Raw genomic sequence first — 576,716 nt, 5'->3', positions numbered from 1 at the left:
TTCTCTTCCCAGAACCTGCCTAGGTTAGTGTTAACTTGCCTTAGGACCCTTTGCTAACAGAGAACAGAATAGGGACTGTAATTTGTAGTTCAGTTATTACCTAAACGAAAAAATCCCAAGGCAAAGAGTGATTGCATCAGAAAGGGTGAGGGTGAGAGTATTGCTGTTGTGATGTTTCCATAGATTCCTCACAGCAGTCCAGGCGCAGGCCACCACGAGGCACCACACCGGCAGGAACGCAAAGGGGAGGATGTTGCAGCAAGCAGGAAAGATGAATGACAAGCTTGATGAGAAAGGACTAACCTGGTGAGACATCTTTTTGGGATCAACAGTCCTATGAGGGAAGTTTCTTTGACTTGGACTCTAAAGATTGGTTTTAGATCAGTTCTGCTGTACTGGCAAGGATGTGACCTAGGACAGACAGCAGTGAGGGACAGCTTCAAGCGAGATCTTAATTCTCTGGTTAGGAACTGAAGCTGGGCAGCCTGGGTGAAAATCAGGAACCCCAGCCGCTAGACTAGAATAGAGGCTAAAAGCAGAATTGCCCTGATTCCTGCCCCCTGTTGAAAGCAAAGATTGTAAAAAGTGGTATAAAGTTTATTGTTAGAAACACAGTACAATATGTGGGAGAGCACAGAGAGAAGAATTCATCTATTTTAGCTGAGGCAGGAGTGCGGGTATGGACGTCCCCTTGAATGAGGAGCGCACCAGAGAGGTGATTTAAACCACTTATATATGACATTTCTTCCGGGTCTCTGTTTTCCTTTGGCCAATTATCTTCTTCTATCTTTCACACGTGACCAGACCTGGGGCCCTCCCTGATGTGCGTGCACATCTGTTGGCCAAGATGGAATCCAAAGCAGAGCATGGCGGGAAGGTTGTCCAGACTTATTATGGCCTGGCACTCCTCCCTTTCTGACCCAAGAGGGTCTCCCTGACCCCGAGGATGGGACGTGTGTGAACTCTTGGCCTATGGCTCAAGCAGGGTTCAGCCCCTATTTTGATCTTGTCATCACCACTGTTTAACCAGTTCACAGAAGACAAATTCCAGTTATTTGCCTTGTGCCTGTTGTTATTTCTATCTTGAAGTATAGAGAGGCGGCTGGTTGGAAGTGTCTATCCTGGAGCCCACCTGCCTCCTGCCTCAGATATTGCTTGTTTTCATGCAGTGAGGGGAGCTAACACCACCTTCTCTGCTCCTCTCACGATGACTGCCGTCAGAGAGATGCTGGGGAAGCCCTCTGTGAACTGTACAGCAGAATCCAAATAAATAGGAGGTCTCAAGAGTGTTAAACGGAGGCATATTAAAAATGTGATTCCTCTGAGCAAAAAATCTATGGGAATCAGGCAGCAGCAAAGCAGAAGCAGTTAGGGGCCTCCAAGGACAGGAGCTGGGAGACACTCAGAGAAAGTTCACAGAGAAAGAGAGGAAATCATTCGATTGGCTACAGGTTAAAGCTAGGTGGCTGTCTGTGACTTGTTGTCCCTAGCGTTTTGATTTATAACCTTGAGGCATTTACATTACACTGCTTTGCTAATGTGAGAGAACAGGGCATCAGAGTAAGTTCTGTCTCATGGCCTCCTTGTTTAATTTAACAAGAGCTACAGGCCAAAGAAAGCCAAAGTGGGTCCCCACCTGGGAAATGAGGAAGCAGCTTTCTTCTGCTCTCTCCTGCTTCTCCAGCTGGCATCCTTGCTGTTCCATAAACCACAGCTTCCAAACAAGTACTTCCTGGTGAATGCTTTCTCAGATTCAGTGTTTCTTCTTCTTTTATGATTTACTTATTTTAATTTTTACAGTCACACCTGCAGCATATGGAAATTCCCAGGCTAGGGGTTGAATAGGAGCCGCCAGCCTACACCACAGCCACAGCAATGATGGATCTGAGCTGCATCTGAGACCTATGCTGCAGCTTGCAGTAACACCAGATTCTTACCCCACTGAGAAAGGCCAAAGATTGAACCTGCATTCTCACATACACTATATTGGGTTCCTAACCCACTGAGCCAAAACAGGAACTTCTGTATCTTCTTCTTGACTATAGCCTGATGAATCTTTTCTCATCATCCGATACTCATTTATTACCTTCTTCTCCTTCTTCTTCTGTTTTTGCTTTTTAGGGCTGCACTCACAGGATATGGAAATTCCCAGGCTAGGGGTCAAATCAGAGATACAGCTGCCAGCCCACACCACAGACACAGCAACGTGGGATCCAAGCCTCGTCTGTGACCTACACCACAGCTCATGGCAACATCGGATCCTTATCCCACTGAATGAGGCCAGGGATCAAACCCACATCCTCATGGATACCAGTCGGATTTGTTTCCACTGCGCCACAATGGGAACTCCCCATTTATTATCTTCTCTGCAGACAATATATCTGCTTACTTCTTCTGTCTTTAGATACACCAGGGGCTGCGATGGTTTTCTTTGTGTTTGTCAAGCTTTTCTTCTGCTTTCTTCCTATTCGTGGCTTGGGGGAAATTCTAACCCCTAAGGTAAACTTTGAACAGAATCTGTGATAATTCACTGGTTTAACACTCAGGGGTTAATATGGTATCTCCTCAAAATTTATCAGGGGAGATTTCACAGTCACACTCATTATGTGGCATTATCAGAAGGTGGAACTGTCACAAAAAAGAGGGATTTTAGACTTAGGGGACCACCTGTTGCCATTGCTCTGGCTGAGCCATGGAGGGGGGTTTCCTTGAAGAGAATACATGTTTCTACTGTCAATCATCCTGAGGTGGGACAGGAGCAGGGAAGGCACCACCTGGGTGGAGTTGGGTCTGGACTAAGTTGGTGACGATGCCTAGAGAGGCCTGGGATTCCCACTGGGGGCGAGGCCTGCTCCTGCCACCAGGCAGTCTGCTTCAAGCCAGTCAGGAGTTCCTGAGGTTAGGTTTGTAGCAGCTACACAGTAGTCCTGGCACCATGTTCTGTAATCCCACTTTACTAAACATTAGTAAGAGCCACCATCGGGTCTCAGCTGTCTTCTTGGCCATTAGTGGCAACATGGTCCCCAAACTGAGGACAGAGTAGAAGCAGCAGAGTGGCCATCATGAGGGACAGGCTGAGCCCACCAGGGAGCCATTTCACAAGGCTCGGCAGGGTTGCAGGTTAAGAAACACGGGGATCTGTGGTAAAACTCCCCTGAGGCAGCACCTTGGGAACACCTGCAAATAGCTAGGATGGCGCTTTGGAGGAGGTAGGACTGGGTGCCCAAGTCATAATAAGCTGAATAAACAGAGATGTAGGGAGTTCCTTGGTGGTCTAGTGGTTAAGACTCAGCACTCTCACTGCTGCAGCTGGAGTTTGATCCCTGGTCTGGGAACTGAGAGTCCACATTAAGCCACTACACACCAGGGCCAAATAAAACAAAAACAAAGATGTAAGCCCATTTTGAGGTCATGGGCCCACATCACTGGCAATAGGAATTACAACAGCATCTTTCAATCCTCTCCACTTCCCTTTCTCCTAAAGCCATAATCACCCAGTGACCTTCAAATGATGATTTAGCTTCACCAACATTTGCCGACAGAGAGAGAATATACTGGTGGTGGTGAGGTGCATTCCGGTTCTCTGTAGGCTTCATTTTGCTTGTCAATCAGTATTACTCTCAGGGTCCATAAAACAACCTTTTATGAGTTTAATATGTATGAGTCAGTCCTTGAATGATTATCTAGTGATACAGGAAGAAAATCAGATTTCTGGTCTTGCAGAGTTGAGGGTGAGATTCAGGGCATAGCCTCTATATTAGTCTGCCCTGGCTGCCACAGCCAAGGACCACAGACCAAGTGGCTCAAACAGCAGGATTTTATTTTCTCACAGTTCTGGAGGCTGAGAGTCCAAGACCAGGTGGTTGACAGGGTTGGTTTCTCCTGAGGCCTCCTTGGCTTGCAGGTGGCTGTATTCTCACTGCATCCTCACCTGGCCTTTTCTCTGTGCACCCATCCCTGGTGACTCTTCCTCTTCTTATAAAGGGCACCAATCATATTGGATTAGGGTCCCATCCTCATCGCCTCATTTAACCCAATTTTCCTCTATAAAGGTTCTAGCTACAAATATTATTGGGTGACAGGGCTTCAACATGAATTATGGGGACACAATTTTTCATATTACCCTTCCTTTTCTCCCCCCACTAACCCAGAGGAATGCCACTCAGCGAGGCCCAAAGAAACCAACTGCTCTCCCTGGATGACCCTTCCCTAAAGACCCTTCTCTAAACACCATCGGCTGCCCATACAGTCCTTGTTGTCACCACTGAGATTTGCCTACACATGATGACACCCAGGAACCAAGCTTGCCCCCACCCTTCCTCATGCTGTCACCCTGGGTGATTTCATTAGGTGGGAGAGCTGGCACCCAGAACTCATGTCTTTACAGCCAGGTCGACCCACTGAACTACTCCCTACCCAGAAAGTCTCAGCTTTCAGACCCACTGTGGTTCCACACATCTCACTTCATAGGTCTCAACCTTGGATATGTCCTAAAGTCTATGATCTCTTCTCCAGCACTAGGTAGCTTAGCTCTTCTAGAGAAAATCTAAACATCTTCAGCATAATGATCAATCTATAGTCTGCAACCTCAATTAAGCATTAGCGGAAATTCACTTTACCTTCTTCTTGCTCTAGTTTCTCACAGTAGCTCTTACCAATCTTAAGCCTCCAAATAATAATAATACATTTATGATGTGTCAGGCACTATTCAAAACACCTCTTATGTATCAGTTCATTTAAATTTAATTCTCATAACAATGCTGGGAGGTAATGCTATTATTATTGTTACATCTCACCCCATTTTATAGATGAGGACATTAAGGCACAGAGAAGTTATGTAACTTGCTCTAGGTCACACAGCTACTCAGTACCAGAACTAGGATTTAAATGCAGACATAAGCACCATTATCTTCCTGTCTTTCATCTCCTCAGTTCTATACTGTAAACAACTTCTTTCCCTTCAGGCTCAGGATGAGAAATGCCTTTTCTTGTCCCAGGTAAATCCCTCCACCTAAGCCATCCATCATATTCCCTCTTCTGACATCTGGTTGTCTCAGTTATTTCCTGTCTTTAAATTCTTTCTCCCAGTAGCCTTTTGCAGCTTCATGATTCCCCAAAGCTCGATTATGTCAACATCCATTGAGTGAATTCACGAGAACTGACACATCACACATCCCTGAAACGTGGTAGCCCAATGTATTAATTTCTAGTGACACATATAACTTTCAAGGAGATCAAGTGTCATTACTGTGCCTTTGAGACAAAGCTTAAATCTCATCTCCATGAGGCCCTTTTTTGCTTTGCTGTTTAGCTTTTCTAAGGCACTTAGCACTTGCCATCGTGTGTTGCAAATGTCTTATTTATTAACTATCCTGGGACATCGGACTAGACTGAAGGTCTCTTGAGAACAGAGATGACAGACAGTCTTGCTTTCTAGGTTTGGATCAGCATCTTGCACACAGCAATTGCACATGAGAAATCTTCCTGGTTCTTTCAGTGATTCTTCATCCAACACATATTAACTGAGCTGCACCTATGTGTCAGACATTGTTCTAGACTTGGGGAGTCAGGAGTGTATAAAACTGACAATTACATGGAGCTTGTGTTCTAGCAGAAGGAGATGAGCAACTTGGAAATAAATATGTCAGGTTATGATATGAGCTACAGAGAAAAATAATGCCGAAGACAGCATCAGGGGCTTGAGAGGGGCTGTGGCCTTATTTTTACAGGAGGGGTCAGAGACAGCTCTGATAAGGTGACATTTGAGTGGAGACATAAATGAAGTGAAGGGTGCAAAGAACCAGATTTATCAGTCTGAATATTTATGAAGCTGCTAGTTTAGGCCATCTAAACTAGCACTAGTGTTGATATCACTAACAAGCCACATCATTTCTTTTCCTAATAAAATATTTTATTAGGAAAGAAATTTAAGCATTTAGAAACACTGAAATAATTTTACGGTGAACACCATAAACCACCACCTAGCTTCTCCCATAAACATTTTGCTTTATCATATGTCTCTCTATCCGTCTTCTATTCATCCATCCAGTCATCTCATTGTTATTATTACTTTTTTCTTTTTTGGCCACATGGAGTTCCTGGGTCAGGGATCAGATCCGAGCCCCAGCTGTAGCAGTTATGATGGTTGTGACATATGCCCCAGTTGTGGCAACATGGGATCCTTTAACCCACTGTGCGAGGCTGGGGATTGAACCTGTGTGTCCTAGCACTCCAGAGATGCTGCTGATCCTGTTACGTATGCCACAGTGAGAATGCTGAGTCATCTTTTTTTTTTTTTTTTTTTTACTTTTTCAAAGTAAATTGAAGCCATTTGAATACTTCCCCCTAAATACTGCAGCATATATATCATTAGTTCAATTTTTTAAGTTCTATTTTTCCTGTAGGTAAAATGATATGCATAAGTCTGAAGTGTACATCTGCTGATTTTAGACTAATGCATACACGTGTCTAACCCACACTCTGATCAAGATATAGAACATCACCCTCACCTCAGAAAGTTCCCTCCTGTCTCATCCCATTAACCCTTATGCCCTATAGGCAGCCATGGTTCTATTTTTTCCCCACCAGAGATTAGTTTTGCCTGTTCCAGAACTTCATAGAAATGGAATTATACAATATATACCTCTTTAGGGGAAAGGTTTTTTTCATTCATAATGTTTTTGAGATTCATCCATGTTGTTGAATATGTTGGTAATGATAACTTGACTTCATTTAAAACTCTAGCCCAGTGGTTCTCAATCAAGGGCAATTTTGCCCCCAGAGGACATTTCTGGTTGTCACAACTGAAGGGGTTGTTGCTGGGCTGTAGTGGTGAGAGGCCAGGGATGTTGTTGAACATTCTGTCCTGCAAGGATAGCTCTTCCCCCACACCCCACCTCCGTACAAAGAATTATCCAGGTCCAGATGTCAGGGGTGCTGAGGTTGAGAACCCCTGCTCAAGCCAGGTTATAAAACATGATGTGTATTTTTCATCCAATCAGTATCTTCTGTCAGTCATCATTGATCAACTAAGGCATCAGATCTGGATCCTTGCTTAGTGATAGCTTTCTTAGAATTATTTACATTTTTAAAAAGGACACCATTTTAACCAAAATAATTTTTCTTTCATAGTGGAAAATCCATTCATCAATAGCAGGCCCAGGTGGAGGAAATTTGTATATGACTCTTTCCTGGGATTCATCAAATCCTATTGCATGCAGCCTTCTTGGAAAATCCAAGCTGGACCCAAACTACACTAGCCTCCAGGAATGACCAGAGCAGAAGTAAATTAGAAATTTTCCTTTCTTTTTAAATATCCATATAAAGCCTAGGGAATAACCAAAATAGTCCTTATTGAGAAAAAGGTCTGCATGTTTCCTGGTTTCTTTTTTTCCCTTTCAGAGCAATATTCCAAGGACAGAGAGATAAGCTGGATGGGGGTGGGAGGTGGAGATAGAAGTGGATGGTACTTTGAAATGTTATGTTGGGTTTTTCAAACCAACACCATTGACTACATACAGAGAAAATGAGATTCATAGAAATGTATTGGAGAGCAGTTACATTAAATGTCTCATCAATTTAACGCCTATTATTTTGAACTACCTGATAGATTTTTTGGTATAGATTCTGCCGTGAGGCTGAATTTCTTGTTTCAACAAGAGCTGTGATTAGCATTCACATGGCTCCCAGGCACCTCTGAAAGCGGGACTCAAAATAGACTAGAATGCTTCTCTCAAAATTAGCCGTTGTGAAGCTCTCCACTTACAAGGTTGTATTATCTCCATCTATGTTGAGTTTTTATTATTTTAACCATTTTATCTAATTAGCTATTTTAACTATTTTAAACATTAATGACCAAAATTAGTAAAAATCACTGTGTAAATACCATATTTGTTAACTTTGGAATATTCTTTTTTATTCTGTGGAGTTTCCAGACCAGGGATAAAATATGTGCCACAGCAACGACAGGCTGGATCCTTAACCTACTATGCCACAAGGGAACTCCCTACTTTGGATTTTATTTTTATTATGTCTGACTCTCCTTGTGTTGTAAATATAATGCAATCTTATTTTTGATAATCAGTGCTTTTCTTTCCTCTTTTTTCTTTTTAGGGCCACACCCAAGGCAGATGGAAGTTCTAGGGCTAGGGGTCAAATCGGAGTTGCAGCTGCAGGCCTATACCAAAGCCACAGCAATGTGGAATCTGAGCTGCATCTGCCACGTACACCACAGCTTGTGGGAACACTGGATTCTTAAGTTACTGAGCGAGGCCAGGGATCAAACCCACAATCCTCATGGTTACCAACTGGGTTCTTAACCTGCTGAGCCACAATGGGAACTCCCGATAATCAGTACTTTTTTTTTTTGTCTTTTTAGGGCTGCACTCTCAGCATATGGAAGTGCCCAGGCTAGGGATCGAATCAGAGTTGCAGCTGCCGGCTTATGCCACAGCCATGACAACCTGGAATCCGAGTCTCATCTGCGATCTACACCACAGCTCACGGCAACACTGAATCCTTAACCCACTGAGCAAGGCCAAGGATTGAACCCAAGTCCTCATGGATACTAGTCGGGTTCATTACTGCTGTGCCACAACAGAAACTCCCAATCAGTACTTTTTTTTGCTTGTTTGTTTGTTTGTCTTTTCAGGGCCACACCCGTGGCATATGGAGGTTCCCAGGCTAGGGGTCTAACTGGAGTTGTAGCTGCTGGCCTACATCACAGCCACAGAAATTCGGGATCTGAGCCATGTCTGCAACCTACACCAAAGCTCATGGCAATGCTGGATCCTTAACCCACTGAGCGAGGCCAAGGATCAAACCTGTAACCTCATGGTTCCTAGTTAGATTCGTTTCTGCTGTGCCACGACGGGAACTCCCAATCAGTACTTTTTAATTTCAATTTTTTAGATCAGTGTAGGTTCAACAAAATTCTTATTAAACAAATACCATAATATAATGATGTATGAAATGCATAAGGAACAAATCACATTAAAGCTGTTGTCTAATATTACCTGCTAACATTTACATACACATAGTTAAAAAAATAACTTCCTTAAACACATGTTTCTTCATAAGCCAACCTTATGCCCCTTTAAGGCTAAATGCCTTAGCAAGTGGATGCTGTCTTCCAGAGGAAGGTCTGAGAAAAAGAGCAAAGAAGCAAATCATCCACATATTGCAACAAAGTAGAATCTCTAAGGAACTTTACATCAAACAGATTAGCCTTTAGGATTTGCAAAAGATAAGAAGGATCCTCAGTAAAACTCTGAAAAATGGCTGTTCAGGTGAATGATTTTTCTTACAAGTGAAGGCAACAAGGTATCAGCTAGCTTCCTCAACTGAAATACTGAAGAATGCACTGCATACATCAGTTAGAGTAAAGAATTTGCTTCTGGTGGGATGGATGCGAGCGATGTGGGGTTAGAAATAACAGGGTGCCCAGGGAGAACAAGGTTGTTTATTGCTGGGAGGTCCTAGCAACACCTCTACCCTCATCTCTCTGGTTTTCTCACCAGTGAGAAGGGAGGGAGCATCACAAGGACTAATAGAGGGGATAAGAGGCCTTGAGCCTTATAATCTTCTATTATGGGCTTTGTGCCTTGAAGGGCTTCTTTGCTTACAGGATATTGATTAATTCTGGGATGACGTTGGAAGAGATCTATTTGAGTCTTGATGCGAGTGGTGCTGTGAGTTTTTCCAACACCCCATAAAGAGAGTGGTAGCTGATTCCATAGGGACAAATGATCAGTGGTTCCAGATCTGTTCTAGTTCTGTTAGAGGTGGAACAAATCTAATCTGTCAGAGTCAGATTGGCTGCTTTGATGACAACCTTCAAGTTCTAGCATGATTTCTCTTTCAGGAGAAAGACATTCCAGCATAATATTCTCTAAGAACACTTGCTCCAAAAAATGAGGCAGAGGAACTAAGGAGAAAAGGGTGTGTATCTCTCAAAGGGCCTAGACCAAAGGAAACAGGCTTAGAGACAAGAACCTCTTGAGGTTCATTAGAGGCCAACCCCCTCCCCCCACACACACATGATTTGAACAGAGGCTGCTTATAGTAGTGGGCTTGAGGACCAGGAATGTGGCCCTGGTGTCACTTAGGACTGGAAGAGATTCATCCTCAATATGGAGAAATGTCTCTCCAAGCCAATTAAGAGAGAGGATTGGGAAAAGTCCCTACAGTTCCTTTGTGTTCTGTCACTGAGAATTGAGAGGGTGTTGGAAAGGCTGGTTAGAGAGCTGAAGGTGCCTGACGTGTGTGAATTTTTAGCAATCTGTTTTCCATTGTCCTGGTTCTTTACAATAATAGCTGAAACTAGGAGGGTTTTGGTTTTGTTGAGAGGCCTTCATTTGCTGGAGTTGAAAATTAAGGACTTTTGTGATGTCCCTTTTAGGTGACTCATCCAGAGCTGGAGAGAGCTGGTTTGCCAGATTAACTACATCTGGAATGGACATAGTTTCCCATCCCATATTGGTCCTTTTTACTAGAGAGGAAAGGTCCCAGTTCAGTCCATTAATACACAAAGTTCAAAGATACCTGAGTGGAATCAATATATGAAGGAAGACCCAATTTTTCTTTTTCTTGGCCACTCCCATAGCATGTGGAAGTTCCTGGGTCAGGAATTGAAATGAACCCTTGCTACAGCAGCAACCTGAGCTGTTGCAGTGACAACGCTGGATGCTCAACTGACTGTGCCACAAGCGAACTCCTGAAGACCCAATTTTTCTTTAGAAATAACCTGAAGTCAATGTTAATAGTCATGAACTCATCAGATTTTCGTGTACAAGCCTGAATTTTCTTATCAACCAACAGGCTCTGGAAAAGTCCTAGGAATTGCTCATTGAAGCTGACTAGCAATTGCTCAAGCCTGATCATATATAAGTTAGCAGGCTGGCCTCCCAGCTGTAATTCTAGACACCATTTAGGATTTTCCCGGTTAGTGGTTTTCATCCAGTGCTGGATCTGCCTTCACGGACAAGCCTACGAGCAGCTGATTTAAGTCAGAGAAACTAGGTTGATGCATCTGAATAGCTATATTAAATTCCTCAGCAAATCTGGAGAATCTTCAGTTACTTTGGGTAAATCTTTGACTATGGCTGGCATTTCAGCTTTAGTCCAGGGAATATAAAAAATGAAGGGTTTAGCCTCTGGATCCTCTGAAGACTTAATTTTAAAGGAACGAATTCTGACAAATTCAGAGGAAAAGGGGGTGGGAACAGTGTCAGGGGAAAAGGGAAATTTGCCAAGAAAATTAGTACTGGAGGGAAGAGGAGGTATAGGTGGCAAAAGAGAGAAGGAGGAAGATGGTACCACAGGCAAAGCCTGAGGTCCAGAAGCTGGGGAAGCAGAGCCTGCAGCTTCAGAAGCCATTTTACCTTCTTTTAATCATTTTCTTGCCTTGGTTAACCTTAAAACCTTTTTTTCAGAGAGGCAACTTTAGGTTCCTAATAACATTTAGAAGGCTCAAAATACCAATCAAAATAGGTGTTGCATTCAGTTTTGGAAATTTTAGAGTTAAGTTTGGGGATTTCTAAAGTTCCTTGTAATAGCCATTGACATTCTAAATTGCCTTAATTAGGTCAGTCCATTTAGTTAGAAATGCACATAAGGAAGGACAGTGGTTTTCAAACACAGAATTGGCCAGGGTCCCTGCATAGAATATGAAAATATTTAGATAGGTGGGATCCCTGAGAGCAAGAGAATAATTTTCAAATAGTCTTAACAGTTTAAATATCTCAAACTGCCTTATATCAGCCAGTTCCAAGGGACAATCTGGTTCTAGAGAAGCCAGACTGAGAGCTTAACAGCACAATTCCAAGAGAACAGCCTCTACTTAAAGGGAATTGGGTTGAAAACAAAACCAACACAGTTCCAATGAAATGGTCTCTGTTCCTGAAGGAATGGGCTGAAGATTAGCCAGTTACAGTACTGTCTGATTTCATAATCATGCAGAAGCGCCAAACAAGTACTTGCATACAGAACAAGGCCTTAACCAGAAAGGATGAAACTTTATTTATTTTTTTTTTATTTTTTGTCTTTTTAGGATGTGGCATATGGAGGCTCCCAGGCTAGGGGTCTAATTGGAGCTGAAGCTGCCAGTCTACACCAGAGCCACAGCAATGCCAGATCTGAGCCGTGTCTGTGACCTACACCACAGCTCATGGCAATGCTGGATCCTTAACCCACTGAGGAAGGCCAGAGATTGAACGTGCATTCTCAGGGATGCTAGTCAGATTTGTTTCTGCTGAGCCACAATGGGAACTCCCAGAAATGATGAAACTTTAAATAGACCCCAAATAAAACCTGGGGAGCTTCAAAATGCAAAGAAGGCAGAAGCTGGAATCCAGGAAAAAGACTTACCCTCAAACTCCAGATTCGGCAAGAAAAGCAGTGAGCAACTGTGGGTTCATTATGGGCACTGCACCTGTTTACTCCATAGCCTTAGAGTCACTGAGGGTCTTCTCTGGTCCCTGTATAGGCCACCAAAATGCTGACTAAAACCAAACAGACAGCTTGTTGTTTCTCCAGCAAAAATGGGTTTATTTGGGCTCAACAAAGAACTGTAATTTTGAATCTGCATCTGTAACCAGCCACATGCAAGTCCCCTATGGTAAGGAGAGGACAACTCTTTTTTTTTTTTTTTTTTTTTTTTTTTCTTTTGGCCACAGCATGCAGCAGCTTAATGTGGGATTTCAGTTCCCAGACCTGGGATTGAACACTGGCCACAGCAATGAAAGTGCTGAATCCTAACCACCAGACCACCAGGGAATTCCTGAGAACAACTCTTTTAAAGAGCAGGGAGTTCCTGTCGTGGCGCAGTGGTTAACGAATCCGACTAGGAACCATGAGGTTGCGGGTTCGGTCCCTGCCCTTGCTCAGTGGGTTAACGATCTGGCGTTGCCGTGAGCTGTGGTGTAGGTTGCAGACGCGGCTCGGATCCCGCTTTGCTGTGGCTCTGGCGTAGGCCGGGGGGCTACAGCTCCGATTCAACCCCTAGCCTGGGAACCTCCATATGCCGCGGGAGCGGCCCAAGAAATAGCAACAATAGCAACAACAACAACAACAGCAAAAAGACAAAAAGACAAAAAAATAAAAAATAAAAAAAAAAAAAATAAAGAGCAGAAAATGGAGTTTGGAGCACTATAGTAAATAAAAAAGTCCATTGGAGGAATATGAATATAGTAAACAAAAAGTCCATTGAAGTTCAAAGTATAGAGGCTTTTCATTGGCTGAGTTGTGAGAGTCTCTTATTGGCTGAGCTCTTGCCAGGCCACAGGAAGAAGTCTTTCTTCCTGCTCAGCTCTGCTATTATCGTACGTACGACACCAGAGTGCCTGCTTCTGACCTCCCAACACTATCAATTGCTGTTTCTGTTTATTAATTTTTTCCACTTAAAGTCCAAATAACTCTGAAAATAAAACCCGTTTGGTGGAGAAACTGCCCATCCTGACCTAATTTGACTACACAACCATGCTTAAGTAGATGGAAGGCTATACACATGCCTTACCACTTAGTGTGGACCACAATATAATTTGTGGCAGAAGTTTTAAGGTGTTTGATTATGAGACATGGCTACAGATCCCACTGGGTGTGTTCTACCGTAGTTGGGTTTTCACTGTATTCTTTTTCAAAATCTGAAACATTCTGAATCCTGAAACACAACTGTTTTCAAAGAAGACATTGTGGATTTATATTTGCAGACAATTCTTAGCCTTGACATCTGCAAATATCAACATTTAATTTAGGAATTGAATCTTTAGCTCAGTTTTACCCATCCTCCTAGAGTAGGAGTTCAGAGGTTTACCCTATCATATTCGTGATGGTGTCAATTTCCAAAACGGGGGGGGGGGGTCTAATAAAAATGTAAATATTGACAACTATAAGAAAGGAGGACTTGGAAATCTGGTTTGAAAGAGAGTATTAGTGCTTCAAATAAAATATTGCATCATTGGTAACTTCATTTAACATTAGACTTCATTAAAAATATATTTCTAATTAAATAACTGCAAGCTGAAGCCATGCTGGTTAAGTATACCTAAATTTTGCATGTTAGTTTAGTTGCTTTGATTATACAGATTGCTCATTTCTGGCAGGGTATTACATTGTTTTCTGTAATTAAAATGCCATGTAACATGTAATATTGATTAAAAATACCATGCAATGTCAGCTCTCTAAATTTTTCACTGTTTTGAAATAAATTTAGAAAGGAAACTTTGATCCAAATACTTACCCACTAAATATTTATTATTGTGGGCCTATTATGTGACAGGCCTCCTACTGGAAGCTGCAAAGGTGAACAAGACCCAGTTCCTCTTTTTAAGATATTCATATACTGATCAGGGGAAGGGCTATGTTAAGAGCTCTTATGAGGAGTTCCCTTGTGGCAAGGCAGGTGAAGGATTCAGTGTTATCACTGCAATGGCTTGGGTTGCTACTGTGTTGAGGGTCCAATCCCTGGCCTGGGAACTTCTACATGCCATGGGTGCAGCCCCACCCCACCCAAAACCCCAACTCATATGATTAACACTAAAATTGGGGTATTTTGTGTAAGATACTAAAACCTATAGGGGAGGGAAGGTGGTTTCTGCATTTGACCATTGGGTTTGCCCCATGCAGAGCTCAAGCATGAGTTTCATTCAGAATCAAAATCAGTGTCTATTACTGAAGATGCACTTCCAATTAAGAGACCAACAACTTAAAACACTCTCATATACATATATACTCTTATATCAAAACTTCAGAATAACTGCAAACCAAAAATCTACAATTGATACACAAACAAGAAAAACCAACACAAATATAACACTAAAGATAGTCATCAAACCACAAGAGGAGAAAACAAGAGAAGGGAAGAAAAAACAGCAACAAAAACAAATCCAGAGCAATTAATAAAATGGCAATAAGAACATACATATCAATAATTACCTTAAATGTTAATGAATGCCCCAACCAAAACACAAAGACTGGCTGAATGGATGTAAAAACAAGATCCATGTATATGCTGTCTTCAAGAGACCCACTTCACTTCTAGGGACACATACAAATTGAAAGTGAGAGGATGGAAGAAAATATTCCATGCAAACAGGAATCAAAAGAAAGCTGGAGTAGCAATACTCATATCAGACAAAATAGACTTTAAAATGAAGAATATTTTAAGGGACAAGGAGGGTCACTACATAAGGATCAAAGGATCAATCCTAGAAGAAGATGTAACAATTTTAAATGCCTACACACCCAACATAGGTTCACCGCAATATATAAGGCAACTGCTAACAACCTTAAAAGGATAAATTGACAATAACACAGTCATAGTGGGGGACTTTAAATAACACCCCACTTACAGCAATGGACAGATCATCCAGACAGAAAATCAGTAAGGAAACACAGGCCCTGAATGAAGCTTTAGACCAAATGGACTTAATATATATTTACAGGACATTCCATCCAAAAGCAACAGAATGCATATTCTTCTCAAGTGCACATGGAACATTCTCTAAGATTGATCACATCCTGGGCTACAAATCCAACCTCAGTAACTTTAAGAAAATTGAAATCATATCAAGCATCTTTTCTGAGCACAACGCTATACGACTGGAAATCAACAACAAGAAAAAAAAAACTGCAAAAAACACAAACACGTGGAGACTCAACAACATGCTACTAAACAACTAATGGAACACTGAAGAAATCAAAGAGGAAATTAAAAAATACCTAGAAGCAAATGACAATGAAGATATGACACTCCAAAACCTATGGAATGCAGCAAAAGCCGTTCTAAGAGGAAAGTTTATAGCAATACAAGCCCACCTCAGGAAACAAGAAAAAGCTCAAATAAACAAGCTAACTTTACATCTCAAGCAGCTCGAGAGAGAACAGACAAGACCTAAAGTGAGTAGAAGGAAAGAAATCATAAAGATCAGAGCAGAAATCAATGAAATAGAAATGAAAAAAACAATAGAAAAGATCAATGAAACGAAAAGCTGGTTCTTTGAAAAGATCAACAAAATTGATAAACACTTAGCCAGACTTATCAAGAAAAAAAGAGAGAAGACTCAATAAAATTAGAAACGAAAAAGGAGAAGTAACAGCAGACATCACAGAAATACAAAGGATCATAAGAGACTACTATATGCAACTATATGCCAATAAAATGGAAAACTTGGAAGATATGGACAAATTCTTAGGTCCAATCTTCCAAGACTAAACCAAGATGAAATAGAAAAGATGAATGGACCAATCACAAGAACTGAAATTGAAACTGTGATGAAAAAACTTCCAACAAACACAAGTCCAGGACCAGATGGCTTGACAGGCGAATTCTATCAAACATTTTGAGAAGAGCTAACACCAATCCTTCTGAAACTATTTCAAAAAATTGCAGAGGAAGGGATACTCCCAAACTCATTCTATGAGGCCACCATCACCCTGATACCAAAACCAGACAAAGATACCACAAAAAAAGAAAACTACAGGCCAATTTCACTGATGAATATTGATGTAAAAATCCTCAACAAAATACTAGCAAACCACATCCAACAATACATTCAAAGGATTGTACATCATGATCAAGTGGGATTTATCCAAGGGATGCAAGGGTTCTTCAATATCCACAAATCCATTAGAGTGATACACCACATTAACAAACTGAAGAATAAAAACCATATGATCCTCTCAATAGATGTGGAAAAAGCCTTTGACAAAATCCAACACCCATTTCTGATAAAAACCCTTCAGAAAGTGGGCATAACGGGAACCTACCTCAACATGATAAAGGCCATATATGACAAACCCAAAGCAAACATCATTCTCAATGGTGAAAAGCTGAAAGAATGCCTGCTGAGATCAGGAACAAGACAAGGATGTCCACTATCGCCACTACTCTTCAACATAGTTCTGGAAGTCCTAGCCACAGCAATCAGAGAAGTAAAAGAGAAAAATAGAATGAATCCAAATTGGAAAGGAAGAAGTAAAACTATCACTATTTGCAGATGACATGATATTATACCTAGAGAATCCTAAAGACTCTACCAGAAAACTATGAGAGCTCATCCATGAATTTGGCGAAGTTGCAGGATACAAAATTAATACACAAAAATCGATGGCATTTCTATATACTAAAAATGAAAGATCAGAAAGAGAAATTAGGGAAGCAGTCCCGTTTACCATCACATCCAAAAGAATAAAATACCTAGGAGTAAACCTACCTAAAGAGACAAAAGACCTGTACTCTGAAAACTATAAGACACTGATGAAAGAAATCAAAGATGACACCAATAGAAGGAAAGACATACCATGCTCATGGATTGGAAGAGTTAATATTATCAAAATGACTATACTACCTAAGGCAATCTACAGATTCAATGCAATCCCTATCAAATCATAAAGGACATTCTTCACAGAACTCAAACAAAATATTTTAGTTTGTTTGGAAGCACAAAAGACCCAGAATAGCCAAAGACATCCTGAAAAAGAAAAATGGAGCTGGAGGAATCAGGCTCCTGGACTTCAGACTATACTACAAAGCAACAATCATCAAAACCACCTGGCACTGGCACCAAGACAGAAATAGAGATCAGTGGAAAAGGATAGAAAGCCCAGAATTCAACCCACACACCTACAGCCAACTCATCTATGACAAAAGAGGCAAGGATATACAATGGACAAAAGACAGCCTGTTCAGTAAGTGGTGCTGGGAAAACTGGACAGACACATGGAAAAGAATGAAATGAGAACACTCCCTAACACCATACACAAAAATAAACTCCAAATGGATTAAAGACCTAGATAGAAGACCAGACACTATAAAACTCTTCGAGGAAAACATAGGCCAAACACTCTCTGACATAAATGACAGCAACATCTTCTCAGATCCACCTCTTAGAGTAATGACAATAAAAGAAAAAATAAACAAATGGTACCTAATCAAAATTAAAAGTGTCTGCACAGCAAAGGAAACCCTAAACAACACAAAAAGACAACCCACAGAATGGGAGAAAATCTATGCAAATGAATCAACTGACAAGGGATTAATCTCCAAAATTTATAAACACCTCCTATGGCTCCATACCAAAAAACAAACAACCCCATCACAAAATGGGCAGAAGATCTAAACAGACAATTCTCCAAAGAAGACATACAGATGGCCAAAAAACACATGAAAAGATGTTCAACATCACTCATGATTAGAGAAATGCAAATCAAAACTGCTATGAGGTACCACCTTACACCAGCCAGAATGGCCATCATCCAAAAGTCTACAAATAATAAGTGTGGGAGAGGGTGTGGAGAAAAAGGAACCTTATTACACTGTTGGTGGGATTGTACATTGGTGTAACCACTGTGGAAAACAGTATGAAGATTCCTCAGAAAACTAAACATAGAACTACCATTTGATCCAGCAATCCCACTCCTGGGCATCTATCCAGAGGAAATCATGACTCTCAAAGGCACATGTACTCCAATGTTCACTGCAGCACTATTGTCAATAGCCAGGACATGGAAATGACCTAAATGTCCATCAACAGAGGAGTGGATCAAGAAGAGGTGGTACATATATACACAATGGAATATTACTCAGCCATTGAAAGGAATGAAATACCAGCATTTTTAGCAATATGGATGGACCTAGAAATTATCGTGCTAAGTGAAGTCAGTAATACAATGAGACACCAACATCAAATGCTTTCACTGACATGTGGATTCTGAAAAATAGCCAGACTGAACTTCTTTGCAGAACAGATGCTGACTCACAGACTTTGAAAAACTTATGGACTTCAAAGGAGACAGTTTGGGGGGTGAGGGGATAGGCTGGGGTCATGGGATGGAAATCTATAAAATTGGATTGTGATGATCATTGTACAACTATAAATGTAATAAATTCATTGAGTAATAAAAAATATTAAGAAAAAAATCAGAGTCTGTTTTGCTTATATTTACATTTAACCTTTTCAGTTAGGAAACAGTGTGTAGATCTCGACATATCACTCAGGATTCTAGTCCCCGCTCCTCCACTACCTTTCTGACCTATAGGACCCCCATCAGAGTCACCTGGACAGGCTTATTAAAAAGTGACTACAGTTGATAACACTGCATTGTATAACTGAAATTTGCTATGAGAGTAGAACTTAAATTTTTTTTACTACCGCACACACACAAATACACACATACACAGGCAAACATGTGAGGTGATGGATGTTTAATTAACTCCATGGGAGTATCTTTTCATGATGTATATCAAATCAAATCATCATGCTGTACTCTTTAAATATCTTACAATTTTATTTGTTAATTATACCTTGATAAAACTGAAAAAAAAAAAAAGGCATGTTCTTGGGTCCTACCCAGATCTACTGAACTTTCAGAGGCAAGGCCTGGAATCTGCATTTTAAACAGGCACCACAGATCAACTTTACTTCAACTAAAAAAAAAATAATAGGCACCACAGGTGATGATTACATAAGCTAAAGTGTGAGAAATGCTGGCCAACAGGGCTCTGGAAAGTCTCTTTCAGATCTGCAAATTCAGAGCAGTGGGCTTGTGATGCAACAGCCGTCTTCCCAGTGCCGGCACACCTTGCAGATCCAGCCACAAATTGAACCCACATCTTTTGCTCTTCTGTTAACTCATCATAGCGAAGATTGAAGGAGAGAAGGAAAAGCAGTAGGAGTGGGGAACATGGAGGTCTGAGCCATGGGCTTTGCTTGGGCAGTTTGTTGTGTTGGTTTTTTTTTTTTTTTTTTTTTTTTTTTTTTGTCTTTTTAGGGCTGCACCTGCAGCATATTGGAGTTCCCAGGCTAGGGGTCGAATTGGAGATGCAGCTGCTGGCCTCCACTACACCTACAGCAACAGCAATGCCAGATCTGATCTGTTTCTGTGACCTATGCGGCAGCTCATGGCAATGCTGGATCCTTAGCCTGCTGAGCAAGGCCAAAGATCAAACCTGCATCCTTACAGAGACAATGTCAAGTTCTTAACCTGCTAAGCCATGATGGGAACTCCCGGTGTGTCTTTCTGGACTTGTTTGGGTCTGATTACCTATACACTAGGGGTTGGCAAACCACAGCCCATGGGCCAAATCCAGCCCACCTCCTGTTTTTAGCTTGCATTCTTTGTGAGCTAAGAATGCTTTTTTTACATTTTTATTATTTTTGCTTTTATTTTTGTTTTCCTTTTTGGCCGCCCTACAGCATATGGAGTTCTCAGACCAGGGGTCAGATCCTAGCCTCAGTTGCAACCTATGCTGAAGCTGCCGCAACGCAGAATCCTTAACCCATTCTGTCGGCTCTGGTGCTATAGAGATGCTGCTGATCCTGTTGCACTACAGCGGGAACTCCTGTAGTGGAGTTTTTTTTAATGAGTGGAAAAATCAAAAGAAGAATAACATATCTTGACATATAACATCATGTAAAATTCAAATTTCAGTGTCAATAAATATTCCTGGAACACAGCCACATTTGTTCATGTAATATTGTTTATGGCCACCAATTTTGTTCTGAGTGCCATATGTCCAGGCTGGTCTCAGCTTATGTGGCAATTCCGTTTTGCTTGTCAGTGACATGGGTAGGCATGTGAGCAAGGAGTGATAAGGGAAAGTCATCTTGGGGTTCCAGGGAAATGTCTTCTTCCATTACAAAGTGTTACAAAGAGGAATCTGTTTGCCTTAAATCTTTGAACAATGTCATCAGAGAGAGCATTGTGCCTGGGTTTTCTACAGCTGCTATCTTGCATAGGGCAAAGTCCATGAGCGGGGAAATACTGAAGCTCTGACATGGCTGAGATCTGTATGAAACGCAGGGTAGCCCACGCCTCAAATTCTTGGTTAAGTGTGACACTAATATTTGTATCACTACACCACTTCCCTTGGTATAGTCTGTGACTTACTCAAAGGCCTTGAAACTGGTATATTTTTTCCTTCTCTCTCTTTTCCCTCTCTTGCCAATAACATCAAGAGTGTCCCAAAGGTAATCCTTGTTTTGACTGAAAATATTCTGGGTAAAATGATTTCTGATTTGTGGTCTAGAAGGAAAGAAAGCATGCTGTTATCTTGCATTGCAACAAAGATAAGATGAAGGTTATGACAGGTGTTGACATAGGGTGCCTATGAATCTACTTGGACAAGCTACTTATTAACCAGAAACTACGTAACCTTAATCCTACTTGGGCAAGATACAAAACCACAGTTTTGTGGTTAAATAGCTTGTCCAAGGTCACATGGTTGGTCAGTATGGATTTGATCTCAGGAGTCAAGCTGCCATATCTTTTGGTGTTGATTTCTGCACATCACTTCTGACTATCAGAGCATATCTCATTTGGATGGGGATGATGCTCTCCCTTACTTTCCACACCCTTTTCAAAGTGGGCTTGATAATCAGCCCACAATTAGCCCACTTGATAATCAGTGCAATCCATTCTCCTGGAAGAGTGTCTAGTTAGGTTGGATTTGTTACAAAGTCAGACCACTGAGTCCTAACCCCAAGGTTTTTCTGGAACTATTAGAAAAGAGAATCCATGTCAGATGACATAAAAAGGTTGTACACCTGGAGCTGCAGTTGACCAGCATTTATACCACAGCAGGAGCGTGGACACAGGACCACATAATCAAAGGAAGGAGACCAGCAGCTCCTGCTGACATTATGTGAGTCTGCATCTAGCAGTCTGACCCTGACCCTGTCCAACTTCTCAGTTATAGGAGACAACATTCTTTTTGTTCAAGCCAGCTTGAGTGGAAATGTCACTGAAAGACTTGCTATGGATCAAACTAGGTCCCTGCCCCAAATCTCTGTTTAAGCCCTAACCCTCAAATACCTCAGGATGTGACTGTATTTGGAGATAGGTAGCATCTTTAAAGAGGGAATTAAAATAAAGTGAGGTTGTATGGATGGGTTCTAAGCCAATATAATCAGTATTCTTACAAGAAGAGGCGATTAGAACACAGGTAACACGTAGATCAAGGGGCTACCATATGAGGATATAGGGCAAGGGGGCCATCTGCAGGCCAAGGAGAGAGAGGCATTGGAAGAAACTAAATCTGCTTGCCAAAAAAAGTCCTGATTGCTCAATTCCCAAAGCAATTTTCCAGCTCCTCTCATCTGCACCAATAAGAGTGGGCTGTATTCAAAAAGATACATACACCTGTATGTTCATAGCAGCACTATTCACAACAGCCAAGACATGGAAACAACCTAAAGGTCCATCAACAGATGAATGCATTAAGAATATATGGTACATAAATGCAATGGAATACTACACAGCCATAAAAAGAATGAAATAATGCCATTTGCAGCAATATGGATGCTATTAGAGGGTCTCATACTAAGTGCAATAAGAAAGAGAAAGTCAAATACCATATGATATCACTTATATGTGGAATCTAAAATGTAGCACAAATTGGAGTTCCCATTGTGGCTCAGTGGTAAACGATCCAACTAGGAACCATGAGGTTGTGCGTTCGATCCCTGGCCTTGCTCTTTGGGTTAACGATCCGGCGTTGCCGTGAGCTGTGGTGTAGGTTGCAGACGAGGCTTGGATCCTGCATTGCTGCGGCTCTGGCATAGGTTGGCGGCTACAGCTCCAATTCGACCCCTAGCCTCTGAACCTCTATATGCCGCGGGAGCAGCCCACGAAATGGCAAAAAGACAAAAAAATAAAAATAAAATAAAATAAATAAAATGTAGCACAAATGAACCTATCAACAGAACAGAAACAGACTCACAGACATAGAGAACAGACTTGTGGTTGCCAAGGGGAGTTTGGGGATAGCAGATGTAAACTATTACATTTAGAATGGGTAAGCAATGAGGTCCTACTGTATAGCACAGTGAACTATATCCAATCTCTTGGAGAGAACATGATAGAAGATAATATGAGAAAAAAATGTATATCTATTTATGACTGGGTCATTTTGCTGTACAGCAGAAATTGACACAACATTGTAAATCAACTACACTTTAAAAAAATTTAAAAAAGGAGTGGGCTATGTGGCCCTAGAGGAGGCATGATTAATACCCTTCTGGGTCCTCCCCCTGCCCTCCACACCTGACAGGTGGATTAGCAAGAGACCCCGGTTTGGTCAGTATCATATCTCATCCCCTGACATCAGTGATTGCCTCAGATATGGACATAAGGCTCAAGTAATACCAACAAGATTCAATCTGGGGTGGTCTGGCATGAACTATTGGGAAAATGAGGCACTGCACCCCAGAGTTGCTAAACTAGCAGAATGGACGCTTCAGGCACATGTGGAAGTAGCTGACTGCATCTGAAGTCAAACCTGAGACGTGCAGAGCTGGGAAGATGTAAGTGAAGAGCAATACCACATACTGATGCTGGGGGTTGAAGTCATTTTCGCACTTGGATTTTTAATTACATGAGCCAATATATTCCTCCCCACTCTCCTCTCTTTATTTGTATTTCCTCCCCTCTTTCCCTTGCTTTTCTTCCTTCCTTTGTTAGAAAGAAAAGCCAGCCACTCATCTAGTCTTGGACTTGTTGAGTACAGGGGGCAGAAGGAGGCAAGCCCCACCCAAAACACCAGGACCAAAGTGCGTTTTAGGATGTGTTCCCTCTTGTGCCTCACTGTTGTGGATGTGAGGGGCTTTGGATGTTGGAAGTTGATTTGCTTTGGAAGTTGATCAATTGCTACCTTTTTACCCCTTTCTTCTTTTCTTCCCTCCTTCCTTCCCGCCCTCCCTCTGTCCCTCCCTCCATCTCTCCTTCCCTTCCTCCTTCCTTCCTCTTTCTTTCTTCCTTTTTCTATTTTTTCCCCTCCTCGCTTCTCCTTTCTTCACCACTGAGGATTTGCTTGCATCTACTGGAACTGTATTTTTTCTTTTGCAATCAAAACTCATCGGTAGGGTAAAAGGCATCAACATTCTTCAGCAGATGAAAACCTAAGCAAGTGCCGAGACCTTGGAGATACATAGTCGAATGGACTGTGTCTTCAAACAGCTAAACAGAGTGAATTGTGGATATAGTAGAGTGTGCCTTGTGCCATGCTCTGGTATGTAGAGTGTAATACAGAGAAGGGACCCTCACATAGATGGAGGATTTAGGAATGCTTTTGGAAGCTAAGTGGGAGGTAGAAGAAAGGACATTTTAGGCAGTGGGAGTAACAACAGAAATGCAAAGAAGTGTCAGCTAGCACGTTATCCTTGATTCTGGAGACCACAAGTAGTTTGATATGGCTGGTGCAAAGGATGTCTTTGGCAATGTATTGGCAGGTAAACCCAAGGGTAAGAAGACGTCAGATCACAAGGGACCTTTATCCTTCAGATGGAAAATCATTTAAAGATTTAAGCAGGGAGAAAATGCGGTCAGATTTGTCAGTAAGATGATCGCCTTGGCTCCAGTATGGAGGATGGACTGAGAAGGGGAAATGTTCTCTCACTCATGAGACCATGAGCATCCCTCTTTAATTCTGTTTTTCATAGCATTTTGATTGCCGACACCTCAACAGTTGGGCTATGGAAAAGTGAGAAAATCACTATCGATATCAGAGAAAAAGCAAAGTGAAGCCAAACAAAAAGAGAACAAAGTATATCTCTTTCCAGCCCCCAACAGTGCTAATATTTGAATACACAGCAATTCAATTTCTAATGAAAATCACTGCTGTGAAAATTGATCTTAGTGTGGATGTTGAAAGCTCCTTTCTTCTTCTATGAAAAGGTTTTATTTCTTTTCACTGAAGCTTAAAGAGGACTCTGGGGTTTAGAGGATTCATTCAGGAGCAATTCACTATAGGAATGTTTCAGTGGGATGGACAGTGCAGAGCCATCATTTGATCCCAAGAAAGCCTGTCATTTGACTCCATTTACAACAGGCAGAGCACATTGGCAGGCTGTGTAGCCTAGTGCTATGACCTACTTTGTGGCTGAAGTCTTCCACTGCTCCTGGAAGGGAGGTTATTTTTTTTTTTTTTTTTTTTTTTTTTTTTTTTTTTTTTTTTTTTTTTTTTTTGTCTTTTTGTCTTTTGTTGTTGTTGTTTGTTGTTGTTGTTGTTGTTGCTATCTCTTGGGCCACTTCCGCGGCATATGGAGGTTCCCAGGCTAGGGGTCGAATCGGAGCTGTAGCCACCGGCCTACACCAGAGCCACAGCAACGCGGGATCCGAGCCGCGTCTGCAGCCTACACCACAGCTCACGGCAACGCCGGATCATTAACCCACTGAGCAAGGGCAGGGACCGAACCCGCAACCTCATGGTTCCTAGTCGGATTCGTTAACCACTGCGCCACGACGGGAACTCCGGAGGTTATTTTTGTTTCTGCTTATCTCTTATATACGTACATGAAACATAAGCAGCTGATGCTCCCTGAAAACACCTGGATAATTTCAGAGCAAGATGGGCTTCAGGGATATTTAATTTATGCCTCTTAAGCCTGACATTTTTTTTTCCTTCAAGTGAATTCCGTGCAGTATATAGAATTTTAACTTTGTACTCATCTTCACCTTCTCATCACCTTTTTTTCTTTTAAAGAAAATACTCCAAAGTCTAAATTCTACTCTGAACTCCCAGCTTTTGTGTTCCTGGATATAATATTTGTTTGGCTTCCTGACAAGTTACACTAAAATCCACTCTTCCTGGTATGTCTATTTTAATTTAAAAATGATCATTTAAAAAAGTTTTAGAAACATTTCTTTAGGAAAATGATTGGGATCATCTCCATGGTACCCTTGGAGGAGGTTGGTAATTTAAGAAACACTTGTAGTGTCTAGATCTTTTACTATCCAAATAAAATTTGTTGATTTTTAGTATCTTTGGATTCTTTTGGTTTTAATTTTATCCAACTTACATAGAAGGTACTGCCATGCTTGTTTAAAAGGATTATGCTTTTAAACAAAGCATAGTCTCACATATCAGGTTTGTTTAAAAGGACTATGCTTCTCCCATATCACATATCATTGTGTGGGAGTTTATTGTGACTACTTTTATGCTTTGATCTGGATGAGACAGGTCTGTGGGTTCATCTAGCATCAGGAGGCTTAGTTAACCTTCTGTCCATACAATGGTGCTTGATATTTGAGAGCTAGGAAAAATCTTTTTCCTTCCCATTAGAATCTGGGGTTCATGGCAATAAACTTCACACAGGTGTTTCTATAACACACCAGGATGACAGCATAGACCATACGTAGTAAGGAACATAAGCTTTAGAACAAGACTTATGGGTGTTCAAACCCCAACTCCACTTCTAAAAAGCTATATGAATTCAGGGAAGTGACCAAGCTTTAGAACAAGACTTATGGGTATTCAAACCCTAATTCCACTTCTAAAAAGCTATATGACATCAGAGAAGTGACTAAGCTTTAGAACAAGACTTATGAGTGTTCAAACCCCAACTCTAGTTCTAAAAAGCTATATGACATCAGGGAAGTGACTCTTGGGTTTTGCATCTGAAAATGGTGTAATATTTACTGCAAATGGTTGTTTTGAGTTCTCAATGAAATAAAATGCCAAGGAAGGCACCTAATATGGCATCTACTAATGATAGGGTTTCAAGTCATGAAACTATTGTTATTATTCTCTCTTCTTTTTATCTCACCCTTTTGTATTTCTCCCAGTACCTTTCTAGTTTGGAAATGGAGTCTATACAATATTTACAATATCGATTCTACTTTGATATTTTGGCTACTGTTTCCTTTAAATATCTAATTCTTTCTTTCTGGTCTGGGTCTGTTATTTTGATTTTTCTCTAATGGTTTCACTGTCTGGATATAATAATCTTTCTTTATTTTGCCCCTTTTCTTTGAGGTCTATTTTTATTCTTGACTGATTATACTGATAACTATGATCAAAGTTTCTAAATTTAGACATCAAATTTCACCCCTTTTGCTATCAGAGCTTCTCAGGGTAAATTTAGAATCAACCAGCTGACAGTTCTCTCTTTTTTTTTTCTTAGGAATGTCTTTATTACAAGCGTTTTTTTGGGGGGCTGCTTTTTTAAAAAACTTGAAATATATTTGACCGGACATAATTTTATTGCAGGATGACTTGAAACCTTTACTGCTTTATTTTTCTTTTGTTTTTCTTTTTTGGCTACCCTGTGACATATGGATTTCTGCAGCCAGGGATCAGATCCCAGCCACAGTTGTGATCTACACCACAACTGTGGCAAAGCTAGATCCTTAATCCATTGTGCTGGGCCGGGGATCGAACCTACGTCCCATTGCTCTAGAGACAACACCAATTCCACTGTGCTGCAGTGTGAACTCCTGGTTTTCCTCTTTTTTTTTGGACATGCTCGCAGCATCCAGAAGTTCCCAGGATAGGAGTTTAACCCTTGCCACAGCAGTGACAATGCTAGATCCTTAACTGCTAGGCCCCAGGGTACTACTTATTTTGTATTTGTAATTTTTTTTTTTTTTTTGGGTCTTTTTGAGGGCTGCACCTGAGGCATATGGAGGTTCCCAGGCCAGGGGTCGAATCGGAGCTGTAGCCACTGGCCTACACCAGAGATGCAGCAACGCAGGATCTGAGCCGCGTCTGCAACCTACACCACAGCTCACAGCAACACTGGATCCTTAACCCACTGAGCAAGGCCGGGGATCAATCCTGCAACCTCATGGTTCCTAGTTGGATTTGTTAACCACTGAGCCACGACGGGAACTCTGTGTATTTTTAAATTTTTTAATATTTTTCTATGAATGCTTTAAAAATTTTCCATTGTCCATCATATGTAATATTATTGCTTTTATTATGTATTTTCCCCCAGCTTTTTTGAGGTATAAGTGACAAGTAAAATTGTCAGATATTTAAAGTGTACAATGTGATGGTTTAATATACTTACTCATTGTGAGAGGATTCCCCATGCTGAGTTAACGAACCCATCATCACCTCACATATTTACTTCGTGTGTGTGTGTGAGAGAACATTTAAGTTCTTTTAGCAAATTTCAACTATGTAATACAGTGTTATCCACTATAGTTTTACATTCGATCCTCAGAACTTATTCATTGTACAGTTGAACGTCTGCACCCTTTACTAGGCTCTATTTGCCCTGCCCTCTAGCCCCTGGCAACTGCTTTTCTACTGTCTGTTTTATATTTGGCATTTTTTCTCTTTCCTGACCTTTTTTTTTTTTTTTTTTTTTTCCCACATGCAGAAATTCCAGGGCCAGGGATTGAACCCATGCCACAAAGGTAACCTGACCCAAGGAGTGACAATGCTGGACCCTTAACCAGCTTAGCTACCAGGGAATTCCTTTCCTTACTTTTTTAGGTTCCACATATAAGTGATATACCATGCAGCATTTGCCTTTGTTTGGCTGATGTCACTCCGCATAATGCCCTCCAGTTTCATCCATGTTGTTACTGTTTTTAAAGGACAATGACCATGTAAACGTTTTCTGGCATCTGAATACTGGAATCCAGTCAGTGGTCCCTAAATGCCCCCATATTTTGTCCCTCATGAGGATAGTCTCTGAATGGTCACACAGAAAGGAAACACAAACTGGGCTCCATGCAGGTCTTTACCAAACATTTCCTAAAAATTTGGAAGCTGGAATTTATATTGCATTTTAATATAACTGAATTTAATTTTAATGCTAATACTAATATTTAAATACCTCTTCTGCTCCCTACAGTTCCAGGCTCCACAGAAGCTCTCCTAGCCTCTCCCTCCCCCGTCTTTCTCTCTATTCTCCGAGCTGCTCTTTGCCACCAAACTAGCTCTCCCCTTGACTTCCAGCCCGAACTTTGTCAAGCTCTTCCTATTCTCTTCGTTCCCTAGATTCTTCTCCAAGGGTATCTCCATACCCTTTCTTTTCTTTTTTTGTTTTTTGTTTTTGTTTTTTGTCTTTTTGCCATTTCTTGGACCACTCCCGCAGCATATGGAGGTTCCCAGGCTAGTGGTGGAATCTGAGCTGTAGCCACCGGCCTTCGCCAGAGCCACAGCAACACGGGATCTGAGCCGCAGCTGCGTCTGCAACCTACATCACAGCTCATGGCAACGCCAGATCCTTAACCCACTGAGCAAGGCCAGAGATCGAGCCTGCAACCTCATCGTTCCTAGTCGGATTCGTTAACCACTGAGCCACGACGGGAACTTCCCCATGCCCTTTCTTAAGTGCAACAATTTAGCTGCTCTTAGATTCTCCAGGTCTCTTTTCTACCTTATTCACTCATTAATTTTAAAAAAGGCAAATACTTAAAAGAAATTATTATTATTATTATTATATTTAGGGCTGCACCTGTGGCTTATGGAAGTTCTCAGGCTAGGAGTTGAATCGGAGCTGTAGCCACCAGCCTATACCACAGCTACAGTGACGCCAGATCCGAGCCGCATCTGTGACCTACACCACAGCTCATGGCAACACTGGATTCTTAACCCACTGGGTGAGGCCAGGGATTGAACTCTCATCCTCATAGGTACTAGTCGGGTTCGTTACCGCTGAGCCACGACAGGAACTCCAGAAATTATTTTATTTACATATTTGTTTCTTTTTGGCCATGCTCATGGCATGTGGAAGTTCCTGGGCCAGGGGTCAGACCCACACCACAGCACAGCAGTGACCCCAAGTCACTGCAGTGACAATGCTGGATCCTTAACCCACTGCACCACAGGGGGAACTCTGAAATTATTTTTAAATTTGAGGTACGATTGACATACAAAAAGCTGTATTTGGAGTTCCCTGGTGGCCTAGTGGTTAAGGATTCAGCATTGTCATTGCTGTGGCACAGGTTCAGTTCCTGGCCCAGGAACTTCCCCATGTCATAGGCGTGGCCAAAAAAAAAAAAAAAGCTCCCCAAACCCCCCAAACCAACAACCCCCCAGAGCTGTACTTATTCAGTATCTACACCTTGATGTGTTAGCAGATAAGTGTAAACCTGTGAAACCTGACCATAATCAATGCCATGAATAGAACCATTACCTCAAAAAGTTTCCTCCCTCTTTCTTTAAAAAATTCTTGTTACAATTGTGTTAATGTGACTAACCTAAGACTACCATTCTTGCAACTTTGTTGTTTGTTTCTGAAAACACTTGTTGGGAACAGATACAGCTGCAAACCAATAAATAACTTCACTGTTTGTTTCAGGAAATTCTCACCGACCAAGTTATTGGAGATAATAGATTGCTTACCTGGGCAGAACCTTGCTTATTTTTTTTTTCTTTTTTTTTTTTTTTTTTTTGTTGTTGTTGTTGTTGCTATTTCTTGGGCCGCTCCCGTGGCATATGGAGGTTCCCAGGCTAGGGGTTGAATCGGAGCTGTAGCCACCGGCCTACGCCAGAGCCACAGCAACTCGGGATCCGAGCCGCGTCTGCAACCTACACCACAGCTCACGGCAACGCTGGATCGTTAACCCGCTGAGCAAGGGCAGGGACCGAACCCGCAACCTCATGATTCCTAGTCGGATTCGTTAACCACTGCACCACGACGGGAACTCTGAACCTTGCTTATTAACCACAGGTTACTTATTCAAGACCCTTGCTTTGCTGCATCCACCAACCTAAATATAAATAAGTTAATTAATTAGTAATAAAGTAATTTGTATCTATTATACGTAAAATTACATATATGTAAAAATTACATATCATTACATGTATTATATGTAAACTTTATATTAATGTGTAATATAAATAAATGTAAAAGTTCCCTGCTTTGAAAACCCATCTTAAACTACTTGAGTTCAGGCCCAGAGCCCTATAATAGCTCCCTTCTGAGTTCATCCCTGAGATGCTGCTAAGATTGTCAGGGTTGTCTTCTCTCTTTGGCAGAAAAGTTCTAATAAATTTAGCTTTGCTTAATTAAAAAGTGATATTTGGAGAGATGAACAGAGCAAAAAAATACTTTCTAATTTATCTTCAATTCTTGGTAATTATGTATTTAAAGGACACACATAAAGAACTGCCTCTACTTGGAGTTCCCGTTGTGGCGCAGTGGTTAACGAATCCGACTAGGAAACATGAAGTTGTGGGTTTGATCCCCGGCCTTGCTCAGTGTGTTAAGGACCCGGCGTTGCCATGAGCTGTGGTGTAGGTTGCAGACATGGTTCGGATCCTGCGTTGCTGTGGCCCTGGTGCAGGCCGCCAGCTACAGCTCCAATTAGGGCAGCTATAGCTCTAATTAGACCCCTAGCCTGGGAACCTCTAAATGCCATGAGAGCGGCCCTAGAAACAGCAAAAAGACAAAAAAAAAAAAAAAAAAAAAAAAAAAAAAAGAACTGTCTGTACTTATAATTTTTATAATTTGCTTTTTCCAGAGAATCTTACTTTTTTTTTTTTTTTTTTTTGTCTTTTTCAGGGCCACACCTGGGGCATATGGAGGTTTCCAGGTTCAGTGGGTTAAGGGTCCACCGTTGCTGCGAGCTGTGGTGTAGGTCGCAGATGCGGCTCAGATCCTGCATTGCTGTGGCTGTGGCATAGGGTGGCAGCTACATCTCTGATTAGACCCCTAGCCATGAGGGTGAAGGGAAGGACAAGAAGAGGACAAAGAGGACTAAGAAGTGTCGATGAGGAGTTCCTGTTGTGACTCAGCGGGTTAAGGACCTGATGTCATCTCCGTGAGAATGTGGGTTTGATCCCTGGCCTCGTTCAGTGGCTTAAGGATCTGGTGTTGCTGCAAGCCACGGTGTAGGTCGCAGATGCATCTGGGATCCCAGCATTGCTGTGGCTGTGGCACAGGACGGCAGCTGCGTCTCCAATTTGACCCTTGGCCTGGGAACTCTTATATGCTGCAGGTGCTGCCCTACAAAGAGAAGAAAAGGAAAAAAGCAGGGTAGATAAGATTGGTACCTTCAGACACGTAACCCTGACAGTGTCAGAAAAGAACACAAGGGAGCATTTTAAAGCTCAGAGTTAACACTTTCTAGTGAACCTCCTTCTTTAATCTGTGAAGCACAGAAAGTTGCTTAATGTTCTATAATTACAGGCAGAATCAAAAAGACAATTTATCTATGACCACTCAACATCTAAAAGGGGGAGTTAATGGGGAAAAATTAGCTAAACTGCTGGTCCTGAAAAGTTAGGTTTTAGTCCCAGAAAGAGGGGAAGTGCATGCTACTATTGCAGGAAGAATGGAAGGACACTAAAGCAGGGCTCAGACTTCAAGACATTCATTATGTGGTAAGTCATTATTGAGTGACTATTATGTACCAGCCACCAACAGAGGAATACGTTTCATTCCTTTTTGTCAGAGTTCGTTAAGAGATGAACAGCGTCAGGGATCACTATTTTTTTTTTTCAAGAAAACCTGCAGTCTGTTTCCCACCGCATGGCGATTTAAGTGGTTAGGGGGTGAAATTATAGTGGTGTGTGTGTGGAAGAATTTATGTGTAATGTGCTGACTCTGTATTATCTTCTCTGGTGCCCCTTAATTATAAAATATCATAAAGCAATTATTGTAAGAGCTAATAACGAACTTCATTTGTCATGAAGACATTTCTTAATGACGGATCCCTTGCACTCAATCTTGCTGATGATTTGGGAGGTTTATCAGCCTTGAAGATGCCTTGGGAAGTAGCCTTGGCTTACTCTAGATAAAAATATGCTTCTCTTCTTGCCTGTGCTTACAGAATTTATGCCGTATTTGCAAAACTGAACTATGGTACGATATGCTCTCTGATACGTTTTAATGATAAGAGAACAGACTGTTTGCTCTTCTCAGTTATTGACTGACAGCGTTTGTGTCAGCAAATAATGTGATATTGATAAAAAAGTGTTTCAATCTTATAATCCAAGTTAGTGTAGGTAAGTCTACTAGATTCCATTAATTTTATTACACAGATGACTCTGCTAAGAGGAAGAGAAGCAGTGAAATTTGGGTGAGAATGCAAATCATAAAATACTAATTTGAGGACATGTTGTTAGGGAAATGAGGGGAATAGGAGCACAAGAGGGCAAAAAGTACAAGAAATAAAGTAGTTTGGGAAAATTCTGTGTGTTAAGGGATATAAGCGAAGAAGACACAGAGAAGGCTGTTACTCAAGAGAATGAAGACACTATGTCCCACTGTGAGTTTGCATGGAATGGGGGGCAGGTCTGAAAAATAAAAGGTATTAGCAAAATCTCCAGGAGGATCAAGGGGCAGACAGGGCAACTGAGATGTTGGAGCAGCCTCCTGTGGGCACCAGGAAGCTGCTTTTGCTGGACCACGGGGCAAGGCCCACAGGAACATAGCGCTCCCCATGACCAAGCCTGAATGAGTCCCATGCAATGAGCTGACCTAAGCCATCAGCTCCACAGCCTCTGTAGCAACATCATAATCAAGGTCAGCTTGAATTCTCATGCTCCACCAGCTTTTCTCCCTTCCCACTTCTGTGACTGGACATACCCAATACCATGGCTCAATTTACCCCCCAAAGAGTGGCAGATGTGTCACCTGCAATTATTCCTTGATCCACAGGTGGCTTTGATAGAGGTTGTGGAATTCAAACCTTGGGGGGGGGGGGCAAAGATATTTTGGTGTGATCTAGGGGGGAAAAGTTTAGCAACTCCAAGACTTTTAGGTCACCAGGTAATCCGCAGATTATCAATCATCACCCTTGCCCTAAGCCTCAAATCTTTGCTGATTTGTATCCCGAGGGTGACAAAGAGCAATGGGATGAGAAATGAAGTGGCTCCCAATGGAATGAGAGGAGGTGTTACAGATACTGAGGATTTGGAGGGAATAAGGGCCACAGGTTAGGAATGAATTACGGCCAGAAATGTTTGGTAAATTCCCAGGCTAGGGGTCCAATCAGAGCTGTAGCCACTGGCCTATGCCAGAGCCACAGCAATGCCAGATCCAAGCTGCGCCTGCGACCTATACCACAGCTCACAGAAATGCCAGATCCTTAACCCACTGAGCGAGGCCAGGGATCGAATCGGCAACCTCATGGTTCCTAGTCAGATTTGTTAACCACTGAGCCACGATGGGAACTTCCAATTTTATTTTTTTATAATGATTTTTATTTTTTCCATTATAGCTGATTTACCATGTTCTGTCACTTCTTCAACTGTACAGCAAGGTGACCCAGTTACACATACAAGTATACATTCAGTTTTCTCACATTATCATGCTCTATCACAAGTGACCAGACATAGTTCCCAGTGCTATATAGCAGAATCTCATTGCTTATCCATTCCAAAGGCAATAGTTAGCAACTACCAATTAATCTCTTTTAAATTTAAATGATGAGATGATAACAAACCTAAACCCTCTTCAGCATTTTCCTGGACTCTCAAAAGGTGGTTGCAAATGGTGGAAATGTGTATAAAGAATATACAATACAAGGCCTTAGTGAAAATTTAACCTATTAAATATAAGATTCTTGGCGTTCCCTCATGGCTCAGTGTAAGGATCTGGTGTTGTTATTGCTGTGTCTCTGGTTACAACTATGGCTTGGGTTTGATCCCTGGCCCTGGAACTTTTGCATGCCACTGGTGTGGCCAAAAAAATTAAAATAAATTTCTTTTGGTCTTTTGTCTTTTTAGGGCTGCACCTGTGGCATATGGAGATTCCCAGGCTAGGGGTCAGATGGGAGCTGTAGCTGCCACAGCAGTACCAGATGCAGGCCGAGTCTGCGACCTACACCACAGCTCACAGCAACACTGGATCCTCAACCCACTGAGTGAGGCCAGGGATTGAACCTGCAACCTCAGGGTTCCTACTTGAATTTGTTTCTGCTGCACCACGACGGGAACTCCTTATTTTTCCTTTTTACTGCTGCCACCTGCAGCAGATGGGAGTTCCAAGGCTAAGAGTCAACTTGAAGCTGCAGCTACCAGTCTATGCTACAGTCATAGCAATGTTGGATTTGAACCACATCTGCAATCTACTTGACCTGCTGAGCCACAATGGGAACTCCAAAATGGTCTTTATTTTTATCAGTGCTTTTTTAGTTTATGATCAATAGATTCTCCATTTCATTTAACTTGTAACAGAGAGAAGCCACCAGGAAATAATGTGGACCTTAATTTTTCACACTGAGAAATGGTCATTTTGCTACTTTCCTAATCATGTCAACAAACAAACAAATTAATGTTTATTCAATTTGTTAGAAAATTAAGGATCCCACTTGAGCAGCTGGCTGTCTTTGCTTGCCAAATTAATTGTAATGAATGATCCAATTTCTTAAGTAAATGACTCTGAAAAAAATCTCAAATTAAATGGATTTGTGACTAAGAGGTAGAATTATTAGGTTACCCTGTTTCCAGTACCTGAGAAATCTCATTTTGGGTGGGGAGCTCTATTACCAAATGCCACTTTATAATAAGATCTTCTTTGGTCATCAGTTGGCTCCCAAAATTAGATAGAGGAAGTAAGTCGAGTATAATACAGCAGTGTGAATTTGAGGGCCAATGCTGCATTTGATAAGTAAGTATGAGACTGGATTTTCAGTTCCTTTTTTTTTTTTTTTTTTTTTTTTAGGGCTGCAGGTGCAGCGGGTTCCTAGGCTAGGGGTCGAATCGGAGCTGCAACAGAGAGCCTATACCACAGCCAGAGCAACACCAGATCTGAGTTGTGTCTGTGACCTACACCACAGCTCTCAGCAATGCCAGATCCTTAACCCACTGAGCGGGGCCAGGGATGGAACCCACATCCTCATGGATACTAGTCAGGTTCGTTTCCACTGAACCACGATGGGAATTCCTCAGTTCTTATTTTTAAAATACTGGAAGGTTAGACAAGTCCTGGCAGCTCAGGCCCTGAATGCCTGGCTTGTCTACTTCTGATCACACCCAGCTGTGCCCATAAATAAAGCCCAGTAGCCTGTCGTTCTGGGACACCCTGGGGTAATAAGACATGGCCCTAGTATGTGCCAACTTCAGATCTCAGCTTTTGAAGAACATGAGCCTACTTATCAGCAAAATAGAAAAAGATATCAAAAAAACTATTGTTAATAATGATGTTCTGAACAAGACTATCTAATGTCAGTAATGACCAGAATCTAAGATCCTCCTCTAGGGGCCAAATTCACTAACACCTTCCAATCTGCTTGCCCCACCACTGTCACTAGTCTGCGCTACTCCCAGGTGGCATCTATAGGCACGACCCCTCCAATCTGAGTTCCAGGTTTGGGGATAGAAGTCTTTCCCAGGCTTGAACCTGCACAGGTGGTCTGCAGCATGTGACCCGAGGCCTCTCTATGCCTTGCAGACAGCGTAGTTCCTTTAGGAAATTCTCAAGGCTTATGAAAATGAAGCCTGAACATTTCTTTCCTGCTCTGGCCAGTACCTAGTTCCTTGAGATGAGGATAAATCACTAGCGATGAACCTATTCCACCCGGAGACTTCCAAAAATTGCTGTCCAGGAAAAAATGGCTGTGTTAATACACAGTCAAACAAACATCTTCCCCACGATCACAGAAAATACTGCAAAGAGGCGATAACAGCAAACAATGAGAGCAGGGCTGAAGCTACACAAAGTTCTCAACTGCAGAAGGTCAACTACAGAGAGGATGTTCCTGATGAAGCGCAGTTTGAGCTAAAACGAAAGACTCCGGGGGTACACGGCTGTAGACAGCAAGAGGGTGTAGTCCAGGCAAATTCCTTATATGCTCCGGGGGCAAGGCTGGATACATGGACAGGTTTTGGCAAAGAGAGGAAATTCCCTGAGGTTTTATTCATGAAGGATTGCCAGGAGCGGCAGAGCTGGAGGGTAAATTTTTCCCCCCACTCTTATTGAGATATAACTGACAAATAAAACTGCAGTATACTTAATGGGTACAGCGCGAAGATTTGATATACCTATATGTTACTAAGGAATTTGGAGGATAAGTTTACCAGTGTTGGAAGTAAAAAGGGCTCTCAGCCAAGAAAGATCATTCCCCCCACCCCACCCCCAGCTTTAAACCAAGAGGGCAGTTAGAAAGAAATGCCCAAGACTTCAAGAATATCAGTCGAGGCCAACACATAATGAAGTAGGGTGTGGTACTGTTCCCTGGGCCCATCAGGTAACACGCAGTTCGCAGAACACCTGTGGGCAGTTCTCAGCAGAGGAGAGGTGGAAAGACTCATGGACCTCTTTCGGTGGTTTTCAAACGTTGCGACACAGAAGAATCATCTGGAGAAACTTTTTAAAGCACTCATTCCTGGAGGTCCTGCTGTGGTGCAACAGGATTGGTGGCATCTTTGGAGCCCTGGGATGCAAGTTCAATCCTTGGCCCAGGCACAGTGGGTTAAGGATCCAGCACTGCCTTGGCTGCAGTGTAGGTCCCAACTGCTGCTGAGATGTGATCCCCGACCCAGGAACTCCATATCCCTCAGGGCGGCCAAGAAACAAAAAAGAAAAAATCTCATTCCTGGCCCCCACCCCAAGAGGATCTGATCACTAGCGAAACCCTAAAAATAAGCTTTTTAAAAAATCTAGCAGCTGATATTCCACCAGCCACATTTAGGAAAGACTTGACTCTCAGTTATTCAGTTGGGCAATAAGTGAAAAATAATGAGATATTTGAGAAGGACTAGAAATCAGAGGAAATGAAGCTGGAAAATTAGAGTGAATGGCTACCAACATACCAATTTCAGAATCTAGAAAATGAACACCATCCCCAAACCACTACAAAAGTACATTTTAAAAGATAAGCAAAAATTAACTAAGAAGCAAAACTGTGAGTGTGAGTGTATGCCTGAAAACACACACACACAAACATGAACTATAAAACTGTGGTTTCATACTATTTAAACAATATGCATGCACCATACTAAGAGCTTTTATACGCATTAACTCATTTAATTTTCACCACATCCTTTGAGGAAAACTCTTGTTGCATCAATATTATAAGAAGGAGACTTTGCGAGCTGTGATAATTTGTTCAAGGTCATAAAGCTAGAAAGTGCTGGGGCCAGAGTTCCAAGCAGATTCAGAGTCTGTTCTAGCCACTGCATTATTCTTTGCACCACAATGTACTCTGAAGAGCTCAATTAGAGAGTCTAACAAATCTGACCAAGAAAAGAGAGAAGAAATGATATTAAAAAATGACGAACTCATTCATTTATTCTTTAAAATCACATACTCATTGTTCTATGTCTGCTATGCATCTACCATGTGCCACACCGAGAGCACCAGGGCTTCAGCAGTGAAGATGAGGAACAGGAGTTCCTGTCATGGCACAGTGGTTAACGAGTCCGACTGGGAATCATGAGGTTGCGGGTTCAATCCCTGCCCTTGCTCAGTGGGTTGAGAATCTGGTGTTGCCGTGAGCTGTGGTGTAGGTTGCAGACATGGCTCAGCTCCCGCGTTGCTGTGGCTCTGGTGTGGGCTGGTGGCTACAGCTCTGATTGGACCCCTAGCCTGGGAACCTCCATGTGCCACGGGAGCGGCCCAAGAAGTGGCAAAAAGACCGAAAAAAAAAAAAAGATGAGGAACAAATTCCTTGCCCCCGTAAGTCTTACCTTCTAGTGGAAGAAGCAGAAAATAAGCAAGCAAACTGGAGTTCCCGTCGTGGCGCAGTGGTTAACGAATCCGACTAGGAACCATGAGGTTGCGGGTTCGGTCCCTGCGCTTGCTCAGTGGGTTAACGATCTGGCGTTGCCATGAGCTGTGGTGTAGGTTGCAGACGCGGCTCGGATCCCGCGTTGCTGTGGCTCTGGCGTAGGCGGGAGACTACAGCTCCGATTGGACCCCTAGCCTGGGAACCTCCATATGCCGCGGGAGCGGCCCAAGAAATAGCAAAAAGACAAAAAAAAAAAAAAAAAAAAAAAAAAAAGAAAATAAGCAAGCAAACTAATAAATACATCTTTCAGGTAAGTACACATTTTAAAGAAAAATAAAGCAGAGCAAGAGTGTTGGTGGGAGGCTATTTGAAATTGGGTTTCCCAATTATGGTGTCTCTGAGGGGAGGACAAGGCAGCCACAGGGAGAGTTAAGCAAAAATCTTGGGAAGCGTATTCTAGACAATATGAGCACACCAAGGTGGACGTGGTGTTTTCAAGAAATGCAGTCAGGCCGAGCAAAGGGGAAAGAGGAATAATATTAGAAACTGACTTTGGATACATAGCTTTGTCTACACTACTCCAAAAAAATATTCTAAATCTGACCTCATTGGGCACCCTGTACCAGGAAAGGGGCCACTTTTTCTGCAAACAACTGCTCTGGGTACCAGAGAAAACATCTGAAAATCACGCATATTGGTGAAAGATGTTTATTATAGTTCATGTGTGCATTGCCTCAAATGGATTTTTAGATATTAACATGATTTTTTTTTTTTTGGTCTTTTTGCCGTTTCTAGGGCCGCTCCCGCGGCATATGGAGGTTCCCAGGCTAGGGGTCGAATTGGAGCTGTAGCTGCCAGCCTACGCCAGAGCGACAGCAGTGTGGGATCCGAGCTGTGTCTGCAACCTACACCACAGCTCACGGAAATGCCGGATCCTCAACCCAGTGAGCAAGGCCAGGGATCGAATCTGTAACCTCATGGTTCCTAGTCAGATCTCTTAACCACTGTGCCACGACGGGAACTCTAGATATTAACATGATTCTAAGACTCATTTATTTTGGCTCAAATATCAGTTGATGACACTCAAAGCGTTCCTTTCTAAGTCCATTTTCCATCAGCTCATAGTGTGTATGTAACAGCTGAGTTTTCCAAAATGACCTCCAAAGGCCTATTTAGCCCCTCTATACTTAATTTTGGTATTAATAATGGTACGTAGCCAGAATGATAGCATGATTTCCATGAGGAAACCTGGGTTCCCCTCAGTGGGGTCAGGTCACATCTCTCCAGTTCCCATGCAGCCCACTCTGGTTCCTTGGCTTTATGGAACCCAGGTAGCAGCAGTTAGCTGGGAGGTTTCTAGGGTTCTTGTGACATCAGAGGGAGCCCTGAGTACTTAAAGAGGGTCCTGATGATCAAAGCGGCAGTAGGGAATCACACACACATGTCCCCAGAAGCCTCAGGAGGGGTCAGATGATGCACTTGTCCACAGAAGGGGGAATAAAGGTGACGACAAGGCAAGCTGCAGAGAAGAGGCTAGAATCACCACACACAGAGGGGAGGAGACAGCCAGTCAAGGCCGCTCTGTTGGAACACCAGGGGGCACCACTGTCATTGAAATAGTGCCCCTCCCACAGAATTCAGTGCCCTTGGAGTTATATAATCTGGAGGCCCTGTTTTCAGCTGGAAATGTGAGGTGAACTCCTGAATGAAATGCCTTTTCCAGGTAAGAGACACTTATATGTTAGCCATTTGTAAGTAGAAAACTGCCTCATGGGAGTTCCTGATCTGGCTCAGCAGGTTAAGAACCCAATGTCCTTTAGGATGCATCCTGGATCCCTGGCTTCACTTAGTGGGTTAAGGATCTGGCATTGCCACAAGCTGTGGTGTAGGCCGGCAGCTGCAGCTCTGGTTCAACCCCTAGCTGGGGACTTCCATATGTTGCAGGTGCAGCCCTAAAAAGAAAAAAAGAAAGAAAAAGAAAAAAAAAAAAGAAAAAAAAAAAAGAAAACTGCCTCATGAACCTTCATTTATATACCACAAAGTTCATATATTTAAAAATACATATACTTAATAAACCAAGAGATTCAGTAGAGTTACAAGAAGACTGGATACAGGAAGAATAATTAGGAAGTAACTGAAACAATTCAGCTAAGAGATGTTCAGAGCCTGATCTAGGGCAAGAGAATCGACAACATTTAGGTCATAGAATTGGACAGGCTTGAGAAATGTGACGTGAAGGCAAGGAGGGAGAGTAGCAAAGAAGGCTCACTGGCTCCTAGTTGACTGAGAAGCTGACAATGAACACTGAGGAAGGAACAATTTGGGGGGAATGATGGTGCGGTCACATTTAGAGGTGTTGAGTTAGACGCATCCAGGTACTACCCATATGGAAAGATCCAGCAAGCCTGGAGCTCAGGGGGAAGTCCAGAGTTGCAGAGAATGGTCCAGGTGTCACAAGCATGCAGGTGACAACTAAACCAGGAGAAGCAAGCAACTAGTGCTGAGAGTTAATAGAGGACACAGTTTATAGAGATTCCAGGAAAGAATCTTGAGCATCAGTGGCATTTGATGGTCAGAGAGAGGAGAAGGACTGGTGAGAGTTTATGTTCTGGAAAATCAAAAGAGTGTGTCTTTAGCTTCTGCACAGGAAAGAAAACCATGAAAAAAAAAAGACAACCTATGGAATGGGAGAAAATAGTTTCAAATGATGCAACAGACAGGGGCTGAATCTCTAAGATATACAAACAACTTACACAACTCAACAGCAAAAAAACCAACAGTTGAAAAATGGGCAAAAGAGGAACAATTCACAATAGCCAAGACATGGAATCAACCCAAATGTCCACTGACAGATGATTGGGTTAGGAAGATGTGGTATATATACACAATGGAATACTACTCAGCCATAAAAAAGAATGAAGTAACGCCATTTGCAGCAAGATGGATGGAACTAGAGACTCTCATGATGAGTGAAGTAAGTCAGAAAGACAAAGACAAAGACCATATGATGTTACTTATATCTGGAATATAATATACAGCACAAAGGAACCTTTCCACAGAAAAGAAAATCATGGACTTGGAGAATAGACTTGTGGTTGCCAAGGGGGAAGGGGAGGGAGTGGGATAGACTGGGAGCTTGGTGTTAATAGATGCAGACTGTTGCCTTTGGGATGGATTAGCAAAGGGATTCTGCTGTGTAGCACTGGGAACTCTGTCTAGTCACTTATGATGAAACATGTAATGTGAGAAAAAAGAATGTATACGTGTATGCATAACTGGGTCACCATGCTGTACAGCAGAAAAAAAATGATAAAAGGTTAAAAAAATCTTTTATAACACACACACAGACACACAAAAGAAAAATGGGCAAAAGACCTGAATTTCTCCAAAGAAAATATACAGATGGCAAACAAGCACTTGAAAAAATGCTCAACACAACTGATTATTAGAGAAATGCAAATCAAAACTACTATGAGATACCACATCATACCTGTCAGAATGGCCATCATTAACAAGTCAACAGATAAATGCTGAAGAGGGTGTGGAGAAGAGGGAACCCTCCTACACTATTGGTGGGAATGCAAATTGGTACAACCACTATGGAAAACAGTATGGAGGTACCTCAGAAAAATAAATATAGAACTACCATATGACCCAGCAATCCCAATCTTGGGCATATATCCAGACAAAACTTTCCTTGAAAAAGATACATGCACCCATATGTTCACTGCAGCACTATTCACAATAGCTAAGACATGGAAACAACCTAAATGTCCATCAACAGATGAATGGATTAAGAAGACATGGTATATATACACAATGGAATACTACTCAGCCATAAAAAAAACAAAACAGGAGTTCCTGTCGTGGCACAGTGGAAATGAATCCAACTAGGAACCATGAGGTTGCAGGTTCGATCCCTGGCCTCACTCAGCGGGTTAAAGATCCACTGTTGCTGTGGTTGTGGCATAGGTCGGCAGCAACAGCTATGATTAGACTCCTAGCCTGGGAACCTCCATATGCCATGAGTACGGCCCTAAAAAGACAAAAAGACAAAAAACAAAAAAAGAACAAAATAATGCCATTTACGGCAACATGGATGGAACTAGAGACTCTCATACCAAGTGAAGTGAGAAAGAGAAAGACACCATATGATGTTACTTATATCTGGAATATAATATATGGCACAAATGAACCTTTCCACAGAAAAGAACCTTATTGACTTGGAGAACAGACTTGTGGTTGCCAAGGTGGTGGGGAGGAAGTGGGATGGACAGGGAGTCTGGGATTAATAGATACAAACTATTGCCTTTGGAGTGGATAAGTAATGAGATCCTGCTGTATAGCACAGCGAACTATATCCAGTCACTTGTGATGGACCATGATGGAAGATAATATGAGAAAAAGAATGTATATATATATGTGTGACTGGGTCACTTTTCTGTGTGTACAGTAGAATCTGACAGAACACTGTAAATAAACTATAATGGAAAAAATAAAAATCATAAAAAAAGAGTGTCTTTAACTGGATTTACAAGGCACCTAAATCAATCTACCTGCTCCCTGGCTACTTAACATTGTTCAATGATGATTGTTAAGACTACTGACAGTGAACCTAAAATAGGTTGTTTCTTCCTCTTTTAAACCCTTACTAAAATACATCCTTATGTAATACTTTGCAAAGAATTTAACATCTATTAAAACAGGATTAAATAAACAGCCTGGGGATATTTTAGAGGAGATTTTAAAGGTTATAAATATTTGCACTGACTTGAAAATTTTTACTACAGAACCATAAACTTATGTCAATTTCATATTGTTTTCATTAACCAATAACATCACTGACCTTTTCATATTTTTGACATTGTCAATAATGTCATCATTTTCTAACTAGAAAATATACTTCAGGTTTTTAGGAAGAAATTAATTGGAAGCAAATATGAAAAATATTGACAATGACTGTGTGATGGTGAAAATATACTGTTAAGTTATAGTAATATTTAAATTTCAAAAAATCAAATAGTGTAAAAACAATTTATTTTCCATATTTTCCAACTGCAGCTTGCAGTGAGAACATGTGATGACAAAGTCCTTTCTATACCTTTTGAGTGTGCCAGGATTTAGAATCTGACATCATGATTCATTAGGTAAGTCATTTTTATGTCAAAGGATATGCTCATAAATAGAAAAAACATTCTATTGTCTAGTTTTCTATTTTTGACCATATATAAAGAAATATCAGTATTTCATTTGTTATTGAAGACCTAAGCTCAATCTGTGTCAATATGTGTAATTCTGTTTCTAAGAGATCCCAGCAGAGCTGTGGTTCATTCAGGTTCTGATTCTTCCCACACTAAGAGCAGCTGACTGTCCACCATGGCAGGAATCATTGTTGCAAGCTGAAATGATGACCATCCTGTCACCAGCCATTGCAGGCCTGTGCCCCCAGACTAATTGGAAGCCCACCCTTGAGGAGTCCACAGTAATGGTCACATCATTCTTCTCCAGGCAGCCTCTATAAGGGCAGCGAAATCACAAGCCCATGAGCAACTCTGCAGAGCTACCCAGGGTTCTGCATCCCTTCTTTAATAATGTTATATGGTGTGTCTTTTCATTTCATTTCAAATTTATTTGTTTTCATAGTGTATTTTACCAAATTTCAAAGTTAAATTTTCTTATTCCCCAGAAACAACCAATACTTCCCAATATCACCAATTTCTTTCTTTCTCTCTTTTGTTTTAGGGGTTGCACCTGTGGCATATAGAAGTTCCCAGGCTAGTGGTTAAATCAGAGCTATAACTATGGCCTGCACCACAGCCATAGCAATGCCAGACCCTTAACCCACTGAGCAAGGCCAGGGATCAAAGCCACATCCTCATGGATACTAGTCAGGTTCTTAACCCACTGAGCCACAATGGGAACTTCCCAATATCACCAATTTCTTATCTATTCTTCCAGAGACAGTAGTGTGTGTGTTTGTGTCACCCTATCTTCTCCTTTATCTTCATATAAATGGTAGTAGCATCCATAAACCCTATTCTGTATCTTGCTTTTATCATTTAATATCACCTTTGATAAAATTCAGTGTAAGAGTATAGAGAGCTTTCTTGCTTATGGTGGCAAATTCTAGCTATGGGTATGCCATAATTTTTAAACTAGTACTTCAGTAAAGACCATTTAGTTGCTTCTGCAGTACTACTGAACGTTGTACATACATAATTTCATTTATGCATCAAGTACAGCTGTAACCTAAAAACAGGGAATTGCTTCATACAATTGTGCAGGCTGGCAAGTCTGAAATCTATAAGGCAGGCTTGCAGGCTGGCAACTCAGGTAAGAGATGATGTGGTCTTGAGTCTGGGTTTTATAAAGCAGGCCAGCAGGCTGAGAACTCAAGAAGAATTTTTTAAAAATTATATGGCTAATTCATTCATACCTTCACTTTTTAAAAAAGATTTTTATTTTTTCCATCATAGTTGATTAACAATGTTCTGCCAATTTCTGCTGTAGAGCAAAGGACCTAGTCACACACACACACACACACACATACATATACATACACATACATACACATACACACATATTCTTTTTCTCACATTATCCTCCATCATGGTCCATCACAGGCAACTAGATATAGTTCTCTGTGCTATACAGCGGGATCTCATTGCTTATCCACTTCGAATGCAACATACCTTCACTTTTAATTCAGTCAACCCATATTTAATATGTTCCATGTTCTGTGCTAGGCACAGGGTACCTAAGGTTAGCAAACACAGACTCGGGTGCCCTTTTTGAGGTGTGTTCTCATACTTGTTATGAAACTGTCACATTTCTGGAAGCTGCCAGATTTCCCCTGCCTGAACCAAGGAGACTCTTGCTTTCTCTCCCAATCTCATTGTCCTCAAATTGTTTCCCACTGTCCTGCTCCTGCCTGCTCACCTGTTCTGCATGGCTCTGAATGGTGTATCCATCCCCCGCAACCTCCCTCCCATTCCCTGCCAAACACACACACACACACACACACTCTTTCATAGATGGACAGAGCTGCTGGCTGGGAATCTCTGCCCAGGCTCTTCTACAAGCAGGAACACAGTCTGCCAAGATCTGAGCTTGTTGTAGGTCCCGTCCCCCTTCTCTATTTCTAGATACCCAGTGGTTGAGTCCCACCGATTCCCCCAGTGATTGTCATTAAGAAGAGATCTAAGCGGGCCTCCCGGGAAGTATCTGCAGTGCTGGGGGAACTGGAGCTCCACTTCAGGCTCTCTTTTTCTGCCTGGAGAAACCATAGACCAAAGGGGGCCCTCGTGGTGCTGTGCTGTGCTGGCCTGGGAGGGGCAAGTGAAACAGTACCTCTTACCCTTCTAATATGGTCCTTCTCCATCTCTGTGGTCCATGCTAAGCCTTAAGTCCCACCTCCCATCTCCCCCCTGGGTTCTGGGATTTTTCACAATGGTCTTGTGCATGAATATTAGTTGGTGTCATGAGGGGACTGAAGTCAGGCATGACCTATGGTGCCATCTTGATGGTGTCCCCCTCCAGGATGGATTTCTACTGAACTCTCTTGAGGTAGAATTCCTTCTATTCTGGGAAAATGCAGCTTTTTTTTTTTTTTTTTCTTTTTAAGCTCCCCCTGCAGCACGAATATCGAATCTTAGCTGGAGCTATGACCTACGCCACAGTCGCAGCAATGCTGGATCTTTAACCCACTGCGCCAGGCTGGGGATTGAACTGCCTCCACAGAGACAAGCTGGATCATCCACCCACTATGCCACTGCGAACTCCAGTTTCTTGCTTTTGTGGATGAGCTCCACCCATATTATTGAGCACAATCTCCTTTACTTAAAGTCAACTCCTTGCAGACATTAATAACGTCTACAAAATACCTTCACAGCAATATTCAGACTGGTGTTTGATCAGACAAATAAGCCCCATAGTCTCGCCAAGTTAACACAAAAAAATTAAGTGTCATATCAAGATACTCTCCACAGAGGCTGTACCAATTTACTCTCTTACCTAGAATGTTTGAGAGTGCCATGTCCAAGGCAGCATTAGAGGATGTTTATCATAGCTTTTTTTTTTTTTTTTTTTGCTTTTTTTTAGGGTGGCATATGGAAGTTCCCAGGCTAGGGGTCAAACTGGAGCTGCAGCTGCCGGCCTATGCCACAATCACAGCAATGTGGGATCCAAGCTGCCTTTGTGACCTATGCCACAGCTTGTGATAATGCCGGATCCTTAACCCACTGAGGGAGGCCAGGAATGGAACCTGCATTCTCATGGATACTACTCAGGTTCTTAATCTGCTGAACCCCAATGGGAACTTCTATCAGAGCACTGGAAAGAGGTCTTTGTTTGCCTCTATAAGCCATATTATACAATTATACTAGTGATAAAATAGTTCCACTTGAGTCATCTCTTACAATGTTCTGGAGGCTGTTCTTAATTTTGCTGGGGAAGGTGGAGAAAATGATATTGAACTGGATTTTTTTTTAAAGTCTTCTTTAAACTTTAAATTCCCTCTGTCAACAGTGTCTTTCCTGAGAAAATGTATCTCTCCCCACAGGACACTTCTTCCTCTGCAGGATACTCAAAAAATGTGCTAAGAATCATTCTCGCTCTTGTTTGCCTCTTCCAGATCATTTTATCTCCTCCCTAAAACACCCACTCCTGAACATCAAGCCACCAGGCTTTTCAACCACTTTTCTTCATTGCTGGTGTTATCCATCACTCTTCAGATCATATTCCTTCATTTCTCTCTCTCTCTCTCTTTTAAATTACTGCATCATAGCTATTCTCTTCAACTCTATTTCTGTTCTAATGATTGGCCATTTTAATATCTACACAGATCGAGCTTTCACATTCTGCTCTGAACTGGATTTTTAAGAATGAGTAAGGATCTAGGCAAACAAGGTAGGAACGGGCACTTTAACTAGAGAAGCTTATATAAAAGCTAAAATTAAGGTTCTGTGCCGAGGGAACTGTAGAGCGAGATTCAAGTTAGGTTGGGGCAAGATCATACCCAACCATAAATTTCCCCTTCCTTCTCTCTCTCTCTTTCTTTTTTTTTCTTTCTTTCTTCCTTCCTTCCTTCTTTTCTTCCTTTCTTTCCTTTCTTTCCTTCCTTCTTTCTTTCTTTTTCATTCCTTCCTTCTTTCTTTCTCTATTTCTTTTGTCTTTCTTTCTTTCTCTATTTCTTTTGTCTTTCTTTCTTCCTTCCTTTCTTTCTTTCTTTCTCTTTCTTTCTTTCTTTCTTTCTTTCTCTCTCTCTCTTTCTTTCTTTCTTTCTTTCTTTCTTTCTTTCTTTCTTTCTTTCTTTCTTTCTTTTCTTTCTTTCTTTCCTTTTCTTTCTCTTTCTTTTCTTTCCCTCTCTTCCTTCCTTCCTTTTCAATTGAAGTATAACTGACATACCCTATATTAGTTTCAGGTGTACAACATAACGATTCAACATTTGTATACATTGCAAAATACCTATTTAGACTCTATCAAGGAGATGATGAAAGACATGAGTATTTTAATTGTAGGAGCAACAGGCTAAAATTTGTGTTTGTAAAGATAACTTTGATTGTAATAGGAAGATCATCGAAAGGAGAGAACTGTTGCCTGGGTTTCTACCAGGCTAAGAAGTTGTGTCTCTTGGTGGCATATTGTTTATTAGATGGCGTATTTGCTCATTGTGCCACATCCTGGATTTGGGAGGCCAGGACAAATATATCCTGCTTGACACTGTCACCCCCTTACCCGGGCTGGGGTTGTGCTCTGCAGTGAAACATCTGCAGGGTATCCAAAAGAAGTTTGGTAGTTGGCATACCTAACTTAGCCCTGTGGTTCCCTCCTTTAAGCTGAATGGGACTGGCGAGGATTTTAATTTCTCTGAAAATGGATGGGAATAGAAAAATGTAATGTAGTGGATAAGTGTGTAGTTTTGGAGTCAGGAAGCCTGGGTTTGAATCTGAGATCTGTTCTCCAATTGGCTGTGTAATCTTGAGTGGCCACTTAATCCCTAAATGCCCCTTTCCTTACATAAAATGTAAAAATGAGAATAAAAGAGTACCTTTGCCACAGGGTTATCATCCAAAGTACATTTAGAGCAGTGCCTGGCACATATTAAATCCTAATAAATGTTAGCTGTTCTTATATTTGTTTATATTACTTTGCAGCAAGATAACTGGGGAAAAATCTTTGCTTAATGTTTCAAATTTCCATTTACGAAGCAGGAGTAAAGAAATAATCTTAGTAGGTTGCTACACGAATTAAAGAAGACATAGAATACAATGTTGCAATTAAATAATCATAAAATCGCATTAGCTTTGTTGCCTTTTAACTTTATCACAAAGGGTAAGGGTATTATTTGATAAAATGTCTCATTGGTGTGAGAGAGAGAGAGAGAGTATGTGTGTGTGTGTGTGTGTGTGTGTGTGTGTGTCTTGGATCACCATGTAAAATGTATTTTTACTCTAACTCACAATAATTTTTCTAAACAGTTCAAAAAGAAGCAGTGAGGCTAGAACCCTGAGGCACTGTCAAGACAACAGACTCTCAAAGTTGCAATTATTCTGTCCTAGGAAGAGGAAAATTCAGAATCCCTATGCTTCTGCCACGTTCCTGTAGGACCTTCCTGGGATCTTTGACTGGTAAGATATTGCAAAGGGGAGATCTTAAGCTTACTCTACTATCTACCTTCTAGACACGCCTGGATTCCCAAGACCCTACAGAGGTCCAAGTTATATGATTAAACAAAAAGAAAAACAAAAGGAAAAGAAGCAAAAACAAAAGTGCACGTGGGTGTGCACATGCACATGCATGCACGCACACACACTCTATATAAGATATCCGTCACTCTAGCTAATGTTTCTCTCTTTTCTTCTGGGTCCCTGGGAAGGGACCCAGATGGAGCCATATCCTGCCTGAAAGGGTGGTCAACCTCCTGGTATATAAGTGGATGGGAAGCAGCTGCTGCAAAAGGGCTCCAGGAACCTGCTGTCTATTGAATATCTATTGAGAACAATTAAGAAGTTCAATATCGGCAGGTGGCATGTAGCATCGTGGAAATCCCATATAATAATAAAGTTTTCCACAAAATTATCCTCTGGCCCCAAAATACATATAGGAGGCTGAGAAGAAAATTACCATTCCCTCCTTCAGCATTCTTTCTGCTGCTGCATGTCCACAGTTTTCAACTTGGCCATATAGAGACCCCCCAGAAAAAGATTTGGGGTAAGAATATAAGAATTAAGAACTTAAATAAATAATTCTAATTTATAAGAAGAAAAGAAATTTTAAAATAGATTTAAAAAAACTGAAAGCCTAATAGGTAAAAGATAAAAGGTAGAACTAGAAAGATAAATTTTAAGAGAAAGCACAGAATGTGAGATTGTGACATTTAAAAAGTAAGGCAACCAAGGTTAAAAACAGGAAAAGGGAAAGAAATACAGTGCAATAATTTTTGAGTGGTGATATGTTTTTTCAAATTTGAGCATTTTCTTTTTTTAAATTTAATTTTACTGGAGTATAGTTGATTTACAACATTGTATTATTTTCAGGTGTAAATTGAAGCATTTTCCAGAGTTGTTTTATTCCTTTCAAACTAACCATTTTTTAAAAAAGCTTTAATTGTGTGTGTGTGTGCACGTGTGCACACACACACACATGCTCACAAGTATGGGCATCTTACTCTGGTTCAGTTCCTGAGGAACCTCTGAAAAGCTGCAACACATTCACAACCGTTGCTCAGATATGCAAGCAAACAAAGGCTTCTCAAATATGGACCCAACTGAAAGTGGGCGGGGGACACATAGGTGCCATTTCACTGATTTCAGTCCATTTCAATTCACACAGTCTCTCTCAAGGATACACTTCATTTTCAAATTTCTTCTTCTTAGTTCCCATCATGGTGCAGTGGAAGCGAATCCGACTAGGAACCATGAGGTTGGGGGTTTGATCCCTGGCCTTGCTCAGTGGGTTGAGGATCTGGCATTGCCGTGAGCTGCGGTGTAGGTTGCAGATGTGGCTTGGATCTGGCATTGCTGTGGCTGTGGCATAGGCTGGCAGCTACAGCTCTGATTAGACCCCTAACCTGGGAACCTCCATGTGCCATGGGTGCGGCCCTAAAAAAGATGAAAGACAAAAAAACAAATTTATTCTTCTCACCTCCAAGATGGCATCTGCATACATTTGGGTTTGGGGAGCTTCAAGGGTCCTCATGGTGACAAGGTATTGAAGCGCTTGTTATCCACAAAGGAGGGAAACAGTCCTTCTGAGTGCTTCCTGTTTCCTGCTCTGGGGTCTGTGTCCTCTGAACAGTTACTGACCGGTCATACCGGGGGTGTTGGATTTTGTGATGGTACCAATAGCCAAACACCTGCCACTGGCCCACAGTTTCGAAGTCCTTAACATTGCCTCATCCCAGGCCTCAGAAAGTCTACTGGTCATCTCAGGACCTCTTTGTGCCTTCCCAAGGCACACACCAGTGTCTGGATTCTCTGTGTATGCCCCTCAGACATGGGGTACCCGGGGTGGTATTTCAGGTGCATCTACCTGTTCTCTTCCTGTCACAAGTGATATGACCTCTTCTTGGAGGCTCTTGGGTTTCCCAGGTTCTATAGGGTAAAGAAGGCAACTAGCTTCAAGGTGCCTCATATTTGCCTAGATTTATTTACTGCTTTTCCCCCCTCAGGGATTTGGTCTGGAGCAGGTTGTCCGAACAGGTATAGCTTCTCCCCTTTTCTCTTTTCCCTTCCCACTATCATTAGGGAATGAAAAGCATAATATTTCCCCCTTCTTCTTCCCACAGCAGGCATCCCCCTTACAGCACAACCTTGCTTTTCCCTATCCCTAGCTTGATCGTAAAGTCAGCAAAGTCAGAATCTTGATGTATTCACTGAAGCTTAAAGAATTTAGAAAACCAGAGTTCTGGCTGTGGCTGAGCGGGATATGAACCCGACTAGTATTCATGAGGATGCGGGTTCAATCCCTGGCCTTGCTCAGGTAAGGTAAGGATCTGGCATTGCTGTGAGCTGCAGCATAGGTTGCAGACGTGGCTCGGATCCAGTGTTGCTGTGGCTGTAGTGTAGGCCAGCAGCTCTAGCTCCAATTCAACCCCTAAACTCAACTCCCAAATGGGAACCTCCATTGTTTCAGGTACAGCCCTAAAAAACAAAAAACAACAACAACAAAAAAAAGAATTTAGAAAACCATTTATCTTCCAATCAACCTTAACTTAGTAAGCTCTTGCTAGGAACCCAAAAAAAGAGAGACTTCAAAAGCCCAACATCTAGATCTATCTTCTGGGAAGCAGTTGGTTACGAGGGTCCACGGGGAGGTTAGTGAGATGGAGCTCATTTCCCCCAAAGGCAGTGCCTCCCTGGGTACAGGTTCTCCCCTCAGGAGTAGAGAGGAGGCAGAGTGCAAGGTCACACCCACCCTCTTGGCTGTTCACCTCTACCTCAGAGAGTTCAGCTTCTTCTGACTTGGAAGTCAGGGCTGGCTCTTCACGGTTTTGCAAGACCGATTCTATAAGCACTGCCCTTCCAGCTGTGTGGAGACCATGATGTCAGGTGCAGGAGATGGCAGGTTCCCATAGGGGTTTATGAAGATTGGAATGGGAGGCAACTTCTGAAGTGTTTGACACAGTAGCTTAAAATTTCTGATGTGGGCTAATTGTAATATAGAAGTCAACGTGGCATATTCTCACTACTTCTTTTTTTTTTTTTTTTGCCTTTTTGCCATTTCTTGGGCCACTCCTGCAGGATATGGAGGTTCCCAGGCTAGGGGTCGAATCAGAGCTATAGCTGCCAGCTTATGCCAGAGCCACAGCAACGCGGGATCCAAGCCATGTCTGCGACCTACACCACAGCTCACGGCAACGCCGGATCCTTAACCCACTGAGCAAGGGCAGGGATCGAACCTGCAACCTCATGGTTCCTAGTTGGATTCGTTAACCACTGCGCCACGACGGAAACTCCTCTCACTACTTCTTTCTTTTCTAAGGTCCTGTCTTATTTCCATTTAGATCAGACTTTTAACCTCAGCACTACTAACATTTTAATATTTTGCTGTGAGGGGCTGTCCTGCGCATTGTAGTATATTGAGCAGCATCTCTGGCCTCTACCCACTATTGGCCAATAACAGGTCTTCCCAGTTGTGACGACCAAAGATGTCTGCAGACACTGCTGATTGTGCCCTGGGAGAAATACTACTTTAAATCTTGGTCTTATTTTGATGTTAATCTTGGTCTTATTTGACATTTCGATTGCGTGCTTTTAAAAATACAGAAATATTTTAATTATTTCTGGTTCTCGAGATAGTAAAAAATCACAAAATATTTGCCACATAGGTAAGCAGTTTTAAAATTTTGGTAGTTTTAACCATGCATGATATTCTCCCCCCATCTGTACTCATGTAAATAGTTAAATAATTTTTTAAATAAAAAAGGCATTTGCCATTCTGTTTTGGCAAATGCCTTTTCTTTTTTATATTTAATCATACTTGTGTTTATTATTTTGTACCTGTCTGTTCATATCTTGACCTTTTATATGGCAGTGTTATATTTTCATATTAAATAGTAAAATATATGCATGGTGTTTAAAGAATATCAACTTTTGTTTATCATGTAGGTTTCGAATGTTTTCGAGAATTTATGTTTTTCTCACATACAGAAATATTTTATTTTTTTTTAGCCATTTCTATAGAATGTGGAAGTTCCTGGTCCAGGGATTGAACTCGTGCCATAGCAGTGACCCAAGCCACAGCAGTGACAATGCCAGATCCTTAACCCACTAGGCCACCATGGAATGCTCTTAATTTTTAATACAATCAAATTCATCAATATTTTCCTTATTGTATTTATTTTTAGGGTCAAGTTTGGGAAAGCATTTTCCATCCCAAGATTATAAAAATACTCACTTTTATTTTCCTCTATCTCCATTTCAGTATATTAAATTTTTTAATATTATTTTTCTCCTTTAAATTTATTCTTAATTTCTGTAACACATGTCTTCTGCCTCTTTTCAGGCTCTTTCAGCTTATTTTTTTATTTAATTCATTCATTTTAGTCTCTCCTCTGAGCCTCTGCAGTTTCTGCTTTGCAGTATTTCTTCACAGAGGCACTTCTCTAAATTTAAAAGTTCATGTTAAATGTTCATAAATTTCAACTGCTTCATAGGTATAGTTTTCTGACAAATACACCTCATCTATTATTGTTTTGCTGGTGTTTTTCACAATCTTTTTTCCTGTATTAGTTTTGTGTCAACACTGTCCACCATTAGAAAAATTGGTTATTTAAGATCCATCATTAAAAGGTTTGAGTTTTCTTGGAAAAGAAGTTCCCGGCAGTAGAGATTGAGTGAAAAGGCCAGGCTAGTTGAGGATTTCTTTTGCAGCCTAGAGATGGTCCACCTCCTGGAGGTGGCAGGCAGGGGTGAGGGTGTCTGTTGCATTTGCTATGCAGCCCCACCCCCTTTCCTTCTTTGGACCAAAAATGCTTCAGGAAGACTTGGCTGCCCATCCTCCGTCTTCTCAACCCATTTCTTCCACCTGCTGTTGCAAACAAGGGACATAGGCTTTTGCCTCTGAGAGGAGCTCCCCATTTTCAAGAAATGAGTTTTTGCTACACCCTCTAGCATTCTCCATGCTGCTCTTCACCAACACAGGCATGGCTTCTGGCTGATCTCTGCCAATTTTGGCAGATCTTGTATATGTTTTAGAGTTCACACAGTATATCTGACCCCCAGTTTTGCTGAATTTTGTAAAATTTTATTCATTCCTATTTTGCATTTATGTGACTTCCACAAAGTGAAAAGGGAAGTGTCCAAACTTGAGTGGCCATGTTTATCCTGGAGGTTCTAACTATTGATTCTTAAACATCATTTTAGTCACTGCAATTTATTTCATCATCCTCATCATCATTATTATTATTGTTATTATTTGCTTTTTTAAGGGCTATACCTGAGGCATATGGAAGTTCCCAGGCTAGGGGTTGAATCGAAGCTGCAGCTTCAGGCCTACACCACAATCACGGTGACATGAGAGTCAAGTTTCGTCTGCAACCTATACCGCAGCTCATGGCAACACCGGATCCATAACCCACTGAGCAAGGCCAGGGATCGAACCCAAAGCTTCACAGATACTAGTCAGGTTCGTAACCTGCTGAGCCCCTCAGGAACTCCCTAGTAACTGCAATTTTAAAAAAGCTGTTACTCAGTCTAGTAGTTGTTAGTACTACTATCAGATTTTTGAAGGAAGTAGTATGTCATTTGCAAATAAACATCATCTTTGTCACTGCTTTTTATTTATTTACAGCACTTAATTCTTTTTTTTTTTTTTCCTTTGGCCCTGTTGCTTGGCTAAAACATTTTGGAAATTATTGAGGTATTATTGGTGAAAACTTTTTTTTAATGGCCGCACCTGAAGCATATGGAAGTTCCTGGGCCAGGGACTGAATCTGAACCACAGCTGTGATCTGTGCCACAGCTGTGGTAACACTGGATCCTTTAATCTACTGTGCTGGGTTGGGGATCAAACCCACACCTCCACAGCAACTAGAGATGCTGCAGTCAGATTTTTAACCCACTGCGCCATAGTGGGGACACCAAGGTCCTTTTTTTCTTATTCCTCACTATAAAAATGATGCCTTGGATTTCATCATTAAATGCACTGTTATGTGTTAGGTGCTTTGTTAGTTTCACATCTGACTCTGACCTTATTCTACAATCAGGGATGACAAATATAACACGGAGTCCATGACCAGCTCTCTCCACTCCACACCCATGACAGAGGTACTCGCCCATCATGGCACTTGCTAAGCCTGAGGGGCCTTTATATGTGACACAAAACCTCTTTGCCGTCCTTGTTTGAAACAATAAAACATTTGCATTTCATTTGAGGTAGGTCACCTAAGACAGGATTCAAGCTTCTAGGAGAAATAACAGGAGGAGAGAAAACCATTACAGCTAATTCCAATATGTATTTTCTTCAGCATCAGCATAGTGTTGTCATCGTGACAGTAGACAAAATCACACAGGGCAGTGATTTTTATTAAAAGGGAAATAAATAAGTATTAAAGCTTAGGAGAAAATAAGTAAGCATGAACTATGCCAACCTAATGGACAGCATTTATCTCCAGCAAACAGTGGGGCTTCTTTGCCCAGAGGTTTCTAAACACCCTTCCTCCTTGCCCACCTGCCTCAGTTCCTGATACGTTTCTCTGCCCAGCAGGCTGGCTCTCTGTCAGTCCTGGTGGTCCGACCTCTTGCTTGCCTCTGCACATGCGCTTCGTTACCTAGCAACTTCGACTGCCAAGCCTGAGACTAGCTGGTGACCAGTCATCAGCATCATTATTATTCTTGGCACAATACGGGAATGGACCTAGTGAGAAATTCTCCTCAAAAATTTTTTGTTTATGCTGATTTAGGGGTAGGAACACATATTTGTTGTTTAAATGTTCTATTTTGGTAAGTGTACCTTTGCTAATGTAATGTGGAACTGGGAACGAGTCTAGAAATAACTTCTGAGGCTGATTTCTCTAACCCTTTTATTTCCATGGAAGATCACTATTAAATCAACCAACACATAAGCCAATGGATCCTATTTTTTTTTTAACCAACTCTGATGTCTTATATAGAGACCATCCTTTATGGAAGTTCCCAGGCTAGGGTTCAAATTGGAGTTGTAGCTGCCAGGCTATGGTAACAGGTCACAGCAACACCAGATCCTTAACCCACTGAGTGAGGCCAAGGATCAAACCCATGTCCCTGTGGATGCTAGTTGGTTTTCGTTTCCGCTGAGCCACAATGGGAACTCCGCAAGGGAACTTACTTCCGAGGCTTATCTTGGGCACTGCAAGACAAGATTTCCATACCTGCCCACTAGAATTTTAAAAGTGTAAGTGGAGGCCTTTATGAGGTTCTGTCCTGAGTACCATCCAGACAATCTCAACAACACCTTATTCTCTCAAGGCTGTGTCCTTGGAACAGCTACTCCTATGGGCGCAATGGGCAGGACATACATTCTAAGGACAGGGGAAGAGGTGAGGAGCCCCTGATTGCCCAGGTCCAGCTTGCAGATCAAGCAGTGGTCACGTCCCCTCAGTGACCTCTTCCAACAACAAAGAAAGACAACTTAGAATTATTTTCTTGGAAGTTCCCATTGTGGCTCAACAGTAGGGAGCCTGACTAGAATCCATGAGGATGTGGGTTCAATTCCTGGCCTCTCTCAGTGGGTTAAGGATCCAGTATTGTTGAGAGCTGTGTGTAGGCTGCAGACATGGCTGGGCTCTGGCAGTGCTGTGGCTGTGGTGTAGGCTGGCAGCTGGAGCTCTGATTTGACCTCTAGCCTGGGAACTTTCATGTGCTACAGGTGCTGCCCTAAAAAGCAAAAATAAAATTAAATAAATAAAATTTGCTAAAGGAATTTCTTTTGAATGAAAGAAAGGAATATATTGGGTGCCCCTTCGACTTTGGGATGATATCTGGCCAAAGTTTGATCTGCCAACGCAGCTCTTGCCACAGCCACAGCAGTGACACAGAGCGACTCTTAAGGCAGCTTCTGCTTCTGCCACCCCCTCCTGGCATTCACTGGGGGTGGGGCTGTTATCTCTCCAATGAAGCCTAAGAGCCTGGGTTTATGGATCCTCTCTACTTCCTCTCCTTCTCCGGTGGTAACCCTTCTCTGACCCTGTTTATGGCAGTGCAGCCCACAGGGTCAGATCAGGCGCAGAGCCATTCATTATGTCACTGTGAGGAAATTCCAGGGTATGAACTAGGCAGTTGAGGTAAATTACAGGCAGAGGCTCTCATTACTCAGTCTAACAACAGTTCTGGGCATAAAACATTCTTTAAGGTGCTCTCTGTCATCACTTTCATTACCAGTCCCAAAGCCAATTTCTAGACTATTTTGGTTGTGTTACTCAGTTCTGAATTGTCTCTCTGACTCCTGGATTTCTGGAGCCTTTTAAACTCTGGGGCCCAGGTCTGCTCCTTCAGCCTCCTAGTTGACTGATGGTTAAGAGAGCTGTGAATTAATAGAGGCGTAAGTGGTTAGCACCTGAAGCATATGGAAGTTCCAGGGCCTGAGATTGAATCCAAGCTAGAGCTGCAACCTATACCACAGCTGCAGCAACGCTGGATCCTTAACCCACTGAAAAGGGTTGGTCTTGAACCTGCGCCTCCACAGAGACAAGCTGGATCATTAACCCACAATGGGAACTCCTAGTTAGCCATACTTTTGATGACACATTCTCAGAAGCTTTTGTCTCAATTCCCCTCTCTCTGTGTCTGTCTTGTATTATTCCCATTCCCTTTTGCTCACAGTTCTGATGAGTTGAATGAGTCCTGAAACTGGAACCCAGAAGACTGGAATTGGGGTCCTAAGTGTATTTACTAGAAACTGTGCCTGGGAAATTTCTTCAAGTCTATGAGCCTCAGTTTTCTCATTGACAAATGGAAAGACTTGCATTTCTCGCTTTACTGGGTTGTGAAGATCAAATAGCACAATGAAGGCCAAGTCATGTGTAACTTGATATTTCACCATAGGAGAATTGGGATCCCATTAAAAAGAGTCCTAAAGGAGACACAGCTTTGGTTAAGAAATGAAACATAAGTTCTCACTGTGGTGGACTGGGTTAAGAATCTGACTGCAATGGCTTGGGTCACTGCAGAGGTTCAGGATCGATCTCTGGCCTGGTACAGTGGGTTAAAGGATCTGGCATTGCTGCAGTTGTGGTGTAGCTCACAGCTGTGGCTCAGATTCAGTCCCTGACCCAGGAACTTCCAAGTGCTGTGTCTGAAGCCATACAAAGAAAAAAGAAATGAAACACTACTTAGAGGCAGGTTAACTGACAATGAGCAATGATTCTTAAATCTGAGTGACTTCAAATTAGTGGGGTCAAAAAAATTGCATTTTTTTTTCCAGGGCCACACCCATGGCATATGGAAGTTCCCAGGCTAGGGATCGAATTGGAGCTGTAGCTGCTGGCCTACGCCACAGACACAGCAACGCCAGATCTGAGCTGTGTCTGCAACCTGCACCACAGCTCATGGCAACGCCAGATCCTTAACCCACTGAACAAGGACAGGGATTGAACCTGCATCCTCATGGATATTAGTTGGGTTTGTTCCCACTGTGCCACAACAGGAACTCCAGAAAAACTATATTTTTTAAAAAAGTGCACCAGAGTTCCAGATAAAACACACATTGCCTCACACCTGGGACCCCCTTATGCTAAAAAGCTACTCACTATTTACTGGAAACTCAAATTTAACTGGGAATCTCGTATTTTACTTGCGAAAGCTGGTGATCCTACACAGGTAATTCTCATGAGCAAGCTGCTTTTGAAACTACTGACCCAGACCCTGAGTAGGGCCCTACTCAAAGCGAGGGAAATGAGCATGATTGTAGGGCAGGACCTCAGATGCTCCAGGAAGAACAACATGGTCTTTTCCTACGAGAATAAAAAAAATCCTGCCTCATCACCTCCTCTGGGCTGGACATTTTATTCTTAGAACTGTATACATCGCAAATGTAAATATCCAATGGGAGAGTAGAAACTTAAGGTAAATTTCTATTATATACACTTTATGTAGTTGAACAACCTAAAAATAAGTTTTTGAGAATAATATGAGGCCCTGAATCTCTATAGAAAGGAGAGAATGATGATGGCCTTTTAGTGCCAGAGTCAGAATATGCAAAGTCTAAAGATACACACTGTCTAACCCCCAGGCCTACCCTGGATCTGACTTGTTCTCAGTTACAGTGAAGCCCAGCCTGGCTGGTGGCCTGGGTAACCCATTCCATTCAGGTGGAAGTGGCAGGAATGGGCAGTAATTTAAGCGGTGTAATACCAGTTTGAGGATGATGACTGAAGACAGAAAAACAGCCTAGGTTTTTCTGTGGCTCTAGTTCAGTGCTGTCCAATAGAACTTTCTGCAATGATGGCAATGTCTGCACTGTCCATTAGAGCAGCCAAGAGTCACAGGTCACTACTAAACACTGGAAATGTTGCTAGTGTTAAATGAAGAATGGAATTTTAAATTTTATTTCATTACAATAGTTGCAGGTGGCTACCATATTGGAATATGGTTTATTGGCCAACATCTGTCTACACCAGAGTCACTCACTGGCTGGCAGCTTGTGGGCTGTGTAGACACACTTAATTTGCACAGTTAGAAAAAACAAACCTGATTCAGACATCAATGTTTAATAATTGGAACACTTCAAATGAAAAACTGGATTTCTGCCTTCTTCAGAAAATACCAGGATATTTGACAACCAATGAACTTGAGCCATTGGTGGTCATTTTGCTTTTGTTTTATTTTGTATCTCATCTTCTTTCTTCATTTATTTTATCTGCCTGGATGCCAGATGGAAAATAAAATCCCTGGGGCATCCCTGTTTGAGAAACATTTCAATTCCAGCTTTATGAAAACAAATTAATTGATTAAACTCCTAACTTTGAGGTGCCTTTTTTTTCTTTTTTTCAGGACTGCACCCTGAGACATTGTATCCCTAGGCAATTGCAGCCCCACAGCAGGGTGCACAGCTTTAGGGCAAAGTGCTAATGTATTGCAGCTCCCACTCCCTGGCTGCACACCCTTCTGCAGTGCACAGCTTGTACAACTGGATGTGGCAACCCCTATCATGAGGAAGTATGTACAGGAATTCACAGGATGTATGGGGGAGATCATACCAAGATCACCTAATCCCTAAAGGATTTGATGATTATATCATGTGTGCAAGGGTACAGTGTGTTCAGGGAACTCTGGGAAGATCAGTATTTTTGGAAACTATATTTTTAAAGGAGTGTATTTGTTTCCTTGCCAAAACCTGAAGGGTTTTAAACAATAAGAATTAGTTCTGTCACAGTTCTGGAAGTCAGAAATCTAGAAGTAGTCTGAAATCAAGGTGTCAGCAGGGCTGGTGTGTCCTGGTGGCTCTAAGGGAGTTTCCATTCTGGGTCTATATCCTAGCTCTAGTGGCTGCAAGTGATCCTTGCCACTCCTTGGTTTATAAACACCACTGATTCTCTGCATCTGTCTTCACATTGCCTGTTCCTGTTACAAGAGTACTTATTGGATTTAAGGCTATGCATTTTCATTTCCAAAGACCTTTTAGCAAACCAGGTCACAATCACAGGTCCTGGGTGGATATACCTTTTTGGGGCCACCATTCGACCCACTACAGGGGATTCATGGGAAGCCATGAGGCTAGCAAGCAGACAGGAACCACCCATCTGATGACTGTGTGATCACTGCATTGCTTATTTATATCAGCTTATGGTTCACTGATAATCAAATATTTGTTACTTGCTTGGTGTTTACTTCAGCCTAGGCAGTCTTTATTTTGTGCTGTGTGGTTCCATTTTATCTTGACAAGGCAATCGTTTTAATCAGGAAAACACAGTTTCTATTGATGCAGTTCTTATTTCTGAAAGATGAAAAGCCCCTGAGTTGTTGCTGGGTCATCTTTGAGTTTGAACCTAAATTTTCTATTCGTCTAGAACTTGTTTTAAATTGTTGGTATCCTAGAGACATCATTTCCCTACTTATTCATCTTTGTGGATTGATTTCCATTGAAATGTTAAAATCTTCCCACACTGGATGGGTTCTCTTTGGTCCTCTGCATTCAGAATAACATATGGTATCTGATGCACCTTGGATGATAAAGGCTACATAGGGATGTATATTAATGGCTGAAGAATGCTCACTGTCACATAGCCCAGCAATCGCGGGTTTTAAAATCAGAATAAAGAAAAGGGAATTGTTATTTTTTTTTGTCTTTTGGCCTTTTCTAGGGCTGCTCCCGTGGCATATGGAGGTTTTCCCAGGCTAGGGGTCTAATCAGAGCTGTGGCCGCTGGCCTACACTACAGCCACAGCAACACCAGATCCGAGCGGCGTCTGCAACCTACACCACAGCTCACAGCAATGTCGGATCCTTAACCCACTGAGCAAGGCCAGGGATCAAACCCACAGCCTTTTGGTTCCTAGTCAGATTCGTTAACCACTGAGCCATGACGGGAACTCCAGAAAAGGGAATTCTTGTTGTGGCCCAGTGGGTTAAGGACCCATCATTGTCTCTGTGAGGACAAACACTATAGTGTCTTGGCACATGAATGAATATTACAAGGGAGAAATAGATTTTGTTTTCCTAGGTGGCATTAAATATCGGGAAAAAACCTTGAAAATAAATCTGGGGTTAATAGCTGCAAACTATTGCTTTTGGAATGGATCAGCAATCCTGCTGTATAGCACTGAGAACTATATCTAGTCACTTGTGATGGAGCATGATGGAGGATAAGGTGAGAGAGAGAATGTGTATACATATGTATGTGTGACTGGGTCACTTTGCTGTGCAGTAGAAAATTGACAGAACACTGTAAACCAGCTATGATGGAAAAAATAAAAATCCTTAAAAATGAAAAAATAAAATAAAATAAATCAGTTTACCATTTTTTACTTTAGGGGGATGGTTAATCATTTGGGGTCCTGAGTAAGAAGTTTACAAAAATTTGACTTTTATATTTTTATTTGCAAGGTAAATAGTTTCTCAGACACTTTGGTGTGGGGCCACTCTTATGAAAAGAGAAAGAATATGGACAAGTGGTGCTTATATATGTTCCTCTGTGCTATTTCCTTCTGCCTTTTATCCACCTCCCCTACACACACCAGAGCCACACGAATAAATGTCTGTTCAAGATGGAAGTTTATCAATAAGTGACTCTCTCATTTAGGTATGTCATGTAGTTAACGTTTCTCACGGAGCACTTAGGAAGTTCCTCTTACTGAATTAGTACCCTTTAGGGTACTGCTCTTGTTACTGATTTGTTCTGTTTAAGCACTTTCAGCTCCAAGATACTAAGCCAAAATCAGGCTTGAATATATTGTTATTGGTTATTAATATTTTCTAGAAAACATTAAGGTCAATTATAGGAGTGTGGGAATACGGAGGTTTCTTAGAAGTTATATAAGGTTCCTGATGGTAAAATAAATGTTTTTTGGGTATCTTATCCATGTTGTATGAATAATATGGATGTATATACACACATAAAACACATTTATACACACCACATGTAGGTATATTCATTCCCTCTGTGAATAGGGTTACATTTTTTTCTATAGGGCATGAAACAATAACATCTAATATTTATTATTTTTTATTGAGCATTTACTGTGTTTTAGGTATGTTGTCTCAATGAACCACCAAAACGGTCTAAGTATAATTTTTAAGATGCTAGAAACATGATTCTTATTCCAATATGGTATGACACACACACTAAAAGATTAACTCATTAATGAGAGAATCAGTAAGGTGAGAAAGCTGTTTAAGGAGTATTTTGAAAAACTGGGTATTTAGAGGTATTTAAGAGGAATGTTAGAATAAGATTGATTCATAAGGTGATTTTAAAAAACATAACCTTTGGGGCTATCTTTTCTACCCAACAGAAACTACTTGCAGCTTCACCATATCCACCTTCAAGTTAGCATTTATTTCCTAAGAGTTTGTGACATTAATTCACGTACAAATCCTACCGAAAGGTCTGTACAAAAGTCAAAGGCATGTTACCCTGGTTAATGAAATAATCTGTGAGTGGGCTGATTAAACAGTGCCCCAGTATGACACTGAAAGCACATGCTGATCTCTCTTTGTCTTATAACCCAGTTTTAGACAATATCTTTTAACATCCTATTGTAAGTACTTTTATTATCCTCATTTATTTGGTACAATTAAGAAAATAAATCAGATTCAAATGTGCTAAATCACATATATTTTGTAAGGCAGTAAAAATGATCTGAATTTGAGCAGGTCCACTCAACGCTGTATTTCCGTCTATAAATTCAGGATAGCTATATTTATATTTTTTCCTATTTATTACCTAGCTTTTGTCTTGTTTGTCTTATTTGACTGGTTTGGTATTGTTATATCTGTGATTTTTATTTTTATGTATGTATGTATGTACGTATTTATTTATTTTTTTGTCTTTTGTCCTTTTAGGCCCGCATCCGTGGCATATGGAGGTTCCCAGGCTAGGGGTCTAATCAGAGCTGCTGGTGCTGGCCTACGTCACAGCCACAGCAACGCAGGATCCAAGCTGGTCTGCAACCTACACCACAGCTCATGGTAACACTGGATCCTTAACCCACTGAGCAATGCCAGGGATGGAACCTACAACTTCATGGTTACTAGTTGGATTCGTTAACCACTGTGCCACAATGGGAACTCCTATCTGTGATTTTTAAATCACAGGCTATGCCAAATTCTTTTGGCAGGTAAATGGAATATTAATATAAAGTTATATCTACAATGTACATTTGCCTATGTACATTTCTCTAAATATCTCTCTCAAATTGTAAACTAATTACTAATCATGTGACTCACTTCACCAGAACCTGGGGACACTAAGCCCAGTTGATTACTGTACGTATTGTGCAAATGAGGTCAATATGCGTTGCTTGACTTTAATATGAGAAAACTCTTCAATGACCATTGGCTGCATCCCTAAACTGATTGGTTAATTCACAAATATGTATCAGTGCTTAATAGGCAAAAACCTACATATTATGTCTTCTAAAGGTGCAACCCATCATTACTCTGAAAAACAAATCCAAATGCCTGACCTCATCAGATTTCATATATTTGGGATAAAGCATATCAAAAAACTGTGCTAAGGATGGATACAGGCCTTTTTTGATATGAAAAAAACTCTCTTATGCCCTTTTATAAAAGGTTTTGGTTTTGCTCACCCAGTTCTATTATTCCTATATATATACATATTTGTTTTTTAGGGCCACACCTGCAGCACATGGAAGTTCCCTGGCTAGGGATTAAATTGGAGCTGCAACAGCTAGCCTATACCACAGCCACAGCAATGTGGGACCTGAGCTGCATCTGTGACCCACACCACAGCTCATGGCATAGCCGGATCCCCAACCCACCGAGCGAGGCCAGGGATTGAACCCAAGTCCTCACGGATATGAGTTGGATTCATGTCCACTGTGCCACAACAGGAACTCTTTATTCCTATATATCTTAAAGTACTCTTTTCAGATTAGTAATAGTTGTAAAATTATTGGTGGTGATTATTTGTATTTGATGTTATGACATCATTTACTGCAAAACTTGTAGGACTAGTTTTACGCATTCAGTTTTGTTGTTGTCATCAATGTTGTTTTTGTTGAAAATAGAGATAACAAATAAGGATCATAGTCTCAGGCCTGGATACATGATTTTTTATGATAGAAAAGTTTAATAGTTCTTCTGAATCATAAAACACTGACTGTCAACTCCCAGAAAAATATTTAAACCTCTTAGCCTTGCAACATGCAAAGAAGTCAGTGCAAAGTAGTGGCTCAGAACTTTACATATGTCTCCACATAGATTCTTAGACATTTGTGAAAAGTGCCTGAGTCAGGTCTGTTCTTGAGTACATTTATTTGGCTTTTGTCTAATTCTATATATATCCCATAGCTCCCCGGGTGTCCTCAGAGCTCTAGCTACTTAGACTCCCCGCTTTTCGTAATACTGACTTGATCTCTGACCTCAAATATGGTGAAAACCAGCTTCCCTCCTACACTGATGAAGACTTGTTAGGGGCTTATGCTTTTCCAAGTCAGGTTCTGTCCCAATTTCTGGTTTAGGATGAAATTTGTTTTTTTATGTCTGTCCAACTATAACTACTCAGTCCTAAAGCAGCTCAAATAGGAAATAGCTCCTCTCCCCATCCCCCCACCTTTTTTTTTTGGTGCTTTTTAGGACCACACCCAAGGCACATGGAGGTTCTCAGGCTAAGGTTGAATCAGAGCTGTAGCTGCTGGCCTACACCACAGCCACAGCAACATGGGATCTGAGCTGCGTCTGCGACTTATACCACAGCTCATGACAACGCCAGATCCTTAACCTACTGAGCGAGGCCAGGGATCAAACCTGCAATCCTCATGGATCCCAGTTGAGTTTGTTACTGCTGAGCCACTATAAGAACTCCTAGCTCTGCTTCCTTTCATCTCTCCCACCCACTCTATCCACATGGCTAAACCCAAGGCAGTGAACGGAGCTGGTTTCCTGAAGGACTGGGGTAACACAAAGCTGTGGGGCAAGAGCCCCTTCTTCCATCCTGTGATAGCCCTGTCTTCCTTCTTGTCAGGTCTCAGCTACCCAGCATTTCTGGGCCCCTGTATCTCTCCTCACATTTGTCAATTCTCCCCCCTTTCTACCCATTCCTGGGTTCTCTCACCCTCTTCAAATTATTCTTATTTTGTTATGAAAACAAAGTTTTGGGGTTGTTTGTGTTTTGAATTCTTTTTCTTCCTTTTTTTGCTCTTCTTACCTCCTTTTCTTCAGCCAAGTTGACCTACCAAGATGCTTTGCTAAATAAGAGTTTTCTCCCTAAATTCTGCCTCCAGCTAATTTTAAAAATAATTATATGTGTATATATAGCTGCATAAAGTTCCATTCCATTCTGCAAAGAGCACTATCACTACATGATTCTTTTCCCCAAAGGCCCCCTCATTCCAGAATTTGGGTGCTTACATATGTGTATAACCCCACTTGTCCAAAGCTAGGGCCCTGTGCATCTCCCATTTCCCCCATCAGATCCTCTCTCTACTTTTCCTTTCCTGATCAGAGCTCTGTAATGGATTCATCCCCAGACTCCCTCATCTCTGGTTTCAGGCCGGATGATCTAAGTGGGAGAGGAGGGAGGGGGCCCTTGGCCTGGCTTCCTAAGGTTCCCCCTCGACCCTAGTGGCTCTTTCCAAATACCCTCTCTTTCCAGTTCTGGTACTGCCTTTCCTTCACCTCTTCAAACCTATTTGTCATTCCTGGGCCTTGTAGTACTATTTCTAGAGGTTTTTCCACATCCCATCCAGAACTTATAATCAATCTCCTTTGAAAACTCCTCAGAGTTTTCCAATCTGAATGTTGCCTGTCTTGAAATTCTCAAGGTGTAAATGGGAGCATCATATCCATGGTTTTCTGGAGCTTTAGCTGTCAGGCTGTATCAACTCACATGAAATTTATCTTAGGCCTTTACATGCATAATTCTTTCCTTTCTTTTCTTTTTTTCTTCCTTCCTTTTTTTCTTTCCTTTCCTTTCTGTCTGTCTTTCTCTCTCTCTCCCTCCCTTCCTTCCCTCCTCTCTCTCTCTCTTTTTCCTTTTCAAGCCTCACCTGAGGCATATGGAAGCTCCCAGGCTAGGGACTGAATCAGAGCTACTGTTGCCAGCCTATGCCACAGCCAGAGCTAAATGGACTCTGAGCCGTGTCTGCAACCTATACCACAGCTCATGGCAACACCAGATCCTTAATCCACTGAGCAAAGCCAGGGATTGAGCCTGAATCCTCATGGATCCTAGTCAGGTTTGTTTCTGCCAAGCCACAAGGGGAACTCCCTACATGCATAATTTTCAATTGCATTGATGTAATTTACCCAATCCCTTATTGTTGGCAGTTAGGTTGTTTCCAGTCATCTTCTGTTTATTGCTGCAAACACATATCCTTGTGTTTATATCTTTGCACATATGTGTAAGCAGAACTGCTGGATAATTTTTTAAATTAGTAATTACTGTACACAAAACTATAAGTATTTAAAACATTAATAAAATGCTAACAATTGCCCCCTTAGAGATTTGTATTAGTTTATATTGCCACTGATAGTGGATTGCCAATACAGTTTATTCTTTGCCAAGCCAGTAAGTAGAATATGGTATCTCGCTGCCATTTTAATTTTCATTTTAAACATTTTTTTGTCTTTTTTTAGGGCCACACCCACAGCATGTGGAGGTTCCCAGGCTAGGGGTATAATCGGAGATGTAGCTGCTGGCCTACACCACAGCCACACCAGATCCAAGCCTCATCTGCTACCTACACCACAGCTCATGGCAACACCAGATCCTTAACCCACTGAGCAAGACCAGGGATTGAACACGCAACTTCTTGGTTCCTAGTTGGATTCATTTCCACTGCAACACAGTGGGAACTCCTCATTTTAAACATTTTGAGCAAAAGATAACAATTTGCTGTTTACTTAAATCTATTTTTTTCCATAAGAACTTCCTTTTCTCATATCTCTTATTGACATGTGCTTTTTAATATACTAAGAAAATTAATGGTTTGTCTCTTTTATGCATTTCAAATATTTGTTTTCAGATTATCATTGATGTTTCAACTTTGCTTATAGAACATTTCCAATGAGAAAATTTAAATTTTGTTTGTAACATTTCTCAATCATTTCTCTTAATACAATTGTTACAAAGACATTCTTCATTTTGTGACAGTCAAAAGATTTATCTTTTTTCCTCCAGTATTTTTACCATTTTACTTTTTATATTTTTATGTTTAAAACAAACTCTGTAAATGTTTAGTGTAAAATATTAAGCAGATATAGTTTCTGCTGTCTCTTCATGTAATGACTAATCTTGTCCATTTCCCATGACTTGAAAAATGCTGCTTTTTTAGAAATTGAATTTCCACATCATTTGAGTCTAATCCTGAATTTCTATTTTGTTCTCATTTTAGCCAAAGTTACTAGTTGTAATAGCCTATGTTATGTTGTAATATAAATAATTCTTGAAATATCAATTGATTAAGAAAACAAAGGTTCATCTCTTGTTCAGACTTCATGTCAGTGTGGTTTGGTAGGTTGAGATGGGACTCTGCTCCATATGGTCACTCAGAGATCAAGACTGATGGATGCACCATCATCTTATGACACCAAAGATCATTTTTGTAGTCTAAAATATGAGCAATTTTATGTGTCCCATTAGCACTTGAAACAAAAGCATATTATTTATTACAGATCAGCTTTAAACAAATTCCATGGGGTTCCCATTGTGCCTTAGCAGATTAAAAACCTGACATTGTTTCTGTGAGGATGTGGGTTTGATCCCTGGCCTCTCACTCAGTGGGTTAAGGATCTGGGTGTGGATTGCAAATGTGGCTTGTATCTGGTGTGGCTATAGCTGGGCCTGGGCCTGCAGCTGAAGCTCTGATTCCACCCCTGGCCAGGGAACTTCCATATGCTGCAGGTGTGGTCGTAGAAAACAAAAACAAATTCCATTTCTTCCCTCTATGAAAGATGGAAAAATGAATGAATATTCTTACATAATTACGGGCCATCTTCTCCTTGCTTTCTCCTACCACTTTTATTTAGTTTACTTATTACAGTTTACATCTAGTAGCTATAGTTTTCAAAACTGTTTAACCTTTGTTCTACATTTATATTGATTTAACAGTCACATCATTCCTTCCCCATCATTTGTTCATTCAGCTCTCTGATAGCTAAAGTTCCTGGTACAGCAGATTTTTCAAGACAGGGGTCACAGGAAGTACATTTCTTGACATCTTCCATATTTGAAGGTATCTCTGTGTTGCCTTTATGCTAAGCAGCAATTTGTATAGGTATAAATTTAGTGCACGGCATTTTCTTCTGCTGGACTTCTAAAATTATATTCCTTTTCTTATATTATCTTCCATCATGGTCTATCCAAAGAGATATAATCCCAAGAATATAATTCCCTATGCTATACAGTAGGAGCTTATTGCTTATCCATTCCAAATGTAAAAGTTTGCAACTACTAACCACAAATTCCCAGTCCATCCCACTCCCTCTCCCCTCCCCCTAAGCAACCACAAGTCTGTTCTCTATGTCTTTGAGTCTGTTTCTATTTTGTAGATAGGTTCATCTGTGCCATATTTTATTTTTTATTTTAATTTACTTTATTTTGTCTTTTTGCCTTTTCTAGGGCTGCTCCCTTGGCATATGGAGGTTCCCAGGTTAAGGGTCTAATCGGAGCTGTGGATGCTAGCCTATGCCACAGCCACAGCAACGCGGGATTCGAGCTGTGTCTGCAACCTACACCACAGCTCATGGCAATGCTGGATCCTTAACCCTCTGAGCAAGGCCAGGGACTGAACCCACAACCTCATGGTTCCTAGTCAGATTTGCTAACCACTGTGCCATGACGGGAACTCCATGTGCCATATTTTAGATTCCACATATAAGTGATATCATATGGTATTTGTCTTTCTCTTATTATCTTATTTGTCTTTCTGACTTATTTCACTTAGTATGAGAATCTAGTTGCATCCATGTTGCTATAAATGGCGTTATTTCATTCTTTTTATGGCTGACTAGTATTCCATTGTATACATGTACCACGTGTTCTTGGATACCTTTATTTTTTTTTAGGGCCACATCCACAGCATATGGAAATTCCCAGGTTAGGGTCAGAATTGGAGCTGCAGCTGCTGGCCTACACCACAGCCACAGCAATGCCAAATACAAGCCACATCTGAGACCTCCACTGAAGCTTGTAGCAACACCAGATCCTTAACCCACTGATCGAGGCCAGGGATCAAACCCACATCCTCATAGATACTACTTGGATTCTTAACCCACAAAGACACAATGGGAACTCCTGAACCACATCTTCTTAATCCATTCATCTGTCAATGGTCATTTAGGTTGTTTCCATGTCTTGGTTATTGTGAATAGTGCTGCAACGAACATAAAGATGCATGCATCTTTTTGAATTATAGTTTTGTCCAGGTATATGCCCAGGAGTGGGATTGCTGATCCATATGGTAGTTCTATATTTAGTTTTCTGAGGAACATCTATACTGTTTTCCATAGTTCCAATTTACATTCCCACCAACAGTATAGGAAGATTTCCTTTTCTCCACAAGTTCTGCAGCACTTGCTATTTGTAGACTTATTAAATGATGGCCATTCTGACTGGTGTGGAGCAGTATCTCACTGTAGTTTTGATTTGCATTTCTCTAATAATTAGTGATGTTGAGCATTTTTTCATGTGCCTACTGGTCATTTGCATGTCTTCTTTGGAGAAATGTCTGTTTAGGTCTTCTGCCCATTTTTCTATTGGATTATTTTTTGTTGTTGTTGAGTTGTATGAATTGTATATTTTGGAGATTAATCCCTTGTCAGTTGCATCACTTAAACTATTTTCTCCCATTCTGTAAGTTGTCTTTTTTTTTTTTTATGGTTTCTTTTGCTGTGCAAAACCTCGTAAGTTTGATTAGGTCTCATTTGTGATTTACTTTTGCTTTTATTTCTGTTGCCTTGGGAGACTGATCTAAGAAAACATCTGTACAGTTCATGTCAGAGAATGTTTTTTCCTACGTTCTCTTCTAAGAGTTTTATGGTGTCTTGTCTTAGGTTTAAGTCTTTAAGCCATTTTGAGCTTATTTTTTTTTCTCACACCATGGTCTTTTTCCTTCTGTTTTTCTCATATTTTATGCTGGCCCCTTCTTTTTTTTCCATTTCTTTTTCAAGTTTTGCTGAAGTATAGTTGATTTATAATGTTGTGATAATTTCTAATGCACAGCAAAGTGATTCAATTATATATATGTATATATGTATGTATATATATATATATATATATATATATATACACATTTATTCTTGTTCAGATTCTTTTCCCATATAGATTATTGCAGAATATTGGGTAGAGTTCCCTGTGCTATACAGCAGGGCCCCATTTATGTTGGCCTCTTCTTGATTAATCCCCTCTTGAAAAGAGTTACTACTCCCTGTCTAGCAACAGTGAGAGGGCTTGGGAGTGCATCTGAGGAGGAGCTGCATGACTAGACACTGCCTATGAAAGCTTTCTTATGTCTCTAATCCTGGTTAGGAGACAGACTGTGCATTGCTTTTTCATAAATCTCCATGTAGTCTAAGTTGCCAGCATGCTTATGTTTGGTTTAGCATTCACCACTCTTCAGCTTATAAAAATTGGCAGCTCAGAGTTGCAAGTTGTCCAAGGTTTTATCTCTACAAGCCACACCAGCAGCCTGCTTCTTAAAGAAACGGTCGGTGTGTCTGTACTTTGCTGGTTGAACGCTTTTCTTGTCACGTTGTGACAATTTTGTTCCCCAGGGCCCCACTGCCTCAGATAACTCTGAGCCCTGACACTTCTGCTGCAAATGCACTGAGCAGAAACCCTCTTTCAGCATTCTCCCTAACCAGCTTCCTTCAGAGTTTTAGGTATTTTCCAGCATCAGTGAAGATTTTTCCTGTACTCCCTGTTATTTTTGGTTGACTTCAGGCAGGAGAGGTGGCAGTGTTTTCATTTAATTGGTTTACACTGGAAACTACTTTCTGCCAGCCTGACCTTTATAATAACAAGTTTTCTTCCTGCTACATGTATAATATTTTTATTGTTTCGGCCCCTTTTCTCTGTGGCGGTGGAGAAGGGTTTCCCAGTAACTTTTTCTTAAAGGAGAAAAGTCACCCCACCACATTTTAATGAGACTTAAGCTTCATAGGATTAATATTCCCTCTTCACTGTATAGCATGGTTCTTAAGAATTTTTTTTGTAATGTTTAAATTTTTTTTTTTTTTTTTTGGACACAGTGAGCAATGGCTTGATGTGGGATTTCAGTTTCCAGAGCAGGGATTGACCCCACGCTGCAGTGGTAAAAACACCAAGTCCTAATCACACCAGGGAACTCCCCAGCATGTTCTTAAGAACTGCTGTATATGCCAAAGGTTTCTGGGAGATTTTAATGTTATTTTACAAGCAAAGGTCAGGAACTCAATCCAGATTGTTTAAAATAAATGTCAATTTATTAATTGCTATGCAATTCATATTGGTAAAACTACTCTACCATTTAAAATTTAAAGATATATGGGGTGTGGGGATGACTGGTATGTAAAATGTAGAGAGGTAGAATTTGAGTTGTTTTATATTATCCGTTCACAATTTCGCATATTATTCTGGGTTAAGCAAAAATAGGAAGATTTTTAAAATTGAAATAACTTATTCTAAGAAAACTTACATTAGGACCAGAATCTAAATCAATTATAACTCAGTAATACTGGCCAGTTATTGTGAATATTTCTATGAACAAAACCCCTCCAAGTGCCTTTCATTTGACTAGGGAAGATCTTACAGCAAAGGACTAAAACCGAAGTCACCTCAGATCTTCGTCTTAGCACGATGGCTCTTTCAACCCACTGTAGAGTTTGGAGAGATTCTGCGCAATCATTCTCTACCCAGCACTCTCTTGTCCTGGAGAGGCTGGTGTGTGTAAAGATGTCCAGTCCTGGAGTTCCCATCATGGCACAGTGGAAACAAATCTGACTAGGAACCATGAGGTTGTAGGTTCGATCCCTGGCCTTGCCCAGAGGGTTAAGGATCCGGCGTTGCCATGAGCTGTGGTGTAAGTCACAGATGCGGCTTGGATCTGGCATTGCTGTGGCTCTGGTGTAGGCTGGCAGTTACAGCTCCAATGAGACCCCTAGCCTGGGAACCTTCATATGCCGCAGGTGCGGCCCTCGAAAAGACAAAAAGACAAAAAAAAAAAAAAAAAAAAAAAAAGGTTGTCCATTCTTGCTGGGGACTTGTCTGTGCTCTGGGTAAGCAAGGGGGTGTTATGTGTAGTGCAAGCAATAATATTGCTTCTTCCACCTAGGGAGGTGGTCTTGTTTACATGTGCTGACCTTCTCCATCTCACCCGCTTTATCAGACTAGTCAGAAAATGCTCTCTGTTTACTGTGCATCTTCCTGAAGGAAAGCCTTCATTTATTTAAAGATAGATGAGTTGTCTTTCTCAACCTGACAATAACTGTATTTTTCATGCCTTCTTAGATGAACAACACTAGAAACTTAACTGGTGGAGATTATGTTATGTTACAGCTAGAGAGCTGTCTCATGCCTTGGAAGCATACTCATTGCTGTGTGTCCAGCCTTAAACTATCTTTTTTTTTTGGTCTTTTTGACATTTCTTGGGCCGCTCCCGTGACATACGGAGGTTCCTAGGCTAGGGGTTGAATCAGAGCCTTAGCCACCAGCCTACATCAGAGCAATAGCTACGCAGGATCCAAGCCGTGTCTGCAACCCACACCACAGCTTATGGCAACGCCGGATCCTTAATCCACTGAGCAAGGTCAAGGATCAAACCCACAACCTCATGGTTCCTAGTCGGATTCATTAACCACTGCGACACGAAGTGAACTCCCATTAAACTATTTTTAAATAAGGGATTGTAACACTTTAGCTTGGCATTCATGATCACATTTAGGGAGAATCCATATCTTTACACAAGGTTGGCTTTCCCATCCTTTCCATGTTCAAGCCTTTTATTTGATCTCCATTTTGGGGGAAGCAACTTTATTTTAATAAAACTTCTGATTTTCAACAGGAGTTAAACTTTTTAAATATTGGCCCTTACTTGTAAAGCTTTGCTTTTAAAATTATTATTATTATTATTATTATTGTGGGGGGGGGGCTGCAACTCATGGCATATGGAAGTTCCCAGGCCAGGGACTGAACTCACAGCACAGCTGTAACCAGAGCCATAGCACTGGCAACACCAGATCCTGAACCTGCTCAGCCACAAGGGAACTCCCTTAAAATTGTTTTTTTAAAAGGAGTTTCAGGTTCACAGAGAAACTGAAGGGAAGGTACAGCAATTTTCCCATGTACTCTCAGCTCCCACACAACATCCCTCAGCAGAGGGATACATTTGTTACAGTTGATGAACCTACATGACACATCATTATCACCCAAAGTCCATGGTTTCCATGAGGGTTTACTCTTGGTATTGTATAGTCTATGGGTATAAGCAAATGCATAATAACATCTATCAATCATTACAGTATCTTATAGAGTATTTTCACTGCCCTAAAGATCTTCTATGCTCAGCCTGTTCATTCCTTCACCCTTCCCTATCTCTGGCAACCACTGATCTTTTTATTGTCTTCATAGTTTTGGAATAATACAGTATGTAGCCTTTTCAGATTGACTTCTTTCACCTGGCAATATACATTTAAGATTCCTCCATGGGAGTTCCCGTCGTGGCGCAGTGGTTAACGAATCCGACTAGGAACCATGAGGTTGCGGGTTCGGTCCCTGCCCTTGCTCAGTGGGTTAACGATCCGGCGTTGCCGTGAGCTGTGGTGTAGGTTGCAGACGCGGCTCGGATCCCGCGTTGCTGTGGCTCTGGCGTAGGCTAGTGGCTACAGCTCCGATTGGACCCCTAGCCTGGGAACCTCCATATGCCGAGGGAGCGGCCCAAAGAAATAGCAAAAAGACAAAAAAAAAAAAAAAAAAAAGATTCCTCCATGGCTTTTCATTTCCTTTTAGCCCAGAGAAATATTCCATTGTTTGGATGGACCAGAGTTAATTTATCCATTCACATACTGAAGGACATCTTGGTTATTTCCAAGTGTTGGCAGTTACAAGTAAAGCTGCTGTAGATAGCTGTGTGCTGGTTTTTGTGTTGAGATGTTTTCTTTTTTTTATGATTGAGAATCCATTTTTAATTTTTTATTAGAGTATAGTTGATTTACAGTGTTATGTCAGTTTCTGCTGTATAGCACAGTGACCTACTCATACATATATTCTTTTTCTCATACTATCTTCCATCCTGTTCTACCCAAGAGATTGGACATAGTTCCCTGTGCTGTACAGTAGGACCCCATTGCTTATCTATTCTAAATGTAATAGTTTGCATTTACCAACCCCAAACCCCCAGTCCACCCCACCTCCTCCCCCCTCTCCCTGGCAACCCCAAATCTGTTCTCTCCATCCATAGACTGTTTCTGCTTTGTAGATAGGTTCATTTGTGCCATACTTTAGATGCCGCATATAAGGGATATCATATGGTATTTGTCTTTCTCTTTCTGACTTACTTCACTCAGTATGGGACTCTTTAGTTGCATCCATATTGCTGCAAATGGCATTATTCTGTCCTTTTAATGGCTGAGTAGTATTCCATTGCATACACATGTACCACTTTTTTTTAGGGCCACACTCACGGCACATGGAGGTTCCCAGGCTAAGGATCTAATTGGAGGTACAGCTGCGGGCCTACACCACAGTTCATGGCAATGCTGAATCCTTAACCCGCTGAGTGAGGCCAGGGATTGAACCTGCAACTTCACAGTTCCTAGTTGGATTTGTTTCCGCTGCGCCACGACGGGAGTACCACATTTTCTTTAACCATTCATCTGTTAATGGACATTTAGGCTGTTTTCATGTGTTGGCTATTGTGAATAGTGCTGCAATGAACATAGGGATGCATGTATCTTTTTGTTTTATTTATTTATTTTTGCTTTTTAGGGCTGCACTTACAGCATATAGAGGTGCCCAGGCCAGGGGTCAAATCAGAGCTGTAGATGCCAGCCTAAACCACAGCCATAGCAACATGGGATCCAACCTGTGTCTGTGACCTACACCACAGCTCATGGCAATGCCATTACTCTTTCTTTCTTTATATAGGTATGGATTTCTGAACTTTTATTTTTCTTCTCTCCGAAGAACTTCTTTTAACATTACTTGCAAGGCAGGTCTGCTGGAAACTAATTCCCTCAATTTTTGTATGAGAAATTAGTTATTTTTTCCTTCACTTTGGAAAGATAATTTCACAGGGTACAGAATTCTAAGTTGGTGAGTTTTTTTTTTTCCCCTTCAGTATTTTAAATATTTTACTCCACTGTCTTCTTGCTTACAAGTTTTCTCAGCATAAATCAGATGTGATTGTTATCTTTTATCCCTATAGGTATGGTATTTCCCCCCCCCCCCCAGGCTCCTTTAAGAATTCTTTGTCTTTGATTTTCTGTTGTTTGAAAATGATATGCCCAAGTGTAATTAATTTTGAGGGGCATTTATCCTACTTAGTGTTCTCTGAGCTTCCTGCATCTGTGGCTTGGTGTCTGACATTAATTTGGGAGAAATTCTCATTGTTCCAAATATTTTTTCTCCTTTCCCCTTTTCTTCTCCTCTTGGTATTCTCATTATGTGAATGCTATCCCACAGTCTTTGGATACTCTGTTCTGTTTTTTTTAGTCTTAATGTTCTTTGCTTTTTAGTTTTAGGCATTTCTATTGATACATTTTCAAGCCTAGGGAGTCTTCCTCAGCTGTGTACATCCTACTAATAAGTCCATCAAAGGCATTCTTAATTTTTGTCACAGTGTTTTTTTTATTTCTAATATTTCCTTTTGCCTCTTTCTCAGGGTTTCCACTTCTCTATCTGTTCTTGTATGTTGTCTATTTTGTTCAATAGACCCCTTGGCATATTAATCATAGCTGTTTTAAATTCTCTGCCTGACAATTCCAACATCCCTGCCATATCTTGTTCTGATACTTACACTGTCTCTTCAAATTGTCTTTTTTTTTAACATTTAATATGCCTTGTAATTTTTTCTTGATAGTTGGACATGATATACTGCATAAACGGAACTGCAATAAATAGGTCTATAGTAACTTTGTGGTAAAGGGTGGGGGAAAGGGAAGTGTTCTATAGTCCTATGATTAGGTCTTAGTTTTTTTTTTTTAGTTTTAATTTTAGTCTTTTTAGGGCCACACCTGCAGCATATGTTGGTTCCCAGGCTAGGGGTTGAAGCAGAGCTGCAGCTACCAGCCACCATAGCCACACCAATTCGGGATCCAAGCCATGTCTTTGACCTACACCATAGCTCACAGCCAACGCTGGATCCTTAACTCACTAAGCAAGGCCAGGGATCGAACCTGTGTCCTCATGGATACTAGTCAAATTCATTTCCACTGAGCCATAACAGGAACTTTGGGTCTTAGTTTTTGAGTGAGTCTATGTCTCTGGACTGGGAACTTCACAGGTGTTTCTCAGTTTTCCCCCTTAGGTGAGACCTGATGACTAGATGTGATTGGAGTTGGATATTTACCTTTCCCAAGTCAGTTAGGCTCTGATAATGCCCCAACCAGTTAGACTCTGGTTAACTAGTTTCTCTTGAGGGAGGCCTTGTTTTAAGAGAATAGTGTGCACTGCTGGAATCATGAGATTTTTCTCTGATATTTATTATGAGAACATGTTTGAGATCCTGGAGATAAAATTGACAAAAGTGTGGGGTCCTCCATGACAGGGTCCTCTGGAGTTTTAAGCTCTCAGCCTCGTTCATATTGCGCCCCCAACAGTTTTTCAGTTACGGTTCATGTTTTCCTATTCCAGCACTGGTTCCCTTGATGGTTTCTGCTCATCAGTTTCTGGGGATCCATGACTTCCTGTATTTGCCTGTTTCTCCAAACTTGGGGACAGCAATCTGCCCTGTGTCCTCATCTCTCTTAAGGATCCAAGAAAAGTTTTTGATTTTTTTCAGTCTGTTCAGTGTTTTACTTGTTGTTAGGACAGAGGAGCAACTTCTAAGCTCCTTACATGCAGAACTGGAAACTGGAAGTCTTGTCTCCACTTTTTTCTTTTTCTTTTTAAGGCTGCACCTGTGGCATAAGGAAGTTCCCAGGATAGGGGATGAATTGGAGCTGCAGCTGATGGCCTACGCCACAGCCAGAGCAATACCAGATCTGAGCCACATCTGTGACCTACACTGCAGCTTGCCACAATGCTGGATCCTTAACCTACTGAGCAAGGCCAGGGATCAGACCCACAACATCATGGATACTAGTTAAGTTCTTAACCTGCTGAGCCACAAAGGGATAAAGGGAACTCCTTGTCTCCTTTTTTTTTTAATTGTTGTTTTTCCTTCATATTGCTTTTGTGCATTTCCTTTTTGGTTTATTCATAGGTATTATTTACATATATTTGCTGTTGTACTTGAGATCTTTTGTTGTTATTTACTGTATAATATCACAGATTAATGTTTGTGTGGGGTAACTTGATCAAATTTTATCAATTTTGTAATCTAATCAGGTACTTTATGTCTCCCATTTGCTATCTTTTTTTTTTAAATTTTCAAATCATGTTTATCTTTATTGTAAAGCACAATGTTTGCTTTACTTTTTTTATTATTCAATGAATTCATGACATTTGTAGTTGTACAATGATCATCACAATCCAATTTTATAGGATTTCCAACCCACAACACCAGTGCATCCCCCCAAACCCCAAACTGTCTCCTTTGGAGACCATAAGTTTTTCAAAGTCTGAGTCTGTTTGGAACTCCTGTCTTTATGATTTTTTTTTTTTTTTTTTTGTCTTTTTGCTATTTCTTGGGCCGCTCCCGCGGCATATGGAGGTTCCCAGGCTAGGGGTCCAATAGGAGCTGTAGTCGCCGGCCTACACCAGAGTCACAGCAACGTGGGATCCGAGCCGCGTCTGCGACCTACACCACAGCTCACGGCAACACCGGATCGTTAACCCACTGAGCAAGGGCCGGGACCGAACCTGCAACCTCATGGTTCCTAGTCGGATTCGTTAACCACTGCGCCACGATGGGAACTCCCCTTTATGATATTTTAAAAGACAGCAATGCTATATGTGTACCAATGCATTTATATATTAAATAACCTATCATATTACCCTGTTAATAGGGGGTTTCTCTGTGCTCTTAGTGCCATGATGTGTTTGATCCATGCATTACTAGTGGACTACACTCTTACCAAATATTGCTCATGCCAGTGAGCAATGTTCCAGCCATCAGGAGATGTATGGCCCTATAATGTGTGTTGTTTTATCTGCTCTAGCTTCTCCAAGGATTTACTTTGAGTTCTGGTTCATGAATATGGCATGAATCAACTTCCAAAGCTATGGGACCATAGCACTCTATCCACTACAAAAGAAAAGCGTGAAGGACCAGGTACTAGGTTAGAATACAAATTTTCTGGTAACTTGTGATGTTTTCAAGGAAATGCTTGAGGAAGCAGAGGATAAAGAAAATCAGATTGATAGAGGTCTTTTGACATTGTTAAGGGCATCCTAAATACTGTTAAAAGCTGAGAGGATTGGGCAATTGCTTAAGTACAGCTCTTAAAGTATTTCTCCGTAGGAACTATAGGATCCTTTATAAATAAGTCCAGTTAGACCTCTAATTTCTGAGACTATATTCCCATGTTGAACTAAGTGTGCATATACTTTTTGAGTGGCTCTTTATTAATCTCTCTTATTAAATCTAATGTGTTTTCCAGTTAATGTTCCTTATAGTAATCATAAACCTATAAATAACAATAATTTTTATCACTTTCCACTAATTTTACCTCTTAATTTTATTGTTCAAGTGCATTGGCTAATTCTTTCCAATCCAGATCTTTTTCATGATTTGAATGATTTTACATTAATCATACTGATACAATCAGCTTGAGATAGCCCTTTACAAAATAATAACATATCCTTTTATTGCTATTTTATGAAGCGTTTCCATGTCAGAAATTGTTTAATTTTATCAAAGGCTTTTCCAGCTTCTATAGAAGATACTGTATGCCAATTAATTTATGAAAAATTGCTCAGTCCCACTAGTCCTCAGGAAGTGCCAATTAAAACCAAAATGAGACACCACTATGTTCTACCTAAAATGCTAATATTAATAAGTGGGTTGACTATACTAAGTGTTGGTGAGAATGTGAGCAACTTGAACTCTTGAATGCTGCTGATGAGGGTCATTGGTATAATCATTTTGGAAAATTGCAATTATCTCTGCAATCAGATCATGCATATAAAGCCTAGAATTTTGAGTACTGGGTATATAACCAACAGGGAATGCATAATATATACATATGTTTATCATACTCTTATTCACAAATGAGTCAAACTGAAAAGCCATGTTCTTTAACAAATAAGATAGCCAAATAAACTGTGCTATATTTATACATTTACCTCCTTAAAAAAATGACACTATTTTTTTCCTTGACCTAATACATTATGTTAATAATTTGCCTCATGTTGCCAGGTTCTTGGGTTTTTGGAGCATTCTTTATTGGTCATAGTAAATTGGTATTATTCATACCTTCTAGGCTAAAATATTTTGGTTTCTTTCTTTTAGTTAGCTCTGATGTGTCTTAAGTTCTTATTTTTTCATGTTTTGTTATAGTAACTTACAACAAGCTTGGGACTATGAGTGGATTTTAGCATGACAGGACGTGTGAGGCACAGTGCACTGCTTGGTATGTGACTTGACTAACTACTCTTTCAATCTCCTATCCTTGCTTTTTATTGTCTGTCCCTCTACCCTCCATCCTCATAGTTTTATTTATTTATTTATTTTGGTCTTTTTAGGGCCACACTAGAGGCATATGGAAGTTCCCAGGCTAGGGGTTGAATCAGAACTGTAGCCACCCGCCTACGCCACAGCCATACCAATGCCAGATCCGAGCCGCATCTGTGACCTACACCATAGCTCATGGCAATGCCAGATGCTTAACCCACTGAGTGAGGTCAGGGATTGAACCTGTGTCCTAATGAACGCTAGTCGGATTCATTAACCACTGAGCCACAACGGGAACTCCCAAATTCATAGTTTTCTGACCAGATTCTCATTCTATCACCACTGGGCAGGCTTCTTTTTCCAGGCAGCCTAGGAGGCAAGTCAGGGGCTAGTGCCCGGCAGCTCAAATTCCCTTTGAGGCAAAACTAGCTTATCTGTTGAATAAACCCAGCATTAAGCTTAGAAAAAGAATGGCTAAGGCAAACACAATCTATTCATTTTCTCATTTTGACTTAACTTACAGGCAGGAACTAAACAGTTGGGCTTGAACTTTATGTACCATGTAGTAAATTTATACAGTTCCTGATACAGATGTCTGAGACAGAATTGGTAGAGGAAGTTTGAAAAAACGGACTGCATAGATTTATTTCTAGAAAAATTTCAAATGTACACTAAATGAAACATTTGCCCTGATAGGCAAAGGAAAGGAATCCATGTGAAAATGAGAGCTGGTGTGATTAGTGGAAAGGGCGCTGAATGAGGCTGATAGCATCCTAGCTCTTTCCTCAGCTCTGTTACCTCTTACCATGTGACCTGAGGCCAGATACTGTACCTCACTGAGCTGTAGTTTCCTTATGCCCCCAAATGACATAATACTTGTCATGTCAACCCCAAAGGAATGTTCTGAAAATGATAGGAAAGTGGCTTGAATACTTGAAAATGCTATAGGGCATTCTTATGATGTGAAAGAATGATCTTGGATTCAGGATGAAAAGATTAAGGCAATTTAAGATGAGTATGAAATTTGGGTCAACTGCTGAATTAGGGATTGTTGCCATACAGTGGTTTTTCTTTTTTTAAATTTAACTATAATATAGTATTATCAAGTTCTGGACTATTTCATATATATAAAATATTGCTAAAATATGGCTTTAAGGTGATTGTATTTGTTCTCCAATGTAAGATATTTAAGATTTCTTTAATATAATTTAACTAAAAGGGATGAATATTTTTTTCTCAGCAGAACTCTGACTATATTTATAATGGAAATCAATGGGAAAAAGGGCTTTATTTAAGGGAGGTTTCTGTACCACAACAATATTTTGGAATATACATTCCATTTTATGAATCATGCCAATATCTAACTCTTATACAATCTACATTCCAACTATGCAGGTAAAAAAAATTCAACTAAGCACCATGTATCAACCTAACAATTTTCTTTAACTGAATCTCAGATGCTAAGACCATGCACTTAAATATATAAAATTACTATATTTAATCAGTGATTGTAATATAGAGGTCTCAACATAAAAATGAGATTCTATGCACTCTTTCATTCTCTTTTCACCCCCTCCAATTCCCAGGGGGAAAAATATTGATTCTTATTTTACCAAGGTTATAACAAGTCCAAAACACTTAATGCATATTGTTTATCCTCAGCACAGACCAAGCAAAATATCATCCATCTGATTAAACAAGTACATTTTTCTTTTTTGTGGTAATTACAATCTTAGTAATTAATCAATTCTGATGAATATAAATAGAAAACCATTAGTTGTAACTTCTTAAGTTTGATACCCAAATATTTAAGAGCATGGGGTCTCCAGTGGGCAGAAAATAATAAAAAGAATACTTGGTGATACTAACTATAGAAGAAAGCTGTTACATGACATTTACTGGGTCTTGCCACCATAAGTTATATTTTATGATTCTACATTTAAGGTCTCTTTGATATTATAAAATTAAACTTACTATAGACTTCTGCAAGGTGACTCCTCTGCTATGAGGCCTTACCTGCTCCTAAGGAAGTATCAGTTGATAATCTGGGTTTGGCTCTGAGCATTTCATCGATCTTTGCTTTACAAATGAGCCGAGACCCGGAGGCATCCTTCAGACTTTTAGAGACTGAGACTTCATGGCCAACTCAGGAGGAAATTTGGTTATTAACAGGAAGAGACCAGCATCACTTGCTACTGTTGGCAGAGAGTGATCTAAAGGAAAGATTTTTAAAAAATTTAATAAATATTCAAATGCTGCTTACTAGGTACCAGGCTCTCCTAAGTGTCTTAGAGGCATTAACTCATTCAATTGAATCCTCACAACAACCCTACTAGGTCCTATGATTATCTTCTTTGGCTGATGAGGAAGTGGAGACACAAGGAATTTTAAGTAACCATTGAGGTCACTTCACCAGTGACCAGGATTCAACTGCAGGCTGCTTGGCTCTAAAGGCATGGCTGCCTCTCCATGTGTCTAGTGATCAACAGTGCTAATGGATGGACTGACTAAACTGGTTTTCTGGTACTCGCTTAATTCCAGGGGAGAACTGATCAGTTTTAATAAGAACCATGATGAACTTGAGAATGATGCCAATGGCAATCTTCTACACCAGCCAGACACATCTATACATAGACTGCAGATTTCTTAAAATAAGATGAATCATCAATTCCTAAGATGTTAATACTTCCCACTTATGCCTCCCTCCCAGCCCCTCCCCCCCACACCCAGGCTGCTGCATATGGAAGTTCCATGGCCAGCATCAAACATGCACCACAGCAGCGACCCAAGCCACTGCAGTGACAACCTGGATCCTTAACTCACTGCGCTACAAGGGAACTCCTCTTCCCACTTAGTTTTAGAGTAAACTTTCCTTTAAAAAAGACAGTCTTTCCTGAGAAGAATTATCCATCGCTATACTAGCACAGTGGTATCAGCACTGTTAATAACCAGTTGAACTAGTGCAAATGGAGGTTAAAGTCAGCACGGTCAGAAAGGGAAATACTGTAACTTTGCTTCCTCACCATTCATGGTTCCCAGGCTAGGGGTCTAATCGGAGCTGTAGCTGCCAGCCTGCAACGCGGGATCCGAGCTGCTCTGCGGCCGACACCACAGCTCACGGCAACGTCGGATCGTTAACCCACCGAGCAAGGGCAGGGATCGAACCCGCAACCCCATGGTTCCTAGTCGGATTCGTTAACCACTGCGCCACGAGGGGAACTCTGTCACCATTCATGGATTTCTTTCGCTTGTATAGATTTTTTTTTTAAACAAGTGAGTTTTATCTTTTATGTAATAGGTTGCTCCATTTTGTATTTCAGAGTCCCCTTAAGCATCTATAAATGCTGCAAAATTGTGTCATTTTCTTTTACATTACATATCAAATTAGCCAGAGAACTTGAGTAACTTGTAAGTACTCCAAAAAGTGAAATATTAAGAAATGAAGTTGAACTTGTGATTTCATCCAGTCAATTGTCTAATGAGATGTAAGGGAACCTCTTAGGTGCCAGACATCATGTTTAGCATTTCATAGTTATCTGATTTAATCCCACAACCTGCAAGCTTGTTATCATACCCACCGTTTGAAAGCTGAGGAGAGGCTTGCAGAGGGTAGTAGCTTGGCATGACTTTCAGTTAATCAAAGGCCTTGGTGGAATTAACTCAGGTGTTTCAGGTTCCACATAGTTTAGTACTACTCAGAGATGATGGAAGGCATGGGTATCCTGCTAGGAAGGAACCAGATACACTGCATCTGGAAATACTGAGCAAACAATGGCATGCAGCCACTCCTTCCATGATTAGCTGCAAAACAAACACCTGCAAACACATTTGGGAAAAATGTATATAGCTAAGGACTAACTAGTAGGAAAAGGCAGCTTTTGAACAAAGGGTAGACCACGACCTAGGAGGTGCATTAAAACAATTTGCCTATTGAAGCTGGTTGGTGCTGCAGCGCTCAAGGGCCTATCTGCGCCCAAGTCTTTTCCGCCCCTCCTGAACCCGTACAGCTAAAGTAGGACTACTCAGTGTTCACCTTCAGATGGGAAGGCAAGTTCTAGCATAAGGGATATACACAGATCCGTATCCCATCCTTATTGTACGTTTCTAGAGGAAGTGCAGGATGGGAGGTTTCATTACGAAGAACACCTGGTTCCCAGAGCATGCACTTTGGGAGGAAAGCACATCACAGGAGTCTCCTCCTCAGAGATACTCCCTTTTCCTCCAGGCACAGCATCTTTCGTTATCCATCCCCAGGGTGGAACGTATTCGAAGCTCAAGTCTCGTCTCTCAGCCCCCAGCAGCGTGGCAAGCGCGGGGGTGCCAGCGCGCGCACCCGCGCGCGGGGGCGACAGTGACGCAGAAGGCGGCCGGGGAGCGGGTCCTAGCGTGAAGGGGGTGGGGTGGGCAGGTTGTTCTGCGCGGTGCCGCTCGGGCCAATCAGGAGGCGCGGTGTTTCGGGCGCGGGGAGGGGAGGTGTGGGCGGGGGCCTTGGGGTTTCCTCCGGGCGGGCGCAGCGCCGCCTGCAGTTCCGAGGGAGCGCGCCAAACCCTCGGGGGTCTCTGGACAAGCTCCCCGGCCCTTGGAGGTCCGCCCCTTCTGCGTCCCAGACGCGGCTCCGACGGCTCCCGGGCTCATCTTCAGGCTCCTCGGCTCTGACCGCAGCGCCAGTCGCCCCGCGGCTCTTCGCCTGGTGTCCGGGGGCCGTGCGGGGGCGGCGCCGGCAGGGGCGCCTCACCCCGGGCCGGCGGCGGTAATGCTGTTGCGGTTACCGCCCTTGCGGCCGTGCGGACAGCTGGCGGTGGCAGAAGCCGGAGCCGGAGCGCGCTCGCCGCTGGCCGAGACGCCGCCCTCGCTTGCGCTCTGCTCCCGCGGCCGCCGCGGGAAGCCGGGGCCCCGCGCGGCATGAGGAGGAGGCTGTGCGCCGGCGAGCGCCTAGCTCCTCGGCCCCCAGGGCCCCCTCGGGCCCCCGCGCATCGCGCGCGCAGGCTGCGGCCCCGGCGTCCACGCTAGCCCCGCACAGGCACGAGACGCCTCGGCCGGGAGAAGGAGGCGGTGCGGGCCTGCGGAGTGCGGGCGGCCAGGACCTTGAGTGCCGGGGCTTCGCGACTTGGACCTTGGCGGGCGCAGGCAGCTGGAGCCGCGGGGGAGCCCAGCGTGCTGCAGTCGGCGGGCCCTCTCCGCAGGGGCGCCGCGGTGCGCAGCCCGCGCCTCTCCCCACCTGCAGTCCCTCCTCCCGCCGCTGCCAGGCCGATCGAAAGCGCGTCCTAGCCCTTCCACGGCCTCCTCGGGTCCTTAGGTCCCCGGGCCCCCCGCCCCGCGTCCCCTCTCCCCTGCCCCCTCCCTCGGCGTCCTCCGGCTCTTCCCCTCCCCCGACTCCCCAGCCTCCCATTCATTCCACTCGCTCCCTCCTCTCTTCTCCCCGCTCGGGCCCTCTGTCCCCAGAGCCTCCGGGCACGGACCCCGCTGCAGTCTCGGGGTTTGTTTTTTTTTTTAGCACATTCATGGAAGTTTAGGGCCTGGACGGTGCCCCCAAGTCCGGCCTAAGAGTGCAGCCTGAGCTGCTGGCCGGGAAGAGGAAGATGTCTGTGCTCAGGCGGATGATGCGGGTCTCCAATCGCTCCCTCCTCGCCTTCATCTTCTTCTTCTCCCTCTCCTCGTCTTGCCTCTACTTCATCTATGTGGCTCCGGGTATCGGTAAGCACCGAGACACACCCTCACTTCCCACGGTCACAGTGAAGGAAACGCTGCACCTTACTTATGGGATTTGGAAGCTGTATAAGCGGGGGTCCGGCAGAAAGCATTTTATTTGAAATGTGATTTCAGACGTGTCACATAAACTGCTGCAGGGCATGGTTTTGGTATGTGAGTTTGGTTAATTGCACGTTTAAATAACTTAAAGAATTCATTAAATGGTCAGAGCAAAAGGAGGTGTGATGGCCTGGGATGTTCTGGTTTCTTTCTTGAGAATTCCTGACAGCTTTAATCCATCTAATATTAAATCTTTGAGTTTAAACTTAGTGCTTAATGGCAGTTTTCTTCAAACACTCTTTGCTGTAATAACTGGTGGTAAAAATACAATGGAGAAACCAACAGTAGGGAATGTGCTTGAGATCAAGAACGTACTATTCTGGTGTCCCAGGTCACTTTTTAAAAATGGGGTCAATGAACATTTGTGCCACACTTCAGGAATTTTTAGGCGATGAGTTGTCTAGTAAAAACAATGCTCGGTTATTTAGTCCATTTGGGTCTGCTTTTCAAGGGTAGGTAGCCCCTGCTACCTGTTAAGAGGAATTCCGAGATAACATAATGATTAAAATAACAATTTTGCAAGGTTAAAATGTTAACTTGTTTACCAGTTTTGTTTTTGGTCCAAAATACCCTTTTGTATAATCTACTTGAATTGGCCTCTTTATTAAATATTCTAGTTTCTCAGCCCTCTTTGGTAGAAGAGGTACCATTGTGGCATTCTCCTGACTGAAAGATCAGAACTTCATATGGATATTAAAGCACATTATATTTCCAGAAGTCTTCTGAGTTCTTCCTGGTTATTATGTATTTAATGTTGAATTAGTAACATTATGCATCTCCTTGTCATTTCTTTTTAGACACTAGTAGTCTTTTGAGCCAGCACCATTTCTCCCCTGAATTAGCTAAAGATGTATTACCTCTCACAAAGTGAAAACACCTGCAGAATTTTGTGATGAAATTATTATCGGGGCATTGTTTCTCATGGTAATAGATTATTATGATGATTTGTAGGGGGGAAAGGAAGAAGCAAACAAACTTCGTCAAGACTGTTGTATTTCCTAAAAATTACTGTATGACTTTTTCTTGATTAATTTTTGACATCAGGTAAGGTGTAAGTAAGCTCAGAATGATGCTTAAGAAGACATAAATTGTTGAAACCTTGATGTATCCCAAAATAGAAGTTTGAGGCTAAAGTTTGAAAAAAAAAAAAAAGAATAACATACATTTTTAAAACTTTTTTTTTAAGGCCAAATCAGACACCTCTTCAAGCCTCTCAAAGAAATTACAGCTCAGTGGAGTTGAGAATAGTTAGCCAAAATATTCAACAGGCTTTTCTTAAAATCCTCTGCCATTTTCGAAGTCTTAACAGTTAGCTCCTCATTGCACAGGCAGTTTTTACTTTTACACATAGCTCTTTAAATGTCGGACATCTCTGGGGGATGTTATTAGATATTTTAACTTTGGGACATTTTTGGAGGAAATTTTTTTTGGCACCTAGTAATTTTCTTCCTTTCTTGATATTTTGAGTAACGTGTTAAAGTTAGGTTTAAAAAGCTAACCAAAGGAAATTAGAATTCCAGCTTTCACTTAATAATCACCCAATTTTTTTGGTTATTGCATTCATATATTATCTATAGATTCTTAAAATTTAATTGATACAAAATATGTTTTTCTTATTTGTGACTTGGTATATGTCACTTGTCAATCACTGACAAGTCATAAAATTTTTAGCGATTGTCTTATAAGCAATTAGGTTGAAATGGTTTAAACTACTCTGCTTTTGTGGGTCTTCTAATTTGTAACTTAAAAAATTAAAGTCAGTAAAAAGAATGAAAACCAAAGCTTATGGTGTTATCAATTTGTTAAACTGAATCTATTTCTCCATTAACTATGATTTAGCAGCAAAAAAAATAACCCTGCTTATCTATCTTTTAATTATTGAGAAGCAGTTTTCCAAAATTCAAATTTTTGCTTGAAAGCTTGAATTTTGTCAATGGTAACACATCATGTCAGTTTTCCTTGAAGTGTCAGGCTCATTTTGGGGAAAAGGTAGGTCAAATACAGAAGTCAATGGCCGTAGGTTGTCAGTTTTACTTTAATGTAAAAATGACATTCCATGAAAAATGTGGCTAGTTCGGCTCATAATGCAATGATCTGTTGCCCAATTTGATTTTCAAGACAACCATGGTACTTTGGTATGCTGCAGAAATGCTTTGTGCATACTTCTCATTTCATCGCAACACAAGTTTCCTGTTCGTGAGACATACCCCCAAACTAATTGGGTTCTTGTAACTAGTTTACATTAGATGTACATAGAACCTTTTTGAAATAATTCATATTTTAGTCTGAATTACATCTTGGGGCAGAATTTTCTCATGACTAAAATATATGTTTAATTGAGCATTTTAAAATTAATCTTAAATATTTCAAATCTCTTTTGTTAAAAAAATCCACATTAATCCTATCCACATCAGCCTGTTCTAGTAGATATCCATTGTATTTTTCTTCCTTCTGTGCAGAGACCTATTTCTGCCACGTGCCTTCCGCAGACAGTTAGTTCGTCTGTCATTTTAGTTATTCTCCTTAGTCTCCTTCCTCCCTCTCTTCCTTCTGAGAAGGTAGTACCACCCAACCATGGACAGCGTAATATATTTACTGTCCAGTGTTTTTTCACGTAGCACAACAACTTTTGGATTATTTGGGTCTTAATCTGCAATGATTCCCTCCAACTCAAAAGGTCATTATTGTAAGAAGAATTGGAAGCATTTTCCTTGAAATTTGTAATTCACACAAGAAACATAGGGGATTGTCCTTATATCATGAACTTTAGTTTGGAGGCCAGTTGGTCTGCTGAGCACCCCCTACACTGGAAATCCATGGACAGAGTGTGCCAGCCCACCCAGTGGGGGCTGGCGCCCGCCATGTGTTTTTCTCCTTCTCTTTCTGCCTTCGTGCATGATTGCCAAAAGACGAGTGCAGTTTTCTCCCAAGGTCATACCTTGGTTGAATTGAGAAAGGAATTCCATTTACCGTGAAACTGTTTCCAATCTAGCACAGCACAGGCAGTTTCCCGCTATGATATCAAAGGAGTAGTTGAACTGACTTAGAGAGTCATTCAGCAAACACGAGGAGAGCCCCTCCAGTGGGCTGATGTTGTTTGAGGGAGATTGATGACTAAGACAGAGTTCCTGCCCTCATGCCGTGGGATGAGTGCCAGGGAAGGGCTGTCAAAAGTCCTCGGAAAGCAGGCGGTGGGGAGTGTGGGCTGGTGAAGGATTTGCAGAGGAAGTGGTGGGTAGGATTTATCTGGACTGAGCAAAGGGGTTCTGGTCAGAGGGATTGGCGTGAGCAAAGCTAGTTTCCAGAAAATGGGAGTATTTCCATCTGGCTACCCCTTGGGGAATGGGGGTGGTAGATGGGCCAGATTGGGAGGGTCTGGGGTCCCCCTGTCCAGCCTAGTGTTCTGACTTTTGAGGTCCCTAGACTTCCTGCCCCAGAGAAACGACTTGGTTCACACAGCTTTCTGAAAGCTGTCTATGATTAAGAAAGAAGTCCGTGTGCCTTTCGTTGGTGGGGCAGTACTGTGGGGGGATATTGCACAACTCCCTCGGGAGTGGGGGCTTTTGCTGTCCTTTTGACTCACTGGCACAGCCCTGACCTTTGCTAGACTTGCTGACCAGCCGTTTTATTCTTTGCGTAGATCTGGAATCTGGTTGGGCCACTTTGGTGTGAATTCTTTTGGACCCTTTGAGGAATTGCCTGGCCATGTGCTTTGCGTTTTGGGTCTTGAGGGCATTGGTGCTCTACTGCGAGGGGTGGAATTGGTGATGAGTGGTCAGGGCGTGGGGTGCATGTGCACGTGTATGTGTTGTGGGAGAGGGTGGCTGAGTTAGGCCCCTGCTTAAAGCCACCCTGACATTCAGCCTGGGTTTTAATTAGATGGCTTAGAAAGTAGTTTGTGAGTTGCTCTGTAGCTTTTTTTTTTTTTTTTTTTTTTTTTTCGTCTTTTTGCCTTTTCTAGGGCCGCTTCTGCGGCATATGGAGGTTCCCAGGCTAGGGGTCTAATCGGAGCTGTAGCCACTGGCCTACGCCATAGCCACAGCAACGCAGGATCTGAGCTACGTCTGTGACCTACACCATAGCTCACAGCAACCCTGGATCCTTAACCCACTGAGCAAGGCCGGGGATTGAACCCACAACCTCATGGTTCCTAGTCGGATTCATTAACTCCAGGACGGGAACTCCATCTCTGTAGATTTTTTTTTATCACAACCCTTTGGCCTCCTGGCTGGGTGAAGACTAGTTGCATTCTTTTTGAGCTGTTTGCTTTGTGTCTCAAAGGTCCTTTTGGTTTTTGTTTTCACTATGTTCTCTGGTCTGTAGGGCTCCTTTCAAGGGTTCTTTGGTTTGGGGCCACGATGTTGGACATTTCTTTTTTCTCTGGGCCTCTGTTATTGGTCATGTATCCCATGCTAATATTTTTTTCCTGGGAATGGCAGGCAGCATCAAAGTTATTTCAGTAGCTCAGGAAGTAGATGATCTGACCAAGGTCATAGTTGGATCAGGGCAGAATTGAAAGGGTGTGCATAGTGGGATTGAAGCAAAGAGAGAAGCTTGAAGACAATGCTCATACTCTACACTAGGCTGTAGGTTGTAGGGCAAAAAGGCACAGGCCTTGAGGAGGCAATTTTGGTTTTAGAGAAATTGAGTTGAGATGCTTGTAGGCTATCCAGGAAGAACTTGTCAGTCCTTGTCTTGCCCTTATTAGAGCCCAGGAGAAGTGACTAACAGGCGAGAGATTTGGGTGTCTTCAGCGTAAGGGTGGATGATACTTATTTTTCCCCAACACACTTAAGTCAATAAAAGTAACTCATGCAAGCAGAGGTGACTCAGTTACTCTTAAACATGGAATAAGAGGGGTTACTTTGGAATATGAAGGAGGCCCGAGTGTAGTTTGAAGGGTTTCTCATGAGGCTGTTACTTTTTTCACTCCTGGCTCCAAATGGAAGGCAGTGTGATGGACCTTGTGCAAGGTTTAGATGGCCACTCAAGGAGAGCTTGTGGAGGCTCAAGAGAAGATGAATTTCGGGGGAAACCCATCAGCTTAGGGCAAGTGGAGAAATAGGAACAGGACAATGAAGGGGGAGAGAGATCATGAAAGTGCAGAAAGGCCCTGCAAAAATAAATAAATAATAAATAAATACATAAAAATGATGATCAGCAAAACAAGCATTGCATTGGGGTATCGTTCGGTGAGGGCAGCGTCTAGAAGGAGACTCACAGATTTGGAAAGTAGGCACTCTGGGACATCCCTATAAGAGCTGTTTTTGTGGTGTTACAGGACACCAGCCAGGTTGCCATGGGTTGAATAGTAAATCCAAGGTCAGATGAAAGTGGTTCATTAAGTGGAAAGTAGAATCAACGGAACCATATGAGATAAAAAGACCTGAGCTTATGTGAATGCTTAAGAAAGTGAGGACACAGTATGAAGGTTTGAGAAAGGAAACAGAGCACAACATGTGATCTGGGAAGACTTAATTCATTTGCTTATTCATACGTATTTGTCTGTGGTTCTGCCCTGAACAGGATCCACATGGTCCCTGCTTCATCAAGTTTAGAGCCCGTGAGAAATTTGCAGATAAGAGTAACTCTTCCAGAAGAGAGTGTGGAATGCAGTTTGCTGTGGAGGCACCAGTTGGGAGCTTGGTGATCACTAAACTAGTTTAGGCATCAGGGAGAAAAGGGAGATGAAGCTGAGGCCAGAAACTTAAGTTAGGTAATGGAAGGGGGGGGCCTAGGGAAAAATACTTTGGTAGGAATGGAATATTTGAAGGCTACAAGGTGAGAGAGAAATGGAAAGTTCAAGTGTAGAAATCAGAGGGAATGTGGGCTGAAGCCAGAGAGATACATACAGGTCTAGTCATAGAGAACCTTGTACGCTGGGTTTGAGAACTTGGACTTAGCCTGAGGACAATGTCAAACCATTGAGCTTGAATTTTAAGTAGGAGAGTGTCATGTCAGGTTTGCATTTGAGAAATATTTAGGCTGTACTGGTGTGAATGGTTTAAAGGCAGTGATCCTAGAATCAGGGAGACCAGGTAGAGGGGGTGGGATCGAGTGTACAGGTAGAGTAATTGTGGAGATGGGAGAGGAGGAGATAAAGATGTTCATGATAGCAAAAGTTAGATGCATATGGAGGGGGAGGTTAAGGCCCTTCACATCTCATCAGGCGAGTGAATTGTTTAGAGTGAGGGGCTCTGCTTATGTGAACAACTCGATATAGTATGAACTGTTTTCTAAGCTAGGTTAGGAGATTTGGTTTCTGCCTTGGCACGTGCTAGAGACTTAATGAAGAATTGTTGACTTTCTGATTAAATCTCTTCTTTTGGTGTGGCAGCTCCTCTCCCCAGCCCGCTTATCAGTGCCACCCTGATGGTGGATGTTAGATACCTCAAGGGGATATGGAGGGGCTGGCTGGGGATGAGGACTAGTGGAGAAAATGCCAGGATCAGTTAGAGTATTAGTTATCCATTCCTTTGTAACAAATTGCCCTCCAAATTACCTTGGGGTGCTTAGAACAACAAAGGTGTGTTATCTCGGTTTCTGAGACCAGGAATCTGGACACGTTTGGTCCGGATACCTCTGATTCAAGGTCTCCTATAGAGTGTTGGTCAGGCCTGTGGTTGGAGGCTCCGCTGGGGGAGGATCTGCCTCCAGGTTCACCCATGTGCCTTTGGGCAGGAATCTGGTCCCTTAGGATTGTTGGTCTGAAGACCTCTGTTCTTTGCAGGTTGTTGGCTGGAGGCCTCACTCATGCATATTCTTTTTCTCATATTATCTTTCATCATGTTCTATCCCAAGAGGTTGGATATAGTTCCCTGGGCTGTACACTAGGACTCATTGCTTATCCATTCTGAATGTAATGGTTGGCACCTACTAACCCCAAACTCCCAGTCAGGTTGCTGTTCTTAAGCCGGTCTGTTAAGTCAGCTGTATTGGTTCAGTATAAGTGAATCAAAATCCTGTGACCTTGTGGGAAATTAGGTGTTTTTGAAGGGATAATTGATGCATTGAAATCCGACAAAGCTAAATACCATTCTCCATGTTCCTGTTTTATGCGTAAATTTGAGGTCTGTTAAACAACGTGGCAGAATGAAATAGTGACATACTTACTCTGCAGCAGTGTTTATCATCACTGCCTTTGTATGTTTATTAAAGGTAAAAATAGCCTTGTCTGTGGATACTTGAAAGTGAGAAACTCATAACCGAGGTTTGTCGTCTCCAGGCTAGAAGAATGGCCTTGTAAAGAAAGAGAAGGAACTGCTCTCAGAGATTGTACTTGCTTCTCTAAGCATATAGTTGGAAGTACTGAAGTAGACAATTTTTGGAGGAGCTGAAACATACCCCTTGAGGTATCTGACTCTTGCACTGTGAGTTGCCCAGAGTCTTTGAAGATTAAGGGGAAATATGAACTCTCTCTCTCCTTCAGCTTTAAGGAATCCCCCACAGGGAAAAGAGGAAACTTTAGGACAGCCTCCGAGAGCAGTGAGGGTCATTACCAGGCGGATTTTCTGCTCATTGTTAAAGAAGCCAAACCAGATGGTTCTAACTGAGCTGTAGCAATGAAATGAGCACTCCTTTCATTCCCTGTCTGCAAGCTAAGAGGAGATGATCACCTGTAATGGCTGGAGAAGCTGCTTTGCACGGGGAACTGGGCAGGCTTCTCATAGCCCCGTGAACTTGGTTACTCTGTGCCCTGTTCATCTCTGCAGCCTCTGTGACCGCCCAGCCCAGGCACAGGCTGTCTCTCTGCCTGTGCCCCTTCCCCTGCTCCTGCCTTGGGGACTCCATTTCCCTTTCAAGCCTGCCTTTCATTGTCTTATCCTTAGTGAAAATGTGGAGGTGGGTGGGGAGGCTGTGGTGAGGAGGTGATTCCAAGAGAGATTTTTTAGAGCTTGGTTTTCCTATGTTCCATTTGGGAGTTTCTGGCAAATAGAGAAGGTTCCCCCCCCCCCCAATCACCTCAGGTTTGTGTGTTTACAGTTTCTTCCTTTGGGTCAGGTTTTCTGGCCGCCTTGGTCCGAGCTGGCTGTTGTCACCACTGCCTGGGACTACAGTTTACCAGTTTAATCAGAGCAGCTTGCCCCCAGCTCTGTCACCCTTCTGGTCTCTCTCTCTCTTTTTTTTTTTTTTCCTTTTCCCTCTGAATCTTTTTTTTTTTCTCTTTTTTAATTCCCAGTGATTGAATATTTAAAAAATCTTTTGTTTGTTTCCATTTCGCCTTTTGTCAGGATAATAACAGAGAGAATAATACACGAGTAATATTGTGGTTTGAGTTCAAGGCTTAGTCAATTGAAGGTTGAAAGTAGGTTTTTTGAGGATACCTACAATGCTATTAACATGCCACTGGAAAATTAAAAGTTTACTTCAATTACAGTATTTTTACTTATGTCTTAGCCCACTGCAGAATTTCAGGGAACATCCCAAGGTTATTTTTCTCTAGCGTGTATATTCTGTGTCAGGCCAACTTGATTTATTATGTTTCATGGGCATACTTGGTTTTGGTCATAGTAGACCTTGACAGAGATTAGTTTAAGCCATAGCAAAACCCCTCTTCAACAAAAATAGGGACGATTGCTTAAAGGATGCTTATCAGTCTCATTTTTGGCTTTGTGGCCTAGCAAAATGTTTAGGAGGACATAATTTAGTGATTTTAAATCTTCGGTTTGTAGTTAACTTTTATTCTTCCAGAGGTATAATAAATATGACTTCTTGCTTGCATCTTTGTTGTCATGATTAATTATTTGAGTTGGTGGTGGTCTTTGGCTTTGTCCAATCTTTGTGTCATATGTTCATTGAGGATGAAACAGATTCTTCTATGCCTGAATGACTTGTACCTAAATTAGAAAGCTGTGTACAAGAGGATGTATTTGATATAAGTTTAATTATGAAAGGAAGGTTCTACTTTTTTGCTTGTTACAAATGTTAATGATGTTTAGAGAATTACTACAAGAAGTAGTTTTCAAACATGAAGGTGCCTTACTTAAGGCAACCCAGGTCTTATCACCAGAGATTCTGGTTGTGATCCTCATTTTAAAAACATATGTCAGGGAGTTCCCATCGTGGTGCAGTGGTTAACGAATCCAACTAGGAACCATGAGGTTGCGGGTTCGGTCCTTGGCCTTGCTCAGTGGGTTAAGGATCTGGTGTTGCCGTGAGCTGTGGTGTAGGTTGCAGACGCGGCTCGGATCCTGCGTTGCTGTGGCTCTGGCGTAGGCTGGTGGCCACAGCTCTGATTCAACCCCTAGCCTGGGAACCTCCATATGCCACGGGAGCGGCCCAAGAAACAGCAAAAGGACAAAATAAATAAATAAATAAATAAAAAATAAAAATAAAAACATATGTCAGGTAATTCTGGGCCCTGGGAATTTTATTTCTGACAAACACCCCAAATGGTGGGGAAAAAATTAAGTGTGGATAGATTTACTTTTTAAATTGCTTATCTCATATCATTTGATCTTTCATGGAACTAATCTTATCAGTTAAAAACCAGATTAATTTGTTTATAGCATCATGTTTTACTGGAGATAGAGTTACCTGTTGTGGTGAAGAATATTTTCTTCCAGTAATGGATGGAATGGACAGATAGATTAAGACAACCAGGATCCAGTGTTTCCTTATGAGTCAGCATTGCCTATGTGATTGAATTATGGATTGATCCTAAATATGTTATTTAGGGTTTGTTTGTTTGTCTTTTTAGGGCCTGTACCCCTGGCATATGGAAGTTCCCAGGCAAGGGGTGGAATCATAGCTGCAGCTGCTGGCCTACGCCACAGCCACAGCAACTCAGGGACATGAGTGTCTGCAATCTATACCTTACCCTGCAGCACACGGCAACCAGATCCTTAACCCACTGAGTGGGGCCAGGAATCAAACCCGCATCCTCATGGATAGGATGCTAGTCGGCTTCCTTACCACTGAGTCACAATCGGAATGCCAGTGTTTTTAATGATAAGAAAGGTATATTGTAATTCACTTAGCAAGATCGATAAAAGTTATTAAAGTGTATGGCCTTACATGTGAGCCAGTGGAAGTAATTGAAAAACAAAAGACTTACTGAAGTCTTTGTATAGTATTTTCACAATTAAGCAGCTCTGTGAAGTTTGTTAGTGTAACATAGTTTGAAATATCTCTTGTCTTATTTTTAAATATTTGAGGTTTGCTAGTGTTAATAATTCTTTACTGAAATCATGTTTTACATATATTGCCTTCTGGATAGTTAAAGTAATTGCTCACATATTATGACTTCTAACTACAGTACAATTTCCAGTTTGACTGGGAGGAAGAGAAAAATTGGACTTTATTTCAGTTTGAATCAAGAGACCAATTATAAGATGCCCTGTTTATTGACTTGAAAAACATGCTCTGGCTTTGGAAAGCTTTGAAATTCATTTTCCATGCTCTGTGTCCTTCTCTCCTGCTTGTTTTAGAGTCATTTTCCTTTCTTGAATAAAGAAGTTGAAATAGTGAAAGGTATTTTAACTGTAAAAACACAAGGAAATTGGGGATGATTGTAGAACATATAGTTCACATAGGTCTCCCTTTTATTTTGATCCCATTATGAGAGTGTTCTTCCAGTGGTAGAAGTTCATTTTCTATTCACTTTAAATGTATTCTGAAATCATCCATTTTCAACAAATTTACAATGTTTCCTGAGCATGTGTGTTTGCAGTTTGATCTTTTAGTCTCTACTCCCATTAAGTGAGTTCCCTTACTGATTAGATTAAAACTCTAATTGCCTGCATTTTTCCTTCCCTGGTTCCCTCATTTCCTCCTGATTCTACTTTTCACCAATGTGGTTTATAACTTTTAACTCTTCAGGCTATGTTCACACTTGAAAGAAGCTGTATGTTTATTTTAAGTGAATTAACAAATGACAGTGTTGAAAGCTGTCGTTATGTTAGAGCATGTGTTGAGAGTCTAGTTTTTCAGTTATCAGCTCAGTTTCAGCTAGGCTGAACTGATGATCTGGTTGCTGTGAAAGTACTTCTAATAATTTTAGGCAGTTTATGCTTTTTCAGGATTTTGGATTTTGCAGAGGCACCCTCATGGCTCTTGAGTTTCCGGTACTGCTTGGCATCTGGTAGTTATTCCACAAATATTTATTGAGTAAACACATGACCCCACCCTGAACATCTTTAATAAGATTGTTGGAAAAGTCAGATTGTATTTAAAAATATTTAACCCTGATCACTATTTAAGCACAAATAATATCCTCAAATAAAACTCTTAAAACTTCAGAGCAGAAGTGGTAAAAGTACCTGTTGGAATTTCTTTTTAATTTTCATTGGCTACATCAGCCAAACTTGAGCTACTGGCTAAGATCTGAAGTAGATCTGTATTGTATGTGATCACTGGATTCATTATTGATGAAATGGGATGCTGAGCTCAGAATTATTTCATTCTATTTATTAGTCAGCCCATGACTTACTGGAAAGATGGGGAGGAGGATATTCTAGGCTAGTAATTATTTGTTTTGCAGATTTCTTTGAGCCATATCTGGGTTTTGAATTATTGTCACTCCAATTTCTGCCTCCATCCTCACATTGTTTCCTCGTGTGTGTGTGTGTGTGTGTGTGTGTAAGTGTAAAATCTCCCTCTGCCTTTCCTGTGTGTGTGCACTTGTCATTGGATTTAGGCCCAACCCAGATAATCCAGGATGATCTCCTCATTTCGAGATTCTTAACTTAATCACATCTGTAAAGACTCATTTTCCAAATAAGATGACAGTCACAGGTTCTGGGAATTCGAATGGGCACACTTCCTTGGGGGCTTCCATTCAACCTGCTCCATAAGAATTAAATGAAGGAGGTCCCGTCGTGGCGCAGTGGTTAACGAATCCGACTAGGAACCATGAGGTTGTGGGTTCGGTCCCTGCCCTTGCTCAGTGGGTTAACGATCCGGCGTTGCCGTGAGCTGTGGTGTAGGTTGCAGACGTGGCTTGGATCTGGCATTCCTGTGGCTGTGGCTGGCAGCTACAGCTCTGATTCGACCCCTAGCCTGGGAACCTCCATATGCCGTGGGAGTGGCCCAAGAAATGGCAAAAAGACAAAAAAAAAAAAAAAAGGAAATAAAATATAATTGTATGTACATTTTCATATATTTATATGTGGCATTTAGCTCAGTGTCTGACAGATATAGGTGCTCAGTAAGTGTTCACTCATTTCCGTTCTCTTTAGAAGCCTATGCCCTTCACATGCCACATCCTGGGATGATTTTGGCAGTTACTCCTCAACTGAGAACGTTCCTGCTCCACTCCGTCCCCCACTGACGTCCTGTGGTGGCCATCAGGAAGCCTGGTCCTTGTCTTCCAAATTTGCCTGCTTGGCCCGCCTGGGTGTCCTCGTAGCTGTGGCCTGTTCTCTCTCCAGACCCACAGTCTTCCTAACCTTCCATTCCTGGCACTTTCTCACCTTTATTGATGTCACTTCTCATCTTCACAATGACTTCTAGTCCTCTCCTCTCCTTTGTTTTTTCTCACGCCATCCACCCGTTTGGACCTTCCCAACTAATTTTCCATCACTGCCAACTCTGCTCAGGTTGGATGGCTTATCCTTGCATATACCCCGCCCAGTGCCTTTGCTAGCACTGTCCCGTCACTGATAATGTTCACCTTCCTAACTCTTTCTTCTCTCACTGCCTTCCTTGTAAATTTCCTCTTCCTTCCCTCCTCTCGGGCTGCAGTCATGCTGGAGCCCTCTTGTTCCAAGAAAAGTTCCCTTGACCTCGCTCTCCCTTACCTGTTCTGAAACTAGATTGCGTTCACTTTGTTCATTTAACTCTTTACTAGTTTCCTTTGGTGTCCATTCTTTTGGCAGAACTGCTCTCTGGAAGGCTGGCCGTGATCTCCTAACAGCATTTTTAAAAAGAGCCTTCTCTCTTTCTGTCTCCCTTTCTCCCTCTGACCCTCACCTGAGCCTGCCCGTGCTTTCTCTGCACGTATCTTCTCTCATAATAAACACTTTATTTGCCTCAGTAAAACAAACCAAATAAACAAAAGAGCTGGATTGCTGTACTTGCCCATAACTGTGTTATCTTGACAAGTTGCTTAACTCCATGCTTCAATTTCTTAATCTGTAGCATGGGCATATTAGTACCTACCTGATAAGGTTGCTTAGAAGAGTTAAAGAGATCTGTTTATGTAAAGTGCACTGAGGGTGCCCAGTAGAGTTTGCACTAGATATTAGCTTTTTATTTTTTAAGCTGTTGTTTTTTAGTCGTCTTAGCCGCTGTGGTGACATTTGACACAGTTGACTGTTTCTCTTCTTCTGTCCAGTGGCTTCTTCTCCACACTCAAGCTGAGATTAATTCATCTCGGGGTCTTTTATCTTTGTGCCTCCTATTGTTTGTGGTCTGAACTTCACCTTCTTAGCTCCTTTCTCAATAATTTTTCCTATGGTAATTCACCACCATGCCTCCCACTTTTACTTTTGTCTGTAGTCCGTCTCTCTTGGCCCCAGTGCCGTGTTTATAACTGCGTGTGAGAATGCCTAACCAACAGAATCTCCCTCTCAAAAGCAGCTCTGCAGCTGACTTCTGGTTTGTTAAAGGACCTGGAGATTCTGGCAGTTAGGACCATGGATGTTGGGATCAGAGAGATGTTGCGTCCTTCAAAGCCCAGGAATCCTTTCCAGATCACTGCAGCCTGTACCATCTCCCTGTCTTGAATACATACGAGTTTTCAGTGAGCAAAGCTGGATGTGCAAAGGGGTGGGGAGATGCGGCTTTACAGCAAAAGCATCCTTAGTTTTCTTAAGAATGAGGCATGTTGAGGAGTTCCCATTGTGGCTCAGCAGAAATGAATCTGGCTAGTATCCATGAGGATGCAGGTTCAACCCCTGGCCTTGCTCAGTGGGTTAAGGATCCCGTGCTGCTGTGAGCTGTGGTGTAGGTTGAAGATGCAGCTCGGATCCTGAGTTGCTGTGGCTGCAGCTCTGATTCATCCCCTAGCCTGGGAACTTCCATATGCCAGAGGTGCAGCCCTAAAAAGAAAAAAAGAAAAAAAAAGAAAGAAAAGAAAACTGCCTCACGAACTTTCATTTCTATACCACAAAGTTCATATATTACAAAATACGTATATTTAATAAACGAGATTCAGTAGAGTTATAAGACTGGATACAGGAAGATTAATTAGCTGCAGCTCTGATTGACCCCAGCCTGGGAACCTCCATATGCCGAGGGTGTGGCCCTAATAAGACAAAAAAATGAGGCATGTTCATAAATCGCTTTGCTTACAAACTCAGGGTAAGATGCCTAGAAACTGTTACAGACTGTTGATTTTTTTTTTTCTTCAGTTGTGGTTCTCTTCCCCCCTGAAAAACAGACTAGATAAATAAGTTAAATTTATGTCTCACAATGCAGAGGCAAATTGCCAGTGAAGTAATTTATGGGAAGACGGCATGATTTTAACCAAACAGTGGTAGTTTTTAGTGTGTTTCTGAGCTGTCTCGAGACCAAAGGGCAAGGAGGGGAATGATTTCCCTAATTTTTTTCCCCAGAAATGTGGTTTCTTATGAGTTGGAATAGAAAATTTGGACAAGGATTTCCTGGCTTGCCAAGAAGACATTGTATTTCATATTAATGATAATTAGCAGGCACGAAGTTATTGGAGTGTGGGTTACTGTACTTTTATGATGTTTGGAAATCAGACCATTCCATGCTGTTTTCTTGTGCCCTGAAACACTTTGACACATGGCCTTCCTCCTGTTAACAATGCCTCTATTTAAATACAGCTTCATTCCTTAATGGGTTTTGATCTTTTGGGATTAAACCCGTGAGGACCATTAACCTAAGGAATGTAACTCAATTAGCTGTGAATGATTTAAAATAAACTAATAGATTTTCCATTTGGAGAGCTTGGTGTCTCGCTTTATTTTTTTCTCCACCCATCTATTGAATAGTAAATGAATTCTTTGGGTAAATGATTCACCTTTGTCACAGGTGCCATCAGCAATCATTTTTTCTTAACTGTTTTGTTACCTGATATTTTGAAAGTTTTTAGGAAAATTTGACTTTGATTATGCTTTTCTAGACTGGATGTTTTCCTGGCTTCTTAAATTTGACTTGGTTTCAAGATTCAAACAGTTTTCTCGGTAAGAGTAGGTGTGATAATTAAAAGTAAAAGCTTATATAGTTTTTAAAAATTTCTATTTCCAGGACACACAGTGATGCACATGCATTCATACCTAGCACATCCTTGCTTAGGCCAGTGCTGTTTTCTCCATGTCTGGAAACCTGTCTTGGTCTTGGCTTAGCGCTTGGCTTAGCCCTGCTTCTCCATGACAAGGGGTTCCCCCCCCCGCAACCCCGCAGTTTGGTGCAGGACATTTACTTCACTGATAACAAAATCTGTCTGTAACTTGAGGATTAAATGATCCAAAGTATTGGAAATCTGTTGGCACTAGTCATCTATTTTTTTTCTTCATCATTTCTGTTGAACCTGCAATCTTTGTTTTAGGTAGAATTGCTGATGTTACTTTGGCTTTTCTTGAACATTTTCCCACTTTTTCAGTTGCCTCTTCTCTTTGTTTTCGTTTTTCACTTTGTCTTGTTTGTCTCCTTTGCTTTTTAAAGTCCACAAAAGAGCAAAAAATAGAATAACTTGTGGTGTTGGTAACCCTGGTATAATACAATCAAGCCTAAACAAGTTAAATCTAATTATAGGGCTGCTTTCTAGAGAAAATGTAGACAAGCACCCAAAAATGATTGAGGTAAAGCTTATGTGAAACCTGCATGTCTCTTTCTCTGTCTTTTATAGATTGAAGGTGTAAGGAGAAGTGGTATTTCCCTTTTCTTCTCTACTCTCTTTACTTACTCTCTGCTCAATGGTACTTTGAGCAAGTTTGAATGTCAACAAATGGGAGAGGAGGCAGCAAATATTCCATTTTGCTCATCTCTCTGTACCGTCTTGAGGGAGCAGAGCAGGGCCCAGAAAATGAGTTAGCATTTTTTATTTCTTTTCCTGTTTTGAGAGTGTCATTACTGTGTTCGGAGACAGCTTATCTGAAAATTGAGTCATTAACTGAATCTTCCAGTTTCTTGGTTTTGCCAGGAAAATGAGCCTCCTCCTCTTGTCTGAATGGTTTTTTTTTTTTATTTTTTGGCTCTTCGCTTCGAGAAGTTAGAGTAGAAGGGGCTTTGGAGAAACCTAGTGCAATATTACCCTTATTGGATGAGAAAACAGATCCGGTGAGCTGTCCAGAGTTACGCACTGTGCCAGCAGAATCAGGACCAAGGAAGAAAGAAAGGATCTTTTGACTTGACTTCCGTGCCTCTCTGACAAGGGCTGGCATCTCAAAAGGCAGGGATTCACGTAATTGTTGTCAAATTACCAATTTCTCCCAAAGGAATAAATTAGAAATTAATTTTTGAGCACTTACCCTGGAAAATTAAATTAACCAACCTGAAAATGCCATGTGTATTTTGATTTTGTCTGCTTTTATAATCCTAGTAGGTAGCTTTGTGATTGGGAGTGTAAAAGTTCAAGTAATCAAGAGAAATTACCAAAAGAGGTAGTTTTTAGATCATCCTGCACTGTGCCCCCAGTACCTTGAGAATTTGAAAGGTCAATATCCATACTAGATACAGTGACTTAGGATGTATTTATAGTTCAAGAAGGAATCCTCACTTTTGTGGCGTCTTTGAAGGGATTAATATAGAATTAGAGAAAGTGATTTTAGGATTGTGTGATTGAATAGTTATAAAAAATGCCTCTTTGACATGTCTAAGTATATTTTATGGTAGAAAATCATCATTATGGATAAAAGAACCACAATATTTCATTTTGTTCATTTGGTCTCACTCTAGTTGATATTACTACTTTAATTTTTTCATTTTCATTGTTTTAAAAAAGTTTTTTTTTCCCTTTTGGCCACACCTGTAGCATGTAGAATTTCCTGGGTGAGGGATCAAGCCTGTGCCACAGCAGTGACCTGAACCACAGCAGTGGCGATACTCGATCCTTAACCTGCTGTGCCACCAGGAAATAGGAGTTTGTTTTTTGATAATGGGAAATAGTTTATATTTTTGTTTTCCCTTTGGACATGCTAATTGAGTGAGTTTGGGTTTATTGGGCAGGTTGATGCTGAATATTTTTTTTTATTTTGAAAGAACTTATTGAATGCTCTCTTTTTTTCTTCCATAGCCAACACATATCTCTTTATGGTACAAGCTCGAGGAATAATGTTGAGAGAAAATGTGAAAACAATAGGACATATGATCAGGCTGTACACAAATAAAAACACTACGCTCAATGGTACAGGTAAGGCTGCTTCCTGTTTAATTTTGCTTTGCTTCTACTTCTTGCCTTTGTAATCAAAGAGCAGTAACCAGATCTCTCGACCTGTGGCTTTGCTTCCAAGTTACTCCCTGTTAAAGATGAAGGTTCCTCCTCAGTGTCCTAAGAGTCTTTCACTGCCCGCCTTAGGGACCGTCATGTGTTTTACAATATATAACGTTGTAATGACCAAGGTGATGAGGGTTTTGTATAAAGATCCTTAAGTTAATTCTTGCGAACAGAAATTAAACAGAGTATGAAAAACAGCTTGTACTTTTTCACTTTGCCTACTGTATTTAAGAGAAATTGACCCCAAAGAGAGTAATGTATTCATCTTAGCCATACTGCCATCTTTCCTTATGCCTGTTCTGATTCCTAAGATGGTTTTCCAACTATGTCCGGAAAATATTTTTGTTGTTTTTAGTTATAGAAGAGCCTATAATTTTATGGCCTTTTTAGGGGCAGAAGGGAGAAATCCTATCAAGTTGGAAATCAGTGCTTCTCTGTCCTTTTAAAATATAATCTGGAAGAAGAATCAGAATCACATGAAATTAAGATTTAAGTTAGAGGAGTTCCCGTCATGGCTCAGTGGTTAACGAATCTGACTAGGAACCATGAGGTTGTGGGTTCGTTCCCTGGCCTTGCTTAGTGGATTAAGGATCCGGTGTTGGGTGAGCTGTGGTGTAGGTTGGACACAGCTTGGATCTGGCGTTGTTGTGGCTGTGGCGTAGGCCAGTGGCTGCAGCTCCAGTTAGACCCCTAGGCTGGGAACTTCAATATGCCACGGGAACTGTCCTAGGAAAGGCAAAACGGATTGAAATCTTGTGGAGGAATGTGCTTCTCTGTGGCAGTGTTTCCACACTGTCTCCTAGAGTAGCATTAGGTGTTACTTTATTTATTTATTTTAATTATTATTATTTGTTATTATTATTATTGGTTTTTTAATAGTTATTTCCCCAATATAATTTTTTTCTATTGTACAGCATGGTGACCCTATTATACATACATGTACGCATTCTATTTTCGCACATAATCATGCTCCATCATAAGTGACTAGACATAGTTCCCAATGCTACACAGCAGGGTCTCATTGCTAATCCATTCCAAAAACAATAGTTTGTATCTATTCACCCCAAGCTCCCCAACCACCCCACTCCCTTGCCCTCTCCCTTGGCAACCACAAGTCTATTCTGCAAGTCCATGAGTTTCTTTTCTGTGGAAAGGTTCATTTGTGCCTTATGTTAGATTTCAGATATAAGTGATATCATGTGGTATTTGTCTTTCTCTTTCTGACTTACCTCACTCAGCATGAGAGTCTCTAGTTCCATCCATGTTGCTACAAATGGCATTATTTCATTCTTTTTATGGCTGGGTAGTATTCCATTGTGTGTGTGTGTGTATATATATATATATATATATATACACGCACCACATCTTTCTAATCCAATCATCTGTCAATGAACATTTGGGTTGTTTCCATGTCTTGGCTATTGTGAATAGAGCTGCAGTGAACATGTGGGTGCATGTGTCTTTTTTAAGGAAAGTTTTGTCTGTATATATGCCCAAGATTGGGATTGCTGGGTCGTATGGTAGTTATATGTATAGATTTCTAAGGTATCTCTATACTGTTTTCCATAGTACCAGTTTACATTCCCACCAGTAGTGCAGGAGGGTTCCCTTTTCTCCACACCCACTCCAGCATTTGTTATTTGTGAACTTATTAATGATGGCCATTCTGACTGGTGTGAGGTGGTATCTCATGGTAGTTTTGATTTGCATTTCTCTAATAATCAGTGATGTTGAGCATTTTTTCATGTGCTTGTTGGTCATCTGTACATCTTCCTTGCAGAAATGTCTGTTCAGTTCTTTTGCCCATTTTTCAATGGGTTGTTGGCTTTTTTTTTGCTGTTAAGTTGTGTAAGTTGCTTGTATATTTTAGAGATTAAGCCCTTGTCAGTTGCATCATTTGAAATGATTTTCTCCCATTCTGTAAGTTGTCTTTTTGTTTACTTTTTGGTTGCCTTTGCTGTGCAAAAGCTTATCAGTTTGTTTAGGTCCCATTGGTTTATTTTTGCTTTTATTTCTGTTGCTTTGGGAGACTGACCTGAGAAAATATTCATAGGGTTGATGCCAGAGAATGTTTTGCCTATGTTCTCTTCCAGGAGTTTGATGGTGTCTTGTCTTATATTTAAGTCTTTCAGCCATTTTGAGTTTATTTTTGAGCATGGTGTGAGGGTGTGTTCTAGTTTCATTGCTTTACATGCAACTGTCCAGGTTTCCCAGCAATGCTTGATGAAAAGACTATCTTTTTCCCATTTTATGTTCTTGCCTCCTTTGTCAAAGATTAATTGACCATAGGGTGTCTGGGTTTATTTCTGGGTTCTCTACTCTGTTCCATTGGTCTGTCTGTCTGTTTTGGTACCATTACCACACTGTCTCAATGACTGTGGCTTTGTAATGTTGCTTGAAGTCTGGGAGAGTTATGCCTCCTGCTTGGTTTTTGTTCCTCAGAATTGCTTTGGCAATTCTGGGTATTGTGTTTCCATGTAATTTTTTGGATTGTTTGTTCTAGTTCTGTGAAAAATGTCATGGATAATTTGATAGGGATTGCATTGAATCTGTAGATTGCTTTGGGTAGTATAGCCATTTTTACAATATTAATTTTTCCAACCCAGGAGCATGGAATATCTTTCCATTTCTTTACATCTCTTTAATTTCCTTGATTAAAGTTTTACAGTTCTCAGCATATAAATCCTTTCCCTCTTTGGTCAGGTGTATTCCCAGGTATTTGATTTTTTGGGGTGCAATTTTAAAAGATACTATATTTTTATATTCCTTTTCTAATATTTCATTGTTGTATAGAAATACAACTCATTTCTGAATGTTAATCTTATATCCTGCTACTTTGCTGAATTTGTTAATCAGTTCAAGTAGTTTTTGGGTTGAGTCCTTAGGGTTTTCTATATAGAGTATCATATCATCTACATTTTTACCTCTGCTCCTCCTATTTGGATGCCTTTTATTTCTTTTGTTTGTCTGATTGCTGTAGCTAGGACTTCCAGTACTATGTTGAATAACAGTGGTGAGAGTGGGCATCCTTGTCTTGTTCAGGATTTTAGTGGAGAGGCTTTCAGCTTTTCTCCATTGAGTATTGAATTTGCTGTGGGTTTGTCATAAATGGCTTTGATTATGTTAAGGCATGTTCCCTCTATACCCACTTTGGTAAGAGTTTTTATCATGAATGGATGTTGGATTTAGATGCTTTGTCTGCATCTATGGAGATGATCATGTGGTTTTTGACTTTTCTTTTGTTAATGTGGTGTATGACGTTGATTGATTTGCGTATGTTGAACCATCCTTGGGAACCTGGGATGAATCTCACTTGGTCGTGGTGTATGATCTTTTTTATATGTTGTTGGATTCGGATGGCTAAAATTTTGTTGAGAATTTTTGCGTCTATATTCATCAAAGATATTGGCTGATAGTTTTCTTTTTTGGTGGTATTTTTGTCTGGTTTTGGAGTTAGGGTGATGGTGGCATCATAGAATGTCTTTGGGAGTGTTCGTTCTTCTTCGGCCTTTTGAAAAAGTTTAAGGAGAATAGGTATAATTTCCTCTTTGTATGTTTGGTAGAATTCACCTGTGAAGCCATCTGGTCCTGGACTTTTATTTGTAGGGAGTGTTTTTATGACATATTCAATTTCATTTCTAGTGATCGGTCTGTTCAGTTGATCTATTTCTTCTTGATTCAGTTTTGGCAGGCTGTATGTCTCTAGAAAGTTGTCCATTTCTTCTAGGTTGTCAAATTTGTTGGCATACAATTGTTCATAATATTCTCTCATGTTTTTTTGTATTTCTTTTTTTTTGCTACTCTATTATTATTATTATTTTATCATTATTTCCCAATACAATTTTTTTCCCTACTGTACAGCAGGTGTTACTTTAAATGGTTCAGTGGCTGATCATACGTTGTTGAGTTGTCTAGAGTCTCATTCTAAACAAATAAAGGTTTAATTTGTGTCAGCAGTTCTTCATTCGTTGTGCCACTGTAAACCATACCCTCCACCCCCACCTCCTAAGAGGAAGTCCCTGTCTGCAAACCATAGGTGTGTTTTCTTAACATATATGCTAAGGTGGGTAATTTTAGACCCTTCTAAAAATTCAAGGCTGTAGCATATTGATGCTTAATTTAATGTCACACGTGCTTCTACAAAATTTGTTATAGGCATTTGCCTAATTTGTGTCATGATTCCACCAAACACTCTTAATTTTCTTCTTCCTTTTAACTTTAAAGAAATATATTTTAGAAAGACTGTCTCATCTTAGTTGATTTTTTTTGTTTTTTTTTTATCTTTTTTGTTGTTGTTGTTATTGTTGCTATTTCTTGGGCCGCTCCCGCGGCATATGGAGGTTCCCAGGCTAGGGGTCCAATCGGAGCTGTAGCCACCGGCCTATGCCAGAGCCACAGCAATGCGGTATCCGAGCCGCGTCTGCAACCTACACCACAGCTCACGGCAGCGCCGGATCGTTAACCCACTGAGCAAGGGCAGGGATCGAACCCGCAACCTCATGGTTCCTAGTCGGATTCGTTAACCACTGCGCCACGACGGGAACTCCTTAGTTGATATTTTAATAGTACAATAGAAATCTCATGAACTGGTCTTCTGCATTAACTGGTCTTCCGAATAGTAGGTCAAGTTTAGAAGTTTAAACATTTTAAAAGCTTCGCTAGGACTTGTGCTTGTTGAATAAGTTGGTTGTGAAACTATTCATTAAAAGTTCATTCAACTGAATGGAAATATTGAACATCTTTAGGTTACCATATTTGCATACGTGCTAAAAATCTATGCATCATCAGGTTCTTTTCTTGGGGTATGAATAAGTTATATGTGTGAATATTGAGCTTGATTAGGAGAACTAGTTACTTGGACAAGATGAGCTCCCCCTGCACCCCCCTAGCACCCCACAACTGAAAAAAAGAGAAAATTCTCTCTTCCCCTCAACAAGTCATATAGCTTCAATAAAGGTGGAAAATCCCCTTTGATGGAAGTTTGCTTTTTATGAACCCTTGAAAACTTTTCATGTGGTTCCTTTACTGGAAGTACAGCTGTTCTCAAGAGACAGTCAGTCATGGTATCAGCAAGGAATTGGGCTTGGTTGTGAGAGAGACCAGCTGGTGGTGGTTTAAACACCTAAGGCTGAAGTTCTTGTGTAATAGAAGACTAGAAGTTGGCTTTCTGAAGCTCTTGTGGAGAAAGTCTTTCCACGTTCTCCACCTTCTGCTGTTTCCTACAGCTTCACAGGCGAGGATGGCTGTGGGTCTCCAGTCTTTACGTTCATGCTTGCGTCATTAGAAGGAGCGACGGAAGAGGGGCAAGAGCGCCCCCCTTTTTAAGGACCCTTCCCAGAAGTCCCATGTGGTGGTCCACTAATGTCTCCTTAGCCAGAACTTGGTTGTAAGAGCACCTGGGAAATAATAGCCTTTGAGCTGGGCTCCCTGGTGCTCTGAATATAATTGAGCTTCTCTTACCTAAGAAGAAAGGGAAAATGGAGTGTGAAAAGGCAACTGTGAGGCTCTGCCGTGTTCATTTATATTGAGCAGTTAGTATAGTTTTACTGAACTAGATATTGGAGACAGAACATTGAGAAAAACATCCTCCCTTTATGGGAAGATCTCTAGGCTTTCGGGTGAGGTGGAAATGTAAATGTAACTACGTACAGTGCAGTGGTTTCTTTCTTTTTTTGAAATTACTTTCTTTCTTTTTTTTAAAGATTTTTATTTTTTATTCTAATTGCTTTATAATGTTTTGTCACTTTCTGCTGTACAGCAAAGTGACCCAGTCACACACACACACATTCTTTTTCTCACATCATCCTCTATTATGTTTCAGCGCAAATGACTGGATATAGTTCCCTGTGCAGTGGTTTATTGCTGCACAGATTTGTACAGATAAAATCTGGCAAAAAGGAGATAATGGACAATAAGGTGCACAGAGAGCTAATTGAACTCCAGGGGAGAATTGATTCTCATGTATTGACTCATTTAAAATTTAACACTTAGATCATAAAAATTCTCATCACAAGAAAAACATTGTAAACACGTGAGGTGATGGGTGTTCATTCACTAGCCCTATGGCCATCATTTCACAGTATGTACATGTATCAAATCATTATGTGGTATACCTTAAACCAAGAGTGTTATATGCCAATAAAATAGTTGATAAAAACATACTATTTAACACTTAGTGGCAAATTGTGATATTTCTAAGTACATTCGATTCCAAAAAAGAGTTTTTAATCCTGTGCCTGACTTTGAAGCATCAAGTGTAAAGAGATGTGTGTAAAATTTTTGTAAAGAGATCATGTACTTTCATAATCACATGGTGCCTTGCCTTGTAGCCCATGGTGTCAATCAAATTAAGATAACAAAATGTATTCAGTGGAGAATTACTGAAGCAGATGGCAAGGGTCCCACAATGTGCAAGTTGGTGGGTTTGTTAGAAATAACCCGAGTTCCCGTTGTGGTGCAGCGGAAATGAACCTGACTAGGAACCATGAGGTTGAAGGTTCGATCCCTGGCCTCGCTCAGTGGGTTAAGGATTCAGCGTTGCTGTGAGCTGTGGTGTAGGTCACAGATGAGGCTTGGATCTGGCATTGCTGTGGCTGTGGTGTAGGCCTGCGGCTGTAGCTCCGATTTGACCCCTAGCCTGGGAACCTCCATAAGCTGCGGGTGCGGCCCTAAAAAGACAAAGACAAAAAAAAAAAAAAAAAAAAAAAAAAGAAAAAGAAAAGAAAGAAAGAAAGAACCCAGTTCACTTCCTTGTTTGGTGGATGTGTGCTTGGAGTCCCTCTGACATGGCCAGACTGACATGACAAGCTGGTCATAAGTAGACTGGCGGAACTCTCCTTGAGTTTCTTTTACCTGCTTTAAGCTGCCCTTTGCAAAGAAAACAAAGCCCAGAGAGGTCTCCTTTGGTCCTATTCTCTGAGAGACCTGAGAAGTGATGCTGTCCAGCAGTTTTTGTCCTGTGTTTCCTTTTATTTGGGTGTGGCTCTGAAAGGGAGGGAGCAGGCAGGGGCCCAGGTCTCACTGTGTTTTCATCCATTCATTAGCTGAAATAATGTCTTAATTTTACAGTAGCTGTGGTGGCTCAGTCTCCATTGCATCTGTCACGCATCATCTTTTAAAACTCCCGATTGAAAGCAGTGGTTCTACTCCATGGGCCTAACCATTTTCATAGGAATAATGACTATGTGGGTTTATGACATCATAGTCTCCAAAAGTCTAAATCATTGATGGCTCTATCATCAGCTGTGAAGTGTTCATTTGCAGTGAATTTTTGCTGTGTTGTCGGTACTTTATTAGATGCTAGAAATCAAAGACAATTTGTATTCGACTAAAAGAGCTTTATAGACTAATGGCAATGGGGTAGGTAGCCTTCTCTGCACAGTATATTGAGAACATGTAACTACCACTGGACACAGAACCTCAAGGGACACAGAGATGTTTTTATTAGTTTAGCAAGGAGTTGAGATCCTTAGGATCATTTATAATGATGTAGCCCAGAATAACATGTTTAGCTCCAAAATTTTGTGTTTAAAGGACATGAATATATTGATATTGCATGTCTTTAAGGTTTTTTAAAAATGGTTGTTTAAAAACTGATAAGTGATTGAAGGGTTCTTTTGTGAAAAATTCAGTCATTTTAACATGAAAATAAAAAGCGAAAGAATCTTCCAGCTCTCCTTTTGTCCACAAGACTCCCCAAAGGGAACTGCTATTAAGTTTGTTTTGCAGAAATGTCTGGAGAGCTTACAATTTCTGTGAGTCGGATGTGGAGTTATAGAATCCTAGTATGTGGCTAAGAGAAGGGGTCCAAGCTTTAATGACAAGAATTAATAAATTATGTGGAGTAGGAAGATACTCTTAATTAAAGTTAACTCCATGACATTTAAGAAATGACTTTAAGATTATGTGAGTGTATCATCTTCATTATTATAAGAAAATGAGAAAATGAGCCTTTGGAACACATAAAAGTAGTGGACTCTCAGGGACAACCTCTTTTATCATCTGCCTTCAGCTTCTGCAAATGCACAGTGTAGAGTAGAAGCTTAGCCAGCATAGTGGGAGTTCCCGTAAGAGGAGAACTTTTTTTTAACTATAACTTGAAACTTGATGTATATCTAGATATATTTTTGAAAGCATTGGAAAACAAGAATCAGAATGTTGCTGGAGTTCCTTATCCCTATTTTATGTTTAGTATCTTTAAGTCTTTGAGATCTATGGGTAAGACACAGAGTTTGGCTCCTAAACGGATTTCTTAGGTCAGTCGGTCCCTAGATGTCTTGGCATATAAAACAGTTGATGTCCCTTGAGTCTTTCTCTCCTGCGTCTTAGAGGATTTTCCAAATCAAATGCTTTCCAGGGCTCCTCTGGAGAAAGGCACTGGGGAGGATTCTGTCACTGGGGCTTTCTCACTTCCTGGTGGTATGGGCCTCAGCCGTTGTACCGTCACCTGGTCCCTCCTTATCAGGTTGGGGTTTTCTGGTAATACCCTTACCTTAAAACCTTGCCAACACCTTACCAAATTCGTAAGGGGATTCTGCTTAGCAGCCTCTGCAGGGCCCTTTCCAGCAGGTGGGCCTGGAGGTGGGGTGTGTCTCTCTTGCTCCTAGGCCTGTCCTGGCTCCCAGGCTGCATCCCCACCTACTGTTTTTTTTTTTTTTTTTTTTTGAACCGTTTTATTTATTTATTTTTAAAATTGTAATCAATTGTTATTTCCCCATCCACCTACTGTATTTTGATCATGAATGAATATTTATGTTGGGCCAGGGCGTAGATGGGAGGTGTTTAGTGTCTCTTTGCCTCCTCTCACACACTTCTTATTAAATTTCCAGGATTCCGTGGTGAGAGGGTTTAGCTTTTAGGCTGTAATTTTGACCTTCAGTCTTTTGCTTGCTGGTCACTGGTAGAGAGGACTCTCCTTTAAGTCATATGCCCATCTTCCTCTTCCCTAACTCTTCATGCAGGAAGGAGTACCTTTGTCATCAGAGTAGATTACTAAAGTCCGAAAGAATGTCTTTACATTTTCCTAAAGTGTCTGCTTGGGAGAACTTCATTTGCTTTGAGTACGGGTTTTGTGACCCAGAAGACAGACAGTAGTTTAATCAGCGGTTTCCATTTCTCATCTCTTACTCACCGCACGTTGGTCTCATTCTCTTAGACCAGCTTCCTCTTACATAGCAGGAAGTTGGCAGGTCACGGTTCCCAGATTTGCATCACAGAACTTTGTTCTAGAAAGGGACTGAAATATGATCTCCTCCGTTTCACATTTAAAACTCCAAAAGCTCAGATTGTTCCGGGATGAGTCAGGGGCTCGTCTCTAAAGCAGTCGCTCAGGGCTAAAGTTCCTCAGTATGCGTGTGGGCTAGGGATTGTCTAAAGCACCTGGTCCATTCATCTTTCTGAAACCTGAAAACAACATGAGGTATGCGCAGATGAGAGGCTTCCTTGTCTTGTCCTGTACTATCCGCCAGGCTAGTGCATGTGGAAGCAGGATTTGAACTCAGCGCTTGACTTTGGGGCTCCAAACCAGTGCTCTCTGTGCTCCATGATTTGCTGAATCTAAGAATAACAGACCTAAGGTAATAATAGCTGCAGGGCTCCCCAGACATTGCAGCCCTTTGGGGTAGGGGTGACTCATTTAAAGATTTTAAATGGCTCCATTACGGAAGGCAGTTGAGTGGGTAACTCTCAGTGTCTGAAGTGTGGGGTGGTGAGAAAACACTCCTTCCGCCCCTGTGTTCTGTGGTTGCTGGAAGCCGTGCTATGGTTGTGTGGGTGTCCAGGATGCCCTGGGGGCTGTTTGAGTGTGGAGAGGATCCCACTCTCAAACAGCCCCTGGGGGTGTGGATCGAAAGAGGGTGTATCCTTTCACACCCTCTTTTGTTCCCCCTCAGCTTGGGGAGGGATGGGAGCCAGTGTCCTCCTAAGGTCACAAATGGGCCCCTGCACTCTCCAGACTAGTCCCAGGTTCCCCGGGGAAGTCATCCTGAGAGGCCCTTTCTGGCGGCGGGTGAGGCGCGAGTGGAGAGTCGTCAGGGCAGCTGTATTTTGCTTTCCTCTAGTTCTTTACAGATAATTGCTTTTAAGTGCTGCTGGAGATTGCAGATTGTCGTCTTTTCACAGCGACATGTCTCATACTAGGAGCAGAGCAAATGGCAATTTTTTGGTTGTAACTTTTCTCTCTCTCTCTAAGATTATCCCGAAGGCAATAATTCAAGTGATTATCTTGTTCAAACAACAACGTTTCTTCCGGAAAACTTCACATACTCGCCATACCTCCCCTGCCCAGAAAAACTGCCTTACATGCGTAAGTGTCATCTAATTTTGACTTAACTCTTTGCTTGTATTATAATAAAATAATAAAAATCATGAGGCTTTGAGCACCTCACCCTTGGATCATCACTGGGTGTGCTCACATTCATATCATGTAACATGTTGTTCTACTTTTTTTTTTTTTTGGCAAAGCATTTTTTTTGAAGGGGGAGGATTGAAAAGCTGAAAAAAAAGCTTCTCCCCTACCCAGAAATAACCTCTATTGTGAGTTTGATCTGTAGTTGTAGAATTTTTCTTAAAATGATTTTAAAATGATTTTTTACATATAGAGAGAAAATTAGAATGTCTTTAGAGGTTTTAAGAATTTATAGAAATGGTTTTAAAATTGCATTTCATTCTGTAGCTGGCTGGCTTATTTTTTGAGAATGGTCCCTGTTGATCCATACATAGAGATCTGTTTCTTTGCCTTGATTATTGTATGATATGTCTTTGAATAAATGTATCACCTTTCATTTACTTTTTTCTCTGCTGGTGGACATTTAGGTTGTTTCCACGTTTTTGCTATCACAAAGCAGTGCTGTTAAGGAATGATGTTTTGCAGGTTTCCCTGTGCATATGTGCTTGAGGGTTCACGCCTAGAAGTGGAATTACAGGGGAGGCGGGCTTGGTTGCAGTCCACAGCAGCTAGACCAGTTTATATCCCCAGGAGCAAAAAGCTCATGTGAATGTACCACTTTTGATATTAATGGGCTTTAAAACTTTTGCTATTCGTATAGATAAAACACTTTTTGCCATTATGATAAAAAAGCCATCTCCGGAGTTCCTGTCGTGGCGCAGTGGTTAACGAATCCGACTAGGAACCATGAGGTTGCGGGTTCGGTCCCTGCCCTTGCTCAGTGGGTTAACGATCCAGCGTTGCTGTGAGCTGTGGTGTAGGTTGCAGACACGGTTCGGATACCGTGTTGCTGTGGCTCTGGCGTAGGCCGGTGGCTACAGCTCTGATTCGACCCCTAGCCTGGGAACCTCCATATGCTGTGGGAGCGGCCCAAGAAAGAGGAAAAAAAAAAAAAAAAAGCCATCTCCTTTCTGTTTTTACTTTCTTTGTTATGAATGGGTTTGAGTGACCTTTTCTGTGGTTGTGAGTGGTTTTGAATTTTCCCTTCTGTGCCTCACTCAGTCGCTACTTTATTGGTTCCTTATTGGTTAGTTAGATTTTTGTGTACATCAGTGGGAGTTCTTTCTAGAAATCCTGGCAGTGACCTATTGTCTGCTGTATGTGTTGTAATTGGTTTGTCTTTCCATTTTGTTTATGGAGTCTTTTATAGAAGCTTAAAATCATGTTTTTAGATGTATAAACACATTATTTAAGATTTTTGCTTTTTGGAGGTCTTAAGCTTTCCTTACTACTGCAAAGCCACACAAATACTCTTTTATTTCCTCCTAATAATTTTATAATTTTGTTTTAAATTTTTTTTTAAAACTTTGTCATATGAGGTAGGGATCAAGATACTGTTTTAAACATGTATTCAAAATTATGAAGATGATGTATTATCATTTAAAAAAAACCCACTATAATCACTCAGAAACCATATGACTGTTATTCTGCAATTTTTTATTTTTACAGCCACATCTGTAGCATATGGAAGTTCCCGGGCTAGGGGTTGAATCAAAGCAGCAGCTGCAGGCCTACACCACAGCCATAGCAGCACCAGATCTGAGCCACATCTGTGACCTACACCACAGCTTGCGGCAATGCTGGATCCTTAACCCACTGTCCAAGGCCAGGGTTCAAACCCACCTCCTCACAGAGACAACGTCATGTCCTTAATCAGCTGAGCCACAGTGGGAACTCCTATTTTGCATTTTTTTTTCTATTTTGAAATTTTTTGTTGTGTGTAACCTCCCTCCCCAGATTTTAAGCATCCTTTATGCATGTAAGTTAGTACCTTGATTTTTATAGAATTAAAATTTTAAATGGACATTTTTAGATTTGCTTATTTATTTATATGTTTTAATGTCCTCAGTATCTAAGTGTGTTTTTTATGTCTTTATATAACTTTTCTTCATTGAGGAAGTTAGCCTTTGTCATATTTTGTAGGACTTTTTTCAGTATATTATTTATAGAGATTACATATCTACAGTAGAAAGTCAGGTTCACCTTTCATTATCAGCCAAGGCCATGATTCTCAAAGTTCAGGGTACATCAAAATCACTAGATAGTCTTATAAAACACACATTGCTGTGCCCCACCCTTTGAGTTTTAGCTTCAGTAGATCTGGAGTGGGATCTGAGAATTTTCGTTTCTAACAAGGTCCCAGGTCTTGTTGATGCTGGTGATCCTTGGGCCACAGACCCACAGATCTAGAACCTATTCTGGCTGCACCACAGCTTGGTGAGCTTTTCTAATTCTTGGACCCAACCCCTAAATTTCTGATTTTACTTATTGGGTATGGGGCCTGAATGTTTAAAAGAAATTGTCGGTCAATTCTCATATCGTCATATTGTTATCCCCTGGCTGTCCCATCATCCGTCATAGAGGATGACGCTCTGGTTTTTGTGGCTATCTATGTATTTGTCATTATTTTGTGGTTTTTCATGTGTGGTTTTTTTTTTTTGTTTTTTTTTTTTTTTTTTTTTTTTGCTTTTTAGGGCCAGAACTGCAACAGATGGAGGTTCCCAAGGTAGGGATCGACTCAGAGCTACAGCTGCTGGCCTGCACCACAGCCACTTGGGGTCCAAGCTGCAACCTACACCCCAGCTCACAGCAGCGTGCATCCTTAACCCACTGAACAAGGCCAGGGATTGAACCTGCATCCTCATGGATCCTGGTCAGGTTCATTAACTGCTGAGCCAGGAAGGGAACTCTGTGTTATTACTTTGTTACTGCAGCCTTGGTTTTCTAAAAATGAGTGTTTTCGTCTGTGCAATACTGAAACCACTGGGTAATGTTCTGTTGAAATATTGATTACAATAATTTTATTTTCGTAATTTGCATATTCAGGGGTTTATAGTTGGGGGAAATCTTTCTGTTCTTGGTTCAGTTGCCATTTTCTTAATTATTGCTTGGTGGGTACTAATTGAACCCTGTTGCAAAGTATCTGCCTGCCAGGCCTTCCTCTCCCCAAGTCCTGTACTTTGTAAATGCTCCTGTGCTTGAAAGATTGTCACGGCTGCTCCTCACTGCCTTTTGCCAAATGTCTTGATGCCCCTGCTCCTTCTCTCTGCTTCTGCCAGAGCCTCACATTCTTCTGCAAGAGAGGGTCACACAGGTTTGGCCAGCCTCCTTTTCATGAAAGCCTCTGCAGGCTTTGGGTCCAGTACCCATCCCTTGTCCAGTTAGCTGTGGCCAGCAGTTGAGTAGAAAATGTGACCATGTACAGACAACTCCTTGGGAAGGGGCCATGGGTACAGCCAACATAATGAGGCTTCTGCCAAAAGGGCCTTGCATGAGTCACCCTGGCGAGCCCCCCACTAGCCACGTGACTGCTGCAAAGTAAAGCCTCAGTTTACCTCCCTGTAAAACCTGGCCTTAATTGCTTTAGCCTCTGGGGTGTATATGTTACTTGTCCGAGGAGCTAAGCTTCTTGTTAGCAAATGTAAATAAACTAGAGACATCTTGCAAAGCAAAAGCAAAAAGCAAAACCCAGGATTATATGCCAACTTCATAGTGTCAGGAGGATTTAAAAAAAAAAAAAAAAAAAGCAAAAGGCCTGAAGCTTAATGGATGTTAACATGGTATTCCCTTTCTTTTTCCCCATTTCTTTGAATGATGGAGCCAGGTTTTACAATGATCAAGGGAGTGAGAAACATAGGAGAAACGTGTGGAGTTAAGGCTTTTTTTTGCTATTCATCCTTAATTTGTTTTTAATTAACAGCATTATTTCCCATTGATGATAGAGAACAGCATAATGCCTAAGTATAAAATTTTTATTATAACATCACACAAAGTAATTGACTGCGGTGCCTCCCCCAATAATAGTTAAGGAGAGTCTGGGTAAGAAGATGATCTACTTAGATGCAAACCAAGTACGAATGACGATGAATTTTCCTATAATCCCCAAAAGTGAAATTAAGGTTTAAAATTGGTGTTTGATTATCCAGCTGTCACTTCTTTTTGATTTTTGCTGGCACTGGATTACCATAAAGATGAAGTTTGAGCTTTTCCAGTTGGAATTCACATACAGTTGATTTCATAGATTTCAGCAATATTTCACATTCAATCAATTACCCTGTTTTAAATGTTATATGAGTGAATACTTCTTTGTTACTATTAGTATTTATAGATTCTCCAGAGGGCAAATCCACATTCAGCTGTATTAAATTTATATGAGATTCTCCGTGCTAACAATTCACTTTCTCTACAGCTGAAAAATAACTAAGTGCTCAGCTTGGATGTTTTGGTTTTTCTGGGTGAAGTAGAGATGGAGAGTGTCAGCTGTACACTTTGCCTTAAAATGAAGATAGACTTACCTGTAGATTTCCTATCTTTTAATGATTCAAATAAAATGCTTTTGCAGTGACTTTTACTTCTTTTGTCCTTAGCATTTTTGGAATAGTCTCCTTTGTGCTTTAACCCTGATGGCTTCTATAAGTGCTAGCCTTAGGAGTATAACAAAAGCTACAAGGACTTTTTGAAATAAGTTTAAATAGTTTAAATGAAAATCAGCCAAGAGGGAAAAGAAGCAAATAAATTTCAGAGAATCTCAAATAATGCTTAATGTGACAAACCGTCATGCCTACATTTATTGTAAAAAGAGTGATGGAGCCAGTTTAGCATAAAGGAGCAGGTGTGAATAGGGCTGTGTTGGCCCTCTGTTGTGTACGGGGCTGGGGGGGGGTGTTTGCACAGGGGGCTGGGGGGGCACTGTGTGCTGCCAGCTAGAGCAGGTAACGCAGGCAGAGAAGGGTTGTCATGTGACGAAAGGAGACAGGGGACATGGGAAGTGGGTCTTGCAAGACACCTGAATAGATAGCTGAAGGGGACAGCATCCGAGTGCAGGAGGCTCTGTATTCTAGGAATGGAGAGTGGTCCATTGTGACCAGATGGGTGGATAGTGGGATGTGTGGGAAGTGAGGCTGGACAGGGAGGCGAGGGGACTTACCCGTCTCTGGGTGCCACGAATCCCTGGTCATCCATGCGTGGGTGTCAGCAGGGAGTGGAGCCCCCAAGCATGTTTGTACAGAGTATTGCTTTACAGCCTGGTGTGCGTCTCTCTAAGCTAAGGGTGCACAGTTTTCCAAGGATCTCAGGACAAAAAAAAAAGGGTAAAACAAAAACAAACAGAAAGCCCTGCTTTAGGGAATGTACCATTCATCTGCTTTTCGTGATGTGGCTAGGAGGGTGCTTAGAAAGATGATTCTGATGAGAAGTTGAGAAGGACGAAAAGGGGGAACGGCTGGATCTGAAAGGGCTGTGAGGAGCTTCCTGCAGGGGGCCCAGGAGTGACAGGGGCACATACCTAGGCTGTGGGGCTGGAGAGTGCAGGAGGCACCCGAGAGTAGAGGGATGCTCTTGGCCGGATGCAGTGACCAGCTGAGGGATTGGGGTTGATTTCCAGGTTTCTGGTTAGGTGGCCATTAACTGAAACCAGTCCCCTTTGGGAAAAGGGGAAGTGAATGAGTTCAGTGCTGGGCCTCTTGTGTTTAAAGCTCGGAGAGTTAATTTGGGGCCTGAATTTCAGCAGAGGGATCTGAGCTAGAGATGAGAGGAAGTGAGCCTGGAGGAAGGCTGCGAGTGGCCCCTGGAGACCATGAGCACCCAAGGGGTGAGGGGTGGTCCACAGAGAATGGAAAGCAGCCAGGGAGGTGGAGGAGGCCATCGAGGAAAAGGTGCTGTTGCATCACATGCTGTGAAAGGCCATTGAATCGGCACCTAGAGAAGTCATGGGACCACAGGCAGCGCAGTTTCAGTGGAGTGGCAGGGTGAAAGGCAAATATGCAAACATCCTGAGAAGAGATGCAAAATGTCTAAAAACTACCTGGTTTAAAACAAAGACAATGGGCCGATGAGATGGGAAGTGAAGGAAGTATCCAGGGGCCCCAGGTTCTTGAGAAAGTGACAGGAGACAGAATGTGCTCAGGTCAGGAACGAGTTTGGAATGTAGGAGGGGCACCTCCTCCCCTGAGTGGGGGGGGGGGCTGCGGTGCATTTGGAGATGATGGGGAGAAAGAGGGTTCAGGCCTGTTGCTTCCATGTTCCTCATAAAGGAGGAGGCTGTGTACGTCTGAGGAGGGGAGGGGGCGGCCAAGAAGGACCAAGAAGCTTGAAGGGGAGCAGTAAATATTTAAAAAGCTGTTATAGGGGATGTGAAGTGGAATCAATTAATCATAAATTTTTTTTTTTTTGTCCTTTTAGGGCCACATCTGCGGCATATGGAGGTTCCCAGGCTAGGGGTCTAATCAGAGCTGTTGCCTCCAGCCTACGCCAGAGCCACAGCAATGCCAGATCCAAGCCACATCTGTGACCTACAACCACAGCTCACAGCAACACCGGATCCTTAACCCACTGAGCGAGGCCAGGGATCAAACCCGCAACCTCATGGTTCCTAGTCAGATTCGTTTCTGCTGCACCACAATCGGAACTCCCAATTAATCATAAATTAAAAGGTGCTGACTAACTGGTTTGCAAGAGAGCCCTCCTCCCTACTCCTCACCCCCCCGGGGGGGGGTCAAAATGTACAGATAATATGTTTCTGTGGAAAGCTTACAGTGCTGAAGGCAATACATTATCTGTTGTCACCTAAATAATGGAATTAATCGATGTGCCTGTGTGATTTTCATCAGGGTGTTTATTGGGGGAAGAGTTAGAGGATGGGAAACTGTTGATCATGTGTAGCCAGGAAGGGAGGGAAATATAACAGAGTTTGTGGGTGTGTAGGTGTGTCTTAGTCTGTTTCAGCTGCTAAAGCGAAATACCACAGACTGGGTGGCTTCAGTAGCAGGTGTTTATTTCTCGTGGTTCTGGTGGCTGGACCTCCACCGTCATGGTGCTGCCAGATTTGGTGTCAGGTGAGGGCCTGCTTCCTTGTTCATAGATGGCCATCTTCTTGCTGTGTCCCCACATGGTGGAAGGGATGGAGGATCTCTCTGAGATCTCTTTTATAAGGACACTAATTCCATTTATGAGGGCTTCATCCTCATGATGTAATCACTTCCCAAAGGTGCCACCTCCTCATCCCATCACATTTGAGGGTTAGGATATCAGCATATTAACTTGGGGGGGGGGGGGGACAAACATTCAGTCCATTGCAAGGTGCTGGGATTGGGTGAAACTCGTGGAGCTGTGCTTCTCTCTGTGTGATCCAGAGGTGCCATGCAGCAGGGACACTGGTTTAAAATGCAGGCCTCTAGGCCAAAACTCAGACCCAAAAGGAAAATCAGGTTTCTTGGTTATAAACCACAGAATACACCTTGATTTGGTTTAAGAGGAGATTTATGAAAAGGTATCAAGTGGCCTCCAAAAAACCTGGGTAGGTGCAAAGTTAGGTTCAGAGGCCAAGCACCCAGAACAAAGCCCAGACCATTGGACAGAGACTGCAGCTGTGACCAGCCCTGCTCATGTCTGGGGACTGGAGGTGCCACACTGGGGCCCTAAAGCCAGAAGCTTCTGCCACCACTTTTATTGAAAAATAGTTTGGCAAAGTGCCTGTGTGTTCATGGTGTTTACTTCTGCTTCAGAGTCTCCTGCTGATGCCCCTGGTCACGTGACTGCTTCTATCTGCTGGAGAGGTTGAGAGAGTGGGTTCTAGCTTCTTTCTCTGGGAGGCAGGACTCAACAGTGGGCAGTTTCAAGCCCCTGAGATGTGTTCAGGTGAAGCTGGATGCCCACAAACATGACCCCTGTGCATCCACTAACACGGGAGTTTTGAGAATGGGTCAGTGACGTCCATTCTCAACAGGTGGGCCTGGTGATTCTTAGCCACTCCTCCAAAATTAGCCAGTGGACTTATTAGGAGACCAGAGAGACAGAAAAATGGGGCTACAGCAGAGAGAACTTGAAGTCAGAACTGACTGGCTTTGAACTCTGCCACCGCCAGTCATTTCTAGGTGACAGTGATGCTCAGGGTATGAATACAGAGCTGGGTGTTAGAAGGATGACCAGGGAGAGCAGGGCACCTGTTGGTGAGTGTTGCTCCATATTATTAGAAGGTGGTTTGGCTAAAAGTCAGAAATTTCAAAGGAGGTAAATTTATGTAAGAAGGAAGGAGTGATTTTTTTTGGTGAGATATAGGTATGAGTCTGCAGAATACCTTCTTATGTGCCTGGCCCCAAGACCATGGACCTCAGAAAGTAAGCACTTGACGAATTTGAAAGGGAGAATAGTATTTTACTTAAGATGAGGAGTGGGGATGGTATTCGAGAAAGAACATTGAGGTACAGCATATGGAAACTTCTTGGCAATTGGATGGTTCCCGAAAACCACTTGGAAAGGCCAGAGGAGTATGTGATATACCCTTGTTTTCTTGACAATACACATCATTAATTTCATAATGGCTTTTTGGGAACAAGAAAGAAGCAGTACATTAACTGCACACACATTGTAGGGTATGTCCATATGTCAGAAGGCAGAACATGAGTGATGTATCTCCGAATTGAGGAAATAAGAGTGGTGGTGAATTATGACATGAAAGGAGTTGCCAGTAGTCAGGGACTAGAAAACAGTTTGCAAGGATATGATGAAGGACGTGAGGCCTCCAGGAGTAGACCAGAGATTCACTGAGCAACGATTACAAGGCACAGCTGGGAACAGGGAGCAGAGAAGGTTAACTGGAGATGACAGATGGTCCTTCAGAGGAAAGCAGGAGAAAGCAATGTGAGGGAGGAAATTGGAGTTAGAAGTGTGTGTTATGGTCAAGAGTAAGCAATGAGAACTTGGGCTGTCCAGGAGGCTGCTATTTTGGGCCACCTATATGTGGGCCATATTTTGTACATATTTAAGACAAAGTAAGTCTTAAAGGCATATTTTAGCACCTGGTGGAGCCAAGGAATGAAAATGCAAGGAGGAACGAAGCAGAGAGGGGAGTCGAGATACATGGCCAGCTCTGCCATTCCTCTGTGCACGTATTCATCTGCTCATTCATTCATCTTTCCATTCATTCATTCATCCATCCATTCATTCCTCCATCTATCTATCCATGCATCCATCCATTCACCTGTCCATTCATTCATTCATTCATTCACCCATCCTGTATCCAGGCAGTGCCTTGGCACTGGGGAAGCGGGACTAAAAACTATTCTGCTTAGAATAGTCATATTTGGCCACTTCAGGAATAATTGAGTAAGAAATCGTTTGTGTAAGTAGACGTTATATGATTCTAGAAATTGAGAAGCTAAAGGAACGCCCTGGGAATGGGCAGCTTTTAGTGTTGGCTTCAAAGATGGCTGTGTGGCAGCTGGGGGCAGGATGACTCACTCGTGGTAACTTTTCAGCCTCTGGGCTGCCCTTGGTAGCAGCCTGCAGGGTTGGGAGGGGATGTGCCACCTTATTGTAAAAATCGTGACTTGGGAAAAGAATTCAACTGAAGGGATAGTTCTAGAGGAAATTCAGGGCTTTCTCTGACACTGTGCATCAGATCTTTGGGCTATGTACTTCGGGAACCCTAAGAGTAAACAGTGACGGGAGCCAGAGTGTCCAGACTTAGGCTTTAGATGCCAGAAAATACAGGTAGGCCCCAAACTGAGTAAAGTACTCACTGAAACGTGTTGATTTGTAGAGAAAACAACTCTTTGGCTAGAGATAATATACCTTAAGTTCTACCTGAAATGTAAGAAAAATGTAAATGTAGATAATTCATATGTATTGAATATTCATTTTGTTTTTGTTTTTTTTCTTTTTTGCCACTTCAAGGCATATGCAGTTTCAGGGCCAGGGATCCAATCTGAGCTGCAGTTGTGGCAATGCTGGATTCTTTAATTCACTGTGCTGGGCCAGGGATCGAACCTGGGTCCTGGCACTGCTGAGAATCCACTGATCCTGTTGTATCATGGTGGGAACTCCAAATATTTGTTATTTTAAGAATTATATTTTAGGAGTTCCCGTCAAGGCTCAGCGGAAATGAATCTGACTAGAATCCACGAGGATGCGTTTTCAATCCCTGGCCTCAGTCAGTGTTTTGGGGATCCAGCATTGCCATGAGCTATGGTGAAGTTTGCAGACGTGTTTCGGATCCCCTGTGGCTGTGGCCGGAAGCTGTAGCTCCAATTCAACCCTTAGCCTGGGAACTTCCCTATGCTGCAGGTGGGGCTCTAAAAAGCAAAAAAAAAAAAAAAAAGAAAAAAGAAAAGAAAAGAATTATATTTTAATAATATCCTAAACCACTTCATGTGATATGTTGTAATCCCCACAACATGAACCTATGATTTAGGCCTGTGCATACCTGACGGATCCCAGGCCGTTCAGGTCCTGCTTCCCAAAGCGGGAGGCACAGTTGCATGTCCTGCCGATTCAGTGGGATGAAGTTAGAGCGCATGTGCCATGTAACCAGAGGTGCAACCAGGTTACTCCCTCACACACAAAACAAGTGATTGAGAGCAGGCTTTGCTGGCCAGACTGAGAGGCAGCTCATCACTGACTGCCTTCCTCCACTTTTCCTCCCACTAAGTGGCAGTCGCTCCTCTCTTAGGTGCCCAGTTCTCCTGCTCTTTTCCTTCTGACCCCCGTCCCACCTTCCAAATAGTGAAAACCACTGTTCACAGTGTTTACATCTGTAGGCTGATGGGCGACACCGCTGGGTAAATAGATTTCAGCCAATAAGTAGATTTTTTGGCTTTTTCATTTCTAACTGGGCAAAGAGCATGTGCAGCGCTGGCCAGCCTCAGACCCAGCACGGAGTGAAGATGGGAAGCCCTCTTGAGCTCAGTGGGTCCTTCCTTTTCAGCTGTCCTTGAAATCTCAGCAAGCGAAGTGAAGGGGGCTGGCCTGACTGATGGCCTGTTCTTTACGAGTAGAGCCAGAGGTCTCCTCTCCTGACTTTAGAGCACTGGAGTGCTTTCTTGAGTGAAACCTGGAAGGGACACCCAGTATGTAAAGGAGGTGGGAGTAGCCTTAGTGGGTGCAGTGGGGAGCAGCTCAAGTCCTCCCTCCCCTGACCACAGGCTCCCCTCGAGGGGTTCTTTCCTCTGAGCATAGTTTGGAAACCATGTCACCACTTGCTCATCTGCTCCGGGCCTCTTCCTGGCCACTCTCTATAATATGCTCTTTTCCTTCCCTCCTTGTGCACAGAAATAGGTGCTCTTTCTAATGCCATGTGTTGAGTAGCTGGAGCCAGGGTATTAAGAATATGCAGACCATGACCTATTGATTGAAGGGGCACAGGCCACCCACATGACAGCAGGTAGCTCCCTCAGCATCAAAACTCCCACTTTGGGGAAGTGGAACCCACAGGGTTATTTTGGTTAAGGTGGCAGTTTCACTACACCCACACAAAGGAAGTAGAGTCATAGGATTTATTACTTACAGATCCCAGAAACTGAGTGTGTGGGGGGCACAAAGAGCTGGTGGGAAGAGCAGTCAGTCTTCTATCCCAGGAGATAGAGAGCAGGGTGTCAAACTCCTGTTGCTTGTAACGTGGTTGAGACAGAGGTCACTAACTCTTCTTAGTGTTGGCTCTAAGTGGTTTTTTTAAAAGGTGCCTCTAGAAAAGCAAAGTCGAAATTTATGGCGGGAATCCTTAACTCAAGCCCTTATCTAAATGTCCAGACTCTGAGCACAGGGGTTATCACACTGTGAAATGAATAGGAAGCAGCTCAGAAAAACAGAAATTGTTTTTCTCATCACCATTGATCCCGTGATGCCACAGCATCAGTCTTTAGGGAAAGTCATAAGCATTCTCTGGACGGTAGAGATACTAAAAGCCACTGGCAGGGTTTTGGTCACCCAGCACGTGAAACATTTGAGCAAAGCAAAAATGCCATCAGCAATGGCAATAGACAAATGGCAATGTGAAATCCTGTCTGTAACTGTCCCCCCCATGGGTTGGGGGTCCAGCCAAGAAAATAAATCAAAGTCGTTGGGTAAGGTTAAGGTAGGCATTTGATTAAAAACTTGAGTGAGATTATGCAGTTCTAGTACCTGTTAGGCCATCTTTTGTAAGTTTGTCTGAGTTTGTCCAGAATTATTCATATGCACATAGCAGGTGGTACCCTTTACAGCACATACACTTACTTCCTGGGCCATAATCTAGAGTAATCTAGAGCCAAACTGTCATCCAAGCTGTCTGTGCTGAAGTATCTGCTGATGCTGCACTGGGGCAGGGCTTTGGTCTAAGGTGGGGTTCGGCTTGCAGGTTGGGGTTTGCTGGATGGTGGGTTGTTCCCTGCCTGCCATGGAGGTGTCTTAAGGCACTTCTGTCCCCTTGAGGGTAGTAGCAGGCTTACTCCCAGTACATTGGGGATGAATGCTGCATTTTTTTTTTTTTTTTTTTTTTTTGTCTTTTCAGGGCCACACCCACAGCCTGTAGACGTTTCCAGGCCAGGGGTCGACTCGGAGCTGCAGGTGCCAGCCTGCATCACAGCCATGGCAACACCAGATTCGAGCCATGTCTGTGACCTACGCCACAGCTCATGTCAACGTCAGATTCTTAACCTCACTGAGTGAGGCCAGGGATCGAACCTGCATCTTCATGGATACTAGTCAGGTTCATAACCTGCTGAACCACAATGGGAACTCCCAATACTGCATGCTTTTGATGTGAGGAGGCAGAAGGAGAGACAGTTTTGGGGGCCTGTTCTATGATGTGAAGGTGGTCCCAGGGGAACTGAAGTGCAATGGTGCGACAGACAGGACTCTGGGCGCGCAGGGAGGCAGAGGCATTGAGGGTAGGGGGAGGAGAAAGTGCGGTGTAGAGAGCCACGAGCATGATGTCCCCATGGCCCTAGACCCAGTGGGCACCAGCTACATGATCAGGAAGCGAAAAGAAGTCAGGGCTCCCCCAGGACTGCTGAGACCTAAGACAGCAGGGGAGTGTGCTTCTTGGGACCAGGTGTGGGTCAGATTCCTCCAGGTAGGTGATTACGGCATCCATACCTATACCAGGAAAGGGTAGGGGTGAGGGGCCACCAACAAAAGATTTCAAGAAAGATTGCTCCAGTAGTGACACCTGCCATCCTGCCAGTTATGCCTTGTCCTTTTCAGGGTCCCCTCATTTATGTTTGCAGGGCTTTCGGGACAGCGCTGAAATTTGGGTTCCAGTGTCAATGAGAGCATCCCGTGGATAATTAGAGAAGTGAACAGGTGATTGTCGCCCAGGAGCAGGACAAGCTCAGAGAATGGCCAGGTCACTGGGTCAGGGGTCTGGGTGGCGACCTCTCTCAGCGGTCAGAGTGTAGTGTCAGGTGACAGATCCTGCTGCCAAGGCTGCAGCATTCTGCGAGGCGACAACATCTGCCATTAGGATGGGACCACAGTCTTCTGAGGAGCCCATGGCGCCTGAGCAAAGGCTTCCAGCTTGTGTTCCACTGTTCCGAGATTCAGTCGTCATGAACCCTGGTCTCTGGAGCTGCTGGTACTCAGAGCCCAGTGGTCATCTTGTGAGGGCAGCTGAGCGTCTTCTGCCCCTGTGGGCTGGGAGGCTTGGTGAGGTCTCTTCCTCCGTAAACAAAGCTCAGAATCAGTTCCCAAGACTCCCAGGAGCTAATAATTGCCCTTCTCCCTCTCCCTCTGGATGGATTTTTCTAAAAAACTTGGCATTTCTGTCAAGATGTAGTTAGGCGTGTCCATTTCTCCATTCACCCTGGTCATCGTTGGATGTTTTGGTATGATGGACAGTAACAGGGGATGCCTAGCACAGAGGTTGCCTCTTTCCTGACTTATATGCTGTCACCTCCCACTCTAGGATGTCCCAGTCAACTGTCCAGGGGTCGGGTCCACCTTCACCAGGGCAGCATTAGCACATGTAGTTAGGAAGGCTCCAGGCCCGGGGAGCATAGCCTTGGCATGTGAATAGGCCACTGTGCTCAGTAATTCCCAAACCATGGGGCAGGGGTCTTAGAAGCTTGTAGTAGTTTTCCACCTCCTCTGGGGGGCTGGGGGGAGCCAGTGGCTTGCTCAGGGCCCCACTTTCATGCTGCCCTTGCCTCACAGTGTTTGCCTTCTGGTGCCATGCTGGCCCTGATAGAGCTGCCTCCTCACGGGTTAGACTGGCTCCCCAAGCTCAGCACCCAGTCCTGGCCCAACACAGCGGGCCCAGCATCCAGCCTTCCCCTCCAGCTTTAAGAAGCTGTCCTTGGCTCCCGGGACCTCACAGCCTGCGCCCCTGACCCTTCCTGGGGGAAAGAGGCAGGGCCTGATGGTCCAGGTTGGCTCACTTTAGCCCAGTGTCCAGACCCTTTTTTTTTTTTTTTTAATGGATAGGTTTTATTTATTTATTATTTTAATTTTATTTATTTATTTATTTATTTATTTATTTATTTGTCTTTTTGCCTTCTCTAGGGCCACTCCCTTGGCAAATGGAGGTTCCCAGGCTAGGGGTCTAATTGGAGCTGTAACCACCAGCCTCCGCCAGAGCCACAGCAACACAGGATCTGAGCCGGGTCTGCGGGCTACACCACACTCATGGCAACGCCAGATTGTTAACCCACTGAGCAAGGCCAGGGATTGAACCCGCAACCTCATGATTCCTAGTCGGATTCGTTAACCACTGTGCCACGACAGGAACTCCTATTATTTTAATTTTAAAAAATTTTATTATAGTTGATTTACAGTGGCTGTCAATTTCTGCCATACAGCAAAGTGACCTAGTCATATATATATATATACCCAGTATATGTGTGTGTGTGTATATACACACTTTTTTCTCATATTACCTTCTATCATGTTCTATCACAAGAGACTAGATGTAATTCGCTGTGCTATATACAGCAGGACCTCACTGCTTCTCCATTCTAAATGTAATAGTTCGCATCTACTAACCCCATACTCCCAGACTTTCATATGTGATTATAGCCAATCATTCCAGACCCACACTAAGTGGTGTCTCGTTTAGTGAGTAATGGGACATGTAGCTGCTGCAGACGTGGGCCTGCTGGCCAGTCTCTGTAGAGGAATCTGACCTTTTCCAACACCAACAGTTCGGGGGTGGGGGGGGCAGGGGTGCATTTCATGGCAGAGCCTGGCAGGCAGCAGCAGTACATGTCAGCACAGAACAAGGGCACTGAGCACCAATGAGCAGTGCTTCCTTCCCAGGGAGACCAAGCCGATTGGAGGAGGATATTAGCTGTTCGCAGCTCCAAGGCATTGTGTGGGGGGACAAACTGTACCCCAGTCCCGTCCTCCTCCTCAGTTGTATTGAGCAGCTGGAACTGGTGTATTGAATTGAGAACATGTAGATTATGACCTGCCGAATGAGGGGGCACCAGCAAAGCCACCCATGTTGGTTGGCAACAGCTCCAACCAATATCCGAGCTTTGGAGTAGAGGAGCCGGGGGGCAGGGGGTGTCATTTTGATGGAAGGTGCGGTTTCAATACATCCGCATAAAGGAAATAGTCTCAAGATTTACGGACCCTGGGGCGCCCTGGGCACAGTGAGCCAGGGGAAGGGCCAGCCCCCATTTCAGGTCACCAGCCAGCCAGAGATGGAGAGCAGGACAGCAGGCACCTGTTATTTATAAAGTGGTTGGGGTGGAATGCAGTAACTTTTTGCGGGCTTAACTCTGAGTGGCTATTTTAAAAGTTCCTGGGGAGAAGAAGCCAGAGCAGGAACTGATGGCAGGAAGCCTAGACTCAAGTCCTTATCTAAATGTCCTCATCCAAGACATTTAGATAAGGACTTGGGTGTGAGCATGGTCATCACACTGCGAAATGGATAGGAGGCAGCTCAGAATTGGACACTTAAAAGTTGTTTCTCTCATCACACCCCACCCCCACCTCCATTATATTCATGTGTGTTTTTCTTCCTCTCTCTTTCTGGTCACACTCTTCTGTTTCCAGTGGTGGTGATCCCTGTCCTAGAGTCTGCCCCCCATCCCTTCACACACCCCCAAGAGTGAGGTTGCTGTTACCCCTGGCATGACAGTCTCATGCCACTGGGTCATCTTTGGCCTTCAGCCAGTAAGATATTAAGGTTTCAGCACCAAGAGCAATAAGCACATAGGAAAGATGCTGAGGGACTCTGAGGAATGTGAATGGGGGACCAGTGGGGAGGGAGGTGAATTTTGGGTGCCTCAGGCATTAGGAGTCGTTAAGTCCTGGATGCGGCAGGTCCTGTCCATTGAGGAGAAAGATAGAAAGCCTGCCTCTTAATTTGCTAGCACATGTGTGTTCAAGATGGAAATTAAACTGCAAATGATACTGGAGAAAGCTGCTGACAATAATGATGATTACAGCTGTTGAAGCTATAAAGCTGGAAAAAAAAGGGCCAAAAAATTGGTTTAGTGGTGCATAAAGAATGCCAACTTCAGTTCCTTATATGAACTGCTTATTATTTAGACTAATTACTATCATTTTAGTAATCATGCATACCATTAAATGCATCAGATTTATTTGTGTGAATTTTATTTGATTACAGTGCTAGATTCTGTTTTTGTCAGCAAAGTCATGATAGTCTGTACTCACATTGACTGATGAATCTTACATTTGATCTACCCTTTCTCTGCAAGTTCATAGGTTACTCTTTAGGTAAATCTGACCTTTCTAAGATTGGCTACTTTGCACTTCTTATCACACTGAAGGGCAAGTGTTTTGTTATAAAAGACAGCAAACGTCAGGAGAGCAGGCAGACATTAGGAAATTGCAGTTTTCTCTAGCTTACTCTATGAAACATAGGCATTTGCATTTTAAAATACTTCTCTCTAGCATGCCTCAGTGCTTAGTGGAAGCCACCAACATTCCTACCTAGTTAGGATGAGGAGGGATTGGGAAGACAGGTGGCTGTGAAACTATAGAATATGGAATAGCAGGAGGAAAGGAAATGGGGGTCCCTTGAAGAAGAACTGAGTTTTACAGTCATCTCTCAGTATCCAAAGGAGATCGGTTTAGGATGCCATGAGGGTACCAAAATCTGAGGATGCTAAAGTCCCTTATGGTCAACCTCCATATGTGGGTTGTGCATCTGCAGATTTCAGCCAGCCTTGTGGATATGGAGGGTTGACTGCATGGAATGATGGCCATTGAGCTTAGAAGACTTGAAATGGGAAACCTCAGCATTTGTTTGTTTGTATTTTATGAGACTAGGAGGTGAAAGAACTCAGTTCTGTTCTTTGTTGGCTTTGAGTAAGTTAATGGAAATGGTTTTCCATCCAAGAGTCATTCCTGTTTCCCTGGTATATGTTAGAAAAGCTGTTAGTAAAAACACCTCCAGGAATATCATATATCTGTTAATTTGGACAGTGAGTGCCTCTAGTCTTTCAGTTTTTCGTATTAAGAGGATACATGTGGGTGCTCAAAATAAATTTGTTGAATTGTGTTTGGAGATGCTCTCTTTTAAGAAATATCAGTAGCTGACAGTAATAGTAGTTAAATCTACTGAATATGGATCTTTGTGCCTGGCAGTACTTCATCTAATGGAGGCAGGTATTATCACCTTTTTTTTTTTTTACAGATAAGAAAACTGAGGACAGAGAAGTTATTTCCCTGATACACAGAAGCTAGGATTCAGCTTCTTGTCAAGCCAACTGCTTGACTGACTCTACGTGCTGTGCTTTCATGCCTCCTATGCTAATTATGTTGAAATTAAAAATAGGTTTTAACTACTTGAATAAATTAGAATGATAACTCTACATTGTAATGATGTGCAAACATTTCCCAAAGAATATTAAAATATTCACCATATTACTCAAAAGCAAAAAGTTTAAACACTTTGATTTTCTTTGGCTGATTGACCAAAGCAATAGTAGGATCATCATATAATTTATCATCCAGAGTAATACTGAAAGGTGATATTAACAATTATATGCTGGTAGCAGGAATAAATGGTTCTGTCCCAGCAGCTACATTATGCCGTCAGTCTACTGATTGTTGTTTACTGTAACTTCATATTAAAACAGTTCTTCACATCTTTGACCTTCCAGGGGGATTCCTCAACGTCAATGTTAGTGAGGTCAGTTTCCATGAAATTCGTCAACTCTTCTCCAAGGATTTAGATATTGAGCCCGGAGGTCACTGGAGGCCTAAAGACTGTAAACCCAGATGGAAGGTAAGGGATGTGTTTTCACAAGTGACATGACTGTTACTGTGCATGTGAGGGAAAGTGTGTGTGATTCTGAATATACAGTGAGATCCCTTTGTCTTGACCGATTTAAGACATCAGAATGTTTGTATTTAAGGTAATAAGTGTTCACAGTTTAAATGTGATTTAGTCGTGTTTCCTGGGAAGGCAGACTCCCCCTGGGCATATCCAAACCCTGTGCTCAAGTGTTCAGTCTCTTGGAGATCCTGGTGATAAAACCTCCCTTGGGACTGGCTTGGAAAATGGATGTTTTTCCTGTTCTCACTTGTTTGGAAGACAAGCTGTGATTTCATGGCCTCCTGCTGCTATCCCTGATGGTTCCTGCCACCTGCAGGCAGAGAGTCCCTGTAGGTCCTGGAACCAGTGACTTCCAGTGAGGTCTAGCATTGGGGTTCCTGAGTCCCAGGATTCCAAAAAGGCTGCTGTGCAGTCACTGTGGGACACAATGAGAACAACTTTGGGCTCTTTTCATCTCTTTCAGAAGGCAGAGCAAAGCTGTTTGTCCTTTGATAGGTCAGAACTCTCCTTTTAGTGTTTTGTCTGAAAAGCTATAAGGGAGTTGGCCTGCCTCTGCTGCTTAAAAAAAATAGAATACTGTGGCTTAAGTCAGAGTTGCCCTCCATACTTTGAAATTGGTTAATAAGTGCATAGTCATGTAATGTTGTTAAGTTTGAACAAGAATATCAAGAATGTAATTCAAGTGAAAATGACATGATTAAATCAGATGTTACACGTCCTGAAGGTTTGTGTCATTGCCTGAATCTGGGAACAGTTTTCAGTTCCTCTTTGGAATATTAGTATTTTGCTAAAATGTGTGTCTTTAAAAAAAAGAATGTGTCTTTTAAAAAAAGAAATATCACTCCTGGGAAGGGGAATTGTATGCAATTCAGCTTATGATGAAAGCCCTCCAACTGAATTGGCCTTGAACTTGTGTGTTTTGGGATGTATTACTTTCATCTGCATCCCTAACGTAGGGCCTGCCCTCTTGTATAAAGTAGGCACTAAACCCAGTTGTGTTGAGTTTGAGACAGATAAATGCCCTGTTACAAATTACTGAATAAATGTTTGGTTTTTTCCCTCCAACAAGTTGTAAGGCTGCTAGAAGGGATTCCAGTACACGTTTTGGTAACCTGTTCTGTTTTTACAGTTGTTTTATGCTCTTTCCCAATCAGATTCAGAAAATAAATGAATCTTTTCATATTTTGTGATTGAGTCTCTACACACTTGTATATCAAATATAGTCCAATTTACACAAGAAGTACTTTAAAAAATAACCTAGGCAAAATAAATTATTTTTCTCACCTGGGTGATGAGTATGCATGTTGAGTGCTAATGGAAGAAAAAGCATACTCAGTTAATCGCAAAGGCTGTGTGGGTGTCTGGAGGTTGGTCCTCAGATCTCTGTTGTTGGGTACAGTATACCCCTCAGCTGTGCCCTGTGTTGTATAGTAGCAGGATAACTTGGGGTCAGAAAAATTAAGTATTTTTGTCATTTCTCCAGTGGTCTATATCAGACGTTGGATTTCAAATTTTAGGGTTTGTTTTCTTCTCATTTTTTGGGAGAGAGATATTCGTAGACCGTAATCTCTAGTGAGTCAGTAGGTAATGGTATTGAAAGTGGAGTTTCAGGAACAAGCTAAGTCAGATCTAAAATTTAGCTTGTGGAGTTCCTGATGTGGTTCAATGGTAACGAACCCGGCTAGCATCCATGAGGACATGGGTTCAATCTCTGGTCTCGCTCAGTGGGTTGAGGATCTGGCGTTGCTGTGAGCTATGGTCTAGGTCGCAGATACGGCTCGGATCTGGCATTGCTGTGGCTGTGACATAAGCCAGCAGCTCCAGCTCCTATTTGACCCCTAGCCTGGGAACTTCCATATGTCTCAGGTGTGGCCCTAAAAAGACTGAAAAAAAAGCTTATTTTGCCTGGGAACTATATGGCACTATTGCTCTTATTTCAGTTATGTGCAAACCCTTCTCTGGTTCGTAGTTATGTAGCTCAAGGTGTGGGAGGAAATTTGGAGCTCATTCAGAAGTGACCTCTATTTGCCGTACTTCATCAAGTCATCTCCCCTTCCTCCCTCCACCTGTTTTCCTTCTAATAATGTACCATTCTAATCTTGGAACAGAATTGAGAGACAAGGAAAGAAGAAATAACTAGATTTATATGAAACATTTGCTACCAACTTGATTCTTAATATTTGAGGATCTTTTTCTTCTTTAAAAAAATATACCAACTAAGTTCATTGCTGGCCAATTAACTGGAATGGAGATCTTCTCAAACTAGTGATTTCAGCAATTTCTAGGTATTTTGAATACTGCACGTTCCAGTGGAAGTTTCTGCATAGGTCAGATGCCTTATAGAGGCAAGCTTATTTCTAAAAGGGAGGTTCGAAGAGGAAGATGGTGATGGCTTTTCAGGTCCTTAAAGTGAAGTGTTTACTGGTGATGCTGCCTGGTCTAAAACCTGAAGGCTTAAAGAACCAGGCAGCTGCTTGATGTGCTTACCTTCTCAGAGGCCTGAGTGTTCTGTTTCCAGACCAGGGTTCCACAAAGATGGGTCTTAGCCACCTGTTTCAGAGCTACTTGGGATATTTAATAAAAATGAAGAATCTTTTTTTTTTTTTTTTTTGGTCTTTTTAGGGCCGCACTTGCAGCATATGGAGGTTCCCAGGCCAGGGGTTGAGTCGGAGCTGTAGCCACTGGCCTACACCAGAGCCACAGCAACACCAGATCTGAGCCACATCTGCAACCTATACCACAGCTCATGGCAATGCCAGATCTTTAACCCACTGGGCGAGGCCAGGGCTCAAACCTGCATCCTCATGGATGGTAGTCAGATTCAGTTCCACTGAGCCACGACAGGAACTCCAAAAATGAAGATTCTTGAACTCCGTCCTCAGATACTCTGATTCTATTGGTGGGAAGGAACCTCTTGTTTGAGAAGCTTCTGAAGGTACTAGGAGTGAGGGGGAGGAAGGAGAGGGGGACCTGAAACACTGCAGGAAAGTGAGAGCTTGTTCTGCTCTGTTCTGTTTTCATTTGTTGCAGACAGCTAATGCTTCCTTAAAGTAGGCAGGTCTGAAGCCATGTCATTTAGGGACACTGTAGTGAGTGGTGGTTGAAGTTTGAAAGTAGAACAAAAACTTGGTGGGGAAAATTTTTGTGGTAAACATTTTTCTTGCTAATATCTTCTCGGTGATAAAGGAGAACATGAGCAAGGGAGAAAAATAGGTGCATAAGTTCAGTAAGATTAAGGTTTTAAAGTGGGAGCAAACTGAATGTGGATAATTTTGCTTGGGCAAGAGGCGATGAGGAAAGATTCATGAGGATGACTGTTGTTTTGCCAAAGATAATGACCAGAAATTCTCCATCTCCAGTAGAGATGCAGCAGCAGAGGAGTGGCTCTAATAGCAAATTAGGGCACATATGAGAAAGAATATCCTGAAACAAAGGCTATTAAACCTTGAAATAAATGATCACAGAATACTTAGAGCTCTTTTTAGACAATAAATTGGAAATTATTGATTCCAGAACCACAAGAAGGAATGTGTCAAATGAATTTTAGATACTAAATAGCTTTATTTTAATAAAAACTTTAGGTATATTCAAAATCTTTGATTACTGCCTCATTAAAATGTGGATGTGTATTTGTTGTAAAAATACCAGTGTAGGAGTTCTTGCTGTGGCTCAGCAGGTTAAGAGCCCAACAGAGTCTCTGTAAGAATGCGGGTTTGATCCCTGGCCTTGCTCAGTGGGTTAAGGATCCAGATTTGGTGAAAGCGATGGCATAGGTCGTAGAGGCAGCATGGATCTAGCGTGGCTATAGTGTAGGCCTGCAGCTGCGGCTCTCATTTAGCCCCTTGCCCAAGAACTTCCATATGCCATAGGTGTGGTTGTAAAAAGAAAAAAACAAAAAAAAAAGTTTAGCTTTTTTGAATTTGCTAAGACACTGGTCCTTTCTTTCACTTGTAATACTCTCAGCTTCCATATAAGATGAAGAAAAACGACGCAATATTTTGAGTGTTTCATTGAAGAAATTACTGTATTAGGGGCTATGACTACTTTTATTTGTTCTTACATGTTCAAGTGATTACTCTGCCTAAGTGTATTTAATTAATTTGGGCTGTCTTTAATATGGACTCTGTAGCTTTTTATAGCTTCTTTCCTTAAATGTCTATAATTCTCCTTATCTGCTTTTATAGCCCATTTACGTTATGTCTAAGCAGTAGGGATCTGTAGTCGCCACTCCTTTCTCCCCTTTTACTTTTATTTTTTATGAATTTATTACATTTATAGTTGTACAATGATCATCACAATCCAATTTTGTAGGATTTTCAACCCACAACCCCAGCGTATCCCCCTACCCCCCAAACTGTCTCCTTTGGAGACCGTAAGTTTTTCAAATTCTGTGAGTCACTATCTGTTCTGCAAAGAAGTTCATCATGTTCTTTTTTCAGATTCCACATGTCAGTGGAAGCTTTTGATGTTGGTGTCTCATTGTCTGACTGACCTTACTTAGCATGATAATTTCTAGGTCCATCCATGTTGCTAAGAATGCCCGTATTTCATTCCTCTTAACAGCTGAGTAATATTCCATTGGGTATATGTACCACATCTTCTTGATCCTTTTACTTTTCATAGTGGTTTCCTATCCTAACAGTAAGACTGGGGGGTTCCTGAACTGCTTTGGGAGTTTCTGTTGGTGGGAAGGAACCTCCTGTTTTAGAAGCTTTTGAAGGTACTAGGAGTGAGGGGGAGGAAGGAGAGGGGGGACCCAAAACACTGCAGGAGAGTGAGAGCTTGTTCTGCTCTGTTCTGTTTTCATCATGGCAGACAGCTAGTGCTTCCTTAAAGTAGGCAGGTCTGAAGCCATGTCATTTAGGGACATTGTAGTGAGTGGCGTGGTTGGCGTTTGGCATCTTTTTAATGCTATAGGCCACAGGTGAAGTCCATTTTTAACATCTTTTAAAAAATTGAATTATGGTTGATTTATAATATCGAGTTAGTTTCAGGTATATAGCAAAGTGACTCAGGTATAAGCAGAGCGAATATATATATATATTCTTTTTCAGATTCATTTGTATTATAGGTTATTATAAGATACTGAATCTAGTTCCCTGTGCTTTACAGTAAATCCTTGTTCTTATCTATTTTATATAGTGTGTATCTGTTAATCCCATACTCCTAATTTATCCTCCCTTTCTCCTTTGGTAACTGTGCCGGAGGCCAGCTCCGGCAGCCAGGGAGTCTACACTTTCCCAAAGGAGAGGGAAGGACGTCGGCTTTTGCAATGGAGACAGCCTCTTTGTCCCTTCTTTCGGGGTGCTGGACTGCTCAAATTTTATTGGCATAAGTGGTTGATTATATAGACAGTTTTTCACTACAGATTACATCACAGTGTTAAAAGTACATTGGTTATCTTTCACATGGTACAGCAGGCTATACATCACGTTCTAACATCTTTGTCTTAACTAAATTTAGTGAGTACAATTTAAGGGCAATTAGGTACAATACATCATGTGGAAAGGAGGAGACTCAGTACAAATCATCCCATGGCCAGCAAGTCTCCACAAGTTGAAGAGGTCACGGACACAAGAATTTGGCATTCGCAAATCTTGTTTTTAGACTGGTGCTTATCTTTAAAGCGTTATGGCAGGGAGACAGTGTAAGAAAATATAAACCAACTTAACTAGATATCACCTAAAAGCTTCTATAACTCATAGCTAGGTGTCTTTTGGTCAAGAATAATATATGTCTAACTTCTATGAACTTCATTAAAATCCCAACTCTAAAGTTTACTGTATAACTAGTTAGTAGAAAAACACTGTTTTAATTAAGTTGGATTTGAATAGAGGAAAGTCCTTTAGGATGAAATTCTTATTATATTATTGTTGTAATTTTGTTAAATCACAAATCACCACAGGAAAATAAGAATGGGAAATAAGAATAATAAGTAAATAATCAGGAAAGACTGAGGAAAACTGAATAACAAATAAAACAACAGCAAAGATTAGGTCACCCAAGAAACAATCCATGTTTTCCAGCGCAAACATGGAAATTGTTTTCCCAGGAAAGCCCCATTTCTTCCCCATCAACATCAAAATGAGAGCTATGTAACCTGAGGCCTGCCCTCGGCTTGTACTGTACAGGCAGGCTTTCATCCTGACCAGAGGCCCACCTTTGGCATGCACCGTTCAGGCAGGCTTTTTATCCTGACCAGAAGCCCACCTTCAGCTTGTACCGTTCAGGTGAGCTTTTATCCTGTCCAGAGGCCCACCTTCGGCATGTACCATGTACCGTTCAGGTGAGCTCCCTTCCTTGGTTAGGAACTTGCCTTCAGGTTTTTCTGCATCAGGCAAAGTCCTTTTTTTGAGTCCTTGCATCTCCTCGGCTCCCCGCAAGCTCATTTCTTCTCTGTGTGTGTGAGTCTGTTTTGTGTATAGATTCATGTACTATCTTTTAGATTCCGCATGTAAGTAATATATAATATCTGTCTTTGTCTGACTTACTTAGTATAATAATCCTGGGTCCATCCATCTTGCTGTAAATGGCATTTCATTCTTTTTTATGGCTGGAATTCCATTGTGTGTGTACATCTTCTTTATCCATTCATCTGTTTTGATGGACACTTAAGTTGTGTCCATGTCTTGTGTATGGTAAATAATGCTGCTATGAACATTGGGGTGTTTGTGTCTTTTCAAATTGTAGTTTTCATTTTTTTTTCAAATCTGTGCCCAGGAGTGGGATTGCTGAATCATATGATAACTGTATTTTTAGTTTTTTAAGGAATCTCCATACTGTTTTCCATAGTTGCTGCACCACTTTACTTCCCAGCAACAGTGTAGGAACGTTCCCTTTTCTCCATACCCCCTTCAGCATTTATTACTTGTAGACTTTTGATGATGGCCATTCTGACCAGTGTGAGGTGATTCATTGTAGTTTTGATTTCTGTAATAATTAGTGATGTCGAGTATCTTTTTATGTGCCTTTTGGCCATTTCTTTATCTTCTTTGAAGAAATGCCTATTTAGATCTTCTGATTTTATAATTTATAATCTGTAGAAAACTTATCTGTTTTAAATTTTTTTAGAGCATTCGCAATGATAATAAGGCCAGCTTAGCTCAGAAATTGCTAAATAATATTTAGAAAAGATTTTAGCTTTTTCAAGGGCAAAATCCTCTGAATTGTAGTGTGCTTTGGCCTGTATGATGAAATTTGGATCCTGGAAATAGAGGATTGAGTAACTGATTGGTTTGAGTAACTGATTGGATTGAGTAACTGATTGAGTAATTGGTCATTATTCTTTTATTCCCATATTAGAACACTTCATAAATGGTGTTTTTTTAGATGCGATTTCGAGAGTCTCAATAATTTTTTTTATGAGAAGAAAGATTGATCTACTGAGAAACCATTTTAATTCCCATAAATGTGGTGTTATTTTATTACACAGGAAACAAATCTCTTTGGTTTGTTTAAAAGTCAAATTTCTCTGATGTTTATACCTACTTATATTATCTTTTTTGTTAATCTTAACATTTTAACATAATTTTATTATCAATTAAACACTGGATATTATCTTACCTCTGAAATAAACATGCAAGGGTATCAAAAATGTCATGTGTATTTTGATCAAATGAGAAATATTTGTAATTATCAAGCTTCATTTATAGTCCATGAGATACCCATTAGGTTTCTCAACAATATCTCTAGACCAGTTAAGCCAAGTTAGATAGGATCTAGTCAAGTGGAATCTCCTTTAAATTCAGTTTAAAACTCATAAACTTATTACTTATGATCTACTTTAAGACCTAGAAATGAGTCCTGACACATCCCTCTTCCTCAGTCTTTATCTCAAATCCATGAACACATCCTGTTAATTTACCTCTGAAATGTTTTAAAAGTCCACTCTCACCTCCATTCAAGCTACCATTACCATATGTTTTAACTTGGCATTAATTTTCTAACCAGCTCCCTGAGTCCATTTTTGGTTTTCTCCACTTTGCTCTCCACGGTAGTGTTTGCCATCATCAAAGCTGATTTTATTCCCGTCTTTAAAAATCTGTCCATGATTTTCATGGGATAAAGATCACAATCCCTAGAACAGCCTTCAGAGCCTATTTACATCTCCCCTGGTCCACCAGAGCATAAACGGCACAAAGCCAAGGGCCATGTCTGTTTGGCTCACTGTTGGGTCTCTGGTGAGAAAATGCGTGAGTAAGAAAACGTCAGGGGTCAGTTTTTCTCTTTTACCTCTAGGGCTTGCTGCTGTTTACATGTGTGACTGTTTTGTTTTAAAGGTGGCCGTTCTCATTCCTTTCCGTAACCGCCATGAACATCTTCCAATTTTTTTCTTGCATCTGATTCCAATGCTTCAAAAACAGCGGCTGGAATTTGCCTTTTATGTCATTGAACAGGTGAGAATATTTTTCTAAATGGTAACTGAATATACTAGAACTTAACTCTTAGATATGGTGTGATTAAAAATGTTTATCTTAAGGTTAATTTTTTCGTTTTATATTTGGGTACAATTCCATTTTGGATTGAGCTTGTCATATATACCACATTTTGTTAATCCATTTATTAGTTGATTTGCTCCTATCATTGATGTCTGGCCTATTAAAGTGAAGTGAAATATTTTCTTTAATTATTCTTAATATTATTAGCTAATATTTTCTCTGTAAATATTTTTCTTACCTCAGTAGTCCATGTATGTATTATATGTGTGTGCGTGTGTGTGTATAATTTCTTTCCGTCCTATTTAAACCCTTTGGAGATATTTCTATATGTCTATGTTTTTCTCCTTCTGTCATCACCTAGTTTTATACTTAAAGGTGTCATCTTGGATTTCTTCTTGGTCTTCCCCCCATCTCCCAAACGCTAGGGTCCTTGCTGAATTTTATCGTGGGTTTCTATATAGTATTTCTAAAATGATGCATTTTTATCATCTTTCAAATACACTGAAATTTGGGTTCTCTTGGTTTTGACATTGATGACTGCCTTTCATCCTGATTATTCATTCTTATCACTAAATCTGACTAAAAATGTTTTTCCTTAGTTATCAGTAGACAGAAAGTGACCCAGCATATATTAGATGCTTCTCAGGTTTTTTTTTTTTGTTTTTTTTTTGATTGGTTGGTGTTTGTTTTTGAAATATTAGATAATACTCAAATTTTATTCCTGAGATTATTGTAGTTAGTGTGTTTTCCCAGCTACTTTGTGGCTGATTCTAGATCTTTTTTTTTTCCCCTCAATCTTAGCTTTTTTGCCTCTTTTTTTCTTCCTGGAAATACTTGGTATTTAATAGACTTCTCTGAATGGAAATCACCCTTTTAAGGTCTGTTCCTTGGTCATATAATGATGTACATAGTACCTATGTGCTTTTTATGCAGTAACCTATACAGTGAACGTTAACTTTTTTTTTACCTGATAGTAAGTAAAAAAATTTAGCTGCTTTCACGATAGCCGTAGTTGTAAACTCTAGGTTCATTTTACCAACTGCTAATTTCTTCCTTTTTTTGAAACGTTAGTCTTCATAATATGTTGGGGGTGAGTTATCAACCTCTGTGTTTTCAAAGACATTTCCTCCTCACAGTCGGGCACATTGAATTATTTTGTGTATGTGGTGAAGAAATCTGCAAAGCAACTAAAGTCAGAATTTCAGCATTGATCAATATTAATTCAGGCCTGTAGATTTGATAGTGTGTGGCTTTGAGCTGGTAACGTCTTTGCCACATATGAAATGGAAGAATCATTTTCCTGCTGGACTGGTGCCCAGAAGGGCTAAGTGATTGATGAGCAGCTCAGAATTCCCAGTTAAATATGGAAGATGGTGCATATATGAACCTCTTCTCCTTTCCAAACTCCTAAAATGAGATTGAAAGGAAAAAAAAAAAAAAACTTTTAATGAGCTCTTAAACCACAAGGACAAAGAACTGGAAGTAGCTGGGCAATTTCAACTCGTCTCTGGAAGTCAGGAGGCAGATGAGCCCTGGCACCTCCCCTGGTGGAGCAGAGGGGGTTCAAACCCACAAGCTGAGGTAGTAGGGAGCATGGTGACAAGAATTGCGCCAATCAGCTGGACACCTCAGCACTTGAAAGATGTCACAGAGGAGGAACTGAAGCACTGGGCAGACTAAGGGCATTATTGAATAAATATAGAGCATACCTGTTGGGGCTTTTGTACCAAGTTAGAATAGTCACATAGAAAACTAAGGAAACAAGGCAGTTATTAATCTCAGTGAGAAGGAAAACAAAAGCATTACTCAGACTCAAATTTATACAGTTGTAATAATGTAAACACTATCGAGGTAAAAAAAATTATGACATAACCCTCTTGGGAGAGTGGATGGAGGGGCAGTGAGCGTGGTGGTGTAAATCCTTAGTGACCGTGACAGGAAGTCAGTAGACAGTATCTAACGTTAATGAAGCAAGAGAATGTCAGAGCTCTCACTACCTTGAAATACAGAAATAAGCACTGGAATAAACTACCAGAGGTACTGCGATGTATCGCTTCTGGAAGATGAAGGTGGGTTAGGCATAGAAATTCTCATTTTTCATATAAGCCTTTAAGTACCATGTCCACATTTAATAAAAAAAAAACAATTAAAAAAAATCTTAGTCATTTCTTCAAACTGCTTTTGATATACCAGCACCAGCAATATAATTTAATTGCCTCTCTTTTTTATTCTCTCCATTTTCATTGGTGAGGAAGAGCTGTAAAAAGTAAAGCGATTTCTATTACCTCAAGTTAGTGTGGGATCCAGCACTAAGAATTAGTAATTTCTCATTCTAGAGGCAGCACTCTGGTGATGACTGCATTGTGTATCTCATCTGCTTCTGTCATAATCCCTTTTTGTTTTATGTTTTGGAAATGATGTTGCTAAGGCATAGGTAATTGCTCTTTAATTTTCTTTAACTATAGAGTGGAACTTCTTTTTTTTTTTGTCTTTTTGCTATTTCTTGGGCCGCTCCTGCGGCATATGGAGGTTCCCAGGCTAGGGGTCCAATCGGAGCTGTAGCCACCAGCCTATGCCAGAGCCACAGCAACGCGGGATCCGAGCCGAGTCTGCAACCTACACCACAGCTCACGGCAACGCCGGATCGTTAACCCACTGAGCAAGGGCAGGGATCGAACCTGCAACCTCATGGTTCCTAGTCGGATTCGTTAACCACTGCGCCACGACGGAAACTCCAGAGTGGAACTTCTTATTGCCGATGAACCTTAATATAATTCCCTCATAAGTAAAGGGAAGTGGTTGTAGTATATAGGAAGCTGGATTCTGTGTTAAAAGGTCCCTTTTTTTTTTGGTCCCTTAAAATGCTATTGGTCTGTATCATAAACAAGAATAATAAGAATAGAAACTGTTGCCCAGGCACTTTTTTTTTTTTTTTTTTTTTTTTTTTTTTGCCGTAGTAAAGGAAAATGGTTGTAATAAAGGAAGTTGGGTTTCATGTAATAAGTTCCAATTGCTTTCATCTCTAAAAATGCCTTTGTCTTTATTACAGGCATTAGTAATACAAAGTTAACCCTTCCTGGCCTTGTTATGTAAGAGAAAGGTTACTCCTTCTTGAGTCATTCTGTTTCCTGCTTCTCTTAGACCGAACAGCATATAAAAAGCTTTGCTTAAAAAAAATACAACCTATATTATTTTCAATGGCTTTATTTTTTTCCCCTGGTTATAAATTATCTATATCCTGATGTATTTGATGTAAAAACAGAAATAGAAATTATATTGTCATAGAAATGTGATGTTCTGCCGATGGACTAGAGAGTAACAGTGTTTTCTTGTGTGTTGCCCAAGTATAAAAGAATGTAATAATAATAGTTTAAGGCGGAGATTTGAAAATCCTGACCTATGTTTATTATTTTACCTACTTGGTTTGGATGTATTTGTTATTAGTGTTTGACCGTGATTCAACAAGTTAGAAATAGTAGAGAAAAAAGTCATGACAAAGGCTGAATACATTTCTGGTTTTCTCTCTGTGAAGACTGGTACGCAGCCTTTTAACCGTGCAATGCTCTTCAATGTGGGCTTCAAAGAGGCCATGAAAGACAGTGTCTGGGACTGTGTAATCTTCCATGATGTGGATCATCTACCTGAAAATGACCGCAACTATTATGGATGTGGAGAAATGCCACGTCATTTTGCAGCAAAGCTGGATAAATACATGTATATGTAAGTAATGTGCAGTCTTCCTGCTATCATACAGTGCACTTGCAAAGTTGTGTCATTGAAATGGTCCAGCATCAAGCACCTGGATCTAAGAGGGCTCAAGAGCCTAGAGCGTGTCTTTGACCTCACACCTGGATACAGAGTTGGCTTGTCATCCATCTCGGTGCCTCCTCACACAGAGGTTCAGTGTGCGGTGGCTTTTGCAGTTGAGCAACTGGGGACCTCTGACTTCTGGTTTCAGCATTTTAACAGTTAGAGGGCTTGGTTGTCTTAGGAATGGGTTGCATCGTTCAGGGAGTAATAGAGCCCATCCAAGGGGCTCTGCGAGACCCCAGGTGCTGGGCCCACCTTCTGCTCTCCTCCCCCAGAGATGTTCCAATGCAGCGAGGGCCCTCTCTTCTGAAGGTGCTGTGCATTCTTGACTTGGCTTTAATAATAAGGAACAGTTTTTGTTCTCTGACCAAAGATACCTTGAAATGATACCGTCATTGGAACTGTGACAATTAAATCAGCAGGCAGGTCTAATCTGGGAGAGATAGCACAGGTCTCTTTGGCTGATGGAAACGGAGAGGAGAGGAAGGGAGGTATTACCTTCATCCCAATATGGCCTGCTGCCTGACCTGTAGAGTGAGAGAGGCAAAAAATCTGTGACAGGACCAGGTGAATCAGCACTAAAACAGGAAAAGAGTGCTTTTTTTCCTTTTCTTTTTTTTTTTTTCCTGGTTCTCATCATTAGGAAACCTTTTCCTCATTATCACAGTGTCTGAAATCCATGTCTGGCATTTACCTTGGGAAGGTCATCCAGGTTCAGAATCTGATTTTTTTTTTTTTTTTTTGTGGCCACGCCAAAGGCATGCAGAGGTTCCCAGGCCAGGGACGGAACCCAAGCCACAGCAGTGACAGCCAGATCCTTAATGTCTAGGCTACCAGGGAACTCCCAGGATCTGATTCTTAGCACTTCCAGGAATTCAATTTTGGTCAGCCCACTAGAATCAAATTAAATTCGGTGTAATGGATTTTTACTTAAAAATATTATAAATGTCATGTAAACTAAGACATAAATTAATTTTTTCCCTGAAAATATTAATTTATAGTGAGTGAAATGTTCATACCTATCTAGACTAATCCAAGGGTTGGTAGAATATCTTGGAAGTTGGAATAGAAATTAGAGAGAATGGAGTTCTTGTTGTAGCTCAGTGGTAACAAACCCGACTAGTATCCAAGAGGATGTGGGTTTGATCCCTGGCCTCGCTCAGTGGGTTAAGGATTCAGCGTTGATGTGAGCTGTGTAGGTTGCAGACGCAGCTCGTATCCCACATTGCTGTGGCTGTGGTGTAGGCTGGCAGCTGCAGCTCCGATTGGACCCCTAGCCTGGGAACATCCATATGCCACAGATGCAGCCCTAAAAAGCAAAAAGAGAGAGAGGAAGGAAGGAAAGAAGAAATGAGAATGGCAGCAAGTCAGAGAATGAGCTGGACAGTGTGTAGACCTCAAGCAATGGGATAAAGTGTGATGAGGTGTCTCTGCCCCACAGTTGTGCCCACACCCTGATGACTGCTGCCCAGGAAGCACAGGGCCCCAGAATAGTGTCTCTCTCCCTTTGGACAGTGCCAGATAAATGCTCCTAGATTTTTGCTTATCAAGCTTCCATTTTCTATTCTTTGTCTATTATACCTTCATTTTATCTAATCTTTTTCTACTCTGGATATAGCGCAATTGATTGTTTCTACTTAAACAGAACAGTAAATGGAATGAGTGTGCTTGCCAGTTTATATATGTCAGTGAACACTCACACACACACTTATCCACGCTGACCTATCTACTGATCTCAGGTTTTCTTCCAAACCACTAGCGTGTGGGAAACACATGGTGCCATGGGCGCTTACTGGCCCTGCTGGACCCCGGCCTTCGGTGTCAGAACTCCCCTCCCCCATGTGAGCCTGGTGAGGTGTCCTGAGTCACCGTGGTAGACTTTGGGGTCAGTTATTGCTGTTTCTGCCTGGGGGCGCCTTTGGCCCAGGGTGGGGCCAGGATTGCTTTGGGCTGCAACCCTAGAGTTCTATGGAAGCTGCCTGTCCCATCTTCTGTGGCCACATGAGGTCCCAGCTGGCAAACAGCACGTCTTCCCCACAGGGAATGAGCTCAGTCCTTCCAACCAAAAAGGAAATGGGCTTCCTCCCTTTCTCGGAGACGGCTCTGCTTTGGTCCTGGCCAGACTTCCTTGAGCGTGATGGTCAGATGCTGCACATGGTCTTGTTTTCCCTGCTGCCCCCCGCCCCCCACACTGCCCTGGTTTGTTCAGGGGCTCGGGCACATGGTCCTCAGTAGCACATTTGAGGACCACAGGAATTTATTCAGGGCTGCCAGTCTGGGCATGCTCCCTCGACATCCGAAAACCAGTCTGCAGCTAAACAAACAACTGTTTGACAAATTCCTTGGAGGATGAGTTAGGGAAAGGTAAGGAAAATAAAATCCAAAATTAAAAAAATGCAGTCATTTCTCAGAGAAAGACAAGTACTGTATGATTGCACTTATAATGTGGAATCTTAAAAAAAAAAAATCCCTGAGCTTAAAGATACAGAAAACAGATTGGTGGTTTTCAGAGCCAGGGGTGGGGTGGGTAAAATGAGTGGAGCGGGTGAACAGGTACAAACTTCCAGTTTTAAGACAAATCCTGGGGATATAATGTATCACCTGGTGACTGTAGTTAACAAGTACTATATTGTATACTTGAAAGTTACTTGAGAGCAGTATCTTAAAAGCTTTCCTCTCAAGAAAAAATATTATAGCTCTGCGATGGTGATGGATATTAACTAGGCATCTTGTGGTAATCATTTTGCAATATATACATACATCAAATCATTATGTTGTACACCTTAAACTAATACAATGTTATGTGTCAATTACATCTAAAAAAATTTCATTCTTGGAGTTCCCTTCATGGTTCAGCGGTTAACAAACCCAACTAGGATCCATGAGGATGTGGGCTTGATCCCTGGGCTCACTCAGTGGGTTAAGGATCTGGTGTTGCCACGAGCTGCGGTGTAGGTCGTAGATGTGGCTCAGATCCCGTGTTGCTGTAGCTGTGATGTAGGCTGGCAGCTGTAGCTTTGAGTCAGTCCCTAGCCTGGGAACTTCCATATGCCGTGGGTGCAGCCCTAAAAAGCAAAAAAAAAAAAAAAAAAATTTTTAAAATTTCATTCTTCTAAATATTAGTGAATTAAAATAAATATATTTGTAAATATTCCTGAATATTTTGTATAATCCAAACAGTGAAGAACATTACAGGAATAGGCAACTAGTATTTTCCAAATTAAATGCTAGACTTGTTTTTACTAATTTACATTTGTCCTCTATATAATACATGATGTAGTTAATAAATTCAGATTAATTTAGGAAATTAGCTGAGTAACACCTAACATTGCATTAGCAGCTCTTGATGTATTTGATCAAAAATTTACTTTTGGGAGTACCCGTCGTGGCGCAGTGGTTAACGAATCCGACTAGGAACCATGAGGTTGCGGGTTCGATCCCTGCCCTTGCTCAGTGGGTTAACGATCCGGCATTGCCGTGAGCTGTGGTGTAGGTTGCAGACTCGGCTCGGATCCCGCATTGCTGTGGCTCTGGCGTAGGCTGGCAGCTACAGCTCCGATTCGACCCCTAGCCTGGGAACCTCCATATGCCGTGTGAGCGGCCCAAGAAATGGTAAAAAGACAAAAAAAAAAAAAATTACTTTTGGTGTGAAAATACAGAATTTTCGAGCCCTAGGTTTTGAGTTTTGTAAAATAACGGCACTAAATATTCAATTTCATTTACCCCAAGTGCTTTGTGTAACACATTTAGATGTACTCGTTTCGCTAGATTGTAAAGATGTTTTGTTTCTTGGTGTTCTTTACATTTCCCAGAATGATTTAAGCAACATAATTGTTTATAAGGAAATAGGGGTAGATTTTGGAAAGCACATGAAAGACTGAAGACTGGATTTCATATGGCAAACCGTTTTGATTTCCTTTGTAGAATGCTATATTCTGCTTTCTTTTTTAGTCTTCCATATAAAGAGTTTTTTGGTGGTGTAAGTGGACTGACAGTGGAACAGTTCAGAAAGATCAATGGTTTTCCTAATGCCTTCTGGGGATGGGGAGGAGAAGACGATGACCTTTGGAATAGGTATGTTGAGGTGCAAATTGCTTAATAATGGAATTTCTATACATTTCGCTTCTGTTAAGTAAACTGTACTTTTCTATTCCAGGAAAGGGTTCTCTGGGATGGAAAAATGTTTGAGGTTCCTAAATCCTATGTTGTGTTTCTCCCTTTGTTCACTGAGGGCCTCCTGAAATTGACAGCACGTACATTGGCGCATTCCTTTGCATTTTAAATCAAACTCACATAATCTGTTTTTGTGTCCGGTGTTATCTCTTAATGTATTTTCATTTCCATATGTTGTATTGTAGAGTTCACTATGCTGGATATAATGTAACCAGACCAGAGGGAGACTTGGGAAAATACAAGTCTATTCCTCATCACCATCGAGGGGAAGTCCAGTTCTTAGGACGGTAAGTTGAGTATCATCTTTAGATATCAGGGTTTCAAAATGATTTAATATGTGAAAGATTTTTAAAAAAAAAATGCATTGCACCCCCTACAAGAAACTGCTGAAGGGAATTTTCTGTCAATGTCATTTTTCTTTATAAAAGTGAAACATTTTCATTCTTGAAGAAATAAACGTATACACATACCCACATATACATATATATTTATGTTAAAGAACCCCGTTAACCATTTAGAGAAAAAGTGTTTCCTTAACGTAAAGCATAATGCCTTTTGTTTCTTAAGGATGGCTGAGTTGTAAGAGTGTAAAATAATTTTTTCAGGTGGTATTTTTAGTGAAAATGTTTTTACAATAATGGTCTAGAAAGATTCTTAGTCACGCCTAGGAACTAACCGTTGTAAAGAGCTTTAAATGCTTTAACGGTAAGACTGACCTTGAGCATATTTCTCATCATGTTTTCAAACATGTTTCTGTTACTTTTTATTTTTTTCTCTCGTGCTCTAGGTATAAATTGCTAAGATACTCAAAAGAGCGCCAGTACATTGATGGGTTGAACAATTTAATATACACACCAAAAATACTGGTTGATAGGTTGTACACAAATATATCTGTAAACCTCATGCCAGAGTTAGCTCCCATCGAAGACTATTAAAAGTAGCAGCTCTCATGGCAGGAGAGACCACAGTGCTGGATCTGGAGCTTGGAGGGCACTCTTAGTGGGAGTCAGTGAGTGGACGTGTCCCAGTGCCCTGGGCGGTGAGAAGAGCCTGCGTTCTCAGTGTTTACTTGTGTGATTGTATACAGTCAGCCTTCTTCCACCCACCTGCTCTTAGACTCATTCCCTTCGGCGAGCCCTGCAGAGACTGGATGCCCCGGCTTAAGTCTGGAGGTGAAGAGAGCTCCTTAGAAAGAGAAAATTTTTATACTGAAATCTATAATTTAATTCAAGAGAATGCTTTATTTCCGTTCCAACATATTTTGTACATATGTGCTGTAAATTAGTGTGTTCACATTGTTGAAAAATAAGATGTGTTGCAGTTTTGCATGTAATGGGTTATGCCTTTATGGGATTTTTATAAACACTTTTTTATTTGCATGGAATAAAACAGCATCAGTTTATGTCACTAAACAAAGGTTAACCTTGTGTGAAATGAAGGAACTGTCAGTAATTGACAGCCATCTAGTATAGTGCACTGTTACACTAGTTCTGAGCTTTAGACCTTCAGCTTTTTGTGTGGAAGAAGTCACAGCTTCCTTAGGGTTTTAAAGGGTAAGAAGAAAGGGTTTAAACAGCTTTTCTTCCTACCAGGATTACCTATTTTTTTCCCCTTGCTAGCAATCTCATCAGATTTTGCTAAGTCACAACCATATTGTTTACGCATATTGCATGAGTATTACCCAGAAAATCTTAAAAGTTGTGATGTGACATGGTATAAAGGACCTGTATGTTAAATGTCTCTCATGTACCTCTGGTGTAGGTGTCAGGGATTTTGTGCCTCAAAAAATGTTCCCAAGGTTGCGTGTGGTTGTACACTGTATTTTTTTTAATTCATAGCGAGTAGCACTTTTTTTTTATTTCATGTTCCGAAGAACCAAAAATATCTTCATTTAAAAAAAGTCAAAACAGTTTTTTTAAAAGAATGTGTTATGGAAGACCCAGTAGTACTTATAATATACAAATAAATTATACTATTAGATAAGAAATTAAATGTTCTATTTTTATGAAGATAAATGCTTAGTAGGTGAAAAAGCAAATTTTAATTATCAGACTCAGAATTTCAAGTTTGGAAGGGATACTTTTTAATGTCAGCCAATTTTATTCAAACTACATGTACTTTTTTCACTTTTAATAAATTGTATCTCTGGTGTTAATAAAACTTCCTCGCTAAAAGTATAAATTAATAGGATTATATTAAAATACATGATCAGGTATTTAAATTCTTTGATGTTAAGACTCTTCTCTAAAAACTGCCTGACATCAAGTATAATACTTAATCTTGAATTTGGATGAAAATTTCATAGCAAAATCAAATTAACTTTGAATCAAATTGACTTCGAAAATTATCAATTATGGTTAGCCAAAGAGTCTTTAAATTTCTTAAGATACTTTCACAAATTTAAAACAAAAAATTGTATATCTGTAAAGTGACTCTTCAACAACGAGGGGCAGTATGGATAGATTATTCACCTAACACAGAAACATGGTTATTTATCTCTCAGGTTGTAAGTTTAATTTTGGAGTTATCATTTTCTATGGAAAATACTGGTAACACAAACCACACCAAATATTGGTAACAGAAACCACAAACCAAATCTTAAAATAATGGAAATTCGTATACTTTGAGAAAACTGATAGCTCTCTATTATGATACCAAACAATTTTGTACATTTATTTCTTAGAAATATTTCCAAAATATTTGTTTTTCATTTTTTTCTTTGGGCCAGTTCTCAAAATAATGAAAGTTCAAGCTGTCTGAAAAGCAAGATATTTGTTCTTAAATTGTGTATCTACACATTTTCTGTCTCTCATAGCCAATGTAGTTTTTTAATTTGACAAAATGAAAGTAGATTGGGAAAGTTTACACTTGATCACTAACAAGCTAGTAGGGGCATAGGAGCATAATTAACCCAATAATACTTAAATATTTTAGTTGGGGAAATTAGGGCTGTTTCTTAGTAGGAAAACATATTTTTTTCTCTTTAATATGGATCTGCCCACATTTTTGAATCTTCTCATTTTGATAAACGTTTTACAGGTTCAAGAGAACTCAGTTCTACTAGTGTAGCTGCCTTATTTTCTTGGATTAAGTCTAGTAGTATTTTTTGTTTTAGGAGTGGGCCATGAATATTCTTCTTTTTTCAGTTTTGGATGTGGTATATCACCCTATGAAAACCATCTTACTCATTTGCTTTTTTATTTTTGTTTTGCTTTTTAAGTGCAGACCTCAGATTGATTCTGCCTATAAATAGTAACTTTTACATGTTTGCCTATAAGTGGCAGAGCTTTGCTAAGTTATGTTCATTGTATGAAAATAATTATCACATAAAAATTAACAAATACATTGCAAATGCAATCTCTATGGTTTGTGGAGTTATTAGTGAACACGCAGTGATTGTCTATTCTATCAGGTGCAATGCTAGGTATGTCTACAGGAAAATATTTTTTTATTTCTACAAATATCAAGTTGAACCCTTTCTGAAATTATGAAAACCTCCTCTGATAAGTTATCTGTTGTATTTCTTAGTTTACAGTCAAGAAACATATATTATATCTATATGGACATAGTTATGAGTTCCCTACGGCACTACTGGGAAAGTTATATCGTGCCTTTCAACTTGAGAAAGTAGTAATGATTAGTGGGCCTGTTGGTGGAAGAGGAAAGGGAAAAATGTACAAATCTGCTGTAACATTATGTCTCATTTACAGTGGAGATGGCCATTTAAGTCCTTGCCAAAACTGGGGTTTAATGAATATTTTTTTGAGCCTAAATATAAATTTCCGTTTGTATTTTGTGAAAAGGTGTTCAGTAAGAGAATCTTATTTGCAATATTATGTAAATACAATATGATCTATTAAAAACATGCTTATCCTCCTTTCCCAGCCAAAATATCGATGTCCATTTTAAAACAAAATGGAAACTATCCAATACAATATTCTCCTTTGGGAGGCTCTGTACAAGTGAAAGCAGATTTTGTGTCATTTTCTTTGGCTTTTGCTTGTCTCTTATATTTCTTTGTGTACCTTCAAACAAATACTGGTACTCTAGATTTGTTACCTTGTATTTGCAAATATGCCAGTGAGAGAACTAAAATGGTCATAGTGTTTATTAGAAAGAGAAAGTGTACTTAAGATTATTTTATTTATTAAGATCTCAAAGGCTTCTATATAAATGCACTGAAATAAATACTAGTAATTTCTTGTACTCATTTTTTTTTTTTTTGCTTCTCATGGAAATGTTTGTACTTTTTTATCATTGTCTTTTATGAAATATAATGTTCTAAAGACCTTGTGTGATGATGTAATTATTTTCTCTGAGGAGCTTTTTTTGGATTATTTGAGTTTTTGTTGTGTTTGTGTTTCCTAAAGTGAATTGTTGGTGAATACCTGGGTTGCACCAGGATTGCACCGTAAGAATAAGGTGATCACAGCGTATGCCTTTCCAGCAGTGTCAGTTAAATGTATTTAGAGATCTCCTCATAGCTTAGACCTCAAAAGAGACATGGTGATATTTAAATATTTTTCATCAATGCAATTAGTAATCTACTGTAGCAAAAATTCATATTTAAGAAGTCATTTTCAGCATAACTGTCTTCTCCCTGTGCAATTTCAGTAAACTAAGCTGGTGTGTTTTGGTCAATTCCATCTTGTTTTTCAAGTATTAAGGAGTACTGAAGATCTTTAAGGTGAAGAGTCAAATCTCAAAAATACCTAGGGACTTGGAGTTCCTGTCCTGGCTCAGCGGTAACAAGCCCGACAAGGATCCATGAGGATTCAGGTTTGATCTCTGGCCTCCTTACCCAGCGAGTTAAGGATCCAATTGCTGTGAGCTGTGGTGTAAGTCACAGGCACGGCTTGGATCCAGTGTTGCTGTGGCTGTGGTGTAGGCTGGCAGCTGCAGCTGTGATTCAACCCCTAACCTGTGAACCTCCATAGGCCGAGGGTATCGGCTCTAAAAAGCAAAAAAAAAAAAAAAAAAGAAAAGAAAAGAAAAGCAAAAAAAACCTTAGGGACTAGATATGTGTTTGGGACTAGATTGGGAGATCATGACTTTTTATCAACTTGAACTATTTGTGGAATGAATTCTCAGTATTATTAATTTTTATGCATAGTGTAAGCTACTAGGATATTGTCACTATATTATATCACAAATAAAGCCAATCATTAAATCATAATCATTTAGTCATTTAAATTATACAAAGCCATAACATGGAGTTAGCTTAGTCTGCCTGGATTCTTCACTATGGTATTATGTCTCTGATAAATCATGCCAGGTTTTTTTTTTGGTTTTTTTTCTTTTTTTCTTTTTATAGCCACACCTGCAGCATATGGAAATTTCCGGGCTAGGGGTTGAATCGGAGCTGCAGCTGCCTACCTGAACCACAGCCACAGCAACACTGGATCTAAGCCACATCGGTGACATAAGCTGCCGCTTGCCACAACACTGGATCCTTAACCCACTGAGCGAGGCCAGGGATTGAACCTGAATCCTCATGGATACTATGTCAGGTTATTAACAACAGGACCTGTGTTCCTGAGCCACAACAGGAACTCCAATGCCAACTTAATTTAATGGTTTTAATTTTGTTGTCTTTAAATTTATTCAGTTTTATTGAGACAATTGACATACAGCACTGTATAAGTTTAGGTGTATAGCATAATGTGATTACCACAGTCAGTTTAGTTGAACAGTCATCATCTCATAGAGATACAAAATAAACATTTTTCCTTGTATGGATTTAAGGATATGGAGATATCATGGACTAAAATTGTTTTATTTAGGAAGGGATGTTCTTTTTTTTTTTTTGTGGGGTGGTGTGTGGTGCATCCGAAGCACGTGGAAGTTCCCGGGCTAGGGGTCCAATCGGAGCTGTTGCTGCCGGCCTACACCACAACCACAGCAATGCCTGATCTGAGCCGCATCTGAGACCTACACCACAGTTCATGGCAACCAGGGATCAAACCTGCAACCTCATGGTTCCTAGTCGGATTCATTTCCCCTGCACCATGACGGGAACTCCAGGAAGGGCTGTTCTTAAGGAGCATGTACTCTATTGCTCTTGATCTAAGTAACTTTAATTATACTACAATTAAAAGAAAAATCTATGGATTGAAAAATAAAGCTTGTATCTCTCTCAACACATTCCTGTAACATATTTTGATGGGCTGGAATTCCAGCGCTGGCTTAATCTTCACAGTTCCATCAGCTGAAGTCTGTGCTCTGGAGGAGCTCCAGGAAGTATCAGACATTACCTGCCCTCAAGGAGTTTACTGTCTTCTGTGTGTAAAACCAAAATAGCAAAAGCACCTGAAAACCCACATCCTGCCAGACGAGGTACTCCATTGTGCCTTCCACAAACACTGGCTTTGTATTTCATACATGTAATATTGGACAGCCAACAGAGCGCCTTGAACCAGCAGCTTTTATCCAGGCACAAGGTATTTCTCAGCCTAAACGCCACACTTCAGAAAGATGGTTAATTAAGATCCTTGTTTTTCTGCAACACACTTTGAAGATTTGCAGTAAACTCTGAGTAGAACTGTATGGAAGCTGGTAGGTATATGAAAAGACTCTGGAATCAGACTGATCTGGGTTTGAATTCAGAGACCCCCTTTTATTAGCTGTGAGATGATAGCAAAACTTTAAACCTCTGTGGTCCTTCATGTCCTAGTCTCTCCATGGAGGATGAGAAGAACCACCCAAGGATCATTGAAATGATTAAATAAACTAATTCTAGTAGAACACTGGTACAGTGCCGGACACCAAATGAAAACCTGGCTTACAGTAAGTTTTCAGCTTTAGAGTGACAAGCTTTTCTTTCATGCGTATTGTCTTGAATCATATTTTAAGAATAATACTGCGTTCTTAAATTCTGCTAGGAAATGAAGTCAGTCATTATCCTCTGCATAAGGTATGTAAGCAATTAGTGAACTGATGAAAGTGTACAATTAAAATCTGGAAGTAAAGAGTTCCCATTGTGGCTCAGTGGTTAATGAACCTAGTTAGTATACATGAGGATGCGGGTTCGATCCCTGGCTTCGCTTAGTGGCCTAAGGATCCAGCGTTGCTGTGAGCTGTGGTGTAGGTCGCAGATGTGACTTAGATCCCATGTTGCTGTTGCTGTGGCTGTGGTGTAGGCCAGCAGCTGTAGCTTCAGTTTGACCCCTAGCCTGGAAACCTCCATTTGCCACAGGTGCAGCCCTAAAAAGACAAAAGACCAAAAAAATAATAATGATCTGGCATTAATAGTCATGAAAAGAAATATATGGCAAATAGGGATACTGTTGGTAATTTTAGATCGATGACATGGAAAAAGCACCGATTAGAATCCTTAGCTCATGGAAGGCATTCAGTAGTTCTCTCTGTTACAACTGAAGACATTGGGTGTCCACCTGGACCTGAACTGCTGTTTCTCTCCTACCTTGGCTTTTGGGTTTGGCTCTTTTCATCTATTTTCGTCTCAATTTTCTTGAAAAGACAGTTCTTCCTCTGCCTTCCATCCTTCTTCCTCTTTCTTCTCTCTGATCGATTACTCACCATCTAGGACACTGTCTGGCCCTGGGACGATTCTCTCATTGTGCTGTCCAGTACAGGAGCCGCTAGCCACATGGGGCAATTAAGCACTTGAAATGTGGCTAGTTGTGAGTAATGAACTGGATGTTTAATTTTGTTTGCTTTTAAATGATTTAAATTTAAATAGCCATGTACATCAGGTGACCTCTTATACTTGTGAAGCTTTAACTCCATGGTCCCCCTAGCTGTATTCAGAAGACTCCCAAGCCAATCTCCAGTTCAGTGTTCTTAGTTCCTGACCCACATTATCAACTTATTAGTTATCTCTACCTGCTTATTCCAAGAAATTTAAACCTCAGAATGTCCTAAGATAAATTTATCATATCCCCCTTCAAAACCTATTCTTCCTCCTGTTTTACTATCGCTTAATAACTCAAGGACCAATCTTTGGGTTACGCTCTTCTTTCTCCTGTTCAGTCAACATTAACTCCACCTCCTAAGTCTCCCTCCAATCCATATGGCTTGTTTCCATGACAACTGCCCTGGCTCTCTCCGGTCTTGTCTGTCTTCAAAGATGTGATATTATCTTTGAATTCATCTTCCATATTGCTACAGAGATTGCGTCTTTTGAAATGCTACCTTGCTTAAAATCTTTCAGCGGTTTCCCATTGCCTACAAGGTAAGGTCCAACCAAATATTTTGCTTCTCATCTCAGGCCCTTACTGATCTGACTTCTGCTGGCCTCTCCAGGACCAGCACTCACCTCTCATCCTGTTGCACCTTCTTGCATCTCTAGCTGCCTATGATCGACTCCCAGTGGCCTGCATCATGGTCCTTTGACTTTGCCGCCATCTTTTCTACCCCATCCACCAGAGGATCCAGTACGGATCTCTGAAGACTCAATTCCCTCCTTTGAAAGCCTTCTCTGGTCAACCTTAGTAAAATTCACCACTTGCTCTGTGGGACATAAACCCTATTTAAGCATGTCTTACACTATTGCATTTATTTGTTTACACATTTTCTTTTTCTCCCAAAGACTGTAAGCTCTTTGAGAGCAGTGGTCTGTCATTCATTTCTGTACTTCTAGCATCTCAGTGCTCACTGAATAAATTATTCTGTCAGGGGAGCACTGTTTGCCATCTGACAGAGCAGAACCCTCCACAGCATTCTAAATCACTGTGCCATTAATACATACACATCACACCCTCCTATTGATCTGTTTAAGTTGGATCAGTGCCTTAGTTATGACTATAAAAGGCCATTGTCAAAATGTGTTTTTGCCCACCTACAGATACCTCTGACTAGAGAAACAGGCTCATTTTTTAACAATATATTTGTCAATTTAAAAGTATTTCCTAGGAGTTCCCATTGTGGCTCAGCAGGTTAAGAACCCAACATAGTGTCTGTGAGGATACGGGTTTGATGCCTGGCCTTGCTCAGTGGGTTAAGGGTCTGGCATTGCTGTGGCTGGCAGCTGCTGCTCCAATATGACCTCTAACCTGGTAACTGCCATATGCCACATATGTGTCCCTAAAAAGAAAAATATATACAAGTACTAAGATTTAGAGTCCCCTTGTGGCTCAGCAGGTTAAGGATCTGTCATTGTCACTGCTGTGGCTCTGGTTACTGCAGTGGTGCAAGTTTGATCCCTGGCCTGGAAACTCATGTGTGCAGTGGACACAGCCAAAAAAAAATTTTTATTAAGCCTTAAAAAATTTAGTCTGGATTACTTTACAAAACAAGCCAAAAAACCAGAAGAGCGAATAATTCACTGTCAAGATAATTTATGTTAAATTAAAAAAACATGGAAAGTCATAATCACCCTTCCTGCAAAGTAAATGTTGTCATAAGAGGTGAGTATGGTGATGAAAGAGGTTGAGAGCAGATTCTGAAAACACCTGCTTGATTTATCAAAGAGAAGGTGTTAATTTACTCCTGGAACATCATTTCCCTCTGAGGTGATTTTAAAATATGTTTAGTTCATTTCTAAGGATTTGACTGCTTTTACATGGTCTTCCCTCCCCTTTTTCCCTTCCTTTAACTGCTCTTCCTTCTCCTTTCTTCTTCCACCACCGTTGTTAGAATCAGGAAAATCACGGTGGCTGTTAGTTTCCCTGGAGTCTTAATGAAATCCTGTGAGTGCCTTTGTTCATGCAGAACAGGGTTGCTATGGTAACAAGACTTCCTCTTCTCCGCCCCTCCCATATCCCTTGACCTTGTATAAGTGTCATTTTGCATATGGTAATTATGCAGTCTTTCAATCAAGCTTCTGGCGGCTTGGTCTCTAGTTTCTCCAGCCCTGGTACATGGGGGCATTTATTAAGCACCTGCTATGTTCCAGGTACTGGGTCGTGCTGGTGGCATGAGAGTGAATAAGACCCACTTTCTTTCCCTAAGGAGGTTACAACCACATAAGAGATTCTTGCCAAGGGCTTCTCATGGGAGCCAACCCCTTTTTCCTCTAAATATTTTATAACCTACTTGGAAACTCTATAGGAAAACAGGCAAAAGTTTTGGCCACATAAAAGAGGGGACTTCTCAGAATTCCACCCACAGGCTTGTCACTGCAGAGGGGGTGGGGATGAAGAGAGGGTTGGGATGTGATTTGGCCACTGCTGCTCCCCACTGGGGCCCCGGGGAGGCCCCTGGCTATTCTTGGGTTGATTTCATGGAGAATAGACAGTACGTTGAATGCCCTTCTGGGTTCTTAGGCTATGGGAAGTAGAGTTTTCTTGGGGGGCTTTTTCTCTTTCAGTTGGGTATGGGCATATCTGGCTGGAGATGTTTCTAACACCCAAGCTGGGCTATCAAGGAGGAAAGAAAAGAATCCCCAGGACTCTCAGCTGGGTTGTTCCTGAGTTTCATGTGCCCTGGCTGTGAGTCTTACTTATTCCACCTTTCAGGGTCATCTGGTGGAGTTTGTTTGTTGTTGTTTGGTCATTAGTGGGAGAAGTAAATGCAATGCGTTTACCCTGTCTTGTCCAACTCATATAAAAATGTCAAATTAAAAAAAAAAAAAAGACAAGAGGAGTTCCCATTGCTCAGCGGTAGTGAACCCAACTAGTATCCATGAGGATAAAGGTTCAATCCCTGTCCTCATCCAGTGGGTTAAGGAGCCCACATTGCCATGAGCTGCCGTGTAGGTTGCAGATGCTCGGGTCCCGTGTTGCTGTGGCTGTGGCTGTCTCCAGCAGCTGCAGCTCTGATATGACCCCTAGCCTGGGAACCTCCATATGCCAAGGTGCAGCCATTGAAAACAAAAGCAAGAAAAAAATTTTAATTAATTAAAAAGAAAAGGGATTGTTCTGTATCTTGACTGTGTGGATGTCAGTTTGGGGGTTGTGACATTGTACTCTATTGCACCATGTTAGAATGGGTACAGGGAGTAGGTAAAGGGTTCAGGAATCTTTCCATATTATTTCTTTTTTTGTTTGTTTGTTTTTCTTTTTTGGCCACACTTGTGGCACATAGAATTTCCCGGGCCAGGGATCTAATTGGAGCCGCAGCTGTGGCAATGCCCAATTCCTTAAACCTTTGTGCCACAGCGGGAACTCCAGCTATATTATTTCTTACAACTGCAGGAGAGCCTACAATTACCTCAAAACAAAAAAAAAATTAGTATTAAAATAGTCAGGGGTCCTATATGATATCAGAAGATGATCAACTCCACTCATAATAAGAGAGATGCAGATTCAAATTACATCAAAATTGTAATTACACCAAAGTAGAGCATTGGTAGGACAGTGGTGAGCATAGCTACCATGCAAGTTACATCTAAGTACCAATTATGACCTATCAGATTGGCAAAATTCCAGAAGTCTCACCAACACTCGCTGAGGCTGTGGAGAAGCAGGCACTCCCATATGCAACATGTCTCAACTTCCATGAGGGGGAATCTAGCAATATCCAATATTTAGCAAAATGACTAAAGAATGTATCTTTTGTCCCAGAAATCCTTTTCATCAGCATCTACGCCAAAGACATCTTCCACAAATATGAAACAACATACGTATAAATTATTCATGGAGGCATTAGAATAGCAAAAGTTTGAGAGCACCTGAAATTCTGCAGAGGGACAGCTGGTTGAATTGGCCCTGGCCACCCACACACTGGGTGGGGCCCTCTGCAGCCGTAAAAATAAAGAGGCACAAATTCTATATTCTGATATGTACTGGTTTCCAGGCTGATGGTGTCCTGAGGGAAAAAATAAGGTTTGTATGTTATGTAAAACGTTACCTTTTGTGAATTAGAGGAGAAATAAAAATAGAAGTGTTTGCTTCTTTTTGCAAAACAGTGACTAGCAGGAAAAACCAGAAACTGATAAAAATGGCCTATAGGGACAGGGTAGTAGTGGAGTGGAGGGGACGGGGATGGCAGTGAGACTGATTCTTGAACTATGATTGTACATAGTTAGGAATTGGAGCCATGTCGATGCTTTCATATAATCAAAAAAGTAAAATTAAAAAGCAAGCCTTAAAAATCTATCTTAAACTGAAGTGAATTTTAAAAATTATTCAGACAAAGCAGAACAAATGTTGAACAAGTCTGGCCTTTATTAGCTAATAATCAACCTTAGAAGGTAGAAAAAAAGTAATTCCTACCCCACCATTGTTCTTATTACTTTGTTATATAAATGTCACTAATGCTGTGTTTGCAGGGTCTCATTTTTTTTTTTTTTTGTATTTTTACTGAGTTTATGTCTGTTCTTTCTTCCTTCTTTCCTTCCTCTCTCTCTCTCTCTCTCTCTCTCTCTCTTTTTTTTTTTTTTTTGCTTTTTAGGGCTGCACCTGCAGCACGTGGAGGTTCTCAGGCTAGGGGTTGAATCGAAGCTGTAGCTGCTGGTCTACATCACAACCACAGCACGCCAGATCTGAGCCGTGTCTGCAACCTACCCCACAGCTCACAGCAACGCCAGATCCTTAACCCACTGAGCGAGGCCAGGGATGGAACTCGCAATCTCATGGTTCCTAGTCGGATTCGTTTCTGCTGCACCACGATGGTAACTCCTCTTTGTTTCTTTCCACAGTTTACTTGGTCTTGTTACTGTGGGGAAGGTCATAACCACTTTCCAGGGCCATATGAGTGGGTCTGGCAGCTCCAGCCATGGTCCTTTTCTAAAGCTTGCCTCAGCCATTTATTCAAAGGAGGAAATCCAGGCCACAGGTCACAGGTCACTGGACAAGGGGTAGGGCCTGGCCTGGAGTGAGCATGACAGTGGCCAAGAAAGCCACCAATTTCTTAGGAATTTGAAGGGACACAGGAGCTGAAGCAGTTGATTTTGTTGGAAGAAGAGATGCTGATCCTTGGGGCTAAGGCCAGATTTCCTTCCATGGGGCTGAGTGAGCAGAGAAGCTGATCTGCAGGGAGAAGGCAGAGGACACAGACTGGGAACTGTGCAGCCCAGAGACAGAGAAAAAGTTGTTACTTCAGTTCCTGATAGCTTTCCTGACCCAGTCCCTGGTGACACCCAGCTGGGTCCATTCCAGTCATGTTCTGTTAGGTATGCACGAATCCTTAAATCAATCCCTTGTCGTTCAAGTTAGCTGGACTGACTTTGTGTTTTTTCAATCAAATGACCCCTAGCTGAGATACTCCATTTTTCTTCTGAATGAGTCTTTTTATTTTTGGCCAAGCCCATGGCATGTGGAAGTTCTCAGGCCAGGGATCAAACCACAGCAGTGTCAACACCAGATCTCTTAATCTACTGTACCACCAGGGAACTCCTCTATTTTTCTTTTCTTTTTTTTTTAAATGCCACACCCATGGCATATGGAGGTTCCCAGGCAGGCTGGGGGTCCAATCTGAGCTGTATCTGCTGGCCTACACCACAGCCACAGCAACTCAAGATCCGAGCCACGTCTGTGACCTACACCACAGCTCATGGTAATGCTGGATCCGTAACCCACTGAGCAAGGCCAAGGATCAATCCCGAATCGTCATGGATACTAGTTAGATTTGTTAACCGCTGAGCCAAGATGGGAACCCCCTCTATTTTTGTTTTAGAAAGGTTTTTCATCTCATTAAAATCAATTTTGATTACATCAAAGTGACCAGCTGTTTATAATTAATACTCAAGCATATATAAAAATAGCCCCATCACAGTGAGATATCTTGGGGACAAGAATCATTGTTTTCTTTTTTACCCAACACAAATTGGATTTAAATAAGTAGTACAATTTTTTTCCATTGGTAGCCAGTAGAATATGGATTCAGTTTTTTAAAATTGCTTAAAATTGCTTTCCTCTAAAGTGACAGAGTGTAGACAATGGAGGCAGGGGTACAACTTCAGTTTGAGTTGGATTTAAGGAGCTCTAGATGTTCTGGAACAATTTCTCAGAGATCTGGCCTCTTTGTTCTCTACCTAGGAGCTTTCCAGGGTTTGGGAACTGTTTAAATGGGTGATACTTCTAGCTAGTGGGTCTCAGCACTGATTGATATTAGAATCACTTGGGAGAGATATTTATTTATTTATTTATTTATTTGGTCTTTTTGTCTTTTAGGGCTGAGCCTGCAGCATATGGAGGTTCCCAGGCTAGGGGTCGAATCAGAGCTACAGCTGCTGGCCTACACAACTTGGGATCCCAGCCACATCTGTGACCTACACCACGGCTCACGGCAATGCCTGATCCTTAACCCACTAAGCGAGGCCAGGGATCGAACCCACATTCTCATGGATGCTAGTTGGGTCCACTAACCACCGAGCCATGATGGGAACTCCACTTGGGGTTGATTTTAAACTATAATTGTGCTTGGGCATCACTTCCAGAGAATTAATTTGAATGTTCTAGGTTGAAGCCTGGGTATGGGTATTCTTCAAAATAATCCTGAGTCTAAAACACAGCCGAGATGGAAAACCACAGCAGTAGACTCTATGTAAGTCGTGAATGCGACACTGCCGCTGATGCAAATTCCAGGGCTTTTCAACAGATGTGGATCCTGGTGCAATAAAGTCTGGAAACTGCTGCTCGAGGCCAAACAGGCTTAGGTGGCACCTTTAGAGTTTGTCGTGATCTATGTTCCTCCCTCTCCCCTTTGGGGGGGTCGTTCACTCATTATCAATTCAGAGAAAAAAGTCTTGGAGATGGTGGCAGACCATTTAATAAGACAGTCATCCTGACAATTTTTTTGATTATTTCATACGATAGTGTGGTCCATTTATAACAAGTTTCATAGTAGTTCCCGTCATGGCTCAGCGGAAACAAATCTGACTAGCAGCCATGAGGATGCAGGTTTGATCCCTGGCCTCGCTCAGTGGGTTAAGAATCTGACATTGAGGTGAGCTGTGGTGTAGGTCGAACATGCAGCTCGGATCTGTTGTTGTGGCTGTGATGCAGGCCAGCAGCTATAGCTCCGATTCAACCCCTAGCATGGAAACTTCCATATGCTGCAGGTGCAACCCTAAAAAGAAAAAAAAAAAGTTTCATGTGCATTCTAAGCTCTTTCCATGTACAGTGCAGGCAACTGTAATACCTCATTACTGGTCCTTGCAATGACCCCGAAAGAGCAAAAGTCAGCATCAGCGGAGATGCCACAGAAAAGAGGTTCAATGGCAGAACAGGAAAAGCTAAATGCAGCCCACTCAAGATAAATCAGAGAATGGACACCATTAGGGGAATTTCCAGACCCTAAGGAAGTAGAATGAGAACAGTGGATGAGAGATATTATAAATCAGGAAATTTGAAGGTTTTATAAAAACTTTTCTAGATACCAGTTCCTGACTCTGGACTGTAAAGTCCAATCATTTATTAAAGTTAAAAAAAAAATGAAATGGCCACATTGCTTGTTCTTCTAAGTCTACAGTCTGAGAGGTTTTGATGCTTTTACGTTACAAAAAATATGGCATTACTTTTATAGTGTGCTTTTGTAAGGAACCAAAAAACTATCCAAAGGCTTATTAGTATACATTGGAGGAAATAAATGAGTAATTGCTTAATAAAAAGTTTTAGTAGCTATTTATCTGAAAACTTCTTGTATGAGTCATTTACTGGCAGTATAGTATAGTATAGGCCTCGTAGCTGAAGTATTATAATTGCCAATCCCACTGGGAGAACAAATTGAATAGGAATTATGAAACCACAAAATTTTAAATCAGGAAGGGAACATTAAAATCATTTAGTTCAGGAGTTTGCATTGTGGCTCAAGGTTACCAAACCTGACTGGTATCCATAAGGTTGTGGGTTTGATCCCTGGCCCCGATCAGTGGGTTAAGGATCTGCTGTTGCTATGAGCTGTGGTTTAGCTTGAATCTGGTGTTGCTGTGGCTGTGGTGTAGGCTGCTGACTGCAGCTCTGATTCAACCCCTTGCCTGGGAACTTCCATATGCTGCGGGTGTGGCCCTAAAAAAGAAAAAAATATCATTTAGTTCGGTTCTCTTTCTTTCCATTTCTTTTATTAGGTATCAGTTTTTTAAAAAAAGGAATAAAAATGGAATTAACCACTCTTCTGCTGGACAATTGTGACAGCCTTCAGGCTTCGCTCATTCCGTCCACCCCAGACTGGTCAATCTAGAAAAGCCAGGTCAGAGCAGAGCACTTACCCTCACTAGCTTCCCCATCCCCCAGGGGTCCTTTAACTTCTTCGCAGAGCCTGTCAATCTTTTGCAACTTTGATATGAACTATCCAAGCCTCTAACTAAACCAAAGTGCTTGCCTTTCTCTGAATATTTAATAATCTCAAATCCTTGTCTCTCTGCAATTCAATCTCCTCTCCAGAAGTGGCTTTTTCCTACTTATTTTCTTGGTGCTGCCTACTTAGCTTCTAAGGACTAGCTCAGTTGTCCCCTCCTCTGGCTGGCCTCTGGCACCCCAAGAATCAGAACAAGTTTTTCTATTATGCTACCACTGCATTAATATTTTTATAGTAATACCGACTGTCCTCCCTCCTCCCTTTTCCTTCCTTCTTCCTTCACTCTCTCCCTTCTCTCTCTCTCTTTTTTTTTTTTTTTATTGCTTTTTAGGGCCACACCCTCAGCATATGGGTGCTCCCAGGCTAGGGGTCGAATCAGAGCTACAGCTGCCAGCCTACCCCACAGCCACAGCAACACAGGATCCGAGCCACGTCTGTGACCTACACCACAGCTCACATCACCAAGGGATCCTTAACCCACTGAGTGAGGCCAGGGATCAAACCTGAAACCTCATGGTTCCTAGTCGGATTCTTTAACCACTGGGCCATGATGGGAACTCCACTCCCTCCCATCTTTCCTTCCTTCCTCCTTCTTTCCTTCCCTCCCTCCCTCCCTTCCTTCTCTCTTTCCCTTTCACACTTGTCTCCATTGCTAAGAACATGATTTCCTTGCAAGTAAAACCTGTGTATCAATTCAGCCTTATGCCTCCAGCACTTGTTACAGAGTAGGTCTCAATCAATGTGTGTGGGATAAATCAAAAGCTGTGTGGTGACATAGACTGAATAATGGCCACCTGATGTTCACGTACTAATTCTTAGAAGCTGTGCAAGGAAATTTGAAGGTGTGATTGAATGAAGGCTCTTAAGATGGATACATTTTCCTAGATTTATTTGAGCTACCTAATGTAGTCGCAGGGGTCCTTTTAAAAGGGGACCACAGGCCAAGGAAGTGAGTGGCCTCTAGAAGCTTAAAAAGACAAGGAGAACCACTTCTTGAGGCCAGATATTTAGAAGGGACATACTCCTGCTAACATCTTTAATTTTGCACGTCTAGCCTCTAGAAGTGTAAGAGGATAGATTTGGGTTGTTTTAAGCTACTGAATTTGTGGTATTTTTTACAATGGCAAGAGGAAACTAATACACTTGCCTATGTGAATTAATAAGTCACAGACTTTTTAGACATTAGACATACTTTAAAATGCATCTGTTAAAGGGGAGAGATAATGCACACTGAAAAATAATACAGGAAAAATGTTCATCCTTAGTAATCAAATAAATAATTAATCGTGAGATATAATAACATACCTATTAAAGTGGCAAACCATGGTAAGACTCAGTGTCATAGAATTTATGACATTAATGTGTTTATACTTTATTATTCCAAATAGTAATAACCATAGTTATAGTTCTTAAAAATTTAATATGTTCTATACATTGTTTTAAGCCCCTTTACATGTCTTATGACAAGTAGACTTTAAAATCACTCTCTTGAGGTGGTGCTATGATTATTCTCATTTTACAAAAACATAAAAGAAAAACCCAAGGCAAAGAAGGTTTATGTAATCTGTTGAAGATCAAACAGCTTGTAGTGGTGGAGGCAGGACTCTTTTGCAGGCAGTTTGATGCCCAAGGCCCCACTCATTCAAGAGTAACAAACTCCTAGAGATGTTAGGTCATTCATTTAATTCAACAGAAGCAAAACGCTGTATACTTCATAAAAATGTTCACTGAAGCACTAATTATGAGTGCAAAAAATAAGAGTAAGTATATCACATTATGAGGATGAATAGTTAAATTGTAGTATGTAAGATGATAACTATATTTCAAAAAATAAAAATAATAATTATAAAGATCACCTAGATATATGAGAATTTATTAATGGTGAAATAGAGTATGAAAATATTTTTACATTATGGTTGCAAATTTAAATGTGTTTATCATAATCATATTCTATTCATAAATAACGTTCCATTGTGGTACAATTTTGGGTTATTATAGTTTTTGTTTCCTGAGTATTACTATATTATCTTTGGAAAAACTGTCAATCTTTTTCTTAGCAAATCTTGACAAGTTCTTAACAAATAGGATGGATTCTTTCAATTTAATAATATGCATGAGAAGGTGTATTTTAGAGCCGTTCCTGAATTTTTTTGCTCTCGTTTATCAAGAGAAGGTGAATATTTCTACAGCTGTATCAACTGATCCATTCTTGGTCGCAGTAATAAAATAACTAAATCAGTAAATCTAAAATGGTTCTAAGGAGTTCCCATTGTGGCTCAGTGGATTAAGAACCCAACACAGTATTAAGAACCCAACACAGTATTCATGACCATGCAGTTTCAATCCCTGGCTTCGCTCAGGTTGGATCCCTGGCCTCACTGCAGCTTGGATCCAGCGTTGCTGTGGCTGTGGTGTAGGTTGGCAGCTGCAGCTCCGATTTGACCCCTAGTTTGGGAACCTCTATGGGTGCAGCCCGAAGAAAAGAAAACAAACAAAACTTTTAAAATTAAAGTTTATTTAAAAAAAACTTTTTGAAAGGTATGTATCATTTTTAAAAGTGGTTGTTCTAAATAAATAAATTGATATACAGAAGCTGACTCCAACTCATCTGAAAAATAAAGAAACTATTGGTTAATGCCAGTGAACATTTGAGAACTACTAAATGCTTCAGCTGCACTGCCTAGTCACCAGAGCTGACTTGCCACCTTTCTGGAACTGGCTGTCCCCTGAGGATCGTGCCCTCACGGTCATAGGATGGCTGCCAGCATCTCCCAGGGCTGCATTCTTCCAAGGAGGCCTCTCATTTGATCTTACCATGAGAGAGAAGTTCTGAGTTTCCCTCTGATTGGTCCATTTTATGTCCTGAGTGCCCCTAGGCTAAACACCAAGGCAAAGATGATGAGATTTCGCTGATTGATTTAGAATAAGAAGCTCTCACTCCCCTTCTCCAGGAACAAAGGGTGAGGACATTTCCATCGCTATCAGTGGAAGAGGGATGGATGGAATAGATGTTGATGATGTAGCCAGAAGACTCATTCTAGAGCATTTTTGGATTTTGCTGAGTACTTAGCTCTGCAAAGAGGAAGCCCAGACAGGAAGGGCCTTGACTCCTGGCAAAGCCCCAACTTCCAAGGACTCCAACCCCCTTGCAAGGCCCTCGCACAGGTAGGGCTCCTATGCCATATGCTGCTTCGCTTTGGGGAGGCCTGCAATGATAGAGGGTCTCTGACTTTCAAGACCATAAGGCAAAACCCAGTCAGTAGGCTTTAGTTACAATTTTGAATGAAGGAACCCTTTGTTCTTTTGGTCGTGGCCCTAGGCAGTAGGACACTAAAAAAATTTCTGTTGGAGTACAGTTGACTTATAATGCTGTATTAGTTTCAGGTGTATAGCAAAGTGCATCAGTTATACAGAGAAATATATCCATTCTTTTTTCCCATATTGGTTATTACAAACTATTGAGTAGATTTTCCTATGGTCTACAGCAGGTTCTTGTTAATCATCTATTTTATACAATAGTGTGTGTGTGTTATTCCCACCCTCCCAATTCTTCCCTCCCCGCAAGCGGTTTCTCCTATGGTAAGCATAAGATTGGCTTTGAAATCTATGAATTTACTTCTGTTTTATAAATAAGTTATTGTGTATCATTTTTTATTAGATGCAGTAGGACATTTTAAATAGACGGATTTTATTAGTTATGTTATTCTCAGTGATTAAGTTCTTGAAATGCATCCAAGAATGCAGAACCTGGCCTTGAATATTTGAATGAGTTTACTTCTAGGAACTGGTAGTTTTTTATTTTATTTACTTTTTATTTATTTTTAGTGCCGCACCCGTGGCATATAGAGGTTCCCAGGCTAGGGGTCAAATCGGATCTGTAGCCGCCAGCCTACACCACAGCCACAGCAATGCGGGATCCGAGCCATGTCTGTGACCTATACCACAGCTCACATACACACCAGATCCTTAACCCACTGAGTGAGGCCAGGGATCGAACCCTCAACCTCATGGTTGCTAGTCATATTTGTTTCTGCTGCACCACAATGTGAACTCCAAGAACTGGTAGCTTTTTAAGTGTTTCCCAAGAAGCAGGTCTATTTCATGGTGCCATTTCTCATGTGTCTATATGAAAGGAAAGAGCACCCTGGTAAAATCGAAGGGAACTGTAAGGGCTCAGATGAGAACTACTTGCTACCTGGAGCCAAGCTTTTCATTCATTTCTTCAGCAAAGACTTAGTGAGTACTATGTGCTGGGAACTGTCTTTCACACACTTGGAAATATATTCCAATGTATTTTCCAGATACACTTTCCTGAGGAAGCCTGTTGAGTCGTGTTCATTCAGAGTTCTCCTCTGGGCACCTGCCAGGGCTTTCATGCCAGCCTCAGTGTCCTCTTACTAAACCCACTATTGCACTCCTGCCTTCTACCTAGTTTCTCAACCTTCAGCCTCCTGGAGAGTGACATTGCTGGCAGCGTGGACAGGTGGGTGAGACTGCTGAGCCTTGGGGAAGTTTCACATCTCAAGCGTTTATTTAAGCAGGCTGCCTGTAACCCCTCTCTCCTTGCTAGCTGACTCGGGTTCTGGAACAGAACTTTAGCATCTGCATTGAATGCCAAAGATGAATTACCATCTGCCTTGGCTTTAAATTAACTGGGACAGTTCTAACCCACAGAGAATGGGGAGCCGGGAAAATGGAATTGACTCTGAGCTTATTTCCATTTTGAAAGGCAGTAAGAAGTTGTGTCGGGGCTAAGGGAGGGGTGCGTTCTATGCACCTCGAAGTACAAGGAAGGAATGGTTGTAATACAGGAGGGTTTGGATGAGAAATAAAAATTCTTAGACATGCCACTTTGTGGACAAAATACAGGTGAAGGCATTATTAATATCTAGATGTCCTTGTTTGGCACGCGCTGTGCAAATGTTTCAGGAGGTATTTTAATATCAGTGAGTTTTGTTTTCTGTGCACACAATGCCGACTTCCAGGGTATGAGATTGAAAACTGGCTGGACTACTTCAAGCTCAGAGTGGCTAAAACGGAGCTCTTCCTCACTGGCTACAAACCTGCTCTTCCACCCATATTCCCAAACTTGGTTCCTAGCACATGCAGTCAATCTGCTGGCCAGGACCAGTGCCTAAGGCTTCATGAACTCTAGTTCTTTCCCCTTTCCTAGCAAAGCTATCGAGGCTATTTGCTGATTTTTACATTTTAAATAGCTCTGTAGACATTGAGGAAGAGGGTAGGGAAGAAGCTCCCTCTGGAAATTGGCCTCAAGGTCATTACAAGCTTGTTTGGGTCACTGTTGTTCTGCTGAATAAGGCAATCTCACGGAATGTCAATGTTGGCCTAAGACCATGACAAAGTAAGAAGAAAAAAAAATCACTGTGAAACCCATGAAAACCTCCATTTTCACTAAAAGGAGGGACTATTTCTGCTTTACCAGTTACAGCTTTTTTTTTTCCCCTGCACCCATGGCATGTGGAAATTCCTGGGCCAGGGCTTGAATCCGAACTGCAGGTGTGAACTACACCCCTGCTATGGGAACACCAGATCCTTAACTCACTATGCTAGGCTGGGGATAAATCTGCATCTCTGCAGCAACATGAGCTGCCGCAGTCAGATTCTGAACCCACTGCACCACAGCGGGAACTCCCTTCCAGTTACAGCTTTATGTCTGCTCTGGTTTGCCCTCCCTACAGATAAACTATTGAGACATGCAGTCAAAGAATTTCCCCCATTTTCTGATGGCATCCAACCTAGAGTGAAATCCCACTTTCTTAGACTCTCTCCCAAATCACCCAACCAAAGCCCACATCCTAAAAGAGGTTCTTTCTAATATTCTCTTAAGGAGAATGCTGTGTGTTCTCTTGAGGGCTGAGTAAACAGTCCAGCTGGTCCAGCTACACAGACGCATTCCTGGTGGGTTTGGGCTGGAGGGTATTGACACCACCCTCTTCTCTCCATTTCTGGTTGAATCGTGTTATCAGCACCAGCCTGTAGAACTACAGTAACAACAGCATGGATGCTTTTTCTGGGTTCCAGTGTTCACCATGTCTGATTCCTTTCCCGCTGCCCTGACATTGCCTCCCCACCTCCTCCACCAGCCCTTTGCATGAGACTTCCTGTTTATCACAAAGGGGACAATGAACACAAACTCAGGATATCATAAAATAAGATATAACTCAGTAAGAGACTATATTAGTTTCCCAGGACTGCCAGTAACAAAGCGCCACAAATCTGGTGACCTGAAATAACAGAAATGTGTTGTCTCACAGATCTGGAGGTTAGAAGTCCAAAATGAAGATGTCATCAGGGCCATACCACCTCTGAAACTTGCAGGGAAGAACTCTTCTGTTGGTAGCTGCCAATCCTTGGTGCTCTTGGCTTGTAGCCACATCACTCGGTTCTCTGCTTCTGTCATCACAGGGCATTTGCCTCTGTGTCTGAATTTTCCTCTTATAAGGACACACGCCATGTTAGATTAGAGCCCACCCTAATTACTTCATACTTACTAATTACATCTGCAGAGACTCTATTTCCAAATAATGTAATGTTCACAGATAACGGGGTACTAAGACTTAGGGAGACACAATTCACCCCTAACAGTGGCCAGGAAAGGGCATAAGGGGACATACTAACATAACAACAAAAAGCAAAGGAAAATGATCATTTCAGTGGAAGGTGTGTGGATAGAGGACTGTCAGGGACCAGACAAATTCTACTTCATGTCATAGCTTCCAGGAGGTGAATGGAATTCAGGAAGGAATGAGAAAGCTGAGAATTAAGCTGAAAGTCAAACTGAGTTGATTTCAATGGACAAAATTAAGTTTTGCGTGTGTGTGTGTTTATATATGGAAGGATCATATTTTCCATAGCTATTTAACAGCATTCTATAAACAGGAAGTCAGTGATCAATACAATATTGTAGGTATTAGAGTGAATCTTATGGAATTGCTAATGTTTGACCAATTCATCTACAAAAGTGGCCATTGGATATGGATTAACCTAATATATATGGAAGAAGGACCTGCTGACCTCACTGAACTAAATCAGAGGCATTGTTTTTACTACATACATTCGTGAGGAAACTCAGTACATGGAAAACCGTCCAAACTTACATGTCATTCTCTTCAAATTTCTTTCTCCCTCTTCACAGCCAGTTAGAACGTGGCAAGATTTCAGATTTGAATTTGGAGGAAAATGGAAAGACTGCTAAGCCTTGGATCTGACTCAGGTTTTCCTGGAGAATCCTGGTTAGAGGTTATGCATAAGAAGGAGCTAGCCGGGGGGTGACTGACAGTGAGGTTCCCATCAATGGATCCATATTGTCTCTGAGATAAATTCACATCTCCAGCAGGTGGCTGGTAAAGCCACCCTCCACTCCAGCCTCTTACCGCTCCCCACTTTACTGTGACAGAGGTGGTTGCTGACCAACACAGATGAGTGCTTTTTTCCAGACCGTAAAGTTGTTCCTGGAAATGCCTCGCAGCCAGGGACACATTGCTCAGTGCCTCTGAATGGGAGCATGTGACTTGTTCTGGCCCCTGAAGTGTCTATGAGAATCGCGTGTGGACACTTCAGCACAGAAGGGGCTGAGAGCCTACTTTATCTCTTCCTCCAGTCTGCGGATTCAGTGTCCCTTGAAGCCACAAAATCAATCAAACTTGGGCTCTGCGAGTCACCATTTGGAGAAAAGTGACCTTGAGAGTCACCAGAACAAGGACTCCTGCACTGAACTTGGCACATGTGAGAAATAAACTTTATGTTAGGGCCCAGAGACATGGGGGTGTTGGTATAGCATCACAGCCTAATCCACTTCAATATCCACTGTGATCCAACATTCTGAACCCCAGCTTGTTCCGTCAGCTTATCAAGGTCTTTGGATTGGCCTGCCTGTACAATCTCTTCTCACTCCATCTCAAATACCGCCTCCTTTCCTACCCAATAAACCACCAAATCATATTTCAAATAAGTGCAATTTATTCTGAGTCCTTCTCTGGCTTCTTCAAGCTATTTTCTAGTCCCTCTTTCCCACCCACCTTGTACCAGAGCCCCTGCCAAATCACGTTGACAAAGTTATCTTCTTAAAAGAATGTGAACTCTTAAAAAAAAAAAGAAAAAGAGTGTCCATCGTGGTTCAGCAGTAACACTCGACTAGTATCCATGAGGATGTGGGTTTGATCCCTGGCCTTGCTCTGTGGGTTCAGGATGCGGCGCTCCATGAGATGTGGTATAGATTGCAGACTTGTCTCCAATCCCAAGTTGCTGTGGCCGTGGCTGTAGCTCCAATTTGACCCCTAGCCTGGGAACTTCCATATGCCTCGGGTGTGGCACTAAAAAGAAAAAAAAACAAAAAACAAAAACTCTTTATATGCAGACACTTGATCTTATTTTTAGGCTCAAATCACCTCAAATAGTGCTTGGCATAAAGCAGTCTCTCAATACATGAATTTGGGGCTGTCTAGGTGAACAGGGGTGTGAGAGGTCTCTGATTACATCCCATAGTCACTGACTGTGGGCTGTGGTGGTTCTGAGCTGGGTTAGAGGGCAGGAGTCCTTGCTGGTCTGTCCCAGTGGAGCTGTGCTCCTCTTGAAATCAGCAAAGCACTTAAAGGAGATGCACAGAATACAGAAGAGGACCCTTAGAATTTGTCTTTTGCTACTCACAGAAGGTGAGAGAAAAAGAAAGCTTTCTCATTTTCAGCATCTGTGTTTTTTTTTTTTGTTTGTTTTGTTTTGTTTTTTGTTTTTGGTCTTTTTGTTGTTGTTGTTGTTATTGTTGCTATTTCTTGGGCCGCTCCCGCGGCATATGGAGGTTCCCAGGTTAGGGGTCTAATCGGAGCTGTAGCCACCGGCCTACGCCAGAGCCACAGCAACGCGGGATCCGAGCCGCGTCTGCAATCTACACCACAGCTCACGGCAACGCCGGATCGTTAACCCACTGAGCTAGGGCAGGGACCGAACTCGCAACCTCATGGTTCCTAGTCAGATTCGTTAACCACTGCGCCACGACGGGAACTCCCTGTGTTTTTTTTTTTTTGGCCATTTCTAGGGCCGCTCCCTCGGCATATGGAGGTTCCCAGGCTAGGGGTCTAATTGGAGCTGTAGCTGCCAGCCTACACCAGAGCCACAGCAACGCGGGATCCGAGCCGCATCTGCGAGCTACACCACAGCTCATGGCAACACCGGATCCTTAACCCACTGAGCAAGGCCAGGGATCGAACTGCAACCTCATGGTTCCTAGTCGGATTCGTTAATCACTGAGCCACGATGGGAACTCCAGCGTCTGTGTTTTTAATAGCTGCGGACCAGGTCGAATATGTTCTTAGCTTGAAAGACAGTGGAAATTTGGATTTCCCCCTGAGTTCAGCCAGAGACTTTTTTTTTCTTTTTTTTTAGTTTCTTTGAATCTCTGTAAAAGTTTGGATTTTTTGTTTGTTTGTTTGTTTTAGGGCCACACTCGCAGCATAGGGAAAGTCCCAGGCTAGGGGTTGAATTGGAGTTACAGCTGCTGGCCTACACCACAGCCACAGCAATGCCAGATCCTTTACTCCACTGAGCGAGGCCAGGGATCAAACTGGAGGCCTCATGGATACTAGTTCATTACTGCTGAGCCACAATGAGAACACCCTGGATTTTTTTTTTTTTTTAAGACAATAAGGAAATAAAGAAAGCAAGTTTGAATTAAATGAGAAGCGCTTTAATAGGAATGTTTTATTGTCTCTGCCCGAGTTTCTAACATAGTTTATAAAGTGAAAACACTGCTTATAAAAATGGAATACTACTGGTTACATGCAAGCCTGTCCCTTGTCCTTCAAAGAGCTCCCTCCTTGGGGCTGCTGACGAGGGCTGTGGTGGAGTAAGAGTAGGGGCTAAGCAGGGCAGCGATGGTGTAGTGGCGTCGGCCGGAGTCGTTGGCTGTGAACACAACCTAGGGCAGAACACACACAGGATCCTAGACTGTGAGTCCCAGACAGAGCGATCCCTGGAAGCCCAGGGCCAAAGTCATTATTTTTATTTTCTTATTTTGTTTTCTGGAGCAGTGTGAACCAAAGGCAAAAATCCAAATATGCTGGCGAGCTCAGCTGTTGGAGCCTGGCACGGCGCTTTCAATGAGATTCTTCACTTTCGCCTGTATAATCAGGTCTCTCTGTCTCTTGGCAAATTCGCACTAAAAATCAAGAGTGACCCCACCCTGACCAAGGGAAGTCACAGAGCTCCTAAATGCTCATGTCCATTTTTTGGTGTTAGAAAACAGAGGAGAGAATGCAGAAACTGGCATTCAGTGACCCGAATTGCTGAGAATGGTGGTTGCCACTCCCACTGCAGACTGAGAGACTTGGCATCGAACTGGAAGGGAACATTCTTCCCATTTCACAGATATGAAAACCAGACCCATGCCTGGCTCTTGTTCATGTAGTGGCAGAGCCAGGCTAGAATTTACGACACCTGTCTCTAAACCCAGAGGTTTCTCTCCCATTCTTCCTTTGTTTTTTCTAACATAGGAAGAATAAGTTTATTTTTGTGTATATAGTAGGCAAGGAAATATAGAGTAACAGCATTAAAATGTTCTATTTACAATATAAGCAGAGTATGGAAGATCCTGTTGGAATTCTGAGATATGTGCACGTGTTGGAGCTCATTTAAGCTTTGGAGTTGGGTAAATAGTCTATTCAAAGTGTAGTTCCAGGTAGTCATATACTTTAGGTAAATTTAGTAGAGCTTCTGAGATTCAGTGCTGGAATGGTTCAGATGCCCAGAGTGAAGCAAGTAGAGATAAATTTGGTTTAGGAGAGAGACAGAGGGCAGAGAGGAAGTATTTGATATTACTCATTTGTATACAGGTCCTGGATTGAACCCATCTTGGATAAGTACCTTTTATTTTGAATACAGACAAAGGAAACTTTGATTATGTGCAAAAGGAGGGGAAAAAAAAAGATCTGATTGAGCCATACTGTAAAGAAAAATAGCAAGAGGAGGTGAGAATCACTGAAGAATCTCTCTGTGGGAGAAAGGGCATCCTTAAAGGCCAAGTTTCTGGAAGCAACTCAAGAAATTTCTGACCTCTTGTAGTGACATTGAGGCCTCCAGCCTCATTTGACTTTTCCTAAAAATTGTACATGTGCTCAAAAATCCACAAAGAGGACTAATAGTTCCAAAGGAAATTTCTGAACTTCCCCACTGAATCTAAGAGGGCCACCTGGGTCGTTGACCAAGGACGAGGTGACTGGTGTTGAAGGATAGCGGTGTTCTGGAAGGCCCATTAGAAGAAGCGGGCAGAAAAGGAACTCATGATTGAACCCACCATGCACTCACCAGTCACTGAAGTGAGACACGGGGACTCGTGCATGACTTCTCATGCTCTCACTCATACCCCATATCCACTCAGGCTCCAGATTGGACTCATGGTCCTGCTTACCATGTCTTCCATCCATCCCTTCCCTTCCAGTCCAAGGGCAGGGATGTGTTTTCACTTCTGAATGTCTAGCTTCCAGCAGAGTGCTCAACACACATGAAGGACTTTTTTTTTTTTTTTTTTTTTTTTTTTTCCGCTTTTTAGGGCCATCACCATATGGAGGTTCCCAGGCTAGGGGTTGAATCGGAGCTGTAGCTGCCGGCCTACACCACAGCTCACGGCAATGCCAGATCCTTAACCCACTGAGCGAGGCCAGGGATCGAACCTGTGTCCTCATGGATCCTAGCCAGATTCGTTTCCTCTGAGTTACGACGGGAACTCCCTAAGTTTTTTTTTTTTTTTTTTAATGTTAGCCGAATGAATACTTAAAGATTGAAGAGCAGACAAGGAAACTAACATCTAATAAATAGGAACAATGCATCATGGGCAGTACAGCACCAAATCTTCTCAGCTGGTCTCACAAGGCTGGGACCAGGGCAGACAAGGATCACAGGGAGACTGAGCTGGTGCTCCAGGGAAGGGTCTGAGACTCTAGGGGCAAACGTCTTGTGCTGGGTGCCATCTAAACCCTGCAACCACCCAGGACTAGAGCTCTGCATCTTTCTGCTGGACTGAGAAGTAGCCAGAGACACACTTTGTGGTAGACAGGGCTCACTTGGTGACTTGTGGGGGGTCCCAGAAATCAAATAGGCCCCTACAGTTGCCTCGGCAACACTATCTACTAAAAGAATGGTTTTAGGTCAGTTGAAAGTCTCATCCATGACTAAACCAGAGAGAGTGGTTGCCTTTCATGCCGAGCTATTTTTGCTGCAATTAGTTGATCTTTAACTCTGACCAACATGTCTGGATTCTATTTCCATGGCAGCCATCTGTTCAAAATGACTTAAAGAACTACAGACAAAGAAGAGGTAGGGAGATTAGGCTAGCTTGGATAGCTTGGAAGTTCCCACTCCCACATAAGCAGAGGACTAGAATGTGAACCAAGGGTTACAAGTGTGACTTTTATTATTATTATTATCATCATCATCATCATCATTTTGGCTGCTCACAGGAAGAAAGCTGAGGCACACCTGAGGCTAAACCCAGCCTGGGTCCTGGTGGTAAATGTTACTGCCCCTCCCCCCTCATTTGCTCTGTGACCTTGACCACTATTTAACTTCCCTGTGCCTCACCATCTGCACCTGTAAAATGGGGATCAGACTAGGAATCACTCCCATGAGTTGTCTATCAAGATTAGAACTATAGAAAACCATGGTGGTATATGCTTGATAATTGCTATCTGTGGTGTTATCATTACTATTTTGAATTTACTGTTTCTACATGTATTGTCTAAAATCCCTTCTCTAAACCTCTGGAAGCCAGATGTGTTTTGGAATGAAAAAGCTGTCAGAGTTTAGAGAAGTAAAATGATGCATCTATTTTTTTTATTGTTGTATAACCCCTTAAGTGGGGTTTGGGGGAGTGTGCCTAATAATCCGACATATTGATATTACTTCAGCAGGCAAATGATCAGATTCAGAGGAATGAATGAAGTCTTAAAAGAGCATCTTGTAAGTTGGGGTCATGTTACTAAATGAGTTTTCAAGGCACTTAGAAAGTTTGTCTCGGAGTTCCCGTCGTGGCTCAGTGGTTAATGAATCTGACTAGGAACCATAAGGTTGGGGGTTCGATCCCTGGCCTTGCTCAGTGGGTTAAGGATCTGGCATTGCCGTGAGCTGTGGTGTAGGTTGCAGAAGTGGCTCGGATCCCACGTTGCTGTGACTGTGGCGTAGGCCGGCGGCTACAGCTCTGATTCCACTCTTAGCCTGGGAACCTCCATATGCCTCGGGATCGGCCCTAGAAAAGGCAAAAAGACAAAAAAATAAATAAATAAATAAAAATAAAAGTTTGCCTCTAAGAATGTTGTGGATTTCTGATTGTAGAATGGGAAGAGGGGCTATGCTAATCCAGTATGTTCCTTTTGACTTTTCCATGGTGTGAATTGGGCAAATGGTGCATTGCCTGGGATTGAAAACAAACAAACAAAAAATAAAAAACAACAGAAGTGTCCGAGTACTCACCTCTGCATATTCATGGAATGGGGAAATGCCAAGTGCCTTCCAGTAGGATTTGGTGTCCAATTCCACTTTGTATATGCCTTCTACAAATTTCTCATCTGTTGTGAGCCCATGGAGCTCTCCAAATTCACTGGTTTTCCTAGAAGGTGCAAAAGGCCAGGCTAAGAGAGGCATTGAGGGGATAAATGCCATGGCAAGGTGACACCACCACCACCACCCACAACACACACACACACACACACACACACACACACACACTCACATGTACGTGACCTCATAGACTCAGACATGCAATTTGTGCATATATGTATGTGTGTATATATATATATATATATTTTTTTTTCCCCCTCAACTAGCTCAGGACAGGGAAAATTCTAATAACTGTCTAAAATTAACTGACAGGAAATTTGTAACTGGAGGCATGTTTCAAAAAGCTCATTGTAGAATTTTTTCTCTTATGAATCTTCACTTCAAAAAGAGTCGCTGCAATTCAGGTTGATGTTTGGGTGAAGGTTAACCAGCCCTGGAAATGGCCATGAGCTGCTCCAACTCTGTAGTTCCTGGAGACTTCAGGGCCTCACTCCCCTCCCCTGTGGCGTGAAGGTGTCTTCCAAAGAGGGTGTCTTGTACACACAGTGGGAACCCCAAAGTACAATGAGAAAACCATATCGGACTCTTTCATTGTTTATATAATTAAGCTCATTGGTAACCCTTTGCTGTCCACAAATACTAGGCAACTCATCTGTTTTTGACTACGCAAGTTCTATTTCCATATAATCGCCTGCTCAATAGCTGATGTTAGAAGTTGCTCTCCACTAGACCTCAAGGACTAAAACAGATAAAAATGAGAGATGTTTTACTGACTCTGACCATGTCACACCCACCTTTCTTCTTTTCCAGGAGGAAAATACCCCAAGTCCCTTATTTGGCTTATCATCAGAAAAAAAAATTTCCACAAACATCTGAATTTTGGGGTGTCCATTCTATCTCAGGCTTAGAGTATTCCCTTAACTACTTTCCACAGCATGCCTGGCATTCTATATACACATTGATAAATTAACAAATAAAAACACAGTTGAAACCACACCAAAGAAAATGACCTTCCCAATGATGGATCAAGAATCATCATGTGATCCTTCGGATTCAATTAAAACTCACTGAAACTATTCCCAGGAGATATAAATACTTAGCAGTATGGCTTGGTGCTGAGGGATCCTTTCCTTCCTTCCTTCCTTCCTTCCTTCCTTCCTTCCTTCCTTCCTCTTTCTTTCTTTCTTTCTTTCTTTCTTTCTTTCTTTCTTTCTTTCTTTCTTTCTTTCTTTCTTTCTTTCTTTCTTTCTTTCTTCCTTTTCTTTGCCACCCCTGGGACCAGGGATCAAATCTGAGCTGGAGCTGTGACCTACACCAGCTATAGCAATGTCAGATCCACTGAGCTGGGTCAGGGATTGAACCAGAACCTCCTCAGAGACAAGCAAGAGAATTAACCCACTACACCACAGTGGGAATGCCTGTTGAGGGATTCTTGGTTGTCCATTCTTTTAGTTAGTTGGAATAGATTTACTAATATGATTTTCTTTGAATTCTTGCTAGTGGAGGTGGAAAAAAAACCATGAAAATTATAAAGCAGCCAATGAAGGTGAGAAGTTATTTTGGCACCAAAGGTGGGTGATGGCCAGGCTGGTCTGTGGCTATGCTTGGTGGCTTGCCTCTTTCTCTTCTGTGTCCTTTCTTATGGAGCTCAATAGCCCCAGCCTTGAGAGTGTATGAAGCACGAGTGTTGGCTGGACAAAAGTCCTGGGCTCTGGGTGACCCAGATAAACTACAAATAGCTGCCTCCTCCATGCTGCCCCTCAATTCCTTTCCTTTCATTGATAAGTTAACACCAGTTCTACATCTTTCCTAATATTGCAAGATAAGGACTCCCAGCCTGAGTGTCCCAGCCTGAGTGTTATATGCAGGCATCAAGGAATCTGTGAAATCCCTGAAATGACATGCACATTTGTGTGTGTGTGTCTATGTGCATTTTATAAATTGAAGTATAGTTGATTTACAATGTTGTGTTAGTGGCAGGCGTACAGCAGAGTGATTCAGTTATACACACACACACACACACACACACACACACACACACACACACACAGTGCTGTTCTTCTCCAGATTCTTTTCCCTTAAAGGTTATTACAAAATATTAAGATAGTTCCCCATCTGTTCAGTAGGTCCTTGCACATGTGCCTTTTTCTGGGCATGGAGTTCACAGCTTTCATCATCCTTTTCAAGTGGTGTGTGACCCAGAAAAGTCGTGAACTGGTGTAGGGAGTAGGGAACTGTCTGAAATGTTGCTCAGGGTCTGGTCACCCCCAGAGAGCAAGGCAAGAGGCTCTCCTTCTCAGGGAGGCACATTTTCAAATTGCTTGGAGATTATTCGGGGAACAATATGAGCCCCTCTCTCTAACAAGGAGCGGGGGAACTGGAAGAGGTTACTGAGTCCCCCCTCTGCGTTTCCTGGGGAGGGGGCCACTTACCCCAAGGCAAAGGGCTCCCAAGTCCCATCAGCAGCCTTTTTGAACACTTTCACGCCTACGTTCACGGCCGGACTGCCTCGGACAGCATCCAGGACTTTGACCATCAGAGGACACTTGGATTCACCAGCACCCTGGGTGGAGAGAGACAAGTCAACAAGGTTGTTAAGACTGACAGGATGCATCCTTGGTGGCATTAGATCAGCAGCCAGGCAGGCAGGACATGCGAATCCTATTTCCTGCCACAGAAGTGTTGACAGTGAATGAGCTTCCCTGACTTGGGGTCATCACACAGACGTGATTATTTCCCAAGAAAGACAGTTTCTGCCTTTAAATACGCTGCACTTGACAGGGCCTGTGTGATGAATCTGAAGAGAGAAAACAGACCGTCTGTGCACAGTTGCTTTGTTAAGCCTCCTCTGCTGAGTGGAATTACTGCTGGAGTAATTTGGCTGGAGGACCAAATACTTTTTCCTGAAAACATTTTACTCAGGAGTTACTGTCATCATTGCCTCTTACTAGTGGTTGTAAAATAATGTCAGATGATTTCATGACCCACTTTATAGTTTAGTTAATTCTTCTAGGGGATTTAAGAATATCTGACTAGAAATGTTGGCCATAAGCCTTTCAAAGATTAATCACTACATATTTTTGGAAAGCTAGAGGGAAATCAACTTGATCAAAGGACAAGCTTCTGAAAACTTAAAGAGTTACCACTTCTGGAACATCAGATCTTTATTTCTACCAGCTAGCTGAAGAAATTGAAGCACAAAAACACAACAAAGCCATAGAGGAGAGCAAGCGGGGATGTGAGCCCCCAGTTTGGTGAACTCTTTGGAACTCCTTTCCTTTTGAAGTTGGAGTCAATGATGTTTAAAAATAGATGTGGGAGTTCCAGTTGTGGCTCAGCAGTAACCAAGACGACTAGTATCCATGAGGATGCAGGTTTGATCCCTGGCCTTGCTCAGTGGGTTAAGGAGCTGGCGTAACTGTGCGCTGTGGTGTAGGTCACAGATGCAGCTTGGATCCCACATTGCTGTCGCTGTGACATAGGCCAACAGGTGTAGCTCCAATTCAACCCTTAGCCTGGGAACTTCCACATGTGGCCCTAAAAAGACAAAAAAAAAAAAAAATGTGGGATGTGTTGGCCCTGGTAATAAAAGCTGGTTGGCAAAGCAGAAAGAAGTCACTTCCACTTCATACATAGGAGATATATGAAAGGGCTTCAACGAGTCAAACACTCACCGCAGGGCCAGCCTCAGACACAAACACCAGTCCAGCGAGGCAAAGGAGGAGCAGACGGTAAGAAGCCATCCTACCAAGAACTGGTGGGTCTCTGTGAAGGCTGCTTCCAGCTTTGGGCTTTTATACTCACTTTGCCCCAGCCAGGCGGCTGATCCTTGCCAAGCCGCCTCCAAACCTGCTGATTCTGATTATTGACTTAGTCAACAAAGGGAGAATAAGTAACCCACACAAATATGAACCTTGCCTAGAGAGATTAGCGCATCAGAACATTAATTCTGTGAAATATTCTTAGCAGGTCATTTGACCAGCTAGATCACCAAAACAAAACAATCAAAACACAACAAAAAAAGTTCTTCTCCCTGCTGGGCAGGATCCAGCCATGTTCTTGGGCATTTTCTTCTCCTTTACCTATTTCTATGCTTATTTCCATTTTCTATACATTTTATCATTCATTTTAAATGATAGCTGCAAGTTGTCATAGTTTATTTCACACTGAATGACGTTTGGCTACCTGGGCTTAAATATAGTGCATTAGAAAATGCCATTGCCCTTGACATATGTCCATGAGTCAACAAGGAAAGACTTTTGGTTGTGCTTACATTTAAAAATACTTGGAGGTTCCCTGGTGGCCTGTTGGTTAAGGATTTGATGTTCTCACTACTGTGCCTTGGGTTCAATCCCCAGCCCGGAAATTCCTGCATGCCACAAGTGCAGCCAAAAATATAAATATGTATGTTTCAGCCAAACCAAGTCATTTGGAGGATTAACTTAGTAATTTTTCCATGATTTTTTTGTTCTGAGACAAGAGTCTCAACCCAAGGAATTAAAGACACATCCACTAGGCTGGCATCCACTAGCTTGAAGTACAGAGAACCAGGTATTTTTTTTATGATCTGTCCTGCACCGAATGTGAAGAAACAAGGCTACCCAGCTGGCTTTTGTCAGAATCAAAATTTCTGAAAGAAAGTAGAAATGACCATGAGAACTAGAAGCCATGGTTGACAAGATTCTCTTTCTTTTGACCAACTTACAAGTCCAGGAATTAGAATCATTGGCTGATTCATTGATCAAGTACCAACTCTTGCGTGTACATATGTGCACATATGTTTGTGTGGCTTCATTCATGGATTAAGATAGAATAAAGATTGATTCATCCTGATAGAGATATGTATAAAGAAGATGCAGAGAAGACAGACAAAAATTGTGGGCAGTTACACATCAAGGGTGAGTCCAGTTTGGAGCACTGGGATCTGGGAGAGGATTCCCATAGCTGATGGTCATGATGGAAGAAGCTGGACAAGAGATCAGGAAGGATGGGTGTTTTCAGGGAGCGGTGGAAGGGATAGGAAAGGCATTCCAGGAATTCGGACTGGTGCAAGGGTGTGAGCTGACTACAGGGAAGCATCACAGAGCAAATGCAGTTCAGAGCATAGCTAGGAATGGAATATTCTAGCCTTACAGAGTATGACTCTGATGGAGTTTTAAAGAGTTTTTAACACTGCTGTGGCTGTGGCATAGGCTGGCAGCTATAGCTCCGATTCCACCCCTAGCCTGGGAAACTCCACATGCCTCGGGTACGGCCCTGAAAAAAAAAAAAGAAAAAAAAGAGTTTTTGAAGTTAGGTGACCTGAGTTCTAATCCTCTCGCCCAGTTTCCAGGATGACTTTCTTGGAATTATTTTATATCTCAGATACTCAACTTATGCATTTGTAAAATAGAAATACCTGCTTTCCTACTTCAAAGAACTATTGTAGTAACTTTTTATATGAAGTGACAAAAAAGCTCTTGGCAAACTGTAAGCCACTCTTCTGGTATAAACCATAATTATAATTTTGTTCACTATCTCCACTACAGAGAATATCCTTTATGTCTTTTACTTGTTGTCATCTAATATTCTCCTATTTCTCAATGCTCAGAACCTGGGTGGAGAGTGTGCTTTCTGACTATGAGTTCTAAACCTTTCAGTTTTCTCCTATGTCCCAAGTCAGTCTTTTTTGTTTTTGTTTTTGTCTTTTTAGGGCCATACCTGAGGCATAGGGAGGTTCCCAGGCTAAGGGTCAAATAGGAGCTGTAGCTGCTGGCCTACACCACAGCCACAGCAATGCGGGATCTGAGCCGCATCTGCAACCTACCATCTGCAACCTACACCACGCTCAAGCCAGTGCTGGATCCTTAACCCACTGAGCAAGGCCAGGGATTGAACTCATGTCCTTATAGATCCTAGTTGGGTTGGTTAGCCACCGAGCCACGACGGGAACCCCCAAGTCAGTCTTTCATCTATGCATCTTAGTGCCACTTCTATCAAAATGTCTCTTGCAGACATTGCAAACTGGAAACCTTGGGCTGCCACTGGCCCATAGACACGTTACATTTGGCCTATGGCATGTTTCTTTAAAAAATATTGAGGAGATCCTGCTGTGGTGCTACAGGATTGGTGTCTCTGCAGTGCCAGGACACAGGTTCCATCCCTAGCCCCAGCACATTGGGTTAAAATTCTGGCATTAAGGCAGCTGCAGTGTAGGTTGCAACTGTGGCTTGGATCTAATCCCTGGCCTAGGAACTCCATACGCTGTGGGGCAGTCAAAAAAAAAAAGAAAAAAGAAAAAATTGAAGTACTTGTTAAAAGGAAAAATTGAGAAATATTGCATAAAAACGTGGATTTCTGGCTTCTCTTGGGAAGTCAGAAAGGAATGCAGGAGTAGGTCTACACTCACGTGTGACAGTAATTATTAGGTTCTCACTGTCAGTAAAGGAAAAACCCTGGGTCCCAGGCCTCTCCTTTGATTCTGAGGCTAAGTGACATTCCCAGTGGCACTCTCACACTTGAGCTTTTTTCTCTCCTTACGCACGTCCTGTTCCTCTCATCTGTGTTCCTGTTCGGCCTCTTGGAAATTTGACTTTGAGATTGCTGGGCTTCTGACAGCCCTTTGAGTGGTGAGTGGCAGCTTATTTTCTATTTGTCATATAGATGTTCCCACTCCTTTGAACCATTCCGTTTCAGACACACTTCCCAGAATCCCGATCACCCCAACCTTCTTCCTCTGACATCCTCCCATCAGTCAATGTTTCTTTTCAAATGGGATGCTCGGAACTGGACACATGCTCCAGGTGGAATCAGGCTGATACACAGGACTTTCTTTGGAAGCCTCTACTGCGAATGAGGCATCCTGAGTACATCTGTCACTGTACCAGCTCTGACTTCATCCCTTTATCAGAACACTGCCCATAGCGACCTCTTGGTCACGATGATCTAAGATCACCAGATATTATCCTTTATCTGTGCTTTTGTCATTTCTGCATTTTATCTCATTTTTATTTGCACTTTTATTGAGGTATAATTGACAAAATTGTAAGATACTTAAAGTGTACATCGTGGTGATTTGATACATGGACACATTGTAAAGATTTCCACCATCTAGTTAATGAACACATCCATCACCTCACATACTGATCTTTTTTTTTAATGAGAACATTTAAGTTTTACTCTCTTAGCAAATTTCAATCATATAATACAGTGTTATCAATGGTAGTCACCACATTTTACTTTAGGTCTTCAGACCTTATTTGTCTTCGAGCTGAAAGTTTGTACCCTTTTACCAAACCCTCCCTATTTCTCTACCCCCAGCTGCTGGCAACCACTCTTCTCCTGTTTCTATGAGTTCAATTTTTTTTTTTTTTAGATTCTACATATAAGTGAGAGCATGCAATACTTGCCTTTCTCACTTAACATGATGCCCTCAAGGTCCATCCGTGTTGTTGTAAATGGCAGGGTTTCCTCCTTTCTCATGGCTGGGTAATATCCCATTGTATACCGCATAAATGTATATCCGTCTTTATCCATTCATGGTTGATTCCATATCTTGGCTGTTGAGAATAATGCTGCAATGAACATGGGGTGCAGAAACTCTTTGAGATCCTTTTCATGTATTAGGATGTATACCCAGGGATGAGATAGCTGAATTACATGCTAGTTCTATTTCTAATCTTTTGAGGAACCTCTGTATTGTTTTCCATCGTGGCTGTACCAATTTACATTCCCACCCACAGGGCACAAGGGTTCCCTTTTCTCCACATCCTTGCCAGCATTTACTGTCACTTGTCTTCTTTATGGTAGCCATTCTAACAGAGAGGTGATATCTTGCTGTGGTACTGTTTATGTTTTTTTCTTTTTCTTTTTAGGGCCACACCTGAAGTGAAGGGAAGTTCCCAGGCTAGGGGTCAAATCAGAGCTACAGCTGCCAGCCTACACCACAGCCACAGCAACACAGGATCCTAGCCGCATCTGCGACCTACATCACAGCTAATGGCAATGCTGGATCCTTAACCCACAGAGTGAGGCCAGGGATCGAATGGATACAAGTCAGATTTGTTAACCACTGAGCCACGAAGAGAACTCCCCCATTTATGAATTTTAACCTAAGTACAGGAACCCATCTTGATGCCTGACACATCTCCTCATGTTAGATCCATCCCCACTCTACCCCATCAATGTCACTTTGTCGTTCACTGTACCATTCAAGGCACGAGCACACCTTCCAAGTCTCATCACTTGGCCACTTTAACTTGCTTGCCCTCTGAACTATCATTGATCTGGAAATCATTAAAAAAAAATTGAATTTGAATAAGACAAGGAGATAAAGGGAAAGGGAGGCAATCAGAGTGCAGGGAGCATAATGAATCTGATTGTTGAATCACCAATATACTTGCAGAGATAGAGATGATGTTTTTACATATAAGATGAAAATTTTTGGCAGAGACCTAAAGAGCAAGTGCAGATCATGTGAAGCAAAGGAGAGGGAGTCCCAGGGGAAGAAGCCAACTATGTTTTACATGGGAGAAGAGCAAGGCTGAAGAGGGAGGAAGAAGTGATGAGAGTGGGAATGCATTCTTGGGCAAAGGAATGCTTGTCTGGAGCAAATGGCAGTGACAAATATGAGAAAAGTCCACTGTTTCTTGCCTGAGAGGTAATTTGTGATGAAAGAGGTTTATAAGGCTAAACATAAACTCCCAAAGATAAGAGGCCTGTCTTTCCGTGTTTATTTGCTTTTGTCAAATCTCCTTTGGGAAGATGGTTACAAGGGATCCACCAAGAGGGATGAATGAAGGTCAAGGGTCACCACATTCCTGGGGTCCTAAGTGGTTGCTGTAGAAACTGTGTCTTCTAGGGCGAATATCAGCAGCTTCAGGATCCAGTGCCAGAAAACGAAGGTGCATTAGTGAACCATACATGCTATAAATGTGTGTCTTTTCTTAGCCATGTACCATTTTTCTTCACATTCTGACCATGGGGTGGAAGCTTAAATGTTTAGTTGAGGTAAAAAATACTAAATTGATGACAACATCCTTCCTTTGACTACAGAAATATATGGTAGTTAATGAACAACTTCAGACTGAATTTAATGTTCTCCTGCCTTCTCCTTTGTAATGGACAAGCTTATTTATTCTTTTGCTAAAATTATGATCATAAATTCTTTCTTCTTCATTTATTTTCTGAAGGTGCATGTCAACAGTTAGCCAGTGATCCCTTGGCTCTGCTAATAATAATTTTGGCCCCATAATATTCGTGTGAGAAAGCTGATTAGCCAGAGTGGAGAGTTGTTGGCCAAGTGTTTGGATCTCATGGCAGAGCTGGCTGGTGAGGGTGAATGGGGATGACATTGTTTGGGGGTCCTGGATCTTGGCAGGCTAAAGAATTCAATTTTGTCAGCTCCCCTTGAGGGGACTAAGCCCTGAGGATTTCATTAACGTTAAGAAAATCATAAAAGACGCATTTTAAAACCATAATACCAATTTAATGAATAGTCATATGGTTGCTGAGTAAACAAAGAATTAGAGCAGAGGGATTTGACTCATTTTTGAGAGTATTTCATCCAGCCTATGGGAGAGCCTACAGAATTTTCTTCCTTCATGATAGAGCATATACTTTTCTTGTACTAGGAAGCTTGTTTCTACCTTATCTAGTATGTCTTTCCTCTGGGAATTTCTGAATAAATACGGAAAAATCCTTTTCCTCTGGTCTTCCCTTCTCTCATTGTCCAGGTAGGCAACCATCCAAGAAAAGGCAAACTTTAACTAGGATGTGTTAATTATGTCATATTTTATGTCTTATTAATGGTAAATTTAGTTTCATGGTTGAATTTTAGTGAAAGTTGGGAGCGACCCTTGGGAGCTCCCTATTTCAAGACTGTTCCACAACTTGTATTTCACCTGCTGTTGTATTTAGGGACTCTATAATCAAAAGCAGCAACCTCAGCCTTTCCCAGGCTCAAGAACCCACCCTGTCTCTATCTGGGGAACTTTGAATTTGCCTTATGTGAGCCATCCAGATGGTTGAAAGTCAAGACATCTATGCCTTGGTCCAAGTTTACATCTGTTTTAGTGATCACATAGGTGTTAAGAATTTTATCCATAAGTCATTGGTAGATGAAATTAGAGTTTTGGCTTCTAGGGTCACTTAACGCTCAGCTATCCCCATCTATGAGAGGAGAGCTACACAGAGAAGAGGAGATTCAAAGTTCTTCTATCTATTTGGCAGGTTTTGTTTGGGTTTCTCTCTGCTTTCCACCATGGCGGTCATGCACTGTGGCCACATGTGGCAAAGCAGGCCCGAGATTTGATGCCATTAGGATGGGCGTACATGGCCATACCCTGTAAAGGATCAACAGGAAGCAGGTTATGACCTGATGGAGAGCTTGTATGTAACAGAATACTTTCCTCTCCAAATACATTCCTGTGATTACTTTATAGCTTAGCTCAGTTTACCAGGAGACTCTACTGAGGTTCAGGTCAACAGGTACAATTAAACAGAATTTATTTGATTGATTTTATCTCTGTACCCATACCTCCCTCAGAATCAATTTACAGCCATCATCCAGGATCCATGACTCAGGATCCATACTTTGGCCACTTGTATGTATCCTTCAACCTTGGAAATAAGGCTAATGCAGGGATATTATAAGTTTATCAACTGAATAAAAAACAGCAATTGAACATCTTCTGAATGTGAGCCAATGTATGCCACCATCAGTTATATGAATTTTGATAAATAAATGTATGCAGTCCACCAGAATCAAGAGTTAGATTTTTTTTATTTTTGTCTTTTGTCTTTTTTTAGGGCTGCACCTGCAGCATATGGAGGTTCCCAGACTAGGGGTTGAATCAGAACTGCAGCTGCCGGCCTACACCACAGCCACAGCAATGCCAGATCTGAGTCACATCTATGACCTACACCGCATCTCACAGCAATGCGTGATCCTTAACCCACTGGGCGAGGCAGAGGATAAAACCCGCATCCTCATGGATGCTAGTCAGGTTCATTAAGCACTGAGCCACAATGGGAACGCTGTAAGAATTTTTTTTTTTGGCTGCACCAATGGCATGTGGAAGTTCCAGGCCCGGGATTGAACCTGTGCCAGAGCAGCAACCTGAGCTGCTGCAGTGACAACACCAGATCCTTAACTTGCTCTGCCTCAAGAGAACTCCGAGAGTTAGAATATTTCTATCCAAAGAGTTTCCACACACTCTTTTGTAACAATTTTCCTTTCCTCCGCCTAGCCACTAGCAACCACTAATCTGCTTTCTGTCCTTATAATTTTACCCTTTATACCCATATAAGTGGAATCATACAGTATGTAGCCTTTTGATTCCGGCTTCTTTCTGTTAATATTCTTTTGATATTCATCCATCTTATTGCCAATTTCATTAATTTTCCTGTTAATTTATGAGTAGTATTCATTTGGATGAATATACCACAATATGTTTATCCATTTACCACTTGGTGGGTACTTCATTTCTTTCCAGTGTTTTTTTTTTCTCCTTTCTTTCTTTTTTGGCTGCCCTCGCAGCATATGGAAGTTCCCAGGCCAGGGATCAAATCCTAGCCAGACCTGTGACCTACCAATGCTGTAGCTGCAACAACATTGGATCCTTAACCCACTGTGTCCAGGTGGGGAATTGAACTGGGGCCTCCACAGTGACAAGCAGGATCATTAACCCACTATGCCAGAGGGAGCTCCTGTTTCCAGTTTTTAATGATTGTCTCATACATTCCACATGTGAGAAACAATGTTCTTAAAAAGATGGAGAAACTATCTGAGAACTGTACATAGCGTATGTAGACTGGAATGAATTATCCAAAGAACCTCGAAATTGGTATGTGAGAAACACTGTAAAAGTAGCATGTCATAGAAAAAGCAGAGCGGTGCCAAGCCAACTTATTAAGGGTTCTTTTTTTTTTTTCAATTTTACTTAATTTTTATTTTATATTAGAGTATAGTTGATTCATTGGGGTTCTTAACTTGGGGTCTACAAACTGTTGATTCTGTGGGTAAAATTCAGAAAAACTGTGATGTTGAATGAAAAAAATTACATCTTAATTTTAGAATTTCCTTAAATTTAGGAAATTTCGTATCTCCTTAAATTATAAATGTGGACAACAAACCAGAGTAGTTATTAGCAGTACTTCTGATCTTGTCACCAACAGAAATCATAGATATTTTTGTATACATTTAGTTGGCAGATATATTTTAAAATATTCTTTATGCTCATCACTACTTTGAAATTATGGTCATCATTAGACCCAGTGCTAGATTTTATAATTAATAAAGATGTACATATATTATATTATAATTTGAAAACAATTTTTTTGGGGTCATTTTTAGGGCCACACACCTGGCACATGGAAGTTCCCAGCTGGGGGTAGAAGCAGAGCTGCAGCTGCTGGCCAATGACACCACAGCAATGTGGGATCTGAGACTCGTCTTTGAACTATGCCACAGCTCATGGCAACACCAGGTCCTTAACCCATTGAGTGAGGCCAGGGATCGAAGCTACGTCCTCATGGATACTAATCAGGTTCATTACAATGAGGACTCCTGAAAAATATTGTAAAGTGTCATTTTAATGTCACTGATTTCCTTTGTAATCCTCTATATTTAATTTTAAACACAGTGAGGTTAATAACCTGGGGAAAGAGATGGAATGGACACAAGGCCAGCCTGGCATGAATGTAATCTAATGGCATCTACTTGCATATGTAAAGTAAGAGGATGGGAGTTATCCACGAGCTTGATTAGTGGTGGAAGGAAATAAAAAGGAAGTTGCAATATTTGTTGTTTGGAGTGAAGATTTATAGTTTTATGAACAGGATCTTCCCTGGAGCAGCGAACAGTATCACAAAGACTTCCCACAGAAATAGGGAAAGGATCCATCATTCTGACCGGTGTGACTGTTAGGTTTCTTAAGGAATATCACTGTACTAAATTCCTATTTATAATTTGCACTTCAGTGTTTCTGGTTGCAAAAGTCCGTCTCTGATATTTCAGATGAAACAGTGGTTCTGAGCCTGCACAGTTGACTTTGGACATTGGTCAGCCCATGTAAATTGGCGAATTTGCCTGGGGAACGCCTCCTAGGGAGACCGCCAGTTGGGCTCCACCAGGAGACATGGATCTCAGCAAAAGGCATCCCCACCCCCGACAATGTCAACAATAGGAGTCAGGCTGATATGGGGCTGCTGGTTTAGAAGGCAGGGATGGATGCGACAGTGCTAAGCCGCTAAGCCGGTGGAGGCCAGAGGGGCAGGGTGTTGAAGATGGAGTGTAAATGATTCTCCACTTTAGAACCTGGGATGACTGGAGATGGGCTCTCCAACAGGAAGACCGAGGCAGTGAGGAAACCGAAGGTCTTGTTTGTGGAAAGGGGAGTAATTTGAATATTTAAAGGCAGAGGCCAGGGAGACAATGCAAGTTTAAACCAAGTCAGATGTCCCTGCAGCAATCATGCTTTATACGTCTTCTTCAGCTGAAATCTGGTTTCACTTGTAACTGCATTTCTTTCAAGCTTTCTTTAGTGGTACCCATCTCCTCATCTGATCAAGGAACCCTGGAGCTCTCATCATTCCTGTTTGGAATTTTCTGTCCCCAAACCAGGCCTTCAGTGTCTTGATGACTGGATGGTGAGAATGCAACAATGGGGAAATCCTTAGGTTGACCTGCTTTATCAATTAAAGATGCAGAGGTATGATTGGTTTTTCCAGTTGACTCAATCGACAAGACCCAATCAATTACATTCACAAAAGGGGTTAACCTACAAATCACCTTGCTTTCCTGCATCCCCAGAGGAACAGACTCCTCTCTCTTCTTCCCCCTTTCAGCTTCTCCATTCATTTGTGCTCATGCCACTTAAATCACTCCCCTGCCTCTTCCTTCTACTGAGTCCCAGGAAACGTCAATCCTCTTGTCCCCACTCCGCTCCATCCTCAGCAAATGTCCCAAGAGCTCTACCTCTTCATTTTAGCTGAAATCTGGTTCCTCATGTAACTGCATTTCTCTTAAGCTTTCTTTAATGGTACCCATTTCCACCTCTGACCAAAGAACCCTGGCGCCCTCATCATTCCTGTTCAGGATTTGCTTGCCCTCCCTCCCAGCCTGTGTCCTGTGGTCAGTCTTCAGTGTTCCTCTCACCAGGCACCCTAGATGCCTCTTATCCTTAATCTTTTGTCATGTCCTCATCTGAGTGTCCCCTCTCCATCTAATTGGAGAACACCTGTGGAAGGTGGCCATGTGCTAAGCTTGCTTAAGGGAAAAGTGACAAAGGAGTTCCCACTGTGGCACAAGGGGATTGGTGGCATCTCTGCAGCACCAGGATGCAGGCTCTATCCCTGGCCTGGCACACTAGGTTGCAGTGTAGGTCGTAATTGAGGCTCAGATTTGATCCCCGGCCTGGCAACTTCACATGTCGTGGGGCAGCCAAAAAAGAAAAAAAAAAGGTGACAAAATTATTTTGATCATGCCCTCAAAATTATCATTTAACTCTTGAGTAACCTTCATTTCAGCTTGATTATTCTTATATCCACATCTGTACCTTATCAGTTCTTCATTGCCCTTCCTACATATTCTTAGATCTGGATTAAACACTTAACCTTCCTTTCTTTTAACTATTCCTTGACCCTCCTTCCTGCATTCCTTCATTCAGAAGAAAGCTCACCATTTTTTCCAAATGCCCCCCCCATTTTTTTACATTTATAATGTTCCCACTCTGACCTGAATTTGTCTTCTTCTCGGATTATCCATTATCTACTCTTCATTGAACTTGCACCCACTTTCTCCCCATCTCTCTACTTCCTTGGTGCCTGAAAATTGATTCACATCACCCGAGGTGATACTGCCCTCCCACCCTTCCATTCCCATCACCCCTTAAGGGTCATCACTTCTCTTTTCTCATCATGCGCGTCAAGGATGACAGTCTAGTTTCCCTGCCACTTCCCTCTTATGAGATCTCTTTTACTCCACGGGTTCTTATCATCCCTAAGCCCAGCAGTATTCTGTCCTCCTTCCACCTTGATCCCTTTCTCCACCCTTGTGGAGGAACATCCCACACTGTTCTTTTTGGCCTGACCATTCCTTCCCCCATCTCCCGGCTCTCTGAGCATCCCAGCTGTGCCTCGTGTTCAACACGTCTGAAAGTGAACTCCAAATTCCGCCTCTCCCCCCTCCCCCATCACCCTTTCTCCAAGTGACATTACCATGTTTGGTTGGTCAAGGCTAAAAACCTCAGGAATTTTGTTTGAATTCTTCCCCTCTTAGGCACCAAAGTTTAAACCGTAAAAGCAATTCTATTTCCAAAATATTCACCCCTGTCCTTGCAATTTCTTACTTTCTGTTTCCACAGCTGCCAACCAAATCCAAACCTTCATTGCTGATCAAATAGGCTTTGGCAAGTATGTCCTAATTGGTCTCCTTGCTGCTAATCTATTTTCCATATAATCTTTTCTATAAGCTACTGCCAAATTAATCTTCTTAATGCATACCTCTGATTTCATCACATCGCTCTTCAAAAGTTTTCTCTCACCACCCCCCGCCCATGTCCAGCTAAATAAAGTTGAACGTCTTTTGCCTGGCATTCAGAGATGGCCAAGACTTGGTTCAGCTCCATCTCCATTTATGGCTGTGGTCCTTGAGACACTCACTGGACCCTGGATAGATCCTGCAACATGCCACCCCTGGGCCCTCATCTCTTCCCCATCCTGCTAACTGCCCGAAGTAGCAAACAGAGCTTCCCAGAGGCTTTTTAGTGTGTGAAAGGCAAGCCCCTAGGGAGAGGTGAGACTTGAAGCAGAGGGTGAGACTTGAAACTTCAGGGGCAGCAGTTTCAATAACCCAGGGGAGTGACGATGAAGGCAATGGTAATAGAGAAAAGGTCAGGTAAGAAATGGTTAGGGAGATGGAGATGAGAGATTCTGGTAACATTGGGAATGGAAAATGAGTGAGAGGGAAGAGCCAAGGTTTACTCTAGTACTTTAGCTTGGGAGGCTGTTTTGATAATCAAGTCATTGTCTTTTACAATTAGAAATATACAAGACAGTGACTCTAGCTTTGGACGTGTTGAGGTAGAGGGGTTGATATTCAGGCATCCACGCCCAGGTAACTGTTGGAGATGATAGCATGGGAGATGGAGCTTGGGAAAAATCAGGCTGGAGATGGAAATTCAGGGTCATGAGCATGTAGGGTGGATCCACCCTTTGGAGGTGACCAGTAGAATTTACCATTGAGAAGTCTGAGGATAGAACTCTGGGGTAAAGTAACATTCAGTCAATGATAAAAGCAAGAGAAGCCTGAAAGCTAGGTTTTTTGCTAGGCAGAGGTTATGTCTCTCTTTTGATGTGCTTTGTACCTCTCTTAGACATTTATGCCACTTGTCAGAGCTCTGTGTACACACCATTTCTCTTTTCTGGAGCATTAACGCCTTGAGAGCATAGGCAATGCCTTCTGATTCTCTGTGTCCCAGTCTTTAGTTAATGCAGGGCCTGGCACATAGGAAACACCCCTCAAATGCTGACTGAATAATTCAATAAACGAATGAAGAGACAGCTCGACTTTGCTTTCTCTCTCAGTGACCCAACACTTGTGCTGCCCTCCACACCCAACTTTTGGCTTTAAAAAAAAAAAAAAAAACTTTTGGCATTTCTGATGGCAGCTCAGTAATCTAATTGCCATTTTCCTTAGCTCTTTCTTAAAAATATATATTCTATTGAAGTACTCTTGCTATACAATATCATACAAGTTACAGGTGTACAAATACTGATTCACAATTTTTACAGTTATTGTAAAATATTAGCTATATTCCTTGTGTTGTATAATATATCCAAATAGTGCATTTTATGTCTAATAGTTAGTGCCTGTTACTCCCATACCCCTCTCTTGCCCCTCTCAGCACTGGTAACCACTAGTTCGTTCTCTATAAATGTGAGTCTTCTTTATTTATTTATTTATTTGGTCTTTTTAGGGCCACACCCATGGCGCATGGAGATTCCCAGGCTAGGGGTCTAATTGGAGCTGTTGCTGCCTGCCTACACCAGAGCCACAGCAACACCAGATCTGAGCCGTGTCTGCAATCTATACCACAGCTCAAGGCAATGCCGTATCCTTAACTCACTGACCAAGGCCAGGAATTGAACCCACAACCTCATGGTTCCTAGGATTTGTTTCTGCTGTGCCAGGATGGGAACTCTTTCTTTCTTTCTTATATTCACTAATTTGTCGTATTTTTTTAGATTCCACATATAAGTGATATTATAGAATGTTTGACTTTCTTTGATTTATTTCACTTAGCGTAATGCCTTCCAAGTCCATTCATGTTGCTGCAAATGGCAAAATTTCATTGTTTTTTATGGCTGAGTAGTATTTGATTGCATGAATGTACCACATCTTCTTTATCCATTCATCTGTTTATGGACATATGTCGCTTTCTTATCTTAGGAACTGTAAATAACACTGCTATGAACATTAGGACATTTATCTTTTTGAATTGGTATTTGCTTTTTTTTCCCCCAGATATATACCCAGGAGTGGAGTTGCTGGGTTATGTGAGAGTTTTTGTTATTGTTGTTTGAGGAACTTCTATATTGTTTTCCACAGTGACTATACCAACATTTTCCTGTGTTCTTTATTGCATGTGCTAGACTGAGACAGACTGAGTCTGAGCTCGAGTGAGTGTTCCTTGTTTCAGTCCTTAGTCAGTAGCTTTGTTTTCCTACCCACTTGCCTGCATCCACTTTCCATCTTCACCCAGGTTATTTTCTGAGGGCATCTATATGCCTTCTGCATTTGTCTAAAGGTTCATTTCTTCATTTCTTTTTCTTTTCTTTTTTTTTCTTTTTGCGTTTTAGGGCCGCACCCATAGCATCTGGAAGTTCCCAGTCTAGGGGTCTAATTGGAGCTGCAGCTGCCAGCCTACACCACAGCCACAGCAACACTGGATCTGAGCCATGTCTGCGGCCTACACCACAGCTCATGGCAATGCCGGATCCTTAACCCACTGATTGAGGCCAGGGATAGAACCCGTGTCCTCATAGATACTAGCTGGATTTGTTACTGCTGAGCCACAATGGGAACTTCTGAAGGTTCACTTCTTCATTCATTGATTCCAGACTCAAATCCAAAACCCCTCTACTATATAGTTCACAGGATGGACAGAAGCCTTTTCCGCTGACATTTCATTGCCTCCAAAATATGCATTCTAGAAGACAATTTCACCTAACTTCCTTAGCCCAGGACAGACTCGGAAACTGGAACAAACTGCTTTATTCCGTGTTTTTGGATAAGTCTGGTGTGTGTTTGGGGTACGAGGGCAAGTCCTCCTTCCTCACCCTACATTCTAGACCAGTGGTTCTTAAAGTGTCAGCTCCAGACCAACAGTATCAGCATTCTTTGGGAACTTGTTAGGAAGTGTACATTCTAGATTCCCACCTGAGAATTACAGAATCTGAGTCTCTAGCAGTGGGACCCAATAATCTGTGTTTTAGCATGCCCTCAAGGTGATTCTAATGTGCTCTGAAGTTTGAAATATTTTATGATACAAATATGATATGTATCAATGTATCACATAATTTGTTACAAATATCATATGCTCTCACTTATACATAGAATCTAAAAAAAGATACAAATTAATTATTTACTGAACAGAAATAGACTCACAGACATAGAAAACAAACTTATGGTTAACAAAGAGGAAAGGGAGGAGGGATAAACTATGAGTTGGGGATTGAAATATATATACTACTATATATTAAATAGATAACCAATAAGAATCTACTCTATTACACAGGGAAATATACTCAATATCTTGTAATAACCTATAATGGAAAAGAATCTTAAAAAACATATACATATGCTTTATATATATACACATATAAATATATAAAAATATGTATATATAATAAACAAACATATATATACACATATAACAGAATCATTTTGCTGTACACTTTGTGATTTCTGCCAAAAAAATGCAATATTAGAGTGGAATGCAAAAGAAAAAAAGAAAGAAAGAAAAAACAAAACCATTATCTTAGATGCAACTCCTGTTCAGGACTGAGGTTGGGCCATGGAGTCCAGAGTCTGGTTTCTTTAACTGCTCTGCCACCTCCTAGCTGGGTAACATTGGCCAAGAAAGAACTATTTGCAGGTATTAGTAGCTTAGGAAGGCTGATGCAGGAATAATGATCAACCCAGATTTCAACAAGCAAAAAGAAAAAGAGTTACCCAGATATCGGCTCAGGGCTGTCTGCTGTTGGTTACTTATGAATTCAGCTGAGGAGTTTGCTCCGCCTGTTCTCCATTTCAAGAGTTTTAACTACAAGGTCACTCTGAAAATGACTGCTCATTCTTCTTGAGAGGTAAACCATGTCATTAGCTGTCTGTACAGTCAATACAGTTCTCTTGGAGCACAACTCAGCTTCTATTCTTTTAATGCATGTTCATACCAACAATGTAATTCTTCACTTGGGAAAAATGTTTGCACAGAAAACAAAATAGATTTATCCATAGCTTTATCTGAGTCATGGACAACCCCACGTGGCCTCCTCCCCAGTGCGCAGTTCTGAGAACTGCTCCAAAGTCATCATGAAGACAAGACAAACACTGTGGCCACTGGTTAGGATGTAGTAGTGTTCCTACCTGCACGGTTGCCGTCAGCTCAAAGCAGTCACAGTCTTTTATCCCCATTCTTGGGGTCCTGTGGGGCTGGAGGCAGCTCCCCAGACAGGTAAGCTTCTCCTCTTGCACCATGTCCATCCTTGGAATCTTCCTCTGACTCCGCCTCCATCTAGAGACCTCAAAGTCTATTGAGATGGCACCGAACGTAGAATGCCAAAGTGGTAACTCATTATCCATTCTTTAAGAAAGTCACAAATAAGAGTAAGTGATTGTCCGCTCATCTTTTTTTCTTTTTTGGCCACCCCACAGCATATGGAGTTTGCAGGCCAGGGATCAGATTTGAACTGCAATCATGACACGTGGCACAGCTGCGGCGACACTGGATCCTTAACTCATTGTGCCGGGCGGGGAATTGAACCTTCATCCCAGTGCTCCCGAGATGTTTTTGATCCCATTGCACCACAACAGGGACTCTAATGTCTGCTCATTTTTGATTTTTGAAATCCCCTTGTTAGCAGGGCCAGCTGAGGGCATATTGACTTAAAAACTCAACTGGGACTCAGGTACGAAGGAAGGAGTTTACATTTTTATGGTGCCCCTACTTTTTTTTAAAGCCTTCCAAGCATGCCCCAGTTTCTTATACTGATGCCATCTCCAAAGCTGTCCTCACAGTCACCCTGATTGTGAGGGCTGCTCAGCAAAGAAATAAATTCCCTTGAGAGGCAGTGTAGCATAGCAGAAAATGCAAGCACTTTGGACATTCGCATTGTGTCTCAGTGGTAGAGAACCTGACTAGTATCTGTGAGGATGGGGGTTTGATCCCTGGCCTCACTTAGTGGGTTAAGGATCCAGTGTTGCCATGCATATGGTGTGGGCTGCCGATGAGGCTTTAATCATGAGTTGCAGAATGGCTATTACGCCAGATGATTTGTGAAAATAAAGGTAGTGAATGCAGTCAAGGGGATGGAGAAGCTGCTGTGGCTGTGGCATAGACCGGCAGCTGTAGCTTCGATTTGATCCCTAGCCTGGGAACTTCCATATGCTGAAGGTGCAGCCCTAAAAAAACAAAAAAAAAGCAAAAAAAGAAAAGAAAAAAGAAAAAAGAAGAAAATACATGAACTTTGAAATCAGGAAATCTTGGTTGGAGTCTGACTTTACTGCACATTAGTTTTTTTTTTTTTTTTTTTCCTTAGGCTCACACCGTGGCATATGGAAATTCCCAGGCTAGGGGTTGAATAGGAGCTGTAGCCTCCAGCCTACACCACAGCCACAGCAAGGCCAGATCTGAGCCGCATCTGCAACCTACACTGCTGCTTATGGCAACTCTGAATCCTTAACCCACTGAGTGAGACCAGGAATCGAACCTGCATCTTTGTGGAGTCTAGTCAGGTTCTTAACCCGATAAGCCACAACAGGAACTCCCACACTCGGTGTTTGACCTGGGTTTTCTTGCACAACCCATAGGGCTTAATGTCCTTATCTGCTAAACAGTGGAAAGAATGGTGTCTACCTGTTAGGGAGGATTGAATGCACTAATGAGAAGAAGACAGCACAGTGCTTGGCACTTAGTAATACGTAATGTTGGTCTGGTTGGTAGAGATGGATGGGGGTTTGGTGGGCCTGCCTTGATTTTGTTTAAACAATTTAAACTTTGGCTCTGTTTGTTGTGGCTACTCTACAGAGAAAATTGCAAGCCTGTGGCTGTCTGTTTCCAGGTCCCAGCTTTTTGGAGAGGAATCACCATAGCGTAACTCAATTTAAGACCCATTTTATTTTTGTCCAAATGCAAATGTTGACATTATAAGATGTGGAAGTTCTGTCAGAATGTTGATATTTGTTAGTCAACTTGGATTAGGAAGCATGTAGAATGTCAGTAATTCTCATGGCATTTGAGTGATGCCCATTCATTTCAGTGTGAGTCACTATACAGAATGGCTATCATGCAGGATGGTTTGTGAAAATAAAGGTAGTGAATTAGGTCAAGGGGAGGGAGGAGCTGTGTTGTCTCTATTCCTGCTGGGAAGTACGATGAAGCTCCGTGGTGTCTTCCTCCTGGCTGTGCAAGGAGGGGACTCTGAATGATCTGCACTGGGGAGGGGGAGGGGTTGGAACTGGACCTTGTTTATTGTCAGCTAAAACAGAACTGTTTAAATCACATTTCTAGATTGTGCATGATTGCAGCTGCCAGCAAATAGGTCAAGGGTGACAATTGCATCAGTAGTATTTAAACTTTGCCCTGGGCTTTGAGCTTCTGTGAATTCAGAAGTGCATCTTCGGCAGGTTCAAAAAAAAAACAGTCATTCAGAGGAACTGATTCTGTGGCAGGTTGAGTTCATTAATGCAGAATCAGGACCCTGGGCCCTGGTGAGCAGCATGTAACCTGACCAAAAGCAGGAGACTTCAGCTTTCGGTGTGTGGCTCAGTTGTTCCAACCTCTTCTAATATGATGTAAAATTCTTTTTCTAATGTAAAAAAAGTGTCTTGGACCCGAACTCCTAATATCTACCTATATAGTAAAATACCCTATGACATAAAGTTAATAAAAGGTCAGCAATGCCTTGGAAGGACTTTGTATTTTACAAAGTGTATGTGTGAGTGTGTGTGTGTGTATTTTAAAAGCAATCATCTGTTCCTGGATGAAATATGAACTTCAGTCACCTTGTGTGGTTGAGCCAAGGACTGGTGGGCCCTAATTATGGTGGTTATTTTCAAGGCCCTGGAGCTGCAGATGCCCCTGCAGGGGCTGCTGTCAAGCATTCTTTAGCAAACGCCTAGTCTAGGCCTGCGTGCTGGAGGGAGAGGGTGCAATTAGTGAGTCAACACTCACTTGGAGGCAAAGGTCTTGACTGCAAATCTCAGTCTTAGCTGCAAGGGAAGTTTCAAGCATAATCTCGTCCTCAGGCAACTGAAACCTCTTGCTGGGAGAGGAACCTGTTTAGACACTTGACACTGGAGGCAAGTCACCAAGCGCTTGGCTGGCAGTTCAGACTGAAATTGCCCAACACACTTGGGGGGAAGAGAGGTGCCAATGTCAGGCTGTGGCCGTGATGAAGACTCTGTGGAGGGGAGATTTTTAGGGAGGGCTAGAGTAAAAATAAAAGCTTCAAAGATCCAGAAAAGAAGGAGGACCTGTCCTCTGACCTGGCCTCCTGGGAAGGGCTGCACTCTACCTGCTTCCTCCAGCCTGGAGGTGGCCTCCTTCTTTCTTTGGGGGCTGCCTCTATAGGTCTGTGACTTTCCAAAGAGGAAGAGTCTTGGAAGTTGGGAGCCCTTGGGGACTAGGGGACATTCTTAGGACCTTGGTACCATGTTTTCTTGGGTTCTTGGCTTAGATTTGCCATTCAAAACCAACAACTTTTCTTTGCTTGTTCTTTCAATTTAGAGCTTGGGCTTTCTGGGAAAGCAGTATAAAAAAATGGCACAAATGAGGTTGGGGGATTATCTGGGGATTTCAACAATGGTTGATTCCCTTTAAGAAGGATAATCTGGACTTGAATGTATAAAGGTTACAATTTCAAGTCTTACACAGGCTGCAGGGGGCCAAACTGGACCAGTGAAATCCAGAGAATACAAGGGAGATGGTGTCTACACAAAAACGTGTCTCACTATTAGAACTCAGGAAAATTGGTCTTTTCATCGCTGTTTCCTCTTAGCTCTAGGGCTAGAACTGCTGGATCAGCAAGAAATCAAGGCTGAGAGGCATTCAGAAAACACTCCTCTTCTCAAAAAAGACAGAACAGACTCTCATTCAATGCTGTTTTGCTGGGGCGCCATTGTGGCCCTGAACCTTCTTAAATAGTCATGTCTTTATTTACCTCTGGGATGTCTTAGTTGTTAGCAGGATTCATAATGCTCTGTTCTTGCAGAGAAAATATCTTAATATTATATTGTTAAGTTGTTCCCAGTATTCCCATATCTCCCTCTGTCCCAAGTGGAAGTAGATAAAGGTAGCATCAAATAGAAAGAATGTGACCAGTGGGCTAGACAGACCTGTGTTCAAATCCTGCCTTTTGTGCCCTCTGGGTGAATGGAGGCACTTGGGGCTTGGGGAGAATTGGAGGAAACTAAGTATGGAAAGCACTGGCTTAACCAAGAATCGGCTTTCGTCACATGTCTATTCTTGCTCCTTCCCCCCTTGAATAGTTCTCATAACATCTAGTTTCATTGTGTTGTCTTTCTTTAGCCAGACCTGAATTGCTAAAACCTAGACTGCCTGGCCTCTAGTCCTAAATACAGACTCCTATTTTACAGATTAAAAAACTGAGGTTTGGAGAGGTGTGTGCAGCAGCTTGCATAGAATAACATCCAGCAGGCATCTATGCAGGGCTTGCCATATGCTAGGCAACAAGCATTGAAATCTTACAATGGTAAGATAGTTACTTTTTTAAATCCCACATTTTATAGATGAGGCATGGAGATAGATTTGAAAAGTTAATCTATACCTGATCACTCTAGGCCATACAAATCTTCAGTGTGAAAAATAGAGCTGATACTAAAATCGACTCTCCAGGCTCTACCGTTTTCCTGTGCAAGGGTGCCTTTCCAACACCCTTAATGGGATAGTCTACCTCAAGGTGGTTATGCGTTCTCTGAGATCGGGATCTTTAACTAAATCCATGAGAGTGTTAGCTAGAGGGCAACACCTAGAGGTTGCTATAGGAATGCTTCCTTAAAATTTTTTTTTTTTTAAAAATAGAGTATTTTTCAAAACAGAAACAGATCAAGGACATGGAGCACAGACCTGCATTTGCCAGGGAGGAGGGGGGAAGGAGTGGGATGGATGGGAATTTGGGGTTAGTAGACGCAAACTATTACATTTAGAATGGATAGGCAATGAGGTCCTACTGTATACAGCACAAGAAACTGTGTCCAATCTTTTGGGTTAGAACATGATGGAATATAGTATAAAAAATAACGTGTGTGTATATATATATATGTATGTACACTCATATATGTATATATATATACACACACACACGACTGGGTCACTTTGGTGTATAGCAGAAATTGAAGGAATATTGTGAATTAACTATATTTTAATAAAAAGTTTTTAAAGAGTATTTTTAGAGTTTCAGATTTACAAAAAATGAGTACAGAGAATCCCACTCACAATTTTCCCTATTAATAACATCTTGCATTAGCTGGCATATTTCTTATCATTGATGGGTCAAATTTGATACATTATGATTAACTAATGTTGATAGTCTGCACGCAGCCTTTTCAGATTGGCTTCTTTCACTTAGTCATGTATGTTTAGAATTCCTCCATGTCTTTTCATGGCTTGAGAGTTCATTTCTCTTTGTGGTTGAATAATATTCCGTTGTATGGATGGACACATTTTGTCTATCCATTCAACCCCTGAGGGATTATGATTGCTGCTGTGTTTTGGCAATTGTGAGTAGAGCTGCTATAAACATATGTGTGCAGGCTTTTGTGTTGGTAGAAGTGTTTTGATTAGCAGCTAGAATAATTGACTGAGCTTGAAGAACAATCTCAATTTCTCCAATTACACATAATGATTTTAATCTGGTTTGCTTCATCTGATAGGTTCCCCAAGCATGTGGGTCTCTTATTTAAAGAGGATGGATCCATATCATACAACTGACAGAACTCTGAAGCTTTGGGAACCTCTCAGACCCTCGGCCCTCAGATTTTATTAGACTTAGGGGAACTTAGCACTCCCAGAAACAATTAGCAACCGAGGAGTCTTAACCAATGCAGGGTTCACAGGGAGGATTCTGGAACCTCGCAGGCAATTCATGACACCTTGGGCACAGGCAAGATTCTTCGTGACTTTTGATCCCATTGTTCCTTCTGCTAAAGCTGGCTCATGAAAGAACAATTTCTCAACAGCTAATGCTCACTAGAGCACAACTCAGATTTAGTAGAGCAGACATGAGAACCATCAGACCACATGGAGACCAAAGGGAAATACGCAGATTTTACTGTTGTCCTGTTACTATTTAGGCAAAGGGGCTGTGGAGACTGTCACACATTTCCCAATCCCCCTGCTGACTCAGCCCTGTCTCTTCCTTTTACTTGGGGGCTGAGGCTGGCAAAATTCTCATGTTCTATTTGCTTCTATTTTTATATACCTGCCTCTCTTCTCACCTCTATTTGCTTCCTTAAAAGAAGAACCTGCTAGAAAGAACTCTGAATAGCCATAGTAGTGAGGGCAATGAAGGTTGTTTCAAGCCATTAAGTTTTCCTTTGATTGTTACTTTCTATCCTTTTTGATTATCTTAGTCCCCATTACATGGAAATAAAAATAGGTTTCTGCAGCCTTTTGTGAATAATTTTGGGGGTGATGGAATTAAAAGACCCCTTGCTTTAGTTGCTAATATTGAAAAGAGGGAAAAAAAAAGAAGAAAAAAAAAGAAAAGAAAAAAAAAAAAAGGAGTTCCCGTCATGGCGCAGTGGTTAACGAATCCGACTAGGAACCATGAGGTTGCGGGTTCGGTCCCGGCCCTTGCTCAGTGGGTTAACGATCCGGCGTTGCCGTGAGCTGTGGTGTAGGTTGCAGACGCGGCTCGGATCCCACGTTGCTGTGGCTCTGGCGTAGGCCGGTGGCTACAGCTCCAATTGGACCCCTAGCCTGGGAACCTCCACATGCCGTGGGAGCAGCCCAAGAAATAGCAAAAAAAAAAAGACAAAAAAAAAGAAAAGAGGGAAGGGATTGAGGTGAGAGAAGGCAATCATGAAATGAGGCAGACTCTTTCTAGTATTATAGAGGAAAGGGACCTGGGGACACGCATATTCTAATGAGCCACGTGAGAAAATGCACACATATATGTGTCTACACTTGTAAGCCCAAATGTTCAGGTACAGTTTAATGCTTGGAAATAAATACATATAGGACCCCAACAGGGGTGGGATAGAGGGAGGGGATGGGGCTGTGGCAGGTGGAAGGTGGACTTAGCAAAGGCCAACACTCACAACAACTTGACATTGGTTCCTGGAGCAGAGAGGCAGAGTAAACCTTGGACAGACCTACATGCCACCCTGTGGCAGGAACAAGTTTGGTACAGGTGATGGGGAAATATTTGATGGCCTGGCCCTGTTCTCTGCCCAGATAAAGATGGCAGGATGATCTCTGTCCACATGTATTTAATGTCAGAGCTGAAGCCAAGACTGAGGTCCTCAACCAAGAAGGATGATTAACAAAATTCACACCCCAAGATTCTTCATACTTTTTATTGTGAAGTGTCTGCATGCACAAGCTCAAGGCCAATTGGATGCCTTGATTATAACTTATAAATAATGACTGGAATTAGTGTTTATCTTTGAAATAGACAGCAGTGAAATTCTCAGCTGTGCCAACAGTGAAAATGCGATTACATTCTCCATACTGATAATGATGGCCTTTAGCATGAAGGAGGATAAGAATTATTTGCTGAATGCATTACCCATTGATATTAGTGTTGCTGCAATAATGACTGCCAAAGACCACCATGCAAAAAAACGCTTGATTGGAGTTGAGCCAGAGAATGTCAAAGACTCAAATGAATTTGATATTATTCCTTCTCTAGGCATTGATTTCTTCTTGGTACTATACCTAATTTTCAAAGTTCCATCTTTTATGGTGGACAAACATTCAACTCTAAGGAATCACATAAGAGAAAGTGCACTGTAAATTTAGAAAAATCCCAGGAGGCTTTACCATACACAGTCTTCTGGGCAAACCCCAAACCCCATGGTCTCCATTTATTCTTTTGGTGCCTATGAGTGAAGCAGGTGGAACAGGTTTGTTGGGTGTAGGTGGCCTGTCAGTATCAGGCCCCAGGGCAGGAAGTCACATGAGGTTCAAGGATGCTCAGAGCAGGAATTGGAAGCCACATTGAGAAGGAGAGCAAAGGTCAAAGTGTGTTAGTTCCTCCAAGGCCCATGGCCAATGTAACAGACCAGCTGGCCAGCAAATCTTTGACAAGAAGAAGCAACCAAGCCGAGACTCAGCAGAATATGACCAGAAGGAGAGGAAAACATGAGGCCCAGGGCAGACTGTTGGAGGCTTTGTAAGGGGAGGCTTCCTCAGATGTCCTAGTTTAGTTAAAGAGTCTGTGAAGGGCAGTGGATACCTTGCAAAACTGGGAAGGTTAAGGTGGTATCGAGCTTGGGGTGAGTCTGTGTGGAATGGAGCCTGATCGAGGGTGGCTTAAATTGCATGTGCTCATCTGCTTGCCTACGAGGGGTTGAGACCTGGGTGGGTGCGGGCTGTCTCCGCTCTTTGTGGTACCCTTGCTCGGGGCCAAACTTCCCTGTGACTTGCTTGGCTTTCCCTGAGGGCTGTCAAGTGTCCACAACACCAGTGCTCATCTTGTCTTCAGAGAGCAGCAATCTGAGCAGAAGAAGGGTACTTCTGTTTAGTAGGAAGAAAAGCCTTTTCCTGACTTTCCCTCTGAGCATGTTAGCCAGGATGGGGGCACCAGCCCTGGACCTGGCCACCAGGGAGGGCAGTAACTCTGGGGTCTGGCATTTTCAGCTTTTATCAGCCAGAAAAGAAGACGGTCCAAGGAATGGTGATTGTGAAGGCAAATAACGGTGCCTGTTTTCATGCCCTGGACTTTTTTAGGTCTTGTTCAGCAAATATAAAGTTTGACCACATTGCCACTCCACATCTCAGCCAACCTGCTTGATTATTCTCCACCACGGTTGCAATAGGAGTTCCTGTCGTGGCTCAATGGATTACAGACCCGACCAGTAAATATGAGGACATAGGTTCGAAACCTGGCCTTGCTCAATGGGTTAAGGATCCAGCGTTGCCATGAACTGCAGAGTAGTTTGCAAACACAGCTTGGATCTGGTGTTGCTGTGACTATGGCCGGCAGCTGCCACTCTGGTTTGAAGCCTAGCCTGGGACCTTCCATATGCCACAGGTATGGCCCTTAAACATTTTTTTTTTAATTTTTAAAAGAAAGAAGAGTTATAGTTGCACCCAAATTATTCCTAAGAACCCTAAATATGAGCCAAACAGGAAGCTGGTGTTCCCCATGCTTTAGCTTCCCTCATCCTGCTGCTGTCTGTGGAGTGACTGGAGAAGGAGGACCTGGTTGAGAAGTCTGTGCTGAGGGAGAATAAGGGTTTGGGAAAAGGGTTGGTATCAGTGATGGAACATGGGTGGAGCATGAACTCTATCACATGACAACTAGTCCATTTCTAAAATGTTATTTTGTATCAGATCTGCTCTCACAGGCAGCTGTTGCCCTGGCTTTCTCTGAATTCAACCGATTTTATTCAACACTGCTCTGCGTGCATGTATCTCATAAGCTTAAAGCTGTTTTGTAGCAGGACTGAAAGGTATACACAGTGTGCTGAATTGTTCTAGAGCCACCTTTGCTACTTGAAGAATGAACAGAATCTCCCGTGGATTTCAGGGCCCCCGACCCTCTATGGCCTAAGTTAGAGCGCCAACAGAGACAACTGTGTGGGATTTGAGAAGCCGAAGGGACATAGTGGCTGTTTTGCTCTGAAGCACATTGCAAGCCAATATGGTGGCAGCCGGATGGGTGGTGTCCAGTGGCTTCAGCCTGTCTTTGCTGCATCCCTCCAGGATCTAGCTATTCTAGGTGATTGTTGGCTCATCTGAAGGACCATCTACCACGAGCCACGTGGCAGTGGATCTGCAGTGCTCCTCCCCCAACCACACACTCACAAGTGACACAAGTGACCAGCACTTGGCCAGCTCTGATCTGTCCACCCCACCAGCGCTTCAGGAGGCCTGGGCATGAGATTTCTCCAATTGTCTTATTTCCTCTTCCAGATTCTTGCTTTCTGAGCTCCTCCCACAACTGGGTTCAGATCCAGCGCCCCCGAGGCTGAATCTTATCCCATAACCTGCCTGGTGGCTCTCTTTTTCTGAACGCAGCTGGCAGAGACACATGCTACTCAGATGTGCATCAAGCTGGCCTTTGTTTATTTCCTCTAAGCCGTGTTTGGAGCCCCCATTTCTACCAAGGATAAAGGAATGTAGGATGCTACTTAAACTTGTCAAATTAAGGACATTCAGCCTATTATAGTTTATTTTATTTTATTTTTTAAATTTTATTTTATGATTTTTATTTTTCCATTATAGAAGCTTTATAGTGTCCTATCAATTTCTACTATACAGAAAAGTGACCCAGCCATATATATATTTCCCTCTCATTATCCTCTACTGGGTTCCATCACAAGTGACTGGATATACTTCCCTGTGCTACACAGCAGGATCTCATTGCTTATCCAGGCCAAATGCAATAGTTTGTATCTATTAACCCCAAACTCCCAGTTCATCCCACTCCCCCTGCCTTGGCAACCACAAGTCTGTTCTCCACATCCATGAGTTTCTTTTCTGTGGAAAAGTTCATTTTGGCATAGATTAGATTCCAGATGTAAGTGATATCATATGGTATTTGTCTTTCTCTTTCTGACTTACTTCACTTAGTATGAGGGTCTCTGTCTTTTATAGTTTAAAACACTTGTGTCTGGTTAACCTTAACTGTTTTGTATGTCCTTTCTTCCTTTTTTTCCTGGGTGCACTATTCCTGGGTGTGAGGGGGAATATCCCCAAATTCCTGGGGGGACAGCCCTCTCCTGGCATCTCCGATGCGGTGTGGCCAGACTGTCCCTAGAGGCTGTGTACCGCTCTGCCTTGAGGTGTGGCTAATTCCATATGGTCGTTTGGGCCAATGTGCTGGAAACTTCTGCTGGATTCTGAGGCTCCTGACATTTGCTTCCGCTAAGACAGCCACCCTCTCCAGCCTCGTCTCCTGACTCTGGGTCCCGCTGGCCTATCTGTCCTCTCATTATCCCCACGTCCTCCCCCCGGACCCTCCTGGTGTCCTGAATTCCGAGCCCAGGCTATGTGGGAATCAGGGCACCATCAGAACCATTTAGGGAGCTTTGAGAAGTTTAAGGAGAATCCACTGGCTGGAAGGAGGTTTCTAGAAGTCTTAGAAGGTGGAAGAGTAGAGGCAGCAGGAAGGGAGACATACCCCTGGGAAGGCAGGCACTTGAGATAGAAGCTTCTGCGGTGGAACAGTTCCTGGAGCTGACAGGCTCAAGGGCAGCCCCCAGGCATGGGGGTGGAATGAAATGGCCCGGAAACGGAACATGGGGGAAAGTTCCCTTCCTTAGTGGACATGTACCTTGTCCATGTGCTGAGGAGAGGCTTCGAGGAAGCCCCAGGATGTCCGGGGGGGTGGGGAGGTGGGGGGGTGGGCGGAGAGCAGAGGAAGCTCAGGAGAGTGGAATAGCTTGGAACTTTGTAAGTCAACCTTCTGAGTTTAAATCCTGGGTCTAAGGTCATGGTATATTGTTTCTTTGAGTCTTGCTTTCCCCGGGTGTTTAGTGGGGACACTGATGTCCCTTCTGACCAGGAAAGAGTCAGCAGGTTCTTGGTGTTCTGCATCCATCATTAGCCACATTTCAGCACTCAGCAGTTCACAGCCAGGAAGGAAAATTAGTAAAAAAAAAAAAAAAAGCACCACTGTATTTCCTTGAGCGGCTTCCTGGCACTTTCTTTGGATTTCTAGAAATCCAGACAGTATATGTGTTCATTGTACTCATGCCCACTTTTGGCCTTATGATCTCTTCTTAAAGCAAGAGGTCCATTTTATACTTTATGGTACTTTGAATCCAGGAAAGATATCAATTTACCGCCACTCCATGAAGGTGTAAGGAGACAGGACAATTTGATGTTCTTTTTTATCTCATTTTGCCTCTTGAGGGCGTGTCCATCTGCAGTTGCCCCATCACTCCATCTGCCCCATCACTCCTCAGCAGAGCTCCTCCCTCTCCCAGGGGAGATTAAGCAATAACTGAATTATAGTGGTAAACATTTAGCTGAAATCTTGAAGTGGTAAAATTAAGGTAGTTTTGAATGGACACTCATCAAAATGCAAATTTTCAAAAACTGGAAACTTCTGAACTTCACACACCATAAGCTGCTGAAGTATGTTCTTTACCCAAGATACTATAAACTCCTTGCCAGCAATAACCATGTTGTAAGGATCTTTGTATGTCCAGGACTTAGCCTAGTGCCAGACCCGGTAAAGCTCTAATGAATGATTTAAAAGTTGAACCTGGAGAAGAGAAAGGTCCATATGAGTTCATGATGCATGTCAAGTTAATAAAAAGCTAAGGAAAATCATAAGAAAAATAGATGTCTCCATTATGAAGAGTAAAAGAGAAGATTTACGTGAAACAGCCTGAGGAATTCCAGTGAGATTTAGGGAAGAACTTCCTGACACAGACACTGTGCCCACCCTGCCTCCCTTTCCTACTTTCATTGACCAAGAGGTTGCCTCTGAATGAGAAGATAGGTCTAGCTGACCTTCCAAGCTTGTTTCAGCTCTGAGACTGTGAATGTATTTTCCTCACTTACTGCGAATCACTGTTATTTTCTTCACTGCTGAAGGCTAGCCTTGAAAACATTTTTTGAAAATTTCAGACCATCTCATGGCTGATCTTTCCTGTCATGGGCTGGTGTGGATTTCTGCGGGTGTAGAAAACTGAGGAGCTTCAGAGTCTACCGAATGGCACAAGACCTCCCAGGGGTTGAGAGACGGAGCAAGCTGGGGACCCTCCCCACAGCCCAGAATCTGGTATCTTTTAAAGACCACATGTATTTTTATAATCTAAACAAACAAAGAAGACTTGTTTTGTACTGAAGGAAAAAAAACAAACAAGCAAAAAACACAAACCAAACCGACAACTTTCCCTGACCTTTAAAACCCCTGTAAGCCTCAAAGCTGTTGGCTGTATTTTGTAATAACTCTGATCTTTTGACTAAAAAAGAATGCTGATCAGTGCAAGGATGCCAACCTCCATTAGTTACCCGGTTGCTAAGTGATAGCTAAAGAGGATTAGCTGCTCGTAGATCACAGGTACATGGAAATTTCTGCCCTGGGCTTTTGTTCATAGTGATGAAAAATAGTTTAGAGTATTTGAGGAAAGAAAAAAAAAAAAAAAAACCCTCTTCTGTGTTTTTGGCTCTTGAATTTAAAGAGCCCTTCTCTGTCCCAACAAACCCAAAGATAGGAAGACACAATGAACAGATTTCTGAGGCCTGAAGTGCATCTCAGGCTTGGCTTTCTCTCTGTCATCATTTCTTGAGACAGGGCTGACTGTCTGATGATGCAGAAGGCAGGAAGATCAGCCAATTTTACATATTACATAACTGCGCTTTCGACCCTCAGTTTACTCATCCCTAAAATGGGAGAAAATAATGGGATGTCTCCTAAGGATTGTTGAGGGGATAAAAGCAGATTCGTATGGGAAATGTTTAATTGGCATCGCGTTTGCCCGTAGAGAGTACCTAGTAAATATTATTAGCATTTTTACCACAGTTACTAGTATTATTAGTATTAGTAATATGCCATTGTAACAGTGTCTCTCTGTGGCTTCGGGGTACTATTATTCCAAAGTGACGCACACATTTAGTTTCCTCTGTTAAAGACTGACTGCAGGTCCAAGTTTTGATCACGGCGCAGATCTCTCAGTAACCAAGGTCACTGCCTGTGAAAGCCCCGCCCTGAAGGGTGTGCGCATGCGCAGGCCACCCGCTTGGGTTCCCCTCTCTGCGAAGTGGGCAGCTGAGCCTGCTGTAGCTGACACACTCTGTCACAAAGGGTGGATGGGGCGGTGGGAATATCTGTTCCTTATTTCCTCTATCCCCGCAATTACGGAAAGTAAGAAGTATGGCCGTCTTGTCACTTGAAAGCGTCTCATGAATCCCCAGGAGGCACTGGACAGCGCTGATTTTTTAAAAATTTTAACCAGCTGTTTACCATTTTTGCAGGGTAAACAATTCTGTGACGAACATCCCTCTAGGCACATCTTGTCCTCATTGCAAGATTGTCTCCTGAGGTGAAATCTGAGGAATTGAGCTGCTGAATCTGATTACCTTTGGATGGATCATTAGCAGTATCACAACATTGACCCACCTGGTTTTACTCACCCCTGTTACCAGGGTCATGTCAGAGCTGGAAAGGAAGATGGATTCCTGTCCCTCTACATTCCTTCTGCTGCTTTTATAGTTTCTCTGCTTGTTTCTTCTAACTCATTGATCTGCATTTATGACTAAACATTACTGCAGGAAAAGAGAGAGAGACAGAGAGATTGTTCCTTTTGATTGTTGTCTTTATTTCTATTTCATCCCAGCTATTGTCTGTGGATAGGGTAGGTGGTCCCTAAACCATTTTCTAGTTCTTAGGAATATAAATCCTGCACTAGCAATAATAAGGTGGATTATATCTACCTTTTCTGAGAATGCTCTAGATTTTTCCCCTTCATTGCGAGGAACACTCCTGGATGAGGAAGCTCATCCCTTTGAAAAGCAAGAATCCTCATCTCTCTCTTTTACCACCCATTTGGCTGCTCTTACAGAAATCTGAGAATGCCTTGGGTGTCTTTTTCCTTCGATGTCCCCTTTTAACTAAGTACCTCCTTCCAGGTCTCTGTTTGAAATTCTCAGGGAAAGGAATTAACTGGACCGCTTACTTATCATCCTTGTATTTCGAGCAGATCTTCGAATCAGGCTATCTTGGGCTTCTAGGTAGCCTGTAGATAGATGGTTACTCTTGGGTTAAGAAGCCATTTTTCATCACCAGCTTTAAGTTGTATGTGTGTGTGTTGACTTAGATCGAGCTGCTATAACAGAATACCTTAGACAAGGAGGCTCATAAGGAAGTTACAAGCACAGATTTTTTTAAATCATAGTTCTGGAGGCTTAGAAGTCTAGGATCAAGGCACCAACAGTGTCTGGTGAGAGCCCAGTTCCTGGGTAACTTCACTTAGTGCCTTTAGTGCCCTCTGGAGTTCTTATAAGGGCACTAATCACATTCATGAGGGCTTCATCTGCATGACCTAATCGTCTTCCAAAGGCCCCCACCCCCAAATACATCACTGGGAGTGAGTTTTCAGTATATGAATTCTGGGGGCAGAGGCAGGGACACAAACATTTGGTCGATAGCAGGTGTGCATCACATGGAGTGGAAAGACCCCGTTGGTGTTCTGGAGCTCTAAGTGGGGTGTTTAGTATTCTGGAGACCTGTATAGGTGCCCTTGATCAAGGTTTCTCTTAGAGTGTCAAACCGGGGGAGATAAAACAGGACAAGAATTGCCAAGCATTTTGTAAAAAGGAGCTCCTGAAAATATCAAAATATTTACTCTGTGATCCAGCACTTACAATCCTAGTTATTTGCCCGAAAGAAATGGAAACATGGCCAGGAGACCTGAACCCAACAAAACAAAACAAAGCAAAAAATGGTCATAGTAGCTTTATTTTTGAGAACACGAAAATGGAAAACAGCCCAGGTATCCACTGAAATGAGAATGGATAAGCGACTTGGACATAAGGTATAATAGGATACTACTGCCAACAAAAAGAAACGTATTACTATATATTTTTTTGGTTTTTATTTTAGGGCCGTACCCGTGCCATGTGGAAGTTCCCAGGCTAGGGGTCTAATCTGGGCTGTAGCTGCTAGCCTATGCCACAGCCACAGCAACACTGGATCCTTAACCCACTAAGTGAGGCCAGGGATTGAACCCACATCCTTGTGGTTCTTAGTCGGGTTCATTAACCACTGAGCCATGAAGGGAAATCCAAGAAATGTATTGTTGATACACACAACACAGGTGAATCTCAAAAACATTATTCTGTCAAATATAAGCCAATAAAATAAAATTTTAAAAAACACAAACATTATTCTGAATGAGAAAAAATATGACTCCATTTACATGAATTTATAAAGAGGCAAAATGAAAAAAATTAAAAAATAATAAAAAAAAAAGGTGTAGCCTGTGTAGGAGGAAGCATTAGTATTTTCTGTTGTGATGATAATTTCTACATCTTGAAAGGGGTTTGGTTTACACAGGTGTTGTTTTTGTCAAAGCTTAGAAATATATACTTGGAGTTCCCGTCATGGTTCAGCGGTTAACGAACCTGACATGAGGATGTGCCATTGATCCCTGGCCTCTTTCAGTGGATTAAGGATCAGGTGTTGCCGTGAGCTGTGGTGCAGGTTGTAGACGTGGCTCGGCTCCCGCGTTGCTGTGGCTCTGGCGTAGGTTGGCAGCTATATCTCTGAATCGACCCCTAGCCTGGGAACCTCCACATGCCTTGGGTTCGACCCTAAAAGGCAAAAAAAATTAGAAAAAATTTGTATACTTAAGATTGGTACCTTTTTTACCTCAGAGGGGAAAAAAATGTAAACAAATCTTGAACTCCAGTTAAAGCTATGCCCACCGACATATTTCGGGGAAAATGTACTTATGCTATAATTTAATTTGAAATTCATATTTTGGGGAAAATGTACTTATGCTATAATTTAATTTGAAATTCATAAAAAAATGAGATGGATTGATGGATGGATGGAGAAATGGATGGGTAGACAGATATGTAATAAAAGAAGAATAGTAAATATTAATGGTGGAATCTGGTGATGGGAATATGGGTGTACTCTGAAAAGTCTTTCAAATTCGTTGCATATATGAAGTGTCCTAATAGAATGTTGGGGAAATATCTGGTGAGGTAAGGAATGCCATTCCATTCATTTCAATAGTACCGAGTGTAATTTAGGGTCAATTCAACAGCAGACAAAAAATAATTGAGTACCTGCCATCTATAAAGCACTGTGTTATGTACTGAAGACAGAATAATAAATAAAAAGTACTTGGCTCAGCTTACCTTTTCATAAGGGAGACCAAAGTGAAATCAAGTTGTCATGGGAACAAACATAGCTCAATGATTTTCTCGAACAGTCTAATTTCAAGAACTTTTATTATTTTTAAATGTAAGAGATTCCTTAATTACTCGGTTTTGTTTTGGTTGCTTAACTCCATAAGACTTGGTATATAAATGAATTCATCCATCGGGAAAATAATCTTCTGTCAAGTGCCGGTCTCCCAATTTTGTTTAGGGAAACATTTTGGCTATAATTATATCTGGCCTCTCTGTTTGTTCAGTGACCTTGTTGACATAACATTTAAAATTTACACCGAGGAAAGAGGCTCCAGAATACATGGAAAAATCAATGAACGTCAGAGGGAAAAAAAGGTTAATATTTAATGTTCACATGGGTTGGGGTTATTTTCAACTTTCCCCCGCCCTCTTCTTTAGTATTTCCCACCTGCAACCCATCCCCCACCACACCCCAAGGGCTCGTTCTAAACTCTGCTCATAAGATTGTCCTGCTTAGAAGTTTCCTGTGGCTCTTAACTGCATCGAGTCTGGGGCTGAGGACTTAACCTCCCCCTGTATCCCTACTTTCTGCCGTGTCCTCTGCATGTCATTTCTCAAACACTAGCCACCCTCGGCTCTGTGAGGTGAGCATTAAGCTGATCCCTGCTGACTTAATCTTTACTTTTCATGAAAAGCCCGCTTCTCTAAGAAGCCCCTTAGATATTCCCATCCCCAAGTTCATGGAGGAATTAATTTCTTCAAGCAGCCTTGGTGCTATCTTTGACATCTTGTTTATTACTGGGCTGTCTTGGTTTTCAGAAGATGTTTGTAACTACAATGACCACTACTGTGTCAACCCCTGAGGGGCAGAGGCTGGGTCTTACCTTTGAATAAACTTTAAAGTCACTAAAAGAGGCTCTGCCCATAGTGAGAAGGCAACAAATGTTAGTTTCATTGCATCTTGCTTTGCAGAAAAAATCAATATCTATTGGTAAATTAGTCCACACCAGGATGATTGTGTTATTTGTAAATTTGTTGGTCAATCCCTCCTCGAAAGGGCAGCATTTTTAATAGAATCAAAGTCTCATGACTGACCTTGAGAAAGACATTTTGTATTTCACCACAGAAGGAGCTGTACAGATTTTATCAGCCTTTCATAATCTGGGCTTCTTTCCTCAGGCACTCCTGAAGCATATCACACTTTATCTGGGAGGAGCACAGGTAGCAAAGGCAGATATTAGCCTTTGTGAGTTTGCCTTGCTTATGCCCTTGTTAAATTGCTTAATTTTTTTCTTTTAGTTTTGATACTTGGACTTTGCCTTCTTTTGCTGCATGCATAGTGCCATCTTGTGGCCCGAAGCATATGACACACATTTAGTTCAAAGGCGATGGTTTTGGGACATGCCCAGGAGAAATGTGCTTCTGTTATTCCACCTCTTTCTATGGTCCAGAGGATCTCCAAACAGAAAAACATGTCAATTACTACGAGGTGAATGTACACATAGTTTGCTGTAAGCCAACTCAACTTGGGCTTCATTCTAACAAAAGTCTATTTAGAAGTATTTATGATGTTTATATTTTGTGCATTTCCTCAACTTTTTCAGAGCAGTACCCCAAAGACTGTTTTTCCTTCCTCACCCCAATATTTTCCCGAAGAGAAAAAGGCCGTGTAAAAATGGGGTGACGGTAAGCATGGACCTTGGAGGGGCTGGGAATGACAAAGCTCGCGAAGACTGCAGCAGGGTCTAACTCAGAGGGTTGTGAAACCAAACTTTCTGCTGCAAGAAGCTGAAAGCAGTTGATATGGGAAGTGGGACTTCTGGGTTCCATCCTGATGTCAGCCTTGGGTAAGAGGACAGAATAAGGAAACAAATCTTTAATACAGTGAGTAAAATCTCTTGGCAATCCAAGCAACCAGAATATATAAAGAAACTCTGAAATAAACAGAAGAAATGTTGAGTCATTAAAAGTAGTTCCCATTATGCACTAAAACCTCCCTAGTTCTCTTTCTCTCAGAACCCTTCAGGCCCTTCTCAGAATTCACTGATTATGACTTTCTGATGATGGAGGTCCTGCCATGACGCAGTGGGTTAAGGATCTGACTACACTAGCTCCTAGCCACTGTGGAGGTGCAGGTTCAATTCCCGGCCTGGGGAACTTCCATATGCCTGGGTGCAGCCATAAGATTAAAAAAAAAAAAAAATTTGGAGTTTCCGTCGTGGCACTGTGGAAATGAATCCAACTAGGAACCATGAGGTTTCGGGTTCGATCCCTGGCCTGACTCAGTGGGTTAAGGCTCTGGTGTTGCCGTGAGCTGTGGGTAGGTTGAAAAGGCAGCTTGGATCTGGCATTGCTTTGGCTGTGGCGTAGGTTGGCAGCTATAGCTCCAATTGGACCCCGAGCCTGGGAACCTCCATGTGCCAAGTGTGTGGCCCTAAAAAAAAAAAAATTCTGTTGAGGACAAAAGTGGGTTTGTGATGCTGCACTTTAGTGGTTGCAAATTAAATGAAGGACAGACAGGTGAGACACTGACATCATTGATCACACATAGGTTTAGGAAATCAATATGAATATTTTGTTGGATTTTCCAAATTTTCAATTGTCTTGTTTGAGTGTATCACGAGAGGATACAGACCAAAGAGGCCCATTCCTGTTTTCAGTGACCTCAACTCCTGATGAGGATGGGGATAAGAAACAAGATTTACACACACAAAGCAATTAGAGAAATATAGAAAATAGTTTGTTTTTTCATCTTTTATCTGTATTTTGCCTTCCCCTCCCCTCCAACGAAGTATGTATAATGCAAGAAAATATTTTAGTAACACTTTAAAAATGTGGAAATGGGAGTGAAAGAAAGAAGGAGTTGAACCTAGCCAGGACATCTTCCAGAAAACGATAAATTCAGTAGACATTCTGGCTAGCAAATGACAACTTAAAAAAAATTAAATATTGATCATTTCTGCTAGTTAGAGATATGGGGGGGGGAGGCTATACCAGTGGTTTATGACAAAACAAGCAAATATTAAACCAAGTCTACAAAATGTACAAATATTTATTAACAGGCAGGTCCAGAAAGTCATTCAACATGATTTTGTAGCTCAGGGCCTTTCTGCTCTCAGCCCGAGTCACTTCTGACCAGCAGTCGATGCAAGGTCCATTCTGAGGCAGGCACCATCATGTTCAGATGCCAGGACGAGCCAGTATTGTGGTCCGTCAGCCGGCAGGAATCTCCTGGGAGTAGAAGCACATGGCACAGGTGAGGTTCTGGTGCTGCAGGAACTATGGGACCGGCGGGGTTGCCTTATTCTCATGCCACGTTCATGGACCTTCCTGTTGGATGGGAACGGTACACCCAGTGCCTAAACAATCACCAGTCTCAAAACCACTCGTTTGACCATTTAACCATTACATCTGTCCCTCATGCTAATGAGCAAATCTTCCAGTGTGGATTTTGGAAATGACATTTGAAGGGCTAAGTAATCCGAGTGGGCATTTCTGATTAAAAATCTTCAAACACTGACGTTCTTTTTGTGGCTCAGTGGGTTAAGAACCTGACTAGTATCCATGAGGCTGTGGGTTCAATCCCTGGCCTTGCTCAGTGGGTTAAGTATCCTGCGGTGTAGGTCACAGATGCAGCTCGGATCTAGCATTGCTGTGGCTGTGGTGTAGGCTGGCAGCTGTAGCTTCCATTCAACCCCTAGCTCAGGAACTTCTATATGCCACAGGTATGGCCCCAAAAAGAGAAGAAAAGAAAAAAAAAAAAGAATTCTTCAAACACCAACCACTCCCAGGAAACAAATTAGAATTAACATGTACACATGTTTATCACACATCTTACAATGAAGTGGTTTTGAAATGAATTATCTCGCAGACATCACAATAGAAGTCATAACGAAGAAGCAGATCACCATACGTTAAGGTCTTTATATAAATATTTTTTAAAACTAGAAGGGAAGAAGGAAATAATTTGCATGGACCTAAATTTAGACTACAAAAGAAAGCAGGAAAGGCCACTGAGCTAAGTACAAAAGCCTCAGAAGCAAGTAAGCAAAAAACACTCCTTACGTTCCCGTCGCGTGGCTCAGTGGAAACGAGTCCGACTAGGAAGCATCAGGTTTCGGGTTCGATCCCTGGCTTCACCCATTGGGTTAAGTCTCTGGTGTTGCCATGAGCTGTGGTGTAGGTCGAAGATGTGGCTCGGATCCTGAGTTGCTGTGGCTGTGGTGTAGGCCAGCGGCTACAGCTCCAATTGGGCCCCTAGCCTGGGAACTTCCATATGCCGGGGGGTGTGGCCCTAAAAAGCAAAACAAAAACAAAAACAAAAATACACTCCTTAGAATTAGTTCCACAGGCAAGAATGATCAGTCTTCCCCTCGCTTAGTGGAAGAGTTGTTTGTGGAGTTCGGGTTGCAGAGCCTCTGAGGAAACAGAAAAGCTGTGTGAAGCCTGCATCCAAGGCCACCTAGCTGGGGTGTTGGCTGCCATCGATGATCTTAGACCCTTCCTTTGGAAATTGTACAACCACATACATGCTTTGGTGTTATTGCCTCTGGTTGTGGCTAAAGGCTCCATAGCGACTCTGCAGTCTCTTCATTCAGGCTACTTTCAACTCAGGTTTACATTGTGTTACGGTTTCCAGCAATTTGTGTTAATTATTCACCAAAGAGTTGTTTGAGGAAATGCATGACTTTCATGGGAAAAAATAGTACAGATTTTCAAGCCAAGTCTGTTTGTTTACTAGGTGTTACGGGCTGAGTTCTGTTCCCTCAAAGTTCATCTGTTGAAATCCCAACTCCTATTACCTTGGAAGGTGACAATATTTGGAACTAAAGTGTTTTTTTGCTTTTGCCTTTTTTTCAGGGCCGCATGCACAACATATGGAGATTCCCAGGCTAGGGGTTGAATCAGAGCTATAGCTGCTGGCCTACACCACAGCCACAGCAACATGGGATCGGAGCAGCATCCTACACCACAGCTCAGGGCAACACTGGATCCTTAACCCACCGGGTGAGGCAAGGGATTGAACCCACATCCTCATGGATACTAGTTGGGTTCGTTAACCACTGAGCCCTGATGGGAACCACTGGAGCTAAAGTCTTTACAGAGGTAGTTAAGTTAAAATAAGGTCATGGGGCTGGGCCCTAATTCACCATGACTGGCATCCTTATAAGAAGGGGAAATATGGATGTAGACACATACAGAGGGAGAGGCAGGTGAAGATAAGGGAGAAGAGGGCCGTTGACAAGCCAAGGAAGGAGGCCTGGGAAGAAACCAACCCTGCTGACACCTTGACATCAGGCTTCTGGCCTCTAGATGTATGAAAAAATAAAGGTCTGTTGTTTAAACCCCCAGTCTGAGAGCTTTGTCATGGCAACCCAAGCAGACTAACACAACAGAATTTTTTATTTTATTTTTAATTTTTTTTTTTTTTTTTTTTTTTTTTTTTTGCTTTTTATGGCCATGCTCGTGGCATATGGAGTTTCTCAGGCTAAGGGTGGAATCAGAGCTGCAGCTGCCAGCCTACACCATAGCCACAGCAATGTGGGATCCAACCTGCACACAGCAACGCTGGATCCTTAACCCACTGAGCGAGGCCAGGGATTGGACTTGCATCCTCATGGATTCTAGTCAGATTTATTGCCAATAAGCCACGATGGGAACTCCCAACAGAATTTTTTAAAGGGGGTTTTTATGACTTTAAACATGAGCCATTGTTTAGCAGCTGAATGTCAGTGAGTGTCCCCAGGGAAGCAGATGAAAGTGAGGAAGGTTTAATGGATCGAATGCAAAAGGTGAGGCAGATGGGAGAATCCGAATAGGATGGTCTAGGATCCCAAGTTGGGCAATGTTTGAGGAGGGGACAGTCAACACCCACAGGCCTCCAGGTGCAGAGGGAGGAAGAGTGGGTTCTCAACTCAGAAATGGTGTTGCTGTGTGGAGCGAGATGCCTAGAAAGTGCTGGAAGAAGGAGACGGGAGGAAATGCCCTGACTTTATTTCTCTCTTTCTTGCAACCTCAGCCAATGCCTCCCAGTGGCCAAGTCAAGGCCAGATGACAAGGATGTCTGGGGAAGCAGCCATAGATTAGAGCCAGTGAGAAAGGGCAGAGAGTGACATGAAGGGGACATGGGGAATCTTCGGCCCACGGCTATCTGGATTTGTAAGAGGTACACATCACCCCTCATCTCATTTTCTCAACTTGGCTCATGGATTGGTGGAGCCTCTGTAGCTCGTCTATTTCCACTCACAAATGGGCTTGATAGAGTTTCAGAATACTCACGCCAATAATGCATGAGAGCCAACGGGGCGTATCAAGGTCAGTGACACAGCAAGATCCACAAAGAAAGTCCAAGGTTTATGTACATTGTGGAGTAGTAGAATATTTGAAGGTAAACTACAAGAAATTAAAGATGCATACTGTAATTTCTAGAGCTATGCTGTAAAACCAACCAACCAACCAAACAAACAAATATAAAACAAACTTTCCACAATGATAGAGACGGTCTGTTTGTGCTTTTCAGTTGATGGCTGCTCACCGCATAGAATGTAGCCCTAGAATCTCAAGGGCAAGTTGAAATCTTAAAAAAGAGAAAAAAACAGAATTTTTCCTGGCGCAAAAAGAGAAACTTTCCCTCCCTTTATCCCTTCCTCTACTTTGGAAAACTTGTAACTGTTAATTCTTTCTCTATCCCTTTCAGATGGTGTATCCATCTTTTTAAAACTAAATGCGTCTTTTGCCAGCTTTACAAGCAGGGATGTCTTAAGGACGTCTTAAGGACATAGGAACCATCTCTTTCAAGCTCAAAGAAGAAAGCACTTGTAGCTCCCCCTTTCCATGAGTGGCTAGCTCCAAATCTTTCACTAGCCACCTGTTGTAGATACTAGAAATTTTATTTCTTTGGATAAAGCAATCAACAAACACAATGGCCACGTCAATTACCAGGTGAATTTAAGATGAGTCATGTAAGAAAGCCATGCTGACAAGTCCTGTTTGTGGACAAGTTGTTGTTTCTCTTGTCAACAGGCATGTAATTGGTTGTGTCTGACTTGCTACTTAAAGAGATGAGATTTATTTCTCTCTTTGCAATTTCTTTTTGGGTTGCCTGTGATACACATCATGTTCTGGCTTAAAGCTTATTCAATAATAAATCTGTTCTCTTTCTCTTGTACTTTTGTGAGAGTTTCTCTAGGTTGGCAGGATTTTTTTTTTTTTTTTTTTTTTTTTTAATGGCTGCACCCATGGCATATGGAAGTTCCCAGACTAGGGACTGAATCCGAGCTGCAGCTATGACCTTCACCACAGCTGCAGCAACACTGGATCCTTAACCCACTGCACTGGGCCAGGGATCAAACCTGAACCTCTGCAATAACCCAAGCTACTGTAGTAGGATTCCTAAATCACTGTGCAACAGTGGGGATTCCAGAAGATTTTGTTTTTAATTAGAGTTCCGCAAGAGCAATCAGTGAAAAAAATAAACATGAGGAAGTATTGTAAAAAGTCAGTGGAAGAGGAGTTCCCATCGTGGCTCAGTGGAAACGAATCAGACTAGCATCCATGAGGATCCCAGGCCTCACTCGGTGGGTTAATGATCCAGCACTGCCATAAGCTGTGGTGTAGGTCACAGACGTGGCTTGGATCCTGTCTTGCTGTGGCTGTGGTGTAGGCCAGCAGCTACAGCTCTGATTCAGCCTTTAGCCTGGGAACCTCCATATGCCATGGACCTAAAAAAAAAATCAGTGGAAGAGCTACAAGCGGAATTCTAGAACAGGCAAACACACAAAGGAAGGCAGAAAAGAAAGAGCAGAGAAATAAAAAGAGATTGGACCAAGAGAAAACAAATACCAAGATGGTAGATTTAAACTCATCCCTATGAATAGCTGCTGTAAATAGATTAAAACTTTCCATTTAAAGTCAGAAATTGTTAAAATGGGTAAGAAACCAAGGCCTAACTGATATTTATGAGAAACATACACTATAAAAGCACAGACAGGTTGCGAATAAAAGCATCAAAAAGATATAACCATGCGAACAGTAAACATAAGAGGGCTGGCTTGGTGACATTAATCATAAGCGAAGCAGATTTCAAGACTAAGAATATAACCAGAGACAGACATTGCAGGATAAAAGGGTCAATTCTTTGGAAAGACACAATATTGCTAAATGTATTTGGACCTAACAAGCAGGAATAACAAGTTTCAAAATACAAGAAGCAAACAGAGAGCGAATTAAACCACAATCAGTTGAACATTCCTCTCTCAGCAATTAATGGAAAAAGTAGACAAAACATCAATAATGATATTGAGGATCTGAACTAAACTAACAGTGAAATTCTGGGCTATTACAGAGGTAAGATTTGATCATCTGACAGTTGTTAGCTGAAACACCTCATTTCTGGGTGATCCTTGATAAGCAACATCTTATAGCATAAATTTTGATGTTGCAGTGATTAGAATGTGATCTGAAGTGATTCATGATGTTAATCAAGACTTGCTCTCATGTACCATGTGGGGTGGGAGCATTGGGGTCACAGAAGTAGAACAGTCTTCATGCCTTAGGATGTCTTCAAACTTTTTTATTATTAAAGTATAGTTCATTTACAATGTTGTGTCAATTTCTGCTGTACAGCAAAATGACCCAGTCATACATACATATCCATTCTTTTTCTCACATTATCCTCCATCATGGTCTATCCCAAGAGACTGGATATCGTTCCCTATGCTGTATAGTAGGACCTCATAGCTTATTTATGTAAATGTAATAGTTTGCATCTACTAACTCCTAGTCCAACCCACTCCCTCCCCCTCCCCCTTGGCAACCACTCTATGTCTGTGAGTCTGTTTCTATTCTGTAGATAGGTTCATTTGTGCCATATTTTAGATTCCTCATATAAGTGATTTTGTGTGGTCTTTGCCTTTCTCTTTCTGACTTTTCTTAGAGAACCTCTAGACATACCCATGTTGTGAAAGATTTATTAATGTGACACTAGGCAGAGATTCTGATCTTTTTCCCTTGTAAACTGTAACAATCAACTAAAACAGCCTCTCAGCAATGGTTGAATGATCCCATCTCTTGGGGTCAGATGTGCCAGCCTCCTTCAGCTACATCCACACGTTCTTCCACTGTTACTCTGCGGGCAAATTTCCCTAGAAAAATGTTGCCAGACTTGGCAAAGAGCCACACAGTGTCCCGTTAAATCTGCATTTCAGAGAACAGATAGTTTTTCATTCTGGGACATATGTATATTTAAGAACTGTTCATTACTAGTCTGGAACGAAAACGTAACAGGGCCTTCTTGCATTCTACCCCACTTTGGAAGGAAAATGCGTTCTTCTGCGGAGGCTGGCTGAGCTGGATGCAGGCAGTTCTAATTAAAATACCGAAGTCCAACAAACACCTACCTTCAGAAGGTTGTTTCCTCCTTGACCACCAGCAACATTCCTTGTAAAATAGGATGGGGCAATAAAAAATCTGGGCAAAGCACTGCTCAAAAGGTCACCTTTTTATTTAAATATTTTGATGGTAACACATACAAATACAATGTTTCTCCCGAGGAACAAATGTAAAAACTAACACAAGTCACCCTTTCTGGTATAAAGAACATTTAGAAAATGTGATGACTTTATATTCAGGAGACAGGTTAGGTTTTTCCAGCCTGCCGGAGGAGGACGTTGAAGACCCAAGTTTTGTTTGGAGTACGTAGGTCATATTCACATTTTCATGTAGTATTGCTATTCCTGTTGCAGACTTGGCAAAAAATAACTACTAAGTCTATGCCAAAAAAAAAAAAAAAAAAAAAAAGCAACAACAATCATTAAGTAGAGTAAAAAATTTAGAGTACAGAGCAATGACCTCCATTTTGGCCACAGACTTAACAGTGTCTAAAAATATCTGCCTTTTATTTATACAAATCAGTGAGTAAAAAAAGTATACATTGTTTGCTTATGCATAATTCAAGTCAACAATATTTTTAAAACTGTGCTACAAAATGAATTTTTAGAGATTCATTTTTCCTAGCAAAATATCTTGAACATTCACTAAATTACTGCCTTTCAAATTTCTGGAAATTATTTTGTGGTGGAGAATATATAAATTACTACTGATATGCACTTTGAAACCTGAAATGGATTCTTTCTTCAAGGGGCAATAAGAATTCCCTCTGTTTATTGTCAAACACCTGAATCCCTTTTCAAAAAGAAAGGCAAGCTGCTGTTCAAATTCAGGTTAGTTATATAGTATTTAATACTCAGGGAGTAAGCTATGACCAGCTAGCCAATGACTTTTGAGACATGGGATAAATCATAATTTTAAACTCATAATTATAAAAATTACAGGGTCTTTCAATATTTTTTTTTCAATTCTAGTTAAAAGGGAATGGCTTCTGAAATTCAGTTTAATTCTACAAATATTGATTTGGCACACCCATAGTCGGCACTGAGGATAAATAGCAGGGGAATAGGCACAGTTTTTTAACCACAGTGTTCATAGTTAATATAGCTGTACTAAATTAGAAGATAATGTGTCCTGAGGGTTTTTTTAAAAATAGTATATTATTACTATAAAAAATAAACTATATTTATGAGTTTTGCCCTGGATTATTCCACTGAATTTGAAGTACTTAATATTTTCATGATTATTGAGAGACAAAGGGAAGGTATAATGCTATTTTGAAGGTCATACAACACACACACACACACACACACACACACACACACATGCTCAGAGTCACATGTATGGACACACATACACTCACACACAGTTACATGCACAGAACCACACAATGTGTGTTCTTACCATGTTAGTGTTCTAAAATTCAATTGCTGGAATTCCCATCGTAGCTCAGTGGTTAATGAACCAGATGAGCATCCATGAGGCTGTGGGTTCGATCCCTGGCCTCGCTCAGTGGGTTAAGGATCCAGTGTCTCCATGAGCTGTGGTGTAAGTCGCAGACACGGCTTGGATCCCACTTTGCTGTGGCTGTGGTGTAGGCCAGTGGCTACAGCTCTGATTGGCCCCTAGCCTGGGAACTTCTATATGCTGTGGTTGAGGCCCTAAAAAGACAAGACAAAAAAAAAAAAAAAAAAAAAAATTAAATTAAATTAAATTAACCTTACATGAACTGAAGGGGCTCTTGGCTTAAGGAAACCAAACAAACAGAACTGGTTACTTGGACTGTGTTATGTATCTTTGGATAAATGAATTGTTGATAATTTCCTAGGTATAGGGAAGTATGGGCTAGAAGAGTAATGTTAAATGACAATGAGGTAGGCAAAGCGGCCCACTCAGTGCTGTGGGTGGCTCTACTGGATGGCTCATGAACTATTCAGTCGATAAATTCTTTTTTTTTTTTTTTTTGGCTGTGGAAGTTCCTGGGCCAGAGATCAAACCTGTGCCATGGCAGTGACAACACTGGATCCTTAACCCACTGAGTCACTGAGGAATTCCAGTACTTTGATACATTCTCAGAAGCCAGATTTGCTCTATTTAACTTGCTTTGTGAATATGGTTTGGCCACAAGTCACTAAAAGGCACCAAAGGCACAGCATCACCATCATGCCCTCAGCCAGTCCTGGGGCATTTCTGAATTGCACTCCTAGAGAGGAGACAGTAAGGTTCTCTGCATTTTAGTGACTGAGAAGAAGTTTAAGCCTAAGGTATTATGTGCTTTAAATGTTTGTGAGGGTTATGAAAACCAGGTCCTTTGAAAACAGGAAATCAGAAATCAACGCTGCTAGCTACACTCTGGGTCAGAGTGTGGCCGACGGCTGATTAGGAGTAAGCATGCTGGATGGTGCTATGCTTGGTGACTTTGGTGGAAGATGCGGTTATGGTATGATTAGAATGACCAGGCTCCTCGAAGCCCAAGTTGGGCAGAGGGCCTGGGACTCTGGTTCCAGAGACCACAGTCTTTTTGGTAGTTACAGAGGTTTCAGTGGGAATCTGGTAGCTAGACTGCAGAGTGGAGGCGGGGCTTAGCACTCTTTCTGTCACTGTCATGTTCTGTCCTATGGCTACACTAGGCACAGCCATCGGGGGTTGCAGGCTGGAGCTGGGGGTAAGGAAGCGCTCTCTCTCCCTCACCATGACATAGTGGGCATCCGGGAGATGCCCAGGGCCTTCCAGAGGGCCAGATGTGCCCCCATCAGGCTGGATCACTCTCTCGGTGACCACCACGTGACCCTCACTGGCGTACTGCTGATCTAGCAAGGAGGAAGCTGGGGCATAGACCCGCTCCGTCACGATCAGGCCCTGAGACTGGTTGGGGCCCAGGATCACAGTGCTTGGTGGCAGAGTGGAGCCCGTGGCATAGGACGTTTCTGTCACTATCATGTTGCCAGAAGCCAATGGATCAGAAAGTGGTGCGGCTATTGTTTGACCCTGCCTGGAAGATACAGACTTTTCAGTGATTATTTCCTGAGTTAGTTTCTCTGTGTTTACTTCAGGCAAAGGTTTGGGAACTTGGAAGCTGCTACCAGAGGAATAAGCATTCTCGGAATTAACCCTGGTTTGCTCATAAAGTGAACCGGAAGGTGCCTGCCCACTGGTTTCTCTCACAGCTTTTGGCCTCTGCTCCATTTCTGCATCCATCTCTATTTTTTGACCCAAACAAACTTCAGCAAGAGTCTTGAATTTCAATCCTAAGTCATCTAAGAAGCGGTCATCCAGCTCTCCTTCAATAAAACTGCAACAGCCAATGGAACCCTGGAGAGATTCAGTTTCTTCCTGAGAATAGACCAGCAGGCAGTCTTTGGCTATGTGAATGTCATCTTCCTCAGTGTAAGAGGCAACTTTCTAAACCGGAAACAAAACAAGTGTACAATGAGTGACGCACAGCATTTAAGAACAAGCCTCTAGATTCCTGCCCCAAAGGCATAACCTCAAGTCTAGTTACAAGGAACCATTAGGGAAACACACATTTAAGGACATCCTACACCAGGACTGGCCTATAGTCTTAAACTAATATTAACATCATGAAAATTGAAAAGGCAGAGGAGGAGTTCCTGTCGTGGCTCAGCGGTAACAAACCCAACTAGTATCCATGAAGATGAGGGTTTGATTCCCGGTCTTGCTCAGTGGGTTAAGGATCTGGTATTGCCACGAGCTATAGTGTAGGTCACAGCCACAGCTCGAATCCCGAGTTGCTGTGGCTGTGACATAGGCTGGCAGCTGTAGCTCTGATTCGACCCCTAGCCTGGGAACTTGGATATGGCATGGGTGCGGCCCCAAAAAGACCAAAAAAAAAAAAAAAAAGAAGAAGAAGGAAAGAAAAAAAAGAGAAAAAAAAAGGTAGAGAAGACAGTTTCAGATGGAAGGAGACGAAAGTGTCATGACAACTAAATGGAAAGGAGTGTCCTGAACTGGGTCCTAGACAGGAAGGACAATGACTATGAAAGATAGTATTGGGATAATTGGTTAAACTGGAATACAGAATGTGTCTCTGTTAAATCTCTGTGCTGTGGAGACGTAAGAGGATGTGCCTGTGCGTGTAAGACAGAAGAGAGAAAGCAAAAAGCAAATGTAGCAAAATGTTAATATTTGGGTAATCTGGTAAAGAGTATAATGGGAGTTGGAAACTTCTTGCAAATTTTCTGATGAGTTTGAAATGACTTTCAAATTAAAAGCTGTGCACACATGCATCAGCAAGACTGATTCGTGCAGGACTAGAGCAGAAAGGGAAAAATGTATTGAAATAAAACTAACAGCACCAGAATGGAGCCTGGCCGAGAGACGGAAAAGGGACCAGCTAATACCTGGGGGCAGGCAGACAGCAGGAAAGAAAGGAGTGTAGGAGGGAGCAGAAGGTGGGAAAGCAGTCGTGCAGAGAGGAGGGCACAGAAACGAACTGGCTGCTCGGAATCCCATCACCAGGCGTGGCCTTGCTCTCAATAAAGGCTCCTCACTCTTGATTCTAGGCATGAGCTCCCTGACTGAGCCTGTTCATCTTTCCTGCAACTCTCCTAATTTTTTGTGAACCACCTCAGCAGTGAAAGAGTACCCTCTTTCAGAGGACAAAATTTAAGTGGATGCAATAGATTGCATCTTTTATTTTCTGTTAAAATATAGTTGATTTACAATGTTGTGCCAATTTCTGCTGTACAGCAAAGTGACTCGTCATATATATATGCTCTTTTTTGGGGGTCTTTTTTTCTTTTTAGGGCTGCACCCGTAGCACATGGAAGTCCCAGGCTAGGGGTCGAATTGGAGCTGTAGCCACCGGCCTACGCCACAGCCACAGCAACTCTGGATCCGAGCCACGTCTGCAACCTACACCACAGCTCATGACAATGCTGGATCCTTAACCCACTGAGCGAGGACAGGGATCGAACCTGCAACCTCATGGTTCCTTGTCGGATTCGTTTCCCTTGTGCCACAATGGGAACTCCCCCTGTTCTTTTTTTTTATTTTTTTATTTTTATTTTTTTATAATAGTACTTTTCATCATGATCCATCCCAGGAAATTGCACTTTCTGCCTCACTGGCAGCAGCTTGGTCATGTGACTCGCTCTGGCCAATGAAATGTGAGTGGGAAAAGGCAACCACTTTGAGGGTTCTGTACTGCTGTTCCTTGCACCCCAAGAACAGGAGCTTCCCGGGCCCAGCCTGCCTTTTTGGTCTGCACCTTGGAACGAGGGCCACACGGAGCACAGCAGAGCTGTACCACCAACTGGCAAAAAAAAGAATATGGAAAAGAAGCCTCTGCGAGGAGTAAGATTGTGGGGTCGTTTTGTTTTCTTTACATAACTGAGCTGACTGATTCAATGGTCCCATCTCTCCTTCTTCACTGCCTGTGAGCGTTCTCTTTCAAAAAGGAACTAAGTCCTGCTTAGATCCAAGGCAGTGATTACCTGAATAATATCCCATTCACATATATATGTTTTCCCCCCATACATAAAAACCAATGCTTACCTCAGTGAAATAAGTTCGTAAGAATTCCTCGTTCACTGCCACCGCAGCTGCTTGAGCTCCAGCCATTTCTCTGGAAGCCCCTGTGGCTCTTGTGGTCCTCATGGTTTCTGTGCTCACCACAGCTCCTGTGGTCCCTGTAACCTGGGTGGCCCCACCGGAGAGAAGGCTTCTGTGCTCCTCCCATCGGCTGTCCATCTCAGAGAGCTCATGCTGCCCTTTGGTAAAGGAGGCGGAGCTGCTTCCTTTCACAGTGGCCTCTTTGCTCATCATACCTGCAACTCCGCCGCCTGCTGCGACACCATCTCTGTGATCCGCTCCCAGGAGTGGGACCACCACCTGTGAGAGCAAATCGAGTTGAGTCATGGATGGTCAGGACAGCTGGGAGGAGCTGAGCTAAGTGAGCACAGAACGGGAAGGATTTATCTAACTCCACAAATGAGGCAGATGAGGGCAACTTGTTTTGTTTGTTCAATTTGAGTCTTCTTTTTTAATTTTAATTTTTAAAAAATTTTTATTAAAATATAGCTGATTTATTTGAGTCTTCTGAAGATCTCTGCTGAACCTTCTTGTTTTATTAGTAGGTAACCCAAGGAGAAAACAGAAAACTAAATACTGTCTCAGCTCATTTACCCTCTGGGCACCAAGGGCATTGCAACTTTCCTCTGGAGTTTGATGCCTTCTTTTATGGTTATAGGACCCTTATTTGGTTTTTCTGGCTGGAAACATGGCTTCCCCAAATAAAGACTGTCTTTTCAGGCCTCTGCTGATGCTAGGTGTAACATTCTAAGTTCTGGTTAATGTGACTGCAAGGAGAAATGGTGGAGGGTTCTGCAGAAAAAGAAAGACAAATACCATATGACATTACTTATACCTGGAATCTGATATATGGCACAAATGAACCACCCTATAGAAAAAAAAAAAAACCTCATGGGCATGGAGAACAGAATTGTGGTTGCCAAGGGGGAAGGGAAAGGAGTAGGATGGACTGGGAGTTTGGGGTTAGTAGATACAAAATGTTGCATTTGGACTGGATAAGCAATGAGACCCTGCTGTGCAGCACAGGGAACTACATCTAGTCACTCGTGATGGAACACGATGGAGGATAATGTGAAAAAAAGAATATATATATATATATATATGTATGACTGGGTCACTTTGCTGTATAGCAGAAATCGACAGAACATTGTAAATCAACCATAATAAAAACATTAAAAAAAAGAAGGTGGTTCTTGGATGTGAGGGAGCTCTGGCTGCAACATCTGTCACCCACTGATCATCAGGGTTGATGTGGCTGATCTGACTGGCTAGGTGGGTGTCCCCTTCCTCCCTCACAGCTCCATGTGCATCCCTCCCAAAGCTGTGCACTTGATCTACTGGTCCTTCTCCAATAGAGGACTGTTCTTTGGTCAAGGGCACATGACTAGCTGTGCTCCCCCGCTAGAATCTCCAAACAAACTCTCCAATAGGAAAACAATCTAAATTTCCATTAAGAGAAAAATTATTAACTACATTATGTAATATTGTGTAGCCAATGTATTGTTTTATAGCCAATAAAACAAAATCTGTTAAAACTAAAAAAACAAAAGAAGTGATTCTTCACTTTTCTCCAATTTGCGGGCTGGAATGTGGGGATGGAGGCTAGTGTCTGGAGCCAGAGGAGAGCAGGAGAGGGGATCTCCTCCACGGAGGAACAGCTGAGAAAGGAGATGCTGGGCCATGTTGTTGAGGAAGCATCACGCTGGTCCTGCACCAGTGTTTATATTTAAGCCACTGTTACTCTGAGTTTTCTGACACTTGACACTAAATCATATCCTATTAGATAGGACACTCATAGCAGGTGGTGATGAGAGATACCGGGTGAAGATGCAATAGAGAGATGATGGGAGATGGCTATTAAGTAGGTATGGGACGGGCAATTTTGCAACACTTTACACCTGTCACGGGGGTTGTGGATGCACCTCTGCTGGACCTGTGTGTTACATGCAAGGGAAATGGAGAAGCAATTGGCTGTGAAAGACAGCATTTAATATTGGGACAAACACTTCTACCTCAATCCCTGCACACTCTTGCTCTCTTTAACCTGCTTGCCATTTCTGGTGTCACTACCTGACCCTTCTACATTCTCTGTAATGCAGGATCTGTCATAATGGGGCACAACCACCTCAACTCCACCCTGGCAACAAACGCAAAAGATGCTGTTGTCCGAACCTGGTGATTATTGAAGGCATGTGAATGAAATTTGTAGTGACTGCTTTACTCTCTCATGACCTAAGATATTAGACTCACTCCCCAAGACCCCTTAAAAGCAGAAAGGAAGACATGCTGCACTGATATCTGATTATCTGACCTTGTCTTCAGGGGGCGCCCCTTCGTTGTTCCAAGGATGCAACATCTCTATCGTACCAGGGATAGGGGTAAAGCCTTTGGCGCCCTCGCCGCAATGGCATGTCAGCAGAAGCAGCGGCACAACTGCAGAGAAACAAAGTTGAGTACAAAGAAGGTTAGTCTGGACAGATTTCTAAATTTAGGTTGTAAAATTTTGGAATTTGCGATATCGCTTCTGGAGTTCAGACTTCACTTATTTACAGCCCTATTCTTCTGTTTTTTTCTTCTTCTCTTGATCCAACTTCACCAAGCTTGTTTTGGGTGAGTTATACCGAAGACAAAAAGCAGCATGAAGGAGGCTTACAGACTCAGAGGCCTTGTCCATTGCAAAGACTGTGGTCGCCAAGTGGGACACCAAGGCTGGATTCGACAGTATTCAAACCATCAAAACCAAATGATGGCTCAAAGTTTTGTTTTTCTAAACCACTTTGATTTTTAATGTGAAAAAATTCACCATCTAAAATACATACATATATATATGTTAAAAAAATCAAAAGTTCCTAAGAGTAGACAAACTTTAGTTAAATATTCTAGAACACTGGAACTTCTATAATACGTCACCACTTTACCCCAGAGTAGAATTTGGCAGACAGCATGACTCACTGAGGTTCCAGGTAACCTAGAAATGACCTAAGTACTATTTTCTAAAATGGCTCTACATTTAAAACCCTTAGGATACATAGAACATTTCAGAATTTGATAAAATTTCGAGCTCTTTCCATTTTATTCCACCTCCAGGAGGAAGTAGAGAATTTAATATCAGGACAAACACTGGTTGCTTGATCAGTAGAGAATTAACCACATCTGCAAGAAGTCCACCCCAAATTAGCTTCCAATTGTAAACTGACTACTCCACAGAATCCTTTTTATGTAATCGTAACTACAGTTACTGTACGTAATGAAAAGACTGAAATCAACCAGGGGTAATTCAACAAATGTTTATCAAGTGTCTGCCATGTGCTAAGTACCACACTAGGCTCTAGGAAGTCTGAGATGAGAACGCAGCACAAGGAATCTCCAGATAAAAGATATCATCTACCTACTTATAAACTTAGTAAGTCAAGTCATTTACCATTATGTCTGTATTTTTACCCATTAAATCGAGGTGATGGTAACTTTTGAATGCTGTGCATTCAATTGGATATCTACTAATGGCTTTAACAAGCCCTTTTTTTTTTTTCTTTTTTAGGGCTGCACTTGCAGCATATGGAAGTTCCCAGGCTAGGGGTCAAATCGGAGCTGCAGGTGCAGCCTATGTCACAGCCATAGCAATGCCGGATCTGAGCCACATCTGTGACCTACACTGCAGCTTGAGGCAATGCTGGATCCTTAATCCACTGAGAGAGGCCAGGGATCAAACCCGCATCCTCATGGATACCAGTCAGGTTCTTGACCCACTGAGCCACCACATGAACTCCAACAAGCTTCTTTTTTTTTGGTCTGCACCCAATGCATGTGGAAGTTCCCAGGCCAGGGATCGGACCCTTGCCAGGGCAGTGACAACGCTGACTCTTAACTGCTAGGCCACCAGGGACAAGCTCCTTTTCTGACATTGAAATAGCTGAGGCTGCCTTGGAGGCATTCCTCTGCCCCAGGGAGTGGTTCCACATGACCCCAGGCTGCAGGCTTCTGTTCCCCCATGAGAGGAAACCCAAGGTCACTGGGGGGCATGCAAGGAGGGTAGGACTGGCTGTCATTGTTGGGAAGCATGCAAGTGCTCAGAGGGTCTGGGTCCTGTTGCTGCAGGTGCGGGGGCAGCCAAGCAGAGGGTGAGGAGGTGAAGCTCTGATGAGCTGAAGGTGCAAAGCAAGGATTGATGGGAATAAGATGAGTGTGTAAAATAATCTTGTACCCATAACCTAAATTCATGCCACAAATCTTTTCTGAGAGCATTCTCTGCACAAGGCACTGCTCCAGGCCCTGGGCCTGGAAAAACGGATGACATCCCTCCCTCCCTCACAGACCCTATCAAAATAGGGACGCTGACAAGGTTTAGACTAAAAAACTAAAAGGTTGGGAGTTCCTGTCGTGGCACAGCAGAAATGAATCCGACTAGTATCCATGAGGATGCAGGTTCGATCCCCAGCCTCGATCAGTGGGTTAAAGATCCCGTGTTGCTGTGGGTGTGGTGTAGGCCAGCAGGTACAGCTCTGATTTGACCCCTAGCCTGGGAACCTCCATATGGCATTGGTGTGGCCCTAAAAAGACAAAAAAAAAAAAAGATTGTTGAAGAACATGCACAATAACTTTGGGTTATGTAAATCAGGAAATGATTCATTTCTATAAAACAAAATTTTGAAGAATGCCTCAACAATTTGATAATTTATCAATGATCAGTTGTTTCCCTTACTCAGCCTCAACAGCATTCTAGTGTGATTAGAGAAAAACTAAAGGAATCAATGACTCCTATAAGGAACAAAATACTAAAAACCAAACAAAACCAAACCCACCCCCCCAAAAAAACCTAAAAAGGCACTAAAATTAATAAAAGAGCTAAAGCGTAGCTTTTTTCTTTTTTTAGTTATGTGTTCTTTTTTTTAAAAAAACTGAAGTATAGTTGATTTACAACATTGTGTAAATCAATTTCTGCTGCACAGTGGAGTGACCCAGTCATACATAAATATACACTCCTTTTCTTATATTATCGTCCTTCATGGTCTATCCCAAGAGACTGGATATAGTTCCTTGTGCTATACAGTAGGAGCTCATTGTTAATCCATTCTGAATGTAATAGTTGGCATCTACTAACCTCAAACTCCCAGTCCCTCCCACTCTCCCGCTTGGTAATCTCTATGTCAGTGAGTCTGTTTCTATTTTGTAGATCAGTTCATTTGTGCCATATTTTAGATTCCACATATAAGTGATATCATATGGTATTTGTCTTTCTCTTTCTGACTTACAGAGCATAGCTTTTAAATACTTACGTAGCAAGAGCAGAAGGGCCAAAATTATGAGTGCAATTGCTGCAGGCCCCAGGCCAACGTAGGAGTCAGACCAAGATCGCCTTTCTGCACAACTTCTGCCTTCCACACACTTACACACCGTGAGGTCAAGGATCTGCTTTTCAGGGCAACTGAAGCCCTGACTATCTGAAATCGAGAAGCGAATTTGATTCCTCCCAGCCTTTTGTTCGTTTTGCTGTAATAGTACACTGGTACCTACAAGGAACAAGAAAATAAAAGAAATAAAAATGAGTCATTACCAAGGAAGGGACAAGATTAAATCATAGAAACATTCTTTTTGAAAAAATTATTGGGATATAGCTGATGTATAATATTATATAAGTTGCAGGGATTCACACTTTTTAAAGGTTATACTCCATTTCTAGTTATTATAAAATATTGGCTTTAGGCCCTGTGCTGTATAATATATCCTTATAGCTCATTTATTTTATACATCGTAGATTGTACTTCTTAATCCCTACCCCTATTCCTGCCCCTCCCCACTGGTAACCACTAATTTACCAAGGAAGTTTTACTCTTCCATAACTTCTCTTTTGAATTCACACTGTATGCTTGATGAATTCTGGCCAGACACTCCAAACATGAAGGTAAATAGCAAAGGATCAGGTTTGGACACACCTTTTTGTTCCCAACACTGAGTATTTTAAACTTTGAAACATTTCAAATCTATAGAAAACTTTGAAAGATGATTATGATGAATATTGATATACTCTTCATGAATTGCCCACACTTTATAACATTTTCTCTCTACAAACACACTTTTTTCCTCCTGAACTATTTTCCAGGTAAGCTGCAGGTCTCATGACATTCTTCAGCATATTCCTCCTAAGACCAAGGGACTTTAGCCCTCTCAAGAAATTTATTATTGATATAATACTATCAAATACATAAAACACATTCAAACTTTCCAATTGTAGTGAAAATGCCTATTTTATTAGAGTTCTCTCTCTTACTCTCTGTTTTTTTTTTTTTTGATCCTACATCCAATCAAAAATTATGCCTTGCATTTAGCTGTCATCCTTGTCTCTATTAATAATCTACCATAGTCCAACTTCCTCTTGGCCTTTCAAGACCTTGACCTTTTTGAAGGCCACTTATTTTAAAGGATGCTCCACAGTTTGAATTTGTTCAATTGTCTTCTCATGACTGGATTCAGGTCACACATTTTTGCTAAAAATACTACACAGAAAATGTTGTGCAAATGACCTTTTTTTTATCTTCTTTTTTAAAAACATAACCGATGATGATGATTTAAAAATTTTTCTTTCAACATGAATAAAAATAATGACCAGTTTTCACATGAGTAAGGATCCAAGCCGTGTCTGCAACCTACACGACAGCTCACTGCAACGCTGGCTCCTTAACCCACTGAGCAAGGTCAGGGATGGAACCTGCGTCCTCATGGATGCTAGTCAGATTTGTTAACTACTGAGCCATGATGGAACTCTATAAACAACAAATTGTTAAGATGCTTTTAATTTTGGGCGGTAGTTATAAGAGTGTCTGCCTTATTAGCCTAGAACTTTCTGTACTTTGAAATTTTCTCAAATAAAAATAGGTAGGATCTATTTTTTATCATGATAGTTGGTCGATCACCATATTATATAACCAAGGAGAAAAAAGCCTAGGTGGGAGAATCCTGTCTCTTTAAACTATCTAGATACATAAAGTATAACCTTGGTGACTTCTTGTTATAACACTCCAACATGTACGTATATCCCCAAGGGTTTTATGTTTCTAAGGCTAGGAAAAAAATTCAAGAGCCTATCAAATTCAAACATCTTTCTTTTTAGATAGAAAATCCAGTGGGCTCAGAGGGTTAAGAACCTGACATAGTGTCTGTAAGGATGTGGCTTTGATCCCCACCCTCGCTTGGTGGGTTAAGGATCTGGCGTTGCCACAAGCTGCAGCATAGGTCACAGATGCGGTTTAGACCTAGTGCTGGCTGTGATAGAGGTCGGTAGCTGGAGCTTCATTAACCCATAGCTTTGAGAACTTACATAAGCTACAGGTGTGGCTGTTTAAAAAAAAAAAAGAAAGAAAAAAATCCACTATGTATCTGGAGAGGCAACAGGACATAAAGGTAGAGAGTGGAGACTCTATAGCCAGACTGCTTGGGTTCAAATCCTAATTCCAGCTCTTAACTAGCCTTGGCTTTGAGAATGTTAATAAAACTTTCTGCATCTTTGTTTCCTCCTCTGTAAACTGTCGACAATAGCAGCACTAAACTTCTAGGGTTGTTAATATTAGGTCAAGTGCTTAGACCAGACTAGCATCTCCCAAACATCACGTGTTTCTTAGATAAAATAAGGAAGTCTTAGCATTCCAGCAAGTTCAATACAAACACATTTACATATCTTAGTCAAAGAAAGGCGAACTCCAACCAAGCAGTCGGCCTAGGGGAGAGTCCCAGACTTCTGTGAGTACAGAATGAGACAATGTGAGCCAGGAGACCAACCAGGTCGTGATCTCCAGCTCACTGAAAACTTGATCTTAATTAATTAATTAATTAATCAGAATGGTGACTGTCATCCTTAGAGGGGAGACAACCTGAGTTACCTGGGGGGTTTACTATCTTTTGCAAGTGTGTATCCTAACAAGATTAATTAATTTATTTATTGTCTTTTTGAGGCTGCACCTGTGGCATATGGAGGTTCCCAGGCTGGGGGTGGAATAGGAGCTGCAGCTGCCAGCCTAAACCACAGCCACAGCAATGTAGGATCTGAGCTGCATCTGTGACCTACGCCGAAGCTCACGGTAACACTGGATCCTTAACCCACTGATTGGGGCCAGGGATTGAACCTGAGTCCTCACGGATACTACTTGGGTTTGTTATTGCAGAGCCACAATGGGAACTTAAGTTTATATCCTAAGAAGATTCAGAATTAAGTATAAAAATATTTAAGCAAATTAAATACATAGTTTTAATATTTTTGTATGATAAAGAAAACATTTGTATATGTTATTGTACTTATATACTTGCAATATTTTTAAGAAAATTAGCCCTATTAATACAGCAGCTTTGTAACTCCAAAATGTGTGATTATGTTACTAATTTAGACTTAGGGTTTTAGGTTGAAATATTCCTGGTTTGTTCAGTATTGGACCACTGAAGAGGATTTCAGGTCTGATATAAGTTATATTCATTGGAATTTTAGAGCATAGGCATCAGAAGAAAATTTTCTTTGTTAATTCATATCACTGAAATACCTAAAAAGGAAACCAAATATATTAAATTTATAAATATAGCTGGAAATGTTACAGGTCTTTAATTTGTAAATTGGAACAAACATGATACAAAACCTTTTAAAATAAAATGACTGTAAAATTTGCTAGGCTTAAAAAAACAGCTTTATATGTTAAGAAACATTTGGGTGTTATAGTTTAAACTTTTCTGAAAACTTTTCCGAAAAGACTACTAACTGTTTAAAACAAGAGTTTCCTGGATAGATTTTCTGCATTTGAAACCACCTTGAAGGAACTCAAAAGAGCATGTCAACAAGGGGATATGTCCTAAGATACGGATATATATGCTTTTGTTCCTCTGGCGTGGGTGGGGGGGAGTTGGTACAGTACAGACTATCACATACCAGCTTTGCGACTTTGGACAAACTTAATTATAGTTACACCAAAGCTTTCTCAGCTGTAACAGGGAATAATGTCACGGGGTAAGGAGTAAGTGTGCTAATGCATATGACGAGCCTGCAGAGTGCCTGGCACATGGTACGTGCTCCATAAACGCTATTTTTAATGGAATCATCGAAACCATACATCAAGATTTTTAGAAGGCATATGATTGCTGTGCTTATTTAGAAAGACAGAGTATTCCGCAGCTTTGGAGGCAAACCACTTCAAGAGCGATCTGGAGAATATCCAGCTACTTTAAGACATTAAGATTTCTATTTCCCTTCTCTCCCCCCAAATAGGGTATCTGCTATTAGGCAGATCAAAAACACTACACCTGAGGTTCAAAACTTCACTTTATAAACTCTTTTTTTTCTTTTTTTTGCTTTTTAGGGCCGCACTAGTGGCATATGGAAGTTCCCAGACTAGGGGTCCCATAAGAGCTACATCTGCCAGGCTACACCACAGCCACAGCAACGTGGAATCTGAGCCGTGTCTTCGACCTATACCATTGCTCATGGCAACACCAGATCCCTAACCCACTGAGTGGGGCCAGGGATCAAACCCAAATCCTCATAGATGCTAGCCGGGTTCGTTAACCACTAAGCCACGAAGGGAACTCCCTAGAAACTTCTTTAAAACACTGTGTTGGAAATATCATTCATGAAAAGAAAAAAAACCCGATATTATAAAGCTTTTCGGTTTCTATCATGTTTAATATTCAAATATGTAGCCCCGTGCTTTTGCTTACTTTCTTGGTGTACTATTTTCCATCTTTCTGCCATTCCTGCTGGTTTGTCAATGATAGAGAAACTGAAAGGTGCGCTGTTCTGGGGTCCGTCCAGGTCCACTGCCGTCACATTCACATACTTCGCGTCATCACAGATCATCTGCACTGGCTCGACCAGTGTGGGACAATTGTCATTGACGTCTTCGACCATGATAACAATAGTGCCAGTGATGGTTTTTCTAGGATATTCTTAAAAATAAGGAAAAAAAAAAGTATACTCTGGTTATACTGCTCATAATGGACATAGTTTGAATTCTCTTTCCCAGCTGTTAAGAAGAAGGTACTAATAGCCTATCTTAGCTATGTTTTCCTATTCAGATCAAGTCATGCCTTTGAATCCACTAAAGAAGTAGAAATGTGAAGGTTTACCCATTTGACCTTTCTACAAGGTCAAAATAGAGGTCTCCAAAGTTGGAAAATAAAATCTAAATACATATAACCAAGGAAAAGAAACCTATTTAATAACTTACCTTCGGTGACAGCCACAATCTTTACAGTGTATGTACCATTTTGGACATATCTGGATTCATAATCAGGAATTTTTACAAGTTTAATTTCAGATGTGGCAGAGTCCACATAAATCCAATTGTCTATATCTTCCAACTTGGCATATCTGTTAGAAAACAGGCACAACATTAATTTTGAGCTCTGGATAAACTGAGACTACTTACAACTCTTTTAAGCCTAATTTTTGCTTCATTGTGTACGTTCTCATTATAAGCATTTGTTTGGAAAGTTTTAAAATGTCTTGAAACTATCCTAAAAGCTCCTCTCTTTACTGCTTATCACACTTCTTTGGAACCTTCCTTATTTCTGAACCGTACTCAGAACAGATATACAAGGGGCAACCATTCCTTGCCTGCTCCCCCAGGAAGTTTACAAGTTGCTCTTCAGTGTCTTAGAGCTAATCTAGTCTCCCTTAAATTTCGAGTTAACCTTTGGAGGATAACTTAGCTATGCAGCAAGAACTCATGGAGAAAAGCAGTCTCACATTCCACTGTTTATTGGCATGTTATCAATATTTTAAAATCAATGACTGCTTTAAATGGAAGTACTTTAAATATGGGGGATATTGTTCATTGTTTGGAGCAACAGGTTTCTTACAGTTAGAAATGGTTAAAAGTGAAAAAAAGGCTGATAATGTGATTTCTGGGTCTCTTCCCTCAAAGCAAAGGAGAATTAGTGTGGAAAGAGACAGCTTTGGGAAGACAGAGAGAACACAGTATGTTTTCCAAAATGTATGTCACTTAATACCATTGATATATTTAAAATATATCCAAATACAAATATAAACCAAACATATGAGTATTTGGTTCAAGCAATCAGATCAATAATTTATTTTCTATTAAGTGGCTGTTTAGGCACACAAATATGAGTGACTAGAATATAGCAATGTTTATTTATAGTGACTATTTAAAAAATTCCTATTACACACTTTAACTAAATTCTTCTGCCTTTTAATATTTTTACCAGTAAATGAGGATACATTTGGATTTTCATAGACATTGCTAAATTTCATGTCTGAAATTTTAAAGCTTGGACTTAGTGGCTGCCGATGTATTCCCACGTTATACTTGTAACAAAGTCAAAGATATAATGGCAAAATCACATTTCACAATGGAATGTTTTGTGTGATCTCACTTAAGGAATTTTCTACGACATGGCAAATATCCATAAACAATTGATGCTTATGAATAATCAGTAAAAAGTAAATTATGACAAAGTTAAGAGTGATTCTTCTGTTGTCCTTATCAACATTTCTAAATTAGATGAATACTGGAGATTATTTAACTTAGCTGTGCCTACTATTCCTTATCTGTTAAATAGTAAGTCTGAATTAATCTTTAAGATCATTCTCATTCTAAAGTTCTGTCACTGTATCCTAAAGAATAAAATACTTTTGAGAAGAAATATGGTTCGTTATTTTTCAAAGTAGAACACGCAATCTTTTGACACAGTCTTAAGTCCTAATAAAAGCAACAATTAAAATTAAGTAGATGGGGAGCTCCAGTTGTGGCTCAGCGGAAATGAATCTGACCAGGAACCATGAGGTTGCAGGTTCAATCCATGGCCTCGCTCATTGGGTTAAAGATCTGGTGTGTGTGAACTGTGGTATAGGTCTCAGACACGGCTCGGATCCTGCGTTGCTGTGGCTGTGGTGTAGCCCGGGCAGCTATAGCTCTGATTTAACCCCTAGCCTAGGAACCTCCATATACCACAGGTACAGCCCTTGTGCAGCGAATTTAATTTGCTATTTTCTTACCTCTAATACTCTTTTGGGAGATATGACAGATTTTAAAAAGTTTCTTTCTGAACTTGTTCTTGATTGCTTTTTAGCTTTCTCTATCCAGAATGGTTTTGAGTGAGCTACCCAGCCTCACTCAGGTGGTAGAGGGAAGGGGTCCTGGGAAAATTCCTTTCTGCCTCGAGTGACCCGTGCCACTCTAGGGAATTTAATCTACAGGCCTTTGGGGAGTTACAATGGCGGGGTTCAAAGAAATGAAGTGTTCAAATTTCATTATGATTTTTGAAAATAGGCATGCAAAGGAATTTATAGTGAGGAAATAATATACATAATTATCTCTTACTTTACTCGGGCTACTTGTCCAGTGTCTTCATCAAAAGCTTGAAATTTTCCCAGTATTTGGCTTTGGCTTGATTTTTCCATGCTCTCGCTGGCATGAAATCGGACTGTACTGCTTTTAAAATAAATGCCTTCTTTCACATTTTTCACTTTGACTCTGATGGGAATGGATGTAGGCTTATATTTATTCTTAACTGATTTGTGAAAAGCTGCTTTGTTAGTGACAATAACGCTGAAGTTCAGACTCTTCATTTCTTCATAATCCACTTCCTAGAAAGGCAAAATCAAAGGGAATTCTTTTAAAAGGGAAGACACTTGTGGTTTTAGTGTCAGATATAATAATTTAAAATATGAAAAATATAGAAGCACTGAGTATTCTAACTCTTATATTGACATCACACCATTAAAAGTCTCTGTCAGTCTGGATATTCATAAATGTTAAGGATATTTAGGATGCATTTATTTTATTTAAGGTCAAAATCATTTAAAATATATACATTTTTAGGAGTTCCCATTGAGGCTCAGTGGAAATGAATTTGACTAGCATCCATGAGGATGCAGGTTCAATCCCTGGTTTCACTCAGTGGGTTAAGGATCTGGTGTTGTGTGAGCTGTGGTGTAGGTCGCAGACAGGGCTTGGATCTGGCATTGCTGTGGCTGTGGTGTAGCCTGGCAGCTACAGCTCTGATTTGACCCCTAGCCTGGGAACCTCTATATGACACGGATGCAGCCCTAAAAAGCAAAAAAAAAAAAAAAAAAAAAAAAAAAAAGATGTATATAATATATATACATTTTTCTTTTTGACAATCTGAAGTTATGTTTTTCTTAATAATTAATGGAATTAAATGTAAGTTAATATTCCTTAAAATATATCCCATGGGTTTATTCTGGTGAAAAGGGCTACTACATAAGCAGCACTGTCCTATGGCAACACTGTTGAAAAAACAACCACTTAAATTTGTTAAGGCCAGGGGTTTTCAAATTTGCTGAAACAAGTAATCTAACCCTCTCCATTTTTAGCCTGTCTATTCATATCTGGTTTGCTATCAATGCCATAAAAGATTAACCTTCCTCCAAATACTCTGTTCTTTGTGAACTGTAGTATATATAACTTGATATGATCAGCTTTACATTTGATATAATCAGTTTATCACTCCTTACATATTTTATGTTCCAATTTGTCCATTTTCTTTTAAAAAACATTTCTATAGCTATCTACTACTTAGCTACACTTAATTTACTTAGCCATTCTGTTATTAGGCATTTGGACTATTTGCAATTTTTGAATATAACTAATAATGCTCTGAATGTTCTTATATTATAATTATTTTTCCTCTGTTGGGCTATGTACTCCTACTAAAAGAAGTACCCTTTCAAAGTTTATGTAGGTCCTGTTACTTTTTAATTCCAGGGGTATTGCCATTTAGATGTACTGACTATTTTTTGCTCCTTCTTCAGGATAACATTAAATATCTTACATGTGTTTACATGAATTACTGCAATGCTCACTTTTGCTTTTGGATAATTTATCATGAAATCCATTTTCTCCTCTATAGAGTTCTGGATAGATAACTTCTGCCTCCTTTTTTTTATATAGGTCACTATGGTGTTGGGACAATGACACAATAGAAATTGACTAGAGGAGTTCCCGTCAAGGCGCAGTGGTTAACGAATCCGACTAGGAACCGTGAGGTTGCGGGTTCGGTCCCTGCCCTTGCTCAGTGGGTTAACGATCCGGCGTTGCCGTGAACTGTGGTGTAGGTTGCAGACGCGGCTCGGATCTGGCGTTGCTGTGGCTCTGGCGTAGGCCGGTGGCTACAGCTCCGATTCAACCCCTAGCCTGGAAACCTCTATATGCTGCGGGAGCGGCCCAAGAAATGGCAAAAAGACAAAACAAAACAAAACAAAACAAAAAAAAGAAATTGACTAGAGAAAAACACACTCTGTGATTGCAGAATCCTTCTGAAATTCTTTCCTTTTCCTTTTTTTTTTTTTTTTTTTTTAAATTTTTGGTCTTTTTTAGGGCCACACCTGTGGCATATGGAGGTTCCCAGAGATCAAATCAGAGCCAGCAGATCCAAGCCACATCTGTGACCTCTGCCACAGCTTGTGGCAACACTGGATCCTTTCACCCACTGAGTGAGGCCAGGGATTGAACCTGCATCCCCATGGATACTAGTTGGGTTCTTAACCTGCTAGGTCACAATGAGAACTCCCTATTTTCTTAAGATGCTCTTGCATTTCACAGGCTTATTTTGATGTATGAGGTATGCCGGATGAAAAATAAAATCTTCCAGCCAAATGTCATTAGTCTTCCAAAGCTGTAAAGGACCAAGACAACATTTAAAAAAATGAATTGCATACTGGGTACATAAAAATTATTTCACAGTGTTTGTTATAAATAGCCAGAATGCACCAAGGAGAATGGAAATACTTTCAGCATTAAGAGAAATGTATGAGGGCATACATCTCTATTTTTTTACAACTGTTAGCATATTTTATCACTCCTATTTTTGCTATTTTTAATAGCAAAAAGATACTAAGCTTATTTGTTAACAAAGCTGAGGATTTTTCTCACGTGATGATTTACTATATTTCTACAGTCTGAAGTATCCTTTTCCTTCACCTTTTTTTGGACAGCTTTACTAAGGTATAACTTAGCTACAGTGAAATGTACCCATTTTAAGTGTATGGCAGGAGGATGTTTAGTTAGCCTGATGTTTAGTAAGCCTAAGTAGTTTAGCAAAATCGTGACCATCCCATTTCAGAACACTTCCATCATTCCCAAAAGTTCCTTTTCGCCTATTTGCAGCCGACTCACAACCCCCTCCCTAGGCAACCACTGATCTATCTTCTATATCCATTTTTTGCCTTTTCTAGAAATTTCACATAAATAGAATTGTACAATATATAGAATTTTGTGTCTGCATAAAGTATAATGTTTTTGAGGGTCATCCATATGGTAGCCTATATCAGTATCTTATTCCTTTTTATGCCTCAAGAGTATTCTATTGTATCAATATACCACGTTTTTTTTATCTGCTCACCAGCTGGTGGACATTTGGACTGTTAGCAGTTTTTCACTATTATGAATACAAGCCTCTGTGAACACTGCATTCCAGTTTTTTTTTTTTTTTTTTTTTTTGTAGATATACATTTTTACTCTTCTTGGGTGGATACCTAGGACTAAACTATTGGTCACTGGATAACTACTCTATGTTTGACTTTTTACAAAACTGCCAGGGAGTTCCCGTCGTGGCTCAGTGGTTAACAAACCCGACTAGGAACCATGAGGTTGCGGGTTCGATCCTTGGCCTTGCTCAGTGAATTAAGGATCCGGCGTTGCTGTGAGCTGTGGTGTAGGTCGCAGACGTGGCTCAGATCCCGCGTTGCTGTGGCTCTGGTGTAGGCTGGAGGCTACAGCTCCGATTAGACCCCAAGCCTAGGAACCTCTATATGCCCCAGCAGCGGCCCAAGGAATGGCAAAAAGACAAAACAAACAAACAAACAAAAAACACTGCCAAACTGGCTCTACTGCTTAAAATTTCCAATGGCAATATGTAAGCCTTTATATTCCTGCTGATACTTGGTGTTGTCAGTCTTTTTTGACTGTAGTTCGGTCTAGTAGGTGTGCAGTGGTAGCTCACATAGTCTTAATTTGCATCTTTCCTAATGACTAATGGTATTGAATATAATTTATGTGCATCTCTGCTGTCTGTATAACTTCTTCTTCTTCTTTTTTTTTTTTTTTTTTTGTCTTTTGTCTTTTTAGGGCTGTACCCACAGCATATGGAGGTTCCCAGGCTAGGGGTCGAACTGGAGCTGTAGCTGCTGGCCTACGCCACGGCCACAGCAACTCGGGATCTGAGCCGAGTCTGCGACCTACCCCACAACTTACAGCAACACTGGATCCTTAACCCCCTGAGTGAGGCCAGGGATCAAACCCACAAACTCATGGTTACTAGTCGGGTTCGTTAACCACTGAGCCACGACAGGAACTCCTGAATATCTTCTTTGTTTAACTTCCTTTGAGTGGAATCTGATTACTGCTCTTCTAACCTGGACTCAATTTTTTTTACAATTGAGAAAGAAAATTTGTAATTTTCTTAATCTGTTGCTGTCATTCTAATACTAAATTTACCATTTTTTATTCATGTTCCCTCTGGTAGAAATAACTGTGTCCCTTTTTTGTGCTACCACATGCACACTAAGTGTCTGTCTCTCCTTTTGAGGGTTACTGGCTTTTTATCTCAAGCATCTAGCATGGTTGCACTTTTAATCTATGACTAAAAAGTATGCTTACTTCTATATATGCAAATCTATTTTGTCTCTGATCCCGTTATCCATTTCTTCAATAATCATAAACTGTGTCTTCCCTTTAAACATGAGGTAATCTTATTCTATTTCCCTCTGCTTCACAAAAGTAATTTAAATGCACACAATAGCCTATTGATAAATGGTATCAATAATTACCAGAGACGTCACGTTAATTTTTCTCTATTCTGTTTTACATTATCATCATTCCTCTTCCTGCTTTTACATACTCTGTCATATATTAAGTTTTTATTAAAATGTGGAAGCTTCTGGAATCTATTTTTGTCTCTGACTTAATGAAATAGTTTTTTTTTGTTTTTTTTTTTCCTTTTTGTTTTTAGGGCCGCAGTCGAGGCATATGGAGGTTCTCAGACTAGGGGTCAAAATGAAGCTACATCTGCCAGCCTATGCCACAGCCACAGCAATGCAGGACCCAAGCTGAGTCTTTGACCTACACCACAGCTCATGGCAATGCTGGATCCTTAACCCACTGAGTGAGGACAGGGATTGAACCCAGGTCCTCATGGATCCTAGTCAGGTTTGTTAACTGCTGAGCCAGGAAGGGAACTCTGAAATAGTATTTTTTTTAATAATGATTTTTATTTTTTCTATTTTGCAGTTGGTTTACAGTGTTCTGTCAATTTTCTACAGCAAAGTGACCCAGTCATACACATATATATATATATACATTCTTTTTCTCACATTATCCTCCATCATGCTCTATCATAAGTGATTAAACATAGTTCCCAGTGCTATATAGCAGGATCTCATTGCTTACCCATTCCAAATGCAAGAGTTTATATCTATTTGAAATAGCATTTTGAAAGCTGTAGCTTGGCATTTTATTTTGAAATCTGATAAATGATAAACCATTTAAACATACACTGATATTCGTCCTTACTTATTCTGCTAGATAAAAATGCATTCTGTTAAGTTTTGTTTAAAAAATGTCTATGGGGTTAAAAGTTTTCAATGTTTAAGACCCATATGCCTAATCACACTATTTAGTTTTTGTTCACTGATTCGATTAAGCACAATTAGAACACTATGTTTCAAAATGTGAACCTTGTATTACTTACATTAGAAACACAAAAAGTGTGACCACTTACTAACTACAGAACTTGGGCAAATAGGAACAATCCCTATCACTAACAACTATGGTGCCAGTTAACTGATTATGTAATGTACTTGTAAATGTTCGAAATATATCAGTTTCCTCCTCTGGACCAACTTCTCCCATTCCAGTTTTGAATACTAAGTGCTTACCTTAACAAGGGTCACGATTCCCTCATTAGTTTGAGTGTCAGTTTCTATGTGGAAATAACCCCTTTCATTTCCTGATGCAAAAGTAAAGTTTGCTAGCCAATTATCGGAGCCTACTTCGTCAGCATCAAACACTTTTATGCGTAAAACTTCTACATTGGCTTGGTTTTCTTCAACTGTCCCTTCATACTGCAAAACATGAACGCAGGATTTTTACTTTGATGTAACACAAACACAAGCGATACATTTTTAGTTAGGACTGAAATATGAATAAGCAGGCATATTTGCTATAAAAATAATAGTTACCACTTTATTTTCAATTACAGGTATGTTGTCATTGACGTCCAAAATACGGATCTGAACTTGAGCTTGTTTTACGGGTTTATCTGTTATTTGTCCATTGCCATCTCTTGCTTCTACCGTCAAAGTATAGCTGCTATATTCCTGCAGGGCAACGAAAAGTAACCAGCTGGGTGAAAATGAATCACTCCCAAAATCTTTCTGGTTTTAGTTTACTTTATCATTAAGTGAATGAACCACAGGATATTTTATTCATAAATAACGTTCATGATCTCCTGTTAATCTGTGAAGATGCTGTTTATTAGCCATCAGAGCTCTTCTAAAAGAGAAAAGCCTAGAGCACTTGCTGACATCAAATTCTTAGTTATGTTGTTGGTGAGATTTATGTGATAAATCTCTCCTTAAGGAGCTCCCGTTGTGGCTCAGTAGGTTAAGAACCTGACATAGTGTCTGTGAGGATGCAGGTTCGATCCCTGGCCTTGCTCAGTGGGTTAAGGATCTGGCATTGCTGTAAGCTGTGGTGCAGGTTGCAGGTGTGGCTTGGATTCAGTGTTGCCTTGGCTGTGGTGTAGGCCTACAGCTGCCACTCCCATTCGACCTCTAGCCCAGGAACTTCCATATGCTGCAGATGTGGCCCTAAAAAAAAGGAAAGTAAATAAAATAAAATAGTGGGCACACAAGAGAGTGTTCCAAATGTGGTTTGCTCTACGCTGGAAGTGATGAGACTAAATGAACTGGTTCTTTCTGTCCCATGCTTCCTTTTCAGCTAAAAGTTAAGCCAGGAAACTCTAATCCCCTGAGAAAACTTGGTCAGTGAAGGCAGAACTTGGTGAGCGCTGCCCACATATCCCGGGAGACAAGATTCTCAGATAACATGCCCTAGAGAAGGACGTCTCAGATGTTACTCCAAAGTGAACCCTTCTCTTCTACGTGGTCCCCTTCCAGTGTGACTGGAGTTTACCAGAGACATGGGCAACCAGTGCTAATGCCAATGCCTTGGGGCTCCTGGGCAGGGTAGAACTGCTTGTGAAAGGCAGGAGCACAGAGGCTCTGGAACAAGCTGCCTGGGTTCCAATTCTGATTTACTAGCTGTGTTGGACACACACTTACTCCCTTTGATCCTTGATTTCCTTCTTCATAAAATGGGCATAATAATTAGATCTGCCTCACAGGGTTTACAGGTGGATTAAATGGGTTAATTTATGTAAAAAGCTTGGAATAACACCAGGCACATTGTCAAAGCCCAATAAATGACAGCCATTATTTTTTTTGGCTAAACTTTCCATTCTTCAGAGATAGAAACTTGTTTGAAAAAAAAAAAAATCACACTAGTAACTCAAAAATAGCACTTTTCCATTCTCGTTTGATGTGAAAAGGTATGACAGAACTTTAGCAGTAATCAAATTCTTTAATTTTACAAAGATCTTGATAGGAATGTTGAGTACGACCTTCTCCTTCCCTGGACAGAGTCAAATCATTTTTCCAAGCGATACAAAATATGTGGACTGTGCTTTGATGATGATTTATATATGATGGCAATATGGTGTTCTTAGGCTAATCAACATTTTACTGTGTATGCTGTAAAAACCTTTATGTATCTAGGATTTTAAAAAATCTTCTCTCAGAGTTCCCGTCATGACTCAGGGGCTAATGAACCCGACGAGAATTCATGAGGACTAGATCCCTGGCCTTGCTCAGCGGGTTAAGGATCTGGTGTTGCCGTGAGCTGTGGTGTAGGTTGCAGATGCGGCTCGGATCCCACATTGCTGTGGCTGTGGCATAGGTTGGCAGGTATGGACCGATTGGACCCCTAGCTTGGGAACCTCCACATGCCTCAGCTGCGGCCCTAAAAAAAAAGACAAAAACAAAAAAACTTCTCTCCCTTCTTCACCTAAAATTTTTCTGTTGAGTTAAAAAGTGAAATGTTCGAGAAAACATCTGTTTTAGGAAATTGACTCAAATTTTTCTCCCATTTGGGATTTACAATAACTCTTTCCTTTACAAATACTTTCGTTACCCTCATTGGTGCCCCTATTTTAATCTTTTCTCCCCCTCTACATGCACTAGCGGTAGATAAGATTCCAGATGTTTCATTACACAGCCACACACTGAGGAACATATGCTTCAGGACTCTCTAGCAAACAGATCCTGACTGGAGAGGCCCTAAAACAGTGCTGTCTGTTTGTAATTTATTCTATTTTATTTTAATTAATTAATATACAATTTTAAGTGTCCTAGCAGCCACATTTAAAAAATAAAAAGAAACTTGGAGTTCCTGTCGTGGCTCAGTGGTAATGAACCCAACTAGTATCCATGAGGACACTGGTTTGATCCCTGGCCTCGCTCAGTGGGTCTAGGAGCTGGCATTGCCGTGAGCTGCGGTGTAAGCCAGGGGCTATAGCTCTGATTCGACTCCTAACATTGGCACTTCCATGTGCCTCAGGTGCAGCTCTAAGAAGACAAAAAAATTAAAATAAAATAAAATAAAATGAAACAGATGATACTAATTTTAAACAAATATATTTCATTTGATCCACAGTTGATCACATGTTCAACAAAAATTATTAAAGTGATATTTTACATCCTTTTTTTTTCATACTAAGTCTTCCCAATCTGGCGTATATTTTCCCAACTTACAGCCCATCTCAATTTGGTCTAGTCGCATTTCAAATGGTCCATGGCCACATATAGCTGATGGCTACCATACTGGACCAACATCCCTAGGAGAGGATAATTCCAAGAGTTATCCTATGAATGGGGAATACAGAACAAAAGAGGAAAATCAGAAAGGAAATAAAGAGAGAGAATAAACTGAAGAGACAGAGGAGAGCTGAAAAGATGAACAACATAAAATATTAATTTACCTCTCTGTCCAAGGTAATACTGGTTGTATAAATCTCTCCGGTATCTTTATTGAGGTAAAACACTGGAGGATAAGCAGGCTCCTGAGACACAATTCTGTAGGAAATTTTAGAATTCAGAGTATTGGGCTCATCTGCATCTGTTGCGGTGATTTTCATCACAAGTGTATCTGGCATCAGAAACAAAGGCATCCAAGTTGAAACTCAACTTTTAGCACACTTACATAAGTTATTATTTTATTCATAACTTCGGCTTGTTCAGAAAAGGATTTCAGGCGCTTATCCAGATCAGTTTACCAATATCAAAACATTTAATTGTTTGAGGAAATAAGTGTGAGTGGAGATAGGAATAGGAAAAATAAGATCAGGATGAGGTGGAGGTTAACACATGTAATTCTTAGGGTGAAGTCTTAAACACTTGCTGTAGGAGGGCTGCAAATTTGTCTCTAATAGTTCTAAATAACTAATACAAAGAAAGAAGAATGAACAGATACAAATACATGATCCTTAAAATACAAGCAGTTAAGGAAAAGTGCAGCTATTCATTATACTATGATCAAAGAAAAATCTCTCCTGCACGTTTCCATATAGAGCACTGCACTGAACAACTGTATGGAAGCTTGACTGTAGAAAGAATACGTCCAAAGTCAGCAAACTGGAGTTCCTGTTGTGACTCAGAGGGTTACGAACCCAACTAGTATCCATGAGGATGTGGTTTGATTCCTGGCCTTGCTCAGGGGGTTAATGATCTGGCATTGCCGTGAGCTGTGGTGTAGGTCACAGATGTGGCTTGGATCCCAAGTGGCTGTGGCTGTGGCATAGGCTGCCAGTTGCAGCTCCAATTTGACCCTAGCCTGGGAACTTCCATATCTTGCACCTGTGGCCCTAAAAAGACAAAGTCAGCAAACTACTGCCAGTGGGCCAAAGCCAGCCATCTGTTTTTGTAAATAAAGTTTTATTGGAACACAACCATGCCTATTTGGTTACATATTGTCTATGGCTGCTTTCCTGATACAGGGTAGAGTTGAATAGTTGCTATAGAAACCTAACCTGTCATATCTATCTATCATATCTGTGTTGAGGGTAAAAAACTGGCAATAAAAAAAGCAGTTCCAAACCTAGAGCAATAGGTTTGTTTGTTTGTTTATTTATTTATTATCTTTTCAGGGCTGCACCTATGGCATATGGGAGTTCCCAGGCTAGGGGTTGAATCAGAGCTGCAGCTGCCGGCCTACACCACAGCCACAGCAACGTCAGATCCAAGCTGTATCTGTGACCTATACCACAGCTCACAGCAATGCTGGATCCTTAACCCACTGAGCAAGGCCAGGGATCGAACCCGCAACCTCATGGTTACCAGCCGGATTTGTTTCTGCTGTGCCATAATGGGAACACCTATTAATGGGAGCAACAGGTTTATTTGTCCTATGGGCAGTATTCAGCCTCCTCTCAGACAGGAGTTTTGGTGTTCAGTCACTAAGGGGATAAAATGACTTTGGGTATTCATTCAAAAAAATAATAAACTCTTACTTGCTGCACTCAACTCTTCAATAGACCCAACAAAGACATCCTGTGTGAACACGGGCTCGTTGTCATTGATGTCAAGAACTTTAATGCGAAGTTCTATTGGTTTTTCCAAGTTGTTTCCTTTTTCATCCACAGCATAACCAATTAGCTGAAATCATGACATAATAGAATGGATTAGATTTAAGCTGAGGTCATTAAAGTACCAGAGCATTAAATTATAATAAATCATAACTATTACCCAAGGAAAACTACAAACTAATAAGTGTAAAACAGTTCTTCTTACCAGAAAAAATGGTGTTTCTTCTCGATCTAGAATGCTGGTAATGTTCAATTCTCCAGTGTCTTTGTTAAAGACAAACAGACCAAAAGGTGGCTCTGTGATCCCTTTTCCAGTGTACTTGTAGGTAATTTTTATTCCTTTTTCTTCTGCAAGATCGGAATGTATCTGACATAAAAATAACAGAGGAATGCCTCAAGTTACTCTCTCTGTAATGAACAGGTAATAGTTTTTAATGGAAATTTTCACTCCAAAGCTGTCAGCTGTTGACAGGAGGGAGAAGGGAGGTCACAGGTGATCCAGAGCAGAGGTCCTGATGTCAGAGAATCTGGTCTAGTCCTGTCTCGGCCACTTACCAGTCATGTGATGCTGAGACAGCTACCTAACCCGTACCTCAGTGTTCTTATCTGCTAATGGGAGAAACACTACTGCCTACCTCTTAGGGTTGCTGTGAAATTAAGATATCGTTAGGGAGTACATCCGGGTGGGGGTGGACTTTAAATTTAGCACATAAGGTAAAAACTGCAGAGTTAAAAACCACCTTTATAACTCCATTTAATCATCAGGAATGGATGAGTAAGGCATCTTTCCATGGAAGGGTTACATCAGTCAAGTGCTTTGTCTGCTTGGAATGTTTCAGCAAATTAATGTTTCTAACCTACTGGGTCTTCCGTAGTCTCACCTTCGTCTTCTACAAATATTTTTTATTGTATCGCTAATTCTTCATTAGCCAATGTGTCTCTGTGGCCCTCTAGTGGATCCTCGATTTCTTTCTTCAGACATCAGTGAAGCCATTACCACCTACTTGCCCAGCCAGTTCTTTGTCCGGAAATTGCAGGCTTAGCTACACATTCTTCCCCTTAGAATTCCCAGCATGCACTGGTGCTGGGGGGTAGGGGCTGAGAAACTTCAGATGGGGCTGCAACTTCCTGCTGCACCTGGAGGTGGAGCTGTGACCCTCGGGCAGTCCCATAGTCACTTTCACTGAGCTTCTCTGTCTTTCTTTTTCTCCGTATTTTTGTCTTTTTTGCCAAGTACATGCCTATACACACAACATATGTGTGTGTGTACACATATATATTTCAGTATTTATAAAGAATATTCTAGATTTGTATGTACTGTTAATGTGTCATAGAATTCCACTTAAGTTAAAAATAAAACCAAACTGTATGTGAAAACAGTTGTTTGTGTGTGTGTGTGTGTGTGTGTGTGTATGCACTTAAGAGTATTTAGTATATACATATGTATTTCATAAGAACTGGAAGACATTAAACTACTGACAGTATTACTCCTGGATAGAGAATTTGGAAAGTTAGAGAGAAATATAACAAGATCTTTCACTTTTTATATAACTTCTATCCTTAACAACCTGTATAATTAAAGCTAGTAAGAAGAGTTAATGCTTACTGAAGAATCAATAATCAATGCATTCTAGGGAGAACTACTGAAAGAATGTATGACTCAATTATCTCAACCCAAACCAAAAAGCTTAGCTGCTTGTATACATATTATTATGTAAAACCATGATAAAATTTGGATCTTAGAAGGCTTTTGGGAAAACAACATGTTTCTGGAAAAAGGAAATTGTTCTCTATTCTAGCTGCTCTTTGTTTTTAAACAGCTCATCATGTATGATGTTTATAAGATGGGAAAGATGAAGGCTAAACTTGCTTATGAACATTTACTCATTCATACAAATGTTTATTGAGCACCTACTGGATGTTGTCATTGCTTGGGGCACAGGGCAGCTTATACTCTAGTGAGGGAAGCAGACAACAAGAAAGCAGCTGCGGCATAGTGTCCTGGAGTGAGTTCAGCTATAATCGGAGCTGAAACTGAGTAAAGGGATTGAGAGAGATGGGGTGAGGCAGGGAAGGGAGCTCTTTCAGGAGGTGACACTTGGCCAGGGGCTTGAGGCTGTGAGGTTCTGCAAGTATCTATGGGGAGGGGGTTCCATGCAGAGGGAATAGCAAGCACTAGGGGTGGGAGGCTGGAATGAGCTGTGTCAGCTCAGGGAGATAGCAGAGTAGGTGATGTGGGGAACTGAGGTCAGTAAGGATGTCAAGGCTAATACATCCCAAGAGCTGTTGTAGGCCAAGGTGAGGAGTTTATTCTTTCCACTGCAGCAGGAAGCTGTCGAAAGGGTCTCACTAAGGGGGTGAACGTGCTTTGATATGTCTTTTCAAAAGATCACCCTGACAGCTGGAGAATGGACTGTGGTGGGGATGGGGGAAGCAAGAGTCAAAGCAGGGAGGGCAGGTCAGGGGCAATTTTGGTAACAGGTCAGAGCTGACGCTGACTCAGACAAGGAGGGTGGCGGCAGTGGAGAGAAGTGGGCACACCTGGAATATATTTTGGGGGTAAAACTGACACTATCTGCTACATTTTTGAAATACTGTATGGAATTATAGTGCCATGAAACAAGTAGACTGTAGGGAGAACAGCTTTGGGAAAAAACCAAGGATTCAGACTTTGCACATGCGAAGTCTGAGATACATATTAACAGAATTACCATATAATTTGTCAAAACAACAGGACCCTTTGCGATCCAAAGGGGACTTATTAATTAGGCTAGGGCAATGGGCACAAACCAAGACTGTCTCAGGCAGGATGTGTGGTCACCCTGCCACCTATTAGATAGCAGTTCTTTTCATTTTGAAATCTACTTTCACGTAGAGAGTGCAGAACGTGTGATTTTGGTATAAGAATTATTTAGAGCTGAAAGCAATTGAGAAGAAGCAGAAAAGCTCTCTGCCTTCCCCCTACCTGCCTAAGAGCAGGACTTAAATTTGTAAAGGTGCCTTTCTAGCCACCTCTACGAGGAAGGACAAAAGTTAATCATGGAGTCAACTTTAGATCCTTATCAGGCTGGAGACAAGACCAGAGAGGAATCTACAAAACAAACCTGACGAACTAGCTTTTATATTTGCCTTCCTACAACTTGCCCCGAGAGATTCAAAGTCCCTTTTCCTGTCTTGTCACTTCTCTAAAAATTTATTATTTCTTTACTGAGAAGCTATATCAACACAATTTCTAACCAACCCTTTGGGTGACTCATCTTTGGGTAGTCCCATGTGTTACAGGCGTGACAGACGTGTTATTAACCTTGTTTGTTTTTCTGCTGTTAATCTGCTTTTTGTCAGCCCACTGTACAGGTTCCAGCCAGAGGACCTAGGAAGGTGGTAGGAAAAACAACATGACCCCCAACATAAGCTAGTATCTCCTTTTGAGTGTTGTAACATTCCATTAAAGATTCAACAAGTGCAGGTTTCAACTCTTGGTTGAATCCAAGCCCGGAATTATATATTTGTTCATCAGAGATTCTGCATTTTCCAGAATGGGAAGGAGACTCTTCAACGTGGCACTCTCTGCTAAAAAGTTAAACTCTGCTCATTTTCAAAGACATGTGGAATATTACAAAACTCATTAAGTACATCATATAATTTCCTCAAGTTTTCAAGCAAACATGCAAATCCTCACACCACATTTTAATAATATGCATGCACTTCCCCCTCCTCTTTAGAAGGTACCTTGGCAATCGGATTCTTTCTGGACAGATCCTCTCCCTCCCGAAGGGACACAGGGGCCGTGATCCAAGCACGCTTTTGCCTGACCAAGTGAGTATGTTTAGGAAGCAGCTTATTTTCGTTTCTTGAGTGTAAGGCCTACAACAGTAAAGTATTGTCAAAAAATTATTAAGTACCCTAAGACATTAGTATGGCACCCACCTTGAAATTTACTAACAGCCTTAAGAGAGTTGTGCAAATTTTAAGATATAAATTGCATATTTTTCTAACTGGTTTCACTTTCAAAGATGAAATATATCCACTCTAGCAAACACTATATACTTCAAGAGATTGTCTCCAAACCAGTAAAGCAGTTTTTTTTTTTTTTTTAAATCAGTAAGAAAAGATCTCCCAGAGTGAAGAGTTAAAAATGCTAAAGAGTACTTTGGTGACCTTACAAATGGGCAAGTTACAATTAACATACCAAATACAGATTTTTTCTTTTTCTTTTTTCTTTTTAGGACTGCACCTGTGGTATATGGAAGTTCCCAGGCTAGGGGTCTAATCGGAGCTGCAGCTGCTGGCCTATACCACAGCCACAGCAACGCCAGATCTGAGACTCGAGACTCGTGTGAAACATATACCGCAGCTTGCGGCAATGCCAGATCCTTAACCCACCGAGCGAGGCCAGGGATCGAACCCACATCCTCATGGATACTAGGCAGATTCCTAACCAGCTGAGGCACAAGGGAACTCCAAGAATTATTTTTTTACTAACCAAAAATGAAATTTTGTTTTTCTGTGGTGGCTTACAATTTAAAAATGAATTACTAATGTTTTAAGGCTAAATGTTAATAAGCTGGACATCAATTTACCTAAAACTAGTGAAGTGTCTGTTAATGAATTTATTAAGAATGAGGTTAAAGGATTAAATTGCTCATCCTTGGTTTTCAAAAACTTAGGTAGAAAATTATTCTATAAATCTGCAGTTGGGTTTCAGTAGATAAATATGTCTTTTATCCAAGGAACATTTCAATACAGACGACCTAGTATTTTAAGATCAGAATTGAGTTTTATACTAGGTTTACGATTTTATTCATTTTCTTGCTCTATATAACATGTATTTTATTTCAAAATATTTATACTGGCTTTCACTAGGTCACTGATATTTTTTCTTTGTTTTTAGTGGAAAAATCCTTCTATAATTACAAAATTTAACTATGTATCAAAATATTAAAATAACATTCAATTTTATAATGTAAAATGTGTAACTTCCTCTTACTGTTTCACTCATACTTCAGAGCATTCACTATTAGCAGCTTGATAAATATCTTTATGATCTTTTCTTACAACCATACAGCTGCACATGTTAAAAGGTCTCTTTTTTATAAAAATGGAACTATGTATCTTATTCTGTCCCCTAATTTTTCACTAGTACCTCATCATCATCAACATTTTTCCATGTACCATGAATTCTCTTATTAATGGACATTTAGATTGTAAAAAAAATGCTGCACTAAACATCTCTGGGTAGGAGCTCCCGTGCACCTGTTTGAGTGGGAACAGCTGAGTCTGAGGGAGTGTGCGTTTTAGTCTGAGGGAGTGTGCGTCTTTATTTTTATTTTTTGTGTTTTTATGGCCACACCCGCAGCATATAGAAGTTCCCAGACTAGGGGCTGAAGTGGAGCTTCAGTGGAGCCACAGCAATGCAAGATCTGAGCCGTGTCTACGACCTAAACCTCAGCTCATGGCAATGTCAGATCCCTGACCCACTGAGGGAGGCCAGGGATTGAACCTGCATCCTCGTGGATCCTAGTAGGGTTCGTTACTGCTGAGCCATGATGGGAACTCCCGGTGTGTGCTGTTTAATCTGCTAAGGCCCAAGTGTCTTCCATGAAATGAAGTCTCTGAGTTCAACAAACAAATAATCACCTTGGTTCCTTACCTCTAAATGGAGTCCATTTCCAAAGTTAAAGCATATCTGGAAAAGAAAGTTATTTCTGGTTTAATACAATTTATCACTCCATTCAGCCTAAATACCTTGTTAATGAGTAACTTACCACCTAGGATATTACAGACATTAAAAAAGGTGGGGTGGGTGGTGGTTAACGACTACTATTGTCCTTTGTCAAAAGGAAACAAATTTTAATTTTCTCTTTTGCTTCCCCATCATGACCAGGGCCAGAGAGAAGGATCCACATAGTTTTTTTTTGGATGCATATTGCATCTTCCAGGAAACTCAGAACACAACTAATGTTTGATAAACAAAACAAATACTCTCCTTTTGAAATCTTAGTCTCTCCCTGATCCTTCTCTCTTTACTCTGCAGTTTTCACCTCATGTTATCAGGGACCCGCCTCCCTTTCCTCAAGGACTTCAGTGTGAGGTGCTCCCCCCCATCTATTAACGCCCATCAGCCCTTAGGGTCACATATTCAACCTTCATTCTACAACTTCCTCAGTCCCTCCCACCGACTCTTTTCTTCCGTTCTTATCAAGCACTTTGGACTTGCACTACACAGAACTAGATATCGTTATATTGACTCTAAATCTATACAACAAACTCCCATCCTGCCTTTGGACTTTTGTGGCACTTTTTTTTAACGCCACACCCAGGGCACATGGAAGTTCCCTGGCCAGGGATTGAATCTGAACAGCAGCTGTGACCCAGGCCACAGCTGTGACAATGCCAGATCCTTTTAACCCACTGCAAGGGGCCAGGGATTGAACCTGTGTCTCGGCAGCAACTGGAGCAGCAGCAGAAGGCTTCTGAACCCACTGAGCCACAGTGGGAACTACTGCTGCACATTAATCTCCTCTTCATTTTCCTCTTCTCTTGGCTTAATCTAAACCAACTCTTCTAATATGGTAGCCACATGTGGCTATTTACACTTAAATTATCTGAAATTAATAATTCATTTGCTCGATTGCCCACAGGAGACAGGTGACTTAAGAACGTTTCCGTCATTGCAGACGACTCTGGACAATGCTAGTAGGTTACTGCCAGCCATTGCAAAGATATTGTAATGATTCAGGGATCCTTACTCGCTTAACCTAATATTCCTGCTGCATTCCCCCCACCCCCCCCACTCTATAGGCCTAACTATTGTTCTCTTTTATTCTGACCCTGTGATGACATTGCTAGAAAGGGACAGAGCCTGAAAGGACCTGTCACATCCATGCTCCCTCCGTAGGGGTGGAGTTTGTTTCCAGGGTGACTGTATGTTTATCTCCTGTTGTGCAGGCTCCCATCTGGTGGCAGACTTTTCATTCTCAAAAGCGTACTCATTCAGATCATAAATTATGCAATTGCCTTAGCTTTGCTTCTTGTCCTGCATCTCTATCATACATTCCAAGCTTCCAGACAATACCCCAATCACAGACCACACTTCTGAACCCCCTCACTCCTAGGAGATGATCCCATATTTTATTTTACTGAGATTCTGTCTTCGACCACCCTCTCCTTCCCTTCTTTCTCCAAGGAATAGGTGTCCTGATGCCTTTCCAGGGTTAACCTTCATCTGTGTGCTTTATTTTCAACATGTCCACTTATTCTCCCACATTTACCATCTCCAGAACCCTGTTCTCCCCACCGATCTTTTTTTTTTTTTTAAAACCTTCATTTCCTAAAGGCTAATCAAACATGTTCATTCCCTTCCCATTGGCCAACCAGACATATTTATTTACCTATCTATCTATTTATTTATTTATTTTGTCTTTTTGCCTTTTCTTGAGCCGCTCCCACAGCATATGGAGGTTCTCAGGATAGAGGTCCAATCGGAGCTGTAGCCACTGGCCTACACCAGAGCCACAGCAACTCGGGATCCAAGCCGCATCTGCAACCTATACCACAGCTCACGGCAACGCCAGATCTTTAACCCACTGAGCAAGGTCAGGGATCAAACCTGCAACCTCATGGTTCCTTGTCGGATTCGTTAACCACTGTGCCACGACGGGAACTCCAACCGACCAGACATATTTAGATTTTTCCCATCTTCAAAGCAAACCAACCAAACTTTCCTTTATTCCTGCTAATATTTTCCTACTGTTCTATATCTTTCCACTACAATTCCAACCTGAAATAATTATATTTATTGCCTTTACTTCCCCATTGGCTATTTGTGCATTAACTCTTTGCAAACTGTCTTAAATGTGGACTTTTCTCAGCCTCGTTTGTCTGTTTTCATGTGCATCTCAGGTCACATGGATCCGTGAAGCATTAGCTGGTCAATCACGGAAAGCAGGGCTTTCATTAAAATTCCTAAATCTCTTTTTCCTACTTCCCTTAGAGGACTTCTTGCAGGGTCTGCTCTACACCTTCCTTTCTTTCCTCTACTTTGCAGTATGTGTTCTTGCCTCCATTCTTGCAGAGGAAAAACCTAAGGATAGTGGATATTCAGCCTCTAGTATCAGTTTCTCTGGGGCAGATAAACAACCATGGCTGATTTACTTTTATGGTCAGATATATTAGTTCCTCCTCATCCTCTCTTGTTACTAGTTTACCCAGCTAGCACTAGCCAGAGATCTCTCTAACCAAAGCTGTGCTCCCCAAATTTATGTACTTTTAAAGGTGACAGGGTATGAAAAACAAGTGGAAGCAATGCTGAATGGATTACTCTTCTCCGTTTGGATATTTTTTTAAAAAAAGATTATTTTTTTTCTATTATAGGTGATTTACAATGTTCTGTCAATATCTGCACTGTACAGCAAAATGACCCAGTCATACATATATATATATATATAATATATATATGTACGCATTCCTTTTCTCACATTATCCTCCATCATATTCCATCACAAGTGACTAGATATAGTTCCCTGTGCTATACAGCAGGTGTTTGGGGATTTTTGAAAGGAAAGACTAGGGACTAGACCCAGGATTTCTCAGTGTCACATCATCAGGCGACATTCTTAAAATGTGATATATATTTCTTGTCCAGGCTTCTAACGACTGATTTCTTTTCTCTGTACAGGCCGTACTGAGGAGTTGGCTGGATAAAATATTTAACACTTTTATTCTTCCTTAGAGTCCTACTGGGCCTAGCAAAAGATGTGATAATTATGTGTTATTTTAAGTAAATGTTATCATTCTGACCAAATATCAAGTGTTTTCCCAAGATATAAGTTAAGGGGCCAATTTACAGTCTTTCCATCAAATTTAAACTCTTCATAAGAGTATCCTCATTTTTTAACCTTTTTTTTTTTTTTTTTTTTTTTTTTTTAGGACCACCCTGGGCTAGGGGTTGAATTGGAGCTGCATCTGTAACCTATGCCACAGCCACATTAACGCTGGATCCTTAACCCACTGAGCAAGGCCAGGGATTGAACCTGAGTCCTCATGGAGACAACGCTGGGTCTTTAACCCACTGAGCCACAGTGGGAGCTCCAGCACACAGTTCTTTTTAAATAAGCTTTTTATACAGGGATATTTTTAGATTTACACAAATATTGTAGAGTACTGAGAGTGCCTTTGCCCATTTCCCACTGAAATTAACACTTAAGTAACTCTAGCACATTTGTCATAACTATGAGATCAAAACTGATATATTTACATACAGCACAGTTAACTAAGTAAATTCCAAACTTTCTTCACATTTTACTATTTTCCCCACTATGTCCCTTCTCTGTTCCAGGATCCAACCTAAGATCACACACTGCACGAAGCTGTCATGTTTCCTTAATTCCCCTGGTCTGTACCATTTCTCAGGCTTTCCTTGTTTATGACCTTGACAGTTTTGAGGAGTACTGGCCAATTACCCTGCAGCACATCCTCTACTTTGGATACATCTGTTTTTCTTCTGTTTAGAACAGAGGGCAGTGTGGTCTTGTAAAGACCACCACAGTGCAGTGGTGAAGTGCCTTTTTCATCACATTCTATCAGGGGCACAGGATACCCACACAATATTTAAGTTCGCTTTGGTAGGTTTCTCCACTGTAAAGTTGCTACTTTCCCCTTACCTGCTGTATTCTTTGAAAGTGGGTCATTAAGTCTTGCTGACCCTTGGAGTGGGATGTTGGGAAGGGAGAGATTAGGCTCTACTTCCTAGGGGAGGGCATCTATATATCTTATTTGGAATCTTTAAGAAGACTTGTCACTTCTCTATTTATTAATTCAATCATTTCTATCAGCTTGGACTCATGCATATCTATTTTATTCAGTGAGTTATAACCAGTATTGTTTTATTTGTTGTTCCAGCTTTGGCCATTGGGAGATCTTTCCAGTTAGGTTCGGCATCCCTATGTCATGTCCCATGTTTAGTCTTCCTTACTGTCTAAGCATTATAAGATGCTCCAGACTCATCTTGTATTTTCCTTGTCCCAGCTTTAAAATGAGCCATCTCACCTGGGAGCCCTGGTTTCTGATATTGGAGAATGGCATTTAGAAGATATGGAGGTACAGCGCATACATTAAAAAACTGTTTCCAGTCTTCTCTGCTACTCTTCAGGGTAGGTGGTAAAGATAAAGCTTTTCTTAACTTTGCTGTTACCAGAGACTCTTTTAATTATTTTTTTATTTTTATTTTATTTTTTTGTTTGTTTTTTAGGGTTGCACTCGTAGCATATGGAAGTTTCTAGGCTAGGGGTTGAATCGGAGCTACAGCTGCTGGCCTACACCGCAGCCACAGCAACGTGGGATCCAAGCCATGTCTGCGATCCATACCACAGTTCGTGGCAATGCCAGATCGCTGACCCACTGAGCGAGGACAGGGATCGAACCCACATTCTCGTGGATACTAGTCGGATTCGTTTCCACTGTGCCACCACGGGAGCTCCCTCTTTTAATTCTTTTTGAGTAGCAATATTATCTAATAAAAGGGCATAACTCTGCATACCCAGATTCTGCCAGATAAAATGCTTTAATCTTAGTTTCCTAAGATGGTAACATAAGAAATAATCACTTAGCGGTGGCAGACATTTTCGATCATATAATGTCCATCTTCAATGTTCACAGAACCCCGTTTTGTTTAGATATCAGGTACACACCACCCAGTTCCTGGAGCTGAATGACTTACTTACTACCAAAGCATGATAGTCTCATTCACTTTGACAGTGACTAGTTTAGACATAAATGTATTACTAGCTCAGGCTGCTAAAACAAAATATCAGACTGGGTGGCTTAAACAGCAGAAGTTAATTTCTCAGGGTTCTAGAGGCTGGGAAGTTCAAGTTCAAGGTCCTGGTTGATTCAGTTCCCCAGAGAGGGCTGCCTTCTCCCTGTGTCCCCATGGTGGGGGTTGAGGGGAGAGAGTGAGGGAGAGAGAGAAAGAGAAATGGAGTGGGAGCACAAGTCCTCTGGTATCTCCTCTTACGAGGGCACTCATCCCACCATGGCACTCACCCTCATGACTTCATCTAAACCTATTACCTCTCTAAGGCCCTATCTTCGATTACCATCCCATTGGAAGTTAGGGTTTCCACCTATGAATCTGGGGCGACACAAACATTCAGTCTATAACCACGTGCAAGAGAACTTGGCCTGTAAGCTATCAGGAGAGTCTGGAAAAAGAGGAGAGTCTGGAAAAAGATTCTTCTCCCTCCTAAGAAGAAAAGTATATGCACAGCCTCTCTTTTTACCCATTTCTGGAGACTGCTGAGCAAAGATATTTGACATTTGGTACCTCGATCCCATCTGTGAACACAAGGCTAATAAAATGGCAGGGAAGCCAAACTGAAACCATAGCACCTCTGAGTTACAGAATTAGTCATAGCTGGAGCCACCCCATCTCTGGACCATGTCTTGAGAGATATTAAATATTCTTTTTATTTAATTTTTTAATTGGCTTTTGGTACTTGTGTCTGAAAGCAACCTAACACATTCATTTTGCAATTATTATACAAGTTAAAAGAAATAATAAATAAATGCACTTATTGCAGTGACTGGCACATAGCAGGCACTCCATGAATAGAATCGTGATGGTATTTCCTCATTTCTAAGACTTTTCCTCGTCTTAAAATCTCTGAAATTTGGATTTATTCATGCCTCCAATTTCCCAGGCTCCTACAATATGCTAAGTAACAGAATGTTCCTGTCCTCTTGGATGTTTTTTTTACATGTTGGGGAGAGAGACAAAAATAGGTTGTGATAAGAGCTGTAAAGAAAACAAAAGCAGGGGCAGGGTGGCAGAGAGAGGTTTAGGACCATGCGGAAGATCTCAGAGGAGGCTACATCTGCATAGAGAGCAGAAGAAGTTGGGGGTGGGAGGCAAGTCAGGCTGAGCTCTGCAAAAGGAAGAGCCAGGCCAGGCGGTGGGAATGACAGTGCCATGGTCAAGGTTGGTGCTGGTAGAGGGGATGGCGACAGTGGAGGCGGTGTCAGGGGGCTGGTAATTTGTTTCTTGATATGGTTCCTGGTAACATGGTATGCTCAGTTTTTGAAAGTTCAGTAATTCATTAACTTCATCAAAAAGTTAGCAAAATTGATGTGAATCTTAAAGCTGAGGGTTTCTTGAAATCTACCTAATAGTTCTGCTGTTTGCATTCAGAGCATCAATTGCAGGAGCCTGCTTTCACAGATACTTAATAAAGCCACCATAGACTGAAATATTTGCTCCACATTCATTCATGGTACAAAAAAAACCCCAAGAGAATTGTACCAGCATTTTGTCAACTGTGGAACTATTTGATTATGTGACTAAGGAAATAGTTGAGACCTTAAGTACTCTTCCTAAAGTAAATATTTTGGATGTTTCCTTGGGATTGTATCTCACAGCACATATTCTTTATTCTTTTTTTTTTTTAGGTCCACACCCGTGGCATATTGAAGTTCCCAGGCTAGGGGTCAAATCGGAGCTGCAGCTGCTGGCCTACACCACAGCCACAGCAACGTGAGATCCGAGCTGCATCTGCCACCTACACACAGCTCACGGCAACGCTGGATCCTCAACCCAATGATTGAGGCCAGGGATTGAACCTGCATCCTCATGGATACTAATCAGATTCATTTCCGCTGTGCCACAATGGGAACTCCCACAGCACATAATCTTAATTTAGAACAGTAGTTCTCAATTGGGGGAGATTTTGTGCACACACACTCCACCCCTTGCGTGACCCGTACCACCCTGCCATCAGTCACCTGGAATATCTGATAAAGTCTGGAGACCTTTTTGCTTGTCAAACCAGAGTTGGGAGCGTGAGGAGGTGAGAGCTACTGGCATCTATTGAGTAGAGACCAGAGAAGCTGCTAAATATCCTACAATGCACAGGACAGCCCCTCCCCCAATGGAGTATCAGCTGGCTCTAGAGCAAAGTACCAAGGTTGAGAAACCCTAACTTGGACCATGTTTCTCGCTTTGGAAGTTACTGTAATAACTAGGGTCAAGAAAGTCACACAAGTTCTGGAGGACCATGGATTTATGTAAATTTCCAAACTGGTAGCATATTGCAGACAATTTAAAGGCATGGACTGACACCTGTCTTCTGTCCTCCATTCCCACTCCCTACCACTTTCCTTTGAACATTCCCAGTTCAGGTAAGTTTGAGTGACATCCTGTGCGGATGCTGTAAAAGTGTTTCAAGCACTGGAAGGATGTCTGGATAAGAGGACCGTTATGGCTTCTTCCAACTATGGAATCCATAATTCTTTTTTCTCACAAGGAACTTTGTGATAGAGGAATGACTTGTGCGACATGCCTTTAAGATCGAAGAAGAAAAGGAAGCTTTTAGTCTCAGTATCCAAAAAGTAGTGTTTTTAGATGCACCAGAAAAATCCTTTAAAAGCTTTCCCAATTTACAGATGATTAGAAAAAAAGAAAAAAATTCTACCATTAGATCCTATGTATCTTGTAAAAACTAGCCTTCTCAGTAATTGGCAAGAAAATATTTTTTTTCTTGGCAGAGGCATGAGGGAAGGTCAAATATCACTGAAAAAATACAATCGATTCTTTGTTTCTAAGGTCGGCACCTTTAGAAAAGACTTCCTGTTCTGGAGTCACCTTGATGAGTTTAACAGAATCCTGGAGGACTTCTGAGTCACTGGAAGAAGGCAGCTCCTCCTGGTTGATAGGCCGCCGGTCATAATATGCTTTTTTTTTTTTTTTCTTTTGCTTTTTAGGGCCGCACGTGCAGCATATGGAAGTTTCCAGGATCAAATCAGAGCTGTAGCTGCCGGCCTACGCCACAGCCACAACAACACAGGATCCGAGCCGTGTCTTCGACCAACACCACAGCTCATAGCAATGCCGGATCCTTGACCCACTGAGCAAGGCCAGGAATTGAACCCACGTCCTCATGGATACTAGGTGGTTCATTTCCATTGTGCCACAACAGGAACTTCCTTAAGATTATTTTGAAACTTCCTTTTGTGACTCTATGAGTCCATGGTCCCTTAAACTTTAATATCTCAGACTAATTAATAACTTACTGCAAATGAGATGTAGAGGGTTACAGAGTAGTTTATTTTATTTTATTTTTTTGCTTTTTAGGGCCACACCTGGGGCATATGGAGGTTCCCAGGCTAGGGGGTCTAATCAGAGCTAGAGCCAAAGCAATGCAGGATCCAAGGTGCATCTGCGACCTACACCACAGCTCCTGGCAACGCCAGATTGCCCACTCACTGAGCGAGGACAGGGATCAAACCTGCAACCTCATGGTTCCTAGTCGGAGTCGTTTCTGCTGCACCATTACGGGAACTCCCCAGAGTAGTTTAAAATATTGTTTTAACTTTGAGGAATTATAACGGCTTATTATTTCCAATCAGCCAGAAAAAATTTTATAGAGGTCTATAAGGTGGTGAATGGATGATCTTCGGGACCCAAAAAGAGGTGACCTTGCATGTGCTTGCTGCTGTTCTTCAAGCTCATGCCCATCCCTGGACAGTCACAGAAACACCTGTAAATTCCTCTTCTAACCCACCTTTCCAACCAGTCAGAATGTTTTAAAATTCTCTTTCTCCCTTTCAGTGTACCGAAGGCAGAATCAGAAACTGCCCTTAGGGTCCCTGGCTTATATCCAACCCATTCTTTTCCTTTCCATGGCCATGCTCACAGCATGCAGAAGTTCCTAGGTAAGGGATCGAACCTGCAACACAGCAGTGACTACACCAGGTCTTTAATCTGCTAGAACACCAGGTAACTCCCCAACCCATACTTTTTTTTTTGGCTTCTTTTTTAGGCTGCACCCATGGCACATAGAAGTTAGCAGGCTAGGGGTCGAATCAGAGATGTAGCCGCCAGACTACGCCACAGCCACAGCAATGCAGGATCTGAGCTGCGCCTGCTACCCACACCACAGCTCAAGGCAATGCTGGATCCTCAACTCACTGAGTGAGGTTAGGGATCAAACCCAAGTTCCCGTGGATACTAGTTGGATTCGTTACTGCTGAGCCACAACAAGAACTCTACAAACTTAAAGCGTTTTCAGCTTTGGCTAAAATAATTTAAAGGAAATAAAATGAGATAAAATAAAGGCCACAGATACTACTTATTTATTTCCTCTCATTGCATATCCTGAATTTTCTAACTGTATAGACAGAATTGGTCCTTAACAGCCTCTGTATCCACAAGAAGGTCTGATACACCTGAGAAAGGTGAGACTTGTTAGAATTTCATCTATCTATCATACTAATGTCCTCTTTTTTATTTTTTTTTGAAGGAGGAGGTGGTCTATAAAGCTTATTTTATGGCTCAACATCATACCTTATTTAGAAATTCCCATCTTAAAAATCCAATTTATAAATAACCCATACATAAGTATAATTCCTAGGGCAGCCTCACTAACTTAAACATAATTATAATTTTCACGGCTGCTCCTTTTAAAAAACTCCATAGCCAAGAAAAACAATATTGTGAAGGTCAATTTTTCAACTCTGAATTTGAATTTTAGATAGTAAAATTATATATACTTTGTCTGACAGTAATAAATTCTATGGTGGATCATAATCTTTTGCCTGCTCTTCAGATGTCTGAGCTAATCTTAATGTAACAAATATGATCTGGGGTGAGTCATATTGAAGTTGGCTTCAAAGGGAAAGATATTTTCCTTGGAGACATTTATTGATGCCAAGAAATATAAAATACAGATTTAGCAAAGCTGTGCTACACCTGAGTTGTCAGATCATGTTGTGGATTGTGATTTCAAGTTAAGCTCTGTGTCATCATGAACGGCTCCTTTTTTTTTTTTCTTTTTAGGTCTGCACTTGCAGCAGATGGAAGTTCGTAGGCTAGGCTACAGCTGCTGGCCTGTGCCATAGCCACAGCAACTGGGGATCCGAGCTGCATCTGGGACCCACAACCCAGCTCAGAGCAATGCTGAGTGAGGCCAGGGATGGAACCCCCATGTTCTCATGAATACTAGTCAGACGGGTTTCTGCTGCATCACAATGGGAACTCCTGACAGCTCCTGTATTCAACTTGGCATAGACAAATAAACAGAAGACCCCCCAAAAGTCAACATTATTTAGTGTCCATTCGCTTGGCTTCTAAAATATTTTTTAAAAAATTAGAATTGTTAATAAATAGGTAAAAGTAGGGTTTTAAAAATATTGAATCTTCTTTTCCATTTACAATTATTTTCTAATAGGGATTCAATGGTGGTTCTCAAACTTGGGTGGCATGTGAATCACTCTGTTAAAACACAAGACTTCTTGGCCTCACCCCAGAGTTTCTGACTCAGTAGATCTGGGATGGGGTATAAAACCTGTATTTCTAACAAGTTTCCGGGTAATGCTGATTGCTGTTAGTCCAAAGATCATGCTTTTGAAAATAATTGTGTAAAATCACCGAGTAGCAAGGGGAAGGGAAGGAAAGCCTGGATAATTCAGGCTGGACAACAAGTCCTTAATTACAGAGATGTGTGAACAGATACATTCCAAATAAGGAAATTCAGCAAGTGAGTTCTTCCCATTATAAGAAGATTTTCTACTTTACAAGTAGTAATCAACTACAATAAGATAGCCTTAAACAGTGTTTTCTCCTGGCTCATACCTCTTCTTCTAGCTTCAGTTTTACTGATCCTGACCATTTATCATTTTTGCACTCTTTTACCATTTTACTGGTGTTTTCTATAATTGCTACAAATGCTTCGGGAATCAGGCAAAGTATAAGTAAATCTGAATAACGCATCTTTTCATATACATCTGTATAATACGTAATTTCTTAGACAAAAATGACAGTCTGTTTCTACCTTTTTGCTACAATATATTCCTGAAAATTACACTTAAAAATAGAAGAAACCCAATTTCCACCCCGCAAGTGTAAGAAAACCAAGAACTTCAGGTTGTCCTTTTCCACCACTAGATGGCACTGGTCTGTCAGTAAGTCAAACTTCAGGAACTACCAGAAACTGACCAACAATTTGATGCCAAGTTCCAAAGTGGAAAGTAGAAATTTTCAAATGGCTTCAAACAAGTGGACTGGCACAACTGTACAGTGAAAATCAATGATTTTAGAAAATTGTAAGAATACTTTTGTAGAACTGTGAAATCAGGTATATCTCAATTTACATTTCCTCTCTTTTTTCCTTTTTTGAATGATTCTATCTCATAACAACACTAAACCAATCATTTAGTTTCAGAAGTTCAGGCCTTACATATGACTAACTATAGAAAACTGCCTGCAAAAGGAGGTCATGGTGATCCCTTTGGATCGACCGGGAGGCATATGGTGTTGGGGGCCCTGGGTTCTACCCAGCTTCATCCATTAATAACAGTCACTAAATCCAGTTAATCAGCACACAATGGGTGCTCAAAAAATGTCAAATTATTTCCTCCACATCTACCTTTTCCCTACTGTAAGCTCCATGGTCTGCAGCTAAAAGACTGGCATGTAGCAGAAGCACAGCTAGCAACTGCTGAATATGTTAAAAGTCAAACAAAAAAACAATTACCACCCACCTTACCTGGGTATTAAATGCTTCTTCTAAACAAGTGAAATTCAGATTATTATTCCAACTTTTCCAAATATAGAGAGACACATGAACTCTTAGGTTTTTAAAGGATTCTCCTGTTCTAAGGCATTGAGCTAGTCTATAGATAAATGATATGTAGATCCTGTTCTGAAGAAGCTTAGTTCAGCAGGAGAGATAAAGCAGACATGAATTAATATAATTGAGATAGAAAAACTTCTTTGTGTGAATGTCAGCTGCAAAGGCAGTTCTGGGGAGCCCAGAAAGGGCAGAAATTACTTCCTCTTAGAGAAATCGGGAGAGGTTTGGGAGAGGGAGCAGACAGGAGATGGAAGGAAACAATCTGCTCTAGAGACTGTCATCTGCCAGAACACAGAGATGGAGGGCAACGAACAGGAAGTCTGGTGGTTTGACACCTAAACCATGTGATGGTGACAAGTAGAAAGTAAGGACAAAAAGTTGTGCTAAGGATCTCCACTGACCCTATAAGGACTGAGGAGTCATTACCAGCTTCCGATGAGAGATATTGTGCCACCAGAGCTTCAGAGAGTTGGTTTTTTTTTTTTTTTTTTTTTTGGCAGGAGACAGCTGAAGGTTAAAGTTATAGCTAGAGGAGATGAATGAGGACCAGTAATAGGGTAATGGCACTAGAATGGATGGGTGGAGGTGAGAGTCTTTAGGGAGTCAACATTAGCCATTGGCAATGCCCTTTGTTGGAGGGTGGGGAAAGGAGTCAGGGGGTATCAAAATTTTAGTTCTGAGTAGTTAGCAGATGCAATTCTCTAGAGCACAGATGATAAAAATGATGTTAGAATTATGAGGAAATCCTTTGAGTAAGGAAAAGAGAGTAGATGCTGAAAAGCAGGGCATCGCTGCAAAGGGAGGCATGGGTCACTGCACAGAGTCCCAAGGGTGCACCCTCTCAGGCACTGCTGCTACCGCCCATCCCTTGCCCCCCAAGATCTGGTATGTCTCCTGGTGATGTGGGTACAGCACATACTTCTGTGCCTGGTCAGAAAACCACTGCAGCTTCCTGGAGGTGCAAGGACCCTCAGCAAAGTACTATGGAAGCAAAGGAAGGAGAAATTTGAAAGAATAGACAACTGCCAGTGTTAAAAGAAAATAACTGAGCAAGGCCCCCTGCCCAATTTCCCAGTTAGCACTTTTGGGGTAAGGAGAGTGGATCTTTAACAGGAGGCAGGGGGATGGGCCATTTATTTATTTTTAGTCTGTATTGTAGGCAACTTGAAAGTGTTGTGGCATGGAGGTACTTCAGAAAAAGGGGAAATTGGACCTCTCTCTTCTCTCCCATCCAAATCTGCCTTCTCATTCCCCCATTAGCTGGGCAGCACCTGCTTGCCTAGTGAAAGAAATTGCCATGCAGGTATGATTTTGAAAATAAGACCTAGAAAAGTGGCACAGAGTAGGTGCTCAATAATTCTTGCTGAATAAATGAATGTACCAAAGCTTAACCAATCAAAAGGATATCTGCATTTTAAAAAAAACAGAAGTAATATCGTAGTTCCATTGTGGTGCGGTGGGAATGAATCCAAATAGTATTCACAGGACACGGATTCCATTCCTGGCCTTGCACAGTGGTTGGAGATCTGGTGTTGCTGTGACCTGTGGTATAGGTCGCAGGAGCGACTTGGATTCTGCGTTGCTATGGCTGTGGTGTAGGCCTGCAGCTGTAGCTCCGACTGGACCCCTAGCCTGGGAACTTCCATATGCCATGTGTCCAGCCCTAAAAAGCACAAAAATAAAAAATAGAAATAAAAATACAAAGGTAAGCTGAATCCCTAATTAGAAGCTCTATTTGTTAATCACCCTTTCTCAATGGGTTGGGGGAACGGTGCTACCATCATCTCTGATAGGAAAAGTTTTCCTAAGTGGCCAGGTTTTTTTGTGGGTTTTTTTTGATGGTTCTGTAGATTGCTGGATGTTTAGCATCTCTGGGTTTGGAATACTAAACATCAGTAGTGTCCTGCACCTTCTGACATCCAAAATGCTCCTTCCATACCCCCTTGTCCCTGCACGTTTTCTTGAGCATCTTTTAGAAAAAAATTTTTAACTATAGTTGATTTACAGTGTTGTGTCCATTTCTGTTGTACAGCAAAGTGACCCAGTTATATATACATGAATTCTTCTTTTTGCCTTTTGTCTTTTCAGGGCCGCACCCACGGCATGTGGAGGTTCCCAGGCTAGGGGTCTAATCGGAGCTACAGGTGCCAGCCTACACCACAGCCACAACCATGCTGGATCCGAGACGCATCTTTGACCTACACCACAGCTCATGGCAAACGCCAGATCCTTAACCCATTGAGCGAGGCCAGGGATCAAACCCAAAACTTCATGGCTCCTCGTTGGATTTGCTTCTGCTGCACCATGATGGGAACTCCCATAAATTCTTATTCTTACATTATCCTCCATCATGTTCCATCACAAGTGATTAGGTATAGTTCCCTGTGATTTCCTTGAGAATCTTTGATCCCAAACCAACTCTCCTGCCAGGCTGTCCCCTCCTTCCACTGTACTTACTGTCTGGGCTCTTCCGCCAGTCTTTGATCACAGCATCCTACGTTCTGGAATGCTTTTTTTTTTTTTTTTTTTATTAAGATAATGACGGACAATTATACCCAGTCAACTACTATCTCGTCTTTCTCCATCCCTTCCTGAATAACTCAACAAACATTCACCTTTTCATTTCCTTATTGATTTGAACACCTCCCTAAAAAAGCTCTCTTGTCAGTAAGCCCTCTGTGGATTCCCCTGGTACCAAGAAAGCTGCAGACTCATCTTTCTGCATGTTGTTTTGCCTTGCTTTCTGGGTTCCAGCTACACGTTCTTTCAGTTCTTTCAGGGAATCACGTACCCTTGTCTCTGCATATGCTCTTCTCTCTACCTAGAACATTCTTCCTCTTCCTTCCCTTCACATTACATCACTAATTTATAACTGTTCTCAGGGCTTAGCTGGGATGCTCAGTGCTGGAGTGCCTTCTGAAGGCTCCATGGTACCATGGGTTCTTTTATCATTCCTCTTCTTACCACTGCCCATTTGGAATTTAGTCATTTACTTGTTTAAATGACTATAAGCAAAATGAGAACAGAATAGCTCTGCCTTTTCTAGCACACTGTCTAAAACTGAGCAGGGAATTGCAAAATAGTGGTCATATGTGGTTAGCTCCTACCTAGTTTATTTTCTTGCAGACATTATCCAACTTACTCTTAGAATATGGTACAAATCCTGGTGTTCCAGCTTCCTTCATCCTAATCACCAAGCTTGCATACGTAAAAACCCCAATACATTTTTAAAATTATTTGAAATAAACAAAAACTGTGCAATGTCACATGTGGTAAACATCTGAAACTTTAAATTTAACTGAGAAAGCAATCTTTCATCATATGTGGATTATATGTTTGAAAACTATTATCAGCTGTTAAAATCTACAGCACAGTGAAAGACAGAAAAAAAAAGCTGTTATTAAGAAATGCTAGAATTGCTCTTAAGCTCATTTATAATTTCAATGAAGTTTTCTTTTTTACCACAATTTGGCAGTTTAAAAAATACCAAGCCCTATTCAATGTGTAATTTCTTTCCCATCCAAATATTTGCATGCTTCATTCATGAATAAACTCTTTTGCAAAATATATAATATCTGATAATCAGATTAACTGCAAAGTTTCTATCAATACATGGACCTCAGCCTTGGTGATTTTTAACTTAGCTCATAAGTTTTCTAGTGATCAGGGAGAATTTAGACTAAAGTAATGCTCATCAGATCTTTTTGTGACATACTTTCCCCTAAGTGTATAATCAAAGAAGCTTCTGTGAAGAGCTGCCATTTCCTCATTACCTATTAATGTTCAGAAACAAAAACAAATGTTAAAGCATACATCTGTAAAATTCCTGGATATGATAATTGATTATCCTTGTAAGCGTCAATATATACCATCTAACTTATACGTGAATTTATTCAAAATCGGTTATCCAGTTGCATATTAGAACATTAAGTGTAACACCGATGTCATTGAAAATTTATAGATGAACCTACTTGTAATGGGCTGAATTGTGTCTCTCAAGAGAAGACATACTGAAGTCTCAACCCCCGTATCTCCGAATATGACCTTATTTAGAAATAGGGTCTTTGCAGATATAGCCAAGTTGAGGTCATGAGTGTGAGCCTTGATCCAAGAGGATCAGTGTCCTTATAAAAAAGGAAATATGGACACAGACTAAGACATGCATGAAGAGACCCAGGAAGACTGTGTCCATGTGAAGACAGAGGATTGGAGTATCCAATCCTCCAAGGGGAGGAATGCCAGAGATTGCTGGCAAACCACCCATCACTGGGAAGAGGCAAGGAAGGAAACCACAGGTTTCAGCCCACACCCTGACTTCGGATTTCTGGTCTCTAAAACTAAGACAATAAATTTCTGTTTTAAGCCACCCGGTTTTTGGAACTTTGTTACAGCAGCCCTAGCAAACTAAAACATTAGGAGATTAAACTGTTCACAATATAATTTGTTACCACTGAATCATTAGAATGTAGTTTGATTTTGAAGGACAAGCTTAATTTAGTCAAAGGCAAAACTGAGGCAACCATCAGAAATCTCTCCAAGTGCTGTCTTTAGCAGTCTGTGGAAACCTGTGGACCTCTTCTCAGAATAATGTTTTTAAATTTATAAAATAAAAAATACTGGATTATGAATGAACCCACTTATATTGAAACAGTTATCAGAATTTGTTTTTTTTTTTAAAAAAAACACCCATTTGCGATGCAGTCATGTCATGTACTTCATTGTCGACACATTAAATAAGATATAGTAGAAAGTCTGCTAGTGATGAGAAAAATGGTATTTTGAGATACTTATGATGTGAAAATATTTGTGAATTCTATTGTTTAGAGTCACAAATACTGCTATGCTATGGCAGTGTCTTTCCTATACACATAATTTAAAGAAATGCCAAACTTTAGTTAGACATTGATGAGAATAGGTATATTAATTTATTCCCAGCCATGTCTATGGATCTTCTGAATCCTATCTATGGATCAGTGGATTCCAGATAAAGAGATCTTGGAGAGGAAAGATTCTCTGGCTTTATTTAAAAAACTGCCTCTGTTTCCCCTCTTCACAGAGATGGGATAGACGACTGTGTGATAGTTACATGGGTGCCACTCAACATCTCCCTTCCGCTTTGTCTCCCTGAACCTCAGAGGGAAGCTAAAGACCAAATATCACAGACTCCCAGCAGCTAAGGTTCTGAATGTGCTTTAGGGTCAACACCCAGCATTTACGTGAGACTTGAAAGAAGGAAGTGAAGGTCTGCTGTTCTTGCTGGCGAGCACAGAAGTGGATGGAGCTGGGGTTTTGCAGCAATCTGACTCTGGCTAGAGTGCCCATCACTAGGCTCATGCATGCCAAGAGGCAGGGTCCTGGCACATTCCGTTGGTATGTATCCAAGCAAACCTGGCATGGTTCTCGAGCTGGCAGTGGAAGTAGCATCCTGATCAAGGCTGTTTCCACACTGTGGGGTGGAAGTGTTGGTTCCTGATCACAGGAGCTCCTCAAGGGCTTGGGGTTCTGCTGGATGGCTTTGAAGTCACTATTGACAGCGCAAAATGGGCTGTTTCCACAGGATGCCGTCAACACAATGCCCTGAAGCACTTCTCTTCTTGCTCTAAGTAGCCAGAGTGAATTCTGTGATCTGCAACTGAACTCTGACCCATTCACACTGTAATTTATATTCCCTTCTATAAAAGACCTGGGTCCTGGAGAGCTACTTCTCTCAGAATAGCTGCTTTCCATTCTTTACTAAAAGCTATACTTCCAACTTCAACTTCAAACACATCAGGGAAAAATGCTGAACTGCTCTTTTTTTTTTTTTTTTTTTTTTTTTTTGTCTTTTTGCCTTTTCTGGGGCTGCTCCCGCAGCATATGGAGGTTCCCAGGCTAGGGGTCTAATTGGATCTGTAGCTGCCAGCCTACTACGCCACAGCCACAGCAACACAGGATCCGAGCAGCGCCTGTGACCTACACCACAACCCACTGAGCAAGGCCAGGGATCGAACCAGCAACTTCATGGTTCCTAGTTGGATTCGTTAACCATTGAACCACAACAGGAACTCCCTGAACTGTTCTTTGACCAAAAATAAACATACTCAAATTTATATCTTGTAAAATATTACAGAAAATACGAAAATAAACGTACTCAAATTTATATCAGATAAAAATACAAGAATTTTGCTCATCATCACTTATAATCATTATAAAATTATAATCACTTCTTTTCTTTTTTTTTTTTTTTGTGTGTGTGTCTTTTTGCCATTTCTTGAGCTGCTCCCTCGGCATATGGAGTTTCCCAGGCTAGGGGTTGAATCGAAGCTGTAGCCGCAGGCCTAGCCAGAGCCACAGCAACGCGGGATCCGAGCCACGTCTGCAACCTACACACCACGGCTCACGGCAACGTCGGATCCTTAACCCACTGAGCAAGGCCAGGGACCGAACCCGCAACCTCTGGGTTCCTAGTCGGATTCGTTAACCACTGCGCCACGACGGGAACTCCAAATTTTTTTTTTTTTTTTTTTTAATAATCACTTCTTAAAAGGGCAATTATTGGAGTTCTCTGGTGGCTCATCAGGTTAAAGATCTGGTTTGCCACTGCTGTGGCTCTGGTTACTGCTGGGGCGTGAGTTCAATCCTCGGCCTAGGAACTTCCGCATGCCGAGGGAGTGGCAAAAAAAAAAAAAAAAAAAAAAAGCAGTTATTGCCCAATAAAGTAAACATACTGAATTACTAAAGTAAAAAATATGCCTAAATTATGTACCTATTTCTCTGTAAATGAAATTGGCCTGCTTGTTATACCATTTGAAGATAAAGACAATTTCTTTTCCTACTTGCAAGGATTTAATAATTAACCCTCAAACTGAGCCAGTTGCTACGTTAGTTTGGTTATCTCCTTAGCCAGGAAGTACCATGGTGAGGGATCTAGTTGCTCTGTTATTCTGGAGGCCAAAAAGGAAACCCCAAATTTTCTTTGAAAAGTTTTAATAACAAAACAAACTTGAATTGAAAATTACCTCAATGACTTGGGCAAAATGAAAAGATAAAAAGAGCATGAAAATAACCGGCGCCCAACGGTCCTAAATAGCATGCAAAAGAGAGTTCACCGAAATTCCTAGACTGCATTAGTCATGTTTCTTCTTTCTATGTGATAAACACAAAAGTTCCGGGAAAAATTTTTTCCCTCCTCTGTTGCAATTCTGGGATAGAGAAAAGGCAATCTCTTGGAAGTTAGAATTTTTAATACAAAGTGTACTTGTATACTTTTCACCATTACATAAGAAAACAATACGATCTTGTACCTAATCTCTATGAACATACATCTGCTAAGTCCCTAGAAGGTGAAAGCACACCTATATTAGTAGGATAACTGTCACTGTATCAAAACCCATTTGGCAAACACCTACAGGCCAGGTACATTTCTCAATTACGTGCAGTTACTTTAACAAACGGAAAACAAATATTTAAAACCCAATAAAAGTCTAAAAACCAAACATAAGAAAGGTAGCACTAGAGACTGAACACTGTTTTCCAATTTAATAACTTCTGCAAACCCCATTTGACAGTGGCTCTGCACTTCGATTTTCTGTTAAGTTTTTAAAATAAAATAAAAAATCATAGAACTTTTACATTTGTTCATTACCTTTAACACTAGGAGATTGTTTTAAAACACCAACTTTGTGAACTTTAAGTTCAAATTATATGTGGGTGAGTTTAAGAGTAACGTGGCTTTAAGGGAAAAATCTCTAAACTGTGTAAAACACATTTAAAGAACGACTGGGGCCCTTTGCCGCATTCTAGGAATACAGGTATTTCCCCGGCCCCCTCTCCCCCCAACACCCACCCCTACCCCGCCCTGGTCACTGACGCGCACGGGTGGCTGGAGCCGGGGGACCCTGCAGACACAAGCAAGGAAGGAGGCGCGGCCGCTGCCTCCATGTTGCCGTCGGGGACTCCAGACAAAGCCCCGATCTCCGGGACCGGTGTCCCCACTCCAAGGCTCACTACACCCACAGATCGCAGACACCACAAGACACTAGGGCTGGTGCGTGGATGCAAGAAAAAAGGAACTTCGCCAGGTTCCCACCATCCCGTTCGGCCCCAGCGAAGCTCCAGGGTCCGCGCTCACCACCGCCTGCCCGGCCCTTTCCCACCTCCGGGCACAAAGAGGAAGCATCGGGCAGGCTCCCTGGCGGAAGGGGGCAGGTTTGGGCGCGAGCCGGGCGCCGGCGAAGTCCTGGCTCGTTCCGGGCGCCGCGCCCCGACTCCTGCACTTACCAGGAGAAGCAGCAGCGCGCCCTCCGCGCCCCGCGCCATCGCCTCCGCCTAGGGCCGCTCGCACTGCTGGCTGCCTGCGTCCCCGTGAGCGCGCACCCGCTCCTCCCCGGCGCCCCCGCCCCGAGGGTCCCCTCCCCCGCGGCGGCCGCGCGCCCAGCCCAAAGGCGCGGTTCCAGGTGTGGCCGCCGCGAGAAAATGGAGCCCGGAGCGCGGCCGAACTGCCTGTGCCGAGGGTGGGGACCGCGCCTAGGAGGGAGGCTCACGGTGGACTCCCACCCCCTGCCGCACACGCACCTGGAGCCGTAACGTCCCGGGGTTGGGGACTTTGAGTGGCAGGCCGCGCCCCGCCGCCCTTCCCTCCTCGACCCCTCTTCGGTGGAGCCAGGCCTTGCTCTCGGCAGCTGAGACCTGCAGCGGCGCGATGAGCCAGGAGGCCGCCCGAAGGTCCAGCGCTTGGTGGCTGTGCGCGAGGCCCGGGTGGCGCGGAGACGACAGCGGACCGGCCTCGGGGCGGCCGCGGTGCCTGGTGCAAAAGTTCTGGAGCACTATTTCAGGTGGTTGTCTCCACGAAGGTTTCTCACCTCTTTCCTACGGCCCTGTCCTTTGCGTTTAACAGGTTTGCCCTTTGTCTGGCTCAGGGAGAAAGTAGTTAGAAGAGGCACACATGATCCAAAGGGACAGTTCTTTGATCCCCTTTTGACTAGCCTCTACTAGGAGAAAACTCTAAAGGTGTAAAGGGGAAAATACACAAATCGATATGATTTACGAAATCTCTGACACAAAGCGTCACTCGAGATCAGAATCCTTTCTCTGATACTTAGTTGTGTAACCTGGATAACCTCTCTGTTTCTTCTCTGTGCCTGTTTCCACATCTGTCAAATGGGATTAATAGCCCCCAACAAATAGGGCTGTTGTGCCAATTAAATCAGAAAATCTATGTGAAACGTTCTGTGGCGTCTAGCACATACGGGTTCAGCAAATGATTGTGTTATAATTATTATTGCGAGAGTAAATACTAAATTGAATTCTTGAAAAACAGAAACACTAGAATCAGCACCAGATTAGAATATTTGTAAGAAAGGCTAATTATTGATATTTTAAGTATATTGGAAGTATACAAAAGTATAGAGGATTGATTTGCTACTAGAAAGACAAGTCTGGCATCAAGGTTGATCAAAATATCAGTTTCCTTTGTGGTTAAAAGTGCTCTGTGCCCCCGCCCAAAGTATCTCTATCCTTCTTTCCACAGTTTGCATCGTTCCACTTCTTCATATCCAGTACAATGGCCGTCTCCTTCTTAGTCCCTTTCTTCTTCAGCTGCCAAGGACCACTGCCTCTTTGAGTTGAGAATCCCCTTTTCCTCTATTTGTTTAGGGATTAACTGATAAATTAATAGTGTTATTTAAGTGTCTGTGGCTAAATTGAGCACTAAGTATCTAGAAGGAGTGTGCTTAGTTTCCCCCTCTGTTTCCAGTGCCTGGAACAGTGCTGAGTACCATGTTAGACTCTTAATAAACATTGGTTGCCTCGTTGAATCAGGAGGAAAGAATGTCTTCTAGTTTCCAGTCCTTTCTCATGAGCTAGAAGTGGGTGAATCACACCTTGGTGATAATTCTCATTCCCGATCACTGCTGAGAAAACTTCTAATTAAACAAGGCAGGCTTTACCAAAACACTCACAAATCATCCCTGGAAACTATATGTAAGTCCTCTAACAGTGCTCTTGTAACTGAGTCCTATATGCAAGTATTTAGGCCTTATTATCCAGAGGATGATCTCTGTTTAGTAATGAAGATAATTGGTAGCTTTCAGAATGAGAAATAGCCAAGGCAAATTTTATTTGTTGGATAATTTACTCGCCCCTGGAGGCTGTCAAAGGCAGTTTCAGGGTAGTCTTCCTCTATAATACTATTGCAAGGCTTTTAAGAGATGGTGTCATTGGCAAGATGACAATCCAATGAGATGGTATGTCATTCTTGAATTATTTCCTTGTTGAAAATTCTGAAACTTCTGACTCAGTGACTTGAAGGGATCTCTTGGAAGTCCGTTCATACATAGCTGATTCTCTAGCACCTGACATGAGAGTCAGTCTATTTCATAAATCTCTTTGCTCAGAACAAATGCCATTACCAATGAAGTGCTGATTGCTTTAAAATAAAACAAAGTGTTTATAAGATGTGAAAGATTTAACTTACAGGTTTTCCCCCCCAAATTAGTTGAACATTATGGTAAATATGCTTTTCTTACAACATGTATTTATAATGCAGCAGTTTAAAATATACTTTGTGCAAATAATTAGCTTAACATCTAGTTATATTCAAAATATCTGAGTTATGTTTCCCAGTATGCTTAGCTTCACACGTACACACAGGTGAGAATAAGCTTCAAGTGATTAACTTATTAGACTCATCTCGTAATATTATCTAAAACAAAAATTTTATTTAACCAAAAAAGTTTCATAAGGACCAACAAAGATTAAAGTGCCCTTTTCTACTGTTACTGCCGTCTTACTCCCTACCCACTCCAGGATTAAAAATCAGTTTATAAATCAACATAGTATAAATGGCTAATCGTTTTAATAGACAGCTAAAACCATTCAACTCCATTGAATGTCCCAATGATTGTATATGTTAGAATTAACATTACTGTGCTTAGAAGCAAAGCACAGAAATGTGTGACTGTTATAAAAAATGGTTACAGTGCCCAAGAGACATAAAATATTGGTTAATAAAGGGTATTTGAAATAGGGAATATAGCCAATATTTTATAGTAACTGTAAGTGGAGCATAACCTTTAAAAATAGTGAATCAGTATGTGGTACACCTGTAATTTATATAGTATTGAATATCACCTATTCTTCAGTTAAAAAATAAAGGGTATGTAGATACAGGAAAAATTATGAAATATATCTAGGTAAAGTGAGAAGGACCATAAAAGGAGGAGTTTTTTTTCTGGTTTAGTTCCTCTCATTTTTTTCTCATATTTTCAACATTAGTTTGTCTCTGTTTAACAAACATTTAATTTGCATTTTATTGGCGATGCAAAGATAAGTAGTCCAAGAAACAAAAATTGATGCTTATGAAATAATAGAACTATAACTAACTTATCAACTACTACAAATGCTGTGGTAGAACTATGTGCAGAATATAAAACAAACATAGGGAAGAGAATATCTAATTCATTCTTCTGACCATGAGAGTAGAGGCAGCTTTTTTGGAGGGGTTGGGATAGAGTGGTGTTGTGAGCTGATACTTTAAAGGATGAATAATTGTGAAGGAGACATTGTTTATGCTAGAGTAAATCAGAGTAAATCAGGGCATAAACAGTGTTGGTGAAGAGTCAGAGGTTTCAGATTTATCCATGAAAAATTTTTTTTTCATCACATTGACACACACAGGGGAGTCAGAAGTAAAAGCTTGTGTGTGTGTGTGTGTGTGCGCGCGCGTGCGTGTGTGTGTGTGTGTGTGTGTGTGTGAAAATTGAATTTGAGATATTAGGGCTATACCCAATGAGAAGAGTCTAGCAGGTAGTTTGAAATGAGAACATAATTGCAGGTAGATTTAATAGGCAGAAAAAGTTACCTTATTTTCTTTCTTGTTGGCTGTTCGTTCTCAATATATTTCTTATTCTTTGCCTACTTGTTAAATGCTCATGCCTGGGAGTCCCCTGGTGGCCTAGTGGTTAAGGATCTGGTGTTGTCACTGCTATGGCTCAGGTTACTGCTGTGGTGCAGGTTTGATCCCTGGCCCAGGGAGTTCCTCATGCTGTGGGCATGGCCAAAATGCTTATGCCTTTGAGTTCTTTCTTTTCCATCTTTTCTTCTTACTCGGTACCCAGCATGATTCTGTAACCACTCCTGTTGTACAAATCCATTACTGCCTTCTCTCCTGAGCTTCAAACATGGCACATAACCATTTGGCTATTTCATAGGGACCTCCAACTACCAATAATTTTGTAGGGATCTCAAACTGAGCATAGTGACAAAAAGATTGCCCTATCCCTTACACTTCTCCAGCTCAAGCTCAGTACTTCTTCATGTGCCTTGTCAATCTGACCACCTAACATCAATTATTCCATTCTTTTCATATCCAATTACTATACTTAACTTTTCTTTCATTGTCTGTGGCTCTGTTCAAAATGATCCTACAGCCTGTACAGCAGCAATCACACTGTGGTTTATGGTTTGTTTATCTATGTCTGCTACTTCAATTATTTTTCTTTCTTAAGACTGCTCTTTTTTTAAGAGCAGAGGCCGTTCATATTCAGAGTGGGCCCAACTCATTGTATCCAGTACGTAATAAATGATCAGTAAAGATTTGCTGAACCAAGCCCACAAAGAAGGAACTGATTACAAGTGGAAAAGGTGTATAATGGGGGAAAATGTTTGAAATATCTACTGTGGATGAATTAATAGTGCATCTGGTCAGAAAATGTTGATCTGGGTTTGTGTGCATGTGTGTGCGTGTGTCTGTGATGCACAAACAATATGCATTCACACATACATGCATGTGTGTTGGTGTGTGTTTTGTGTGTTTTGTCCAACAATACTGCACCAAGAGTGGGAGAGGAGTAGCAGATGGTGGGTGTGAGTCAGAGTTTCAGAGTGACCTGGCTGATAGTTAAGAGGTGTACGTATCTGGGATATACTGTGCCTGGAGATGAGTGTGGCAGAAGTTGAGTGTGGACAGGGCAGGGCTGGAGAAGTTCAGGGGCAGGTTGAGAGGAATGTATTGTACTGGGGGTGGAGAAATGGGAGCGGACCATCCTTCCCCTTAATCCTGGAGAAGGTCTCGTCTCCTTTTCCACAGAAGCCCAGGCAGAAGTAACATTTACAGATGTTATATGTCAGGGTGATGAATTTTTCATGGTCTGTCTGGGTGGAAGGACCAAGAGCCATGCCCGTTTTAGGCAGTGAGAAAGGAGCATTGGCTGACTTTGGGGCAGGGGGAGGCCTCAATGACAGGGTGGGAGAGTTCCCATTGTGGGTCAGCAGGTTAAGAACCTGACATAGTATCCATGAAGATGCAGGTTTGATCCCTGTCCTTGCTCTGTGGGTTAAAGATCTGGTGTTGCCACAAGCCGTGGCGTAGGTCACACGCAGATGTGGCTTGCATCTGGTATTGCTGTGGCTGCAGGGGAGGGCCAGCAGCTGTAGCGCCCATGTGACCCCAAGCCTGGGAACTTCCATATGCCTCAGGTGCAGCCCCAAAAAGAAAAAAACAAAAACCAAAAAACCCCCAAGACCCAAAAAAAGCAGATTGGGAAAGCTTTGTGGCCTTTCTGATCTAGAACTGAGAGAGTAATAACCAAAGCCTAGCAGACTGCAAGCCCTGTGGTCTAGTGCAGAGAAGCCAAGATGTCCTTGGTGAATAGTCACCATGCTGTGGGGCAGCAGCAGTCGGCCCTGAGCATGGGCACAGATGCTGACACCCTGCCAGAGCTAGAGCCACACTTGAGCTGTTCCCCAAGTTTCCTCCTCGTGAGTCAGTAGCTGAGGACTGACTACTCAGACTTACTTTGAGTTTCATGACCTCCTCTAATTCTGACTTAGAGATTTTGTTAGATAGAAATGTTTGAACATCACCAAACTAGTTAGGTAAAACTTTGATACAAAAAAAGGCAATGGGAAAAAAAGTACTCCTGATAATTTAGTTTTAACAATCACAGTAATCCTTACCAGCTTGTCTGAGGTCATTTGTAGTTAAAAAAAAATTTTTTTTAGGGCTGCTCCTATGGCATATGAAAGTTCCCAGGCTAGGGGTCAAATTGGAGCTGCAGCTGTCAGCCTCCACCCCAGCCACAGCAACGCCAGATCTGAGCCATGTCTGTGACCTACACCCTAGCTCATGGCACCACCAGATGCTTAACCTACTGAGTGAGGCCAGGGATCGAACCTGTATCCTCATGGATACTAGTCGGATTAGTAACCCACTAAGCCACAACAGGAACTCCTAAAAGTTTTAGGGTTTTTTTTTTTTTTTTTTTTAAGTCCCTGAACCAAAAGGACTTAAGGAAGTTGTCAACATTATTCATGGGCCAGAGAATTAGAGGAAGACGTAATTGCAGAACGAGGTTAGGCTCAGCAGAGAAAACGCAATAGTCTCTCCTTGGGTCTAGGTAGAGTGCTGAACCAACATCTCAGGAGACTTTTTTCAAAACAAGTCGTACACTCATTTTAGAAGGTGATAAGACTATAATAATGCTGGATTGAGGTGGGAAGAAAGCAGTGATTGTCTGGAAACCCTCGGCAAGGTCATGATGGCCTCACCCTCACGAGGAACTGACTAATGTCTGAAGTTCTTTAGTTGAAGGCTCCCTTTGCTGATACATGCGTGTTCCTGGGAGGTGGCATGCTAAACCCTTATCAGTTATTTACATCACAGCATGATACCACAAATACACCAGGCATGCTCCACCTCGTCCTCTCCACTTCTTTCCCTAGAAGGTTCTGCTCCAGACATGCACAAGGTTTATTCCCTCACTCTTCACTTTTTTCCTCCCTCAAATATTGCCTTCTCAGTGAGGTCTTTTCCGACCACCCATAACAAAGTTATAATTACTCCCACCCCAAGAGCTCCCCACCCCCTTTCCTACTTCATTTTTCCTTGGCACACCACGCTCTAAAAGACTGAGCGTACTATGTATTATCTGTCACCACTCATTAGAATGTAAGCTTCACGAGGGCTGGGTTTTTTCTCCATGAACTTTTGTGTATCCAGCACCTAAACAGTGCCTGGCCCATTGCATTGTCAGTCTTCAGTAAATCGTAGTTGAATGTGTGAATGAAAGAATAGTGAATATGTTTGCAAGGTTATTTTGGAGGATAGACTGGTGTGTGTGCGTGTGTGTGTGTGTGTGTGTGTTTGTATGTGTGTGTAAAATGAGGATAGAGGGGAAAAGAGCAGAGACCGTTATATTCCTGGAAGGACGTGAGTAAATGTCACCAAACTGAGGTAGAATTCCCAGGCTAGGCATCAAACCCACACCACGGCAGTAAGCTGAGCTGCTGCAGTGACAACGCCAGGTCCTTAACCCACTGCACCACAAGGGAACTCCTTTATCTCATACTTCCATCATGGGTGAGCCTGCTAAGGCTTTCTGAACAGTGTAAAGTTGCAGTTGTTCAGAGGCCATTTCTGTGTTCTTCCTTTCCTTCCAGACTCCCTTCCCCACAGGAGGGGCAAAGTGTGAAATTATCAACAATATGGAAAATCCCTTGCCCTCCAGAGATGAACAAAGTTAAGCCTTGTTACAAGAGTGTGGTTCTTGGGAATGTTGATGTTATCTCCCCCACCTATTTTTTTCTGAAGAAAAATTTCAGAATAAATCTCCGGCTTTGATTCACCCTAGGGTTTGTTTATAGGCATTCTTGGAAAGATAAGGGAAATAGCAGTGACTAGGGAGGAGAGTTTGGTTGCTAATAGCAGCCCTGGCCTTGCGACCATTGCCTGTGCAACCGGACATGTAGGGCTGGGTAGTACGAGTGTACAGGCAGGTACAGGAGCGTTTGCTCAGAGTGTCAGGCAGAAACCATCATGCTGACCCAATGTGCCTAACTGAGCCTAGAGAGACCCACCGGAAAAAACCCTCAGAGGACAGAAAAGAATGCTGGTTTCTTGGCAGTTACTTCATTTATTTGCACGTAAACAAGTGATATTCTCACATATCCAGAAAAAGTGAAGTAGAAGCGATGCAGTAGCTTTGGAGAGCGAAAGTGGAAGTAAAACACTGGCTTTAAAGATCTTTTTAAAATGATCTGATTGATGATGATAAATACTTTAGTAGAGAGAGGCAGAATCTCAAAAATAAATAATAATTTCGGAGTTCCCGTTGTGGCTCAGTGGTAACGAACCCAGCTAGCATCCATGAGGATGCATGTTCGATCCCTGGCCTTGCTCAGTGGGTTAAGGATCTGGCGTTGCCATGAGCTGTGGTGTAGGTCACAGCTGCAGCTCCGATTTGACCCCTAGCCTGGACATTTCCATATGCCACAGGTGTGGCCCAAAAAGAAAAAGAAAAAGAAAAAAAATTTCCGTTTTAAAGAAAAAACAGGGATTCCAAGAAATTAACTTATTTTAATTAACTTTCAACATTAATCTTGGTGGTGGTTTTTAAATTTTAGTCCCATGCAACTTGATGTAATAATTTGTTAATCAAGGTCTGAAACTTAGTGAATGATTTACTTATTGAAACGATTAGAGCACATTTAAAGTTATTCAGTAATGATACTACTTACCTACATTTTTATATCCCCTCCTTGGGTGGAGAAGGAGGTTGATTCCTGCTGGCAAGGCAAATGGAGCCTCAGGGGGAACTTGTCCATGAGAGGGTGTGAGCTTGTCATTGTTGTCTGTCACACATGTCACGTAGAAAATATATTGGGGACCACTGCCTTGGAGGACACCCTGTGAGCTATGGGGAGCAAAAGTTATGATACTGTTATTCTTGAATCCCAAATGTGATATTATGAATGGCAAATTATTTCTAGTAATTATTTCATAGTAATTTTACTTTTATAACAAAAATAATTGAAAATCTTTTTTTTTTTTTTTTGGCCACGCCCTTGGCATAGGAAAGTTCCTAGAGCCAGGGATTGAACCTGTGTCATAGCAGCCCAATTTGCTGCAATAACAATGCCAGATCCTTAACCCGCTACACCCTAAGAGAACTCCTGAAAATCTATTAATATGATACAAAATAATTTAATACATCAGTACACACCCAGAGAGAATTGAAGCAGTCTTTCTGATATCATAGAAGAGAATCAAGATGTCTCTAGTGTCTGAGCATTTCAGGGAAGTGCTCTTAAACCTGTTTTGTTTTAACCATACACCACTTTTGCTTTTGCTCTTATTTTTTCCGCAGACTTATTTTGAGTTTCATGACCTCTTCTAATTCTGACTTAAAGTAGAGATTTTGTTAGACAGAAATATGTTCAAACATCACCAAACTAGTTAAGTAAAACTTTGATACAAAAAAAGGCAATGGGAAAAAAAATTACTCCTGATAATTTAGTTTTAACAATCACAGTAATCCTTACCAGCTTGTCTGAGGTCATTTGTAGTTAAAGATTTTTTTTTTAGGGCCACTCCTGTGGCATATGAAAGTTCCCAGGCTAGGGGTCAAATTGGAGCTGCAGCTGTCAGCCTCCACCCCAGCCACAGCAACACCAGATCTGAGCCATGTCTGCAACCTACACCTTAGCTCATGGCACCACCAGATGCTTAACCTACTGAGTGAGGCCAGGGATCGAACTTGCATCTTCATGGATACTAGTCAGATTCGTAACCCACTAAGCCACAACAGGAACTCCTAAAGGTATTTATTTATTTATTTATTTATTTATTTTAATCATCATGTTCGTTATGGAACATGACTACATGCCTTGAAAGCAGAGCTCTTATTTTACTAGGCAATTGTCTGCTAATTTATTGTAATATTTTTTTTTTAAGGTGGACCTCTCTTAACTTCTACTGAAACAATATCAAATGATTCATACCTTTGAAGAGAGTCACACCCATTTCATGCAGAATCAGCTACAATAAAGCTAAGTCAGCCAACAAAGATTTCTTGTGACTAATTCTCCTGTGGGAATGAAAGAAGAAGAGAGTATATCCTTGTACTTGCTTCATTTTAGAATTAGAACAGGGCAGTATTACAGGGAAGACAGAGTTGAACAAAGTAACATCCATGTGAAAGCTCATGTGGAGAATTGTTTTATGGTTCATAAAAGTGCCTTTGTGAGTTTCCATTGTTTGGACCTTGGAATTTTCAGTAATTGGATCCTCAGATATAGAGTATGGTTTATTGTTCTTTATACCTTGGATTTGCACTTTAGAAAATAAAGCCATCTAAAACCAAAAAAAAAAAAAAAAAAAAAACCCAAAACCCAAAACAAAAAAAAAAATCAGAGGAAGACTGTGGTCTCCAGGCTTTCAGGAAGAAGATAGTGAGACTTCTGTGGAACATTTTGCTTTGTTTCTTAGGGACTAGATGCATTAGGTCAATTGGTGAGGATGTGAAGCCTGAGCTTCAGGTGTGCTCCGTGCTCCTACATGAACAGATGACACATGTGTGACTTGAAGAGCACTGGAAACTGTTCCTCCTCTGGACCTATGACCTAATGATAATGAAATTTCATTTTTGTTCCTGAGTCAGCAGATATTCCAAGTATTAAAGATCTATATTTCCAAGGAGGAGCAGTGCTTTCTGTGATTTACACTTTACTGTGAATTTATCGAGCAATTACAAAATGTAACTAGTTACAGTCAGTTTTTTTTTTTTTTTTTTTTTTTTTTGTGTGTGTGTGTGTGTGTTTGTTTGTTTTAGGGCCACAGCTGCGGCACATGAAGGTTCCCAGGCTGGGGGTTGAATCGGAGCTGTAGCTTCCGGCCTACACCACAGCCACAGCAATGCTGGGTCCTTAACCTACTGAGTGAAGCTTTGTCTTCATGGATACCATTTGGGTTTGTTAACTGCTGAACCATGACAGGAACTCCTACAGTCAGATTTTTAAAGGAAGTAGGAGGTAATGATTATGAAAACATTTAGCGTATCATGTTCTAGAAATAAGGTAGTAAAACATGCAAAAGTAAAGACATATTTAACTTCCTTCTATTTTATATTGGGTCAACCAACTTTTGTAAATAAAACCTCTTTTCACCCAGCACCATAAATTCCACAGTAACTGGATATAAAGTGTGGTCATTACTGTTCTACCAGCATTCCCTGACATATGTATCCTGCTGGAGGTTGGGTCAGTAGCATTGTTCCTTTCATGCTAATTTCAAGTACTATTTCCCTCCTCCCCCCAAACCACCAGGCTACCCTGTTCTACTTTGGTGGCAATGACATAGAACTCTAAGGGGGAAAAACCTTCCAATTCTATCCTTGTCCCAGGAAGCTCAACTGAAAATTGCAGTCATTTGGTGATTCTCATCAGTTTGACTACATGATCACAATTTGATATGAATGAATTCATCTCTATTTGCTTGTGTTTTCAGAGGAATTTCCCGGGGAAAGGGGTAGACAGGACAAGCCATGTGGTTAAAGCAAAAAATTAGTGAAAAAGAAATATTACAGTGCCAGTTTGGAGTCATGAGAAAATTAGCCTAATTAATTCCTAATTTTACCTTTGATCAACAAATTACTTTTCAGCCTGGTTGAGCATCTGCAAAACAAGACTTTGGATCAGATAATCTAAATGTTTTGAATTTGTATGGTTTCCATAGTTTGTATGTCAGAACTCTTTGAGTTCATTTTGAAAATTGAAATAATAATTATTATTTTTATTTCAAATCTTCACGAGCACAATCTATGTCCTAGGTTCGTTCTCCTAACTCCTTTATAGAAACCTTGAGAGGGGTGGGGTAGGGACTGTTATTATTTCCCTAACAATAGTCAGAGAGGTGTCAAGAGATTAAGTCACTTGCCCAAAGACACACAGCTGGTAAGTGGTACAGCTGGCATTTGAACTCAAGTAGTTTGTTTCCAAAGCCTGACCTCTTAACCGCTAACTTAAAACACACAGTTAAAGAACAAAACCAAACAAAAACATTTCTAGTTTATCTTTTGTAGTCATTAAAATGTAATATACAGTTAGTTTTGATTGACTTAAGAGATGGAATGAAATGAAAACATTTTCTCCTGGGTCCTCCAGTAGTAGGTTTTGATTTTATGCAAAACCAGCAGATTTTCTTTGCTTGACAACTCATTGTTGCCTGTCAGAATATTCAGCAACATCTCCTGACTTGTTCTTTCAGTGGAGACAGCCTTCCCTAGGCCGAGTTGGCAAAGGTGCCAAGAGCAAGTATTGGCTTGTTCTGGAAGCCCTGGGGAGTCTTTGTAGCTTAGAGTAGAAGGTCTTCTATCATCCTGACAACATATGCCTTTGTTGTTGGTTTACAATTCGAAGGACTAGTCAAAGACCAACACCAAGAGGACAGTTCCAGGGTTCAAGAAAGTGTAGATAGAAAGAGTGGCTAGTTAGAAAATCAGCTTGGATTTCAACATTTAGCAGGCAGAAAATATCTTCGGAGGGAAAAAATCCATAGCCGTTTATAACAGCTGAGAGGAAAGGGGGAGATGCAGAAAACTATTGTCCAAATGTATTTGAGCAAGGGTTGTTACACATTAAAATTTTTTGAAGAGTTCCCATTGTGGCTCAGTGGTAATGGATCCAACTAGTATCCATGAGGACATGGGTTCATTCTTTGGCACCACTCAGTGGGTTAAGGATCTGGAGTAGCAGTGAGCTGTGGAGTAGGTTGCAGACACAGCTCAGATCCCACATTGCTGTGGCTGTGGCATGGGTCTGCAGCTCCGAGTTGACCCCTAGTCTGGGAACGTCCATATGTTGAGGATGTGGCCCTAAAAAGACCAAAAAAAAATTTTTTTGACATACAGAAAGTTGTATATAATTAATGTATGCAACTTGATGAGTTTGGAGATAAGTATAAACTCATGAAACCATGACCGCAGTCTATACTATAACCTTATTTATCGCCTTCAAAAATTCCTTTTCACTCTTATTTATACCATTATTTTGTGTGTGATTAAAAACATTTAACATGAGACTTACCTTTTTAGTGAAATTTTAAGTATACAATAGAGTGTTAGGCATAGGCTCTATGCTGTATACTGGCTCTCTAGCACTTATTCACCTGGTACAACCAAAAACTTATACTCTTTGACTAATAACTTCATGTCCTATTGCACATGTTTTCACTAATCAAAAGTTGTGATATTAGGCCTGGATGAGACTAAATAAAATCTGGTCAAACAAGGCCTCTTCTTTGTGCCTTTCCTAGATAAATTTGGATGGGAAATCTAGGTGATTATTTTCTTTTTAGTAATACATCTAGAGAGCAGACTCCATGTATGCACAAATTTTGTATCTGCAACACTACTAAGCATTAGTGTCTGGTCCAGGATCTGATGATGGAAAGACACTCTTCAGCTACATCAATCTACGTGGTTACTGATGGCAAATATGTGCACGTGTGTGTGTGTGTGTGTGTGTGTTTCACCTCCTAGTTAGGACCATAAAAATCTTATTATGAATACTAGACAGTAGGACTTAGAAAGGCATGACTAAGTTAATCTCATATTTTGTGTTTAAATACCCCTTCTTGACTTGGTAACAGTGCCTTCTTGCAGGACCAGAAACCATGTCACTGTGCCATCTAAATAAATCCAAGATTACCTGATTCTGTACTGCTTTATAATTAAGAAAGTTCTTTGAAATCCTCTCTTGATTTTGAAAGACTATAAATACTTCCTCTGCCTTCTGAGGAAATGAGGACATCCATATTTTTTCAATATCAGTGTTTTGCTTATGTTATCATAATTTGATCTTCTGTTTTCACACAAAATTTACTGTTTGCTCTTTTGATCATGACATATTCAGCACATAGAAAACATTAGAGATGTCCTGAAGCATAAAATTAAAAATACAATGTTCTCATGTACTTTATGAGAATAAAGGTAGAGGAAGAATTGGCTTTAAGTAGGAAAATATTTGCTGTAGTTGTCAAAACGTATTGTTATCCACAAATTATGGAAAATGCTAAAGTGGAAGGACCCATTTAAAGTTATTATTTTAAAAAACAAAACAAAACCCAAGATCATAGATATGGAGGACAGATGGATGGTTGCCAGAAGTGAGGGCTGGTGAGGTGGGCAAAATGTGTGAAGGGCATCAAAAGGTACAGGCTTCCAGCTATAAAATAAATACGTTCTGGGGATGTAATGTAAAGCAGGGTCACTGGAGTTAATACTGAATTGCGTATTTGACAGTTGCTAAGAGAGTAAATCTTGAGAAAGTCCTCATCACAAGAAAAAACACTTTTCTTGTAACTATGTATGGTGATGGATGTTAACTTAAATGCATAGACTTATTGTGGTGATCATTTTGCTATACATATATATTAGCAATATATACACACATATATATATCAAGGAAAAAATTTAAAGTAATTTTTACATCAAGGACACATGTCCTATAACCTCTTAAAAATAGTGTGCTATTAAAGTAATTCTTAAGGGATTTACCAGAAAGGAGATTCCATGACCTCTAGGTAGCTTGCTTCTGTTATTAATTGTGGAGGAGAGCTGACCAATGTGTTCTGAAAAATAAATTCACATATTTTTCAAAATAACAGCACATCACGTATTTGCGTTCTTTCATCTATCTCTACCTCTTTATCTCTCTCTATCGCTCAATCAAATATGTATATATATGCTTTACATTGTAAGCTTCTTTAACCTTTAGAATTATATCTAGATTTATACTTTTTATTTTATAATTTTCATTATTTTTCATCCAATTTTTCATGTTCATTCAAGTCTTAGAGCTGAAAATAAATAGATTATTCCGAGAGAGTAATAAGTATTATTATTGCTGAACGTAGACCAACCTTCACATTTGTGCCATTTATTGTAAGGCCTTGAGGAAGTTACTTTTCTTCTCTGGGTCTCTGTTTTCATGACTGTAATCTCAGAGTTACTGTAAGAAATAGATTAGAATATAATCATCTTGGCCATCTGGTAGACCTCACCAATGTCATGTTTCTTCCTGCTCTGGTAACTGCATACTTTTGCACTTGTCCTTTTAGATCATCATTCTCTTGAGTTTTAACTACACCTGCATTGTGTTTAGACTTTTTTGTTTTGCATTTGTTTAAAAAAAGTCAAGAGGGAGTTCCTATTGTGGTGCAGTGGAAACGAATCCGACTAGTATCCGTGAAGACACAAGTTTGATCCCTGGCCTTGCTCAATGGGTGGGGGATCCAGCATTGCTGTGGATCACCATGTGAGCTGTGGTGTAGGTTGCAGACTTGGCTTGGATGCTGGCTGTGGTGTAGGCCAGCAGCTGTAGCTCCAATTCAACCCCTAGCCTGTGAACCTCCATATGCCACTGGTGTGGCCCTCCAAAGCAAAATAAATAAATAAGATAAAAATTAAAATTAAAAAATCAATATATAAAAGCGAAAGACAGCAAAGACACCAACCTGAAATAGTCTGTGTCTTATCATGAAGGAATAGTAGTGCACTCTGAATCAAGCACAGAAGAAGGAATCTCAGTCAGTAGTCTTTGTGGAAAACGTGTTGTTTCTGGCATCTGGAATTTAAACAATTATCTTTTTTTCATCAATTATCTGTTTTACGTACAAATGATCTCAGACTGTGTTGTTGAGCAAGTCTTAAGTGATATGATCTCTAATTCAGAATTACTCTTCACAGACTCAGTAAAGGAGTGGAGAAAATGCTAGATTGCCAACAACATGAAGTCCTTAACTTTTGTTTCTTAATTGTTAGTTGCATTGAAGCTAGTCAGGAAAAGGTATTCTTTTACACTCTTACTTGATTTTTTGAAAGTTAAAGTAAGAGAAACTGATCTTGCTTTTTTTATTCTTTCAACTTTCTGTAGACATTCCTGTTGTGGCTCAGCAGGTTAGGAACTCGACATTGTGATCCCTGGCCTTGCTCAGTGGCTTAAGGATCTGGAGTTGCCACAAGCTCCTGTGAAGGTTGCAGATGTAGCTCAGATCCTGCATTGCTGTGGCGTTGGTATAAACTGGCAGCTGCAGCTCCGATTTGACTCCAAGCCTGGGAACTTCCATATGCCACAGATACAACTGTAAAATAAATAAAATAAAATAAAATAAAATAGTAAAAAAGTTTCTGATGGCATCTGCTTAAAAAAAAAAAAAAAACTTTCTATGAATAGAAGGGACCGGTGATATTTTTGGAGTTTACCTGCATGGCTTTCATTTTCCTGGGATTGTTGTGAAACATCTGTGTTAAGCCATCCACTTTCTTCACTCAACATTCACTCTAATCCAGTTTCCACTTCCCATAACCCAGGTCCAAGTCGAGTTGTCTGCATTTGAGAATGAGGAAGGTCAGCCAAAGCAAGATCTGAAGTTCTAAAGGGACTTATTTTCTGGCATCCCTTTAAAAGAAGACATTAAAAATAATAGGCACTTACTGGGAGACAAACCCACTGCAGGGGCTGATGGCTGTCACCAAAGTCGTGGTACATTTTCGTCATCATGTTAGGCTGGAAAACCTTACTTTCTCTTTATTCCAACTTTTCTGAGTCTTCATAGAATGTCAAAATTTTTGCTTGATAGACCATTCTAAATGACCAAACAAATGAGTTAAATATCCAGTTAGTAAGTTTTCTTTGACCTCAGCCAGCATCTCATCCAGCACTGTTTCTACCTGAAGAAGAAGAGATTCCGGGAGTTCCCTAGTGGTCTAGTGGTTAGGATTTGGCACTTTCATCTCTGCGGCCCAGGTTCAATCCCTGGACTGGGAACTGACATCCCACATCAAGCAACTGCACACTGTGGCCCCCTCAAAAGAGATCCTGAGTCCCCATATACCTCCTTCCTACTTGAGAGGATGCAAAAAATGTATCAGCTAGAAAAAAAAGTAAAATATGGATAAAAAAATATATAGGCAATCATTTCCTTACATCATATTTCTTAATGGTTATTCATTGCAGAGAGTTGTTCAGCTTTCATTAAATGGTTAAGGAAGTACTCATAAATTTGTTGCCAAACAATTTTATTTTAACAATGTTACACTGTTAAAGTTTTAATATATACTGTTTAAAATTCACAATACATCAAGTAAAAAGATTTTGAAGTTTTAAATTTTTCTACTTGAAACAGTTTTTATTCTTTCTGAAAAAGTACATATACATTTTTTGCTTTGAATTTAATTTTACATGACGAATCATTTGTAGGTCCCCCTAGACCCAACGGATCTATTTTTATTTTAAATATATTTCATTTCATTTCAGTTTTTCCCTTATTAGACTTTACTGTGAAGGCATGGTTTCTTCTGTAGTTTGACAATGCAGCAAAATCCCCATTTGATGGAGAGTTGGTTTTTTTAAGAGGCAATGGTAAAATACTTTGAGGATCCTAAAAACACTTTTGAACTTGGAATCAGGGTTCTTCTTGTGACTAATTTAATTCTCATGCATACACAAAGGAACAAATGGGCTCTGTGTGTTCTAGATCTGGGAGCAAAATTCTATTGAGCAGAGGACCTCGTGGTAATAACAGAGTGACTTCCTCAGGATCTGGGAGCCTCCTCCAAAGGGTCTAGTTCCCCTCATCTCAAGATGGGCACCCCGCAGGCCTTGCTACCTTGGAGCCTGGTCTTGGAAAAATAGGTTGGCCCTGCTTCTCGGGCTGTCTTAGCCATACCTTCCTGGTGGTCGTGGAAGTGGGAAGAGGGAAGAATGCTAGATGTAAGGACATTTGGCAGGGAGGGGTGAGGGGAGACTCTTTTTCCCTAGAAATCCTCAGGACTGCTCCCTCCTGGGTTAAAACACAAACACTTAATTGCTTTGCATTCCATCTGAAAAACAAAGATAGGTTTTGAATACGGCAAAAACCTGAAAGGAGCATTTTATATACAATTAGAATAGAGCTAGACAATGACCTTGTAAGTCTCAGCTAATGTTGATAAGAGGTAGGGTGCTCTCTATGGGCTAAAGGTTAAAGACCTTGAATGATCAGAAATGATTTGAAGAACTGCATTGCCATCACAGTAACACAAAATAATGTATTCTAAGCTCTCACTAACCTAACATTGTTATGCTCAAGAATTAAATTGCAATAGCTGTTAATTTAAAAGAAGTGAGGGTTAATAAAATAGAGGTCACTGATAATCCCTTTCCATATTTTTTTTGACTTGAAATATTGCATATAATACACATTCACAAATTTCACTATGTGTTAGTCTCTCATCAAAGGCCTCTTTTGCATATGAGGAAAGCCATGTTTTGTATTCCCAGAGTCATCAACATAATAAACATCACTGTATTATGTCATTACCCACTGACATTTAAAAAACATCACTATATTATGTCATTACCCACTGACATTTAAAAAATAAAGAATATATATATTTTTTTCTTTTTACAGCAGCACCTGTGGCATATGAAAGTTCCCAGGCTAGGGGTCAAATTGGAGCCTCAGGTGACAGCCTACACCACAGCTACAGCAACACAGCTTTCAAGGCAACACCAGATCCTTATCCCACTGTGTGAGGCCAGAGATCAAACCTGCATCCTCATGGATACTAGTCAGGTTCTTATCCCTCTGAGCCACAACGGGAACACCAAAGAGTACTTTTCAAAGACTATTAACACAGGATTACTGTTGAAGTGCATAGCTTAATGTATTACTTTCTTTAGATAGATCCTTTCAAGGTGATTTTAAAAAACACATAATATTTACAACATAATAGACTTTCCCAAATGTCCTATGACATTTCTATTTCAAAATTGTCATTATAAGAATATGACAAATATAGATGCAGCAAGTTTTATTTATAAGCCAATACCCTTAGCTTGAGCAAAAGATGTACCTAGGATCTCCCAGCACCAAGAAGATGGCAGAATTTCAAATGCAGCTACTTCTTTTCTCTATGCAGCTCAAAATGCTTTAGCAAAGACCTTATGACTCATATCATTATTAATGATATAAGAGAAGCTGAAAGAGTCAAGAACTGGGGCTCTTGACTCCAAGCACTTAATCCACTAAAACACATTGCATTTGAAGTTTAAAAATTGGTAGGAAATTTTCCTGCTGAATATTATTTTAAGATATTTTGAAAAGCAGCAAGATTTACTATGATTGGAATAGTATTTGAGAAGAGTGACAACATTTCCATTTTGGGGTTTAACTAGAAAATTTAGGCTATAATCGCAATCAGTTTAGAAGAGTAGCAAATAAGTGCCAAATCAGACCAGTACTCTGAGATTTGCTATGTTGTTTTGAATAATTTGGTTGAAATGGCCATATTTGGCCAGTATGTTATTCCAGTTCATTTTGATCAGATCAGACGGGAACAAGGATCTTCTGTGCAGATTTGATTACAGGACCCTGGTAGCTCTGTCGGAGCATGTAGGTTGCCAGGAACACTGGAAATTGGGCAAATCACTCTTTCCGTCACTATTACATTTTGCGTGAGAAGTGGATCAAAGACTGCAGTGGAGGGTTGCATGAGGGAACCAGAAGCCGAGTAAGTCTCCGTTACCAAATAGCTACCCTGCTGCAAAGGGTCAGGAATGGAAATGGCTGGTTGGAGAACAGAGCTGGAAGCAGACAAAGCAGAAGCTCCCTGGCTGCCTGACAACGTCTGGTAGCAAACAGATTCTGATTGCTGAACTTGTACGGATTGGCCACAGGATTCAACTCCAGAACCGCTGTCTTTGGCTGGTGGCTGAGATTTTTTGGCTTCGTCATCCATCCCCAGGCTTATCTCTGCAAGCTTTTTAAATTTGGGGCCAAGTGAGTCCAAGAAGCCATCATCCCACTCGTCGGCAATAAAACTGCAACAACCCAGGGAGCCGACGGGAGAACCGGGGACACCGGTTCCTTCGTTATCATAGATCAGCAAGCAGTCATTTGCTTCGTGGCCATCGTCTTCCTCCGCACAGGCAAATGCTTTCTAAAGGTGGAGGAAGGTGGAAAAAAAGAATTTTGAAAGACGGTCCATGGAAGAATGTAATGCCTCTCACAGAACTCAAGGTTTGATCATGAGTGCATGATTTAGGTAATCCATACAAGTAAAGGCATACTCTTTACATCAGGCGTCTTGTTATAGAAGTTACCTGTGTTTGGAGAATAGTGTTGTTGATAGTCCTTGGAAATTGAGTCTGGCCTAGGCTCATGGTTTAATGCTTGATTTTCAGGGCTTGAATTTACATAGACTTAGGTGTACTGAGCAAATGTGTACAAAGCCTAGAGGTGTTTGGCTAGGCCGAGTACGAGGGTCCCCATGTGTTCTTGTGCTAATGCATGTCTTTGTGTGGGGTGTGGGTGGAGCCATCCCACCGTGCACCCTCTGAGACAGCTGTCAGCCAGACATGGGTCTCTGATGAGACTCTGTAACTCTTGGGAGAGCCTGACTTGTAACTAGGACCCATACACAACTTGGAATATCCCAAGAATCCCCATCCTAGACAAGCCCTTCCTGCCAGTTGCTCCTCACAGTATCACCCTTCATCTGCTTGGACACCAGGCCAGCACTTACCAGTTCATACTAAAGCTTTAGATGAGATGCACCAACCAAGAGGCAAACACCCTACCTCCCAGAGTCCTCTCTGTTCTTGCACCCTTTCTCCCTTTCAGTTCTATGCTTCCTGACACTTCACCTGATCTTCCATCACATCCCTGGTCCCCCCTTTTGTTTTGGGGTCATTAATTCAGTGGTTCTTCAACTTTTTTGGGCACAGACTCCTTGAGAATGGGAAGAATACTATAACCCTCTATGAGAAAAACATATGCAGATGTATTCTGACATACTTCATGGTATAGGAAATACAGAGCAAGCTGCTTTGTATTCCTAAAGAGGATGCTGTGGATCTGGGTGCAAAAGGTTTTCCTTGTCAGTTCAGTTGGAGGGATGAGGCGCCCTCTTCTATCCCTTTATGTCTACCGACCCATTCTTCCTTTGGGCCAGTAGCCCTAATTTTGTCAGCCATCTTAGGTATACTATATACTATTTTCACAAGGAACCTCTCTTTTTTTGTTGTTGTTTTTGCATCTTACGAAGCTGTAAAAAAAAAGGAACTGTAAAACTGGAGTCACGTAGAAAGATCTCTAATGTAAACAAGATAACAAAGCCACAGAATTTTCCATTACCTGAGAAAAGTAGGAGTCCAGGAAGTTCATGTTTACTGCCCCTTCGCCATAGTCTTTGTTGGTTCCTCCAGTGGAATGTCTTGTTCTCATTGTCCCAGACTGTCCTGCAGAATATATGCTAAGGCCAGCGGCCGCTCCAAATCCCGCAGCGGCTCCAGATCCTCCAGCTGCTCCAAGCTTGGTGGTCAGTTCCATTCCCGAAGCTCCCTCTACCACTGTCCCTCCGGCATATGTATTTGTACAAACTTCTAAAAACAGGAGAGACAATTTTATAGCATTTCATGCTGTGATTTTTTTTTTTTTGGTTGTGTTTTGTTTTTACTGGGTTTTGATATCCAAGAACTGTCTCCAAGTAAAACAAGGAAATGGGAGAAAATATAGTTATATGACTAGAGGTGATAAGAACACCCACAGCCTGTTATGTGAGAGTTATAGGGGAGGTGAGGATGTAACAGAGGATATTAGCAGATGAAATAGCTCCGAAAACATGCTAGTTAAAAAATATACAAAGGAAATAGATTTTCAACAGCCAGAAATGGAAAAGTGAAAACAGAATATTCAGCACACAGCCATAAGCTTCTAATGCAATGCTTGTTTGTTTTCAGGAAAAAAGAAATTGTAATTAAGCTGTTTTATTGGCTCAATATGGAAACCAAGAAGGAAATATACATAATGTAATCATACAAATTAGCAGATGCTAAGTTGGTGTCTTGGTGCCTAATGAAAATTTAATGAGTTTTGACTATTCTGCCTTCACATTACATTTTCATGGAAAGCTGTTTTTTTCTAGAGAATTCTAAATATAGTTTTTGCTATGTAATTATAATGGTAGAAACAGTTAAGTATTAATGTAGCTGGTAAAGGCAGATGGTTACCTCTTGGGGGAGGTCTTATAAAGATTCTTCAGGCTGGGTATTTAAAAACAATCTATTGCTAAGCATGGAACTAAGAAACTAAGAACTAAGAAACTAAGAACTAAGAAAAATTTGAATATTAGGCATTAGCTCTTATTATTCTAGTTTACACCTTAGTTGTGGCATTGAGATAATAAAATAGTCATTTGATAAAACAAATAAATACATAATTTCACCTATGTGACAACATAAGTGATCTTGTCCCATGATGACTGAATATGAGAACTGGTAATTGAACTCAAGTCAGGAAACTGTTAGTTCTGGGGAAGGAAGAAGGGCAAAAAGATCTAGCATGTGCACACAGGAGGCTTTAACTGCAAATACTACCAATGTCAATAGTCAAAGTAGGATGATGGGTACCTGTTGTTTATTATATTTTCCTTATCATTTATTTTTCTATATGTGTGAAATCTTTGCATATTAAAAAATTAGTAATTGACTATATGAGAGTCATACTTCAGTTGGTTAAAGTTTGGAAAAGTATAACAAATCTTCTGCCAGTTAAAAACAATGACATCAGTGGACAAATGAACTTACTGAAGCCAGAGCTAGGTCACGGAGTTGGCTAATATACTAATATTAAACCATTTCATTGAAATTCTATTTCAGTGGTAACATCTCTCTGTATGTGCACTAATATGCAAATTATTAAGAAAAGAATTTAGAACAGTTTTTATCATTCATTGTTTCTTGCTGAACCCACTATTGTGTTCAAAAATAAATTTGATGTTCACTTACCGGAATTTTCCATGAAATCAACTCCATTGGAAGTTATGGGTGGCACACGAATATTTGTGATTTCCTGCAAACCATGTGTAAAGAATAAGTACATTTAATAGTTAATCAGATTTCAGCAACATAAGTAAAATGTGCCCCTTTGCAAATAGTGACATTACAAGAAGCCCAAATTCTTGCAGGAGTCACCATTTCTATGATTTGATATCCGAAGAGCTAAGATCCTAAAAGCCTTCATTCATTTCAGCACTGATTCTCAAGAGTCTTAGAGGGTCAGGAATCTCTTATTTTTAGACCCTGTTACCCCTTTTCCTGTTGGAATATAAATCGAATTTTGCTCTGTATGCTTGAAATAAATGTTTTACCGAGTGGATTCTCACCTTGTCTTCAGGGTGGGCTCCTTCGATTCCCCACTGATGAATTGTTCCTTCTGAACCATCAGGCACTGGGATGAATCCACCAGTCACTCCCCCAATAGGACCCCTCCCACAGTCGCAAGTCAGCAGCAGAAGGGGGGCCACTAGTAGACAGGAAAACAAAATGTCAGAACGTTTGCATCACTTGAAACAATTTGACATTGCAATTGTCAAAAACCTTGTAAAGAAAATGTAGTATTTTTAATGCTTATGGAAAATCTACTAGAAGGCAAAATTAGTTTCTGCCAAAAAATCTGGTAAATTAAGCATACTAAAATTTCATAGGTTATGAAACTGAAGGAGACAGATGAAGTTATTCTTGTGACACATATATTGTTTTCTTAAAATAGGCTCGGATAAATAATAAAGGTGGTCCTTCAGCTCCTCAGTCCTTTTCTGTAATATATTTTTATTATGTTTGCATTAATTTGTACATGTTGAGGCTCTGTATATGATTTCAGGTGAATACCCACCCCAATGGTCAAGATATTAGGTGGACATTACAATGTTTTAGTAATCTGGACTCTAATGCTCTCTTAGTGAACAACAATTAACCAGCAAATTCCCTCAGCAGCTAGAGTGATGATCTAATATCATTGCACTCTTAATTGTGATTTAGGAATCTTTAGCTTGGAGGGGCCTTCCTGCCTGGGTAATTATCATTCTTTCTGTGCATATCAGTCACATCTTGGCAATAAAGATTAACATCGATCTCCTGCTAATGGACCAAGAGAGAAAGGCAGCACTTCCCAGGCTAGGTAGTCAGTGACCCCCATCTCTACCTCTGGCTCGCCAAGGCCGCTTAAATCCTAATGTTTGAATTCTGTTCACTTATGGGCAGCTAAGTGAAGGGTTTAAGAGTATATGGCCTCTGGAGTCAGACTTGTTGGGTTTGAGTTTTGGCTCTACCATTCACCAGCTGAACAAATTAAATCTTTTCTTGCCTCCATTAACTTAGCCAAAGAATGGGAGAATATATAGTGTCTGTATCATAGATTGCTGTGAGGATTAAATGAGTTAATATAAGGGATAGTAGTGAGTTGCATGAGGACTTACCCATATTGTTTAGATGGACCATGTCCATTATATTAATTAGGTTTATATATATATAAAAGAAGAGTATTAAGGCAAGTATATAAAATAAGACAGAATTAATACATTTTCTCAAAATTTAACCTAATGTTCATATAAGTGATACTTCTAAAGTTTTTCTTTATTGTCATTCTCAATTCTGTGACTTTATGGGATGTATGGAAAGCGTTGAATATTGTAATTGGACAAGTTAGTTTTGAAAGGTGGTTAATGTATGTCTATATGCTCAGTATTTCCTAGGGGCCTTTGTTTTTATATGTGCACCCAGGGAAAGTTTTTTTAAAGTGTTGATTGCATTTCTACAGAATGAAAAATGTATGTTCTGTCCTGCACAAAATTCAAGATATGCCATTTTGCAAATGATAGGATTCCATGAAGCAGATATGATTGTGGGAATAACACAGTGTATTTCCTCTGACTGTCATCCTGAGCCACAGTCCCAAATGTTCAGTGGCCTAGAGGACATATCCATGTCTCAAAGTAAACATTTTAAAATCAAATTTATCATTGCCACCATACTTATCTGTGCTTCCTCTGATATTTTCAGTTTCATTTAATCGTTTCAGTGGCAGCTGAATTCAGTGGTTCATCTGGATTTCTCATCCACGCTACCTATCCACTGTCTCCAAATCCACCCTGTGTACCCTCATAATGCCTTGCTCACCTATCCTTTCCTTTCTCATCTTATGCCACAGCTTGAAATCTGGCTCCATTGTGCCTTATGAACTATTACAATAACCTCCTAACTCTTCTTTCCTTTTAGATTTACAGTACACGCTGCCAGTGTTGTCTTTCTAAAATACAAATGTGATCATATTCGTCTTTTATTCAAATACTCTCAGCAACTTTCCTTTCCATGTGTATGTAAGCCCTTCCAGATTAGTCCCAAAGCTTTTGCCAGTTTCATCTCCTTCAATCTCTACAATTTCCCGATTGCTTTAGCCTCCCAAGGCTGTGTGGTTCCTAAAACCTGACAAGCGTTTTCTGGCTTTGGCTCAGGCTGTTACTTTTTGGAAACATTTTCCTTTTTTTTTTTTTGCCTTTTACGGCCACATCTGTGGCATATGGAGGTTCCCAGGCTAGGTGTCTAATCGGAGCTGTAGCTGCCGGCCTACACCACAGCCACAGCAATGCCAGATCCAAGCCACATCTGCGAACTACACCACAGCTCACGACAATGCCAGATCCTTTACCCATTGAGTGAGGTCAGGGATCGAACCCACAACCCCATGGTTCCTAGTCGGATTCATTTCTGCTGCACCACGACTTTCCCTCTTTTTTATATTTACTATATCCTACTCATTTTCTAAGGCTCAAATTGATGATTCCCCTAACCTGAGAAGCCTCTACAATATTTCTTAGTATTCACTTCTATTATATTTTATATTATTACATGTACTATAACTTTTTCTTGGCGTAATTTCTCCATATAGTTAGACCTGCATAAATCTGGTAACTACATGACAACTAGAATCAAGGCCCCTTTCCTAGAAGCTAGCACAAAGACTCATATATATATATATATATATATATATATATATATATATATATGTATTTAAAAATTTTTGCTTTTGAAAGTGACTCACATGACATTGGAAAACTGAAACTCTGAGTGCCAATTTCAGCTATTAAAGGATGCAAGATAACTTCAGAATGGTAAACACTTTTGGGGAAAGTGAAAGGAGAATACACGGCATATGCAGGAGGCCATTAAATGTATATATATGGCAATTTCTTTTTTTAAAAAGAGATCTGAGTAAATATGGCAAGTATTAATGTCTGTTAAGTCTGATTTGTGGCTGCATTTATGCTTGCCGTGCAATTTTCTGTACTTCTTTGTGGTTTAAAAATATCTCATAAATTAAGCAAAATTTAAATGAAGAAGTTGAAGTAGACTTGATTATTATGAAAAATCATTTTAATTCTAAAAGTCTATGGTTTATAATAAATTAGGGAAGTGATTGTGAATTTATCAAGGCTTTCTTTTATTTATATAAAAATCTGCCACAAAGTTGTTTTAAATAGAGACTTGTTCCATTCAAAATACTGTTTGATTCACACAATATTACGTGCAACTTTTGGAAACCTACCTATTAAATAAATAAATTTTGAAGTTCCTGTTATGGCTTAGTGGGTTAAGAACCCGACTAGTATCCATGAGGATGTGGGTTTGATCCCTGGCCTTGCTTAGTGGGTTAATGGTTTGGTGCTGTGGTGAGCTGTGGTTGCAGATGGGGCTTGGATCTGGTGTTGCTGTGGCTGTTGTATAGACCAGCAGCTGAGGCTCCCATTTAACCTCTAGCCTGGAAACTTCCATATGCTATAGGTGTGCCCTAAAAAGGAAAAATATAAAAAATAAATTTTCCTGTTATTGAAAAATAATATATGTGCGTCATTTCCCTAATGTGTTCAATAAACTTAATCTTTTTTTGGCTGCGCCTGAAGCATATGGAAGTTCCTGGGTCAGGGATTGAATCCAAACTGCAGCTGCGGCAACAATGGATTCTTTAACCCATGTGCCAGCTGGGGATCGAACCCACGCCTCTGCAGCTACCCGAGCTGCTGCAGTTGGATTCTTAACCCACTGTGTCACAGTGGGAATTCCCTAAACTTAATCATTTTCAGCATGGGAATCTTAAAGGAGTGTATTTTCACGTGGAAAGCTATTTTGAGGAAATTCTGGATTAAGCAATAACTTCTCAGAGTCTGTGATACATTGATGTGCATCTTAAAGCTCCAAGCTTATGATATCTTACGTATATCCCCTAAATTTACTTCGTCAGGGTCCTCTTTTTATTTCAGAATCTCATGAGACCTGTATGTGGAAAAGACATGTCAGAAAGGGCTACGCTCATGGATAAAGTCATAATTTTGATGTCACTGACAGTGTGTAGAATATTCATGCTTTATTTTTTTCCTTCTTGGTTCCTTTGTGCTGTTTGCTATGTGTCTAATTTATATGACTTGCTTTGCTGTATGATAATTGCTTTGCTGTATGATAAGTATAGACTATTGGCATGTTAACTTTAAACATTTCCAATTCTCCCAGAAAATGCCATTTCCCCCCAGCTTTGCCTCTCAAACAATTGCAGAGGTGCACTGCCCGTGCAGCATGAAGCTCTGCACTTGTGGGTGCAGGCACCGGGTACAAGCAGAGTGACGCTTTGGCATACTCACACAGCAGCATCAAAAGACCGAGGAGTAGCAGGCCAATGGCTGCAGGCCCCAGCCTCCAAGATGACGTCTTCCCATTTTCGGTCGAAGGCATTTTGGTCGGAACCGGAGTTCCACAGGTATCCCTGCTGTCACACTGACAGACTTCCAGAGTCAGGCTCTCCGGCGTCTCACACCGCCTGCCTTGGCTGTCCGTGACCACAAGGGAGATTCTGTACACCCCAGGAGATATCTGCTGTGGGGCTCTTAGGAGGGCGGAGGTGTCTGTGGGGAACAAACAAATCAACAGTAGGTCAAGGTGTCTTTTGCTCTTAAAACTACTTCTGTTTGAACAGAACCAGAGTTGCCATAGATATCACTGTTGCAAAGGGTGGGGCTGACAGTGGGGTGAGGCTTGAGCAGTTATGAGCCTACACGGTTGAGTTGGGGTATCTGGGCCTGTCCTTCCTCCTTGTTCTGTCTGTTCCAGGTGGGCCCATTGTTCTCCCCCATAAAAACTCAGTCCTACCTTGATTTTGCCCCCAAGGAAGAGGGGACGTGGACATCATTTAAATGGGGGCCTCCTCCTTCTGGGGCTTCACCACTCTTCTCTAAGTGCACACCATCCCCTGGACTCTTGTGGTGCCCCCTAAATGTGTCCCCTCTGCCTCACTCCATGTTTTTGCTCCTGACTCCTCAAGACTGAATTCCCACTTTGGCTGCTGCTACCTCAGCTGCTCCCATCGATCCTCATCCCATGAGCCTCATGCATTTTGGGGTTCCCTGTGGTGAAGGCCGGCTACTTATCTGACTCAGGAGCAGTGATCATTTGCCATTTCTATGCTGTCCCATTCTAAGTGGGCTCCAGCAGCAGCTCTCGTAAGCTGTAGGGTTGTGCTGCTTGGATAATTCTTGACCCCATTGTGCCCCTTAACATTGTGCCTGATCCTTCCAGTCCAAGCGCTGTTGCCTTGCCCAGCCTCACCCAAGCAGGTGCTTATATAATGCCAGGTCCTGTCTCTCTATGATATTTCTTTTGCACTCTTTTCACTGGCAGTGTGTCTAGTAAACCCACTTGGAGCCAAATGCACAATTTGGAGCTAGATCCTTACACTGAGATCAGGAAAGCCCCAGGAAGGAAAGCCACAGAGAACAAGATGCCTTTGGTGACACTAGCAATGGAAGATACCTATGACTAGAGCAACAGAGAGCAAGCACATGCTTGAAAGGAAGCAAGATTAGTTCAGAAAAGAGCTAGAGAAAAGTGAATTCATTTACAAGGGATTTGAAGTGGACTGGTGGTCACAGTAAAATCCACAAAGGGAGAAGATTCTTATTAAGTCTAATAGCTTTTTCTGTGAGACTCCTGGAAAACATGGAGCAGGTAAAATTAGCATGATAAAGGTTAGGAGAAAAGGAAGAATGGATTGGCTCTTTCCCACTGGCTAATGGGTTTATGAATTTCAGTCCAGCATGCCCTCAAGATTCCTGACTGGTAATAGATGAGTGACAGACTTGAGCTGACCCCTCCAGTGCTTCACATCTGACAGTCTGCTTAGTTAGGAAAAGTTTATATATTTAGAAATCTAAACAGCTCTGCAATAAAATAGATGCCTGACTCTAATCTTTTTTTTTTTTTTTTTTTTTTTTTGTGGCGGGAGTGAGGAAGGTGTACTGTGGAGGTAGAGATAAAAAATGAAAAATAGAAAAGTATACAAAAATTGGACTCTATGCAAAAAACAGAAAATATTAAATAGTGCTAACATTGTATCATTCCATTTCTCTTCTGAAAAGAGAAGAAATGCATGAGGCTACGACCACATCTTCATTGCTAAAATCTTTTAAATTGCTCTTGGAAAGGACTTGCTCCTCAATGAGCTCTCTTTTATCCTTCTGGAAATAAGAAGAAGCAGCAACTTTCATTTGTGGAAGCAGCTTTATAGTTACTCACCATCCAGTGATGCGATACTCCACACAACTGGCAGTTTTAGAGGTTGATCCTCCAGTGAAAATGTGTAGGGGACAGTGAATTTATCCTTGTCCACGGCTCTAGCTGAGACAACCACAGAAGGTGATGAACTACAGATTGTTTCCTTTTCCAGGGCAATTGTGGGACAGTTTTCATTAAAATCAGGTACTTTAACATATACGGTGCCTGTAGATGTTTTACCCGTGTTTTCTAAAAGAGTAACATTTTAGAGTTAAAGAACAGAACATGTCGTATCAAAATTAAATAAATAAATAAACTTTTAAAATTTCTCTTGCATGCATGCAGCCAAATTAGCGTGCCTACTCCTACAATGAGAAATTGTATCTGTTACTCCTACAGGTAAAAAGATGTCATGCCATTTCCACATCTTGTTAAAAGCAAATTTAAATTTATCAACTTGGCTGAGGTCTTTAATTAGTAGCATTGGCTATTAACTAAATATATTTGGAACCAAGACCTATAAGGTGATGGATTTACTGATTACAAATAAAATCAACATAAAAATAGTAGTCTTCTTAAATGTAACCTACTGCATGAGCCCTGACTGTGTGAAAGATTTTTGCTTCTAAAGCTTGGGCCAAAGTATTTGGAGTAAACAATGATGTGTTTTTATTACCCAAGATACATAAGATTATTGAAGAAAAAAATTAATGCTGATAATCAAAAACAATAAAAAAACTCTCAGTGGTGGGATTATGAATGATTTCTGTTGTTTCCCTTAGTGCTTTTTCTCTTTTCCTAGATAATATGATTTTTGGTGTTTATTCTTTTGTTTTTATGTTTGCTTATTGCCTTGAGCATAAATTAGTTTTACACTTAAGCAAACAAACAACAGTCAGTGAATATTATTTTGAAAACATTTCAGAGAATTTTTATTGTACAATCATATAAGCTCCTGAGGTTTCTCTAAGTGATTCTCTCTGTAAGTAGCTCACAAAGGCACCTCCCATTTGAGGTGAGCTTCCCTAATAGGCTTTCTGTACAGTATTTATCCACCTTCTCAAACGCAGAAATTCCTGCCCCAACCACAGCAAACGATAGGGACAAAATACAGAATTCTCTGTGGTCCAACAAAATCTAATGAGAAGTTGGAATGCGCTATCTTCTCCTGGATTTAGCTGCCTCAGACTTGAGACCCAAAGCCCCTAAGATAATTAACTTTATCTAGTGATAAGGGCAATATATTAATAGCTGTAATCACTTATTACTCATAAAGAAATGCCAACTTGAGTCACGTTTCCCTAAAAACAAAGTATTTTTCTTACCGTCTATGGCTAGAACCTCAGCTGTGATTGTCCTGTTAACTATGAAAGTAGCATCCCGATCAATGTTTTTGGCAAATTTGATTTGAGCAGTTTTTGAATCAATAATTAGCAAACCACCATCATTACGTCCCAAGATGTATCTGTTTTGTAATAGAACACAATAATAGTTTTTATTTCAAACATGGAATGTTACCTATCTAGTGAAAATGACGCATTCATATTTAGTGTATTGTTACTTAATGTAAGACATTGAATATACTTTTATAAAAAGCAGTAGAAAATTAACATATTATCATGGATGAGGAGGCTTTCATAATCCTTAAGTATATGTTAGCCTGGTTTTTCAATTTCCTGCTCCACTCAGTAAAATAACTCTGTCCTTGCTCTTTATGCTACAGCAACTACTTTGCATGGTATCCTAATATTTTAGGCATATGTGTCTTTGTGTTAGTCTGTCTGAATGTAACATGGTCTTCTGGTGAGCTCGTACTTTTCTTTTCTTTTGCTTTTTTTAGGTTTGCACCTGCGACATATGGAAGTTCCCAGTCTAGGGGTTGAATTGGAGCTACAGCTGCTGGCCTATGCTATAGTCACAGCAATGTGGGATCTGAGTCACACCTGTGACCTATACCACAGCTCATGGCAATGCCAGATCCTTAACCCACTGAGTGAGGCCAGGGATCAAACCCACATCCTCATGGATCCTAGCCAGGTTGGTTAACCACTGAGCCATGAAGGGAACTCCTGAACTTCTACTTTTTTTTTAAGACTCAACTGAAAGTTTCCATGAAACTCTTCTGCTCTCTCTAGACGGGCCAAGTCATTCTTTTCTTAGTTTCCACTTTAACTTATGTTTATGCTACTTTTGCTCATAACACATGCCTCTTCTTGAGTTATATATTTCCTTGACTTGGCCAGCTTTGAATCTCTTTTGTATCCTTGGCATAGAATGGCTTAGATGTTATTTTGTAATGATTTATGTATTAAAATGATGTCAAGGAATAATATGATATTAAAAAAAAATCTCACCTGACAGATGAGGCAGCTTTGTTAGTGTCTTCATCAATGGCTTGATATGTTCCCAAGACATAATTGATTAATTTTCTGCTACTTATGCCTTGTTGGACCACGAATGTCTTGGAAGCAGGACGGAATGCAATTCCTTCCCTCACGTTTATTACTTGAATTGTGAGTGGGGTTGACTGGACTCGATATTGAGAGATTACTGATTTGTGAAATTCAGCCTTGTTTTTGACGGCAATACCAAGTTGCACACTTTGTAGCTGTTCATAGTCTAGAGACTAGATTAAAAACAAAATTAGAAGAAAAGAAGTGTCCCCAAAGTATGAACTGGCAAGAAGACAAGAGAACTCCATGTTATGTGCTATGAATGAATCCTTTGCTTCTATATACAGCAAAATGTTTTCATAGATCATTGTAATGTTGTGACGAGAAGCCTTGAGAATTCTTAACTCATAAAACTTCAGTTTGATAACTGATACTTAGAAAGTAGAGTACTTCTTTTATTTAGACTAACGAAACATGATTATGGTTTCTTTAGGTTATGTGGTGCAGTGGAAAGAATCCCAAATTTGCTATGTACCATGGTTTGAATCCTGATACTGCTACTTAATAGCTGTGTGACTCAGGGCAGAATATTTCATATCTCTGAAGCTCAGTTTTTCACTACTGAAAGAAACTCCCTTACTCCATCAGATTGTGTGAGGCCTGAACAAATTAAGGCTCACAATGTGTTCCTGTAAATGACAGCTATGGACATTCATGAAATAGTCATTAGATTCATGAGCAGCAATGTCTTTCCTGACTTAAAAATTCCCTGGTGGCAAAGGCAAATTATCTTGATGAACTTGCTTGGCAAATAGCCCTCTGCAAAGTGGTGAGTGGCTGGCCCACCAATTTTTCATAAAACCATCTTCAGATAACCTTGTATGATAACTCTTTGTTTGGTCCTTTTATTGAGATGGCCCAACTCAAGGCCTGAGGAATCTCAGAATAGCTTTTTCCTTTCGCTAGTAAATCTTTTAAGAGTGATGAGATAATGAAATGCTTATTTGGGTTATATTTGTGTATAACTGAAAATACATTAAGGTAGGAGATGGGGACTTGAGTTTTAACTTGGCTGTGACAGGTTTTGTGGGCTCTGGTGTTTCCTAGTGGAGAGGAAGAGAAAGATGCTTCAATAGGTAATGATAAGACAATGGGTAAGTGACAAAAGAGATGGTAGAGTCTCTGTGTGAAAGGGAGTGAAGACGTGTACTTGAGAAAGTCGAGGAAGACTTCTGAGAAGTTTTCATGTGAGCAGAGTGTTTCAGGGTGAGGAGGACTTGTCCAGGCAGAGTGAATACAGTTGCAAATGGTCAGCATTACAGAAGGTGATAGAAAGCTGACTGCTGAGAGGCCTTGGATACAGTTCTGAGGAGCTGAAGGTCATTTCAAAGGCCCAAAGGGGTCATCAACCCTGGCTGCATATTTGCTTCCCGGAGGAGCCTTGAAGAACCAATTTTTGGCCTTCCCCACATACTGACTGAACCAATTGTTCCCACATGCCCACGGCTGGGAGAAGCTGAGATGATTCAAATAGGCAGACTCCACTAACCCCAAACTATTACATTGAAAATGGATAAGCAATGAGGTCCTACTGTATAGCACAGGGAACTATATCCAATCTCTTGGGATAGAACACAATGGAAGATTAAATGAGAAAAAGAATGTATATATGTGTATAACTGGGTCACTTTGCTGTACAGCAGAGATTCGCACAGCACTGTAAATCAACTATAATATAAAAGAAAAATGCATTCTTATCACAAATCACAGCCAAAAAAAAACAAAGCAAAAGAAACAAAACAAATAGGCAGTCTCGATTGAGGGCCGGTTTCACAGCCAGTGGAGAAAAAGGACAGCTTTTAAAGAGGAGAGTAACTGGTCCAAATTGGCTTTAATAAAAATGTGGTATAAGGAGAATGAAGGGAAGTAGACCCAGGAGGCAGGAACGTCTGTCTGGAGGGGTTGCCAGCATCTAGGGGGGAGGTTGGCAGGGCCGGGTAGAGCTCAGGCTGTAAGGAGGAAGTCCAGGGCTGGACTTTAAGGACAATTTCTAGGGCAGAATTTGATGTCTGGCTCTAGATAGTGAGAAAATGCTGCGATTGAAGGATAAGGCCCAGGTTTCTAGTTTGGGAGACTCAGTGACAACAGGAAGACCAAGAGTAAGTCATTCCTAGGCATTGCTGGGGGTTTATAACAAAACCCTTGCATCTGAGGGTGGTTGTAACCCACTTTCTGAAAAGCAGAGAAATGAGAACTGCTTATGTGGCTTCCAGCAATCTGGAATTCCAGCAATCTCCCTGTTAAGGGAATACTATGGCTCTGTCATTCTACTGGACTCAAGGAGTTAAAGAAAGAAGCTCCCATATCATCTAGTGTCTTATGCCAAGGAATGTCCTGAAATAGTGGTTATATTTTTCTAGTCTATACAATATCCAGGCATTAACAGCCTTAAAGAATTTTGAGATGGAGGGTCAGCTGCAGCCAAGTCTGTTAAACAAAAGTTTGACTCAATTTTTTTTTTATTCTGAGCGTTTCATTTATACATTTCCATTTTTCAGAAAAAGTTGCATTTTTCCCCCCTCCGAGGGCTGTAGCTAATCCATTTAAAACAAGTTGGCAGATTCATGAGCCACAGTTCCACGTATTCTTGTCTCTTCCTAACTTCAGTTGTAGAGAGTGAATGAGTTAAACGCAGGAAATGTGTTTTACTTTCAGTGCATAAAGCAGGCACACCAATATTTATTAATATACATCAATATATGTATACTAGTGTGTTTGTGTTTCTGTAGAAAGTATGACAGCTCAGAAGGAAATCAGTCAACATATTAAGTTTCCTTAGGTGATAGGGCTATGTGGGTTTTCAAAATTGTCCACTTTTAGGTGTTTTTAAAGTTTTCTATAAAGAAGTGATGTTATTAGTCATAAATAAATAAAGAATATTTATGACAGTTTGATTAATAGAGACTATTTTTCCCACTGAAAGGAAATTGGACCTTACCTTAACCACCTTTAGGATGCCTTCATTAGTTCTGGAATCAGTTTCTATTTCAAACCATTTCCCTTCATTTCCAGAGGTAAAGAAATACACTGCAAGCCAATTATCTGTGAACTCTTCGTCCAGATCTATTACTTGAAGTCGAAGCAAATCAGAACTTAAAGTGTTTTCCTCAATACGTGCTATATACTTAAAAAAAAAAAAAAAAAAAAGAGAAGCAGAATTTCGGACTCAGTGTCAGGTGTTATCTAAAGGGATTATACTCATTCTAAATGGCATTAGTCATTAATTCTCAAATTCTATATTGTCACCTAGCTGGTTACTGAATTCTTATATTTTACAAAAGCTTATTTTTAAAAGCAAAGTGCAGAGACCTTAAATGAAAGCCAGCAAGCAGGCAAATCCTGGACTAAGATGACAAAGTATAAGATAAAATATATATAAAATAATTCTATCAGGAGTGAAAGGCGTACCTGCGATTCTCTGAGTCTGGGAAAGTTATCATTGACATCTTTCACTTTAATGCTACATTCACACTGACTTGCTAGTCCTTCTCCATCTTTGTCTGCACCACTCACAACCAGACGATAGCTGCTAATTTGCTAAATTTGGAGAAAAGATAAAGGAAAATAATTAATCTCTAGAGCCAGGGATACAAATGGCAACTATTTGCTTCCTGTGGGAAGGAGGCAAAAATACTCAAGTTCATGGTTCATTCTCTAGAGGGATCACATGTACTGTTTGCTGTCCATCAAAGAGGAGGTATGTGAGGCTGGGGTTGCTTGGGTGGAAGTTTTTTGGGGCTAGTACAAGTTTTCTCTTTTGTGAGCTTCTTAGGGCAGGAAAGGACACTTAGAGCCAAAATGGACAATGAGAGGAGCTTGCTTATAGAACTTACCTGTTGGTCTGTTCAGAAAAATCATTTGGGAGTTCCCGTTGCAGCAAAGTGGAAACTTATCGGCTAGTATCCATGAGGATGTGGGTTTGATCCCTGGCCTCGCTTAGAGGGAAGGGGATATGGCATTGCTGTGAGCTGTGGTGTAGGTCACAGTTGTGGCTTGGATCTTGTGTTATGGTGGCTGTGGTGTAGACTGGCAGCTGTAGCTCTGATTTGAACCCTAGCCTGGGAACTTCCATATGCCATGGGTGCAGCCCTAAAAAGAAAAAGAAAGAAAGAAAAAGAAAAGAAAAGAAAGAAAGGAAGAAAGAAGAGAAAAATCATTTGTATAAACATAATATGGAGTCCGATGGGGTAGGGTGTGTTAATGGGGATATGCTGGTAGGACAATGGAAGGGAGAGAAGGGGATTTTTCAGAGGCCAGAAGCAGGGGTAAAATGACAAGAAGCCAGGAGAAAAAGCATGATATCAGAGAAGGCCTTATTCCAGATCGAAATTCCCCCCTTCATCAATGTGATTTCCTTCTCGTCAGTCCTAGGAAGGATTGGCCCCAGTTCAGTCCCTGTCTGTGTGTACAGCACTTTCTTTCAATTTCCCACTTTAGCTCCCACGGGGGTGCTGAAACTCATTTGTTTAGGCATAGTTGATTGTGCAGGTCTTAGGTGCACAGGATGCCCCAGCAGGATCTTGCTAGAATGCAGAGAGATTCCCTAGACTGGCTGGGCTGAGCCCTGGGAAGCTCCTTTCTTCCCCCCTTCATTCTCAGGTAGAAAGATGCCACCTCTCTGGGCTTTCTGACAACCTCGTCTGCGCTGTTGAGTGCTCCTCAGGGCCTTGCTTTACCTCTCGGTCGAGGGAACTGGTCAGAGTGCGGACTTCTCCCGTGTGTCTGCTTAGGAGGAACATGGGTGTGCCTGCAGGTTCCTGAGAGAGGATTTTGAAGGCAATTTTAGAGTTCAGGTGGTTTGGTTCATCCGCATCTGTGGCATTGAGCATCATCACCAGTGAGTCTAGGAATACCGAAGACGTTTATTAAAGTATATGTAAAGATTGACATCATGTTCACATTAAATATTCAACACAATTTCAAACTGACATTTGTCTTTTAAGATGAAAACTATCTGGATGATAAAAAAATTACATGTCATTTGTAATACCTCTTAACTGTTTCAATCAGATGAACTGTGCTGCCTTCTGTAAAAATCCTCTTGTTGTTGTTAAGCCTTGGCTGTGTGGAGTTTGAGACTATTTTCTATCTTTATTTTTTCCCCTTGATGAATAAGCTTGTAATTCTCCTCTCCCCCCAAATTGTCCAAGTACGTGACTGTGTCTTTATACCTTATAATCTGCAAAAGTCCAGCTGATGCATTCAGGCTTCCTAAAGCCACCTCTTTAGCTTTGTGACTAGAATAAGCTTTGACTTGATACTATTTCTAGCTCAACTACAAATATTAGAAAAAAAGAAGACCCAGGTTATCGTGAAGACTTTTTCCACAAAACTACTAATGAAACTCAGAGAATAAATTAGCTTGGAAAAATGATGTACTATGGTAATATTTATATCTAAAAATAAAAAAAATTAAAAGTGGTAGTTACTACAAAAGACTTACTCGAAGCACTGTTTTCTTCAATTTCACCCATGAATACACTTTGTGAAAATACTGGAGGATTGTCATTTATATCTAAAATTTTGACCGTGAGTATAAGTGGTTTCTCTACATCTTGTCCTAGGGCATTGAGAGCACGACAAGTAATCTAGAAAAGGAGGAGAAATGTTAATTAACATTCTACAAACTTAGTTGGCCTACTATTAAAACTTGTAGAGATAAGGCCTCTCCTGGCATGTACAGCACTTCTGTGCAAAGAGGAAAAATATTTCCCCAAAGAGGAGATAAAGGAGGAAAAGTGCCAACTCTGGGCAGACCAGTTGGGCAAGTTGCCCCTTCCTCTGTGATGGTGCTGCCACCCCTCAGCGTGAAGCTCTTGGCAAGCAGTGTGCTGGAGTTCAGGGCTTGCTCCTGTATCCTTCTGAGGTGTTCCTTTAGAGGCATGGCCCTACAAGGAGGCTCTTTGTAGAGGGACTAATATTGTTATTTGTTGGTGGATGGATTCATGCACTGATCTCTTTCTAAATTAACCAGTAGAAGAGTATCACCTTCTCAAGCCACTGTGCACGAGGGCACAAACTCACCTGGAAGCTTGGGGTTTCCTCACGATCAACTATGGCTGTTATGTTAATTTCTCCAGTGTTTTTGTCAACAACAAAGATTCCATAAGGGGGCTGGTCAATTCCTATTCCAGAAATGCGGTAGGTAATTTTCTGGGTTGCTTGAAAGTCTGAAGTAATCTGCAGCCCAAGATACCCAAAATGTTAAGGTGGTCATCACTCAGGCCTCTTCCTTCCCCTCCTCGTCTCCATATGCTCAAGTCGTCTGTTAATTTTTTTCATGCTTTCTGACACTGTGCTGTATACTTTTTGCCTTGCCAGATACTAGAATGTGAAATAAATTCAAACTGTTGCTTCTCTTAACTAGCATGGACCAATGCACGTTAATCATTGTGGCTTTAGAATATTTGCCCAGATTGTGGTCACCATGGTCATGGTAAAAGGTTGAGAGAAAGTTAAGGACACTAGTCCATATATGTATTTATATATAAATAATTTCTATTTGTTAGAATATGGATCCCAAAAGGCCTTCTGTTGAAGTTGGTTGATATGTCTCTAATTTTTTATTGCTCTGGAAGCTGTAGTTCCTTTAACTTTCTCTCTCTTAAATTATTACTATTATTATCATATTTTTGTTGGTAGTGAAGATACCAGGTTATTTGTTCTGCATCTTGGTAATTGGAATTGCCATATTATTTTAATTTACATCTAAGACATTTATTCAAAAAACTGCAGTTCCTGTCGTGGTGCAGCGGAAATGAATACGACTAGGAACCATGAGGTTGTGGATTCTATCCCTGGCCCCACTCAGTGGGTTAAGGATCCGGTGTTGCTGTGAGCTGCAGAGCAGGTCACAGATGCGGCTCAGATCTGATGTTGCTGTGGCTGTGGTGTAGGCCAGCAGCTGTAGCTCTGATTGGACCCCTAGCCTGGGAACCTCCATGTGCCGTGGGTGTGGCCCTAAAAGGCAAAAAAGAAAAAACCCCAAACCCCCCTCAAAACACCAAAAAAAACTCACATTGTCTCTGCTCAAAAGACTTACTTTGGCAATTGGATTTCTCTTTGAGTTGTCTTCTCCTTCTCTGCAGGGTCTTGCAAATTTCACCCATTCACGTTTGTATCTCCTTTTGGCTTGTTGTACCTCTGTCTCATATTCTCCATGTTGTCCTTTTGTCTTATGTGAAAAGTGATTTCATTTTATTACACACATTGTTGGAAATTTTTGCTTCGAGTATTAATTATAGACAACAGAGTTAAGAAGCCCCCTGTGTTTCAAGATATCTAAGACTGTTAAATGTCTAATTTGCTCTATCTCACACCATTAAGCAGAAAAAAAACCATTAAATAACCAAACCAACTGCAAAGCTGTATGATTTTTAATATTAGCATTTAATTATATTTTGTATTTCCTATATGCATTCCATAATATGTAACTGTTCGGGGCACATAGGACCAGTTTAATGAAAACTTGTTGATTTATTTAAGAAGGAAGAATGCATGAGATAAATTATAATATTGATTCACATTGTTGGCATTTAAACATTATTGAGTGAGTTGTTAGAGTCTTAATTTTATTTTCACAATTAAATTATTAAATAATTTAAAACTTTAAATAAATGTTTATTTTTCCCCAATACAATTTTAATTTTTAAACAAAACTATTATTTTAATTACAAAAAACTTTTTCATACTTTACCTCTATTCTCAATTCTCCATGAACCAGTAGGACCACCTGTAGACATTTAAATAAAGTGAAATTAAATGTAAATTCTTCAAATAAGTAATTACAGAAGATAATATTCCTGGTTTTTACATTCTGCTCTTCATATATATGAGAGTTTTTCCCGATTTCAAAAGAAGCAGATTTGGAGAAGCAGTACTCAAAGGGTACAATCCTTCCAGAAAAGAGAAAGTACTCACGGTATAAACAGGTCCTCCCAGTTCTTTAATCTGACTACAAAATTTTAATGATATACAAGAGCATATATTAGACTTTTAAAAATTCTTTCTAACAGTTGTAGCCACCAGACATTTTTACCTGGATACTCTATAAGCCCTTCCAGGGAACCATGGAAAGTATTGCTTTGGGAAACATCGGTGAGCATCATTGTGATAACCTTCCAGAAGGTACCACAGGAGATTATTAAAAGCCCTGACCTATGCAGAGTTCCCATTGTGACTCAGCGGGTTAAGAACCTGATGCTGTGAGTCTCAGTGGGTTAAGAACCTGAGACATAGTGTCCGTGAGGATGAGTGAGGATAGCCTCACTCAGTGGTTAAGGATTCAGTCTTGCCGAGAGCTGTGGTGTAGGTCACATATGCAGCTCAGCTCCCTTGTTGCTGTGGCTGTGGCATAGGCTGGCAGCTGCAGGTCTGATTTGACCCCTAAAGCTTGGGAAACTTCCATATGCTGCAGATGCCACCATAAAAAGAAAAAGAAAAAAACAAAAACAAAAACAAAGGCCATGACCTGTGCTGTTGATTTGAACAAAGGCAGTGCTGTATTAGTTAGCTGCATTGCAGGGTAAGACTTTTTTTCGTTATGTAAGAGTTCAGAGAATGGAAGGGAACTAGTCTGATTTGGAGAACAAAAAGTAAGAGATGGGGATATGCTATTCTAATCACAAGTTCTGTTTGCAGTGGGACAGCTGCGTATCTCTGCCCTACTACTTCACTTTAAATTTGAGCTTAATTTTCACACTTATCTGAAAAAAGTAAATGAGGATACAATGAGTCCAGGCAAGCTAGGGTTTATATTCTCTCATGAGCATATAGGACCTTCATCTGTGTCTTTTTCTGTCTTGTTTTCTACCTGGAATGCTTTCTTCTTTCCCTTCACACATTTAAATGTTACTCATCCTTTAAAGTCATTTCATGTTCCAACAGTCTCCATGAAACTGTCCTTACTGATGACTCCTTTTCTGAGCCTCTGTATCACCTATTCTCTACCATGCAATTAGGCCCATAATGTTTTACCATGATTTATTATTTCTTATTATTTTATGTGCATTACAGAGTTAAGCCAAAAGAATTGCAAACTTTCCAAATCATTGCTTCTGTATTATTTTTTTCCCCTTGCTGTTCATACAATACCCATCACTCAGTAGATGTTTAACAGCTATTTTCTGACTCACTGGTTATATGATCTGAAAAGAATCTGGTAGGGAAAAGATTGTGAAAAATAAATCAGAAGAAAAGAAATTCTGCTTTTTAGTGTCAGTTGCTATTCATAGAGCTTTATATTTACTATCTCATTTAATACAGCAGCCCTCTGAAGGAAATTCTATTATCGTAATCCCTATTTCATGGATGAAGAGATGGAGACATGAAAGAATGAATACTTTGCTAACAGCCTTGGGAGAGCCAGGATTTGAATCTCCAAAGCCTGACTCTGAAGTGTGCACATCATGACTACACTAGATTCTATCTAAAGCCAGCTTAAATAAATAGAAAAAAAACCCAGTTGTAGAAGGAAAGTTACATGGCAGTCGACTTCGATTTCTTCCTGGCAAAGGCTGAGGTTATTTCTGAAACTATGTAGATTTATTACATCATTTATTTTGGAGGGTTATAGTAGAAAGACAAGTCCCAGTCTGAACCAAAGTAATAACCATATCAGACATAGGATGCTGGAACCCTTCCATTTTAAAAAATTCATTAAAATCTTTTTTTTTGTCTTTTCAGGGCCACACCTGCAGCATATGGAGGTTCCCAGGCTAGGGGTCCAGTTGGACCCTGGCCTGCGCCACAGCCACAGCAACGCAGGATCCGAGTCTGGTCTGCAAACTGCACCACAGCTCACAGCAACACCCGATCCTTAACCCACTGAGTGAGGCCAGGGATCGAACCTGAGTCCTGATGGATGCTAGTTGGGTTCGTTAACTGCTGAGCCACAGTTAATGGGAACTCTTCATTAAAATCTTTATTACAAAGGATGTTTGTTGAAATTGTCATGAAAAAGGACTATTACTTATGGCTATAACAGGTTTTAGAGTAAATTTACAGCTTTACTGCTCTTTGTTAAATAATATCATGGATTCCTTGGGAGAAAAGACTGGGGAGAGCATTGTGGTAATTGTACTCCTCCTTTCTCAGCTCCTAAGACCGACTCAGCCACACGTAAGGGGAGGGATGGGCCAGGTGCAATCCCTTTTACAGGAAAACTGGGAAGAGTCATCTAGAAAATATGAGTCATGTTTGTACTAGCCCCACAGAGAATGATTCTTCTAATAGACATCAAAGCAGAATTTCTGTTTTCCTGGGAAGAATGGAAGGACAAACCCTAAACTATGGAAAATGAGCATTGATGATAGTTTTTCTATTTGTTCAGTCATTTCAGTGAATCAGAGTCCTTAGAGATGATATCCAGTCAGACTTTTACTCTGTCCTATTCTCTCTTTTAAAATCAGACCACCAAAAATGTTCTCCAATTTTAGGGAATATTGTGAAAATATGATTATTTTTGTGTTTCTAGGAACGTGGGGCAGTTACTAAGAAACACTTTTAAATAATGCAGGGCTCTTTATATATGTATTTGGAAATACAGTTGAAGCCTTGCATTATTTTGAATAGTGTTTTTAAAAAACTTTACTATTTCAGTTAATTAATACCTAATATGTGGCTACTTAGTTGTTCTAGTTACCTGTTCATAAAATTATTTGAATATTTAATAATATTTCAATAGTTGCTTGACAACATAAATCAACTCAGTTGTCTTATACTGTGGCCTGGATTGGAAATACCACTATGGAGAAAGCGTTTCTTCTCTTGAGCGTTTCTATACTTTTCTTTCTTCCTCTTGTTTCCTGGGAATGATTTTGGTTATGTGATTTTCAAAGCATTGATATGGCCTAAATACCTTGGAATAGATAATAATTTGAAAGAGTTTATTAAAAGCAAATCAGATGATTAAATTTAAAAGAACATATGATATAAAGTAATTTGATATCCATATGCCCTATTTGTTAGGTAAAATGTATGTACTTCTATCATTAGGCTTCCTATTGAATACGGTACATTCACAATAAATATATTTTGAGGATATGGTGACTGGATTTTTAAAAATAATGTATAATAACAGTTACTTTTTATTGAGTTTGGCTAAGGTTTTGTTTAGAGTAATCTGAGACTTTAGTGTGGGAAAGGGCAGACTGTTGGACTATGCATTAGATCCAGGGAGCTAGTCCTAGCCAGCTCAGGGCATGACCAGCTCTTCTCAGAATGGGACAAGAGTGGATCACAACCACTCCCCTCTGGGAAATTTGTAGAATGAATTCGGTAGTTCAAAGAAATCATTACAAATTTTCAACTTGATTTTTCAATTTATTAATACTTTAAGTTATTATTTTTGGAGAAATTCATGAAATATATGTAGGTTGGTAATATTATTTTTATAATTGGTTGGACACAATGATTACTTATGTATCAATCAGATTACAGAGGTTGTTCAATACATGTATGAATCAATTTCATATGTAGAACAGAAGAAATGAGTGATTTATCTTTTATGATATCTCTTGGCTTTATGTATATACGTATATACACATACGTAAACTGTTAAAATTAAAAAACTTGAATGTATTTTAAGGAGCTTTGTCTTTATCAAGGCAAATTCCTTGAACGAAAATGATACATGTTTACTTAAAATTATTTAACTTAGGACAACTCAATTTTTAATAACTGATTTTTAGAGTAAATTCAATCTAAAAAGTTAAGCCTTACATTATGATAGAAATGCTAAGTAAAACAAATACCGTGGGTGTTTTCAAGTACTCATTTTGAATGAAGTGTATATTGCAGTCAAGAATAGTAATACAAAATTGGACACTGGATCCTGAATCCCTGAATTTAAATCCCAGTCTCACCATATACCAGCTGAATAACTTGGGAACATTACTTAATTTTTCAGTTTCTTTATCTGTAAAATAGGGATGATAATTCTACTTGCTTTATAGTTTTTTTTTTTTGTGTGTGTGAGGATTAAATGAATTAATGGGTCTAAAGTACATAGATAAGCCCTAGCCTACAGTAACTACTTAGTAAGTGTTAGTTACTTCTGTCATTTGGACTTAAAAAAAGGTGTAAAAAGAGCCACTGTGATATGAAGTGACCTTTTATTATTATTATTCACAAAAAGGCACATAAGAACTTTCTCCTTCTTGAGCATCAGAGATAAGAACCAGTGCCCTACTGTACACTTGTATAGGTTGTGCCTTGCACAACTCCAGGGGGCACTGCTCACATCTGTAGTTTATGTGAATGTTCCACCTGGCATTGTGCAGTGTACAGCCTGGCCAACTGTGAAGTGGCCATGCAAAAAAAGTGTTCATATTACACAGATTTAATTATTCATATAATAATTACGGATAGTAACCAATCACCTGTGTAATTTTCTCATGATGAACTTCCCAAAGCAAGCCCTCACCTTAGGCTGTCAGATTGACTCTTGACTGGAAAGGAAGAGCCAAAGGCTAAGAGGTTTATGAGAAATATCATGGACACTGAGTGTTCTAGCTCCAAAAGAAAACCGGTTAGGAGTATTAAGCAAATGGGAGTGGTAATTGGCAAAAGTAATTACGTCCTTCCTAAATTTTGCCCAAGTCAGCCAGGGCTGGCTGGAATTGCATGGCAAGGTTATTCTGATTTTAGAATCTTAACTTTTGGAGAAATTTAGGGGGAAATTAATTTTCATATGTTTATTAGCACTGGAAATTGGATTGCATCATCAATGAAAAGAAGGAAAGATAGAGAAAAGATTTTTCCTTCTATTAAAAATTTGGGCCTCTTAGTGTACAGTATTTTTTAAAAAAATTAACCTTTTCATGTTCTATAGAAGAAGGTGGTTGAACAGTGTTCTGCTGTATTCAACTCAGAACTTGATATTTAAACTACTTTTCTCTTTTTTCCAACACAAACACCACTAACATTTTAAAAATATTATGCTTTAAAAATCTTTGGATTTCAAACATCTGTATTAGTTTTGTAGTAAGTAAATCTACCTCATACAGTGAAATTATGAAATTAAATAGCTTATTGTCCAGATGCTATAGAAGTATTATAAACAGACTGTGTTTCATATTTTGTGGACTATAAAACACTGACCAGTGGTCTTCTTTGAAGACAAACATTGTTTTCAAAAGGTTAAATCTCTGGGTATTTTTCAGTTACAAATCCTTTCTCCAAAATGTTTACTTGGTATTATGTGAAATAGATTAAGCATACGTGGGACGACTGATAAATATTACCTTTTTCAATAATAGGCAGGTGTTCCCTGTGACTTCCATTCTCAAATAATTAATCTAGAAGACTGAACAGTTGAAATTTTGAGTAATGCTCCAAGTTTGAAAATATGTTATTTCCCTACACTCAGTATCATAATCATTTAAAATATAGTTTTAATTTTTTTCCGTCACTTTTCCAGAAATTAGTCTCACACCTGTTTTCGACATACTAGTCCACTCAAGACAATTATAGGCCTTTTCTTGACTTATTAAAACTGATGTTGGTGGTTATTTAAACTAGGGAGGCAGAATATTAAGAAGTTACCAAGAATCATCTTTATTCCCAAAATATCATGAGTAATAGGAATTAAGAGTCTTACAAAGCACTTTATATTTTCCAGGGCACGTTTTGCACACATAGCTGCTTTATTCTGATATAGTTATTCTTGTTAGGCAGGAGGATATGATTATTCTGTGACAGTTGAGGAAACAGGCCTGGAGTGAGTCAGTGGTACAGGCATACCTTGAGGTCTGTGACTTGGCTTTTCTCTCTTCCCTCTCTAGGCAACCCTTGTATGGTCATAGGATGGTGGAAGTAATTCAAAACCTCCAAACAGGTCTTCCAACTTTCAGACCCCACCCTTTAACAACACAGATGTGTGTTCCCACTCCATCATGCTTTTAAAAACATTGTTTTTTCTCATCACCACACCACTTCGAAACTCTGGGTGGCTCCCTACTTCTAAAAGGATTTCATTGCCTTTCACAGAATGCACTTTTCAGTCCTACCCTTCTTGGCCTTCCTAATTCAGGTCCAGGTTCTCCAATGCAAACTGTTATTCCAGCCAAACCACTGCGTCCATGGCCCCTAGGCAGATGCTGTAATTACTCTTGCCTTTGCTTGTGCTGGTCTGACAATCAACAGTATCTTCCTGTGGCACATGTATAATTATCAAAAAGCAGCTCAAATCTCACCTGGTCCATGGAGCCTTGTTTGCCTACCTCACTTCTGACTGACACTGCCTTCCACTAATAAAGCATTGAGAGTAGACCAGCACTGTCCAGCAAAACTATAATAACCACAAATGTGAGCCGTGTACTTAATTTTCAGTTTTGAATTAATCCTATTAAAAGGTTAAAAAGAACACTGTCACTTCAATACTTAGTCAACATAAAAATTATTGATGACATATTTTATATTCTTTCATACAAAGTCTCGAAATATGTTGTATGTTTTACACTTAAGCAGCACATTTCAATACAGAATAACCACGTTTCTTTTCTGTCTTTTCTTTCTTTCTTCCTTCCTTCGTTCTTTCTGTCTGCCTTTCTTTCTTCTTTCCTGTCTTTCTTTCGGCTTTTTAAGGCTGTACTCATGGCATATGGAAGTCTCCAGGCCAGGGGTCAACTTGGAGCTGTAGCTGCCAACCTACACCATAGCCACAGCAACACAGGATTGGAGCCACCTCTGTGACCTACACCACAGCTCACGGCAACACTAGATCCTTAACCCTCTGAGCAAGGCCAAGGCTCGAACCTGCATCCTCATGATACTAGTCAGGTTCATTTCCTCTGAGCCACGATGGCAACAACTCCCAATGAACCATGTTTCAAGTGGGTAATAGCCATATGTGGCTAGCTGCTACTATATTGGGCAGAGCAGATCTAGATCTCTCTGTCTGATGATAATGTAGATGTTGTATTGTTGTTTTAAATAGCTTATGTGTTTGTGTATTGGTAAAATTTTCTGAGGGGAGCAAAATGTCCTAAATCTCATAGCATCCTCCATGACTAGCATTATAGAGGCACTTTATGGGGGGGTGGGAAATACAGTTTAGAGAGGCTTCATTCATCCATTAATTTATGTGTTCTTCAAACAATTGTGTGTCCACTGTAAGACAGGTATTATGGTAGGCATTGGGGATACAAAGATGAATTAAACAGCCCTCAAGTATAATGATCTCACAATCACTCCAGAGGGGTAACCAAGAGTGGTACATGTCAAAGAAGGGAAAGAACACCCCCCACCCCCGCCAAGCTTGTGACAGTCCAATTCCATGTCAACACTTTTCCAGCATCACTGCTGCACATCCCCTAGCTTCCCATGTTGGTCATTGGCTTGGACAGATGGGTTATCAGACTGCCTGCAGTTCATTTAGTTCAGAAATGACCATCTGGGAAGGTGGGGAAGTCATACAACTGCCATTCTCTTTACACTGTTCTTGAGTCAATTAAATTCATGAGATTACCAAAACAATTAGTTACACTGTCATAATAGAAACGACTCTTAACAGAAGGGTGTGATACCAATTTTCTGCTTGACCATCATCGTAAGAGGGAAGGCTGTAAACTCTGGCTCACGGGCAGGCTCTTTTTTTTTTTTTTTTTTTTTTTTGCTTTTTAGGGCCTCACCTGTGGCATATGGAAATTCCCAGGCTAGGGGTCAGATTGGAGCTATAGCTGCTGGCCTACCCACAGCCACAGCAGTGTGGGCTGTGGCCACTGAGCAAGGCTAGGGATTGAACCCACAATCCTCATGGATACTAGTCAGATTCATTTCCACTGGGCCACAATGGGAATTCCCAAGTCTATTCTAATTTTAAACATATTTAATTTTTACAAAGTTCTTTCTTGAGATCTAGCTCCCAGTAACTTCTTGAAGTCCAGTTATTTCAATTTTTAGATGAGGAGATGAGGGAAACTGATGCTTAGGCCCAACTTATTATGATAAGGTGAAGAATTAGTCTTAGAAAAAAACTTAAAATACTCATTATGGTATATTTCACTATTTTGATATCTTTGTGTAACTGATAATATTGTGACAAATTCTTTTCTTCACTAAAACAATGCAGTTAAGGAACAAACTAGTCTGTAACATCCAGGCTAGTGCTTTGCTCTCCAGCTTCCACTTCTCTTTTAAATAATACTATGTAAAACTTTCCTAATCAGTGAAAAATCACTTCCACTTCTGAAAAAGTGGCTTATAAAATATTCTGTCTTTTTTTTATCCCCAAATGTTGGATATCTTTTGCATATAATGGCTAAACATAAACACTATTTTCTTAATAACACTCCCAATTTCTCTAGAGTCAAACATTGCTTTGATTTTAATTCAATGGTCTTTGACTACATAAAAACACGTCAGGCATCAAGACCAGGCATGTACAGTTCTTAGCCATAGGCCTAAGAGATATGTAACTTCGGAAAATAGACCTCATTTTCTTTTATATGTTTTAGTTTGTGTATCAGAATAAAAGCATGAATAAAAAAGATGAATAAAGAGCATTACTTTGAAGAAAGTGAAAGCCTCATGGAAAATAGACTTGAGACCAGGAATATTTAATTCGTTAATTAAGAATTGCTAACTGGTGACTTTCAAATTCATTTCTCTCTGGCTTATTTTTCTATGTGAAACTACAACATTAAAAAGACAGCAGAAGGGGGAAATTGGTAATCTTTAGTTTCATTTTTAAAGTGTTTATTTACATCAAACTCTTTTTAAAATTTATAATAGGGATTCCGCAATATAATGTTCTCTAATGATGAAGTAAACGGGAAAGTTTGCATTTATTAGAAAAAAAATTAGGACTTACCATCAAAATGGCTAGAGCCCCTGTGGTCCTGAAAAGGCGCCAAGCCATTGTCCCAGATTTTCCTGGCGAACAAATCCGAGGGAGCTGCTGCTTTAGTCCTTCCAACTGTCTACATCCGATGTCTAAGGACAGCCCTTTCTCAGCGTCTCTGCCGTCTTCAGGAGTCTGCAGATGGCCTGTTATGCAGCTCCTCCCCACCCTAACCTGAGGATTGGTCTCATCAGAAACGCTTGCATCACTTTTGCTCCCAGGTAAAAACTGAGACACACCTCAATTCCTAAAGCAATGAAATCCTTTGTTGGAAGCTGAAAGAAAAGTTCACAGGCTCAAGACCAGTTTTATTAGGAAGGTATCAAGTGAATAATAAATTAATCATGGTGTGGAAGTGCAACAGCTAGCCCTGACTCTACTGAAAAAGAATGGCTTCATTTCGTTGGTTTCTTCTTATGGTGACAATTAAAATTGAAAAGTAAAACAAACATACAAAATTCCCCCAAACCTAACTTGTAGAAGAGCATTTACTTTCAGCCTGAGTATATGTGAGTAAATCTGAAGTTAAGCAAAATATATTTTAGGTGCTAAGCAATAACATATTTTACTGAAAGTAACCACAAGTCTGAAGAAGAAAACCATCACATCAACAACTATTAATGCAGGTTTTGCATGAAGACAATTAGAAATAAAATTAGACCAAATAGTTATCTGGTGCCTTGGATATTTCAAATATATAAATAGTGCATCGCAAAATCAGATCTCTGATAATACTCAGGTAACATCTTTCCTACTGTATTTCTTTTATAAGTGTTTTAAAAGAGTAGTTTGCATTGTAAAGTAGGTTTTCTTTGTGCATTTTTAATTAGTCAAGACATTTTCTTTAAAGCAGATAGCCTGCTCTCTGCTGTTTTTTTATGCACTCCTAAACATCTGAACTCCAACTCAAGTTAGGGGATAGGGAGAAGACTGCTAACACCATTTTGGTTTGCTTATAACACTAGAGTTAAGAGCTCTCACATTCAGAATGTTTCTAAAAGACTTGGTAGAAGAACAATATTATCTTTGTAAGTATTTATGCATCAGGTTTTGGAAGCTTTTTGGTTTCAGGAGACCATATAATAAGGGTCTTTTGGAAGGAAAGGATTTCTTAGAAGTTGGAAGAAAAACACCTTGTAGGCAAAATCCTGTGGATTTGAGGGTTTTTTTTTTTTTTTGTCTTTTTAAAAAATTGTGGTAAAGTATACATAAAATTTACTGTTTTAATTATTTTTAAGTGTACAGCTGAGTGGCATTAAGTAAATTCACATTATTGTACCACCATCACCACCATCCATCTCCAGAAAAATGTTGATTTCGTAGTAAAACTTTTGCAAATAAAGTTTTATTGAAACACAGTCACTCATTTGTGTGTGTGTGTGTGTGTGTGTGTGTGTGTGTGTGTGTGTTGTGAATGGCTGGAATGATTGTTCTTGTGATGAAGTGGCCGAGTTGTGCAGAGTTGAGGAGTTGGATAGGGTCTGTATGGCTATGAAGCTAAAAATACTTACAGAAAACATTTGCTTTATTTATTTTCAGAATACATTTCAGATCACCCCTGGCTGTGCTCTTCACAGTGCTTTAAGCCAGCATTTCCTTTTCTATGCAGGTTTGGGAACCTGGGTAAATTAATAAAGCATCCTTGTGTTGGGACCACATTTCCATGGTGTTAGGAAGGCGGCCTGGAAGTTACTCCCCCTGAGGAGTGTATTTGCATAGTTCCTTCTGGACTAAGCAGTGTTTTCACTTGCTATTTCATTTATGGCTGTGAGAGGGAAAGAAGGGAGGATTTTCCAGTGATTTCCGTTGCGTGATTTTGTTATTACTCTCTAGATAATGGCTTTCGAAACAAAAGCCCAACTTGAACCGAGCTTTTACTCAAGAGGCTGAAATAAAAATGAGGATTGTAACTACAATAATCATAATCATTAAAAGGGGGTTTCATTATATGTGTCTATTGTACTTTGTTGTACCATATTGAAAATATAAGAATTAGACAGTAGATACAATATGTAGTAGGTTTAAAAAGAAACCATTCTTCAGTTTGCTGAAAACTGAACCATGGAATAAATGGAGCATGAAGAAATGAAGTAATAAGAATGAATATTTATTTAAGTGGGCAGTGGCTTCAGAGATTTCCATGATGTTCCTAATGCTCATTATCTTCAGTAGTTCTATTATTCATCTAGTAGAGAATGTTAATAAGACCGCCTTCACTGGCAAGCCTTCACTGATTTTTGTTTGTTTTAACTGGAAACATGTATGTAATACATCTTCTATGTGAGACATCATTACTTTTTAAATTTTTCAATTTTATTTTTTAATTTTATTGGAGTATAGTTGACTTACAATATTATCTTGGTTTCAGATGTATAGCAAAGTGAATCAGTTATGCATATATCCATCTTTTTACCCATTCATGTTATTACAAAGTATTGAGTAGATTTCCCTGTGCCATACAGTAGGTCCTTGTTAATTATTTTCTACGTTGGTGTGTATAATTTATTCCCATCCTCTAATTCCTTGCTCCCCACAACCATGGTTTCCCCTGTGGTAACCATAAGTTTGATTTTGAAATCTGTGAGTTTGTTTTTGTTTTATAAATAAATTCTTTTATATCATCTTTATTAGATTCCACATATAAATGTTACATATTATATTTGTCTTTTACTTCACTTAGCGTGAAAATCTCTAGGTCCATCCATGTTGCTGCAAATGGCTTTATTTCATTCTTTTTTATGGCTGAGTGATATTCCATTGTATAAAAACGTAATACTACCACATTTTTATCCATTCCTCTGACAATAGACATTTAGATTGCTTTCATGTCTTGGCTATCGTAAATAGTGCTTCAATGAACACTGGGGTGCATGTATTTTTTTGAATTATGGTTTTCTTTGAATATATACCCAGGAGTGGGATGACTGGATCATGTGGTAGTTCTATATTTAGTTTTTAAAGTAACCTCCATACTGTTCTCCTTAGTGGTTGCACCAGCTTATATTCCTACCAACAGAGTAGGGGGGTTCCTTTTTCTCCACACCTTCTCTAGTACTTATTATCTGTAGACTTTCGAATGATGGCTATTCTGACTGGTGTGAAGTGATACCTCGTTGTAGTTTTGATTTGCATTTCTCTAACAATTAGTGATGTTAAGTATCTTTTCATGTGCTTTTTGGCTATCTGTTTGTCTTCTTTGGAGAAATAGAGTAATGAAAATAAAAACCAAAATAAACAAATGGGACCTAATTAAACTTAAGAGCTTTTGCACAGCAAAAGAAACCATAAAAAACCAAAAAGACAACCCACAGAATGGGAGCAAATCTTTGCAGATGAAGCAACCAACAAGGGATCATCTCCAAAATATGCAAATACCTTATGCAGCTTTGTATCAAAAAAACAATCTAATCAGACATCACTATTTTTTGATATTTAATTGTTCTTGAATGTCCACAAATTCATGAATTAAGATTTCAGTTCCACAAATCATGCATTAACAAGATAATACATACATCCATCCTGAAATGGTCTGCCAATATATTGATCAGTCACCTTTTGTTATTCAAGATAGTGGAAATCATAGGCTTCTTCCATTCACATCATCACTTGAAGACTTTCAGAAATATCTGAGAAATGTAATAATTGTGCATCTGCAGAGAACAGTCTGTACTTTAAAAAAATCAGTGAAAACAGATTTGTGTAATTTTTTTTATCATCTATTGATTCAATCCCTAACTTTAGAAGGTTAAATATGGATAAGTGTGCATTTAAAGAATTTTTACTTATGCCATGAACTAGGGTCAATATCTTTTGGCTTTGTTTAATCTGGTTAGGCTCTTTTTTTTTTTTTTTTTTTTTTTTTTTGCTTTTTTAGGGTTTCAGGTACGGCATATGGAAGTTCCCAGGCTAGGGGTCGAATTAGAACTACGGCTGCTAGCCTACACCACAGCCACAGTGACACGGGATCTGAGCCATGTCTGTGGCCTACACTGCAGCTCACAGCAATGCTGGATCCTTAACCCACTGAGCGAGGCCAGGGATTGAACCCGCATCCTCATGGATACTAGTTGGATTCGTTTCTCTGCTCCACAACAGGAACTCCCAAATTAGGCAATTTTTAAAATTCCCAATTGTGGGAATATTTTTTTTTAAAGTAATAAAGAGTATGAAGGAAGGAATTTTCCCAAGGAACCTCACGCACACTTCAGCAATGTTGTTTCTTTTAGAAAAGCTCTTCTTTGGTTCTTGTGGTTGGTTGGAGATAAAATCGACAAGGTGAGATCTACTTACACAAGGGATTTTGAATCCATCCAATTCCCTCCTTCTCTGGGCTTTCACACTAGGCAGACTCCTGGCATCTCTCAGGTAGTCTAGACAATGTGCCCCTGACTGAGCTCCTGTTCCTGTCTTACCTCTCACCCAATCTGCTTCTCACTCAGCATCCTGACTGATGTTTTTAAAAGGATGCTGGCTTCCAGTGTACTTGGAACAGAATCAAAAGTGCCAGTTTTGGTGGCTTCCAGGGAAGATCTGACTTATCTTCTTCCTATGCTCCTCTCCAACCTTATCACACAGTCCCTCCCTCTCACATGCACCTGCTTTTGCTCTTAACCCCCACCCCAACCCTCCCTCCCTTTTCCTGCCTCAGTTCTTTACTCAGTTTCTTTCCTGTCTGTCTGGCTTCTTCTCCTTCATCAGGTGATAGCTTATGGAACCTTATCAGAGTGCCTAACCTGGGCACTCTCATCCACAATGTTGTATCCATCATCCCAAATTGATGCCTACATATGGCTTAGAACCTTGTGTCCATTGTTATTTCTTAGTTGGATTGCTTACATTGCCTTTCTCCACTTGACTGTGAGCTCTAGCTGCCAGAGAGCATGTCTGTTTCATTTAGTAGCATATTCCCAGGACTTAGCAAGGAGAATAAATGAATATATCTTCAAAAACTTTGTACAAGTGTATCTGCTGGATCAAAGGACGTATATAGCTCAAAATGTTAATAGGTTGTTGTCCAGAGGCTATATCTATTTACATTCCCACTGACTGTGTAAGAAGCTGTCCCTCTTCCCTCCCATCCCCTAGGCATAACATTTATTATATTTATTATATATTCTTTCCTGCTTTTTCAATAAGAACATGGTGCTTTTATAAAAATACATATTTTAGCTCTATCAAGAGATTTAAATGTTGTTCCTTTAAATGCTAACAATTTATTAGATGATAAATTAAAAATAAGTTAAGGTTCTGAGTATTTCAGTCCAAGAAACTGAGCCCTTTAGTTATTGTTATGATCCCTTTATTTATACTCTTTTAATTTGCCCTTTGATGATAAAGAGCACAGTTCTTAGGTGTCCTCAAGTATTTTTAAGTGTCCTGGGAATCATGACTTAGGTTTTTGTAGTAGTCAAAGTGTACCAGTGTTATTATTGGTAATTCTTAAGGAAGGATTAAAAAAATTGTTAATTAAAAAAATTTAAATCTCAACCCACCACTCCACCCATGGGAAGAAATATCATGTGGAATGCTCCACCAGCTTCTCAAACCACACGCCATGAGGTGTGGCTGCCAGCGGAATGGGCACGCCTCATCTTGTGAAGCAGCATCTATGCTCCCCTCAGATGCCAGTCTGTAGATGGACTCTGAAAACAGCATGAAACATTTAAGAAAATGATCTCCAAGGATGCCAGGAATGACGGTAGTTAAGAACTCCTAGCTTTCACGTGGTGGGGAAGGATGGCTCTGAAAAATGAGCAGTCTCTCATTCTTTATTCTTTGGGATCAAAGAATAATCTTGTGTTTAATCTTCTTTACCAAAAGATTCACGTGCTACTGGCTTTTTACCTAGGGAGACATCATACACTGACACTTTCATGATTAGTAAATTTTAAGTAAATTTGGCAATCCTGTAACACTTAGGCAACTTACTGAACTTGTGCATTTTACTATTGGGGTTCTGGCTAGGAGCTTCAAAACCTCCTGAGAAGATTAATTAGAGGGAACACATTTCAAGTGTATTTTGTGGCTTTTGTTTTTCAGGGGCACAGTAACTCTCATGTCATGTGGATCTGTTTTGTCTTCACATAGTACTTAGGAAAGCACTGATCTTCCTGTTCAAACACCTGAACATGTTTCTTCTGCAGTTTTGGACATGTTTAATTGGCCTTCCTTTGAATAAACACCATTATTCTATTCGCTGACATTAAGAAGAGGATCAGAATCCATTAGCCACCTGAATGGGGGATAAATCCATGTCTTAGAACAGAGTGTTGTTTAACCTGTAGAATTTTTTCTGTATTGTTTCACATTAACTTTTTTGAACATCGTTTCAATTTTCTTTCCTTTACTGAAACTTCTGAAGAAACCTATGAATCGTTTAGGTGGAATGTTTCTGAAGCACAATCTTTGCAGTATGATTTAATGTTCTTTGCTCCAGTGCTGGCACAGCTGCAGCATATTTGGCCTTTCTCTGGAAGGATACACCTAAAGAGAGATTAAAGGTAGAGAAAACTCCACCTTTAGTCTCTCTTGTTCACACAGCATGTTCATGAGTCAGTTCAGGCTTCATTTTTGATGCCTTAGACACAAGGCCAATTTTATGGATGTTTGTGCCTGTTGATTAACTTGTGCAACATGGTGACTTAGTGTTAATCTTCAATTCTCCATGTGCAGTCAGGATTGACAAATTCTCAAAACACCTTCTTACTCCTTTAGACTTAGAAGTGATGCAATTTGTACTAATTTGGGTTGATCAGCCTTTGTTTTAAGGAAGTGCTTTGACCTTATGAAATTTATCTTCAGTTACTTCAAGTTTCACTCTCTGAAACTCCTCAATGTTCTGTTGAAGTTTTCCACTTTGGGGAGTTACATTTGGATAATTTACATTTTGCAAGGAAATTATTCTTATCTTCTCGTGTTTTCAAATTTATTATCACACACTTAGCACTTAGTGCTAAGCACTTTTCTCATAAATTTTTAAGGTGGATAGTTTTCTAAGTCAGTAACTCTTCTTTACCCTAGTAATAAGGATCTAGAAAGTGAAATGAGAAGAAGAAACCATCCATAGTCTTGTTTAAAAACTGTAAAATATCTGGCAGTAGCTTTCTTGAGAATGATTAGAAAACTATTAATGAAGGGCTTAAAACCATATCTAAGAAGACTGAAAGGTATTAATGTGTTCATGGTTGAAAAGAATTACTATGGAAGTTCCTCAAAGAAAAATTCTCAATGCAGTTCTCAGACTTGACCCACAGTCTATGTGAGGGATGGAGGTGGAGAAGGATAAAAAAAATCTTAAAGTTTATATGGAAGAAAAATATGTCCCCAACCAGCTAATTAAAAATGATCAAGAAGAATATTGTGGGAAAATTGGACAGATACACATAAAAGAATGAAATTAGAACTTTTTTTTTCTCATACCATATACAAAAATAAACTCAAAATGTATTAAAGACCTAAATTTAAGACCAGGAACTATGAAACTCCTAGAGGAAAAAATAGGCTGAATACTCTTGAACATAAATTGTAGCAATATTTTTCTGGATCTGTCTCCTAAAGCAAAGGAAACAAGAAATAAACAAATGGGACCTAATTAGACTTGGAAGCTTTTGAACAGCAAAGGAACCCATCAACAAAACAAAAAGATAACCTACAGAATGAGAGAAAATATTTGCTAATGATATGACCAATAAGGGGTTAATGTCCAAAAAAATATAAGGAGCTCATATAACTCAACATCGAAAAAACAGACAACACAATTAAAGAGTGGGCAGAAGACCTAAATAGACATTTTTCCAAAGAGGACATGCAGATGGCCATCAGACACACGAAAAGATGCTCAACGTCACTAACCATCAAGAAAATGAAATTTAAAACTGTAATGAGATATCACCTTACATCTGTCAGAATGTCTATCATAATAAAGATAAATTACAAATGTTGGTGGGGATGTGGAGAAAAGAGAACCCTCCTATACTGTTGGTGGGAATGTAGGTTGATATTGCCATTGTGGAAAACAGTATGGAGGTGACATAAAAAAGTAAAAATAGAACTACCACATGATTTGGCAATTCTGGGTGCTTATCTGAAAACAAAAACAAAAACAAAAGCACTAATTCAAAAGGATATATGCACCCTAATGTTCATACCAGCATTATTTACAGTTACCAAGATGTGGAAGCAACCTCAGTGTGTCATCATCAGATGAATGGAATACTACTTCAATGGAATGCTACTCAGTCATAAAAAGAATGAAATTTTGCTATTTGCAGCAACACAGATGGACTTGGAAGGTATTATGCTAGGTGAAATAAGTCAGAGAAAGACAAATGCTGTATGATATCACTTATATGTGAAATTTAAAAATAAAAATTAAAACAACCTCTGGATATAGCAAAAAAAGAAACAGACTCACAGATATGGAGCACAAACTAGTTTCCAATGGGGAGAAGGAAAGGGGGACGGACAGTATAGGAGTAGGGGAGTAAGAGTTACAAACTATTATGTATAAGATAAATAAGCTATGAGGATGTATTGTACAACACAGGGAATATAGCCAATATTTTATAATAACTATAAATGGAGTATAGCCTTTAAAAACTGTGAATAACTATACTGTACGTCTGTAACATATAATATTGTACATCAGCTGTACTTCAATTAAAAAATATATCTTAGATATTGAACTGGCTTATTGGCAATACCCTTTGATGTCAAAAGACAAAGCAGTTTGTGAAGCTGCCTCCAGCTATGCCCAGTTGGTCACAGACTGTCACTGGAGGAGGTGGGCTGGGAGGTGCAGAACTGGAAGCAGAGTCAGCCCTGGTCCCTCCCTTCATCAAGTTTTACTCTACACAAATTTAGCACCACAGAGTCACTGAAAAGACTCATTTGAAATGCAAATCTGAGCATGTTTTCCTTGCTTAAATCCCATCAGTGTCTCCTCAACTCCTGCGAGATAAACTTCCAGCCCTTTAACGTGGACACACAGGTTTTCCGTGATTTGTCCCAGTGGACACCTAGGTCTCCATTTCCGGCATGAACTTGATGCTCTTTCTGTCTGTGTCACACCAGCCTGCATTCTGCTGGGGGTTGCCCCACCCCCAGTCCACCATGCTCTTCACCACCTTGTTAGCTGCTTCCCTGACTCTAAGCTGAGGATGGGTTCATCTTCTCCAGAGACCATCTCTGGTCTTCCAGACTAGCCTGTACTCTGGGTCTGCATGGGCAGAGCTTTCTTAAAGATTATTCTGAGTAATATTCCATTGTATACATGTACCACATCTTCTTAATCCATTCATCTGTTGATGGACATTTAGGTTGTTTCCATGTCTTGGCTATTGTGAGTAGTGCTGCAGTGAACACACGAGTGCATGTATCTGTTTCAGTGAAAGTTTTGTCTGGCTATATGCCCAGCAGTGGGATTGCTGGATCATATGTAGTTCTATATTTAGTTTTCTGAGGCACCTCCATAATGTTTTCCATAGTGGTTGTACCAATTTACATTCCCACCAACAGTGTAGGAGGGTTCCCTTTTCTCCACACCCTCTCCGTCACTTATTTGTTGACTTGTTAATGATGGCCATTCTGACTGGTGTGAGGTGGTACCTCATTGTTGTTTTGATTTGGATTTCTCTAATAATTAGTGATATTGAGCATTTTTTTCATATGGCTGTTGGTCATCTGTATGTCTTCTTTGGAGAAATGTTCATTTAGGTCTTCTTCCCATTTTTCATTTGGGTTGTTTGTTTTTTTGTTGTTCAGTTGCATGAGTTTGTGTATTTTGGAGATTAGGCCCTTGTCTGTTGCATCATTGGCAAAGATTTTCTCCCATTCTGTGGGTTGTCTTTTTGGTTTTTTTAATGGTTTCCTTTGCTGTGCAAAAGCTTTTGAGTTTGATTAGGTCCCATTGGTTTATTTGTGTCTTTATTGTCATTATTTATAGGAGGTGGATCAAACAAGATGTTATTGTGATTTATGTCAAAGATGTTCTGCTTATGTTTTTCTCTAGGAGTTTTATAGCATCTGGCCTTAGTTTAGATCTTAATCCATTTTGAGTTTATTTTTGTATATGGTGTTAGGTAGTGTTCCACTTTCATTCTCTTACATGTAGCTTTCCAGTTTTCCCAGCACCATTTGTTGAAGAGGCTGTTTGTCTTCCACTGTATGTTCTGTCATCCTTTCTCTTAGATTAGTTGACCATAGATGCTTGGGTTTATTTCTGGGCTTTCTATCCTGTTCCATTGATCTATATTTCTGGTTTTATGCCAATAGAATATTACTCAGCCATAAAAAAAGACAAACGAATGCCATTTGCAATAACATGGATGGAACTAGAGACTCTCATACTAAGTGAAGTAAGCCAGAAAGAAAAACACAAATACTATATGATATCACTGATTTGTGGAATCTAAAATATGGAACAGATGATCCTATCTAAAAAAAAAAAAAACAGAATCAGATTATGGCCGAGAGCAGACTTTGGGTTCCTAGGGGGAAAGAGGAGGGAATAGGATGGATGGGCATTTTGGGGGTTTTTTTGGATGCAAACCATTATATTTGGAGTGGATGGGCAATGAGGTCCTACTGTACAATCCAGGGAAATGTGTATGATTGGATCACTTTGCTATATAACAGAACTTGAAGAAACATTGTAAGTCAACTGTACTTTAATAATAATAATAATTTAAATAAATAAGTAAATAAATAAATAATTTTTAAAAAGATTATCCTGAAACGTTTGCCTGAGGGTTGATCCCACTTGCTAATGTGTAACATCCCCAAGGGGGGAACTGGTTCCTTTTTGCAGCCCCCGTGCCTAAACTGTTCATGCCAGATACTCAGGATATATTTGTTGAAATGAAATGATTTCAGGGGTTTGAAAGTGTGAGCAAAATGTGGGCAAATGTGGGCTAGGAATCATGCCTCTGAGCATTCCATTGAAAGAACCTATCTGGGAATCCTGGGAGGAAGCCTAAGATCAGGGTCAGAGATACCAGATCAGACTGTAGGATGTGGGTACCTTTCATTGTCTGAAAAAGTTCTCGTTATGTGAGCTGTCAGAAATCCAAGACAGATATAAGGAGAGGCAGTCTGAATCAAAGTCAAGAGTTTGGCTTTTATGTCGAGCATGAGTAAAACAACAACAACAAAAATGGGAATGGAGTACAGATTAGGAAAAGAATCAGAACAGGCAGCTAATCAGTCTAACGAGCTTCAAACCAGGAAATGACTGTCTACTCTAGAGCAAGGAATACCTCTGCTTTGTCTTGTGCAGGCTTCCTGGTGAGGTCAGAGATCAGGCTGGGCGAGAATGGCTGGTTCCAGAGTGGGCTAGGCTCCTTGGGGCTCCTGAGCCCAGCACTGGCTCCTGACTGCTTTCAGGGTGCATCCCTCCTCCAGTCTGCCCGCCCTGGATGCAGCTTACTATCTTCACTCCTAGCTCCTGTTTCCTCTCCCTCCTTCTCATTTTTTTCCTTCTTGCTGCTTCACTCCTCCTCCCTCCCCCTGCCCATTCTGTCTTTTCCTTGTGTTATTTCTCCCTTTTTTCTTTTTCCCTTTTCCATACTACCTCTGGGCAGAATATAGATTGGACATTTGCATTACTTTGTTTATCAGAGGAAATTTGTTCTGTGTTTTCACTGGAAAAATGTAAACTGCCTCCAACATTTTTTTGTTCCTAAAATCTGGCGAATAAAATTTCTTTTAGACTTAATTAAAACCCATTCTGCTAGAGCTTGAAGAAAAGCAAGCTACTGTTTGTGGTAGGGAGTGAGTGAGAGGGGAGTGGTTGCATTGAGCCTGACCCCCCCCTCCCCAGTCATCAAGCAGGGCAGCTCACAGAAAGGGCAGGGGATAACACAAAATCTCAAGGAATTCTCACATTTCTTTCAGAAACCATATCCCTCAGGGAACAGCAGTTCATTGCTTTCCAAGGGGCTTCATTCCTAATTTTCTCAGTTGACCATAAAACATCCTGGAGATTGCATACCTGGGGTTTTACTCACAAAGGAGACCCTCTGAAACTGGTTTCTTCTTGAACAAAATGCTTGGAATGCCTCAGGTCCCTTTCGTTTTAGGAAACACTTCGTATCTAATAAGGATTATCTTGTGAAGTAAGAGCAGGTGAGTCCTGGACTATTTCAGACCCAGAAACATATGTTGTCCAAGAAACTCACATTTTGAAGGGGATTCTTGTGAAACCCAAAAAGCTAAGGGACTCGCTGACCATTGCATGGTTCCTCAGTGGTGGAAACTGGGCACCATCCCCATCTCCAGTGTCCAGATTAGGATGACAAGTTGCCACAGGGCAGGAATTATAGACACGTGCCTATCGTCTGCAAAGTGCAAGCTAGGTCATAACGTCAAATGTTGAAGGTCAAAGAGAGTGAAGAGTAGGGTATTCTAGGTTCAGTTGAAATTAGTGAAAATAGGATGTACCTACAGCCTTTCTTCCATGGAGACGAACTGCCTTTGCTCAGTGATAATTACAGTAGTCCCTTTGGTAAGTGAGGAGCACTGAGTACTCATTTTCATAAACTCTTCCATAGTAGTCCAGGGATTTGATTACTTCCTGGTTTTCCCAGTGCCTTTCAGAAAGAGGTAGTCTGTATAAAAGATTACCTACTGCTTATTGCCATGTGATGTGAATAATAGTAAGGGCCCTGAAGTATCTCTCACCTGTACAGATTTTGCTCTGCTCCAAGAGACACTGTCCCCTGTCTGTCACTCTACCTTCCCCATTCCTAGCACTGAAGCCCTTTCTATTTCTCTTTCAAATTATTCCTAAAGTTCAAGCATGTGAAACTCTGAAGAAACTTAAGATAATCTAGTCTAGTGGTGTTCGAACTTCTTTTAACCTTGGTCAAAAATATAGTTATGTCAACAACCAGTACACATATATACAAACGCATACTCTTAATATGTGTGATATACTTGGCTATTTCCTTTTCTTTTATGTTCTATGTAATTCCATTAAAAACATTTGTTTAGATAGGCATACTAAGTTGAATTCATGACTCATTATGAGGGGGTGTGACTCACAGTATAAAAAACACTGATTTAATCCTATTGTCTAATTTTACAAATGAGCAAAATAAGGTGAACAAACTTAAGTGAATTGCCTGAGAATGGAACCCAAATATGAATAGAATTCTCAGCCCAGTTTTGCAGTGTTGCAAGCCTTGGAATGTTAGAAGTTTAATCATCTAATCATTTTTTCCCTTCTAATAGGTTATTAATATCTCTTCATGAATTTTCTTTTAGAAACAGAGATTCTTTTATAATCGACAGCTAGTAGAAGAGACAATTTTGATACTAACCTTAAGCCTTGATTGAATAAGAATAATTAAACCAACAAATATACATTCTGTAGGCATTTATTAAGTATCTAATATGTATCAGGCACAGTTTAGGTCCTGAGATACAAAGATGACTAAGAGAGTGGTAGAATCTTGGATCAATGTGGATGTATCTGCATGGAGAGAAATGAACAAATTCAGCTCATGCTATGAAAGATTTTACATGACTAATTGGTCATGTGAAGTTGACAAATATTTAATGAAGTCACCTAAAGGGTGACTGTATTTTCTAAAACACAGCTTAGTCTAACAAGAATGAGTACCTAAGGTGGCAACAGAGAGATGATTTTAAGTTTAGACTGAAAGAGCTGGTGATAATTATGAACTCATCCTGGAAATCCAGAAGGTAGGGATACTATTAATTACTGTGCCCAACCCTAAGAATCACCTTGTTCTAAATTTCAGAACTCATCACAAAGCATTTTTCACTTTGCCCAGATTTGCATGTGACAGCGTGATGGATGATTTCTAAGTATTCACTGCTAATCAGTGAGACTGTCATGGAGCTTAGCGGTTTTAACTTCAGATATCATTTCGTAGTCTTTTTTTCCTGCTTTTCTGTCTTAGCTGAGGGTGCTTGACAAGTACTTTGCCAGCACATGCAGCGAAGTGGACACACCCTTATCTTCAGAGAAAGGACATCCCTTTTGATTTCACAGAAACCATACTTGTTAAGCCAGTGGGATTTTTTGTGGTTGTTTCTCCCCTCCCTTCTTTTGCTCTTGAGGGGAGGGAAGAATGTGGAGGGAGGAATGCATTTGGGCGGAGTCTGATGCCCTCCTGACCCACTGGCTCTTCTTTTCTGAGATAGCCTGTGGTGCAGGGCGGAAAGGAACTGTTGACTTGGAAGAGAGATTGGCAGAGGCCGGAGTTGATGGAGGGTAGGTGCCCTGTTTCCTCTCGTTCTGCTAGAGAACAGCTCCTGCTTTCAAATGCTCATGTTTGCTTCCTCCCATCAGAAAATGAGGCTTCCCAGAGCCTCCCATCAGAAAATCTGAAGTTTGAGAGAAGAAGGCATTAACCCCCTAAACTAGTGGACTACCTGATAAAGGATTTAGTCTTTCTTTTCAGTTCTTCAGACAATCCGTTGTTTTCACTGATACATTTTATGAAATTGGAATGGGTAAAAAAATGTTATGTTTCCAGTTAACTGTTTAGTGCTTGCTGTGTGATTTCGTCCTAAAGTACTACTCAGTTATACTAGTTGGTTAGAAGCATCTTGACTGTAATCATGCTGTGAAGATTATGCTCTGTATGATGAGATAACAGCCATTAGAATCAATTAATGAATCTTGTTAGCTTCAGGTATTTGCTTGGGGTTTGCACTCCAGCTTGTTATTGTTCTGAAAAGGATTACGGTGTAAAAGCCAAATGTTCCCTCGCATGTCCAGGTCTTCCATACGCTCTGTCCAGAGGTTAAATCAAACATTTTATCTCATGGAAAATAACAGGGAACAGGCTAGAACTTGATTGAAACCCACCAATTGTGAAAGATTAGTTATGGTTTAATGTATTCTGGACAGTGTAGAAAATCTCAATTTTTTTGAAATTAAGAACAAAGTAATAAGTGCCATGTCAGGATGGGATTTACCATTATCATGTCAGATCATGTCCTCTTTTTCTTGGGACTTTCTTTTTTTTTCCTCTAAAACACACATTTAAATCTAAGGATGCTTTCTGATGGATGGTTAACCTAGTTCTATGAGTCAGCCATAGGTAGTACCGAGGAATGCTGATGTGGCATTATGGTTCAGACTTTCTCATGACTTTTTTTTTGAAGGGGGGATGTTTTTCAGGGTTTAAGTTGTTAGATGATAATTTAGTGTTTCCTTAGAAAATTATAACCCATTACTTTGGTTCTAGGATTATACCGTGCATAGATCAGGGTTGAACACATTATAAATAGATGTCAGAGCTTGCATTGTCTTCAGTCCAAAAACTGAGTAAGTTTTATGGACATCAGAAGACAACTTAAGTCTTCATAGCACAGGCTATCTACCTAAATGTCCCTCTAGAGTGCTGGCATCCTTACAGATGGATAAGCTTCATAATGATATGATACATCTATGGGGTTCACAGACTCAATCTCAGGGTTGAAAGGGAAACTCCAGAAATGTAAAAAAATATCTTATAGCTCTAATTACTGTAGCACTGTGGTGTGTAAGGTGTTTTCACTAACATCCTGGGCTATCTTGTTAGTAGTGTGTTGTAATATATAGATTGTTAAATGTGTCTTTGATCCAGAAATAATGGAAGTATTTGAATGGAATGGAAATTATAGAATGGAATGGAACTAATGTTAAGCACATGCAAAGATCTACATACAAAGACATTAAACACATGATTATTTATAATATACAAGAAGTGAAAGAAACTTTAGTGTTCATTCATGGGATGAAACATCTCTTAGGATACTTTACTTGTTCAAAGAATTTTCAATAAAAGAGGAGGCACAAACTTTTATACATAGTAATCTTAACTTTGAAATTATAGGCAATGAATAAGGACGTAGAGATTTGCTAAGCCATGGATTTGGATTTCTTGGGCATTACCCCTCTGTTTAGGGGTAGAGTTATGATAGCATTAACTGAAAGGAGAACTATCATGGTGTTAGCAGTAGATGTCTGTGGGTAAGGGGATATGGTTCCCATTTGTCTTTTTACGGCCACACCCGTGGCACATGGAGGTTCCCAGGCTAGGATGTGAATCAGAACTACAGCTGCTGGCCTACACCACAGCCACAGCAACTCGGGATCCAAGCCACGTCTGCGACCTACACCACAGCTCATGGCAATGCTGGATCCTTAACCCACTGAGTGAAGCCAGGGATTGAACCAGTGTCCTCATGGATACTAGTTGGGTTTGTTAAGTGCCGAGCTGTGACAGGACCTCCTTGTTTCCATTTTCTTTTTATATTTTTTATACTTTCCAAATTTTCTACTTTAAGCATGCATTAACTTTATCCTAGGAAATAATCAATGTTGCACTAATAGCCAAAAAATTCTTAGAATCTTATATTGACTTTCCTTTTGATTTCTTTTCTATTTCTGGTAAATATAGAAAGCGTATTATTCTTGAGGTGAAAGTCTGGGTCTTTGTCTTCGTGTTCTGTCCCTTCAGCAGATGGTGCTCCGGAGAGTCATCTGATTTCAAGGGACTTTACTGGCTCCGTGTTTTTAGGTTACAGTGCCATCTTTGGGACATAACTGGCATAACTGGTCACCATTGCTTGCTGATGATGTGCAATGTGCAATACAAATATGAGTTTGTGATATGGGCAGTTAATTATTTAGTTAACCCAAGGATCAGGACGTGTAGATGAAACTCAAAGCTGTCTCTTCCTGCCTTGTTTCACTGAAACACTTTCCTCTTTATCTTCTCACCACAGCCTCATCCCTGTCCTGTCTGTTCCAGAGCCAACTTCACAAGTATTATCAAAGTCACTCTTCTCCTTTCAGTGGTTCTCTGTAACAACTCTCAGGTTAAAATTAAAATTCCTTAGCATGTCATGCTTACTTAGGCTTCTAACTTGTCTCTGCAGCCATCTTCTTTCATTCCCTAGCCTTATTAAACTGCTCAGTTTTCAGAAAGAGCTAATCTCTTTCTCCCTGTCCCCTCCCTATCCCCTCCCTTTCCTTCTTTTCCCATCCCCCCACCGCCTCCCCAGTTCTACTATTCCCATTTCTTCATTTGCCTATTTTCTATTTCCTGTGGTCGTGCCAGACTCAGTTCAAAGGTCTGTTTCTTCTAGCCTTTCTCCACTCTACTCAGCTGGGTGTCCCCTCTTTCATGCATACCCCTTTATGAAACACTCATAACACTGTCTTTTAACTCTTACTTCTTCCTGCATCTGACTCTGAGGTTCTTAATGGCAGGGATCGCAGTTCACCTCTCTATTCCTAGCTCTCGGCTCACAGGTAAATAGCAAAATGCTAACAACGTTTTACATGAATGAATGAAAGAGCGTTGGAACTAGGTTACAGCAGTTCCCATTATCTGTTTTTCCTTTTCTCGCTATCCTTCATCTATAAAAGGAAGATCATAAGGTGAATTAAATGACAAAATGTTTGAAAAGTAATTAGCATAATGCGGTGAATAATAATGAATACCTGTTTTTTTTTTTTTTTTTTTTTCACTCTTCTTTCTTTACAACCCCTGTCTAGTTTCAGGTTTCCCACACCTGGTGGCTCATACCTATAGGTACCAAAATCCCCACCCCGTCAGGCCTCCTTGTTAAATACATAACAAAGACTTCCCAGTCAACGATGTTGATACTGATCACATGCAAACACTGTGACTTTCATACCAACACCTCAGCATTGCTCACCACGTATACTCACTGCCTCCTCCTAAGCACACATTCAGCGTCTCTCTTACCTTTAATTCAGTCATCTTACTAATCACAGGGAAACTTAGCTCTACAGATTTCTAACCAAAGTGTGGTCTTCCTTTTTTTGTGTGTGTGTGTCTTTTTGCCATTTCTTGGGCCGCTCCCCCGGCATATGGAGGTTCCCAGGCTAGGGTCTAATCGGAGATGTAGCTGCCGGTGACTGCAGAGCCACAGCAATGCCAGATCCGAGCCTCGTCTGCAATCTACACCACAGCTCACAGCAACGCTGGACCCTTAATCCACTGAGCAAGGCCAGGGATCAAACCCGCAACCTCAAGGTTCCTAGTGGGATTCGTTACTGCTGCATCACAACGGGAACTCCCAAGTGTGGTCCTCTTTTTAAGAAACATTTTTTCAGTCCTTAAGGTTGATCCTTTATGACAACAATATATACAGATAGTCCTCAATTTTCATTTTTTTCCACTTTATTCAACTCACTTTTCCTGCATTATATATGGTTCCCTGACATTGGCTTTCTTATGCACAATTCAGCCTGCACATGAGCTAATGAACAAACACTTTGTGCCGCACATGATACCTGCCTGACAACAGTTCAGTACCAGACAATCACCATCTTTATTTGTAAAGTATTTGTGTAATTATTGGAATGGTTTTATTGCCTTTTCCTTTATTTTTTTTGTACTTAATTTTATTATTTTTTAAATTGATAAGACATGATCTTTTGTTTATTCATTTTCTTAACAATTCACAAAAGCACTGGCAGATCTCTACCAGTAATTCCTTCCTAATATGAACTGTGTTTTTTCAGTCTTGCTTTCATTTCAAATAAGCTGAAATAGAATTTAAGAGATTGTCTTAGGAAATTAATTTTCATTATCTGTATTTAATATTTAGTCGATGTTTTAAATATTGCAACAACCATTTACACATGGACACATGGTAACATTCAAAAGAAAAGTAGAAAGTTATACTATATTTGGTGAAAATAAATGTTGTCTCTCTGGGAATGGGATTTTTTTCCATGTAAGATGTAGGTGTAATATTTAGAGTTCATTTTTTTGTTTCTTGTGGTTGTTTTTGAGAAATACAATGAAAGGTAAAGAACTTTTATCTTAATATGGGAACTCTGTTTACCCTCTACTGTATGATTTTTTTTTTTTGTTACTGAACTTATAGATAAGAAATAGAGGAAATGGTTTTGAAGGAAAAATAAAAACTATCAACTGATGGCTATAATGAAAGGTAACCTTATTATTGGCAGTCACAAGTTGCCAGAAGTTTTAACTTTTTTATAAAGTATTTATTCTGTGTAAAATATCATACTGGAAAAGGCAAAGGAACTTATATTTATTTATATTTATTGATTGTCAGAATCTATACATGAGGTAATCATAATTTTTACTATTAAAAATTTGAAAAACGATTGAATCAATTATTATTAAGTTTGTCATTAAGCAAGTCCTATCAAGAACTGTTTGTTGGGAGTGCAAGTTGACACATGCTGTCGAGAGGGAAATTTGGAAAACTTTATAAAAAATTATTTGCATGTATCCTTTGATATGGCAACCTCCCTTTTAAGAGTCTATCCTAAAGAAATATTTCAACATGTCTGTGTGCCTCTGTGGTTATGTACATGTGTGTATATATATACATACACACACACACATATATGATATATATATACACACACATATATATGACATATATATATAGCATTGTTAATAACAGTAAAAAATGGGATGTTTAAAAATGTGTGGTAAAAATTTACGAATATTATGCAGAATTTTGAAAGAATATATGTGTGTATATATACATATACATAGAACGATGTTCATGATCATGTGGTAAAGTCAAATTATAGAAGACTATAATAGAAAAATTTACCAACAGAGTCTTGGTGCTAAATCACATTCTAATACCTTTATTTTTGACCAAATCAAAGCAAATATGCTATCACTACTTTAAAACTAGTTGTTTTGGACATCTTTTTTGTGCTGGGTTGCCAACTTTCAACTTTGCTTCACCATCACCCACTTTTAAGATCTTTGAGAAACTGCATTTCCCAGATTCACCTTCTCTGTGACATTTTAGAATTTATGTTATTCAACTATCTTATAACTTCTTTCAAAAAGCATGTGTGGTTGATCGGATTACCCATGACATTTTTCACAGAGCTAGAACAAATAATCCTAAAATTTACGCGAAACCATAAAAGACTGAGAATTACCTAGGCAATACTGAAAAAAAAATGAACAAAGCTGGAGGCATAACTCTCTCAGACTTTAGGCAACACTACAAAGTTATAGTAATCAAAATGGTGTGGTATTGCTCAGTGGAACAGAATAGAGAGGCCAGAAATAAACACACACACCTATGGTCAGTTAATATTTGGTAAAGGAGGGAGTTCCCGTCGTGGCGCAGTGGTTAATGAATCCGACTAGGAACAATGAGGTTGCGGGTTCGGTCCCTGCCCTTGCTCAGTGGGTTAACGATCCAGCGTTGCCGTGAGCTGTGAGGTTGCAGATGTGGCTCGGATCCCAAGTTGCTGTGGCTCAGGCGTGGGCCGGTGGCTGCAGCTCCGATTGGACTCCTGGCCTGGGAACCTCCATATGCCACAGGAGCGGCCCAAGAAATAACAAAAAAAAAAAAAAAAAAAAAAAAAAAAGACAAAAAAAAATTTGGTAAAGGAGGAAGGAATATAAAATGAAAAAGATAGTCTCTTCAGCAAGTGGTGCTGGGAAAGTTGGACAGTCCTATGTAAATCAGTGAACTTAGAACCCACCATGCACAAAAATAAACTCAAAATAGCTTGAAGACTTAAACGTAAAACATGGCATCATTAAACTCCTAGAAGAGATCAAAGGCAAAACTTTCTCTGATGTAAATTGCCCTGATGTTTTTCTAGGTCAGTCTCCTAAGTCAATACAAATATAAACAAAAATAAAAAAAAAAAATGGGACCTAAGCAAACTTACAAGATTTTGCACAACAAAGGAAACCATAAACAAAAAATGAAAGGACAACCTACAGAATGGGAGAAAATATTTGCAAATGATGTGACTTACAAGGGCTTAATTTCAAAAATATGCAAACAGCTTATACAACTCAACAACAAAAAACCAATAACCCTGGATGGATGTTGGACTTTGTCAAATGCTTTTTCTGCATATATTGAGATGATCATGTGGTTTTTGACTTTTGTTAATGTTGTGTATGACATTTACTGACTTGTGTATGTTGAACCATCCTTGTAAACCTGGGATGAATCCCACTGGTCGTGGTGTATGATCTTTTTTATATATTGTTGGATTTGGTTGGCTAAAATTTTGTTGAGAATTTTTGCGTCTATATTCATCAAAGAAATTGACCTATAGTTTTCTTTCTTGATAGTATCTTTGTCTGGTTTTGGTATTAGGGTGATGGTGGTGTCATAGAATGTCTTTGAGAGTGTTCCTTCTTCTTCAACCTTTTGGAAAAGTTTGAGGAGGATGGGTATAAGTTCTTTGTATGCTTGGTAGAATTCACCTCTGAAGCCATCTGGTCCTGGACTTTGTTTGTAGGTAGTGTTTTTTATTACATATTCAATTTCATTTCTAGTGACTGATCAGTTCAGTTGATCTGTTTCTTCTTGATTCAGTTTTGGTGGGCTATAAGTCCTAGAAAATTGTCCATTTCTTCTAGGTTGTCAAATTTGTTGGCATATAATAATTCATAGTATTCTCTCATGGTTTTTTGTATTTCTGCAATATTGGTTGAGATTTCTCCTTTTTCATTTCTTATTTTGCTTATCTGGGTTTTTTCTCTCCTCTTCTTGGTGAGTCTGGCCAGAGATTTGTCAATTTTGTTTACCTTTTCAAAGAACCAGCTCTTGGTTTTATTGATTTTTTTCTACTGTTTTTTGAATTTCTATTTTATTGATTTCTTCTCTGATCTTTATGATTTCCTTCCTTCTGCTGACTTTAGGTTTTGGTTGTTCTTCTTTTTCTAATTCATTTAGGTGGTGGTTTAAGTTGTCAATTTGAGATTTTTCTTCTTTTTTGAGGAAGTCCTGTATTGTTATGAACCTCCCTCAAAAAATAAATAAGCAAATAAATAACCCAATTGAAAAATGGGCAGAAGACCTAAATAGATATTTCTCCAAAGAAGAAATACAGACGTCCAATAGGCACATGAAAAATGCTCAACTTTGCTAATTATCAGAGAAATACAAATCAAAACTACAATGAACTACCATCTCACACTGGTAGGAATGATTGCTCTTTTTTTTTTTTTTTAGTGTTGCCCTCAAGGTGTATGGAGGTTCACAAGTTGGGGTCAGCTGCTGACCTACCCCACAGCTCGTGGCAACGCCGGGGGTTGAACCTGAAACCTCATGGTTCCTGGTGGGTTTAGTTTCCACTGTGCCACAACAGGCACTCTAGAATGAACATTCTTAATAAGTCTACAAAAACAAGTGCTGGAGAGGATGTGAAGAAAAGGGAACTTTCCTGAACTGCTGGTGGGAATGTAAGTTGGTGTAGCTTCTATGGAAAACAGTATGGAAGTTTCTCCGAAAACTAAAAACAGAAGTACCATGTGATACAGCAATCCCACTCCTGGGCATATATCCAGATGAAACTATAATTCAAAAAGATACATCTCCCCTATGTACATAGCAGCACTATTCACAGTAGCTAAGACATGGAAACAATCTAAATGTCCATTGATAGATGAATGGATTAGGAAGATGTGGTACACACACACACACACACACACACACAATAGAATACTATTCAGCCATAAAAAAGAATGAAATAATGCCATTCGCAGCAATGTGGATGCAACTAGAGATTATCATACTAAATGCAATAAGTCAGAAAGAGAAGAACAGATACCATATGATATCACTTACATGTGGAATCTATAATATGGCACAAATGGACCTATCTCAAAAACAGAAACAGACTCACAGACATAGTGAACAGTGTGTGGGATGGATTGGGAGTGTGTGGTTAGTATATGCAAATTATTACATTTAGAATAGATAAAGAATAAGGTCCTACTGTATAGCACAGGGAACTATATTCAATATCCTATGATAAATGGTAATGAAAAGGAGCATTTAAAAAATAATGTATATATATGTATAACTGAATCACTTTATCATATAGCAGAAATTAATAGAACTTTGTATCGCAATTATACTTCAATAAAAAAGCATGTGAGGTTGTTTTTGATGACTTTATTACTTTTTTCTGCAAATTGTAAATTTCTCCCGAAATGTAATTGTCTTCATGAGTTTATACTTGCATCTTCCTGTTAAGGAAGGCATTTACACAAACCTTTCAAAGGTCATTTGAAGGGCTGCTGTCTAGGGGCAGCGCTGCTACACTGGAGACACTTCCTTTCAGACGTTTGGGAGAATTTGACTGTATTTTTCACTTCCAGACATAATGGTGGCATGCACTGTACTAGACATTCTACGAACTCTGGAGATATAGGACTAAGAAAAGTGTTGCCCTTATTCTCAAAGCTCAAAGGCATAGGAAAAATTGTATCTTAATTGCTGAAGGGAGTAAAGAAGAAGAGCTAGGCAAGTGAGTAGGTTTGGGCAGTGGAAGAGATATCAAGAAATGCCCTCAAGAAGTGAAAATGCTTGAGGTGAGTGTTGAGGCTGGAGTAGAAAGAAGCTAGCTAGATGAGGGGAATGAAGAGGGTTTCCTATGAGGGAATGAGAGGTGGGCAGAGTGACAGAGGTAGGAAAGCATGCCCTACTTAGAAATTGAAATAGTCCATACGCCTCACCTAAAGTAATAAAAAAAGGTCAGGGGCATGCAATGTACAAATCTTTTGATTAGCATATGGCATGATTGCTTGCAGTCGTTTTAGACAATGTGGCATGGGCCCCGTCAGTGCTCACCTCAGTGGTGATCAGTGTGTCTCTCAGCCTTTGGGGCCAGTGAGCTCACCTTGGAACGCTGGCTTTTCAAAAGATCCTGACACCATGCCAGGCTCTCTGCCTTAGTGACCCAGCAGAGGGGATGTCTCTGTATCATACAGTGCACCGCCTATCATGGGGACTCCTGAGGGCTGCCCTTGTGTTGTCTCATAAAATAGGACCTGGCCATTCACCAGCACAGAAAATTTCACTGGGTGCTTCAGTTTCTACCAAGTTAAATCCAAAACTCCATGGTATTCAAGATTTTCTGCCATCTACCTCCCACATAATCCTTCTAGAATTAAGTCAGAAGAATTTTATGAGTAAGAATAAGGTCTTTGGAGTTACGCTATTCTGAGTTTGAACTTTAACTGCTCTTCACTTACGCTCACACAAAAATAGCAATTTCCTTAGCTTTTGTATCTTCATTTATGACATGGGTATAAATCATACCACATAGTGTTGTTTTGAGAATTCAGTAGGGTATATTTTAGTAATTAGTACAGTAAGCATTATATAAAATGGCTGTGATAATTTTATAATTCCTATTTTATACACATAGTGATAAAGATGATAATCATCTAGTAACAAAATGGGAAAAAATTTTCTAAATGTGTGTTTGTATATGGAATACTACATGCCCCAAAGAGAAAATGAAATGTTTTTTCTTATCATGTATTTTTTATTGAAGACATATAAAACATTATTACTTTTAGTAATACATGGCAATCAGAAATATCTAATCCAAAAGAGGAAATTTAAAAAAATAATGTTTTTCTCAAATAAGTTCACAAATTCTTTTTTTTTTCTTTTCGTTTACTTCTCTGTCTTCTTAATGTCTTCCTTTCCCTTCACCTGATAAGACTTTTCTAAGAGAACCCATTTATTCACTTGATGCTATCTCCTCATGTAATTCTATGGGGCAGGAGATAGGAGTCAAACCATATACTATTCTATTTATTTATTAAATCTCATTTCCTGGGTTTCTGGGTTCATTTTCAAACCTTAACACACATGCTATATCATCTTTGTCTCCTAGATAAACCAGCACCCTAACTCTTAAGCAGGGGAAATCTTGCTTTATTATGCTTTCTATTTTGTTACAGATGAGTTTTTTAATAAATGCCAATTTCAGAGGCTTGAGTCATATGTGATCAATACTGACCATCTTAGAATGATGGAGAAGTTCCTCTCCACTGGTAATGTTGAGAGAGAAAAAAAAAAAAAGTGGTTCTGGTCTTGTTTCCACAGATAGTATGGATGAAGGCATCTGCCAGAGGTGGAGTCTCTCTTTTTGAAGCATCATTAAATCTTTGCATATTGACAGTGGGATAGACCACAGAAAAACTGTCTTACCCTTCTCACAAGTGGTTTCACCTCCTTTCAAAATTTTAGTCTATCAGTTAAACATTTGCAATTTTATTCTTCATATCTCAAATATCATAGCATTTTCAGTTTTAATCCTACATTATCTTACTTCACTGTTTCATAATTCTTAGAGTCATTGGCCTTGTAGAATCTGAACTTCAAGAAATACCCATGTCAGGATGTGCCACTGGCTGAATGCATACAAAATGCAGCATGGCTACTTGTTGATTGAGTGTTAAAATGACCATGGCATCAGTGCTCCTTGGCCATTCTATGGATCTCATCCAATGGAGTAATGAAATGTAGCAGAATTTTGGTTGTGAATAACTAAAGTAAGGAATGGTTGTAACAACTGACAATTCATATAATTTGGAAAAGATTAGAAAACATGTAAATAACCTGCTGGCATTATGATGTTTTAGCCATTCTGCACTTAAACTTCACAAAACCTTTTTTTTTTTTTTTTTTTTTTCCTGGCAGGTACTTTTTATTCCAATTAGGAAATAGCAAAGTCCATGCAACAGGCCAAGCTGGATCTTTTCTATGTCTTATAAAGTTAGAGTATTGAAAAGCATACTGGCCAGAGTATCTAAGCAATAGGTTCAAGGTTTTGTACCTCAACTAGCTGGTGGTGATCATGTAACTTCTTTAGTTAGAGATTCCTTTTCCATAAAATGAGAGAACTGGGTAAGAGATTATGAGATGCCCCAAATTCTACAATACTTTTACTTATAAAAAAAAAGAATTAAGCAAGAATCACTATAGTTACTTCCTTCCAAAAGGGAATAAGCCCTGTAAATGAATGTATTTCATTTACATTATCTTACTAGTCACATTATATTTGCTACTATAGATTTTACATATTTTATAGAATAAAACTGTTGCTAAATTTCTTTTTCTCAAGCCAGCTTCATGTCCACCAAAAAATAAGCAATCTGTGCATATGTTTCCATTTTACTCATTCAACACACTAGTAGTATTAAAGAGAAACACAACTTGGTAATGGAATTAAATATGTTGTTAATTATTCATGGTAGGAACTCAAAGCCACGTCCCTGGAGTTTTAAGTCTAGAAATGAATAAGAAGTGTTATAGAGACAAGAATCATGGCAGTCATCTTCATCTATATATTCACAGAGCCAAGACCAGCACTCAATAGAGAGTAGCTTCTGAGTAAATATTATTGAACATATGCATCATTATAGAAGTGCTTTTAGCGACTACCTAGTCCAAAGGAAAAGCCTATGACTCAGGTCAATGAAACTGATTAAACCACATTTCTTGTGATTTTATGACAGTAAGAATAGGGAAAATTTTTCTCTAAGGGGGAAAATCTGTGATACTTCCCCTAAGAACTGTTTCTGTTGGAGTGTTGTCATAATTTTATTTTTGCTATTGTAAATTAATTTATAGTTGATGATATAAATCAATAAAGTGCAATAAAAATTCATCCATATTGATATTTATGTATGTATATCGATTCATATTATATAATTCCTTTTGATGAACCACCATAAGTGAAACATTTAGCTGGGAGACTCCCAGTATCATAAGAAGCATGCCCTCTTGAGAAACCATTTGAAGAGACAACGACTTCAGATTGATGGATTTTCCATCTTGTTCAATTTCCCCTCAAAAATGAACATTTAATTCACTTTTTCAATCAAAAACTTTTAATAGAAGTACTTCTTTAGGGAGTTCCCTTTGTGGCCCAGCAGTTAATGAACCTGACTAGGATCCATGAGGATTCAGGTTTGATCCCTGGCCTTGCTCAGTGGGTTAAGGATCCAGTGTTGTGGTGAGTTGTGGTGTAGGTTGCAGACGCTGCTTGGATCCCACTTTAGCTGGCAGCCTGGGAAGTTCCATATGGTGCGGGTGTGGCCCTAAAAAGCAAAGCAAAACAAACATACAAACAAAAAACAAACAAACAAAAAGAAGTACTTCTTTAAGGATAAATATGGCTGGTGAATGCAGACAAGACTTCTTTTGCAACCTTCAAGAACAAGGCTGTCTTGGTTTACATGACCAGTTCTCTAGCCCAGTCACCTCTAAGATTCACCTTATGAGTTATGTGCTATTTATTAGACAGTATCAGAATATGTAAAAATATCAAATTTTTTTGTATGTTATTTAAAATCAGGAAGAATTTTTAAGGTTTACCTTAGTGTTTGGCCATATTTATCCCCTCAAAACATACAACTAAAGTCTCATTGAATTAGAATTTTCAAATATTTGTTGACTGCTAAAATGTTAAATACTGTATATACATCTTTGATGGTATTCTGGTGATTACAAGGTGCAAGGTCTCCATGGAGAATACTGACCGTAAAGCACTTATTGTTGGGAATAATGTATGTTGCTATACTGTGTTACTCTGTGTCGAGATGTCATTGGGGATGTGGAACCAATGGTTTGGTTTAAGTGAATGTCTGGACTCACCATTTGCATCACTTGAATTTCTGGTCCTACCAAAATACCGCCACTCATTGTGGGTCCTACACAACCATCGGTCATGCTACTATTGCTTATATCAGTCATACCAGGACTAGACAGCACTCTCTCAGCATAGATTACATTGTGTGTGTTGGCTAACTCAGCAGGTACGCAAATATTCCCTTGAACATCATAGACAGGTGCCAATACTGTTTCCGTTACTACAATGTTGGGTGCAAGCTGAGGATCAAAAACAATTGCAGTGGGTTGCACGCATGGATCGGCCGTAGTGTAAGTCTCGGTCACTGCAACATCCCCATGAATTGTGGGCTCAGGTGCTGCCATTTCTGCCTGGAACTCAGCCTCTGAGAGATTCATTCCTGAAGACTCATTAACAAAGTAATTTGGTCCAAGTAAAGGGAGGTCGGTATTGATAGGTATACACGCCAGCTGTGATGGAAATGGTTCAATTTCTGTGTTTAAGCAGATTTCGGCAAGAGTCCTAAATTTTGGATCTAACGTTTCCATGTAGCTTTCGTCTAAATCATCCACAATCCAACTGCAACAACCAATGGAGCCCACAGGAGACCCTGCTCCCTCATGGTCATAAATGAGCAAACAGTCGTTTGCTGGCCGGCCTTCATCTTCATCTGCGTAAGCATATGCTTTCTAAAATTAGAAGAAAAAAAATGAAAATTAGAAGTGTCTTTTCTCTTAAAATAATCAGAGAGGAACAACAACCATGCCTTAGAGATGTCTGATTTAAGAAGATTTTATGGACTGAACTCAGAAAACTGATTCTTTGCTGTATATCTAGATAATTAGATTTTTAAAAGGGAGATCAGTGTGCATTTGATTTATAGTCTTTTGTTCCTGAGGTGGTCTTAAAACAGTAAATATATTTAGTTATGTGTAAAACAGTATTAAAGAAGAGAGATTTCATCAACTTAGAATACAAGCTTGTATAAAGGTGTACATAACTCTAAGGTTCAGAGATTTATGTTGGAGTGTTTCCTGAAGTTTTGCACGGTCTGAGGGAAGACAGCTGGGGTGCTTGGGATTAGGTTACTGGGGGGAAGGAGCTAAGGTGTTATCTTACTGTAATTTTCAAATTATTTTAAATGACAAACCCTTGAAATGAAATCTTCGGTACGACCCTAACATGTAGAAATGATGAAACTGGAACTTCTGTTTGAATGGGCCAGGTGGGAGCAGAAACCTGCCAGCTGTCTTCCCATTTCCCTTGCCTGCCTTTGGTGTGTTTCATGAAATCCCATAGAGCCTTCCCGACATCATCTAAAATCACTGGATATAATTTGACTCCTTCTTTCTTTTATAAATAAGGTAACCAAAGGCCCAGAGATCACGAATGGCAGGCCCAAGACTTTAACTAGCTGTAGAATACAACTTCAAATCCAACTATCCTTTCTCCACTGCATCATGCTGCTTTCCCTCTGGTCTCTACCAGAGTCTAAATTTTGCCATTAGAAATGAATGATTTTTAGGTCTTGAAATCAATTATTATTTTTTTTGTTGTCTTTTTGCCATTTTCTTGGGCTGCTCCCATGGCATATGGAGGTTCCCAGGCTAGGGGTTGAATCGGAGCTGTAGCTGCCAGCCTACGCCAGAGCCACAGCAACGTGGGATCCGAGCCGCATCTGCGACCTACACAACAGCTCACGGCAATGCCGGATCGTTAACCCACTGAGCAAGGCCAAGGATCGAACCCGCAACCTCGCGGTTCCTAGTCGGATTCGTTAACCACTGCGCCACGATGGGAACTCCCTGACTTTTATTTTTATCTCCTTTCTGTTGGAGGCACTTGCAGAGCAGAAAGGACACCTTAAAGAACAAAGGTGAATACACATTTGCTTTCTTGATCAGGATCCTCCTGCTTTGCTGTTGCTATGGGCAACAAAGTGGAAGCACCAGAAGGGAACAAAAGACAGGAAAATGGAGAAAGGGAAATGAAAAATGAAGAGATGCTAGCCTTTTCCACAGGAGTAGATGCATTATACTAATTGAATATAAAATGTTCTGGCAAATTGGCTTTGTGTATTTTAAGGAGGTGTGAAATATTTTTTCTTTATTCCAGATTGGGATAGTCAAGAATAACTGAATGTATTTTAGAAGAATCTACGGCTATTATTATTATTATTATTACTATTATTCAATCTCAAGACTCTTGTGGAATGATGTGCAGGGGAGTTACCTCTGAGAAGTAGCTGTCCAAGAAGGCCAGGTTCAGGCTGTTGTCTGCATAGTCCCGCTGGGTTCCTAGCGTTGAGCTCCTCTTCCTGGCTGTGCTCACGGCTCCTCCAGCCACTAAGCCAGCGGCTGTCCCAAGACCTGTATTGAGTTCCACTCCTGACACACCCCCTTCAACCGTTCCTCCGCCTGCATAGGTGTTAGTGTAGATTTCTGGAAGGAGAGGGTGTTCATATGGTGGCGCTTGAGTCGTCTGCATAGTTTACCCATGTAAAACACTGTCAGCCGCTGTCTGCCAGCACCACCCAACAAAGAAAAGGTTCTGGAACGCTACTATAGGAGTAATGCAAACTATACCAACAATCCCCAGGCTCGCTAATGTTATAAAACTAAGTAAATGGAAACATAGATAAATAAATAAATAAAACTGAGTAAATGGTACAGAAGGAGCCGGCATTCAGGCTTGGCTTTCTCACATTTGCACAAACTCCTCCCCCCCCCAACCCCGCCCCCGATTTAAACGCGTAGAACCGTAGAACGAGACAAGATGAGCGTGGCCTCTGTGCCAGCACTGGTTCCTTCCATGGCTACCACTGTGAGCTCCCCTGGCCTGTCTGAGGGGACTCCTACTCACAGAGGAAGTCTCCAGGGCAAGGTCAGCCATGCATCTGCAGAAACTAACACAGTTCTCATTCACCCCGGCGTGGGAGTGGGATTGAGATTTGGCTTCCATAACAGTGTTCAGCCTCCTGAAACTCTTTGCCTCCACAGTTGGGCTTGGAATACTCAGGAATCATCCCTGGGAAATCTCAGGTCTGTGCTAAAGCAGTGCAGCCTTCCTACTTTGTTCAATCATTGCCCAATGCTGGGTGTTTTTCAGCATTCTAAGGCATGCATGGGACTTGATAAATTAGGAGAGATTGAGAGATTAAGGTAAATGCATATATGAATTTAAGAAAAGTTCTTTAGTGTATTATTAGGAGGAGGTGTTTGCTACTCTTTTGTTCTTTTTGGGGGGAACAGCTCATGTTACATATAATGGTAGCACTTTGTGCAAGGCACTATTCTAATGTATATTTTGTGATATATATACACACACACACATACATACATAATATATGATATATAACATATATAATACATATTATATGTATATGTATTCACACACACTCTCTCATTTACTCCTCATAGCAACTTTTTGAAGCAGGCGCTATCATAAACTCAATTTCAAAGCTAAGGAAATTGAGGCTCAGAGAAGTTGTCTCATCCAGGGACTTCTTACTAGTAAGTGGCAGCGCTGGGAATCAAACTCAAGCATTCTGCTTCCAGAGTTTGCCCTTTTAATTGCTACATCATACTTCCATGCCAGTAGTTTAAAAGAAAAATAAGGTTTACTTCAAACATGTAACTTTCCCTCCAACTATACCATCATCCAAGGAGAGTGACAGATCTCCTGTTTTTAAAATAAGGTACTTATATATATGAGATTTGTCTGGTTGAATAATTTTGCAAAATTTAAAAAGAAAAACAGATTTTGGTGTCTACTGACCAGAGGAATCTATACGATCCTGGGTATTAGAGGCTGTCACTGTCACTGGTGCACGTATATTTGACATGTCCTGAAAAGAAAAAAAGATTTTAGAAATAAATGCTTTTTGTTAAACATTTAAATATTGACATATTTTCATTTTGGGGCAGTGTATACTTGTCAAGTTTCGCTCTATCCCATTGAAAGCTCGTGGTTCTCCGGAACATGATGGTCCACTCACCCTGTCCTCTGGATGGGCCCCTTCTATTCTCCAGGACTGTATCACTCCTTCTCCCCCCTCTGGCACTGGAGCAAACCTTGTCCCCAGCCCTTCTGGCTGTTTTCGTTTGCAGCAACACATGAGCAGCAAGAGTGGTGACACTGCCCAAGAAAATGGAAAGAAAGCGTTAGTGCGTATTGCTCAATTTAGGAAGTCATTGAATGTATCGTTTTTGGGAAAATGTGGCATTATATTTAGAACCCAAGGGATAAATACAAATGGAAGAAAGCATCAGTTTTTCTCCTAAAGGATTGAGTATTCATATCCATGTTTATTAAAAAAAAAAAAAGGTCATATAGACTTTTAGAGCTGGAGTAGAAGGAGTTTGAGATCATGTAATCTGGTAAATGTTACTGACAGATTAGGCAAATAAGGTCCTTTTTTTCCTGCTAATCTAAGACCCCACCTGGTTGGTGGCAGATGCAGGATTCGAGTCCTATGCTTCCTAGTCCCCTATGTTCATACATGCACGTTTATATATGTGTGTTTATGTTTGTGCTGTTCCTTTGTCATAGACTGCCTTTCAGATTTCCCCACACATCATCCTCCTTCAAAGAAGAGCCTTAGCTTTTCGTGCCTGGCTCAAAGCCACATCCTCCATCAAGACCTCCCAGCCTTCCCACTTCGACTTAATTGTTTCAGCCTTTCTTAAAGCATTTTGCTGAAATTTTCATGATAGGATTTACTTTATGCTATGTTATACTCAGGGATTTGCATGTGTCCCATCTTTATGACCCTCACTGACCCTGGACTTTCTTAGTTATCATTATTGAACAAGGAAAGGCCCTTATCAGTCCCATTGCTTTTTTCCAAAATTTCCCCCAAATTGCTGTAGCTACCCAAAAAGAAATGGCCAAGTGAATAAAGTCATTCCCGTCAGCCTGGTTCCACTCTTATTTTGAAGAACTGCTGAAAAGAGGGGGTGTAATCCAGTACTTACAAAGCAGTAGTAAGAGGCCCAGAGCAATCATGCCCATCCCTGTGGGTCCAAGTCCAACATTTGAAGTCCCAGTTTGATCATCAGTGACAGACACACTGGTAACAGAGCTGCCGTCCCCAGTGTGGATGCCCGTGGTACTCAGGTACAAGCACACGTGGTTGCTGTCGCAATCGCAGGCTTTTAACGCCACAATCTGTGGCAATTCGCATGCTCTGTTAAAACTGTCCTTCACCAGGATTGGGATTTCATAATCTAAGGGATATAAAGCCTGCTCAGCTGTCAGGATTGCAGAGGTAGCTGAAAGGAAGAGTGGGGAGAGAAAATAAATTAAAATTTCTTGGAAGTAACCCTTCCTAATACTCAATAGTAACTTAGGACAGTCTGATTTTTTTTTTTTTTTCACACCTATGTTTGGAAGTTCCCAGGCCAGGTATTGAATTTGAGCCAGATCCTTAACCCACTGTGGCACAGCGGGAACTCCAAGGTCTGATTTTTTTTTTTTTTTCCATGCTCCTTTGGTCATAAAGCACACGGTACTTTTTAAATTCAACATGCAGTTAATTGTTCAGTACTTCTTCCTGCTGGATTTTTTTTTTTTTTTTTTCTTTATTTATTTTTTGTCTTTTTGCTATTTCTTTGGGCCGCTCCCGCGGCATATGGAGGTTCCCAGGCTAGGGGTCCATTCGGAGCTGTAGCCGCTAGCCTACGCCAGAGCCACAGCAACGCAGGATCCGAGCCGCGTCTGCAACCTACACCACAGCTCACGGCAACGCCGGATCGTTAACCCACTGAGCAAGGGCAGGGACCGAACCCGCAACCTCATGGTTCCTAGTCGGGTTCGTTAACCACTGCGCCACGACGGGAACTCCCTGCTGGATTTTTATTTCTACAAAGCAGGCTGGGACCTGATGCTTATGTCCTGAGCAATACTTGGCATATAACATGCTCTCAAAAAATACTTGTTTAATGAGTGAAGAATACTGAATTGAAAGGAAATATTGGAAGTCTTCTATTTAGGATTATAGCTTACAAACACCCGCCTTAAGACTGTTATCTCTTATTCAAAATTGCTGTCCTATCATTTAAAATTGTTGCAATAACTATTATTTTTCCTACTTCTTTGTGCTACCATTGCTTACTGAGCTTTATAGAAACTGTTGCTTAAAACATAGGTTGAAGGTTGTTTATCGACCTGAGGGGGTTTAGAGATGATTTGTACCTAAGTCATGAATAGTAATCGATTAATCCATAACACTCCATTATTATTATTTTTATTATTATGGGTTACTGCTTTCAGGTAGGTATATGATAAGCCAGCTGTATCAACCAAACTGTAACCTGTGCACAAAATAAGAGGTGAATAAGACAAGGCCACAGCCTGTTAGGTGGAATTTTATTCTGTTCTTCAACATCAGCATGTAAATAGGACCCTAAGGATATTCTTTCCAATGTGACTATATTTTTTTACTGGAAAAATCTATGTAATATTTGAACACCATTATGAACCTTCATGTTGAACATTTTTCATTATATTCTTACTCATAATATCTAGGATCTGAATGAGGAAAAAGTGGTTAGCAATTATTTAAGAATATCATATTTGGCTTTGTAGGGAAAGGTGAACTCAGAGTTGCCTTGATTTTAATGGAATTGCTTTAATGTGCTTAGCTTTTTAAAATATTAAAATATGTTTTGTGCAAAAGAGCTAAAAGGTTTTATGGTTTGCCTCTTTTCCTCCTTTGACTAAGCCCTTAATGGTGGCATTTTTTTTTCTGGCATAATTTTACGATTAATGGAGAACTTGGTGGCCTTGTAAAGGTGGGTTTTTCCTCTCATCTTGGGCTCTGTAGTCTGAGCCCCATGCTGCCATCCCACCTCCTGACATCTTTCCTGTTTCCCAAATGAATTTGAGATTAGAGAGCCATGGTAGCTCAAATGAGGTTCTCTCATAACATTTCATTTTCTATTCTACATTTAACATTTCAGGAAAAAGAACCCAAGGTGTATAATGTGTTATGTTACCCAAAATTTAATCTCCATTTTTATCAATGTCAGGCCTTCATTTTTAAGTAGCAACAGGTAGCACACCCACACATATTACTATGCCATCTTTACACCCTTGTGGAAATAGAGATAGAAAGAATTGTTATGTGACTCGATGAATTATTTGGTAATTGTTTTGCTTATGGTCTTAAAAGATGAGCAACTTTGCATTTCCACTCACCATTTATTGATCTGATATCCCAACTGTCAGCTGTCCCTGGGGGCTGATCAACAACACAGAAGGTAAAGGGAGCCCCATAAGAGTGATCAGTAACGCCTGTTGCAGAGATAAGGATGGAAGGAGAAGTAATGCAGATAGTTTCCCTTTCAGCAACAATGACTGGACAGTAGTCATTGACATCAGGCACTTCGATGCATATGGTTCCTGTGGCCGTTTTCCCAGTGCCATCTGAAACAGCAAAACATATTGGTGCTCGGGTGAATGGTGTCAGGGAGAAAATTCTTTCTCACATCTCATGATGCTGCAGCATAGAGGAATAGTTTGAATGACTCCTGAGAATGTTCATGATAAGTTCCTGTCGGCTTCAGTCTTTTGTTCATTACCCTCCAGGTACATGGCTTCTTTTTCGTACTTTGAGCAAGTTCTTTCCTAACTTGGAATTCTTTCACTTTCTATTCTCTCTTCCTAAAATGTCTTTCATCCCTGTTTCAGTCTGCTAACTCCTACACATCTCAGGGTGCAAATTAGATGTCCTTCCTCAGACAAGGGTTGCTGCTTTCTATTCCCACCCTGTCCCCCCAAAATGAAAATCCTCCAGTCTAGCTTGGAGCCTTCCATTCTCGATACCTATTGAGTCCTGTGTTTGTGGAAATAACTGCAATTTGAAGTTAATTGTTAGTGTATTTTTTCCTTCTATTTCACTGTTTATTTTAAAATCCCTTAGATGTGATTTCTCTCTGAAATTCTGCTTCTGAAAATGTATAAACCTATTAGATTTTTCTCCTAACCTATTTGAAACAGATTTTGGGGTTAGTGTAGTTTATTAGAAGAGGCAGAGGACCAAAAAACAGGAGTCCGGACTTTCATTTCACTTTTCTACTTTATGTTGAATAAAGAGTTATTTTGTTTTTAGCTTGAGAGAAGTCTTAGCTTTCTCATTTGTAAAGTAGAACATTATCATCTTTAGGTCATTTTTTTGAGAAATTAATAAATATCTTTTAAAGATGTTTTCTGTATACCTAAGTAGTAGACTCATTTAGTTAGTGATAACAAACCAGGAGCCTATTCATATTCTACATGTTTTTTTTTTTGTTTTTTGTTTTTTGTTTTTTGTTTTCCTTAGGGATGTACCTGTGACATATGGAGGTTCCCAGGCTAGGGGTTGAATTGGAGCTACAGCAGCCGGTCTGTGCCACAGCCACAGGAACGCCGGATCCAAGCCACGTCTGTGACCCCACAGCTCACGGCAACACCTGATCCTTAATCCACTGAGTGAGGCCAGGGGTCCAACCTGCGTCCTCATGAATACTAGTCAGGTTCGTTAACTGCTGAGCCACGACAGGAACTCCCGTATTCTACATGGTTCTATACCCCATTCAGCACTGGACTCTTTAGATTTAGGTTTATTAGAGAGACACCGGATTATCCCATGGATTTTGTTCCGTGTTGTTCTCTGATCCTCTGGAAATTTTTTATGGCCTCTTGCTATGGCAAACCCACAGCTCAAGCTATTGCTGACAGCACGTGCTACCCCATTGCATTTGCATTCTGCGCATCCTTGAGCAAACTTATCCAAACAACCTGAATGGCTTGTGGCAGTGCAGATCCTCTGCTTAGGGAAATAAACCATGGCCCTTGTTGTTAGGTTTCTGTGGATACATGTTATATTTTTCTCTCTTTTTATTTACTTAAAATGATGAATTTTTTATTCTAGTTTTTGAAGATTTTCACATATGGCCCATGTACAAACATAGGCTGTGGTCAACTTGGCTCTAGAATTCTTTTTAGGAATAGGATCTCTAGAATACTGATAATAAATAAGACTATAATATTTGCATAGCTGACCCAGATGTTAAAAGTGATGCTCACAGGATAAGAACCAGATGTATGGACTGTAATTACTTGGGTATTACCATAGTTTCTCTTTCAGTCTTATACTGCCTACTTATCTTTGTCTTTGTTTGGCTGCTGTAAAGCTCAGATATAAACTTAATGCAAACCTACAATATCTATCTTCTGTTAGGTATGTTATCTGGAATATCTTGTTTCCCTCTTCTTTCCTGGTTACTTTCCTTTTTCTGCTGTTTTGTTTTGCAGTAGCTGGTTTCCTAGGCGCTGCTCCAGGGAATCATTAAACAAATTCCTGTTGCTACTCACCAGAGGAATCTTTAATAGATTTTCCCACATGAGGAACAGCCCAATTACAAGTTAATTGAGTGCATTTGTGCTTATGGCTTTTTTTTGTTCTTTGTTTTTTTGTCTTTTTGCCATTTCTTGGGCCACTCCTGCGGCATGTGGAGGTTCCCAGGCTAGGGTTCTAATCAGAGCTGTAGGCTCCTACACCAGAGCCACAGCAACACGGGATCCAAGCCACGTCTGCAACCTACACCACAGCTCATGGCAACGCCAGATCCTTAACCCACTGATCAAGGCCAGGGATTGAACCCGCAACCTCACGGTTCCTAGTAGGATTGGTTAACCACTGAACCACGACAGGAACTCCTGCTTATGGCTTTTAATTTGGATCCTCTGTTTCTTGCGTTTTCTTGGTCCTTAACATCTTTCTTTGGACAACATGTCTAATCAAAAAACACTCACACAGGCTTCTCACTGGAGCTAGTTTTAGTGGCTATAAAATAACTACACTTTGGGACACTGCCTTTCCCCCAGGTGATACCCTATTGAATTTTATGCACACCTCGTAGCACTCACTTTAAGTAAACATTTCTAACATACCCTACAAGTTGATCAACCATCTCAAGGGATGAGATCATAGGCAAAAACTGAATTTTATTTATATATTTTAACTTTTATACTTCACACCTTAAGTCACATACAATTCTTTTTTTGGAATTTGGTGATATAAATTATGACAACTGTAAAATATGGTTATAAGGATGCTGAATTCAGTTCTTGACTTAGGTGTTTAGAACTCTTTCTAAGTCTTACGGACACCGGTAAATGATATGCTTTGAGTCAATCTAATATCGACGTTAGAATACTATTTGCATTTCATGTAACACTAGTAATTTTATTAAGATATTGAAGATAAATTTTCTTACCATCTATAGCCAGGATCTCTGCTGTGTATATCCCATTGGTTATATATTTTGACTTCTTATCAAATTCCCTAGAAAATTGTATCTCACCAGTCCTTGAATCTACTTTTAACCAGTTGCCTGCATCATGTCCTATGATATACCTGTTTTTAAATAAATACATTCATCATTTGCTTACATGAAAGTCAATAATTTTAAGCTGCACAATGTGTTAAACTTAATATATGGGGTTTGCATGCTTTACACTGATAATTGACTTAATTTATAAAATGTATAGGCAATAAAATTCTAATGTTGAATATATAATGCACATATTCACAACACAATTTTATAGTTTCATAATTCTTACTCTTCCAGCTTTTAATATAATCGTTAATAAAATGTATGAGTTTATTTCAGGTCTGTGTTTCAAATCATAGCATCATAGCACTTATCTGTTGAGGAAGTATGCTTTATTCATTTTCAATGTGGTATAGTTTGTACTCTGGATTTTAAGGCTTATTGATTTCAGAGCACCTCATTGTTGGCCTCTTAGGACTTGTGGTATCTTCTAGTCATCCTGTGTGGGTTTTTGCTACATATAGTGGATTCAAAGTTCTTGACCATATTGGAAGAAAATCTGCTCTCTGTACAACACACAGATTCAAATGTTCAAGGCACTTATATGGCATATGCTTTCCTCTGATAGACTTCATAACTTTTGTTGTCTACCAATTTATTAGCTGATTAAGTAATCAAAACTGTTAATATCAAAAGTAATTTATACATCGGTAGACTTTATCACTCCAAAAATATTGGGGAGGAGTTCCTGCTGTGGCACAGTGGGTTAAGGATCTGGTGTCGCTATAGCTGCGGTGTAGATTTGATCGCAGCTGTGGCTTAGATTTGATCCCTGGCCTGGTAACTTCCATATGCCATGGGTGCAGCCAAAAAAGAAAAACAGAGAACAAAAATATTAAGAAGAAAGAAGAGGGGCAAAGAAGATATAGAGAAACCTTGTATATTTCACTATAGTTATCTTCCAGATTATCTTCCATAGGTCTAATTCATGTATAATCTATGTACTTAATGCCCCTAATACCTACCTTTCTGTTTTTGCAATCCTGACTCTCTTTAGGCTCATCAAATTTCTCAAATGTCTGTGTTTCATTCAGCTTCTTTTGTTATGTTTTTTTTTTTGTTTGTTTTAGGTCAAGCAGGAGGTTGAAATTAACCCCTGAGTCATTAGATAACACAGGTTTTTAAGGAAAAAAGCAATGATTCATCTTTCTTGATGTTTATAACACGGCTTAATCATCCTGGGTTCAGGGCAGTACAACAGGACACAAGAGATCAAAGAGACTCAAAGAGTAACTGTAGGTGGCTCTTTGATCTTACAATTGCTCCCTGGACATAATTACTCTTTTAACCAGTTGAAGCCCTTACTGCCTCTTAAACACTATGAGACTTCTGAAAAAATGTTAATGCCTCAGTAGTCTTCTAAAACAAACAGCCACACACAAAAAGCAAAGCAAAACTCCAAAAGTATTTCAACCCACACACATTAGCACACACTGCATGAATTAACACAGGACAGAACCGTGCTTTTATCACTTTAACATGAGCAAAATATCGGTAGTACCTGACATTTGTTGCAGGATTTCCTGTATCCAGATCTATAGCCGTGTATGTACCAAGCACATAATTCAATAAGGAATTTCCTCTCATTCCTTCCCTCACACTGAAAGTCATAGAATTTGGATGAAATGCGGGTCCTTCTCTCACATTAACAACTTGAATTTTCACAGGGGTCGAGTGCATTCGGAACTGAGAAGCAACTGAGTGGTGAAATTCAGCTTGGTTTTTAACTCCAATACTAAGGTGAATATTAGGCACTTGTTCATAATCCAGCACCTGAAATGATAGAAGGTAAAAAATTCTGAAATAGCAAAAGGACTCTCTTGAAAGAGAAAGGAACCATAATAAAAAAGCAGCACACTAGGAGTTCTACTTGTGGTGCAGTGGGTTAAGGACTCGACGTTGTCATTGCGGTGGCGGCAGCTCAGGTCACTGCTGTGGCACTGATTCAGTCCCTGGTCTGGCAACTTCCACATGTCACTGGCATGGCCTCCCCCCCCCACCACAAAAAAAGCAGCACACTAGAATAAAGTCCAGGAACTTTGCAGTTATGATCTTGAATTGATAAAATTTTATTTATTATGGCATTGGGTATTTTAGATATGTTACTTCTTTTATCTTTTGGCATAATCAGGGACACGAGTCATTTAGGCCTATGACTTTAAATTGGACTCCAATTTTGGAGTTTTGAACATTTTACATAAAAACCCAGGAATGAAAGATGATTTTTCTTTCCAAATGAGGTGTTTATGTGAAATAAAAAGTAAACTTAGAATGAAATAAAAATGTTCCCACAACTATTGAATGAATAAATAGTACCCAGGTTTCCTTTGTAGAATTCATATCTGAGACTATCTTGGAAGTATAATTGGAGAATAAAGAAGCCAATATATATGAGGTAATTGAACATGTAATTAAAAAAAAAGATGCAAACAACTTCTAAAGGAGAATTCATGACTCTTATAGTCAGCCTTAAGTATAATTTAATTGTTCCAGGTCTGGTGGACAAGAAACCGCCTTTATAAAAGATGTTCAAATAAGTACATGCCATGGCCCAATAAAAGTCACCTTTGAGAGGATTTCTTTGGATAGAAGATAAATAGAATCTTTTGATCCAGAATAACTGATGTGGTGACATAAAGTCATCACCAATGATTCAGCACAGAGCTGCATATGAATTACAGACTCAAAAATGGATTTTCACTTGGAAGAGTTTCCTTTTCTATAACAAGTGAAATAAGCAAATGTGGAAAAGAGTATGGGGCACCGTTTAGAAGTGCTCTGGAAGCTAATGTCAACATCACATTTACCAACAACAGAAAGCAAGATACCAGTGTTATCAGCAAGACCCTTAGATAAATATCTTCTTCTCAGGGAAATTCCATGACCCCTAGAATGTTCTTTTAGATTTTAGTTAAATTCTTCACAAGAGCTAATAAGAAATATCCATAGGAATTCACTTGGGTTCTTGTTTGGGACTTGCTCAACATGCCTCACTTAAATTTCAGTCCTTGAGATTTGGACTTTTAACCTTGTACCTTGGTTCCCCTCCCTGGACCACATAGTATGAATTATGGACTCTGAATATTATTTAATTCTGTTATTACTTTTCTCTATTCCAGTTACTAGGAAACTTTTTTTCAGACAGTAAATTAGCAAGCCATTTAGCCTTCATCTAGTGCACAATATCACTTATGTATTGAATTTTTCTCTTTTGCAATTGTTTAGAACAATTAAAGTATTATGACTTTCCACAAAACTCAACCTCTAGCACTGAAATCATGCAGTGTGGCTTCTGTGATGAATATGAATTGTGGACTCAGAAATGGATTTTCAGTTGGGAGATCCTTCTTCTACAATTGAATTTTTATTTGCTAGAATCTCATGCTGTCTTTAAATAAATGAAAAATCTGGGTTACTCTCTTCTGATAGATCTTTTGTGGTTTTCCTGTGCATACATACATTTGTATTTTTCGTTTGTCAGAATACTTCTCTTCCCATTGAATGGAGTGTGGTGAAAATAAGTTAATAGGTGGCTAAAGTTGTTATCAATTACAGATGTTCACAAAAGGTGGGGACAGGGAATTGCTTGAGGGCTAATCTTTCCTCTGACAGGAGAGGTAAAAGCAGATAGAGGAAAGGCAGAAAGTCTCTCATCCATTGCTTGCAAATGGGGCCCTTTATCAAGGGTCTTCCAGTTATGCCCTATTTTTATTGGTGTGCAAACAGTAATAAAAACAGCTGTCCACCACTCTTATCTGCTTGGAGTTAGAATGAAGAGGCTGGAAAAACTCAGTTTCTGCACGTTAAGGCATGACTGAGAATAATCATGTATGAAGCACATGCAAGTGTGTATTAGAGAGGTGGGCAGCCTTTTATGGGTCTAGAGCGAGGCTCAGGAAGGGCTCAAGATGAAGACAATGCCTCCAGAAAGAGAGCTTTGGCTTCTGGTGGGTATTTTGCTTCAGAAAATTTTAATAGAAGCCACACTGCAGGATTTCAGTGCTAGTGGTTGAGTTTTGTGGAAAGTTGTAATACTTTAATTGTTCTAAACAATTGCAAAAGAGAAAAATTCAGTATATAAGTGATATTGTGCATTAGATGAAGGCTAAATGGCTTGCTAATTTACTGTTTGAAAAAAAGTTTCCTAGTAACTGGAATAGAGAAAAGTAGTAACAGAATTAAGTAATCACAATTGACACTGTACTACACTGCATGTGTGCATGGGTCTCTCTGTAAATATTTTCATAACTATAAGTTCTAAGTTATTAGTAGTGGTTTTGCATCAAAAAATTAATTTCCTTTATTACATTCATGCTAATTTGAGTCTTACAGTTTTATATTTTATTTCTAATTTGTATTTCTAGATTTTATTGCTGTCTGTAAAGTAAAAGCATAAAGTAATTTAAGAAAAATTAATCTACAAGGAAAAGTCAAATCCTGCAGTCTAGTACTGAAGGTTCTCAGCAGACTGACTCCATCTCAACGTCTGTTCCTGCATCTCATTGCTTCCTTCAGTGAATACTCTGTACAGCCCCACAGAGCTGCTCATCATGCCTGAACATGCTTTACATTTTCTCGCCTCAGGGTGTTTGCTCTTTTCATTACCCATGTTAGCAATCTGAGTTATAAGGTCTTACTTAAACCTTGTTCCATATACCACCTTACACCAGTCAGAATGGCCATTATCAAAAAAGTCTACAAACAATAAATGCTGGAGAGGGTGTGGAGAAAAAGGAACCCTCCTACGCTGTTGGTGGGAATGTAAATTGGTGCAGCGACTATGGAAAACAGTATGGAGATTCCTCAAAAAACTAAAAATAGAATTACTATTTGATCCAGCAATCCCACTCCTGGGCATCTATCCAGAGAAAACCATGGCTCAAAAAGATACATGTATCCCAATGTTCATTTCACTACTATATACAATAGCCAAGACATGGAAGCACCCTAAATGTCCATTGACAGAGGAGTGGATAAAGAAGACGTGGTACATGTATACAATGGAATATTACTCAGCCGTTAAAAGGAAAGAAATAACAGCATTTGCAGCAACACAGATGGACCTAGAAATTATCATGCTGAGTAAAGTTAGTGAGACACAAATGTCATATGCTATCACTTATATGTGGAATCTAAAAAAAAGATACAATGATCTTATTTGCAGAACAGATACTGACTCGCAGACTTTGAAAAATCTATGGTTACTAAAGGAGACGGGTTGCTGGGGGGTGGGGAGGAATGGGCTGGGGGTTTGGGATGGAAATGCTGTAAAATTAGGTTGTGATGATTGTTGTACAACTGTAAATATAATGAAATTCAAAAGCCCCCCCCCAAAAAAAAACCCCAAACCTTATTCCATGAATGAGAACTTTTCAGCCATATCTGTCTCAGAAGGCTCTTACCTCTTAGTAATTATTTCATATTTACCCATTTGGACATTCATTGCATGTAATATCATAGCATCTTACTACTATTTATTTTGTTTTTAACTCATATTATTATCTAGTTTGGGAGTACCTGTCATGTCTTTTCAACTTGATGTTGGGCATTGTGAGAACAAAACAGACTTCTTATTTCTCTTGGTGATAAATACTGTGTTGCTGGGGTGGACGTCTCAATAAGCCAACACAGTAAGCCAGCTCAGGGGGCTTGTCCACATCAGTAGTGTTCAAAGTTATGGGGTACTTGTTGTAAGCAGATTTTTTTCCTCTGATTATTTTAACCCTTTGGAAGAAAATATTGCAGACCCCATACTGTACCTTGACGACTTTCAGAATTCCTTCATTGGTTCGTGGGTCAGTTTGAATATCAAACCAATTCCCATCGTTTCCAGAAAGAATTACATATTTTGCCAACCAGTTGTCAGTGCCTTCTTCGTCAAGATCAATTGCTTGGAATCGTATCAGTTCCGAACTTAAACAATTCTCTTCAATACTGGCTGAGTACTGAAATGACATAGATCAATTTTATAATTTACAAATACATAATTATCATTTAAAATACTAGCAAAAATGATGGTGATGATTTTTGCACCAGCCATGCATCCAATCGGATACAGAAGGATAAAATGATTCTAAGATAGTAAAACTGATTTTCTGGTGCTGTAAATGAAATCAAGGTCAAACGGGCATTTGTTTTATTTTTCTTGCTTATTTTACATTTTTCCTAAATTTCTTCCTCCTTTTAGATAAAGGGCTGGATGGTAATTATGGTAGGTGTTTTGGGCCAGAGAGTTTGTGTTACAGCTACTCATCTCTGCTGCTGTACGATCAAAGCCACCACAGATGACATGGATAGGAATGAGTACAGCTGTGGCCCAATAATACATTTTTTGGCCCTGCCATTTTTGATTGTATGTTTCTTTATGCCTAAAGATGGACACTGAAGTTGAAAATGTTTGCACTCTTATAGAATCAATTCAGCAAATCGTCAGGCCTAGAAAGATACGTCAGTGTTGTTACATGATTCCCAGAGTTATATTTATAAAGTGTCTGTGAGTGGGGAGCATGGGAAGATGGTCTCTGCTTTCACAGAGGTTTGCGCAGAGTAGTGACTCAAAGGCAAACATGCACTGTTAAGGTATATTGTTATGCATAAGAAGTTCCAAGGTTTATACAGCAAAACTGAGCACATCCACGCATGTAGCAGAACCAGCCTTACAAACTAACTAAATTGATTTGGGAAAGCAAATCAATTACTGCCTCTTATAGAAAAGGATTATAGGAGTAACAACTTACAAAAGTTTTTTCCAAAATGGGGAAGTTATCGTTGACGTCTAAAACCTTGATTCTGCAGTCACACTCGGAAGACAGTCCGTCTGTAGCTCCATCCCGATCTGAGCCCCTCACGAGGAGGTTGTACGTGCTGTGTTGCTTAAATGAATGAGAATTTTAAGACTTAGCTCTTGTTTTGAATAAAATCTGACACATTCTGATTATTCCATTTTATAATTTTCTATAATCCTTTAATACAATTTTGCCTTTTCATAATTTTCATTTAAAAATAGTGGTTGGACTATTTTTACTCTTCTCCTTTACATTGGAAGAAGGGCACATGTGAATCATTTCATCTTTGTCTCTTTAAAATTAAATTTCTTAATTTTTTGAAATTCATGTGTAGAAGGCTTACCTCTCTGTCAAGGAAACTGGACATTGTGCGCACTTCGCCGGTGTACCTGTTCAGGATGAACATTGGTGCACCTGCCGGCTCCTGAGAGATGATCTTATAGGCAATTTTAGAATTCAGATGATTCTCTTCATCTGCATCTGTGGCACTTAATTTCACTACCAGGGTGTCTGGAAACAAAGATGGAGGTGGAGAATGTTTGGGACTCTGTTAGAATCATTTCAGCCAATTGTCAGATATAGGAAGAAAGAGTGACTAGCCCTCTCCTGAATTCTCTTGTTCTGGTTTTCCATGAGAATATAAAACTGTAACTTCCAGCTACAGCATTGATCACAAAAACAATGGTGGTTTGCTTCTTTCCCATTTATAAAGTACTTGAACCCTTTAAATGATTAAGTGGTAAATTTGCAAAAATAGTCATCTTTTAAAAAAGTCAGTCTTTACCTTTTAAAATGTATACTTATTAATTTAAAGTAATGATAATAAACTTAAGTTTACATAAGTCTCATCCTTTTTATGAAAATGAACTATGTCAAAACATAATGAGAAGGCTGGCATTGTCTTACATTCCTGCAACTATATTTTATTTATTTATTTAGTCTTTTGACTTTTTGGGGCTGCACCCGTGGCATATGGAGGTTCCCAGGCTAGGGGTCTAATTGGAGCTGTAGCTGCCAGCCTACGCCAGAGCCACAGCAATGCCAGATCAGAGCCATGGGTGAGACGTACACCACAGCTCAGGGCAACGCTGCTGGATCCTTAACCCACTGAGCAAGGCCAGGGATTGAAACTGCAACCTAATGGTTCCTAGTCAGATTCGTTTCCATTGTGCCATGATGGGAACTCCAATATATTTTAAAATTTAAAACATTTTATACAATTTTAAAGGTTACTTTCCATTTACAGTAACTACAAAATGTTGGCTATGTTTCTTATGTTGTACAATGCATCCTTGAGCCTATCTTACACCCAATAGTTTGTGAAGTAATTCATCTTTAATGTTGGAAAAAGTTCAATATTCTTTATCATAAAGCTGAAAAATTGATTTTATAAATTTGTTTTGCCATAGTTTTGTGTTATTTTTAATGTTTCAATTAGGAAACACTGTAGCGTAATTAAATTCGACATTGCAATTATTATTTTCACTCATCCAGAAAGCAGAGAATTATTATTGGCTGCCTTTGAAGATAATAGCCCTTTCCTGAACCATCTAAAAACCATAATGATTGAAAAGAAGTATTGTCCACAGGATTATAAGAAGTTCTTAATTATTCATAGGGACACACCATAGGCATCTTGGGCCAATCTCTAAGGACATCACAGAACAGATTTTTCAGAGTTGGTTTGTCCCTGATGTTTTTCTGCTTCCTAGCCAGGCTTCATCATGAAAAATCCTGGTACAGAGAACCAGGGTCGCTTGAAGAGAAAGAGCCAGGTTTCATGGGATTCCTTGTTGATGAAAATATGCTCTGGCCCTTCTCCTCATCTGAGAGACATTAACAAGGCTGCTGATCAGCAATGAGGTAGACTTGGATATGGACTTGAGTGTGGGCTTCCACTTCTCTTCCTTCACCAAGTTTGTGCAGAAGTGTCTTAGTGAAGAAACCATGATGGACTTTGCATCCCCTCTGTTTGGCTTCTTTTAGAAAAACCCTTTCTTTGCCTCTCTGTGTTCTCCCATCCTATATTGTAAAACGTTTTGTGTGTCTTATTTTCAACAGCCTTTTTCTTGGAAAATTGAAAAAGGGATTCTCCTGACTCCCCACCTCAACCCCTGTCCTTAGTTATCTCTTCTCTCCCTCAGCATTCTTGCCTCCTCCCCGACTCCCCCCACCTCTGCCCCAGACTTCTCCATCCTTTCTTTGACTCTCCATCAGAGTCATTATCTGCCTTTCTTCTGAAATTTCTTTTTTCTATTCTTTTCCCCCAAATTTATTTAGAGGCATAAGAGCAGACATAGATGTGAAAAGAAAAGAAATATTAGAGGATCTGGGGTAAGAAAGAGGCAGAAAGCAAAGAAGGAGAGAAGAGCAGAGGTAGCAATAGTGGGGAAGCATAAGCACAGAGTGGAAGTTCAGGAGAAGTGATAGAAAGAGGGAAAGAATGAATATTAGTGTTGGAGAATGAAAGAAGCAGGATGAAAAAACAGAACAAAACCCAAATGTTATGTGAGTTGGCTGTGTAGACTGTGATTACCTTCGTGAGTGACCTTATTGGGACAGTTGTAAGTGAACCCTTCCCCACTCTCTCACTGGTGAGGTTCAGCCCAGAATTGGAGGAATAGATCAGAACAGAGCCTTTTTGCACATTCATGGTTCCGTCCTCAGTTTACCCATTTGGATTAAGTTAATTCTGAGTCCAGTTAACATCTCTCAGGAAGGTGCTAAGCTCTTGCTAAATCACATGTATAAGAATCCTCCACCAACACGACGATGGTTAGTATTTTAGGCATGATTTTCCCCCCCAGATCAATTTTAAGTTAGCATTTGTGAGGTTTGTTCAAAACACAAGTTTGACTTTTTCTGATCTTGAAATTACCTGTGTTTCAGTCTCCTAAAGCTTTTGACCAAGAGAAATAGAGATGGTGTAATGCAGAGAAGGAGTGTCATTCTACTTACTTGCTTCACTGTTTTCTTCGATGCTGGCTGCATACACATTTTGTGTAAAAACTGGGGGGTTATCGTTTATGTCCATAACTTTGACTCTAAGCTCAAGAGGCCTTTCTAAATCTTCACCCCTTGAATTTACAGCCCGACAATAGATCTGTGGAAAGTTGGGGGAAAAAAAAAGGGGTCTTTGTTCATCAAAGGAAATTAGGTAACCTGTCTACATTTATATCAGGAAATGTGCAAATAGTTTTTTTCAGTGAATTCAGACTGTATTACAATCTAGTCATTTTAATATTATCAAGACATTTGCTCACACACATATGCCACACACCAAAGAATCCTGAACTAAAACCTTCTATTTTCACGCCCTTTTCATTGATTCAAGTCCTTTATTTGATTCCACTCTACTGCGTCCAATCTACACACGGCTGCAACTTACCAAGAAAAGTGGTGTTATCTCTCTGTCCACCACTGAAGTGATGTTAATTTCTCCAGTTCTAGGATTAATGGTGAATACGCCATATGGTGGTCGATCAATTCCTGCCCCAGAGATGCGGTATGTAATCTTCTGACTCACTTCACAGTCTGATCGAATCTATGAGGAAAATAGCCAGGACTGTGATTTAATATAGAGCAGATCGTGATCTGCAGAATGTAGTGCAATGAGAAGGGAATGGGCTGTATAGCTAGATAGGCTTTGGATTTAACCAGGCACCGTGATTTGTGCCTGTGTGACCTTGAAAAATTCACCTAGTTTTGTGAAGTATCAGCCTATAATGGGATAATTCTGCTTATATCCCAGCCCTCATTCCAACTCCTGGCATAGGGGACATACATACTTGATGTGAGACTTGTTTTTTTTTTTTTTTTTTTTTTTTTTTTTTTTTTTTTTTTTTTTTTTTTTTTTTTTTTTTTTTTTGTCTTTTTTGCTATTTCTTGGGCCGCTCCCGCGGCATATGGAGGTTCCCAGGCTAGGGGTCTAATCGGAGCTGTAGCTACTGGCCTACGCCAGAGCCACAGCAACGTGGGATCCGAGCCGTGTCTGCAACCTACACCACAGCTCACGGCAACGCCGGATCATTAACCCACTGAGCAAGGGCAGGGACCGAACCCGCAACCTCATGGTTCCTAGTCGGATTCATTAACCACTGCGCCACGACGGGAACTCCGAGACTTGTTATTATTAAGAATACATTGTCCATTTCTCTGATTTTCTCTGCACATAGAGTTTGACATAAAAAATCAACATCCTTGCTATTTTTAAAAGATTGTGTCACATTAATATGTACCCTGCCTAGACTTTAATTAGAGATTTAATAACTTAAGAAAGCTTGAAGAGAAATACAGTGGTTAGAGATATTGGCAATAATTTTATCAATTGAAACCTACTGTATCATCCATTTGCCAAATAAATTTTATGGCAAATATTCTGCCATATAGTCTTGTTTGAATAGTTTTATATCTATTGCTCATGAATTTGAAGAAAAGTACTTTAATTTTGAAATCTCACCTATGTACTAATGATGAGAGCTCTCAGTAATATACTGATTTGTTACCCAAATATCCACAAGTAAGTAAACAGTTGGAAAAACAACTTGGATTAACTCCACTCTAACCCAAAGATAGTATTTATAAAGATGAAAATTCAGGAAACTCCCCAAACACAAAGAAAAAAAAAAGAATATTCCATACAAATGGGATAACATAAAGGTATAACTATGAGTTAAATGGAAACAATAACAATTTAAAGCTTTCCAAAAATTTCCAAAAATTTGAAAACTTCTGAAAGCGAATAAATCATCTCTTTTCTTGAGCTGAAGTTATATCTGTAATATCACCGCTGCTGATGTTTATTAAATATGTAAAGCTTTGTATATACATTTAAGCTGTGTATACATGTAAAGCTTTAAGGAGAGAAATCTGGTAGATCACTCTACCATTGATTTTATCAGTGGGGCAAGGCCAAGATGCCTGGAAAGAGCTAGTAAGGCTGTTAATGTGGGTCCCATCCTTTGGGAATCAATTTATTATACATTCTTTTCTTCACTCTCCTTCCTTATTGATTGCCATTATTTGGAATACTTCTTAAGACTCTTCTCATTTCTGGATGTTGGAATCTCTTGGGAACTTTTGGGGAATTCTTACCCTCTTGGGGAGAATTAATCAATACTGTAAACCTTTGATTTGGGGGAGGGCTAGTCAGAAGGCTATGACACCATGCCTAGCTTTCCTATAACATATACAGGTGGCAATAAGCAGAACACCAATAAACAGATACAGTCAATTGTGCTGGAGATCCAAGTCTCTTTTAGGATCACGCAAGGACCTGTGCCTATATCAGATCCTGGAAGGTAACATTCAAAACGGTGCCTCAGCAATGAGAGCCAGTTACCCTGTGTCACCCATCTTCCTAAATCACTGTGGTGAAGTGAAGGCTGCAAATCCTGGAAGAATCTAGGGGCCTTCCTGCCCTGCAGAAGCCTTTGTTATCAGGGCAGCCCACTCCCGTTTATTTCATCACTTACTTTGGCAATAGGATTCCTCTTAGAGTTATCTTCTCCTTCTCTACAGGCCGCAGCAAACTTGATCCACTCTCGCTTCTGTCTTCTGACGGTTTGCCATTTTGTGGTGCCATTCTCCATGTCTAATTCTTTGACCTTAAGTAGCAAGTGTTCACATTTCATAAAACGTTAGAACAGTTTTACTTGGTAAGGGCATTTACTCAGCATTGTGAGATGCACTCAGGAGAAGCAACGACATTGGAGTTGAGGAACAAAGCAAGTTTTTATTAGTTCATAACTCTAGATAGATATAGCTTGGTCACCCTGACTAGCAACTGCTTATGGAGGTTCCCAGGCTAAGGGTCCAACCAGAGCTACAACTTTGGGCCACCAGAATAGCCACAGCATCGCCAGATCCTTAACCCACTGAGTGAGGCCAGGGATGGAACCCACATCCTCATGGATCCTAGTGGGTTCATTAACCGCTGAGCCATGAAGGGAACTCCAGAATCATCTCTTTTTTAACTATAGGATTCCAGCGGAACAAATTTCATGAGCTCTGTGTGGAGTTCGTAGTGGGTTATGTTGGATAATATGTGTGGTTTATCTTTCTTCAGTCTCTCCTCACAAGGTGAGAGGCCTTTCCCACCTCACCCTTCATTGTGCTCTGACCGGGCTTTCTGGTCTCCAGAGCTAAAAAGATGGCCAGTGTTCCATGTTCCCGCAACCCATGTTGAAGGAGTTTTGTGGTGGTGAGTGCGTTCACTTCAAGGAGGGAAAGGGTTTTTGTCTTCTCCTGCTAAGGACACCACTCTGGCTAAGTAGCCACCTATATTATCATGGGATTAGAAGAAGATTTCAGCTGAATTGATGGTCCCAAGCAGTAATCCCATGGATACCCATGTGGTTTTTCAGTGTTGTCCATTTTTATCTCTGTTTGATCTATGTTTTTCTCTTTGTAGTTTTGTTTTTGCTATTGTTGGAGGATGTTTAAGAATTTTATAGGTAAAGAGTTTAGAAATGTTACTACGTACATAAACATATGTATAAAGCATAAACATATGCATATGTGTATAAACACATATTTTTTAAAGTAACTTCTAATGTACTTACTGAGACCTAGAATATTCTTTTTTGATTAAGCTAAGGCTTCATTTAATTACCACTTTGGGGAAAAGAAATATTCCCTGTGAATGGAATTTACCCTTTCAAGCATTTGCTTTTGCATCCCACCCCCCTTTTGCATACAACTTCCTGAAATGTACTACATATTCCCTCATTTGTCAACAGAGAGTAGAAAAGTAATTTTATTTTCTTCAATGGTTTGAGGTCAGAATGAAAATTTAACTACTGAAATGAAATAAAGCCCCGCTGGAGACAGAGACCAGTAGCTTTATTTCCTGAGTCCTGCTCTAAATGGTACCAGATTCTCTGTTGTTTTGTTTAGGGGTGATTATGCATTTTTTTACTTTTATATCTTTCATTCATTTATTTCCCATTAATTGTCTTTCTTGCTGATGTGACTATCTAAAAATCCTCTTCCCATTCTAATTTGTTACTTTGTTTCTCTTTCTTTGATTTAGGTGAGGAACTGTATAAATAAGCTAATAGTATAAGTTTGAGAAGTAGGAGTTACCACACTGAGCTGTCTAAAACCATGGCTAAATGCATGGCTATTTGGGAATATGGGTTTTACCATTGCCCTTCATTTTGGAAGAGGTTCTTCCTTTTACCTTTTATCTTGACAATTATATTCTAATTTTTGGTTTATGATGCATTACGAAGTTCCATTTTTCCTTTGATTTTAAATTGAGAAAATAGTTTATTATACATTACCTCAACAATAAATTCACTGTTTACTTCCAGCACCACCTGTTATGGAAGGTATAACATTAGCATAAGTTTGCATAATTTAAAGGAAGCAGTACATAAAACCATTGACAATGTTCTCTCATTAATATGTTTGCTAAACACATATTTTGTTAATAATATGGAATAAACATGGGTAATGCAAAATGAATAATACAGGCTTTTTGTCATCTAGAGGCTTTAACCTTTGGAAGACAAACACATAACCACAGCAAGGCAAGTTAGAATACGTGCTTCAGCAGAGGCTCCATGAAGGGGTAGATTGGACAACTCAAGTTACCAAGGCGAATTCTGGGAAAGCCTCACAGGGGAGTAGGGATTTGAAACGGGTCTGCAGGATGAACCCCCTTTGATAAGAGGACTTGATGGGGAAGAAATTTTCATTCGGAATAAAAGCTGAGCACAGGCATAAAGGCACAGAGTTTCAGAGGAGGTTCCAGGAATGGTAAATAATATTAGCATGAAGGTGGAGGAAACAGTGAGGAGACATGAGAGACAAGGTTTGGAATGTCAGCTTGCAAGCACATCATGAAATGCTTTATATGCCAGACTAGGGAGTCTGGACTTTATTGGATAAGAGTCTGGGAGTGACAAAAACGTTTTTCAAACACGTCATTGATCTTAAGGGATGGTGACAAGGGAAAAGCCCTGGAAGTTGAGACACTCAGGTATTAGCACTTGCTTAGGTAAGACACAGACCATGGACACAGTGCTGAAGTGGTGCTGGGAAGCACCAAGAGGGCTATGGACTGGGGCCTCTCGTGTTTCTAAAACTGGGGGTAGATGATTCTGGAAGATAGAAGACAAAGGAAAAGTCACACAGTATCCCACTACTTGGAAGTCACCATAGTTAATATTTGGAGAAAGACTTTCAAACTTTTTTTTTTTCCAAAAACTACTTACACAAGTTGTATTTTTTTTTTAACTAAAAAGAGATTATATTATAACACCCCATTTGGTAATTTGTTTTTTGCACTTAATTATCAGGGTAAAACTCCACATCAGTGAAGACATAGAGACATCCATTTTGAAGGTTGCCTTATGTATCACTTTATTTATTTATGTATTTTTGTCTTTTTTTTTTTAGGGCCGCACCCTCGGCATATGGAGGTTCCCAGGCTAGTGGTCCAATTGGAGCTGTTGCTGCCGGCCTACACCACAGCCACAGCAACACCAGATCCGAGCCATGTCTGTGACCTAAACCACAGCTCACAGCAATGCCAGATCCTTAACTCACTGAGTGAAGCCAGGGATCCAACCCGCAACCTCATGGTTCCTAGTCGGATTCGTTTCCCGCTGACCAGGACGGGAACTCGATGTATCACTTTAATAGATGTCTTCCATTCTGGTCACTGGGATCCTAGGTTAACAGAGAACTGAAAGATGCTGCAGTTTAGAGCTACAGACTAAACTCTGACATGGGATTCTCAGGCACTGTCCTCCGGTGGAAGTAAATAGAAGCACTGTCTTGGTGGATGTCAGGTTGGTGAGCTTAGTGCATAAGCCCAAGGTTAATAAGAAGCTCTCTCTCCTCATCTTCAATTTCCCACTCCCTTCTCTCCCTCCCTCTTCTCTTGTTTTTATTTCTCCTCTTTGGTATTCTCTTCCACCTGTTCCTCATGTCCTTTCTGACGTAGTCTTAGGCTTGACCAAGAATCATTCTAACCTCATTATGCTGCTTCCCCTGAGAGCTATATTCAACCGAATAACCTGATTTTAACTGGGAGGTAGTGGGAGTGAATCCTAGCTGGGGTTCTGCTCATAATTCAATCAATGATGTGGCAGGTAGTTTTCACTCTGTCCTCACCCTGGTTTCTGCCTGCTTACAACAAGCCTGCAAGGTTAATATTGCATCTGGGCAGTATGAAAACACCCACTGGAGGATGGACCCAAATCACTGGTTCTTTTTTCATTTAATTAATTAAACAAGGAGGTTATTCAACTAGGGTGGTCTAATTCTGTGGTGCTGAAGTAAGCAAACCAAAATATAATCCCCTAAAATGCCTCAAGATGACAAAACTGGAACCCAGGGATAGCTGATAAGAGTCAACTAAGATTTAGGCTGTGGTCAACCAATAGTTCCCTTACTTCGCTTCTGCTTTTTCTCTATAAAAGTGTTTCCCCAGCTTCTGTTGGTGGATTGTTTTTCACTACTAGAAACACTTTGGCAAAGCCTGATTTGAATTTATTTTTGTTCAAAAAAATTCTTAAAATGTTTATATGCCTCAGTTTATCTTTTAACAATTCACTCAACACCTAAAGCCTCTCTTGAATCACTTGATGTTATTTTACCAAATTGCTCTGGTTTTACTTAAACTTTGCTGTCCTATGATTGTGGTTCCTGGCTTTGGGAAAATCTCAGTGTTTGTGTTGACTGTTCCTAATATTGCCTTGCAAGGATTTTAAAGGTTTTGCTTATGTAGCTGTAAATTCTTTTTTTTCTGAAAAATGACCTGCTTCTTCAGACTTTTATATAGTGACATTAAAAAATTTCATTGTAAGATTAATCAGCTGTAAAGGATGGAATTTAAGAGTATTGTTAAGTGCTGATATTTTAAAATAAAACTGTTATAGTACTTTTTAACTGCAGCCGATAGAATCCAAAAATTGTAGTCATTTGATGCCCGGTCCCATCCATTAAAAAATAGATTTAAGTTCTTCTTTAATAGTTAGAAATTTTATTTCATTTCTATTTCTCTTTGAACGATCTCCTTGAAATATCCTATTTCTATTTAGTGAACCGTATCCCCCATAGATTTCTCCTAGTGGAATATATTTTTTAGCTTTCAATATATTTTAATATCATTTAAAGGCTTTTATTGAACAGTCTGTCATACTTCTCTGCAACAAAAATGTGAATAGAAATGTTACTTTATTGGGATTCTGTAATTATAAGGTTTCAGTGTTAAAAGTCAATTTCTTCTAGATTGAATTTGCTTACAATTGTTATGGGCAGCAAATTTATTGAACAATATGCAAAGATGAAATTTTCGGTACAGTATTATGTATAGAAAGTAAAATTTTATCAGAAGTTCATTGCAAAGACTTGGATGAAGTTTTTAAAGACAATTAGTTCATGAATAAAACATCGCTAGAATTAAATAAGTTTTAGCACCATTCTATTTTGTTTGGTTTTGTTTTTCAGTTGCCAAGTACTAACAAAACTTGTTCATACAAACAGGTGGATGATTTGGGATTTTTTTTTTTTTTTTTAGCAGCAGAGTCATTAAATTCTTTAAACTTATTTTGAATTATATCACTTAAATCTACAAAGTAATCTATCAATAAAATGATTTTAGAATGACCTATTAGCTGATGTTCTATTAAGTCCTATTTTAATTTTGTTGAAAAAAAGTCCTTGAAAACTATCAGACTTGCAAAAGCATTCATTACGAGCTTTAGAGTCAGTTATTTTTCTCAGTGTTGACATTGATATCTTGAATTATCCATTAGTTTAGTGACCCAGATACTTTTGTAGCCTATTGCAATATGACATAATAATATGTACTATTCATGAGAAGTGTGATTTTTTAAGGAGGATTTGGAAGAGAACCAGCTTGATACCTTAGGTTCAGGAGCACGCTCAGCAGATTGACCTAAGGAAAGAATATATGTGTATGTATATGGATGCTGAGGATATAGTAAGTGATTCATTTAAAACTATCTGTGCACTTGTGTCCTCTGAATTGCTTATGTATCTCAGGAATATTTGTGTCCCCGTTGAAGAGTATTATTATAGCAGCAATTAAGCTGGTGTTAAGTTTCTTAAATCAGTGTATGTTTCTAAGGAAAATAATTTAGATCTCAGAGTGGATATATGGCCCTGCAATATAGTCTAGCTTCATTAAAAGCAACGTGGTATAGATACAAAAACTTGAGACTCGGAGGCAGAAGAACTGAGTCAGAGTCTTGGCTCTGTTTAATAGCTCTGTGACCTTAGACAAATCTCATAGCCTCTCTGATTCAGGTCTGATCTAAATAGAATAAAAAAGCGTGAAAGTGATAGGCACAGTAACTGCTCAGTCCACTTCTAAAGAGGAAGAAGAGTGAAAGAAGAGTTTTCTTCTGTGCTTTACAAGATATATGTTCACAGCATCCCAGATTAATAAAAGTATTAGTCAACCATTTTTATGGACTTGAAATTAGCCACATCAACCATATTAGTCCTCAGTTTAAAGGGATAAAGAGGGTGTTTGGAGTTCATGTTACCTTGCTCTTGTCCTTTCTAAAGAAGCCAGCTCAATTTAAGGTTAACCAACTATCCAGGGTTACCTTGAGAATACTTGAGTGTAAACTCCTTTTCATCCTTGCATCCTTTTGCTGTCCCTGACATTTTTTTTTTCCCTTAGGCTGGGGCAGCTGCAATGCTAGATCCTAGGGTTATTAATGAGAGCTTACATCGTGCCTGATAGGGGTGGTACACTTCTGGTATTTCTGCTTCCTGCTCAGCTGGCTTTACAGATGAGGGGAACACTGGCCAAGCCCTTCAAATCCTCTCTCTTTATGTGAAGGTCTCCCTGAAGGAACTCTGCAGATTTTATTCTCAGACCCCACAAAACCATGAGCCCTGTCAGGAGCCTCCTCACTTTCCAGGAAACACCAGAGAATGGGTATTTTGGAAGAAACATAAAATGACATCGTCTTTCTAAATTGCACATAGTAGCTTAAGTCTATAAGCCTCAGTTATAGTGTAGAGGAGTGTTATGGGCTCCTGGATAATTGCAGAAATTCCTTGCTTATAAAAGTCACCTTTTTAGAGCATATATAGGTCACACATCATCCTAGGATGTGGTTTGTTCTCAGCTTGTCTAAGAGACATCGGGTAAAATGGTGATGGCTGAATCAGTTACCATCATGGTGGAGGACTAGAAAAGGGATTTAGAAGCAGCTGCAGATGAGGGGCAAAAGTAACCCTGAGGGTGTTACAGTCTCTGTGGCCTGGTTGATGAGAGAGTTCACTGTCTTCCCTTTGTCTTCGGATGTCCTTACAGTGAATTTGCATTAACTAAAGTAACCTGAATAAGACCTTTTCTAGCAATGTAAAAGTGCCTAAGAAGCTGAAATATATGCATCTGTGCTAATTCCAAGAATATGATGATAACTAAGACAGAGTACCAGTATACAAAGGGGTCACATGTTAAAAAGAGGGAGGAAAGCAGATAGATTAGAAAAGATATTGGGATATTGTAGACATTGTGAAAGAAGCTTGTATAGGATACAGCATTGGCCCATTTGGGGAAAGGAGTCAATTCTGGATCAATAGATACAGATTTGGACATGTAACATTGGGTTCAAATTCCACTGTACCACTTATACTACATTTATGAATCATTTATGCCCCCCAAATTTCTTTTTTTTTCTTTTTATGGCTGCTCCTATGGCATATAGAAATTCCTGGGCTAGGGGGTGAATCAGAGCTGCAGCTGTCAGCCTATGCCACAGCCATAGCAATGTGGGATCTAAGTTGTATCTGTGACCTACACCACAGCTTGCAGCAACACTGGATCCTTCACCCATTGAGTGAGGCCAGGGATCCAACCTGCATCCTCATGGATGTCAGGTTCTTAACCTGCTGAGCCGCAAAGGGAACTCCTCAAAGTTTCTTTATTTGTAAAATGAGGATACCTCTATTTACCCTTCAGGAATCTTGTTATATGTGTGAAATAACTTTCTCAACTGTAAAAAGTTTTACTAGGAGAAGATGGTGAAATGGAACTGCAGTGGCAGAACAAATTCCAGAGAACCACCTCCTTGGTTGTCTCAATTTTTAACCCTCAAGCTCACATTGAGGTTCACAATCTCATTAAAGTTGGCTGTTAGTATAGAGGTGGGAAATATGGTGAAGTAACTTGGTAAGAAAGATAAATTAGAAATTAAATCCATTCATTCATCCAGAAATTTTTATCAGTAAAATATTATGTGATAGGCACTGTCTTTTCTGTGGAAGACAAGTTCCGACCTTTTATGAGGTATACATTCTGGGGGAATAATAGGATATACAATACGCTTTTTTTTTTGTCTTTTTTTTGGTCTTTTTAGGGCTGCACCTGTGGCATATGGAGGTTCCCAGACTAGGGGTCTAATCCGAGCTGTAGTCACTGGCCTATGCCACAGACATAGCAACGCCAGATCTGAGCCACGTCTGCAACCTCCACCACAGCTCACGGCAATGCCGGATCCTTAACCCACTGAGCAAGGCCAGGAATCGAACCTTCAACCTCATGTTCCTAGTCGGATTTGTTTCTGCTGCGCCATCATGGGAACTCCCTTTTTTTCTTTTTACTTTTTTTTTGTGTGTGTCTTTTTAGGGGGATATACAACATTCTGTGGCCATCTAACTTTTGGCAACTTGCTGAAATTTTTCTGGATCTAGTTTTCTTTTTCAGTGCTTTCTTCTAGAGAGAATATGATGATTTTATATATGCCGTGTTGAAACACATATTATTCTGTTACATATCAACTGTGTTTAAATTAGTAGCTAAGGAACAAGGCTACTTTTCATCTCCATAACTTACTTTTTTGAAGTCAGTTTTTGAAGTCATTTGCACACTTAGGACCAACTTACTAATAAGCAGTTCCCTCCTGAATAATACTTATAAAAATAATTGAGTAAAGCAGTTGCTGTCCTCCTAAGGAGATGGTTGAGGTGCCAAGTTCAAGCCTAATTATACCACTTTTGTTTATAATTGAAGGTATATTAAGCAGTGGCATTTGAGTTTGGAAGCCATGTAATTTTCTGCATAGAAAGGAAGGGCAAACATTTCTGATGCAGGTAATATCTGAAGTTTTCCCTCTGGTCTCTCCTCTCACCAACACTGTCATCAGAGCTGCCCTCTGTGAGTGAAGAATTCCCACTTCGATCCCACGTGGGAAAGAAAAGGAAACGTCACAGCAGCTCAAGCAACCGTTTCACTGCTTTACAAGGACTCCTTCCTGGATACTTCAGGATAAAAGGAGTCATAGAGTATGTACTCAAGATCTAGTTCTGTAAAAAAGAGAAATATCTTTGAAAAGGGGAGAGAAAGCATCAGAGAGTCTCAAGAGTCAGGAAATATTTTTAGAGCAGTATGGTACAACTCTACAGGGAGAAATTATTGAGAAGACTTAATATTAAAACTATTAGTCATGCTATGGTAATAATCTTGGATATATTGTGGGATAGGATATTTATTTTTTTAGTTCACCATGAACTCTGAAGGAATTTGAAGGCAAAAATAGAATTTTTTTCCCCCACTGCTTTAAAAATGTGTGATTCTTTAGCCACTTATATCAACAACAACAAAAAACAGCTGAGATTTACTTCCACGTAACCTTTGGTATGATAAGGACATTCATGTTTTTAAAACACACAGTACTGAAACCAATCACTTAATGCATCTAGGGTATTCTGTTTAATACAAATAAAAAAAGCAAATCAGATAAGGTATTCTTTTTCCCCACCACTCTACACTTCTAGAAATTTACCTGGCAGTAAGATAGGTAAAAATAAATTTCTACCCCTCATGTCAGAATCACATTGGCTTATGTGAGAACTAAATTGATAGGCTAATTCTAAGTATGTTTTACATTTTTTGATGCCTGTTTTCAACTTATAGTGAGATAATATCTATATGCTTGGCCACCTATCCTGTTTACTTTCCAGGAACCAAAATGTTTAATTGAAATGTTTGCATTTTACATGTTGCATGAGTAATCACTGCGGGTGCACAAAAATTCTTATCTGTTAAAAGCTACATGGCTGTTTGTAATGATCTTATCAACTCGGTAAAATACAGCCTCTCATAGCTAATGACTGCTCTGCCTTAAGTGATTTCTTACTAGTGAAACTTATACAATCCATAGCATGACCTTAAATATTTAGCTAATCCTACTAAGTTATGAAAATATTCAGGAACCAGATATGAACTTCTATGACATACCTATTCAGTGGAGATAATTATAGAATTTCAGAGTTTCTACATTGGAAGAAACTCAGTGACATCATGTCTAACTGCGTTCAGATGTGGGGCACAGGGAGGCCCTGCAAGGTTGAGTGCCTTGGTCAAAAGTTATGCAGTCCCTTTGAGGAGAAGTCATGACTTAGCCCTGGGGCTTCTGAGTCTCCAGTCAGTGTTTACCGCATCTTAACTCCCCAGTTCATTTTACATGATGAACATCCTTAGGAAGAAGATGCTGGAGGACTCATGTGATACAGTGAAACATTCTGCTGTAGCTTAGAGTTTGGGGCTACCTTTTATGGGTTAAGTCAGTCAAAATCTTCTTTAGAGTACTCTGTGGTTGAGAGATAGATGACACAAAGTACCTGTCGCCGAGAGGCTGCCACACCCTCATTAGGATGAGCTGCAGTGATGCCCCAGAAAGCCTTTGATTTAGTTATGAGCAAGGGGCAGAGTTCAAGTTCTGGAAATCAAAGACAAGCGGACATGCCAAAGTCCCACATCTATAATATTATATTGATTCTCCTTATACATTTCTTGCATTTGTTCCAACCTTGAAACATGCTGGAAGTTTATACATCCCAATTCCAAAAGTTATTAATTGACATCTTAAAAGATCTATTAGAAATGCAAAAAGATCTTAAGTCTATCTTAATAACCAAGAAATGCAGATTCTTTAGTATCCATCGGGAGTAGGGAGAAAGTTAGTTTCAAAAACCCTAAAATTACTAGGTGTGATAAATCAATAGTACTAAAAAGAGATCCTGAGAATCTGAAATATAATACTCTTTCAAGATCAAGAAGAAAAATTAACTCTTCAGTTAAACAATGCTGTCATAAAACATGCCTGTACAGAGAGGAATAGGAGGTGAAATTCAATGCCCAGAGGTCGCCTCTGAAATTTTGATGCATGCAATCAGTTTTCTTTCCAGAAAACAAAAGATTTCTGAGTCAAAGCATGCAGGTAACCCACAGAAGTGTAACAAGAAGTCTATATTGATGATTCTTGATTTCTGTTAAAGGTCGAGTCAGAGTCTTCCCACAGTGTAAATAAATAGCGAACATTGTAACAGGGTATTGCAGTTCTATTTGGAGTTTTTCAGTTTATAGAGTTTTTTTTTTTCAAAAATTGCCTTGTAGTCTGCCTCCCAAGCTCAGAGAATAGAATGTTCTACCACTATTCCCTTCCCAATTGGGCTGCTTGTCCTTTGACGGTGTCAGGCTGCTGCACTACTTTTAAAGTTCATAGAAATGTGAACTTCAGAAGAATAGCACCTGCCAGGCCAACTATACAACAATGTGTTCCCTTATCTCCCCAGCTTGGCTGCCCACTGCCCTTTGGAACTGATGTTCAGATGAGTCGCCTATAATGCCACTTGCCTGAGAATAGACGGAAATCATTGTCCAAGTTTATGTGCAGCACCACTGCTGACCCTCCTGGGAGACAGGGGTGCAGTTAGCTAGAGGTTATTTGGCTTTCTTTGCTTGGAAAAAAAGATATGCACAATTTCCTTACAATCCTCTCCTGTTTTTCCACTTATTTTTTTTTCTTAACTGTCTTGACTGAATTGTTTTGTCACTTGACCACTGATAGATTTAAATCTGGTATAATCTAACCTATCTTACTTTATTCTTGCAATAGGCTTTCTCTAACTGAATTGGCAATAGATTGGTGAATTGACTAACCTGAGCTTTGTTCCTCTGAGGAGCTGGCATTAGGAGCTGCCTTACTCTTTGAAGGGTAGAACACTTCTATTTTGTCGCTGATCTGGAAAGCACTTCACACTGTGAGCCCCCGAGGGTTGGAGGAAAGTAATGTAATATCCAAAATGCCATGTTTACTTTAAAGAGATAGATGACCTAAATGTTCCCTTCTGGACTATAAGAATGCCTTAATAATTTCAGAAAGGGTTTGTCTTGATGGCTTGGTTTTCTTCATTTTTTTCCTTAGTCATTTCTCACTGGCAAAAAAAATGCTATTACTTAATATTTCATAATTAGTTACAGTGTAATCTCGATATAGCTAGCATTCCTCCACTTTGATACAAACTCACAGGGTAATAACTGTTTAAAAGAAATGCCCTTGATCAACTTTCCTTCCCTACAAATGTAGAACTCGTTTGCACTGGGAATTTTGACAGCAATCTGTCTGATTTAAGTATAAGTAAAAGAAAAGAGACAATTTTATTTCTGATGATGAATTTTAGAATTATTCCAGAACTTTATCTGAATTAGATTATGTCTCTGATGTTATTTAAGTCTAATTCCACCAGATCCTCACCCTGCTTCTCTATGGGATTTATTCCCTCAAGCATGGAGAATCCTTTGAAGTCACCAGAGGCTGACCTCATAGAATTCCCTTTGCAGGAAGGGATTTAAAAATGGAGTAAATCCCATGTAGAAAGTCCAGCAACTGACATAAGAGGTGAGGCTTCAAGTTAGCATTTCTTTCCCAGACCTTTATGTTCTACTTACCATTAAAATGATCAAAAGGCAAATGTTCCTGAAAAGGAGCCAATCCATTCCTCCAGGTCTCTCTTGCACAGGAACTCCAGTAAGGCTTGATTTTAGTCCTGGTCCCCTGAGTCCTGAATTCAGCTCTGCAGCAAGATGTGCTTCGAGGTGCCCTTCTAAGGAGGGCCTGGGCCTCTGCTGCTCTCTAGGCAGAGGAATGAAGACGTTCTATAATGACTCTGTTTCCCCACCCCAAACTCCTGGACTGGTCAGGAAGACTGGCATTTCTTGGGCTCTGGGTAAAAGCATAGACACACCTTGATTCTTATTGCAATGAAACCCTTTGTTGGACACCAAAGAAAAATCTTACAGAGTGAGGACAAGATTTACAGGGAAGATACCCAATGAATAATAAATTACTCACAACATGAAAAATAATTAAAATGCTAGGGCCTGTCATCATGCTGAATAAAATTAGTAGGCTTCTTCTTACTGCCAACATTGTAAAAGCAAAATTACATATACTGACACACATACATGTCCACTACAGAATCAACATCAAGGACAGACTTTGAGCAGAGGACACTGTGGAAAGGCACCAGGCCTAAATATTGTGTAGGGAAAAATATAGAATAATGGAACGCTCAATCCTTAATTCTGGTGGCTCATGCTTTCCTCCTTAAGAAGTCCTGTATTTGAGATGCGTTCTTCAATTTTAAAGATGCTCTAAGAAATAAAACAAAGACAAAGAAACTTTGATTTCACTAGTATATTTGTTTCTACATTTTAGCATCTTCTTAACTCAATATACAGTCAAACCAGTATGTATAACATTAACTAAATTATTTTAAATAACCAAAATAGAGTGTGTTCACACCTCATGGCATTTCTACTGATAAAAAAGGACATAACATGGATAGGGAACACCTTTTAAACCCTCATAAATATTTATTGAAGAGAAATTGAAATTGGAAACCTGAGAATATAGGAGGAAAAGACCAAAGCAGCATCTGGATATTTCTGAAAATCATTTCCCCCTTTTCGTGTCTCTTCCCCTTTGTTGTTCTGGGCTTAGAACAGGTATAGTTTTCTCATGCAAAAATTGCAGGCTGACAGCAACATCCACAAACATAAAAAGAACATGTAGTTAAATGTTCTCTCATTGCAAATGGGTGTTGGTTGGAGAACTTTAAAGGGAGACTGAATCTTGTCTTTACTACCCCATCCCTGCAATTCAGAAACAAGGCAGGTCTATCATAGTAATGGAATGTATTGCAAATAACACTTAGTCCCCTGAGAACATTAATTTAGCATTTTTGGAATCATAGGAAAGAGTCTAGGCAATTAGAAAGCTGGCATAGTATTCTAAAGTGAATAGAAATGAATTATATGTTGAAGATATTGTGAGACAGAGAGCAGGAAATTATACTTAAGCAGTGGAAAGAAATGAATTGTTACAAAGAGGCAGTATTTGGATAGATCTGCGAAAGCCAAACTGTGTATTTGGGGATAGCTGCCTAATTCAAAAATATATAAGCTTACCTGATAAATCATGTGTATGGATCATATTTTAAAATACATCTTTGGAGTTCCCTTCGTGGCGCAGTGGTTAATGAATCCGACTAGGAACCATGAGGTTGCAGGTTCGGTCCCTGCCCTTGCTCAGTGGGTTAACGATCCGGCGTTGCTGTGAGCTGTGGTGTAGGTTGCAGACACGGCTCAGATCCTGCGTTGCTGTGGCTCTGGCGTAGGCCAGTGGCTACAGCTCTGATTAGACCCCTAGCCTGGGAACCTCCATATGCCGTGGGAGCAGCCCAAAGAAATAGCAAAAAGACAAAAATAAATAAATAAATAAATAAAATACATTTTCGGGTGGTCCTCCAGATTGTCTAGAATTAACACACATACATTCACAGGGAGGATATTAACCCACTCTTTCATTGTAAGCTAGATTAGTCTTTAAACCAAGAGTTGAGAAAACCTATGCTTGAGCAAATAAGCATTTAAAAAATTCTCTTTTAACTGTTTTATACCCAGCTGAGCTTTCATCCTTGTTTTCATGAATTTTTGTCCAGAAATTTGAAATGTAATAATTTCATCTATCATGGAACAATTTTCTTTCATAGCTAGGTCAGAACAGTATTAAATTACTCTTAGTCTTTGAGATCTATCCTCTATCAGTAGTACTTAGGAATGCAGAACATTTTCCTTTTGTGTCTCTATATGTCAGAGGTACAAAAGATGCTACCACTTGAGATTATTTCCAAGAAAAAGTGTGGTGTGAAGTGGTTCTCTCCAATCCGGCCTTCCAAAGACCTTTTAATTGGCTCTGACTGTGTTGTATCCTTGTTTTTATTTTTTATACCAAGAACTTGACCTATTTTGGGATAAAGAAGGACAATGAGAATTTGTACTGTATCAGTAAGTGGGGATATTCCCTGGCTAACTGTGTGGTTTTCTATCCCTAGAAACACACCACAAACAACTCTGCAGATGGTTTATGGTTTATGTCTTATGGAAATGCAGTGTTCAATACTGCTTATGAGCTGAAATTATAGAAACACAGGAGGAGAAAATAAAGTGTCTCAAATAAATAGAATTTTAAAAATATGGCTGACATCCTCTTTCTTTGTGCCACCTATATTATCCTGGCCCATGTACATAAAATTCTTATTGGTACCCGCATCAAAAGAAGAATATGAGAGGATGGTACTTAATCCAATCTGTCCTCTCTTCCTTCTCTTGTCTCCATGTAATAATATAGCCCAGAGAGGCTGAAAAGTTTATTAGTACTATAAAAAGAACAAGAATTCCACCTCCTAATTTATAGGTAATTTATATATTCATATACTAAGCCACTTTTCGGTACTGGCTAGATGTGTGAAGGCAAAGTAGAAAAGAGCTGATGCTGAATGTTATTACCTTTTTTAAAAAAAAGCCTTTTTATATTTTAGAGTTGACAAAACTATTTTTAACAGCTGACACTGCAAAGGGAAATTTTTTTTTCTTTTTAGGGCCACTCCCACAACATATGGAGGTTCACAGGCTAGGGGTCCAATTGGAACTACAGCCACCAGCCTACACCACAGCCACAGCAACACAGGATCTGAGTTGTGTCTGTGACCTACACCACAGCTCACGGCAACACTGGATCCTTAACCCACTGAGTGAGGCCAAGGATCGAACCCGCAACCTCATGGTTCATAGATTTGTTTCCTCTGTTCCATGACCGGAACTCCTTGCAAGGGGAAATTTTAAAGTAAGTTTGCCCAATTATTTGTGTTTGAACTCAAACCGTAGTATTTGATTTGCTCACATGAAAGTGTACATTGAATTTCAGGGCTCTTGATAGTCAATTATTGTTCTTGTTCTTCTGTACTATGGTCTTATCTTGCTTCCAAAGTTGTAGGACATTTTCATTCCATATGTCATACCCATTTAACACATAGCAAGCACTTTAATATATATTTTTAAAATAATACCACAGAGGACAGCTAATCCAGTACGTTCCAGGACAAATTGTTTTTGAAAAGAAAATGAAATCTACACAGGCAAAGATATTATGAAAATGATGTTAGGGCAAAGTTTTCCATCAAATTATTATAGTTTAGGGTTACTGGTGGGTATTATATAAGTATCTAAGGGCAGCTTAATTTCTTGAAAACAGGTCTTAGAGCAAAGGAAATTTAAAAGTTATTTATGGTCCCAAACTACGTCAAATGCTGAAGGCAAGTAGGTTCTAAAGTTGACTGGAGCAGAGGGTTTTCATTAGCATGGGCCTGGGGGGATGGACAAAATGTAAAGCTGTTTTGGTTTGACCTAGAGCTGTTGCTATGAATACATGTCTGTTCACTTTGAGATAACAGCATTGAAGATAAACAACCTGTCACCTCATTAAAGCCAGTTTATGTACGGCAACGAGGGTGTTAGCAAACCAGGTTATTTAGTGGGTGTTAGAAATCATGGAGCTAAACATCGGTTTTCTCAAGAGTTAGGTTAATACCATGAAGATGATGTTAGTTTACACCCTAAAATCATACTTACCCACAGAGAGAGGTGCCTTGTTGATTCCCCGTGACTTCATGTCCTTGGTGTGGGATGTCTTCCAAATAAGGGCGGAAGGAATAGCGTGGCTTCTAGCTCTGTATTAATTAAAGTGTGTTACTTACATACTTATTACACATGTGCTGCATACTTATCCCCCAAAATATCATTGTAGTCCACCCCTAGACTCCCAATCATGACAACAGTGGCGGCTGTTCTACAGTATGATAATTACTTAGATGTCACTATGACTCTTTAATGGCACTGTTAGTGTCCTTTGGCAAAGCTATTATGGCAGAGTTTACCTTTGATGCTATTAGTTATGCATCTGGCAGACTCTGAATGGGATCTGGGCTCAGGTTGTTTGAGAAGAATTCTGGAAACAAGGAGCTCAAAAGCTATATAGTCCTTTTGGAAATATAATTCTTGGGCCACTAGCACCAAAAATGTATGGTTCAGTACATAATGAATATGGATTTACTGAATCAGAATCTCTGGAGATGGGACCTAGAATTATTCATTCTTAACATGCTTTCTAGTTTGAGTAAATTGTACTTTTTTATTATGAATTTCTGCACTTCATTTAAATCTAATTAACTAAGTTGATTATAATATTCTCATTACTTTTCTAATATCTGTATAATCCATAGTTATGGCCTATTTTAAAGAATTCTTGATATTTTAAATTTGTGTATTCTCTTTTTGTTTTGATCAGTCCTCCTAGGTATATGAATTTCATTATATTTTTATTTGGTAGTGTATGCCTGATTATTTCAATATAAGAATCTTTTAAGGTATTTTTCTGGATTCTATTGTTTCTGCTGGTTTTTACTCTTGAAGTTTAGCTGGATTTGTCCTTGGGTTACCTTGAATGTGCGATAGTATTCTCTTTCTTCCTTCTTCATTTCTGTGGGGTCAGAAGCTAAAGATGACATCTTTAAGGAGTCTTCCTTCCAGCTTTGATTCCTCTACTGATCAGTGATGTGGAATGAGTTTCCTAAAAGAATGTCGTCTGATAACCCTCTAGCTTGCCTGCATCACAGCCGGCAAGTGATCTAAATCTTAGAAGATTGTATCATTTACTTTTAGAAAATCTCCACTCCTTGAGAGATCAGAAGTATTTAGAAATTCCTAGTTTTGGCCCACATTTCCGTGCGTGTATGCGCTTTTTGAAGACGGATTGTTATTTTCATTTTTATTTTATTTTTTGCTTTTTAGGGCCACTCTCGCGGCATATGGAGGTTCCCAGGCTAGGGGTCCAATTGGAGCTACAGCTGCTGGTCTGCATCACAGCCACAGCAACATCAGATCCAAGTCGCATCTGTGACCTACACCACAGCTCACTGCAACGCTGGATCTTTAACCCACTGAGCAAGGCCACGGATTGAACCTGCAACTTCATGGTTCCTGGTCAGATTTATTTCCACTGCACCATGATGGGAACTCCAGATTGTTATTTTCAACTATTATTTTATCTTATTTCATAGAATCGATAGTGTAAAAATACCTTGATTCAGTTATCATTAACTGGAAATCTTCATTGTCTTCATTTCTATCACATTTATTAGTTTTTATTGTTTAGAAGTTAAAATATGTTTTTATTTTGTTTATGTTATGTAGCTTATCTCTAATTATAGTTTCTTGCTTGTCGTGCTCATATAGTCATCTATAGACAGGATCAATGTCCTATGCCGGTGTGCCACATTGAAATGGGTAAATATTTAGATCTAGTTCAAATTCCAGGAATTTTACCAACTGGGTTTGTTTCCATGAGTGAGTTAATTTACCTCTGTAAATTGAAAACTCCTTATCAATTTTCTTCCCTGGTAGGTTTTGGGACTTTAAATTAGATGTATTTTTATAGAAAAATTAGCTCATAGTGTGCTCTCTTTGAGTAGTATTCTGTCTTTCATAATATGTAGAGTGCATATATCTTTAACAGACTTGCCATTTATTAAAACCTCTGGAATTAGGTACAGATATAATTTATTTTTTCTATATACTAGCATTCAGTTTTTAGTAGTGGTCATTGAATATGACTTTTTCACATTGTTTGCTACTCTAATTTATAACACATTAATTTCTTACAATTTTGTATCTGCGTTTAAAATTTTCTCTTCTTAAATGGTTTTTAGCCCTCTTTTTGGTTTTAATAACTTTTAAAATACATTATACATCTTAAACAATATTGCTCTCTATCCTTACTTAACAAATAACAATGTTTTAGAAGGAAAGCTTTTGGGTTGTTAATGATTAGGGTGTTGCAAGGAGAAGACCAGCCAGCCAGTCACCCAAATGGGGCCTATTCATTATCTAACTTGGCCTGAATTCCCCACTGCAAGGCTTACATCTGAGTTTTCCAGGTTTGCTTTTATTATTGTCTTTATATTGAAAGCCAATCAGTTCTCCTGGTGATTGATGCTTATAGAAGATGATTTTTAAAGTAGAATATTAATTTATTAGTTTGCAATAGGGGATCTTTCCATGGTGGAGTAACCATAAAGTTAACATTCTTCTCCAGAGGCCCTCTACTTATCCTACCAACCAAGATACAACCCCAAATTGTTTATTGATCATGAATAGAGAGCAAAGGGAGTTCTCCTTGTGGCTCAGGGGGTTACAAACCCGACTAGCATCCATGAGGACCCGGGTTCTATCCCTGGCCTCTATCAATGGGTTAAGGATCTGGCATTGCTGAGGCTGTGGTGTAGGCTGGAAGCTGCAGCTCCAATTCAGCCCCTAGCCTGGGAGCTTCCATATGCCACAAGTGTGGCCCTAAAAACAAAACAAAACAAAAAAACAAAAAACAACCCCCCCAAAAAAAAACCTAAAAAAGAATAGAGAGCAAAGATGGATAGATATTTGACATGCCCATCTTCTAAGGTACAGGATGTATCTAGTAGAATAGTGTTCCCCTGTAAGAAGGAACACCTTTATTTATTCTCCCAGAGAATAGCATGTGAAAAGATCTGAATTTCTACCTATATTTGATTTCATCTATCAGGTGATATTTGATATGATTTAACAATCTCACAGGGTTCTGGGAGCACTTTTATGTTGCTTTCATGATCTTTGTCACTTAAAGAAAGCTGAATTCTCATTGCATTTCTCTGGATTCTCAAATATTTGAAAAATATTTAGTTATAATTGGAAATAAACAATTTTTATTTTAGTTTACTCTTTAATTCTAACTACAGACTAATAAGGTCTAAATTTTTATATACCCAATCTTTCCCCAAAGCATATTTAATACAACTGGTTAAGATATATTTTACAGTCTAACAAAATTAATTTATATTGTCCCTCATTTTAGGGAGGCATCATCAGAGTTTTCTGGTGGCTCAGAGGATGAAGGATCCATTGTTACTGCAGTGGCTCGGGTCACTGCTGTGGCACAGGTTCAGTCCCTGGCCTGGGAACTTTTGCATGCTGCAGGTGAGGCATTAAAAAAAAAAAAGTATCCTCATGCCAAAGAATAATTTCGAAAGAGAAGTTCTGTTGGGTATGGTGGAAATTTGACAAGCAATATGATGTAATTTAGGGACCTAGTTCTCATACAGACCATCAAAGCAAGAGTGGATTTTAGAAAAACCGAGGTGTGAATGGATTACATTTATTTGTATATCCAGCAAATCATTATTGAGTTTCTGCTTGTCACTATGCTGACCTCCTGTGCATCGCACATTAATTCAAAACTTGTATTTAATTACTTTCATATTTAAATGATAACAATTTTTGATGTACCATCTTCAGTAAGCTAGTAGGTGCAAGTGTATGTCTCAGAAATGAAGTGAATTTTCATGTAGTTAGAAATAAACTATTAAAGTGTTGGGGCTATGTATTCAAGACATGATGACTTTAATTGACTCATAGCTCTTGTTTCTGGCAGTAAATAGACATCCAAACCAATTATCTATCAAAGTCACCCTTACATCTGTAACAGTAAAGCTAAGTCATGTATTATAGGAGAATGATTATATGTCTAAGCACTTTACAGGGACAAGCATCTAATTAACAGAAATAGATATAATATCAGAAAGGTACAAATTAATGATAAGGGGGACTTGAAAACTTTCCTATTTTATATCATTGGGCTTTGTTATCAAATATATCAATACATTAACTTATGATCCACTCTTATTTACAGTGGAATGTTCAAGAAATGCCTGCCGAATCAGAAAATTCTGTTTCATGTGGCACATTTCATCTGAGAGTGCTGTGGAGTGTACCAGTGGCAATAACAGATGCTTTGGTACCTGCTCCCTATTTGCTTTTATCCTTTCAGTGCCCACACGCCCAGTTTCTAACTGCCAGTCCTTGTGACCCTTCATTTCGTGGGTGCCATAGCTACTTTACCCACCTGTGCAGCAAGCACGGGGAGTTCTGTCTCCAGCGGTGGTCTTCAACTGTTAATTGATGGTAGCTCTTGTCTCAATACACAATCGCCCTCATTCCTGGGATGCTTCAGCTCTGTGGTGCAACTACTACACCAGCTTTAGGGTTTGCCCCATGAGGGATGAGCTTCCATTGTCGATTGTCCGTGGTGATCACTGGCTTTCATTGGTTGCTTTTCCTTCCCTCTTTCATCTCCCCATTTACAACTGGTGGTTCCTTCCCCTTCATTGCTCCTCCCCCAAAAGGTTACCCTCAAAGGTTATCCTGTGAATGTAATTGATGATCAAAACAACCTGAGACACCTGGGTCAGTAATTTATCAAGCAGAAGCTGGCACACATTTTGAGAAAGACATCTATTCATGTGAATGCAGCCAAGTATTTTCCTTTGAAAAATGTGACAAATTCCATTTTGGGTTCCTAGAAAGTTCTTGAGGCAGGGGTTTTCCTCCTTAGGTTTTATTTAAGGAGGATGACTGGGACACAGGCACAAAGCTGACTGGGGTATACTAAGTTTGGCATTATTAAGCTTTGTTTGTAAACTGGGAAAATCAGGTCTTCCAGGGTCAGCTGCACATTGTCTTATTTGAATTCAGTCGCCAAATACATAGTGTTTGTATCTGTTTCAAACTTCTTGACCAATTTAATAGTCTCCATTTGTATTTATTATTTTTATTGTATTTATTGAGTTTTTGCTGAGACATTTTTATAGTGAGATTTGAATTTAATCTATTTCTTGGTGCCCCTTTCCAATTTCTTTTGGCATGTTGCTGTATTAAACTGTCTAGCTTTTGTTTTATTTTTGTTACTTTTGTTACCGAACTGTATGGTCAAACCAGGTAGTAGGAGTTGCTCATTAGGAGAGCTAGCAATAGGTGATCCTTTAAAAGTACAAATCTGAGCAGAGCACTCCTCTGCCCACACTTCCCAGGGGCTCTCCATTTCACTGAGGATAAGTCGTTCATGGCTGCAAGAATTCTTACAGTGACCTGCAATGTCAGACTCCAGCTCATCTCTTGTCAACACTCAATCTTCATTTCTTACTGCTTTCCTTCTTCTACTCCCTCCTCTAGGTCTCCTTTTTCTTCTCTGAATACCCCAAGCACATGCCTACCTCAGAAGTTTTGCAATTTTGCAGTCCCTTCTGCCTGAAGTGCCCTGTACCCTGATAGTCACAGGGCTTGTACCTTAATCTTCTTCAGGTATCTGCTCAAATCCTGCCTATGATAGAACCCTGGCTCAAATACCTTTTATAAAAAGTATCTTGGAGTTCCTGTCGTGGCTCAGTGGTTAACGAACCCAACTAGCAACCATGAGGATGCGGGTTCGATCCCTGGCCTCGCTCAGTGGGCTAAGGATCCAGCATTTCTGTGAACTTTGGTGTAGGTTGCAGACGTGGCTTGGATCCTGCATTGCTGTGGCTGTGGCTGTGGCCGGTGGCTGCAGCTCTAATTCCACCCGTAGCCTGGGAACCTCCATAGGCCACAGGTGTGGCCCAGAAAAGACAAAAGACAAAAAAAAAAAAAAAAAAAAAAAAGAAAAGAAAAGAAAAGAAAAAAAAGTATCTCTCCCCTCATCCTATACTCCTTAGCCTATTGCCCTGATTTATTTTTCTCTTGGCCATTTACTGCCATCTAACATACGGTGTATATATGTTTATCACCAGACCTCCTTTATCTTCTCCCTGACCTGAACATAAACTCCATGAGGAGTTTTGTTCACTGTCTTCTCATCACTGCTTGGCAACTATTAGGCATTCAATAATTATTTGCGGAATGAATGAATGAATGAATTGGTCAAAGAAAGGATTTCTGAAGAAATGTTACTTAAAATTGCTACCTAAAAGATGAAAAAAATGCAACCATACGAAAATGAGGAGGAAAATGATCCATTCGGAGTGAATACCAGTTGCAAAGGCCAAAGCATTTCTTTAGTCCATTTATCTCATCTTCTGCACTACAGCTATTATAGTCGAAGACACTATCATCTTTCCAACACCATCTTTTATCTCAGATCAGGCAGGTCCCTACCTAAAATCTATTTTAAGACATGCAATGAAAATTCATTGAAATTCTTAAAATAAGAGATTAACTTAATCTAATTCATATTTTAGAAGGTCACATGGGCTCATCTATAGAAAATTGTTTGAAGAAGACCAGTATAGAAGTAGAGAGACTACCTAAGAGGAAGTTCTGATAGAAGTGGTAGATGGAGATGGAAGTTATTAGGTGGCTTGATTTTGGTTATCATATCAACAGGACTTACTAATGCATCAAATGTGTGGGATGAAAGGATGAAACCCTGGAAGAATACTAAGTTTCTGTTTTGAGCAGTGGTCAGTGGAGTCATATTTATTGGGATGAAGGATATTAGAGAATAAATTATAATTTTAATATTGAACATTTAAAAAGGGCTTGGGTGAGTTATCATAGAGACAGTGTGGAGTGTTAAGAGGAGAGGTCTTGGGACAAACTTTAGGAGAACATTACCATTTAAAGATGGGTAGGTGAGGAACAAACAAAAAATAGTAAGAGAGAGAGTGGCCAATGAAATATAATCAATATCCCTAGAGGGTGGTGTTATAGAAGCCAAGAAAGAAGAGTGTTTCAAGGAAGAGAGAATAGTTACTTTTTTTCATATTCTTTCCAAAGTTTAAGAAAGGCCAGGACAGAAACGTAGCCCTTGTGTCTGGCAATGTATAGCTCTTAGACAAACTTGACAAAGGCCATTCTGATGGGCTGGTGGGTGAGTGTTGAAGTCTGATGGGACATAGGAAAGAAAAGAAAGCAGGTATACAGGAGTCTTAAGAAGTTTGGTGAGGAGTCCCCATTGTGGCTCAATGGGTTAAGAACCTGACATAGTGTCCATGAGGATGTGACACAGTGTCTGTGGCCTGGCTCTGTGGGTTAAGGATCCCCATTGCCTCAAGCTGTGGTGTAGGTTGCAGGTGTAGCTTGGATCCTGCATTGCTGTAGCTGTAGAGTAGGCCTGCAGCTGCAGCTCTGATTTGACCCCTAGCCCAGGAACTTGTATATGCTGCAGATGCAGCGGTACTCCCCCCACCCCCCAAAAAAGAAGTTTGATGGTATAAATTTAAAATTGAGGCAGTAGCTACAGGGAAGGATGCTGATGGAAATATTCTGGGAGAGGGAGAGAGAGACAGACCAGGAAAGAGACTATTAAGAAAGGAGCAAAGTCCTTGAGCACAAATGGGGAATTGCCTTTTTATATGAGTGGGACACCAACTCCATTATAATACAGTGTGGGGAGAATATGGATGTAAATGTAGGTGACTGTGCAGGTTTGGCAGAGGAAGATGAGTGGATTCAAGATTGATGACTTTTATTTTCTCAGTGAACAATAGGATTATGTCATCCACTAAAAGGAAGGAAGGAAGAACAGGTTTGGGAGGGTTGAGGACACAGACAGTAGAGAACAGTAATCTAGTATAATGAAAGTCTATTATAGAATCAGACAGGATTTAGGGACACATTAGATGTTAATCTGAGATTTGAAATTGAGTTTTTAAAATAACAATTCAACTCACCTGAATCATTTGTTTAGCTGTTTGTGTGTAGACAGCGATGGGGCAGGTGTGTGAAAAAATTCAGGGTACAAAGAGGGAGAGGAGGACAAGGAGGTTGAAGCTAGGGTCCAAGAGGTGACTATAGTTGGACTCATGAAGTTTGGCAAGGAAGGAAGTGAAGCTGACAGATGGTGAGAAAGTGGTGGGAGTCTGAAGAATGGAAGCTTTGATAAGGTGGAGGAATTGCAGCAACCTGGATACTTAAGCAAGTGAGCTGGAAGGATAAGGAGGAAGGAAACTGAGGTATCCAAGGTACTGATGTGCTGTGTTATGACAAGGAGGCAGGTGGCTGAGGTGGGCTGAGGGGATGGAGGTCTAGGAACCGAGAATGGAGGTGTCGTGTGCCTCATCCAGGCGTCCTTTAAGTTAGTGTGAATACTCCAAGGAGTTGGAGAAGCCAAGAAGACTGTGGGCCAGAATATTAGAGCCTTCAGTAATAGTGGGGACATTAGTAAGAAGTCGGTAAATGGCACCAGGAGAAGCGAGAGGGAGGAGTATAAGCATATGTCTGAAAAGGGGAAGATTTTGGGTACAGCAAAGCCATAATGTTCTGAAAGTGGCATTGGAGAGCAAAAAGGAGATGCATCCCAGTGTAGATGAAAGGGTATCATTTTAAAAGCAAATAAGGGAGTTCCCATCATGGCGCAGTTGTTAATGAATCGGACTAGGAACCATGAGGTTGCAGATTTGATCCCTGGCCTTGCTCAGTGGGTTGAGGATCTGGCATTGCCGTGAGCTGTGGTGTAGGTCACAGACTTGGCTCGGATCCTGTGTTGCTGTGGCTGTGGTGTAGGCCGGTGGCTACAGCTCCGATTGCACCCCTAGCTTGGGAACCTCCATATGCCGAGGGAGCGGCCCTAGAAAAGGCACAATGACAAAAAAAAAAAAAAAGGCAAATAAGGAAAGCCACTTAAAGAAATAAAATGCTGATAAGAACAAAAAAGTTAGAATATGGAAAAGAAAAAAGTGAAAGCATAAAGATGCTAAAAGTATCAAAAGTTTAAAGTGCAAGTTATTTATCAATTTATCATTTACTTATTTGCGTGAGGCTGCTTAAGGCTGTGTTCTTGTTTTTTTTTTTTTTTTTTTTTTTTTTTTTTTTTTTTTGTCTTTTTACGGCCACACCTGCAGCATATGGAGGTTCCCAGGCTAGGGGTCTAATCGGAGCTGTTGCTGCTGGCCTACGCCAGAGCCACAGCAATGCCAGATCTGAGCCACATCTGTGACCTACACCACAGCTCATGGCAACGCCGGATCCTTAACCCACTGAGCAAGGCCAGGGATCGAACCCCCCTCATGGTTCCTAGTCGGATTTATTTCCACTGCTAAGGCTGTGTTCTGACATTTCGAAGGAGCCCTCTGGAGAGTAGGCTCCTCAGTAAATATGGAAAAAGAAGAGTTAGGAAACAAAAAAGGAAAAACTTTAACAGTCTGAAAATAATTATTTCTTCCCTTATGTGGACTGAAAATAATAACTAGATTTGATAACCTCCAATTATTCCTTATATTCTAAAACCCATCCCCACCTTATAATTCAGAAAAGATAATGAAGGCACATTAATCATTTTATTGCTGTAAATATAACTCTGGAAATTACAAACCAACTTAAAATAGCCAACAGATGACCAAGCAAGGAACTAGCACCCAAATAATCCAAGAAATTTATATTGAAACTTGAAGGAAAGCACCTTGTTGTAAACACCACCCAAGATGAATGTTAGAATTTCAAAATACTTGTAAAATAGCAAAAGAAAAATTAGCTAGGCTAAGTATAGCTTGACGATAAAAGTGTTTAGTAATTCAAATATGACTAAATGGGGGAATGTAGACAACTCAGCAATAGATTATTCATTGTTTAAAAATTATTTGATGGGGAACACGCTGATCCATTTATGGTTTTGTTCTAATATAAGTAGAATAATTTGAAACTGGGAGACGTTCTATTTTATGAGTATTAATAACTAGTATATTCTAGCACAATGTAAAGTAGGTCTTAAGAACACTAGAAATCTCTCCAAAGATTGGAATTCATTAAATTTATTAAATAGGCATGGGGAAATGTGGAAGTGCTATCCAAAGTTTGTTTTGGATTTCAAATGTCTTTCTAAAAAAGCGAGGGCCATTTTGGCCCAGATTGTAAGCCTTTAAAGTTTTACTAAAGTCAAAGGATGTCATCTGTATTATACCCCAGCCAACATTCAAGTGTTGGTATAAATTCAGAAATGAATTGTGTCCATAACTAGAAACATCCAGTCCGAGTGAATATGTAATTTTTGAAACCATATAATTAAAATTCTGTCAGAACATTACATTGAATGAAGATTATGAGGCTAAAAACTTTTTCTGTAAATGTAGAGCAGATGTCCAGATGAAGGCCTATAAATACCCCAAATAGATACTTTTTCTATAAGTTTTTCAGTGCAAATACAGTTATATCAGGCAATATAAAAGAGGCTAATAATATGCAGCAGATATATCTGGAATTCAGTGTCAAAATTAGCTCAAGATGGTATTTTAGTTGATATTAAAAAATAAAGTATTTATAATACACCAATCTTTGCCCCTAACGACTACCTCTTTGGAAAGTGAGATGTTTTATAAATATTAAACATTTTGTTTTCAAACTATATACACATAACATTTAAAGCACTATTTATTCCTTCTCTTTTTTTAAGAGCAAGTTGATCTGAGCCTCAGCTTGCTGTGTGGATTTGAATTATAACTATTCACTTATAAAAATAATTTTCATATACTGTCTTAAGTCTGTGGAATGATGTAAGGTCTATGAGTAAAACATCTAAAGAGAAGAATTAAATTCTAAAGGCTATTCGTTAAAAAAAATTACATGCCTTTAAATGACTATTAGAATGGTTGATGTCTAAAAAAAGGTAATTTTAAACTTTAGAAATTATTACAACATTGTAAATCAACTATACACCAATAAAACTTTAAAAAATGGAAAAAAATAAAATTTAGGAAGAAAAAGTTAAGACATCAACGTGTAATCCTGAAAAAAAAGTTTTATTTGTAAGTATCTTCCTAGAAAGATTGATGGCTAATACTGCCATTTCTTTTTCTTGTTATCTCCCACGGATCTTACTAACAATAGTTATTAAGGATAGTCACTCTGGCATTTGTTAGACAATTTTAAAAAAGCATTACTGGAAGATATTAGGAGTCCTAAAACACTTTTGATGATATGTCATATAAAGTAACAAATTCTAATAATAATTATTTTCATTTCTTCAAACTCCTGGACCCAGGCACACTCAAGTATATTTCAGCAAGTAGCTTTTGACTTCATTTCTGAAAATATTACCTGTTATTAATGGAACCCCCAAAAGGGAGAAAGAAATAAAAGAAAGACTCCCTGTGAATTATTTTATTTACACCTCTGCATTTTGGCATGCTACAGACTACTGGAATTTTACATAGCCTACAGAGTTAAAATAAGATGTATATTGTGCTTTGAAAATATTGACATAATCTGATATAACACAGAGCAAAATAGCTCTGGCTAAAATAATTCACTCCCCAACCCCCTTTGACAATTGTTAGAAGTCCAATAACTACTCTTTGATCTTGTAACACTTAGTAAATTTGAATAATTGAGGGGGGACTAATCCTTAAAAGATTTTTGTCATATCCAGTTTCACATTCCTGAGCATTAGTAACATTTCATTTAGAAAAGAAAAAAAATTCCTCTGTCATACAGTGGTAAATTTATCTCTAAAGAGTACTTAGATTCTATTGAGAGATTTTTTTTTTTTTTTTAACCAGGGAACACTATATAGCAAATTCACAGAAATGACATATAATAAATAGCACATTACTAGATTTTGAAGTTAGAAAAATATATCATACTATATAATTTGGAAACTATAAATTGAAACATATATAATTCAAGAGCTTATTGACAAATAAAACGAGGAATGTAAAATTTAGGCTAGTAAGAAAATCAGTCGGGGGTGGAGAAGAGTAAGGAAGTGGAGTTGTCTAGTACAGTTTCATTCATAGTAACACAATATCATCAACTCTGTTAAAAGTTCCTTGTTGATCTCTTCAAAATAACAGCAGAGGGTTATTTTCAAGAAGGACTAAACTCAATTAAAACTTATAGTATGGTATTATTTACTGAAAAATTCTAACTCCCCCCCATTAAACATTTTATATGTTCTAAAAATGTTTTTTTAGATCCCCTTAAAAAAATTCCCCAAAGCATAACCATTCTGCAGGATTTTTTTTCACAGCTCAGCCTATTTTAACTTAGGAGAAGTGGAATAAAGAGCTGGATAGAAATGAATAACACTTACTAAAAACACAATCTGAAAATACAGCATGGTTCCCATCTGCTTCCTTGGGAGGTCATTTACCACTAGTGATGACAACCACATCAGGTGTTACTTGCTTCAGTCTGAGAAGGACACTAGGCAGAGTCACAGTGGTAAAGGGAAAAATAAGCGTGATATCCTGCAACCTCACCAGTATACAATATTCATCAATATTGCATCTACCACTACACATAAACTAGAATCAGAGAAGTCCTTGACTCCCTAGGAATTATAGCGGAAGCCCCATCTCAAGATCCAGGCTCAGACATTGCCTGTTTACCCCCAAATCAGTCTCACTCTGTTTGCTGCTCTCTTATGGAATTTCCATCCCAGGAAACATTTCCTGATTTGAGGTTTGTTTCATCTAGTGCAATTATTAAGGTAGGAGTGCTTGGTAGCTTGTGCACTTGGCTGTGTAACCAGATTTTTTTTCTTCAAGGGTTAACCCTGGTCTAAATATGTGGTTGGATTTTTATTTATATTATCTGTGAAATTGATAAGGCATTTGGCACATATTGCAAGTTCTTCCCACCTACTTGAGCACATATTTCATGTTTAGTTCTTTTAAAATATTGCCTGAGCTACCTGGCGATTCAAAACAGCAAGAAGAGTTATGCCAATTGCCATCATAAGGTCAGTGATTTTACATGACTGTTTTATTTGTTCCATGTGCTGGAGATACACTCAGGCCACAAAGAAGCAAAAAAAAGACCCTACAGGCCATCCAGGCACAAAGAAGACCCTGTGTCAAGTTTTAGTTCCCTGTCATGATTCCATTAGTATTAATGTAAGAGAAAATTTACAAATGCTAAGGAGAGCTCTTACTCAATAGCACTGTTTCCATCTATTTTTCTCACTTTGGTGTGTCACCTTGTTCCATGGTTTTCTTAGCACCTGGTTGTGCATCATAAATCACATGATTAGTTTTTGGGTGGTGGGAATTGAACCTAAATCACAATTACTGAGGAAAAGTGTGCTGGGGTCCTGGCTACTTGGTATATTGTACTGTACTGTACTTTGTAATTCGACTTCGGGTTGTGGTGGGGGAGGCAGATCCGAGGGTATTGCTAAAGTGATGCTCAGAGGAACCCCTCAAGTGGCCAATGGTGGCTGTCCCCCCAATGCCGCTACTCAGGCCTCCACCTCCCAGGCTGCTCAGCCCCAGGCCGTCACCACCAACTCCAGCTGTGCTGCCAACCAGGCCGCTGCTGCCCATGCCACTGCCTCCGCTGATTCCAGTTATGCCAGAGCCTGAAACTACCCTCTCTGTCACAATCACATTGTGGGTGTTTGATATATCGGGGTGCATGCTCAGATTGCCCACTATGCCGGAAGTTGGCCGGATGACTCTTTCTGTCACTACCACATTTGAAGACTCTCTAGGATCAGGGATCGTTAGAGTGGTGGGCAGACTTGAATTTGGTGCTATGACCCTTTCTGTCACTATAACGTTTGACCCATCTCTCAAGTCAGGCATCTCTAGCATCCCATGCAGATTGGCACCAGAGATTGGACCAACCACCCTCTCTGTCACCACCACGTTTGATGCCTGCCGATTATCATGAACATGGACAGAGGGCTTCAGAATGCCAGAGGTGGTGTACGACTCGGTCATGGTGACATTACCATAACTCAGAGGGTCAGGAATAGGCATAGGGTGATGTACCCCAGGTCCCGAGGGGTAGGTGCTCTCAGAAATGACTGTGGTAGTACCGATATGTGGGGAGATGGGTGGGTGTCCACTTCCAATGGGCTCTGTTCCCTGTGGGGGGCAAATAGGGTCAGTGCTCTGAGGTGGCCAAGAGGGATCAGGGTCTGGATATGGTTCAGTTTCTTTTCCCAGGCTGATATCTGCCAACTTCTTAAATTTAGGCCCTAGGGTATCCAAGAAGCTGTCATCCAAGTCTTCTCCAATGAAACTACAACAGCCCACAGAGCCAGCCGGGGAGCCTTCACCTTCGATATCATATATGAGCAAACAGTCATTGGATGGGCGTCCTTCGTCTTCGTCTGCATAAGCGTATGCTTTCTGAATTTGTAGAGGAAAGAGAAAATGAAATTATGAATATGCTTTTAACAATAACAGAAGTCTCTATCATTATTTTTTTTCTCTCAGAACATTACCAAAAAACAATATAGAAAACAAATGTCTACCATCTACTAGAGACTCTTTAAAAGTCATTGTATAATCACTTGAAAGAATTTGGTTAGAAATTATTTTAACCTTGATTTTGCTAATACATGCTGATATTTATGTAGATGAACTTCTTCATAATAGTGCACTTTGGACACAAAAGCACAAGGAAAAAAATCAATTATTTGGCAACTCAGTCAGAAGGAAATACTTAAAAACACTGAACTTACGTTTACCAAAATAGTGTAGGGACATGGTTGGGAAGTATGCCTATGGATTTCAGCAGTAGGTCTCCTGTTATCTACTGTTATTTGAGAGGCTTTTACCAGTATTTCAGTTAAAAATATAAGCCACCCTCTAAGCCATTAGGAGAGTTAATGAAGGTATTTTAGGCCAGGATGTCAGAGGATATAAATATATCAGAGACATTATCAGAGATAAATTTCTGAAGGCTTAAGTATCATGTGGGGTATAGCCATGGGCAATTCTGTCTCTACCTGGATATGGAAAAATTAATTCTCTCTGGTTCTTTGAATGTCCTAGAAGTGTACTATCTCAGACCCACACTTTAAAAATTAAAAATTTTTTTATTAACATATAGTTGATTTAGTATGTTGTGCCAATTTCCAGCAAAGTAACCCAGTCACCCATATATATTACATTCTCTTTCTTATTTTATCTTGTGTCATGGTCTATCCCAAGAGACTGAATATAGTTCCTCGTGCTATTTAAAGTAAGATCTCATCGCTTATCCATTCTAAATGTAATAGTTTGCATCTACTAACCCCAAACTCCTGGTCCATCCCACTCCTCTCCCCCACCCCTTGGCAACCACAGGTCTGGTTCTCTATTTGAACCCACTCTCATTGCATGTTTACTCTATGTATAGTACTGAGCTAGGTTCTGGCAACATAATTTAGAGAACATACAGATGAGGCATTAAAAATGGTGGTAGACATATAACTAACAGATTTTAGCACCGGTAGATTATACAACGTATAAACAAATTACTACAGAAATACAGATGAAGAAGCATCAATTCTATTTCGATGAGAGGATTAACAATAAAACTTTCAGAAAGACAGTGATATTTGAATGGGGCCTAGAAAATGTGTGGGGGTTTGTGAGAGAAAAGGTGAGATAAAAGCATTTTAGGATGAGCACAGCATAAGCAAAGACCTGGAGGGAAATAGACCAGTATGAATAAGGCAAAGATGCTCAGGAAGTGGGGTTGTTGGTAAGGAGTAGTTGGAGGTGTGAGGGAAGAGGTCAATTGGTGAATAACCTTAATTGCCACGCAAAGGAGTCTGGACTTGATGCATAGACAAAACAGAGGTAGGAGCTGCTGGTTGTTTTTCAGTGGAGGAGTAAAGTGCTTGGGTCAGAGTTTTAGAAATATCATTCAGCAACAATAAAGATTGTTAGGCATAAAAACAAGAGGCTGGGAACCTAGTTAAGAGATGCTCATGAAAATGGGGAAAATGGAGCCAAGGGAGCCAAGGGAGCGATAGGGACACAGGAAGGAGAGGAAGGCGTGGGCTGGAGACCTTACCTGGCAGAAGTAACTTTCCATGAAGTTCATATTCAGCCCTCCTTCTCTGCATTCCCTCATAGAATTTCTTCTTAATGTTCCAGAATGTTCTTGACATATCTCAGGTGCTCCTGATATTTTGCCTCCATCTATTAGTTCAAATCCTGTTGTTCTTTCTCCCCCTCCCAGTTCTTGCATTTCTCTGCCGCAATACTCATTTGTGTAAACCCCTGAAAGTGTTGATCAAATGAAACTTAATTTCTCTGGTAAATTGTATTTTCTCTAGCATATTGTAAACTAAAAATGAGTAACTTACTGTAATGTATAGTTTTGTTCATTTAAATACACAGTTGTGAGCAAGCAAAGAAAGTGAAGGTACTACACAGAGAAAGGAGATACAAATATTATATCAAGTTCGAAAGAATATTATCAATCAGTTTGTCAATTCAGTAATTATTTGTTGGGAGACAGCTATATGTTGCACTGGAATGGGGCAGGGGGTGCTGCTTAGAAAAAAACCTGTGCCTTAGAGATTTTGATTTCAAATTAGGGTAAAAATCTACAAATTCTAAAAGTTAAAAGAACAGTATGAGAATACTCAATGTATTATTAGAAGTGTGCTCAGGGTGGCTTTCAGAGAAGAGGCTACGGCTATGGCGAGGGGAAAGGTTTGGATGGACTTTGCACTTGAAGGTGAGAGGTGAGTAGAAGCCAGTTACAATATTCTGGGTAGATGAGAGAAAAGGATGGCCCAGACTATGAAAGTGCCATGGACAGAAAAAGTATCAATAGTGGGATAGGTGTCCTACAGCTTTAATATTTTAAAGATCTTGAATTTAGGTACAGAGTTTCATCCTTCTGTTACTAGTGCCTCTCACTGTGCTTTGTTCACAGTTTGTAGACCTAATGAGGGAATAAGCACATAAATAAATCCTGGTGGAATTGAGGGTTTGGCAAGTCTTGAGAACTAACTGAGTGTCAACAAATAGGGAGACATAAGAATCAACAATGAGTTTCTGCTTTTGAGGTGGAAAATGTTGGTGTCCTTAACACAAATGGATACCTCAGAGGGGGAAATTTAAAGACTAGTGTAGCCAGTCCTTTGAATATGGCCCAGTTCTATAAAGTTATGAACTTTTGAATACGGCCTATGTATTTTACATTTTAACATGTTAAAAGTGGAAAATTTATGATTGCAAGTTTGAAAAGGACTGAAGAGAAAACAAGAGAATCAACAATAATTATTTACCTTGAAAAAAGGTAAGACAGTGCAGTTATTTTCAAAGATATGAGTTTCTAAAATCAATTGCTATTTTTATTAGAATTTTGGTTTTGTGAATTGTGGTTTTGTGTGTTTTGTGAATTTATCGATACTAGCCTCAATAAAGGAGCATTAATCTACTTAATAGGGTTCTTTAATTTTTGGTTAGAGGCTTTTTTTTGTAAATAACAATTTTCTATTAGACAAAAAAAATCTCAACCAAAATTGCCTTCTGGTTACAATTCAGTATTTCTCTCCTATTTATAGAATCCTAGTCAGGTCATCTCCTGTGTGCTCTCTGACAACTGAAGATAATGTAAAAAATACAATCTATAAGAATAATAATTATTGCAGGTTAATTTAGGTTTATCATTTAATTTGCAAATTAGTCATTTTAAAAAGAATGATAGAAACACTTTTATAGGTAAGATATTTGAGAAATATTAAGGTATGCAAAGATGGAGAAGAGGATTTTTCTTCAGTCGTTTGAGCTGTTAAAATTTTTTAAAGGTGTTCCCATTGTGGAAATGAACCTGACTAGCAACCATGAGGATGCAGGTTTGATTCCTGCCCTCACTCAGTGGGTTAAGGATCTGGAGTTGCCGTGCGCTGTGGTATAGGTTGCAGACGTGGCTCGGATCTGGCGTTGCTATGGCTGTGGCATAGACCAGCGGCTGCAGCTCTGACTTAAGCCCTAGCCTGGGGAACCTCCATATGCCATGAGCACAGCCCTAAAAAGACAAAAAAATTAAAAAAAGTTAAAAAATTTTTTTCCTTACCTGAGTTGTCAATGCATTCAATTATATTTGCATTATCGGGTGGCACTTGTGGTACACAGATAGTGGTCAAATCCTGGAAAAAAGGAAACATTTTCCTACTTGGAGTGATTCTTTTCTTTCAATAGTAATACATTGGATTTGTTCTCAAATCACCTCAGATTTTCTAAAAGAATACTAAAAGAAATCCGAGCCTTATATAGAAAGACTTACGTGGTTACTGGCCTCTAATTTGGATGTACCTTTGATTTTTCTCCCTTTCCCCATTGGTTATTTCAGAGCAAAGAATAGCATAGACTGTGGCTGACTCCTGGTATCTTGGTTAATGCACATAAAACTGAGTTTAGGTGACTATTATTATTACTATTTCGGCCGTGCCTGTGGCATGCAGCAACCAGGCCAGAGATCAAACCCTTGCCATGGCAGTAACCTGAGCCACAGCAGTGACAATGCCTATTCCTTATCCTAAGCCACCACGGAACTCCCTAGATGACTATGAAAGCCTGTTTATTACATATTAGTACTTACTGCACGTTCAGGCTGTGCTCCTTCTACTGCCCATGAATGAATTGCTCCATCTGAACATTCAGGAACAGGCTCAAAGCCGGCACCACCCCCAGGGGCACCTCCACAGTCACAATACATCAGCAAAAATGGGACCACTGATGGTGAAAAGATAGGAATATTGGAATTAGCAGCAGGAGCATATTAAAACAAAATAGCCCACTTTTTGATTAAATGTGAATCCTTAATATAACTCCATGTTATTCTAACATTACTGTGAGAGTTTCGGAAAACAAGCTGAATAACAGAGATACCAAAATCAGTGTGATCTTCAGTATGCCAGACTGCAATCAATTTTTATTATATAATATTCAGATTAGAGATCATATTATACTATTAAAAAATGAGTGTTTTCTCTGTCATTACTTTGAAAATATTAAAGGAGAGAAGAAGGAAGGTTGGAGAGACCAGGCAATGTTTGATTTTTCGTGTTCCCTACTCCATGTCTTCTTATATATTCTTATATTCTTCTTTTATATACACCTGCCTCTCTTATTTCAACAGTAAAATTTTACTTATACTTCCAGCAATTATCCTCTGTGAGGTTATTATTTTTCCCCATATGGATATCATTTTTGAAATCACCCACGCACAAATAGAGAACACAACACTGATTCTCATGTTTTTTTTTTTTTTTCCTGTTAATTGGTTGGGTTTTTCTTACTCATCTATATAAGTTTCCAGCACAGAGCCTTTTTCATAATATGATCTTGATAAATAATTTGGGGTGAATGGATGGATGAAGGAAAGGATGTGAAAATAAAAAAGATAAAGAAGGAAGGAAATAAAAAGAAGGAAGCAAGTTAAGAAGGAACATAGTAAGGATAGTAATAAAGGAGAGAGAGAAGATGAAAAAAAAGGAAGAAAAGAATCCTATGCGTTTTGTTTTCTTGAAAGTTTGCTAGACTTAGAGATAGCTTTGAATCTAGAAGTATTTGACTCTAAAGCGCATATATAATTTTAAAATCAGTTATTAACTACACTACCCAAAGTTAGTCACCAATGTAAAAAGCAAACTTAAAGTGAAAGTTATATATTACTTGTGGAAGAGAGAATCAGCACCTGGGTAATTAAATTACTTTTATCAAGTATTTAATTCTAAATTTTAAAAACATTGGTTGATAATTAATATGGCTAAAAAGTGAAATTAGAGAATTTTTTTTCATATATAGTTTGTCACATTCTGCAAATTTGCTAGCATTTTTTTTGCTTAACCTCTCTTTGATGAGAATGGTTTCTTTTTTAAACTTTGTTTCTCCTTTCATAGAACTTTTTATAATCATAATTTCAATTTATTATGGGCCAATAAAAATGAAATCCCATTTAAAGAGCTAACACCTATCCTTCTGAAACTATTTCAAAAAATTGTAGAGGAAGGGATACTCCCAAACTCATTCTATGAGGCCACCATCACCCTGATACCAAAACCAGACAAAGATACCACAAAAAAAGAAAACTACAGGCCAATTTCACTGATGAACATCGATGCAAAAATCCTCAACAAAATACTAGCAAACCACATCCAACAATACATTCAAAGGATTGTACATCATGATCAAGTGGGGTTTATCTAAGGGATGCAAGGGTTCTTCAATATCCACAAACCCATCAGTGTGATACACCACATCAACAAACTGAAGAATAAAAACCATATGATCCTCTCAATAGATGTGGAAAAAGCCTTTGCCAAAATCCAACACCCATTTCTGATAAAAACCCTTCAGAAAGTGGGCATAACGGGAACCTACCTCAACATGATAAAGGCCATATATGACAAACCCAAAGCAAACATCATTCTCAATGGTGAAAAGCTGAAAGAATTCCTGCTGAGATCAGGAACAAGACAAGGATGTCCACTATCGCCACTACTCTTCAACATAGTTCTGGAAGTCCTAGCCACAGCAATCAGAGAAGTAAAAGAGAAAAAAGGTATGAATCCAAATTGGAAAGGAAGAAGTAAAACTATCCCTATTTGCAGATGACATGATACTATACCTAGAGAATCCTAAAGACTCTACCAGAAAACTGTTAGAGCTCATCCACGAATTTGGCAAAGTCGCAGGATACAAAATTAAAACACAGAAATCAATGGAATTTCTATACACTAACAATGAAAGATCAGAAAGAGAAACTAGGGAAATAATCCCATTTATCATTGCCCAAAAGAATAAAATACCTAGGAGTAAACCTACCTAAAGAGACAAAAGACCTGTACTCTGAAAACTATAAGCCACTAATGAAAGAAATCAAAGATGACACAAATAGATGGAAAGATATACCATGCTCATGGATTGGAAGAGTCAATATTATCAAAATGACTATACTATCCAAGGCAATCTACAGAGTCAATGCAATCCCTATCAAATACCAAGGACATTTTTCACAGAACTTGGACAAAATATTTTAAAGTTTGTGTGGAAGCACAAAAGACCCAGAATAGCCAAAGACATCCTGAAAAAGAAAAAGGGAGCTGGAGGGATCAGGCTCCTGGACTTCAGACTATACTACAAAGCAACAATCATCAAAACCATATGGTACTGGCATAAAGACAGAAATATAGATTAGTGGAACAGGATAGAAAGCCCAGAATTAAATCCATGCACCCACAGCCAACTCATCTATGACAAGGGAGGCAAGAATATACACTGGAGAAAGGACAGCTGGCTCAATAAGTGGTGCTGGGAAAACTGGACAGCCACATGGAAAAGAATGAAATGAGAACACTCCCTAACACCATATACAAAAAGAACCTCAAAATGGATTAAAAACCTAGATATAAGACCAGACACTATAAAACTCTTTGAGGAAAACATAGGCCAAACACTCTCTGACAGAAATGATAGCAACATCTTCTCAGATCCACCTCTTAGAGTATTGACAATAAAAACAAAAATAAACAAATGGGACCTAATTAAACTTAAAAGTGTCTGCACAGCAAAGGAAACCCTAAACAAAACAGAAAGACAACCCACAGAATGGGAGAAAATATTTGCAAGTGAATCAACTGACAAGGGATTAATCTCCAAAATTTATAAACACCTTCTGCAGCTCCATACCAAAAAAAAAAAAAACAAAAAACAAAAAAACAAAAAAACCAAACAACCCCATCACAAAATGGGCAGAAGATCTAAACAGACAGTTCTGCAAAGAAGACATACAGATGGCCAAGAAACACATGAAAAGATGTTCAACATCACTCATGATTAGAGAAATGCAACTCAAAAGCATTCTGAGGTTAAACCTTACACCAGCCAGAATGGCCATCATCCAAAAGTCTACAAACAAGAAGTGCTGGAGAGGGTGTGGAGAAAAAGGAACACTAGTACACTGTTGGTGGGATTGTAAATTGGTGCAACCACTGTGGAAAACAGTATGAAGATTCCTCAGAAAACTAAAAACAGAACTATCATTTGATCCAGCAATCGCACTCCTGGACATCTATCTAGAGAAAACCATGACTCTCAAAGACACATGTCCTCCAATGTTCATTGCAGCACTCTTCTCAGTAGCCAAGACATGGAAACAACCTAAATATCCATCGACAGAGGATTGGATCAAGAAGAGGTGGTACATATACACAATGGAATATTACTCAGCTGTTAAAATGAATGAAATACCAGCATTTTTAGCAAGCTGGATGGACCTAGAAATTATCATGCTAAGTGAAGTCAGCCACACAATGAGACACCAACATCAAATGCTTTCACTGACATGTGGAATCTGAAAAAAGGACAGACGGAACTTCTTTGCAGAACAGATGCTGACTCACAGACATTGAAAAATTTATGGTCTCCGGAGGAGACAGTTTGGGGGGTGGGGGGACATGCTTGGGTTGTGGGATGGAAATCCTGTGAAATCAGATTGTTATGATCATTATACAACTACAGATGTGATAAATTCATTTGAGTAAAAAAAAAATTAGCAAGGCAATTAAAAACAAAGAATGAAATCCTATTACTTAATATAGAAGATTCTTGTTTTTTGAAACATATTTTATTTATTTATTTATTTTTTGAAACATATTTTAAATTACAGAATAAGAGCATGTCCAAACTCTGTGGGTTAGATAAATTCAATTTTGATTAAAATGATGAAAGTATTTTTTAAAATCAGATAAAGTCCAGTTTGCTAATAAATTTAATGAGAATTAGCTATTTCATGATTTTATATATTAAGAGAAATAAAAGTAGAAAAATATTTTATATACAAGTACTTTGCATATTTCATGTTTGTGTATTTTAATTAAATAACATCAGCAGTATCTTCTGACACTAAAATTTTATAATTCTATACTTGAGCAAGGCCATTTTTACATTAATTGTAATGTGCCAACTTCATCCTGCTTACTTCAGAGCCCCCCTTCTCATTCCTCAGAGACTGTGGCATCTGGCTCATCTCCACTCTAATTTCTATCATCATCCAAGGCAATGTTAAAGCCCACCTGGAGAATGCATTGGATATTATATCCTCATGCCTAGAATCTTGACTCAGTCCACTCTAGTGACCACAGGATATGGTCTTTCTCTAAATGCTTCCATGCATGGTATTTCTTTTTCATCATCAAAGCGTTGTTTGAAAAGTGTCTTATTGTTTCACAGATGGCAAAAGCAAGGCTCAGCAAGTTAGGTAACCTTTGAAAGACTCATACAATTAAATTTAGACGACAGAGTTTAACCCTTCATCTATTTGGCTCTCCTTTCTTTAGGCTGTGCGGCTATAGCTCAGCATGGAATCCCTTCCGGGTCTAGTCCCTGCCTATTTCTGGTCTTAACTCTCACCATGCCTTTAGGCATGTCCTTTATTTCTTCCATGCTAGAGTCCTTTACTTCAGTTACTTGCACTCTCATTCTGTTGGGGTCTTGCACATGGATTTTTTTTTTCTCCTTGTATTCCCTTTTTCTTGTCCACTAGGCTAGCTCTTACTCATCTGTTGAAACCCAAGTCAGAGGTTACATTCTCTATGGAGCCTTTTCTGATCAGTTCAATCAATTGTTTCTGACTGTTTTCTTCACTCAAATAGCAATTTAAACCTGCCTGTTACAGTACTTTGTTATTACACTGTGATTCAATGCAAAGAAATTTTTATCCTCCACTGCACTTTGCTGTTTGATTTTTTTATGTCATAAACCCAGCACCGAACATAGACATTTCTCAATAATTGCACAAATAAGAATTTGTAAAGTATATTTCATCAAAGGATCAGAAAACTTATTTCTTCTCCATCATTTTTTAGAAGGCACATAAAACCAGGACTGTTAAAGTACTTACATCCTAGGACCAAGAATCCCATGATGAGTAGTCCAATGCCAGCGGGACCAAAATGTACATTATCTAAGGGATCGCGCACCCGAACTCCATTGCCAGTGGGTGTGACACTGTATACATCCTCTGTGTTGGTAGTAGTGTATTCATATGATGGAGTAAAGTCATTTGTGCTAGTAATGGTACCTCCTCCAGTTACAGCTCCATCTGTCTGACGATCTTCCCAGCCAGAACCTTCAAGGTCAATATTAATTGTACCAGTACAAGTTCTTTGAAGAGCATCTGTAACAAGATTTAAAGTAAAAGAAATACCTTATGCATGTAGCGTAATAATTGTTGGATAATACAAAACTAGTTTCTTTTTGTGTCCATACTTATTTCAATGTCTTTATTCCCACTAATTCAGTAACTTCCCGAATTGTTTCTTGTCTGTGACTCACTTTTTAAGTCAAACCATTATGAAAAAATATTAGTGCTTTAGAAAAACTATTCCATGTGTTGAGAAACATACACGATAAATGCCACATTATGTATTGGTCAAGAGTGTTGTTATAAGCCACTGAGGAGGCATTTCTATATTATGTGTTACCGAAACCAACAAATTTTGAACAGGTTAGTCAGTTATTTCTACTGAAATCTACTGATGAAGCAGTGTGTCTTCAAACTCACAACCAATAGTTCAAACAAATCATAGAAGAGGGAATTTGGCCCTATTCGAGGCGGGGCGGAAATCGTCTCAAGAAGAAAGTGAAACATTTTTGTTTCACAAACAGATGTTCCAAATATGCTTTCTTCTTGTCCTTTTAAGTTTCAGTAAGTTGTGTTTGTTTCATTAAACACAGGAGCAGGGACAGTTGGATTTGTTGCAACCTAATGGTGTCACACGTGCTGTTTGTTTCAGTGAGTTATTGTTGTTAACATCTCTATAGATGTAAGCTGTGTTGTCTGACTTTGTCCATTGATGTTGCGCTAGACTCTAGTACAATGGCTGACATTTAGTGTGATTTGATATACAGTTTACGAATAAATGAACAAATATATCCCTGGAAGTACGTAACAGAGATAGGCTTAAATTCAATCTTATATCAAAGCCCATGCCCTTCCAGCTCAGCCATGAATTCCATTGTTATTGTTAACATACAACAATTCTATTGTATCGTTATTGTTTTAGTTTTATTATTATCGTCAGATCTAATGTTTATCCCCAGAAGCTTGCATTTTTTGATGACAAAAAGAGTGCTCCCTATTTGCCATAAGCTTAACAGTTTTTTTAAGTAAAAGTTTCTATTTCAGTCTCTATTTCATGTGTCCAGTTAAGCTTGGTGTTAGATGTTAGAAAAGGAGTAGACTACTAATTGCTTAAAACAATCTGAGCACTGAAATATGCTTTATCTGTGGATGGAGTAAACGTTTTTACTTTGTAATATACAATTTAAAAACTATATTTGTTTTCACTGATTATGGAAAAGACCAGCATAATTTGATAAAAATACTGAATTGTTGAAGGACTTTAAAGAAATGCTGCTTTACTTATTTTTTTAATCCATGAAACATGTGGACATTGTCAGTCTTTTCTTAGGACAAGTGAAGGAAGAGAAAGAAAGACAAAGAAGGAGAAAAGGATGAAGAGGAATTGAAATAGCAAATATTGTTTAGAATTAGCCTCGAGGACTTTCCTCCTAGTGACTAGCCTAATTTCATTCGTTGGTTTTAAAATTAATATAAGCATGCTACTTCCAAATTGTTCACCTGAAGTTGTACATCAACTTTCCAAAGATTATGTAAAATTCAGTTAGCTTGGCTTCAGATTTAATCACTTGAAAATAATTTTATAATACAGATGAAAAATTTTTATTCCTACATTAATAAGAGCAAACATTTATTGAATGTCAGCACTTGTCTAAGTGCTTTACATGCAATAACTCCTTAAATACTTCTGAATCCATATTGTTATAGCCCCATTTTACAGAAGAGAAGACTGATGGATAAATGGGTTAAAGAACTTCTTTAAAATCTTGTATCTAGTAAGTGATGGTACAAGATACCAATCCAGTCTCATTCCAGAAATCATGGTCTTAATCGTGAAATTTTACCACATCTTGTATCATTCAGGATTTGATTCTGTAATGCCCAATATGATAACTTTTGTTGGCAAAAGGCTTACTTCTAAATACAGTAAATTAAATGTTCATTTCTGTGTGTATATATAACTTCAAGTATAACAGAAGAAATTCAATTTACTTCTTACCATCTATAGATAGAATTGTTCCTTGGTATTTTTTTCCAAGCAAATTATACTGTTCCCTGGTAACTTTATTTCTTAAAGTAATTATGCCTGTTTTTGAGTCAATAGCAAGCAGGTCAGTTGGATTATTCCCCATTACATATCTGTATTTGAAAGACAACAGTACACACTGATGTTAGTTATTGAGAGAGACAGAGAGAGAGAATTTAATTTTGAAACATGTTTCCAGTCAGAAGTTATAGCCCCCAGATATAATTTTAAATTATTAAAGACTTTATGGTTTTTTCAGAGTGGTCCCAGCTGTTTAAAGACACTTAAAAATAGATCAAGATTTAAATTTAAGAAAAAAGAATTCCTGAGCAGCCACTTATGTCTCTCATGCCCCCTTGAATATCAGAATAATCCTTTGATGCTTATAAGTCGCATTTGATTTTGGTTGCATCAGAACTGTCCTGGATAACCCAGATAAGGGGACTTCTGGGCTGCTGCTAATTTTAAACTATTCTCTTATAAAAGCAGTTACTTTCACAACTTGGCTTTCACCCCTTCCCATCTACACAATGAATTTACAGGGCTTCTTTTGGAATCCAAACTTGGCCCTTGTCTAAGGCCTCAGTCCTATTCTCTATCCTCTTTCTCTCCTCCTCTTTGATTTTGAAGTTTTCCTGCTCACTTATGTATTTGTTAGGCAAGCATTGGTTAGGTGGCTGTCCGTGTCAGACAGTGTGCTAAATTCAGGAAGTAGGACTTGGAAAGGAGTCAAGGGTGGGGGTGTGGTCTGCCCTCAGTGAACTCACATCTGTGGGGTACAAGACAGCTTACTGGCAATGGCAGTGCAGTACGATCAGAGCCACACTGAAATATTCACATGTTGTGAGGGAAACACAGAGAAAGAAAAAACTCATTTGTAAGGTCTTGCAAGAATACACAGATATTCTGGATCACAAGCACATGTGCAAAATACATGTGCACAGATTTTTGCATGATCAGGTAGAAACATTTGGATTTTAGAATTAAAAAAGCTACACAGCGTGTAACTTTTCCTGAATGTAACTAATTTTTCATATCAAAGCTATTATTGACCAATATTAAGTGCTGATAAAAACAAGAGAGTAGCTGCACTGAGCTAACTAAATCTAATTGATTTCAATCTGGGCAAATTTGTAATGGGAAATTCAAGCCATCAAATGTCCCGAAGGGAATAACTGAGATATGATGTAATCAGATAATGGATTAATAACATATATAAATGCAGGAATGTCAAGCTTTCAGGATATGGTATTTTCACAGTTTGAATCTTTACATTTATCCATCTTACATTTTGCACAAATATTATATTTTCTTATGTTAGATAATAGATAATAATTCATCAATTAGTACATTTTATGATTGATTTTCAAAAATCATAAAAAAATTTTAATTCATGTACTTCAACTTTCCAAAAAGAACATATTTATTTAAGTTCAATTTGTGGTGAAAATTAGTTGGAAAATATCAGTCTTACCTGACAGTTGTTGAAGGTAAACCTGTGTCCAGATCAGTAGCTATAAATTCTCCCAGTTTATAGTTTTGTCCCATACTACTAGTTACTACGTATGTCTTTGAACCTGGACGGAACACCGAACCTTCAATTACATTTAACACAGTTACAGAGATTGCAGTTGCTGTGAGTTTATATTGAGACATAATTGATTGATGAAATTCAGCTTTATTTCTAACACCAAGACTAAGTTGCAGATTCTTCACCTCTTCATAATCTAGGGGCTAGAAAATACAGAGTGAAATAGTTTTATTATAAAGATAAAAAGCATTTTAAAGGAAAGAGAAATCCTTTGATAATAGACAAAAAATTCTTACATCTCTTTCTTTAATTAAATATAAATATAAAAAAACCACACAATCTAGTTTAACTTTATCTTCATACAAGCATATGAAAAATATAGTAAGAAAAAAATCCAATTGCCCTAGATCCTTTGTTGAAAAAGTTGAAAATGTATGAGTTCTAATTGTCCACCAATCCAGAGAAAAATTTAATATAGATGGTCAAATCTATGCATTTGATAGAGCAAAGGCAGTTTGTGTTAGATGATATCATCTCATATTTCTCAAAAAGTAGCTCTAGGGAGTTCCGTTGTGATGTCACAGGTTAAGGATCTGGTGTTGTCACTGCAGAAGTGCAGGTCACTGCTGTGACATGGGTTCAGTCCCTGGCCTGGGAACTTCCACATGCTGCAGATGCAGCCAAAAAAAAAAGTAGCTCTATTTATTACAAAGAATGGGTCACATATATCATACATTCAATCATTTGACTGATATTTATTCATAAGAACTATTTAGAAGAAATTTTACTTTGTATATGTGACTTCTTTCAATAAGTCATATAATAGAATATAGTATATAGATAATAAAAAGAAATCCATATTTTCTTCATAGTCTGGAAAAAACATTTTATATTACAAAACTATCAGTGTCACTTTTATTATGAGAGATGGTGTCAATATCCACTACTCATAAAATCCACAACTATGCATAACGCCCATAAGTACCAACTATATTTTTCTAAATTTTCATATGAAAGTAATTTAGATGACCATCAATTCACACACTGAGCTCTCCACTTAGGTGAAGTTTTTAGTCTTTGCTCTAATTGGATTTATTTGCAACTCCAAGAATGGCTATAAAATCATACATACATATACATCACACACATATTACATATATATGATAACAAGAAAGGAATTAAAATATGATGTCACATCTGGGAGAAAAATTAACATCATTACCATTTTATAGATGGAAATATTGAGGCCAGCTCGATCAATTTTCTAAAGTAACATAGTAGTTTGGGGTGAACTATATTAGAACTCAGTTTCCCTAGCATGGAATCTTAGATAGTATAGTGGAAAGAATGTGAACTTTATAGCTAGAGAGAGCTAGGTTTGATTGTCAGCTGTACCACTTACTAGTGATGAGAAATGAGTGGGTTATGAACTCTCTCTGAGCCTCAGTGTATTTATTTATGGGCCTACAACCTAATTTGTAAGGTTGCTGTAAGGAATAAACTAAAGCATCCATACACAACTTCAGTGAATGGAAGCTGTAGGCATGGTGACATTTTGTGAATACATACGAGACAAATGATCACACATTCCTATGGGGCCAGAATTCCTTAGGAGTTTATTTGCCAGAGCTATTTTGAAGGAAGGGAAGAGTTAAAAAGGGATTATATTTTATCATGAGGAATACATGCACGCATCACACACAATCCATGCACAGCTATTGCAGATTTTAAAATAGACTGACAAGTCTCTTAGCACAGGGTGAAAATCCACTATCAGCTCTCTAGAAGTCAGACGCTTTTTTCCCCTCACATCTCAGAGGAAATTCTGCAGCAGGTAAATGTGGTAGATCACTGATGTAGAGGGGACACAGGAGAACTCTCTTCACTTGGACCAAATCTCTATGACTTGGACCAAGTCTCTAGTATACTTATGTCTGTCTTGGTCAGCAGCCAAAGTGAGATAGGAATGTGATAACCTTACAATTACAGTAATTTAGTTTCAGTTTTGTAAAAACATACTGCATGAATAAACAACTTTTAATTTACATGATGAATCTTCCTAATGAATAGTAATTGATGTACAATGTTGACAGAGACACATTTTTTTTTTCAGGCCACGTTAAATGTGTTTTTTTGTTTTTTGTTTTTTTTTGATTTTTAGGACCACACCTGAGGCATATGGAAGGTCCCAGGCCAGGGGTTGAATCACAGCTGCAGCTGCTGGCTTATGATGCAGCCACAGCAACATGATACCACAGCTCATGGATCCTTAACCCACTGAATGAGGCCAGGGATTGGACCTGTATCCTCATGGATACTAGTCCAGTTTGTTTCCACTGAGCCACAATGGGAACTCAAAAAAAATATTTTCAAGTTTGTAAAACGAAACCTTAAGGATTAATCATATTTTTGTTGCAAGCATAAAATAAGATTTGTGTTTTAAAATGCTTTCCCTTTATATGATCTGTGAAAGAATATTGTATTGGTAGAAAAGAAGTTTTGAGTTAAAAGTTCAATGCCTGTTTTCATGAAATGATATAAGCATAAAAACTATTTAAAAGGTCTATACTGTATATCATTTTAAAACTCAGTAATTTTTATTCTCTCATCCACTCAAGTTTGTGAAATGTTAACATCATTTTATCTGAAGATTAACATTTTGGGAAAAAACCAAGAAGACAAAATATTTAGGATAATTATACCATACCTTAACAATCTTTAGAGTTCCCACATTTGTTCTTTCATTCATTTCAATGTCAAACCAACCTCCCTCATTTCCAGAGATAAAGAAAATTACTGCCAGCCAGTTAGCTGAAAACTCCTCATCCAAATCAATTACTCTTATCTGGAGCAAATTTGAATTTAGACTATTTTCTTCAATTTGTAAGGAATTCTGAAAAAAGAGGTAAAAAAAATTAGCACAAACTGAGAAAAGAGAATTATACTAGATTTATATAGAATGTTTATAGTTATTTATAAATAGTAAAGGAATCTGAGTTGGTAGTCTCACTATTCATTGCTCATTGGGTTTTTCTTGAGCAATGAAAAAAGATCATACATATGAACTGAACACACATAAGATAAAATATGTACACAACATTTGCATTGCAGTGGCTAAATATAATATGTACATCTATAAAAAGAGTTGTTAGAATGAAGTCTAGAATGTAATGAATTTAAAGGTATTAATGTCAAGGATTAATACTGATACTTACCGAAGGCAGTTCCATATATGGGATGTTATCATTGACATCAAGGATTTTAATGCTGCATTCACACTCTGCTGACATACCATCTGCCCCACCATCTCTGTCTGAGCCTCTTACAGCCAGAGAATACTGGCTATATTGCTAAAAATACACATGACAAACAATATCACAGTTGCTGTAGACAGTTCTTGTTTTGTCTCATACAAAGATCTTTTTAAAATATTGGCTCACCATTTACATAAATCTATGATTGGAGATAGAGGTAAGATGGAATATTCAAATCTCACATGAGTAATACAAAGTTGCTACTTCTGTTCCCAACGTTTATCCAGCCTCGTTTAAAAGATGCAATATTTGGTAGTTCCCTTTGTGGCTCAGCAGAAATGAATCTGACTAGGATCCATGAGGATGCAGGTGCAATCCCTGGCCTCACTCAATGGGTTAAGGATCCGGTGTTGCCGTGAGCTGCAGTGTAGGTCGCAGATGCCGCTTGGATCTGACATTGCTGTAGCTGTGGCTCTGATTCCACTCCTAGCCTGGGAACCTCCATATGCTGCGGGGGGCGGAGGGGGGGAAGCAATATTTGAAAAAGGTCTCATTCCTTATTATATGTTGAAAACACTTGTAAAAGGTGGAGCCATCCAAAATGATCAGGGGCAGGGGTAGGGAGAGATTAAGGTTCACCAAGAATTTATGACATGAAAGTTCTGTACCTTAAATTATCAGCCCCTGAGTGTGCAAGAATAAAGAGATGGTAAAAGGTTTGCTTTGGGAGGGGGGGTTGTGGTAGTGCAGTTATTGAAGATCTATTTCCTTGAGTCTACTCATTGGTGCTTAAATTTTTGGAAGCTGATAAAAGCCATGCAGGTTTTCCCAGACACATGCATCTATGCATCCTCCAAAGTCGTGTATATAATTTTAGAGGATTCATAGAGATGTCTTGAGGTGTTTTCATGAAGCCTAGGTTAAGAATATCTGCTCTGGTGGCTTCCTTGTGACTGCAAAGTTCCTTTACTTTTTAAAGATCTTCAGCACTATTTCTCTTTTGATGTTAAAGCAATTTCATTGGGCTCTCTCATTAAGAAAGTTTGAGAGAGAAAAAGCTAAATAGGCAGTTTTTTCTGATGATAAGTTTCAAACAAGTGAAAAAGGACATATGGGTAACTTAGAAACTGATGGCATTTGGATCATTAAAGACTGTTAAAATAATCTGATTTATCCCAAATCCAGGAGTCACTAGCAGGGAGTTTGTCACTTAAAAATAACTATAATAATAAAAAATAAAATTTAATTAAGTATCAAATAGAAAAGAAAGCTTTCCCATTTATATCTCTAAAATATTTGCAGGTGAGCTATATCTTAACAATATTAAAAGGTAATGAAAAAGTTGCTATTTTAAAATTAAATCATGGAACCACATAGCATCATAGAAACCATGTACCGCTGATTCTGATTTGATAAGAATCACTAATTTTTTTTTAAATTCGTAAATGAAAAGATTGGTCTGGATGCTACTTAATTCCTGTCTATCACTGATTCTGTGATTCATTTCCCAAAGTAATCCGCATCTGTCAGTAGGTGAGACATACATAGGAAGAGGAAAAAAAAAAAAAAAAAAAAGAGTTCTCTTAGCAAAGGTGCTTAGGGTGTATTGGATTAAACAAGGATAAACAAAATTCTTAGTCTATAAAAATTATTGGAGCTTCTTCCATGTTCACATGCAGTGTGACTCACCAAGGTGGGGGATGTAATAGCAATTGTTTCTTAAATTTATTTCATTATAGAACATATATTTTTTAAAAATGAAATTTTTGCCTATACTTTGTGTGTATTTTTTTGTCCTCTCAGAATATAGTTTTCATAAATTGAGACAAATCCTAAGATTAAGTGAAAAATGAAAGTATGAAATCTATTTGAGATATTCCCATTTTTTCATCTCACAGATTTTATGTCATTACCATTATGTGAAAAGGTTATGGAATTAAACTTTTAAACTTTTTTTTTGTCTTTTGTCTTTTTAGGGCCATACCCATGGCATATGGAGGTTCCCAGGCTAGGAGTTGAATTGGAGTTGTAGCCGCCGGCCTACGCCACAGTCACAGCAACGCAGAATCCGAGCTGTGTCTGTAATCTACACCACAGCTTATAGCAACACCGGATCCTCAACCCACTGAGGGAGGCCAGGGACTAACAACCCATTCAAAGAAAAAGAAGTTACCTCTCGGTCTAGAAAATTATTCATTGTTCGAATTTCTCCAGTGTATCTGTTGATAATAAACATTGGTGAATCAGAAGGTTCTTGTCTTATGATCTTGAAGGCTATTTTTGAGTTCAAATTATTTGGTTCATCTGCATCAGTAGCATTGAGTCTCATCACCAGTGTATCTAGAAGTCAAGGAAAATTGATTACAAGTGAATAGTTTGCATTTTTATTGTAGCATAGCATATTGCTTTTCCAACTGGAAAAAGGGCTATTTGGTCCATGTAGTTGGCATACTACCATTTTCCCTTTCTACTACTTCAACCTATCAATATCTCAGGTCCTTTCTACACCTTTGTCTTGATAAAAAAAAGATCGCATTTTACCAGGGACCTAGACATTACTGATAGAAAACAAAGAAATGTTTTCTTCTGCCTTCCATTTCTTATTCAAGCACAATTCTTTTTTTTTTTTTTTTAAGCTGCTATGGTGAAACAAAATGATATAAGGCCAGACCAACTCTTTCCCAACTATAGCACTTTCTAGCTATATGATCTTGGCCTCAGTCTCTGCATCGGTAAATGGGGATGATAATAATACCATCTTCATTGAGTTCATGAAAAAATTAAATAGCTACACGAGGGAAAATTATGTAGAGTTCCTATTGAATAATGTACATTAAATAAATATATATATTTTTGTGTGGTCTCTAGTGAAGTGCTAGGTAAATAGTAGACTTAGAGGGATGCTTGTTTAATTACATACTTTGTCCTATACCTCACCTTTTCCATTAGTCTTATCAGCAGTTTTGATGAAAGACCCTGGAAAATGTGAAAGGCCACCAGCATTCATTAATTAGACTTCTCTACACTCAGCTTTGTTTCAAGCCCAATTGGCCTGCATGTAGACACCAAGCACCAGCTCCCATCTCTCTCTCTTTCAATCTTTGTGTGTGTATTCATTTCAGCATCATTTTTAAAGAGTTTTCAGAGGCAATTAATTCATTAATTATGGTGCATTCATACAATGAAATCTCATGAAACCGTTAAAAGAAGTAAAGAAACCTGTATTTCCTAATATAGAAATATATTCAAAATATATTTAAATAAAAATTCACATTGTGGATTAGTATGTAAAATATGGTTACATTTGTTTCCTCTTCGGGAACATATTTTGTATATGTCTACAAGTTATAGAATATATGTATCTAAGTATTAAGAATACTGCTTGCCTCTGGAATGATACTAGGCAGAGCAAAGAATGCATTTTTCTTCTGTTTTCATTCATATCTTGTGAATTTTTACAATAAACATTCTTATAGTAATATTTTTTAAAGTTCAAGTATGAGTATTGTGTTTTAACAAATAAAATTAAAATGTAAGAATTATTTGAATTTATGGTGTTCCTTTCGTGGCGCAGTGGTTAACAAATCCGACTAGGAACCATGAGGTTGTGGGTTCAATCCCTGGCCTTGCTCAGTGGGTTAAGGATCCGGCGTTGCCATGAGCTGTGGTGTAGGTTGTAGGTGAGGCTCGGATCCTGCGTTGTTGTGGCTCTGGCGTAGACCGGTGGCTACAGCTCCGATTCGACCCCTAGCCTGGGAACCTCCATATGCCACGGGAGCGGCCCAAGAAATGGCAAAAAGACAAAAAAAAAAAAAAAAAAGAATTATTTGAATTTACAAGAAATTATACCACTTAAACTTTAAAAGTAACACTGGTAAGTTAAAATTTTTAATTCAAATGAGACATTATTTCTGCTGTTTTAAATATACTTAGGACAATTTTCAATGGCATACTAAGGAGTTAATATACTATGCCACCCTAGTGACTGAATATTTGGCAGTTAAAACCTTGCCATTTACGGTAATCCATAAGGAGGCAAGTGCATGTTTAGATTTTTAAAGCTTTTGAGGGTAAATACTATATCTAGTTTTTAGATTTTCTGGTGCCCCATCACTAGAATCGTTTGGGACAATCAGCTTTAAATATGCATGGTGGGAGTTCCCTTGTGCTGCAGTGGGTTAAGGACTCTGCATTGTCACTGCAGTGGCTTGGGTTGTTGCTGTGGTGTGGGTTTGATCCCTGGCCAGGGAACTTTTACATGCTACGGTTCAGCCAAAAAAACCTAACAGGACCTAACAGGATTATTTTTAAAATACATTTCAAATACACAGAATCAGTGACGAGTGAAAAGCAAAAAACCCCTCTATTTTAAAAATCATATATGAGAAGGGGAAAGAATGCTTGTTTTGCATTTATTTGCTGTCAAGAAAAGCGCTGAATATTATGACCACCAAATAGATTGCCTGAAAATGATTTCTATGAATGACTTTAAAGTAGTTTATAAAAAAAAACAAAAACAAAAACTGAAAGTAGTACAAATAGAAGTGGATGACATTGCCCTCACAGTAGTCAGGCTGGGAGGTTAAATTCTCCTCCCAGTGTTTCTGTCACCACTGCGCAAAGTTCTTTTGAAAGTTCTTTTGAAGAATCTACTACAGAGCTCGTGTGTGAGCAAATTCTTCCCATTTCTCTAGAGTTCTAGTATGTGACAGATTGCAGCTGCTTCCACAGTTGAAGGGAAAGCCATTATGGAGACTTCCTCATTCCTTCCCAATTCTGCATGCTTTTCTAACTTTATCTTTTACAATCCTGATGTAGTTTAACCTCTAGTTGCCTGGCTGTTAAGAATGATCTGGAAGCCAAAATAGTCTTGTTTACTTAATAAAGCAGACCACTTACTTGCATTAGAATTTTCTTCTATTTGTCCTAGGAAAGTAGACATAGAAAATACTGGAGGGTTGTCATTTATGTCCAAAACCCTGACTCTGAGCTCAAGAGGTCTCTCTAAATCTTGGCCCTGTGCATTCAGAGCCCGACAATAGATCTAGGAGAGAAAAGAGGAATACGTGGTGCAACATATTTATTAAAAGAGGAATACATTTAATATATTTCTTAAAAGAGGAATAAACATGTATTTATTAAGTTCGTGCTTTGTTTGAGCACTGTACTAGGCACAGTGGGAAACTAAAGAACAGGAAGACATAATATTTCCTACTCGAATGTAGACACAAATGGTCCTTAGAATCAATAAGGGGAGGGAAACACTAACTCAAAATCCCGTTTGAGAAAAGGTGACATGATACTTTATACAAAGGAAAAACAAAATTTCTAAGACATCATAAGAGGATGTAATGATTAAAAAATTACTATGACATCATAGGAGGATGTAATGATTGAGAGAGACTTGGAAAGAAAATTCCAGCAGGTGGAGCAGGGAATTGGCAAGGTGTTCCATGCAAAGGGATTCATGTGAGGAAAGAAATGGAGTGATGACAACTTCTTATTTGGAATTAGAAATAGGCTCTGTTGGTCTAGACAATGTGATAAAGGAAAGTCACACAGGGGCTTCAAAGAAATAAGAGTACCCATTGTGGCTCAGTGGGTTAAGGATCCAGTGTTGGCACAAGCTGTGGTGTTGGCTGCAAATGCAGCTCGGATCTGGCATTGCTGTGGCTGTGGTGTAGGCTGGCAGCTGCAGCTCCGATTCAACCCCTAGCCTGGGAACTTCCATATGCCACAGGTGAGGCCTTAAGAAAAAAAAGAAAGAAAGAAATATAGCATTCACATGCTAAGTGGTGGCTATATGGTGTTTATGCTACTATTAGTATTATTATGATTTGGTTTATATAAGCATAATGTATACACTAGTTTGCCTGTGTGGTATATTTCATTAAAAATGCATTGTGCTTCAAAAAAAGCTACTAGTCTGGCATGTTGATTTAGAGTTTTCAGGGGAACATTGTGGGAGATAAACCAGGAATACAGATTTGAAATAGAAGACTAAGGAATTAAAAGAGCTTGAGGTATACAGACAAACAGTATAAGCAAAAACCTGCAAGTGTAGATTACTGTCTGAAGGCATTCTGGAAAATGATGGGGTTTGTTACAAGATCAAAGAAAACATTTTTAATTTCTTTATTTTTAATTTTTTTTAGATATTAACAAGTATTAATGATAATGATAGATGAAAACGGAAGCAGCCAGTGGAGCAGGCAGGAGAATGATGAAAAAACAAAGTTGATTGAATAAGGTTCTTGGACAGGTAATTATGGGAAAATAGGTAGCTCTTGGAATAAGCTGTTGGGAAAAAGCAGAAAACTGATCTTGTTTTTGAATTTAATTCAGAACACTGAACTAGAGGAGAGAGAATTAATTATGGGTGCTTGTGATGGAGGGCCTCAGACTTTTTAATGAAGCTGGTCACCAGGTCATCTGCTTAAAATGGAAATGAGGTTGAGGGTTTGATATTTTATCATAGCAACTCTAAAGAGTAGAGTGAGATTCATTAAGGGTGAATTAAAGTATCTCCAAGGCACATTCTGAGCTCAGGTGAGCTTAATCAATGTGTATTTATAATAAAGTGTGTTCACTCATAAAAGACTCCATCAGGAGCTCCAGAATCATCACTTGGAAATAGAGTTAAGAGGAATTAATCTTCTCAATTGAATTAAAGAAACAGAAGCAAGTTTTTTCTTCCCCTTGCCCTTCCAAACACTTTAGCTTGACACTGGGAATAGATCAGAGGTTAGCATTTTTGCTAAGGCACTTAAGCGAACTCTCCTCTCTCTCTTAATCTTTTGTTTCTGTTCGGTCATAGGATGCTCAGGAAATGAGAAACAGCCAAAATGCCTAATATTGAGACTCTTAAAATCAAATCAAGTATGATCTGAACTTAAGATATACTGAGAATAATTTAGGCTTGAACATACACATTGACATGGAGCTCACTTACAATGAAGAAAGGGGTGACCTCTCGATCAACTATGGATGTTATATTAATTTCACCAGTTTTTTGATTAATAACAAAGATTCCATAAGGTGGTTGATCAATTCCTACTCCAGAGATGCGGTATGTCACTTGCTGGTTTGCAGCACAGTCTGAATGAATCTGCAGGAAGAGCACAAGTGAAAATATTACGGGGAGTGAATCGAGCATGCTGTGTTTGATATAGGACAGCTGACTTTCTTGAGAATTGTTGAATGTGAATACCTGTTATCTTTGGAGATATGCTAGAAAAACAGAATTATTTCCTAGATAAGTAGAAAAATTACAGCGCCAGTATACTCAATGGTAACTGACGAGGTAGTAAAGAAATTCAATTTCTATTTCTGCCAAATAAGAAAAAAGTAAAATATCACCCTAATCAATCTATATCTGTGCAGTCATCATTCATGCATTCATTCATTCAACATTTACAATGAACTGTATTATTTTCAGGCTCTGCCTTAGCACTGGGGCTAAAGTAGGGAACTCATACTCTTAAGTTTACCACTGTTATTACATAATTTTGATCCTTCAATTCAAAAATTTTTAAATGGAAAGTTTTAGAAGAAAGTTTTAAGTGGATTTATGTAGGTTACAAGAGTTATCTGACTCTATGTAGAAGCTCTTAATTCTGAAGATGAGGAGGTTGTATTGGCTGAAAAGTAAGGAGGAGACTACCCCAAATAAATGGTTACAGAAATGAGGACTCTCTTTGAAATAAAAAATTGTATGACTTTAAGCAATCTTATGGGGGAATCTCTGTGTACATCTGTGTATATGTATATATCTTTGTATGTGTGATTCTGTGAGTGGAGATATGTTTTGTGTGTGTGTGTGTCTGTGTATGTGTGTACAGAGGACTCTAAGGGAAAATGAAAGGAAAAGAGTATGAAAGAAGGTACATTGAGAACGTTCATAACAAAGCCAAAAGTAAGAACTCAATTTTAAGAGATTATGAGTCAGAGAAAGAGTCCACACTGAAATAGTTCCTATGAATGGACTGAGCATTAAATTCATTATTTAAATCACTGTATTTTTTTCACCCTAGAGTTTGGAGTGGCATATGTACTAATTCCACTGGTGTGGTGAGTCACTGTTTAACTGTTGACCCGAGTGCCTACATTTCTTATATGTTTAATGGCTCCAGTTTTCATAATCTAAATGGCTATAGTTCTGTATTATAACTTCTCCTGGGATATGTTCATACAATATTTAAAAGATAGGTTCTTTTGAAAATTTAACTTCATCCATTCTGATTTTCGATTTTGTGCCTTGGGGTTGATACTCACTTTGGCAATTGGATTCCTCTTCGAGTTGTCCTCACCTTCACGGCAGGCTGCAGCAAACTTGATCCACTCACGTTTTTGCCTTCTGATGGAATGCCACTTGATGGTGCCATTCTTAGTGTTATAATCTCGTACCTTGAGTGGGCAGGATAATGTAATTGTATCTATTAACTTTTAGTCATAATCCACATTCCACTGGCAGTTTTGGAGGATTGAGTAATTATAATATCAAAAAGAGAGGATGTTTAATTGGGAAAATTGGTGATTTTTGATAATCTATTAAATTTTAGCATAACATTAACTTTATTTATACGGATGAATTTTCTTTGGAAAATACATTGCTCCTCCCAAATGATTTTTTTTTTAATTTTTAGTTTGGAAAAAATGAATTTGCTATGTTACCTGGATTCGAAATTCACTGTTAACTTCCAGCACCACCTGTGAAAAATAAGATAATCATAACAGTTATTTTTTATTTTTATTGATTTATTTTTCTTCTTTGTACGGCTGTATCTATGGCACATGGAAGTTCCTGGGCTGGGGGCTGAATCGGAGCTGCAGCTGCCGACCTTCGCCATAGCCACAGCAACAAGGGATCCAAGCCAGCAACACTGGATCCTTAACCCACTGAGTGAGGCCAGGGATGGAACCAGCATCCTCATGGATGCTAGTTGGGTTTTTTGGGTTTTTTTTTTTTTTTTTTTTTTGTCTTTTTGCTATTTCTTTGGGCTGCTCCCGCAGCATATGGAGGTTCCCAGGCTAGGGGTCGAATCGGAGCTGTAGCCACCAGCCTACGCCAGAGCCACAGCAACGCGGGATCCGAGCCACGTCTGCAACCTACATCACAGCTCATGGCAATGCCGGATCGTTAACCCACTGAGCAAGGGCAGGGACCGAACCCGCAACCTCCTGGTTCCTAGTCGGATTCGTTAACCTCTGCGCCATGACGGGAACTCCCTACTTGGGTTTTTAACCTGTTGAGCCACAACAAGAACTCCACAGTTAATTTTTAATTGAATGTTTTACAATTTGTGTTATCCCACTGCTTTAAAAAAAATTAAACAGTAGCTCTGTGAATCACTAGCAGGTGGATCTGGTTTGTCTCTCAATGTCTGATGATGATACTAAGGATTCCTTAATGTTTGGTTTTTATTTTTCAGTTTTGCTCTATTTTTCATTACTTTTGTTGTTAAATTGTTTTCATTCTTAGTCCTGGCAGATACTTGTAATCATATGGACTAGGACATATGAGGCTCTAGCCCAGGGAAGATGAGGGCTGGGAACTCAGGACCTCTTTGTAACTCTTATGCCTGAGTGCTGAAAATATTCTGATGCTATATAGTGATTTCAACAATATGTTGTGATACCAAAATATTCGACTATAGTTTCAGGGTCTGCCAAACCACAGATGGAAATAGAACAAAAAGTTTTGGAGTAAAGAAAAGATGTAAAACAGGAGATATCTGGGAAGCTTTGGAATATATGCTTTTTCACACTACAGATATAGATGGAAGATTTTTTAGTACTCTTGAAAATCTTAAGATGATAAATCTTTAATTTGCTTTGAAATATGAGAATAAAAATTTCTAAAATAAAAACAAATAATTTTCTTTATGTAAAAAAGGGTTAATATTTGGTGTTTTATTGTTGGCACTAAACAAAACAGAGGATATAAATGCACCTTTCCATAGCAATGAAAATAAATTACAAGACTGTAAGGACAAATTGATGTGTAAGCAACTTTCATTAATCTTTTCTCCTGCATTAAACAATTTCCCTGTCAAACAAGTGAGCTAGTCAAACTGCTTAGTCGGGTCTGGCCTTAATCTTTGCATTTGGTTTGTAGTGTAAAATCATACACATAGTTTAAGTTATTTTTCTCCAAAAACAAAAGCATTTCCAAAAACACACACATTTGTATCTCAAGTCTAATATATTGATATGCTTAAGACTCTGTAAAATATCTCTCTGAAAATTAGGTGTGGATTTGAAGGATTTGTCTACCTTTATTAAATTTTAAATTTAATTTAGAATCAATTGAAGATGTAAATTCTTAGTTTTTATTTATCCAAAAATAAGAAATTTTGCACTTCTCTTTGATTTTTTTCAGAATTGCTAATCATGAAGATTGTTATGATTAGACTTTGTACCACTGCTAAAAGAAAATTATAGTTTGCATTTTAAAAATACATAATTTCAAAATATACTCAACTACTTTTTATGGTTAGTTGCAACTTCACTATTTAATAAAAATAAAATTTTGGTTTCAAGGTTCATATTTTTAAAAAACTGTCATAATTGATAATTCAGGAAAACACGTATTCATGGTTAATATGAGTAGTATGAAGAGATAAAGTTTTTTTATAGGAATTATATACTCATGGTATCTATTCACTGTCAATCATTATCATTATCACAACTACAGTTCATTGAATGATAACTAATATGAGGCAATGTGTTTGGAAAAATCCATACACTCAATCTGCACAAGTACATGTGGTCAATACTATAATTCTTTCTATTTTACATATGAAGAAGTTGAGGTCTGGATATTAATTTATGGCTAAATAAAATCCAACATAGTTCAGCTTGAATTTGTTTTTGAGGTGTTGGTTTTACAATAAAATATAAGATAGACCATTCCAAGTAAATTACTAAGTAAAATATACTACAATGAATTGACATTTTACAACTTTGGGAATTTAAAATAATTCTGATTTTAATCTAATCTCATAGCATCCATATGATTAGGAATACTTATATACAATAACAAAACAATAACCATAATACTATGGGAAGGGGGAATAAATGGCCTAAATGATCCAAGTTACTTTGGATGAGTAGCTGAAATGTTATTGTGGAGTCCCTCTTGAGCACAGAATTGAAATGATGTTAATGCAAATGTGTGTTTTTTGCTAGCTGTGCACTCATGAAGATTTATTCCTCTCCCTTGTGGGTGTGGGACTGGGGTGTGGGGATAACTTACTTGTCTGTTTGGAAGCCATTTCTTCATAGCCACAAAATTGTGTATGCATCTATTATCTGTCTTGGGCCTCCCTTACCACACTGAAGTGTTGGTGCCTGCTGTTTGTTTTGGAGAACTATGCCAGATGACTAAGAAACCTTCCAACTTCAGGAAGCTGGGGCATTCTTTTTCCCATGAGTAGCAACTTAGGCAGAAGACCAAGCAGGTTTCACCACAGTCTGAAGCTCTCAACTGGATTATTAACTTAAAAACTGACACGTCTGCTTTAAAATGTGTTTTGTTGACATAATCTTACTGTGTTTTTCTCAGAGTCTAGAATAAACTCTGAACCAAAGTCATGCTTGGACTTTCAGAGGCAAAATAATGAGATAAAAAGAGCACTTGAAAGAGGCAGAAAACTTTCAGAAAACAGTACTTCCTCAGTTCTCTGAGCTTTAGTTTTCTCACTTGTGAAATGACAGGGGTAGACTAAATTATATAGTTACCTTTTCAATTCTAACATCAAATCCCTGTGAGCAATAGGAAAGTATTGAAAGTTTTTGATCATGGGAAAGGCATGATAAAATTGTGGGTTTAAAAGATGACTTTGACAACAGTTGGTGGGAGTGGTGGGAAGAGGCACTGATTATAGGCCACCAGCAGTTGAGTGTTTTGTATCAAATTGGGCCAGAGATGAGGAGCTGAATGGGAGCAGTGTCAGTGGGAACAGAGTGGGAAAGATCAAGGGAGAGATATTGTACCACGGAAATTGACAGGACTTGAGAACCAATGAGAGGCGGGAGTCTTGAGAGGGAAGAATCTCAGGTGAAGGCAGTTTAAAACTGGCAGATCAGATCAGGAACAAGGCCACAGCAGGTTAGAACACATCCAGTTAGAGATGCCAGAGAAATGCCTGGGCAAAAATGCTTAGCAATTTGAAATATGTCTTAGCACCATGAACAATGGTGGTTCATGCCTGATACGTAGAGGAACATCACGTCGGCTAGTTGAAATCGTGGGAGAATTTAAAATCCCTAAAGAATACAGCAAAGAAATAGCCTGTGGGTGAGACTGAAACTAGGAAAGTTCCTAAATTTATAGAACTGGGAACAATAACAGGAAACAAGAAATAAAAAGAGATTTTTAAAAAGAGCTGGAAAAATAGGAAGAAAATATCACGCGGTGTCACAGATGTCAACGACAGGGAGAACTGAAAGGTTGATGGGGTATGAACCATATCAGATGATATAAAAAAGCTGAGCAGAATGAATCCTCAGGAAATCTGAGGTTTTTGTTCCTTGGAGGAGAATGCTTTTATTTGGGTGGAACAGGTCCTTTCTGATCAAAAGAAATTGGGGCATAACGTGGATGGGGAGAGGACAAAAAGATGGTCACCTCCCCAAGGAATTTGGTGATAAAAGAAAACAGAAAGATGTGATAGTGGAGTTAGATGTAGTGTCCAAGGAAATACTGTAGAAGGAGATTTGGGTTTTTGAATGTGGGGAAAGAGGAGAGTAGGAAATTTTGATTTGAAAGAGGAGAGATTCAGAAAGAAAATCCTTGATGGAGGTGTAGAGAATGGAGAAAGCAGGAGGGAGTAGGCAGAACGAAGGACTCTGAAGACAGAGTAGGGAAAAGAGGAGGATGGAGATGAAAATCACTTGATTAGGAGAGGGAGGTTGAAGGACATCAGCTGGAATGTTCTAGACCTTGTTCCTGGAGTAAGGATAAGGCTACCTGGGGGCAATTAGGGGACTAGTTTGGATTCTGAAGTGAGTTAGGAATATGTTCTGTGGAGGCCATGATGGAGATTCGCTTTGAGATGGATACGGGATTCTCAAGCTGATCAAGTTCATCTCAGCTCTTGGCTGCTGGATTTTTTGGGCATTGGAGTGAGTTACTTAGCCATTCTGTGCCTCAGTTTCCTCATCTGTAAATGAGACTAAAGCTCTTTCCACTTAAACAATTCTAAGAAAGCAGTGACTAATTCATTTAAAGCACCTCCTCAATAAGTCCTATCTGCATTTCTATTTGAGGAGCCAAAACATATATATATATATATATAATCCATATATATATATATATATATATATATATTTAATCCATATATATATATATAATCCATATATATATATATATTTAATCCATATATATATATATTAATCCACATATATATATAATATATATATATTTAAAGACACAAAACACAAAATTGCATGCTAATTTCAGTGACTCTCTAACTTATACTCATTTTTAGTTTTTATCTTTGATATTGAGGTTTACTTTTCTTTGCATATCATAAAAATGGTCTTGAAAGTAACAAGTGATTATTATAAGGAAAACTTCTTGCACTTAATAATTATGAGGTAGTCTTCCACAGTCACTTGACAGTTTTTAAGCATCAAATTCTAATGTGTTTATCTGTTACATACATCACAAGGATAAACCTGAGATAAAGTTAAAATATAATAATTTGCTTCTTTACGAAAACTGCCTGCTTTCTTTTTCCTTTGTATCACTTTGACGGTATTGTCAGTCTGGAGTTGACAACACTTTGATAGGCCATTGCTTTTACTTATTGAATAACTTATTTATTTATTTGTTGAATACATATCAAGCATGTATCCACACTTGGATGTGGATCCAAGGCTGGATTAAGACTTTTGAAGGGCTTAAGCCCTAAAAGTATTATGGCAGGCCTTAGGTTAAATATAAAAATATAGAACTTCATCCTAAAAATAAGTGTTAGGGAAAGTCAATGTTATTATTCCTATGTTTAATACTGTGATGGTTTTTTGGAGTGTGTAGAAGAAGAAAAATATAAACCATCCCCAAATCTCCTTTTGAGGCCTCTACTTTGCATGATTAGACATCTACTGAGCAATCTTCCACTGGTCCAAGGCACTATGGAGACAAAGTGAACGAGACACAGAACCTGCCCTCAGATAACTTACAGTCAAGTAGTTATATGAGCAGCAGGCAGCCATTAATTTGTGCAGATGTGGTTTTTCATTAGACAAGTGTAAAAGGCTGTGCTCTGTGCTCTTTGACCATGTGAGAACATTGATCTGAAGCCAGTAGCATTGAAACTACTTTGACCGGCCTGAGTCCATTAAAGAACTTTGGATGCCAAGCCTAACCAGCAAGGGTGGTGTGACCCAGCACTCTGTAAGGGTGTTCCCTCACTGAGGGGAGCATAGTAAGTCTAAATGCAGCACCAAGCATGCATCTTGTTTTTATATTAGGCAATGCTTGTTAGGATATGGGATATGCAGCAACAATGGCCTTGAAGAAAGTAGAGTGCAGAAAAGAGTTGTCAGAAAGTAAGTGCTCTGGGTAGAGACAGTGTGATATTTTTCTAGATTTCTGAGCCTTGTTAAGTAGGTGAATCTTGTCCCTTGGGGCGGGGGCAAGCCTTCAGATTAATCAAGATAGCATTTCCTAATTCTTTAGGTTTTTCTGTTACCTCAATGCATGGCAAATGGTTTTACCCTGTGGCAGCTCAAACTATTGAACGATGACAAATTTGTACTTTCTATTTTCATAAAAGTAGAAGAACATGCTGATCCTGAGTCTGCAGTACAATCCCAAAGCTTTTAAGAGCATCATGTAAATGAAAGTGATTTTGCTTAAATACAATTTATGAACTTGACTGAACAGGTGAGCTGAAATACTGCTTCTATTTTCTATAAAATATTTTACTGACATCCTAATATCTATAATACATGTGCAAGAAATCGTAAAGAATCCTCTCTTTTGCTTCTCTTTTGTTTGGTCTGTAATGGTTTGTTAGCCCTTTTCTTGCTTTAGGCATCAATGAACACAATTATGGGAATTTAAGATGACTGGTTCACACAAGTTGATGAACCATGTAATAAAGTCTATATTATATTCTGTATATTTTAGCCCTGGGCCTGAGAAATACTCTAAAAACACCTGCTTCTATCCTAAGTAATTTCAGCTAAGTTCAGATTGTGGAGTTGGCTTATTAGGTGGTCATAAAGCATTTTTTTTTTATAAGGAAATATTAACCATGGAAAGAAAAGAGGCTAAGCTGTTATGGCCAACTGAAGAACTCAGTAATTCTTGGTAATAAATAAAGATAGGTTTATTTGTTCTTTGAGTATTTTCCGTAGAAATTGGCTTTTATAGAAAAAGGCATCTTGAGATTTATATTGATTTGAGTTGACTGATTGGACCTGGCAAAGTTGCAAGTAAGTTTTAGAAATCAATAGAATTATAAAAATTCTCCTGGTTCTACTTTGCTTTCCCATAGTCGCCATACCATACTTCTACCATTGTTACCATTCACAGAGATTTTTAAAATCTATTTCTTATATCTAATTAAGAGAGGTTATGGCCTCTCTTAATTAAAAAGTTTCTCCCATCCTCCACCCCGCCACACACACTTATTTCATGGAAATGAAAAAGAAAGAAAATTAATGTAGAATCAATACCATATATTGTGACTTTCTAGACCTTAGAAAGTGAAATGCTTTACAATATGAAATGAAAAATTTCAATTCTTTATAAAATAAGTTCTTTTAGAAATAATTTTCATAAAGCATATGAAAAACTTGTGATGAATTCCGGAGTAAACTATGGCAACAGACAAATAATCCACATACAAACAAAAATTATCCCAACTCAGAAAATAAAGTACAAATGGCCAGAAATCTCTCTACTAAGAGAGAAAGTTAAATGAGGATATATGATTTTTATAAAATGATATGTTGTACTGAAGAATGACTAATTAGAAATGGCTGTTTAAAGGAATTTTATAGGATGTAATTAATTGGAAATAATCATAAAAATAAAACATAAAGTATCATAGATTCAGTGAAAGTATATAAGCATCTGAATAAACTTTAACCAACTGAAGCTATAATAGGCCTTAATTAGATCAAATTTATATGAAATTAAAAATTATTATTTCACAGTTAACAAATGCTCTTATGTTCAAATGATATAGTAGATGGTGGTCATTAATCCCTGCCATGGCCCAAGTTATGATATCAACTGATTCTAAGGATCAACCCCTGGAATAAGACTAATGTTTGAAGGGCAGTTGGGAACTGCCCAATTGAATTAATAAAGTGAATTCAAACTAACCTGAATACGTTGAAACAAAGATCTAACTTGTTTAGTATAGAAACCCAACAGTCCAGTTCAAAAAGTAAGCAAGTAGAAACAAATTTGCGACACAGCAATGCATCCTGCCAAATTGGAGGACGATTTACTTGGCACCTGCCTCTTGGATTACATTAACCTTAGCGTGAGAAAGACTGCAGTTTTCCACTCTTCAACATAGGTGAAATTGATACAACATATGCCTGTTGCCCTTACAACTATCTCTAAAGAGAGAAGGCTAATAACAGGAGAAGGGGGGCAATGATAAAGCATTTTGTTACATTTCTCTGACCATCAAACGTCCATATAACTTTTCTACCACTGTCATTACTGACTTTCCAGTAGTAAGAACCAGTATCATCATAATTACACTTACTCCTTAATTATAGCCATTCCTTCACCTACCATGTCATTTATAAAGCTACCATACTGCCATTCTTTTTGAAATTAAAAAATGTTGTTTAAAAGAAAATTACAGTTTAGGAATACGGGGCTTCTGATATTAGTGATATGGACCCCCAACCATGTGAAATAGATGAGATTGTGGGATGGTGAAGCCCATCACAAACAGCTGTGATTTTTAACTTAAATGGTTCTTATTTTTACATTTTAAAAATTAGAGTGACTCTATTGACAAAGATACTAAAAGTATGGGAAAATATTTAGGTTACAATCAGGATACCCCTACAATATTAGTTTTCAGAGCCCACCTACAAAAGAGAGTTTGAACAACAAAATACCATTAAGTAGTGATATGACTTTCCTAAATTCAGCGTTTTCCTGGCATGACTTAGCAATGACTTCTTTGTCAGAGATGTGATATGAGTTGACACTGATGCAGTAATATGACCTTGAGTCTTCAATTAAGGAAACACTATTTAAAAATCTAGTTCATAAATTCGCCTTGTCATTAACATAAACTTTTAATGGGTTTAGGTTAGAAATAACGCAAAATAACATTTCTTTAACAGTTCTCACTTATGTACAGTGAGAATGATTATGGAAAGTTTTGAACGGGATCCACTTACCAGGAAAATGAACAGCACGGCAGCTGTTCTGAAGAAGGGCCAGTTCATCGCTGCTGGTTTCTCTTACATCCAAGACCAAGGGAGTTTTGTTTGTCCTTCTCTGTTCTTTTTCTTCCCCCCACTCAGCTGGTGTCTGATTAAAATAATTTCTCAGCAGATGTTCTTACATGCAGGCCTTGAGGTGTTTCTGCCTTCTCTGGGTGCAGGTCTGAAGGTACGTATAACCTGCCTAGATCCCCACCCTAAAAACTTGGGCTGGTCTCACTGAAACGCTTGACAAGATCATCATTGCTCCCAGGTAAAAGCATAGGGACACACCCTCTTCCAGCTGAAAGGCAGCTCTCTGTGGAGTACAGAAGATTCACTCCTTCATTGAAGGTTTCCAGTGGCAGGCATTTAAAATGAGAAGTGTGAACAGTGGTCAGCTGATGGGGGCTTTTCACCCTACGCTTTGTTTAGGTTGTTTAATTTCTTCCCGTATTAAAAAGGCAAGTAGACTCTGGATGTTTATATTATTCAGAGGATTATCTGATCCATGCTATTATTCAGGTCATAGTAGAAAATTATAAACTTTCCGTTTCAGTGGATGTTAGGAACCATTCAATCATTTTCTAACTTCTTTTTCAAGTGACAGAAAATTCACTAATGTTAAGAGTAAGGATTTTTTTAAAAAAAGCATTAATTCAAGCAAGCACAACTCTGATACTTACAATTATAACATTCCTTGCCTAAGTCACAGTTCCCTTTAAGTGACCAGCCTAAGTCCACGGAAGCCTCTACTTCCTCTCTTAAATGAGTATCTTCTTTCCCCACTTATTTTTCTCTCTTTTACGGTTCTGTTCTTTCCAAATGCAGTAAAACAAAATTTAAAATATCGCTAAACCAGATTGAAAGTAAACAATCGAAACCACCAATTAAAATCCCATTGATAATTTTAAAAATGAGGATCAGAGCCTGAAATACTAATGGAAACAGAGAAAGCTGTTCTTCAGGTGAGGTGTGTTAAAAGTCAGTGACGATTTCCAAGCACAGAGCCAAGAATCTGTACTGTGAGCCAATTAGAGCAGAGGGAATGCACTGAAGAAAAGGGCTGCCCACACATGCAAATGGGAAACTGAATGCAGCCCAGAAGTTTGTGAAAATAAATAGTGAGTCTCACAGGGCAGCACTTGGAAGTGTTTGAGGGCAATCTCCTTTTCAGCTGGCAATGTCTAGTTGAAATATTGTGAGTGGCAGGAAGTCTATGGAGCTGGAAATGGCCATCTGGAGTAAGAAATCTATCTAATATTATGTTGATTATGGTCAAAAGGATGCTAAAAATGTTCTAGAAAGGAAGAGTCTCTCTGGGGGTTGGAGGTGAGGGGGTCAGAGGTTCTACAGAATGCTGCCATTTCAAACTACAGGTGTGTGACCATGAAGGTTACTCAGCATTGGTTTGAAATTTCATGCTCTTCATCGTGGAGCCTAGAGGGAAGGAGGTAGGCTGCCTATATTTACTTGTGAATAAGAATGTTTGTGATGGAAATTGATTGATGTGAATAAATGAAATAAAAGGAGATGATCAGGCCAAATGTCTCTTTAGTCAAGTAAGAGAGAATGTGAGTATTCAGACCTATGACTTGATCTGAACAATGTTTTGGTAGGAGGACTGTATGACCATGAATGACTGAAGACTAACTGGGCCCTAGACATGAAAGAACCTACTCTTGCAAGCTTTCCTGTGGCAAGTAAATTTTTCATCCACCTTGAATCTTGGGCATGGTGCTAAAGTGTGCACAGGCCCTCTTCATCTTTGGAGTGAGTGACTCTTCCCCACACACTCCCCTGCCCCTGGCTCCTCCCCTAACTCAGTGCCCTGTCCCATAGCTTCAACCAACTGGAGCAGTCTTAAGGTAGCAATCTCTCCAGCTGCTTTCTGGAGAGGAGGTGTTGCAGATCCCCAGTATTGTAGCCAATTAAGTGGCTATCTTAGTTGTCACATGAGAACCAGTGACATTAAATAACAAGTGGGAGGGAGTTTATGAATCACTATCCCTCCCCCTTCATCTCTTTCTCTGTCGTTTTCTTTCTTACTCATCTTAATGCCCTTAGAAGAGCATTGTCCAATTGACAACTTTCTGAAATGTGGAAATGTTCCCCATCTATGCTTCTGATATGATGGTAATTCACCATAGATGACCATAGAGCACTTGAAATGTAACTAATAGGACTCAGGAACTAAATTTTTAACTGTATTTAATTTAAACTTGAATAATAACCTCATGTGGCCGTTAGTCACCGTATTGCCCAGTGCAGTGAGGTTAGAGCTTCATTGCTTTTTCATCTGTCTTATTCTAAGCCTTAACTCCTGATCCTTATAATTAAATCTCCTCTATTCTTTCTCTCAGCTAAGGGAACGCTAGCTTTCACAGTTTCCAGACAGCACATTTTGATTCCCTTTCCTTTATGTATTCCCATTATCTCAGTTGGCCAAGTCCCTTATTTTTGACTCCTTACTGATCCTATTTCCTAACATCAGTGGATTCTACTTTAAAACAATAGGCAACACAACACTCTCTATTGCTTGTCTTCACATTTTCTTGAGTATTTCTTCCAGCCTCCTTATCTGTAACCTCAGACCACACTGTGGGCACAACTGCTCGACAAGGTTGCTCCTTCTCCCTGGTCTCACTGCACCCTGATTCTACCATGAACAGTATTCAGTCTGTGTATCTTCACTTATACACCAACAGTGCTCACTTCATGGGAATTTCATGAAGTTTGGAGTGATTTTTCTGTGGGGAATTTCCCTGGTAAGCTGACAGATTTTCTTACAAAGTTCGAAATTCTCCTGAGAAAGGATTAATAGGCTCTCTCACAAAGCACTGCACACTCCACAGTGTCATTCTGTGTCTATATTTCTATATTTTTTTCACAGCTTGGAGTATTGAAATACCCTCTTAAAAGACAGAATAATCAACATCTTTCATAGGAGGTGATGGATTCTACAGATCTAGAATTTCCTAAGCCTCATTAAAGTGACTGACTATCCTATCTCCATTCATTTACACATCACCCGTGCATGGGTTCATATATTTCAGACATGCTTTTGTGTTATATATGAGCCTCTGGCATCATATATGTATCTAAATTGCCCTAATAAGCTCTAGAAATTGTTTAAAAAATAGGTGAAAGGTGAAAAAATCTTAAAAATGGAGAAATAGAGATAAATATATTAAAGATAATGGACACACAAAATTTTGAATTTGCCTACATTAGTGTTCCTATGAGATGTATTGATTCCAGATATTGCTCACATTGCCTGAAGTCAGACTATACCTCAATGAGTCACATAAAAGTCTAGGGGACAGAGGCTGCTTTAGATTAAATAAGACTTTTAATATTTAACAATCAAATGAAGTGTCAGATCTTAAGATTTGGATTTCTGATTTGAACAAAACAGCTTTAGACATAATTTGGGGGATATCTGGGAAATTTTAAACATAGACTGTTATTATGAATTTTATTAGTAATACTTTATTAATAATTTATTAGTATTATTTACTATATCAATTTTATTCGTGATGCTATGTATTAATTTATTATAATTCAATAAAGTATGCAATTAGTTATATAATTGATTACAACTAATTGTAATTACAATAATACTAATATATTTATTGATGTGTCTAATTTTAAGATGCATGCTAAATTATGATGACAAATTTTCTTTATGGTACTTCAGCAATAAAATAGATGAAGTAAATATGGCAAAATCTTAACTGTTAAATCTAAATGGTACCAAGTGGTTTTCACTTAATTTTTGAGTGTATTTGGGGATTTTCATAATAAAATGAAAAACAATGGACTAAAGTAGGTATTGGCAAATTACAGCTGTGGGCTGAATTTAGCCCACTGCCTTTTCTGATACTTTATTGGTCCACAGTCATACTTACTGGCTTTTACATTGTCTCTGGCTACTTCCCCTCTACAGCAGCTAGAGCTGAGTAGTTAGGACAGAGACCAAGTGGCCTGCAAATCCTGTCTGATCCTTTACAGAAAAAGCTTGCTTACTTCTTCCTACACTAGATAAACAGATGATAGCTTGTAATATAACATACGACTCATCAGTAAATTAGTTGATCTTAGAATTCAGAAGATTGATCTAAAGTGTGTGAACAGAAATCAGGATTTCTAGAAATTACTATTAAAATTAAAGCAATTAATTAGTAAAAAAATGTAACTTTAGAATCAAATCGTATTTTTAGTTTTATATTTTTACAAAGACTTTGTTTAATTGATTAGAATAATCTATTTCTTTCTCTTTTTTTTTTTCTTTTTGCTTTTCGGGCCACACCCATTGCATACAGAAGTTCCCAGGGTAGGGGTCAAATAGGAGCTACAGATGCCAGCCTACACCACAGCCACAGCAACTCGGGACCCGAGCCGCATCGGTGAGCTACACCATAGCTCACGGCAATGTCAAATCCTTGACCCACTGAGCGAGGCCAGGGATTGAACCCGCATCCTCATGGATTCTAGCTGGGTTTGTTAACCACTGAGCCATGAAAGGAACTCCTTCTTTTCTTTTAAGTCAGATCTAAGGAGAACTTTACTTTTATTTTTCTCTAGTTAGTTCTAGAATAAGAACTTTACATTTTGTGTATTTATCTCTAAATAGAAAGAATCTTATATGATTTTGAAAACGCTGGACTCAAATACTTTATGATAAAATAAGAGTGATGAAAAAGATTGTAATTATTGTTTGTTCTTTAAAAAAATTTTAAAAAATATTTCTAATTGAAAACATTCTAATAACCACTGAATGTGAGTACTGTGCTAGATGCTGTGGAGCATTCAAAATAATCCCGAAAGCTGTTCTTAAAAAGGTTACGCCATAATTGCAAACAGACTGAAACACAAGTATTACTGCTCCCTTCCAGAAAGCTGTCCTACTCACACACATACATGTATCAGCTACCACCCCAGGGTACTCTTAGAATTTCATGTGCAAATTCAGTCCTTCCTTTTACCTCTAATTAATTGTCATCAGTTCACTTCTACAACATTTTTTTCCTTTGGTCTACTCTGTGCCTATACCAGGGACTGGGGTTGAAAAGAGGGCTGCAACATGGTCCTTGCCCTTAAGTGGCTCTAGGCTAGCAAGGAAGAGAAAGAAAACAGACTTTTCCCCAATTTACTGAATAGAAAAATGCATAGGGTGCTTTGGGAACCCTACACACTTATAACACAATAAAATTAGCTCTAAAATGCTTGACTTCTTCTTTCCCTTGTAGCTGACCTAAATCAACTCTTGTTACATTATTTTAAATGAGTATCTTCACTGTCTCAACTGTGCCTTTCTGTCTTCATTCTTGCTGTCGAAGATCCCCCCGACCCTCTTGCTGTCGTAGATTCCCCCCAATTCTCTTCACCTGGTTTTACTGTGCATACCTCTAATTGCATCTCCACATTGTTCTCTTTAGCTCATTTTGTGTTCATTTTCCAGGATATTATTTCTGAAATATTGCTTTCCTTGTGCCACGCCTCTTTTCAGGACCCTGCACTAACCATACTTGCTCCTAGAGCAAAACATCTTTATACTGCAACCCTTTGGAGGCCAATTTATGTCTCCAGCTTATTTACTGTATTTGGTGGAAACAAAATGCAATCACCCTCCACAGTTTTAAGATTTTCCACCATTGCCTTTCATTTTTGAAGACCCTGCTTTTTTTTTCATATAGAGTGATTTTTATTTTTTTCCATTATAGCTGGTATACAGTGTTCCGTCAATTTTCTACTGTACAGCATGGTGACCCAGTTACACATACATGTGTACATTCTTTTTCCTCACATTATCATGCTCCATCATAAGTGACTAGACATAGTTCCCAGTGCTACACAGCAGGATCTTATTGCTAATCCATTCCAAAGGCAATAGTCTGCATCTATTAACCCCAAGTTCCCAATCCATCCCACTCCCTCCTCCTCCCCCTCGGCAACCACATGTCTATTGAAGACCCTGCTTTTGATGATGATGATGATAGCAGTATGTTTCAGGGCGATATATTCATTGATAGCTAATCAAAATCTTTTCCATTTAGGGGTGTATATATACCCTATGAGATGGCAAAAAATTGCTTTATCATTTTCAGAAACTGTTGTTGGACTGCAGTTGTAAAAATTCAGTTCCATCAACATTCACCAACATCTAGGGACTGTGGCTAGTTTTGGGGAGAGAGAAAAATAGGTAGTAGAAATTTCTGCCTTTAAGAAGGCTATACTCCTGACTAGATCTCAAAAGGGTAATTAGGCTTGTCTCTATTATGAGGCACATTGTTGTATGTGCAATAGAAAAGGCATATTGTGAATTTTCTGAGTTCTACAAGCTGGAAATAATTTCCATATTAAGGGAACTGGAGAACACTTCATGGAAGAGGTAGGTTTTCAAATGTTCAAAATGACTACTTTCTCATCAAATGGAGATGAAATGGGACAGAAGACAGAAAAGATTATGTATTTTTTGTATCAAAAAAGAGTCTTACTTGAAGTTCCTGTTGTGGCTCAGCAGGGTAAGAGCCCTACATAGTATCCGTGAAGCTGTGGGTTTGATCCCTGGCCTCATTCACTGGGTTAAGGATCCAGCATAGGTTGCAGATGCGGCTCAGATCTTTCTTGCTGTGGCTGTAGCATAGGCTGGCAGCAGCAGCTCCAATTTGACATCTAGCCTCAGAACTTCCATATGCTGCAGGTGTGGCTATAAAAAGGAAAAAAAAAATCAAAAAAAAAAAAAAAAAAGGAGTCAGATTGGACCTACGTATACTATTTGTGTTATTAGAGGTAGGAGGGCTGGTGAGTTAACTGAATGTGGAGGACTTTGAATGCCCTGCCAAGGAATTTGCATGATACTCTATGGTAGGCAAGAACCACTGTGGGTTGTTGAGCAAGGCATTGACCTTGTCAAAGTTGTGCTTAAAGATTCTATCCTGGAAGCCTTGTGGTAAATGGATAGGGAAGGGACAATAGGGAGAGAATGATGGATTATGGCCACCATAATGGTTTAGGTAATAAACCTGAAAGAGTGTGGTTTCAGTGGTGGGGGAGGAGGATAGAAATATGATGGAGATAAAACAGACAGTACTGAATGATAGTTTTTTTTGTTTGGTTGGTTGGGTTTTTTTGTTTGTTTGTTTTTTGCTTTTTCTGTCTTTTTAGGGCCGCACCCACAGCATATGGAAGTTCCCAGGCTAGGGGTCGAATTGGAGCTATAGCTGCTGGCCTACACCACAGCCACAGCAACTCGGGATCCGAGCTGTGTCTGCAGCCTATACTACAGCTCAGGGCAATGCCAGATCCTTAACCCACTGAGCAAGGCCAGGGATCAAACCCACAACCTCATGGACACTAGTTGGGTTTGTTAACCACTGAGCCACAATGGGCACTCCCTGAATGAAAGATTTAATAGGGTGGAGGAATAGAGTGATGGGCCTGGAGGGGAGGGTTTCCCTCCTTTTGAGATTGGGTACAGTGGAAGAAAAAGGACTCTGTCTGAGGCTTGCTTTAAGAACTGATGAGTTTTTCACATTTTGTGTTTTGTTTTTTCTTTTTCTACTTAAATAAATTCAAACCTTGAGAGGTTCCTCTGTGACGAGGTGGGTTAAGGATCTGGTGTTGTCACAGCTGTGGCATAGGTCGCAACTGCTGTTCAGATTTGATCCCTAGCCCGGGAACGTTCCCGTGCAATGGATGTGGTCATTAAAAACTTTTCTAAACCTTTATCCAGCCTTAAGCTTGTTAATGTTTTGCCACATTAGCTCTCTCTTTAGGTACAAATAAACTTTGGGGGTATATTTTGTATAATTTGTGTATTTGTATATTTTAAATAATTTGGAAGTTGCATATATCATGACACTACATTTCTGAATGCTATAGTATATAGCTCCTAATAACAAAGACTTCTGCTACATAATCAGTTTCAGCGTTCTTGATGCAAAAAGCGTCAAAAAGAATAATGATGCTAATGGGCTGTGACACATTGAATAAAAAAACAATACATGAGTTCACAGTGTTCCTCAGAAGGGGTGGCACTGGTGAAGAGTAAGCTCTTCTTTAGAAAAGACTGTCAGCTAATAAATATAGAGAAAAATAGTAGAATTAGAAAAGTTTAATATTGCACCCAGCAACATAATAACTGATTCAGGTAAAGATTCTCAATGGCTGGTAATACTCTTGGGTGAAACCAGGTATACACATATCACATCATCTCACCAATAGATCAAACTAAGCATTGCCTCAAGTGGGACAATCTGAAAATAAGATTCCTGGCATGATGCAACCAAAACAATATAATGTCACCCAAGCATTATTCTTACCTGAAATGTTTAACCTGAATCTTCAAATGAGAAAACAATCAGAAAAAATCTTAATTTTGGAATAGTCTGTAATAAACTGAACTGAACTTTTCAAAAATGTCAATGCTATGCTATACAAAATACAGTGGCTGAATTTTCTAGATTAAAGGAAACTAAAGGGACAGCAAAACAACCTGATATTAATTCTTAGTTAGATTGTAGAACTTCTGATGGCAAAGAAGAATAGCAATAAAGGACATTCTATGAGACAGTTGAAAACATTTTGTTTTAAGGCATTTTAAACTCTAAAAAATATCATGTCTTTAATGTCTATTTTTTGAAATATTTTTAGCACCAATATACACAAAACAAAAAGCAGGGTAGCATTATATATTATTGATAAAATTTAGAGACAAATGTTTTCAGAGGACATAGTAATTTAGTATTGTCAGGATGGCATTGTCATGAGTATTTTTGCATCAAATAAAATAGTGTAACATTCTCAAAAGAAAAAAAAAAACGCAAGGAGAAGAGTGCTAAGACACTTTTTTTTTTTTGGTCTTTTCTAGGGACACACTGTGGCTTATGGAGATTCCCAGGCTAGGTGTCTAATCGGAGCTGCAGCTGCCAGCCTACAGCACAGCACAGCAATGTGGGATCTGAGCCGAGTCTGCAACCTACACCACAGCCAACGGCAACGCCAGATCCTTAACCCACCAAGTGAGGCCAGGGATTGAACCTCATGGTTCCTAGTCAGATTCGTTAACCACTGCACCACAACAGGAACTCCTGACACTTTAATTTGTCTTTAGTCATTGAAATAAAAATATGATTCTGAAAACAAGTTAGACAAAGACAACAAAAGCTACAACAAAACCAAATGGAACAGTATTATTCACTAATAAAGTTGCCAGAGTTTGAAGTAATATATTGACATGTGAATTTGGGGAATGCATTAAAAGAATAAGGCATGGGAGTACCCAATTACTAACCACGAGGATGTGGATTTGATCCCTGGCCTTGATCAGTGGGTTAAGTATCTGGCGTTGCTGTGAGCTGTGGTGTAGGTTGCAGACATGGCTCAGATCCTGTGTTGCTGTGGCTGTGGTGCAGGCTGGCAGCTGCAGCTCTCATACACCCCTAGCCTGAGAACTTCTATGTGTTGCACATGTGGCCCTAAAAAAAAAAGAAAAAGAAAAAGAATAGAAAAGAAAAGAAAAAGTCATGACAAATTGAAATTCTCTTTAGGAAGGTAAGGTGGACCAGTGAGAAAAATCTATTACAATATTTAACCATCATAACAACTCAAAAAATTAAAAAAAACTTGATTTTTAAATGAAAGGATAAAATATAAAGGAATGGAATGATCTCTGACTTTATAAAAATCATGTTATCATACAAAATCTGCTATTATTCTTCATGTCAAATGGCAAACACATTTTTTTTTAAATCAGGAAAATGATTCCACTATTATATAATTTTTTTTTGGAAGTAATAGCCAAATATAAATATTAGAAGGAAGTTAAAATTCTGATTATTTATAGAGTATACATTTTTCTATATGAAAATTCTAAGAGAAATAATTAAAAATTTTTGCAAGTGGTATGAAATTTTATTAAGGTGGCTGAATACCTAATTAATAATAATCTAAAAAATTATCAGTTAGAAATATAATATACTACTTTACGGTAGCAACTATAAATGTAAACTATCTTATAAAAAAGAAGAGGAAAATGTTTAGAAACTGCATGATGAAAACTTTAAAGCTTTCCTCAGGGGCATAAAGAGGACATGAATCAATAGAAAGGTATACCTTGTTTTTTTGTGCAAAAAAAACAGTATGATGAAAAGGCCCCCCCCCCCAATTCTGTTTTGTGGAATTTGACAACATAATTTCATACTCCTATGGAGAAACAAATAATCAAGAATAGAAACTTAAGTTCTAGTATATGAAAAGTAGAGTAGAGCTGGCAAAGTCAAGCCTGGAAAAGTATTAAACAATGACATTACAGTAATTAACACATTTTGGAACTGGAAAATGATGGAAAAGATCAATGAAATAGATTTGGAGTTTCAGAAATAGATTTAATGTATAGTTAACAAAAGATCTCTAGTCTGAAATATAGACGGATTCTCAGATCACTGAGAAAATATACATAATTCAGAAGATGATGTTGAGGCAAGTGGCCAGCCACTTAGGACAAAATTAACATACTCCTCACACCAGAAAAAAATCCCAGATGGGGTAGAAATTTAAATGTAAAGGAAGCCAGTCATAAAAGAGAAGACCTGAGTAAAAATTTAAATACCTTGAGGTGAGGACTGTCTATTTAAATTCCACACAGTTAAGGATTGATGAAGTTTAGCCACATAAAAATTAAAATGTGAATAGAAGAAATAAGCATAAGCAAAGAAAATAAATTGATCTTTTACTAAAAAACAACTATCCTTGGGAGCTCCTGTCATGGCTCAGTGGTTAACAAATCCAACTAGGAACCATGAGATTGCGGGTTCGATCCTGGCTTTGCTCAGTGGGTTAAGGATCCAGCGTTGCCGTGAGCTGTGGTGTAGGTCACAAATGCGGCTCGGATCCCCCATTGCTGTGGCTCTGGCTGCGGCTCTGTTTCGACCCCTAGCCTGGGAACCTCCATATGCTGCGGGAATGGCCCAAAAATGGCAAAAAGACAAAAACAAACAAACTATACTTTAATCAATTTATTTATTTATTTTCGGCAAATTGTGTACTTTTTTTTTGGTTGATTGGTATTTTTTTTAATGATTTTTATTTTTTCCATCATAGCTGGTTTACAGTGTTCTGTCAATTTTCTACTGTACAGCAAGGTGACCTAGTTACACATACATATATGCGTTCTTTTTCTCACATTATCCGCCATCATAAGTGACCAGATATAGTTCCCATTTAGTTTGTTTCCATTTCTTGGCTATTGTGAATAGTGCTGCAATGAACATATTGGTGCATGTGTCTTTTTCAAGGAAAGTTTTGTCTGGATATATTTCCAAGAGTGGGATTCCTGGGTCAGATGATAGTTCTATATTTAGTTTTCTAAGGTACCTCCATATTGTTTTCCATAGTGGTTTTACCAATTTACATTCCCACCAACAGTGCAGGAGGGTTCCCTTTTCTCTACACCCCCTCCAGCATTTGTTATTTGTGGACTTCTTAATGATGGCCATTCTGATTGGTATGAGGTGGTACCTCATAGTAGTTTTGACTTGCATTTCTCTAATAATCAGTGATGTTGAGCACTTTTTCATGTGCTTGTTGGCCATCTGCATATCTTTTTTGGAGAAATATCTATTTGGGTCTTTTGCCCATTTTCCATTGGGCTTTTGGCTTTTTTGCTGTTGAGTTGTATAAGTTGTTTGTATATTTTAGAGATTAAACCCTTGTCAGTTGCACCATTTGAAACTATTTTCTCCCCTTCCATAGGTTGTCTTTTTGGGTTTTTTTAATGGTTTCCTTTGCTGTGCAAAAGCTTGCCAGTTTGATTAGGTCCCATTGGTTTATTTTTGCTTTTATTTCTGTTGCTTTGGGAGACTGACAAAAACATTTGTAAGGCTGATGTCAGAGAATGTTTTGCCTATGTTCTCTTCCAGGAGTTTGATGGTGTCTTGTCTCATGTTTAAGTCTTCAAGCCATTTTGAGTTTATTTTTGTGCATAGTGTGAGGGTGTGTTCTAGTCTCACTGATTTACATGCTGCTGTCCAGCTTTCCCAGCATCACTTACTGAAAAGACTGTCTTTTTCCCATTTTATGTTCTTGCCTCCTTTGTCAAAGATTAATTGACTGTAGGTGTCTGGGAAAATAATAAAAGGGAAAGAGTACATAAGATGATTAATAGGCAGAAGATGCTCAACCTTAGTCAGAATTAGACAAAAAAGCAAGTAAAAATATGCCACCTATCAGATTCACATAAAATAAAAACAACAAAACAAGTAAAAATATGCCACCTATCAGATTCACATTTGATGACGAAAACATTAGGTAATACCCATTGCTGGGGAAGAAGTAGGAAAATACCTTAACTGAAAGTGGAAGTTCCACATGAAAAATATTTTGGGAAGGCAGTTTGATGATAGCTAAAAAAAATTAAACACACATGCACTTTGATTCAATGATTTCTGTTCTTTGAGTTTAGCCCACTGGATGCATTATTTCATGTAGCTTGGCCCTATCTTCTTTTTCCCTACCTGTAGTCTCTAGATTGGTCTCATGCAATCAAAACCTACAAGTAGATCTACACAGTCCAGGCCTTTTTCACTCTTAATTCCAGGCGTATACGTCCCTATGCCTACTTGACATCTCCTCTTGGAAATTTCAAATACACCTCAAACTCAGCATGTTGAAAACTCATGTTCTGTTTCTCACTTAGACCAGTGTCCAATTCTCAGGCAATATGACCACCATCTATCTCTATCTACTTGTTCAAGACTGAAGGACAAGAGATATTACTGATATCTTTTTTTTCCCTTAACCTTCCCTTTCCAACCTGTCACCAAATAGTATTGACTTTACACCTAAAATATCTCTCAAAATATCTCTCTCCATCTTGACCATCACTGTCTCAGCCAAGTGATTATTGTCCCTCACCTGGATTATTGTAATTTGACAGATCTGCTTCTATTCTGGTCAGCCTCCAATCTGATTACTACACTAGTGCTGGAAAAGGTATTTTCAAGACCAAAAACCCTAGCCTATAAATATGATTTAAAAACATTCAATGACCTTTAGCATAAAGGGGAACAAAAGTTTTTAGTTTAGGCTACAAAGTCCTGAATTGTCTGACACTTGCCTATTCTTCTGCCTGACCTTGGACCACATCCTGGTCACCAGGTGCTTGCAGGGCCCTCATACATCTTCTCCCTTTGCTGTTATCATGGCTGCAGATTTATACGTATTTTTGTGATTGTTACTCTCCATCCTCACCACTAGATTGTTATACCCATGAGAATAGGAACTGTTTTTTTTTTTTAATTATATTCCTGGAATCTGTCACATGAAAGTGCTCAATAAATATTTTTGAATTAATAAATCGATGATTAGCAATGAGATCCTGCTGTGTAGCACTGGGAAATATGTCTAGTCACTTATGATGGAGCATGATAATGTGAGAAAAAAGAAAGGAATGTATACATGTATGTGTAACTGGGTCACCATGATGTACAGTAGGAAAAAAAATGTATTGGGGAAATAACAATTAATTACAATTAAAAAAATAAATTAAAATAAATAAATAAATGAAAGCAAAAGGGACTTTTGAGAAGAAAGAATGTGTTTCAAACTTTTTGAAAGATCTAAGAGGATAATGGTAAATAGTAAGAAAAAGCCCAAAATTTTGAAACTAGATGATTATTGGTGAATTCCAGAGGTGAAGGTGGGTATTGACAAGAGAATCCAAAAAGTCTATAGAATATGTTCTGGAAAAGGAGGAGGGAAGTGAGGTCTAGGCCTCCCAAGTGATCAATTTTGAGGAAATGCAGGGTACGAGGGTCTGGAGGTCTCAAAGTGGTCAAAGACTTGTATTAGAAGCAAAGGAATGAGAATTTATGGAAGAACTGTGGTCCCAAAGCTTTCGTATTTGAATTTACGTGTTAGAAGTTGGACAGTTTCACAAGGCTTTGGGTGTGGCCATAGGAACTGGCATTTGTGGTGGTATGAACTGTACTCTAGATATTATGGACATACTTCCTAAGAAATGAAAATCTCCTTAAAGTTGGGGAGCATATCTTTTTCCCTCTGCTTCTTTGGTGTTGCCTGGGATCCCATAAATATCCAATAAGTATTTTAAGTTATAATGAATTAAAGCCTTATTTTTCAGAAATTCTGCCACCCTAGTTCTTACAGTATTTTGATAGACTTATCCCGCAGTTAGTTCTATTACAGCATCTTAAAAAGTAATTAGCATCAGTTGTATCTATTTCCTCATCACTTCCTCTCAAGCAGTGAAATTTTTTTTCATTTTTATACCATTGGGCTTTCAGGAATGAATTTGCAGTTGAAGCCAGTGAGCATATTTTTTGGCAATTATGATAAAGTTGACAACAAGAAACCTGGGAACAGGTTTTTAAAACATGCGTCTGGTTCTTGGGAGGGTTTTTCAACTCCAGCAACTGCAGACATCATCGAAATTCCATGATATAATCAACTCGGTACTTGAAATGCTGATGACTAATCCCAGGAATTGCACATCCAAGCAGTCAAACTAGTATATTATGAGTCATAGAAGTGTGGACTTAGAGTCAGTAAGAACACCCAGGAAAAACTGCATATGTTTAGAGATACTGATTGAGAAGTAAGGATAAGAGAAATGCCCAATTCTATTAAAAATCTTGTGCCAGGATTATACCATCAGTTCTCAGACTAATTACATCAAGGGTAAGTATAGTATCTTCGTAAAGTTTTTACTCCCAAACATACTTACTTCCATTTAGAGGTGTTTAGTATGATGCATATTAAATAAAGAGTATATAGGAAACTGTGTTTCGAATTATTCTTGAATTTTGATTCTCAGACCTTACTTTATAATTATTGAATCTGCATTTCTGGAGAGTGAGACCCAAACAAATGTATTTTTAGTAAGTGTCCAAAGTGGATTGCATGTACCTTAAAATTTGAGAGGCTCTGAAATAGAAGCTTAGTTAATGAGATTTTTCTTCCTAAATTGTCTTGGTGCATATACCACATATACTCATTAACCAAATGAGTAGAGACACGGTGATCCTGGGAGTATTCTATTATTTAAGTTGTTACTGCCAGTTTCTGGCATTTTCAGCAATAGAGAACTGTTAATAAGGAGAAATGGCTTGACATGAAAAGAAGACAGACTTTGGAGTTAAAGACAAAGTGAGATCAAATCCTGGCTCTTTCACTGTGTGCTTTTGGCCAAATCAATCATTGTTCATGAGTCTCAGTTTTTCTCATTTGAAAAATGGAGGAAATGACATCTGTGTAATAGGCAAGTATTTATGGGAATTCAGTGAGGGCATGAGAAATCATGGTGAGTTAAGTAGTAGAGGTGAAATGAAGCCTGTGAAGGGAAGTAGTGAGAGATAAAACTAGAAATAAAAGCAGGATCCAGATTATGAATGGTCTTATAGGAAATCAATTGAGCCTGGTGATAATAGTTTCCCAAGTCCCAGGACATTACCTCCTCGTCTTTATTAAAGATACCTAAATAGTTCTTCTGTCTCCTTGAATAACCTCAGTCACATTTAATTCAAGCCCCACCATCTAAGAATCATGAAGAAAATGATAGGCACACAGCTTTAAGAAGCAACCTAAATATTCATCAGCAGAGGATTGAATAAAGATATATATATATAATGGAATGTTAATATATATAATATATTTAATGGAATATATATATACACACACACATATATAATGGAATGTTAATATATATAATATATTTAATGGAATATTACGCAGCCATAAAAAAGAGTGAAATAAAGCCATTTGCAGCAACATGGAAGGACCTAGAAACTATCAGAATAAGTGAAGTAAGTCAGACAAAGAAAGACAACTATCATATGAGATCACTAGTATGTGGGATCTACTAAAAATGATACCAAAGAACTTACGAAATAGAAACAGACTCAAAGATTTTGAAAACCAACTTTATGGTTACCGAAGGGGAAACTTGGGGTGGGAGGGATAATTAGGGGGTTGGAATTGACATAGATACACTACTATATGTAAGGTAGATAGATAGCAAGGACCTACTGTATAGCACAGGATAATCTACTCCTTGGTGTAATAACCTATATGGGAAAAGATTCTGAAAATGAATGGATATATGTATATTATGACTGACTTACTTTGCTGTATACCTGAAACTAACACAACTTTGTAAGTCAACTATACTCCAGTAAAATTTATTTTAAAAAAAGAATTGCAGTTCCCTTCATGTCTCAGTGGAAATCTGACCAGCATCCATGAAGATACAAGTTCGATCCCTGGTCTTGCTCAGTGGGTTAAGGATCTAGCATTGCCATGGGCTGTGGTGTAGTTTGCAGACACTGCCCAGATCTGGCGTTGCTGTGGCTGTGTCGTGGGCTGGAAGCTACAGCTCCGATTTGACCCCTAACCTGGAAACTTCCATATGCCATGGGTATGGCCCTAAAAAGACAAACAAACAAAAAAAACCCAAAACAAATAAAAAAAAAATCCTTCAGAACTCAGGAGGGAGAAGAGATAGTGCTAATCCTGCCACCAGCAGGAGGGGTTGCTCATGAAATCTTTTTTTTTTTTTTTTTTGTATTTTTAGGGCCACACCTGTGGCATGTGGAGGTTCCCAGGTGAATCGGATCTGTAGCCACTGGCCTACACCACAGCCATAGCAACACCAGATCTGAGCCACATCTGCAACCTACACCACAGCTCATGGCAACACCAGATCCTTAACCCACTGATCGAGGCCAGGGATCAAACCTGCAACCTCAGGGTTCCTAGTCGGATTTGTTTCCACTGTGCCACGATGGGAACTCTTGCTCGTGAAATCTTGAGCAGTCTCAGTGGAGGTTGCCAGGGATCAGGGAGGGATATACTCACTGACAGTGAAGCATCAACAAGTATTCCTCGAGCACACATTGGGCTTAGAGCTGAGGATGTGAATATAAGTGAGGGATGTGTGCTGTTAACTAACAAAATCTATTGGGAGAATATATGCAGGTAAAAATTAATTAAAAGGTCACATGACAACTTTTGTAATAGAAATTTGTGCAAAATTCCATAGGAGAAAACCAAAGAGGAAACATTAATCTGCTTTAAAGAGTGGGGGGTCTTCAGAGAGAAGTCAACATTTGAGGTGAATCTTGACGGGATATGGAGGATGTCTGAAGATGGAAGAGGATGTTGGGGAGGGAAATGCATCATTCTAGAGGGAGCAGACTATGCCAAAGTCACAATGAACCAAAGACTAGAGAGTTGAAAGAGACATGTTTTGGCACGTGATTGCTTTTTTGGGTTAGCTCTGCTATAACTGGCTGTGCTTTATTTTGCTCCAAGAGGAAACACGGGCAAACTTCCTTTTTTTCTGCTGTTGAGTGGGTTACAAAGGGCCCCACAGGGATGGCACGCCTTGTGGGACATCATTCTCTCTTCCCCCTGCATTGCTTCATCCAGACACACCCTAGCAGGTGACTTTGCAATCATCACTCACTTGTGTTCTCACATCAGCCCACACCTCAGAATTATTTTTCTGAAGGCTAAGGTACTCCTTTCTTGGTGTTTGTTCAACAGTTGGTTTATGTTGCTCATCTGTGAAGCATCTTAAGATGCCCTGTGATAAGTTGCTTCTCCTCAACACAAGTTGAGGATAAGACTCTGGACGGGAAAGTTTCATGTCCATTTTATCTATACAACCAGAACCTAAAACAACTCTCTTAAATGCTGGTTATTTCTCTCCAAACATTTGTTTAACAATTTATCACTATTCCCTATCTGTTATAGTATCATCTTTCTGGAGGATGGATGATCTCAGCCTGTGTGTGTGTGTGTGTGTGTGTGTGTGTGTGTGTGTGTGTTTGTGTTGATGTGTATGTTTTTGCTGTAAACTCCTCACAATATACTGAAGATTCTCCTCTCTCATTGTCTTTTGTTTATGGTCAAGACTTTTGGATTTAGAAAAAGTCTCATAGGGCCAGAGATCCCATCGTGAAATCTCCACAGGTCTTTCTTCCTAACTCTAGAAATAAGGGCTTGTTGGCATTGAAGGAGACCTTACCCATAAAGCCTGCTAGGGCCAGGATTCTTCCATGACAAGGTCTTCATAAAAAGCAATTTGACTTTCAGCAGTTACTTCCTCTTTAAAAAGAGAATTTCCCAGAGGCCTTCTTTTTTTGTGAGGCAGGTGGTACACATGCCTACGGCACGATGCGGTCCAAGAGCCAGCAGAGATTCCACTTGCCCCTCAAATGCCCTTCTTCCACCCATGATTAGATTCCAACAAATACTTGGTATAAGAATACCCATCAAGGGAGTTCCCGTCATGGCTCAGTGGTTAACGAATCCAACTAGAAACCATGAGGTTGTGGGTTCGATCCCTGGCCTCGCTCAGTGGGTTAAGGATCCAGCATTGTGGTGAGCTGTGGTGTAGGTTGCAAACAAGACTTGGGTCCCACGTTTCTGTGACTGTGGCCTAGGCCAGCGGCTACAACTCCAATTGGACCCCTAGACTGGGAACCTCCATATGCCATGAGTTTTCGGCCCTAAAAAGACAAAAAGATCAAAAAACAAAAACAAAAACCTAAAAATTAATTCAAATTTTAAAATATTTATAAAATATTTCAAATATTTATAAAAGTTAATCATATTTATAAAAGTTAATCATATTTATAAATTTAATAAAATATAAATAAAATTAATTGGAATTTTAGTAACTATTTCCTTGATACATATTTGTAGTAATTCAATCTAGTAAAAAGCTTTTATATAAATGGTATATGAATATTTAAAAAGGGAACTGCAAACTTTAAAAGCAGAAACCACCTGGAATTCCCATCGTGGCTTAGTGGTTAACGAATCCGACTAGGAACCATGAGGTTGCGGGTTTGATCCCTGGCCTTGCTCAGTGGGTTAAGGATCTGGTGTTGCCCTGAGCTGTGGTGTAGGTCACAGACTCGGCTTGGATCTGGCATTGCTGTGGCTCTGGTGTAGGCCAGCGGCTATAGCTCCAATTCGACCCCTAGCCTGGGAACCTCCATATGCTGCAGGAGCCGCCCTAGAAAAAGCAAAAAGACAAAAAAAAAAAAAAGCAGAAACCGCTTGAGAACCACTGACCATTAAACTGTTAACATGGGAGTTCCTGTTATGGCTCACTGGTAACGAATCCAACTAGTATTCATGAGGATGCAGGTTCAATCCCTAGCCCCACTCACTAGGTTAGGGATCTGGCATTGCATTGGGTTGTGGTGTAGGTCGCAGATGCAGCTCAGATCTGGCATTGCTATGGCTGTGGCATAGACCAACAGCCGCATCTCCAATTCAACCCCGAGCCTAGGAACCTCTAAATGCCACAGGTACGGGCCTAAAAAAAAAAAAGGCAAAAAATTAAAAATAAAAACCAAAAAAAGAACTGTTAACATGAATGAGCTTAAGACATTTATTGGCAGAAATTGGCACAACATCGTATATCAACTATACTTTAATAAAAAAATAGTAATTCCTTAATATTCTTTTTTTCACCCACAAGGAATTCTTCAAGAGACGTTGAGAATTCAATATTACTCTTTCACTTATTCCACTAGTATTTATTGAGTGTCTACAACTAGATGTCTGACAAATATTGGGAGATTAAGTATTTAAGAAGACATATTGATAAATTAATTTCTCTACAATGAATTTACATAAAGTTGTTAATGTTTCAAATAAAATGTTATTGACTCAAATAATATGCTCTTTAAGTATGAATCCAGAAAAAAATGTATGAAGCAAAAATGATTTTTTTATTACAAAAATTGGAAAGGTGCCAAGATTCTAAGTTGCTCTTTGGCCCAATGTTTGGATTTCCCCCATAAATCACATTTGATGCAAAAATGTCAAATAGTTTTTAATTTTCCAAAATTCAAAATTGCTAAATTTATTGCAACAACCCATAATAGTATTGTTTTATATTCACAATTAGTAATAGGATACAAACACTGAAAATAAAATGATAAATTATGGCAGTATGATTATCTGCCACATGCATTTTACTGCAATAGAGGTAGCAGACCAAAAGACATTCAAAGTTAATAAAAACTACTTGAAAACCTCCTTAACTTCCAAATTTAAATTTATTTTAAATGAAACATTCACTTCTTTTGCACACATTATTAAATGAATCATTCACCATCTTTTTAAAACATCTGTATTTGTAAGGGTTTTATTTAGAGCTTATTTAATTGCTTTTGAATTTCAGGAAATCTTTCTTTTTTTTTTTTTTTTTTGTCTTTTGTCTTTGTAGGGCTGCACCTGTGGCATTTGGAGGTTCCTAGGCTAGGGGTCGAATCGGAACTATAGCCTCAGGCCTACACTACAGCCACAGCAACACAGGATCCAAGCCACGTCTCTGACCTACACCACAGCTCATGGCAATGCCGGATACTTAACCCACTAAGCAAGGCCAGGGATCGAACCCAAGTCTTCATGGATACTAGTCAGGTTCCTTAACCACTGAGTCACGATGAAAACTCCAAATTTCAGGAAATCTTGGCACTTAAAGTTATCAAAACTTGCTGAGAGAAAAGTGGTCTAGGTGGTGTCTAAAATTAGCCAATACTTGGTAGCAATGAACAAATGAATAGATTATGACAATTTATCTATCTTTCAACTTAGCTGCGTAGATACTTAAGAGCCTGTTGCTTACAAGGGGTTTTAATACATCAAGATGGTATTTGCAGAATCTATCCAGGTAATGACCTTCCTGAACTTTGGCAGTTGGCAAATTGTGAGGTTGATGCATGCTAGAGTTTCTCAGACCCCCACCTGAAAGCAGTTTTGGAACAAAGTGGTGATGTGTGGTCACCAAATTCTCTAAGTTGGGGTGAATATCTGATCTAAATAGTACTTTAATTTCAAAATGATTTTGAAATTTACTGCCTAACTTCATATTTGTTCTTTAGAGACATCTCCTAGCTCGAACCATAATCATAAATGTTATCTCATATTCAGCCTATGGAGATGCACCTGTTGAGTTGGAATCAAACTTGTGAAACTTGGAAGGATTTGAACATGACCCTTGTTCCTGCTATCTTATTGTTAGCTTACCACCAGCCACAGTTGTCTTATATTAGTATTAGTACTAGTTTTCTAAATTAATGTCTAATAAATGTACACTCACAGCACAAACTTGTTAAACTTTTTTTTCTAGTAGATGTGACTAATTAGTGTAGCTTATCAGACATACTCTGTGCCAACTTAATTTACTCACATAGAACTCAGTTTTGAAGGCAAAGCATTTAAAATACTTCAAATACATGGAAACATAAATAAGAAAAACTGAATTTAAAAGAGTCCTATTTAAAATTTTGTGAAGTTTTCATGCGGTGCAGCAGGTTAAGAATCCGGCACTGCCGCAGGTTGCAACTGTGATGTGGATTTAATCCCTGCCCCAGGAACTTTCATAATGCTTCAGGCACAGCCAAAAATAAATAAATAAATACATATATAAATAAAATTTTATGATATTAAAAATGAGATGGCTGTTTTTTAAGCAATATTCAAGGAAAATTATGATTTAAAAAAAACAAAGCCTTTCTAACATTCATTCTAAAGTAAATCATACCTTGAGCAAGGCTGACATATTTCTGGGCCACAGAGTTATTTTCCACAAAGCAGAAATTTATGTCACACTAGATGAAATCAGGCTCCTTTAGTTCCAACAGTTTGTGACTCCAGGAAATAAATTCTTTTATAATAAGTACATTTTGTTATAAGTTTAAGAGAAAGGGAAGTTGGGAATTGCCTTAAGTGAAGCTGTTATTTCTCATCATATGCAAAATTCCCCAATGATTTTTTTGAGTGGTAAACTTTTCTATCCCATATGATTGTAAATTACAACTTTTACATACCCAATGCTTACTATACAGTATGTACTCAGCATATTTTTAGAATAATCAAGTGTTTGGGAATAGCCATGGTAGTTGCCTAGTGCTCCCAATTCAGTTCACAAAACACACACGAGAGCCTGAGATGACAAAAAGGACTATCCAAGGTCAGCTCAGGTCTTTAATTCCTTTAGCGCTTTCTTCCACATTAGCTTAGCCTCTTATTGTAGGATTTCATAAATTTAGCCATTTTTATTAAGATTGAAAAAAAATACCACTGAGGTATAAGATTGAAATTATTACAACTGATCATGACAATCAGGATGATGGATACAAATACTACTCAGGCATTCTTAGAATGAAAGGAATCAAAAGCTATCTTCACAATTATAAAAAGAATGGAAATTTTAGGTAATAATTGATAAAATTGTTATTGATAAAATAACAATAACATTTTGTTATTGTTTTTTTTCCCACCAAGTGAAAGAAGTTGGTCCTTGTTCAGTTTTCTAAGGCTTATGGCTAAGATTGCCTGGTCACTAGCACATTACTTAAGGTTCTTTAGAGGCTTTTTTTGTTGTTGTTTTCAATTGGGAATGATGGCAGGAACATAAATATTTTCCCCTTTTTGTTTAAAATAGTAATAGAAAGATGCACTATTAAATTACTATTTTTATCAATCTGTCCTGAGATCTAGAAATGTAATTTATTAAAAGTGTTTTATATTAATTCTTAACATCAATTTAATGCATTATGAATTTCATTTTGCAGGGAGTAAGATTATAAAGCAAGTGGATGAAACCAGAATCACTTTGATGGCAACCTACGAAAACACTTAAATTACTCCTAAATAGCAATATACTTTGTTTTGTGAACATAACCCTACATAGTGATATAAAGTTACCCATCTCCAAAGTAGAAGGTCAGGGCACTTGTCCTGGAGCCTAGCAGCCTAGTTTCAAATCCTGGTCCAGACATTATCCTATCCCTGTGACCCTGGGAAAGTTAGTTCACCTCTCTCTGCTTCAGTTTCCTGACTGGTACAAGAGTGCTAATACCAGCATCTACCTCATAGAACGAGGGATATTTCATGATCTAATATATGTGCTAAGCACAGAAAAAGTACTGAATAAGTGTCAGTTTTTATCATTATAACACAGAAATGTACATAGAATATAATAAAGTACGCACATACCATATGTTTCCAATTTTTTTTTTTTGTCTTTTTGTCTTTTGTTGTTATTGTTGCTATTTCTTGGGCCGCTCCAGCGGCATATGGAGGTTCCCAGGCTAGGGGTCGAATCGGAGCTGTAGCCACCGGCCTACGCCAGAGCCACAGCAACTCGGGATCCGAGCCACGTCTGCAACCTACACCACAGCTCATGGCAACGCTGGATCCTTAACCCACTGAGCAAGGGCAGGGACCGAACCCGCAACCTCATGGTTCCTAGTCGGATTCGTTAACCACTGCGCCATGACGGGAACTCCATGTTTCCAATTTTAAAAATATGTGCATTGATATAAGTTAATTCTGTGCATAATGATGTAGTTGGGGTATTCTGTTCTTTCCTTTCCCATGTTATATTAATTTATATTGTCTTCAGTATGTATGTATGGGTCAGAATACAAAATGTATTTCTAATGATGGGTTATGGTTTTTTTAAAAAGAGGAATTGGAAGTGACTATCTAGATACTCAGAATTCCTCCACAGCTGCTTCTTGAAAGTTACTTGAGTGCTACCTCATTTTCTTTCTTTTTTAATTTTTGTTGTTGTTGTTGTTCCTCCTGTAGTGAACAATGAACAGTAAAACTGGCTCTTGGGATGGGGAGTGAAGATAATGATATAAGTAGCTTGGGAGATTGGGGCATCGCCTCCAGGTGTAGACTGGGCGGGGGACAGAGGCAGTGGGTGGAGAGGTATAACTGGGTGGAGCAGGAGAAGCCCAGAGCGTGCAGCAACCTGTGCTCAGATTCTGGGTTGGGCTCTAGGAGAGGTGGAGAGGCTCTTCTGAGATTAGGCATGTTTGGTCCTTGAAAGGATGCAGGTTGAGAGAAGGGAGAAAGCCATTTAAGTCGGCTAACAATTGCATGGCATGAGATGAAGTTCTAAGGAGGCCAGCATTCTTGAAAATTTTCTGGAGAAAGATAGAGGAATAGCTTGGGGAGGGGAAGGAGCATGAAGTGGTGAGAGAAGTTGGAGGATGAGATAAGGAAAGATTGGAGTCAGCTGAATAAGAATCTTGACACACTAGACTCCTTATGACTCAAGATGATGCATTTGGGGCACTACTTGCAAAATGGTTAAGAGCTAAATTCAACAATGGCAAATCAAGGTGATGTAGGTATTCTGAATTTGGATTGGAAGCAGTATATAGGAACAAAAAGTTGTTGCTGCATTTGTTAATTCCAAAATTTGATTTCTGTAGCTGATGAGGAGCTTTTATCTGATTGTAGAGTTCATAGTGAATTGAAGAAGCCCAAAGGGCACTGACGTGCTTTTCAGTATGATCCATTCAGGGACTTCTTAAGGAGACAGTGAACTATCCAAGAAACATGCCAAAGGTTATGGTTGTATTATAACTGATAAGCTATAAAGAGGCAATGAAGGACAGTTTGTGGGGAAAAGGTGTGGATAAGTAGTTTATTTAATAATTTTTTTATGGCCACGCCTGCGACATACAGAAGTTCCTAGGCTAAGAGCTGAATTGGAGCTGCAGCTGCAGCTGCAGCCTACACCACAGCCACAGCAACACCAGATCTGAGCCGCATCTGTGACCTATGCCATAGCTTGTGGCAATGCTGGATCCTTAACCCACTGAGCCACAACAAGAACTCCTGGTTCTTTTAATTGTAATTGATCTTATATAAGTCCCCATCTGCTAATACACCCCCCGCATCATTCCTCTACCTGTCTGCGTACCAAATAGAAAATCTATTTTTAGAAACTTTGATAGATAATGATATTAATGTGTCATCAAGGTAAATATCATGCTAAATTCAAGGTTCATTTTATTAGCTCTTATTAGCTCTAAAATATGGTCACATTCAGTTCTTTGACACAACTGGATGATAGCTACACTTAAGTAGCAAATAAGATCATTGTATAATTTCCAGAATAATCTATATGTTGTTGACAAAAAAGAAAGAAAGAAAAAGAAAGGTCACATGTTCTTTTTGAAAAACCAACTGTACTAATATGGAATGAGATAGGAAGCTGGTAGTTAGTTACTTAAGGTTTTACTGTATATAAAATCATAGGGTTTCATAGCATAATAGAAAAATCTGTAGGGAGGTCAGGGAGATGTTACAACAGTGAACAAAAAATCTGCCATTAAAATTGTATAGTATAGTCTGCCATTATAATCGTATCTGCCATTAAAATCAGAGGCCAGGTGTATTTGCCATTGAATAAAGAGATTAGGTTTATAATTTCTTCTGCTAGAACAAATTTGTTTCTGATTTTTAGAATAATATCAGAAATCAAGTAGCAATTCCATGATAAATATGGAAAAGTACTTGGAGAATTTCATTGTGAATATTCTTCTACTTTTGGACTATACAGACTTTATTGACTGTACAGACTTTCATTTGGAGGTAGGACATATAATAGTCTAAGAACATGGAGAAAATCTGGAGGAAAATGGTAAAAAAAATTACTCACATTGGAAAGTAGGCTTAGTGTGATGAACTTTGAGTCTAGGGAGATAAAGCTTGAGGAAGGGTAGTTATTTTCATGTCTTTTCATACAGCAAACATTTGTCAGTTCCCACCATCTGCTAGGCACTATTGTGGTAAATAAAATAAATTAAATACAAGAGTAAATAAATAAATTTACAAGATACAAAAGTATCTTGTAAATACTCTTTGGGATTTTGGATACAAGAGTAAATAAATAAATTAAGTAAAAAAAAAAAAAATCCAGATTATTGGAGTTTACAGTCTAGTGGGTGAAGAAGACAAATACAATAAAATAATAAGCAAAGTATATGGCACATAAGAAAGTATTAAGTGCTATGAAAAATTAGAGTAGGGAAAGAGGAATTTAAGAGTGGAGACTTGCTACAGTTAAATAGGTGACAGGATAACCTATTAAGCATGTGATTTTTAAGCATATACTTCAAAGTGGAAGGAGAGTTATCCATGCAGGTATTTGGAGGATGAACATCTCAGGTGGAGGAAATATCCAAAGCAAACATCTTAAAGCAGAAATACCTTACACAGAGTCGAGGGGAAGGAAATAATGTCAGAAAACTAAAGGGAAGAACAGTGCAGATGATGTGGGGCCATCTTTAAACCATCATATGGAATTTGACCTTTACTCTGGATATGACAAAATATTGCAGAGAAATGACTTGAATTTGACTTCGACTTCTATTTTCAAAGGACTCCTCTCATTACAACGTGGAAAATTGACTTGAGAGAGGTGGAAAAATAACAGCTATGCCAGCTAGATGTCTACTGCAGTCATCCAGGTAAAGGGTCTTGGTTGCTATTATTGCTGTTGTAGCAAATGGATGTAGAAGGAAATTGTCCTGGATAAATTTTGAAAGTAGAACAGAGATTTGTAGACAAATTAGATATGGAGTATCAAAGAGCGGAGTAAAAGATGTCATCAAGATTTTTGACCCAAATGACTTCAAGTACGGAGTTGTAATTTATTGTGATTGGGGGAAAAAAAACCCCAAAACCATGGCTATAATAGGGGGAGAGGGAAGGTGCTAAAGAGAAAATCAGTTTGGATGTGTTAAGTTTGAGATGTCTGTCAGATCTTAAGAAGAGATGTTGAATAAGCATTTAGAAAAATACATTTGAAGTTCAGAAAAGATGTTTGGGCTGAAGATATAAATTTGGTAGTCCCTGGCATCTGCATGGCTTTTAACTGTCGTAGGACAGTAGCAGGGTGATATAATCAGTGGAGTGCTGTGAAAAATGACCGAGCCTTTTGGAATTCCAGAAAAGAAAGCTTAAGGAGAGGATGCAGAACTGGTAAAAGAATCTATGAAGTGGTGAATAGTGAGAGTGGAAAAGAGAGAGTGGAGTAGACTGGAACTCAGGTGAGGAAGGTTACCAAAGAAAAGAGGATCAACTATAGTGAATGATGCTGATAGGTCACATTCTGTGACGGATGAGAGACTGACCATTAATTGGAACCAATTTCTGAGAAATAATGGGAGTGGGAGCCTGATCAAAATGGGTTTAAGAGAGAATAGGAGAAGATGAAATGGCAAACTTGAGTACGGTCCTCTTGCCAAGAGTTTTGCTATAAAGGATAGAAAGGGAAATGGGGAGCCAGTTCAAGGAAAAGTGGGGTCACGAGGCTTTTTTAGTATGCTTGTTTAGAAACATTTTTAGATGGGAGAGGTGGAAATACGTTTGTATGGTGATTGGAGGGATCTGGTAGAAAGAAAAAATTAAAGGCCTTTTATGTGTTCGTTGAGGATTGAACTAAAGGGAATACATTTCAACTATTTCAAGGGAATTTAAAGGTGACCATTAGGAAGGAATTCATGACCATGTAGGGAGTGAGGCAAAAACATAGTATCACAGGGAGTTATTAAAATTACTCTCTGACATCTAAAAATATTAACATAAATAATAATGTGACAGATAGTCATGGAGTGTTCCCAGCACTAGAGATCCTGGGGAGACTGGATGAGCTAAGCCCTGTCTTTCGTTTTCAGGAATTTGTTACAGGACAGTAGCTAAGAGTATGTACCCTAGAACTGGCTGGGTTGAATCCTGACTCTACCACTTATTAGCTGTGTGGACTTGGACATCTCACTTAAACTCTCTTTGCCTAAATTTCCACATTTATAAAATGGGGTGATAATAGTGTGTACCTCATATGTCAGTTATGAGAACTAAATATAATTAAAGAAATGCCTTATACATTATAAGTTGTATGTTTATTTATTAGTCAAATTAGCTATTATAAGTCAAATGTTCTAAGCACTCATTTAGTGGAGGTAAGACTAGGGTACCACGGTAGCATAGAAAAGATAGTTATTCATTCTGACTTAGGGGTCAGGAAGGGTCCCATAATACTTTACCTACAAGACACAGTTAAATGGGCCCTGCAGAGCGTTCCTGTTGTGGCTCAGTGTAAACGAATTGGACTAGCTTCCATAAGGATGCACGTTCGATCCCTGGCCTTGCTCAGTGCGTTAAGGATCTAGTGTTGCTGTGATCTGTGGTGTAGGTCACAGATGCGGCTCAGATACCACATCGCTGTGGCTGTGGTTTAGGCCGGTGGCTATAGCTCCGATTCAACTCCTAGCCTGGGAACTTCCATATCGTCCATATGCGGTAGGTGTGGCCCTACAAAGACAATAAATAAATAAATAGGCCCTGCAGAATGAATTAGAATTTACCAGGAAGAATAAAGCTAAGCAGAGACTTGTGAGGCAAAGGCTCAGAATTTGAGAGTTCATGATGTGTTTAAGAATAGACAAGAGGTCAGGAGTGTTATAAGATGAAGCTGAGAAGTTATGGAGATACAGTTGCAGGACCTTGAATGTTTCTTTAGAGTTTAGACTTGGTCTTGTGTATAGGATGCTGTGATTCTAACAGGGGGCTTATTCCAGGGAGGAAAAGAAAAGTTAACAGGGTGGTTCCAGGCACCACAAACTCAACCTATTTAACTCTAAACTAGTTATTCTGCCCTTATTTTTGTGGCATCACCAGGCTCACCAGTTCATCTTTTGCTAAGTCCTTTGGTTACAACCTCAGTTGCTCACAATTTTTAATGTTCTCTCTCACTTTCATGTGCTTCTAACCTCCGCTCCCTCTGTGTGATTACTTCTTATCTTTGGAGTCAGCTTAGGCTGAGCTCTGGAATTCTGCCTCACTCTCTAGACAGGCAATAAATACAGGCCCAGAGTGCTCTGGACTCCCCGACAAAGCATTTATCCCTCTTTATTTAGTTTTCCGTTTTTCATAAAAAACAAAATCACCACCAACCAAAAAGCCATTTAAATTCCTCCAGTTCTTTCACAGTGCTTAAAACATGGGATTATCATCAAAACTGAGTGGGTGAGTCAATCAGTAAAATAAATGATTTTCCATTGTGTTGATAAAAAGTGATCAGAGAGTAAGGAGGATGAGGTGGAGAAAGTAATGTTGAGAATCCACAGAGTTTCAAGGAAATCTCTTCAGGTCTGCCTCAGAAAAGTAATCTTGGAAAAATTACTTTAAGTTTTCAGGATTCACTGTTGAATATTATTAGCTTTTAAGTTTCCTTTTTTTTTTTTCTTAAATGAGGATTTAAAAGCATATAAAATTAAAGGCTCAAACCAGGTCTAAAATATTATCTCTCTAAGGTCTAAACTAAATGGGAATCTTTCAACTACAAAAGTAAATGGTGCTTGAACCAGAGGCTACTTTATTTTTTCTTTTCTTTTCTTTTTTTTTTTTGGTCTTTTTAGAGCTGCACCCAGGGCATATGGAGGTTCCCAGGCTAGGAGTCGAATCGGATCTGTAGCTGCCAACCTACGCCACAGCCACAGCAACGTGGGATCCGAGCCGCAAATGCAACCTACACCACAGCTCATGGCAACGCCGGATCTTTAACTCACTGAATGAGGCCAGGGATCAAACCCTCATCCTCATGGATACTGGTTGGATTCCTTAACTGCTGAGCCACGACTGGAACTCCAAGGCTGCTTTCTGATAGAGATGAAATCTAGCCCATTCAGGACTAACGAGAACATGGATTAACGTGACATTATGTGTGGTCCTCAAAATCATCTCTTAGAGACCTTTGGTTCCATAGAGACAAAGTCAAATGAGAAGGCACTAAATGACCTTCAGAGACAGCTAAGCCGCCCTGTGCAGGGCACTCCCCTATCCCCTTGCCTTCCCTAATGCTGCTGCCTCAGCAGAACATGTCTCCGCCTCTTCCACCCATCAAATCACCACCTGCTTCCACCTCTAGACACAGAGCCTGCCTCTTTCCATTGACCTTTTGGATATGTCTTACAGTCAGAAGGAATGCATCTAAAATACCTCTACTGCTGCTTTCATTCAGACCTGATGGTTTACATAGTTCCCCCCTGCATATACTCACCCCTCTTTCACACACACACACACACACACTCTCTCTCTCTCTCTCTCTCTCTCTCTCTCTCTCTCTCTCTCTCTCTCAAATATAAGCTCTTAGAAGAAAAAAGGTTAGGAGTTACTATGTCTCTCACAGACACTTTTATAATATAGTAAGGGTTCAGATAAGGAAGAAATTAATATTGGAGAATAGATTCGTTGAAAGTGCTTCATAAATTCTGGTGGATTGTTTCCCAAATAGATGATAACAGCATAAACAGAGATTTGGGCACAGGGTTTGTTGAATTGAAAAATGTAGTTGGATAGCATCATTTATATAGCCTTGAATTAGAGGTATCAGGATAGAATGTTTATGTGTCTCTCCTTTTAATAGAGAACTTACTATAAAAGGACATTAAATAAGGGAAGAAAAGAGAATTTGGACAAGGAAAATAGAAAGATCTACTCTACTGTTTTTAAAATGGTACCTGAGATACATTTATAAACAGAGTGTGTATTGTGACACCTGGCAGTAAGCAAGCTTGCACTTACTGAATTCTGTGAAAAATTAAATGGCTGGATAAAGTTATAAAATGAGAGGAATTAAAAAAATGAGTCGAACAAGTTTTAAAAAATTTCTCTCAAACAGAGGTTAGTTGGTGAGTAACACCATAAGGCTCTGTGTCAAAGAACTGTGCCTCTCTTCCCAACGCCAAAAGAATACAAATGACTTAGTGATCTGATGTTTATGTTTTATCTTAAGTCAGAAGTACCTTAACATGAAAGGAAGTCATTCATTTTCTGGGTCATAAGTGAAGTCTTATGACCATGTGGAAGACAGAACTGTTTTCAGAGTTCTGTTTTTATTTGTGCATCCACACATGTTAGTGGTTCTGTTTAGCTTTTTTCATTCACAATGGGATCCATCTCAAATCCTGCATCTAAAATTCTGTTCTCATAAGCTGTATGGCAGAGGATGGCCTGAATCTGTCATCACTACCATTTTCAAAAAATGTTTATCCGACCCTCAAGTGGAGCACTTTGCCAGTCCCCAGTGCTGCATCCTCTGCTCCCTAGATGAGGGGATTTTCTGATTCATTGCTTTGGATGTGGTAGGGGTGGGACAGGGGTGATACTTCTGAAGGTGGTTTGGAGAGGAACTGGAGGCTTTATGCCCTCATTCTATGAAAACCTCTCCATCTTTCTCTAGAATATCAATTCAACTCGCAGGGATTTTTCCCTCTTCTTTTTTTATGAGCACACAACCTATATTGTTCTTCTAAAACAAAGCAGCCCTTGATACAGGAAGCTTGGACCAAGGCTCTCTGGAGGGCTCAGAGACTTTTCCCAAGTTAAACCAGACAATAATTAATCTTGGACTTTTATATGCAAATGGGTAAGAAACTGTGTAAGAAGTTCTGTGCCCTAATACTGTCGGAGTTTTTTGTTTTGTTTTGTTTGTTTTAAAAAGAGCAAAAACAAAACCAGGGCTGGAATGTATTTACCTTCTAAAAAGAAGGCACTGACTCAAAGACATGCTCATTTAGAACAGCATCAAAGATAATATCAAAAGGAGATCTTATTTTGGAAGGTAGAGATGAAAGACTAAGAAAAGAATTATAATTTGCTTTTTGAGAAAACTGTTTCTTACAGGAGAAAACATATTCAGGATTTTAAAAAACTCAGTAATAAAGGTTGTAAATTTCAGAATTTGATTTCCAGATAAAAAGCAACAACAGAATTGCATATTCTTCTATGTGAAAACTACTTTGTAATCTACAAACAGATCTTTATTAAAAAAAATACACACACACCAAGCAAAAACTGCTTATTCAGTGACGCTGCTCACCAAACAAATTATTCTTCAACTCTGCTTTTAGTTGGGTGTGGAAGGGTAATTCTCCCTCTTGGCTGGAAGCTTGGAGAGAAACCCAAGTGAACACCCATGTGAACCTGAAATAATTAGGAAAGATTCATTCTGAATCAGTTGGTTCCCATGAATAAGCTGGGATTTTTAAAATCTTCCCTGACTGAAATTACTTAAAATACAGACTTGGGAGTGGGTAAAAACAAGTGAACAGGGGTTAAGACTAAATCAGGGACAACTAAATGTTTAAGTGTTTTATGATTTTTAGGACAGATAAAGCAAAATAAACATTTATAAGAAATGTAATTGGTTAGAGCTTTTATTGCTAAATTAGTCATTATTTTAGAAGAATGAGAAAAACATTAGTCCTGTAATTTTTTCTCACAAATTTGGCTTTGTGGAAGCACAGACAGATAAAATGTTAGAAAGTTAGATATTCTCCATATTTAGAATTCATCATGCTTTTTTTTTCAAAGGAAGGAGTTTTGTTTCAGTTTTCTACTTAACTGTGCAAAGTCAAGTTGATAACTACATGAGGTAGTTTGCTTTAAAAAAATTTTTAAAAACTTATTAGAAAATATAACTTTCTTTTCCAACTTTTACAGTTAAAGAATTTTTAGGGAGTATTAGAGTATGTAATAAATTTGTTTTACACGATATTTGCTTAAAAGATGGGACCAACATAAATTGTCATAAATAGTTGCGTAAAATGTGTATGGGACACTTGTTTTCAATGCTATGAGTAAGAGGTCAGATTCTATTCATCAAGCTTGTTAGTACAGCTACAAATAGCTTTGGGGGGAAAAAGGCACAACCCAAGCATCATTATTTAATTCATAAGTGCAATTAGTTACAAGGATTTGACCCATAATTTTCTAAAGTCTTATTCCAACTAATAACAGCAGAGGTCAATGCTGAAAAGTTGATCCGATTATAGTATATAGTTCTGAGAGCTATTTTTCTTGTAATAATGATTATTTGCTTTGATCATGAAAATATATTGTGTGCGCATATATTGAAAACAAAACCTCATAGGATTTTTTTCTTCCTGAGAAAATTTCTCCCAGATCAAATTTATTTTCAGAATTTTTTCTCTCTATATATAAAACATGGTCATGGTTCGACTTCCATACTAACTTTACAGTATTATAAAATAATCCCTGGTGGACAAAACACGGGGTTCTCTATACAAAGTTTGGCAGATGAAGAAAAATTACTTTAAAAAGTTCTGATTAGAGGCTACTGAGCCCACTGGAAATCGTTCTTGGCTTAAGACAAAGAGGCCTCTGCTCTTGTGTCAAGCTCATGGCACGTCACTGAAATAATCTCAGCTTTCTTTTTCTTGAAAAATCTAGAAATAGCAACAATCAACACTCACTTATTTAACAGGAATATTGTTTTTATTGTGATAATAATTGAGAAGAAATTTGAACTTGTAAAATGTGGTGCATATGTAAAAACATTACCTTATCAACATTCTGCAATTTAATATATCAGAGTTTTTAACTTAATATTTAGGTACAATCTCTGTAGTTTTATAATCTGAATGGTTTTCCCTTCAACTTTCCAGGAATTATCAGAGTAAAGTTTAATTTTTAGCAGAAAGAAAATATAATTTTAAATATCATTTTTTAATTAAAATGCTCTTTTAGTCAAGTTGATCAATTTTTACTCATTACCCTATGTCTGCACATTTTATGTTATAATATTTTTATTGGGTATTATTTTTCTTTTTTTTTTTGGCCACACTCATGGCATGTTGAAGTTCCCCAGGCCAGGAATCGAACTCCATCCACAGTTGAGACCTGTGTTATAGCTGTGGCAACACCAGATCCTTAACCTGATGTGCCACAAGGGAACGTCCTGCTCTTACATTTTTTAAGGTATTATCATACTCTATCTTGTCTTATCAGAATGCTTTAAACCGTTTCATTAAGCCAATATATTTTAGGTTTTTGATCATTTTTTTCTCCTTGATTTTTTTTATTATTGCAGGTGCTCTACTAATATTGTCTTTTTGCTGTCTCAAATGGTTTCCTTAAGATATTCTTAGTTTTCTCTCCCTCTCTTCCATGCACACCACACCTTATAAAAGCCGTTAAACTGAAAGGTAGTATTTGATTTTATTTTTCAAGTCCACCCTCAATCAGGATATTAGCTTTTTTTTAAATTATATATATGTTTTATTTTTTGTTATTGTTATTTTTTTAATAGTTGCTTCTTCAATACAGTTTTTTTTCCTACTGTACAGCATGGTGACCCAGTTACACATACATGTACACATTCTATTTTTGCACATTCTCATACTCCATCATAAGTAACTAGACATAGTTCCCAGTACTACACAGCAGGATCTCTTTGCTAATCCTTTCCAAAGGCAATATTTGGCATCTATTAACCCCAAGGCCCCCATCCATCCCACTCCCCCCCACTCTCCCTTGGCAACCACAAGTCTATTCTCTAAGTCCATGATTTTCTTTTCTGTGGAAAGTTTCATTTGTGCCATATATTAGATTCCAGATATAAGTGATATCATATGGTATTTGTCTTTCTCTTTCGGACTTACTTCACTCAGTATGAGAGTCTCTAGTTCCATTGATGTTGCTGCAAATGGCATTATTTCATTCTTTTTGATGGCTGAGTAGTATTCCATTGTGTATACATACCACATCTTCCTAATCCAATCGTCTGTCGATGGACATTTGGGTTGTTTCCATGTCTTGGCTATTGTGAATACAGCTGCAATGAACATGAGGGTGCATGTGTCTTTTTTAAGGAAAGTTATGTCCGGATATATGCCCAGGAGTGGGATTGCTGGGTCATATGATAGTTCTATGTATAGATTTCTCAGGTTAACTCCATACTGATCTCCATAGTGGTTGTACCAGCTTACATTCCCACCAACAGTGCAGGAGGGTTCCCTTGCCTCCATACCTCATCCAGCATTTGTTATTTGTGGACTTATTAATGATGGCCATTCTGACTGGTGTGAGGTGGTATCTCATAGTAGTTTTGATTTGCATTTCTCTAATAATCAGTGATGCTGAGCACTTTTTCATGTGCTTGTTGGCCATCTATACATCTTCCTTGGAGAAATGTCTATTCATGTCTTTTGCCCATTTTTCCATTGGGTTTTTGGCTTTTTTGTTGTTGAGTTGTATTAGTTGCTTGTATATTCTAGAGATTAAGCCCTTGTCAGTCACATCATTTGAAACTACTTTCTCCCATTCTGTAAGTTGTCTTTTTGTTTTGTTTTTGGTTTCCTTTGGTGTGCAAAAGCTTGCCAGTTTGATTAGGTCCCATTGGTTTATTTTTGCTTTTATTTCTGTTGCTTTGGGAGACTGACCTAAGAAAATATTCATAAGATTGATGTCAGAGAATGTTTTGCCTATGTTTTCTTCCAGGAGTTTGATGGTGTCTTGTCTCATGTTTAAGTCTTTATGCCATTTTGAGTTTATTTTGGTGCATGGTGTGAGGGTGTGTTCTAGTTTCATTGATTAACATGCAGCTGTCCAGTTTTTCCAGCAATGCTTGCTGAAAAGACTGTCTTTTTCCCATTTTATGTTCTTGCCTCCTTTGTCGAAGATTAATTGACCATAGGGTGTCTAGGTTTATTTCTGTGTTCTCTATTCTGTTCCATTGATCTGTCTGTCTGTTTTGGTACCAGTACCACACTGTCTTGATGACTGTAGCTTTGTAATATTGCCTGAAATCTGGAAGAGTTATGCCTCCTCCTTGGTTTTTGTTCTTCAGAATTGCTTTGACAATTCTGGGTCTTTTATGGTTCCATATAAATTTTTGGATTGTTTGTTCTAGTTCTGTGAAAAATGTCATGGGTAATTTGATAGGGGTTGCACTGAATCTGTAGATTGCTTTGGGTGGTAAGGCCGTTTTTACAATATTTATTTTTCCAACCCAGGAGCATGGGATATCTTTCCATTTCTTTGTCTTCTTTAATTTCCTTGATTAATGTTTTAGTTCTCAGCATATAAGTCCTTTACCTCCTTGGTCAGGTGTATTCCCAGGTATTTGATTTTTTTGGGGTGCAATTTTAAAAGGTATTGTATTTTTGTATTCCTTTTCTAATATTTCATTGTTAGTATACAGAAATGAAACTGATTTCTGAATGTTAATCTTATATCCTGATACTTTGCTGAATTTGTTGATCAGTTCAAGTAGTTTTTGGGTTGAGTCCTTAGGGTTTTCTATGTATAGAATCATGTCATCTGCATACAGTGACAGTTTTATCTCTTCTCTTCCTATTTGGATGCCTTTTATTTCTTTTGTTTGTCTGATTGCTGTGGCTAGGACTTCCAATACTATGTTGAATAACAGTGGTGAGAGTGGACATCCTTGTCTTGTTCCTGATTTTAGTGGGAAGGCTTTCAGCTTTTCTCCATTCAGTATTATGTTTGCTGTGGGTTTGTCATAAATGGCTTTGATGATATTCAGGAATGTTCCCTCTATACCCACTTTGGTAAGAGTTTTGATCATGAATGGATGTTGGACTTTGTTCTTTCCTCCTTTGTCGAAGATTAATTGACCATAGGGTGTCTGGTTTTATTTCTGGGTTCTCTATGCTTTTTCTGCATCTATTGAGATGATCATGTGGTTTTTTACTTTTTTTTGTTAATGTGGTATATGACGTTGATTAATTTGCATATGTAGTACCATTCTTGTGCACCCTGGGATGAATCCCACCTGGTCGTGGTGTATGATCTTTTTTACATGCTGTTGGATTCGGATGGCTAAAATTTTGTTGAGAATTTTTGCATCTATATTCATCAAAGATATTGGCCTACAGTTTTCTTTTTTGGTGGTATCTTTGTCTGGTTTTGGAATTAGGGTGATGGTGGCGTCATAGAATGTCTTTGGGTGTGTTCCCTCTTCTTCAACCTTTTGAAAAAATTTAAGGAGAATGGGTATAAGTTCCTCTTTGTATGTTTGGTAGAATTCACCTGTGAAGCCATCTAGTCCTGGGCTTTTATTTGTAGGGAGTGTTTTTATGACATATTCAATTTCATTTCTAGTGATCAGTCTGTTCAGTTGATCTATTTCTTCTTGATTTAGTTTTGGCAGGCTGTAAGTCTCTAGAAAGTTGTCCATTTCTTCTAGGTTTTCAACTTTTTTGGCATACAATTGTTCATAGTATTCTCTCATGGTTTTTTGTATTTCTGTAGTATCCGCTGTGACTTCTTTTTCATTTCTGATTTTATTTGGCTTTTTTCTCTCCTCTTGGTGATTCTAGCCAGAGGTTTGTCAATTTTGTTTACCTTTGCAAAGAACCAGCTCTTGGTTTTATTGATTTCTTCAATTGTTTTTTTTAATCTCTATTTTATTTATTTCCTCTTTGATCTTTATGATTTCCTTCCTTCTGCTGACTTTAGGTTTTGTTTGGTCTTCTTTCTCTAATTCATTTAGATGTTGGATTAAGTGGTCAATTTGAGATTTTTCTTCTTTTTTGAGGAAGGCCTGTATGGATATGAATTTCCCTCTGAGCACTGCTTTTGTGGCATCCCATAGATTTTGAGTGGATGTGTATTCATTATCATTTGTCTCAAGGTATTTTTTAATTTCCTTATTGATTTCCCTCATTGACCCATTGGTTTTTTAGTGGCATGTTTAGTCTTCATGTAGTAAATTTTTTCTCATTTATTTTCCTGTCGTTGATTTCTAGTTTCATGCCATTGTGGTCAGAGAAGATACTTGAAATAATTTCTATATTCTTAAATTTGTTGAGATTGTATTTGTTCCCCAGTATGTGATCAATTCTTGAGACTGTTCCATGTGCACTTGAGAAGAATGTATATTCTGATTTTTTTTTTTTGGTTGGAATGTCCTGTAAATGTCGATTAAGTCTAACTTTTCTACTGTTTCCTTTAGGATATCTGTTGCCTTATTGATTTTCTGTCTAGAGGATCTGTCCATTGTTGTGAGTGGGGTGTTTAAGTCTCTTACTGTGATTGTATTCTCATCAATTTCTCATTTTTGTCTGTTAGTATTCATTGGAGGTTTCTTGGTGCTCCTATATTAGGGGCATATATATTGATGATTGTAATATCCTCTTCTTGAATGGATCCTTTAACCATTAAATAGTGTCCTTTGTCTTTCTTTATGGCCTTCATTTTAAACTCTATTTTGTCTGATATGAGTATTGAAATTCTTGCTTTCCTGTCTTGTCCATTGGCATGAAATATCTTTTCCCATGCCCTCACTTTCAATCTATGTATGTCTTTTGCTGTAAGGTGAGTTTCTTGTAGGCAGCAGATTGAATGCTTTTGTTTTTTTATACAATCTGCCACTCTGACCTTAATCAAAGAAATCAAAGAAGATGTAAAGAAATGGAAAGATATTCCATGTTCCTGGATTGGAAAAATCAATATTGTGAAAATGGCCATCCTACCCAAAGCAATCTACAGATTCAATGCAACCCCTATCAAATTACCCATGACATTTTTCACAGAACTAGAACAAACAATCCAAACATTTATATGGAACAACAAAAGACCCAGAATCGCCAAAGCAATCCTGAGAAACAAAAACCAAGCAGGAGGCATAACTCTCCCAGACTTCAAGAAATACTACAAAGCCACAGTCATCAAAACAGTGTGGTACTGGTATCAAAACAGACAGACAGACCAATGGAACAGAATAGAGAATCCGGAAATTAACCCTGACACCTATGGTTAATTAATCTTTGACAAGGGAGGCAAGAACATAAAATGGGAAAAGGAAAGTCTATTCAGCAAGCATTGCTGGGAAACCTGGACAGCTGCATGCAAAGCAATGAAACTAGAACACACCCTCACACCATGCACCAAAATAAACTCCAAATGGCTGAAAGACTTAAATATACGACAGGACACCATCAAACTCCTAGAAGAAAACATAGGCAAAACACTCTCTGACATCAACATCATGAACATTTTCTCAGGTCAGTCTCCCAAAGCAATAGAAATTAGAGCAAAAATAAACCCATGGGACCTCATCAAACTGAAAAGCTTTTGCACAGCAAAGGAAACCAAAAAGAAAACAAAAAGACAACTTTCAGAATGGGAGAAAACAGTTTTAAATGATGCAACCAACAAGGGCTTAATCTCTAGAATATATAAACAACTTATACAACTCAACAGCAAAAAAGCCAATCAATCAATGGAAAAATGGGCAAAAGACCTGAATAGACATTTCCCCAAAGAAGATACACAGATGGCCAACAAACACATGAAAAAATGCTCAACATCGCTGATTATAAGAGAAATGCAAATCAAAACTACCATGAGATACCACCTCACACCAGTCAGAATGGCCATCATTAATAAATCCACAAATAACAAGTGATGGAGGGGCTGTGGAGAAAAGGGAACCCTCCTGCACTGCTGGTGGGAATGTAAACTGGTACAGCCACTATGGAAAACAGTTTGGAGATACCTTAGAAATCTATACATAGAACTTCCATATGACCCTGCAATCCCACTCTTGGGCATCTATCCGGACAAAGCTCTACTTAAAAGAGACACATGCACCCGCATGTTCATTGCAGCACTATTCACAATAGCCAGGACATGGAAACAATCCAAATGTCCATCGACAGAGGATTGGATTCGGAAGAGGTGGTATATATACACAATGGAATACTACTCAGCCATAAAAAAGGATGACATCATGCCATTTGCAGCAACATGGATGGAACTAGAGAATCTCATACTGAGTGAAATGAGCCAGAAAGATAAAGACAAATACCATATGATATCACTTATAACTGGAATCTAATATCCAGCACAAATGAACATCTCCTCAGAAGAGAAAATCATGGACGTGGAGAAGAGACTTGTGGTTGCCTGATGGGAGGGGGAGGGAGTGGGAGGGATCGGGAGCTTGGGCTTATCAGACACAACCTAGAATAGATTTACAAGGAGATCCCGCTGAATAGCATTGAGAACTATGTCTAGATACTCATGTTGCAACAGAAGAAATGGTGGGGGAAAAACTGTAATTGTAATGTATACATGTAAGGATAACCTGACCCCCTTGCTGTACAGTGGGAAAATAAAATTAAAAAAAAAGAAAAAAAAAAAAAGAAAATATTGAATAATTATATGAACAATTAAAAAAAAAAATCTGCCACTCTGTGTCTTTTGATTGGAGCATTCAGTCCCTTGACATTTAAGGTGATTATTGATAGATATGTATTTATTGCCATTTTAAACCTTGTTTTCTAGTTGATTCTATGTTTCTCTTTTCTTCTTTTCTTTTTTGGGTTGGATGGTTTCCATTTATTTCATGCTTGAGTACTTTTCTTTTCAGTGTTTGTGAATGTGATGTTTGGTTTTGATTTGTGCTTGCCCTGTTTTTTAAGCATGTTAAGCCCTTCCTATATCTGCTTGCTTTTGCCTGATAGTCATATAGGTCAGACACATCATTAAAATTAAAGAAAAGAATCTGTATTTTCTTACTTTCCTTCCCCACATTGTATGATTTTAATGTCTTTTTTTTTTCCCAACATCTTCATGTTTAGATCTGTATGCTGGCTTATTTAAGTGATTGCTTTCCAATTGTGATTTCCTCCATCCTAATTCTTCTTTTTCTCTTTTTTATCTCTCTCTCTCTCTCTTTTTTTAATTTAGAGAAGCCCTTTCAGTATTTCTTTTAGAATGGGTTTAGTATTGCTGTACTCTTTTAGCTTTTGTTTGTTGGAGTCATTCTTTATTTCCCCTTCTAATTTAAATGATATTCTTTTTTTTTTTTATTTTTTTTCCCACTGTACAGCAAGGGGGTCAAGTTATCCTTACATGTATACATTACAATTACAGTTTTTCCCCCACCATTTCTTCTGTTGCAACATGAGTATCTAGACATAGTTCTCAATGCTATTCAGCGGGATCTCCTTGACAACTTACAGAATGGGAGAAAATAGTTTCAAATGATGCAACTGACAAGGGCTTAATCTCTAGAATATATAAGCAACTTATACAACCCAACAGCAAAAAAACCAATCAATCAATGGAAAAATGGGCAAAAGACCTGAATAGACATTTCTCCAAAGAAGATATACAGATGGCCAACAAACACATGAAAAAATGCTCAACATCACTGATTATAAGAGAAATGCAAATCAAAACTACCATGAGATACCACCTCACACCACTCAGAATGGCCGTCATTAATAAATGATATTCTTGCTGGATAGAGTATTCTAGGTAGCAAATTTTTTTTCTTTCAGCACCTTAAACATATCTTGCCACTCCCTTCTGGCCTGTAGTGTTTCTGTAGAGAAATCAGCTGATAGCCTTATAGGGGTTCCCTTATAATTAATGTTTTGCTTTTCTCTTGCTGCCTTTAGAATCCTCTCTTTATCTTTAACTTTTGCCATTTTTATGATAATATGTCTTGGTGTGGGCCTATTTGGGTTCCGCTTGTTTGGGGCCTTCTGTGCTTCCTGTATCTTGATATCAGTATGCTTTAGATTTGGAAGGTTTTCAGCCATAATTTCTTCAAATATATTTTCAATCCCCTTTTCTTTTTCTTTTCCTTCTGGAATTCCTATTATGCGTAGATTGGCCCACTTTATATTATCTCATCGGTCTCTTATATTGCTTTCATGTTTTTTCATTTGGTTTTCTGTCTGCTGTCCTGATTGGGTGATTTCCATTATTTTATCTTCCACATCACTAATTCATTCCTCTGCATTATTCATTCTGCTCTTTATTGCCTTAAGCTCAGTTTGTATCTCTGCAAATGAATTTTCTAGTTTTTTTTTTTTTGGCTCCTCCTTATATTTCCTAGTTCCTTTCTAGAGGAATCTGCATTACTGTTAACAGGATATTAGCTTCTTGAAGAAAGGGAGTATACATTGCTGATATTTATATTCTAGGCCCTACCATCTATGATATGGATTTCTTCATGATTGTTGAATACATTATTCCCAAAGGCATTGTATAATTTATAATACAACACACAATCATTATCATTGAAAATATTTTTGGCACTCTTACAGGTGTAATATATCATCTCCATGTTGTTACAATTTATTTTTCTTTGATTATAAACAGGGATAAAGATTTTCCAAGTACTTTTGGGATACTTATTTAATACCTTAGCCATTTTTAAATTATTCATCTTATTTAACATAGCCTCAATATTTGTTATTTGAAACATATTTTATATCTATTTCTTCTCTTTAATGCTAAAGCAGTATTTTGGGTCAGTGATTTCTCTAATCATTTTCAAGTAAATAATATTTAAAAGATAACACTCTTGAAAGTGATTTAAAATTTGGCCTAGTTTCTATACAATTAAATTTAATGATCTTTAGCAAAGCCACTCCCAGAATTTTGAAACAAGTTACTTCAATCGAAGATCCTCACATTAGAGTATAAAATGAATTGTACAGAATGAGGATTTTTAAACCTAAGCTGAAGTTGTATTTTGGCTATGCTTACCCTAAAAGTACTACTTACCTGAATGTGTTCTTCACCTGTTTATTCACTCTCATCTGTCAGCTACTTGAACTGCAGCACAAGGCAACTAGGTTCATGAAATACTTGACATGCCCTAAATGCCTGCATCCATTCAACTTCCACAGACATTCTTCTAGTCTCTCAGGTTACACTTCCTCACCCCAGGGAATTTTGAGTCTGTGTTGTGGTCTCTACAGGAGATTTCATCCTTTCTCATTTTCTTCCTTCAAAATAGTACCTAATTTTAAAGACTCAACTCATCCTTTGCTATTTCCATAAAGTTCCCAACCTTCTCAGTCAGAATTCATCTTTCCCACTTGTATCTCTCAGATAACTTTGAGTTCAACCCTGTTTTAAAGCACATGTCCTATTCTGTCTTTTGTTATAGTCATAGGAGGGTGCAATGGTTAAAAGCATAGTCTGGAATCAGACTTCCTGGCTTTGAATTCCATTTCTGCCATCACTGCTACCTCAGGCAAGTTTCTTCATCTCTCTGTGCCTTCATCTACAGTATGGAATAATAATAGAACCTACCCCTATGTTGTTATGAAGATTAAGTGAGATAATGTGTGAAATGCATACATGTAATCCTCAAAGAATATTAATCATTATTGTCTTTCTCCTTAGTTTGTGAGTTGCTGAAAAATCGGATTCTATTTTATTAATCTTTTCATCATAGTAAATATCGGATAGTAATAACAATAAAATAATGCTTCAATCTAGAATAAATTTTGTAATTGGTCCTTATTCTGCTTTGAAAAATACTGAAGCATTCTGGATAAATCTATAAAGGAACAAATAATAAGACTGATTAAAAGTAAAAGTATTAGGAAGAATGTTCATTGCAGTGCTATTTACAATAGCCAAGACATGGAAGCAAGCTAAATGTCCATCAACAGAGAATTGGATAAAGAAGATGTAGTACGTATATACAATGGAATATTACTAAGCCATAAAAAAGAATGAAGTAATGCCATTTGCAGCAATATGGGTGGACCTAGAAATTATCATACTAAGTGAAGAAAATCAGACAAAGACAAATATCATATGAGGTCACTAATATGTGGAATCTAATAAAAATGATACAAAAGAATTTACAAAACAGAAACAGACTTAAAGATTTTGAAACCAAATTTATGATTGCCAAAAGGGAAACAGGGAAGGGGTATAAATTAGGAGGTTGGGATTAACATATACATGCTACTATATATAAAATAGAAAGGTAGCGAGGACCTACCAAATAGTACAGGATAATCTATTCAGTACTCTATAATAACCCATATGGGGAAATAATCTGAAAAGGAATGGGTATATATATATATATATATATATATATATATATATCTGATTTATTTTGTTGTACATCTGAAACCAATATACTTTGTAACTCAATGACACTCCAATAAAATTTATTTTAAAAAAACAAAAGTAAAAGTATTAGGAAGAAAAATGAAATTACCCTTTTCATTTATTCTATATGATTGAATTGAAGAATTGACCTCTGAACTCTTTTTCAAAGACTTTGTTAATGGGTGAAATTGGCTTGCTAGGTAAATTTCTAAAAAAATAAACTTATTTTTAATTATCAAAAAGATGCTGCATATAAAAGTGGAATTTGAGACCCAAATACAGCATGTACAACTGGAACTATCAAGATCTGGGTCCAAGATTCCTCAGTGATAAGAGTACATCTCTAAATCCCTATGGTCACCCATCACAAAGGCTAAAATACAAACGTAGAGAATATTGTTAAAAATGTAGAGCAATTTGAACTCTAACACATTACAGTTGCATCATAAATTGGTAGAAACACGTTAGTAAATTGTTTGGCATTGTTTGGCATTATCTACCAATCCAGTAGATGGACTAACCAATCCAATTCATAACTGTGACTATGTGAATGACTCATACAAACATAATATTGGATGGAAGCCAGATGCAAGTGAACATACAGCATTATTTCATTTATTTAAAGTAAGTAAACAAACCCTTAAAACCAAAAAGTAGGCAAACCTATAGGAATTCAGGCTAGTAGTTACATTTGAATTTGGTGATGGAAGACTTTCTATTAATGCTCTAGATCATGATAAAGGGGCTAGTTATAAAGGATGTAGTTATCTGATAAAAATTCACTGAGCCCTATGCCTGTGATAGGTGTACTTTTCAGAGGCACCATAGGTACACCATATTTATATTATATGTTAATTTAAAAAGTAATTACACCTTCCCTATGAGTCTAGATAGAGTTTCCTACAAATTTTTTGTAAAGAATTTTTATTTTATTTTTAATTAGGGTATAGTTGATTTACAGCATTGTGTCATTTTCTGCTGTACAGCATAGTGACCCAATCATGAATATATATATATATTCTTTTTCTCATACTATCTTCCATCATTTCTATGCCAAGACATTGGATATAGTTCCCTGTGCTATATAGCAGTACCTCATTGCTTATCCATTCTAAATGTAGTAATTTGCATCTACCAACTCCAAAATCCCTGTCCATTCTACTTCTTCTCCCCTGTACCCCCAGCAACCATAAGTCTGCTCTCCATGGCTGTGATCTGTTTCTATTTTGTAGATAGGTTCATTTGCGCCATATTTTAGGTTCCACATATAAATGATACCATATAGTGTTTGTCTTTCTCTTTCTGACTTATTTCACTTAGTATGAGAATCCCTAGTTGCATCCATCTTGATGCAAATGATATTATTTTATTCTTTTTTATGGCTGAGTAATATTCCACTCCAGTATACCCCATAATCTTAATCCATTCATCTGTCAATAGACATTTAGGTTGTTTCCATGTCTTGGCTATTGTGAATAGTGCTGCAATGAACATAAGGGTGCATGTATCTTTTTCAATGTAAGTGTTGTCTGGATATATGCCCAGGAATGGGATTGCTGTATCATATGGTAGTTCTATTTTTAGTTTTCTGAGGAACCTCCATAATTTTTCTATCATGCTTGTACCAATTTATATTCTTACCAACAGTATAAAAGGCTACCCTTTTCTCACACCCTCTCCACCATTTGTTATTTGTTGTCCTGTTAATGATGGCTACTCTGACCAGTATGAGGTGGTTCTTCATTGTAGTTTTGATTTGCATTTCTCTAATAATTAGTGATAGTGAACATTTTTTCATGTTCCTATTGGCCATCCATATGTCTTTTTCGGAAAAATGTCTGTTTAGGTTTTCTGCCCATTTTTCAGATGGGTGTTTGTTTTTTTTGTTGTTGTTGAGTTATATGAACTGTTTGTATATTTTGGAGATGAAGCCCTTGTCGGTTGCATTGTTTGCAAAGGTTTTCTCAAAGTTTGTATTTTCATTTTTTTAATTTTTCCTTTGCTGTGCAAAAGCTTTTGAGTTTAATTGGGTCCCACTGGTTTATTTTTGATTTTATTGTCATTATTCTAGGAGATGGATCAAACAAGATGTTGCTATGAATTATGTTAAAGAGCATTCTGCCCATGTTTTCCTCTAGGTGTTTTATAGTATCTGACCTTACATTGAGGTCTTAATCCATTTTGAGTTTGTTTTTGTGTATGGTGTTAGACAGTGTTCTACTTTCATTCTTTGGCATGTAGCTGTCCAGTTTTTGAGTCCTTTTAGAGCAGGCAGCAAAATACTTTGTGAAGTCCCTTTTCTAGGACTTCCTATTTTTTTGCGTCAGAGGCATCTGCATTTACTCTTTTTTGTTTGAGTTTGAAGGAAAAAAAAATATCCCTTTCCCTAATCCTTTGTGTTCTAACTCAATCACAGAACTTGGTTATAAGCTCCAGTGTTTACCCACCCTATCTAAAGACTGGTGGGGGGAGGTCTTGTAAATGGATTCTTCTGCCACCAAGGAATCCATTTACATGGATTGAAAGCTGTATCCAAGGAGGTCAAGCATCCTGGTCTGCATCAAGAATAATTAATATCAACTATTATCTCCCAATTGCAGAAACTGAGTTTTCATTATATTCTTGGGTCCTCATTTCCTCGGACTGGAGGTCCTTAGAGGAGAGTCAATATTCTAATGGGAAATTTGAAAGTGGGTGGAGGCTGTGGATGGCCCACTTCTGGTGTGACTAACTTGTTCTGCCCTTGGGCAATGGAGGAGGAAGGTATATGCTTAGGAGGATTCTGCCCTGCTCCTCTTTCTCACTTTGACAAAGAACTGCTTATATGTCTTTATTTTGCAGGAGGGAGCAGGAAATAAGAAAATGTGTCTCAAATGCAAAGTACCTAAGATTTTCCAGATAGCTAATACAGAATAGTAACACAAATTCCTTCCTGTTAACTTTGTTTTTTATTGTGTGCCTTTAGTTGAGCCCCAGAAATGAGCTTGATGCTGCCACATTTCACTTATTATCACATTCCATGAGATTATGAAGTTTAAAATAGAATTAGTGTCATCTCTGCTTTTAGTGATAAGTAAATAATGTCAATTATTAGTCTTTCATGCTTGAGGTAAAAATCAACTTGTTGGCTAGAACCAGGGTTTTCACTCTACTTGGTTTAGGGCAAAATTGACTTCTTGCTCAACAGTCACTGATTTTTCTTTTTTCTGGTTTAGAGATCTAAATCTTCTCTAATTGGCCAATGATCTGACCAGCCCTTCCTTCTACTCATGGCATAATCTTACTGCTTCTTCCACCATGTTACTTTCCAAATTCTTTTCCTCTTTACTACTGCAGTCAACCAGAAATTTTTTTCTGACCTCTAGATCACTTCTCTTTCTCTTTCTTTCTCTCCCTCTGTCATTCCCAAACATTATAATATTCATTGTCTTTTTTTCCCTTCGCTCATGTCCTTTAATTATCCTCCAAGGCTACTGTTAATTACATATATGAATGCTTTCATTGTTTCCTATATTTCAACTTTCATTTTGCTCTTATTTCTGTCAAGTTCCCCACACTACAAGCATGCCTAGTTTCTCCTCTTTATATTCGGTGTCTTCTATTATATCACTCATGCTTAAGTGATCTCATTTTGTTTAAAATATCCTTCTAATTCCTTTTCTCAAATCTTTTTTTTCATCAAGCCCCAGATAGCAAAATATAGAAAAAGGTGCCCAGTTTTTCTCTCTCCTTTTCTTCATTTGTATCTATAATAGACTTGCTGGATAAACTCTATAATATTAGCTGAGGAGTTTAGGCAAATATTTTGAGAATTTTTAGCTTGCTAATCCCAAGTATGTAAAAAAATCAGATTTATTGGATGAGTTATGTTGGAATTTTTTTGGTTTTCCATTTATAGGTAAATTGCATAGAACTTTCCTTGTCCCTATTTTCTGTTTTTCCTCTACTCAATGATATCTGGATAAATCATCACTCCAACCATTGTATCTCACTACCTAGAACCTGGGCTATTATTGTCTCTACAACCTCAAGTCCCAGGCCTGGTGACTTTTCCCAAAACTTTGGCAATCGCCCCAGAAAAATCCCTAAATCCATTCTGCTTACAGAGTCAGAAACTACAGAGAAGGGACAGAGGTGAAAAAAAGAGGGGGGCATAAAATAAATGGAAAGAGGAAGTATGATACACAGAAGAGTAAAGGAAGAAGTGAAAGGGGGAAATATGAAAATGCAACAGGGATAGAGAGGAAAGCTCTGGTTGGGAAAAATCTAAAGAAAAAGAAAAAAAATTGCTGTGATTGCATTTACTGCCTTCCAGGGACTTTTCCTTTGCTAAAAACCACATGGTCTTAGATGGGTTAGCTGGCTTGCACGTTACCATTTGTAAGAGGCACCATGTCTTTGTACCTGTAGCACAAAAGTTTTCATTATTTTTCTAAGAAACATTTGATTATGTGATGGTAATTTATGCATGAGGAGTAGGCCTTAAGATTTAGAGGAGGTTACTGACAAGCACAGTAGAATTTAGACATGGAGTTGAACAAACAAATGACTGGAAATCAATCAATAAATTATTATGAATGGAGAAACACATCTCATTTTAAACAAAAATTACCTAGATCCAGAGGAACTCTGTTGATGAATGATACGGTAAAGGATTACTGGCTGCTGTTACTGAGAAAATGCAGATTCCCTCTTTAGGAGTTGGACAAGTGTGAGAATTTAGGTACAATCCAATTGGGGATGGATGGAAAAATCTGGGGATAATATGACTCTTACTAACAAACCACGTGTTTCAATTGTTCCTACAGGTTAGCATTTCCCTTGAGGCCACTGTGATCTCTGATGGGATATTTAATCAGGGATAGTAGTGATTATCCCGGTCATACTCATGAACTCTCTTTTCCTATCAGAGTCACTAATGGCAAAGTATAGATCAGGAATGATAACAGCCACAACCATCTATATAGAGAATTATAGCTTCAAAAGTATATCATCAAATAATATTTTACTGGCAGGTATGAGGCTTTATGGGTTTTCATTCAAAACTGTGAATTGAATTGAACTGAATAAGTACTTTAAAACCCAATTTTTAAATTAGAATTTCTCTCCTCACTTATGGGGCCATTCTTAGTTTCAAGAACCATAGCCATAATATTCATCATAATTTTTTTTTCATACAAAGAGTTAGCATTAAAATTATTTTCCTCCTATTTTCTGATAAGAAAATGACAAAGTTGGAAATTGGTATTGAAATATACCTTTGCCATCTTTTCATTTTGCTAACAAATATTTGCAAGAAAATTAGTGTAATGAGCCAGGGAACAGGAATTTTCAAAGATATGAAAGCCCTTGAAAAATATATCTGTATTAAGTAACGTATACATTTAGCCTTATATATTTTTTATATTTTTATTTTACATTTTTATTTTATATTTTATATTTTTAAATATATAAGAATATACTTTAAGCATAGATTATAACTAGAAGCCCTTTAGAAATCCCATCATTAGGATGATTACAGTGACATTGTTTTCATAATTACTAATGGTTTGTAATATTACCAGCCGTTTTAACCAGCAAACGTAATAATACTTCATAAATAAGAAGAGCTTGCTGAAGAAGTTGAGGACTGATTTGCTTAGGATGCTGCCACCTTCAGGAAATTTTACTTTATAATAATATTTGTATCTCTGAAATTAGGAACACGTTTCTGCTTAAGGAGCATTACATCTTGTATGTACTCAAATTATGATTTCCTTTCAGCTGATAACAAAGTTGAATAGTACTATTGATATAAAATAATATTCTGTTTTGGAAAGCATTTGAAATGGGCTATGTTACTCCACTAAAAAAGGATATAGTTTTTATTAAAAAGATATAATGTGAATTTTATATACTTTAAAATATTATCCCCAACTTAGCAAAATATATACATCAGTTTGATAAATAACTAAATAATATTTCTGCTCTAAAAGTATTAAATGATAAAGAAATTTACTTATAATTTCTTATGCCTATAATCATGAAGCTATTAATATAATTATACTTTGTTAATTCCATATGATATGCTGAAGAAAAGTATACTTGCATTTAAAGAAATCATCTTTCACTCAGTATTGGATTGAAATATTACAAGTATTTTGAAAATTTTTTAATGATTTTTATTTTTTTCCATTATAGCTGGTTTATAGTGTTCTGTCAATTTTCTACTGTACAGCAAGGTGACCCAGTCACACATACATATATACATTCTTTTTTACTCACATTATCATGCTCCATCATAAGTGACTAGTTATAGTTCCCAGGGCTATACAGCAGGATCTCATTGCTTATCCGTTCCAAAGGCAATAGTTTGCATCTATTAACCCCAAATTCCCAGTCCATCCCACTCCCTTCCCCTCCCCCTTGGCAACCAAAAGTCTGTTCTTCATGTCCATGAAATTTGTTATGGTCACAGCTCATTACAAATGTAAATTTACCTAAACCTAAGGATTTACAGAATTTTTGTTTGTTTTTGGCCACGTGTATGGCACGTGGAAGTTTGTGGCCCAGGGATCGAACCCAGATCACAGCAGCAGCCCAAGCTGCTTCAGGGACAGCCGGATCCTTAACCCATTGCACCACAAGGGAACTCTAGGATTTACAGAAATTTGCAATTGACAATAAACTCCTTGAATTTCCTGAATTCTCACCATGTCCTGATGACTAAAACCACAGGTGAATAATAATTAAAAGGCTTTTCTTTAAACATCTGTCTATGTATAGGAACATTTGCATTTATGTCTCTATGGAAGTAACATTCTTCCAAAACACTCATGCCTATATGACATATTACCTTTTTCAACAAAAGGAACAAATATTTAATCATTGACGTGAGCAAAAATGGAGTTAGTCCTCGCCCTCTTGGAGGTGATAATCTATTGAGGAGGTTGAGATAAAGAATTACTCCAATAGGGAGTTCCACTGTGGCTCAGCAGTAACGAACCTGACTAGTGTCCATGAGGGTGCAGGTTTGATACCCAGCCTTGATCAGTGGGTTAAGGATCTCACGTTGCCATAGGCTGTAGTGTATGTTGCAGACATGACTCAGATTTGGCATTACTGTTGCTGTGGTGTAGGCCGGCAGCTGCAGCTCCAATTTGACCTCTAGCCTAGGAACTTCCATATGCGGCAAGTGTGGCCATAAAAATACATTAGAAAAAGGAAAAAGGACCTCTATCTCTCCCTCCCTCCCTTCCTTCCTCCCTGTCTCTCTCTGTCTTTCCCTCTCCCTCCCCCTCCCTGCCTCTCCCTCCATCTTAAAAAAAAAAAAAAAAGTATCACTCAAATAAATGCACAGATGCAAAGGAGGGTACTGCCCACAGTGACTTGGAGATAAATTGTTATTTTACTTAAAACTGAAAACAGTATGGAGGTTCCTCAGAAAACTAAAAATAGAACTACCATATGATCCAGCAATCCCACTCTTGGGCATATATCTGGACACATCTTTCATTAAAAATCATACCTGCACCCCTGTGTTATTGCAACACTATTCAAATAGCCAAGTCATGGAAACAACCTAAATGTCCATTGACAGATGACTGGATTAAGAAGATGTGGTACACATACACAAGGGAATACTAATACTAGTCAGCCATAAAAAAGAACAAAATAATGCCATTTTTAGCAACATGGATGGAATAAGAGACTCTCATACAAAGTGAAGTAAGTCAGAGAAAAACAAATACCATATGATATCACTTATATTCTGGAATCTAATATATGGCACAAATGAACCTACCTACAGAAAGAAACAAACTCATGGACATGGAGACTTGTGGTTGCCAAGGGAGAGGGGGAGAGTGTGGGATGCAATGGGAGTTTGGGGTTAGTAAATGCAAACTATAGCGTTTGGTGTGGATAAGCAATGAGATCCTGCTGTACAGCACAGGGAACTATATCTAATCACTTGTAATGGAACATGATGGAGGGTACTGTGAGAAAAAGAGTGCATATATATATATGTATAACTGGGTCACTTGGCTATACAGCAGAAATTGACAGAACACTGTAAATCAACTATAATAAAATTAAAAAAACAAAAACAAAAACAGAGAAATCTTGCAGTAAAATGCTGTACAGATAACTTTGTTTAACCTAATGTTCCCTAAACTTTCCTAAATATGGAACCATGTCTCCTCTTCTCCCCTTCTTCACCCCCGCCCCATCATGTTCTTCTTCCCATTCTTTTTCTTAATATTCCATGGAACTCCTGTTCCCCACAGCAACCCCACTGGATTCAAGAGGAAGCGCCATCCTCATTGGCACTGCCTACAAAGTTTTTCCACTATGTGACCTCAGCTACTTCCCTATGTTTTCTCTCCCCTCAAACCTTACCCTTAACCTTTCTCCATTGCTTGCCAAGCCTTGAACATACCAATCACATTGGCAACTCCTTGTCTTCTTCAGTACTGTCTTCTCTGTCTGAATGCCTTTCTACACCCACTCACCAAGCACCAATTGAGCTTTTGCTCTTGGCTGGACTTAGTTGCAGGGGCAAGGCTGAGGTGTGGAAGATGAAAACATAGCCCTTTCTTCAAGTATCTTATTGACTCCTGCTTCTGACATTTTTCTCCCTGGCTTCCAAACACCAGTTAAGATGTTGCCTCCTCAGTAAAACCTTCTTTCATGTCTTCCATCCTCCTCAATCCCCATTCCCAGGGGCCCTAAAGGTGTAGAGTTCTTAAATTTTAGCCTTTTGTAAGTCTAAAGTTTACTGGTTCCATCAGGTTACAGAACAATTTGATCACCCTTAAAAACTCTCTCATAGTATATATCCTTTTATAGTTCCCACACTTCCTGAATCCCTAATTTCTTGATACCACTGATCTGTTCTCAATTCTAATAGTTTAGATTTTTGGAAAATGTCATAGATTATTATACATGGAGTCATATAATATGTATATTTTGAGACTACAAAAGCTAAAGTATGATGATTTTTTTCACTCAGCGCAATGTCTTTGCAATTCATCCAAGCTGTAGAGTTTACCAATAGTTTGTTCCTTTGATATGGATATACCAGTTTATTTCTCCTTTAAAAACTGATAGAGTTTTGTGTTGATAGAGCTTTTGGTTATTATGAATATAGATGTTACGAACATTCAAGTACAGGTCTTTCAGTGTGAAGATAACTTTTATTTCTCTCCAATAAATGATTAATTTTGAGGAAATTGCCAAACTTTATCAGAGTGTATTCCCAAAAACAATGTGCGAGTGTTCGAGTTGCTCCACATCCTTGCCAGCACTTGATTTTGTAAGTATTTTTAATTCCAGTCATTCTGATAGCTTTGTAATAGTATTAAATTTGATATCAATTTTTACTTACCTAATGGCTAGTGATATTGGTAACTTTTCCAGTGCTCGTTTGCTCTCTATAATCCTCTTTGGTAATGTGTCTGTTCAAATCTTTTGCCCATGTTTACAGGTTTTTATGCCATCTTACTGTTGAATTTTGAGAACTCATTGTCTTGATACAAGTCACTGTTGGATATGTGATTTGAAAACATTTTCTCTCAACTAGTAGCTTGAATTTTTATTTTCTTAGCAGTGTCTTGAGCAAAGCAAACATTTTTAATTCAGATGAAGTTCAGTTTATCTATCTTTTCTTGAATGGATTGTATTTTTTGTGTGTCACTTCTAAGAACACTTTTCCTAACCCCAGGTCACAATTTTTTTTTTAATTTTTAATATTTTATGATTTAAATCTAAGTCTATAATCCACTGTCAGTTAATTTTTGCATAATGTATAAGATGTAGGTTGAAGTTTATTTTCTTACCTATAGCTGTCCCATTGTTCCAGCACTATTTGTTGAAAAGACTAACTTTTTTCCAATGAATGACTTTTTCACTGTTGTGGATCTAGTTTTAAATTGTATATTTAAGTATTATATGTATACACACACACACACACACACACACACACATATTATTGTAACGGAGGCTGCAATAAAAATCCCGGTGCTTATATCCAGAGTTTTATTTGTGGTGGATTGGTTCTAAAGTGAGATTTCTTAATCAAAACATAAGGAATTTAAAATTTTACTAGATATTAATTAGACAACCTTCTAAAAAGTTGTGGCAATTCACATACCTACCCAGGAATGAGGGAGCATTCCTGTATCTACACATCCTTTTTATCATTGGAAAATTTGAATTCCTATGTTTACCATTTTGATGGCTGAAAGTTTTATATAATTATAAAGTTTTAGATAAGTGCTTTAAATGTTAATCTCTCTGATATTAATTAAGTTGATGTTAATTTTATTTTTTTTTTTTGGCCATTTGCATTTTTCTTTCCACGAATTCTGTTGCGATCCTCTATTTGAATGAGCTCTGTAACTGTCTGGTTATAGGCAGCTATTATGATTTTCAGTGAGAACTATTTTATCTCTGAACCCAAGTATGCTCATTTGTAAAACTGAATAAATACTTTTTCCGTGGAGTTTCTGTGATATTTACATGAAAGTCACTATTTGCTCAACATGTAAAAACAAAACTATTTAATTGGCCTATGCCAGATTTTTATTCCAGTTATTATGACCTACTTTATTAGAATTTATGATCACATTGCTCTTAAGTGGGTTAAGTATTTATTTCATGTCAACTAAGACACTTAGGAAATTTACTTATACGTAACAATTTAGCCCTTCACTTAGGAGATGATCAAAAAGGAAATGGAGTCTATTGACTTGGTGGAAGATAAAGGGGAGCAGGGCATGGGATCAAGCTCCCGATTTGAATTTTGGCTTCTTCACTTAATTATTGTGAAACCTTGGGGAAGTTACATAAATTCTCTAGACCTTGATTTCTCATCTATAAAATGAGGGGACTATTATTACCTGCTTCTGCTTTTGTGAAGATTAAATGCGAAAAGGAATGTGACATTCTTAGCAGTGTCTAGCACTAGAAATCTCATAACGAATGTGTCTATTGTCATCTTCTACATTATATTCGGTTAGTTGTAGAAAACAAATGATCTGGTAGCCTTGTTTTGTACATAGTCTACAACTGACCTTTAAACTTTACTTAACTGATTACGTCAATTTAAGGATCGCACTTTTTTTCCTTTGGCCAGTTATCCTTTGTGAGTGTCAATACTTTCTAAGCACATAGAACATGTGTATATGTGCATGCAAGTGTGCGTGCATTCAGACACACAAACACACACACACACACACCCACCCCAAATGTGCAAAGATAGTTAGTTTAGTTTTTAAGACAATTTAAATATTTTCATTTAATTTTTTACTTATAAGAGAATCTTCTGTTTTATAAACAAAGGAAAGAAGCCCAGAGTCCCATTTCCAGTTGATCATACTCTTTAAAACCGTAAGGTAGTACGCAGGCAGTTGCTTCATCCACTTGCAAGTAACTTAAATAGGCTGTGAACTGCTTATAATTACATGTGTTTATAAATATAAAACATCCATATGCAGATGAATAAAATGTGTTCTCAGCACATCTCAATGTGCATTCTTTTGCCCAGAGAAAGCAAAGCTTGTTAAATAATTAAAACAACTGTGAGTGACTAGTTGAACTTTAAGTCCAGTGGAAGGGACCAGCCTCTGATAAGAGAAGAATGCAGATCTGTTTTTCAGAGTGAGAAATGTTAAGGAGGTGCAGTTTGCTTTGTAAATAACAACTATAGGAGTTTTCTGATGGCCTAGGGAGTTGAGGCTCCTGCTTCCTCACTGCTGTGCCTCTGGTTGCTCCTGTGTGGTACAGGTTGGATCCTTGCAACTCTCATTTTAAAAGAATAAATAAAATAAAGGAATTCCCATCGTGGCTAAGTGCAACAAACCTGACTATTATCCATGAGGACACGGGCCTTGCTCAATGCGTTAATGATCCGACGTTGGCATGAGCTGTAGTGTAGGTCACAGACACTGCCCGGATCTGGTGTTGCTGTGGATGTGGCTGTGGCTGGTGGCTACAGCTCCGATTTGCCCCCTAGCCTGGGAATTTCCATATACCACAGGTGCAGCCCTAAAAAGACAAAATAAAATGAAATAAAAATAACAACTGTGATGAAATAGAAAAACAGAAATGTGTGCTAAAACATTATTTGCTTCAAACAATCTTCTATTTCTATTCTATATACAGATTTCCAAAAGTCCTAGTTTAAGAATAATTTAGTAGGAGTTCCTGTCGTGGCGCAGTGGTTAACGAATCCGACTAGCAACCCTGAGGTTGCAGGTTCGGTCCCTGCCCTTGCTCAGTGGGTTAACGATCCGGCGTTGCCGTGAGCTGTGGTGTAGGTTGCAGACGTGGCTCGGATCCCGCGTTGCTGTGGCTCTGGCCGTAGGCCAGTGGCTACAGCTCTGATTCGACCCCTAGCCTGGGAACCTCCATATGCCGCGAGAGCGGCCCAAGAAATGGCAAAAAGACAAAAAAAAAAAAAAAGAATAATTTAGTAGAAAAAGATATTCAGTCTTTTAAAATGTGAAAGAAAGCTTTTAAACCTTCTTGGGAAAACATTTATTAGATGTATAGATATAAATTCGAACTAAGAAACCACAGTCTTCTTTCCTGACTCCAGTAGATACACGGTGCCATAAGAGAGCATAAACTTCCTCCCCTCTAGCTTTGGGCATGTACAGCCATCCTTTCTGTTACTCATTCAGAATTGTTGCCAGCACTCTTACATTGAAACTTGAGAATTGAAAGTCTCTAAAATCCTAGAAAATCCACAGATGCCTTGGAAATTCTTCTTCTTGTCTGGGCAATCTCTCTTTTTTTTTTTTTTTTTTTTTTTTGTCTTTTTGCCATTTCTTTGGGCTGCTTCCGCGGCATATGGAGATTCCCAGGCTAGGGGTCGCATCGGAGCTGTAGCCATCGGCCTACGCCAGAGCCACAGCAACGCGGGATCCGAGCCACGTCTGCAACCTACACCACAGCTCACGGCAATGCCGGATTGTTAACTCACTGAGCAAGGCCAGGGACCGAACCGCAACCTCATGGTTCCTAGTCGGATTCGTTAACCACTGCTCCACAACGAGAACTCCTGGGCAATCTCTTAAAGTTATGTGTCGCTTTGGGTTTTACTGTTCCTCAGCCTCAGCAGAATCCATTTAACAGGGGTTTGGGGAAAGGGGGGCAGAAGTCTGGTTGAGCACAAATCTTTAGAACTTTAGTAGGGGAAGAAGATCTGGTCCTATTGTACCTTGTCAAGAGTTTGGAGCTTCTGGGTTCAGAAAATATGCTTAAAGCACATCTGAATACCAAGAGGTACACTGGAGGAAATATTTGGAGATTCCTTATTTTGTTCTATAACCTGCTCTCGAATTATGGGTGTGCAGCTCAGGAAACACAGTAAACTTGTTTAGGCTACCGAGTATTCAGCCCAGGGCAAAAATTTCAGTCAAAGATTTCAGTTCCCTACTTATGTTTTTAAAAATCAATATGCTTTAATGTGTCAAATAAAATGACAGCATGTTTATGAGAAAAATTGGTAATCTCATGCCCAACCTTTACCCATTCCTGACTTGCTTACCAGAGGCGACCCACTTTCAATTCTGCTTCTTTTTTTTTTTTCTCCCTCATAATTTTAAATGTACTCCAGTTTAAAAAAAAAAAAAATTAAATGTAAGAGTTCTGCTGTGGCGCTCTTGGGTTAAGAAACTAACTGCAGCAGACTGGATTGCTGCTGTGGCGTGAACTCAATCCCTGATCTGCTGAATTGGGTTAAAGGATCTGGCATTGACATAGCTGTAGTGTAAGTTGCAGCTGTGGCTCAGATTCAGTTCCTGGCCCAGGAACTTCCACATGCTGCATGTGTGCCATGAAAGAAAAAAGAAAGAGAAAGAGAGAGAGAGAGAGAGAGGGAGAGAGAGAGAGAGAGAGGGAGAGAAAGAGAGAGAGAGAGAAAAGAAAGAAAGAAAGAAAGAAAGAAAGAAAGAAAGAAAGAAAGAAAGAAAGAAAGAGAGAAAGAGAGAAAGAGAGAGAGAGAAAGAAAGAGAGAGAGAAGGAGGGAGGAAGGAAGGAAGAAAGAAAGTCCCTTAATTCCCTTTATGGAAGATGACACAATCATTGAACTCTCTTTAAAACCAACAAATGGAAAAACAAAAAACAATTAAAACAAAAACAACCAAACCCCTATTTCAATATAGACATTCCTCTTTCAATTCATCCTCCTAATTCAGCTACCCCATAATTTGGGGTAAGACGAAAATTCATTGCTTCCATTATTCTGACTATGTACTCTTCACTGAACCACATAGCACACTATGATCACATTTCCTTTTTTGTAATTCTCCAATTCCCTGAGAGTTTGTTAACAATTGTCTTGTTGCTGAGATTTCTATGCACTTTTCATTAAATCATTCCTAGTACTTTCACAGAACTCTAACTACTCAAGTTATCATTCAGTCAGGTTTTTTTCTTTGTTTATTTGTTAATTTGTTTGATTTCGTCTTTTTAGCTTCCCTCCTGGGGTACTCTCTCTAAGCTCAAGTTTGATCTGGTTGTTCTCCTTATTAGATTAGTTTTAAGACTATACTTCCCTCTTATTCTTAGCATTTTTTGCTCCTTTGTTGGATCTCTTGTTTCCCAGGTCTCGTGATTTCTGCTTCTGGATTTATTCCTTTGTTTTGAGAGAGCAGCTTCTGGGAAAAGGTACCTTGGAAGTAATTATTTTGAAACTTGATGTTATGAAATGTTTTACTCTTACACTTCATTGGTTATATGGTTAGATATAGAATTCTAGGAAGTTAATTTCTCTTAGAATTTTATTTTAGTTATTTATTTATTTTTGTCTTTTCTAGGGCTGTACCCTTGGCATATGGAGGTTCCCAGGCTAGGGGTCTAATTGGAGCTGTAGCCATCAGCCTATGCCAGAACCATAGCAACGGTGGATCCGAGCCACATCGGCAACCTGCATCACAGCTCACGGCAACGCTGGGATCCTTAACCCACTGAGGGAGGCCAGGGACCAAATTGCAACCTCATGGTTCCTAGTCAGATTCGTTAACCACTGCACCACGACGGGAACTCCTCTCTTAGAATTTTAAATATATTGCTCCATTATCTTCTGGCTTCCAGAATTCCTGTTCAAAATTTTATTTAGTTGGATTTTTGACAGAGAGAATACATATTTGTGTTCAGTCACCAGTACTTAATCCTCTTTATTACACCACATTGATTTCTTATTCTCAAATATTTTCTATCTGTTCAAGCATGCCTGATTTTTTTTTTCAAGAACAGAAGATAAAGCATTGATTTGTACTTTCAGTGATGTATAAGATGAATAATAATTTTTAAAAATAAAAACAAGTTTGGTAGAGCAGAATTATAGTATAGTTGAAAAAGAAAGTAAATAGATCAAGAGAGGTCCAAAAAAGAAGAGTTTTGCTGTAACCTTTCTAAATTGTGTAGATATTTATTTCCTTATGGCTCTTAAATTTAAAATGAGGCCCTAAAAATTGTTTGGACAGTTCAATATTTTTGTTCCTATGATATTGGAACTTTCTAAAGCTCAAAATTCTTTAAAGACTAATGATAGACATATATTATACAAAGCATTCCATTGTAAAAACCTTAATTTCACTTCACCTGTGAAACACCATCTTTACTAATATATTGCAGCATTTAAACCATATTCTATAAATTTATTATTTTGCCTCGTAACTATTCATATATTCATCGGATTGAACTTTAAAGAGATACAGCTTCTGGTAGCCCTAGTAATTTCCATCTCTATCTCAAACACATTTAGTTTATGAAACCTAGGCTTCTTATCTCTAATATTAGCACTGTTCTTTTCATAACTTTCACTTAATTTAGTTCATTTTGAAATGAGATAAATGAAGAATTCTTTGTGAAAAGGAATTGGATTGTGAGGGAAAACAATTCAGGGGAGTTTCTAGTTAGATACTTCAGGCTAAATACACCCCAAGTCAAACCCGACTGATTAAAACAACCTAATGGGATTAAAACAACCATTAATGTACAAGGATAAAAAGAGGAAGCAAACAATTCCAACTATGTTTTAGAATCAAAACATCATATGGACAAGTAGTATTTGAATCAGTAGACCTTTAAGAGTTGAAACTGAAGTAGAGGGATTCATTCCTCAAAACCTCAAGGCCTCAAGGATTGGAGAAAGATGCAGATGGAGAAGAAATCAAGGGTAAGGGTCAGTATTAGGAGTAATTAATTACTCCATCTTCCAAATCCTGCACAGCTGATGGATACCCCTCCTTTACCCTAAAAGAAGATGAGAGTTTACTCTCTCAACTGATGAGACTCTAAATTGGCAGACACCCCTATGCTGAAAATGGGGGTTAAAGAAATGTCTACATTCTGAATGGTTACACACAAATCCCTTTCCTTCATTAACTCAGAGATGTTAACTGCCAGAAATATTTCTCCAGCAAAGGAAAATGTAAGAAGATTCCTCTCTGGAGAGAACTTACCAGCCCCATCCCCTCAACAAAGATTTATAGTCACCAAGAGTCAGGGGTACTTGAACTTAATTTCCTAGATAGCTACCCTCTAACAATTGCTATAATTTGATAAGTTCTATCCATGCATAGTGAACTTTAACTCAGATTTTCATTGCCTTGTTCTTAAATATGAATGGCATCAAACTTCTTAACAACCCTGAAAGCTAGAAAACAGAGAAGTACTCTTGAAGTTCTTAATCCCTAACTACTAACCGGGAATCCTATTTCTAGCTAAACTGTCATTTAGTTTAAGGATAGAATATAGAAATCTTCAGGCATCCGATGTCTCCATTTTTTCACCTCATGTGTCATTTCAGAGTAAACTAGTAAAGGATATTACTTATTAAAATGAGGACTGGTCTAAGAAGAGAGAATGACATGGGATCAGAAATCAGTAGATCCATTGCAAAAGAGGAGAAAAAGCTCAGGATGCTGTTAAAAGGAAGACTCAGTGTGATAACTGAGTGTCCAGCCTGGAGAGGAAACAATTCAGATGAAAGAAGGACATGGGACTCTAGTAGATTTGTTGCCAAGAAAAAATTACAGACTAGTAATAAGTCTGAATGATTTGCATTTCTCCTGGAGATTTTGGGCATGATAGGTACTAAGAAAACAAATAAATATGTAGAGAAAAAGTTGTCAAGTTGCACAAACCTCAAACTCAATGTACAAAACATAAGATTGGTATGGACTATATGTAGTAGACCTAATGGCAACTTGGTTTAAATTGAACATGGTGGATTTCCTGTTGTGGCGCAATGGAAATAAATCTGACTAGTATCCATGAGGAAGTGAGTTTGATCCCTGGTCTCATTCAGTGGGTTGGGGATCCAGTGTTGCCATGAGGTGTGGTGTAGGTCACAGATGCAGCTTGGAGATGCAGCTTCCATATGCCTCAGGTGTGGCCCTAAAAGCAAATAAATAAATAAATAGAACATGGCAAAGCTGGAAATTGTTCACATGATCTTAAAAGTGCAGCCAAGCTTTAGAGGAAACAATACATGGTCGTCCTTTGTTCAGACTTTGTGTTTTGTATTCTCTCTGCCTAGGCTGCATTTCCACAGGAAACTTGACTCACTTTTTAATCATGCAGATCTTTGCTCAAACATCACTTCTGTGATCAATCTACTAAAAATAGCAGCTGCCATCACCTCTTCTGCTTCATTTTCTGCATAGGACATATCAATTTCTGAAATTACACTATTTTTTAAATTGTTTACGTTCTGTCTAGTTCCCTGCTGTGTCCCAGGACTTTGAACACTGTGTGGATGGTGCTCAGTAAAGACTGTGGTATGAGGCAACCCATGGATGGTAAGCTCCATGGACGCAGAGAATGTCTTCTTCACCATTGCATCTTCAACCTCTCACCAAGTGTCTGTAGATCTAGGCATTCCAGGAACCTGTGTTGAATGAATGAGTGAGTAACTGAATGAAATCAAAAGTGACCTTTCTCTCAAAATTTTTAATTAAGATATTGTTTTGTAACTTTTGGAGGCTTCGCACAATTAAGGGAACGTCACTGATGCAGTAAAACTTGGGATGCTGGTGAAATAAATTCTTTCCTTCTCCATGGGGGATCTCAGAATCCAGCTGCAAGCTCTGATGATGTGTAGCATGGTCGCTCGCACCTGACAGAGTGAGAAAATCCAAAGCGGCATGATTACTAACATGGTTAAAAGGTGATAAGGACACCCCAGGGTCAGTGTCAGTTTATGGTCCCTTGGAGTTCTGCCCGTGGCGGGTACTCTGCCTCTTCCCTCTCTTCTCGGTGTTAGTAAATATTCATGATTTATACACTTTGGGCAAGAGGAAGGAAATAATTTTGTATATTATCTATAAATAATTTTGTATATTATCTATAATTTATCTATAAATAATATAAATAGAATTCTACCGATTTTTCCTAAACCAATGTGAAAAGAAATGAATACTGTATGAAATAGACCATGCCCTGAAAGTGTCATCAGCAAGTAGAGACACGCTCCGAGAATATAATCAGTATTATAGTGACCATGGGGCTGGAGGTAGGGAAGAGGGTGTTGGCATTCTCTCTCCTCTGTCTAAAAATATCTCACATTAAGTGAGTTTTATACTACTATTGGCTAAACATTTTCATTGGCCTTCATGATAAAAGTATTTACATAATATATTCTTTAGAAATCTCCAAGAGAAAAAAAAAAAAAAGAATCCAAACTCATTGAGCTTTAAGAAAGCACTGACTTAAAAAGCACTCCATTTCTCATTTTGATGTATTTAAGAGCCAAGGGTGTGTTCTGGCTTTAATCTGGGGGCTCTGCTTTCAATCAGCAGCTGGCAAAACAAGGAATGTAGGTGCCCCAAAGACTGAAGGCAAGATCCTACCTGTTGTCTCTGGGAATCTTAACTATGTTGTTCAAGTAACTCTCTGATTCAAGTAAATTATAGATGAAGGAGAATGAGCTCAGAAGTAAAAAAATATTCTCAGTCTGGATGTACTTAAGAATTTTACACACACACACACGCGCGCGCGCGCGCGCGGAGAGAGAGAAGCAAAGATAATTTAACTATTCTAAACTAATCTAATTTAGATGCACAGCTCCTTATTTATATCAACATATTTACCCCTCTGAATTACTAAGAGTAGGGACACAATTTGGGGACAAATTAATAATAAGGGTGATGTATTTCTTAAATGAGATCTTTGTTTTGCTCTTCAAGGCCATACCTGGGTCTGACTGTAGCTCAGGTTAGAGAAAGGCTAACTGCTCAGTAGGATAGTCAGGCTGGCTGAGCTGGAACTGCTCAGATTGCAATCTTCCAGAGGATGCCCACATGCTTCCCATGGCCAATATGTGGCCCAGGTGGCTGGAACTTCTGGGAGAGAGAAGGATGTTAGCAATGTGTGCCTGAGGGTGGGGGTTGCACCACTGAAGCTAGGCTTTTGCCTGTGTCTTAAGCCAATGCCCTCTGCATGTAGGAAACCTCAGTACAGCCCTTGAAACCACTGAGAAGCATGGCCGGGACAACCAAGTGCAAGTTTTCTTCTCTCCTCCCGTCCTCTGTTTCACCCTTGATGGGGGTCCAGACACTCCCTAGTGAATGAGGGGTGGACGAAGAACATCAGAGAAGAAGCCAACAGCAAGCCCTGTGCACACAGGTGGCCAACTACAGAGGCTTTAGCTGGGAAAGAGGAGAAGGCTTACCTGTGAATGAATGTTGAAGAGTTGATCCTTCTATTTTATTTATACTTTTTTTTCCTTGACATTTTGGTTTCTAAGTTGGGACTGCATTTTGTGAAGACTTTGTGACTTAAAGATCTATTCATCTAAGAGTAAACAAAAGGCTCATGAGAACTGCCCCAATTTCTCCTAGAGGCAATGCAAGATCAGAGCCAGTGAATGTATTTTAAAAGGACAGTGGGAGGCCAAAAATTAAAGCTGTATTTTGATTGAAAAACAATACAAACAATCAAAACTCTGTAATTAACTTCATTTTCCTATACTTGATCCTTGACTCACCTTAAGGCAAGGACCGAAAATAATTAGTTTAACAAGAATTCATCCTTAAGATTCACTTGCCCACATTGGATAGCATTGTTTGAAATTTGTATTTTACCTATTTTTTAATTTTATAAGCAAAGTGTGTAAGAGAGTGCTCCTAAACATGACTGAGGGTAACATCTGTTCTTGTCTGAGAGTTGCCTGACAAAGCCTGGAGGGGGACCAGTGGGGGACCAGTGGAATCCGAGGATGCTCCTTGATAAAGCAACATCCCAACAAATGGAGGAAAGAACCATATGCAGCAAACATTAACACAAGAAGAAGATCATTTGGACATAAACTGAAATTTATTCTTGAAGTAAAGCAAGACTGCACAAGATTATCTTTATTGAAGTAGTCAGAACAAAAAACAAGGCGTTTTCCGTGGATTTCTGTGTTCTTCATATCCCACATCTCATATATCAGCAGGTCAATTTCTCAGGCCTGTCTACCCCTCTCCATCTCCCCCACCATCACCCCAGTCCAAGCTCTCATTGCTTAACCTTCATACTGTACAGCGTGGTCTTCTGTGGCTCTCCTTACTTTAACTATTCGATCCCTATGATCTGTTTTCATTACCGCAACAGAAATGACCTTTCGAATGCATATACACACACACACACACACACAAATATATACAGATCATACCCTCACACTATTTCAAACCTTCTAATAGTAGCATAGAGAAGAAATATGTACGTTTGTAAATTCTTGCATGGTCCAGCCTCTGCCAATCTGACTTCATTTCATATCACTTTCCCTGTCATCCGCCACTCTCCACCCAGTCTCACTGTCAACCCAGCCAAACTGGCTGGCTTCCTCTAGTCATTAAGATCTCTGTTCAGACAGCATTTCCTTAAAGAGGCCTTCTCTGACCATTCAGTTGAGAGACACTGAGTCATACTTCATCGTAGAACTACATTTTGATTCTTTGCAGAGTACTGATTTCCATCTGATATTATTCTTGTATAATTACTTAGAGGTGTGGCAGGCAAACTTCGAGATAGCCCCCATTGTCCATGTATCCTGGTAGTTATGCCTTGTATAATCTCCTCCCCGTGGGGATGGGCAGAACCTCTGACTTGCTTCTCACCAAGAATATGGCAAAAGTGATGGGAGGTTGGAGTTCCCGTCGTGGCTCAGTGGTTAACAAATCCGACTAGGAACCATGAGGTTGTGGATGCGATCCCTGGCCTTGCTCAGTGGGTTAAGGATCTGGTGTTGCCATGAGCTGTGGTGTAGGTCGCAGATGTGGCTCAGATTCTGAGTTGCTGTGGCTCTGGCGTAAGCCAGTGGCTACAGCTCCGATTAGACCGCTAGCCTGGGAACCTCCATATACTGTGGGAGTGGCCCTAGACAAAGACAAAAAAAAAAAAAAAAAAAAGAGTGATGGGAGGTCATTCCAAGATTTAGGTGATATTTTCTTGCAAAGGTAATGGGATGTCACCCCTCTGACTAAGGCACGTTATAGAAGATTGCATTTCCTTAGCAGACTTGCTTTAGAAACTTTCTCCTTTGCTGGCTTTGAAGAAGCATGCTGTCATGTTTTTGAGAGGCCCCTATGGAGAGAGGCAGGTGGCAAGGGATGCAGGCAGCTTCTAGTAGCTGAATAAAACCCTGAAATTCTATAGCTGTAGAAATAAATGCTACTGACAACCTCACAAACTTGGAAAAGCCCTGGGCCTCAGACGAGAACCTGGGCCTGGTCCGTATCTTGATTGCAGCCATGTGAGAACCAGTTAAGAGTATTTGGATTCCTGATCTACAGAAATTATAAGATAATAAGTATATATTGTTTTGAGTTTAAGTTAGTGGCAATTGGTTACACAAGAGAATATGAAGACACGAGTTTACTGTCTCTCGCCAGCTAGACTATAAACTCCAGCATTCAGTAGAATACCTGTCACTTAGTAAATGTTTAAGAAATATTTGTTGAGGGAATGGATGAAAAGAATTAGATTATGAAACATTTTAAATGATAACTAAATTTCATGATAATTTAGTGTGTGAAAATTGAAATGATAGATCAATGTAGAATAGGGACAGTGTGTATCATAGCAGTCAAATATGGACCTTGAAGTTGAGCAAATCTGTATTTCAACACAAGGTCTGATTATATTATGAGTCCAAGCAAGTATTTATCTCTGATCTTTCACTTTCTTATCTCATAATAATACCTACATCATATATGAAGTAGATCGTGGTAGGATTAAATAAGATACAGTATTTAAAGTCTCGAATGTGACATATCATAGGCACTAAAGAAAATTATTTTTAAATAATTTTAAGTTACTTCTCAAAATGCAAATAGAAATTCTAAATATCATTTGACCCATGAAGCCGTCAACACTACTTTAATGAGGATTTTAGAACTGAAGAGAAGGAAGTCACATTTGCTCTAAAGAGGAAAAATTAAAGACTACTTCTCGAGTGTGAGCCTGTAATTAGAAGGGCATAAACAGAAACCAAAACACAATAAAGATTAGATTCAGATTTTAAACAACACAGACTTAAAATCTATTCTAAAAATACTTAACATTTATTGAGAGCTTATAATATGGCAGGGACCCTGCTCCATGCTTCAAATGCATAATATAATGTCTACAGCAACACTGGATTACAGTGCTCATTTCACAAGTGAAAACAATAAAATGAAAACATTCAAAGATGTTAAGTATCTTATTTTTCCTCAGATCTCTATTTCTGCCCTTTCCTTGCTCTGGATCACAGAGAACTACATTTCCCAGGCTTCCCTGCCCTCTGACTTCTGGGGAGTTTTGGCCAGTGGGAGGCATTTGTGGAATATGGGAGGGTGGGAGGAGGGGAAAAGTTGGTATGATTGTGCTCTTCTCTCTTTCTGCTTCCTAAGGCATCTCCAGGAATAGATGCTTCTCCTCTCTGGTTCTAGCTCCCACCAGGTGGGCTCCTAGGTCTCAGCTCTATCTGGCACCGCTCCTGTGGTCTAACTCCCACTAGGCTTCAAAATCCTTGGAAACACCATCTCTTCCCCACTGTCTCTCCAGCCGTCAGGGAGGGAGCTGCCTATTGGTGCTAATCTCTGCATAGCCTTATGGGTTGACATCTCAGCTCTTTCATCATTTGAGACACTAACTTTATTGTTTACTTTCCTTTGAGAGACTTAAAGTGGTTCTTTTTTCTTGGTTTTATCCTGATGGATTCAAATTTCAAATGTACAACTTAAACCTAAAATTCAACTCGTCTCCAAAATCTGTATTGTCAATAATTAATCAACAATGTTTTCATGAAAAGGAATCAACTCCTTCAAGTGCAGCAAAATTGAATATGACTTATGCAACTATTCAGAGTAAGACTAGGGTATAATTATATAACCTTTATTACATAAAATAATATCTGAGACTATCAGGAATCAGTGCTGTGTTATTTAGCAAGTATTATATTTCATATATAAATATTAAAGCTTAATTTTTAAAGCAATAACTAAATACTTTATTTGGAATTACCATTTATATCCACAATATAGTAGATGCTATTCCATGTACAACATGAACTGGATTTTGCTGAACAAAAATCTTTTTTTTTTTTGTCTTTTCGCTATTTCTTGGGCCGCTCCCGCGGCATGTGGAGATTCCCAGGCTAGGGGTCCAATCGGAGCTGTAGCCACCGGCCTACACCAGAGCCACAGCAACGCGGGATCCAAGCCGCGTCTGCAACCTACACCACAGCTCACGGCAACGCCGGATCGTTAACCCACTGAGCAAGGGCAGGGATCGAACCCTCAACCTCATGGTTCCTAGTCGGATTCATTAACCACTGCGCCACGACGGGAACTCCCAAAAATCTTAATATTTGAAAAGAAATAATTCAGTGCTACAATTCTATAAATTCTAGGTATTACTCCACCTTCTGTGATGTAAATATGGTAAATATTATGTAGTCGGTTGACATAGATGACTCTGATTTTTTATTTTAGGGATGAGTTAGGGTTTGATAAAAGAAGACAAGGAAAGTAAACTTACTTTCTATGATTCAGTGGGATTACTACAATCAAATGGATAAGAATTTTTCAAGACATGCTCTGTTTATTTTATTGTCATACCTATTTACATTTGCATTCTCAAATCTATGCTTGCCTTTGTTAAGGTATTTTTTACTTAAAAAAAAACAAGTTCTTATCTGAAATTGCTAAGATCCAGGCCAGATTTTAAGAGACAGGGCTTAGAAGCCAGATTCATACAGGCAGAATCTTTTGCCTTTTCTCTTGAAACAATAAACAACACCAACAAAAACTGTATTTTAGAAAGTGACTTTGAAATAGATTGGTGGTATAAAAGGAATAAAAATGGAAATAATCAGAAAGATTTTTGCTTCCAATAATATCTTAAGTAATCTTTTTAGGTAGTAAGGATTATTTGTCTCCAAAGCCATCAATCTTGGACAATACTTTTAAATAAGATGTGTTATTACCACCATAATGTAAAGTACTACCTTTGACAGCTATGCAGTCCCTAACTCAAGTGTAAAGAGAGCTTCAATTTTTTTTTTTGTCTTTTTGTCTTTTTAGGGCCACACCCACAGCATATCGAGGTTCCCAGGCCAGGGGTCTAGTTGGAGCTATAGCCACTGGCCTACACCATAGCCACAGCAACCCAGGATCCGAGCTGCGTCTGTGACCTACACCACAGCTGCATCTGTGACCTACACCGGATTCTTAACCCACTGAGCAATGCGAGGGATCAAACCCATGTCCTCATGGATGCTAGTCAATTTTGCTAACCACTGAGCCACAATGGGAACTCCAGAGCTTCAATTTTTATATGAAATTTCACATAGTATTTTCACATCCTTCCAAAAAATTTCCTTAAAATAAGTTAGAAATGAATGAATATGTAGATTTATTTTTATTTATTCAGTTAAACACTAGCAATCTGAGCATCCACATTTTTTTTCCTAGTTCTAAAAAATTCTCAACTATTTCTTTACCTAGAATTTTTATTATTAAATACTGGAGCCTTGTGCCCTATTCTTCTTAATTCTTAACTGTTCTATCACATATCTTAAAACGTTTTATCTCTCTGTGTTGCATTCAGGTGGAAGAAACCCTATCTTTTAATTTTCTAACTTCTCTTTTTGTCTATGTCCAGTCTAAAAAGTACCTCATCCACTGAATTTCTAAAAATTTTGACATTGTGAGTATTTTGACTTTTATGATCTCTAATTTGTCCTCCTTAGTTTGTTTGTTTGTTTGTTCATTTTGTCTTTTTAGGGCTGCACCTGTGGCATATGGAAGTTCCGAGGGTAGAGGCTGAATTGGAGCTGTAGCTGCAGGCGTACAGCACAGGTACAGCCACAGCAATGCCAGATCCGAGCTGCATCTACGACCTAAACCACAGCTGATGGCAATGCAGGATCCCAACCCACTGAGTGAAAGCAGGGATTGAACCCTCATCCTCATGGATACTAATTGGATTTGTTTCTGAAGCACCACAACAGGAACTCCGTTTCTTTGATTTTTATCCTAAAAATAACTTTTTCCCCAACAATTGGTAAAATACCACATATCATCACAATAGAAAGAAAAATTAAAATGTAACTATTTTTTCCTTGTTTCTTGCTATTTTTTACCTTATCGATAAAAAGCATAATAAAACCTTTAGAGCCAAATTCCATGTATGAATTAATGGGATCCAGCTAGTTTCTGTTTCCAGTGAGCCCAGCGGTATAAGGAGTAGATAATCATAAATCAGTTCAGAAGATATAAATCAGTGAAAAGTTAATAATAAATTACATATTTGAGGAAAGTTGGTGAAAGTGCCATCTCAAAATTCTAGTGAAACAAATTATTTCTTTGATAATGTATGTGAGATTTTAATTATTGTCTAGGGGATGGTATTGGTAACTTTACTGAAAAAATAGGTCTTTTTTCCTACTGTGATTCTTTGACAGTTCACTTTTTAATGATATTTTAATAATCTCTTTAAGAAAAATAAGGCAAGGCGTTCCCGTGGTGGCTTAGCAGTTAAGGATCTGGCATTGCCGTGAGCTGTGGTGTAGGTCACAGATGTGGCTTGGATCTCGCGTTGCTGTGGCTGTGGTATAGGCTGGCAGCTACAGCTCCGATTGGACCCCTAGCCTAGGAACCTCCATATGCCATGGGTGCAGCCTTAAAAAGACAAAAAGACCAAAAAAAAAAAAAAAAAAAAAAAAAAGACAAAGCAATGGTCTGTGACTTCACTGACCTTAGTCTGACTTTTACTGATATGGTCCCTTCATTCCTAAGACTGCAGTTCCTCAAATTTCCTCAGGCCACTTACTGCAACTAATCAGTGCAGACAACTCCTGTCCTGGGGCCTCAAGCAAAGCTGTGACTTGGGGCGAAAGATAGGAATAGAAATTACTCTGGTTTTTAATCAAAGACAAGTTTCTTAAATTTCCTTCCAGTTGATGATGTAAGGAGATTATCTTTAGTTGATATTTGTAGATCACAGAATCATTTATTGATACAGAATTCAATTTTGATCATTTAAACCCTAAGATTCTGAAAATATTTTTAGGCACTGCATCCGTTCCATCATTTTTGAATTTCTTAAATTTATATCCAGAACCTTATCTATAAACATGTCTGTTTCCATCATGAGAACTGTGTCTGACCTTAATTGAAAGAGATTGAAGAAATTGATTTTAAATAATGTTTGCTATTTATCTGGTATCTATCTCATGCTACAGTAGGAATATTGGCTTCTGCTTTGTTCTCATGACAAAGCAACCTGCCTGGTATCTTTCTGCTTGCCCTCTTCCTGAACCACCTCTCCAGCCTCACCCCACACATTTCAACTCCAAAGCACAACTTTGTAATGGTACATATTACTTAAAGAACACAGTGTGATTAAAAATTTCTGCCATCATCTATAAATAGTAGGTTTGTCATCAAATACCCTCTATAGCATAACCAATTGAAGTGGAAGTAATTTTCACTCCATCAATAGATTTTTCAGTGTGATGAATGGTAATATCTAAAATGTTGGAATTCCCATTGTGGTCAGTTTAAACAAACCCAACTAGTATCCATGAGGATGTGGATTCCATCCTTGGCCGTGCTCAGTGGGTTAAAGATCTGGCCTTGCCATGAGTTGTGGTGTAGGTTGCAGATGCAGGTCAGATCCTACATTGCTATGGCTGTGGTGTAGGCTGGCAGCTGTAGCTCTGGTTGGATTCCTTGCCTGGGAATTTCCATATGCTGTGAATGCAGCCCTAAAAAGCTAAATCAATAGTGTTAATGATACATATTTTAACATATTCCTGGGCTCATGACTGATGCAGTAATAATATTGATGGTGACTTGGTTTCATATATACATTTTTGATAAGCAAGCATAAATATCCAAAACATAGCATCCGCCTGCATGCACACACACACACCAAATATATGTATTAATTTTATACTTACAGTGAAAAATGAATAACTATATGATCCATTAGTTTTGCTTAAGAAAATCAGTAATTATCATTCATAATGGTAATCTGCATAACCTATACCACTGATGACAGTGTCTGAGAGAAAGCTAAAATGAAATAAGGTACAAGAGACACACTGGTACAACTATTATTGTTGTTACTATGAGTGTTAGCTAGAGTGCTTCTCTCTTAGATGACATGATTTGAAAGAGAAATAAAGCCATTAGAGTCCGTTGTAGCAGAGTTCCCATTGTGGCTCAGTGGTTAACGAATCCGACTAGGAACCATGAGGTAGTGGGTTCGATCCCTGGCCTTGCTCAGTGGGTTAAGGATCCGGCGTTGCCATGAGCTGTGGTGTGGGTTGCAGACATGGCTTGGAACTTGTGTTGCTGTGGCTCTGGTGTAGGCCGGTGGCTACAGCTCCGATTAGACCCCTGGCCTAGGAACCTCTATATGCCATGGCAGTGCCCCAAGAAATGGAAAAAAAAAAAAAAATCCTTTGTAGGAACTGACCTGCTGTTGGAGGTTTCAGTTAACATTTTTAAGGAGCTGCTGTTCATTTATAATGCATCAGTCCTATTGCAAGAGAATGTTTAGCATATATTAAGTGCTAACCAGGTTACTATTTTGATTTTGCATATTTTCTTTAGCAGAGATGAGTATCAAATATCTCTGTTTAAAACGTGGAAAATAATAACAATAGCTGGCACCTACACATTCCCACTTACCTCATGCCATTAAGAGAATAAATGAGTTTTAACTGAGTAAAACAGAAGTAATCACCCCGATTACACAATAGCTACAAATGTTCATAGGATTTGGTGTGTATCTTATCACAGGAAGTCTGGGGGCATAATTTGTTGTACTTGCTTTTTATGGGCAAGAAGCAGTGAGAAAGGCATTTAAACTGTTTAGTTTCTCAGAGTTTATGGTAAAGAGACTACCTCTACCTTGTACGTGAGGTCACCTCTCACCTGAAGGGTTGGTTTGTCTCCACCCCCATCAAATCTTATTTTCCCTGCTGACACTGCCAATTTAAATTTATGCTATGTGTGATGTAGACAGATGTCTGCTAGGGGCTGGACTGAATCCATTAACACTTCACAGAGGACGAGAGGTGGTATTAATACTTAAGTGGTAGTTGGCAGCTCTGACCTGTGGCCTTAGCTTTACCAGTGCCTGGGCTGTTCAAAACTTAATAGTCTTCGGCACACAGGCTAATTTCTTAGAACTTTTTTTCTATCATGAGCAAGAGAGAAAAACTAAGAAGTGTTCCTCAGTTGACTTATCTTAAAGGTGGCTAAATTAATGATTAATTTAGAATAGAGCTCTCTCTCAAAAGAAGGATAATGACATGTTTCGTCAATGCTGTGATAGCACCTCCCTTAATTCCATATTCTGTGTGTTTTCTGAGTTAATTTCATGGAATATTTCTATTTTTTTTTAATTTTTTTATTTTTTTATTTTTTTGTCTTTTTTTGCTATTTCTTGGGCCGCTCCGGCGGCATATGGAGTTTCCCAGGCTAGGGGTCTAATCGGAGCTGTCGCTGCCAGCGTACGCCAGAGCCAAAGCAACTCGGGATCCGAGCCACGTCTGCAACCTACACCACAGCTCACGGCAACGCCAGATCGTTAACCCACTGAGCAAGGGCAGGGATTGAACCCACAACCTCATGGTTCCTAGTCGGATTCGTTAACCACTGCGCCACGACGGGAACTCCTCATGGAATATTTCTAAGTGGCTGAACTCTCATTCTCTTTACCCCTTGAGGCATACAGAGCAAGCACGAGTCCACAAAGATATACTTCAAATCCTAATGAACTGCAAATTTGATGTATAATTATGAATACAAAGAATCATAATTTCTATAGAATTTAGTCTACAAGACTTATTTCTTTCGCATAATCTTCTGGCTCTTCCTTTCTGGGGCTGTCAGGCAAGCCTCATTCCTGTGAGTAGTCTTCCTGTTTTCCTTGAACACGTAAAGTATTGGAGAAAAATCTCAGCTAACCTCCTGGGCTAACAGGCACCTCTCATCTTCTAATGCCTGCTGCCTTTGCCTCTGACAACTATAGTCAAGATCTTCCTGCTTTCTAGACAGATTACAGCAGCTGATTGTCTAATCTGCTAATTTCCCTGAGACACAGCTATCACCAAAATTTACCCAAGCTGAGCCATCTTTTTCCCAGTTGCCATGTTACTCTCCTACTTCCTGTTTTCTCCCTCCTAGGCCAATTTCTAGTGGGTCTTCAGACATTTCGTATAAAATAAAATAATGTTTATACTTTTTCAAGTAGCTTCTAGCAACTTTTTAGGAGGTTTTATCAATAACCATAAAGGGCCGAAGCCAATTTTTGTTTGTGTTTACTTTTTTCTCTCTCTCTACACGTGGACTCCTTTTAAAAACTTGCTTGAGATGAGCTCCTGTTTTGGCTTTTATTCAATCCATTACCAATTAGCCTGTAGTTCATTTCATTCTAAACATGTCTTTGGGGAGTTTGCAGTTTCAACATTCTTTTAACTAAAGGCTGAAGAAAATGCAGTGCTTGATCAGGTAGAACAAATTAAAGAAGGGAGTGTTCTAGACTCTGCTGGTGAAATCTGTCATTGTTCGACAAAATACAATGTCAGATTCAGCAGTTTCCTTTCCAGTTTAAGAAACTGCATCCTAAAAGACAAGTCAATCATGAGTGCAAGGGATGAAAGATTTGAGATTTCATCAGTGTCCAAGACTCTACTGTGAGATCGATCATTACTCTAAATGTTTCACTTTCTTGTGATTATTTTCTTCATGTATTATTGCATCCCAGACCTTTACAGATTATACAGCTGCTTGGCAGATTGCATTTGGTGCTAGTCTTCAGAAATATGGTTCCTGGAGTTCCCAGTCATGGCTCAGTGGAAATGACTCTAATATCCATGAGGACACAGGTTCGATCCCTGGCCTTTCTCAGTGGGTTAAGGATCCGACGTTGATGTGAGCTGTGGTATAGGTCACAGACAGGTCTTGGATCTGGTGTTGCTGTGGCCATAGGCCAGCAGTGACAGCTCCTATTCAACCCCTGGCCTGGAAACTTCCATATGCTGTAGGTGTGGCCCTAAAAAGACAAAAGGAAAGAAAGAAAGAAAGAAATATGGTTCCTGAGTCTGTTTTTTCCACTTTCTATTGCTCTCAGTCCTGCCATATTGCTTCAGCCACAAGATTAGTCAAAAGCTAGCTAAGACCATGAGGCTTAGGATATCATTTCTTAACTGGAATGGCCCCAGGAATGTTAGTCTGATCACCTTAGTTTCCAGTTCTTTTCTAACACTCATATCTCTAAAACCTGGCTTCTGACTTCCAGTAAACTATTTTTAGCCTGATCCTGTGTTCACATTCTGATAAGTGTCCCACGTACCATAAGCAAGAAAAAAGGCCAGTGGCTATTTATGCCTAATTGCAAAGTTCTTTGACTCTTATGGGCATTTTCCTATCCAAATTATTTCTTGTTTAACCCTCACAAAACCTCTAAGAATTGGAGAACGTTGCCATGTTACTACGACTTAACCAGATTCAGGGTTGGCAAATCGCCATCTCAAATGCTTATCTTCAGATTCCTTCCTGGGGCAAATGGAGTTTTGTTTTGTTTTTGTTTTTGTTTTTTTTGCTTCATTTTGTTTGTTTGTTGTATTTTGTTTTCAAGGGTATCTTTCCACATTCCTCAAAGGCCAAGAAAAATGTAGGAAAGAGAAGAAAAGGGACTTTTCTGCTAAATGGCAAATTTAGTGTGCTGATAGTGTAAAAATATACGTTTAAGTTGGAAATACATTCACCTTACCTTTTGGCTTTCTTGGAGGGCTGTTTTGTCCCCTAAAAACACCTGCTCTGCATGGTCAGTCTCTTTGATGTGAGGAGAGAACCAAGGAACAAGCCAGGAAACCTGCTTGTAGCTCACCACTCAGGGAAAGTGTGAGCTCACCTCCTTCTGCCCCGTGGTCAGGTGATTGCAGCACTGGCTCTGTTTTGTGGGATTTCCCCTGTCCCGCCATCATTGGGCAGATGAACAGTGCCAAAGATAACAAATGATCCCATCTGCCATTCCTGTCTGTGCTTTTTGTGCCAAGTTTAAATAAGGAGGTTTGACCAGTGTGTGGTATTCATACTCCTCTGAGATCACAGGCCAAATCTAGTTCTCATTTGCCAGATTCTACCGGAAGTGAGTTATCTGAGTCAATGAGTTTTAATTCTTCAGATTTATTAAGTGAATTCAAGTCAGTGTAGGCAGGTATTTTAGAAGTCAACTCAGTCCTTAACCTTACCGGCTAAGGACAGTGAGGAAGTCACAGTGAGGAAAACTTTGAGTGGTTTTCAAAATGCATGGCTTACAGAAGCTCATCCTTAGACACAACTAAAATATGAATTATAGATATGTACATGATTGTCCACTGTCCCCGGCAGATACCAGCATGTCTACAGAGACTCTATGAAGACACTAGAGGTTTTAGGGCCATGGTTCTATATCCTCGGTATCTGCCACAGTCTCCCCTGGAACATTTAAAACCTGCATTTGTTTTGTTGTGTTGTTTTGGTTTTTTCTTTTTTTCTTTTTTAGGGCCACACCTGTGGCTTACGGAAGTTTCTGGGCTAGGGGTAGAATTGGAGTTGCAGCTATTGGTCTACACCTTAGCCACAGCCATGCCGGATCCAAGCAGTGTCTGTAACCTACACCACAGTTCACGGCGACGCTGAATTCTTATCCCACTGAATGAGTTCAGGGATCGAACCTGCATCCTCATGGACATTAAGTTCTTAACCCAATGAGCCACAAAGGGAACTCTAATACCTATGTTTGTAAATCACTCTAGAGTTGATTCAAATAACCAAGTCCTCCTTTCAAGAAATTCTGCTGATTTCTATTCGGAGAAAAAGGAGAAATTAAAGACAAAATAAAAAAACCCAGGACATCTTAGGAAACTGTATTTCTTTTGCCCATGGTCCTGTCTGCATAGCAGTTACTACTGTAAGACGTCATCCATTTTTCACTTGTTTATCTCTCCTATTCACCCATCGTATATATTCCATGAGAGCAGAAACATTCTCTTTCAGGTTGCACTAGGTAAACACTCCCGAATAAATGAAAATAACTTCAGAGAACACTTTTATCCATCTTATTCTTTATGTGTTAAATCATTGAGACCCACTAATTTCAGTGATTTAAGACTTTTCAAAACCAGGAATGAATGAATCTAGATTAAAAACTGGATCTTCTTGTACCTCCTCTTTTCTCGGTGTTGGTTACTTTCCAGTGGATATGGACTCAAATACATTCTCCCAAATTGTATTGATTGATTGTCAATGTGTCAGTCACCTCATACAGAAAGTACAACCCTGTTCTTGTCACCGAGAATTTATTATCTAGTAAGAACAATAAAACACATCTACTGAAACTAGCCCCCCAATGATTGCTCTTCCACTGTGAATAAAACCATGGAATCTTTGGCCTATCCATCAATGACATAGCAATTTGGCACAACACACTTTGGGAAAAATCAATTATATCACTCAGCATGTAAATCTCCTTTACCAAATTTCATCTACCTACGTGTTTGTCATCTAAGATATTGTTTTAGGCTCCATGGACACATGGTTAGGCTGTGGGTCTTTGCATGGAATTATTGAATGGGACTTCTTGTAGGTTCTAATACTGTACCATCTTTTATTACACAATTCATTGATCCTCTAATGGCCACCTTGGGGAAGGAGTAAGAGCAGGGGGACCAGAATAAACTAGTTACATTTTCATTTCTAGGCCCTTAACCAATGCCTGAATTTGTCTGATTACCTGTAGAATATACTTGTTAACATAGGACAGGCAGAAATTCCATGTTGTCAGCAAAACTTTGATGCTATCAAAATAAATGAGTCATGTAATTTCAGCTTTTGAAGGTGGGGTTTGAGAAACAAGAAAGAAGCTTTCCTGATTGGCAGGGGGTGAGATGTTAAGATCCACTGGGACTGAGGGGGGAATTCCCTTCCCACCACACACTGTAGTAGCTGCTCAGATCACCACCAGGATGCTTAAATCTGGTACATTAAAGCAAAGGAAGAATTTCCTTTTCCTGGTCAATATTCAGATGTACCATGAAGCAGACGCCTCTGTTGTGAATCCTGCAGTCTCACACAGATCAAAGATTCAAGAGGAGGTGTTGCTGGACAGTTTCATGGCTTGGGGGCTAATTATTCATCAGAGAATCCACCCAGGAAAGTTGCTCAGCTGGTTTGCTGCCTGTTTGGTGGAGACTTTTAAAGAGACATTGCCACATTTGAACAGAGAATTTTATTTTATGTAAAAACTATACATGGAGAGAAGAGAGAAAAGAGAAGAACTATGACATAGTAAATGGGACTTCTATTTAATTTGCATTCTTTAAAACTATATTTAAAAATGAACCAAGAACATGATGAACTGTTCATCAAATATCCCACTAAAAAGGGACACTTGAAGTGTTTTTAAAATATGAATGCATGGAGAAAAGTTGGAATTATGCCATGTGTTACTGTGGGAAAATTGTGATAAAATATTACTTATTAAAGGTCTGCTCAGAGACTCTACATGCAGGCCTGTGCACATACTAATGCAAAACAACCTTTATTATATTGTAAAAATAAAAGAATATGCATACTTGATTCCTTAATGGTTATTCCTTTTTGAATAAATTTTTCTAGGACAAGAGTTAGAAGAGGAATTCTTTTACAACCACTATTTTCATGTAGTTTTCTGGGAACTTTGATTTGGCAGAAATTCTGTGCCCCCAAGTACCTCTACTCCAGATCTTAAAGGGAGAAATGTAATTTTAAAAATACAGTTAAGTTAGCAATTTGACGTAATTTAAAGACATTGGTTCAATCCCTCTCCTGTGGGATTGACTGCTTCCTCTGTGTCTCCATAGCTCATGGTATCCTTTTTTTAAAATCTGTATCAAGAGTACAGCATGGTGCCTGAACCAAGAGGGGACTAGCAAGTGGTTTTTTTTTTTGAATGAATGACAAACTACATCTAAGGCTATTTTCTATTTTAGTGAAGCAGGTTTTGAGTTGGATTTAGTGCATGAATATTTATGTTTCTATCTGTAATATGTGCTTTATGAATAATCATTCTACTGCATAGAATTATAAAGCCTGTGATAGAGTGAGAAATAGAATGATTTGAGTGGCATAACAGGGTCTTCACATAAAAATACTGCCAATTTGAGATTTGAGTGTATAAACTAATTTCTTTTTTAATGTGCTTAAACATTGTCATAGACTCAAGCAGGAAGATGACATTTTTTTGGATCCAGTGTGTCCATCCAGTGTACTTTGCATAAATATTACCTCCTTTAGTTGTCACAACAAGGCTATGAGAGACTGTTCTGCTCATTTTACAGAGATGAAGAAACTGAGATTCAGAGAAACTCCCTCGTCAGTAAATGGGGGTAACTATAGGGTTCAAGCTTAGATCTGTCTGATTCTAAAGACGATGCCCTTTATACAAACCTGCTAGTATTTTCATTCACATCTTAATATGAATTATTTTATTGATTTATTTCCTGAATATAACATATCAATCTCCCTGAGAAAAGGGAGTTGGACGAAAAGGAAGAGGGGTGGACAGTTTTAAAGAGAGTGTAAGAGTAGAAATCCAGGGTACTTTGATGATGTTTTGTAATAAGCAGAGCATGAAGTTTCAAGGTGCTTGATGTTTCGTGCTTCTACTGAGGTTAAGGAAGGCATCTTGTGGGAAAGAAAAGAAACACTGAGAGGAAGAAAGAATAGTAAAGACATTCTTTTAGAATTTTGACTTATTTCGTTTTAATAATGGGAAATAGGACGGCACATCTTTAAACAGTGAAATGATGCTAAATGAATCCTTATTGGGGAAATTATTCCTAATTGATATTGGTTAACTTAAGCCAAGTAGATCTTTACTTCTTTAAAATTCATTTCTTCTGTCTTTTCTTTGGTTAGAGCTTACATGGTAAGTAAATGATAATTAAGAAGGATTTAAGTGGAAAAAAATCAGGTTTGGAAAGAGGCCTGGAGGTTTCTCTGCATGGGACCAAGTGCAAGCTATCACTCCATCTCTTCAACCTCAGTAACTTGGGTTTTAGAAATGAGAAAGGCGAGTTTACTCACTCATGTTATAGGCCTATGGGACATAATATATGGCCTAGATCTCTTTTGTGCACATATGTTTATGAAGAAGCAGTTGTAAGTGGCACTCATTGCTCAGTACGTTCTACTCTGTTTCTGTGGAATAAATCAGCATAAGAACTAAATAATAGAAAATGTTTAAAAAATTGATTTCTTTCCTACTACTATTAGGGTCTGTCTTTTATTAGTGACTCCAGAGTGTTAATGTGCCCAGAGAAAGGTTGTACTTGGAAGACATTCCATCAAATGTTAAGAGCACCAGCGGTTAAGAACCCTGGAAAAAGCAGCTTCCAATCTTCTATGCTTCTTATACACACACACACACACACACACACACACACACACACACACAGTGACCAGAAATTCACTTGCTTGCTCTATGGATCTTCAGAGAAGGAATAGGACAAATTTTGTCTGTGGAGTTAGGCTTAAATATACTTCATCCGAGATAATTTAATATTGAGGAACTCTAATAAAGAGAAGAAATTATCCTCCAAAGAATTAAAAACCAGCAATATTGTAGTTGACCTTAATGTAGATTCCTGTTAATAGAATGTATATGAATACCTAGGAAACATGACATTTTCTTCCCCATATTTACTCTTCTAAAATATGCCAGAAAGTCTTCAGGCTGGAGCCCTCTGCATATGCGCTCCTGTCATAAGACCCCTCTTTTGGGGGGGAACCAGTGGGATCAACCTTACACTCTGCTGAAAATGTTATAATTGCCAGTCAAATCTGTGTCATTCTCAATCCTTGCACACACTAAGTGGGCCAATACTGTAACCACCCATCCCATGTAAGTGCAGTATTTACAAATATTTTAATAGACTAATTTTGTTACATGATGCCAAGTATGTTGTTTCAAGTGTTGCTACTAGTTTGGAATTTAATGTTGTATTTATTTTTGCTGTCTATTTAATTGCCATGTATGTTATTCATGCATGTTTCATTGCTTAAAAACTCAGGCAATAATGATCTTCTGTCACTTGTGCCAACACATCACTATTTGCACTCACAGATGTAAGAAGTCAGCAAATCCAAGAAGTCATTACTAGATGACAACTACACAGAATCCTGGTAGATTTTACTTCCTAAGTAAAGCTTTTCTATGCCAATGTTAAATTATTTTCTTTCCTCTCACCATGAATCAGCAAAAGAATGTAAGGAGATAGATGAGGAGTTCAGAGCAGAGGGGTAGAGTGTGTGGTTTTTGAGGGGAGGGATGCGTATCTGAATACTAGGAATAATTCTTATTGCAGGTGTTTTGTTGAAAACAATACCACTGTAGGTATTTTATGCTCATTAAATATAATGTGGATATTCTGAGTTATACCATTATCAAATACCACTACTTTCTATTTTTTTCTCACAAAGGTAAATTAAATGCCGAAGTAGTTTTTATTATTCACTAGCCATTGACTACTGTCCTCAGTAAAAAAATAAAATCTTGTAAAATTAGAAATTGACCCCCCCTAAAAAACAGAAAAATTAAAATTCGAGAAATTTTACTTTGTCTTTTCAGGCTCTTTGTAATAATCAGGTACCATATTCTTTTTTATAAAAGTTTGTGGTTCTTTCACAACTTGACTCTTAGTGTTTAAAGAAAGATGTTTCTTCTTTTTCCTAAACATCTGGTTTGTTCACTAGAGAAGAACAGTTTCAAGTTAGTTTTTAGTGATAGTTAATAGGTAAAAATATTTGCTATCGTAAGATATCGTATTCACAGAATGGTTGGAACTAATCGCAACATTAAGTATGGTTATACCTCAGTTTTTTTGCACTTCACTTTATTGTGCTTTGCAGATTTTGCATTTTGACTAATTGGAAATTTGTGGCGTATTACTCAGCCACAAAGAAGAATGAAATGATGCCATTTGCAGCAACATGAATGGATACAGAATCTATCATATTAAAATAGTAAAGTTCGGAGTTCCCGTCGTGGCTCAGTGGAAATGAATCTGACTAGGAACCATGAGGTTGTGGGTTCAATCCCTGGCCTTGCTCAGTGGGCTAAGGATCCAGTGTTGCCGTGAGCTGTGGTGTAGGTGACATATGTGGCTCGGATTCAGCATTGCTATGGCTCTGATTAGACCCCTAGCCTGGGAACCTCCATATGCCGTGGGTGCAACCCTAAAAAAGAAAAGAAAAAAAATCCAGTAAAGTTAGTGAAGGACAAACATCATATGATATCACTTATATGTGGAATCTAAAAAAAGGATATAAATGAACTTATTTGCAGACAGAAACAAACTCACAGACTTGAAGAATTTATGGTTACCAAAGGGGACAGGTGGCAGGGAAAGGGATGGCTGGGGGTTTGGGATTGGCATATGTACTCTGAGGTGTAATGGAATGATTGTCCAATGGGGAATTGCCGTAAAACACAGAGAATTCTACCCAATCTTCTGTGATAATCTATGTGGGAAAAGAATCTGAAAGAGAGTGGTTATGTGTATATATACAACTGAATCACTTTGTTATACAGAAGAAATTATCACAACCTTGTAAATCAACTGTACTTCAATCAAACTTTTTAAAAGATTTTTTAAAAAGGAAAAAAAGAAAGTGTGTGGCAACCTTGCACTGAGCAATAGCATTTGCTCATTTTGTGTCTCTGTTTCACATTTTGGTAATTCTTGCAAAAGTTTTAAACTTTTCCATTATCACTGCTTTGTTACAGTGATCTGCAATGAGTGATCTTTGATGCTACTGTTGTAATTCGGGGTGGGGGGGAGGGGCGCGGGATTGCTGCCACAAACTGCTGCCCATTAAAGACTGCAAATTTAATTGGTAAATGTTATGTGTATTCTGACTGCACTACCCTGGGCTGTTTCCCATCTCACTCCTTCTCCTCACACCTGTTATATGAGACACAGCAACATTGAAATTAGGCCAGTTAATAGCTCTACAATACCCTCTATGTATTTAAGTGAAAGGAAGAGTTGCACATCTCTCACTTTAAATCAAAGGCTAAAAATGATTAATCTTAGCGAGGAAAGCCTATTAAAAGCCGAGTTAGGCCAAAGCAAAGGCCTCTTGTGCCAAACAGTCAGGATGAGAATGTAAAGGAAACGTTCCTAAAGGAATTTAAAAGTGCTACTCCAGAGAACACATGAGTGATCAGAAAGCATCAAGGCTTATTGCTGATAAGGAGAAAGTCTGTGTGTCTGAGTAGAAGAGTAAACCCACCACAACATTCCCTTTAGCCAAAGCCTGATCCAGAGCAAGAACTCAACTCTATTCAATTCTGCGCAGCCTGAGCAAGGTGAGGAAGGTGCAGAGGGAAAGGTTGAAGCTGGTAGAGACTGGTTCTTGAGGTTTAAGAAAAGAAGGTGTCTCCAGAACATCAAAGTCCAAAGTGAAGCAGCAAATGCTGATGTAAAAACCACTGCAAGTTATCCAGAAGATCAAACTAAGATATGAATGAAGGTGACTGCACTAAACAACAGACTTTTAATGTAGATGGAACAGCCTTATATTGGAAGAAGATGCCATCTAGGACTTCCCTGGCTAGAGAGGTTAGTGCCTGATTTTGAAGTTTCAGAAAACAGACTGAGTGTCTTGTTAGGGGCTAAAGGCACTGGTGACTTTAGTTTGAAGCTATTGCTCATTTACCATCCAAAAATCCTAGGGCCCTTAAGAATTATTTTAAATCAATCCTCTCTGTGCTCTATAAATAGAAGAGCAAAGCCTGGATGACAGCATATCTATTTACAGTGTGGTTTACTGAATATTTTAAGCCCACTGTTGAGCCCTACTGCTCAGAAACAGATTGTTTCAACATATTACTGCTCACTGACAATGCATCTGATCACACAAGAGCTCTGATTAAAGGTGCACGAGTTTAATGTTGATTTCATGCCTGCTAACACAGCATCCATTCTGTAGCCCATGGATCAAAAAGTCACCTAACTTTCAAGTCCTGTGACGTAAGAAATACATTTTGTAAGGCTATAGCTGCCATAGATTCCTCTGATGGAGCTGAAAGAATTCAACTGTAAACCTTCCAGAAAGGATTCACCATTCTAGATGCCATTAGGAACATTTGTGATTCATAGGAAGAGGTCAAAATATCACCACTAACCAGCATTTGGAGGAAGTCAATTCCATCCCTCATGGAAGACTTTGATGGTTCAAGATTTCAGTGGAAGAAGTAACTAGAAGGAAGGCATATGTGGTGGAAATAGTAAAGGAACTAGAATTAGAAGTGGAGACAAGATGTGGCTGAATTGCTGCAAGCTCATGATAAAACTTTAATGGATGAGGAGTTGTTTCTTATGGATGAGCAAAGAAAGTAGAATCTACTTGTGGGTGTAGGTGCTGTGAAGACTGTTGAAGTGACAACACAGGATTTAGAATATTATGTAAACTTAGTTGAAATAGCAGGGTTGAGAGGATTGCCTGCAATTTTGATAGCAATTCTAAAGTGAGTAAAATGCTATGAAACAGCATTGCATGCTACAGAGAAATCTTTCATAAAAGGGAGAGTCAATCCATGTGGCAAACTTCACTGTTGTCTCATTTCCCAACCTTCAGCAACTCCCACCCTGAGCATTCGGCACCCATCAACATCAAGGCAAGGCCCTCCACCAGAAGATTTGGTAAATTTTAGTATTTTTTTCTTTTTTTTCTTTTTAGAGTTGCACCTGTGGCATATGGAATTTGCCTGACTAAGGGTCAAATTGGAGCTGCAGCATCCTCACAGACACTGAGGTTCTTTTTTTTTGTATATGGAAGTTCCCAGGCTTGAGGTCTAATCAGAGCCACAGATGCCGGCCTATGCCACAGCCACAGAATCTTGGGATCCAAGCTGCATCTGCAACCTACACCACAGCTCACGGCAATGCCAGATCCTTAATCCACTGATCAAGGCCAGGGATCAAACATGTATCTTCCTGCATACTAGTCAGGTTCTTAACTCACTAAGCCACAATGGGAACTCCTTTTTTTTTCAGGTTCTTAACCTGCTGAGCCACAACCAGAACTCCATAAATTTTAGTACTTTTTAAATTAAGGTATGTACATTGTTTTTTTAGTCATAATGCTGTTGCACACTTAATAGACTACAGTATAGTATAAACATAATGTTTATATGCACTGCAAAACCAAAAATTTGTGTGACTTGCTTTATTGAGCTATTTGCTTTATTGCACTGGCCTGAAACAGAACCCACAACCCACAATATCAATGAGGTCTGCCTGTATAATCTTCATATGTTCCATTGATCAAAACTACACCACTATAGTTACTAGATAAAACCTGGAGAAGTAGTTTTTACACTTTCAGAAGATAGTCCACAGACAGTATTACATAAGAAATTTAATGCCTAAACTTTTGTCTGAAATTTTCTCTAAAAATTTTTAAATGACCATTGAATAATATTTGTTAATGCATAATAAAATGAAAACAGTGAAAAACAAGGAAACTGCTACTTCTAGACCAAGTTTATTTTTTCTGTTTATAATAAACCAGGGTTTTCAAATTGTGCTATATCGCTTTGGTGAAGAACACTTTGTCCTTCTTTTTGAAAATCAGTGTGAAAACAGAGCAAATAGAAAACAAAACCAAATGAAATGGGTCACATGATAGGCAGTCACTCTAGCTATCTGTACCCTGCTGCTCACCTCTCCCTTCTCTTCTCCTGGAACTCTCACTCAAGCTTTTGGTGTCAACTTTCATTACTGTGCCAAAGATTCACAGAGACATCCCCTCCCGTGTCCTCTTATCTTATCTTGCTGTTCTCATATTTCCATCTTTCTACCGAATGTGACATTGTCACCCCAACACACTCTGTCCTGGTCCAAGGTCAGCCATACTCAGAAGAAAAACTGCTCTTGCACCTCCCAGCTCCTCTGACCAGGAGATACCGTTATACACATTCAAGTGGGATGGCCCCAGACAGCCATTCTGGACTCTGTTAAGGACTCAGTGACCTCTTATACCTATTTATGTGTAAAGCTGAGGAATCATTGTGAACCCTCTTTATCTTTTCTTCCCCATTACCAAGTCTTGACAAGTGTTCCCCTTGTGTCAGGCTCTTCCTCTTTATTCTCACTGCCGGAATCGAAGCTCCGATCAACCTTCATGGCTTCCCTGATACATTATGGGTTACTTATTATGCATTTCCTCTCCAGTTCAGTCCATCACTGAAAACACTGTCAGACTTGTCCAAGAAAGTCTACACATCATGTCCTTTTTTTGTCATATCCAGACTAAGTAGTAGATATAACACACATGGACACGAGGTCAGATATGCAGAAATGTGTGTACTTTCTAGTCATTGCAGTTCCAAGTCCTTGTTCTGCCCTTGAGCAGGAAAAATGCTATCTGGACCTCTTCAGGTAAAAGCATTCAAATTCCACAATTCCTCAGTCAATTCAGGATTAAAACTCTGTCATATTAAAAATGAAGCCCCCTTTCTTCCTGTTTATACTTCTTCCTCATGTGCATGGAGGGGAAAATCTTGAGACGTCTGGGTGTGCATAGGATTTGTTGTATATTTTCCAGTAGGGTCTGTACATACTGATTTCCATGGAGCAACTCTTCCTGTCAGATCCCCAGGCCATGAGGAAAGTGACAGAAGGTCTCTATAGGAAGGGCAGAGGGATAGTGACTTGGTAGGAAGATAGGCCTAGGAGATTTAGCTTATGACAAGAATATTCCTTTTATTTGAGTGTATATTTATTTGAAGTGGCTTGAAGTTACTTTGCAAAACATCAACTTTTTAATTATGGCAAATCTTTATTAAAGTCTCTGCTGTAAATTCTTCTCACCCCTAACAAAAGAATCTGCAGCCTTGCTGTCCTCACTCAAGCAGTTAATTTTCATGCCTTTTTTTTTTTTTTAGGATCTTTTGCATTTCAGAGGCTTTCTCTCTGTACCACACTCCCAACCATTCAGAGGCAAGCCCAGGGGCAAGGTAAAAAATATTTAGCAACCATTTGGACACAGGCACTGAGCAATCAGCATGGATGTTTGCTGGAGAGGACTGGGTAGGCTAACCTCGTGCATTCCAGCTGCTTGTCAGTCCAGGGTGGGGTCTGTGTGACTCTGGAGCACTGTCTTCAGGCTTAGGAGGCCTCGCTACTTGACTCTCTGGTGCCATGCTAAGTGCAGGGCATCTCTGCACATGCTAGACTCCTTAGCCATGGGAATCAGAAACTTGGGGACATGGCTCTGTAATCTCTACTTTAACAAACCCTCCATTCATGGGTATGGCCCTTAATAAAAAAGACAAAAGGAAACATAGAAGAGAGATAGAATTTAAAGAAATAATAGCTGAGAACTTAGCAAAAAGACATAAATTCACAAATAAAGGAAATGCAACATATATCAAGCAAGATAAACAGAAATGTAGACCTAGATACTTTGTATTGAAACTGAACAAAGACAAAGAGAAAAGACAGAGCTCACAAAGAAACAACAGGCTAACAATAGACTTCTTAAATGGAATGATGAAAGCCAGAAGACAATGGAATTGTGATTAGATTATAACTATACCTAGCCAATTAAACTATGTACACAGCAAACTCTTTCAAAATGAGAGCAAAATAAAGATGTTTTAAGATAAGAAAAAAAAGAAAAAAGAAAAAACCCTCCAGATGATTCTGATGCACGCCACAGTATGAGAACCAAGGGACTCAGCCAAGTTTTTTTGCTTTTTCATTAACTTCTTTTTATGGAGAGATCACTGACATACAACATTGTGTAAGTTTAAGGTGTACAGTGTGTTGCTTTGGCACATTTATATATGGCAATGGGATTACCACCCTTAGCGAAGGCATCTATTTTGTCACATAATTATTATTTCTTTTTTGTTATGGGAGAAAGTAAGATCTAGTCTCTTGGCAGCTTTGAATCATACAGTATTGTTGTATCATACAGTATTGTTTCCTGTAGTCACTACACTAAGCACTAGCTCTCCAGCACTTATTTATCTGCTGGTTGCAAGTTTGTACTTAAAACAACATCTCTGGACTCCAACATCTCCCCAATTTTCCCACCCTCAGCCCCTGGTAAGCACTGTTCTACTCTCTATTTTTAATTAAAAATTCAGCTTTTTTTTTTTTTTTTTTTTAGATTCTATATATAAGTGCTGTCATACAGTGTTTGTTTTTCTGATTTATGTTACTTAGCAGAATGTCCTCGTGGTCTATCCATGTTGTCAAAAATGGCAAGATTTCCTTCTTTTTGTTGCTGAATAATATTTAATTGTGTGTATTATATATATGTATACTTCTTTCATCCAAGTCTTGTAGTTGTCATTGTTCAAATTCTTCACTTCCTTGGGTAAGTTTATTTCTAAGGATTGTTTTTGTTACTGTTGTGAATGGGATAGTTTTTGTTATTTCTTTCTCAGGTGTCTTGTTAGTATACAGAAATGCAACTGACTTCTCTATATTGGTTTTACATCCTGCAACATTACCGAATTTGTTGGTTGGTTCTGACAGTTTTTTGCTTGACTCTAGAATTTTTCTGTATATAAGATTCTATCATCTGCAAATAAGAACAGTTTTACTTCTTTTATGATTCTGATGCCTTTTATTTCTTTGTCTTGCCTAATTGCCCTGGATAGGACTTCCAGTACAATGTTGAACAAGAGTAGTGAGAATGGGCACCCTTGTTTTTTTCCTGATCCTAGAGTAAAAGATTTCAATATTTCACCATGGGCATATTGTTAACTGTGGATTTATCATTTATGGCCTTTACTGTGTTGAGGTATATTCCTTGTATACCCAGTTTGTTGAAAGTTTTTGTCGTGGAAAGATGTTGTATTTTGTCAAATACTTTTTCTGCATCTATTGAAATGATCCTATGATTTTTATCTTTCATTCTATTAATGTGGTATATCACATTTATTATTTGCACATATTCAACCATCCTTGCATTCTAGGGATAAATCCCACTTGATTATTTGGTATAACCCTTTTAATGTGTTGTTGAGTTCAGTTTGCTAATATTTTGTTGAGAATTTTTGCTTCTATATTCATCAGGAATATTAGTCTATAGTTTTCTTATAATATCCTTATATAGCTTTGGTATCAGGGTAATGCTGACCTCATAAAATGAGTTTAAAAGAAATCCCTCTTCTTCAATTTTTTGGAAGAGTTTCAGAAGGATTGTTGTTAACGCTTATTTACACATTTTGTAGAATTGGCCAGTAAAGCCATTTGCTTCAGGAGTTTTCTGTGTTGAGAGATTTTTGATTACTGATTCAACCTCCTTACTCATTATTAGTCTATTCAGATTTTCTGTTTCTTCCCGATTCAGTCTTGGTTGATTGTATATTTCTAGGAATCTCCATTTTTTCTAGGTTACCCAATTTGTTGACATATAAATTATTCATAGTAGTCTTTTATGATCCTTTATATTTTTAATAGTATCAGTTGTAATGTCTCCTCTTTAATTTCTGACTTTATTTTAGTCTTCTCTCTTTTCTCCTAGTTAGTCTAGCTAAAAGTTGTGCCAATTTTTTTGTTGTTGTTCTTAAAAAAAAAAAAAAAAAAAAAAAAAAAAAAAAAAAACCAGCTCTTAGAGTACTTTTTTGTTTGTTTGCTTTTCTGGCTTTATTTCATTTATTTCTTTACTCTGATCTTTGTTATTTCCTTCCTTCTGCTAACTTTGTGCTTAGTTCTTTTTTTAGTGTCTTGAAGTATAAAGTTAGGTTGTTCATTTGAAATCTTTCTGTTTTCTTAATTATGCATTTATCACTAGAAATGTCCCTAATCAGAACTGCTTTTGCAGCATCCCATAGATTTTATTGTGTTGTGTTTCTATTTTCATTTTTTCAAAATATTTTTTTATTTACCTTTTGATTACTTCTTCGACCTGTTTGTTGGCCAGGATTGTATTGTTTAATTTCCAAATATTTGTGAATTTTCCAGCTTGCTTCTTGTTGACTTCTAATTTTGACCATTGTGTTCAGAAAAGATACTTGTTATAGTTTCAGTCTTATTACATTTGTTAACATTTGTTTCATGTTTTATCTACTCTGGAGAGTGATCTGTGTTTACTTGAAAGGAACGTGTATTCTGCTTCTGTTAGATGGAATGGTCTATAAATGTCTGTTAGGTCCATTTGGTCTAATACATGGTTTAATTCCAATATTTCCTCCTTGATTTTCTGTCTGGATAATCTATCCATTGCAAAATGTGGGTTATTGAAGCCTCCTATTATTATTACATTTTAATCTATTTCTCCCTTCAGATTTGTTAGTAATTGTTTAATGTATGGGTTTTGATATTGGGTGCATATATATTTACTATTGTTATCTCTTCTCCATGAATTAACCTCTTTATCATTATATATCATTCTTCTTTGTCTCTTGTTATCATTTTTGGCTTAGACTCTATTTCTCATTCTCCAACCCTCTTATAATTTAGCCTAAGGGATTAGGGAATTGGGAAGCAGCAGTTTGCAGAGGACCTTTGTTCTCTCTTTAATCTCCAGTGCTTTTTGAATTCCCCCCTTAGAAGAAATGGAGATAATTTGGCTAACAATACCTTGTGAAAACAACAGTGAAATAGAAAGACTATGATTAGTTTCCATAATATAGTTCTAACATCCTTTGGTAAACATTTTACTAATTGTACATCTATTTCTATTCTATATGGTGATAGCCCAATTTTGCAATCTTAGGTCAACAGGTTAACATTCTAGGTTTCAGTCTTTTGATTCATTGTATGAATATACTGGGAAAGCATCTTATGTTTTGTTTTTTATTTGTATAATTTTGACAATTTGATTACTTACAAGAGAGAATTGTTAAACATATATGGATATAGTATATGGAAAGAACAGATTTTTTCAATTTTCATACGGAAATCAGAAATTCAAATTTATAATATATGAAAATCTTGAAAAAGATACCTCACACTCTCCTTCTCTTTTTTTGGGGGGTGGGGCGGGGGGAGGCGCACCCATGGCACATGGAAGTTCCCAGGCTAGGGACTGGATCACAGCTACAGCTGCTGACCTAAGCCATAGCCACAGACACAGCAACGTGGGATCCTAGCCACATCTGCAATCTACATCACAGCTCAGGGCAGCACTGGATCCCTGACCAGACTAGGGATGAAACCCACACCCTCATGGATATTAGTTGGATTTGTTTCCACTGCACTACAACAGGAACTCCTCTCCTCTTTAGCATTATTTCTTCTTTTATTAATAATTCAAAAATCAACATTATGAACAATCATTGTTCTATTTATATATACTTAACATTCCCACTTGGTTTTTTCTAATCATTACTAGATTTGAAATCAAATTAATAAAGCTTATTTTAAAATGTGAGAAGTAAAAGTGAACAGTTTCGGATAGAATATTCAAAGGAATCTTCAATGCATAAAGTGCATGTGTTTTAAGTCTAATGATTTTATGACATCCAGTCAACAACTTCCTTATTGCTCTTCGGGCCAATTCTTGTTAAGAAAGGATTCTGATAGAAAAAATTATTAAATAAGAACATAGGGAAAACAGAGTTCTCTGGTGGCACAGTGAGTTAAGGATCCAGTATTGTCACTCCTGTGGTGTGGGTTTGATCCCTGGGCTGGGAATTTTTGCATGGGTAGGGGAAAACAGAAAAGAAATAGAGAAGTCTTTTTAAATTGAATCTTTTTGGAAAGAAATAGGCTCCATTCTCTAAAAGAATGTTATTTCTCCTGATATTCAAAACAACTGATATCATAAGAACTATAAACCTATGAATCGCTCTCAGCTTATTTAACATTTCTATCAAATTGGACTCAGCACAATAAGACCATGTATGTAATTAGAAAATAAACCACTATATTTATTTTCTAGAACTTTGTGTTCATTTGGCAATTAAATGTCTCACCTAAGCCAAAACTTACTTAACTAACAAACATTGGTCATCTTTTCCTTTCTCAGAGAAGTAATACAAAGCACACATTATTCTTGCATGTCTTGGTAAGGTATGACTCACTGGACAAAAAGGGTATTTTTCATTACTGAAAAGAAGACTTGTTTAAACATAGAATTGTTTATCCTATTTAGTTGAAACAGGTGGCTACCTAGATGACTATTTTGATATTTTTCCACTATGCATTCATACCCATGAGTCATACCTAGGAGTTACAGCATGGGGTCGTTATACAATAAAAAAATGTAAAAAAAAAAAAAAATCAAAATTAAAAAAATGAAATAGAAAATAATTTCACTACAATCAAAAAGGATATAATATTTAAAGCAATGCATTTTTATTCACCATAAACTATTCTTTTTTTTTTTTCCGTCTTTTGTCTTTTTAGGGCCACACCCGTGGTATATGGAGGTTCCCAGGCTAGTGGTCGAATCAGAGCTGTAGCTGTCAGCCTGTGCCACAGCTCACAGCAACACTGGATCCTTAACCTACTGAGCAAAGCCAGGATCAAACCCACGTCCTCATGAGTATTAGTCGGGTTTGTTAACCATTGAGCCACAATGGGAACTCCCATCATAAACTATTCTAACAAACTTATTAACAGTACAATACTTTGTAATATTAGTTGAGTGAGCAAACTCGTGGAAATAGTTTTGTCTCACAACTGAACTGTGAATTTCGGTTAGGAGCCTTGAGCTAGAACAACTTTTCCACACCTCTTTGTTATCATTTTTAAAAATACATCTCCAGTTTCACTTCTCTGTTGGGCCACCTGGAGATGTTGTTGTACTCGTTTGTCTTGTCCCAGGAAATTGTTAGAAAGAGGATTCCTTTTGCATGTAAAATGATCATAAATTCCTCCTACTTGGTGACTAACCAAACAGATTAACAGGTAGACCCTGTTGTAAACAAAGCAAAGAAACCGATAGGATACAGCAGAGTTAAAAGGAAATTGGCTACTCAGTGCTGACTTGATTAAATATTTGACATCTAAGATATCTTTATTTCTATTCCTCAAGTGCAAAATGATCTGCCTTGTGGTATTACTGTTGTCTTTAACCATAAATGAAATATAATCACAGTAAAGCAATAACAAAGACCCAATGGATGAAAACAGTTTACAGACTTTTTTTGAACAGCATACAAAGTATCACTCAAAATTAATGAAAGGAGGTGTTCCTGCTGTGGTGCAACAGGATTAGCAGCGTCTCTGCTGTGCCAGGATGCAGGTTCAATCTCCGGCCTAGCACAGTGAGCAGCTGCGGCATAGATCACAATTGCAGCTTGGATCTGATCCTTGGCCTGGGAACTCCATTTTAAAAAAAAAAAAATTGATGAAAGGAAAAAATACCTGGCCTTATACTAGTAAGTTATTAGTGATTACTTGGTATATTATTTTTAAAATTTCTTAATTGGCATTAATAAAATATCTCACTCCTAGTAATATATTAGAATTATATATATATATTTTTAAACATCTATATATCTGTAAATAAATATATATAATAAAAACAGCTATATATAAATATATGTATAATTTATGTGACATGAGAAATCAGTGGAAAAAAGAAGTCTTTTTCCTTTAATCAACAAAAATTGATTGCAGGTATAGCAGATGCTGGGAAATGTTCTAGGACCCACACAACTCTTGCCTTCACATTAAGTTTATTTTTTTACCAGAAGAAACATTGTACAAGGAGAAAACTAAGTAATAGCTTGGAACTAATTTTTTAGAACATGTTTAGGAAAACACCAGAATTGTAGGTGGGATGAGTTAGAGAAGAAAGGGAGGAAAATAAAAGCATTCTAATGGTTTATTTTTTGGTGTAGGAGATAGATGGACAAATTGTTGGAGGCAGTATAAGAATTTTTAAATGTAAATGAATAATAGAAAGTTTTAATTTATTTATGGCTCTTAAAAATAGAAAGCTAACCATAAGGCATAACAAAATATCACAGAGTTTCCATTTAAAAATCAGAGAGTGGAGTTCCCGTCGTGGCGCAGTGGTTAACGAATCCGACTAGGAACCATGAGGTTGCGGGTTCGGTCCCTGCCCTTGCTCAGAGGGTTAACGATCCGGCGTTGCCGTGAGCTGTGGTGTAGGTCGCAGACACGGCTCGGATCCCGAGTTGCTGTGCCTCTGGCATAGGCCGGTGGCTACAGCTCCGATTCAACCCCTAGCCTGGGAACCTCCATATGCCGCGGGAGCGGCCCAAGAAATAGCAACAACAACAAAAGACAAAAAGACAAAAAAAGACAAAAAAAAAAAAAATAAATAAAAAAAAAAAATAAAAATCAGAGAGTAAAAGAATGAAATTCTCTATTTTTTCTAGAGTATAAGATGAACAGGAGGTCCCATCGCTGCTCAGCAGAGACGAATCTGACTAGCATCCATGAGGACACAAGTTTGTTACCTGGCCTCACTCAGTGGGTTGAGGATCTGGTGCTGCTGTGAGCTGTGGTGTAGATAGCAGATGCAGCTTGGATCCTGCGTTGCTGTGGCTGTGGTACAGGCAGGCGGCTACAGCTCTGATTCACCCCCTAGCCTGGGAACCTTCATATGCCGCGGGTGCGGCCCAAAGAAATAGGAAAAAGACAAAAAAAAAAAAAAAAAAGATGGGCAGATGCACACAAAGTTAGAGTCCTGAGTGCCTGGTGTGGTCATGTGACTAAGTTATCACCAGCAGATTGTGAGCAGAAGTGACATGTAAACTTTCTACCATAATTTACAGCTTTGGCCATAAATTTAAGGGTAAAGTCTGAAAAGTGGTCAAACAACAAAATGGAAAGGTCCCAGCAACCTGGACAGCTGCGTGGAGCAGAGTCACCCTGGAAACATGAATTTCGTCTTTGGAAAAGGTTATGTAGGAAAGAAATAAATGCTTATTTTAATAAAATTAAATCTATTTTATTTTGTATTTGGAATCTATTTACTACTAAGCTTAGCTTTGCTGTAATGCTAGAGAAATTAGTACTAAGAGTGGGGTGCAGCCATTACAAAAACAGATGTGCTATTTGCTTGACTATACAGAAAGGACGCAAATATAGTAGACTGAAAAGATGGTCTCCGATGTTCATGTGTTGAAAACATTTGTTAAAAATATTATGTGTAATGATTTGCAAGACAAATTTCCCACTGGGGCAAGTACTTCTAGGTGAAGTAGTTGGAAATTTCTGGAAAGGTAAAGTGAGAATGATGGTTACAGCATAGAAGTCAGAAATGCTTAAGACTGAAAAAAACAAAAACAAAAACAGAAAACTGGGTATGGTTATTTGGAACATGCAATACAGTATAAGCAAACAAATGTGCAGATTACTATGTTTTTAAGGGATCATGTTACCAAATTAGCCATCAGTATAGCCTGCAAAACCAAATTGCAAGGCCTGAAGAAGTCCTCAAGGAATGGATACTCTCCAACAGTCACTTAAGAGTTGCCATGGAGTATAAGAGACATGAAACAGCCCTCAGAAGGCAAAGCCAAAGGCCAGCAAGGACAATGGACAAAGGACTTGTTCTTCGAGAACAGAACCAGCCAGATGGACCAATCAAGGACCTACTCCACTGCCAGCACAAATAGATGAACAGCTCCTCTTCCAGCAGAGTGAAAATTGCTCTAGATCTTTCTCTCCAGTTTGTTTCTCAAGCTTTCCTTTTCCAAATTGGAGATGCTATTGCAGTTACACTGTACTTTTTCCACTACTGTTTATTTAAGGGATGGGGGTAGAGTGGGTAGAGTGGAAGGGCGATATGTTAACTTGGTGAAGAGGATTATACTTCAACCAGAGACCCGGAACTTGGAGCTAGATGAAATAACTGAATCAGACGTTGGATTATCTCCCTTGAAAAGGAGATGGGTATGTTCTATTTATGGAAAGAAATTTCTGCCTAATCATTGAATGTCTAGAGCCTGGTGTTACATCAAAGACTCCTAAATCCCACTCTCCCTTTTTCTGTAGTAATGACAATGTAAATTGAACACATGTCTTCCCTGGTCAAGATTATATTTCCAGGAGTTCCCGTCGTGGCGCAGTGGTTAACAAATCTGACTAGGAACCATGAGGTTGCAGGTTCGGTCCCTTCCCTTGTTCAGTGGGTTAAGGATCTGGCATTGCCGTGAGCTGTGGTGTAGGTTGCAGACTCGGCTCAGATCCTGCGTTGCTGTGGCTCTGGCGTAGGCTGGTAGCTACGGCTCCAATTAGACCCCTAGCCTGGGAACCTCCATATGCCATGGAAGCGGCCCAAGAAATAGCAAAAAAAAAAAAAAAAAAAAAAAAAGACAAGACAAAAGATTATATTTCCAGAGTCCTTGCAGATAATAATGTAATGTGATTGTATGCTTGCCAATGCCACGTGAGTAAAATTACTGGGGACAATTTCTGTCTCACTTGCTTAAAGATAAGTAATTGCTTTGATTCCTGTCTTTTTCTCCTGCTCCTATAAGATGGAATATAAATGTGCTCATGATGCTGTTTTTAACCTCGTAAGAAGACGGCGCACCTTTTCAGAGGATGGCAGAAAAGCAAGATGGAAGGAAACTGGTTTTCTCAAAGACCTTAAAAAGTTCCCCCGTGAATCTGGATCACTCCTCCCCAGACTTTTAGGTGATGTGGAGAGAGATATTTTTGTCTTTAAGCTGCTCTAATTTTTAGATCTCTTCAGCAGCCTAACCTTTACCCTAATATAAATGGATATTCAAGGCAAAGTAGCTAAAGAGGGCAAAAAGGAAATAACAAAAAAATGTAACAAGTAATTATGTTGACTGAACAAATAAAGACAAGGAGATTAGTTATTTCAGTAAATGTAAAACTACTGAATTCAACAAGCAAAAAAGCAGAAGTAGTTGGGTGTTAAAAAAAAATCTAGTTATTTCTTGATCAAAAGAAACATGCATTCAAAAAGTGACAAAGTGCAGAAATAAAAAATAGCCCAAAATATACCAGGGAAATGCAATCCAAAAGGAAGATTGGCAATATTAGTAGTAGGCAAAGGATAATTCAAAACTCAAAGCATCAAATATATTAGAAAAAGATACAACCCATAAAAACAATGACATATACATGTAACAAAAAACAGGGAGGCTAAAATTTGCAGACATTAGAAGATTTTGATAAAATCAGAAATATAGAAGGGGTTTAGTACTAAATAAAGTTTTTATATACCTCAGAATTGTCAGAACAAATAAATAAAAATAATGAAGTGTAGATCTGACTAGTTGAACAAGAAGCAGTTTAACAGATCAAGTCCAATAGTCCAATAACTTACAAACAGAGAATGTGCATTCAGTTCTCACGCCCCTGAAACATTTAGAAAAACAACCACGTACTTGACTACAAATAAAATATTTTTTAAAATTCTCACTCACGTTATATATCCACAATTCAATGACTAAAAAGTAACAGAAATAAGATTTTTAAACACACAAAACAATTATTTATCATTAAAAAACTTTTCTTTGGAAAACTCCCTCTGAATCTAAAGCAAAATCAAAACAGAATTTTATTTTTTTATTATTATTCTTAAAGTATAGTTGATTTACAAAGTTTTGTCAAGTTCTGTTATACAACAAAGTGACCCCATCACACACATTTCCTGTGCTGTACAGTAGGATCCCATTGCCCATGCATTCCAAATATAACAGTTTGCATCCAAAAAACCCCTAAAATGGCCATCCATCCCACTCCCTCCCCTTTCCCCCTTGGGAACCCCGGGTCTGCACTTCTTGGCCATGATCTGTTTCTGTTGTTTATTTGTTATTTATTTTTAAATAGGATCATCTTTTCCATATTTTAGATTCCACAAATAAATGATATCATATGGTATTTATCTTTTTCTTTCTGGCTTACTTCACTTAGTATGAGAGTCTCTAGATCCATCCATGTTGCTGCAAATGGCATTAGTTTGTCTTTCTTATGGCTGCATAATATTCCATAGTGTATATGTACCACATCTTCTTAATCCATTTATCTATGGGATTTTGTTTTTTGTTTTTTGTTTTTTTGTTTTTTCTTTTTAGAGTTGCACCCGTGGCATATGGAAGTTCCCAGACTAGGGGTCAAATTGGAGCTGCAGCTGCCTGCTTATGCCACAGCCACATCTGCGACCTACACCACAGCTCACTGCAATGCCAGATCCTTAACCCACTGAGCAAGGCCAGGGATCGAACCCACATTCTCATGGATCCTAGTTGGGTTTGTTAACCATTGAGCCATGAAGGGAACTCCTTAATCCATTCATCTGTTGATGGATATGTAGTCTGGTTTGATGTCTTGGCTATTGTGAATAGTGCAACTATGAACATAGGGGTGTGTGTATCTTTTTCAATGAAAGTTTTGTCTGGATATATACCCAGCAGTGGAGTTGCTGGGTCATATAGTGAGTCTATATTTAATTTCCTGAGTACCTCCATCTGTTTTCCATAGTTGTTGTACCAATTTACCTTCCCACCAACAGTGTAGGAGAATACCCTTTTCTCCACACCCTCCCCAGCATTTGTTATTTGTTGATTTGTTAATAACGGCCATTCTGACTGATGTGAGGTAGTATTGAGTTGGTTTTCTCCAATAATTAGTGATATTGAGCATTTTTTCATATGCTTGTTAGCCACCTGTATATTTTCTTTGCAGAAATGTCTGTTTAGGTCTTCTGCCCATTTTTCAATTGGGTTGTTTGTTTTTTGTTGTTGTTGAGTTGCATGGGTTGTTTGTATATTTTAGAGGTTATGCCCTTGTCTATTGCATTGTTGGCAAAGATTTTTCTCCCATTATGTGGATTGCCTTTTTGTTTTTTTAATGGTTTCCTTTGATGTGTAAAAGCTTTTGAGTTTGATTAGGTCCCATTGGTTTATTTGTGTCTTTATTGTCATTATTCTAGGAGGTGGATCAAACAAGATGTTACTGTGATATGTCAAAGAGTGTTCTGCCTATGATTTCCTCTAGGAGTTTTATAGTATCTGGCCTTATATTTAGGTCTTAAATTCATTTTGAGTCTATTTTTGTATATAGTGTTAGACAGTATTCTACTTTCATTCTTTTACAGGTAGCTTTCCAGTTTTTCCAGCACCATTTATTGAAGAGGCTACATTTCTTCCACTGTATGTTCTGTCCTCCCTTGTCATAGATTAGTTGACCATAGGTACCTGGGTTTATATTTGGAATTTCCATCCTGTTCCATTGGTCTATATTTCTGGGTTTTTTTTGTACCAGTACCGCATTGTTTTGATGGCTATAGCTTTGTAGTATTGTCCAAAGTCAGGAATTTTGATTCTTCCATTTTTGTTTTTCTTTTTCAATATTGATTTGGCTATTCAGAGTCTCTTGTGTTTCCATACAAATTTTTAAAAATTCTGTTCTGGTTTTGTGAAGAATGTCTTTGGTAATTTGATAGGGATTTCATTGAATCTATAGATTACCTTGGGTAGTATAGTCATTTGACAATATTGATTCTTCCAATCCAAGAGCATGGCATATCTTTGCATCTGTTTGTGTTATCTTTGATTTCTTTTATCAACATTGTATAGTTTTCAGGAGTTGCCATCTTGGCGCAGCAGAAATGAATCTGTGAGGTTGTGGGTTCAATCCCTGGCCTTGCTCAGTGTGTTAAGGATCTGGCTTTGCCATGAACTGTGGTGTAGGTCACAAACACAACTCAGATCTGGAGTTGCTGTGGCTCTGGCATAGGCTGGCAGCAACAGCTCCAATTCGACCCCTAGCCTGGGAACCTCCATATGCCATGGGTGTGGACCTAAAAAAAAAAAAAGGACAAAAAAATTGTATATTTTTCAGAGTAGAGGTTTTTTTATCTCTTTAGGTAGGTTTATTCCTAGGTATTTTATTCTTTTTTATGCAATTGTAAATGGGATGGTTTCTCTGATTTCTCTTTCTGATCTTTCATTATTAGTATATAGAAATGCAATTGATTTCTATGTATTAATTTTGTAGCCTGCAACTTTGCCAAATTCATTGATGAATTCTAACAGTTTCTGCTGCTGTCTTTAGGGTTTTCTAAGTATAGTATCATGTCATCTGCAAACAGTGATAGTTTTACTTCTTCTTTTCCAATTTGGATTCCTTTCATTCCCTTTTCTTCCCTGATTGCTGTGGCTAAGACTTCCAAAACTGTGTGGGATAATAGTGGTGAAAGTGGACAACCTTGTCTTGTTCATGATCTTAGTGGGAATGTTTTCAATTTTTCACCATTGAGAATGATGTTAGCTGTGGATTTTTCATATATGTTTTTTGTTAGATTGAGGTGGGTTACTTCACTCTCTGGAGAGTTTTTTTCGGAAATGGATGTTGAATTTTGTCAAAAGCCTTTTCTGCATCTATTGAGATGATCATATGATTTTTATTCTTCAGTTTGTTGATGTGGTGTGAAACAGAATTATAACGTACAGCAAAAGACATGATGAAGTGAAACAGAATGTGTCACTCCAAAATGTGTCACTTTGGCATACTCATTATTTTGAATTAAAGTGACTTAAGAAACAACTGGTACAAGGACCTTCTGACCCAGCTTTGTCTCTCTGAAGGAAATAAATCTCTCATGTGAGAGTTACCCTTTCTGTACCAGGAGGTAGAGAGACATCCTTATCACCAGAGAGAGAAAAGTCAGAGCTGAGAAGGCTATATAAACAAACATTGTTACTTCTTCAATCTACTACCTCAAGCCCAGACTTCTTATTTGTCTTTCCACTCCCTCACAAATATTGTTTCTTTGTCTAAAATGTATAAAAGCTGCCAGCTTTGGTCAGGTCTTTGAGTCTCATGTTTTTATGAGCTCCTGTGCATATAAAATTAAATTTATTTTTCTCCTGTTGATCTGTCTTATGTTAGTTTAATTACTAGGCCAGCCAAAAAAACAAAAAACAAAAAAGCAAAACAAAACAAAAAAATCCTAGATGTGAAAAAAGGAAATTTTCCTGGCCTACAACAATAAAACAAAATCAAAGGACAAACAGTAGACCAAATGAAGTATTCACAATGTGTCTGAGGTACAAAGTGATAACAGAATTAATAAAAAGAACTTATTCACAAGTAATTTTTTAAAGGAAAAATAATTCAACATAATAGACAAAGGATATGAATGGACAATTCATCAAAGAAGAAGTACAAGTTACAATAAATATACAAAAAACATCTCAACCTCTATTGTAGTTAAGGAAATAAAAATAAAGAACAGTGAGATATTGGAGTTCCTATTGTGGCTCAGTGGTTAACAAATCTGACTAGGAACCATGAGGTTGCAGGTTTGATCCCTGGCCTTGCTCAGTGGGTTAAGGATCCAGCTTTACTGTCAGCTGTGGTGTAGGTCACAGACACAGCTCGGATCTGGCATTGCTGTGGCTGTGGCTCTGGCATAGGCCAGTAGCTACAGCTCTGATTAGACCCCTAGCCTGGGAACCTCTGTATGCCGCGGGTACAGCCCTAGAGGAAAAAAAGACAAGGAAAAAAAAAAAAGAACAGTGAGATATCATTTTTCATCTGTCAGATGGGCAGACATTTTAAAGAATAATAATTTCCTGTCTTGAGGGCTAAGAAAAAAGATGAATTTATGGAATTTTACCTTCTCTTTGGAAGGTATCTTGGCAATACCTATTAAAATTTCTTCAATACACTGTCCTTTGACAGTGTATCTGTTAGGACAGGCTAGGTTATTCAAACACCAATATCAGAAGCTTACATCAATAGAGGTTTATTTGCACTGCACAGCAGTGCAGACTGACTGGGGAGATAGCTAATTGGAGTCAAGGACTCAGGTTAGGAGAGAGCCCATCTCCACAGGGGCTTCCACAATCACTGTGAAGGGGGAACAGGATGTGGCAAATCCTGCACTCCACTTTAAATAGGTCTCGAAAGTGACACAGATCATCTTTGCTCACATTTCATTGGCTAAGCATGCCACATGGCCAGGTCTAACCTAAAAGAACCCAGGGAGGGCTATGCTACTATGTGCCTAGAAGGAGAAGAGAAGAGAGTATTTACAATGAAACTTTCAGAATCTATTCTCTAGAAACAACAGGGCCAATATAGGAGGATGTAAGTACAGTTACATGTCACAATATTATTTTTAATCACAAAAAGCTAGTGACGATCTGAATAGCAAAAAGCAAATGGTTATACACACATTAAAGAATATTATATTAAGTATATTTGTGTTGGATGCTTGTCCAAGATGTGTTATTATATGACAAAGAGCATTTGATGCAGAATGTACACAGTGTGGTGCTAATTTTATAAAAACTCACATCAGTGATAAAAAAAAAATATATATATATATATATATGTTTTTATGTGCATGAAGAAAGCTGGGAACGAATATAGGCTATATTACTTCCATATATATCCATATATGGACTATATGTTAGGATATGTGTGTATATACATGTGTAAACATATGTGTGTGCATGCACGAAGTGTGGGTAAACTTTAAGAAGTGGGGATCACTAAGCTTTCTATTTATCCATCCCATTAGTTTTTTTTACAATTATCATGTCATTTTGTAATTTCAAAATTACAAAAGAAATTTAGTAATTCTTAGGAATTATATGGATGCCTCATAAATAGAAAAAATGTTCCTTTACTTTAAACAAATCCAGAGACATTTAGGTGGACAATTCTATCAATATAACTGACACAGGCAATTTATTCTTCTCTTTATATTTTTCAATTATCAACATGTATTAAGTATCTACTTAGTGTCAGACATTAGAGACAGAGCAGCACATAAGTTAGAGAAAAATTCCTGCTCTGTTGAGCTTGTGTTATAGTAAACAAACAATAATAAAATAATAAATTAATGGTCGTATAAACTTGTTTTAAAAAGTACTTTAAAAGACTAGAGTAGCTTAATATAGAGTGTATTGGGAGGGCAATATTCTAAATGAGGCGGTCAAAACATTCAAGAACATCTGTGGGGAGTAGAATTGACATTATAGATAGGCACAAATAAAGTAAGGGAATGACCTTGCAAAAAAATTGAGGGACTTGCATTATAAATAGAGGAAAGAGTGAGTGCAAAGTTCCTGAGGTGGGAAGATATGCACATATGCAAATCACAGAAGGTGAGCGTGACCATAGTGGAATAGGACAAACAGGCAGGTCAGACCAGTCCACAGTGCAAAGCTAGGATTTTATTCTGCAAGGCATGACTGGGCTAATTAATGATAAGATTTAATTTATATTTTTAAAAAGAGAACTGACCATGTGCGAGCAGAGAGAACATTTCAGGAGTTATTGCAAAGCCTAGGTGAGTGATAAAGGAGGATTAGTCTAGGATGGTGGCAGTCAAGGAAGACCATTAGTTCGTATTTTAGATGTATTTTGAATCATGATCCCCATCGGGCATCCTGGCAGAATAGACGTGGAATGAATGGGAACAGAGTCGACACAAATGATTTCTAAGTTTTGGGCCAGAAGAACTGGATAGATGGAAAAATTATGGGAGGAACACGTTTGGGATATAATCAGAAACCAAGAGCTTTGTTTTAGATACTAAACAAAGTATTGGTTTCAACTATCTACTCAATATCCAAGTAGAAATGTGAAGTAGGTGCCTACTTGGGCCTCATTAGCTTAAAGATGGCATTTAAACCCTTAAGACTGTATTGTCTGGGTGTAGATCATGAATAAAGGGGGCTTGAAAACTTAGTTCTGGGACATACAAAATTCAGTGGCCAGAAGGAGTCAAAGAATAATGAATGAAATAACAGAAGAGGAAGTATTCTGGAAGTTAACAAAGTGTTTCCAGAATGAAACAGTAAGAGGCCACATTTAATGCAGTTGTTCTTCTAGGTTGTTGCACCCCTGTTGCTCTTTAATTATTTATAAGAAGAAAAAAGAAAAAAATGTCATTCACACAGCCAAGTTCATACCAGAAATACTTAGCTTCACTAGGAAAGAAAAAAATAGTATGATTTATAATCCCCATGTGCCTTTTATGAAGGTTAGATCCCTTAAATAAAGAGCCCTTTATTCTGCTGAATGACCTGCTGAAAATCCTGAAGGGTTTGGTCATATACATTTGCATCTTAGTGTTGTGTAAGGTTGAATTGATCACATGATTAAGAGAAAATAGGCAAGACTTCCAGCTATACAGGATTAAAGAGTTTGACAAGTCCTTGCTCCCCAGAACAACTATAAAACTGACAAAAGTGTGAAAAAAATTGTTTCAGGTCTCTGAAATCTTCTAAAGCAAACAGTGAAATGAGAGACATATTCAGTAAAACAGAGGGAAGGAAGTCTTTGGCATTCTTACCTGGTGCTGCCCACCTGCCCCATCCCAGTTTAGATGATTTAAAAACGACAATAACAAAAAAAAAAAAAAACAGCACCTTCACTGCTGGAAGAGCTGGCTGGCTTTATTGAGGGGTGGAGGCTAGAAAAATCTCACCCAGCAACAAATGAAAGTGCCTTCATCTGCTCTCCTAGCTGGTGCAGCTAAAGGTGTGGTCCTGGTTGGAGCGAGTAGCACAGAAGTAGAGAGCAGTCATGTGTGTGTCTCCAGTTTGGTTTTTAGCTATTGTTTCAGAAGACTTTTAAGTAGTGTAAGATATTTAAGCAGTATCTCTAAAAGACTCTGTGCTAATCATTTGCATCTATATTTTAAAATAACTGTATATTATTTTATCATTTTCACTTTATATGTGAGAAAACAGAAGCTTAGGAAAGTAACTTGCCAAAGCTATCAAAGTGGTAGAGTAAGAATTTGAACCCAGGCAATTTCACACCTGTGCTTGCCGATTTAACCACTGTGCTATAGACTCGTTACTCTGGGGAAACTTCCTGGTACTAATTTAAAATAAAGGGATGCAATTGAGCTATTAGCAAAAAAAAAAAAAAAAAAAAAGATAAAAAGCGATAGACTATTTGAAAAATTGTTGAACTAGGAAATTCAGTTCAGGAATTGCCGGAAGCCAAGAGTGAGCTGGTGAGAGAGTGGAGCCCCTGGGGGCCATAGAGGAACAGGCTCACACCCTCTTGCAATCTCTTCTCCAGGAATCTCACCAGGCTCTCACAAAAAAGATTGATGTGAGTCTTTAAAAAGCAACTTAATGATGCAGGGGAGGGAAATAAGAGTCTGGGTAGGAAAGGCATGAAGTCAGGTGCAGACCCTCTTATCTCTGTGGAATAAAAACCTAAAACATCAGGCAGAGGAGTGACAAACACTGCTGCACTTACAGCACTGGGGAAAACCATTCTAACTTTGTGCAGGGAACAGAAGACACTCTCTACCTTGGGGAAAAGACAGGAATATGTGTGGAGCCCAGAACTACAGCTTGTAGGTGGACCAGGAACACTAAAAAGTCTTTAATATCCAAGGACACAGTGCTTGCACAAGACTGGTGCTTAATTAGAATAACAGGGGTTCCCCCTCCTCCTTCCCTCCCACCAAACTAACAAGCATTGAGAAACAGGTAACAGCGGAATAATGCTGGGAGAGTTGCTAGAGTGTGGAGCAAGAGACTCTCTCTGAAGCATAGCGGAAAGGGGAGACCTCAAGCTAAAGATAAAGCAGATGTTGAGTGAAAAAAAAAAAAAAAAAAATGATCTGCAAATCAGTCCCCACCCTAAACAGAAGGTATCTCTAGAAGAATTTGAATGCTGTAGTGGTGCTGATTGTAACCATAGCAACAAGAGTCCCAAGGCCCAACTCAGTCCCTTCCTTGATTGACTCAAATCCTTCAAAATAAAGGTCTAGTAAAATGAAAAGCATATACAAGCATAGAAGTTGTTTGCCTGCATTTCTATTCCTACACAAAATGTCCAACTTTCAACCCCAAATTACAAAGCATATCAAGGGACAAGAAAAAGTAGCAAACTGCCAAGAGAAAAGCAATCAATCTAACCGAATTCAGATATGACGGAGATGATAGAACTATCAGAAAAGGAATTCAAAATAACTGTGATTAATATCTTGAAGTGCTAAAGGTAAAGATTGACACCATACAAGAACAAATAAGCAATTTCAGCAGTGAGACGGAAGCTATAAAATGGATTACAATAGAAATGTTAGAAATGAAAAGTATAAAAAAGAGATGAAGAACAACATTTTAAATCTCATTAGAAGACTTGATACAGCTGAAGAAATAATTAGTTCACAGGCCAATTGGCATTTGATTGATAGGTATTATTGAAACTGAAACACAAAGAGATCCAAACTGTATTTCTCATTTATTGCTAGTGAGAATGCAAAATAGTACAACCACTTTGGAAAACAGTATATATACACTTAGAATGCAGTCCAGGAATCCCACGCCGAGTAATTACCCAAAAGAAATAAAAATGCATGTTCATATAAAAACTTATACATAAATATTTATAATGGCTTTATTTTTTAATTGTTAAAAATTGGAGAAACTCAAATATCTTTCAATGGATCACTGGATAGACAAACTACAGTACATTCATACAATGGAATACTACTCAACCAAAAATAGGAATAGACTTGATGCACAGAAGCAATGTAGTTGAACCTTGAAAGCATTTGCTAACTGAAAGAAGCCTAAGTCCCAAAACTACATACCATAGATTCCATTTATATGACATTCTGGAAAAGGCAAAGCTGTATGTTTGGAGAGCTTATCAGTGGTTGATAAGGACTGGAAGTTAGAGAAGGAACTTACTACAAAGGGGCTACACAAGGAAATTTTGGAAGAAAGTGATGGAACTGTTCCCTATGATTTTGATGATGGATATGATTCAATGTATTTGTCAAAATGCTTAGAACATCATCATGAAGAGCAAATTTTACTGTGTATAAGTTTGAAAATACATTGAAAAATAAAGAGGTGAATTTGTTTGTGTTTCCACAGAGTTTGGATTTGGAGTAGTTTGGGTGGCTGGTAATGTTTAGGAAATACACTATACATACATTTCAAATTTGTCTGAAGGATTCCAGGATGAAATTCCAGGAGAGTGCTCTCTCAAGCAGTCCTCCCTTTCAGAGACCACGAAATTAGAACTTGAATGAGTTTCTGTCTTGTTCTGTGACCTAGCCAGATTCAACACAATGTGCACTCTAATATTTGCTAATTTTAAAAAACAGTGTTTCTTAACTACTTAACATTTGGATTAATACTTTTCTTCTTTCTCACAAATATCCTTTGTCACTCTCTCCCCATCATTTTAAAAGGTATCACATTGTTCATTCACTAAAGAATGCTTGTGGGTGTCCTAAAGAACTATGAGGTATATTAAAGACATGCTGTCCTTACCTATGTACATTCTGAGTAACTATCTCTTGCTAAATAGCTTGTATAATTACATGGTTTACCTTGCCTTGCTCTCAAAAGGAATAACGACAGTATTTTTTATTATCATCATCTTTGTTCACATTTCTAAAAATCTTTTGAAATAGTTCCTTAATTATTTGGATAAGGTACATACAAAAAGAATGAATAAAATAAGGGAAATTGTAAGCAGTAGGGGAGCTACTTTTCAACAAGTATTCATTTTTGGATTTGTTACTTATATCTTATAACAAACTGTCATCCATCAATAGCCTTGAAATAATTTTAGTCTAACCCAAGTTCACCAATCTTAATGCAAATGTTCAATTTCAAGTGTGGAAGAAGAAGTTGTCGTTGTATCTCAGTGGGTTAAGGATCTGGCATTTTCTCTACAGTGTCTCGGGTTCAATCCCCTGCTGGAAGCTGTTGGTTAAGTATCCACTGTTGTACAGCTATGGTGTAGGCTGGGGCTTGGATTCAGTCCATGGCCCAGGAGCTTGCATATGCCACAGGTACAGCCAAAAATGAAAAAAAAAAAAAAAAAAGTGTAGAGAAAATTAATGACAGAATCCTGAGATGGGACTTTTTCTTTCCCAATTCATAACATATTATTGTTACCTATAAGCTTTTGGGGAAAAACCTTCTAGCTAGTATTTAAAGCCAAAGAAAATCATAGGAATAAAGGACATAATGGGGTTCTAACTATGCCAATGATTTTCTAACTGATTGAAACATAACCTGGTTCTCTTTTTAATATAGCATCTAGGATTTAATCTTTAGACTCAACATGGATTTTTAGAAATGAGTCAATTCTTGGATGACTTGTATTTGCTCAGTTCATTTTGGTAGATCTACTGGGTCTTGTCAGTAGCACCAAAATTTCGTCATCTCAAGACAATGGATAAATTGGGTTAAAGCAGAATCCTAGTCTTTCTAGGTCAAATGTTCTCTTTCCTGTTCCCTCTTTGTGTTATGGGCACCTTCTCATTCACTTAGACTAAAAACCACTGTCTCTGACTCATTCTTTTCCCTGCTTCCTTCATCACCACCCCTCTTTGTCATTAAGTTGCTCCAATCTTATATTGGCAGTGTCTTGTGAATGAAGCCATTCCTTCTGAATCTTCCTGCCCCTACAATATTTATAGCCCTCAATGCTTCTCACTTCTCCAGGTGATGCCTAGCTTTGCTTTCCTGCACAGTATCTCTTCCTTTAGAATCAAGATCATTTAGTCCTGATCCTCAATCTGTTTATGGGGTTAGTCTTCATTTCCAAACCTCCCCGGTGATATTTTGTGACCACTTAAATAAATATGACAACACATAGACCAGATCCTATTTTAGAAAGGTTTTTCTCTTAACTCTAGGGTGAGAAGTTTCCCTTATTCAAAAGGCACAAGAAAAATATTAATTTTTTTTCAAGTAAGAAGTATTTGCAATAGTGTGAAGACTAGATTTGGAGTGAGAGGAAGACAGTCTGGCCAATCAGAAGAGCATTGTGATAATTTAGGAGAAAGGTAATGAAGGCCTAAGCTAGGGTGGTTAGTGGGAAGGGAAAAAAGAGATGGACTAAAAAAATGTTAAGTAGATACAATCTATGGGCTTCTAGCAAGGAGTTGTTTAAGGAACATGATGAATAAGGAGGAGCCACCAATGACTATGAGGTTTCCAGGCTTTGGGATAAAGAGGGTGGAAGTGCTGAGAACAGATGGAAGGAAGAGCAGATGTTGGAAGCATCAGGAAGCACAGATAGGATTTACATTTAGAGACACTGGGTTCGCATCTGTTTCTGGTACTTAATTCCATATGGCAATAAGCATGAGTCTTCTTTTCTTTCTGTCTTAGTTTGCACATCGCTATGCCAGGGTGAAAATGCCTACCTAAACAGGATGGTTTATGAGGATCAAGTGAACAACTACATGAAAGACATCCACCACACATTGAGTGCTAGACAGATAAATGGGAGTTGTTATTAATGTTATTATGATGATGATGATGACTTAAGGAAATAAGTGCCATCCTCATTGTTAGTCAGTGGTAAGTGATTCTCTATCTGCAATAGAATGGACATCACACATCCCGCAGCTTTTACAGGAGGCGTTGCCTCATGATCCAGGAAGCTGACCTGACCAGTTAAGAGTCTAGCAATCCGTTCTTGTAAGATGATCTGCCTTGGGAAAGAGTCTCCCAGGAGGTTTACTCAGCTGATCCAGTTTGCTTGTAATTTGAAGTAATTTGGAAAGAATCCATCAAATGCAAAGAGAAAAGCAAGAAGACAGGCTGAGGAATCTAGGTGGGAGCTGTCTGTGAAGGACTCAGAGAGGGCACATTAATGGAAAGCTTCATTAAGGTAGAAGCTGGGGGGTTGAGGGTTGGGACAGAGGATCTGCTGGGGCCAGAGGTAGCGCAGTAGACAGGGTGTGGTGTGAGGGCAGCTAGCTGCAGAGGTGCAATCACCATAAAAATAGGGAGGTGCCTGGGCTAGGCAGGCAGAGGAGGGTGGAGACATGGGAGGGGCAGGATTGGGAAGGGACAAATGGGAAATTGCTGGGCCTGGTGGGGTGCGCCCTATAAATCACTTGCAGTTGCTGGAATTGGCTGGAGTGTCTTTCTTTATATGGCAGCTCTATTATCAGGGCCCTGCTTCCTTTCTCTGTTGGCTTTAGTCACTCATTACTTACCCTGGGGCAGTTGGAAGGCTTCCTGCCTCTTGGGGAGTGAGAGGCATGGGGCAGCTGAGTCTGTTTCGCTTGAGCAAACACAAGCAGGATTGCACATCTCTGGAACATGGAAGATGGTATCGGGAACGGGACAAACATTATATCAGGGTGGGACAAAATTGTTACTTGGATTAATTATATTACAGAAATGGGTTGCTCATGCATGATACATACATAAATATGTATTTCGGTTTTTGTGATAAAATATGTTTTTTTCACTAATTTTAAATGATAACCTTTAGGGAGTTCCCGTCGTGGTGCAGTGGTTAACGAATCTGACTAGGAACCATGAGGTTGTGGGTTCGATCCCTGGCCTTGCTCAGTGGGTTAAGGATCCGGTGTTGCCGTGAGCTGTGGTGTAGGTTGCAGACGCCGCTGGGATCCCGCATTGCTGTGGCTCTGGTGTAGGCCAGTGGCTACAGCTCCGATTCGACCCCTAGCCTGGGAACCTCCATATGCCACGGGAGCGGCCCAAAAAAAGACCCAAAAAAAAAAATTGTAACCTTTAATACTATGTGGTTGGCATGTAAGAAACAGGAAAGAAGAGGAGAGAACCACTGGGGTGAAAAGCATGGCTTTGGTATAAGCTAGAACTAGGTTCAAATCCCAGCTCTGCCACTTAGCTGTTTGGCTTTAAGCAAGTTGCTTAACCCTTTTAGAGTTTATTTTCCTCACCTGTAGAAAGTGAAAAGTAATACCTATTGAGAGGTGTTATGGGGATTAAATAAAATATGTAACATAGCCAGACATAGTACATAACAAATGACAGCATTTATTATTAAGCTTTACGTTAAGTGCTTTTTCTTTTTTTTCTTTTTGACCATGCCTGGGGCATGCAGAAGTTTCTGGAAGTAAGTTTCTGGGCCAGGGATCAAACGCACACCACAGCAGTGACAATGCTGGATCTTTAACCGCTAGGCCAACCGGGAACTCCTTTAGGTGCTTTTTCTTATCAATTATCTCACATATCCTTTCAAAGCCATTGAAGCAGGGGTGTGATTCCAGTTTCACAGAGGAAGGGACTGTGGCTACATTGGTTATGCTGTTTGCTGGAATCACAGAACTGATGGGTAGCAATGCTAGCAATCAAGTTCAACTCTTTTTACTTCCAAGCCAGGTTCCCTTTCCATACACAATGTAAAGACACAATGAATGAAGGCAGCCACGCAGTGTTTATTCAGCAATGTGAAAAGCATCACACATTCCACTGCCATGAAAGGGAGTTGTTGATGCCCAGTTGGGCTTGAGAAACTTTTTATGAATCCTCTGACCCTGGAGGAACATCCAGAACAATTTCCCTGTTTTACTTGAGGTGGGGGAAGGGGTCTCAGGACAGGTGTACAATGGATATGGCCAAAGATGGGCAACAGCGGGAGGAAGAAACGGTGGACTTAAGGTGACGCAGCCTCTCTGGCTGCATCAATAACCGTTTTGGAAAGCAGAGATTTACCTACAAAGATGCTTTTCATTTTTATCTATGAAATGGTGCCAGTGACCATAATCAATATTTTCTAACACAGAAGTCCACCTTTGTGAAAGATGCCAGGCAGTTTTATGAAGCTTCTGCATATGTGGAAGCATAAACTAGTCTAAGAAAATTGACATCAAAGTGGATATCAGTGCCTTGTAAATGTCTCCCCATCCCTGTTATATTGTTCTACTGACTGAAAACCATTGTCCTTAGGGAAAAGAAACCAATTTTTAAGTATTTCTAGGAGAACCCTGCAGGAGCTGGCTCTTCTTTAGCTCTTGGTACTCTGGACCTCAGACCCTAGACTCAATACCAGATCAGCCTTCTCTCGTGTCTCTGTGTTTCCTACAGAACCTCACACTTGCTGTTTCCCCACTTCCCCTTTCATTCAGTAATTCTTCTCCTTCAGGGAGTAGCCTGAAGGTCATTCCCAGCAGGGAGCCTTCCCAGTGCCTCTTCAAGACGTCTGGGTTGGAGTTGCTGGTATGTGCTCCCAATGCCTGCCCTCTCCCCTTTGCTGCCATGGCCCCTTCCACACACCCTGCGGTGCCGTTTACACCCCCTAAGACCCTGCTGCCAAGGGCAGGGCTCCCATCTCTCCTGTTCACCTCCGTATCCCTGCAGCCTAACCATGCCTGGCACACAACAGGGTAAGCGCTCCATAAGGATTTGTCGAAAGAGTGAAAGAATGCCTTCTTACAGTTTGTGAAGCCAGCTTTTCAGGAAGAAAATGGAGTTTATGAGCACCGCATTCCAGCAAATTGCAATCAGCCATAATACTACAAACATGCATATAATGATCTCTATATTTCTTGGTTTTGAATGATAATTATTCCTCCAAGTTCTGAGTATTTGCACCAATTTACATAAATGAGAAATATTAAACTTGACGGTAGATGGCCCCTGTTTAAAAGCTATTGACAGTTCCATTCTACGATTAAAGGGCTCAATTGGGAACTTCTGTTTTAAAAACAATGTATTGTGGAAAATGAAAGGAATTATTCTACTTTAAAAATGAAGAATACGATCATTTCTAAGTATGCATTCAGTGAACATTGTGTTTGGTCTATAGATGATGACATTTACAAATAATTTCAATTCATATTAAGAAGTTGATTTGAAAAAGCAGGCAGGTAAACTTAGGGGGAAGTGCCTTTTTTGGTTGTAGAATATGCTTTTCCTTAAAATACTCATCATCTTCCTAGAATACACATACCTTCAGCAATTTATTATAAATAATTTCACTTTAGAAAATTACATTTTTAAGCCAGTGTATAGGAATATTACATCCTTAAAATGCCTGAGGCCCATGTAAATTAAGCTGCTACTTAATCACATTTCTGTATCGCAAACCATCAATCCATTTTATCTTCTCAATTACCTGGCACAAGGTTCCACACTAATTTTTCATTTTACGGAAAGAACCCAGAAATGCAGAACAGTTAAGCAAGTTGTTCAAGATCACAGGATGACTTTGTAACAGTCAATGTAAACACTCATGTCCTTTCTAATATACAAAGGATACAGCAATTGCCTTTGTGTTAATTGTGTCCAGATGCCTAAACCCGGCTTATTCCACAGGACAGATTATGTCTGATTTATTCAAATGAGTACAGATGTGTCCCCAAGGAAAGCTGGTTATCAGCAACATTTATCAAAATGGCACATTTCTGAGAACAAAATATCTGAATTCTGGCTCCAGTTTTTATTAACTGTGTAAACTGAGTAAGTTACTTAACCTCTCTCTGCATTTCAGTTTTCTCACTGTTAAATAGCTATTAATTTGACTACTGGGACCGTCTGAGGATTAAACATCATAATGCCTGGAAATTTTTAAACTCAGTATGGAGCACATAGTAAATGCATCTCAAAATCAGATGTTTGTAATATAAAGCTTGATCATGTCTTGTTTATTCATTATTAATAGTTAATTATAATTGCATTAAAATAATGTTCTATTAAAGAAATGAAGGAATAACTTAGATTTACACATGCAGTAGATTTACTAAATTACATAAATTAATAGCATGAGACCAAAACATCTGGGTCCTTGATTCAGAACCATTCATTGCTTACTGACAGTTTAGAATCTGCAAATTATACACAAATACATTTGCCATCTGTACTGTTTATTGATTGATTTTATTTTTGTGGCTGCACCTGCACCGTATGGAAGTTCCAGGGGTAGGGATCAAACCAGAGCTGCAGCTGAGAACTATGCCAGATCCTTAACCCACTGAGCAAGACCAGGGATCAAACGTGCATCCTCACAGACACTATGTTGTTTCTTAACTGACAGAGCCACACCGGGAACTCCTGCACTATTTATTTATTTATTTTTATTTTTGTTTCTTTATCACCTAACCTGCAGCAAATGGAAGTTTCTGGGCTAGGGATTGAATCCAAGCTGCAGCTGCCAGCCTACACTCCAGTTGTGGCAATGCCAGACATTTTAATACACTGAGCCAGGCCAGGAATTCAATTCATGCTTTCAAAGAACCCAAGCTGCTCAAGTCAGATTCTTAACCTTCTGTGGTGACTCCATCTTTACAATTTAAAGTGAATTTTCATGTGATGGCTAGTAAGATTAATAAAATATTAAAGGCTAAAGTATTCTGTTTGTTATTTTCTTGCATATCTTTCTCCTTTGTTTCCTATTTCTAATATAATCAAAATTGAATGTTATCTTACTTGAGTTACTTTTTTAAACTGTTCATGCTGCGATAATCTTAATTCTATGACTAAAGTATGCAGCTATTAATCTGAGTCTATTTCATAGAAATTTCTACGGCTGATTCTATTTCTCATAGAGTTGGATACTTATCAAGAATCTCTTGTTACACTCTGCTGCTTATTAGGAAATTTTAAAGTAAAAGATAGGACACGATTTTCCACTTTTCTCAATTGAATTTTATATGTGAGCTTATTACAGATTAGTTAGATCCACTCAAAGAAATCTTATTAAGTGGTTGAACACAGTAACACTTCTCCTCTTTCCTGTGGCATCTGAAAAATTCAGTTTGTTCTGGAAAGTATAAAGTTGGAGATTTTATGTAGTTAGTTATTTTTTTAGGGCCACACCTACTGCATATGGAAGTTCCCAGGCTAGGGATCCATTCAGAGCTGCAGCTGCCAGCCTATGCCACAGCCGCAGCAATTCCAGATTCGAGCTGTGTCTGCAACCTAAGCCTCAGCTCACAGCAACGCTAAATCCTTAAACCACTGAGTGAGGCCAGGGATCAAACACACATCCTCATGGATAACTAGTTGGGTTGTTACCCCTGAGCCACAATGAGAACTCCCAAAGTTGGAGATTTTTAAATAACTGTAGCCTGATTTCATTTTTAAGTGAAGTAAACTCTATGTATTCAGTGCCTAGTTTTCTCAGCAATAAGGTGAAAAGTCTGGGTGAATTTGCTATCCATTTTTTAAATTAAATTACACCATGCCTTTCTAAACCACATTCTCAGATTCTAGAATGTTTTGCATCTGATGCTACTAAAAAAATGAGTAATGGCTCCTGGGCCCCTTTACCTTGCTTTTTACCTGGGGGAAGTCTAGCCTTTGCCATTTCCCACCCTATTAGGCTGTAAATCTTTCCACAAGTTTTAAAAATATTTTATAATAATTATCTAAATGAAGTCAACTCAGATAGTCAAAAGCGAGACCAACTCCACAAATTTAAAATGAGAACAACAAAAACCCACTGAAGGGTTAAAGATCCAGTATTGCTGTGAGCTGTGGTATGGGTCATAGATGTGGCTTGGATTTGGTGTTGCTATGGCTGTAGTGTAGGCCCTCCCATTCGACCCCTAGCCTGGGAACTTCCATATGCTACAGGTGCAGCCCTAAAAAGCAAAAACAACAACAACAACAACAACAAAACAAAAAAAAAAACTCACTGAAATAAAAACAAGACAAAGGCCTAGTTTTCTCTCTAATTGCCATTTTAAACTAAAAAAAAAGTTTATGTTATGTGTACTCCTTTAACAAGACAATTATTGAAGTTCCCGTCATGGCTCAGTGGTTAACGAATCTGACTAGGAACCATGAGGTTACAGGTTTGATCCCTGGCCTCACTCAGTGGGTTAAGGATCCCGAATTGCCTTGAGCTGTAGTGTAGGTCGCAGATAAGGCTTGGATCCTGCGTTGCTGCGTCTCTGGCGTAGGCCAGCAGCTACAGCTCCTATTAGACCCCTAGCCTGGGAACCTCCATATGCCGCGGGTGCGGCCCTAGAAAAGGCAAAAAGACAAAAAACAAAAACAAAAAAAAAAGAAAAAAAGAAACAAGACAGTTATTTCTAACATACAAAGAATTCATGACATAAAGACCCAGAAATGTCTTCAAGCAGTGAGAGTCACAAATGGAAATTAGCTTTGACACTAGCCTGCTTCTCTGGCTATATATTCTGCATGTTTATGCACATCAAACATGCTCATATGAGGTCTGTTCCCTCCAGGAGAAAATAAAGGCATTTTTATCTGCTAAACTGTAGGTCAAGGTGAATGTAAACAGAGCTGTCAAACTCTCATAATAAGAAACTTCCTGGGGGAGTTCCCGTCGTGGCGCAGTGGTTAACAAATCTGACTAGGAACCATGAGGTTGCGGGTTCGGTCCCTGCCCTTTCCCAGTGGGTTAACGATCCGGTGTTGCCGTGAGCTGTGGTGTGAGTCGCAGACGCGGCTCGGATCCCGCGTTGCTGTGGCTCTGGCGTAGGCTGGTGGCTACAGCTCCGATTAGACCCCTAGCCTGGGAACCTCCATATGCCGCGGGAGCGGCCCAAGAAATAGCAAAAAGACAAAAAAAAAAAAAGAGAGAGAGAGAGACTTTCTGAAGTTTGCAGAGTTTAAAGTTCAGAGACAAACCCAATTGTGTCCATGTAAACAGGTGGTGTTTTGATATGGATACTAATCTCTAGGAAGGCATTATGGGATCTCAATTATAATGATTCAACCACCACCACCACCCAGCTGAGAAGTTGTAAAATGCAATCAAGTTCTTCCAGATTATCTCAGCCAACAATCAGAACTTTCGCCTGCATTTACTGTGTCCTTGAAAGACTAGTGGGACAAGTCTCAACCTGGAGGAGCTGTGGGCTTGGGCAAAGGTGGAGAATTTTATATGATGGGTTTGCATAGAAACCATAGCTAGCAGGACACCTAGGAGAGACCTGGGGTCTGCTGTGACAGCTCGATTTGCAGTTTCACTCTTCAACAAATGGGCACAGACAGCAAACTGGAAATATGACCTGCATTCTTCCATGTAAATGTTAATAACACACCTCACTCCTGCATTTTATTATTAAACTTTGACACGTGCCTCATACATGTGTTGGATAGTTTAGTTTTCCTATAGACTAGAAGTTTTGCTATGGGAAGGATTTTTACACTGTAAGGTACATTTAGTAAAGGTACATTTTAATTTTGACCAAACTGCGAATTCCATACCTCAAGATGGATTGAAATGTGCCAACAGAATCATTTTCGCTAAGTGAAAGAGATGACCTATTTCTCTGCCCAGCAAACCCTGGATTTGTCACCACTTTGTGAGCTTTGTCATGAAATCAGTCCTTGATGAAAGGAGCACAAGAAGCCAGCTGGAGGCTTAGAAGAAAATCAAGTTTTATCTGCTTGTATCAATCTGTAAGTCAGTGTCAGATTCCTGAGTTCTTCAGAGCAGGGATGTGAAGAGTAAAGACCCATGAGAGAAAAGGAGGAGGTGGTGACCCCAGAGCTGTTCTGATGTCATGAGAGGAAATCTGAGATCTGTGCAATGGGCCAGTGGACCAGGGAGAACACTTTCAATGAGATTGTCTCACCGAAGGTGGTTTATTGTCCAGATCCAGTTAAATTTGCAATAAGGAAAATGATTCTTGTTGAATGACACTAAAGAAGGTGACTTTGACTCTCATTCAAAGTAAGAATTTGGAGTTCCCATCATGCCTCAGCGGTTAACAAATCCGTATGGGAACCATGATGTTGCAGGTTCGATCCTTGGCGTTGCTGTGAGCTGTGGTGTAGGTTGCAGATGCAGCTCGGATCCGGCATTTCTGTGGCTCTGGCGTAGGCCGGCGGCTACATCTCCGATTAGACCCCTAGCCTGGGAACCTCCATATGCTGCGGGTATGGCCCTAGAAAAGACAAAAAGACAACAACAACAAAAAAAAAAAAAAAAAAAAAAAAGTAAGAATTTACTTAGATGGAACGATTTACCCTGAATAAGACATGCGACTATTTCTCTTCTTTATTCCCTATTGTGGGCCTGATATCTAAATAATAAAATTAATTAGAAGAGGAATGTTTGGTGCTGTTGTGGGTTATTAAGTGTGCAAGAGAGTAAATACAGAAATAATCTCAAAAGTTTAAGAAATGATTTGTAGGAGTTCTCTGGTGGCTCAGAAGGTTAAGGATGTGGCATTGTCACTGCTGTGGCACAAGTTCAATCCCTGGCCTGGGAACTTTTGAATGCCATGGCATGGCAAAAAAAAAAAAGAAAAGAAAAGAAATAATTTATAATATTGCTACCTGAAATTCAGGAAGCATTTTTACTTTTTGTACCAATGGAACAAAAAATAATATGCTTATAGTACAGTTTAAGAATGAATGAGAGCAATGCAAATATTCAGAACACTTTATTGCAAAAAAATATTATTATTATTTATTATTTTTTTTTCTTTTTATAAGGCTGCACCTCTAGTTCCTAGGCTAAGAGTTGAATTGGACCTGCAACTGCTGGCCTACGCCACAGCCACAGCAACGCCAGATCTGAGCCACGTCTGCGACCTACACCACAGCTCACAGTAGTGCTGGATCCTTAACCCACTGAGCGAGGCCAGGAATCGAACCCTTGTCCTCATGGATACCAGTCAGGTTCATAACCCATTGAGCCACAAGGGAACAACTGATAATATTTTTAGATTGAAGACCATCCAATCAATACAAGATTCTGGGAAGTTAGATGACTTCCAAAATGGGATGTTTCTTTTGAACAGTAATATCTTCACCTGTAGTTTGTGAATTTTCTCTTTTCCAGGATGATAAGTGAGGAAGAGACCAAAGGGAGAAAAGCAAATGTATGTTTCACTTGAGAGTATGCCAAACACACAGTGACTCACAGCGTCCTAATCAGACAGGCGTGACTTCTCACTAAAAAAAGTCACCACACCCGCCCTGGAAATTGTTCTTTGCTCAAGCTCAGCATAGCGACGACTACTTTCTAGACATGTTACCATGCTTATTCTGGATCAGCAAGGAAATTATATGAAAATGCCGACCAGGCAGATTAAATCATTATATGACTGATAGATTCAGCTATGAGTATGACTTTTTTATAATTCAAGAACTAATCTCAATTATTTACAGCTTTTTGATTTGCTCTACATTTTTCTAGCATTTTATATGACCTGTACACTGTTGAGAAAAATTGTAATAAGCATTTCGACTGACATTTCTTTTTTACATCTAATCCTGTAGGATTACATAGGTTAAATACATTTATGGCTTAAAGAAACTTTAAGAATCATCTCATCTAAACCCCCCCCCATTTTATAGATGAGAAAAATAGAGGCCTTATCTACCTACTGTCACACAGGATTAGGTTTTTGCCAGGACAAGAATCCAGTCTTCTCTACTAATACCTTGATTTTTTTTTTTTTTTTTGGTCTTTTCATGGCCGCACCCACAGCATATAGAAGTTCCCAGATAGGGGTCAAACTGGAGCCACAGCTGCCAGCCAAAGACACAGCCACAGCTACAGCCACAGTCACACCAGATCCAAGCCACATCTGCAGCCTACACCACAGCTCATGGCAACCCCAGATCCTTACCCCACTGAGTAAGGTCAGGAATCGAACCTGCACTCTCATGGATGCTAGTCAGATTCATTTCTGCTGAGACATAATGGGAACGCCAATACCTTGATTTTTTAAGAACAGTATTATTTCATGAGTTATATGGAATGAATCCACTTTGTAAATTATTGCTAATGAAATCTGCACAAAGATTAGGCATTTGAGTTTACATTTATGGTTTCCCCTTAATGGCAGTGGTTTCGAACCACTGGAGACATTTGAAACGCAAAGCTACAAAATAAAACGGTTAAAGGATCCCACACAGACCTACTGACCCAAAATCTGGTAAGGTTGGACTCATGTATTAGTATTTTATGAAAAACTCTCCAGAGGTTTCTGAAATGATAAGTGTCTGACAAATGGTGTTGAATAGGCATAGGTTTGCTTTTCAAGGTGGTTCAACAGAAAGTAAGTTAAAGTAGCTAAAGTATCTGGTTATGTAAGGAAAACAATTATAAATTTTAATTTTTATTTATTTTTGCGGCCTTGCCCACGGCATGTAGAAGTTCCTGGGCCAGGGATCAAACCTACACCACAGCTGTAACCAAAGCCACAGCAGTGACAGCACCAGATCCCTAACCCACCGAGCCGTGAAGAAACTCTAACAATTATAACATTTTACCTCTGTGAAACTCTAATAATTTTTAATTTCAGGTCGTTTCTTTCCAGGACCTCTGTAAGAGAGCCACAGAGCCTGACAATGGGTGTGTCCCCTTAATTTTTATTGAGGAATTTACAACTGATCCCATAACCAAAATGAATGTGGTAGGTTTTAAAATGAGAACAGAGTGTTTGGACTAAATTTTGAACAAATAACCAATAGGAATGAATGAAGGGTACATTTCTTTTTAATAGTAACATAAGGCTCTCTGTAGGTGATTGGTGTCCAAGAACACAGAAACAGAAACCACAGCATCTTAGGCCATGTTATTAATTAAATGGCATCATGAGTATCAGGCTAAATCACAGTCCCAGCTTGGTGTGTAAAGAACACATTTCAGATAGGATTTTATAAACCCCAGTTTTCCAAAATCTTTTCTATTCTCTTCTGAACTGTGCTCCTGCTCATCATTTCAACAAGGTACGTAATTCAAGGACCAAGACAGATGTTTCCAGTGATGTCTCATTTTGGTGATTCAGATAGGCCAGAGCCAGATGCCTTGTCCCCCCAGTACAGTCATTAACAATAGGGGACAACTGTAGCCTTCCCCTGCTTAACATGTTCCCTCTTTCCTGGGAGTAGCGCTTCTATTCCTCTGAAAATTCATCTTTCTTTTCTTCTAAGCCCCTATTGTCAGAGGGAGATATTAATCATAATACTTCTCTCACCCCTCCATAGGGATAGACAGGTGATCCAAGAATATCTCAAGGTCTGCTATTTGGTGTTAATTAAAATAGCAGAAAAACAAAAACAAAACAGAGTTTCCACTGTGGCTCAGCAGATTAAGAACCCAGCATAGTGTCCTTGAGGACACAGGTTTGATCCCTGGCCTCACTCATTCGGTTAAGGATCAGGCATTGTCACAAGCTGTGGCATAGGTCACAGATGTGGCTTAGATCTGGCGTTGCTGTGGCTGTGGCATAGGCCTGCGGCTACAGCTCCAGTTCGACCCCTAGCTCGGGAACTTCCATATGCTTCAGGTAGAGCCATAAAAAGAAAAAAAAAAAAAAAACCCTCTCATCTCTGTTGGTGTTAAGACAATTTTCTGCAGAAGAGAGTGAAGGCAAAGGAAGGGACTGAAAAACAGGCAAGGCAGAGCATCCTGGCAGTGCAGGAGTCCCTGTCCTGCCATCCCCTGTAAGAGCATCCCACCCTCCTATCTGCCCCACTTCTTTGTTTTTGTGAATCAATAAGTTTTTCTTCATGGCCTCAAAACCCAGTTTGGACTTGATTTGTATAATTTGCAGCTGAAAGAGTTTTATTTCAATGAAAATTCAAAATACTCTTAGATTTCATACACCATGTAGGGAAAAATCCACATTATTTGACTTTCTCATCTAATGCACTTGTTGGGCAAAGGGGATGGCAGAGGCAATTTGATTGCTGGCCATTCTCATATGCCTTTTCATTGCTGCCAGTTTTCTGGAAAAATATAAAACTAAAAATAGCAACAACTAGAGTTCCTGTTGTGGCTCAGTGGGTTAAGAACCCAACATAGTATCCATGAGGATGCAGGTTCAATTCCTGGCCTTGCTCAGTGGGTTAAGGATCAGGCTTTGATGCAAGCTGTGGCATAGGTTGCAGCCGCAGCTCTTATTCAACCACTAGCTAGGGAACTTCCATATGCTGCCGGTGCTGCCCCAAAAAGGAAAACATAAACAAAAAAGCCAAGGGAGGGACAATAGACATGAGTAGATTTCTTTCCTCCCTCTTTCTTTCTTCTTTCCTGCCTTTCTTTCTTTCTTCCTGCCTTTCTTTTTATCTTGGCTGCACCCGAGGCATGTGGAAGTTCCCAGGCCAGTGACTGAACCTGCAACACAGCAGCGACCTAAGCCAGCAGTGACAACACTGGATCCTTAACTCACCTCACCACAAAGGAACTCTGAGAGTAGATTTCAGTAGTTATTACTAAATATATTTTGTATTTATCATTTTGTCTAAATGCAAATGCCTATACACCCCAATTTCTTTTGGACTAAATTTGAAACTTTGACTAAGTTCAAAACCAGCGATTTTGGAGAAAGTTTCCAAAGTGAGGCAAATTTATTATTCATTCACTTGTAAGTTCTGACAGTATGTCAGATGTACTTTTCTTCAATTTAAATATATGTTATCTATTGGTTAATTATAGTATAATGATAAATAATATTTTAGTAAAATCTTCTAAGTGATTTGAAATGATTGATGTTCTTGCCAGAATTTGTCACTATCATCCCGTTGTATCTATAATCTTAGATTTAGTTTGTGTTTGGCCTAACATATGAAACATTTTCAAGCTTTAAAACAACAAAATGTCCCAAGATGTCTAATGTTCTGAACAATAATTATAATTATTTTTAATACATTTGCATTTTGTATTAGTTTGTCAAGCTTCACTTGTAATATTTACTGTAATGTTTATGTGTGTGTATATATATATATATATATTTTTTTTTTTTATTCACCACCAGCCTATTCATGCAGCCTTTTGTAGTTTCAGTCTCTAGAGTCAAGAATTTGAGTCAGAATCCAAGGGCCAATGCATTTTTAGAGTTTGCTGGATGCCATGTTTCTTGCCTCATGTGAAGACATGCAAGATATGCTGTGTGGCCACAGGCAATGCTGACTACCGTGTCAATTTGTAGTTATGACAGGTGCGGGAAAACCTCTGCAGGAACATGGCTGCATTTCTAGTCACCAGGTACTTGTTGAACATTCACTATGTGCTCAGCATTGGAACTAGCAACTGTTGAAGAGTCAAAACGAGTGGAAGGTATGCCTTTTGAATTAATATACATGACAACACCAGAAAATAAGGACTAAATTGTACTTCGCAGGAGAAGTTCAGAGAAGAAAAATATGGGCCAGAATTGTTTCTTGGAAAGTATACAACCCATTCCAAAAATGAGTGACATATGTAGACAGAAATAGGAAGAGGACTTTTCTGGTACTGGGTGTAACCCCTCTCTGAAGTGGAACCTGTCTAGTATCCTGATCCCGTATTTGTCCTCCCTAGTAGCAAGGAGCTCAGTAGCGTGCAGGGGGACTCATTTCATCCTAACTAGTTGAATTGGGAAGTTCCAGTCATAGCTCAGCAGTATTAAACCGACTAGTATCCAAGAGGATATGGGTTCGATCCCTGGCCTCATTCGGTGGGTTAAGTATCCATCAGTTCTGTGAACTGTGGTGTAGGTCACAGATGTGGCTTGGATCTCGAGTTGATGTGGCTGTGGCTGTGGCTGTGGTTCTGGTGTAGGCTGGCAGCTACAGCTCTGATTCAACCCCTAGCCTGGGAACTTCCATGTGCTGAGGGTATGCCCTAAAAAAAAAAAAAGTTTAATCAGAAGGTTCTTTCTTGTGTTTAATTGAGATCAATCTAAACTGAAAGTTTTGGCCCCATCTGGTAGCCACTACCCTCCACAGGCTGGTCAAGCAATCTGACACTGCCCAGAGTTACAAAGATCCTGTCTTCTCATCTTATGTTCCTCCCAAAAAAAAAAGTGTTAGGGGCCTCAAAGCTTCCTGGAATTGTAAGACACCTCCTGTGCCATTGAGGATTTGATAAGGTGAAGAAAATGCTTTAAGCCTTTGCCATTTCTTTAGAAGAATATAATCTTAGAATTTTCTTTCGGCGTGATGAAGGGAAAAAGGAAATGAATAGACTGAGACTTGAACTTCTTGAGACCTTAAATGATGTTCCAGGCCCTTCAAGGGTGTGTGTGGAGGTACTTTACTTATATAACTGCATTAAGTCTTCATAATAACACTATGAAGTCAATGTCATTATCCATATCCATTATGAGAAACGTATGGCTTAGAGAGGACAAGCAGAGCTGTACGTTCTCTCTTTACCCCTTGTGGTCTTCTATTTCCTTTCTTCTTAAGAAATGTCTTTATGTATATTACCATACACTGAAGTCAAAATGATCTTATTGATCATATATGTTCTTCCCCAATCCAGGACACTATTGAGACTGATGGAGATCAATGTTACAATTATGTTAACAGCAAAAGGTACAAACTAGGACTGTCTGGATAAATCTGGACTTCTGGCTAACATAACTTAAGGTCACTTCTAAGCTATCAGAAGGTCCTAGCTAGGAGTACTATAGCTTAGGGACTTTTGCATCTTTTATTTCTTACTCTTATGGGACCATTTCTATGCACAGTAAGAGAAAATATCTTCTTATATCAACATCCACCCAAGAATTTATGTTCTTTCTTTTCTTTTCTTCTTTAATAAAGGGTGTATTTTCACCTAAATCTGCCCAAGTTCCTGACAAAATTCCAAACAAAAGAGGACTTCTCTAACTCTCCCAGAACAATGGTTGTTGTTCAGTCCTCGCTGGCATCATGCCTGCCACAGATGGGGCAGCTTGCTTTTGGCCTCTCTTTCACTGGGTTTCCCAAGGGTTGAACAGGTTGGAGCTGGCCCTCAATTCTTTTCTTTGTCCTCTGCAATTGCTCTCCTGACATATCTCAGGAAAAGGTGAAATTAGTGTTTTTGAAGCCCTTTGAGAGCCCTAAAGAAAGATGACTTGATAGGATAAGATATTATTATAATCAACAGACCCTGGGATTGTATCTTTGGGGTTATAAGTGGTACTTTCTCAACATGAACACTACATGAAGCTATGAACTTCAGATATCCAGTTGGTAGGGTCTTCTAATAACTTTCATTATTTGGGATCAGCAAATGTGTAGTCAATTCACAACAAGAAATGCTCTGTGTGATCATTACTTAACAAGAAACTAAAACTCGTTCTACATGTGCAGATAGACTGAATCATGTTTTGAATTGGGATAAGCGCTAATAATACAGGTAGAAACTTGTTCAATTATATGCTTTGGAAGAGCCAACTACCAAAGACAGGAGATTCTAGAGTTGTCAGCATTATCCAAAATGATTCAGGATTGGATAAAGCCAAATTAATAGAACCTTGTGCAGTTTTGCTTTACTCTTTCAAAACTTGAAAATCTTGAAAGGCATGCTAGTGGTCACTCTATGATAAACTAAAGAACAAGGGAGTTGAAGCTGACTGTATTCTAATTATTATGCAACTTAAATATAAAATTATAAAACAATGTGGAAAATTATTTGACTATTCAATGTATCTTTTTTTCTTAGTTCACATCAACTTATAGATTTGGAGTATTGTTCTTGGCTCAATTATGTTGAGGATAATCTAAAATCTCCTGGTACTATGATATATGGTAAAATTATATTGCTTAATGTAGCAACAGATGTTTAGGTTTATGAATTTTTTCATTGTTTGGCATTTGAAAATATATTTTAATCCCCAACACCTATTTCAAAAATAAAATCTTGATTCCAAGGATGTACAGTGAGATGCTTACACAACCATTGCTTCCATAAATAAAAGAGGATCCTTTGAGCACCTAGATTACTAGCAAAATGTATTGTATGGAGTTCCCATCGTGGCGCAGTGGTTAACGAATCTGACTAGGAACCATGAGGTTGTGGGTTTGATCCCTGGCCTTGCTCAGTGGGTTAAGGATCCGGCGTTGCCATGAGCTGTGGTGTAGGTCGCAGATGCGGCTTGGGTCCCATGTTGCAGTGGCTGTGGCATGGGCTGGTGGCTACAGCTCTAATTCGACCCCTAGCCTAGGAACCTCCATATGCTGCGGGAGCTGCCCAAGAAATGACAAAAAGACAAAAAAAAAAAAAAAAAAAAGGATTGTTAAGAGTAGATGAATAGATTGTTGGCTTTGTAAAGTTCTCTGCCTGTAGATTTACTGGGGTTGGGTTAGTTATACCAATCTTTTTGAAGTTTAACTTTGGCTTTCTTGCACAGGAGAAGAGTTTTGTTTTTAGTTTTTGTTTTTTGTTTTTTTGCTTTTTAGGGCCGTACCCTCAGCATATGGAAGTTCCCAGGCTAGGGGTTGAATTGGAGCTGCAGCTGCCAGCCTCTGAGCCATGTCTACAACCTACACCATAGCCACAGCAATGCCAGATCCTTAACCCACTGAGCAAGGCCAGGGATCAAACCGGCATCCTCATGGGTACTAGTCAGATTCGCTTCCATTGCGCCACAATGGGAACTCCGGAGGTCTTTTTTTTTTTTTTTTTTTTTTTTTTTGCATTTTCCAATCTGTTTATTTGCCCCATCAAAGGAAAACTTGAGCTTTAAGGTAAATAAGCTCATTATTTGTGTTGAGGTTCTGGTAGCAGGACTGTAGCATCTAGGTAAAGGGGATCACCTTGCAGTTATTTCAGTAATGCCAGTCAACACAAACAATTCACATGCAGGAAAGTTGTAAAGCAGTGGTTTGCAAACTTTAGTTTTAAATACTACCTGTGGCTCTTGCTAAATACACGTCTCCCTTGACCCCTCCCCCTCTCCTACCCCAGGACAGATTCACCTGATCTGGAATGAGATCAGGAATATCAGGTTTACCAAGCACCTGGGTGTTTCCCAATGCTTGTAATCCAGATGCCACGTTGAGAACGCTGGTGCTTGTCAAAGATATCAGCAACTGGAACTAGGACTGGAAATTTACGATGGGTGTGGCAAAGGTAGCAACAGAATGTTTCTTTTCTCTTAGTCCAACCAGGGTGGTAGAAAGGCAGGGAGAGAACCAAAATTATAGCATTTTATTTTCTGCCACTTCACTTCCTTTTTTATCAGCTCCTCCCCCAAATCCGCTTTCCAGCCCATATGCCCTTCAACTTAGACCCAATTTTTCCTCATCTTTCTAAGATGGTAACTGATATGAGTTGACAATGAATCCCTTTCAAAGGGTGTGTTTTCACAGTAGTAGGGTACGATTGAAATATATTCCTCATCAACTGCTCCTCTATTTATTAGAGAAGTTTAGTGTAATGGTTGAAGCCAGAGTACCTGGACTCAAATCTTGCCTCCATCATGTACTTGCTATGTGCCTTGAGAAAGTCACTTTATGCTTTAGGTTTGTTTTATTTATTTATTTGGCTGCACCCACAGCATGTAGAAGTTCCTGGGACAGGAATTGCATCAAGCTGCTGCTGCAAACTTCGCCACAGCTGTGGCAACACTGGATCCTTAACCCACTGTGCCACAGGGGGAACTCGAGTTTCTTTTTAAAAAGGAGATTAAGAGTAGCATCTATGTAGTAAGATTTCTAAAACATTTAGAACAGCATGAGGAAAATGTAAAAGTTGTGTAACTGTAACCTGTTATTTGTTGTGTTTGAGCCAGGAGACTAGTTTTCTGGGCCTAATGACTTGGTCTAAAACTTGAGTTAGTTTTTGAGTCTCAGATTTAGGGAAAAGAGAAGCATTCCTTTTACTAATCTTTAGGGACCATTGGCTTCTTTATATAAAAATAAATTAATCCATAAATAGGCATAGTAACAACTTAAAGAAGGCATGGGAAAACTATGAAAAAGAGAAGTGCAATATTTTTGAGTGAAGTTGAGTCCCTCGCATCAACGCATAAAACAATAAAAAAGATTTGTTTCAAAAGATACACAAAAAGCCATTTGACAGAAGTTGGCAGTTATTCCTAATAACATTATTGTAATTCTTTTTAAGATCTTTTTTTTTTTTTTTTGGTCTTTTTTAGGGCCACACCCGTGGCATATGGAGGTTCCCAGGCTAGGGGTCTAATCAGAGCTATAGCTGCCGGCCTATGCCAGAGCCACAGCAAATGGGATCCGAGCCTCGTCTGAGAACTACACCTCAGCTCTCAGCAACGTGGATCCTTAACCCACCAAGCAAGGCCAGGGATTGAACCCGAGTCCTCATGGATCCTAGTTGGATTCATTAACCACTGAGCCACAAAAATGGAAACATCCACATTATTGTAATATTTTTAATCAAGGAAGATAAATACATTGCCTTAACATTAACAAAGCTCTCCCAGCCTAACAGGGCCGCTCCTATTTGTCTTGTCACCTGATCAGGGTCCCTACCAGTGGTTGACCATCCTGATGAGGTTATCTTGATATCTGACACCAGATCTCTGCCTTAGGAGAAAAATACCCTTGTTCAAGGAAATATCTTGATAAGCTTGTTGTTGACGTAAGGTGAGGAGTTGAAGCAAAAACCAGAAGGAGATAGGAAAGAAAGAAACAGAGAAAGGATAAACCACTATGCATTAGAAATAAAGTTGTATTGAGAAGAGAATAAAGAAGAGATCAGGAGTTCCCACTATAGTGAAAGGGGATCAATGGCATCTCTGCAGCAGTAAGATGCAGGTTCAGTCCCCAGCCCGGCACAGTGGGTTAGAGGATCCTGCATTGCTGCATGTACAGCGTAGGTCACAACTGTGGCTCTGATTGGATCCCTGGCTCGGGAACTCCAAGTGCAGCAGGGTGCCCCCCCACCAAAAAAGGGGGGGGAGAGAGATCAGAGCAGAAAGTAGAAAATGGAAGAATAGAAAGTATAGAATAAAATAGAAAGAATAGAGAGTAGGGAAAACATGGGCCAGAGCCAGAGAATGACAGAAGCTACTAAGAGATTTCCTGTCATATGTTGGGTAAATTATAGGATTTTAAGAAGAAGTGAGGTTTTTTGTTTGGTTGGTTTGGTTTGGGTTTTGGCTGCACCTGAGACATGTGGAAATTTCCAGGCCAAGGTTCGAATCCACAGCCCAAGCCAAGCAGTGACAATACCGGATCCTTAACCCACTGTGCCACAAGGAAATTCCTGAAGGGTTTTTAATATTATAACTTTTTGTTTAGTCTTCTTGTTTTTGCTTCCTAGTTTCTACCACCCACTCACTCATTCCTCCAAACCTCCAGCGAAGTTGGGTATGCTGTGCATTTCTGTGGCTGGCACCGTGGTCAGGAAAGGGCTGGAGCTCCAAGGGTAGATGAGGCTTACTGGACACCCAGCCATAGAAAGAGCAGTCAGGGAATTCCACGTGGTAAATAACAGGGAAACAATGATAGGCTATGACCAAGCAATGGCACAGAGGAGCAGCCGAAGGGTTATACTCTGACTTGGGAAAGGGTAGGACCACCTTCTTCCTTCTCAATCTAATAAATTATGTATATATGTATACATGCATAGACATGATATGTATACATATCGTGATACATATATAATTATATATGCATATACACATATACACATGTATATATTATGGTATATATGTGTATGTGTATATATATTATATATGTGTATGTATATTATTATTTATATGTATATTGTGTATACATATTCTATATTCATTATGTACAAGTATATTGAGCATATATTACAATGTCTTGCACTAATTATGTACTTTACACATATTATTGCTAAACTTCACAAGAACCTATCAGGTCAGGCCTATTCTTATGCTTTTTCTATAGACAAGAAAACCGAAGCACAGGCAGGCTAATTTATTTATACAGTTAGTCACAGCATGCAGCTAGCAACCAGCAGAAACAGGATGTGTAAAAAGCCCCCCCAATCTACAGCACAGTATATCACTTTTTTTTTTTTTTTTTGGTCTTTTTCTAGGGCTGCACCCGCAGCATATGGAGGTTCCCAGGCTAGGGGTCTAATTGGAGCTGTAGCTGTCAGCCTACTAACAGCCACAGCAATACCAGATCCAAGCCGCATCAGCAACTTACACCACAGCTCACAGCAACACCGGATCCTTAACCCACTAAGCAAGGCCAGAGATTGAACCTGAAATGTCATGGTTCCTAATCGGATTTGTTAACCACTGAACCACGACGGGAAGTCCATGTATTTCACTCTTAACCATGCACTATAAAGCTTTGGTTGACTTTGGAGATGGAAAGATGATAGTTGGGTGATGAATGACCCAAACAGTTGAGTTCAATGGCATGAACTGAGAGTGGTGAAGGATGCCCCGGGAGTGCCTGAGACAGGGCTTTTCCTCCTCAACATGTTTTGCATTCACTGTGGTGTGATGTGTTCGACAGCCAGCTCCATTTAAAACAAGTAGAGGTAGAGTAGAAAACACTCAAAGGTGAAACATGGCTGTTCCAATGAAAGTCAGAAATGAAAGAAAAATACTTCATTTCATTATTATTTAATTATTCTGACCAGTGTAATAAAACCTGCAACAGAAAAAGAGATAAAAAATTGGAAAAGGGAGGCTTTTGTGGCTCAGTGGTTAACAAATCTGACTAGCATCCATGAGGATGCAGACTCAATCCCTGGCCTTGCTCAGTGGGTTAAGGATCTGGTGTTGCCGTGAGCTGTGGTGTACATTGCTGACATTGCTCGGATCCTGCGTTGCTGTGGCTGTGGCACAGGCCAGCAGCTGTAGCTCCAGTTCGACCCCTAGCCTGGGAACCTCCATATGCCTCAAGTGTGGCCCTAAAAAGACAAAAAAAAAAAAAAAAAGAAAGAAAGAAAGAAAGAATAGAAAAAATGGTTGGAGTTCCCACTGTGGCTAGGTGGGTAAGGACCCAACATTTTCCGTGTGAGGATGCAGTTTCATTCCCCAGCCTCACACAGATGGTTAAGGATCCAGCAATGCCTCAAGCTGCAGTGTAGGTCAAAGATGCGGGTAGGATCTAGTGTTGCTGTGGTGTTGGTGTAGGCCCCAAATGTAACTCCAATTCCACCCTTAGCCTTGGAACTTCCATATGCTGCAGGTGCAGCTGTAAAAAGTTTAAAAAAAAAGTTGCTGTTTGCATATACATTTTATTCAACACATTACTGATGTGAAATTAGTAAACAACTAATGGAGAATTGTATATGGGTCTTCCCAGGAACCTCTGTGAAACACAATTTTATAATTTATTTTATAGAAAGATTTATAGTAAGCAGACTACAGTTCTGATTCTAGAATATAGATTGAGTCATTCTTATAAATTCTTTTGCCTCATTTATAAGGGTTTGAGTTTAACCCTTAGGTATTGTTAACTAAAAATACAAGGTTTGGACAAGTCAAAATAGATGCCCAAGAACTAAGCAGCACTAGCTAGTATTTCTGTCCCAGTGGACAGTGTGGAAAAGAATAACTAAAAATGTATTTGTTAAAATGGATGAAAAGGAAAAGGAATATGTAAAAATCAACATATTTTGGATATAAACATTACTAGGTTAAAATCCCTCTCCCTCTCCCTCCCTCCCTTCCTCCTCTCTCTCTCTCCCTCCCCCACACACATAGGACATCCATGTCCAGGAGGTACCTATGTGTGAAATAGAAAAAGGAGCTCTTCCTTTTGGCAGATGCAACTTCATACCAGGACACACAATGATGTGAGGGAACTATGGCTAGATTTCACCTCCCACTCACCCTTACTCAGAGCTCAACCCAAACAAACACACGCAGTAGATTTATGGAAAGAACTGATTAGCAACAGCAAGAATAAAATATAATTTAGCTAGGAAAGATCTGAATTAAATATATGCATAATCTGCATTAAAAAATGTAAAAGTTTACTGATAAAGTAATAACTTGAGAGTCATAGCTTGCGCCTGAATTGGAAGATTAAATACTTTAAAAGCATCAGCTAATCACACAAATATTGACAGACTTTGGAAACTCCAGCTAAAATATTGTGTTCTACATCAAAGGCCATAGTGGATCCAAATAGGTGTTTCTTAGATCAGAAAATTCATTACTGACCCTTTATTGACCACAACACAACCCCACAGAAATAGATGGCCTCTTCAATTCTGCAAGACTCTATAAATGACACTGTCTTCCAAGAGGAGAAATTTTATAGGCAGTATGGAAAGGAGAAGAGAGCTGAAAGGCTGAATATTTATTATAAAAAGAGTGACACTGTAAAGATGATAAGATGTAACCAGTAACAGAAGACAGGTCTAAATATTATTGCAATTTTTATCACTACTGTGGCCATAACCACCATCCTTCATCCTGAATTTCCCCAGTCTTTTGGTTTTTTGAGGATTCTGACCAACTAGCATAGCTATTCACCATTGCCTGGGAGTTCATGAATATCCATAATTCAGGCCACTTCTTCCTGCATGCCAATGAAAAATGAAAAACCAAGTACACTGCTCTTGGCTTTGCCCATTAGGAAAACCTCCCTTCATCAATACGGCCATTCCTGAGTGGGGCTATAATATGACCATCCCCCCCCACCCCCAGCTGATTCATTTGTAAGCTGGGAGCAACTTTTTTTTTCTGTTCTTGTTTTTGTTTTTCCCCTGCTCCATCTGTGGGTCGGCATTAACCCTCATGAGGTTACCTGTGTTAATTGAGAAGTAGGTACCATGAGAATCAGGGCCATCTGGTCATATCATTTACTTACGTCTTCTGGGCCTTCATGGACTCTCCCAAATTTATAATTTCCATCATCTAATAAATTTTTCATGTCCTCACAGGCAAGACCAAGGTCTTATATCTGGGTGGATTTTATAATAGGCTCAGTTGCATCTCAGGGTGGAGGAGACCCAATTTACCCTTCAGGTAATGACTCTGGGTCTATAAGCTCACGTACTTCTGGAAATTGGATGAGGAACCATGAATTTTCTGTTATGATGACTATCAGCCTTTTGCTCACCACCTCTTGGTAAAACAATACTGTTGGCTGACCATCTATTTCTATTTCTGGAGAACACCACAATCTGTGATCCATCACCACAGATATCAGTGGGTCCAGGCACCCTACTTGTTCCAGCCTTGCTTCTCATTATAAAAACGATGTCAGACATGGGAACATCCTAAATGTCCATCAACAGATGAATGGATTAAGAAGATGTGGCTTGTATACACAACAGAATATTATTCAGCCATAAAAAAAAGACAAAGTAACACCATTTGCAGCAACATGGTTGGATCTAGAGACTCTCATATTAAGTGAAGTAAGCCAGAAAGAAAAAGACAAGTACCATATGATTCCAAGGAAAAAGACAAGTACCATTCCACTTATTTGTGGAATCTAAAATATGGAACAGATGCTCCTTTCCAAACAAACAAAAAAACAGAAAACAAACAAACAAGAAAATAGAAATAGATCATGGCCAAGAAGATCAGGCTTGGGGTTCCCAGGGGAGAAAGGGAAGGGAGTAGGTTGTACTGGCCTTTTGGGGGTTTTTGGGATACAGACTGTTATATTTGGAATGGATGGGCACTGGGGCTCCACTGTACAGCATGGGGAAATGTGTGTGATTGGGTCATTTTGTTGTACAACAGAACTTGATGAAACATTGTAAATCAAGTATACTTTAATAAAAACAAACAAAAAAAAAAACCAAAACGATGTCAGACTTACATCTGGTCTCTGCCGTTCTGGACTCTCATCTCTATCACCTGTAAGAAATTGTGGCAGCATCTTTTGTAGAAAAGCCCAGCCTATAAAGGAAAACTGCTCTCAATCTTCTCAAAGATGCCAGTGACCATGCACCAAGGTGTTCCTCATTTCCTTGGTTTAAGCAGTGCCATCTCGGCCTTCTCAAGGAACATAATCAGATGATGTGTTCTATCATCATCATAAATTCCTTAAAATAGCTTCCCAAAGCTTTTAACCCCCAAACTTTAACATTGTCACTTCATTTACTATAAAACATTTCCATGTCCAGTTTTCAAGGAATCCATTTTTGTAAAAGAAAAAATACATATGTGAAGATAAATATGTGGGGAAAAAAAAGGAGTAGACACCAATATTTTAATTGTAGGATTATGGTGCATTTTTTTTTACTTCTATTTCTAGATTTTCTGCAGTAAACATACTGCCTTTTCATAAGAAAGCAACAACAATAAAAAAAAATTTTCAAGGAATGTTCTCATCAGCATATAAGGAATGGTTCCATTTTTTTTTTTTTTTTTATCTTTTTGCCTTTTCTAGGGCCGCTCCTGTGGCATATGGAGGTTCCCAGGCTAGGGGTCAAATCGGAGCTGTAGGCACCGGCCTACACCATAGCCACAGCAACGAGGGATGCGAGCCGTGTCTGCAACCTACACCACAGCTCACTGCAACGCCAGATCCTTAATCCACTGAGCAAGGGCAGGGACTGAACTCACAACCTCATGGTTCCTAGTCGGATTCCTTAACCACTGCACCATGGCGGGAACTCCCTTCACATATTCTTAAAGACATTAAATCCTTAGTCACAGAAGAATACCCTTCCCATCAAAAAACTCTTCCTTAACCAGTTTTATATTCTATCCTCTAAAGCCCACCAACTCCTATATATGATGTCATAGTTCCTACCAGTACAAATGGACAAGCTCTTATAGTTCCTTTGGTGTATAAGCTATTTCTCTCCAGAGCAGAGATTGTAATTCTCCAGAAAGATTCGTGAGACTTGTAATGCTTAATATGTCAACCTTGCTAGGCTATCATGTCAATTGTTTGGTCAAACACGACTCTAGATATTATTGTTAAGGAGTATATTTTAGTTTTAAATTGTCAGCAGATTTTAAGTAAAATATATTGCCCTCCACAATATGGACAGACCTCATCCAATCAATGGAAGGCCTTCAGAACAAAGAAAAAGTTTCCCTGAAGGGGAAGGAAATCTCAAGACAACAACATAACCCCCCTCCCTGTCCCCTCCACCCCCGCCAAAGTTTCTAGACTGTTCTGCAGAACTGGGTCTCAAGATATCACAAACACTTACCTAAATTTGCAGCTTGTTGGCCTGTTTTACAGATTTTGCACTTGCCAGACCCCACCATCCCCTGAGCCAATTCCTTTTTCTCTTTCAATACACACACACACCCTCATGGACACACATATATACACACAAACACATTATTGGATATATATTATTTCCATTGGTTCTGAGTCTCTAGGGCACTCTAACACAAGATCCAAACTTGATTGTAGGCCTGAAGGCAATGAAAAGAGAATGGGTAGGTTTTGAAAGAGGATGCTCATTGCTGGCAAAGAACACTCATCCTAAACATTTGTCTTTAAGGCCTACTTCCTATCGTCTTGACTTAGGTTCTTCCAGAAGCAGAAGCTGAGGCGAGGTAGGTATTTATTTAAGAAGCAACCTGAGGAAGACAGAGTGAAGGGGGGGCGGGCAGAAAAACAGGGGCGGGAAGAGCCCATACACGGGTATGTTACTGAGTTGGTCACTACAATACGTGACTGATCCTCAATCCCATACCAGCGTCTGAGAAGCCTTACGAAGCGTGCCCCAGAACTTCCTGGCCAGAGAATAAAAGGGAGAGTTACTTGTCTTTCAGCTTGCACCTTCCATTGTTCAAGATTGTGCTCCATATTTTGGCACCTGTGTATTCACTACTTCCATAATGGACCTTGAAGCTTGTCACCCAGAACTACTAGAGGGGTCAAATAGTAAACTCTAAACATTCTATTCTCTGACCATAACCAATCTCCTATAAATCAATCCTCTCACTCTTTTATTTTACCTGCTTTCCAACTCCCAATCTTTCTTTTCCCACTCACAGTACTCTACTGACTTCAAAGATGTTCAAATCCTGTCTCCATCACTTACAAGCTCTCTGACCTTAAACTCTCGAGGCCTCAGTTTTCTTGTCTATAAAATGGGGTAATAACAGTACCAACTTTATGGAGCTATTATGAGCATGGTTTGAGATAATACATGTAAAACATTTAACAGTGTCTGATACATAGAAACCAGTCAATAAATGATAGCTATTGTGACTGTGATGGTAATTACAACGGTGATGATAGTATTTGTCCTGCTCAAATACCACAGTTTATCACTTCATTTACTCTCTTACCTTTTGACCCTAGGGCTTTTGCTGCTCCTGATCAGTAATCTTCAGACTTGAATTTATGGTCTCTTCACCTCAATTGGACAATTCAAACATAACTGCCAGAAAAGGGAGTTCCTATTGTGGCTCAGCAAGTTAAGAACCTGACATAGTGTCTGTGAGAATATGGTTTTGATCCCTGGTATTGCTTAGTGGGTTTAGGATCCAGCATTGCCATAAGCTGTGGTGTAGTTTGCAGATGTGGTTCAGATCTGGCTTGCTGTGGCTGTGGTGTAGGCCAGGAGCTGTAACTCCGATTCATTCCCTAGCCTGGAAACTTCCATGTGCCACAGATGCAGCCCTAAAAAATGAAGAAAAAAAAAAAAAATATATATATATATATATAAACTATAGCCTGGGAGAAAATACTGCAAATCAAATATCTGCTAAAGGACTTGTATCTACAATATACAAAACAAAACAAAACAAAAACCCAAAAATAATTGCCCAAAAAGGAAGATTGGAACTCATACCAATTCATGTCCCCAGCTCCAGCTAGAGTAACTCTACTATTTTTCTACATGGAGGTTATTGCAAAGGCTTATCATGTGCTGCTGACTTATGTTTTTAATCTCACTTTTTTGGATCAATGTCCTTCCTTATTCTGAACAGAAGTTGAAATCGAGACAAGGAATACCTCAAAACCATCCTCTAGGGCATCTTCATCCAGTCTCCCCTCCTTTTCTTGTATCTCGTTACTTAAGTCTAAGAATTCAACATTTGTTTTTGCTTCATTGATCAATAAACTTACTGTTACCTAGATGTATCCATTAGTGTGTGAGATCCTGCCCCCAAAGAGCTCTGCAACTAGCTGCCTGCCTAGCTTTCCATCTTTGCTCAGTTGCTTTCTGGTAGTATAACATTTGGGACATCATTTGGCCCCTGGTTTTCACAGCTTAACCTCTACTAAAATGGAAAATAATAGTATGTATCACATTGGTTGGTTGTGAGGATAAATTAATGTCTATAAAAGTGCTCAGAACAGGACCTAAAACACAATAAAGATTGTATAAGAAATGGCTGTTATTTTTCTTTTTGAGGTAGGGGATACATCTCTTCAGAGACTTACTGGGAGGCAAAGCAAAAGAGAAGAGTCCCTTCTCCCTGACTTCTGATGTCTGAGCTGGGAGTTCAGATTCTCTCTCCTGGAGAGTTGATACTTGAGCAAGAGAAACAAAGGTTGAGAAGATAGTCCCACCTGTATCAGGGGCTTTGAGAGCCCACAGTGGGTGGCAATGTCATGTCCTGTGTTGGTAGCATCCTAGCTAGAAGCGTCTGTGACAAAGCTTCACTATGTTTTCTTATGGTCAAGTCTCCCTGGCCCCTCCCAATTTTCTGAACCTGGTTCATTAGCTTTTGTATTGATTCTGTGATGGATCTCTTCTTACTTCATTAAATTCCTGTGCTGTGATGTTAACTGGTGTTCATTCCTCTTGTCTGGTGCCAGAAATCCTGACAACTTACAGTGGCCACTACTAAATCTTTGAACTCTTTGGTCAGGAAGACGTCTTTCTCTTATTCCTACCCAGATGCTCCTCAGACACATATTTCTCTGAATTTTTGGTCCACATTCTTTGACATGCTCTCT

General features: G+C 39.6%; 7 protein-coding genes and 3 long non-coding RNA genes across 14 annotated transcripts; 3 read left to right on the top strand and 7 right to left on the bottom strand.

Annotated features, from left to right (window-relative positions):
- Positions 1–84,728: 84,728 nt before the first annotated feature.
- Positions 84,729–152,513, top strand: B4GALT6 (beta-1,4-galactosyltransferase 6). The gene is made up of 10 exons (XM_084964417.1): positions 84,729–84,791; positions 85,701–85,900; positions 103,158–103,274; positions 113,548–113,661; positions 131,631–131,755; positions 140,086–140,202; positions 143,777–143,964; positions 148,006–148,128; positions 148,413–148,514; positions 149,015–152,513. The coding sequence occupies exons 2-10, from the start codon at positions 85,786–85,788 to the stop codon at positions 149,160–149,162; spliced, it is 1,149 nt and encodes a 382-aa protein (XP_084820543.1). The 5' UTR covers positions 84,729–84,791; positions 85,701–85,785; the 3' UTR covers positions 149,163–152,513.
- Positions 152,514–174,045: 21,532 nt separating this feature from the next.
- Positions 174,046–181,699, bottom strand: TTR (transthyretin). Of its 2 annotated transcripts, none has more exons than XM_084958658.1 (4): positions 181,605–181,699; positions 180,363–180,493; positions 177,568–177,979; positions 174,046–175,997 (listed from the first exon to the last, which is right to left on the bottom strand). In XM_084958658.1, the coding sequence occupies exons 1-4, from the start codon at positions 181,671–181,673 to the stop codon at positions 175,680–175,682; spliced, it is 930 nt and encodes a 309-aa protein (XP_084814784.1). In that variant the 5' UTR covers positions 181,674–181,699; the 3' UTR covers positions 174,046–175,679. The 2 variants fall into 2 exon arrangements, with proteins under 2 accessions (XP_084814784.1, NP_999377.1); NM_214212.1 differs by having other exon boundaries at positions 174,067–174,298; positions 177,844–177,979; positions 181,605–181,688.
- A 23,762-nt stretch (positions 181,700–205,461) lies between these two features.
- LOC146402791 (uncharacterized) lies at positions 205,462–214,197 on the top strand. The gene is made up of 3 exons (XR_014807828.1): positions 205,462–205,654; positions 206,109–206,412; positions 211,314–214,197. It is a non-coding gene; the product is annotated as an uncharacterized LOC146402791 (long non-coding RNA).
- Positions 214,198–217,231: 3,034 nt separating this feature from the next.
- LOC146402790 (uncharacterized) lies at positions 217,232–218,806 on the bottom strand. Its single transcript, XR_014808655.1, has 2 exons — positions 218,265–218,806; positions 217,232–217,430 (listed from the first exon to the last, which is right to left on the bottom strand). It is a non-coding gene; the product is annotated as an uncharacterized LOC146402790 (long non-coding RNA).
- Positions 218,807–223,680: 4,874 nt separating this feature from the next.
- Positions 223,681–277,773, bottom strand: DSG2 (desmoglein 2). The gene is made up of 15 exons (XM_003356392.5): positions 277,676–277,773; positions 257,443–257,478; positions 255,522–255,656; positions 251,998–252,159; positions 251,718–251,862; positions 250,191–250,357; positions 247,333–247,470; positions 247,030–247,215; positions 241,454–241,719; positions 239,336–239,478; positions 238,827–239,054; positions 234,413–234,646; positions 231,451–231,572; positions 229,104–229,439; positions 223,681–226,988 (listed from the first exon to the last, which is right to left on the bottom strand). Exons 1-15 carry the CDS (start codon positions 277,712–277,714, stop codon positions 225,966–225,968), a joined length of 3,360 nt encoding a protein of 1,119 aa, XP_003356440.1. The 5' UTR covers positions 277,715–277,773; the 3' UTR covers positions 223,681–225,965.
- Positions 275,215–370,778, top strand: LOC110261189 (uncharacterized). Of its 4 annotated transcripts, XM_084964424.1 has the most exons (3): positions 275,215–278,229; positions 365,338–365,410; positions 368,035–370,778. In XM_084964424.1, exon 1 carries the CDS (start codon positions 277,451–277,453, stop codon positions 277,979–277,981), a length of 531 nt encoding a protein of 176 aa, XP_084820550.1. In that variant the 5' UTR covers positions 275,215–277,450; the 3' UTR covers positions 277,982–278,229; positions 365,338–365,410; positions 368,035–370,778. The 4 variants fall into 4 exon arrangements, with proteins under 4 accessions (XP_084820550.1, XP_084820551.1, XP_084820548.1 ...); XM_084964425.1 differs by lacking the exon at positions 365,338–365,410 and having other exon boundaries at positions 368,035–370,617; XM_084964422.1 differs by lacking the exons at positions 365,338–365,410; positions 368,035–370,778 and adding an exon at positions 293,105–293,354.
- DSG3 (desmoglein 3) lies at positions 294,233–326,008 on the bottom strand. Its single transcript, XM_003356391.5, has 16 exons — positions 325,856–326,008; positions 316,739–316,774; positions 316,085–316,216; positions 315,067–315,222; positions 314,486–314,630; positions 313,719–313,885; positions 312,451–312,579; positions 311,981–312,166; positions 308,944–309,215; positions 307,915–308,054; positions 306,611–306,838; positions 304,684–304,944; positions 300,379–300,518; positions 300,002–300,065; positions 298,350–298,597; positions 294,233–297,153 (listed from the first exon to the last, which is right to left on the bottom strand). Exons 1-16 carry the CDS (start codon positions 325,901–325,903, stop codon positions 296,536–296,538), a joined length of 2,970 nt encoding a protein of 989 aa, XP_003356439.3. The 5' UTR covers positions 325,904–326,008; the 3' UTR covers positions 294,233–296,535.
- On the bottom strand, positions 352,534–392,410 carry DSG4 (desmoglein 4). The gene is made up of 17 exons (XM_003356395.5): positions 392,210–392,410; positions 388,187–388,370; positions 377,742–377,777; positions 375,930–376,061; positions 373,844–373,999; positions 373,414–373,558; positions 370,799–370,965; positions 370,408–370,542; positions 369,430–369,615; positions 365,172–365,443; positions 363,554–363,693; positions 360,492–360,719; positions 358,268–358,564; positions 357,289–357,428; positions 357,069–357,138; positions 355,524–355,732; positions 352,534–353,980 (listed from the first exon to the last, which is right to left on the bottom strand). Exons 2-17 carry the CDS (start codon positions 388,232–388,234, stop codon positions 353,213–353,215), a joined length of 3,129 nt encoding a protein of 1,042 aa, XP_003356443.4. The 5' UTR covers positions 388,235–388,370; positions 392,210–392,410; the 3' UTR covers positions 352,534–353,212.
- Positions 392,411–405,444: 13,034 nt separating this feature from the next.
- DSG1 (desmoglein 1) lies at positions 405,445–440,558 on the bottom strand. Its single transcript, NM_001035535.1, is given in 15 exon segments — positions 405,445–406,548; positions 408,206–408,414; positions 410,225–410,297; positions 410,750–410,883; positions 416,054–416,329; positions 418,296–418,435; positions 419,797–420,056; positions 422,561–422,746; positions 423,069–423,203; positions 425,281–425,447; positions 428,007–428,151; positions 430,060–430,215; positions 431,382–431,513; positions 431,781–431,816; positions 440,502–440,558. Coding segments are annotated over 15 exon segments (3,138 nt in total). The 5' UTR covers positions 440,550–440,558; the 3' UTR covers positions 405,445–405,507.
- A 61,464-nt stretch (positions 440,559–502,022) lies between these two features.
- On the bottom strand, positions 502,023–503,879 carry LOC102160593 (uncharacterized). The gene is made up of 3 exons (XR_304089.3): positions 503,758–503,879; positions 503,280–503,428; positions 502,023–502,203 (listed from the first exon to the last, which is right to left on the bottom strand). It is a non-coding gene; the product is annotated as an uncharacterized LOC102160593 (long non-coding RNA).
- Between the last annotated feature and the right edge of the window lie 72,837 nt (positions 503,880–576,716).

The sequence above is a fragment of the Sus scrofa genome, chromosome 6, assembly GCF_054392235.1.
Source record: "Sus scrofa isolate SSC_HxYL_T2T_F1_AM1 chromosome 6, Sscrofa_HxYL_maternal_Yorkshire_Landrace_v2.0, whole genome shotgun sequence".
In the NCBI taxonomy this organism is placed as follows: domain Eukaryota; kingdom Metazoa; phylum Chordata; class Mammalia; order Artiodactyla; family Suidae; genus Sus; species Sus scrofa.
Note: the sequence above shows the minus strand (reverse complement) of the source record. Positions and strands in the feature narration are given on the sequence as shown.

What these genes read in the sequence shown, in the direction of transcription:
- TTR (XM_084958658.1), bottom strand. Translation starts at nt 181,673, where the DNA reads ATGGCTTCTTACCGTCTGCTCCTCCTTTGCCTCGCTGGACTGGTGTTT. An exon ending in TGTCTGAGGCTGGCCCTGCG is followed by an intron (nt 180,494 to 181,604) that starts GTGAGTGTTTGA and finishes CTCTCCACCCAG; the next exon opens with GGTGCTGGTGAATCCAAGTG. An exon ending in TGGGAGCCCTTTGCCTTGGG is followed by an intron (nt 177,980 to 180,362) that starts GTAAGTGGCCCC and finishes TGCACCTTCTAG; the next exon opens with GAAAACCAGTGAATTTGGAG.
- DSG2 (XM_003356392.5), bottom strand. Translation starts at nt 277,714, where the DNA reads ATGGCGCGGGGCGCGGAGGGCGCGCTGCTGCTTCTCCTG. An exon ending in GAAAGAATCCGATTGCCAAG is followed by an intron (nt 252,160 to 255,521) that starts GTACCTTCTAAA and finishes TTTTTATGTCAG; the next exon opens with ATACATTCCGATCTTGCAGA. An exon ending in CTGTAATTGAAAATAAAGTG is followed by an intron (nt 247,216 to 247,332) that starts GTAACTATTATT and finishes CATGTTTTGCAG; the next exon opens with TATGAAGGGACAGTTGAAGA.
- B4GALT6 (XM_084964417.1), top strand. Translation starts at nt 85,786, where the DNA reads ATGTCTGTGCTCAGGCGGATGATGCGGGTCTCCAATCGCTCCCTCCTC. An exon ending in CTATGTGGCTCCGGGTATCG is followed by an intron (nt 85,901 to 103,157) that starts GTAAGCACCGAG and finishes TTTCTTCCATAG; the next exon opens with CCAACACATATCTCTTTATG. An exon ending in AGAAAAACTGCCTTACATGC is followed by an intron (nt 113,662 to 131,630) that starts GTAAGTGTCATC and finishes TTGACCTTCCAG; the next exon opens with GGGGATTCCTCAACGTCAAT.
- DSG3 (XM_003356391.5), bottom strand. Translation starts at nt 325,903, where the DNA reads ATGGCTTGGCGCCTTTTCAGGACCACAGGGGCTCTAGCCATTTTGATG. An exon ending in ATGGAGAATTGAGAATAGAG is followed by an intron (nt 316,217 to 316,738) that starts GTAAAGTATGAA and finishes TTTTCACATAAG; the next exon opens with ACAAAAGGACAACATGGAGA. An exon ending in CCAGACTCAGAGAATCGCAG is followed by an intron (nt 312,167 to 312,450) that starts GTACGCCTTTCA and finishes TTTTTTTTTAAG; the next exon opens with TATATAGCACGTATTGAGGA.
- LOC110261189 (XM_084964424.1), top strand. Translation starts at nt 277,451, where the DNA reads ATGCAAGAAAAAAGGAACTTCGCCAGGTTCCCACCATCCCGTTCGGCC.
- DSG4 (XM_003356395.5), bottom strand. Translation starts at nt 388,234, where the DNA reads ATGGATTGGCTCCTTTTCAGGAACATTTGCCTTTTGATCATTTTAATG. An exon ending in AGAGATCCTGGCTATAGATG is followed by an intron (nt 360,720 to 363,553) that starts GTAAGAAAATTT and finishes TTGCTGTTTCAG; the next exon opens with ATGGCACTGGGAAAACGGCC. An exon ending in GGGCCCATCCAGAGGACAGG is followed by an intron (nt 357,139 to 357,288) that starts GTGAGTGGACCA and finishes TTTTCTTTTCAG; the next exon opens with GACATGTCAAATATACGTGC.